Genomic DNA, 564,714 nt, shown 5'->3' with positions numbered 1-564,714 from the left:
AAACCCTGGTGTTGCATTTGAAGCTCCTCTCCCTTGATTTGGGGATAGGAGGTAGCATCTCCTACTTTGCCTTCTTGGGTTAGAGTGCCCAATAGCTCTCCAAAGCTCCACAAATACGCCTTTAATCTCCAGCTCCCAGCCCTTTTATGCACCCAGTATAATTAAGGGCTTAAGAGTTGTGTTTCTTAGCCAGATATTCCAAAATGTGTGCATAGTGGCCTCACTTTGGAATGTAGTATACATTGTGTCTGTGTGCTGTTTTTAACATCTTGTATATTAGTATAACAACTCCTGTGACTTGCCCATGGTAGCTTTCCAAATGTGTTTATTGAACCAATTTACTAGTTGAAAACATGAGGTGACAGTAAGCCAGGCTTGAGGGTTTCCCTTAGCTAAATAATTAGGTTAAGACCTCTGAGGAAGATGTAGGAAAAAGAAAAGGAAAAATAAGAGATGGAATCTGAAGGCTATAACAAAAGAATAAAGATAATTACCTACATTTGCTTAGCATTTTATAGTGTATAAAACACCTAGAATATACTAGCTAGTTTATTTCATTCTCACAATAATCTGCCAGGGAGATATTATTACCTCCATTAAAATTAACTTCTTTAGGCTGAGAGAAGTAATGTCCATCAATTCTTTAATCAAATTAGCCTTTCAGGGCTAATGTTGGATTTTGCCAAGGTACTTAATGAGATGTGAATTAAATTCCTGAATAGAACTAGATTTGTTACTCTGGTAAGCTACAAAACAGATCAAAACCTTTCAACCTAATGGGGCATGTCTTCAGGTTTTGTTCCTCCTGTCTACACAGCTCTTGTATACAACCCAGTTCATAAAGAAATGGGTAGTTGTCAAAATAAAAAAGGATCATGGCACCCACCAGGCAAATTGTCCCTGTGAAAAATTTGCAATTACTGGGTTTGCTCTAATAAAAGGCCCTGTGTAGGCAACCACACAAGTAAGGATGTTCAACTGACACCGGCAGGAGGGGCTGATGGGCATTGCTTTATCTTTATAGCTGAACACCTTCTGAAATTTGGTTTTCTTGGCGTTAATCTTAACCCATGTTCAAAGTCAGACTCAGTAGAACCCCAAAGATAAGATTGATATTAGGAGCCTAAAAATATATGTTATCGGTGACACAGAGAGAGCATCGCCTGGTGAGTTCTAGTGCCATTCCATTCACTGGGTCCTGGAAAGAGGAAAACTAGTCACAGCACTGGAGCCTGTGGAGCTATTGAGGGTAGTTGTAGGGGAGGGAAGGCATTAGGGCCATCAAGATACGTACCATATGAGAATGTTTAACTGTTATTATTGTGTTTCTTTGAATATGGCACCATCTTTTTTATTATAGTAAGAATATTTAACATGAGATCTACCTTAAATATGGTATTGTCAAGTACAGGTGCAAGGGATTAGGCAGATCTCTAGAACTATTCATCTTGTATAATTGAAACTTTATACCTGTTGAACAGTAACTCCTCATTTCCTACCCCCACTCCCCAAGCTTCTGGCAACCACCATTCTATTCTCTGCTTCTATGAGTTTTGGAATCATGCAGTATTATTTCACTTGGTATAATGTCCTCTAGGTTCATCCATATCATCCCATAATGGCAGGATTTCCTTCTTTTTATATGGCCAAATAGTATTCTATGGTATGTGTACACCATATTTTTTTAATCCATTTATCTATCCATAGACTTTTAGGTTGTTTCTATATCTTGGCTATTGTGAAGAATGCTGCAGTGAACATGGGAGTGCTGATATCTCTTCGAGTTCCTGATTTCAATTATTTCAACTATTTATATACCCAAGAGGAGATTGCTGATCATATGCTCACACTATTTTTAATTTTTTGAAGAATCTCCATACTACTTTCCATAGCAGCTGAATCATTTTACATTCCCACCAACAGAGTGCAAGAGCTCCAATTTATTCATATACTGTCAACACTTGCTATCTTTTTTTTGATAATAGCTATTCTAATAGGTGTGAGGTGATACTTCATTGTGGTTTTGATTTGCATTTCTTTGATGATTAGTGATGAGGAGTATCTTTTCATATATCTATTGGCCATTTGTATGTTTTCTTTGGAGAAATGACTGAGTCCTTTGCACATTTTTTTTTTTGAAATACAGTTGATTTACAATATTGTGTTAGTTCAGGTGTACAACAAAGTGATTTGGTTATACGTATGTATTTTATATGTCTATATTCTTTTTTTCTATTCTTTTCCATCATAGTTTATTACAAGATATTGAATATAGTTCCCTGTGCTATGCAGTAGGTCCTTGTTGTTTATTTTATATATGGTAGTTGCATCTGTTAATCCCATATTCCAAATTTATCCCCCCCAAAATTTGTTTTCTATGTCTGTGAGTCTGTTTCTCTTTTGTAAAGAAGTTCATTTGTACAATTGTTTAGAGTCCACAGATAAGTAATATCATACAATATTTGTTTTTGTCTGTCTGACTTATTTCACTTAGTATGATAATCTCAAGGTCCATCCATGTTGCTGCAAATGGCATTATTTCGTTCTTTTTCATGGCTGAGTAATATTCCATTGTGCATATATATGTGTGTGTGTGTGTGTGTATACCACATCTTTATCCATTCATTGTTGATAGACTCTTAGGTTTCTTCCATGTCTAGGCTATTGTAAATAGTGCTTCTATGAACATTGGGGTGCATGTATCTTTTTGAATTAGAGCTTTCATTTTCTCTGAATATATGCCCAGGAGTAAGCTTGCTGGATCATATGGTAACTCTATTTTTAGTTTTTTAAGGAACCTCCATATGGTTCTCCATAGTGGCTGCACCAATTTACATTCCCACCAACTGTGTACCTTTGCCCATTTTTAAATTGGGTTATAAAAATTTTTGCTACTGAGTTGTAGGAGTTTCTTATATATATGCAGCCCCGCTTGTCTATTTTTGCTTTTGTTGCCTGTGCTCTTGATGTCATATCTAAAAAGTCATTGCCAAGACTAATATGTGGAAGATTTTGCCCTATGTTTTCTTCTAGGAGTTTTATAGATTTAGGTCTTACGTTTAAATCTTTAATCTGTTTTGAGTTGATTTCTGTGTATGGTGTAAGGTAAGGGTCTAATTCCACTCTTTTGCATGTGGATGTCAGTTTTCCCAACACCATTTGTTGAGGAGACTATCATATCACTATTGTGTGTTCTTGGCATCCTTGTTGAAAATCAGTTGATCATACATGTGTGTTTATTTCTGGGCTGTCTGTTCTTTTCCATTGGTCTATATGTGTGAAGACACCATCAATTTAAAAATTCATTGTGAGTTTTTTTGCTTTTTTTAATGACTTTTGCTTTTTTATCACTTATTTTATTGTATGCACATTAAGATATTTTTTAGACTTTCCCTCAGTCTCAGGTGAGTGTGCCTAGTATTCCCTTTTTGGATTGGAGGATGCAAACTATTATATATAGAATGGATAAAAAACTAGGTCCTACTGTATAGCACAGGGAACTATATATGAAAATGAATATATATATATATAAAACGGAATCACTTTGCTGTACAGCAGAAACTAACACGACGTTGTAAATCAGCTATACTTTAGTAAAATAAATTTAAAAAATAAAAGAAGGGTCATTAATGGATGCTTTCTTCAGCTGATAGACATCATAAGCAGTTAATAGCCCAAGGAAATCCACCCTTCTTGAAGTCTGCATTTACTTTGAAGGGCTTCTCACTGACAAGAGAGTTCAAGTTGTCCAAGGAACAGATTGGGAGTGGACATCAGGTCAGGATTAGAGTGAGAGGGAGCTGAGGTGCCTGCCTCAGCTTCTCCGGGCGGAGTAGGGCTGCCAGAATCTGAAGGAGCCAAGCCAATAGTAGGATACCATCACTTGTGAAATACATCCCAATTCTAAAGACTTAAAATGTGGAAAATTATTCATATTGGGATCAATGAATTGAAAGGGTCCCCTGGGCTTCCCTGGTGGTGCAGTGGTTGAGAGTCCGCCTGCCGATGCAGGGGACACGGGTTCATGCCCCGGTCCAGGAAGATCCACATGCCGCGGAGCAGCTGGGCCCGTGAGCCATGGCCGCTGGGCCTGCGCGTCCGGAGCCTGTGCTCCACAACGGGAGAGGCCACAACAGTGAGAGGCCCGAGTACTGAAAACAAAAAACAAACAAACAAACAAAAAAACATTGAAAGGGTCCCCTAAGGCCTTTCTGAATTAGCATAGTGTCTGATTTAAGAATAATTTAAAGAAACCTGTCTTTATAACTTTCAAGTACACACAGAACTGCTTGCATAGGAAAAGACTCTTTGGGAGTTGCTTTGTGGATAGAAAAGAGTCAATAATTTTATTAGTGTGTTTGTAAATAGTCTTTAAAACAGTTCTTCCAAGTAGTCCAAGTGCTTATTATGTAATGTTTCCATCACAGTTTGCCTTCCAGGTATGTCTCTAGGTCCTCCTGTCCTTCTCCACTAACTCCTATCTTTTCCATATACACAATTTCTATCTTAGGTATACACAGGTTTACTCTACCTGTGAAAAGTTTTTAATATTGTAACTAAAGGTGTTTAACATATCACTGATATCCAAATACACAAACAAGCATATAGAGCCCAAAGCATTTGAGGAGGCACTTGCATTAAGTCAGGAGTATCAAACTTGACAGGAGATTGCCGAAGAAAGTACAGTGCCATTTAGGATGAATGTTGCTGTGGAATAAATGTTTCTGCCTCTCCACCCACGTCCATGTATCGAAACCCTAATCCTCACTGTGATAGTATTTGCAGGTAGGGTCTTTGGGAGGTTTAGATTAGGTTTAGATAAGGTCATGAGCATGGAGCTTCCATGGTGGGAATAGTGCCCTTATCTGAAGAGGAAGAGACCAGAGTCCCCCATCCTCTCTCTCTGCCATGTGAGGATACAGCAAGAAGGCAGCCATCTGCAAACCAGGGAGAGGGCTCTTGTTAGATGCTGAATTTGCCAGCACCTTGATTTTGGGTTTCTCAGCCTCCAGAACTGTGAGAAATAATATTTAATGTTTAAACTACCCAGTCTATGGTATTTGCAGCCTGAACTGACTGAGACAAGTGTGAAAAACTTGGAGAAACATCAGGAAGACAGAATTAAGAAGAACAAAACTATGGTGAGAGAATAAAGTTGGAATATTTAACTTGCAGAAGGGAAGCTAAAGGAGTGATTTAATAAGAATTTAAAGAATGGCTATGTATAACTAATGAAGGATGTCCTTGGTCTAAAAAAAAAAAAGAATAGAAAAGGTGGGTAAAGAATTTAATTTAGACATTAAGCAGCATTTCCTGACAGTGAGACTTTAAAGAACAGGAATTAAATTACCTACCTATTTATTTATTTATTCATTCATTATTTCCTTTATTGTTAAGAGTTGAGAGTGGGAGAGGGACAGGAGAAATATTACGTAGTTGATTTAAAGTCAGTCTTGAAATCTAGGGTTCCTGAAATCTGATATTCAGAGAAATTTCTACTGGCTTTATAGTCTGGATTCTCTTTGACAGTTTAACAATTCTTTCATTAACCTAAGAAATCTCTTATCATAAGCTTGGCAAAATAGTTTCTCTAAAAGTTTTACTGAAGGAATGAGTAAAGAGTGGATAAATTAATTACAAGTAATTCAGTGGCACAAGATTATATTCACAAAATTCAGTATGTCTTTTTAGGGGAATTTCCTGGCGGTCCAGTGGTTAAGACTCCGTGCTTCCAGTGCAGGGGGAGTGGATTCAATCTCTGATCGGGGAGCTAATCCCAGATGCTGCACAGCAAGGCCAAAAATTTTTTTTAAATTGTTGGTCTTTCTGAATAGCCAAAGCAATCTTGAGAACGAAAAATGGAGCTGGAGGAATCAGGCTCCCTGACTTCAGACTATACTACAAGGCTACAGTAATCAAGGCAGTATCGTACTGGCACAAAAACAGAAATATAGATCAATGGAACAGGATAAAAAGCCCAGAGATAAACCCCCACACATATGGTCACCTTATCTTTGATAAAGGAGGGAATGATATACAGTGGAGAAAAGACAGCCTCTTCAATAAGTGGTGCTGGGAAAACTGGACAGCTACCTGTAAAAGTATGAAATTAGAACACTCCCTAACACCACACACAAAAATAAACTCAAAATGGGTTAAAGACTTAAATGTAAGACCAGACACTATCAAACTCTTAGACGAAAACATAGGCAGAACACTTTATGACGTAAATCACAGCAAGATCCTTTTTGACCCATCTCCTAGAGAAATAGAAATAAAAACAAAAATAAACAAATGGGATCTAATGAAACTTAAAAGTTTTTGCACAGCAAAGGACACCGTAAACAAGACCAAAAGACAACCTTCAGAATGGGAGAAAATATTTGCACATGAAGCTACTGACAAAGGATTAATATCCAAAATTTATAAGCAACTCAGGCAGCTCAATAACAAAAAAACAAACAACCCAATCCAAAAATGGGCAGAAGAACAAAATAGACATTTCTCCAAAGAAGTTATACAGATTGCCAACAAACACATGAAAGAATACTCAACATCATTAATCATTAGAGAAATGCAAATCAAAACTACAATGAGATATCATCTCACACCAGTCAGATTGGCCATCATCAAAAACTCTAGAAACAATAAATGCTGGAGAGGGTGTGGAGAAAAGGGAACACTCTTGCACTGTTGGTGGGAATGTAAAATGATACAGCCACTATGGAGAACAGTATGGAGGTTCCTTAAAAAAACTACAAATAGAACTACCATATGACCCCGCAATCCCACTACTAGGCATATACCCTGAGAAAACCATAATTCAAAAAGAGTCATGTACCAAAATGTTTATTGCAGCTCTATTTATGATAGCCAGGACATGGAAGCAACCTAAGTGTCCATCAACAGATGAACGGATAAAGAAGATGTGGTACATATATACAATGGAATATTACTCAGCCATAAAAAGAAATGAAACTGAGTTATTTGTAATGAGGTGGATAGACCTGGAGTCTGTCATACAGAGTGAAGTAAGTCAGAAGGAGAAAAACAAATACCGTATGCTAACACATATATATATGGAATCTAAGAAAAAAAAATGTCATGAAGAGATTAGTGGTAGGACGAGAATAAAACACAGACCTACTAGAGCATGGACTTGAGGATATAGGGAGGGGGAAGGGTGGGCTGTGACGAAGTGAGAGAGTGGCAGGGACATATACACACTACCAAATGTAAATTAGATAGCTAGTGGGAAGCTGCCGCATAGCACAGGGAGTTCACCTCTGTGCTTTGTGACCACCTAGAGGGATGGGATAGGGAGGGTGGGAGGGAGGGAGGGAGACGCAGGAGGGAAGAGATATGGAAACATATGTATATGTATAACTAATTCACTTTGTTGTAAAGGAGAAACTAACACACTATTGTAAAACAGTTATACTCAAATAAAGATGTTAAAAAAAATTGTTGGTCTTTTAAAATTTCTAACTCCAAATAATAATAGTAAATAATCACATAGCTGGTTTGGGGATATGATAGTAACAATTTAGAGCTCTCTCTTTCTCTCTCTCTCTCCTTGTCTCTCTGTTTTCTACTTACCTCCCTCCCTTTTCTTTTTCCTTCTTTTCTTATTTTCTTTCAACAGATATTTATTCAGCACATTATCAGTGAAGGTCTAATCAAGAGACAGAAACTACATGGTAAGTTGAACAGGGAAAGTTTAATATGAAGAATTAGTAACTATAACAGGGATTGGAGTAATGAGGAACTGGCTAGTACGATGGAAAGAAAACTCAAAACAACATAGGAATAGTGGACATTAAGGAGAAGCCACTACCCCTAGGATTGAGATAGAGCATCCAAGGAGAGGCCTCCAGGACTGTGACCCAGACCTTGTTGGAAAGTGTGCAGCTGTGGCTCGTTGGATGGCAGAGAAGTCACTATGGTGTCAAGCCAGCAGAACTTGCTGGAAATCTGCCTCTGAGGTGCCCGAGAAAGCTGTCATGGGGAGTGCAGCACTTCAGAAGTTGCCAGAAACCCACCTGAAGAGATGCCAGGGAAACAGTTCACAGGAAGGTATCTCACTCCACTGCTAAGCTCCCTGAGGAAGTGCTGGGGGAAGCTTCTGGCACTGGGTCCCACTGGTCATTACACACCACGGGAGCCAGGAAGTGGAGAAGTCAATTGTGCTGCAGTTTCTGGGTGTGGAGAAGCTGTGTGTGCCGCAGGGGCTGGACAGTGGAAAAACTGGGCTGTAGGACCCTGACGAGAAGCACACCACAGCAGGAGAAGAAGCCTCTTCATCCTCCAGTGTCTACACAGCACTTTCTAGGGTTCACATTGTGCCATTTGGCTAAGGAGTCCTGTTTGCTAGGTCCATCTCCATTATCATGGAGCAGACAGTAAAGCGTATATTTGGAGCTGAGACGCAATAAGTTGGTAGCTGGCATAGCAACAGCTATGAGCCAGTGGTTTGCTAAGTTCTAGGGATACAGCAGTACAGCAATATAGGGAGAGATATAGCTCAATCAAATAATCACAATTAAGAGTGAACTTAAAATTCCTTTCCTATGAAGGAAAAATATGTGTACCATGAGAGATTATTTTAGAGGGGTCTTGAACATACTTGCTTGTGTTCAGCACATCCTTAAGTATACCACAAGTTGTTCAATAAAATGTGTAATCATGTTTAGAAAAAAGGAGCTAAAGTGACTCAATGATCAAAATCAAACAAACAAAAACAAAACACAAAACAATAGGGAAATCAAGTAATTTATGAATTATTACGATCTATGCAAAATCAAAAGGAATTCTGTCACAACCAATGCAGCACTCCTGGCAAGGAGTGGGTGGAAGATAAACGTCAACCATCACTTATGTTTGGTTTGAGAAAATCTGAACTTTAAAGTTTCAGTGAGCTATGGTTATTGAAAGGATATGGAATAGGACAATTCTGGTCCAGAGTAAGGGACATACCACTGAATGGCTATTGTAGTCATTTGATTATGGAAGTTTTATTGTGGAAGGATATTACATAGATACAATCTGTTCTGAAGAGGTCAATTGAAATACTGTGTTGACTTGGGAAATGCAGCAATGAGAATGTTGCTGACCAAACTGAGCCAGCTGTGTTTTTCAGAAAAGAAGCAATTGTGAAATGACCTCAGTGTCATCTACAGTACCATGGAGAAGCAGAAATCTTCCAAAGACAGCAGAATTTGTAGTGGAACTGGACATGTTTGCAAAAGTTAACTGAGGCTTAAACTTAAAAGTCATTTCTTATGGTAGAAAGGAAAAAAACAAAGGCTTAAAGTCAGAGAAACAACTGTCCTATACATGGAGTAGATGCTTCTGTTTATCACATATAACCTTCCATTTAATAAGGAAATATCTTTTTTTATTTTATTAAGACCATAGCACAAAATGATCAGTCTACTTATATGTATAAAACAGTGGTGTTCAGTACAGAAAAAGAGCAATTATGTTAAAAGCAATTCAGTAAAACATTCCAAAAAGTACACCTGCTTAATCGATCATGTTCTGCATGGATTTTTTTTCAACAATACAAAAAGAGAGCATTTTGAACCTTCGCTCCACAATCAACTTATGTCCTCCAGCTTAGACAATCGCATGACCACCTTGTCAGGAAAGGTGTTAATTCATGGGTGAAGTTATAGGACATAGGGATTTGCTTTAAAATACTCTGAATAAATAATAAAAATTGCAAAGATAGGTGAAATAATATTGGCAAAATTTTGGTAATTAATGAAGCTTGGGGCAATCATTACATGAAAATGGTTACAATGAAATAATGGTTAGTATTCATTTTACTGTATGTTTGAAATTTTTTCATATTAAAAAGGTTTCCAAAGGAAGTGTATAAATGAGTATCCATTTCAGCATCTTTATAATAACTACAGTTCTGAATAAGAGTATTTAGTGACGGTCTACTTGATTTTGGAAAAGAAATTTAGTCAAGAGGAAATATAGTCTCAATGGAGGAGAGAATATGAGGATGGATTTTTAAAAATCAAGTTTTCTTTTATTCTTCCAGTCACTAATAACGCAAATCTTGGTGCTAAATAGGAGAATTAAAACAAGTGCAAAAAGCATGAAAAGACAATCAACATTATTAGTCCTCAGGGAAATGCAACTTAAAACCTCAGTGAGATATCAACACACCGATCAGAATAACTACAATAAAAAAGTGACAACACCAAATGCTGGTGAGGTTGTGAATGCCCTAAATGAGCCCTACATTGCTGTTGCTGGGGATGTAAAGTGGTACAGCCACTGTGGAAAACAGTTGGGAGTTTCTTTAAAGACTAAATATGCATTACCATACGGCCTAGCAAATGCACTATCGGGCACTTATTCCCCCAAATTAAAACTTACGTTCATACCAAAACCTATAAGTGAACACCGATAGTAGTTTTATTCATAAAAGCCAAAAACTGGAGCAGCCCAGATGTCCTTCAGTGGGTGACTGGTAAACCAAGCTGTGGCAAACCCAAACTATGGAATACTACTCAGCATTAAAAAAGCAATGAACTACCGAGACACATGACACCTTGGCTGAATCTCCAGGAAATTATGCTGAGTGGAAACAAAAGCCAATACCAAAAGATCATATCCTATATGATTTCATTTATGTAACATTTTTGAAACGACAAAATTTTAAGAATGGAGAACAGAGTAGTGGTTATCAGGGAATAGGGACCTGGGAGGGAGAGTGGGAGGGAGGTGGGTGTGATCATAACAGAATCACAGAAGAGATCCTTGTGGGTATGTAACTGTTCTGTATCTTAACCAAGGTGGTGTATATATGAACCTACACATGTGATAAAATTGTATAGAACTAAATATATATATATATATATATATATACACACACACACACACACACACACACACATACATATACACAAAGGAGAAATACAAATAAGATTGGTGGATTGTATCAATGTTATTAACCTGCTTGTGATATTGTAATACAGCTTAGCAAGATAATATTACTGGAGGAAAAGAGATAATGGGGAATTAGACAGCTCAGTATTATTTCTTCCAACTGAACGAGAATCTAAAATTATCTCGATAAAACTTTCAATGAAAAAATAAGTGCAAAATAACTAAAAGTTCAAAGACTGCCTTTTTATTCTACTCAAAACCTTGGTGGATGTACTTTCTGACTTTCTTTTATCACTTAGAATTAAAACAAGGTTGAAATCTCCCTATTCATAATAGAAAGTCTAGGAATGCCATTCACTAAAGGGTCTGTTTCTTTCTTTTCTTTTTTTTTTTTAACATCTTTGTTGGAGTATAATTGCTTTACAATGGTGTGTTAGTTTCTGCTGTTCACAAAGTGAATCAGTTATATGTATACATATATCCCCATATCCCCTCCCTCTTGCGTCTCCCTCACACCCTCCCTATCCCACCTCTCTAGGTGGTCACAAAGCACCAAGCTGATCTCCCTGTGCTATGCGGCTGCTTCCTACTAGCTATCTGTTTTACATTTGGTAGTGTATATATGTCCATGCTACTCTCTCACTTCATTAAATGGGTCTGTTTTCTAATGTGTAAATAGATGTAATATCTCCTTACAGGTCTGTTGTTAGTATTAAAAATATATCTTAAGTTCCCAATACATAGTAGCCATTTAAAAAATCTCCCTTCACATTGGAGATAATTTTTTTCATTTGTAGATTTTTTAGGACCCCTACTCTTCTACTTTGGCTTTCCCTTTTGTCTTTGGGGATTTTCTTATGTGCCTAATTTTCTCATGTGTTTCTGTGTCCCCTGAAACATGAAAAACATTTATGTATAGTAAAATCTCTGGTTAAGAAAAAAAGCATGGAGAGAAAGCTTAAAACTAATGGTCAAAAGAGATATTGGATTATCTGTGTTTTTCAATTATCTATCCTCTTCCCGACCAAGTGTAGCATATGAAAGCAAAAATTACTGGCATTGAAATTAATGGCAATTTTAAATGCTGAACGATTAGGCCATTAAAGATGAATATAAATTCTCACGGAGGTCTCTCATCAGTTTTCATTTATTGCCAAGGACATTTGTTGATTTAAAAATGTAAAAGTGCTAAGTGAGAGCTTGTTCTGGCCTTGTAATGAGAAGTTATAAAAAAACAGAATTACACCATCAGTAATTATGTGTGTTTCCAGGTTCATCTACATCTATGAAGCAGACAATAAGCATTTTTTTGAAGGTAAAATGAGAGAAATTACTCTTTTAAAAAGGAAGGAGGGAATTTTCTACTTCAGTAATGGTGCTGTAGATTGCTATAGGTAAAACTGGCCACAGAAAGCAACTGGGAGAGCTGCATAAAATACCCATCCCACCCCACGTCCACCACCACCGCATGAAAAATGTTTGAGGGTATCAAAGAGCACGCAACACAGCTGACACGTTCAGTAAAAAAAAGAGGCACAGTGAGGTTAGCCTTACGTTCTTAAGCTGGACATTCCATGGTATTTTTTCTCCTTGAGGTACTTGCTAATTTATAAGATCTGTGGAGCCAAAACATGGAGAAAATAAGTATAAAGTGACAGCTAAGAGTCTGAAAAGAATAGAAGAGCTTAAACCACCTTATGAAGTTGGGGAGACAAAAATTAGAAATCAAGGCGGCAGAAGAGAACACGTCCTAATAAACAACTTCGAATTCTAATTAGTTTCCCAGAAGGGCTATACCTCAGAAGGGTAGACCAGAAATAGACATGCCTCTGTAAAGATGAAAACTCATCTCTAAAACATCTCAGTCCATGAGTGAAATAAGGTGATCTGTTCATAATCTGACTACACGCCCCCCCCCCGAAAAGAAGAAAACTCCCCTCAAGAGGACCTCAGAAAGAGCCTCAAATTATTATTATTATTTTTTTTTATGAAAAGTATTGCTCTTTATTGTAACTGTATATGGAAACATTAGGTACAGACCAATTATTGCCAAATTTCATTCAGCCAGCTGCCATTCATATGATGCAGATGTTTGTGATCAAGTCTCCCTAGAGAGCTCAAGGTGTTGCATCAGAAAAGAGTCAGTCCATAAGCCTTAGTTGTGTTTCTAAGAGCTGTCATTTCTCCTAATCACATCAACTAGAAGTGTGCTAAATTCATTCATAGACATATGTTGAGCATTACATCAGAATCAATCTTCATTCATTACAACTACTCTTTGCTTTTTTTTTTTTTTTTAACATCTTTATTGGAGTATAATTGTTTTACAATAGTGTGTTAGTTTTCCCTCTACAACAAACTAAATCAGTTATATATACAAACATGCTCCCACATCTCCTCCCTCTTGCATCACCCTCTCTCCCACCCTCCCTATCCCACCCCCCCAGGCAGTCACAAAGCACAGAGGTGATCTCCCTGTGCTATGCAGCAGCTTCCCACCAGCTATCTAATTTACATTTGATAGTGTATATATGTCCCTGCCACTCCCCCACTTCGTCACAGCCCACCCCTCCCACTCCCCATATCCTCAAGTCCATGCTCGAGTAAGTCTGTGTTTTATTCCCGTCCTACCACTAACCTCTTCATGACATTTTTTTCCCTTAGAGTCCATATATATGTGTTAGCATACGGTATTTGTTTTTCTCCTTCTGACTTACTTCACTCTGTATGACAGACTCCAGGTCCATCCACCTCATTATAAATAACTCAGTTTCATTTCTTTTTATGGCTGAGTAATATTCCATTGTATATATGTGCCACATCTTCTTTATCCATTCATCTGTTGATGGACACTTAGGTTGCTTCCATGTCCTGGCTATTGTAAATAGAGCTGCAATGAACATTTTGGTACATGAGTCTTTCTGAATTATGGTTTTCTCAGGGTATATTCCCAGTAGTGGGATTGCTGGGTCGTATGGTAGTTCTATTTGTAGTTTTTTAAGGAACCTCCATACTGTTCTCCATAGCGGCTGTATCAATTTACATTCCCACCAGCAGTGCAAGAGGGTTCCCTTTTCTCCACACCCTCTCCAGCATTTATTGTTTCTAGAGTTTTTGTTGATGGCCAATCTGACCGGTGTGAGATGATATCTCATTGTAGTTTTGATTTGCATTTCTCTAATGATTAATGAGGTTGAGCATTCTTTCATGTGTTTGTTAGCAATCTGTATATCTTCTTGGGAGAAATGTCTATTTAGTTCTTCTGCCCATTTTTGGATTGGGTTGTTTGTTTTTTTGTTATTGAGCTGCATGAGTTGCTTATAAATTTTGGAAATTAATCCTTTGTCAGTTGCTTCATTTGCAAATATTTTCTCCCATTCTGAGGGTTGTCTTTTGGTCTTGTTTATGGTATCCTTTGCTGTGCAAAAGCTTTTAAGTTTCATTAGGTCCCATTTGTTTATTTGTGTTTTTATTTCCATTTCTCTAGGAGATGGGTCAAAAAGGATCTTGCTGTGATTTATGTCGTATAGTGTTCTGCCTATGTTTTCCTCTAAGAGTTTGATAGTGTCTGGCCTTACATTTAGGTCTTTAATCCATTTTGAGTTTATTTTTGTGTGTGGTGTTAGGGATTGTTCTAATTTCATACTTTTACGTGTAGCTGTCCAGTTTTCCCAGCACCACTTATTGAAGAGGCTGTCTTTTCTCCACTGTATATCATTCCCTCCTTTATCAAAGATAAGGTGACCATATGTGTGTGGGTTTATCTCTGGGCTCTCTATCCTGTTCCATTGATCTATATTTCTGTTTTTGTGCCAGTACCATATTGTCTTGATTACTGTAGCCTTGTAGTAGAGTCTGAAGTCAGGGAGCCTAATTCCTCCAGCTCCATTTCTCGTTCTCAAGATTGCTTTGGCTATTCGGGGTCTTTTGTGTTTCCATACAAATTGTGAAATTTTTTGTTCTAGTTCTGTAAAAAATGCCAGTGGTAATTTGATAGGGATTGCATTGAATCGGTAGATTGCTTTGGGTAGTATAGTCATTTTCACAATGTTGATTCTTCCAATCCAAGAACATGGTATATTTCTCCACCTATTTGTATCATCTTTAATTTCTTTCATCAGTGTCTTATAGTTTTCTGCATACAAGTCTTTTGTCTCCTTAGGTAGGTTTATTCCTAGATATTTTATTCTTTTTGTTGCAATGGTAAATGGGAGTGTTTTCTTAATTTCACTCTCAGATTTTTCATCATTAGTGTATAAGAATGCAAGAGATTTTTGTGCATTAATTTTGTATCCTGCAACTTTACCAAATTCATTGATTAGCTCTAGCAGTTTTCTGGTAGCATCCTTAGGATTCTCTATGTATAGTATCATGTCATCTGCAAACAGTGACAGCTTTACTTCTTCTTTTCCTATTTGGATTCCTTTTATTTCTTTTTCTTCTCTGATTGCTGTGGCTAAACCTTCCAAAACTATGTTGAATAAGAGTGCTGAGAGTGGGCAAACTTGTCTTGTTCCTGATCTTAGTGGAAATGGTTTCAGTTTTTCACCATTGAGAACGATGCTAGCTGTGGGTTTGTCATATATGGCCTTTATTATGTTGAGGAAAGTTCCCTCTATGCCCACTTTCTGCAAGGTTTTTATCATAAATGAGTGTTGAATTTTGTCAAAAGCTTTCTCTGCATCTATTGAGATGATCATATGGTTTTTCTCCTTCAGTTTGTTGATATGGTGTATCACATTGATTGATTTGCGTATATTGAAGAATCCTTGCATTCCTGGGATAAACCCCACTTGATCATGGTGTATGATCCTTTTAATGTGCTGTTGGATTCTGTTTGCTAATATTTTGTTGAGGATTTTTGCATCTATGTTCATCAGTGATATTGGCCTGTAGTTTTCTTTCTTTGTGACGTCTTTGTCTGGTTTTGGTATCAGGGTGATGTTGGCCTCATAGAATGAGTTTGGGAGTGTTCCTCCCTCTGCTATCTGTTGGAAGAGTTTGAGAAGGATAGGTGTTAGCTCTTCTCTAAATGTTTGATAGAATTCGCCTGTGAAGCCATCTGGTCCTGGGCTTTTGTTTGCTGGAAGATTTTTAATCACAGTTTCAATTTCAGTGCTTGTGATTGGTCTGTTCATATTTTCTATTTCTTCCTGGTTCAGTCTCGGCAGGTTGTGCATTTCTAAGAATTTGTCCATTTCTTCCAGGTTGTCCATTTTATTGGCATAGAGTTGCTTGTAGTAATCTCTAATAATCTTTTGTATTTCTGCAGTGTCAGTTGTTATATCTCCTTTTTCATTTCTAATTCTATTGATTTGAGTCTTCTCCCTTTTATTCTTGATGAGTCTGGCTAATGGTTTATCAATTTTATTTATCTTCTCAAAGAACCAGCTTTTAGTTTTATTGATCTTTGCTATTGTTTCCTTCACTTCTTTTTCATTTATTTCTGATCTGATCTTTATGATTTCTTCCCTTCTGCTAAATTTGGGGGTTTTTTGTTCTTCTTTCTCTAATTGCTTTAAGTGCAAAGTTAGGTTGTTTATTCGAGATGTTTCCTGTTTCTTAAGGTATGATTGTATTGCTATAAACTTGCCTCTTAGAACTGCTTTTGTTGTATCCCATAGGTTTTGGGTCGTTGTGTCTCCATTGTCATTTGTTTCTAAGTATTTTTTGATTTCCTCTTTGATTTCTTCAGTGATCACTTCGTTATTAAGTAGTGTATTGTTTAGCCTCCATGTGTTTGTATTTTTTACAGATCTTTTCCTATAATTGATATCTAGTCTCATAGCGTTGTGGTCGGAAAAGATACTTGATACGATTTCAATTTTCTTAAATTTGCCAAGGCTAGATTTGTGACCCAATATATGATCAATCCTGGAGAATGTTCCATGAGCACTTGAGAAAAATGTGTATTCTGTTGTTTTTGGATGGAATGTCCTATAAATATCAATTAAGTCCATCTTGTGTAATGTATCATTTAAAGCTTGTGTTTCCTTATTTATTTTCATTTTGGATGATCTGTCCATTGGTGAAAGTGGGGTGTTAAAGTCCCCCATTATAATTGTGTTACTGTCGATTTCCCCTTTTAAGGCTGTTAGTATTTGCCTTATGTATTGAGGTGCTCCTATGTTGGGTGCATAAATATTTACAATTGTTATATCTTCTTCATGGATCGATCCCTTGATCATTATATACTGTCCTTCTTTGTCTCTTGTAATGGTCTTTATTTTAAAGTCTATTTTGTCTGATATGAGAATTGCTACTCCAGCTTTCTTCTGATTTCCATTGGCATGGAATATCTTTTTCCATCCCCTTACTTTCAGTCTGTATGTGTCCCTAGGTCTGAAGTGGGTCTCTTGTAGACAGCATATATATGGGTCTTGTTTTTGTATCCATTCAGCCAGTCTGTGTCTTTTGGTGGGAGCATTTAATCCATTTACATTTAAGGTAATTATCGATATGTATGTTCCTATTACCATTTACTTAATTGTTTCGGGTTGTTCTTGTAGGTCTTTTCCTTCTCTTGTGTTTCTTGCCTAGAGAAGTTCCTTTAGGATTTGTTGTAGAGCTGGTTTGGTGGTGCTGAACTCTGTCAGCTTTTGCTTGTCTGTAAAGGTTTTAATTTCTCCATCAAATCTGAATGAGATCCTTGCTGGGTAGAGTAATCTTGGTTGTAGGTTTTTTTCCTTCATCACTTTAAATATGTCCTGCCACTCCCTTCTGGCTTGTAGAGTTTCTGCTGAAAGATCAGATGTTAACCTTATGGGGATTCCCTTGTGTGTTATTTGTTGTTTTTCCCTTGCTGCTTTTAATATGTTTTCTTTGTATTTAATTTTTGACAGTTTGATTATTATGTGTCGAGGCGTGTTTCTCTTTGGGTTTATCCTGTATGGAACTCTCTGTGCTTCCTGGACTTGATTGATTATTTCCTTTCCTATATTAGGGAAGTTTTCAACTATAATCTCTTCAAATATTTTCTCAGTCCCTTTCTTTTTCTCTTCTTCTTCTGGGACCCCTATAATTCGAATGTTGGTGTGTTTAATGTTGTCCCAGAGGTCTCTGAGACTGTCCTCAGTTCTTTTCATTCTTTTTTCTTTCTTCTGCTCTGCAGTAGTTATTTCCACTATTTTATCTTCCAGGTCACTTATCCGTCCTTCTGCCTCAGTTATTCTGCTATTGATCCCATCTAGAGTATTTTTTTTTTTTTTTTTTTTTTTTTTTTTTTTTTTTTTTTTTTTTTTTTTTTTTTGCGGTACGCGGGCCTCTCACCGCTGTGGCCTCTCCCGCTGCCGAGCACAGGCTCCGGGCACACAGGCCCAGCGGCCACGGCTCACGGGCCCAGCCGCTCCGCGGCATGTGGGATCCTCCCGGACCAGGGCACGAACCCGTGTCCCCTGCATTGGCAGGCGGATTCCCAACCACTGCGCCACCAGGGAAGCCCTAGAGTATTTTTAATTTCATTTATTGTGTTGCTCATCGTTGCTTGCTTCCTCTTTATTTCTTCTAGGTCCCTGTTAACTGTTTCTTGCAAATTGTCTATTCTATTTCCAAGATTTTGCATCATCTTCACCATCATTATTCTAAATTCTCTTTCAGGTAGATTGGCTATTACCTCTTCATCTGTTAGGTCTCGTGTGTTTTTATCTTGCTCCTTCATCTGTTGTGTGTTTTTCTGTCTTCTCATTTCACTTATCTTACTGTGTTTGGGGTCTCCTTTTTGCACGCTGCAGGTTCGTAGTTCCTGTTGTTTTTGGTGGCTGTCCCCAGTGGCTAAGGTTGGTTCAGTGGGTTGAGTAGATTCCCTGGTTGGGGGGACTAGTGCCTCTGTTCTGGTGGATGAGGCTGGATTTTGTCTTTCTGGTGGGCAGGTCCTCGTCTGGTGGTGTGTTTGGGGATGTTGGTAACCTTATTATGATTTTAGGCAGCCTCTCTGCTAATGGATGGGGCTGTAGACCTGTCTTGCTCTTTGTTGGGGATAGGGTGTCCAGTACTGTTCTTTGCTGGTCCTTGATTGAAGCTGGGTCTTGGTGTTGAGATGGAGATCTCTGGGAGATTTTCGCCGTCTGATATTACGTGGAGCTGGGAGGTCTCTTGTGGACTAGTGTCTTGAGGTTGGTTCTCCCACCTCAGGGACACCGCCCTGGTGCCTGGCTGGGGCGCCAAGAACCTTTAATCCACACGGCTCAAAATAAAAGGTAGAATAAATAGAAAGGAAAGAAAAGGAAGGAAGGAGGGAGGGAGGGAAGGAAGGAAGAAAGGAAGGAAGAAATGAAGGAAGGAAGCAAGAAAGGAAGGAAGGAAGGTGCAGAGGAAGAAAGGCAGGAAGGAAGAGAGGAAGGGAGGAAAGAAGGGGGGAAGGAAGGGAGAAAGGAGGGAAGGAGGGAAGAAAGGAAGGAAGAAAGGAAGAAAGAAAGGGAGAAGACAGAGTAGTATAAAGTATAGTTATTAAAATAAAAAATAATTATTAAGAAGAAAAATTTCCTTTAAAAAAAAAAAAAACAGAAAAATGGGTCGGTCTAACCCTAGGACAAATGGTGAAAGCAAAGCTATACAGACAAAATCTCACACAGCAGCACACACATACACACTCACAAAAAGAAAAAAAAAAGGGAAAATAATAGTATATCTTGCTCCCAAAGTCCACCTCCTCAACTTGGGATGATTCGTTGTCTATTCAGGTTTTCAACAGCTGCAGGGCACTTAAAGTTGATTGTGGAGCTTTAATCCGCCGCTTCTGAGGCTGCTGGGAGAGACCTCCCCCTCTCCTCTCTGTTCGCACAGCTCCCGGGGTTCAGCTTTGGACTTGGTCCCGCCTCTGCTTGTAGGTTGTCCGAGTGCGACTGCCCTTCGCTCAGACAGGACGATGTTAAAGGAGCAGTTGATTCGGGGGCTCCAGCTCACTCAGGCTGGGGGGAGGGAGTGGCATGGGGGCGGGGCGAGTCCGCGGCAGCAGAGGCCGGCGTGACGCTGCACAGGCCCAAGGCGCGCCGTGCGTTCTCCCAGGGAAGCTGTCCCTGGATCCCGGGACCCCGGCAGTGGCGGGCCGCACGGGCTCCCGGGAGGGCCGGTGTGGAGAGTGACCTGCGCTCGCACACAGGCCTCTTGGTGGTGGCAGGAGCAACCTTAGCGTCCGACACTCGTCTCTACTGTCCGTGCCGACAGACGCGGCTCGCGCCCGTTTCTGGAGTTCCTCTACGCGGTGCTCTTAATCCCCTCACCTCACACCCGAGGAAGCAAAGAGGCAAGAAAAAGTCTCTTGTTTCTTCGGCAGCTCCGCGCCCGCCCCTGGGGCTCCTTCAAGCGGCGCACTTAATCCCCTCTCCTCGCGCCCAGGCAGCAAAGAGGGAGGAAAAGGTCTCTTGCCTCTTTGGCAGCTCCAGACTTCTCCCGAACTCCCTCCCGGCCAGCCGTGGCACACTAGCCCCCTTCAAGCTGTCTTCACTCTGCCAACTCCAGACCTTTCCCTGGGATCCGACTGAAGCCCGAGCCTCAGCTTCCGGCCCCGCCCGCCCCGGCAGGCGAGCAGACAAGCCTCTCGGGCTGGTGAGTGCTGGTCGGCACCGATCCTCTGCGGGAATCTCTCCGCTTTGCCCTCCGCACCCCTGTGGCTGCGCTCTCCTCCGCGGCTCCGGAGCTTCCCCCTCCGGCGCCCGCAGTCTCCGCCCGCGAAGGGGCCTCTAGTGTGTGGGAGTCTTTCCTCCTTCACGGCTCCCTCCCACTGGCGTAGGTCCCGTCCCTATTCTTTTGTCCCTGTTTATTCTTTTTTCTTTTGCCCTACCCAGATATGTGGGGAGTTTCTTGCCTTTTTGGAGGTCTGAGGTCTTCTGCCAGCGTTCGGTGGGTGTTCTATAGGAGAAGTTCCACGTGTAGATGTATTTCTGATGTCTCTGTGAGGAGGAACCAGTTTTGTTATTTTTAGATTTAGATACTCAGCCACTTTCTTGAGAGTCATTCAGTCCTAGATACTGTGTCTGGTCCCACTCTACCTACTACCATTTTCTCCACTACTCCCCACATATTCCTTCTAAAATAATTAAGGGGATACTTGTTTGCAATCCATAGACACTCTATGCTTGCCCGTGTTTTATAAATTTACATGTATTTTTGCTACCTTTCTTACTTTTTATTTACCTGTAATTTACTTCTGCTTTAAGATCCAGATGGAGTCCCATCTCCTCCAAGCACATGTTCAGTTTAATCCAGATTGCTCTATCAGTCTGTTCACTGAATTCCTACTGTAGTTTCAACTGATCTCACACAGATTGGAAAGTAATTGTTCCCTAGGACTTGTTTTTGTTTCAGAGACCCTATAATACCCTTACCCCACTACACAGTGAATGGTCTATAATTGGGCAATTAATCTTAATTTAACTAATAGATTTATTAGCTTCTTAGTTTGAGAATGATTTGAGAATGCTCTAAATATGAAGTAAAATTTAGTCATGGCCAACATTAGAGCAGTGGAATTTTCCAATGAAATTCCATTTTTAACCAGTATTTTTTCCAGGAGTGACAGTTCTATTTTTAGACAGGAAGGATTCTAGAGAAATAAGCAAAAAACCATGCCAACTGTGACATGCCAACTGTGAAATTCCACAACTTTGTTGACATCTCTGTGCTTGGCAGAACAGGCCCTGGTTAAATGTATTACCACCATTGTTCTGGAAAGTAGCAATTCTCCCTGCAGCATGGAAAAGGAAAGAGTGGAGTTGAGAGCAGCATGGTAAGCATGGTGGGATGGAAAAACAGTTTAAATAGAGGTTAAGGGATACAGGTCATTTTTCTAGTTCTGCCACTTAGCTGCTCTGTGACCACAAGCAAGTGCCCATACCTTGAGAGCCTCTTTTCCCCTTCTGTCAATGAAAACATAGAGACCCACTGTTCTCCAAAAGCAGCCTTTCTGTAGACAATGGCTTTGACAACAGACTAGAAAGACTCTTAGACCTTTAACAGTGGTTATTACAAACAATGCAAGAAATAATATTCTATAGGGTCAGGGAGAGAGAAATTGTCTAATTTAATGGCATGGCTAAGTATAGCTAATACTCATGGAAAAATTAATCTTTTCAAAATCATGGATTCAGAACTATAAAATATAGATGCTGCTACAGTTTCTACAAAAACTACTTTACCACTGTATGGAGTTTTACATTTTTTATTTTCCAGATGAGTCTTGAGAAAGCTTTTACATGAGAGACAGCTAAGTCTTGGCAGAGAAAAAAAATTCAAAGCTAGGAGAAATATATAAAGGCTTGGATACTAGGAGTTTTGGTAGATTTGACTTCCATTTTCATGTTTTAATGGGAAAATGAATATAATCACACATGATTTTTTGGTGTCTATATTCCCATATATTAAATGGAAAGGGTGTTAGGTTTTAGGAAAGACTTAGGGGATCACAAAGTCAAATGTCTACAGGGACCAGAGAGTTAAAGGAGATGGATGAAATGAGCTGCGGTGAGTACTAGGGAATGATGTGGAGTGAAGCGCACTGCAGAGAGCAGATCTCATTTAAACCAACCGAGTCACATCAGGCGAGCAAGCTGCTTGGCACAATGTTGTCATGGTTTTTGATTTTTCCAGTGTAATTTACATGTGAATTTCTAGATTCTCATCATTTAATTAAAAAATTTTAGGTCACTGCGCGGATCAACCAAAACTTGTCTGTGGGTCACCATGGGACTCTACCTTGGTGTGTACCATCAGAAGAGCATTAAGAGAAGATCATAACTGATTCTGTCTCTGGGTCCTCACATTACAAGGACAGAGACTAAAACCACAAGAGACCACCTGGCTGGTAAGCATTTTATGATTTCAGCAAATGTTCTAGACATTATGCTGGAAACTGAAAATACATTTCGTGAACAGGACAGACACAGTCTCTAATACTGAAATGGATTCTAGTCTTCCTCTTAGACTCTCTTAATCCCATTCTCATATTCTTCAGCTCTGAATCGGCCAAATAAATGTACTCTGGTGTAGTTATTGTTTCCATTTAGTGAATATCTAATATACATCAGATACTGGTGAGAGATATCTTACCTTATCTTATTTCAAATCTTTATATCTACCCTACAAAGTTGAAGAAACAGAGGTTCAGAGATAGTAATAGAATTACTCCAGGCTATACAGTTAGTAAATAGCAAAGGTAGGATTTGACCATAGGCAGGTTTAGCTCCAAAGCTTGTTCATAAGCTTGGGGAAGGAGTAGGAGTTAAATACAATGTAAATAATTAAAACTATCACTTTAGTTGGCTAATCCTCAGCTGTACCAATATCATGCCACAAACAGTGGGCAGGCAGCTAGCTTCTAACAACTGCATGGAACTTTCAAGTGAAATACAGTTGTTATGCAGATTGTTTGGCTTAGGAACAAAAAGAAAACAAAATCCAAAGCTTTAGCAGGAACTCTGAAGATAAAAAGCTTTTAAAAAGGAAAAAATATGATTGTTAAAAAATGTTATTGAATGAATTTCTAAGAATGGCTATTGTTATTTTTTAAAAGAGAAACTCCGTGTTCTTTTAAGAAGCATAGGACTGCTAGCAATTTCAAGAGGGATGGCATCTGGCTCAACTAACTTTCCCCAAATGTGAGCAGCAATGTTATATGAAGCCCAAGGTAAGAGCTCTCTGGAAAAGACAATTACCAGTCAACAGCCATGGTTCACTTTTTGTTAGTTCATTCATTCATTAAGTGTTTTTTTTTTTCATTTTAAAAGTGTTGAAATACACAGAGAAGTATATAAACTGTATGTAATGATTTTAAAGAATGATTATAAGTCAAACAGCGAAGTAATAAAAGGAATAAAACATTGCTTGTTGATTAGAAGTTGCCCTCCAGAGTATCTTTTCTCAGTCAGGTCTCTTTGGAAAGGTACCTTCTGAGTAATGACTTGAAGGAGATAAGGGAGAGAGTCAAGAGTTTTTTGAAGGATAGCATTCTAAGTAGAGGGGGCATAACTTTTAAAGGATCTGAGGCAGCAGCAATGCTGGTGTACTCAAGGACAGTGGGAATCCTGTTTGACTGGAATAAAGATAATGAGGAAAAGTATTCTGAAATAAGGCTAGAGACAAAATGGCGGCCTCGGTTAGGTGGACCCTGATCCCGTGGGCCTTGTAGATCTGTAGGTTTTTTACTCTGATATAGGAGCAATTGGAGAGTTTTGAACATAGGAGTGTCATGAACTGATTTACATTTAAAAAGGATCAGGGCTTCCCTGGTGGCGCAATGTTTGAGAGTCCGCCTGCCGATGCAGGGGACATGGGTTCGTGCCCCGGTCCGGGAAGATTCCACATGCCTCGGAGCGGCTGGGCCCGTGAGCCATGGCTGCTGAGCCTGCGCGTCCGGAGCCTGTGCTCCGCAACGGGAGAGGCCACAGCAGTGAGAGGCCCGCATACCGCAAAAAAAAAAAAAAAAAAAAGGATCAATATGACTGAGGGCAGGGGGAGAAAGACAGGTCAGAAAGACCACTGCAATAATCCGAGCAAAAGATGATGTTGGTTTTGCACAGGGCAGTGGCAATGGAAGTAGTGAGAAGAGGTCAAGTTATCTATGTAATTTAAACATGATTTGCTTACATTTTTACTATCACTCATATATGCTTAAATATTATATTCACTTATATATGCTTATAGTAGTTATAACTTTCTATGTTATCTTATTCCTTGGTTGTATCATAGATCTACCTGTGATTATTTTCCTTTAAAATTTCTTTTTGCAAGGGTCTGCTGGTGACAAACTCTTTTTTCTAAAAATAAATATATTTCTCCTTTATCTTGGTCTGCAATTATTTTCTCTCAGCAAACTGAAGACATCATTCCACTCTCCTATGACTACCATTGTGGCCGTTAGTCTAAATGTTGTTCCTTTGACAGTAATCATCTTTTTCTCTCTGACTGTCTTAAATCTCCCAATGGTCTTTCTTGGGCAATTTCTCTATGATATGACTAGATATGAGGTTTTGTAAAAAATATTTTTCCCGTTTGGGATTTTTTACAATTCCTAAATCTATAAATCAATGTCTTCTATTGGTTGTGGAAATTTTTCTCTGCACTATTGCCTCAGTTCCTTCGTTCTCTTTCTGGAACTTCAGTTATACATATGTTACACCTTCTTATTCTATATTCTCTGTCTCTTAGCTGCCTTTCATCTCTCTCTCTCTCTCTCTCTTTTTTCCCATGCTGTATTTTGAAGTGTTTCCTTTGGTCTACTTTTCCTTTACAATGTCTTTGTTCAGATGTATCTAATCTGCTGATAAATCCTTATAGTGAGTTTTCTATTGCAATTATTATATTTATCATTTCTAAAAGAAATATTTCATTGCCATTCAAATCTCTTATATCATATTTCAAGTTTCTTGAAACTATTTTTAAGCAAATATTTGAATTATTTTAAATTGTGAGTGCCATTATTTTAATATTTGACATTTTAAAGGCTCTATTTCTGCTGGATTTTACTTGTGAAGTTTTGTCTCCTTGGGTATTCTGATTTTTGACCATGTGTATAATCCTTACAAAAGTGTTTGTGGGAGTTTTTGAGGTGTAAAATGAAAGTGCATTCCTTCACTGAGGACTTTCATTTGCTTGGAGAGCATGGAGCATTAGTAGTCTGGAAAACTTTTTTTTTTTTTTTTTACTTACATTCATAACACTTTTTAAAAACAATTCAATAGTTTTTTTAATATATATTTTTTATACAGCAGGTTCTTATTAGTTCTCTATTTTATACATGTCAGTGTATATGTGTCAATCCTAGTCTCCCAATTCATCCCATTGCCACCCCCCCATTTCCCCCACTTAGTGGCCATATGTTTCTTCTCTACATCTTTGTCTCTATTTCTGCCTGGCAAACCAGTTTATCTATACCATTTTTCTAGATTCCACATATATGTATTAATATACTATATTTGTTTTTCTCTTTCTGACTTACTTCCCTCTGTATGACAATCTCTAGGCCCATCCACATCTCTAAAAATGACCAGTTTTGTTCCTTTTTATGGCTGAGTAATATTTCACTGTATATATGTATCACATCTTCTTTATCCATTCATCTATTGATGGGCATTTAGGTTGCTTCCATGACCTGGTATTGTAAATAGTGTTGCAATGAACATTGGGGTGCATGTATCTTTTTTTTTTTTAATGATTAATCCTACTTTTTAAACATCTTTATTGGAGTATAATTGCTTTACAATGGTGTGTTAATTTCTGCTTTATAACAAAGTGAATCAGGTATACATATACATATATCCCCATATCTGCTCTCTCTTGTGTCTCCCTCCCATCCTCCCTATCCCACCCCTCTAAGGGGTCACAAAGCACTGAGCTGATCTCCCTGTGCTATGCAACGGTTTCCCACTAGCTACCTATTTTACATTTGGTAGTGTATATATGTGCTTGTCACTCTCTCACTTTGTCCCAGCTTACCCTTTCCCCTCCCCATGTCCTCAGGTCCATTCTCTACATCTGCATCCCACTACTGAGCATATACCCTGAGAAAACCATAATTCAAAAAGAGTCATGTACCACAATGTCCATCGCAGCTCTACTTACAATAACCAGAACATGGAAGCAACCTAAGTGTCCATCGACAGATGAAAGGATAAAGAATATGTTGCACATATATACAGTGGAATATTACTCAGCCATAAAAAGAAATGAAATTGAGTTATATGTAGTGAGATGGATGGACCTAGAGTCTGTCATACAGAGTGAAGTAAGTCAGAAAGAGAAAAACAAATACTGTATGCAAACACATATATACAGAATCTAAAAAAAAAAAAAAGTTCTGAAGAATGTAGGGGCAGGACAGGAATAAAGACGCATGTGTCTTTTCGAATTATTGCTTTCTCTGGGTATATGCCCAGTAGTGGGATTGCTGGGTCATATGGTAATTCTATTTTCAGTTTTTTAAGGAACCTCCATTTTGTTTTCCACAGTGGCTGTATCAATTTTCATTCCCACCAACAGTGCAAGAGGGTTTCCTTTTCTTCACACCCTCTCCAGCATTTGTTTTTTGTAGATATTCTGATGATGTCCATTCTAATCAGTGTGAAGTGATACCTCAACTGTAGTTTTGATTTTCATATCTCTAGTAATTAGTGATGTCTCATGTGCCTCTTGGCCATCTATATGTCTTCTTTGGCGAAATGTCTAGTTAGGTCTTCTGCCCATTTATTGATTGGATTGTTTGTTTCTTTAATATTGAGCTGCATGTGCTATTTATATAGCTTTGAGATTAATCCTTTGTCCATTGATTCATTTGCAAGTATTTTCTCCCATTCTGAGGATTTTCTTTTCATCTTGTTTGTGGTTTCCTTTGGTGTGCAAAAGCTTGTAAGTTTCATTAGGTCCCATTTGTTTATTTTTGTTTTTATTTCCATTACACTAATAGGTGGGTCAAAAAAGATCTTGCTGTGATTTATGTCAAAGAGTGTTCTTCCCGTGTTTTCCTCTAGCAGTTTTATAGTGTCCAGACTTACATTTAGGTCTTTAATCCATTTTGAGTTAATTTTTGTGTATGGTGTTAGGGAGTGTTCTAATTTCATTCTTTTACATTTAGCTGTCCAGTTTTCCTAGCACCACTTATTAACGCAACTATTTTTTCTCCATTGTATACTCTTGCCTCCTTCATCATAGATTAGTTGACCATGGTTGCATGGGTTTACCTCTGGGCTTTCTGTCGTGTTCCATTGATCTATATTTCTGTTTTTGTGCAAGTACCATATTGTCTTGATTATTGTAGCTTTGTAGTATAGTCTGAAGTCAGAGAGTCTGATTCCTCCAGCTCCGTTTTTTTCCCTCAACATTGTTTTTGTTATTCGGGGTCATTTGTTTCTCCATACAAATTTTAAGATTTTTTGTTCTAGCTCTGTAAAAAAATGCCATTGGTAATTTAATAGGGATTGCCCTGAATCTGTAGATTGATTTTGGTAGTATAGTCATTTTCACAATATTGATTCTTCCAATCCAAGAACATGGTATATCTCTCCATCTGTTTGTGTTGTCTTTAATTTCTTTCATCAGTGGCTTATCGTTTTCTGAGTACAGGTTTTTACCTCCTTTAATAGGTTTATTGCTAGGTATTTTTTTCTTTTTGTTGCAATGGTGAATGGAATTGTTTCCTTAATTTCTCTTTCTGATATTTCATTGTTAATGTATTGGAATGCAAGAGATATCTGTGCATTAATTTGTATCATGCAAATTTACCAAATTCATTGATTAGCTCTAGTAGTTTTCTGGTGGCATCTTTAGAATTATCAATGTATAATATCATGTGATCTGCAAACAGTGACAGTTTTATTTCTTCTTTTCCAATTTGTATTCCTTTCATTTCTTTTTCTTCTCTGATTGCTGTGGCTATGACTTCCAAAACTATGTTGAATAACAGTGACAAGAGTGGACATCTTTGTCTTGTTCCTGATCTTAGAGGAAATGCTTTCAGTTTTTCACCATTGAGAATGATGTTTGCTGTGGGTTTGTCATATATGGCCTTTATTATGTTGAGGTAGGTTCCCTGTATGCCCACTTTCTGGAGAGTTTTTATCATAAATGGATGTTGAATTTACAAAAGCCTTTTCTGTATCTATTGAGATGATCATATGGTTCTTATTCTTCAGTTTGTTAATATGGTGTATCACATTGATTGATTTGTGTATATTGAAGAATCCTTGCATTTCTGGGATAAATCCCACTTTTCCATTGTGTATGATCCTTTTAATGTGTTGTTGGATTCTGTTTTGCCAGTACTTTGTTGAAGATTTTTGCATCTATATTCATCAGTGATATTGGTCTGTAATTTTCTTTTCTTGTAGTATCTTTTTCTGGTTTTTGTATCAGGTTGATTGTGTCCTTGTAGAATGAGTTTGGGAGTGTTCCTTCCTTTGCAACTTTTTGGAAGAGTTTGAGGAGGATGGATGTTAACTCTTCTCTAAATATTTGATAGAATTCACTTGTGAAGGCATCTGGTGCTGGGCTTTTGTTTGTTGGAAGATTTTACATCACAGTTTCTATTTCATTACTTGTGACTGGTCTGTTCATATTTTCTATTTCTTCCTGGTTCAGTCTTGGAAGGTTATACCTTTCTGAGAATTTGTCCATTTCTTCCAGGTTGTCCATTTTATTGGCATAGAGTTGCTTATAATAGTGTCTTATGATGCCTTTTCTGCATTTTCTGTATTTCTGCAGTGTCCATTGTAACTTCTTCCTCATTTCTAATTTTACTGATTTGAGTCCTCTCCCTCTTTTTCTTGATGAGTCTGGCTAAAGGTTTATCAATTTTGTTTATCTCCTCAAAGAACCAGCTTTTAGTTTTATTGATCTTTGCTATTGTTTGCTCTGTATCTATATCATTTATTTCTGCTCTGATCTTTATGATTTCTTTCCTTCTACTAACTTTGAGTTTTGTTTGTTCTTCTTTCTCTAGTTCCTTTTGGTGTAACGTTAGATTATGTATTTGAGATTTTTCTTGTTTCTTGAGGTAGGCTTGTATTGCTATAAACTTCCCTCTTAGAACTGCTTTTGCTGCATCTCATAGGTTTTGCATCGTGTGTTTGTTGTCATTTGCCTCTAGGTATTTTTTTATTTCCTGTTTGATTTCTTCAGTGATCTCTTAGTTATTTAGTAACCTATTGTTTAGCCTCCATGTGTTTGTGTTTTTTACGATTTTTCCCCCTGTAATTTATTTCCAATCTCATAGCATTGTGGTCGGAAAAGATGCTTGATATGATTTCAATTTTCTTAAATTTATTGAGGCTTGATTTGTGACCAAAAATGTGATCTATCCTGGAGAATGTTCCATGTGCACTTGAGAAGAAAGTGTAGTCTGCTGTTTTTGGATGGAATGTCCTCTAAATATCAGTTAAATCTATCTGGTCTACTGTGCCATTTAAAGCTTGTGTGTCCTCATTAATTTTCTCTCTGGATGATCTGTCCATTGGTGTAAGTGAGGTGTTAAAGTCCCCCACTATTATTGTGTTACTGTGGATTTCCTCTTATAGCTGTTAGCAGTTGCCTTATGTATTGAGGTGCCCCTGTGTTGGGTGCATATATATTTATAATTGTTATATCTTTTTCTTGGATTGATCCCTTGATCATTATGTAGTGTCCTTCCTTGTCTCTTATAACATTTTTATTTTAAAGTCTATTTTATCTGATATAAGTATTGCTACTCCAGCTTTCTTTTGATTTCCATTTGCATGGAATATCTTTTTCCATCCCCTCACTTTCAGTCCATATATGTCCCTAGGTCTGAAGTGGGTCTCTTGTACACAGCATATATATGGCTCTTTTTTTTTTTTTCAGCAAGTCTGTGTCTTTTGTTGGAGCATTTAATGCATTCACATTTAAGGTAATTATCAATATGTATGTTCCTGTTACCATTTTCTTAATTTATTTGGGTTTGTTTTTGTAGGTCCTTTTCTTCTCTTGTGTTTCCCAGTTAAAGAAATTCCTTTAGCATTTGCTGTAGAGCTGGTTTGGTGGTGCTGAATTCTGTTAGTTTTTGCTTGTCTGTAAAGCTTTTGATTTCTCTGTCAAATCTGAATGAGATCTTTGTTGGGTAGAGTAATCTTTGTTGTAGGTTCTTCCCTTTCATCATTTTAAATATATCGTGCCACTCCCTTCTGGCTTGTAGAGTTTCTCCTGAGAAATTAGCTGGTAACCTTATATGAGTTCACTTATGTGTTATTTGTTGTGTTTCCCTTGTTGCTTTTAATAGTTTTTCTTTGTCTTTAATTTTTGTCAGTTTGATTACTATGTGTCTCAGTGTGTTTCTCTTTGGATTTATCCTGCCTGGGATTCTCTGTGCTTCCTGGACTTGGGTGGCTATTTCCTTTCCCATGTTAGGGTAGTTTTCAACTATTATCTCTTCAAATATTTTCTCGGGTGCTTTTTCTCTGTCTTTTTCTTCTGGGACTACTATAATGAGAATGTTGGTGTGTTAAATGTTGTCCCAGAGGTCTCTTAGGCAGTCTTCATTTCTCTTCTTTATTTTATTCTTTATTCTGTTCTGCGGCAGTGAATTTCACCATTCTGTTTTTCAGGTCACTATCCATTCTTCTGTCTCAGTTATTCTGCTATCCATTCCTTCTAGTGTATTTTTCATTTCAGTTATTATACTGTTCATCTCTGTTTGTTTGTTCTTTAATTCTTCTAGGTCTTTTTTAAAGAGGTGTTGCATCTTCTTGATCTTTGCCTCCAGTCTTTTTCTGAGATCCTGGATCATCTTCACTATCATTATTCTGAATTCTTTTTCTGAAAGGTTGCCTATCTCCACTTCATTTAGTTGTTTTTCTGTGGTTTTATATTGTCCTTTCATCTGGTACAAAGTCCTCTGCCTTTTCATTTTGTCTGTCTTTCTGTGAATGAGGTTTTCTTTCCACAGGCTACAGGATTATCATTCTTCTTTCTTCTGCTGTCTGTCCTCTGGTGGATGAGGCTATCTAAGAGGCTTGTTCAAGCTTCCTGATGGGTGGGACTGGTGGTGGGTAGAGCTGGGTGTTGCTCTGGTGGGCAGAACTCAATAAAACTTTAATCTGCTTGTCTGCTGATGGGTGGGGCTGAGTTCCCTCCCTGTTGTTTGTTTGGTCTGAGGCAACCCAACATTGTAGCCTATAGGCTCTTTGGTGGGGCTAATGGTGGACTCTGGGAGGGCTCATGCCAAGGAGTACTTCCCAGAACTTTTGCTGCTAGTGTCCTTGTTCCTGTGGTGAGACACACCTACCCCCACCTCTGCAAGGGACCCTCCAGTAATAGCAGGTAGGTCTGGTTCAGTCTCCTATGGGGTCCCTGCTCCTTCCCCCTGGATCCTGATGTGCACACTACTTTGTGTGTGCCCTCCAGGAGTGGAGTCTCTGTTTCCCACAGTCCTGTTGAAGTTCTGCAATTAAATCCTGCTCACCTTCAAAGTCTGATTCTCTGGAATTTCCTCCTCCCATTGCCGGCCCCCCAGGTTGGGAAGCCTGACGTGGGGCTCAGAACCTTCACTCCAGTAAGTGGACTTCTGTGATATAATTGTTCTCCAGTTTGTGAGAGACCCACCCAGCAGTTATGGGATTTAATTTTATTGTGAATGAGCCCCTGCTACCATATTGTTGTGGCTTCCCCTTTGTCTTTGGATGTGGGGTATCTTTTTTGGTGAGTTTCAGTGTCTTCCTGTAGATAATTGTTCAGCAGTTAGTTGTGATTCCACTGCCCTCACAAGAGGGAGTGAGTGCACATCCTTCTACTCCGCCATCTTGAGTCAATGTCTCATCAACCCTTTTAAAATGAAGCATCAGTTTCAGGTTTATGAGGACTCACCCTAATTTTTAAAAAATGATAGGCTTTATATTTTAGAGAATTTTTAGGTTCACAGCAAAACTGATTGTGAAGTACGGAGTTCCCAACACACTTCAATCTCCCCCTACACATAGCCTTCCCCACCATCAACATCTTGTACTAATGGGGTACATTTGTTATAGTTTCCTAGTGAATTTAAATTTAGTTTGTAAAGCTGCATAATGACAAGCTTTTTTTTTCTTTTTTAACTTCTCAGGAACAATTCTCTATTTTTTGTTCAGCACCAAAGCAACTTTCTTATAGTGCCCTCATGTTGGAAGAGGAGATGGTTTACATCTGTTTCAGATTTAAACTGAGATCTACCTTTATGAGATGAAGGTCTCCTACTAAACTACCCACTTGGCAGTTCTGAACGTGGTTTTCTGTTCCTGTAACCAATAGGCTGTGAAAACTGAAGCTTGAGTTTGATAGGTTAGTAAACACTCTCATGAAAAAGTAGTTTTCTCCTATAAGAAGGAAGTTCTATGTTTTTTTTCTCTTAGAGGGCAGAATTTGGCCTGAAAAATTCCTACAATCTTTCAAGGTCTTCAGTGCAACTAAGAAGGCTTAAACATTACTTTCCTCAGTCTTTTTTGTTGGTTTCAGTTGGATACCTGGCCAAATATTTTATCATAAATAGAAGTCCATTCATTTATTCTCTCAATCAACAAACAATTATTTTACATTTGCTACTGTGCTGGGTATTTAAGGGAGGCAATTATACGTTGGATATTATTCCTGTCTTGAGGAGCTTGCAATCAATTTCAGGAGGAAGTGCATGAAGACTATTCAATATAAAAGTTTTCTGAACTGTAGAGAAGTTCAACATTATTTATAATGCAGTGTACCTATCTTTTTCCCAAATGCAATTGAAGTAATTAAGAACTTAGCTTTGTGGGAAGAAACCTGTGAATCATTACTCTCTGTATCAACATCCCAATTTCTTCTGGTTCTTATGAAGGCACAGGGATTTAATAGAAGGAGACTTAGGAACAAAACTTGGGTGGAGATGGGGGTTCCAAAGATTTTACCACCAGCTTAAACTCTGTTCTCTTTAAAAAATATAATTTAAAAAATGTTTTATACAATTTTTAAAGGTTACTTTCCATTTAGAGTTATTATAAAATATTGGCTAAAACTATGGAGAACAGTATCAGTTTCCTTAAAAAACTAAAAAAAGAACTACCATATGACCCAGCAATCCCGCTACTGGGCATATACCCTGAGAAAACCATAATTCAAAGAGATACATATACCACAATATTCATTGCAGCTCTATTTACAATAGCCAGGACATGGAAGCAACCTAAGTGTCCATCAACAGATGAATGGATAAAGATGTGACACATATATACAATGGAATATTACTCAGCCATAAAAAGAAATGAAATTGAGTTATTTGTAGTGAGGTGGATGGACCTAGAGACTGAAGTGAAGAGACAGAGTGAAGTCAGAAAGAGAAAAACAAATACAGTATGCTAATGAATATATATGGAATCTAAAAAAATGGTACTGATGAATCTAGTGGCAGGGCAGGAATAAAGACACAGACTTAGAGAACGGACTTGAGGACACAGGGGCAGGAAGGGGAAGCTGGGACAAAATGAGAGAGTAGCATTAACATGTATACACTGCTAAATGTAAAATAGATAGCTAGTGGGAAGCTGCTGCATAGCAGGAGGTCAGCTCAGTGCTTTGTGACCACCTAGAGGGGTGGGATAGGGAGGGTGGGAGGGAGGCTCAAGAGGGAGGGGATATGGGGATATGTGTATACATATAACTGATTCCCTTTTTTTGTACAGCAGAAACTAATACAACATTGTAAAGCAATTATACTTCAATAAGGATAAAAAAATATTGGCTATATATGTCCTGAGCTTATCTTACTCCCTATAGTTTGTACCTCCCACTCCCTCACCCTATATTGAGCCCCCCAACAGTAACCACTAGTTTGTTCTCAATATCTGTGTAAACTCTGTTCTCTTGGATCCATTAAAAAGCTGATATGGTCCTCTCTCTCCTGTTATCTGAACCTGTTTCACTTATGTGAACCATGAGTATTACCTTCCTGGGGAACCTGCTATCACTAACATTGTCAAGGAGATCTTGTAGGTGTCACTTCCAGTACTAATATAACAATGGATGTCACTTATTGGTCAATTATTTTACAACTTCATATCATCATAGAGTAGTTCTATGGATATTGAAAAACCTGAGTAGGACCTGCACCTACCATAAGATTTGACACTTTGTTCATTTGACACTTTCAGGTATACATTCTCAATCCCAGGAAAATACTTAAATGGTTAGGACATTAGATTTTTATTTATATAGCTTAGAAAAAAGTCCAACAAATCAACTTTAAACAGTGAGATATTTGATATCCTATCTTTATTTACGCATTCTGGGAACATCAGATCTGAAAGGCAAACCAAGGTTAATGTTCTGGCAATCAGCTGAAGTTAATTGATGGAGACCTTTCAGAGTAAAATAAAATTATCTTGACAGCTTTTCATTAGGATAACAACCTGACAGTCAAGTGACTAATTTTTTCCCTAATCATGACAAATTATTATTAATACCAGCTCACATGTGTATTGCACACCTTGAGAGATGGATCCCAGCAGATTTCAGGGCACAGATTGGTGAAATAGCCTCCTCTCCATTAGCTGGATCCTGGCATCCTTAAAATAGCGATACAAGAGTAGTTTATTCTAAATAAAGTTCAAAGGGCTGTTTAACTTCTTAAATTTACACCATAAAGTAAAGATCTAAAAATATGAGTGTTAAAAAGTAATGTTCCAGAAACTTTCACCAGATAATTGTAGCCCACATGAGTAATTTTTCCTTTTTTTCTTTTTTTGAGAGAATGACTCACTCCTCAGAAAAATTTACTTTGTTCACAGAATATGCATTATGTACTTGATGAAAACAAATCTTTTATAGCTTTAGAATGAATCATAAAGTCATAACATGAAGGACAAGAAGGAAACTCTTTTCATTTGGCCACATAGCCTAGGATAGATTTGGGAGTGGTTTCCCCAACATTCTGGTGAGAATTTCATAGCTTTCATTTCCCTAAGCCTTGAGCTCATGTCTTTGTGTATTTATGAATGCTGGAAGAAAGAGAAGAACATGGAAGATAAAATCCTGGGTGAAGGCTGGAGAAGCTTCATCACTTTAGTCCTTCTTTATGCCCTTCCAAGAATTCTGAAGAAAACTCCAGAATAGTACTGTAGAGAGAGGAGCCTGGTGATAGGTCATCCAGGTAAGGTAGAGCTGAACACAAAATTGAGAACTCTTGATTAAAGGCAAAGAACAGGTTTGCCCCTAACATTTGTGTGGCCTGGGGTTTTATAGGTCAATTGACAAACTGTTAAGTAAAATATGTTCTATCTTCCTACCTTGAAATTTCACTTTCATAAATGACATATTGAAAATTTTGAATCAAGCTATTGTTTTTATGTAGCTTTATAAAACAATTTCACAATTATCAATTAAATTTAAAGGCAAAACTATAAACAGTAATTAGTGAATATCACATTTTAAATAAATATAATTTAAATGAAGTTGAAATTTAAATATATTTTAAAATATTATTCAATTTCACTAAATGCTTTATATAAGTATTGGCAATTATATCATTCATCTTCAAACTAGTTGTCAATGTAAAGAAATGATATCATGCTTCTTGGTGTTATGCCTAGATGTACACTTTTAAGGGAAAAATGAATTTTTTAATATTGCAAAAATATTCCTCAGCCAAGTGCAATTGTTGTGAATATTGCACTAATCCATTAATATCTCCAATCATGAATTGGAACACAAAGAAGATCAATAAAAAGGATGTTTGGCACTGGGAAACGGTGCTTTATTCTGTAAGAATCGTTGCATCCATGCTGAGTGGAAGGACTTAACAAATTAATTAATTTGTCTTAAAAAAATTTTTTAACCTAAATCCTTCTCTGACTCCATAGTTGTGTCCATCTTCAGTGTCAATAGGGATACAGTCCAAAATCTCTGTGGTGTTTGGATATAGTAGCTTTTTGTTTCTAGGCTATTGGGAAAGAGATGAGAAAAAGCATTTCCCTGGGGATTGAACTGTGTTAGTTACAGACATGAATGTTTAAGGTTATGATTTGAGTGATACCATAGTTGAGCACCAGATTCTAAGTGACAGAGGCGCCATGTGTTTTTAAAAATTCTGATTTATGTGTGCGTTTGTGATCTGTGGGGCTCTCTAAAGCATGGAGTTTGGGGAGGAAGCACAGCTCTAGGAGAGATATAGACAAAAGAGGTTTACAAATTCCAGAGTCGCTGACTGTTTTTTAGAAGCCCTGGGAAACCCATCCATGTTGCATAGGGAGCTCTTGCAGATGACGTGTGAAGGCAGGCACAAGTGTAACACCAGGGTACCCAGGAAGAAAGCTTCAGGAGGGCTTATTCCCTGATGGTTTGATGGATGTAGGCATGGGTGGAAGCAGGGATGGGGGGAAAGAGCTATTTTTGGAGGTACAACTCTCTTGTGAGAAGGATTCTACATGAACAAACTTCGAAATAGAATTGTAATTGTCCATATGGATGTGTCTAGATTCAGTGCATGATGTATTTCATGGAGTGTTTTTCTTTTAGCAGTATTTGTCAAATAACCTGGGGACTGTCTTAAAATCTATTAAGAAGCAGTTTCAGGAATGTAAAACTCTCTAGAGCCCCATTTCAGTTGCTACAATAAGGTAAGATAAAAGAATTGGAAACTCACAACTTTGATGATAGGCTCAGCTTTTAAAGTATTTGTTACCTCTGGCTCTTTCTTTTTTCTTTTTTTTTGGCAAGTGTACGGAGGTTAAAGCTATGAGAAAACATAGCACAGAGCTACATGGTAACGAAAAACTGGGCTTTTATTGAACATTCGTTCATTTCTAAAGACATCAGACCACAGTGTTATGCACACTTTTAATGAATTCCATGTTTGGGGCCTCTGATTGATGCAACCAAACAACCAGATAATTTACATTTAAAAATGACAATACTAAAAAGTTAAAGACAAAGAAGGTTGCTATGGAAATTATTCCTGTACGTATGATAGGTGAGTATCTCAATTTGAAATGTGAGATGGTCTCAGAAGAAATACAAGTTTACACTGCAATAATAATGTAAAAAGATCTACTAACCTAAATGAGAAGAACATTACTTATGTTGAAGAAACTTCCTTATTTCCTTTTATTTATACAATGGGAATATAAGCCTGTATATTAACAATATGGTCAGAAACTGAATTGAAAAGCTAAAAATTCTCATCCTGTTATTTTGTATTTTATCAGTTGGTATACAAACATCAAATCTGAGAGCAAATGAACACATGTCCCCTTTCAGGACAGGAACAGTGCTGGTTCAATGATAGTCAAACACTACAGTGATGGTGTATATGCCAAAATGTCAGGGTCTAAAACAAAATCATTCTAATGAGCAAAAACATCTAGACAAATTGAAAAGCCATCTGCTATGTTTAGAGAATTGGACATAATGAAAAATATTTTGAAACAAAGGTTTCATGATACAAGCTGGGTTTATGTAGATGTTGGAATCCCCAGGAATACTGAGAAAGAAGCTGGACTGGTTAGGAAAGGCAAGTGATCCTGTTGGAAGGACAGGTGTGTTGTTTCAACTCTTTGTTTAATAATTTTTACTGAGGAGAAGCTGGTTCCTAGATCCATAATATCACATCTTCTATAGTTTCCAAATAGTCTGTAAATCTTAGAGACCTTACTTCTCTTGGCAGGCTTCGTGAAGGTCTTGGAGTTCTTTAAAATGTGTTTGCTGGAGCTGTCAGATTCAAGAGACTCTGACTTATGAGGCGCAAGGCTTTAAGGTTTAGTAAGAGCCATGGAATTATGTACAAAAAAAAAATCAAAGTTTCAGCTTTGCTATGACTGTGCTGCAAAAACTCTTCAGGAGAAATTAAAATCTTCTTAGCTGCACCCAAGAAGAGGTCCATAAATACCAGGACTATTTTTTCATTGCAACTCAATACACAGATTAGGATTACCGTTCATATCACCATTTTATGTGATATGGTTATTATGTTGTCACCTGAAATGAACTCACAGTTTTGTGCCAAGCACTAAAAGAGGTAGATTATTTTTTCCAAATAGGTGTCATATAGCATGCCGTATCCTTAATGACATCCTAAAGACTTGAAAGAGTTAATGTTCCCTCCCTCTCGGTATCAGAAAGTAATTTAAGGCTCCACAAAAATTTAGATTCTCATTATTATAATCAGAGATAATGAGGATAAATGTGCAGAGATAATTGGTGCACAGTGACTGCGAAAGGGTGACAAGCGTGGACAACGCTGTTTGGCAGGACCACAAGTTGTTACATGGGGAGCAGCTGATCAGCTCTGAATGCTTTAATTCCTAAATCTATTTGGTTTCAGGTTTCTACAGTGCCCATCACCTGGGCCCTATTCTTTATGACTGTCTGCTGAACATTGGCTGAGTCAAAATGGTTTTGTTATGAGCTATTCACATCACCATAGGGAGGCTGGCTTATATTATGAGCCTCAATTTTCCTAGAAGCCACTGAACATGAAAACGTATTTCAGAGTAGATTAGTTCCTAAGAGGGGGGTGAGACCATGAAACTCTGGTTGCTCGTTCTTCTAAGTGCTGAATTAGGAAGCAATCTTTAATTTTCTTCTCCCAATGCCAATACCATCCCGACGTAAGAGCATTTGCCATAGATCCAGCAGTTGGGGATGGGGAACTGGGGTGATAATCGTGGGGCTTGGTCTGGGCTTGCTGCTAAAAAGGCAATGACTTGAAAAGGCACTTGGCTTGGGAGAAAAAAGGTGGTAACTCTGCGAGCTAGTGCGAAAAAAAATACCTAAAAATGACAGAGTATAAACTGCCCACAAGCCCTCCTATTATCACCAAGATACAATAATGAAAATTGATTCCTTCCCTAGCCATGTAACATGTCTTGTCTTTTTATGATTTTCCTTTAACTGAAGGGCTACCCTTGGTGCTCATGTTACTCTGATTTAACTTGAGTAACTTAGTGAAAGAAGGATGAAGATGAACACACATGTGTGATATGTCTAGAGCCTGTAATCTCTTTACAATAGTATTGCAATACTTGACCACTGGTACTGCTGTACTGAAAGAATATGATCTCCTAAGCACTTTGCCTTCTCAAAGAACCAGTCTAGAACGTCATAGTACAGTTTGTTACCATTTCTTTTTAAACATTTCATCTTCCATCATTTGGAGGCAGACATCTAAACTTACAGCATTGAAAAGTTTCAGCAACCAGTAGGTCTCTTTTAAATTCCAATAAATGCAATAGTTAAGGCTGTTTTTTTTTGTTGTAAGCCAGAGGAGCAGTGTTTAATCTTCCTCACTCCCTCCCTCCCGAGATGATCTTGTAAAACACCTTAAGTTTCAGTTTTCTTAGTTGTCAAATGAAGATGGTTGTATTTTTAAAAATTAATTGAGATGTTATGTGGGAAAGTGCTATAAGGAGCAGTGTTATAAAAATGCAAGACCCTGCTGTTATTAGCTGGAGATATTACACTCTGGTGTTAGGTGAATTAAGATCTAAGAAGCATCCAATAGATGTGTAAGAAGGGGACCTCTTTCCATTGGAGAAATATGTTTTGCACTTCATAAAGAGTGAAGTAGAATTTTAGAAAAGGTTTTTTTTTGAGACTTTAAAGTGTTTTTAATCAGTTTTATGAGTAATGGTAAAAGGATAACTTCTAGATCATGAACACCAGTTATTTAGGACCCAAGGCCCTATTCTCTATTGAGCAGAGTAGAATCCAAACCTTAGGTTAAAACATGCCATGAGCAATTCTGTGTTTTATGTGTGGGTGGGTGAGAGAGAGAGAGAGAGAGAGAGAGAGAGAGAGAGAGAGAGAGAGAGAGAGAGAAAGAGAGAGAGAGATTGTCAAAGATCAATGCCAATTTCTTTAACTAACGTTTTATTTCTTGATTTAAAGATTTTTTTCACATTACAGTATCGTTTGGCTGTGTGAACTTCTTACTATCCCGAGTGTCATAATGCTTACCACCCTCATCATTCATGGGCTTGAGGAAGCCCTACTCACTGCTTTCCAACACACTCCTACAGGAGACAGACCCAGAGTCTGAACTATTACCACTTGACATCTGGATGAATAATGCTTTGCTTTTGTTGTGGTAGACCAAACCACATTAAGGTTATGAGTTCTTGATCTGTCTTGCCTTGGTTTCGCCGGGAAGACCGCAAGATACTTCATGACCTTGGACAGTTTAATCCAGGTCATGAAAATGGCATATTTATCTCTATCATGACTGCGAAGGAACAGGAGTGTAATAATGTTATATCCATGAATCACTGAAGTCCAAGAATTCGGTCTCACTCTAGTTCCATTATCAGCATGAAGAAACAATGGGTACTCCTTAGTAATGGAGATAGCTACCATCTTGATCATGCCAACAGGCTGCAATTGGTTGAAAATTGTCATGTGACTTGCCACAGTTAACCCTGTCATTTCTTCTCCCCCAAACCATTAATAGAGTAGTTCTCAAATGGGGACAATTTACCCCTTCCACCTCAGGGTACATTTAGAAATGTCTGGAGACATTTTTGATTGTTGTGACTGGGGAGGAATTACAGGCATCTCATAGGTAGACTCCAGGGATGGTGCTAAATATCCTACAATGCACAGGACAACACCCCACAACAAAGAATTATCAGATATAAACAGTCAGTAGTGCTGAGATTGAGAAACCGTGTTTTAGAGGCAAGGAGTTTCAGACAGCTGGTGGGGGACTGGGAGAATGAACCATAAGCCTGGGTCAGATCCACTCCACATTGGCTATGAAAAAAGAGTCAATTTGGTGGTGATAAAGTCTAATTCAGAGCATTCCTGTTATGAGAAAGACATAAGGCTCCCATTCTCCTTTTGGGACTACATTAATATTGCTCATACCTCACTGCTGATTCTAAAACATTCAGTGTTTACTTTCCCACTTCCTGATAATCTTGCAGGGAGGGAAGAAATCCAGAGCAATTTATGACATGCCCTATTCCCATCATATTTCTAATCACTCTACCCAAATATATGAGGGATTGTAGATTGTCAGTATGTGGCAATTTGCATGTTACCCTTTAATGAGGAGGTTTTTAGAAGCTGCACATCGTCTGCACACAAAATATGCTGGTGGTGTGGCAAAGCGGCCACAGAATAATTGATCAAGTTTCCAAGTTCCATGGATTATGCCAAGATTCATTCATATTAAGTCAACCTGGGATCTGCAATCTATGGTAAATTAAACTTATTTAATAAGGGCATCTGTTGTGATGCCTTTCATGTTGGCTTCAGCAGCATTCCTTTTTCATTATGAGTGAGGTTTTTGTTTTTGAGTCTCATGACAGCAACTCTTCCCTCCATAAAGCACTGAGCTTTTGCCAACTTTCCAACCACCTCCTGAATAAATTAACTATGTTCCATCAGGTGGCAGAGAGGACATTTTGAATTTTCTGTGGCAGATGGTTTGGCGCATCTAATTGAAGTAATATATCTTTCAGAGTCTTGATATGCTATAAGGAAATGTAAAGCATGTCACATTGTGACAGATCTCTCTTGGCTGAAGTAGGAAATTTGGAGTAAATGTGTTGCACTCAGCATAGACATGGCATTTTTCAAGGAAAAAAACCCTGCCTCTAGACGTTCAGCTTTATTAAGGCAGACATTTGTGCCAGTTACATCTAAGAAGGGCATCAAGGATTCTATTAGCCAGTTTGGGACTAGTGTTATAATGAACTGAATAAAGAAGGCCACCTGTTCAAAATTAGGTCATAATCTAGGCAAGGAATGGCTTTCAACAAGTCCAAATAGAGGTACATAATGTAGAAAATCAAACCCCCTTACTGGCTTTCAAGGTCCGCAAAATGGAAATTCATTTTTGCATAATAGAACCTCACTGATGCGTGAGGGGAAGGAAACAATCTATTTAAGAGTTCTAACTTCTGAGAGAGCTTTCAGGTATGCTCAAAACTAACAGTGAAAAAGACATTTCCATGAAGATAACTCAGCTCCCACTAAATGGGGGCTTTTATATATTTAGGTTTGGGTCTTCAGATGGAGGAATTTTTGCAGTGAAGCAAATAGATGTAAAAAGATTTCCTGCTTAACCGAAGCTGGATCACGTCTTTCTTCAGCGTCCTGAGGTTCATTTTGGGGGTTGGCAGTACAGTGAGGGAGCTGTGGCTTAGAGAATTGCTATCACAGTACTGTAGCAGGGCTGGGGCTCTGAGAACCCCCTGGGAGAAAATGGGATAATAATGAGTTATAGGAGAAGGAGAGAGACGTTTATAAGAATAGGAGTGACCTGGAGCCTGCAGCCTCCCCGCACCCCACAGTTCAGCACCATCAGGACTGAGCTGATTGATGGCTCAGCCCCTTCATCCTGCCTGAGTTTCACTCACTGGCCCTCACCTTGCCCCAGACATGCATAGAAAAACAGAGCTTCAAGCCACTCCCCCAGGGGGCTTGCTACAATTTCTTGGAGGCCTGATCCTTATTATTTATGATAGATAATTATCAATTTGGAAGATGCCTCCTCACCTGAGGGTTTGCTGAATGAACAGAGCTCACATTTCCAGAACAATCTGTATAGGGTCCTATCTAGGTAGGTGCTATGACTATCTAACTCATTTTTCTTTGATCTCACCTCACTAAGTACCCATCTGACTATAAATTCAGGCTTCTCTCCCCCTTCCCCACCTCCTCAGGTATCTTGAGTCCTACCAGGAGGAGGTTGCCCCATCTGGTTCAATTGGGTTTTAGCAACAGGACTAGAGTCTGCCCTTGTAAATACTTTGATATACTGATTTATACATCAATCTCTTGTGAACATGGTTACTGGGAGTCATTTCCCCACATTCTCAGCAGCACTGGCCACCATAACTAAACTGAGCTTCTGAATCTGCAAACATGAAGCCCACAACCTGGACGGGCTGACTCCACTAGGTCCTGCCCTTGTGAATGTCTGGCATCTAGAAGGCCTCCTTCTCAGGCTTTTCACCTCTATCTTTAACAACTCTTGTCAGTAACACTCACTGGCCTTTAGTAAAAGTGACCTTTCCATGTAACTGTCCAGGGTCCCCAAAGAGACTGAAATGTCTTATAAGATAGGGCTATATGTCTTAATCCCAGTGACTACTGGACAGGAACTCAACTGAACACAGTCAATGTGATATTTAATAACTATTAAATAGTTATTTAATATTATAATATAATATTATGTAATATTATATAGTTTTTGCTTACCTTCCTCCGTTTGCCTGTTCTGGCCACTGCTGTATCTCCAATACTTAATAAAGACTGCCTGGCACATAGTTGGTGCTCAAAAGTATTTGACGAATGAATCCTCTGAGAAGCCATGATATTTTATTCCTCTTAGGATTTAGCTATTTTACAGCTTGCAAGAAAGTCAATTACTTTAGCCCCCTCATGCTCTCACTTCCTGACACCTCCCTCCCTGCCTTGTCAAGATTTCAAAAACAATTCTTCTGGTTTCTGGTCAAATAATAGTTATTGTTAATATTCCTGTAGTTCACATGTGTGTCATATACAAAACAAAGTTTTAAGCATTTTTTTATGTATTAACTCCTTTCATCCTTAACAACCACTCCGTCAAGGAGATACCACAATTATCCTCATGTTGAAGATGAGGAAACTGAGGGACAGGTAATAAGGTGATAGCATCAGATATGAACTCAGGTAATCTGGCTTCAGAGTTCATGTTCCTAATCACTAGACCACCTGCCTCTTTATTTAGAAACTACCCAGTTCATGAAATTATAGTGCATGGAGAAAGGAAGGCTTGGTTAAGACATGTGGGTAGGAAGCCTGCTCTGCATGTTATTAATAAATCATACTTATAATAAACATGGTTTATTTATTGCCAATGTCATGATATATAAGCAGATTGACAGGAGGTGGAGTTAGGTCAGACAAAGAGTTCCAGCCCTGCCCTGGAAGATCTGATAACCTAAAGGCATAAAACCTACTCTGTAGGCTCCAAAGGTGAGACCAACCAGACCTACAGAAAGAAGAACTGTGAACTGTCACCCTTCTGCACCAGCAAGTTGTCTCAATTACTCAGCATGATGGAAGGAAAACTGGCTCATGACAACCAGGGATTTCAATGTCGTCAAAATGCTCTCCCCGTGGCCTTCTCCTTCCAGACCAGGGGTGCCCTTGACAGTTGCTCTTGATGGAGTTCATGTTCCTATAGTATCCTTGGAAGTTGAGAAGCCCACTCAAAGGTTGAAGCTCCTGCTGGCTTTGGGTGACCTGTGCCCAGGGAGCGCCTGAATATGTGTAAAGAGGATACGTTTTGGACCCAGACACTTCAGACACTACTTAGTAGTCCTAACTAACCTGGTTAATTAACCTCCTAGAGCATATATATTTGCATATGCTTCTTCTTCTGAAACTAGGCATCAGGTTCTGGGAAGGACAAAGAACTTGCACCTCTGGCAGGTCATTATGCTCCAGCCCCCGGGGATTCAGCCTTTGCATTTGTTTTCTCACCCATACAATAATACCCATCTCGCAATGACTGAACAGTAACCCTGGGTCAGATGATGTCTGCTCTATATCATGCAGAACCAGCAGGAAACAGACCACAGGCTCAGTTAGGATAAATCACAGAGGGTCTAATAAAAGAACATGCACAAAGGTGTGGGCAGGGTATAGGGAACCCAGGAGGAATAGGACTGGACCCCTGGGCAAGTTAAGAGTGGGGCCATCACCACCCTAGTGAAGGGGAGAGGGGAGCTGTTATCCAAGCCTGAAGGAGTCAGTTCTGAGGAGAGGCTGCCTTGATGGAGCCTGACCTTAGCTGGAGGACATGCAGCCAGCCTGCCTGGTGACCTCAGACAGACTCAGGAAATACATGCTACGCCCTCATTCTCCTCTCCTTAGGACCCTGTGCTGGGGTTCTGCAGTGACCAAATTCAACCTGAAGCCAGAGGTCAAGAGAGCCCCTTGCTGTCCATACTGGTCAAGGTAGAGATGCGTGGGAGAATATGTAGAAGGGTAAATAGAGCCTTTTGCATGGATTGCATATTCAATCCTTACACTATCCTTCTAAGATAATTATTGTTCCAGTTTTTCATAAGAGGAAACTGACTTGTAAGCAGTGAAGCAATTATATATATGTATATGTGTGTGTATCTATCTACATATACACGTTGCATATTTATATAATATATTCTTATTCTTGACTTTGTCTCAAAAATATGATATGTTTATTGTAGAAAATTTAGAAATACAGACCCCTTCCTTCCCAAAGAAAGCGTTATCAAATAACTTTATCATCAGAGATCACCTCTATCAATATATTTCCATATCTATTTATAGCCTTTTATATGACACATTTAATTTTATTCTGTTGCATCCCAATTTATTTTATTTCACTTTATGTATGGAAGTAGGTGTGGAGATTCCATTGTGCCATGCACTGTTCTACATGCTTTATAAATATTAGTTCAGTAATTCTCATAACAATCTTATGAAGTAGGTACTATTATTATACCCATCATAGAAATGAGAGAGGTTAAGTAATTTGTCTAGAGTTCCATATCTGATGAACGGTGGAGCTCACGTTCAAATTTACACAACCTGATTTGAGTCTCATTCTTAACCATTCTGCTCTACATATATACATATATGAGATACGTATATATACATATCATATATACATAGACTGCAAAATTGGAATCATGTTACACATTCTTGTTATCTAATTTTGTATCTAACTGTATGTCTTTAGCATGCATTCATATAGGAGTTCTTTTTCTTGATTATTCTAATCCTAATTACATATGGAAATAAATATTTCAACAAGAAATAGAACATGCCAGTAACAAGCAGCTAAAAAATCAGGTAGAAAAATGTACTCCCCAACACACACACACACACACACACACACACACACACACACACACACACACACACGAGAGAGAGAGAGAGAGAGAGAGAGAGAGAGAGAGAGAGAGAGAAAGAGAGAGAGAGAGAGAGAGAGAGAGAGAGGAAGAAACTAAGGGAAAAGGTACATATTTCTAGTCAAATATTGAATCGTTTGACATATAGAGTTACACTTGTATGGGTCACTTAAATAAGACTTGATATATTTAATTGGCTCTGTGTGTTTGATTAATTACATAGGGGAAGAAATAATTCATGGTGATCTGTTAAGTGCTATCAGCATTTGATGTGTATAAGAAGCTTTGGGGATTTAGGGATATGTAAGACAAGTCCACAAAACTCTCTTGCTGACAGTCTAGTTGTAGAGGCAAGGTATATATGCACAGAGGAATGTTACAGACTGATTGTTTATGTCTCCCCCAAATTCACATGTTGAAGTCCTTACCCCCCCCAATGTGATGACATTTTGATATGGGGCCTTTGAGAGGTAATTAGGGTTGGATGAGGTTACACAGGTAGGGTCCTCATGGTGGGATTACTGCCCTTCTAAGAAGAGACACCAGAGAGTTTCCTTGCTCCCTCTCTCTCCACTGTGTCCTCAAAGAAGAGGTCAAATGAGAACATAGAGAGATAGCAGCCACCTACAAGCCAAGAGGAGACCTCAGAATAAAAATTACCTTACCAGCACCTTAATCTTGGACTTCCCAGCCTCCAAAACTATGAGAAATAAATTTTTGTTATTTAAGCCACCTAGCCCATGGTGTTTTGTTTTTGCAGTTTGAGCTGAATAATACAAGGAAGATAATTTTAAGAAGTAGCTCAAGGTAGTAAGTGCTTAGCACTAAATGAAAAATATAATAAGTATTTTAGAGGAGGGAGGGGTCTGAGCATCTGTGGTGGTCAGATAAGGCTACCAGGACTTAGTGGGATGGCGGGGGAGGAAGAGGCTGAAGACTCACAAGCAGGAGTACAAAACGATCATGCAGATTCCAAACGTGCCGACTCACGATTCACATGAGGGGTCTGTTCCAACAGAGCTTCTTCCAGGGCTCTGTGTTTGCCCTTCTCTTTGACCATCTCCTCCCCATCTTCACCAGGTTCCCATAATGCCTCAGGATTCAGCTTAAATGTCTCATGCTTAGGACACCTTTGTTGACTCCCAGGCTTGGTTATGGCCCTGGTTATAGAATTCCCTGATCTCTTTCAGGGCACCCTCCGCAATGATATTTAAATTATTAATTAGTGTAAGTTTTTGTTGATGCTTGTCTGCCCACTGGACTTCAAGCTCTGTGAGCACCCAGTCTGGGTTGTTTTGGTCCTCATTGTGGCCTCAAACCCTGGCACAGTCTGAGTAGGCATTAGGTGCTCACTAAATGTTTGTTGATTGACTAGATAGATGCATGGCTATCACACCCCACAAAAGAGTTCTTCCTCACTGTACATTAACATATTTTAAAGGCTGAGTCTCTGTTTAGGTCTGAGGTAAGGATCACATATATAGTCAAAAGAAATATGTTATGGTTTCTGAGGCCATGTTTTAAAAAGAAGCTGCGTGGCTCTGATCTGTCCCAGCCCTCTTTAGAGCTCCAGTTTGTTTCTGATTTATAGAAATATGAGAGGATCGAAGCTCAGGGTCAGACAACAAAATAGACTGAGTGGAATTGATAGCCATATAGGAACTAAAAGAGAGCTGGGTGTGGTTCAGATATTCAAACTTTTGAAGTCTGTGAACTTACCATAAGCTGAGAAGAGGGTTTTTTAAAAAAATTATTTAACAAAAAATGTTAAGCTCTATTTAAAAATACAAACAAAACAGACTAAACTATAAACATTCTCACTAGAAGCCTTTCCAGGTACTAGAGGTACAGTAGATTTAACTTATTTCCTTTTTGGGGCCTGAGCTCCTTAACTATTTAAGAAGAGAAGCAGGAGAGCTAGGTCAAGGACGTTTCTTCCTTTTCTGTTGGGTTCTCTGTGAGACTCCTTTTACTATACTTGGCTGCCCCAATTTCCAGCTTCCTGCAGTATCAGATGTTTGGGAGAAAAGGCAAGATCTGTTTTTAGAGACATCTGTTTGAGAGTCAGAAGCCCTCACTCTAATGGCTTTGAAATTAACTGCTTCTGACTTATTTCAGGGCAAGTTTCCATCTTTCTGGGTAACCCTGGTGACAGCAACCCGACTCAGACACTCAAATCTCCCATTCCTCTCCCCCTGCTGCCCCAGCAGAGCATATGGCCATCCATGGCCATTCCATCCAGATCCTGAAAAACGACAAGGCTTGGCAAGATCAAAGCCACTTTCGCCTTTCAACATTTTGGGAACTGCAAGGCATGACATTAGCAAGCCTTCCTAATCAAGGCCCTTTGTGTTGGAGCTAAACTGGCTCCTAGTAAATAAAATGGTCAAACATTCTCAATGGTCAAATTATCAGAGACTCTGTATATTGACTAGTTAATAAGGTTTAAGAGACCTTTCCTAATACAGAATTCTTTTTCAACATCTGCTTCACACTCAAAATGACAATCTGGCTGGTGAACTATCGATACATTTTTACAAGAAATATGCCATGAACAAATATGACTCAAAGCCATCTCACATGTCTAAAAGCTGGAATGCTTCCCTTTTCTATTGGTCACTTATTCTATCTGAAATTTAACTGCCAGAAAGTAATAGTTTAAAAAGCCTCCAAGCAACCAAATGGATTTCTCTGGATTCATGTATTAAGTTCAAGTATTTTTTTATATAGTCCCCCCAACCTTCATTTTTGTGCCTGTATATCCTTGCAGGATACACAGTTTTAACAAGCCTAGGAGGGTAGTTTCCCAGTTCATAATATATTAGAAACAATATATCAGAAAGGGCACACCCATTAGAATGAGCAAGAGTCACAAAAATAATCGTATTGTGATGGGGGATGCAGAGAAATGAGAAAAGACAGATCCAAGAACTACAAATAAACAAACACTGCAGTAGCCTAAGACCATTTTGTATGGGCAAGCAGCTCTCTCCACTCCTATTGGAAAGCATTTTTGTATTACAGCCCTGCAGGTTAATCAGATGTTCATGGTGTTGACCCTGAATTGTCAGACAAAAGCAAGAGACAAAATCATGATAGGTAACCTCTGTTCCAGAGGCAAAGAAACATTCAATGTATTTTGGAAATATCTTCAAATAAAATAGTTCAAATAAAACATATTCAAAATGTTCACTGGCTCTATCAGATAAGTTGTGGTTACCTAGAAAATTCATTTATGTGAAATGCCATATTTTGTGATAATGTCAAATAAGTTAAGTGAGTTGTGTGGTGAGAATTGAAGAGTACAGACAATACAGTCTTGATTTCATAGACATACTGAAATATTCATGAGATAATAATTCCTCCAATAAAATTTAATATTGTCTCTGTTCCTAACATGGCTGGAGTTGGACTCAGAGTGAAGGAGACAAGATAAATAGGTCTCTGTCCTATATACAAAATGTTCACACCTGACTAGTTACCTCCAATTGTCAAGAGGTGGGGAAGATAAATTCCCCAACTTGCGTAAAATTCAGACAGTCTGATGAACAACACACTGAAATAATTCAGTTGAGCAAATGTTTTCAGTAGGGTGGAGGAATTGCATTTAAACAATCAAAGCTAGGGAAAGAAAACCTTAGTAGCCTGAAAAGCTTGCCTCACCACGTCTCAGTATTGTATTTGGCAGACAGAGGGGTACTCAACCCATGGGCTTGTTCAGATTCACCTGGCTTCTCTGCAGAGAACCAAGGATATTTCTCCTCCCTTATTATTATATTTATCTTCTTTGGCCTTCTTGGGTAGTATGGAGATAAGTGCTCTGAAATCACCCAGAGAGAAGCAGATTAATGGAGTTTTTTCCCCAAACATCTTAATAAAAGATTTGAAATTTATTATTTGTAAAGTTGTAAGTAGATACGTAATGAAGTATGGCAGGGTGAGTCCTCAGGACACACTGAATTAGCGCCACGGACCAAAGACCCACAAAATAAAACCATTCTAAGCTAAAGCCAGAAGTCCTCAGGGTTCTTCACTTACCTCTGCTTCCCAAATTTCCCTCCTGAACATGAGCCATGCTGTCTGTTGAACACACCGTTTTAGCTTGCTCTCTATCCCACAGACTGGAGGCTCAGGCAGTGTCTCATCTATCATCGATTTGGGGAGCTTAGCATAGGCTATTCAGAGCTCCAGGGTCCCAGGCATCACACTTCTTTGTCGTAAAACCTCTATGAATCCAGAGGGATAAGTATCTATAGTGATACAAGAACTGAGTTAGTGATAACAACTTGGGTCCCTCTAAAAATTCAAAGAAACTTGGGGCAAAAACGTGCTGATGGAGAAAAGACCTTTCCACTCAGAAATGGCTCACCCTGGTCCTATCCGTCCCAAGTCAGTATTTCCTTTACATCTCTGTTCCGCAAATTCAGTGGGTGCCCCTTGATTTTAGCTTCAAGCCTCTACTGGTAATAATGGCTTCCCATAACATCAATTCTTCTCCTACTCTGACTTCACTGATGAGTGCCCTTTTCTTTTTCTGTATCTGGCTCACCTGCTCTGGGACGGAGTGGGCTCTTTGAATCCAGTCTGAGTATGTAATATGAGAGACCGACCACGTTCTCCCGACTCCAAGTCAATGAGTGCTTTGTCCTAGTAGTAAACTTGAGTTATTGTGTACTGTCTCAGACTGTGCCTGGCTAACTTCTACCCATGATTCATGGGGGATTACAGCTCAAAATGGTGACTGAAAATAACTACTGAGTAATTTTTAAAGACCTTATAGTATTTAAGCACTTTTGTATGTTTGATCTATTGTAGAACTTCAAAACAGTCTTGTGTAGAAGGTAGTACAGGGATTACTTTTATCATCCTAGTTTAGGGATGAAAAAACCAAAGGAGAGTGACTTATCCAAAGTCACACGCCTAGGAGTTGGCAGGAAGAACAGTCTGGATCTTTCATGCTTTCCACTTCTGGCTGATGCTTTCCTTGGCCATTTTAGAGCATAATGTGATGCTGTGATATGATGACAACAAATCAGTGTTGTCCCTTGGATGTGAAGGTGATGGTGTAGATCCCATGAAAGGAAAAGCAAAACCATTCATCTTCTTGTCTCTCATGGTACGATGGCAGGTATGTCCAAGGTGTCTTGGATTCACGAGCAATGAAGCCTTGAAATGAGATGAAACTAACTGGTCCTTCTGGCAATGAAGTCTTTGACCTGATTAGTATCAGGCTCTATCTAATCAAGAGGACAATTGTGTAATGAATAGATGGATAAGCTGCTTTCCTTAAACGGTAGAGGAAACAAGAAAATGCCTACAAATGTGTGATATATCAAATTAAAAATATGTTCTGTGTCCTTCCTTGTTTTAAATCTGATTAAATGAATGAGTTTATTTATACATCTTTTCTCTGGAGCAGAAATTCTGGAATGAAACTGGCAAAGGCAAGGCCCAGATGACTGTGCACCGCCTCCCCTGCTCGCCTACAGGTTACAAGCACATTTCAAAGGAGTCTTAACTTCCACACTCTTATGGTCTTGCTAGCTCAATTAGAGGGGCCAGCCGGGCCTTTTTCATTGTGCCCTGTGGGAATACACTTTGATATCGGTGGGGATTCTTGGGCTGAATGAGAGAATAGAATGAGAAGCTGGCTCCAGGGGAATATTTGATCTCAGAGTTGGGTCAGGGTGAGAGCAGACACCACCTGTGAGGACAGTTTCCTGCCAACCGAGGCGATCAGTCTCCTCCAGGCTGACTGCAGTCGAACGCAGGTGTTTACCTTAGCTAAACCCTGAATGACTGTCTGTGTATCAGCCATGAACACACTCGTGAGCCTGGAGTTCCGGACAGTCAGAGGTCAGGTCTGCTTTCTGAAGCAGGAGGCTTGCTCAGGTTCTGTATTCAGGCTTCCTGCTGAAAACGTTACAGAGAACAGGCATCCTGTGGGACAGACCCAGAACCTGATTCAGCCACTAAAACCATAGGATTGCTTCTACCCCACTCCATCCTTATCCCCCCCAACCACTTCTCACTCAGATCCTGAGAGGACTGGCCTTCTTTTTCCTACTGTCTATTTTAACTGGGAGAAGAAAGCGAAGAAAGAAAGATGGAGAGATGAAGAAATGAAGAGGAAAACAGGGCACAGGGGAAGAAGGAGGGACGGAACATGAGGCAGGTTTCTGAGTGGCTTGTATACCTGGGGCAAAACCAAATATTTAAAAAAGGTCCCGGGCTTCCCTGGTGGCACAGTGGTTGGGAGTCCGCCTGCCGATGCAGGGGACACGGGTTCGTGCCCTGGTCCGGGAAGATCCCACATGCCGCAGAGCGGCTGGGCCCGTGAGCCATGGCCGCTGAGCCTGCGCGTCCGGAGCCTGTGCTCCGCAGCGGGAGAGGCCACAACAGTGAGAGGCCCGCGTACCGCTAAAAAAAAATAAATAAAAAATAAAAATAAAATTAAAAAAATAAATAAATAAAAAAGGTCCCTTGCAACACAAAAGACTATTTTCTTTCCTTCGTACCCTTGACCTCAGCCAATCAAATTTCCTTCAGTTCAGTCTTTACCCTCACCACAAACACCCAATACTCAAGATTGATCTCACGGGGGTGGGGGAAGGATGGAGTGGGAGTTTGGGGTTAGCAGATGCAAACGATTACATATAGGATGGATAAACAATGAGGTCCTACTGTATAGCACAGGGAGCTCTATTTAATACCCTGTGATAAACCATAATGGAAAATAATATGAAAAAGAATACATAAATGTGTAACTGAATCACTTTACTGTACAGCAGAAATTAACACAACATTGTAAATCAACTATACTTCAATAGGAAAAAAAGATTGATCTCATTACCTCTAGTCCTTAGAACACTATTACTGAGAACAATCAGGTTCCCAGAGCGCTTGGTGGGTAAGCAAAGTGCACATCCCTCAGTGAGCTTCAAGGCCTGCTTTCCCTTCCTCCTGTGCTCTGTACAACCATTACAGGACATACAGAGCCACTCTCCCTCCGAGGTACCACAGTATGTATGGAGCTGATCTCCCTCTGAGATAGTGTCATATATGCAGAGCTGACCTCCATCAGATGTCTACGGCACACACAAAGCCAGCCTCTCTTTGAGGTGCTCTAGTAGAAAACAATAAAAGTACAGAATAAGGAAAGTAAGAAGGAATGAACTAAATTAGATGAACCTCTCCATCTCTATTTGGTCCAGTTTTTCAGAAGCAAATAGGAGATTGAAATATGAGAGAAGTAAATAGATATTGATTGTATTTATCATAAAAAAATAAAAGAAACTATAACATTGGAACCATTTCTGTTATGAAACAAGGGCTCAGTGTCCCTGTAAATATGACATATGGTCCAGTGACTCACCCTAAGAAGCCCCATATAAAAAGATGTTGGAGGAAAACTACAGATTAAGGTCCATTTCAACTTGAATTTATAAAAAATCATGGTGTCTCACCTACAAAAAAAAAAAAAGAAGGAATATTTTTGGCTCTCCTGGGCTGGGAGGATTAGAGTTTTGCCTGAATCAAATGGCATTAGTGACAGTCAAATTGTATCACTCAGAAAGACTACCGGGAGATGATGAAGACCATCTCCAATATGGTCTGCAAGATTTTTCGGAAACGTGTGCTTCTGTAGCAATGCGTGCTGCTCTGTATGACCCACATGAATTGTTTTCATTTTCAAAATGTAGAGCTCTGCTGGGACAGAATTGAAGGAATAAATTATTTTCTCTAGTTAATGCCTCAGGTCAGACACCTTCCTGAATCAAGTATTGTTGCTAGCAGGATTACCTAAAAGCATAATTCATGACTCATGAGCACATATGGCAATGATATTTAAAACAAGGCTTGGGTATGGCGTTCCATTTATGCCTATTGTGCTATTTACACTAATGAGGGCTTCACAGTGAAGACCAATTCAGCCAGGGTAGTTCTAGCTACACCTATTAACAGGAAGTCATATTACTGGGTTACTTTTATGAAAATAGAAAAGAAAAACAGTGTTAAGTTTTTTCAAATACAGAAAAATAGAAAAAATATTAACTTACTCTTGCTTACTGACTTGATTTTTTAAAAAACCCATACTTTGTTAGAACCAGGAGGACTTGAGCATAAGGTGTGATGGGACGTGAGCAAAGCCTGGGTTCAGAGAGGACCTCTGAATGTCATCCAGGCCTGGAATCTATGGGGATCAATAGATGGAGATCAATTGATCAATCTATGGGAATCAATTGATCATCAGTTTCAGTGGAGCTGGGGCAAGGGTGTCCCATCCAAGGGAGAGCACAGTAGTGTGGAAAGCTCCCAGGCTATGCTTGAACCCTCAGAGGCCAAGTAGACCTCAACATGGCCCTGGAGATGGGACCATGGAAGGGGATGCTGTTTCTCGGGGGAAGCCAATTAACACGATCCATGTGGGGGCCTCAGAGCCTCCATGAGCAGTCAGTGTCCTTCCCAAGGTTTTTCCCCAACGGCTCTTGTTTTTTCTCTGTGTGCTTTTATTCTGCAACTGTCCCATCCCATAAAATCAGGGCAGGATCAAATCTGAGCCAAAGAAGATTCTCCAATCTAATATGACATAAGGGCTGGGATTAAGGCGAGGTGAATCCTACAAGTGCAAGGTAAAATTTTGTCTTTATTTAAAACTTTATATTTTGTTCAGCATGGATTTGGGGGGGGGGTCATTTTCCTTAAAATATTGCATAAAATATTATTTATCTTGATTACTGAGTTTAGTTGAATGCCCTTAAGTTTTGTGCCTGAGGTGAGTGCCTTACTTGCATCACTTAAGTTCCATGTTTTGATCCTTGCTTCATCTTAAGATATGATTTAAACAGCAATAGCCCAAACTGATGTTTCTATAGTGGGTGCCCATGGAATTTAGAGAATGGCATCTTCAGGTGGTGTAGGACAGACATTTTTTGTCCCAGAGCCTAGAAGAGACGGTAAGAAATCACCAAATTCCTGTGGGTTTGATTCTATTAAGCGCTGGACATCTCCTTAAGGGCATCTTTATACATGAAGTTTGGTTAAAATCAGTTGAATTTCTTTAGAAGTAGACACAAAGCCCAGTCATGTTTCAATTTAGCACTAAAAAAAAAAAGCCATTGCTCTTGGATTGAAATGAATCGAGGCACTTTTATCACCCTCCATTTGCTTGGCAATGAAGAAGACTTTCTGAAACATAAACATGACAAATGGTTCAAAAATAACTTAAGAATTATTAAATGAGTTTGCACTGAATAAAATAGAAACATGACAGCCAGTAACACTTTTCTGCAAAGAAATAGGAAATGTAGTCTATAGGAAGGCAGGCAGTTCAGAGCTGCTTCTTGCTGTGCAGCCCGTGTTCAATCACTACTGTGGTCAATAGCCATCAGGCCTTCCCAGGATGGGTCTGGGACAAGTGTGAACACAGTCAAGATGTTTATTTTTTTGTAATAAACTCCACCTTTTCCCTTTTACATTAGTCACTTTAGCATTCTGCTTTGATTACCCTTTATATTCCAGCCAGCAACTTGTGCTTCAGATACACCTCTTTGCTTCCTCTCCCTCCATCAGTCAGGATTGCATTTGGCTTGAGATAATAGACCCCCAACTGTATTGGCTTGATCAAATGTGGGTCTATTTTCTCATGTCCGAGGGTAGGTTGTTCACGGCTAGTAAGGATTATTTTAATCTGGCCCATTGTTACCCTGAGCTAAATCTGTTTACTAAGAAAAAGAAAAATGACTATTGGTTAGAGAAATAGTAGTATCTGACACACTATTACATCGAACTCCTCAATGCTCTGTTCTTAAAACAATTAATTTATTCTCTAAGAGGCATCAGAAAATCTGTTCTGTATGATTTAAAATATATCATCTCATTTAATTCCTCTAACATTCTTAGAGAAGTTGTTTTTACTTTACAGCTGAAGAATCAGAAGCCCAATTAAATGGTTTGTTTCAAGTTCCATAGTTAGTGTATACGGTAGAGCAAGAATTGAAAGACCAATCTTTGGTTTTAGGTCTAGTACTCATTCTAATAGTATGATAAACAGATCTGTGCCATTACATTAATGGTCCTTATTGTAATAGTTGGAATTTTATTTCTTTCTTTTAGTGGTCAATAGGTTACATCAGAGGAATGATTCTAATCATGGGAATTTAGGAATCAGATGGCTTTTGAACAGGTAGGACATAGGCCTCAGCTGATGCCATAGGCCTTGAAAATAATACTAAAATGGATTTTATGAGAAATGCTGACAAAATCTATTTTTTTGGTCGTCCAATATGAATCAGGACAAAGTGGAGTGTTTAAAAGCATTTCTGGGGGAACTTCCCAGGCAGTCCAGTTGTTAAGACTCCACACTTCCACTGCAAGGGGCATGGATTCAATCTCTGGTCGGGGAGCTAAGATACCACAGCCCACACAGTGTGGCAAAAAAAAGCAGATTCATGGGCCCTCAGTGATTCCCACTGAGTCCAAGTAGGGTCCCAGGAAACAGAAAATAAAAACCCATAAAAATAAAAGCATTACTTATTTAATCCTTGGCTCAACAAGTAACTTCTAAAAGGTTATGAGATCCAACCACTAACAGAAAGAAAGTACTTTTTGTGATTATTTGATCACAAACTCACAACTTGGAGGGCATTATACTAAGTGAAATAAGCCAGACAGAGAAATAGAAATACTGCATGGTAAAAACAAAAACAAATACTGCATGGTATCATTTATATGTGGAATCTTAAAAAAAAAAACTCAACTCATAGAAACAGAGAGTAGAAAAGTAATTGCCAGGGGTGTGGGAAATGGGGAGAGATTGGTAAAAAGGTACAAGCTTGGATGGATACTTTTCATTTAAATAAGTTAAAAGAGAAAGTGGGGGCAAAGTAATTTAAAACATCTCTCTACCTAAGCAATGAATCTTGGTCTTGTTCTAAAAATATCTAGGACTTGAATCAAAAGGGTTGAACTGTTCTTTCTGGATGCTGATGATTCTCAGAGCAGAATCTTATCGACTGATTGTTTGGAAGACAAGCTCTTCATATGCTGCAAACATAATTTAAGTGTTTGTGGGGGGGAAGTCTGGGTGTGTGTTATTACATTAGACAGTGGATGGCATGGTTTTACTGATGAACGAAGAGAGTACAACCTGTCCCTCTGAAGGGAATTTATTGCCATTCTTCAGGTTAATGTTTTTAATATCAGAATATTTGTTATTGCCAGTGAGGTAATGTTTAAATAAATCAATTGTACCACTTTATTATGCAATTATAATAAGCCCAGTCCTTTACAAGTCCCTCGAGCTTAAGTTTAGCTCTCAGAGTTGGCTTTAAGCAACTTTGCTGCCTACCTTCTTTTCTGGATTGATTGGGATAAATGGCATGGTCTTTGGTAGGTAGGGTTGCCTTGGGAGCTGCTTGCTTGTGTGGTGATGCCTCTTTTGACACCACTGGGGGGCATTCCTCTTTTTCCTCCATGTACTGGCATCTTTGATATACACTCAGGCAAAATCGTCCAGGTGATCCAGACGTTCCCAGGGCCAGGAGGAGGCCAGAAAAGCACTCAAGTGGCTCCCTCTACTCACCCTTTTAGGAAGTTGAGATCCATGTACACTTTTCAGTCATTGAAAGTAGATTCCATTTTTTAGAAAGATTGCAGAGAGGCTAGATTTTCTCCAAGATCAACTTAGGAAAGGTAATGGTCAAAGTGATTAAGTGCATTTGTCCTGTTTAAATAGTGAAGGTTGATTGGCTTGGGATCAAAATAAAAACCATAGGGGGGCAAACAGCAGAAGCAAGAAGAATTAAAATTCTGTAGCCTGTGGAAGGAAAACCACATTCACATAACGACTGACCAAATGAAAAGGCAGAGGCCTTTGTACCAGATGAAGGAACAAGATAAAACCCCAGAAAAACAACTAAGTGAAGTGGAGATAGGCAACCTTCCAGAAAAAGAATTCAGAATAATGATAGTGAAGATGATCCAGGACCTCGGAAAAAGAATGGAGACAAAGATCGAGATGCAAGAAATGTTTAACAAAGATGTGGAAGAATTAAAAAAAAAAAACCTAGAAGAATTAAAGAACAAACAAACAGAGATGAACAATACAATAACTGAAATGAAAAAAAATCACTCAAAGGAATCAATAGCAGAATAACTGAGGCAGAAGAACGGGTAAGTGACCTGGAAGACAGAATGGTGGACTACACTGCCATGGAAGAGAATAAGAAAAAAGAATGAAAAGAAATGAATACAGACTAAGAGACCTCTGGGACAACATTAAAAACAACAACATTAACATTATAGGGGTGCCAGAAGGAAAAGAGAGAGAGAAAGGACTTGAGAAAACATCTGAAGAGATTAGAGTCAAAAACTTCCCTAACATGGGAAAGGAAATAGCCACCCAATTCCAGGAAGTGCAGAGAGTCACCGGCAGGGTAAACCCAAGGAGAAACATGGTGAGACACACAGTATCAAACTGACAAAACTCAAACACAAAGAAAAATTATTGAAAGCAACAAGGGAAAAATGACAAATAACACACAAGGGAACTCCCATAAGATTAACAGCTGATTTCTCATCAGAAACTCTACAAGCCAGAAGGGAGTGGTAAGATATATTTAAAGTAATGAGCGGGAAGAATGTACAACCAAGATTACTCTATCCATCAAGGATCTCATTCAGATTTGACAGAGAAATCAAAAGCTTTACAGACAAGCAAAAACTAACAGAATTCAGCACCACCAAACCAGCTGTACAACAAATGTTAAAGGAATTTCTCTAACTGGGAAAAACAAGAGAAAAAAATGACCTACAAAAACAAACCCATAAAAATTAAGAAAGTGGTAATAGGAATATACATATCGATAATTACCTTAAACATGAATGGATTAAATGTTCTAACCAAAAGACACAGGCTCGCTGAATGGTTACAAAAACAAGACCCATATATATGCTGTCTACAAGACCTAGACCACTTCAGACCTAGGGACATATACAGACTGAAAGTGAGGGGATGGAAAAAGATATTCCATGCAAATGGAAATCAAAAGAAAGCTGGAGTAGCAATACTCTTATCAGATAAAATAGACTTTAAAATAAAAAATGTTACAAGAGACAAAGAAGAACAGTACATAATGATCAAGGGATCAATCCAAGAAAAAGATATAACAATTATAAATATATATGCACCCAACACAGGAGCACTTCAATACATAAGGCAACTGCTAACAGCTATAAGAGGAAATCCACAGTAACATGAAAATAGTGGGGGACTTTAACACCTCACTTACACCAATGGACAGATCATCCAGACAGAAAATTAATAAGGAAACACAAGCTTTAAATGCCACAATAGACCAGATAGATTTAGTTGATATTTATAGGGCCTTCCATCCAAAAACAGCAGATTACACTTTCTTCTCAAGTGCACATGGAACATTCTCCAGGATAGATCACATCTTGGGTCACAAATTAAGCCTCAGTAAATTTAAGAAAATTTAAATCATATCAAACATCTCTTCTGAACAACGCTATGAGATTAGAAAGAAATTACAGGGGGAACAAAACGTAAAAAGCACAAACACATGGAGGCTAAACAATACGTTACTAAATAACCAAGAGATCACTGTAGAAATCAAAGAGGATCTCAAAAAAATACCTAGAGACAAATGACAATGAAAACATGATGATCACAAAACCTATGGGATGCAGCAAAAGCAGTTCTAAGAGGGAAGTTTATAGCAATACAATCCTACCTCAAGAAACAAGAAAAATCTCAAATACATAATCTAACGTTACACCTAAACGAACTAGAGAAAGAAGAATAAACACCCAAAGCTAGTAGAAGGAAAGAAATCATAAAGATCAGAGAAGAAATAAATGAAATAGATACAAAGAAAACAATAGCAAAGATCAAAAAAATTAAAAGCTGGTTCTTTGAGAAGATAAACAAAATTGGTAAACTTTTAGCCAGACTCATCAAGAAAGAAGAATAAACACCCAAAGCTAGTAGAAGGAAAGAAATCATAAAGATCAGAGAAGAAATAAATGAAATAGATACAAAGAAAACAATAGCAAAGATCAAAAAAATTAAAAGCTGGTTCTTTGAGAAGATAAACAAAATTGGTAAACTTTTAGCCAGACTCATCAAGAAAAAGAGGGAGAGGACTCAAATCAATAAAATTAGAAATGAAAAAGGAGAAGTTATAATGGACACTGCAGAAATACAAAACATCAGAAGAGACTACTAGAAGCAACTCTATGCCAATAAAATGGACAACTTGGAAGAAATGGACAAATTCTTAGAAGGTATTACCTTCCAAGACTGAACCAGGAAGAAATAGAAAATATGAACAGAACAATCACAAGTAATGAAATTGAAACTCTGATTAAAAATCTTCCCCAAAACAAAAGTCCAGGACCAGATGGCTTCACAGGTGAATTGTATGAAACATTTAGAGAAGAGCTAACACCCATCCTTCTCAAACTCTTCCAAAAAAATTGCAGAGGAAGGAACACTCCCAAACTCATTCTATGAGGTCACCAACACCCTGATACCAAAACCAGACAAAGTTAGTACAAAAAAAGAAAATTACAGAACAATATCAGTGATGAATATAGACACAAAAATCCTCAACAAAATAGTAGCAAACAGAATCCAACAACACATTAAGAGGATCATACACCATGATCAAGTGGGATTTATCCCAGGATGCAAGGATTTTCAAAATATGCAAATAAATCAATGTGATACACTATATTAACAAAATGAAGAATAAGAACCATATGATCATCTCAATAGATGCAGAAAAAGCTTTTGATAAAATTGAACACCACTTTATGGTAAAAACTCGCCAGAAAGTGGGCATAGAGGTAACCTACCTCAACCTAAAAAAGGCCATATATGACAAACCCACAGTAAACATCATTGTCAAAGTTCCTAAGATCAGGAGCAAGACACGGATGTCCACTCTTGTCCTTATTATTCAACATAGTTTTGGAAGTCCAAGCCACAGCAATCAGAGAATAAAAAGAAATAAAAGGAATACAAATTGGAAAAGAAAAAATAAAACTGTCACTACTTGCAGATGACATGATACTATTCATAGGCAATCCTAAAAATGTCACAGAAAACTGCTAGAGCTAATCAATGAATTTGGTAAAGTTGCAGGATACAAAATTAATGCACCGAAATCTCTTGCATTCCAATACACTAACAATGAAATATCAGAAAGAGAAATTAAGGAAACAATCCCATTCACCATTGCAACGAAAATAATAAAATACCCAGGAATAAAAGTACCTAAGGAGGTAAAAGACCTGTACTCAGAAAACGATTAGCCACTAATGAAAGAAATCAAAGACAACACAAACAGTTGGAGAGATATACCATTTCTTGGATTGGAAGAATCAATATTGTGAAAATGCCTCTACTACCAAAAGCAATCTACAGATTCAATGCAATCCCATTCAAATTACCAGTTGCATTTTTATCAGAACTAGAACAAAAAATCTTAAAATTTGTATGGAGACACAAAAGACCCTGAATAGCCAAAGCAGTCTTTTTTTTTTTTTTGCGGTACACAGGCCTCTCACTGTTGTGGCCTCTCCCGTTGCGGAGCACAGGCTCCAGACGCGCAGGCTCAGTGGCCATGGCTCACGGGCCCACCCGCTCCGTGGCACGTGGGATCTTCCCGGACCGGGGCACGAACCCGCGTCCCCTGCATCGGCAGGTGGACTCTCAACCACTGTGCCACCAGGGAAGCCCCCAAAGCAGTCTTGAGGGGAAGAAATGGAGCTGGAGGGATCAGACTCCCTGACTTCAGACTATATTACAAAGCTACAGTAATCAAGGCAGTATAGTTCTCACAGAACCAGATATATAGATCAATGGAACAGGATAGAAAGCCCAGAGATAAACGCCTGCACCTACGGTCAATTAATCTATGAGAAAGGAGGCAAGGATATACAATGGCGTGAAGACAGTCTCTTCAATAGTGGTGCTGGGAAAACTGTACAGCTACATGTAAAAGAATGAAATTAGAACACTCCCTAACACCACACACACAAATAAACTCAAAATTGATTAGAGACCTAAATGTAAGACCAGACACTATAAAAGTCTTAGAGGAAATCATAGGAAGAACACTCTTTGACATAAACCACAGCAAGATCTTTTTTGATCCACCTCCTAGAGTAAAGGAAATAAAAACAAAAATAAACAAATGGGACCTAATGAAACTTAAAAGCTTTTGCATAGCAAAGGAAGCTACAAACAGATTAAAATACAACCCTGTGAATGGAAGAAAATATTTGCAAATGAATCAATGGACAACGGATTAATCTCCAAAACATATAAACAGCTCATGCAGCTCAATATTTAAAAAACAAACAACCTAGTCAAAAAATGGGCAGAAGACCTAAATAGACATTTCTCCAAAGAAGACATACAGATGGCCAAGAAGCACATGAAAAGCTGCTCAACATCACTAATTATTAGAGAAATGCAAATCAAAACTACAATGAGGTATCACCTCACACCAGTTAGAATGGGAATTATCAGAAAATCTACAAACAACAAATGCTGGAGAAGGTGTGGAGAAAAGGGAACCCTCTTGCACTGTTGGTGAGAATGTTAATTGATACATCCACTATGGTGAACAGTATGGAGGTTCCTTAAAAAACTAAAAATAGAATTACTATATGACCCAGAAATCCCACTACTGGGCATATACCCAGAGTAAACCATAATTCAAAAAGACACAAGCATCCCAATGTTCATTGCAACACTGTTTACAATAGTCAGGTCATGGAAGCAACCTAAATGCCCATTGACAGATGAGTGGATAAAGATGTGGTACATATAGACAATGGAATATTACTCAATCATAAAAAGGAACAAATTTGGGTCATTTGTAGAGACGTGAATGGGCCTAGAGACTGTCATACAGAGTGAAGTAAGTCAGAAAGAGAAAAACAACTATCGTATATTAACACATATATGTGGAACCTAGAAAAATGGTTTGCAGGGCAGAAATGGAGACACAGATGTAGAGAAGAAACTTATGGACGCCAAGGGGGGAAAGTGGCGGGGTGGTGGTGTTGGTGGTGGGATGAACTGGGAGATTGGGATTGACATGTATACACTAGTATGTATAAAATGGATAACCTATAAGAACCTGCTGTATAAAAAGAAATAAAATAAAATTCAAGAAAAAAAATAAATAAGAATTAAAATAAATAAAAGCCATAAATCTCGTAGTTGTCAGGATGCAAGCAGTGTCACATGAAGATCAGTATTCCCCATAAGGGACCATTAATAGAGTCCTGTGGACTTTTACTACAGAACAGTCTGTGAAACTAATCATAATTCTGAGCTGAGGTATAGTCCGAGTTTAATATAACCGATTAGGAGCCATGGAATAAAAGAATTAAATGGAAAGATGGGTCTATTATTCCATTCCTTGCCTTTGGAGGCTTCTGGGATCTCTGGAAGTTAGAAAGATATTCTAATAGCAAAACTGCTCAATTCCAAATATTTCCAAGAAGGAACTAAGCCCATCATTCCCAGTTATGTTATGGTTGGGAGCCTTTTTACCATTTAACCAATATTCCTCTCACTAAAGTGATACCACTGTGAATATGACCTCTGATCAGTGGTGTGTCACACAACTATTTCTCTTCAAACTCCAGTGAACAGCTCCTGAGATAGCACTTCATAATGATAAAGAATAAGGTTGCTGTAACCTTTCCTAATGGTGCACTTATTATTATATTTCATAAGAGTTAGATTTATGAGCACTCAGCTGTCAGAAACTGTGATGGTTAATTTAATGTGTAAACTTAACTGGGCTATGGGTTGCCCAGTTATTTGACCAACTATTATTCTGGCTATGCCTCTGAGGGTGTTTCTGTAGGAGATTAACATTTAAATTGATAGATTGAGTAAAGTAGGTTGCCTGCCTTCATGTGGGTAGTCTTCATCCAATCAGTTGAAGGCCTGGACAGAACAAAAAGACTAACCTACCGCCAAGTAAGAGAGAATTCCTCCTGCCAGACTGCCTTTGAACTGGGACATTGACTCTTCCCTTCATTCAGACTTGAAGTGAAACTTCAGCTCTTCCCGGGTCTCCAATCTGCTAGCCTTCTGGCTGCCAACTGTACCATTGACTCTCCTGGGTCTCCAGCTTGCCAAGCCACCCTGCAGATCTTGGGACTGGTCAGCCTCCATAACTGCATCAACCAATTTCTTATAATCAATCACTGCCTCTGTCTCTTTCTTCCCCCCAATCCTATTAGTTCTGTTTCTCTGAGGAACCCTAACTAATATAGGAACCAACCTGTAGATTTCCACTGAACTTTGTTAACTTCTTTTATTCAAACTTACCTGTTTGCTACCAGCCTGGAGATAGCAGTGAATATTCAAATTCTGCAATGATTGTGCCTTCAGGCCCTCTCTAGGATGGAGATGTTAAGTCAGGGGGAGATGAAGGACCTCTGTGAGAGAGAGGGAAAAGTCTCTTTGGAGTCTGACCTTTCCACTTTCAACGTGTGTCCTAATTCCCAGGGAAGGACTGTAATTTATGGAGTTCATCCACCATTCTTACCATGCATCATCATCTCCTAACATAATCAGGTGTTGTTTGGATTGCTGCTTCCGCCTCCGCCATCACAAGGGCAGCACTCCCAGAACAAGTTAACAGTTATCAGCCCTGCCCACACAGTGCAAGCACGGAGCATGAAAGCAGGCTTCTTCTTCTTCTTTTTTTTTTTTTTTTTAATGTGCCTGCTTTATATCTTCACTCTCTCAAGCAGAAAGAAGAGAAATGAGTTACAATGGAATTTATGTTTATTAGTCTCTGGAAACCACTATCTGCGAGGGCAGGAAGATGGCGTCCGGGGAGAGGTGTCTGCCTGAAGTAGCCTGAGGCAGGGTAGCTAGTGTGGGGACCACAAGGAGATGGGCAGGAAAGATCACTTGAATTCTGGAGATTTGAGCCAATGTGTGTTAGTTGGCAATAAACAGTGGGGTCTCCAGTGGGGAAGACCTTCTTCTCTGTCTGTCTGTCCTTTTCCCATGCACAGTCACTTACAGTGGCATTTGTAGATACGAACAAAATGTCAACTGAGAAGGAGTAAAAAGTGGTCCAGATCCCCCTGAAATGGGCCAGCCTAGGGCACAGGAATCTTGCTATCCTGTAGGAGAAGGTCTTTTCTATCATTTCTCTCTCCAGACTAATCCTTGCATGACCTCCTGTTAGCCCAGTGGCAGTATTACAGCCCCTACCTCTGTTCATCCACTCAGGGTGCTCTGAACACAAAGGTACCCTGGGGTCACCCTGTGAAGCTTCTTATCCTCCCCAGTATGGAGACTGCTCTTTCAGACATCTGGCTTCTATAGAAGGACACTAAACACCATGCACCCACAGAGCAGAGACAGTAATCCAGCAGCGTAGTGTTTGAGAACTGTGTTTTCAGCAGGCTCTGGGGAATTTTTAAAAACCAGCTTGATAGCCCTTTTAAAATAGGCTCAGTATAGCATGTCCCTGGGTTGTGGAGAAGGGTTCTTCACCTACCTTCATCTGATTTTTCTTTTGCCTAGTTATAGGACATTTTCTCTCAGTTCTTTTCTTTCTCTTTGCTACCTACATCCTGGCCTCCATTCCAATATTAAGTCCGGAAGTTCTCAAAATATCCAGCATGAAACATTACGTGGACTATTGGGTTAAAACCCTAGGACTTATCTCCGGACTTACTCTCAGGAGATCTGGAGTAAGTCCAGGAATCATTTTTAATAAGAACCTAGACAACTGTGATGCAGGAGTTCTCAGCCCATATTCTGAGAGCAGTATTTTAGCCTTAGCTGCTCAAATTTGATGAGTTATCAGTGACTGTGTAATATATGAATTCATTTTCAGCTTCACTGCTTTTCCCTATTTTTTCCATTTCAGGATTTTAAAAAACAAAACAAAAACAAACTAAATGCATAATGTCAGAAAATCTTGCCACTATATCATCACAGTATTTGACTGAATTCTTCACATAAAAATATGTATCCAAATATGACTTTAAAATGTCAACTTCAAACCAAAACTTTCATTCTGATGAAGATTGGATTTAAGCAAAACTTTAGAGAAAAAGTTTTTATCATGTTAACCCTTCTGATATTAAAATTCTACAGAATAAAATATATTTGATAATAGTTAACATGTACTTATGAACTAAGTCTTTTTTCTCCACCTTTGAGGTTTGTCTCTGTCTCTCTGTGCCTCTGTTTCTCTGTATCTTTCTCTCCTACTTGATTTCAGTGAGAGAGGAAACTATTTGTTCCCATTGGATCAGATTTTGCACAGTCAAGGTATAAACTAGTCTCATGGTAGAGTTTATTCTCATGGACACTTTGAACATCAAATTATTAGTTTCACCAACACATCAGAGGACAAATTTTGATTTTTGGAAATATTATTCTGGTTGAAAAATTGAGAAATTTCCTGGTAAATTAGATATTCATTAGACTTAAAAATTTCACATGTAAATGAAAGTTTGCCAGTTAAGTGGCATTTTAAGTACTCTGAGGATTTTGGATATCTTGAGGAAACTTGTAACCAATTTATTGGTGAAGTGAGTACCAGTTTGGTAACATGAATAGCCATTCCCTAATTTAGTCTACGTATAAATGGGGTCATCTGTATACTGTATTCTATTAAAGTCAGGGGCGTGTGCCCTGCATAAATTACTGTGGTCATGAGCAAATGAGATAGAGATGAGCATGGCTTATCTGGAGAACAGAAGGGAGATGGAGCTTACTGGAGTGGTTGGGAAAGGAGGAAGAGAAATGACATGTTGAGTGTCAAGCCTGAGCTAAGTCTTTATGTCTACTGCCTTATTTAATCATCAAAATCCTACCAGGTGAGTATTATTATTATCCTCACTTTAAGATATAAAAAATTGAGTTTAATTAACTTACCTAAAGTCATAGAGCTGGTAGGTAGCAGAACTGGGATTTCAGTCCAGATCTGATTCAGAACCTCATGGTCCTCTTCTAATACCCAATGGCTGTCTCTTGCATGATGGAGGATAAGCTATGGGCTCCAGGTTGAGTATGCTGAAGGTTCTCATCCTGTCATATATTCATAGACTCAGCTGTTCTCTAATTTAACTTATATATAAGTCTGTTTCAACAACATTCATCAGCAAATTTTGTCAACTCCAGAAATCACGTACTCTAACCGCTGAAATACATGGGGAACCAGATCATCTAGGCAAGAAATTGAAAGTCATCTGGAATGATCATATAGTCCATCCATTGCTCTGCCTTAAAGTAGCTGTCTGACACACTATCCATGGCACAGCTGAATACTGTATATGGCCTCTGTGTTTATTTTGTAACAGCTTTTTGAGGTATAATTGGCATACAAGCTTCGCATATTTAAATTGTGCAAAAATTTTGATACGTTTTCAACCACACTCTCACATATACACAGGCTTGTGAAGTCATAATCCAAATCAAATAGTAAACTTATTCATCAACTCTTTGTAATCACTCCCTCCCACCCTTAGCTACCTTGACATCCCTAGACAACCATGGATCTACTCTCTGTTAGTATGTTAGTTTTGTACTTTCTAGAATTTTATATAAAGGAATCACATAGTATGTACTCATTGCTCTCTGGCTTCTTTAACACAGGATAATATTTTTGAGATTCATCTATATTGTAACAATCACTCGCTTGTATCAATATTTCATTTCCCTTTTGTTTCTGAACTGTATTCCATTGTAAGCATATACCACAATTTATTTCCCAGTCATCTGGTGATGGACTTTTGTTTCCAGTTTTTGACAATTCCAAATAACAGGGCTATGAATATTTGTGGATAAAACTCGGCATGAACATATTATTTCATTTTGCTACCACTACATACCTAGAAGTAAAATAGCTGGGTCATAACATAGGTATATTTCACTTTTTAAGAAACTTCCAAAGGTTTTCCAAAATGGTATCTATAAAGATCATGTGCTTCTTTGATTTTTTTTTAGTCTATTAACAATATGTTCAGCAACACTGATATATTTTCCATTTGTTGAAACAAACTTGCATCCCTAGGATAAATTTCACTTGGTCATGATACATTGTCTTTTTAATATCTTATTGGATTTGATTTGATAACATCTTGTTAAGAATTTTCGCATCTGTGTTCATAAAAGATATTGGTTTGTAGTTTCATTTACATTTAATGTAATTATTGATATGGTTGAGTTCAAATACACTGTTTTGTTATTTGTTTTCCATTTGACCCATCTTCATTGTTTCCCCTATTTTTGCCTTCTTTTGGATTAATTGAGAATTTTAAAACGATTCTACATTACCTTTTCTGTTGGCTTATTAGCTATAACTCTTTGCTTTGCTATCTTAGTGTTTGTATTAGATTGTAGTATATATCTTCAACTTATCATATTTTACATACAGCATAAGAACTTTGCTACAGAATGCTTCCAATAGTTCTCTTATGATTGTCGTACATTTGTTTATATACATGTTATAAAATCCCCAACACATCATTATTACTTGTGCTTTAAATGGGCAATTATTTTTTAAAGAGATCTAATAAGAAAAATATATTTTAAAATATAGAATTACCATTTTCAGTGCTCTCTATTCCTTTTACAGATCAGATTTACATCTGGAATCACCTTTCTTCTTGAATGGCTTCCTTTAACATTTCTTGTAACACAGGTCTTTTGGTCATAAATTCTTTCAGCTTTTTGGTGATAAATTTTTTCAGATAGCTGAAAAAAGTCTTTTCAGCTTCACTTTTGAGTTCAGTATTGATAGTTTTATTTGTTTTTGTTTTTGTTTTAATTTCTTCCAGTACTTAAAGATGTTGTTCTCCTGTCTTCTGGCTTCCATTGTTTTTAATGGCAAATCTGGAGTGATTCTCATTATGTTTGTTCCCATGTATATAATGTGTATATTTTCTTTGGCTGCTTTTAGGATTTCCACTCTATCACTTTTTTTAAGCAATTGGATTATGATGTGCCTTGATATAATTTTCTTTATGTTTCTTGTACTTGAGGTTCATAGAACTTATTGAACTTGTGGGGTTTATAGCTTACATTAAATATGAACATTTTATTCCATTGTTTCTTTTTTGTCACTTCTCATTTTTTAACTACCCTAGAGACTCCAATTACATAAGAAATTTGGGATGCTTGAAGGGCATCCTAAATCATACCCTGTTGGGCTTATTAAGCAGGAAAAATGTGGGTAATATGACTGAGGACCTGGATGTTAAATCTTATTTAATTTTAATTAATACCTATGTAAATTTATATAGCTGTGTGGCTAGTAGCTCAAATATTGGACATTGCCAATATACAGGATGCAAACAGACAATAAGCAAATAGACAAAAAATGTTTAGTGATGGTAAATGCAATGAAGGAAAACATAGCCTGTCAAGAGGTTAGAAAGAAGGTTGAGATGAAGGTGCGATGCCTTTTTATGTAAGTGTGAAGGAAGGCCTCTCTGAAAAGTGCACTTGAGCAGAATTCCATCAAAAATGAGGGAGCAAGATCAGCATTTGATTGGGAGGAAGTAAATTCTGGCAGAAGAAATTTGAATTGCAAAATTCCAGTTGAAGGAGCAGGTTTGATGTCTTCAAGAAACAGCAAGGAGGCAAGTATGAATGGAATACACTGGAGTGAAGGGACAATGATAAAGACAAGATATAGAGGTGTTGGGGACCAGATCATGCAGGCCTTTATAGGCCAGGGCTAAGGGCTTGGACTTTGTTCTGATTAAATAGAGAGCTATTTTTTGTGTTGAGCGGAGGAGTGACATGTTTTTCAAAGCATTGTTCTTGCTGCTGTGTGAAGAGTAAATTGTGGAGAGCAAGGAAGGATGGAGAAAGATCAAATTAGGAAACACTTGTAATAATATGGAGAGACATATGGCTATGCGGGGTGTTAGGGACAAAAGTGTTATGAAGTGGTCACATTCTAGACATATTTTGAAATAGAGTTGATAGGATTTGCTGATGAAGGGTCAAAGATGACCTCCAGTGTTTTGGCTTAAACACTAGAAGAATGGAATTTCTATTTACTGAGAAAAGAAAAGTTGAATGAGGGAGATTTGAAGGAGGGAAATTCAGTGTTGGACCTAATAAGCTTGAATTGCTTTTTATACAGATGGAGAGAAACTTTGAGTAGGAAATTCTATACAGGAGACTGTAGCTTAAGGGAGAGTTTGGTCCAGGACATAAAAATATGGAAGTTGCCTATTATGGATGGTATTTAAAAACATCCAGGATCCCCTAGGCAGATGGGTATCTATAAAGAGGAGAAAAACCTCAAGACTAAGCCCAACTTATCAACTGAGTGCTTGGCTTGCTTGGACCTCTGAATGCCACATACACTTACGGAATTACTTGGCTTCTTTACTACCTAGAATTGCCTGATAACAATGATTTTTTTCTTTTACACATTACTTGTGTTTTTGATGAAATTTTAATGCAATGACCAACTAGATAAGATTGAGCGAGAAGAGAAGCTACAGATCATTCTCAGAAAGAAAAAGACATTTACCTCTTAAGCAAAGTTAAGACTAGGTTAGGGTCACTAGTAGGACTAGGAGCTCCTGAATGAGATGGACCTAAAGAGGATCATGGGTCAGCTTAAGGAAGAAGCACTTTCCTGAGCACAGTGCCACTGTATGTGACTGTGCACACTATGCATTGCACAACTCTAGGGCTCCCATCATGCACATAGATTTTATATTTATTTCGACAATTTTCCAGAAGATGCAGGAAAGAGTCTTGAGGAAGGGGTACCTTTTCTTACTTTGCCCAAAGGCACTGTATTCTCTAAATGTGATGTGGATCTTGAGCCCCCCAGCACTGGAGGATGGCAGCCCTTGTAGAGGTCAAAATTCAAATGAGAAAGGGAGGGGCCTTCTGATGATATCATTTTCCTGCTCCTGCCCCAGGCTTACCATGCAGAATACAGAGTGATTAGGGATAATTCCTCCCCAGTAGAGAGGAATACAGTCCAACCTAGATATTTTTGGTGCTGATGCTTTGGTAATTTGTAACATACGGTTGTATAAGTTTCCTTCTATACCTCTCCTCTCTCACAATCTACCAGAATACAAGTTGAGAGAGGTACTGTGGGGAAGTAGATTGAAGGAAGGATTGAAAACTCAGAGATTTGGTTCTAGACCTGCTCTTTCCTTAACTGGCAACCTTCTTGGGCAAATCATTTGATATCATTTAACCTCATTTTCCACATCTGTAAAATGAAGGAATTGGACATGCTGATTATTAAAATCACTTCTAGCTCTAAGACTTCAGGATTTCATGAGAACTTTTATAAGACTTTGTGTAGAATTATCTGGTTAGCAAGATAATATTGTTTTTAGAATTTTTTCTAATTAGTATCAAAGTTGAGAATTGAAATGATCCCATAAATAAGCTGGATTTAGAATCGCCCAATCTAGAACCTAGCAGTATTGTTCTAGGTAAATGTAGGTTTATGAAATTTCAGGAAATTCTCTCTCTCTCTCTTTTTCTTTCTCTCTCTCTCTTTCCTTCCCTCCCTATTATCTATTACACTATGTCGCGGTAGGAAGAACAGTTGACTTTGAAGATCAGTCAAAAGTTCTGGGTGGAAGTTTCAGCTTTGCCACTCATTAACCATTACCTCGAGCTATTCACTAAACTTTTCTGTCACTTACTTTTCTTACGTATGAAATGGAAATGCTAACATTCACTTTAAAGCATTACAGTTTAGACAAATCAGAAATATGTTTGTAAGAGCTCTTCATAAACAGTAATATACTCTCTGCATTCAAGGGGCCATTAGTATCATGCTGAAGACAGTTTTCTATCAGAGCGAAATGTTACAAATGAGACATAAAACCAGAGGTATTGTTTGATAAACAGCCTCCTCCAAAGCAGTCCTCTCTATATCATGCCATGTTATCTTCCCAACACCTCTGAGAAGTGAGTTTCATTTTGCCAGGTTTAAAGGTAGAGAAGCTGAAACATAGTTAAATATAGTTCAATTTTATGCTATTGTCTTTGAAAATGGTCATAAGCACATAGCAGGGCACTTTACTTTTCTCTCCTACTACATTATGCTAGAAAAGGTTCCATTCTGATAATTTAATAGTATATTTTTATCTCTCTTCACCTGTTTATCTCCTTCACACAGGTTCTCAGTGTGACATTTCCTTTCACATTTTAAAGCAAAGAGTTCTATGAGCCACACACACAAATTTTGAATCAGACACAGAATGTAGATCATTTTTGATTCCTGTTTAAGGGAAAGATAGCGCCTCTGCTCCTGTCTGACCTTGGCAAAGTTGGCGAGGTTTATTTTAAACACTGCCAAATGTTTGATCTTTTAAATTAATATGTCCTATGCCTACATAGCAGCCATACCCCAGAACCTCAAAAGCAATTCATAGTCATTATTAGTTAATACGCTCAGTGTCCCTGTGAGACAGGCGCAGGGCAGGTGCTGTTATCTGCCTGTTCATGTGAGAGAACTGGACGTCAATGTGATGCTTCCAGGCTGTTCTGAGGGGGACTGGATGACTCAAGAGGAGATCTCAGTTGTTTACTTAGAATCAGTACTCTCAGCAGTATACTTTTCACCCAGGAAAAAAATTATTTGGGACCAAGAACAGGAATAGTGGACTTGTATTACTAAATCCAAATCCACTGTTTCTTGCTGCCTGGTACTAACCTTTTCTTTTACTCAAACAAGGTTTTATAGATTTTGAAGCACTTAGTCATCCATAAATGCATGTTTGCATCAATCTGACCATCCATCCATCCATTCATGTATTCATTAACAAGTTCCTCAAAATAAAGGGATTCTTAACAGCTGCATGTGCAGGGAATAGGGTGGTAAATAAAATAGTGGAAGTAGTCAATTCTATCTGGGGTCAGCTTTCGAGAAGATAAGTTGTATCTTGGAAACAGCAAACCATGAGGTACAAAACCCAAGCAGGTATCAAATTATGCTACCATCAATCTTTAGAGCCATGCTTCTCAGACTTCAGTGTTCATGACTATCACCTGGAGGGCTTGTTGAAACACACCTTCCTTAGCCTTCATCTCCAGCAACTCTGATTCATAAGTCTGGGGTGAGTGTATTTCTAACAAGCTCCCAGGTCATGTTACTGCTGCTAGCCCATGGACCACACTTACAGGACCGCTGCTTCAGAGGTAAACAGAACTTTGAAATCACTATTTTAACCAGGTGATTCCCATGGATCATTTTTCTAGGACCTCACATATAATCTAAGAATGGCAGAGATCAGTGAGTAAAAACTCTGTTTTAAAAAAGAGGCAAGTGTGATCCATTTTCAGTAATTTGCAGATTTCCTAGTTAGTCAGTAGCAAAGTTCACTCCACACTGCTTTTGTGTGTGTGTGTGTGTGTTACGCGGGCCTCTCACTGTTGTGGCCTCTCCCGTTGCGGAGCACAGGCTCCGGATGCGCAGGCCCAGCGGCCATGGCTCACGGGCCCAGCCGCTCCGCGGCATGTGGGATCTTCCCGGACCGGGGCACGAACCCGTGTGCCCTGCATCGGCAGGCGGACTCTCAACCACTGCGCCACCAGGTAAGCCCCACACTGCTTTTCATACCATGGTTTCTGTTAAATTTGCCTCATAGAGCTGATCCTCTTCATCTACCAGTTGTAATACAGGTTTTGGTTATTTTAATGAGTATTGAAGTGTTGATGGAAAAGTGACTTGTGAGGGTGGGTATAGAATATCATTGATATTCTTCCTAAGATATGCGTCTTAACTATCTAGGGACCAGTTTGTACAAAGCACGGAAAGATTCATCTCGTTATTCATCTTGAATTTCCTCAGGGCACACGCACTGTTGGTGGGTGTGGACAATTGCAGTGGGTTGCAATTTAACCCTTGTAGAGCTGAATGATGAGTGACAGTCTTTGTTCTTTTTATTCACAATGGAGATAAAAGCTCCAGCTCCATGGCAACAACTTTCAGAAGGTTCAGTTGCTTTAGAGGTTTTACAGAAATCTGTTTAGTGAGTAACTGTACACAATTCTAGAGCCACATTCCATGGAACTCTATTCCAATGGGAAAGTACTGTTTATGAACTTTTATGCTTACTGAGTTTATAGATGTCGGAACTCTAGTTCATTTTGACTTGGCATTGGAGGAGTGAGCAATGTATCAGGGGAGGACTGAATTAACAGACTTTTGGCTTTCCATCACCTTAGTATTAGAGTGCTGCCCTTATTTTGTCCATCAATCACACAGGAGACCAGTCTCATGTCTCAACTCGGAATGTAGTTCAGCCTCTGACCTGAGAGTGCTTTCAAATCTGGGCCTTGTCTTCTTTTTGCATCCCCAGGGCCTAGGCAGTGGCTGGCATGTAGTTGAGCCTCAGGAATTATTTGTTGAATGGATGAATAAACTGTGAAACTATGAAAGTCCCCACTCAGAATATTGACTTCTCCCGAGAGCAGCAAAACCAGGCTTAAGGCTGGCCTGAGGTAAAACCATGAAATCGATAAGATTTCTTGCACGGGTCACAGACAACAAATCATTTGGGGGCATTTCCAGCCCTCCTTTCAGGCTTATAGTACTACTATGGGGCTCTCTGGTGCTCATGGCCTGTCCAGCAAGCATCCCACTTATCCTTTTTTGTTCTTTCAATGCCTATGTATCTTTGTTTGCTTGCTTACTGATAGTAAAAAAAAAAACCACATAACATAAAATTTACCATCTTAACCATTTTTAATGGTACAGTTCAGTAATGTTAAGTATATTCACATTGTTGTGAAGCAGATCTCCAGCACATATTCATCTCACAGATCTGAAATTCTATATCAGTTAAACAACTCCCCTTTTCTCCTTTCCCCAAATCCTTGGCAACTACCATTCTACTTTCTGTTTCTATGAATTTGAGTACTTTAGGTACCTCATACCTAAGTAGAATAATAGAATATTTGGCTTCTTGTGACTGACTTATTTTACTTAGTATAATGTCTTCAAGGTTCATCCATGTTGTGCCATGTGACAGAATTTCCTTCCTTTGAGTAATATTCCACTGTATTTATATACCACATTTTGTTTATTTATTCACTTATAGATAGACATTTGGGTTGCTTCCATCTCTTGGCTATTGCAAATAGTGCTTCTATGAGCATAGGTGTGCAGATATTGCTTCAAGACCCTGCTTTCAATTCTTTTGCATATATATCCAGAAGTGGGATTACTGGATCATATACTAGTTCTATTTTTAATTTTTTGAGAAACCTTCATACTGTTCCACATCCTTTCACAATCCCACCAACAGTTCACAGGGTTGCAATTTCTCCACATCTCTGCCAACACTTATTTTCTCTTTTCTGCTTCATCTCCTTCCTCCTCCCCCTCCTCCTCCTCCTTCTTCTTTTCAGTAGCCATCTCACTGGGTATGAAATGATATCTCATGGTGTTTTTGATTTGCATTTCTCTGATGATTAATGATGCTAAAGACCTTTTCAAATGCTTGTTGGCTATTTGTGTATCATCTTTGTAGAAATGTACTGTACTTCTAAAGAAGAATTATTTCTCCTCCCCTAATGCTTCCTGAATCATATCAGAGTATTTGTGACACCCTAGTCCCTAGCTTACCTCTAAAGTTTACAATTGATTGAGGCACAAACTCATCTTGTGTGAGACAACGCTGACCGACAGGTCAATGGAGTGGAAGAGAGTGGTATCAGTAGATGGGATAATATGTGTGAATCAAATTATGAGCACACTCTTCCATGAGTCTCTCACCCAGTTTCTTCAGTTATTATTTGTAGCTTCCCTCCACGTACGCTGGATTATAACACATAGAACAGACAGGAAGGACATTAGTCACTTTCCCCAGCACCCGACTGATGACTAGAAAACAGCATGCCAGACAATAAGTTGCAGACTGTTTATTGATACTTCGAATTCCCCCAAGCTTCACCCTTTGAGAGTTATTAGTCTGATTCCTGATTGTTCAAGTCAGGGCAGAGCATCTCTCTTCCACCTTGGAAACTCTGGCTGCAAATATTTCTTTTTGTTTGATTGTACATGACCCAGCTAGCCTGGGACTGTGTCAAGTGACCCACCTTAGCTCATTTATAAGGTATACCATGCTCCCAGTTGTCAGGCAGCTGTCAGACACATCACAGCAGCGTTGTGGAATTGCCTTTCCGAGAGAGATGCGCTCCTTTATGTTCTCTTCCTGTCTTGACTAGAGAACAAAAAGAATCCTACTTCTGCAGAAGCTTCAGTTAAAATTCCAGAACAAGGCCACACATGTCTCATGGGACTGGGATGAGTTGGAGTGCAGACTGGGATGGATTGGTCTATAGTGAGGAATAGCATACCCCTTCTCTACCCCGCACTCCAAAGGTCTATCTGCATGCACTGATTTCCAAGGGGGTCTAAGAAGCTCCTCGGCAGGGGATTTTGAGTATGGGTTCAGAGAAGAACAGAGATGACTGATCAGTCATGGTGGGAGTTTAGAGGGCTAATGAAAGCCTGCCTACAGGGTGAAAGTGGAATCACCCTAAAGGGGAAGAAGTCTGCCATGGAGAAGAGAGTCTTGGCGATGGGAACTCAGGTCCGGAGGGGCGTATTAGCTCTGGGTAGAATGTGTGGTTGTAACTTGACCTTATTCCAGCCAGCTGCCCTGGGACGTACATGTGCCCAGGGAGGAAATGGATTGTACGCACATTGGAACTCTAATACTTTGGAGTCCAAGAAACCCTGTAGCCAGATTCCTCTCATGGGAGGCAACATAGAAGAAGGAAACTGTTCTCAGTTTCAAAGAACTTCTGTGTCTGGAGTTAAGGGACAGAGATTTGAGTCTTGGTGGGGACAGTGGTGATGACGGTCATACCAAATCTTTCATGAAATGCTGAGTTTTGGTTGTGGTGATTTGAGGAGACAGGGCCCAAAGGTCAGTGGGGTGACAAGGCTTTACTTAGAGAAGCACTTCTGAGGAGCTGTTGAGGATGATGGTTGTGGAGTCCTGAAGAGGCTGGCTGGGAAAAGGAAGACATCAGCAACACTAGATGCTTTATCAAGTGGCGGTGGGACCCAAGGGCCACACCTCTGCAGAAGCGGGGACATTTATGTCAAAAGCATCAGCAGTGCTTGGGCTAGAAGAACAGAAGAAGAAGGGGCTTGGTGGCCTAGATGGTTTTACAGACACGTGTGTGACATCCCTGCAAAAGCCTGAAATTAATGCGTGAATGGGAAGATTAGGAACTAGCAAGATTAAAGTAATGATGCTCCTGTGAACCAAGTATAGGCAGTAATTTCACAAATGTGTATTGAGCCCTACTATCTGCCCGACTCTGTTAAGCACAAGATATATAAATATTTAAAAAAAAAAGCCATAGTCCCTGCCTTCAAGGGGCTTCAAGGAACTAATAGGGAAGAGAGACTCTTAAATAAGTGAGCTGTCTCAACACATATGTACCTGTGCACACACACCCAGAAGATTCATTGATTCAATAAATATCGAATAATATTAAATGTTATTTATTCAATAAATAATACATAATGAGACTGCATTTTGTGCCAGGTACATCATACTTCATATTATGCTTGTACATTCTTGTATGTACTTGAAAACTAGTGAGACCTGGACATTCCGGTTACATGTGCACTTCAAAGTTTAGAGATTTTTCAGTTTCTTCTGGTGGCTAGTTTGATACTGTAGCCCACAGGCTGCTCTTGCCGTTACCATCCACCAGCTTGTCTCTGGAAGCTGGGAAGGCATGGGACACGTATCAGGGAGCAGAACCTCCTCAAATCATGACGACAGGAGTAGGCAAAATCCAGACGGAAAGCTCCTGTAAAGTCTTTTACAGGCAGAACTAGACTAAGGCGTCAGATGCACGCAGAAACCAACAAAAAATCCTGGGCATCCCTCTGAAGCTGAGTAGTGTCAGCTCTGCTTCTGATTGCAGAAGCTCTGTTAGACGCCTTCTGGACAAGACTGCAGGGGCACCTGGGATCAGTGGTGGAAGGCAGGTAGAGGAACAAGTTTCAACTTCACGTTTCTTGTTCAGGTGCCCTGTTGGAGTTCTTAAGAGGGTAAGCCTGGACAAAGTGAGAGAGTGGCATGGACATATATCCACTACCAAACGTAAAATAGATAGCTAGTAGGAAGCAGCCGCATAGCACAGGGAGATCAGCTCGGTGCTTTGTGACCACCTAGAGGGGTGGGATAGGGAGGGTGGGAGGGAGGGAGATGCAAGAGGGAAGAGATATGGGAACATATGTGTATGTATAGCTGATTCACTTTGTTATAAAGCAGAAACTAACACACCATTGTAAAGGAATTATACTCCAATAAAGATGTTGAAAACAAACAAAAAAGGGAGCCTGACAGAGAGGATGATTGGAGACAAAGTCTTAAAGCCTTAAAGGATCCAGTGGGTTCTGTTTCTTTCGTGTATCTTTAGCGGGGGCTTGGCGTTCTGGAAAAAATAAATAGCAATGAGTACCAAGAAGGATTAGGAATGATCTGTCTACAATTGGGGGAAGGGGAGCATAGGACAGTGGTATGTTTACACCTTTTGGTTCCTGAATGCTGTTGGGATTATCAGGCCAATGGGCCCCCAGAATAGGGAAATCTTCCTTCTCTAAACATCTTAAGGAATTAAAGGTTCATCTTTGCTCTGTTAAGGGCCACTGAATTTTTTTTTATGTGCAATTGATAAACCAATACGAATTTTTAAAAGGAGTTCTGTACCGTGGAGAAACTGGGATCTGGAATTCAAAGACACAGTGTCTGTTGTGTATTCTGGTTCATGTGGTCTTGGTCAGGTCCATAACCTATTTGGATTTCAGTTTCTTTCATTATAAAGCAAAGTTAAAACCCGATTACAATAATAGTCACCCTACTTTCCCCCATAGGGTTGCTGTGAGAATCAAATGAAGTAACTTGTATGAAAATAACTTGCAAATACAAATGCTAGTTTATTATTTTGGGGTGTCTGGTGTTGCAGGACATAGAAGATAAATGTAAAATATAGTCACTTCCCATACAGAGCTTACAATTTAGTTGGGGTGATAAGACTTACCACCTGGAAAAAGTAAGGCATTTGCAGAACTCAATGTGGGGAGTGTTAGTTAGGGGAGGCTTTATAAAAGAAATAGGATGTGAGCAATGCTCTAAAATGGAAGTGCTATCAAGCCTCCATGAATTTGCTCAAGCAACTGAGTGTTCATTTTAGTATACATTTTTTTTTTTTTTTTTGTGGTACGAGGGCCTCTCCCTGTCGTGGCCTCTCCCGTTGCGGAGCACAGGCTCCGGACGCGCAGGCTCAGCGGCCATGGCTCACGGGCCCAGCCGCTCCGCGGCACGTGGGATCTTCCCGGACCGGGGCACGAACCCGTGTCCCCTGCATCGGCAGGCGGACCCTCAACCACTGCGCCACCAGGGAAGCACTAGTATACATTTTTCGTGTTATTTCTTCTGTTCCTGGACTCTGAGCTCCTCTATGGCAAAAGCATCTAATACTGTTTATAATTTTTAACCCCAACGCTTAGCATAGTGCCTATCATATATTAGATGTTCAATAAACAAACAGAGACTTACTAATGGACTGAATAAGAGGACGAATAAATGAACTGCACGGAAAAGTCCTGCTTTGAGCAGCGTACCAAGATCCTGGATTGTGAAGCCTTGGCATTTTTTTAAAAACAAAGTATAAATTCAGAAAATGAACAGTGATGAGCATAACAGTTCAATGACTTTCCACAAGCACACCCAGCACCTGGGTCCAGACATGGAACATTGTCAGCGCCCAGAAATACCTCTTGTGCTCCCTTTCGGTCCAAGGATGTCTGTCATCTTGATTGCTAACACCGTATTTTTCTTTTGACTGTGTTTGAATTTTATATACATAGAATCATATCGTAGTTACTTTTCTGTATTCTGGCTTCTTTCAAATTGTGTTTGTGAACCTCATCCATATTGCTGCAGGTATGGAAGGGGTGGGTGCGAAAATGTTCCAAAACATAGATGAGGGAGAAAGGGAGGAAAGGAGGGGGGGAGGGAGGGGGGTGGTAAAGGAAGGGGAAAAGGAGGAGAGGAGAAGGTAAAACATAGGAGGGAAAAGGGGGAAAGGAGAGGTGAGGAGAGAGGAGAGCAATATGAAGAAGATATGAAAATAAGGAGTTAAATTTTTGAGATGTTGCCTGAAGACAATGGACTTATGAGATGGGGAAAGATGGAGCAGAGGCCTGCTGTTTTTATTAATGTCTATCTTTTAATAATAATAATAATACCCTTATAGAGTACTTACTATATACCAGATGTTTTCTTTATTGATTTGTTATAATAAATACCAGAGATTGGGTAATTTAAACAACAGAAATGTATTTTCTCACAGTTCTGAAGGCTAGAAATCCAAGGTCAAGGTGTTGGCAGGATTGGATTCTTCTGAGGGTCTCTCCCCTTGGCTGGTACATGGCCATCTCCTTCTCGTGTCTTCACATGACTTTCCCTCTGTGTGTGTGTGTGTGTGTGTGTGTGTGTTCTAATCTCCTCTTCTTATAAAGACACCAGTCATATTGGGTTAGGGTCCACTCATTTGACCTCATTTTACCTTCATCACCTCTTAAAAACCATTATCTCTAAATATAGTCACATTCCAAGGTACTGGGGATTAGGACTTAATCAAGAGTATTTTGGGGGAATACAGTTCAGCCCATATGTGAAGTCTGTCAAAACTCTGTGAAATATGTGCTATTATTATTCCTATTTTATAGATGAGAAATGGAGGCACAAAGCAGTTAAGTAACTTGTCCATGATCACAGAGTTAGAAACACACAACCACAACATGAACCAGGCAGTCTGTTTCTGGGTCTGTGCTCTTACCCACAGAATGATACTGCCCCTCCTATTTGATTTGTAAATTCTACGCATGCTACTTTAAAAAAATAGAAATTAATAGAAATATAAGTGGTGTTTGTTTTAAAATTTTACCCAGGACCAATCTTGGGATTAGAAAAATGCTTGCTGATTTTGCGTTCTAAGGACAGCAGACCTCTAGCATCATGTGTCATGTCAACTTTGGCTGTGGTTTTTTCCTTAGGAGATGGTCTCGATGGGCGTTATTTTTCCTTTGATACCTAGGAGTGCTGGGGTCCTCGGATGGTGCTTCTTCAGTATGTACACGCTAAGTAGAGGATGGGCATCTAGTCTTCATTTTACCTCCTGTTTATGGACAATCCTGAAGAGCGGTAACCATAGTTACCTTACATCCAAGTGGCTTTGAAATGACTTGCTCCGAAGGAAATTCTGAGCTGAAGCTAGAAGATTGCATTTGGGAGACAATGAAAAAGGAAATTAAAAACGAGGGAGGGGTTCAAGAAGGTGCAGGAGGTGGGGAGGATGAGACGTGAACTGGGGCAAACTGGAAACGAGGAGCAGAGATGGAAACCAAGTGAGCTTCCTTCAAGTTGAGGAAAAGCCACCAAGACTCTTTTCACTGAATTCCACTTCCACTTAGCATTTCTGTACTGTGTAATTTCCACTAAGTTTCAATTTAGGATTTCTTATTCTAACGTTTCTAGTAATATGGGCTGGTTATTGTCGCCACCCCTGATAACTTTGGCATAGGTAAGATCATGATTATTGTTACATGTTAACTCACTCAGCGTGTTATTGGTGCCTTATTTTTCATGTCTTGTGCAGGGGACAGGAAAGCAGATAAAAAGAAGCTGAAGTGACTCTGGGAATATTCTAACCAAGTCCTTTAAATCTATGACATAAACATTTATAGAAACAGAAGAGGAACAAAACACTGATAGGGATTCAGAGGAACAAGCACTGAAGTACGGAACTTCCTAAAATGCCTTAAGACCCTTCATCCCTTAGCTAACACCATCTGTTAACATGCCAGGAAACTCAGAGGTCTCTGGATTAAAGCTACAGGTATAGATGGCTCTAGATGGAGCCATCTTAGCAGCTGTGGAAATTAGCGAATAATTATTATCCCCTGTATTTTGTGGCCTGAAGAGTTCTCAGTAGATGTAGCTCAAATAATCAAAGCCAGATGGTTCTAGGGAGATGTTGCACATGGCCCTGGACCCCTTTGCCTGCTTTCTGCCCTCTTTCCCACACGTGTGGCCAGCAAGCCCCAGATTCACTTGATGAATCAGGATAAATATAGACTTCAGGCATAACCAACGTTACTACAACATCCCTGGTGCTCTAACTGGAGTGGGCTCATCTGCTGCCATAACACTTTATTTCAGAAACTGCCATGCATTTACCACTTACCATCCACGGACTGGTCTTTACTGCTGATGTTCTCAGATAGCAGCAGTTTCTGAACTGCTCACAATATCAGTTATGCCAAAGCTGCTCTGGGCTGTTCCTCTGCCCCATGTGCTTTCTCTTGTGTTACATAATAATTCTGTAGAGTGCTTGTGTACTCTATTTCTAATACTCTTTCTTTAGATCTTGATGGTTGTTGTATACCTTCAGGGACTCTGAATAGTCTTGTACCACCTAGGTTTTCACAGATTAAAGCTGGCTTGTCAATGGAGTGTAGCTAGCATTGCTCAACTAATATCTCCTTGTTGGTCTTTGTCTTGAAACAGGTAAACACAAATTCCCTTGGGTATGAGAAGATTTTTCATTTGAATCCTCACCCAATTCCGCAGCAAACAAAATTATCCTGTGGAATTTATCTACTTGATCAGCAAGGTGATGCTACCTATATGTTTCTATGTTCCAAACTTTATTGTGTACTATTTTTTCTGACTCAAAAACTGCCTGATGATTAAGTGCTAAAGGATAGGGAGCATAATACAGAGAAGACACAGTCCCAGCAGCAATGTGGAGGTGGGATGGAACTGGCTCAAGAGAGCTGATTTTAAATATTCAGGAATTTTGCAAGCCAGTTGCTAAAGCTGGTTGATAGCTCGAAATCAGCTGCTGCGGGAATATTTACACCGTGGAGATTGGCAAACACTACGAATCAGGGCTTCATCCCCCAATGACCCCCCTGGAGAGATGATTTACCAGCACAATCACTGAGTCTCATATATAATGTGTGTGTGTTTATGAGAGATTGGGTGAAGGAGGGGAGAAGTATGGAGGGATATATGCTCTACCATTCCCAGAGGAAAAAGCTTGTAAATAGGGCTGTCAAAAGTGCAAAAAATCTGGGCTTCCCCGGTGGCGCAGTGGTTGAGAGTCCGCCTGCCGATGCAGGGGACACGGGTTCGTGCCCCGGTCCGGGAAGATCACACGTGCCGCGGAGCGGCTGGGCCCGTGAGCCATGGCCGCCGAGCCTGCGCGTCCGGAGCCTGTGCTCCGCAACGGGAGAGGCCACAGCAGTGAGAGGCCCGCGTACTGCAAAAATAATAAAAAATAAATAAAAAAGTGCAAAAAATCAGTAACGCAAGCTTTGAAACATAAGTCAGTTCAGTTGGTTCTCATAAAGTATAAAAATTAAAAATTTTTAATCAAATAAAAAAATTTAATATAGAGCACTGCTGTAATCCAGTGATCTGTGCTTTCTCAAACATGGTAGAGGAAAATGCCTAGGGTCCCTGAATTTGGTTTGCTTGCAGGTGAGTCTGGATAGGACAGCTATTGCTCAGCTGATAATGTTCTGAAAGCTAAATGGCTATAGTACAAATCTGCACAGCAGGACTGGAAAGACAACCCTAGTTTTTCTTGCCTAGTTATGGACCCTTTTATGGTGCGGTTTATCACGCTTTGTTTTTCAAGGGGAAGGAGAAGACTTCCTGACTTTAAAGAAACATGTACTATATCTAATAACTCTCAACTCAAAAATGTGTTCTGCCAAGTTTCTCTCCAAGCCCCAGTCCCAGTGGTTTAACGTAAGTGTTGATATTTTAAGCCTGTTGCAATTTGAACTTCAGCCTTTCCATTGCTTTGCCATCATGGTAAAGATACCTTTCAGTTTTATTTCTCCCTGTCTTTTTTTTTTTTTTTTTTTTTTTTTTTTAATTGGTACGCGGGCTTCTCACTGCCGCGGCCTCTCCCGCTGCGGAGCACGGGCTCCGGACGCGCAGGCTCAGCGGCCATGGCTCACGGGCCCAGCCGCTCCGCGGCACGTGGGATCCTCCCGCACAGGGGCACGACCCCGTGTCCCCTGCATTGGCAGGCGGACTCTCAACCACTGCGCCATCAGGGAAGCCCTCCCTGTCTCTTTCAGTACATCAGCCTCTCTAGAGGCTATGTTTATGCTTATAGAGAAATTTTTCTCAGTAACAGACACCAAAAAACTAATTTATTAATCTAACTCTAACCTGATGCAAAAATTTTGCTGATAACAATTCACTGGATGCTTTGGCAACTAGTTTCCAAAGTGCCAAACAAATCTGTGATATCCTAGGAACTCACAAGCTCCAGGAGCCACTGTTGCATGTCCCCAACCATTCATGGACTATTAAAAACAAGAGTAAAAAAAAAAAAAAAAAAAAAAAAAAAAAAAAATAAAAACAAGAGTAAAAAGGTAAAGGTAACACTTACAAAATAAAAATCTCATGCTACCAGTTCAAATTACGTCAAGGATATCAAATTCAAAATAAACCAAAAAAGGTAAAAAATGTAAAGTTAGTCTCCCTCCAAGCCCTAAGTTTGCTTTCTCCCCTTGACCTTTTCTTTTTTTTAAGTTAATTTTTATTGGAGTATAGTTGATTTACAATGTTGTATTAGTTTCTGCTGTATAGCAAAGTGAATCTTTTATACATATACATATATTTACTCTTTTTTAGATTCTATTCCCATATAGGTCATTACAGAGTATTGAGTAGAGTTGCCTGTGCTATAAAGTAGGTTCTTATTAGTTATCTATTTTATATATAGTAGTGTGTATATGTCAATCCTAATCTCCCAATTTATACCATCTCCTCTTCCCCCTTGGTAACCATAAGTTTGTTTTCTACATCTGTGACTCTATATCTGTTTTGTAAAGAGGTCCATTTGTACCATTGTTTAGATTCGACATATAAGCGATACCATATGATATTTGTCTTTCTCTGTCTGACTTACTTCACTCAGTATGACAATCTCGAGGTCCATCCATTTTGCTGTAAATGGCATTATTTCATTCTTTTTTATACGAGTAATATTCCATAGTATTATATATATATATATATATATATATATATATATATATATCTCACATCTTCTTTATCCATTCCTCCATTGATGGACATTTAGGTTGCTTCCATGTCCTGGTTATTATAAATAGTGCTGCAATGAACATTGGGGTACATGTGTCTTTTCGAATTATGGTTTTCTCGGATATATGCCCAGGAGTGGGATTGCTGGATCATATGGTTGTTCTGTTTTTAGTTTTTTAAGAAATCTCCATAAGTTTGCTTTCTCCCACTGACCTTTTTAAAAATTAGATTACCTAAGGTTTTACCTATTTTGTCTTTTCTAAGAACTAGATCTTGAATTTATTCATTTAGTTCTATAATTTTCCATTATCTAATTTGTTAATTTTTGCTACTATCTCTAGTAACTCTTTTTTTTTGCTTTCTTTAAGTTTATTTTGTTGTTAAATATTTATTTCACCAATTGGAATCCTTTCTCATTATGGGAATAAAGATATAAGAATATGACTATAGCTTTACTGTTATTCTTTAGTTCTGTTTATAATACTTTTACTTTCTATGTATTCTGCAATTTGTTTTGATTGCCTTTGATCTACAAATAGGCTTTAAAATAACAAAATGGACAATTTCTAATCCTTGGGTAGGAATTTCCAGCTTTAACTTGAGAAAGTACTAATAACTGATGTGTATTCTGTGTTAACTATGGGCCAGCACTCTGCTCAATGCTTTACATGCATTATTTTAATACTTAACCTTCAAACCAAGAGTTTGAGATAGCTACTATTAAATACATTTATTGTGCATTTATCCTTTCCCCAGTATTAAAAATAGAGACTGAGGATTAGAAAAGTTGAAGGGCTTGACCAAGATCACATCCTAGCAAGTGTTAGAGCCAAGACTGAAACCCAGCCATCCTGAGCCCAGAGCCAGGTTCTTGGAACTGCTGTAGTAGGAAAGTATCTATTGTCCTGACTTATCTGCTATGGAGCTGCTGGCTCCTTAACTGGAGGGACCCAACACTGTTGCTTGGGATGAACATTTGTACAACTTCTCTTTCAGATGTAAGTCACATTCCAAATCAGGAGGAACAAGGAATGCTCCTTGAATCATTTCACTCAAATGATTCCCCACTTAGTCTTATTAATCACCATGAACCTATGATTACATGGTGCACTGTCCAGTGCTACACAAGGCTATTAATTGACATGGTCTCTGCTGTATTTATACTCAATGGTACATTCATTGCCAAAGTACTCAATTTATGGAAATGGGACTAATAAGTATTTCATAAGCATCTTTCTCTGCGGTGGTTTTCAAATTTGATTGCATATGAGAATCACCTGGGGAGTTTTTTTAAAAAAATCAATGCCTAAATCTCATTCCAGACCAATTACATCAGAAAATTCTAGAGGTGGGACCTAGGCATTAGCTGGTATTTTAAAATGTGATGTCTTAGATAATGACAGTGTCTATAATTTTGTTTCTGGAAAACAAATACTATCATTCAACTGCTTAATTAGTGAGTGTTTATTTTAAAAGTAATTTTCCCTCCCCCCAATGTAAAAGTCATGTATCTGCATTGTATAAAATCTAGAAAATAATAGCAAAAAAAAAATGTGAACCTCCAAGATATCAATTAGCAAAGTAATGATTAAGTGAAGTATATTTATTCTCTGAAGGTCTTTCTTATTAAGCCAGTGTTGATCATATAATTGCATAAGTTTGTAATAATTTACTGTGACAAGTGCCAGAAAGGAAAATATAAGGAGTTATTAGAACACATAGTAGGAGAACCTTTCAGCCTAGCACTCAGAATGATTTTCTCTAAAAAATTTAAGTTGAGAACTGAGATATGCAGAATAAGGAAAGAATAGGAATGAATTAGGCAAAGGTAGGTGAGAAAAGCCCTCGGATAAAAAGGTAACAGCATGGCAAAAGGCCACGGGGTAATGAGGGGCATAGCTCTTTCTATCACTAAAGACCAAGGTGTCTGAAGTGTAGGGAGTTTGTAGAGGAATGCGGAGACCCACTCCTTCAGACATTGCAATGCATGTTGATGATTTTCGTCTTATTTTAAGTGCATTGGGAAACCACTAAAGGATTTTAGGCAGAGATGTGGAATAATCTGAGTTGTGTTTTGAGAAGATCTCTTTATTTGCCTTGTGGAGAATAGATCAGAGTAGGTATGAGGAAAATGGGGAGACCAAGTAGAATAAAAGTTGATGGATAACACCTTAGACTGAGATGGTAGCAAGGGAATTAGAGAGAAAAGGCAGAGGAGAAGAGAACGTATTAGACATTCAAGAGGTAGACTTGGCAAAGTTTGGTGAAGGATTATATGAAAGAATTAAGGAGGAAAGTGGTGGCCATGCTAACTCCTCATTTTTTGGCTTTCATTATTGGATACAGGACGCTCTGTTTCCTAAGACTGGAAAAAGGATGAATGACTAGATTGGAAGGAAAGAAGAAGAATTCAGTTTTGAACAGTTGATTTTGAGGTGTCCTTAAGTGATCAAATGGAGAAAATACAATACAAATTTGGAGAGTCAAGCTGGGAGCTCAGAAGGGAGGTTAGGGCTAGAGGTCTAACTCTGAACATTACTGGTTTGTGAGTGGTAATTAAAGCCTTGGGTGGCAGTGAGATTTTCAGAGGAGAAAGAGTAGAGTTAGAAGAGAAGAAGCCAGGGCTGAGCCTTGAGGATTGCTAATGCTTAAAGCCAGACAGAGGTGACTGAGTTCACAAAGGAAACTGAGGAGGACTGGCTGACAGGTAAGAGGAAAGGAGGGTGTGATGTCAAGGAAGTTTCAAGAACATAGTATGGACTTTTAAAAGAAGGACTTAATAGTGCAAAATTCTGGTGATTCACCTAAGGATGAGAACAGAAAAATGACTGTGTCTTTTAGTAGTGTGGAAGTAGGTCAATGGTAACCTTCGTAAAAGCCATTCTGGTGAGCGGTGGGTGTGTAATCAGATTCAAGTGGCCTGAGGAGTGGGTGAGAAGTGAGAAGAAAGCCAACAAGAATAGAAAATTACTTTTAAAAGTTTGACAGTGAAGGGGAGGAGAGTTTGAGTGATTATAGAGGGTTACGTGGCTGAAGGTTGTATTTTGATTTTGTGTTTTATTTTAAAAAATTGTATTTATTTAATTAATTAATTTATTTTTGGCTGTGCTGGGTCTTCATTGCTGTGTGCAGGCTTTCTCTAGTTGCAGCAAATGGGGGCTATTCTTCGTTGCGGTGCGCGGGCTTCTCATTGTGGTGGCTTCTCTTGTTGCAGAGCACAGGCTCTAGGTCAGCGGGCTTCCGTAGCTGCAGCACGCAGGCTCAGTAGCTGTGGCTCACAGGCCCTAGAGCATGTGGGCTTCAGGAGTTGCAGCATGTGGGCTCAGTAGTTGAGGCTAGTGGCCTCTAGAGTGCAGGCTCTGTAGTTGTGGCACACTGGCTTACTTGCCCATGGCATGTGGGATCTTCCTGGACCAGGGATTGAACCCGTGTCACCTGCATTGGCAGGTGGATTCTTAACCACTGAACCACTAGGGAAGACCTGATTTTGTGTTTTAAGATGGGATTGACTTGAAGCTATTGGAAGCCTCAGATAGGGAGAGTTCCTGAGAAGGTAGGGGGAAATAGGGTCTAACAAAAAGAGCAACTGACTTAGGTAGGGGGAAGTGCACCCTTTTTTTATAACAAGAGGAATTAGAAAAGTATATGTATATATAAGAGAGAGTAAGGTTTTCTAACAGGGCATATAGGAGCTTCTTGTCTGTGATAATTTATTTCTCAGTAAAGTTGCAAGTAAGATTGCTATGAAGAGAGTTTAGATGAAGTAAGTGACCATGAATTTATAACAGTACAAATATACTTGCTTAGTTTACTTATTCATTCAACAAATATTTTTTGAATGTTACCATTGCTCTAGGTATTGAGGATATAGCCTCAAACAAAACAAAATCAGTTTCATTATAGAACCTACATTCCTAGAGAGAAAGACAGTCAAAAGTTAAGTAAATAAGTGTACCATAGATATGTTAGGTGGTGATAGATGCTGTGCAGAAAAATCAGTTATGGAAGGACATCTGTTATAGTCCTTCTATATAGGGAAGTCAGGGAAAGAGACATTTAAGCAGAGACATGAATGAAATGAAGGAGTGATACTTATTGATCTGGAAGAAGACTATTTCATGTCAGGAAATACATGGTAAAAGTAAATGCAAATGCCCTGAGGCAGGAAGAAGAATCAGCAATGAGGTCAGAGGGGCTGGAGTGATGTGAAGAGAAGACAGACCAGAATGGAAAATGTGGGCCAAATCACAGAGTGTTTTAGAGCAAGGAAAGGAATTTGGATATTTTTTTATTGAAGTATAATTGATTTACAATATTGTGTTAATTTCAGGTGTATAGCAAAATGATTCAGTTATGTATATATATATTTTCAGATTATTTTCAATTATAGGTTATTACAAGATATTGAACATAGTTCCATGTGTTATACAATAAATCCTTGTTGCTTATTTATTTTACATATAGTAGTTTGTATCTGTTAACCCCATATTCTTAATTTATCCCCACCTTTTCCCCTTTGGTAATGATAAGTTTATTTTCTATGTCTGTGAATCTGGTTCTGTTTTGTATATAGATTCTTTTGCATTATTTATTAGATTCCATATAAAAGTGATAGAATTTGGATTTTAATCAGAGTGAGCTGAGAAGCCATCAGCGGGTTCTGAGAAGAGGAGTGACATGATAGATCTTTCATGTTGGGATTTTTTTCCTAAAAAATCTCAGCTGCCTGAGTGCAAACTTGGAGGAAGTCCTGGACTTGGGTTGGCAAGTACAAAGAAAAGACAGAGAGGTATTGAGCATAGAGTTACTGAACTTGTTGACTCTAGAATCTAAGTTGGGTCCAGAATCTAAGGAAGGACATAAAGACAGGTAGAAGCCAATGGATAGGGCAAGAACAGAATTATCAATGAACTTGAGGCTCCATGAGGGTAAAGAATGGTCAAACAAATTAGTGAGAAGGAAAGGAGACTGGTCAGAGAGGGGTGCATGATTTTATAAGTTTAAGGGTAGCAGAGCTTCATGCAATGCCAAGATCCTTGGTGTAACTGTGGGAGAGAGTGGCTAAGTGAGAAGGTCAAGGAAGGGAGAGGCTAAGTATTTGTTGAATTTAATATATTAATATATTTTAATATTTAGCTTAAGCTGAATTTTTCCGTTAGCCATACACTTAAAAAATGTTCTAAGGAATCCTGGAAACTTTGACTAGCACATTACTGTTAAGTAGGGCAGAGCTCAGAGTTCTGTTTAGAATGCTTTAAAAAAAAGATTTTCTTGAGTGGTATCCTATTGAAACAAACTCGACGAGGGAGGTGTGTTTGGTGCTAGTCAAGTATGAGTTGGTGAGTAGGAAGGTGGGCTCTGGTGTTTTTAGCACTGTTTAAGTGGCTCAGAGCTGGAAAGTCTGAGAACTGCTAAATTATTTTACCACACTTACTTAAAAAATGAATTAGCTGAGACCACCATAGTAGTGATTTACCTGGCTGATTACAGAATCACCTACAGAGGTTTTCTGAAATACATGTGACCAGTCCCCACCCTGGAACTAATGAAGCCTATGTATATTTACATATTTATATAAAGCTCTGTGGATTAAATATAACCAGGATAAAATCATCAGAATAGTACTTAGTGGATAGTTATTGCTTTTGTCTCTCTATATTCATGGGCTCTTTTCCTGGTCACGGTGATGTGTCTTTACCCTGGGACACCACTCCTAACTCAATCGTGGTCTATGTGCTGTGGGCAGAACTGAGGCTACTCTGGCTCCAGGAACAGCAGGTTATCCAAAACTGGATGATTGGAGAATCACCTTTCTTCTTCTTTTTTTTTTTTTTTTTGGCTGCGCCGCATGGCTTCTGGGATCTTATTTTCCCGACCAAGGATTGAACCCGCAGCCCCTGCAATGAGTCTTAACCACTGGACCACCAGGAAAGTCCCATCACATTTCTTTTTCTATAGAGATTTGCCTTAGGACCAAAGCCAAGACAATTTTTTTTCCAATCAGAGCTAATTCCAGGCCTTTTGTGTCACTTGTTGAGTCATTCTCTCAACCGTGGGTCCAGACCTGAGAGGCTGTAGGCATGGAGATGCTGACAGGTATCTTGCCAACATGAAGAAAGCCTCTCTGAAAAGGGAGTAACACAGAGGAAAGTGGAGGCAACATACAGATGCTTGTCCTGCTGACAATGCTTATAGGATTGAGCCATTCTGACTTTGTATTACACGAGCCTATATTCCTCATTTGCTCAGGTAATCTGAGTTGGGTTTTCTGTCACTTGCAACTGAAGAGATGACCCCTAGAGGATGGAGTCTAGTCTACAGTGATGCTGAGGGTCTCCCACTTTCTAGATACTCTCCTCACTCTGGTCATGTGCCTTCACCCTTTCAGGTAGCCTTTTTGCCAAACTGGCTCAGGAAATTTACATTCTCAGAATGTGGCTCCCATGCATGGCAAGGAGACAAAAAAATAGAATGAGATCAAAATAGGAAGAAAATTGATTCTCTATGAGATTATGGTCTCTGGTGACCCCTAGACATGCTTAGATTGCTCAGCTTCTATTTAGACCATGTTAACATGCCCAGGGGTTAAGGAGCAAATGGCCCTAGTTGAAAAGAGCTATTTGGGATTGAGAATCCTTGAAGTAGTTGACTAGAACATTATGTTCTGAGCTCAGGTTTAAAATATGACATAGGCTAGACATATTCATCTAAACATATGTCTGTGTTGGCACGTTTCTTAGATTGCTCCTCTTCATGACTCTTCCTAACCATTAATAACATAACCAGTTTCATAAGGTTATGTTATTAATGGTTTTGGAACTAAAGTGTTAGACTTCATGTTGTCACAAGATGAGGAATCACTTTATTTCCCAAAGTAATTTTGAAGAAATCAGGTTTTTGTTGCAAGGAATAATGAGAATGTTATAATATTACCTACCTATTGAGCGCCCTGCCTCTAGTTCTTTCTTTCTTTCTTTTTTAACATCTTTATTGGAGTATAACTGTTTTACAACGGTGTGTTAGTTTCTGCTTTACGACAAAGTGAATCAGTTATACATATACATATGTTTCCATATCTCTTCCTTCTTGCATCTCCCTCCCTCCCACCCCTCTAGGTGGTCACAAAGCACCGAGCCGATCTCCCTGTGCTATGCAGCTGCTTCCCACTTGAATGTTTAGCTCCTGAAATGCTGGAGGGACCTGATTAGGAGACACATTCAGTTTTAACTTAGTCTCATACTATAGATCCCAAGAGTCACTTAGCAGAAAAGTAGAATTGCACAACCTAGTTCACCTATTGTCTTGCTATTCATCAGCTAAATAGCTTTTCATTTCCTTGGACTGCCAGATGCCATCATATTAGTGTCTGTAGAAGAAATCACTGTAACAATTTCTGTAGCTGGACTGAACACGTACCAACATTTCAGGATACAATGTCCAACTATCTCATAAATTGAAATGCTAGTCAGTACATAAAATTTGAAAGTACAGTCCAAAAGAAAACTTGATATAATTAATGTCCTCTTACTTCTCTTGAAAATGGTGTAATCTTTTGACTCCCAGTGAAGGTCATGTTTAACTGCTTTTCTCAAATGTCACAATCATTTCAGAATACCACATAAATACCATTTTGGTATCAGTTTTCTTGCATGAAACAATTTTCCCTAATAACCTGAAACTCCCTCTGAGCCACCATGTCTAACTTTCTTTAATACTAACATGAAACTCAATTTTAGGAGAAAGAAATAGCAAAGAACAATTGGCACTAAAATCTAAAGAACTTGTGCTCAGTTATGTGCTTCTTTTTCTTTGTTATCATTTTAGCTTAAGAGTTAAAAAAAAAAAAAAACACAAACCCAAAAAATCCACAAATAAAAAACTTGCTAATATAGAATGATCAGGACACTCTACTTCCTTACCTACTTAGTACTAAATGTGTCCCAGTTAGGGTGGTACACAGTCCACTGGTGTGTGAAGACCACTTTCATTTGTCACTGTCAATGGAGTCACACAGAATTGCAGAGAATTCAAACAGTACATCTCAGCATGATTATAACTGTCCTGATTTATCCTTTGTCTGTGGGCAATGAGACATTCTCAGTTGAAAGCTCAAGGTTATTTCTTATATTTAATAATCCAGTTCAGGGCAAGAATAAAGCTGTAATGCAACATTTGAAATAAAAAATCCAGTCAACTAAGTAATATCTTAAAAACTAGTCCCTCAACATTTAGTAAGTATTTAAATGACTCTAATTACACACACACACACACACACACACACACACACACACATTGCTACATGTATAGCTTTAGGGTGGTAAATACCTCATATTGTTTAAATAAATAAATTAGGATATAATTTCTTGAATACCAGGGACCCCACCTTGAGCTTCAGCAGTGTTTTCTCTAGATCTTAGGCATGTCTGACCTCATATAGACTTCTGTAGGAAAGGGCTTGTTGGGTAGCCATTTCTGTGAATGATACTGTGATCTCCTGGGAAAGCATACATCGAAAGGAAACTGCTAGAGACTCAAAGTTATAGAAAGAACAATACCACATGATTGAAGAGGAAGGGTAATTTGAATACAACACAGGGTGTCGCATGAAAATTGTCCTCCCACTCAGCAATGTCCCCCTTGCAAGGGTTTGGACCACAGTCTTAAAATGAGGAGGACTTTGAATTTTTTTTTTTTTTTTTCGGTATGCGGGCCTCTCACTGTTGTGGCCTCTCCCGTTGCAGAGCACAGGCTCCGGACGCACAGGCTCAGCGGCCATGGCTCACGGGCTTAGTCGCTCCGCGGCATGTGGGATCCTCCCGGACCAGGGCACGAACCCGCGTCTCCTGCATCGGCAGGCGGACTCTCAATCACTGCGCCACCAGGGAAGCCCTGAATTTTTTTAAAGCTATTTTATAATGATTTCAGTGAATTATCAAGAGCTCATGAACCCAAGGCAGTGTTGCTTTGTAGCTTATGTTAAGAATTTAGCCCAAATGGGAGAAGGAGACTTTGACAGGGATTACTGCTATTGAACATTCAAATATAGAATAGACATAGTAAGTTGAATTATTGAGTGAACCAGCTTCCATCTGGTGCAAAGGAGATAGACAAGGGCTCCCCTTTCAGAAGCTATCAGTGGTGTCTCATTTGCATTGGAGGCCTCCGTGGGTTGAGGCAGCAGGTATTCACTTTTGAACCTTCAGCAAGCAAAGGTGGCATTTTGCCAGTTAGTTGAAAGATCTCACCACAAACAACTGGAGTCTGGATGGGAGATGAGAGGAGGAAAATGGTTAGGTTCAAAATGTGTATGTTAGAATCTGATCATCGAAAGCACAGAAAACACGCAGAGTGTTCATAAATAGGTGGGGTTTTACATTGAGACAACTGTAAGAAGAAGAATGACCATCCTGTGAGTGCACTTAGGCACCTGCTTTCCTTCCAAGGTTGAAGTGGACTGGGAAATATTTCTACTCTTTCATTCTAAAAGAACTCTTCACTTTAATAAAAGATTCATCTCAGTGTTCGTTGGACAATGAGAATATGATTGTCTTTACCAAAATATTTCAATTTTGGTAAAGACATTTTTCACAGAATATCTCACTTAGGAAGAGTGAAGAGTGAAGATTTTCCAAGCTTTTGATTGCCATTGTAAACATCCATGGGAAAATGGATTGGAAATAAGGGGGCTTTTACTTGAAGATTACTAAGTTGAGTCAAAAGTAAGGTTTTCTAGAAACAAAGATGCACACACACATGCTCCTTCTCTTCATACATCTAAGAGTATATGCGTAGTACCTCCTGGACACCAGAGCATTAATGGAACATTATTATGTAATTTATATCAGAAGAAATAAAATGCTAACAGAAGAGCTTTTTGAGGATTATTCATTAAAAATAGTGTATGAAAATAACTTGTCAATCTTTATAATTGTGCTGAGATGTCAGATATCAGACATTTCTTAAAGTATTTCTTTCCAGTTTCTATTTGATATAATTTGATGACTTTCTTACTATAAATGGAAAAGGTTCTAGTTGTTCTTGTTAAACTAGAGACTATTAAATTCATCTGATCAGAGTTGTTTTAAATTATTAGTATGATATCTCCCTTTTTTAAAATGATTTTTGTAATCCTGTTTAGTACTGCCCATTTCATGAAAAAAAAAGATTTCAAATAGCTTAAAAGAGTGAGAAAATGCTTCAATAACATGGGGGTAGAGATATCTTTTCAAGACCATGATTTCAATTCTTTCAGGTATATACCTTCTACTTGTAATGGCGTGGATGAACCTAGAACACATTATACTAAGTTAAATAAACCAGACAAGAGAAAGACAAATACTGTATGGTGTTACTTACATGTGAAACAAACAAACAAAAAATTCCAATTTTATAGAAACAGAAAGTAGAAACATGGTTGCCAGATACTGGGGAGAACAATAAAGGGGGAGATGTAGGTCAAAGGATACAGACTTTCAGGTATAAGAAGAATAAGCACTGAGGAGCTAATGTGTAGCATGGTGACTATGGTTAAATATAGTATTTGTGAAAGTTGCTGAGAGTAGATAGTAAACATCATCACTACGTTTTTCTTCTAAGAGATTATGTTTTCCACAGGAATAAAAGTACGTGATCTCACTTATATGTGGAATCTAAAAAACTGAACTCATAAAAGCAGAGAGTAGAAAAGTGGTTTCCAGGGGCTGGGGGGGGGTGGGATAAATGGGGAGATACTGGTCAGAGTACAAAGTTCAGTTATGTTGGATGAATAAGTCCTAAAGATCTAGGACTTCCCTGGTGGTGCTATTGTTAAAAATCCACCTGCCAATGCAGGGGACATGGGTTTGAGCCCCAGTCCAGGAAGATACCACATGCTGCAGAGCAATTAAGCCCGTGAGCCACAGCTACTGAGCCAGCATGCCACAACTACTGAAGCCTGTGCACCTATAGCCCATGCTCTGCAATGAGAAGCCACCACAATGAGAAGCCCGCATACCACAACGAAGGGTAGCCCTCACTTGCTGCAACTAGAGAAAGCTGGTGTGCAGCCATGAAGACACAATACAACCAAAAATAAATACATTAATTAATTAATTTTTAAAAAATCTAATGTACAGCATGGTAACTATAGTTAACAATAATATATTATATACTTGAAATTTGCTAAGAGAGTAGATCTACCTGTTTATACCAAACACAAAAAACGTTGGATATGTTAATTTGCTTCAGTGTGGTAATCATTTCACAATGTACATGTATACCAAATCATCATGTTGTACACCTTAAGCATACATACAATTTTATTTGCCAACTGTACCTCAATAAAGATACAAAAAAGTTTCAATTACATTTAAAAATTATATTGTTGGTGCTCTGAGTTCTCTCCCACACCAGTTGTGGGCTCTATGATGAAGTGGGGGAGACCTTCAAGATGGCTGAGGAGTAAGACGTGGAGATCAGCTTCCTCCCCACAAATATATCAGAAATACGTCTACATGTGGAACAACTCCTACAGAACACCTACTGAATGCTAGCAGAAGACCTCAGACTTACCAAAAGGCAAGAAACTCCCTACGTACCTGGCCATGTGGCTGACAGGGTCTTGGTGCTCCAGCCAGGTGTCAGGCCTGTGCTGCTGTGGTGGGAGAGCCAAGTTCAGGACATTGGTCTACCAGAGACCCCCCAGCTCCATGTAATATCATATGGTGAAAGCTCTCCCAGAGATCTTCATCTGGGAGATGAAGGCTAAGACCCAGCTCCACTCAATTACCAGCAAGCTACAGGTAATTGTAGTGCTGGACACCCTATGCCAAACAACTAGCAAGACAGGAACACAACTTCGCCCATTAGCAGAGAGGCTGCCTAAAATCATAAGGTCACAGACACCCCAAAACACACCACTGGACATGGTCCTGCCCACCAGAAAGACAAGAACCAGCCTCATCCACCAGAACACAGGCACCAGTCCAATCCACCAGGAAGCCTACACAACCCACAGAACCAACCAAAGCCACTGGGAGCAGATACCAAAAACAATGGGAACTACGAACCTGCAGTCTGCAAAAAGGAGACCCCAAACACAGTCAGTTAAGCAAAATGAGAAGACAGAGAAACATACAGCAGATGAAGGGGCAACACAAAAACCCAACAGAGCAAACAAATAAAGAGGAAATAGGCAGTGTAGCTGAAAAAAGAATTCAGAGTAATGATAGTAAAGATGATCCAAAATCTTGGAAGCAGAATGGAGAAAATACCAGAAACGTTCAACAAGGAACTAGAAAAACGAAAGGGCAAACAAACAATGATGAACAACACAATAAATGAAATTTAAAATTCTCTAGAAGGAATCAATAGTAGAATAACTGAGGCAGAAGAAAGGATAAGTAACCTGGAAGATAAAATAGTGGAAATAACTACTACAGAGCAGAATAAAGAAAAAGAATGAAAAGAATTGATGACAGTCTTAGAAACCTCTGGGACAACATTAAACACACCAACATTCGAATTATAGGGGTCCCAGAAGAAGAAGAGAAAAAGAAAGGGACTGAGAAAATATTTGAAGAGATTATAGTTGAAAACTTCCCTAATATGGGAAAGGAAATAGTCAGTCAAGTCCAGGAAGCACGGAGAGTAGCATACAGGATAAATCCAAGGAGAAACACGCCAGGACACATATTAATCAAATTATCAAAAATTTAATACAAAGAAAAAACATTAAAAGCAGCAAGGGAAAAACAACAAATAACATACAAGGAAATCCCCATAAGGTTAACAGCTGATCTTTCAGCAGAAACTCTGCAAGCCAGAAGGGAGTGGCAGGACATATTTATAGTGCTGAAAGAGAAAAACCTACAACCAAGATTACTCTACCCAGCAAAGATCTCATTCAGATTTGATGGAGAAATTAAAATCTTTACAGACAAGCAAAAGCTAAGAGAATTCAGCAACATCAAACCAGTTTTACAACAAATGCTAAAGGAACTTAGCTAGGCAGGAAACACAAGAGAAGGAAAAGACCTACTATAACAAACCCCAAACAATAAAGAAAATGGTAATAGGAACATACATACTGATAATTACCATAAATGTAAATGGATTAAATGCTCCAAGAAAAAGACATAGACTGGATGAATGAATACTAAAACAAGACCTGTATATGTGCTATCTACAAGAGACCCACTTCAGACCTAGGGACACATACAGACTGAAAGTGAGGGGATGGAAAAAGATATACCATGCAAATGGAAATCAAAAGAAAGCTGGAGTAGCAATTCCCATATCAGACAAAATAGACTTTAAAACAAAGACTATTACAAGAGCCAAAGAAGGACACTACATAATGATCAAAGGATCAATACAAGAAGAAGATAGAACAATTGTAAATATTTATGCACCTAACATAGGAGCACCTCAATTCATAAGGCAAGTACTAACAGCCATAAAAGGGGAAATTGATAGTAACACAATAATAGTAGGGGAATTTAACACCCCACTTTCACCAATGAACAGATCGTCTAAAATGAAAATAAATAACGAAACACAAGCTTTAAATGATACATTAAACAAGATGGAGTTAATTGACATTTATAGGTTATTCCATCCAAAATCAACAGAATACACTTTCTTCTCAAGTGCTCATGGAACATTCTCCAGGATAGACATATCTTGGGTCACAAATCAAGCCTTGGAAAATTTAAGAATATTGAAATCATATAAAGTATCTTTTCTGACCACAATGCTATGAGACTAGATATCAATTACAGGAAAAAACCTGTAAAAAATACAAGCACATGGAGGCTAAACAATACACTACTAAATAAACAAGAGATCACTGAAGAAATCAAAGAGGAAATAAAAAAATACCTAGAGACAAATGACAATGAAAACACGATGATCCAAAACCTATGGGATGCAGCAAAAGCAGTTCTAAGAGGGAAGTTTATAGTAATACAATCCTACCTCAAGAAACAAGAAACATCTCACATAAACAACCTAACCTTATACTTAAAGCAATTAGAGAAAGGAGAACAAAAAAAACCAAAGTTAGCAGAAGGAAAGAAATCATAAAGATCAGGTCAGAAATAAATGAAAAAGAAATGAAGGAAATGATAGCAAAGATCAATAAAACTAAAAGCTGTTTCTTTGAGAAGATAAACAAAATTGACAAACCATTAGCCAGACATATCTAGAAAAAAGGGAGAAAACTCAAATCAATAGAATTAGAAATGAAAAAGGAGAAATAACAACTGACACTGCAGAAATACAAAAGATCATGAGAGATTACTACAAGCAACTATATGCCAATAAAATGGACAACCTGGAAGAAATGGACAAATGCTGAGAAAAGCACAATCTTCTGAGACTGAACCAGAAGAAATAGAAAATATGAACAGACCAATCACAAGCACTGAAATTGAGACTGTGATTAAAAATCTTCCAACAAAGAAAAGACCAGGACCAGATGGATTCAAGGTGAATTCTATAAAACATTTAGAGAAGAGCTAACACCTATCCTTCTCAAACTCTTCCAAAATATAGCAGAGAGAAGAACACTCCCAAACTCATTCTACGAGGCCGACATCACCCTGATACCAAAACCAGACAAAGACGTCACAAAGAAAGAAGACTACAGGACAATATCACTGATGAATATAGATGCAAAAATCCTCAACAAAATACCAGCAAACAGAGTCCAACAGCACATTAAAAGGATCATACACTGTGATTAAGTGGGGTTTATCCCAGGAATGCAAGGATCCTTGAATATAGGCAAATCAATCAATGTGATACAGTATATTAACAAATTGAAGGATAAAAACCATATGATCATCTCAATAGATTCAGAGAAAGCTTTCAACAAAATTCAACACCCATTTATGATAAAAACCCTCCAGAAAGTAGGCATAGAGGGAACTTACCTCAACATAATAAAGTCCATATATGACAAACCCACAGCCAACATCATTCTTATTGGTGTAAAACTGAAACCATTTCCTCTAAGATCAAGAACAAGTCAAGGTTGCTCACTCTCACCACTATTATTCAACATAGTTTTCAAAGTTTTAGCCATAACAATCACAGAAGAAAAAGAAATAAAAGGAATCCATATTGGAAAAGAAGAAGCAAAGCTGTCACTGTTTGCAGATGACATGATACTATACATAGAGAATCCTAAAGATGCTACCAGAAAACTACTAGAGCTAATCAATGAATTTGGTAAAGTAGAAGGACACAAAATTAATGCACAGAAATCTCTTGTATTGCTATACACTAATGATGATAACTCTGAAAGAGAAATTAAGGAAATACTCCCATTTACCATTGCAACAACAACAACAAAAATACCTAGGATTAAACCTACCTAAGGAGACAAAAGACCTGTATACAGTAAACTATAAGACACTGATGAAAGAAATTAAAGATGATACCAACAGATGGAGAGACACACCATGTTCTTGGATTAGAAGAATCAACATTGTGAAAATGACTATACTACCCAAAGCAATCTACAGATTCAATGTAATCCCTATCAAACTACCAATTACATTTTTTATAGAACTGGAGCAAAATATTTCACAATTTGTATGGAAACACAAAACATCCCAAATAGCCAAAGCAATCTTGAGAAAGAAAAACGGAGCTGGAGGAATCAGGCTCCTGGACTTCAGACTGTACTACAAAGGTACAGTTATCAAGATAGTATGGTACTGGCACAAAACCTGAAATATAGATCAATGGAACAGGATAGAAAACCCAGAGATAAACTCACGCACATATGATCACCTTATTTTTGATAAAGGAAGCAAGGATATACAATGGAGAAAAGACAGTCTCTTCAATAAGTGGTGCTGGGAAAACTGGATAGCTACATGTAAAGGAATGAAATTAGAACACTCCCTAGCACCATACAGAAAAATAAACTCAAAATGGATTAAAGACCTAAACGTAAGGCCAGACACTATAAAACTCTTAGAGGAAAACATAGGCAGAACACCCTATGACATAAATCAGAGCCAGATCCTTTTTGACCCACCTCCTAGAGAAATGGAAATAAAAACAAAAATAAACAAATGGGTCCTAATGAAATTTAAAAGCTTTTGCACAGCAAAGGAAACCTTAAACAAGACAACTCTCAGAATGGGAGAAAATATTTGCAAATGAAACAACAGACAAAGGATTAATCTCCAAAATATACAAGCAACACATGCAGCTCAATATCAAAAAAACAAACAAACCAATACAAAAATGGGCAGAGGACCTAAATAGACATTTCTCCAAAGAAGATATACAGATTGCCAACAAACACATGAAAGGATGCTCAACATCATTAATCATTAGAGAAATGCAAATCAAAACTACAATGAGGTATCACCTCACACCAGTCAGAATGGCCATCATCAAAAAGTCCACAAACAATAAATGCTGGAGAGGGTGTGGAGAAAAGGGAACCCTCTTGCACTGTTGGTGGGAATGTAAATTGATACAGCCACTATGTAGAACAGTATGGAGGTCCCTTTAAAAACTAAAAATAGAACTACTATACGACCCAGTAATATACTCTGAGAAAACTATAATTCAAAAAGAGTCATGTACCACAATGTTCATTGCAGCTGTATTTACAATAGGCAGGACATGGAAGCAACCTAAGTGCCCATCAACAGATGAATGGATAAAGAAGATGTGGCGCATGTATACAATGGAATATTACTCATTGTAATATTGTTTCCATTAAAGGAAACAAAATTGAGTTATTTGTAGGGAGGTGGATGGACCTAGAGTCTGTCATACAGAGTGAAGTAAGTCAGAAAGAGAAAAACAAACACTGTATGTTAACACATATATATGTAATCTAAAAAAAAAGAAAAGAAAATGGTTCCCAAGTACCTAGGGGCAGGACAGCAATAAAGACCCAGTCATCAAGAATGGACTTGAGGACACGGGGAGGGGGAAGGATAAGCTGGGACGAAGTGAGAGAGTGGTATGGACATATATACACTACCAAATGTAAAATAGATAGCTAGTGAGAAGCAGCCACATAGCACAAGGAGATCAGCTTGGTGCTTTGTGACCAGGTAGAAGGGTGGGATAGGGAGGGTGGGATGGAGATGCAAGAGGGAGATCATATGGGGATATATGGATATGTATAGCTGATTCACTTTGTTATAAAGCAGAAACGAACATAATATTTTAAAGCAATTATACTCCAATAAAGATGTTAAAAATTACTTTGTTCACTTGTAAGTTTAATAAGAGAAAAATTAATAAAGAAGAAGATAATAAACTTACCACTGAGTAACTAAAATTTCTGATATTTTAATCAAAGTTGTTCATCGGGCATTTCCGACTGCTACAAACATTTCATTGGCAAGGAAGTCTACTCAATCTCAATAATTCTCATTTTTCTGCTGAGAACAGAACAAAAGGTAATGTCTTTAAATGAGAAAGTTTTGGTTGAGAGTAATCGTCTTGATTCATATTGTAAAATTTTTTGAGATCCTGAAAATTTCTAATGACAAATTTAATGTTGTCTGGAGAAGGGAAGATAGGTAGATATAGAAAGGATGGTTTTCAAGTAACCAAAGCTAAGCAAATGTGATGCAGTCAGTATTTTGTCCTGCGTTCAAAAATATCTGGTTTGACTAATGAGGAGCAAATACAACAATATGAAATTTGTAGGCAAAACGTGTAAATTACTGCATCTGGTTTCAAGAATTCAGTCTGGTATATATTGTTTTTAGGAGAACTAAACCTACAATGATTCAGGTATGAAGAAAACATGAAGCATGGTCTGCAATAATAAAATTCTGGGATCAAATTATAAGATATACTGGTCCCTCTTTCCTCTGTACAGTTCATGCCATGACTTGCTCTATTCCATTTGGTATACTAAGTTCATTTACTTCTCACCAGGAAAGTGAAACATGGTACTAGCATTGGGCAAACATGTCCCACAAAAGTGATTTAGACAACCTGAGAATATTTTACCTGGAGAAGCAAATGAACTTAATAAAAACTTACTAATTACTTATCCGTCCTCATCTCTCCTACATCCTATTCTTGTCGAATTGCCACAAAAATTTAGTTCTTTGTCCTTCTTTCTTTTTCATCTATCCTAACTAACTCCCCTGGTCATTGCATCTGGTCTTATGGCTTAAATACCATCTACATGCTAACCACATGTATATTTCTAGTCCTGACCACTCCCTGGAACTCTAGTCTTACATTGAACTATTTACTTGACATCTCTACGTGGATGAATGATAGACGTTTCAAACGTAAGATGGTCAAAACTGAATTCCTACCCTGATTGCCCTCATTTCCTTTTCTCCTGAAGGCTGCCTCTTAGGCATTCTTCCCCATCTAAGTTAGTGACAATTGCCTCCTTCATTTGCTTAGGGCCAAACAATTGGAGTCATGTTTCTCTCTGATCATTGCAAAGGGGACATAATGCCTGACAGATGTGTAGGAGGAAGATGGAGCGCACACGTAGGTCAAGTAGAAGCCAGTCTCATCCTGGCAAGCCTGAAGAAGCCTTCAAAAGCATGTTCGGAGGAGATGTTTGACAGTGAAGATTCAGCACTGGGTGTGCCTTTCCAGAAGAGTACTGTAGTTCTGGACACCTGCTGCTATCATCAGGTCTGTGGATGAGGGAGAGAAAAGCATAAGGAAAGTTATATTCTAAAATGGATAGACTCCTCCAGGAGAGGACGAAGTTTGGGAGAGTATGACTCTCTGAACGCACTCAAGCATTGGCAACTGTGAGATACATGGTGATGCCTGTTTTTGGTGACACTGGGAACAAAGCTTTTAATGATGCTCTCACCCACAAGGTGCAATGCAAAACCCAACACCTGTGACTGTTCAGTCTTCTGTTATTGTGGAAGTAATTATACTATTCACTGAACACAATAATCTGCAATATTTCTCAGAGGAAAAGGAATAAATTCTGCCTCTCTTTGTTCAATTTCCAGATCAAATTTCAACAGCCTTACTGTTCTACAGGAAAAAAAATAAAATAAAAGCAAACCCCGCTGACAACTCAGATGAACAGAAAATGGTGATATATATTTATTTAAAATTTCCCTCTCATTTGTCTTTTGTACAGATACAATGTATTTTAAAAGCTGGTATTCAACCTACTATAACTATTCATTGTTCCATGCATTTGATGAGCGTTCGTTTGCCATGTACTGACAGTGCCTTTGCACTGATATGCTATAATCAATAGAACAAAATTGGAGTATTCATTTGACTTGAGATTTAGTAGCTAAGCCCCACTGGAATGTAGAATGTATCACAGTTTAATTGGGTCTAATCTAAATGTGATTATGGCTAAATAGCAAGCAGAGGAAGACAAGTGCCAATTTATTTGGTTACTTATTATATTAAGAGAGCTAAACACTTTATATATATAATTTCACTAATTCTCAAAAATAACCCTAAGTAAATACTACTGTTCCTGTTTTATAGATGAGGACAATAGGTTTCATAAAAGTTTAAATAATACACTTGAGGACACACAACTAATAAGTGGCAAAGCCAGAATGTGAACCCAAGTCTTTTCATTTTACTTCAAAACCTATGTGCTTAGTTACTATACTGTGGTGCTTCTCCAGCACAAGAAGGGAAAGAATAAAACAAAGGAGTGACATGAAGAAGCATAAAGAAAGATAAGCTGCCTTCCTCTCCAGCAGGCATGGAGAACACATAGGGTGAGGGCAGGGGAGGGCTGAGGTGACAAAGAGTTGAAACACTTTTAACTTCTATTTGAATGTTTTGGCAAATTTTAGCCATGGCCTTAATGAAAGTGATAAAGAGACTATGGGAAGAAAAATAGCTATTTAAAAGACAACCATTCCTAGGATGTTTCCCAGGACAAAGAGGGTTTGCCATGATCTTCATGTACGGTGTGGTTAGTCTGCCTTTCTGGCAGACTTGTCCACAGATCTAGTGGAAGAAAAAAGGCAGTGATGCTTCAGCAATTCAGCTCATAACGAGGGCTGGAAACCAGAGTCCATAGAATTACAACTGGGAAAGACTGGTCTGGGGCGGGACGTGTGTGACCTCCTAATGGACTCAGAATTCTGAGTGGAATACATTTTTGCCTTGGTGTAATTGAGGATCTGACTGCAGTCATTGGCTTTTAGCTATTTGAAGTTCAACTGAAATGGAAGAAAATTCCCAAAGTTTTGCCTTTAATTAGCAATGGCAAATTTCTTTGGGAAGATGTTTCTCTCTGGCATTTAAGGTCAAAATTCTTCTTGTCTTATTACTGCCAAAAGGGTCCATTATATAAGGAAGAGTAACAACTTAACAGGAGGTCATTGGCATATTAATTATGATTTTTAATAAGTCATTAAAAAAGAAATATAAGTAATCAGCAAGGTCTAAAAATAGCTTATTTGTGTCTATTTGCCTGTGTAAGTAAAATATTGTATTGTCCTTTTGGGCTGTAAATAGAGAAATACTAGTGAAGTGCATTTTCAATATTTATGCTTAAGGAATTGCCTATGAGCCTGATGTCAGGATACAAAAATCTTGGGCCAAAAAGGCCTATATTTAAGTGTTATAATGGTTAGGAATCATTCATTCAGAACCAGGAGACAGGCGGGGGTTAATATTAGTTTCACTGTCATTTGTTTAAGTGAAAATTTTTTTTCCTAAATTAAAGAAAGGGCTTATTTGCATAGATATTTTGAAACCACACACATAAATAAGAAATAAATGATTTAATGCTTAAAAAATTGTATTAGTTTCCTAGAGCTGATGTAACAAATTACCACAAACCTGGTAGTTTAAAATAACACAAATGTATACTTTCACAGCTCTGAAGGCTAGAATTCTGAAATCAAATGCCGTCAAGGCCGTGCTGTCTCTGAAGCCTCTGAGGGAAAATTCTTCTGGTAGTTACTAGCAATCCTTTGCATTCCTTGGCTTGTAGAGCAATCATTCCAGTCTCTGCTTTGGTTATCACATGGTCATTTCTACGTGTGTCTGTCTCTGTGTCCCTGTTTCCCTCTTGTTGTAAGGATACATCATTATACTAGGGCCCACCCTAATCTAGTATGACGTCAATATTAACTTGATTACATTGGCAAAGACCCTACTTCCAAGCGATGTCACATTCCCAGGTACTGGCAGGAGGCGGGGGTGGAACTTGCACATCATTCTGTGATCTGGATCTCAAAGTATGATTCTATTCCTTTGGTGTGTATTTCCCTTCTCAGCAGCTTTCTCTCTGAGGTACTCTTAAGGCAGGTTTCCCATCTTTCCCCAGTTTTAATAAAGCAAAAATAAAAAATCAGAGAAGTGATAGGCCAAGGGCACCATGTTAACATTTGGAACCCAGAATCTGGTCAGGAAAACAGAAATCACTCCAGCTTTTTGAATAGAGAGGATTTAATATAAGGAATTGGAGAACTGAAAGGGCAAGAAAGAAGCACTGAGATGACATAGATTTAGTAACTACAGGGACACAGGGAAGTGGTTGGAACTTGTCCCTGGCAAAGGAGTGTCACAGAGCTGGGACCCACACTGCTGTGGAGATGGTGCTGGGCAGTCTTCTGGTATCTCTGAAGGGCACCATGAGGCCAGTTATGTGAGTGTGAAAAAATACAGGAAACCAGAATCACCTGCCACTGCCCAGGTGACGGGCTGTTGCTAAGGGGAGAGTGACAGGACAGCAAGTACTCAGGAAGGAGCATGTCCCTTTTTCCTCTGCCTGTCATCAGCATCCCTTTAGTTAGGGGAGCCCCTTTTGCCAGAACCAAACTGGGAGCCATCTAGCAAAGGTGAGATGTGTTCAGAGTCCCAGTGGCATCAACTCAAAGTGGGGTGCAGAAAGGTGGCTTTGGAGCTGGGAGAAGGAGCTTAATAATCGGGAAATGCAAGTTTGCAGAACCAGTTTTCAGGTTTGAAAGACTAGTTAACACTGTACATTTGTTTATATACTGTGGTCTTTTTGAGAGACATAAACCATTGTAATGTCTAAGATTTCCCCTTCCCACACCCTCTAAGAACTAATATCACCCCCTTGAGGGAACATTGCCCCATTGAGAATTCATGGTATAGTGGAGACTGTTGGTGGTACCCCACCAGATCTCCTTCACTGGTGGTGTACCTACCCACAAGCTGCTGCGAGGATTTCCTAGGAGAATTCTCTGGAGGATGGCTCTATGTCAATAGAAACTACCCCAGTGGAGGTTGTACTCTCCCTAACCACCTCTCCTCCACCAGAGCCAGTGGCCAATGACTGACAATGAGGTACCAAAGGCAGACCCTCTGTTCCTGAGAGCACCTCTGTAGGCCTGCAGTTGTGTGTCAAACCAGAAGTCTACCCCTTGGGCTGAAGCTCCAAGGCAAGCAAATAGGCCTCTTTCACGGACAGACCAGATCTGTGTTTGTCTGCTATCTGTGCAGTGCTGTGAGGTGGTAGCCTGCCAAGAACTGACTCTCCAATTTTTACAGTTCCATGGGACCCAGGATCACAAGCTCCCCTGGCTTCCAGAGCCAGGAGATCAAGAGGTGACCCCTGGGCACAAGACATGCATAAAAGCTCCCCTCTAGGAGACAATGGTACTTCAGAATGGGCAGAGAGAGGGTGCAAACTTGGCATCCACCAGCTGGAATGATACAGCAGGAGAGCATGTAGATGCCACCTGCAGGAAAAATGAAAAAAAAAAAAAGCCAGTGTTAAAAAAATATATGGCACCTGCTAGCTAGAACAAGGCAGAGGAAGCATCTACCTGCCAGTCAGCAGGACCCCAGATGTGTGCTGAGTTAGATGCCTACCTCTCAGACTGATGTTTTAAGATTGCAAATGAGCCCCTTTCACTCAAAGTCTGGGTGCCTCTGCACTGGTTCCTGGGGGGTGTGAATCCAAATGTGTAGGCCTCTAAGAGCTGTTTCTCAGATCACTACAGTCTTGGGTCTCATGAACATGAGCCTCATTGATTCTCAAAGCTAGACGTTTGGGGGGCTCATCTCTTAGGTGCAGGTCTTAAAAGTTGAAATGCCTGATGTGGGGTTCAAACCCTTTGCTCCTCAGGGAGAAACTCTGGATTTTGAGTTCCCTCCTGATTGTGGGTCGCAGTACTGGGATGGGGTTTATGGCGATATTGTGTCCCAGCTTCTCCTACCCACTTTGATATGGACTTTCTGTCATTTTCCTGATATGTAGATCAGACAGTTTTTTAGGTTTTTTCAGTGGAAGTTGTTGCATATTTAGCCATAGATTCCGTGAGTCCATGGGAAGAGGTGAGCCCAGGATCCTCCTACATTGCCATCTTGAATGGAAACCCCAAGAAGCTCCATCTTAAAGAAACAGTACAAGGTGGGTGAATAAGGAGGAGTGAATGAACTATGTTTGTGGGTATCAAAATGAGCAAAATGTGAAGGACTTTTGCAGATGGTGAAGAGGCTGGATATTCAAGTTAAAGAGTAAGTGTAAGTGGGCTCATAGGGTAGCTATTTCAGAGAATAGCTATCCTATCTATTGCAGGGAGGTTAGGTAATTCAGAAGTGTTCTGAAGAAAACAAAGTAAGTCAATGTGTTAACATCAGGGACTGACCTACTGAGCCTGCTTGCTTATGTAAGTACTTGGAGTGAGGGCAGGGAGAACAGCAGAGGCAGGTACTTCTAGCACTTGATCAGACGGTAAGTTCAGACAGAAGCACACAGGGAGTAGTGCAAGGGTAATAAAGGGTAGTTTAACAAAATGTGAGATTGTATGGTTCATCTATGGTGACCATCGAATTGTAGAGAGAGGAGTGATTGATGTGCTTGGTTGATTATGCAGATCCTGAGTGATAAAGCAGGGTAAAATAAAGAGAAAGCATATAATAGAAAAAACATTATAAAAACATACAACTATAAATGACATTACCTCATTTCAGGCTGCTGCATTGTAGTAGAATTAGGAGTAGGTGAAAAGGAGATAAGTATTTGGAACAACCTTTTAAAGCATTCTCTATCTTCAGAGAACTGACATTTCCAGAAAAAGCAAGGCCAGAGTTTGTCAGATGCTCTACTTTTGGACAAATGAGCTTCCTGTTGAGTTTCATTCTTCTTCTTGGCAGAAAAATCAAACTGTAGCTATAGATTAAGAAAGAGCCAGTGAGGAAATTTCACCGAAGATCCCTATGGTGAATGGCCCTGAGCATCTGAGGAAATGCATCCATTGAAAAAAAAAAAAATAGGAGAGGCCAAAAACAGACGGTTAGGAATAGGAGTAATCAAAGCATAAGGGATCAAAGAGAAGGGACTATAGGCATCTAGAAGGGATGGAGTGAAGGAAGTACAGGATTCAAAAGATAGACGAATACAGCTAGTGCAAATTCTGCAGTTTTTGCTGATTCTATCATTTTACTATTTCTTAAATGTGTCCCCATCTCTCCATACTCTCTTGCACTGCCCCTGTTCAGATCAAAATCATTCACCGGGGCTATTACAACACTCTCCCAGCTTGGCTCTGTGTTTCATGTCTTGCCACCCCCAACCCTACCCCAATACATTTTCTACTTTGCTGTCAATGATCTTTCTAAAATATTCATCCATTCACTCCACAAATATTTGTGAAATACCTACTATGTGCGAGGTACTCTACTGGGTGCTGGTCAGACAATGATCAGCTAAGCATACATGGCCTCTGTCTTCAGCGAGCTTGGAGTCCTTAATAGACAGCAGCAAACAATGATTAGAATTTTGAAGGCCAAGTATATTCCACTCTCACCCACTTTGGTGAGAGCTTTTACCGTGAATGGATGTTGAATTTTATCAAATGCCTTTTCTGCAACTATTGAGATGATCACGTGGTTTTTGTCTTTTCTTTTGCTGATGTGGTGTATCACATTAATTGATTCGCACATGTTGGACCATCCTTGTGACCTTGGGATGAATCCAACTTGATCATGGTGTATGATCCTTTTTATGTGCTGTTGGATTTGGTTTGCTAATATGTTGTTGAGGATTTTTGCAACTGTATTCTGTACACATGAAACTAACACAACATTGTAAATCAACTATACTTCAATTAAAAAAAAAAAAGAGTCCAGTGTAGTGTTTCTCAAGGAATGCTCTTTGGAAATTTGAAACAGAATTACCTGAATTGTTTGTTAATAGATGTGGATTCTCAGACTCCTCCCCAGACCTTTTGAATCAGAACATCTGAATGGATTGCTGTTTTTATCAAGATCCTAAAGTGATTCTTATGCAAATTTAGTTTGAGAACTACTGGCTTAGCTGACATCAGCAATTTAAAATACTTTATGTTTCTTCACAACAACCTTTGAAATAGATATTATTAATTCCATTTTACAGATAGAGATACTGGAGCTTAGAGAGGCAGAGACTTGCCCAAAGTCACATAGATCATAAATGAAAGTATGACGTTTCACACCCCCACTTGTCTGCGTTAAAGCCCACATTTCCGCACTATGTTATTCTGCCTCAAGCATCAACAGCAAAACAAAAATATGGATTAAATGCTTCTAGTGCATTATCTAATTGGCACCACTTGTGAAAAGATCTAAAATACTACTGAAGTTCAATTGGAAATTGAAATATCTTAGAATTGAATATTTTTTCACGGAAACTTAAGAACTATGTGTTAAGGAGAAGCAGTTATATGATACTGCTGTAGTCACGGGGATCTATGGTGAATTTGAAATAAGAAGGAGCTTTTCTGAAATGTAGCATATTTTTCTTTTCAACGACCTAGCACAAAAGAGATATACTAGAGATAGTTTCTGTGGTTCTTGCTAGGATCAATTTGAAGCAAGCTCCTTTTGCTTTGTAAGTTGATAAACTAAAATGCACTCAAGCTGTGAATGAGATCCAGATTGGCTCCTTCTATGGTCATGTTGCATCTTATTGGAATGCAACATATTTAGTGCAATTATGTACGCCATTCCATTATTTCACAAAATTATGTGTATTATGTAGACCATGTTTCAGTTCAAATGAGGTTCACTTAACTGCCAATTGTTTCCAACTATGTACTACTAGCACTTTGAACTAGGACTTCTGTGCTAACTCCTTGATACAGGCCATTCCTTGACCAGCAAGTCAGATGGAAGCAGCGTAGACATAACTATGATTATTCCTCCATCCAGTGAGAAACTCTAAGCCAGGACTTGGTGACATCTTTGAGCTGTATTCTCAGGGTAGAAGAAACTCCTGTGTATGTGTCCTGGAAAGGAGGCATATTTGGGGTCCTCACGCTCTCCCACTGATTGCTAACTTATGTGTATCTGAAGTTGTACAATTTGTTGCTTGGCTAGTTTTGTTCTAAGATTTATTCTAAGATTTAAATCTTAAGAAAAGTTTCTGGTTTTGTTCAACACCTGGAAATTCAAGCCAACTCTGAGAATTCGAATGTTGGAATGTAGTTTAGATTACCAGAAGAATAGTAATCTGTATTAACTCAGCAAAAAAACAGTGCCTGTTCTGAACTTTCTAAAAGTACATTCAAATCAAAAGTGTGCAACATTGCCAAGATTTAAGAAATTTTAAGAATAATTCTGACTCTATGCAAATTTGGGTTTATAGGATACTCTTTTGACGGTAACCTTCCTGTATGATGTGACTCTTCTTTTCTGAAACATTTGATGTACGCTGAATCACACTTTAACTCCCTTGTGTATTGTTGGGTTAAATGCACAATCAGCACTTTATAAACTGTATGTGAATTTTTCACCACAAATTTGAAAAATCGTAGCCTGGCTTTTACTCAACGTCCTTTCCTCTCCCCATAAAACTGCTGGCAGTGGCTGTGTGCTCATTTAATACCAGTCTAGGCAAAGCATAGATGGAAAAAATTACATCTATTACAAAAAAATCATCCATTATAATATTCTTGCCAATTATTATCCAAGTAGTATATTGTGCATTATCTATGCCAAGGCTCAGCTCCTTTTAGCATGGAAAATTGAGAAAGGACTAGACAGCCAAAATGATAGTGTTTACAAAGGACACCTTTATGAGCCAGAAAGAAGCTGCCCTAAATTTCTGCCAATGGCAGGAAAGAATGCCTTCCTCCAAAGCTCAGCCATAAAGTTCCATCTGCCAGGTGATATTGCAGTACCAAGGAACAGATGATTCCATGGTGTGCCCTGATTTCCCCACCCCACAGGGAGTCTAACATATAGGATATAACAGGAGGAAAGGATGAGGACTCCTGTACTGAATGAAACCTGAATGTCCACAAAGTTACTGCAGGGTCAATATCCTGCTGATAAATGTCCTCTGAAAGAAGTAAAAAATTTCACAGTACCTCTCTTAAGGGAACACACAAAAGAACTGCCAGCGTTATAGGGAAGTGAAAACTCTCTTCTGAAAACAAGTCTTGAAACACCTCTTGGACTCTTATCTTTAAGAATACAGATCATCTCTGTCTTATGAACATCCAGTTTAGTGTCATTCCATATATGTATTAGAACAGGTAGCTCATGTTGGGTAGGGACAATGGGAAGGAGAATTGGTCTTGGCACTCAGTTAGAAACAAAATGAACCAGATCATAACAGGGACATGGACACAACAGACCCCAATCAAGTAGAGAAAGGAATATAGACAATTTTTAGCAGTGGGAAGTCAAGTACCACATCAGTGATATTTTGTAAGAAGTAATAAGTTAGCATGACTAGGTACCATGAGATATAAACTGGCATTTGGGCCAGAACTCCAGATTCCAGGAGAATTGTGGAGAGATAGATAAAAATCTCAGTACCAAGAGAGTCGAGTTAGGGATTAGACACAGTGAAATAACACAGTAATGTTTCCAAGGGCAGGAAGAATGTCTTTTGGGTTCCTTTTTCTAGCTCAGTGCCCAGTGCATGGGGATTGCATTTGAAACTACTGGTTACTCCTCTCACTCTTTCTTGAACATTGACTCTTGTTGGTTTCTGCGTCATTACCCTTTTCTTTAACTCTGACCGTGCCTTTTTAGTCTCCTCTGAAGTGTTTCTTCTCACCACATACGGGACATCTCTATGCGGATGTCTCATTGGTACCTCAAATACAATGCATCCAAAATATACTCACTCCCGTCTCTAAACCTGAGCCTTCTCCTGTGTTCTCTGCCTTGGTGAATTGGCACCGTCAGTGTGCCCCAAAACTTTAATCACTAGTTGGATGGCAGCCTTTCCTCTTCCATCTCCTTCACAGTCTACAACCAATCACAAAGTCTAGTTGATATGACTTTCTGAATAGCTTTTAAAATTATTGTCCACTTTTTGCTATATGACTGCTAATTCCCTATTCAGGTCACATGACCTTTTACCAATATTATTGCACAATCTTCTAAATAGTCTCCTTGCCTCCAGCTCTGCTATCATCCAATGCCTTCCTCTTACTGCAGCCAGGCAATCTACTGGAAACAGAAAACTAATTATGCCTTTTCTCTGTTTAAATCCTTCAGTTCTCCATCAGTCTTGGATTCCCACATTAAGAATAAAGTCCTGATTTCTTGAAGGGATTATAAGGCTCTCCTTGATTTGGCTCCTGATCAGTCCTCAGCCTTCTCTTTCTGCTACTTCTTTCTTTATATACTCTCTATCCCTTTACCCCTTTTCAACTTTATTGTAGAAGCAGATTGACACCAGGCTGTCTATAAAAACTTCAGTCCTTTGCAAATTTTTCTCTCTGCCTTGAATACTCTTCCCTTCTTGGTCTGGCTAGCTCCTACTCATCTTTTAGGTCACCCTTTAATATCAACTTTTCTAGAACAGGTTCCATGCTCAAATATCCTATCATAGAACTTGTCAAAGGATATGGTGATTGCCTTTTACTTTCTTATATTATCTATCGGAATGTAATATGCATAAGGGCAGAAATGATCTGTCTGCCTTGCTTATCATTATATTCCCAGGGCATGGCACTGTTCTTGGCACATTATTCTCTCCCAGTGAGTAATGCATAAATAAAGGCTTATTGAACTCACCTGAAGAAATCTGTAGCAGTGGATTTTAAAAGTGGTTTGAAGATGAAAACAACAAAAGACCCCAAAAGTTGAGGGTGTAGTCCTTTTAAGAGTCCTAGAAGAACACTGTGGTGGATTACGAATGGCTGAAAATTCTTTGACATTCTTCCCATGAAAAGATGAAGGTCTGTTTCCTCTCCCTTTGAATCTGGGCTGGCCTGCATCAATTTGGCAAATAGAATATGATAGAAGAGATGCTTTGCCAGTTTGGACTTAGCATTTGAAATGATAGCAGCTCCTACCTGAGATACTATGTAAGAAGTCCAACTACCCTATTGGAAGGACTATAACGAGGGGCTCAGAGACTCCATGGAGAGGGAGAGGGGCCCAGGTGAGTCCAGCCTAGCAGCTATTCTTGCTGAGGTTTCAGGCATGTGAGGGAAGCCCTTGGAGATCTTCCAAAATGTAAGGAACCAAGCCACCAGCCACAAGTCATCCCAGTAGATTTCAAGTGAACAGAAGAATTGCACAGTAGAACCTTACCCTAATTTTGACCTCTAGCATCATGAGGTACAGTAGAGTGGTCTTTATTCCTATTCAACTTATGGTCACTAATTTTGGGAGTGGCTTGTTATAAAGCAGTAGATAGCCAGAACATTCAATGCTTTTCATTATTTTCATACTACTAGATGCCAAGTGGGGAAGGGATTATTCTGGATCTTTCCATGTTCTCTCTGCAGTAGTTGTGGCTTTAGTCTTGAAGCTGGGGTGGGGAGCTGTATGTTTGGAGTCTAGAGTCTCAGCTCAAAGTCCTTTTACCCATAACATCAATTTCCTTTTTGGTTGGGTTTCAGCCCTCAGAAAACTACTAAAGCTCATGTAATTCTGAAGAATTACTTTTCCAGATCACAGAAACAAATATTTGGAATCTGAGCTATTTGGAATCTGGAAAGTGACTGGAGAGAAAGAGTCTCATATCTGTGAAGAAGTGGCAAAAATTACACTCAGGGGGTATGACTTTAAATTAAGCCTGCAAAAAGATATTGACAATTGAAGTGGTTCTGTGGAGGAGAGTGGTGGAGGCTATAATTACCTGTCCTTGCAACTTGTTTTGTTCCAGCCCAGATTCTGGGGGCAATCAAACCCCTAGGTAGGGTGGATATAATGGCTAAAGGAATCTGTATCAGTTGCTCTTTTGCTTGAGCCTACTAGGATTCTTGTGTACCAACTCCTAATTACTCATGGCTCATTTCCTGTGCCAAATCATAACCTGATAGCCCAGTTCCCAGTGATCAAATCTGAGACACCTGCTGCCACATGTCTCTTACCTGCCCAGGGCCTCTGCAGTTCCTCTGATTTGGAGATTGCTTGACCTACTTTTACTTACAACAAATTCCCGAGCTTTGGACTGGCCCCCTCTCATCCTTGCATCCTCTTTCCCTCTCCAGTTATTACCACTGCCTCCCCAACCCTCCAAAAGGGTAAATCTCTGGTTGGTTCCACTTGACGGGGTGCCTAAGGCTTATGCTCAACTTTGTTCCCAGAATCTCACCCTTTTTATATTAGTCAAGATTATTTCAGTTGTAAGAGATACACATACAACTAAATCCCATTTAGTATAAAAGGGGGAATTTTATTATTACTGTTTTACTCAACAGAAGGAAGGGGACCATCCTCTAGGGGAACTGGATCATGGGAGTGATCCACAAGATTATCTTCTGATACTGACATCTGCTTTTCTCATTTCCTTTTTCTATAAATGTGTGTCAGGAAACAAAGCTACAGAGTTCAGGCTTATATCCTTTAGCAGGAAACCAGAGAAGGAAAAAGAGTTTCCTTGTTAGTATCATTGCATGTGCCCAGATGAAGCAATCATTGCAGGGTAAAGGGTTATGGCTGCCTCAGCTTGGGCTCACTGCCCAGCCCTGTGATGCGAGAGGGGTCTGTTACCAAGCATAATAACAAGCATAGTCTAGACATGTGCAACGTCTCTGAGGCAATGAGCTTGAAATAAAGAGACACCCCAAGTTGCATCTGCAACTCTTGCCTGATTCTCTAAGTCAACTGAGATTGTCCGTTTACAAGTGACCTTGAGGAGGTACAGGTGAGAGACTGTGAAGTGCTGAGGAATGCACATGGGAGATCGGGAATAGAGCAAGGCAGGAGTTTGCCCATCTGGACACATGCCCAAGTTCAGAGAAAATGGGGCAAATGGGAAGAGCAATATGGACTCTTCTCAGACAGGCCCATATCTTGACAATATGGCCATTTGTAGAGATCTGTTAAGAACAAAATATAAAAAATAAACATTTGAAGACTGCACAGAATTGAAATTGAGTTGTTTATTGCTGGTATTAGAACAGTTATTTCCTTCAGGTAATTCTGTTTTACTTGTATTGTGTTTGTTTACTTATATTGTACACCAAGGATAATAGTGGGACTTGATTCAAGTTGTTAGTAGACTCAGGAAGGAGACCTCTGACTGGAAATAGAGTAGACATAAAGGTGAATATGTTTTCTGTTTTTTACACCAAAAGTAGTTAAAGAGATGAGAAGTGGTTTTAAAATAACTGTGAAGAAAACTATAAGACACCGATGAAAGAAATTAAAGATGATACAAATAGATGGAGAGGTATACCATGTTCTTGGCTTGAAAGAATCAACATTGTGAAAATGACTATACTACCCAAAGCAATCTACAAATTCAATGTAATCCCTATCAAATGACCACTGGCATTTTTCACAGAACTAGAACAAGAAATTTCACAATTTATATGGAAACACAAAAGACCCCGAATAGCCAAAGCAATCTTGAGAAAGAAAAACAGAGTTGGAGGAATCAGGCTCCCGGATTTCAGACTATACTACAAAGCTACAGTAATCAAGAGAGTATGGTACTGGCACAAAAATTGAAATATAGATCAATGGAACAGGATAGAAAGCCCAGAGATAAACCCACACATATATGGCCACCTTATCTTTAATAAAGGAGGCAAGAATTTGCAGTGGAGAAAAGACAGTCTCTTCAATAAGTGGTGCTGGGAAAACTGTACAGCTACATGTAAAAAAATTATATTAGAACACTCCCTAACACCACACACAAAAATAAACTCAAAATGGATTAAAGACCTAAACGTAAGGCCAGACACTATAAAACTCTTAGAGGAAAACAGGCAGAACACTCTATGACATAAATCACAGCAAGGTCCTTTTTGATCCACCTCCTAGAAAAATGGAAATAAAAATAAAAACAAATGGGACCTAATGAAACTTAAAAGCTTTTGCACAGCAAAGGAAACCATAAACAAGATGAAAAGACAACCCTCAGAATGGGAGAAAATATTTGCAAATGAAACAACAGACAAAGGATTAATCTCCAAAATATACAAGCAACACATGCAGCTCAATATCAAAAAAAACAAACAAACCAATACAAAAATGGGCAGAGGACCTAAATAGACATTTCTCCAAAGAAGATATACAGATTGCCAACAAACACATGAAAGGATGCTCAACATCATTAATCATTAAAGAAATGCAAATCAAAACTACAATGAGGTATCACCTCACACCAGTCAGAATGGCCATCATCAAAAAGTCCACAAACAATAAATGCTGGAGAGGGTGTGGAGAAAAGGGAACCCTCTTGCACTGTTGGTGGGAATGTAAATTGATACAGCCACTATGTAGAACAGTATGGAGGTTCCTTTAAAAGCTAAAAATAAAACTACCATACGACCCAGTAATCCCACTACTGGGCATATACCTTGAGAAAACCATAATTCAAAAAGAATCATGTACCACAATGTTCATTACAGCTCTATTTACAATAAGCAGGACATGGAAGCAACCTAAGTATCCATCGACAGGTTGATGGATAAAGAAGATGTGGCACATATATATAATGGAATATTACTCAGCCATAAAAGGAAACGAAACTGAGTTATTTGTAGTGAGGTGGATGGACCCAGAGTCTGTCATACAGAGTGAAGTAAGTCAGAAAGAGAAAAACAAATACCGTATGCTAACACATATATATGGAATCTAAAAAAAAAGGTCTGAAGAACCTAGGGGCAGGACAGGAATAAAGATGCAGACGTAGAGAATGGACTTGAGGATAGGGGGAGGGGGAAGGGTAAGCTGGGATCAAGTGAGAAAGTGACATGGACTTATATATATCACCAAATGTAAAATAGATAGCTAGTGGGGAAGCAGCCGCATAGCACAGGGAGATCAGCTTGATGCTTTGTGACCACCTAGAGGGGTGGGATAGGGAGAGTGGGAGGGAGACCCAAGAGGGAGGGGATATGGGGATATATGTATATGTATAGCTGATTCACTTTGTTATAAAGCAGAAACTAACACACCATTGTAAAGCAATTATACTCCAATAAAGATTTTTAAAATGTGTATATATTTATAACTGAATCACCTTGCTATACAGCAGAAATTAAAACATTGTAAATCAACTATACTTCAATTAAAAAAAATGATTAAAAAAAAGAATAAAATAACTGTGAAATAATGAAAGGAAGGCAAACATTTAAAAATTTCTTTTCACAAGAAAAATTAAATATTTTGAATTGATAGCCTAATTACCTTATTCAAGAATATCATTTTTACTAAGAAAATAAAATGAAATGTTTCAATGAATTAGGAGTTGAGAAGTGGTAAAATGGTTTAAAAAAACAAAAAAAACACAAAAATATTTAATTTTGCAATGAATTAGAATACTTCTATCTGCTTTGTTGGATAATTTGCATATTACATTACTAAACTGATTGTCTAGACTATCCTTACCACTAAAGCTTAAGAATCATATAGGCTTTCATTGGTAAGATGATTGAGTTTGGAACTCATCTATAGAATCTTGGTATAGTGCTATGTTTGCACATATTAAGACAAATACTTAGTTTGCACATATTCAGACAAATCTTGCTTTGCTGACAGATTATTCTAAAACTTAAGTGCCTTTTCTATTTCTTATCTTAATTTTGATTCTAAATAATGTAAACAAATTTGAGATTTGACATGAGAAAATATTCTTTTGTGGAAGTATTTTTGTCTTCACAGAAGGCAAGGGCATTATTGTTGTATGTTTTTCACAAAACCTGGCTTAGTATTCATTGAGGTCTTCTATATTTGTGACAAGTTGACTTTCCAGAGAAGTTTGGATTTCAAATCTGTAGTTCCAGTGAGTGCATTCATCCAGGATAGACCACGTATCTGGGCTTAGTGTTCAGAAAACATGGACATTACATGCAGACAGAAAGAGTGGTGTAGATTTTACCAATTTTCCAATTTTCACTTGGAAAGCTTAGTTCAAATTGTCTGGAATGGGAAAACTGTCACACAGCAAAAAGTGACTTAACACCAGGAACATGTTTAGAATGGATACAACAGTTAGTACTGGAGCCACATCTAGAATTCAATTGATTAAAATGCAGATTGGACTAGGGAGAAATAATTGTAAACAGCAATTCTCAATGGGTGAGAAACTCACACATCAGTCATCCTGAAAGGGGCATAAGTTGAAAGGTAATTTAAATTATCCATGAGTATACTGGCCATCTCAAAAATAGATTCACAGAAACAGGTGATGAAAGGCAATAAGATGGCAAAATGTTTGGGCTGCATGTAAGGAGGCAGCCTTTTCTCAAGCTGTCAAGGGATAACAACAAGGTGAGAGGAAACTGCTGTGATGCAAAGCCACCTCTTGAGATAAGTAGATGAAAAAATAAGAAGCATTTCCCTGGAGGGTCAGGGAAGAAGTTGCTTTCCTTTGCACTTCCTTCTCCCTTGCTTTGACCATGTAAAAGAATGTAGTGGGTTGAATAATGTCCCCATTTCACTCCCAATTCATGTCCAACCAGAACCTCAGAATGTGAACTTATTTGCTGATGTAATTAGTTAAGGGTGTCGAGATAAAATCATCCTGGATTTGGGGATTCAATGACTAGTGTCCTTATAAGAAGAAGAGAGGATACACATAGACACAGGGGAGAAAGCCATGGGAAGGCAAGGACAGAGATTGGAGTCATGCTGCCACACACCAAGGGATGTGTGGGAGCACCAAAGTCAGAAGTGGCAAGGAAAGATCTTCCCCAAGAGCTTTCAGCAAGTGTGACCGTCCTGACACCTTGATATCAGACTTCTGTCTTCCAGAACTGGGAGAAAAATAAATTTTTGTTGTTTTAAGCCACCAACTTTGTACTAATTTGTATGGCAGCTCTAGGAAACAAATACAAAGAGCAAACAACTCTGTACAACTGTCTGAGACAGAGGCAAACCCCCATGAGGCCACTGCATCTGACTACATACAGGCGGACTTTCTCAGTCATTGAAAACACCGTAGCTGTTAGTAGAGAGGGATCAAAAGCAGATAACTACTGCATGGGCGGGGCAAACCTAGCCAAGTGAAAATCTCATTATATGCAGCCACATTCAGGAAAATTACATGTGTGTGAGGAGTGGTATATGGGAAAACATTAATACATGAACTGCGTATCAATTCTCTGGCTGGGATCTGGCACACAGGCAAATTTTGATGGAGATTAAAAGAATATGCAATATGTCTGATGGCCTGAGTGTTGAGTGGAAGGTAAAGCTGGCATTGGAAGTCTCCCCATACAAACCTGATACAGCACGTACAGCTAATTGCAGCTGGAGACTCCCAAGAGTGGGCAGTTTTGAAAGAAAGGTGAAGAAACCCAATATGAGTATTAAGAAACACATGTAAAATAGCCAATAGAATGCCTGAAACAAGATAAATGTGATAAGTATTTAATAAACATAAATTCCCATCCCGGTCCCCTTGTCATATTGCTAAGCATAGATCAACCCTGCAGAATTATATATGTTATAAATGAAATACTTTTGGAGCTATGCCCCATCTGACTCAAGGTCAAAGGTGGGTCATATGTAAACAAGTCAAGCCCAAACAGCTACTTTAAACTCTCCTATCTGCTTCTATGCCCCTCTACCTTAAAACTAGGAATCTCTTATTCTTTGACCTAAAAGAACATTGCCATCCATGCTATCCAGTCCCTATCATCTTAGTTCTAAGACCAGCTCTTTTGTGGATGCCATTTGTGACCCCAGGACATGTTCCTGATACTTCAGTTCCCCCAGATGTAGTCAGATTTCTGGGACTATAGAAATCTCCCAGTATAGAATGTATACTGGGAGTATTGAAATCTTCCTTCTGCACTGTGTTCTCAAGAAACGATCCATGGGCAAAATTTCATCCTTTCCCTCCTTGAAGAAGAGGAAAAGAGGAAGTAAATAATCAGGCAAAAGAAGTCAGGAAAAGACTGAAAACCTCATAAGAATAAATTATTTTGTTCAGTTATATGCCATCTGGTAAAACTATCTGTATTTTACTTTCTTAAGTAACACCCTTCTGTCTCCGTTTCATGTCATTTAAAGGAGTATGAAAACTTCATTCTCAATCTAGTGGCCAAAATTACCTGATGGTGTGTGGGAGGTGACATATGCTGTGGTTAGGGAAACAAGATTGAAATGAAAAATTTTCCCAGAGAAGTATCACCAAGAGAAAATTGGGTGTCTAGTTACATTCTCCTCTGCCCTGAAATACCATTGTGCTTGCTATACCTAATCACCTCATAGTGATTCTTTAAGGTCACTTTTGATATTGTACTTCTGCTGTGGACTATTTTCTGGCTCCCAGAGAGATAGCTGCCTTATCATTGTGACCCTGTATCATTATTACACAGTTATTTCTGTGTTAATACTTGGTAAATTGTTGATGGATCTGAGTCCCCACAAGACTGTTGGTCCTTTATGAAGGAGGATTGTTATCCTCAGAGTCAAGCACACACCTAGTAGGTATTCTCTAAATAACGAATATAGTTAGAATATTTCTATACCCAGTTCATCTATACTTCTCCATATACTTTCAACCTTTTATAACAAAGGCAACTGGGCCTACCTGATTCCCATAAGGGTAATATCTTAACTCACTGATTATAGATTTTGTCTTCAGTGGGTTTTGACATGTGGCTTTTGATTAAATAGTATGATGAAGGAAGTGTCCTTTGTGTGACTGTTTAATATCATGGTCCAAATGACCAGAGCTTTATTATTTTAGTAGGGATATCCTAGTACCTGCCAGCTATAAATGAGTGACTTCTCCTAGGAGACAAGAGGAGCTCAGAGGACATGAGGAGATTGCAGGGAACATGAGTTCAATAAGAGACCATGACAATAAACCTGAAATGTGGCCACTAGAGAAAGCCAACAATCTCTGGCCCCTTTACCCTCAGGCCTCCACCTTTTTCTTCTCAAGGATCATGCTCATCTAGACTGAGACGAGTTGTTTTGGACCAAGAGCTTATTTTGGTTGGCCTTCCAAAGTTCTTTTTTACCCCCACAGCCTGGCTTTGTATAAAGTACACAATTAAAATTGGCTGAGATTTTTGCCCTAGAAGACCATGAGGCAGAAAAAGACAATACTGAAGTAGGAGTGACAGGAACTGAGAAAGTCTTCTTTGTGAACCTGATGAAGTAGGAGGATAAGCAAACTTTGAAACTGGAACACCATCCTCAAGACTCACAGGAACCTAGGAAAAGTGAGAACTCTGTAGGAGAACGTCCTGCTTATTGCTGACCAAAATTGTCATTTGTTGTTAATGTACACAGTATAGACGTGGTCTCCTATGAGAAAAGTTGTAAGTTTGCTTCAGACTGTACTCTCTTCTTTAACAAACACTTCCTAGGTTGCATGCCACTCTGTTATTAACATGGATAATGGCTACCCATTGGCATGCAGGATTGACTGGTCCAAAGTACTGACCTCCGAGGGACACACCCTGACTATTGGCCAGAACAGTTAGCCTGCAGATGTGTTCTTTCACCTAAAAAGATGATAATGGGTTATTCAAGTTTTGATGTTCTCCAGATGGCAGAATAAAAGTACAGATGCTATATTACCATCATCATAATAATAGCAATTATTGTTTCTGTTAACAGCAATAACCTCAGAAACCTAAAGAACTTGGAAAGTGAAATTTAGTGGAAGTTGAAACTGCTGGAAGAAAAATTAAGCACTTTATCATTTGCCTCCCCTTTAATCCTTCTCTGGAGGAAACAGAGGGGCAGACATTTCAGGCCGAACATTTCTGTCAACAGTAGTTACACAGAAAGTGCATCAGATGACTTTTCCTTTCCCTTAAGTGAAAATCAGGGTGAAACTGTTTGAGATTTTGTCCCTTCCAAGAAGCAGACCCTCTACTGCCTGCTAAGAGCCTTTGGAATCCATAGCTTTGCAAAAGAGATTAGCTTAAAAGAAAACAGTATTATCTGGCTTCACAGAGACTTTCAGCTTTGCTTCAAGTCATATGTTTTTTTCCCCCGAAAAAAGTAAGCACAAAAAGCAGAAAAGCAGATTTTTAGAAGGTCAAATGCACCGCTAAAGGCAGCATATGTGAACTTTCAAATCTCCAACAGGAAACCAATTTGGATAGAACATGTAGACTGAGGATGAGAGAAACTAGATAACAGTTTGGAGGGGTAAACAGACCTTGAAGGGACTTGGAAGGCATTCTAAGTGTTTTGGACTTTATTCTGTAGTAATAGAAAATAACTGACAAGAAATGATGATCAGATTTATAGTTGGAAAGGATTACCCCAACTTAGTAATTGATGCAGCCAATGATCAACAATGGATGCTAAAACATTGAGTGAAACCTTGTTGGGGAACAAGATATTAGCATGGTGCCAGGGGGTCACCTGACGAATCACTTTCTAATTGAAAATGGGAGAATATATGGTTGTGATGAAGAGAGCAGAGAGCTGTTAGCACCTTCACCAAATGTTAAGATGTAACATCTCTATATAAGGAGGAAATAGACCAGCATACTCGGAATATGGGACACCCTACAATGCAACTATCTTGAACTTAACAAAAAGTTCATGTCATTAAAAAAAAATGATTGGGGGAAATTTTAAACTAAAATGTAAAAGAGATATATAACAATGGAATGAATCCTGATTGAGGGTGGAGGGAGGAAAAAGAGAAGAGATTCTGGGGGTTTCCCTGGTGGTGCAGTGGTTGAGAATCCGCCTGCCGATGCAGGGGACGCGGGTTCGTGTCCCGTTCCGGGAAGATCCCACATGCCGCGGAGCGGCTGGGCCCATGAGCCATGGCCGCTGAGCCTGAGCGTCCGGAGCCTGTGCTCCGCAACAGGAGAGGCCACAGCTGTGAGAGGCCCGCGTACCACAAAAAAAAAAAAAAAAAAAAAAAAGAAGAGATTCTTGGGGAAATTGGGAATATGGACTGGATATTATGGGATATCATTGTTAATTCTCTTAGATATGGTATTGTGGTTATATAGGACATTCTCCATATTCTTAAGATACGTACATTGAAGTCATGGGGTGAAGTGTCATGTTATTTACAACTTACTTTCAAATAATACAGATAAAAATATGAATATTTTTATGTTCACAAAAGCATGATACAGAAAGTAAAATAAGGCAAATATAGTACAGTGTTAACAATTGTGGAGTATAAGTGGAGAGCACATATATGCATGCTTGTTGTTCATTGTAAAACTTCTTTGAAGGTTTTGATGATTAAAAGTGGTAATAGAGAGGATTAAATATTATAACATAAGGATAAATGAAGAAAGAAAGAGTGAATGTGGGGCAGTTAAGAGGTTATCGCAGTAGTTCAGGTAAGACATGGAGCATTAACTAAGGGTGTGGTGGAGAAGATAATTTGGCAAACTAGATCACTATTTAGATAACAGAATGAATTAAACAGAATGGATTAGAGATGACTGAAATCAAGCCTGGTACCTAGTAGGAACTCAACTGTTTCAATGAATGAAAGAACGAATGTATAAAATGGGATTAAAGAAGAGAGAGGAATAAGGGTGCCTTTTAGATTTTTTTCCTTAGCCACTGGGTGCATAATAAGGCCATTAATTAAAATAAAAAAAATAAGAGAAAGAGCACATTTTGGAAGGAAAATGATATGAGCAGGTTGAATTTGAGGTTTCTTAAAGATCATAAAAATGAAGCCATCGGGTTCATACTCATATAGAGCTCAGAAGCAAATGATTTCAGAACTATTGGCCACTAAAGTTACCGAAGCAGAAAAAATTGCCCAGGAAGAGTTTATAGAGAAAAAACTTAAGAAAAAGTTCAAGGAGAAAGCCCTGAGGCACTCTAACATTGAATGTATGGGCAGAGATGGACAGCTAGCCAAAAATACTGAGATGGAGTGACCAGAGAATTTGCAACAAAACCAAGACAGAGTGACAGCAAGGAAGAGTATTTTAAGATGGAATTATTTGAACAGTGTCAAATATTATTGAAAGATCAGGCAAGATGTTTGAAAGGTGAATATAAAGACCTAGAAGACTTCAGTTGTTGGCCTGAGAGAACAGTTTTGGAAGCATGGTAAGGATAGACACCAGACCACCAGAAGTCGAGTGAGAGGTGAAGAAGTGAGAAGAGTGAGTGCAGCTTGTGCATTTGAGACCCTGGACTGTGAGAGAAGAGACATAGACTAGGAATTGGGGGAGGTAGAGATGGAGAAAGGGATTTTTTTTTAAAGGTGGGAAACATCTGTGCATATATAAATGCCAATTGGGAAGAACAAATTGTGAGGCAAAATGGCAGTTACAGAAGAGAGGGAATCCTTGATAGTGCAAGGTCTGTAAGAGGACTGAAGACGGTGGGATCCAGAGCAGATATGTAAGGTAGTTCTCATTATCTGACCATGTTGGGCTTCAAGTTCTTATTGGTAAGATGAAGGGAATTGACTGAAGATTCCCAAGGTTCTTTCTAGCTCTAACCATTTATGTTTTGGGGTGTCTGGAGGAAGGGACAGGATTTGGAGGATAGATCCTATTAGGCATCATGGGTGTGTAAAGGCTGCAGGACACCATCAAACTGTAGGGTCAAGAATGATAGTTTTGGGGTAACTGTGTTCCTGGGATGTCACCTGTAGGGGATGAAATGAATGAATGGAAACCTGTGAGAATTACTCTAAATCCTGAAGTGTTGGTCATTGGTTCTATGCCCATCTAAGAAAGAGTAGGAGGAAATGGAAATCAACATTTATTGTGTAATTTTACCCAGGGTTAGTCTTGCAACTGTCAACGCTCTAGAGTCACTTTGAAGATCTTTTTATCAACTGGAAGCTGAATTTAAAATAGTTTCCTTTTAAAATTCTTTTTATATGCAACTTTAGTAAAAGAGCTTGACCCTCCCAAACATTTTTTGGGTCTTTGTGATGACTAGCTCTGATGATATAAGGAGGTTGGAGAGAATGCAGACCTGGAAAAGGGAAATAGTGAAGAGAGGGACTGGAGACCAAAGGGTGAAGGTGGGCCAGTGCAGTGGGGAGGAGAAAGGTGATGAGACAGGGAATGATAAGCACAGATACTGGTTGTCACTCCAGCAGGAGTTCGAGTAAATTTTTATTTATGTTACTGTGAGTCACAACACTAATAAGGAACATTTATTGAGCACCTACTATGTGCCAGGCACCATGTAGACTGTTTATTATCTCATGGAATTCTCAAAACAATCCTATGGGGTGCACATTATTCCCGTTATTGTTTTTTATTGTGGTAAAATATACATCACATAAAATTTACTTATTACAATTTTAAGCATTAAAAAATTTTTTTAACATCTTTATTGGAGTATAATAGCTTTACAATGGTATGTCAGTTTCTGCTTTATAACAAAGTGAATCAGTTATACATATACATATGTCCCCATATCTCTTCGCTCTTGCGTCTCCCTCCCTCCCACCCCTCTAGGTAGTCACAAAGCACTGAGCTGATCTCCCTGTGCTATGCGGTTGCTTCCCACTAGCTATCTATTTTACGTTTGGTAGTGTATATATGTCCATGCCACTCTCTCACTTTATCCCAGCTTACCTTTCCCCTCCCTGTATCCTCAAGTCCATTCTCTAGTAGGTTTGCATCTATATTCCCATCTTGCCCCTAGGTTCTTCTGACCATTTTTTTTCTTTCTTTCTTTTTTTTTAAGATTCCATATATATGTGCTAGCATACGGTATTTGTTTTTCTCTTTCTGACTTAATTCATTCTGTAGGACAGTCTCTAGGTCCATCCACCTCACTGCAAATAACTCAGTTTCATTTCTTTTTATGACTGAGTAATATTCCATTGTATATATGTGCCACATCTTCTTTATCCATTCATCTGTCGATAGACACTTAGGTTGCTTCCATGTCCTGGCTATTGTAAATAGAGCTGCAATGAACATTTTGGTACATGACCCTTTTAGAATTATGGTTTTCTCAGGGTATATACCCAGTAGTGGGATTGTTGGGTCATACGGTAGTTCTATTTGTAGTTTTCTTAAAGAACCTTCATACTGTTCTCCATAGTGGCTGTATCAATTTACATTCCCACCAACAGTGCGGAGGGTTCGCTTTTCTCCACACCCTCTCCAGCATTTATGGTTTGTAGATTTTTTAAGATGACCATTCTGACTGGTGCGAGATGATATCTCATTGTTGTTTTGATTTGCATTTCTCTAATGATTAATGATGTTGAACGTTATTTCATGTGTTTGTGGGCAATCTGTATATCTTCTTTAGAGAAATGTCTATTTAGGTCTTCTGCACATTTTTGGATTGGGTTACTTTTTTTTTTGATATTGAGCTGCTGTGTTGCTTGTATGTTTTGGAGATTAATCCTTTGTCAGTTGCTTCATTTGCAAATATTTTCTCCCATTCTGAGGGTTGTCTTTTCATCTTGTTTATGGTTTCTTTTGTTGTGCAAAAGCTTTTAAGTTTCATTAGGTCCCATTTGTTTATTTTTGTTTTTATTTCCATTTCTCTAGGAGGTGGGTCAAAAAAACATTTTGCTGTGATTTAGGTCATACAGTGTTCTGCCTAGGTTTTCCTCTAAGAATTTGATGGTGTCTGGCCTTACATTTAGGTATTTAATCCCTTTTGAGTTTATTTTTCTGTATGGTGTTAGGGAGTGTTCTAATCTCACTCTTTTACATGTAGCTGTACAGTTTTTCCAGCACCACTTATTGAAGAGATTGTCTTCTCTCCATTGTATATCCTTGCCTCTTTTCTCATAGATTAGTTGACCATAAGTGTGTGGGTTTATCTTTGGTCTTTCTATCCTGTTGCATTGATCTATATTTCTGTTTCTGTGATTACGGTACTGTCTTGATTACTGTAGCTTTATAGTATAGTCTGAATTCAGAGAGTCTGATCCCTCCAGCTCCATTTTTTCTCCTCAAGACTGCTTTGGCTATTCAGGGTCTTTTATATGTCCAAACAAATTTTAAGATTTTTTGTTCTAGTTCTGTGAAAAATGCCTTTGGTAGTTTGATAGGGATTGCATTGAATCTGTAGATTGCTTTGGGTAGTAGAGTCATTTTCACAATATTGATTCTTCCAATCCAAGAACATGGTGTATCTCTCCATCTATTTGTATTATCTTTAATTTCTTTCATCAGTGTCTTATAATTTTCTGCATACAGGTCTTTTGTTTTCTTAGGTAGGTATATTCCTAGATATTTTATTCTTTTTGTTGCAATGGTAAATGGGAGTGTTTTCTTAATTTCACTTTCAGATTTTCCATCCTTAGTGTATAGGAATGCAAGAGATTTCTGTGCATTAATTTTGTACCCTGCTACTTTACCAGATTCATTGATTAGCTCTAGTAGTTTTCTGGTAGCATTTTTAGGATTCTCTATGTATAGTATCATGTCACCTCCAACAGTGACATCTTTACTTTTTCTTTTCCAATTTGTATTCATTTTATTTCTTTTTCTTCTCTGATTTTTGTGGCTAAAACTTCCAAAACTATTTGAATAATAGTGGTGAGAGTGGGCAACCTTGTCTTGTTCCTGATCTTAGAGTAAATGGTTTCAGTTTTTCACCATTCATGATGATGCTGGCTCTGGGTTTGTCATATATGGCCTTTACTATGTTGAGGAAAGTTCCTTCTATGCCTACTTTCTGGAGGGATTTTATCATAAATGGGTGTTGAATTTTGTCAAAAGCTTTCTCTGCATCTATTGAGATGATCATATGGTTTTTATTCTTCAGTTTATTAATATGGTGTATCATATTGATTGATTTGAGTGTACTGAAGAATCCTTGCATTCCTGGGATAAACCCCACTTGATCATAGTGGATGATCCTTTTAATGTGCTGTTGGATTCTGTTTGCTAGTATTTTATTGAGGATTTTTGCATCTATGTCCATCAGTGATATTGGCCTGTAGTTTTCTTTCTTTGTGACATCTTTGTCTGATTTTGGTATCAGAGTGATGGTGGCCTCATAGAATGAGTTGGAGAGTGTTCCTCCCTTTGCTATATATTGGAAGAGTTTGAGAAGGATAGGTGTTTTCTCTAAGTGTTTGATAGAATTTGCCTGTGAAGCCATCTGGTCCTGGGCTTTGGTTTGTTGGAATATTTTTAATCACAGTCTCAATTTCAGTGCTTGTGATTGGTCTGTTCATATTTTCTATTTCTTCCTGGTTCAGTCTCAGAATGTGCATTTCTAAGAATTTGTCCTTTCTTCCAGGTTGTCCATTTTATTGACATATAGTTGCTTGTAGTAATCTCTCATGATCCTTTGTATTTCTGCAGTGTCAGTTGTTACTTCTCCTTTTTCACTTCTAATTCTATTGATTTGAGTCTTCTTTTTTTTCTTGATAAGTCTGGCTAATAGTTTATCAGTTTTGTTTATCTTCTCAAAGTACCAGCTTTTAGTTTTATTGATCTTGCTGTCATTTCCTTCATTTGTTTTTCATTTATTTCTGATCTGATCTTTATGATTTCTTTCATTCTGCTGACTCTGGGGTTTTTTGTTCTTCTTTCTCTAATTCCTTTAGGTGTAAGGTAAGGTTGTTTATTTGAGATATTTCCTGTTTCTTAAGGTAGGCTTGTGTAGCTATAAACTTCCCTCTTAGAACTGCTTTTGTTTCATCTCATAGGTGTAGGGTCATTGTGTGTTCATTGTCATTTGTTTCTAGGTTTTAAAAAATTTCCTCTTTGATTTCTTCAGTGATCTCTTGGTTATTAAGTAGTGTGTTGTTTAACCTCCATGTGTTAGTATTTCTTACAGATTTTTTCCTGTAATTGACATCTAGTCCCATAGTATTGTGGTTGGAAAAGATACTTGAGAAGATTTCAATTTTCTTAAATTTACCAAGGCTTGATTTGTGAACCAAGATATGATCTATCCTGGAGAATGTTCCATGAGCACTTGAGAGGAATGTGTATTCTGTTGTTTTGGGATGGAATGTCCTACAAATATCAATTATTCCATCTTGTTTAATGTATCATTTAAAGCTTGTGTTTCCTTATTTATTTTCATTTTGGTTGATCTGTCCATTGGTGAAAGTGGGGTGTTAATGTCACCTACTATTATTGTGTTCCTATCGATTTTCCCTTTTATGCCTGTTAGTATTTGCCTTATGTATTGAGGTGCTCCTATGTTGGGTACATAAATAATTACAATTGTTATATCTTCTTCTTGGATCAATCCCTTGATCATTATGTAGTGTCCTTCTTTGTCTCTTGTAATAGTCTATGTTTTAAAGTCTATTTTGTCTGATATGAGAATTGCTACTCCAGCTTTCTTCTGATTTCCATTTGCATGGAATATCTTTTTCTATCCCCTCACTTTCAGTCTGTATGTGTCCCTAGGTCTGAAGTGGGTCTCTTGTAGACAGCATATATATGGGTCTTGTTTTTGAATCCATTCAGCCAGTCTATGTCTTTTGGTTGGAGCATTTAATCTATTTACATTTAAGGTAATTATCGATATGTATGCTCCTATTACCATTTTCTTAATTGTTTTGGGTTTATTATTTATTGTAGGTCTGTTCCTTCTGTTGTGTTTCCTCCCTAGAGAAGTTCCTTTAGTATTTCTTGTAAAGCTGGATTGGTGGTGCTGAATTCTCTCATCTTTTGCTTGTCTGTTAAGCTTTTAATTCTCCACCAAATCTGAATGAGATCCTTGCTGGGTAGAGTAATCTTGGTTGTAGGTTTTTCCCCTTCATCACTTTAAATATATCGTGCCACTGCTTTCTGGCTTGCAGAGTTTCTCCTGAAAGATCAGCTGTTAACCTTATGGGGATTCCCTTATGTGTTATTTGTTATTTTTCCTGTGCTGCTTTTAATATTTGTTCTTTGTATTAAATTTTTGATAGTTTGATTAATATGTGTCTTGGCGTGTTTGTCCTTGGATTTATCCTTTATGGGACTCTCTGCAATTCCTGTAGTTGATTAACTATTTCCTTTCCCATATTAGGGAAGTTTTCAACTATAATCTCTTCAAATATTTTCTCAGTCCCTTTCTTTTTCTCTTCTGCTTCTGGGACCCCTATAATTCGAATGTTGGTGCATTCAATATTGTCCCAGAGGTCTCTGAGACTGTCTTCAATTCTTTTCATTCATGTTTCTTTATTCTGCTCTGCAATAGTTATTTCCACACTTTTATCATCCTGGTCCGTTTTAAGCATTTTTAAGTTGCATTAGTTACATTAACATTGTTGTACAACCATCACCATCAACCATCTCTAGATATTTTTCATTTTCCCAAACTGAAACTCAGTAAGCAATAACTCCCTCTTCTCCCTCCCCTTATTATTCATGCTTTGAAGATGAGTCAACATAGGCTTAAAGAAGGTGAAAAATATTTCCCAAGGGCATAGAGCTGGTACGTGTCTTTAATTTTACAGTCTGGCATTTATGTGTTTAGAAGAGTTTAATCTGGAGTGAATATGGATTTCCAGGCAGAAATGCCAGTCTATGCCTTAAGTTGCTGGATTCATTGAGGTAAGAAGGTTTGTGCTAGGAATATAAGTAAGTCTGAGTTCTGGAATACAAGAGACCAGTAAAATGTTAACATATTACTCTTAGAGTCCTGGCTGATGAATTTCCTACTCCACAGTCTCTTTTAGTCATGATCAATGCTTTGGGCCTTTATGAGTCTCTTCTACTTGCCATGTAAGAAGACCTTTTGATGACCACCAGGAAACTTTCTTGAATTATTTTTCAGGCTAGAATGGCTAGCTATAGAAGAATCCAGTAAGGTACATCATTTAATCCAAAACTATGAATTCCCCCAGAAATTAGTAATTTATTAAACAATAATAGCCTCTTTTTTTTCAGATTTAACAGAGAAAATTTTTAAAAAAAGAAAAACAGTATTACTTTTCCTTGTGATTTTATTTTGCTTTTGTTTTTTATTCCTTTCTTTTTGCTCTCAACATTTTTCTGTAAAGTCAAGCTTACCTACTGACTATACATACATCATCTGGCAGCACACCTTCATATGTTGCTTAGATACAGGTGTTTGGAAATATAGGAGAGCAATTTATACCTGATTCTATTACTAGGGTAACCAGGGCAACTTTGGAAATTTCCTTTGGGAATCATGACCACAAACTGGAAAGAAAGCTATTAAGAGTTTTAGAAGAAAGAAAATACATAAGACATGGTTTAATTGTATTTCTACACTGACAAGTAATATGTAAATTTTCCATAGCCTTTTTCTGCCTGTGGTATAAATATTGCTACATAAGTCTTTTTCAGTAAGTTTGATCACATTATATGGAATGTGGGGGTGGCCAGGGTATTTAAATATAAACACAAACCACACTTGTAAAACATTCCATAGAACAGGCTAAAAATAAAATCTTTGGCGCTTTAAAGGACAACACTTACAGGATTTTAGTTCTATAAACACTCTTTCACAATCAGAGCACGGGATTTGCAGGAGAAAGTCTTTGCTTATGTCAACCCTCCTGGAAAATCATCTCCAAGAAAAACAAACAAGAAGTTAATATGAGGAATCTATTTTGATCCTCTAGCTACAAGAAAACTTTATGCCTCTCTGAGATTTCCTTCCATTCTAACCCTGACAGGCATCCTTAATATTATTGAGCCTGACAGTGTGAAAGGTAAGTTTAAAATAGCAGGAAAAATCCTGCCTGCCCAGGCTAGCTGATAGAGCCTTTAATACGTATATGTAATTGTGTGCTGAAACACAGCTACTCACGAAAGGGAGAATGTTCTCTTCCAGATGAGTCTTCAACAAAGCACAGTGTTCTTGTTATAGCTCAAATCATCTTCTAAAAACTGTTGTAACCCTACTATAGGAAGTACCTTGTCTTTGAACACAGAGCTCAAAGAGTGCTCAAAAGGGAAATGGAACTTGTAGTAATAAACTCTCGGAAGCTTTGATGCCAGGTTGTAATCAGCAGCCAGGGCGAGGGAGGCACTGGCAACCGTGAACCCTCCCCCAAGGACCTCATTAGCAAGGCCAACTGTGCCACTACGGAGGAAAACTTGAGGGAGATGGAAACCTTTCAGAAAGAACCCTAGATTTTCTTTGGCTGGAAGGAGCATTAGTTGGAAGGAAAGAAAGCTTCAACAAGAGTCTAGAAGAAAACCATTGCCCGAGTGGCCCCTTTACCGTAAGTGTCTTCATGTATTTGGAAATAATATTGATGAGCTTTCTGACTACAAAGGATCAAAAGGTTTGTTACTTGGCTGCTCCTAGCACTGACCATAATGGTGGTGGGAAGTCATACTTTGCTTCAGTTTCTCCATAGGTGGAATGGGGCTGGGTGCGTGGGACATGCGGAGGGGTTGTGTCTGGCCTGAGTGTTCTCCAGGCTCTTCTTACCATCCCCCAAAATCCTCCTCTATGCAAAAGCACTGATGTTCAGATATTTTTTTCTGCATGGATGAGAAGACCAATGGGTGATTTTACAGACGCCAACAAGGTAGTGCGTCTGTATTTCCTTTTCAATTACAAAAGGCTCCCATATGTATTGTACAAGTAGTTCTGAGGGGCACATATGTCTCTATATACTGTATATCTTCCATCACCTCCTATCCCTCCTTTCTCTTCCTTCTCCTCAGCTTCTCCTTCTAACTTATTCTTGTTAATGATAGATTTTCAAAATTCTTGGTACTATGCGCTAAAGATACTCATGGAAATAAGATATGAAAATGTTCGAGGCTGTGTAATATCACTGCTTCTGCCAACTGTTTTAATCACAGAAGCCTCTAGTTATTTATTCACTATCATATTTACTTACCGATTTGTGTATATTATCTGTTCGTTTGTTTTTTGTTTTTACCTAGCAGTTCATAACTGCATCCTACCTGTTTGTCAAATTGAGTGCACTTTACTTTGCAGCTTTCCACTAATAACAATAATTATTATTATTCAGCAGTTATTACTATTCTGTGACTGTTACAACCTTTAAATACAGCATCACAATTAATCATTAAGACAAGTCTTTGGCATAAATGTTATTGTCTTTATTGTATAGTGAAGAAACTGAAACTCCTAGAAGCTCTAAGTCACAGAGTTAGTGAATGACAGCCTGGGTTCATGGGCAGCTGCCTGATTTCAAAATTTGTGGCCATTCCATTATATCAGGCAACCTTTTCCCTCAGAGTGTCTGGAAAGATTTTTAAGATCTTAAGAAGATTTGACTGTAACTTGCCTGGAGAGAGAGGACCATTGAAGATCCTTGCAGAGATGTAAGTTGATGCTGTATGTCTGCCAAATATTAGAGATCCTGGAAGCTATACTATTTACAGTTAAATACTGAGTAGTGTATGAAAAAGTGTTCAAGAAGTCAAGAGAGACTTGTGTTCTACCCTTATTTCCATGGGTAACAAAGTGTAAGGCTTTGAGCAAGCCACGAGCCAGTTTGCCCTCCTATTCCTCCTCTGTAAAATTAGTAAATTTTTATAGACTGATTACATGACTTCTTCTAAAGAATTAAAGCCTTCCATTAATCTGTGGCATCAATTAAGAAGTTAACTATAGGGCTTCCCTGGTGGCGCAGTGGTTGAGAATCCGCCTGCCGATGCAGGAGACACGGGTTCGTGCCCTGGTCCGGGAGGATCCCACGTGCCGCGGAGCGGCTGGGCCCGTGAGCCATGGCCGCTGGGCCTGCGCGTCCGGAGCCTGTGCTCCACAACGGGAGGGGCCACAACAGTGAGAGGCCCACATACCGCAAAAAAAAAAAAAAAAAAAAAAAAAAAAAAAAAAAAAAAAGAAGTTAACTATAAACTGTGGCATTAATTAAGAAGTTAACTAAGATTTGTGTAACAATTTACATTTTCCTGCACCATTTAGAGCTTCACAGCATCTCTTAACAACCCAGAATGTGTTCTGGAGGAGCTGTGTGTCCACACCAAATGACTTCGCTGTGTCTGTGGTGTAGAACCAGAGGTTGAATAGAGAGAAAAGGAACACAGCAATGGTTGAAAATACCTCTGGATCCCAGCTTTGGACCTCAAGGTCATGATGCATTTCTATAGTGGCATCTTAGCCTGCAAGAGAAAAAATGAAAATATGGGAAGAAATCTGAAAATTGAAGCTTTTTCCTGGGGTAAGTACTTGAATTTCAGCTCCACCTTACAAACCTACAAAAACACACTTTTTGCCTCATTTCCTGGCAGAATGAGCCATGTGATCATCAGTGCTGCCTAGAGAACTTCCTGGAGTTCCTGGAATGCACTTCCTGGAGAGCATGAATTGGTAGGTGCATCTCCTCTTGTCAAAAGAGCTGCTCCCCAGGCAAAGTTGGAGAGAACACTTTCACTCTGTCCCAAACTGAGGATGGGTCCCACATGGGGCCTGGATTGGGTGCTTTGTGGATCTTTCCCTCTCAGAGCCCATGGTAGCCCTCTTCTTTGGAAGGGTTAAAGGTGAGCCTCCTGATACCACATCATGAAGAACCATACATCCTCCCTCCTCCATGAATGTTTGGGCTTGTCTGCTTCTGTCTTCTGGCTAGATCATTTCTCTTATCTTTGGGGACTTTTATTAATAAGAGAGTAACCTATTTATGTTAGACCTGCAAATTTGGTCTCTCACCTTTTGGAAGTCCTTGTAATATAGAGTTCTAAAAACTGCCAAGCTATATAATGAATATCCGTTTATTACATAAATGAATAAACTCTGAAGTTGTATCATGAGAAAACACTATAATTCCTCCACTTTTCTTTGGGATATTTTCCCAAACAAACCACGGAGCTTTCTGTTCAAGCTCCTGCTCACACTACAGCATCGGCTAGTTTTGCCGTAGCACATGTCAAGGTGAGATGTGGAACAGGGAGGTTTTTTCTCACACATTCACACTCATAGTCAACTCTCCACTGGACATTTCCATTTGGGTACCAACTCCCCTCCAAAATTTGAAACTTGGTATGTTCAATGATTTTTTGATTTTCCCTCTAGTACAGCTTTTTAAAATTTTTGAACATCTAAGTTATTTGCAACTGTCTTCTTTCAGTTACTCTAGCCAAAAACCTTGTCTTATCCTTGACTCTTCTCTTTCTTTCACACCTCACAACCATCCTGTCAGCAAATTTTGTTAGCTCCACCTTCAAAAAATATCAGAACTGACCATCTCCACTGTCAAACCACCATCATCTCTCAATAGCATTTTAAACTGGATCCCTGCTTCCACCTGCTTCCTTAGAGTCTACTTTATTTTTTTGCAAATGAAGCAACTGACAAAGGATTAATCTCCAAAATTTACAAGCAGCTCACACAGCTCAATAACAAAAAACAAAAAACCCAATCCAAAAATAGGCAGAAGACCTAAATAGACATTTCTCCAAAGAAGATATACAGATTGTCAACAAACACATGAAAGAATGCTCAACGTCATTAATCATTAGAGAAATGCAAATCAAAAGTACAATGAGATATCATCTCACACCGGTCAGAATGGCCATCATCAAAAAATCTAGAAACAATAAATGTTGGAGAGGGTGTGGAGAAAAGGGAACACTCCGCACTGTTGGTGGGAATGTAAAATGATACAGCCACTATGGAGAACAGTATGGAGGTTCCTTAAAAAGCTACAAATAAAACTACCATACAACCCAGCAATCCTACTACTGGGCATATACCCTGAGAAAACCATAATTCAAAAAGAGTCATGTACCAAAATATTCATTGCAGCTCTGTTTACAATAGCCAGGACATGGAAGCAACCTAAGTGTCCATCAACAGATGAATGGATAAAGAAGATGTGGCACATATATACAATGGAATATTACTCAGCCATAGAAAGAAATAAATTGAGTTATTTGTAGTGAGGTGGATGGACCTGGAGTCTCTCATACAGAGTGAAGTAAGTCAGAAGAAGAAAAACAAATACCATATGCTAACACATATATATGGAAGCTAAGAAAAGAAAATGACATGAAGAGCCTAGGGGTAGGACGGGAATAAAGACACAGACCTACTAGAGAATGGACTTGAGGATACGGGGAGGGGGAAGGGTAAGCTGGGACGAAGTGAGAGAGTGGCATGGACATATATACACTACCAAATGTAGGGTGGATAGCTAGTGGGAAGCAGCCTCATGGCACAGGGAGATCAACTCGGTGCTTTGTGACCACCTAGAGGGGTGGGATAGGGAAGGTGGGAGGGAGGGAGATGCAAGAGGGAAGAGATATGGGAACATATGTATATGTATAACTGATTCACTTTGTTGTAAAGCAGAAGCTAACACACCACTGTAAAGCAATTATATTCCAATAAAGATGTTAAAAAAAAAAAAAGAAATAGAGTCTACTTTTAACCATGGTCAGAAAAGTCCTGTTAAGATACAAGTGAAATTATGTTATCTTTTGATCAAAATTTTTCAAGAGCTTCCATCTCACTTGGAATAAAAGCCAAAGTCTTTACAATCTGGCTCCCCTGTTACTTTTCAAAACTCCTCTCACTACTTTACCACTTGTTCACTCTGCTTCAACCACTCTGGCCTCCTTGCTGCTCTTTGAACATGTCTGCTACATTCCACAGAGCCTTTGCATGTGTTCTTGTTCAATCATCCATTAGCTGCTTCCCTCATCTTCAGATCTTTATGCAAAAATCTCCTTTTCAGTGAGACTTTTTTGGCTACTCTACTTAATAATGCATCTATTCCCTATTCCCCAACTACACATATGTCACAATGAGTTTCTCTGCTTAATTTTTCTCCTAGCATCTGTTATGCATTGAATTGTGTCCCTAAAAGGATATATTGAAAGTCCACAGTATCTATGAATGTGATTTTATTTGGAAATAGTGTCTTTGTAGATTTCATCAAATTAAGATGAGGTCATTAGAATGGGCCCTAACCCAATATGACTTGTGTCTTTGTGAGAAGTGCAAGACACCATAGGAAGACAGAGACACACAGGAAGAAAGTTTTGTGATGACAGAAGCAGAGATTGGAGTGATGCAGCTGCAAGCCAAGGAACACCTTGATTTTAGACTTGCAACCTCTAGACTATAAGAGAACAAATTTCTGGTGGTTCTTAAAAGCCACACAGTTTGTGGTATGTTATTATGGCAGCCCTAGAAAATGAATACAGAATATTTCATGCCATCTGATAGACTACATATTCTACATAGTTTTTGTGTTTATTGTTTGTCTCCCCAATGCTGTAATGCAAGCTCCAGGGAGGATATAGCAATTCTGACTCTGTTCCACACTGCTCTGATCTCTGCTGGGTTCTACCCAATCTGACTTCTGTCTTAAGATTGATTGGTCCTAATGCTTCATGTGTGAACCTGCCAAGGAATCTCATGAAAATAAGAACTAAACTCAAAACAAATGTGACACTCTAGTTCCCAGCTAAAAGAGTAATTTGGCACCAGATAGAACTTGGAGACTCTATGAACTGTGGTGTTACCACATAGGAAATCATCCATTTGGACTTGCATCTAATACTGATCACGTGCCCAGACTGAGTGGTGAAAGGGGTTACATAAGTGCCTGCATACTAGGTGGAGAAAATGCTGATCAGTTTGTTGAACATAGAAGGGCATATATCACAGAGAATTCTTGACAGTTATGAAAATATCTTGCCAAAAATTTATTTGCCTCTATTTTCTCCTCATTTTGTTAGTTTTAATAGCTTTTAATTTTTTTCACAACAAAGTCTCAATAACACTACGCCCCAAAGGAAAATGTATTATCTTTGTAACACAATATTATATGCATTATTGAATTCTGAAACTAGCATGTTAGAAAAGCAATGCACAATGTACAAAGCATTCTCTAGAATGTTGTAGAGCATTTAGAATGACACCAAAGAGAAATGTTGTCCATCACCCAGGATATGCCCTATATCTTGTCCCTGGTCTGTAAATATAAATAGAAAATGTTATGGGGACAAAAAGTAAGGAATTGAAAAAGAAAAGGAGGACTCTTAGGGCAATATAGTACAATGTTTGGGGGAATAGACTGTGGAGTTAGAGCTGGGTTTAAATTCTGTTTCCAAGACTCAATAGCTGTGGATGATCATTACTAGCCCTAAATTTCCCAGGTTAATACCTGCCTTAGAATGTTGTCGTGGGTTATAAATGAAATACACATGGAAAATACTTAGTTCGGTCCTCAGAAAATGGTACCCATTGTTGTTATGTCTCCCAATGCAATTACTACCTGTAGGTGAGATTTATTTAGACACATTATGAAAGAACATCTATTGAGAAAGAGACTCAGCTCACTGCTGTACAGCTGCTCAGAATCTCCTTTAAGGAAATGATCTGAATGTCCTTGTTGACAGTAACTGTTACTCTGGAAAAGGAATCATTCACAGTCTTCCTGATTAATTACTGTATCACTTCCCGTCATTATCCTCTTCATCTTACTTGACTGCAAATATATAATCTAATGATCCTTTCACTTAAATCACTCCTTTGATGATGGGATTTTCAAAGTACTTTTTAGCCTCTCATTAATTAGACAAATCCACCCATTTTTGAAGAGCCTATCACTGAGACACTTGAAGAACTTTGGGGAATAGGAAATTCCCCCTGATTTTTCCAGAGAAGACAGAGAGACAGCCTCACAAATTTCAAAGCATCACATAGAGGAGGAGAAAAATTCTTCCACGACGAGTTAACTTTATTACTGTTGCCTTACTAATGTTGTTTTGCAAGTTTCCATGAAAAGCTTTTCTGAGATGCATGAATTGATCACAGTACATAGCATGACAATTCGACCCTCTTGGAAACTTTGCCTCCCTATTTCAATTATCTTCCTCGTTAAGGCCTGGTATCATGGGGATTCTGGTTCCCCAACATTACCTTCACTTTTCTTATTTCATACCATGGAAATAATGATCTAGCTGAGTGTTTTATCTTAACTAGGTGGAACTGGTTATTGGATAACTGTGAATTTAAAACTACCAGGCTAAAGGAAAACGTCAATTTGAAAATGAACCAGGAACCTGACTGGAGCTGAGCTTTGGCTGGCAATCTGAGCAGGGAGCTTGGCTGTCAACAAATGAGGCATGTTTTAATTAAGAGTTTCTGTTACATCATCACAGAGAGTAAAGACATTGTGGTTCTGTAGATTGTATTTTCGACGCTTAAGGAGGCTCTCCTGCTATGAGACTTTCATCAGAATTTGACTTTTGCCACTCTGCAAGATGATGAGAAAGAAAATGCGCTATCTTCCTTGGCTTGTACAGAGGTTAAGAAAATAATTAGATTCTTTGAAATTACAGAAAAATTACCCCTCTTCAGAAATATTTTAGAAAAGGAGTGTGAGATCATTGCTGTGCCCTCCGCAGGGAATTCACATGTCAACATGTGGTATTATCCTCACTTTGCTTAGGTCTCTCTTCAAATGCCCCCTCCTTTATCTTTCTTTATAGCACATATTCCAAACTTCTCATTGCATTTTATATTTGGGTAGGGTTATTTATAGTCTGTTTCCTCAACTGGAACATGAATTCTACAAGAGCAAGTACTTGAGATGATCACTGCTTCACCTCTAGTCAATAATGGCTGATTGAAAGTAGAATGAGTTGAAAGACATGGTGGGAAAATGGAGTTAAAGACTCATGGTGGAAAATGATGAAATGAACACAACTCCCAGCTGGGAGCTATTGGTCCTAATTGCAAAGAATTTTTATGAAAACCTAATTCTACTTGTAAGAGCTTAGTGCATCCTTTTCCCTGACCCCAGGCAGGAGAGAGAAGAGTTGAGCTAGGTGAACATCAGAGAGTGAGGGAAGGCTGTGCTGGGGCTGGCAAAGGCTAGGTGTGAGTGGCAGCGTCTATCTAGGCTTTCTCTCAGGTGGCTGGTGACAACAGCCTGATGCATTGGCAACTGACCTGCTCCCCTGTTCTCCATGACTCCTACTTTCCTTTCTCACTCCTAAACGTCATTCGAGCCTTCCTTTGTTGCTTTCCTTCCTTATTAGTATCTTTCTTTCCTCTGCCTTTCTTCGTGGGATAGCAGATGACTCCCTCTGGTAGAAGTGAAATATAAGATTTGGAGCTAAGGGACAGGAACATGAAAATATAGTTTGTTCTTTTAGTTACTGGTTGAGCTGCCCATAATCTGTGGTTGAAGGGTTGGTTACAAATTTTTTTTTCCAGTTTGATTTTTTTCCAGGCAGTATTAAGGATGGAAGAAATTTCAAATGCTGTAATGAACATGAAGAAAGCAAATTTATCAAACACAGGTCTAGGAAAAGTTCCCTGATGCCAAAGTTCTGAGCAGACCTTGTCTTATTCCCTAACTGTACAAATTCAGGGGTTGGAGCCATATTTTGGAATGTCATATAATTTAAAACAAGCAAAGGTCTCAATAAAGCATGTCATCATTATCATGCAATCAGATTCTTGGAAGGGAACGTAGATATTTTTTTTTTTTTTTTTTTTTTTTTTTTTTTTTTTTTTGCGGTATGCGGGCCTCTCACTGTTGTGGCGTCTCCCGTTGCGGAGCACAGGCTCCGGACGCACAGGCTCAGCGGCCATGGCTCACGGGCTTAGTTGCTCCGCGGCATGTGGGATCTTCCCGGACCAGGGCACGAACCCGTGTCTCCTGCATCCGCAGGCGGATTCTCAACCACTGCGCCACCAGGGAAGCCCAGGGAACGTAGATATTTTTAGATTAGCAACACTTTGTTAACTGTACGACTTTGGACTATTCATTAACGTCACTGAAATTGGTTTGCTTGTCTGTTAAGTGGGTGTCAAAGAGGAGACTGGAGATTGAGGTCCCACCAGACTAGGTCGCAGTCATGGGTATAGTCCCTCCAGGACAGGAAGTTGTACCATCTTGTATTTTCATGGGGTAAGAAGATTGAAAATCTTTATTTATACCCACTCTAGACAGTGCTAAGACTCAGGAAAATAACTGAGTACTAAATACTAGGTGAAATAGAACTTCAAGATGGCGGAAGAATGAGTTGCGGAGATCAGCTTCCTCCGCACAAGTACATCAGAAATACATCTACATGTGGAACAGCTCCTACGGAACACCTACTGAACGCTGGCAGAAGACCTCAGACCTCCCCAAAGGTAAGAAACTCCCCACGTACCTGGGTAGGGCAAAAGAAAAAAGAATAAACAGAGACAAAGAATAGGGACGGGACCTACACCAGTGGGAGGGAGCCGTGAAGGAGGAAAGGTTCCCACCCACTAGAAGCCCCTTCGCGGGCAGAGGCTGCGGGTGGTGGAGGGGGGAAGCTTCAGAGCCGCGGAGGAGAGCGCAGCAACAGGGGTGCGGAGGGCAAAGCGGAGAGATTCCCGCACAGAGGATCGGTGCCGACCGGCACTCACCAGCCCGAGAGGCTTGTCTGCTCACCCGCCGGGACGGGTGGGGGCTGGGAGCTGAGGCTCGGGCTTCGGAGGTCGGATCGCAGGGAGAGGACCGTGGTTGGCGGCGTGAACACAGCCTGAAGGGGTTAGTGCACCACGGCTAGCCCGGAGGGAGTTCGGGAAAAAGTCTGGAGCTGCCGAAGAGGCAAGAGACCTTTTCTTCCCTCTTTGTTTCCTGGGGCGCGAGGAGAGGGGATTAAGAGCACCGCTTAAACGAGCTCCAGACACAGGTGCGCGCCGCGGCCATCAGCGCGGACCCCAGAGACGGGCATGAGACGCTAAGGCTGCTGCTGCCGCCACCAAGAAGCCTGTGTGCGAGCCCAGGTCACTACCCACACATCCCCTCCCGGTAGCCTGTGCAGCCCGCCACCGCCAGGGTCCCGGGATCCAGGGACAACTTCCCCTGGAGAACGCACTGCTCGCCTCAGGCTGGTGCAACGTCACGTGGCCTCTGCCGCTGCAGGCTCGCCCCGCATCCGTGCCCCTCCCTCCCCGCGACTGAGTCAGCCAGAGCCCCCGAAGCAGCTGCTCCTTTAACCCCATCCTGTCTGAGTGAAGAACATGCCCTCAGGCAACCTACATGCAGAGGCAGAGCTAAACCCAAAGCTGAACCCTAGGAGCTGTGCGAACAAAGAAGAGGAAGGGAAATCTCTTCCAGCAGCCTCAGGAGCAGCGTATTAAATCTCCACAATCAACGTGATGTACCCTGCATCTGTGGAATATCGGGAGAGACAACGTTTCATCCCAAATTGAGGAGGTGGACTTTGGGAACAACGATATATATACATTTTTCCCTTTTTCTCTTTTTGTGAGTGTGTATGTGTATGCTTCTCTGTGTGATTTTGCCTGTATAACTTTGCTTTTAGCATTTGTCCTAGGGTTCTGTCTGTCCTTTTTATTTTCTCACTTAAAAATTTTTTTTCTTAATATGTATTTTTATTTTAATAACTTTATTTTATTTTATTTCATTTTATCTTCTTCTTTCTTTATTTCTATTTTTCCTCCCTTTTATTCTGAGCCGTGTGGAGGACAGGCTCTTGGTGCTCCAGCCAGGCATCATGGCTATGCCACTGAGGTGGGAGACCAAGTTCAGCACCCTGATCCACAAGAGACCTCCCAGCTCCACGTAATATCAAACGATGAAAATCTCCCAGAGATCTCCATCTCAATGCCAAGACCCAGCTCCACTCAACAACCAGCAAGCTACAGTGCAGGACACCCTATGCCAAACAACTAGCAAGACAGGAACACAACTTCACCCATTAGTAGAGAGGCTGCCTAAAATCATAATAAGGCCACAGACACCCCCAAACACACCACCAGACATGGACCTGCCCACCAGAAAGACAAGATCCAGCCTCACCCACCAGAACACAGACACTAGTCCCCTCCATCAGGAAGCCTACACAACCCACTGTACCAACCTTAGCCACTAGGAGCAGACACCAAAAACAACAGGAACTACGAACCTGCAGCCTACGAAAAGGAGATCCCAAACACAGTAAGTTAAGCAAAAGGAGAAGACAGAGAAACACACAGCAGATGAAGGAGCAAGGCAAAAACCCACCAGACATAACAAATGAAGAAGAAATAGGCAGTCTACCTGAAAAAGTAATCAGAAAAATGGTAGTAAAGATGATCCAAAATCCTGGAAAAAGAATGGAGAAAATACAAGAAACGTTTAACAAGGAACCAGAAGAACTAAAGAGCAAACAAACAGTGATGAACAGCACAATAAATGAAATTAAAAATTCTCTAGAAGGGATCAATGGCAGAATAACTGAGGCGGAAGAACAGATAAGTGACCTGAAAGATAAAATAGTGGAAATAACTACTGCAGAGCAGAATAAAGAAAAAAGAATGGAAAGAACTGAGGACAGTTTCAGAGACCTCTGGGACCACATTAAATGCACCAACATTCGAATTATAGGGGTCCCAGAAGCAGAAGAGAAAAAGAAAGGGACTGAGAAAATATTTGAAGAGATTAGAGTTGTAAACTTCCTTAATATGGTAAAGGAAATATTTATTCAAGTCCAGGAAGCATAGAGAGTCCCATACAGGGTAAATCCAAGGAGAAACATGCCAAGACACATATTAATCAAACTATCAAAAATTAAATACAAAGAAAACATATTAAAATCAGCAAGGGAAAAACAACAAATAACATATAAGGGAATCCCCATAAGGTTATCAGCTAAACTTTCAGCAGAACCTCTGCAAGCCAGAAGGGAGTGAAACAATATATTTAAAGTGATGAAGGAGAAAAATCTACAACCAAGATTACTCTACCCAGCAAGGATCTCATTCAGATTTGACAGAGAAATTAAAACCTTTACAGACAAGTAAGAGCTAAGAGAATTCAGCACCACCAAACCAGCTTTACAACAAATGCTAAAGGAACTTCTCTAGGGAGAAAACACAACAGAAGGAAAAGACCTACAATAACAAACCCAAAACAATTAAGAAAATGGTAATAGGAACGTACATATTGATAATTACCTTAAATGTAAATGGATTAAATGCTCCAAGAAAAAGACATAGACTGGATGAATGGATACAAAAACAAGACCCATATATATGCTGTCTACAAGAGACCCACTTCAGACCTAGGGACACATACAGACTGAAAGTGAGGATGGAAAAAGATATTCCATGCAAATGGAAATCAAAAGAAAGCTGGAGTAGCAACTCTCATATCACACAAAATAGACACTAAAACAAAGACTATTACAAGAGACAAAGAAGGACACTACATAATGATCAAGGGATCGATCCAAGAAGATTTAACAATGGTAAATATTTATGCACCCAACATAAGAGCACCTCAATACATAAGGCAAATACTAACAGGCATAAAAGGGGAAATTGACAGGAACACAATCATAGTAGGTGACTTTAACACCCCACTTTCACCAATGGACAGATCATCCAAAATGAAAATAAATAAGGAAACACAAGCTTTAAATGATACATTAAACAAGATGGAATAATTGATATTTATAGGACATTCCATCCCAAAACAACAGAATACACTTTCTTCTCCAGTGCTCATGGAACATTCTCCAGGATAGATCATATCTTGGGTCACAAAACAAGCCTTGATATATTTAAGAAAATTGAAATCATATCAAGAATCTTTTCCGACCACAATGCTATGAGACTAGATATCAATTACAGGAAAAAATCTGTACGAAAGACCAACACATGGAGGCTAAACAACACACTACTTAATAACCAAGACATCACAGAATAGGAAATCAAAAAATACCTAGAAACAAATGATAATGAAAGCAAGACAACCCAAAACCTATGGGATGCAGCAAAAGCAGTTCTAAGAGGGAAGTTTATAGCAATACAATCCTACCTTAAGAAACAAGAAATATCTCAAAGGAACAACCTAACCTTACACCTAAAGCAATTGGACAAAGAAGAACAAAAAAACCCTAAAGTTAGCAGAATGAGAGAAATCATAAAGATCAGATTAGAAATAAATGGAAAAAAATGAAGGAAACGATAGCAAAGATCAATAAAACTAAAAGCTGCTTCTTTGAGAAGATAAACAAAATTGATAAACCATTAGCCAGACATATCAAGAAAAAAGGGAGAAGACTCAAATCAATAGAATTAGAAATGAAAAAGGAGAAATAACAACTGACACTGCAGAAATACAAAGGATCATGAGAGATTACTACAAGCAACTCTATGCCAATAAAATGGACAACCTGGAAAATTGGACAAATTCTTAGAAATGCACAACATTCTAATACTGAACCAGGAAGAAATAGAAAATATGAACAGACCAATCACAAGCACTGAAATTGTGATTTAAAATCTTCCAACAAATCAAAGCCCAGGACCAGATGGCTTCACAGGAGAATTCTATCAAACACTTAGAGAAGAGCTAACACCTATCCTTCTCAAACTATTCCAAAATGTAGCAGAGGGAGGAACACTCCCCAACATATTCTATGAGGCCACCATAACCCTGATACCAAAACCAGACAAAGATGTCACAAAGAAAGAAAACTACAGGCCAATGACACTGATGAACATAGATGCAAAAATCCTCAACAAAATGGTAGCAAACAGAATCCAACAGCACATTAAAAGGATCATACACCATGATCAAGTGGGGTTTATAGCAGGAATGCAAGGATTCTTCAATATATGCAAGTTAATCAATGTGATACACCATATTAACAAATTGAAGGATGAAACCATATGATCATCTCAATAGATGCAGAGAAAGCTTTCGACAAAATTCAACACCCATTTATGAAAAAATCCCTCCAGAAAGTAGGCATAGAAGGAAATTTCCTCAACATAATAAAGGCTATATATGACAAACCCACAGCCAACATCATCCTCAATGGTGAAAAACTGAAACCATTTCTACTAAGATCAGGATGAAGACAAGGTTGCCCACTCTCACCACTGCTATTCAACATAGTTTTGGAAGTTTTAGCCATAGCAATGAGAGAAAAAAAGAAATAAAACGAATACAAATTGGAAAAGAAAAAGTAAAGTTGTCACTGTTTTCAGATGACATGATACTATACCTAGAGAATCCTAAAGATGCTACCAGAAAACTACTAGAGCTAATCAATGAATCTGGTAAAGTAGCAGGATACAAAATTAATGCACAGAAATCTCTTGCATTCCTATACATTAATGATGAAAAATCTGAAAGTGAAATTAAGGAAACACTCCCATTTACCATTGCAACAAAAAGAATAAAATATCTAGGAATAAACCTGCCTAAGGAGACAAAAGACCTGTATGCAGAAAATTATAAGACACTGATGAAAGAAATTAAAGATGATACAAATAGATGGAGAGATACACCATGTTCTTGGATTGGAAGAATCAATATTGTGTAAATGACTCTACTACCCAAAGCAATCTACAGGTTCAATGCAATCCCTATCAAACTACCACTGGCATTTTTCCCAGAACCAGAACAAAAAATTTCACACTTTGTATGGAAACACAAAAGACCCTGAATAGCCAAAGCAATCTTGAGAAAGAAAAACGGAGCTGGAGGAATCAGACTCCCGGACTTCAGATTATACTACAAAGCTACAGTAATCAAGACAGTATGGTACTGGCACAAAAACAACAATATAGATCAATGGAACAGGATAGAAAGCCCAAAGATAAACCCATGCACATATGGTCACCTTATCTTTGATAAAGGAGGCAAGAATATGCAGTGGAGAAAAGACAGCCTCTTCAATAAGTGGTGCTGGGAAAACTGGACAGCTATATGTAAAAGAATGAAATTAGAACACTCCCTAACACCATACAGAAAAATAAACTCAAAATGGATTAAAGACCTAAATGTAAGGCAAGACACCATCAAACTCTTAGAGGAAAACATAGGCAGAATACCCTATGACATAAATCACAGCAAGATCCTTTATTTTAAAAAATTTATTGTATTTATTTATCTTTGGCTGTGTTGGGTCTTTGTTGCTGCACACTGGTCTTCTCTAGTTGTGACGAGCGGGGGCTACTCTTAATTGCTGTGCATGGGCTTCTCATCGTGGTGGCTTCTCTTGCTGCAGACCATGGGCTCTTGGCACGCAGGCTTCAGTAGTTGTGGTGCATGGGCTTAATTGCTCCATGGCATGTGGGACCTTCCTTGATCAGGGTTCGAACCCATGTTCCCTGCATTGGCAGGCGGATTCTTACTCACTGCGCCACCAGGGAAGTCCCCAGCAAGATCCTTTTTGACCCACCTCCTAGAGAAATGGAACTAAAAACAAAAATAAACAAAGGGGAGCTAATGAAACTTAAAAGCTTTTGTGCAGCAAAGGAAATCATAAACGAGATGAAAAGACAACCCTCAGAATGGGAGAAAATATTTGCAAATGAAACAACAGACAAAGGATTAATCTCCAAAATTTACAAGCAGCTCATGCAGCTGAATATTAAAAAACAAACAACCCGATCCAAAAATGGGAAGAAGACCTAAATAGACATTTCTTCAAAGAAGATATACAGATTGCCAACAAACACATGAAGAAATGCTCAACATCATTAATCATTAGAGAAATGCAAATTTAAACTACAGTAAGATATCATCTCACAGCAGTCAGAATGTCCATCATCGAAAAATCTACAAACAATAAATGCTGGAGAGGGTGTGGAGAAAAGGGAACCCTCCGCACTATTGGTGGGAATGTAAATTGATACATCCACTATGGAGAACAGTACAGAGGTTCCTTAGAAAACTAAAAATAGAACTACCATACGACCCAACAATCCAACTACTGGGAATATACCCTGAGAAAACCATAATTCCAAAAGAGTCATGTACCAAAATGTTCATTGCAGCTCTATTTACAATAGGCAGGACATGGAAGCAACCTACATGTCCATCAACAGATGAATGGATAAAGAAGATGTGGCACATATATACAATGGAATATTACTCAGCCATATAAAGAAATGAAATTGAGTTATTTGTACGGAGGTGGATGGACCTAGAGTCTGTCATACAGAATGAAGTAAGTCAGAATGAGAAAAACAAATACAGTATGCTAACACATATACATGGAATGTAAAAAAAAAAGAAAAGAAAAGAAAAAAAAATGATCAGAAGAACCTAGGGGCAAGATGGGAATAAAGATGCAGACCTACTAGAAAATGGACTTGAGGATATGTGGAGGGGGAAGGATAAGCTGTGACACAGTGAGAGAGTGGCATGGACATATATACACTACCAAATGTAAAATAGATAGCTAGTGAGAAGCAGCTGCATAGCACAGGGAGATCAGCTTGTGCTCTGTGACCACCTCGAGGGGTGGGATAGGGAGGGTGGGAGGAGACGCAAGAGGGAAGAGATATGGGAACATAGGTATATGTTTAACTGACTCAGTTTGTTATAAAGCAGAAACTAACACACCATTATACTCCAATGAAGATGTTTTAAAAAATGAACTATATATATATATATATATATCAGTATAATGTGAACAAGTTTATAAAGCTGGCAATAAAATAAAATATATGTATATATATATTAGGTAAGTTGTGCCTGTAGTTTTCTCTCCCTTTATCTTTTCCTCTCTTCTTTCCTCCTTCTCTTTCTCCCCATTCTTCCAGTCTAAGATGTTGCACTTGCTGTACATGGTTGCTCTGGTCCTAGGGGACTCAACTCTGATATTTACTCCCAAGGTGAGGAAATCCACATCCCTAAGTAGCCCTAAAGATTTTCCCTACAGACAACAAAATGATAATAAGAATATTGTAAATAAATTCATGTGAAGAAGCTAACAATTTAGATGAAAAAGAAAAATTCTTTAAAAGCACAACTTATCAAAGCTGACACAAAATAGAAGATCTGAATAGGTCTATATCTGCCAAAGAAATTGAATCCATGATGAAAATCCTATGAAGAAAACTTCAGGCCTAAATGGCTTCACTGGCTAATCTCTCCATAATTTAAGGAGGAAATAATGCTGTGTTTACACACATTCTTTCAGAGAATAAAGAAAGGGAACACTTCCAATTCACATTGTGAGGTCAGTTTAACCCTGACATTGAAACATGATAAGGACATTATAGGTAAAAATTATATTCCTTTATCTTCCATGAACATAGGCTCACAATTCCTAAACATAATATTAATAAATAGAATACAACAATATAGAAATAGCATAATACCTCATGACCAAGTAAGGTTTATTTAATGAATACAATGATGTTTTAATCTTTAAAAATCAATTAGTCAATATAATTTCAAAAAGAACTGTAAAACAGAGGAAATCATATCTCAATGGATACAAAAAAGGTATTGAATAAAATTCAGCACCATTCATGATTTTTAAAAATATGAATAAATTGGGAAAATAGAGAACTTAATGTGATAAAAGACATCTACAAAAATCTAGAGCTGACATATTTACTGGTGTAATATTGAACTCTTTCCCCCTAAGTCTGGAATGTCCATTGCTACCATGTCTACTCAATGCAGTTTTGACGGTTCAGTCAATAGGGAAGAAAGGAATGAAAATTATAAACATATTGAAGAATAAAAGAAATAAAATTGCCTGTGTATACAAATGACATAATTAGCCACTTGAGAATTCCAAAAGAAGTTATGAACTATAGAATTAGTGAGTAATTTAGGAATTTTACTGGTTGGGAAAGCAGTAGAGAAAAAGTTCTTTATTTCTGTACATCAGCTGGAAAAGAAAAGAAAAAAATTAGAAAAACAATGCCATTTAAAATAGCACCTTGGGCTTCCCTGGTGGCGCAGTGGTTGAGAGTCCACCTGCCATGCAGGGGACGCGGGTTCGTGCCCCGGTCCGGGAAGATCCCACATGCCGCGGAGCGGCTGGGCCCGTGAGCCATGGCCACTGAGCCTGCGCGTCCAGAGCCTGTGCTCCGCAACGGGAGAGGCCACAACAGTGAGAGGCCCGCGTACCGCAAAAAAAATAAAAATAAAATAGCAGCTTAAAACTGTATTTATGGATTAAATTTAACAAACGATGTATAAGACATCTATAATTAAGACTACAAAGTGTTGCTAAAAGAAATTAAAGAAGACAAGGAACTAAAGAGACATATCAATTTTGTGGACTGGAAGAGTTAATATTTTTAAGGTATCATTTGTCCTAAATTGATCTATAAATTCAATGTGACCCCAATCAAAATTCTAGCACGTTTTCGTGTAGAAATTGACAAGCTGATTCTAAAATTTATATGGAAATGAAAGGACCTTTAAAAACTTAGATAATATTGAAGAAGAACAAAGCTGGAGGGCTGACACTCTCAGATTTCAAGACTTACTATAAAGCTCCAGTAATTAAGACAGTAAGGGATTATGCAAGGAAAGACAAATAGACCAATTGGACAGAATTAAGAGTCCAGAAATAGACTTACATGTATACAGTCTCTCGATTTATCACAAAGGTGCCACTGCAGTTCAGTGGGAGAAGGGTGGTCTTTGCATTAAATGGTGCTATAATTTTAAATATCCATATGGAAAATGAACCTTGCCTCCTATATTACAGCATACAATAAAAGTAACTTAAGATGGAGTTTAGGTCTATATGTGAAAGATAGAAAAATGAAGCTTCATGAAGAAAACAGAAGATATGTTTTTGACCTTAGGATAGACATAGATTTCTTAAACAAGATACATAAAATACTCGCCCAAAACCCAAAACCAAAATCAAACCAAATTACACCCCAAAACGAACAACCTGATTTCAAAATGGGCAGAGGAACTGAATAGACATTTTCCTAAGAAGAAGGGCAGATGGCCAACAGGCACATGAAAAGAGGCTCAATATCACTAATCATCAGGGAAATGCAAATCAAAACCATAATCAGATTTCATCTCACACCTGTTAGAGTGGCTATCATCTAAAAGAACACAACAAATGTTGGCAAGGATGTGGAGAAAAGCGAACCTTTGTACACTGCTGGCGGGAATGTAAATTGGTGCAGCCACTGTGAAAAACAGTATGCTGTTTTTTCAAAAAAACAAAAATAGAACTGCCACATGATCCAGCAGTTCCACTCTTGAGTATATATCTGAAAAAAGCAAAAACACTAATTCGAAAAGATACCTGCACCCCAATGTTCATAGCAGCATTATTTACAATTGCCAACATATAGAAGCAACCTAAGTGTCCATCAACAGATGAATGGATAAAGATGTGGTACTAGCCACATGTGGCTATTGATCTCTTGAACTGTGGCCAGAATTAACTGAGGGATGCTGAAAGTGTAAGATACACACCAGATTTTGAAGACTTCAAATGAGAAAAAGAATATAAAATATACTGTTAATAATTTTTTATGTTGATACATGTTGAAATACCATGTTTTATATGTACATTAAATAAAATGTATTATTAAAATTAAAAAAGGAAGATGTGGTGTGTGTGTGTATATATACATATATATGTATATATACATATGCACACACACAATGGAATACTACTTAGTCATAAGAAAGAATGAAATTTTGCCATTTGCTGCAACATGGATGGACTTGGAGGGCATTATGCTAAGTGAAATAGGTCAGACAGAGAAAGACAAATAGGATATCACTTATATGTGGAATCTAAAAAATACAACAAACTAACGAATATAACAAAAAAGAAGCAGACTCACAGACATAGAGAACAAGCTAGTGGTTACCAGTGGGGAGAGGGAAGCAGGGAGGGACAATATGGGGGTAGGAGAGTAAAGGGTACAAACTATTAGGTATAAAATAAGCTACAAGGATATATTGTACAACATGGGGAATATAGCCAATATTTTATAATAACTATAAATGGAATACAACCTTTCAAAATTGTGAATCATTATATTGTACACCTGTAACTTATATAGTATTGTACAGCAACTATACTTCAATAAAAACCCCTCAAACCCTGATACTCTGGACTTTAATAAAATCACAACTGCAGATTCATCAAAAGATATCAGTCATTATAAGAATAAAATGACAAGTCATGTACTGGAAGAAGATATTTGTAATTTATGTATCTGACAAAGGACTGGTATCCTGAATATATTGAGAGTTCATGTAAATTAATATGATGTAAACAAGCCATACAAATTTTTTAAAATTTCAGGCATTTCATGAAATAGTATATCCAAATAACCAATAAGCATATCAAAATCTAATCAATATTATTATTCACCAGAAAAATGTGAATTCAAACCACAATAAAATACCACTTTACATCCACTAAAATGGCAAAAAGTTAAAGGATTTACAGTATGAAGTCTTATTGTCAAATACTGCTGGTGGGAGGGTGAACAAACATTTTGGAAAACTTATAGTTTCTATGAAATCTGCATTCCAATAATTCAGGAATTTTTCTCTTAGTTCCTAAGAAATAGAAATGTATATATATGTTCACCAAATCATCTACAAGAATGTTAACAGAATTACTATTCATAATAGCTAAAAACAAGAAATCACAAAATGTCAGGAGAATGGATAAAAAACCATTGTGCATTCATACAATGGAATTAATACAGGCAATAAAAAGCAATCAACTACTGGTGAATAACAGGGGTGAAAATCAAAATAATTATGCTCTAGGAAACCAGACAAAAAAAGTACATAGTTTTGATTTTATTACCTTTGGTTCAAAACAGGTAAAACCAATGTATTTGTGACAGAAGTCAGAATAGTGCTTATTTTGGGGGAGTGCAATTATTGGGAGACAATGAGAGAAATTCCTCCAATGCTGGTACTATTCTATGCCTTGATTCAGTAGTGGTTACCCAGGTGGATACATATGTAAAAACACATCCGGCTGTATTGTTAAGATGAATGCACTCTATGTATGTTATAGTACCAATTCGAAAGTATGCAAAATTAAAAATTAGATGTTAGTGAAAGTGAAAGGCATCAGTTAAAAGAACATAATCAAATAGGATAAAATAATAAGAGATAAGGTAACAGCTAGAAGAACACAGGTCCCAAATTCTCACATCTCTGGAGCAGACCACCAGGTTACAGCTCCCTGCAGTGAAACAGCAGGCAGTGTATACTGAGGTCTGTGCAGAATTTAGGTTCACTAGAGGTCAGCTAATTCCCTGAGCATCAGGTTTCAGAGATATCAGCCCTTTGGCTCCTGTGGATGGGTCAACTGGTACCAAACGGGCATTAACACCTCAAAGAAAGCAGGGCTGTAAGCAGCCTCAGGCACCCAGCTGAACTGTCCAGTAGCCTGTAGCAACCAGAAGAGAATTTTTGGCATTTAGACCTTCTTTTTCTCACCAGAAGACCCCTGGAGTATGCCTCTGCATGGACTGACACAGCCACCATCCTTTGCCTTTTGTACATTATCCACAAAAAAGTAGTTCCATCCTTGTTCCTCATGATGGGTTTTTAGGCATTGCCAGTAGACTACCACTAGGTAATCTATTTTAGGACATTGGAAAATTACTTGTAGTCCATTCTGATGGAAAAATTTGTTCAATAACTGAAAGACTATTTCAATCCTGATGTTTGGAATTCTTATCACATTCTCAAACTTTTCTGTGTAAAATAGTTGAGATTAACAAAGAGCTCTGTCTAAATCATTGCTTTCTGTTGCCCTAAGCTTGCTCTGTGTCAGTGTTGGCCTAGATGCTGAGCTGGACCAAGAACTTCTAGTCTTTGGTGTCATAAAGTATAATGACTAAAGCAAGAGCTCTGTTTGATAGTGGCCATCTCAGCCTTTTATTCATCTCAAGCTGTAAAGGGAGGCACATTAGTATTTGTGGTCATATGTTGACCAACTGAAATCTCATAGATTGTTTTCAAAAGTAAGCAAAAAATGATTTTTAGAGATGAGGTACTGGAAAGAGTGATATAGCATTGTAATGGGTAGCTCTTTTGCCCAGCACACATTCATACTTACTAATATTATCTTTATATTTGTATAAGACATTAAAATTGCAACATGCTTCTATACACATTGTCTCATTTGATCCTCATAAATTTCTATAAAATAGGTGCCATATCCATTGGGGATCCACTAAAGGTCACCAAGTAAGTGGAGGAGATGAAATTAGAATGCATATATTTTAGTTGCTCTACTGCAATTTCTGTGATTGGTAAGCTGGACTTTCACAAGTGAAGTCTTTTGTTTTTGAGCTCTCAAATTTGAGAGGTTGATCTAGCAAGTGTTCTTTTCCCTTTTTCCCCCCTCATATTAGCACAAAACTTTTCAATTCTTGACATGTATGCAGGAGATGTTCAACACACCATTCTCTGAAATAGGACACGCAAGGAGCATGGACTACCCGGAGATCTTGTTATATTTTCCCAAACAAATAGACACCTGGGATGAAAGTAGGGAGCTTGTAAAAAAAGATAAACAAAGCTTCACATTTTGCTTTAGGTTTAGAGAGTGTCAGACAAACTTTTATTAAATCATTAGAATAGGAAGACAAATGCAGAGCTGCCATATCAAACACCTAAGTGTCCCTAATTTCTTTTACAAAGTGTAACATATAGGACTTAACTCTAAGAAGAAGGCTAATTAGAAAAAATTAAGTTCTCTGTAAGTTCATTCAGCATGTGAAATGACTAAAAATACAATTCATGAACTGTCACTATTTCCTACACTATCCATGTTATTTTTCTCCATTGTTTTAGTAAGGTATAATTTCATATTTAACAAAATTCCTCCTTTTTTTTAGTGTTCAGTTCTGCAAATTTTGGCTAACACACGCAATTTATAACATCCACCCAATCAAGATATAGAATAACCCTATCACCCCCTAAAGTCCTATATCATGTATGTTTTATGAGTTTCTACAATTACCTAAAATGTGTTGACAAACCATGAAATCCAGTACCAGAAGTTAAGCTATGTATGCATATGCTAAATATGTAAATAATTTCCCTAAGTGGTGGAGTTATGTCTGTCAGACTCTGTAACTCTTACCATTATTCCAGGATATACATGGTTGGGGTCTGGAATTATAAAGCTAAGGAATACCCTAACCTATATAGAGAGAACTAAGAAATACCCTTTGTCAGGAAAGTGGAACCTGCTGGAGGTGGACTCCAGCTCTCTGGCTATAAAGAAATATGTTGCTCTTCTTTTCTTTGACAACAAACCCTTCATCAATAATTTTTGACTTAGCCCAGTGTGAGATTTTTCTCCCCTGTATGAATACTGTTCTGATTTTACAGGAGAAATCTATTAGAGAACAGAATTTACAGAACTGTGCTGTACTTGTAGAAATGCTTAATTCCACAATTCTATGATTCTAGCTGTAACTTCGCCATAAAGTAAGGGATGCAACCTTTATCAATGAGCAAGCTATCCTGGACTGAAACCCCACAGAGGAAGAAGGGATGATTAATCGGACAAGTAAAAATTTGCTGCTTATGGCATCCTCCAACTGTGTGTAGAGCAAGCATCATTATATTTTAACATGCTGGGAACACTCGTCTTGATTGAACGTTAGTCAATAAAAATTCCCTTTTAAAGGGATGATGCTGTGGGGTCCGTTCTTGTTTCCTGAATCTGCAGAGACACGCTGAGAATTCAAAGTAAAGCATACTGCACAATACTTGATAAAGTGCTAATAAAGTACCCAAGAGGCACTGTCCCTTGTCCATTAAAAATACAGTAAATTTTTCTGAAAGTTAGTTTTAATGTCATTGTTTTCCTTCTTGGAACCATAGATTACATAAATATTTCCAGTAGATCCAAGATAGAGTTACATGATAACAATGATGAAATGAAAATTATAGTTATCCATTGGATATCAGAACAAAAAGGAGATAGAAATTTATACTGAAAGTAAAACTCAAAGGAATTCAATTCCATTTGCAATTAAAGCACACACTTAAGTATGAGGTTATGCAGCCTTAGCAGAGGAGTTGAGCTAATTTATAGGTATTTAATTAGCTCTACAGGGTAGAGTCCCCTGTTGTTGCTTTGTGAATGTAATATTTATATTGATAATTATAAAACTAATTTAAAATATTAAAGGAGACCACCTACGTGAATGCAGTAAAGCCCAATCTCTCTCAGACTCCAGATGGTCCATATCAGATTGTGAAAATTGACCCAATATTCATCAGGAGCTTTATTTGGGACTTCCGTGGTAGGGGAACAGGACGAAAAGAGAGAGAAGGAAAATAGAGCAAGATTCCTTCCTTTTGTTTTCTTTTGGTGAAGGAATCTAGAGTATCCTGTTTTCTTTTTACCATCTTGGCTGAAAGTAACATAGGGCCAACAACGTGAAATAACATCTCCTGTAAAAGACATAGACTGCTGACAAACCAGTCAACTCCTCAATTAGAATTAATTCAGTGCAACTTTATTTTTTTACTTCTCTTGCATTTCTCCCACTTCCTATACAGGCACATTTTTTGAAAGTTAAAAGCCATCACTTGACTGTTTACTCCTTTCTCTTTAAGAACTGACTCTAGAGTTGGTTCAAGGATCAGCCCACACAAGCGACAGAACTGAAGGATTATTATGGACATGTTTCTGTTCTCCCAATAGCAGGGAACAACGTTGCTGAGTTTCGTGAGCAGAGCTCTCCTGAAAAAAAAATCTATTAAACTGAAACTTCTTACAGGAAGTAATGGCAATGTAAAAAGTGGTATTATTTAGTTGACAACATTTACTGAGCACTTGATGGACAGTGTCTGTATAATTTTCTCTAAGCTTCATCCTGCCTGTCTTTGAAGAGGAGAATGGAAAGTATTATTTTCTAAATTGTCTTGGGTTAAAACTCTGATTGATTACAAAATATTAGAGAAGTTGTTAGTAGAGCAAATATGCTTTTAAAAGAATGAAAACTTTATTCACTACTCATAAGTGTATACTTAAAAATCCAACACTAGGGACTTCCTTGGTGGTCCAGTGGTTAAGACTTCGCCTTCCAATGCAGGGGGTGTGGGTTCGATCCCTGGTTGGGGAGCTAGGATCCCACGTGCCTTGCGGCCAAAAAAACAAAACATAAAACAGAAGTAATATTGTGACAAATGCAATAAAGACTTTAAAAATGGTCCACATCAGAAAAAAAAAACTTTAAAAAAAATCCAACACTGTATCTCTTACCGTACATCATATTTAAGTAGCTCTCTCTGTCCTCTGCTTCTTCCTATCTCCTCTGACTCTGATGCTCCTGTACTCCTGCCTCTCTCTTGTAAGGACCCTCATAATTCCATTGAGCCCACTCAGATAAATCAGTGTAATCTCCCATCTCAAGGTCCTTAACATATTTACATCTGCAAAGTCCCTTTTGCCATATAAGGTAGTATACACACAGGTTTCAGGGATTAGGATGTGGATAACCTCGGGGGAGCCATTAGTCTGTCTACCCGATATGCCAGTTGCTAAGCTTTTTCCTTGGTGACAAACCCACTTTTCTATTTCACCGATTTGAGATAATGGACTTTACACACTATATTTCTGCTTTAGTAGCTGGTTCTCTGTTAGATTATGCCAATAGGGGGCATTAAAAGATATCGGAAGGCAAGAAGAAGAAGGGACTGAATTCTTTCTGTATAACTTGATGCTCTTACTGGCATTGCTCCAGCAATGGTCCTTACAGGCAGCAGCAGATGGTGTGGATCACAGCCTTTTTCCACATTCCCAGAATGGCCACACTTTCAGAATCAGTCTCATTACCCTCAGACTACCCACAGAAGCTGGGCAATGGACCTCTTCAGAGATTCAAATCTCAACTCATCAGAGCCACTGCTCCAAGCATCTGGGTTCTCTGATAACCTCAAATTATTTTCTTTGTTTCTCCAACCCTAGAGATGACAGCCCTTCTTGCAATAATTACTACAGTGTTCATTTTTAGACTTTTCAGTTCTCCAACATCTGTTTAACCATTTCCCTACATTAAAATCTCTTGGTTGGAATACCCAGTACACTTCTGGTTCCCTGACATATTTGCACTGTGATCAGTTTTTCAAATCTCTTAACAAATGGGTGTGAAATTAAAGAGTGATAATAGCCTTTGAAGAAATGAATAGGAATAGCTGTGAGGGAAGACAAATGATCTCAAGCCTGTCTGATTCTGGCTGTTTTGTAGGAAACATTATGGTATGGAAAGAAAAATCTATCTTCCCAACAAAATCATTTCACAGGATTATAAGGTTAAAATTTTCTTCTTAATGTGAAGCAACCAAAACCCAAAATACATTCACACTGGTTTTGTTTTTTTTTGAAACAGAAAAATCACTTAAAGGAATAAGATACTGGATTACTAGAAAATCTTAATCCATCTTAAAGTTAAAAATATGCAAAAAGCGGTTTAGTTTGGCCAGATTTAATTAAATATTTATGTAATTTTTAATACCAGTAGTTTAATAGTCCATCTCAGTGAAGATCTTAATAAAATTTCATAGGCACATGTGTGTGTGTGCACATGTGTATGAGAGAGAGAGGGGGAGATTTATGTTATAAAACCTTACAGTCTTCAAATAAGCTGCCAAGAGAAGCAATCCATTTGAATTTCTAGATGTGTGTGCTGTAGTAAAACCACAATTTATGACCTCATTTGTTACGTTTGAATATCCTTTCGATTACACTCTTGCCAGAGAGTAAATGCACTCGACATAAAATAGTAATGTTTCAATCATGGAAATGTGATCTTAATCCTGTTTAAATCTGCTTTTTATACTCTGACATTAATTAGCAACCCAGAGCCCCTTCTAAACCTCCATACCCAGTCTTTGAAGAGGTTATTCATCAGATAGGAATGATGTTTGTTTAGGAGTGCGCTTCTCTTAATGGACTTAATATAATTATTTTACAAATGTCCAGATCCTGACCACAACTTCCCCACCCCCTGCTCACCCACAATGGCCTGTAGAGCTCTTTAAGGTCATCGAGACACTGGGAGGAGGTGATGTGATATCAATCTACCAGAAGTCAAAACAATCAAGTGTCCATGCAATAAAAAGACAACACCTTGGGGGTTGGGTAGAAGGAGTTTGGAACCTAGAGCAAGACACACTGAAGGTTACCATATATCTAAAGATGGGTTACATGAACAATGGAGTTTAAAGGGAAAAATATTTTCCAGAAGGAAAAACTGAAGTGATTTATGTGTGTGTGTGGTATAGAAAGTGGATAATATTCTTGCATTCCAATCTGATGTCTAGTGCTAGTAGTAAGAGATCCAGGGACTGTATAATAGAGGTTCAGATGTATAGATTCTTTCCCACTGGCTGATGAGTGAGTCATTGCCCAGCCTTCTACTGCACCCTCCTTACCCTGAGAAAGGCTTGTTTACTGAGAACTTAATGGGCTCTTATGATAAAATTAGTTATGCCATTGTCCAATACGTTGACCCACCATAGCAATGATTTTAACAGTCTGAATTATCATGCAATATAAGAGATTCAAATATGTGCTAGTTAGAAAAGAGAAATTCTATGAAAAGATATTGATTTTAACTTGAAAATATAGAAGTAAGAACAAGAATTGTCCTTGGTGTTTAAATTCTGGAGGAATAATATCAAACTTAAAGATATTTGGATTAAAAGGAAGAATCAAATGACAGAAGAGCAAAACCCATTAGAAATTAGTTTTAAGTTTATAAACCAGATTCACGATTCAAATTTATGGACAAAGGTCTAACTGGCAACCTTGGTGCTGGGCCCCGACTCCAATAAGTCCTTCACCTTAACGTCACAGGATGGTGAGCATGGGAAAAGTGGAACTATTGGAATAACATCTATTAAGGGATATTAAAAGTCTATGGTTGGGCTTCCCTGATGGCGCAGTGGTTGAGAGTCTGCCTGCCGATGCAGGGAACACGGGTTCGTGCCCCGGTCCGGGAAGATCCCACATGCCGCGGAGCGGCTGGGCCCGTGAGCCATGGCCGCTGAGCCTGCGCGTCCGGAGCCTGTGCTCCGCGACGGGAGAGGCCACAACAGTGAGAGGGCCACGTACTGCACACACACACACAAAGACTATGGTTGTGGAGAGAAGATCTGAGGATACTTAGTACATCAGCAAAAGAAAGACGTAGAATATGGCTACAGTGAGCCAAATGACAAATCAATTTGAATGGATATCTATTTATTCATTGGAACCTTTGCATTTCTCTGATGACTCAACTGAAAGTTCAAACCTAAAGAGGGGTCCTTGGGTATTAATGGGTTAATGCATCTTAATCCTCATGTGAGGCTCTAATAGAATCATATACATAATATGTTGCTTATCCCAGTGCCTACAGTATGTACTAATGACTCAGCAACTGTACCTAATATTATTACTGTGCCTGCCCTCTTCTCTGGGAGTGATTTTCAGGGAATAGATGGTAGGGAGTCTGAGTCACTGAGAGAAATGTGGCTTATGAATATCTCTTTTAATTATTGTCAGATGAAGGTGTATTTTCCAACATTATTTTTTAAAATTTTTAAATATTTTTTAAATGTTATTTTTCCTTATCTTTTGGCCTGGCCTATGTCCCTGGGGGTTAAACAAAAATTTACCACTTGGGTGTAATTTCTATTGAAATGATATACACCGCAAAAATAACTAAATGAAAAAAGAAAAAAACCTTACTAATATAGACAAAACATCTGAATAATTGAATAAATCACCCAGTTTTCATCTGGTGTTGTATTAGAGGGTAGCTTTAGGCACAACTACACAATAGAAAGTGAAGTGAAGAGGAACAAGCTAATTAGTGTTGTCAAATAAACAAGAGTCTAGAGGTGCCAAATTTGGTATCTTCATCTAAATTCATCACTCAAATTTTCTACAGTAATTGTATTAACTGGATAATTTCCAAATTTCATCTAACTTTTGTTTTTGTTTCTCTTCTTAGCTTTCCCTACTTTCAGCCCATGATGGTTTCTGCTTTTCTTCTCCTTCTTCATTCATTGCTTGCAGAATAGATTATACAGACTTGTCTATAGCCTAATCTTCAAATGGTTAATACTTATCAGTGATGGATACTTAAAATTATCCTTTGTTAGTCTGAAACCATTTTTCCATGTTACCAATTAGCTGACCTGCCAATATTTGCTTCACATGGAATCTGTCTGCATAATTTTTAAATTGTTTATATTTCAATTATTCCTATAACTATTAACTTCAGCAAATGTCCTACTATCAAATCAAACCACTAAATACATTACAGATGGAAATGTGTTTATTTCACATTGCCTTACTATAGTTTCCAAGAGCTATTTTGTATAGTTTATTTTAAAATCATTTTTAACTAGGTGAAGTCCTCCCCATCTCCTTTAGAGCCATTGTAATAAACTTCAGTCAGTTCAAACCCATTCTTTTCAAATGCTGAATTTTCCAAATCCTGTGTCTCTTAGGCATAAGCCAGGAGCCACATCTCTGCTTTTTAAAATATTGGTGAAACAAAATAAGAACGGCATGAATAATCATAATGGATGTATTCTTTTTAATCTCACTAATCAAATTTAATAATGAGGAATAATGAGTAATATCTTATGAAAAATTATACCAACAATTGTCATGTATGAAGAATTTAAGTTTTATAACTACACAGAGTATAAGATTATGCTGGGTAATAATTTCCTTGCTATAAATAATTTTAAATAGAAAATAACTTACTTCCCTGTTATTAGCCAGTGCATACTGGGGCATTCTTCCTTAACAGCCTGCAGGTGGCCACATTACTTAGCCATCACTTTATTTATTTTTATTGAAGTATAGTTGGTTTACAATGTTGTGTTAGTTTCTGGTATACAGCAAAGTGATTCAGTTTTATATATATATATATATATATATATATATATATATATATATACACACATACTCTTTTTCATACATTTTTCCATTATAGTTTATTACAAGATACTGAATATACTTCCCGGTGCTATACAGTAAAGCCTTGTTGTTTATTTTATATATAGTAGTTTATATCTGACAATCCCAAACTCCTAATTTATCCTTCCCCCATCTTTCTTTCCTCTTTGGTAACCATACATTTGTTTTCTATGTCTATGAGTCTGTTTTTATTTTGTAAATAAGTTCATTTGTATCATTTTTTAGATTCCACATATAAGTGATATCATATGATATTTGTGTTTCTCTGTCTGACTTATTTCACTTGTATGATAATCTCTAGGTCCACCCACGTTGCTGCACATGGCATTCTTTCTTTTTTATGAACGAGTGATATTCCATTGTATATGAGTACAACATCTTCTTTATCCATTCATCTGTCGATGGACATTTAGGTTGCTTCCATGTCTTGGCTATTGTAAATAGTGCTGCTATGAACACTGTGGTGCATGTATCTTTTTGAATTAGAGATTTTTCCAGATATATACCCAGGAGTGTGGTAACTCTATTTTTAGTTTTTTAAGGAACATCAATACTATTTTCCACAGTAGCTGTGCCAATTTACATTCCCACCAACAATACAGGAGGGTTCCCTTTTCTCCACACCCTCTTCAGCATTTATTATTTGTAGACTTTTTGATGATGGCCATTCTGACTGGTGTGAGGTGATACCTCATTGTAGTCTTTATTTATATTTCTCTAATAATTAATGATGTTGAGCATATTTTCATGTGCCTTTTGGCCGTCTGTATGTCTTCTTTGTAGAAATGTCTATTTAGGTCTTCTGCCCATTTTTTATTGGGTTATTTATTTAGTTAGTTATTTTGTTATTGAGTTGTATAGCTGTTTTTATACTTTGAAAATTAATTCCTTGTCGGTCACATTGTTTGCAAATATTTTCTTCCAGTCCCTAGGTTGTCTGTTCATTTCATTTATGATTTCCTTTGCTGTGCAAAAGCTTTTAAGTTTGATTAGGTTCCATTTGTTTATTTTTGTTTTTATTTCAATTGTCTTTGGAGACTGACCTAAGAAAACATTGCTATGATTTCAGAGAATGTTTCACCTATGTTCTCTTCTAGGAGTTTTATGGTGCCATGTCTTATATTTAAGTCTTTAAGCCATTTTGAGTTTATTTTTTGTATATGGTGTGAGGGAGTGTTCTAAATTCATTGATTTACATATGGCTGTCCTGCTTTCCCAATACAACTTGCTGAAGAGACAGTCTTTTCTCTACAGTATATTCATTATATATTCAATCAAATGTGTGTTCCTTTTGGTAGCTCAGCTGGTAGAGTGGAGGACTGTAGATGCCTGTCTGTGGCCATCCTTGGGTCGCTGGTTTGATTCTGGCTCAAAGGAGAGAGGTTTTATATTTATCAGTGGAACAGAATAGAGAACCCGCACAGCGCCAGTCAATTAATCCATGACAAAGGAGGCAAGAATATACAATGGAGCCATAAATTTTAATATTGCATTTTTGAATTTCCACACAAAATCAAAATTATTCTTGTGACTCTTTGTGTCTACAAACCAGCATTATTTACTTTGAGAACTGGGCCATTTTTCAGTGTCCTGACCACATAGGTTTTCTGCCAAATCCATTAATTTGGAGGTTGCATGCTTACTAATTTTTCTATTTTCAGAAGGTAGCACCATAATTTCTTATTCCCCAGTGATATTTACATGTGGGTGTCCTCTTGGATTATATTTCCTTAGCTCCTATTCTCTTCCATGTGCTTTACAAATTACAATCACTCAGCCTGGGAAATAAGGCATTTAGGCATTTGCAGTCTCCTTCCAGAAATTTTTATCAGTTGTTACGTGACTTATTATAGATTTTGGCTTTCATCTCTTCCAGGTCCACAATTGTCTTTGCTGGGCCAGGAAAGCTGCTCCTTAGCCATTTTGTATTAATGATAATTTGTCCTTATTTTAAGTAGTGTAAATCTTGTAACACTTTCTCCAGTGCTTGTAAAGACAAGTTTATTTACAAACTCTCCGTACAAGCTATCAAAGATACTCTGACTCCATACATAGCCATTTAGCACTCAGTACAAATATTAGATAATTATTAAATAGAATGAGTTCTTATATCTTAGAATTATGTTATTTCTCAATAGTAGCTGTGAAAAAGTCTTTATATGTATTTGCAGAGACATCTGAAAGTGTTCTTAGTATTTTTGTCAAATGGTATTTTCAAACTATATGTAATAATTAAATGAAATTATATTATTGTATTGCCTCTATGGGAAGGTAAAAAAATATGTCTTATATAAATGTGGTACATAATAAAATAATTTAGTAGTCATTTGGGTTACTTTGTGTGTAGTGGACAAAATGAGGCCTAGGTCTTAGGCTTGACTTTTTTATTAGAGATGTATGCATTTTCTTTAGCTTTTTCAAAATAAAAGACTAAAATTTTGATTAAAAAAGACACAAACTTTAATCATTTTAAAAGATAAAGTCTTTAGACTATAAAGAATAAATGCAGTGATTACAGCGCATATAGTTTCAAGGAAATTAATTCTCTCTTCAACAGTGTATTCACAATTTATATTGTATCTAGGCTACTAATCAGTGAGTTGAGAAAAATTTCAGTTAATTCATTCATTAATCGGTGACTTTTAAAATCTGAATTGCTTGGTTGATTGACTATATTTGATAATACATATCACAATATTATGGATTAAATATTATCACATGGAATTCACTTAAAATCATTCAGTTTGAAGGAGCAGTGTGTAAGAAATAAAAGTTGCCCATTAGCAGATAATTAGAGTCTGAGGGATGAGTATGTGAAGGTTTATTAATTGTTCTCTCCAATTTTGCAAGTGTGTGAAATTTTTTATGATGAAATGTTTTCAAGGAAACCAAGTGAGAAGATAGCTGTGGCTGTAAACTACCAAAAGATGTGTTACTTACCACCAGAGCAGTATAGTCACAGGTTTACAACAGCTATAGCCATCATAAACATACACTCAGAGCAAATTATGAACCTGTTCATGTTCAGCACTGAAGTTATGGACAGCTACTCTGAATGAACGTAGTTTATGGCTTAGATGCAGGATTCCCTAAGTTTATGCATTTACTAAGACAAACGCAGGGTTTGGACAAAGGTGTAGTCTTAAATAATGCTAGAATGGTAGTCAGAAAGCTGAATAAGCATAAATAGTCATTGTATCTAATTCTTCGTTTTTCTGTGCTGAGCATTGCTCAGAGCTCCCCGAACAGTCAGATACTTGTCCTGTCTCACACACTGTGTCCAGATTTCTGACACTATCTTCCACAGCTGATCTGCAGTTCTAGGGCTAGGGCTAGACTGAGAGCTCATTATTTGACTTTTCTTCTCAGAATCTCTTTTTCTAAGGTGTTAGTGGTGTACCACAGCATTATCTTTGCCTGTCAGACAGCCCTAGATACAGATGATTGCCTTTGGGGTTTGCAAGAAGAGACTGAAAAGAAATGCAAATTGAGTGAGTTATTCTTTTTTTTTTTTTTAAGATCTTTATTGGAGTATAACTGTTTTACAATAGTGTGTTAGTTTCTCCTTTACAACAAAGTGAATCAGTTATACATATACATATGTTCCCATATCTCTTCCCTCTTGCGTCACTCTCCCTCCCACCCTCCCTATCCCACCCGTCTAGGTGGTCACAAAGCAGTGAGCTGATCTCCCTGTGCTATGCGGCAGCTTCCCACTAGCTATCTAATTTACATTTGATAGTGTGTATATGTCCCTGCCACTCTCTCACTTCGTCACAGCCCACCCTTCCCCCTCCCCATATCCTCAAGTCCATGCTCTAGTAGGTCTGTGTTTTATTCCCGTCCTACCACTAATCTCTTCATGACATTTTTTTTTCTTAGCTTCCATATATATGTGTTAGCATGCGGTATTTGTTTTTCTCCTTCTGACTTACTTCACTCTGTATGACAGACTCCAGGTCTACCCACCTCTTACAAATAACTCAGTTTCATTTCTTTTTATGGCTGAGTAATATTCCATTGTATATATGTGCCACATCAGCAAGGATTATCATTGCTTCCGTGTACCTTGGGAACTATTCGAGAATGGCAGGAGGATACAAATGGTTTTTCAGGGCATAACTGTGCATGAACACTCATGAGCTTGCACATGCAGGTGTATCATTTGCTTTATTGCATCATTCTGTTCATGCCATAAAATGTAAGTGAAAATCTTATTGATGGGGAGTACATATCAAAGTTGCCAATGACATTTATCGTTTGCAAAGGTCTACAAGGCTAGGACTCTTGGAGCTCCAGAAAAATTAGGTTGGGCTGTGTCCTTCTACTTATTGGTGGGAAAGAGAAAATTAGCCCCTGACATCTAGGATTTCTGGTATTATCAGCCAGGCCTTGGTTTTCACCTGTTGAACATAAACACATTCATGGAACAACAACATTATACAAGGCCACCCCAAGACCTTGAGCAACAACAACAAAAAGAACATGAGCCCTCTGTAATCATGGCTGAAAATGGACAAAACATTAGTATTGTCCATGCCACAAAAATGATCTTATATACCCCACTCTAATGAGTGACTCCTGCTTCTTTACTTCTTATAGCTCTAGAGTTAGTATAGTCTCTCCTCCTTCTAGATAAAATTTATGAAGATACTCATGAATTACCCCCTACACCACTTCCTAACAGCATCCAAATCAGAGCAAAGCCCCACTTCCTTAAATCCTCCCCAAATCACCAAACATAAGGGCAAATCCTATAATAATTTCTTGCTAACATCTTCTTACTGATAGGGCCCAGGGTTCCCATGATTTGCATTCTCTCTTGCTACAAAAAGTGATAAATCCAATTTGTATAATTTCAGGTGTGTTCCTGGAAATCATTGGCTGGAGGATAAACTAGTACTAAAGGGTTACAATGGGAGCCTTATAATTGATAAAACAAGTATGATTCTTCTGTCCAATAGAGTCATTCGTTTTTCAAATTGGGACAAAATACACATTACATAAAATTTACCATCTTATTTTTAAGTGTACAGTTCAGTGACAGTGAATAATGTTTACATTATTGTACAACTACTACCACTATCTATCCATCTCCAGAACTTTTTATGATCCTAAACTGAAACTCTGCTTCAATTAAAATGTCATTCTTCACTCTCCCAACCCTTCATAACACTGTTCTATTTTCTGCCCCTATGAATTTGATTATTTTAGGTACTTTACATAAGTGGAATCATAGAATATTTGTCCTTTTATGTCTGGCTCATTTCATTTAACACGATGTCTTCAGAGTTTATCCATGTTGTAGCAGGTATCAGAATTTCCTTCCATTTTAAGGCTGAATAATATTCCATTGTATGATTATACCACATTATATTTATCCATTTTTCTGTCATTGGATATTTGGGTTGTTTCCACCTTTTTGCCATTGTGAATAATGCTCCTATGAGCACTGGTGTAATTATGGTCATAACTTTTTAGCAATGAGAAGTAGAATAGTTCCAGGATTTTTCTGATTCTACAGGTAAATCTAAAACATTCTTCTTCTTCGTTCCCTGGCTAACCGCCACCCCCAGGAATCCCCATGCTCTGAGAAATCAAACAGTTTGCTAGTGATGACCCCTGGAAGTCTAGAAGAGTACACCATGTTATTTCCAAGTGTGATCGCTGATTTTACCAAGATAGCAACAGGATGGAAAGAATTATAAGAGCCAGTATAGACAGGCAATTCTTAAACAATTTTTCTTTCAAAATATATTTTCAAAATTAAGTTATAAGTTGTTTGCTATATAGTGAAGTACTAAAAAACAAGCATGCTAAAGGAGGGCTTTTGACATTGAGGTGAGAGATACAGACAAGTCATTTATTTATTCAGACATTAAACTATCATTTGCCACTTTCTGCCTGAAACATAAACACAGTGAGTTCAGGGACTTGTGCTCTATCTTCCCTCTCTAGGACAGAGCACATAATAGACACTCAATAAATATTTATGAAATAAGTAAATGAATGATTATAATGAGTCCTTACTATGTCTTAGGCACTGTGAGAGGCATGATTGGGTATCAAATATCACCATCGCTGTCCACATAATGCTTTAAGGCTAACTAGGGAATTAGAAACACACTACAAGACAGCTATAAACAAACTATAATAGGTGTTCAGAAAAAGGAAAAATTACTTCTGCTTATGAATCGTGACAGAAGTTGCAAAGATGAATTAGAATGGAAAGGATTTTTACAGGTGAAAGCATGAAAGTGTATTCCATGTGGAGTTAATAGCATGAGCAAAGGTGTGGTGGTTGCAAGAAGCATAAGGATGAATTATAGTTTATAGTTTATAGAGCTTCCATTCTGTTCAATAAACTTTAAAGTCTTCACTTGACTTAAGCTTCATAGCACCTTCCATTTTCCTACCCCTCAGGAGGGAATAATCATTCTTCATGCTTCAGTTAAGGAAATCCAAAAACACATAGCAGTTAACTGGGGAAATCTGAATTTGAATCCAGGCCTTCAGATTCCATAGCTTATGATTCTGACCACTAGGTTGTATTTAGTAAGTATTAATTAGCTTATTTTGGACTTGTATATAAGATGTAGATGTAGGGGAAGAGAGAGGGATACAACCAAAAACTCTGCAGGGTTAAAATGATAGAGGGAAGTGGAAGTTGTCACTTTTTTCTACTTTGAATTTAAGTGTAAAAAGCATTTTTATATGCTTAAAATACAATAATTCCATCTTATGATGGAATTTCTGGGTAGAGGTTGCAGAGAATGATCAGAAAGCACTGATTATTACTAGTAAGTTTTTACAAAGATTCTTTATTCCCCTTTTGTATGTGTTTTCTTTAAGTTTGACTCTATAAATACATATTTATGAACACCATGGTTTTTAATGATTTGGCTGAGTTGTTTTAAACAGCTCCTCTTTAAAAATATTACTCAGCTGAAATGTGTTCTAAAGTTTTCTGAGCTATAAGAATCCTTGTTTCTTGGAACATAATTCAACATCAATTTAATTGAAAAAATATAAAAGAATAAAAATATATAAAAAATAAAAGTATATATCTCCAACAATTGAGAAGTATTATGAACTAATGAAAGAAAACATGTAGTAAAGATCCATGTATTTTTGAGTGGAGGAGGATATGAAGTAAGGAAACGTTCCAAATGAGTAGCATGTTTATAAACTGTGTAGTGTGGTTTTGATCGACAGCTGAGGATTACATGAATAAGTTTTAATAGGAGCAGGAAACCACTGCAATAAGTCACTCTCTTCTTTCCATTTATGCTTAAAAATTTTTTAAGGATAAGTTTTTTTAAGTTTTTCTCAACACCACAATTAAAAATCATTAGTATTTTTTCATCTCTGTTGTAATGATAAAAATGTTGATCCATACCTTGAATTCTCTGAATAGAGTAAAAAAACTAAATATTTTCATTCCTCCTCCTGCTACTGCCAGCAGCTACATGTTAAGAAATAATCATAAAGGAAACAGAAAGATAGAATAATAGAGTCAAAGGGGGAGATTAGTAACAACTTCTAGTTTAGTTTGCCACTGAGTGTGATGTTAATTTTATGTGTCAACTTGGCTAGGCTATGATACCCAATAGTTTTGTCAAACACTAGTCTAGATGTTGCTGTGAAGGTATTTGTGGATGTGATTAGCATATGTAATTATGTGACTTTGAATAAAGCAGATATTACTTTCTATAATGTGGGTGGGTCTCATCCAATCAGTTGAAGGACTTAAGAGCAGAGACTGAGGTTTCCCAAAGAAGAATTTTGTTTCAAGGCTGCAACACAGAAATTCTACCTGGGTTCCCAGCCTGCTGGCCTGCCTTTCAGATTTGCCTGCTCTCACGATTATATGAGCCAATTCCTTAAAATAAATCTCTCTATATGTCTATATTTATATCCATATTTCTGTGTCTCTGGGAAACTCTGACTAATACAGTGGGCAAACTAAAGCCTGGAGAAATTATATGATTTTTCCAATATCATTTAGTAAATGGTGACCAAGCTATAATAGAAAGATGGGGAAACCAGGTCATAAATTGCCTAAAATATTGATTATAATTCTGGGAAAGAAATTCGTAAACTATCCACTTTCAGCACTGTCCTTTTTAGTGGCTCGCATGCAGAGAAATGTAAAGTTTCATGAAAAACCAATACAGTAAAACATCTGAAGTTCAAAACAGGGGAGGGACTGTTTGTCTGCTTTACCAAAAGATAAAGTGTACTATTCTTTAGAGAGGCAAATTTCCTCAACATTTAAGGTGGTTTCATTTTTTTTTAAATGCTTTGTAAACTTTCAGGGACACATAGGTTCAACACAATTGAACAGGGCATGTTTTTAAAGTGCATCTTACTAAAAAAAAAAAATCCCAAGGTTCAATAATGATTTCATTCTCTTGAAAATGAATATTTTATAAAGATAGAAGTGACAAAGAGAGGGAAATACACATTGTTATCTTAATAAACATAGGTCTCACATTTTGTGTGATGCTTTGCTGAGAACAGAGCTCTTTCATTACACTGTTTTCTGGAAGCTTCACCACAAATCTCTGAGTTACTCTCACCATTTTATGATGGAGACAACCAGGGCTGACAGAGACTAGAGGACTTGCCTAAATGACTCAGAGACAGAGCAGCGAATTCCCAGATCTGAGCTCTCCTCATTGCCCTGCAATAATGCCCACAGAGTACCAGCATCAGCCAGAGGGTGGTGTTTGTAGGTCTCTTGACCAACAATCCTATAGTGAGCTGAATTCTCACCCGAATCAAAAGGATATGTGAGTTCTACTGTGCTAACAGGAATATTAAGGTTCACCTTGGGAAAAAAAATCCCCGTACATCTCTTTCTCATTCTTAAAGATAACCCTACCATGTCCTTTTGCAATTATGAATTGATTCTATGGGAGAACAGAAAATTTGATCACATGGGTAAGGTATTCTCTCTCCTCTCTCCACCTTTCCCACTCTGCTCCCTATTTGGAGTGAATATTCTTTGAGTTCTGCATCCTTGTACAATAAACAGGCTTTAGTTGTGGTTGTTTTTAAAAAATGATATACGGTTTACTGAATTGAAAAAACGATTCCCATATTTTACAGCTCTCTCTCCTACCTTGGTTTTCATTTTCCCAACTTAACAGCATTTACTCTAGGAAAAGGATTTTACATCACTGGATCAAAGAACAGAGGCACCTTTATCGTATCTACATTCACTGGGCTGCAAAGACCCCGCACATTTTCAGTCCGTTGCTTATCATTCCTATTCAGGCCATCCCTGGACGCCTCACATTTGTGAGATTTGATTTTTCTCCTCTTTCTCATCTGAGAGCAGGCGGACCAAGACAGTTCTTTGGAGGCTCGACAAGTGATTTCTCTTGAGAGAGGCACACCTCTCTAGTCTGCCAAGGAATGAAAATTCAGACAATCACATAGATCATTTTGAATGCTGCCAAATAAATCCCACCAAATGCTACTGGCAATAATTACAACATGTCACTGGGAAATGTGGTGATTTTCTTCTAGCATCAGGCTTCAGCCTTGTCCTGAGTGCCACGAAACTGACACAGAGAGGACATAAACAGCTTTCTCTATAGATATAGCATACCTTTCTCATAATCAGGGAAACGAAGGGGTTGACGTGCTTCTTTACCTTGAAATGTCTAGAACAGGGCGCCAGGGATTAAATAGGAATCACCTGGAACTTACTGCTCTTTGCTGACAGCACGTTTTTCAACTACTCCAAAAATTAGGCAAAGTGGTGAAGAAAGACCACCATTTTGTTATAAGCAGGGCTCTGGGCCCCGACTGAGGAAAGAAAATAACCTGTTGTAGCTTACAAAGAGAAAAGCTCTTCTGTGAGAATGGAGAGTCCTGAAAGCCACTATGAGAGTCGGCTCCCCAAGAGGTGATAGCATCCCGAAGTCGACTAGGATTTTAGGGTCAACCCCAAGATTGTCTTTTATACAAGCAGGACTAGGAAGTCTCATCAAAGGACCGAGCAAGATCATGGGCAAAGCAGCTGTGTGAACCAAGTTACAAAAAAAAAGAAAGAAAGAAAAAGAAAAAAAAAAGGAAAAGATAGTAAGAAGCCAAGGAACGCTGCAGAAATGGCGAGAAAAGACAGAGACGCATAGGAGGGACAAAACAGGAGGAGGGAGTCGGGGAGGGCGGGGAGAGAGGAGAAAGCTGAGCGCGGACGTCAGGAACAAAAGCTCCAGCGGAGTCTGGCGGAGGCACTAAGGGAGCACGGGGTGTTTTGAATAATTATTAAAATTAGCATGTGTCTGCGCCATCCTGTGGGTGTGGCGCACAGCGGAGTGTAAACTCTAGCGGGGCTGGAGCAAACATTCGATTAGCGGCAGCAGCCTGCCAGCCTGCCCGAGGAGCGTGAGGACCAGCGCGCGGCACAGCGACCGCACGATGGCCTCGTCTCAAGGGAAGAACGAGCTGAAATTCGCCGACTGGATGGCCACTCTGCCCGAGAGCATCCACAGCATCCCCCTCACCAATTTAGCCATCCCAGGTAGGCGCGCTGAGTCTGCCGACGGGGCGCTCGGCGTCCGCGGCACCTGCCCCGCCCTGCTTTATCTGCCACCAAGTGGTAACTTGCCACGATGCCCGCGGGAGGGAAACTCGTCTCCAGGGGTGGGTCTCGGCCAGGCGAGCGCGTGCCTGGGAGCCTCCGGGCTCCTGGCGTTTTGCAAACGTCTGGGGACCGTGGCGCGGGGAGTCAAGGTGACTGATTTTCCATGGGTTTTTGAAGCAGGTTGTGTGAGAGGGCTGGGGCAGGGGAAAGGTTTGGCTCCAGGACGGCCCCTCGTGCCCCCCTGACACGTTTTCCCCGAAGACTTGGGGCTGGGGGCGATTTCTGGGGCTGGGGGGTGATAGTGACCGGTGAGAGCGAGCTGCTGTCCTAAGGGCTCGGCTCCGGCCCGTGGACCTCCCACTCCACCCCTGTCACGGAATCAAGCGGCTCTGGTGGATTTCTCCGTTAGAACCTACCCGAGTCATTAATATTCGTCCCTAGTCTCCTTTAAAGAGACAAAGCGCTTCCCGAAGAGTGATGAAAGTTCAGGAACCGGCGGCGGCGGCGTGATCGCTGCCCTTGACTGGGAGCTGAAGGGGGAGAGGAGCGGAGGGGGCAGTTTCTTGATCTGCGTGGACCTAGAGGGCCTGGCCGGGTGGCCACCGTCTGGATTTGGGTCCAGGGGCTGTTAGCAGCCTACAGCGCGCGGGTCAGGAAAGCAAACCCTCGTGGACCGTGCATTTGTTGTTCGGGACGGAAGCTGGGCCGGGGAACCTGCGTGAGCTGCGGCGGAGGGGGGGTATTAATAGGCAAATCTTAGGAAAAAGATGATTGCGGCGGTGTCCGGACAGGCTAGCAGGACGGAAGCCTGGGCAAGGCGAGGAAGAGACTGGAGGCATCCAGAGGCTGCAGCATAGCGCGCACGACTGGGACCAGAGGACGAGGGAGGTTTTGGGGACGGGAGCGCAGCAGACCCTAGTTCGGATGTGCAGGAGGGAGGGTCGTTTCAGGACGGTGTACCACGGTGACGGCTGAGGACACGGCCATACTTCGTTGACTTTTCACTTGGGCTGAGGGTGCAGATGCCTGACCCTTCCAGGACTCGGCTAGAGGGCAAAATACCGACAGGCTGTCCACCCCCTGCCCCAGGCTGTGCCGTGTTATCGAGTTCAACCTTCTGGTCTGCCTTCTCTAGATCTGCCCTATCCGGCGTCCCCTCTCAGCCACTGGGGGAAATAAAAAAGAGGAAAAGATGGGTTTTCTCGAAAATCCCAAGAGTCTCTAACCAGTAGCCCTGGAATTGATCAGTAATTCAAATCAATGGTCCTTCAATAAGTGGATGTTTGGCGGTTATGATAGGCACAGGCTACACTCTGAGAGCCAACCCCAGAAGGGAAGGGTTCGTCTACTTTTGTCCTTCTTCAAGAGGTAGCTTCCCAAGAGCCCAGGTGTCTCCAAGGAAAAGAACAAGACAGCTTCTCCACTCTGAACTTACCCTGCTCCCTGGGTGAGCCGGGGAAGGAGACAGTAGAAAGCACAGAACTTTGTTGGCAAAATTCCACTCTCACTTCCACAGGCATTCCTATCCTCTTTTCTTCCTTCCTTTTTATTTTTTGGTTTTTAGAAGGTTACTTTTACATGGTCTCACCTGAGAATTTGTGCTCACATAAAAGGTAAGAAGGGCAAGGACTCTGTTGCCAGCCTCCTGAAAGGTGACTCTCCAGAGACACAGGGAGGTTAAAAGCCCAAGTTCACACTGCAAGTTCTGAGGGATGGTATGATACCATGTCTGAATCTAACTTACTTTTTTATAATACTTCAATTTTCAAAGCCCCAGTATGTAACCCAGATCACATAATCCTTCCCCAGACCTTGTGAAGCAGCTGATTGTGGTAAGTATTAACTCCATTTCACAGGTGTGAAAATTGCACCTCAGTGAAGGGAAATGACCTACAATCAGTTCAGTGATATAACCCTTAAAATGGTCCTTAGGAAAAATCTCCTAGGAATTTTGGAGGGAAATGCTTTGGGGTTTGTATCTGGATGATTCAGCCACAACAGGTACTAATCAGGGTGAGAGGACAAGGAAATAGGCATTAGCAGGAACAGGATGAATTTTCCTTTCTTTCCACAGGACAAAGTGAAAACCTGAGGTCAGAGGCTTTGATATTCTGATAGTCCTACAGCAGAGACATAATGATGATGGCACTGGATGCAGGGGGAATTTCCACTGCTTTCCCAACTCCTCTTAGTTTTATACTCAAAGTGGGTCCCCTGCAAAGCCTTCCATTCTCACCCTCAATACTTCTGAGAAAAAAAAAACAACAACCCTATTTCACCAATCTACACGCCTGAATTCCTCCATGATTCTGTAATGTACGTTTGGCAGATCCGCACATACAAATCCAGGTTTAAAAAGGGGCTTGGTAGGGCTTCCCTGGTGGCGCAGTGGTTGAGAGTCCCCCTGCCGATGCAGGGGATACGGGTTCGTGTCCCGGTCCGGGAAGATCCCACATGCCGCGGAGCGGCTGGGCCCGTGAGCCATGGCTGCTGAGCCTGCGCGTCTGGAGCCTGTGCTCCGCAGCGGGAGAGGCCACAACAGCGAGAGGCCCGCGTACCGCAAAACAAACAAAAAAACTGGGCTTGGTACCTTTCTGCATTACTCAACTTGTGAGAATTTTTGGAGGAAAAAAGACGTTCAAACTTCGATAGTCAGGGAAGACTAATTGGAGACTATTAAACACTAATGGAAAAATTGCCTTAAAATCATGCTAATAGCTTCCTGGCTGCTGCTTGTTTACTTGGCCAGTTGCTACAGCTTGAATTAAGTAATTATCTCCACCATTTAAAACCACTCCTGATGTACCACACAAGTGTTTTTCTGTAGAAGGGAATGGCTGCTCGGTCATCCTCAAAGCTTCGGGTTTTCTTAGGTGGAGCAACTGGAGAGTGAAGAGCTGTCTAATTATGAACCCATCCACTTGGGGCAGCTGATCTGGATTACCCAGAGCTAGTGCAAAGAACAATCTGCAGGTGTGTGATATTCCCCACCAGGTGTGCAGTTCTGGCATCTTTAAATGTTTCTCAAGTGTCTGCATCTTGAATGCTTTCATAACCAAATTTCTCAGTGGCTATTTTGCATTTAAATGGCCTCATGATTTGGCCTAAGGAATTAAATTAGTAATCGGTATTAGTAGTTTTACTTTCACTTTATTTTTCAAAGGAATGGTAGTGTCTAACACACTGACAGTTACTCGGATTTAGGTCTCATTTGTCTTTTCTTCCTATCTCTGATGACACCAAGCTAAGTTTTCATTCATACATGTTTGCTTAACACTATCCCGGCATTTTGGTTTATGAATAATGTGTCCTCTCACCACAAACAGTTGAGAGAGGATAAACAGGGATGGAAGCAGGGAGACAAAGTATCAAATTCAGGTGAAGTCTGATGAATTTCTGGCATCTTTGAAGCCAAGTTCTAACTCTATAATCATAGTGCTGCCAGAACCATTGTAAAAAAATCTGTCATGGGAGCAAGTAAGCCGTTGCTTGACCTGGGTAATTTTTTGGTGATCTGGATCTATGGCAGGGAGTCATTCTGTCCAAAATCTAAAAGATCAGGAAGGGCTTTTACTCCGTGGGAGGGGTCCGTTATGCATTTTCTGATATGTGATGAAAGTCTTCATCACATAATACAGTAAATTGACCATGTAATAATGAAAGATTGGCTAAAATGTTGTAGGACTAGAATCTCAGAAAGAGCGTATGTTTCCTTGGTGTCAGAGTTGATTACTGAGTTGACCACCAGTTGGCCTTCGAGCTGGACCCAGGCAGAGTTTGCTTACCCCATCCCCTGTCCTTGGAATCTACTTTCTGCCCACTGTTCACCCAGTGGGAACCATCTTCAAGGATGCAGCCTTGAGAGAGCAATGTGTTACTGAGACCACCTGGACAGTGTATGTGGCTGAACCTCTAAGTCCTCTATATAAACTTTTAAGATTCTGGCGGGTAGGTGCGGAGATCCAGTCATCTTGCAGCTGCCTTAAAACAAGCTTCTTAGGTAAGTTCCCTGCTTATTAAACTTGCCACCTACCAATCTAGAAGTGATATGCCTTTTTTTGGTCTCTTCCTTGCCAGTTTTCAAATCAAAACTTGAACAGGAATTGTTAACTGTACTTTAGATAAGGAACACAGAAATGCTTTAGGAATCGATCATTGTTCTTGTAGATTTTGTACACTCTTCCAGAAAATGCTAACACCAATGAAAAAGAACAGTCTTACTTAGGGAAACTAGATGTTTATATAGCTCCAGTTTCTGTGTTCTTGTGTTGGCTTTTATTAGTTTTAAATTTCTTCCCTCACAGTGATCTCTTCTTGTTGTTCCTGGAGCCAACTATCTTCCTTTTCCTTGTAATTTACTATTTCTATTTTGATTGGGATGAGACAATCTACAGAGCAAATCTGGGACTGGGTCTAATTGTACAAGTTTCTTTTAAAAAACAGGGCATTTTTTTTCATCATTTTAGTTCTGATAGTGTTATGGAAGTTGATTTTTCAAAGCAATCAAAAAACAACAAAATTGTTTAGATTGACTATCTTTCTTGTGTTGCCTTTCCAATTCCCAGTTTTGTTTTTGATTTTGCTAAAAAGAAAAGAATTGAACATCTGGAACATAATTTATCGTACTCTTTCTTTGGGGCTCTTTCTTGATGAATTGAACTAAATCACCAACTATTACTAATCAATATAAAATGATACTTCTGCCATTTTACAGTTTACAAAGTATTTTCTCATGAACACATATGCTTTTCACATGTTCTGTCAATAGTCTCCTCAGGCCTTGCTACTCAGTGTTGATCCAGGGACCAACAGCATCAGCCTACATGGGTGCTTGGTAGAAATGCAGCATCTTGGACCCCAGCCCTCAGACCGATTTAATCATAATTTGCATTTTAACAAGATCCCCAGGTAATTTATATACCCATTTAGTTTGAGAAACACTGCTTAGGGTATCTCTAAGAGTAACCTTTATGTAAGTGGCAGAACCAAATTTAAATATACCTCTTTGACCAAATTCTTTCTAATGGACCATGCAGTCTATCTGTGAGGGTTAAAATTTACAATCAGGCTTAGAGCCAGAGCCCTATATCTGACTCAAGGCTAATGGCCCAGGTTGGGAACATTTCTGATAACTGACATTACAGTTCAATAAAATCACAATAAAAGTGATTTAATTGCTACCTAAGTGTTCAAATTAGGTCACTGTGATAAATGTAAAATCTTCCCCCTCATTTCCTTAAATTCCTGATGCTCATTGATACCAGCTGTCAACAGCACTTAAAATCAGACCATCTGGTGATGCTAGTGGTCACTAATGACAATTTAGGAGACACCCCATATTTGTTCTTGTCCATTTAATCCCACTTTTGTGTGTGTGTTACAGGACCAGCTATGCTTGTTATATTTAGAGGTCACAGATTTGTTCATCTTATCTATAAACTAAAACATTTCAGTATTGCTCTGAAGTAATAGTGACATCATAAATGCAAACTTTAGTAATAATCAGCATCAGAAAGATCTCAGACACAAAGGTAAACAGTAACTTGAGTTTTGATGGAAAGAACATCAGTCTTCGTATTTGCAAACCATACCTCATTTATTTAAATCATGGTTTATATGGAATAGAAACATGCATAAATGTGGTTATAACTCACTTGCTTGAATTTTAGTTATTTTAGCATAATCAGTGCACTAAAAGAGTTAAGATTTTAAAAAGAACCTTCAACTTGTTAAAATAGATACGTTTATATGTTAAGGCTCACACACTTTACTCATATGAAGATTTCTCATATCATTATTTAGAGTTTATTGTATCCTATTTAATTCCATCCCTACCTAATCAAAATAGAAAGAATAAGTTACAAAGAGGAGGAGTAAAACTGTTGTGTGACATACATCAGCAATAAAAATAGGAAATATTTATGAGGGAAGACTGATAAATGAGGATACAGGGACACAAAATGTAACGTTCCCTAAACTCTATCAGCCCCAAAACAAAATCGGAGTCATGTTCATTGTCAGTTTTGACCACTCTCAAGTACCTGCTTCATGGACTTCCAGATAGTTCTAGAGGGCTTCCCTGATGACGCAGTGGTTAAGAATCTGCCTGCCAATGCAGGGGATACGGGTTTTAACCCTGGTCCGGGAAGATCCCACATGTCGCAGAGCAACTAAGCCCATGCACCACAACTACTGAGCCTGCGCTCTAGAACCCATGAGCCACAGCTACTGAGCCCGCATGCCACAACTACTTAAGCCCTTGTGCCTAGAGCCTGTGCTCCACAGCAAGAAAAGCCACTGCAATGAGAAACCCACACACCACAACAAGGAGTAGACCTGCTCACCGCAACTAGAGAAAGCCAGTGCACAACAACGAAGACCCAACGCAGCCAAAAATAAATAAATAAAATAATTTTAAAACCCCAAATAGTTGTAGAAATCTCTGGAAAAATTCTTAAATATGTTTTATAAACCGATTTTGTGGGCTACCACACACGTAGTATCAGCAATTTTCTTTCTTTCCTGTTTTGGGGAACCTATGGGGAGTTGTCATGTTTGCTGCTTTGACATGTCGAGGAACTGTACTTCCATAGTTTTATACCCAAAACACCACTGCTGCTGGCAGACCCACCAGGGCTTGTGCTAACAAAACACCACTGCTGCTGGCAGACCCACCAGGGCTTGTGCTAAGTCTGCAGAGGCCCAACACTGAGGATGTTAATGAGTAACAAGGGCCTTGGATTCCACTGTGGTCAAAGGCTCTCAGAGTTGGGTCCCCCATTGTGGAAGGTGCTGATGCCAATTCTACTGCTGACGCTGTCACTGCTGAAGCCATGAGTGCCAACACTGCCAGATCCTTTCAATCCTTTTGCTTTTTGTATGGATGCCAACAAAAGAGCTCTTTGAATTTGTGTTGATTCTTTTGGTGTTGCCACCTCACCCTAGGACTCAGGTATGAGTTTGTGAGGGCCGGGCAGAGGACAATAGGTTTTATTCTGTGCTCTGCGTCATTCTCAATGTTAATTCACTCTCTGCATGCACATGTACACGTGCATGTGTGTGTGTGCATGCCCATAGGTGTATCAACTTTCTCTTAAGATAACTTCTTTTTCAAGAAGCTTCTTGATATTTCCTATAAGTAGACCTCTGGTGCTACCTAATTAATCATTCCTCCAGACAGATCCAGAGTAGGAACAGAAGCTGGGGTCCATACTGTTCCCAGTGAACAGCCGGGGACAATGTATATAGAGCCAAATAATCTGATAGACCTAAGGTAATTATTAACCCCTTCATTGCTTTAAAGCACATTAATAGAGTAATGATGTGCTCTGAGCCTTCAAGAGAAGGTTATATCTCATACACACATATGCACACATTTTAACGATTGTTGGTTAAAGGGGTCAGCTCTGTCAATCTGGAAATTTTACCTATTACCACCAATGAGGTTTATCCATAACCATTACCCATGGGCACTCAAGGAACTTCTAGGTACAATCATGGAATTTGTTATCCTCAAGAAGCTTATAGATTCTCTGAGTTCTCTTTCTCTGTGTAGGGTAAGGATCAGTCTCAGAAGATTGGGGACCAGAAAATTATAAAAATCATATATTCTAGAAGGCAGGGGAAAGTGAGAGAGAAAATTACCATGGTTCAAATGAAATTCGGCAACCAGAAGCTTTCTACAGCACCATATGCTTTTATTATGCTCTATTAAGAGAGTAAGATGGGTCAAAAAGAGGGTCAGGAGGAGATGGTTAAACATGCTTGAGAAGCTGCCAGGATTAGTCACCTCCGGAGATCAGATACTGAACAGATGGTCCATTGATTTGTTAGATGTGCTCTTGTTATGTTCCTATATTTCATTATGGATCCTGGGAGTGGACAACTCTTACACCACTCTATCTTAAATGTCAGCTAATATTACATTTCACATAGAAGAATTCTTCTTGTGAATTAATTTTTATGAAGCAGCCATGTTTATCCTTGGTCAACATTATAAATGATGGTTGTATTCCTTGATTCACTTGGAGAATTGTTCTTCATGAAGGTAAGTGGACTCTGATGAATGAATGACAATCTTAGCTGCCTTGTTGGCTTCCCTGGAGGTCCCCTCTGTCTTGTTGGCTGGTGAAGAGGAAGAGGTACTTGAAGGGGTCTTCATGGGCAAATGGGAACCTATTTCAATACACAACTCTGACTATACTTCTCTGTTGCCATGTGGAGGAGGAGGAGGAAGATGAGGAGAAGGAGGAACAGGGCTGTCTCAGCACAGAATTAGCCCTAAACACACTCCTGACATGACCTGCTCTGGGCTTTTCTCAGGAAAAAAAAAATTGGTCAAGGGGATATAAAGATATCACCTTGAAAGTTGCTAGAAAGGAAGGCTGCAGAACTGTCACCCCTCATGTCCTCGTTTCTCTTTGCATCAGTTCAAATTCCTTGGGTCTAGCATTAGAGTTTCACTCTTGAAAATGTCCTTAATTCTCATCTTACTCTTTCTTGTTCTGCTTACTTGGAAGAAACTCCAACTCAGTTAAACTCATTTTTCTACCTATTCCAATTCCAGAAAACTTCAGTGGCTAAATATTTTTGAAGAAAGAGTACACAGCCTGGATGGCTTCACTAACTAGACATTTTTGACCATGAATCTTGCTGCACATCCTTAGTAATCTTACTGCATATCCCTAGTAATCTGACTGCACATCCCTAGTAAATTCACTTTCCTATTCTCTGAGATAATAACTTCATACTCTTCTTGCTTCTCAAATCAATATCTCCTTCCCACCTCACTCTAAACTTATGACCTCACCTCTTATTTTACAGGAAAAAAATAGATGCAAACATAATAACTTTCTCAGTTTCCCACAATTAACCCGTCAACCCTCTACATCTATTTCTGCCTATTCTGTATTTTCTTTAGGTAAGAAGAAGTCATGACCTGATCCTACCTAAGTCCAGCTTCTCTACTCATGGTCTGGATTCCATTCACTCGAATCTCCTATGTTTGATCTCAAATTTATCCCCTCTCTTTCCTGCCACTACCAGATCATTTCAGTCGCTACACAAATATATATTACTATCAATATTACCTCTCTTAAAGAAATAAAAATCCCCCCTTGACTCCACACCTGTGTCTCTATCCATGCACTATTTCTCTGATATTTGTAAAAATATCCCCTCTGTCTTCAGGTTATTTCCTTTCCTCTGCCTACCGCATACTAATCTCATTATTTCCCCACCACTGAACTAAAATTGTTTTTATCTATGTTGCCAATGATTTTTTTTTTTTTTTGGCTAAAGCTAATGGATAATTCTCTATCATTTATCTGACTTTTCAGCATCATTTGATGTGACTGACCACCCTCCTCTTCTTGAAACATGTTCTTTCTTTGGTTTCTTAAGACACATTTTGTGTGTGTGTGGTTAAAAAACACATGACATAAGATTTACCCTGTTAATGGTTTTTTAAGTGTTCAGTATTCTTAATTATAAGCACAAAGGTGTATAGAAGATCCCTATAACTTTTTCATCTTGCATGACTGAAACTCTATACCCATTAAATAGCAACTCATCATTTTCCCTTCCCACTAGGCCCTGCAGCCACCATTCTACTTTCTACTTTGATGAAGTAGATACCTACTTCATGTAAGTAGAATAATGTAGTATTTGTTCTTTTGTGACTGGATTATTTCACTTAGCATAACGTACTCAAGGTTCATTCATGTTGTAGCATATGTCAGGATTTCCTTCCTTCTTCACAGCTGAGTAATATTCCATTGCATGTATATACCAGTTTCGTTTATATATTCATCTGTCAGTGGACATTTAGTTTGTTTCTGTATCTTGACTATTGGGAATAATGGTGCAATGAACATGGGAGTGCTAATATCTCTTTAATAGCCTTTTTCAATTATTTAGATTAAATACCTAGAAGTGGGATTGCTGGGTCATATAGTAGTTATATTTTTAACTTTTTGAGGAAATGCCATATTGTTTTCTGTAGCAGCTGCATCATTTTTGCATTCCTACCAACAGTGAACAAGGGTTCCAATTTCTCCATATCTTCACCAACATTTGTTATTTCTGGGTTTTTTTGATAATTACTATCCTAACAGGTGTGGGTTGATATCTCATTGTGGTTTTGATTTTAATTTCCCTGATGACTAGTGATGCTGAACTTCCATTCATGTACCTGTTGGCCATTTGTATGTCTTTTTAGGAGAAATGCCTATTTAAATCTTTTGACATTTTTTAGTCAGGTTATTTGGTATTTGGTTGTAGGAGTTGATATATTTTGGAAATTAATTCCTTACACATATATGATTTGTAAATGTTTTCTCCCATTTCATAGGTTGCATTTTCACTCTGTTGATTACTTCCTTTGCTATCCAGAAGTTCTTTAGTTTCATATAGTTCCACTTGTCTATTTTTTCTTTTGTTGTCTGTGCTTTTCATGTCATAACCAAGAAATCATTGCCAAGTTCAATGTCCAGAAGCTTTCCCCTCATGTTTTCTTCTAGAAGTTTTACAATTTTAGGTCTTACATTTAGATATTTAGTTCATTTTGAGCTTATTTGTGTATGATGTATGGTCCAGTTTCATTCTTCTGCATGTAGATATCCATTTTTCCCAACACATTTGTTGAAGAGACTAAACATTCATCATTGTGTATTCTTGACACGCTTGTTGAAGATCAGGTGACTGTATATGTGTGGGTTTATTTCTGGGTTCTACATTTTGTTCCATTGGTCTATGTTTGTCCTTGTGCTAGTACCATACTGCTTTGATTGCTTTAGCTTTGTAATATGTTTTGAAACACAAAGGTTTATGCCTCCAGCTTTGTTCTTCTGTCTTAAGATTGTTTTATTTGCAGTCCTTTGTGGTTCCATATGAATTTTAGCATTGTTTTTTCTATTTCTGTAAAAAAATGCCATTGAGATTTTGACAGGGATTGCTTTGAATCTGATTACTTTAAGTAGTTTGGGCATTTTAACAACACTAAGTCTTCCATCCACAAACAGAGGATGTGTTCCCTTTTATTTGAGTCTTCTTTAATTTTTCACAAATGTTTTTCAGTTTTCTGAGTACAAGTCTTTTACATCCTTGGTTAAGTTTTGTTTGTTTGTTTGTTTGTTTTTGACCATGCCATGCGGCATGTGGGATCTTAGTTCCCCAACCAGTGATCAAACCCGTGTCCCCTGCTGTGGAAGTGTGGAGTCTTAACCATTGGACCACCAGGGAAATCCCCCTTGGTCAAGTTTATTCTTAAATATTTTATTCTTTTTGATGCTGTTATATATAAAATTGTTTTCTTAAATTCCCCTTTGGATTGTTGATTTTTAGTATATAAGAATAAAACTGATTTTTGTATGTTGATTTTGATCCTGCAACTTTACTAAAAGCATTTATTCTAACAGGTTTTTGTTGATTTTGTTGTTGTTGTTGTTGTGTGTATGTGTGTAATGTTTAGGGTTTTCTACATATAGAATCATGTCATCTATAAACAGAGATAATATTAGTTTTTTCTTTCCTATTTGGATGTCCTTCATATCTTTTTCTTGCTTAATTGCTCTGGTTAGATTTCCAGTACTATGCTGAATAATAGTGGTAACAGTGAGTATACTTGCTTTGTCCTGATCTTAGCAGAATCATTTTCAGCTTTAACTATGATGTTAGCTGTGGGTATTTCATTTTTTATGTTAAGGTAAATATCCTTCTAGTCCCAGTTTGTTGAGTATTTTTATCATAAAAGTGTGTTGAATTTTGTCAAATGCTTTTTCTGCAGCTATAAAGATAATCATGTGATTTTTACCCTTCATTCTGTTAATGGTGTATCACATTGATTGTTTTCATATGTTGAACCATCCTTGCATTCTTGGATTAAATCCCACTTCATCATAGTGTATGATTCTTTTAATGTGCTATTGAATTTGGTTTGCTAGTATTTTGTTGAGGAATTTTGCCTTTATATTCATCAGGGATATTGGACTGTAGTTTTCTTGTAGTGTCTTTGGCTAGCTTTGGTATCAGCATAATGCTGCCCTCAAAAATGTGTTTGGGAGTGTTCCCTCCTCTTTAATATTTTAGAAGAGTTTAAGAAAGATTGGCATTAACCCTTTAAATATTTGTTAGAATTTAGCACTAAAGCTGTCTGGTCCTGGACTTTGCTTTGCTTAGAGATTTTAAATTACTGATTCAATCACCTTATTAGTTATGGGTCTGTTCAGATTTTCTATGTCTTCTTTTCTATATCAGTCTTGGTAGAGTGTATGTTTCAAGATATTTGTCCATTTATTCCAGGCTATACAGTTCATTGGCATAAAATTGTTCATAGTAGTCACTATTAATCCTTTCTGTTTATGTGACCTCAGTTGTAATGTCTCCTTTTTCATTTCTTTTTTTTTTTTTTTTTGCGTTATGCGGGCCTCTCACTGTTGTGGCCCCTCCCGTTGCGGAGCACAGGATCCGGACGCGCAGGCCTAGCGGCCATGGCTCACGGGCTTAGTTGCTCCGTGGCATGTGGGATCTTCCCGGACCAGGGCACGAACCCGTGTTTCCTGCATCAGCAGGCGGATTCTCAACCACTGCGCCACCAGGGAAGCCCTCCTTTTTCATTTCTGATTTCATTTATTTGAGTCTTCTCTTTTTTTCTTAGTCTTATTATAGGTTTGTCAATTGTGTCTCTCTTTTCAAAATACCAACTCTTAGTTTTGATGATTTGTTAAAGCTATTTTTCTATTCTCAGTTTTATGTATTTCCTCTCTAATCTTTATTATTTCCTTTCTTCTATTAACATTGTGCTTAATTTGTTCTTTTTTTTCTAACTTCTTGAGATGTAGAATTAGGTTGTTCATTTGAGATTTTTTTTTAATGTTTTAAATCAGTAAAGACATGCTGTACTTCTTGCTTGAAATTTTTTGCCTTAAAAAAGAGATCTTTCTTCTTTTTTAATGAAGGTGTTTATTGCTCTACACTTTGTTCTTACTAATGCATTTGATGCATCCCATAAATTTTGGTATGGTATGTTTTCATTTCCTTTGTCTCAAGATATTATTTAATTTCCATTTTGATTTCTTACTTGACCTATTTGTTATTAAAGAGTATATTGTTTAATATCCATATATTAAAGAAATTTTCAGCTTTATTCTTCTATTGATTTCTAGTTCAATTTTCTTGTGGTCAGAAAAGACACTTGGTATGATTTCAATCTTTTAAATTTATTTAATTCTTTTGTTTTGTGACCTAAAATGTGATCTATCCAGGAGAATGTTCTGTGTGTGCTGGATAAGAATATGTATTCTGCTGCTATTGGATGGAATGTTCTGTGTAATTTGGTCTATAATGTTGTTCAAGTTCTCTGTTTCCTTGATCTTCTGTTTGAACATTCTATCCATTATGAAAAGTGGAGTATTGAAGTCTCCTATGATTATAGTGTTACTGTCTATTTATCCCTTCAGTTTTGTCAATGTATGCTTTATATATTTAGATACTCTGATGTTGGGTGTATATATTTATTTATAATTTATATATCTTCATTGTTATGTGACCCTTTTGTGACAGTTTTTGACTCTTGGACAGTTTTTTGACTTAAAGTCTATTGTGTCTTATATAAATATAATTGCTCCTACTCACTTTTAGTTTCCATTTGCATGGAATATATTTTTCTATCCTTTCATTTTCAGTCTATGTGTGTACTTAAATCTAAAGTGAATATCTTATTTCAACAGCACATTAAAAAGATCATGAACCATGATCAAGTGGGTTTTACCCTTAGGATGCAAAGATTGTTCAACATACACAAATTAATAAATGTTATGCCAGCATTAATACAGTAAAAATAAAAATCACATGATTTCTCAATAGATGCAGAGAAAACATTTGACAAAATTCAATGCCATTTCATAATTAAATCTTTCAACAAATTAGGTATAGAGGGAATATATCCCAATGTAATAAAGGCCATATAAGACACACTCACAGCTAACATCATAATCATATGTAAAAAGCTGAAAGATTTTCCTCTAAAAACAGGAACAAGACAAGGGTGCCCACTCTCACCACTCCTATTCAATCTAGTACTGGAAGACCTAGCCATAACAATTTGATAAGGAAAGAAATAAAAGTCATCCAAATCAGAAAGGAAGAAGTAAATTTTCTCAGTTTACAGATGACATGATCTTTTATATATAGAAAACCCTAAAGGCTCCACCAAAAAACTGCTAGAACTAATAAACAAATCCAGTAAAGTTGCTAGGGACAAAATCAATATACAAAAATTAGTTGCCTTTCTATACACTAACAACAAAATACCTGAAAGAGAAAAAAGGAAAACAATCCGATTTACAATAGTAAATTGAAACAATAAAATACTTAGGACTATAGGTACCCTTCACTTTTTGAAGGTTCACTTTATGCCATTTTGCTTTTATGAAAGACCTACATTAGTACTTATTTTTATAACCAAAAGAAATCTGAAGAAGATTTTCACTTCTACGAAAAAAAGCAAAAGGCAAAAAGTGTTCAAATTTGTTTTGCAGTGAGCCATTACAAAGGCAGCACTCACCCTGAGCTGCCAGAGTGGCACTGCTAAGCTCCATCCCTGAGAGCTATGCTCAGTGTCTCAGAATCAAGCCACCATACATTGAACTGTGTCTGTGAGCATCTTTGCATTATCTTGATTTGTTTTATATATCCGTTAACAACATGTGTCCTAATTGCTTCTTTGATTTATGCCATTTCTGCTTACAAAAGGTTTCATAGGAACACTCTACTTTCAGAGAGTGAGGGAAACCTGTAAACTTAACCAAGGAGGTGAAAGATCTGTACACTGAAAATTACGAGATGTTGATGAAAGAAATTGAAGAAGACAGAAGTTAATGAAAGATATTCCATGTTGTGGGATCAGAATAATTAATATTGTTAAAATGCCCATACTACCCAAAGCCATCTATAAATTCAATGCAATCCCTATAAAAATTCCAACGGCATTTTTCACAGAAACAGAAAAAAAAATCCTAAAAGTCATATGGAACTAGAAAAGACTTGAATATCTGGAGCAATCTTGAGAAAGAAGAACAAAGCTGAAGCATCACACTTCCTGATTTCAAACTATACTACAAAGCTATAGTAATCAAAACAGTTTGCTACTGGCATAAAAACAGACATGTTGACCAATGGAATAGAATCAAGAGCCCAGAAATAAACCCATGCATATGTGGTCAACTATTATTTGACAAGGTAGTCAATAATACTCAATGGGAAAAAGATAATCTTTCAAATAAACGGTATTAGGAAAACTGGCAAGAGAATGAAATTGGGCCCCTTTCTTATACCATACACAAAAATTATCTCAAAATGGATTAAAAACTTAAACATAAGACCTGAAACTATAAAACTTCTCGAAGAAAACATAGGGAAAATCACCTTGACATTGGTCTTGGCAATGATTTTTTGGATATGACACAAAAAACACAAGTAACAAAAATGAGAATGAATAGGTAGGACTACAACAAACTACAAAGCTTCTGCACAGCAGAAGAAATAATCAACAAAATGAAGAGGCATCCTAAAGAATGGTAGGAAATATTTGGAAACCATATATTTAATAATGGGTTAATTTTCAAAATATGTAAGGAATTCCTACAACTCAAAAGCAAAAAACAAATAATCTGATAAAAAACTGGCAGAGGACCTGAACAGACATTTTCCAAAGAAGACATACAAATGACCAACAGGTACATTAAAAGATGTACAAAAATCACTAATCATTATTAGTTACTAGTCATCTAGTTACTGTCATCTCCCAAATGAATTACTCCAAAGGCCTCCTAACCAGGTTCCCTGACCTCTTTTTGCCTTTCTACACAGAGTATCTTTTAAAAGTATAAATCAGGCACATCATTAACTTGTTTAAAACCCTCTGCATTTACTTACTAAAATTACTGGTCCCTATCTCTCTGACCTCAACTCTTTCTACCCTTTCCTTACTCACTAATCCAAGCTATTCTTTCTGGCCCTCATACCCTCCAGATTCCTCCCTGTCTTAGAGCTTTGCTTGGAATCTTCCTCCAGATTATCAACAGCCAGCCTTCTTCTCCTTATGGCCTCAAGTATGATGCCTTCTCCTCAGGAGATATTCCCTGACTGTGTTAGCCAATGCAGTTCACCTCCACCCTCATCATTTTTTCTAACAATTGATTGGCTTATCTTCTTCATAGTGCTTGGGTAACAATAATTAATTACTTTATTTATATCTTATTGTCTGTCAACTGGGTAGAATATAAGCACCTTGAGGGCAGAACTTTATTTGAATCTTTTCTAGTGCCCCAAATATGTCTGGCCTATAGTTGTGTGGTATATATATATATGTTGACAAATGACAAAGCCAGTATAGAGGGACTCTGATCTTGCACAAAAGATTCTGTTCTGTTGATCTGTGAACAAGCCAACCCAAAGAAATTATTCAAGTCAGCTCCATTATTCAAAATTTTTAACAAGTCTGGATCAAAAATGGGTTAATTGAGCTTCCCTGGTGGCACAGTGGTTGAGAGTCTGCCTGCCGGTGCAGGGGACATGAGTTCGTGCCGCAGAGCGGCTGGTCCCATGAGCCATGGCCGCGGAGCCTGCGTGTCCGGTGCCTGTGCTCTGCAACGGGAGGGGCCACAGCAGTGAGAGACCCGCATACCGCCAAAAAAAAAAAAAAAAGTGTTTATTTCAGTAAAGGGATGATCTCAGTGAACTTTAATAAAGACTATGCTGGGCTCAATGTTTTTTGAATGAGACACATGATAATTGAACAAAATGAAATAGAAATTTGTTTTATACAGCAGTTTTTAGCCATTATGGCACTGAATGTTCAACCAATTTCTTATAATTTATATGTTTATATACTTAATAATTGTTATAATAAAGACTTTGAAGAAATATTAGATTGGCCTGTGCCTTCAAGGAAAAAAAAAACTTTGCTATCTTTAATACTGCCTTGATTTTAAAGTTTTGCATTCCAGTTATCTGTAAGTTGGTAATTCAAGTGTGATCTGTATAGTGACTTATTGAACCAAAATATAGTAATAATATTCAACTCCACAATTATTTTGAATAATGCTTTTATTAGCCTCTGTAAAGAAATATGAAGAATTCTATTAAAATACAACAAAAGTCTACATGATAGCCCCAAGGCAAAAAAGAGACTCCATCTACAAAAACCAATGTAATACATTTAAAATGTCGTGTACAAAAGATGTAAGAGCTGGCACTTAATTGCAGAAATGTGTTAACATGGGTGAGGTCAAGAAAGGGTTGAGATTAAAACAATGAAGACACTAACATCTCTCTTTGCTATACTTGGAGCTAAAAGTAGTATAAGGAAAGGTTAGAACATTGTTTAGGGCAGATGGTGTGACATGAACAAATGATAAAAAGAAATAAGGACTCTGTAACTCAGGCAGAGGAGATATAGTTTAAAAATGCAGGCTCTGGTTTCAAACACCTGGGGTTTGTAGCGTGGCTTTGCCATTTATTAGCTCTGTGCTTCAGTTTTCTCAACTAAAAAGTGGGGATAATAGTAGTATTTCATGGATTGTTATGAGTACTTCATAAGTATAATGCTTCTTAGGTTGTTGTAAGGATTAAGTGAGGACGCATGTAGAGTGGCTAAGAAGGCCTGGTGTACATGATATTACCTACTCATGTTTCACTTATGATTTTCAATCAGGATGAATAATCTTCAGAAGAAAAGTGAGAGGATCGTAAGGAAAAAATGTGTTCAAATGTGTTCAAGCTTTTGTGCCAAGGCAATATATATCTCTGAGTACTAAGGGGGAAAAATGATAAAATACTATAGAATCAAGGAATCATTTCTAGAGATTGTGAAAACTGAGGTATAAAGGTATGCAAATGTCACAATGTCCAAAGGAAGAAAGATAAATCCCAGCGACTTCATATGGTAATACCCGAATGATTTGTAAGTGATTAGAAAAGGAAGTGATGATAAGGGATCACCTTGTACTGTGAAAAGTGAATCAGTTGGTTGACATGGGGCCCTGATGGCAGTCCTGGATCTGCAACCAAGTGTCGGGCAAGTCACTTAACTCTACTAGGTCTGTGGTGTTACATCTGTAAAACTGCTTGGCAGTTAATGTTGTGGACAAACTTGATTCAAACCATGACTCTGCTATTTACCAGCTGACTCAGGGGAGCCACTAAAAACCCTCTGAGTTACAATTTCCTCAGCTCCCAAATGGAGATAATGACAGTACCAAACTCACATCCTTTATGGTGAGGATTCAATACAATAAAATATCTAGCATACCTGTCACAGAATAAATGGTCAATAAATGTAACTCTTTTTCTCATTCCATTATGTCTAATTAAGCTCATTTACTTTGCTAACAGGGTCCCTGGTGGGACCTACCTGGCTCTTTGCTTTTGTAGCTCCTTTTCCCTTGTCTCCCCTCAGTCAAAGCCTGTTGACTTTTCACTTTTCCCTTTGCAGGCTCAGCCCTGCCGTAGGCTCCAGAACCCGTCCCACCATAAACAAGGGAATGTAAAGAGGGCCATTTCGCCAGTTTCCTTACTGCATCTAGTACTCGGCTTCTAATGCAGCTGCGTAGAAGAACAATGAACTGTTGTAGGAGGGGCACACATGGATAGCCCAGAGAGGGGAACAGAGCTTCCCATTGGTGAAAAAGATATTGGCAAGGGGTCCAGCAATAGTTCTGGTCCAGCACAGAGAACAGGGTCCAATATATGGACAGAGATAATAAGAAACCTACAAGCAGATTTCTCAGAAACAGGGAAACTTCAGCCAGGTTGAAATTGCTCACATGAACTTTACTTGTCCAAGTCTGAGCTTTGGACACCACCTTAGATGATTAGACTTTTCTCTTTAAGTTCTTCAGCCCCAGGCTGTACCCATATCTTAGGATGAGAAAAGTTCTGTATGATTTTTCCCAGTCCCACCCAGTCCCAGAATACCTTGTGCCTGCCGGAGGTCGCTTTCACTGTGATTTATGAGAAAACTCCTGAGTGTTACAAGTTGGTACATTAGGTAACAGAAGCTAAATTTTAAAATGATTTATAAACTTGAAGATTAATTGGAGCTATTTTGACAAGCTTTAACAAGAGTAAAACAAAAAAAAAATCAAAATATAAAATATGTAAAAGGTCGACAGAAACTTGATTTCACTGTGGTTTGTGAGAAAAGGATCTAGGGCACGTAGCCAACAGGGAGCTGGCTGTAAGTCAGTAGGGTGACATGGCAGCAATAATGTGTATGCACATGTGGAGTGCAGCGCCAGATATAGTTAGCAGAGCAACGGGTATAATAGACTGTCTGACCCCGTGCTGGGCAGAGCCATCTGCAGCATCGTGCTCTGTTCTAGGCTTCAAACTTTCACGGAGACTTTTGAAAGCTGCAGGGTGTAGGGGGAACAAGGGACTGTGGATTGTGGGGAGGGCTTTACCGAGTCATTGACTCTGAAGTTTCTGGAAGCCAACTTGCATGGGAATATAGCCACCTCTCTTCAGACACATGAAGGAGAGGTCTATGAAGTTCTAAATTAAAGCAATAAAAAAAAGAATTTAAAGGGATGAAGATTTTGGGAAGCTGAAAGCAAGGAAGAACCTTTCATCAGTGTGATTTTTACCATCTCTAGTAGAAGTGTGTAAAGAGAGCTGAATGGTCATCTTCAAAACATCTGCATCTACACAGAATTTGATCCAGATGACCTCTAAGGCCTTTTCTGCTTCTCAAACACTGTGATTTTGGATAGGTTACTTACTGTCTTATAACATCAGTTTCTTATATGAAAATGGGGGTAGAAATAGTACCCATCTTCATATGATTGTTGTATAAATCAACTCACTGATCACTCTTTCTGCCTTAACCTGTCCTCCATCTGTAGCATGGTTTTATTCTTTTCCCTTCATTTTTATAAAGTTTTACTTATTGTTTAATTGCCTGGAAGAATTTAGCAATCTCTTCTAGCAGGGAGGATATGGACAGAAAATTGAGTGTCCCAGGAACAAAGCCCATTTTAATTTAAGACCTGAATATTATTTCCAGGGCTATTAGATTAGGAATAATATTTTGGTGTATCAGTAGGTAGAATTTATTTTTCTCTGTGTCAATGTAATTATTGAAACAGACCTCCTGTGATGGAAGATATGCAGCTTCCCAGCTGCAATTATTCCATTACCCATACACAAATTGGGATCCCCTGGGCCTTTCCTGAAGTCAAGATGCCAGAATGACCCTAAGGACCTGACTTCAAGCAAAGTTCTTGAAGGAGAAAACAACAACTTTGAGTTCAAAAAGTTTTGAAGAATGTTTTTCTCCTTAAAGCCGGCTTACTCTCCAGACATCTCATTCTGTTAATGTGCAGTTCATCCAAGGACCATTTCAACAATTTAATGGGGGTACACTATAGAATTTGACAACAATCAATATCAAAGAGTAGAATGACAGTTGCCAGGAGGTGGTGGAGAGGAGGGGGAACTGAAGAGTTGTGTAGTGTGATTGGAGTTTCAGTTTTGCTGAAGATCTCCTCGGTTTTACTGGAGATCTCTTGTACAGCAATGTGAATATGCTTAACACTATTGAAATGTGCACTTAAAAGTGGTTAAGATGGTAAGTTTTATGTTATGGTTTTTTTTTAAACCACAAGTGGGAAGAAAAAATTTGCCCAGTCAGATCAAGTTTTATGGGTTTTGAAATAAGCTCCTGGAGGCTTGCTATACAGTTTTCTGCAGTGTTTGTAATTCTTTGAGGCTCTAACACTGAGAAAAGGCATCTTCTTCAGCATTGCTTCTGGCTATGAGGCTAATCATCTTGTTTTTCCCTCTTCTTATTTCATTCATGATTTCGCTGATTGAAGATGGCCAAATTACATTACCTTCTTAGGTCTCTGTTTCTTTAGTGTGATATCAGACTAATGTACTTTGTCCTCTTAAGTACCCTGCTGGCAAGGTTAATGAAATAATATATGGATGCTTTCAAATTCCTTGTATTGGAAACATAGTCCTGGGTTTGTGAACATTTAGGATTCACATCACCCAGAGTTACCTCCTAAGGATAATTTCTCTTCTTGGATGAAGTTGGTTGCACCATATTATAACTTGGGCAATCAGTATTCATTCATTCAGAAATTACATACGAAACACTGAATATGTTCCAGGCTGTGCTAGGGGCTGGAAATGGAGGTAGACAAGCTAGATTAGGTAATTCCATTCTAGTAGTAGTAAGGACACAATTAACAAGTACAGAGAAAACGACTCTTTGGAAGAATTCACCTAAACCAGAGGAATCACGTTGATTTTTGTTAAAATATCTGAGCTCCAGGTCCTAACAATTTCTTTTGGAGTACTTCACTTTTTGTTTTCACTTTATTTATTTTTTAATTTTTCGGTATACGGGCCTCTCCCTGTTGTGGCCTCTCCCGTTGCGGAACGCAGGCTCAGCGGCCATGGCTCATGGGCCCAGCTGCTCCGTGGCATGTGGGATCTTCCCAGACCGGGGCACGAACCCATGTCCCCTGCATCGGCAGGCGGATTCTCAACCAGTGTGCCACCAGGGAAACCCCTGTTTTCACTTTAAAAGAAGAAAATGAGCGCAATGGTTGGAACCCATCATATGCTCCCATGAGCACTCTTAGATTATTGTTCACATGGCTTGGCCCTCCATAGCCAATTAAATTGTGAAAATTTCAGGCTTTGTTTTAAATAGTTCCAATATCTAGATGAAGGCCTGACCTTTCCATCTTTCACAGGGATGTTTTTGTGGGCTCATTCCTTTCTCTTCATGCCAGAACTCAGGAGAAGGGCAGGCTGTGACTGAGGTGCTCATCCTAGAAGCTGTTCTCTCTTTCTTTAACCTTGTCCCACATGCACAATCTCAGTTTCTTTTATAGCCTCCTTCCAGCCACATTTGCTTGTGATCATCATATTACACTATTTGCCTGCATCCTCAATTTCAGGCACTGACCAGGGTAGTAATAAAGTACTATCTCTCCTTTTGCCTGGCCCTTTTGGAAGCTGTTGTTCTAGTTGGAGAGCATTTGCTGAGTTTTAGGGGCACCCTGCATCCCAAGAGTCTGAAGGAAGTTGTTTTAGAGGTTAAAGACAGTTGTTGGTTTTTCTTCTTATATGTGATTCCAAAAGTATAAACTGATTCATTTTCAGTAGGCTGGAAAGCTCTCCCACAGGCAGAAGTACAGTTTCAGGAGATCCAGCTAAAAGTACTATTGCAACTATATCGTAGGAAAAGATCATAGTAATAACTGCCATTTATCAAGGGCCTGCCTTTTGACAATCACACATATTAACTCTAACCCTTGTAATAACGCAGTGCAGTCAATACTATTCCCATTTTACAGATGTGCAAACAGAGAGATTGAATACTTGTACTCAAAGAGGTATCAGGTGATGAAGACAGAGAGCTGTCAAGTTTCAAAGTCTAAGTTTTTTTTTTTTTTAATTAGGTCTTATATCCAGAATAAAGCTCCTAGGTCTTGAGTAGCAGTCTTCACCATTTTTCCAGGATTCTCTTCATTGACAATTATAAATGATCTTTTTCTGTATTGTTTTAAGTGCATATTTATTTAAGCCCTTTCAAAAACAATCAGTATTTATGTACTTTAATGTTTTAACCTACTTTTCCATTATGCTATAACTTTAAAAATGTACTCAGTTATTTTCTTAAATACTTAAACAAGTAAAACACCAAAACTAATGGAATTAAATTCAGCAAGAGTGAGATTAAAAGTTTGCTTTATGCCTTAAACCCCAAGTTGTGTTTTCCCTTCACACCCTACCCCCTGCAAAATGTCATCATACCATCTTCTACAATGAGAAAAAAGCAAATGTTATAAATGAAAAAAATGTTGAGTGAAACTACATTAGCCTCACAAGGGCCTAATGAAACTTTAAATCCCAATGTTATATTCAGAAGGACACTATTGAGAGACTCCCAATGGTTGACACATTGGTCTTTGACCCTGGCATTTTGATTTTGATTGCTTTTCTATCGAGAATTTAGAGCCATTCCCAGAATATTGTTTTCAATGGATTTTTCTTGGCTAATGTATGGGCAAAAACCATTTTTATTCCTGCTGAAAACCTCTTTTCTACCAAAATTCAGAATAGAATATGACAAAGCTTTGGCTCCAGTCTCTCTAAAATGATTTGATTTCACTGTGACATTTGCTGACAGTCATAACACATGCACTTTCCTAAACTTTGACAATATTTTAATAGGAAATTAAATGAAAGAAATACATTTTACTAAATTTTTTTCTTCATTATAAAAAAGTAGCATGTGGAAACAACTTTAACAATTGCTTTCTATAATTCTAGGGAGTGTGTTAGATATTTTGGCAAATATTAGCTAACATTTATATGTAATGCACTTATAGGGCCACTTTTTTAAGTTATAGAATTTGCCCCTTTAAAGATAATACCATGCTTGGCTCTGCACGCCACTGAGAGAAGTTCTGTCTCAGGCACCGCCAGAGCTTGGGTGGAGATGCCAGGGTCAGCGTCTCTGCTGACGGGAACGGAGTCTTCTTTGGACTCACCCAGGTTTGGGCTTTAGGACAACACGGGGCTGTGTCCATGCTGACAGGAGCTGGGGTCCTGATGACCCAGGAGATGCCAGGAGGAAAAGCCGTGTGGCTGACAGGATCTTGGTGCTCCGGCCAGGTGTCAGGCCTGTTCCTCTGAGGTGGGAGGGCCAAGTTCAGGACGTTGGTCCACAAGAGACCTCCCAGCTCCACTTAATATCAAATGGTGAAAGTTCTCCGAGATATCTCCATCTCAACTCTAAGACCCAGCTCCACTCAAAGACCAGCAAGCTACAGTACTGGACACCCTATGCTAAAAAGCTAGCAAGACGGGAACGCATCCCCATGCATTAGCAAAGAGGCTGCCTAAAATCATAATAAGGTCACAGACACCCCAAAACACACCACTGGACATGGTCCTTCCCACCAGAAAGACAAGATCCAGCCTCATCCCTCAGAACACAGGCACGAGTCCGCTCCACCAGAAAGCCTACACAAACCACTGAACCAACCTTCACCACTGTGGGCACACACCAAAAACAATGGGAACTATGAACCTGCAGGCTGTGAAAAGGAGACCCCAAACACAGTCAGTTAAACAAAATGAGAAGACAGAGAAAGACACAACAGATGAAGGAGCAAGGTAAAAACCCACAAGCTCAAACAAATGAAGAGGAAATAGGCAGTCTAACTGAAAAAGAATTCAGAGTAAAGATGATCCAAAATCTCAGAAATAGAATGGAGAAAATACAAGAATCATGTAACAAGGACCTAAAAGAACTAGAGAGCAAACAAACAATGATGAATAACACAATAAATGAAACTAAAAATTTTCTAGAAGGAATCAATGGCAGAATAACTGAGGCAGAAGAATGGATAAGTGATCTGGAAGATAAAATAGTGGAAATAACTACCACAGACCAGAATAAAGAAAAAAGAATGAAAAGAATTGAGGACAGTTTCAGAGACCTCTGGGACGACACTAAATGTACCAATATTCTAATTATAGGGGTCCCAGAACAAGAAGAGAAAAAAAAGGGACTGTATGGCGAGCTGCGTCTGACCAGCAGAATAACAGTCGCCACACGCTAGATTCTTCTCGTATCACACTTTATTGGAGTACAGCTTGGTTAGAGAAAGATGGAAGGAAGACCCCGCAGCCTTAGCGGCAGCTGCCTATATAAGATTCGGGGTACTGTGCAAGTCTCTGACTGGTTCATATCGAAGGCATAATTACACGTCGCCTTCGGACTGGTTACTGCTCTAAAACCTTGTTAGCATATCTCAACGCATGCGCACTGGCTACAGGATGGATGACTCAGCTTTTTCTATCCTGCTTTGCGGCAACGCTTTGCCGCGCCCCACAGGACTGAGAAAATATTTGAAGAGATTAGAGTTGAAAACTTCCCTAATATGGGAAAGGAAATAGTTAATCAAGTCCAGGAAGCACAGAGAGTCCCATACAGGATAAATCCAAGGAGAAACATGCCAAGATACATATTAATCAAACTATCAAAAATTTAATACAAAGATAAAATATTTTAAAAAGCAAGGGAAGAACATAAATAACATACAAGGGAATCCCCATAAAGTTAACAGCTGATTTCTCAGCAGAAACTCTGCAAGCCAGAAGGGAGTGGCAGGACATATTTAAACCTATGAAAAGGAAAAACCTACAAGCAAGGTTACTCTACCCAGCAAGGATCTCATTCATATTCAATGGAGAAATTAAAAACTTTACAGACAAGCAAAATCTAAGAGATTTTAGCATCACCAAACCAGCTTTACAACAAATGCAAAAGGAACTTCTCTAGGCAGGAAACACAAGAGAAGGAAAAGGCCTACAATAACAAAACCAAAACAATTAAGAAAATGGAAATAGGAACATACATATCAATAATTACCTCAAATGTAAATGGATTAAATGCTCCAACCAAAAGACATAGACTGGCTGAATGGATACAAAAACAAGACCCATATATATGCTGCCCACAAGAGACATACTTCAGACCTAGGGACACATACAGACTGAAAGTGAAGGGGTGGAAAAAGATATTCCATGCAAATGGAAATCAAAAGAAAGCTGGAGTAGCAATTCTCATATCACACAAAATAGACTTTAAAATAAAGGCTATTACAAGAGACAATGAAGGACACTACATAATGATCAAGAGATAAATCCCAGAAGAAGGTAAAACAATTGTAAATATTTGTGCAGCCAACCTAGAAGCAAGCACCTCAGTACATAAGGCAAATGCTAACAGCCATAAAATTGGAAATCAACAGTAACACAATCAGAGTAGGGGACTTTAACACCCCACTTTCACCAATGGACAGATCATCCAAAATGAAAATAAATAAGGAAACACAAGCTTTAAATGACACATTAAAAAAGATGGATTTAATTGATATTTATAGGACATTCCATCCAAAAACAACAGAATACACTTTCTTCTCAAGTGCTCATGGAACATTCTCCAGGATAGATCTTATCTTTGGTCACAAATCAAGCCTTGGTAAGTTTAAGAAAATTGATATCATATCAAGTATCATCAAGACTCATCAAGAAAAAAAGGGAGAAGACTCATATCAATATAATTAGAAATAAAAAAGGAGAAGTAACAGCTGACACTACAGAAATACAAAGGATCATAAGAGATTACTACAAGCAACTCTATTCCAATACAATGGACAACCTGAAAGAAATGGTCAAATTCTTAGAAAAGCACAACCTTCCAAGATGGAACCAGGAAGAAATAGAAAATATAAACAGACCACACACAAGCACTGAAATTGAGACTGTGATTAAAAATCTTCCAATAAACAAAAGCCCAGGACAAGATGTATTCACAGGCAAATTCAGCAAACATTAAGAGCAGAGCTAACATGTATCCTTCTTAAACTCTTACAAAATATAGCAGAGGGAGGAACACTCTCCAACTCATTCTACAAGGCCACCATCACCCTGATACCAAAACCAGACAAAGATGTCACAAAGAAAGAAAACTACAGGCCAATGACATTGATGAACATAGATGCAAAAATCCTCAACAAAATGCTAGCAAACAGAATCCAACAGCACATCAAAAGGATCATACACCATGATCACGTGGGGTTTATCCCAGGAATGCAAGGATTCTTCAATATATGCAAGTTAATCAATGTGATACACCATATTAACAAATTGAAGGATAAAAACCATATGATCATCTCAATAGATGCAGAAAAAGCTTTCGACAAAACTCAACACCCAGGCTTCCCTGGTGGCGCAGTGGTTGAGAATCCACCTGCCAATGCAGGGGACATGGGTTCATGCCCTGGTCCAGGAAGATCCCACATACCACGGAGTGGCTGGGCCTGTGAGCCTTGGCCACCAACCCTGTGCATTCGGAGCCTGTGCTCCGCAACAGGAGAGGCCACAACAGTGAGAGGCCCGCATACCACAAAACAAACAAACAAACAAAACCACCCATTTATGATAATAACCCTCCAGAAAGTAGGCATAGAGGTAACTTACCTCAACATAATAAAGGCCATATATGACAAACCCACAGCCAACATCATCCTCAATGGTGAAAAACTGAAACCATTTCCACTAAGATCAGGAACAAGACAAGGTTGCCCACTCTCACCACTATTATTCAACATAGTTTTGGAAGTTTTACCCACAGGAATCAGAGAAGAAAAAAGAAATAAAAGGAATCCAAATCGGAAAAGAAGAAGTAAAGCTGTCACTGTTTGCAGATGACATGATACTATACATAGAGAATCCTAAAGATGCTACTAGAATACTACTAGAGCTAATCAATGAATTTGGTAAAGTAGCATGATAAAAAATTAATGTGCAGAAATCTCTTGCATTCCTATACACTAATGATGAAAAATCTGAAAGAGAAATTAAGGAAACACTCCCAATTACCATTGTAACAAAAAGAATAAAATACCTAGGAATCAACCTACCTAAGGAGACAAAAGGCCTGTATGCAGAAAACTTTAAGAAACCAATGAAAGAAATTAAAGATGATACAAACAGATGGAGAGATATCCCATGTTCTTGGAAGGGAAGAATCAACATTGTGAAAATGACTATACTACCCAAAGCAATCTACAGGTTCAATGCAATTCCTCTCAAACTACCACTGGAATTTTTTACACAACTAGAACAAAAAATTTCACAATTTATATGGAAACACAAAAGACTCCAAATAGCCAAAGCAATCTCGAGAAAGTAAAACAGAGCTGCAGGAATCAAGCTCCCTGACATCGGACTATACTACAAAGCTACAGTAATCAAGACAGTATGGTACTGGCACAGAAACAGAAATATAGATCAATGGAACAGGATCGAAAGCCCAGAGGTAAACCCATGCACATACGGTCACCTTATTTTTGATAAAGGAGGCAAGAATATGCAATGGAGAAAAAGACTGCCTCTTCAATAAGTGGTGCTGGAAAAACTGGACAGCTACATGTAAAAGAATGAAATTAGAACACTCCCTAACGCCATACACAAAAATAAACTCTAAGTGGATTAAAGGCCTAAATGTAAGGCCAGACACTATAAAAGTCTTAGAGGAAAATATAGGGAGAACACTTTATGACATAAATCACAGCAAGATCCTTTTTGACCCACCTCCTAGAGAAATGGAAACAAAACCAAAAATAAACAAATGGGCCCTAATGAAACTTAAAAGCTTTTGTACAGCAAAGGAAACCATAAACAAGATGAAAAGCCAACCCTCAGAATGGGAGAAAATATTTGCAAATGAAGCTACTGACAAAGGATTAATCTCCAAAATATGCAAGCAGCTCATGTAGCTCAGTATCAAAAAAAAAACAACCTAATCCAAAAATGAGCAGAAAACCTAAATAGACATTTCTCCAAAGAAGATATACTGGGGCTTCCCTGGTGGCGCAGTGGTTGAGAGTCTGCCTGCCGATGCAGGGGACACGGGTTCGTGCCCCAGTCCGGGAAGATCCCACATGCCGTGGAGCGGCTGGGCCCGTGAGCCATGGCCGCTGAGCCTGCGCGTCCGGAGCCTGTGCTCCGCAACGGGAGAGGCCACAGCGGTGAGAGGCCCGCGTACTGCAAAAAAAAAAAAAAAAAAGATATACTGATTGCCAACAAACACATGAAAGAATGCTCAACGTCATTAATCGTTAGTGAAATGCAAATCAAAACTACAATGAGGTATCACCTCACACCAGTCTGAATGGCCATCATCAAAATATCTACAAACAGTAAATGCTGGAGAAGGTGTGGAGAAAAGGGAGCCCTCTTACACTGTTGGTGGGAATGTAAATTGATACAGCCACTATGGAGAACAGTATGGTTCCTTAAAAAACTAAAAATAGAACTACCATACGACCCAGCAATCCCACTACTGGGCATATACCCTAAGAAACCATAATTCAAAAAGAGTCATGTACCACAATGTTCATTGCAGCTCTATTTACAATAGCCAGATCATGGAAGCAACCTAAGTGTCCATCGACAGATGAATGGATAAAGAAAATGTGACACATATATACAAAGGAGTTTTATTCAGCCATAAAAAGAAACGAAATTGAGTTATTTGTAGTGAGGTGGATGGACCTAGAGTTTGTCATACAGAGTGAAGTAAGTCAGAAAGAGAAAAACAAATACTGTATGCTAACACATACATATGAAATCTATAAAAAACAAAAAATGGTTATGAAGAACCTAGGGGCAGAACAGGAATAAAGACACAGACGTAGAGTATGGACTTGAGGACAGGGGAAGGGAGAAGAGTAAGCTGGGACGAAGTGAGAGAGTGGCATAGACATATATACCACCAAATGTAAAATAGAGAGCTAGTGGGAAGCAGCCATATAGCACAGGGAGATCATGTCTGTGCTTTGTGACCACCTAGAGGGGTGGGATACAGAAGGTGGGAGGGAGACGCAAGAGGGAGGAGATATATGTATATGTATAGCTGATTCACTTTGTTATAAAGCGGAAACTAACACACAATTGTAAAGCAATTATACTCCAATAAAGATGTTTAAAAGATAAAAAATAAAGATAATACCATGATTAATTTCTAGTATTTTGCATAATTTTTTAAGGACCATATTTTCTCTCTCGCTCCGTCCCTCTCTCTCTCTCTCTCTCTCTCTCTCTCTCTCTCTCTCTCTCTCTCTCTCTCTCTTTCTCTCCCTCTCCTTTTTCAGAGTACTAAGGACCAATATAATTTAACCATTTTATGATACAGGATTATAATTATTAGTAGCATGAATTATTAAACTATATATCATGAAAAGATATTTGGAAAAGCATTGGTATGTTCACAGCTGTTTGTACATATACTTGCTGCATCAGATATCTATGTTTCTAAGTTCTTGTGTTTTGTTGTTAGTTTTTTTAATGTGGTAAAATACATACAACATAAAATTTACCATTTTAACCATTTTTAAGTATATAGTCTGTTGCATAAAGTATATTCACATTGTTCTGCAAACTATCACCACCATTCATCTCCAGAACTTTTCTATCTTCCTCTAGTGAAACCCATTAAACACTAACTCTCCCTTCCTCCCTCCTCCCATTCCCTGGCAACCACCATTCATCCTACTGTCTCTATGAATTTGACCACTCTAGGTATTTCTTATAGGTGGACTCATATAATATTTTTCCTCTTTTGAATGGCTTATTTCACTTAGCATGATGTTTTTAAGGTTCATCTGTATTGTAGTACATGTCAATTTCTTTCCTTTTTAAGGCTGAATCGTATTGCTTTGGGTGTATATATCACGTTTCGTTTATCCATTCATTTGTTGATGGATAACTGTGTTGCTTCCACCTTTGGCTATTGTAAATAATGTTGCTATGAATATTGTTGTGCAAATATCTGTTCATGTCCCTGCTTTTACTTCTTTTGAGTCTATTCACAGAAGTGGAATTTGCTAATTTATATTTTAATTTTTTGAGGAATCTTATTCTTGTAGTTTGATCTCTCTTGCTGCCTTTTCATTATGCCTATTTTCAAGAAACTTTCCCTACCTAGTTATACCTCTTTCTACTTTGCTGTTTATTTTCTCTTAGCTGAAGAGGGGTGTAGCTAATTTGATTACAGTTGTATTTAGAATAGAAGTAAATAGACTCTGAGGGACATTTAATTAAATAAAGTTCATCAGCTTTAGTATATAAATTTTACATATATTTTATCACTGAAATGTTCTTTTATTTTATGTATTTTCAGGGTATATAATTGAAAGTGTTATTGATGGTGTTTTAGATAATTAAGTTCATAGGAGTAGTGACTTCTAGATAAGTAAAATATTATAGTTATTTGAATTCAGATTTCTTAATCTAGGTATCAACTGTGTGTGATTATGTTCTGGTAATGGACCAAACATTGGATGATATTCATAGCAGAACTATTTTTTGGAAATTCATGAATTATTATTAGTTATGGATGCTTATTATCTATCTGTGTCAGTCCCTAAGTACAAGTCTGGATTAGTGTGAGGAAACTTAGTCTAAATGTTGAGTATAAAATGCAAATATAAGCCTTTGTGCACCTGCCAAAAACCAGAACAAAACATCATTGACTGGTGGTACAAATGGCCTTAATAATAGCCAGTGATCTCACTCAAAATAAATAAATACCAATAAATGATATGGCCACATGGAAATGGGATATAATAATAATCTGTTTGTCACGAGTATTAAATATTGTCTTTAGCCATGATATATGCAAGTCATCCTAAGATAATTTCTCAATGGTGTGGTCTTTTTTTTTTTTTTAGTAATAACAACTAAGATTTATTGAGCCCCTATTATGTACTAGACACTGTGCTAAGTGGTTGATAGATTTTACTGATAGGGCCCAGGGCAGGTGCCCCGAAAATGTGCCTCAGTGGCATATATTTCTCTCATGTGAAAGCTGCACTCCCTGTACTAGGAGGTAGAAAGACATCCTTGTTACAAACAAACCTTGTTGATTCTTCATTAATTTATTACCCAAGCCCGAACTTTGCTTAAATTCTTTACTAATTAAGCACCTAATTAAGCACCCAAGCCTCAATTTCTTTGTCCTGTCAGTTTCTCTCAAATTTATTGTTTCTTTGTCTAAAAAGTATAAAAGCTGCCTGCTTTGGCCACTTCTTTTTTTTAAAATTTTTTTATTGTGGTAAAAGTCAAATAATATCAAACATACTATTTAACCATATTTAACTGTACAGTTCAGTGGCATTAGGTACATTCTCATTGTTGTGCAACTCTCACCATCATCCATCACCTGAATTTTTCACCTTCCCAAACTGAAACTCTGTCCCCTTTAAACACTAACTCCCCATTCCTCTTCCCCATCCCATCCCCTCCCTGCCCCTTGGCATCTACCGCTGTACCTTTTGACTCTACAAATTTGACTATTCTAGGTACCTCGTATACGTGGAATCAACCAGTATTTGTCTGTACCTGATGCATATTGGAATGTATTTTTTAACTTTTAAAAAAAAATTCAAACAGAAAGTCACAAAAATTATAATCATCCTCATCAGTTCACTCAGTCCCGTGTAATTAATTATTTTTTCATCTTGATCTTTTGTTAGCACTTTTATGAATTCATCAGTTTTCCATTAGAGTTCTGAAAATGCTTATTCATTCAGTTCAGCAGTACAGTCAGTTACCAGAAACCTGTACTTGTCAGTCTTTTCCATGAATTCCTTGAAGATGAAACCCTCTTATAGGAACATTTTTACAAAACATCGGAGTACACCCAGAACTGTCTGTAAATGACAAAAGACTTAAAAATGACCACGGTTAAAGATTTGATGAAAGTTCATAATAATGCAATTGACAAGGAAATTTAGTTATTTCTGAGATATACATTTTAAAGTAATAACTAGAATTATGACATAACATTATCCTCAGACTTTTGAGGGATTACCATTTCTAACTACTGCAGCATTTCAGCAAATTATCTTCCCTGAATCCTTGCCTTTTCCAGGCTAGCCAAACCACCCAGCCACCACTAGGCCTCATATTCCAGTTCAAGTAAGGACATTTATCTTGGCTCCTGGTTATTTTCCTTCACTCCCACTTGTGCTCTGGGTCCATGTTTCTATCCAAAGTCTACTTGGATTTTGACCCGTTTGGCTTCATCTACCATTTCCACTTGCCTTTCATACTTGATGACAGAGAGAAAAATAGACCTCTGCAAACTAAAATAGGAAGAATTATCTTCATTAGAAACTTCACAGAAAGCAAAACCAAAATGGAAAAGACTTCCTTCTCCAGAAATGGAGAAGCTACTGTTTTTGAGGATTAGTCATAAGAAATCAGTATGTCCTCCCTCCTTATACTCATTCAATGACCATTTACCTTATAGAATTAACTAGACACTGCTAGGTTCTGTGCCCACAAAAAATAAGATAGTCTCTATCCTTAAGTAGTTCATAGTTTCCTGGAGAAAGCACAAATATTTAAATAATAAATGTTGAAATACCTTCATGTATCCATTTGGCGTAGCCTCATTATGAGCAGAGGATATCTTCCTACCTCTTGATTTCAGAATTGGCCATATGACTTGCTGAGAATAGGGACAGAAGTTACAGCATGCCAGTTCTGAGTCTTAAAGAGGTCTCCCTCTTTCATTTCTGCCATTGTTGTGATAGTAGCTTTCTCTGGGTAGCCTGCCAGCCCCAAGAGGAAGCCCAGAGATACATGGAGTAGAACCACACAAGCCATTGCTGTCTGAAGTCAAGCCTTCTCAGCCACTTGAAATTTGTGAAGAAGAAGTAAATGCTCATTGTTGTGTGCCACTGAGATTTTGAAGTCATTTGTTACGCAGTGTTATTATGGGAATACCTAACTGATTCAGCCTCCATGGTTGCAATGTTTTGCACATAGCAGACTTGATAAATATTGATTGAATGATGCTGTTATTGAGAATTGTTTTATTGTACCTGTTTTGCATGAAGCACAAGGATCAAAATAAAATGTCTTCTGAATCACATGTATTATCAATCCAAAGTGCAGTAGCCAGGGATTCTTAAAATTTTTTCTGTAAGGGAAAGTGGAGTAGTAGTGACCCAGTGCTATATTTTGCCAGACATTTCTTAAAGTACTGTTAATCCTGCAACTACACCCAACCCCACTCCTAGCCAGTGCATGTCTGTCACCAATCCTTAGAGACCCCACTCCTTGCAAGCTCCCTTCAGAAGATTCTCAAGTGACTTTGTAATTTTCCCAGCTGGTTGTATTGGGCCATTTTGTCCTAGATCATTTGGGGGAGAAAAGAGAGGCTGCTAAAGAGATGAAAGCTTTTAATGAGACTCTTTTCACTGGAGTCTTTATGAATTAGGTCAGTTACAATCTGATAAAAGCAAGGGATAGTCTGTAGTGGATAATTAGGAAACTGCACTGAGATATAGGACAGCCTCTTCAAAATGACTTCTAATACCTACATGAGTGTTTTTTTTTTGAGCAAGTGGCAATGCTGAGAAATCCAGAATTTGGAAGTTGCTGTAGTACAAGGAGGCTGGATCTTAGGATCATGGAAGAGACATCTTGATCCTGAGTACTATTTTAGGCCAAGGATCTGAGAAAAGATGTACCTGATTCTTTGAATTGTGCTTCAGAAAGAATCGGGTAATGTCACAGGTGTATTTAGCAACAAGGATGCCGAAACTCAGAGTAGATAACTGGCCCAAATTCTCTCTACTACCCAGTGCATCCTTGTTACTTTCTATAATGCCATACTAATGAAGTATGTTGTTGTTTTTTTTATTAAGCAGCTATAACAAGCACTGTACTGTACTAAGAGATAAAAGGATTATTGCCTATTATAGAAACTCCAACTAATACCAGTAACAAGTACCATTTCTTGAGTTCTCACTTTGAACTAAATGATTTTTTAATCTGTACTATTTCATAATTTTACTGTAAGGATAATAATATTATTCCCATTTTTCAGATGAGGAAATTGAATCCCAGAGAAAAAAAGTGATTTTTCTCCAAGTTCACAGGACCAGAAATATAAAACATGGGCTCTGGCTTTTAGAAAAGGGAGTTTTCTCAGGATGACAGGGATAGAAAAGTGATATGTGGGAGATGAGAACAGTACAAGTGGCATAAGTTTGGCTAGGAGAGGGAGGCCTTGAACATGGTGCATCTAGAGGAGGGATCTCAAACTTTTTCTGTAAAGGGCTTTGAGGTGGGCTTCCCTGGTGGCACAGTGGTTGGGAGTCTGCCTGCCGATGCAGGGGACACGGGTTCGTGCCCTGGTCCGGGAAGATCCCACATGCCGCGGAGCGGCTGGGCCCGTGAGCCATGGCCGCTGAGCCTGCGCGTCCGGAGCCTGTGCTCCGCAACGGGAGAGGCCACAGCAGTGAGAGACCCGCGTACCGCAAAAAAAAAAAAAAAAAAAAAAAAAAGGGGCTTTGAGGGCCATATGATCTCCGATGCAGCTACTCAACTCTTCCACGTAGCACAAAAGCAGTCACAAAAATATGTAATCAAATGGGCGTGGATGTGTTGTATTAAAACATCATATATGGACACCCGAATTTGAATTTCTCAAAATTTTAATATCACAAAATATTATTATTTTGTCTCTTTAAACTATTTAAAAATACAAAGCCATTCTTAGGATGCAGGATGCACAAAAACAGGTGGCAGGATAAATTTGTCTTGTGGTTTGTAGTTTGCTAATTCCTGGTCTAGTGTCTAGTAGTACATTTGTATGCATATGCATATGTTTAATGAATTAATTAAATTTTTGTGGCAGGAAATGAAAAGAACATTGTCACTGAATACTGGTTAAATAGGAAAATCTATAGAAACTACATTTTGTATCCATGTCAGAATCAGTGGAAGATTGCACTGTTACGTCCTACAGAATAATTTTTGACCTTTACTAAAAGCCTTGATGAGAACTTTGAGATTTCCTTAATCTTTCTGTACTTTAGTTTTCTCCTCTGTATAATGTGGATGATAATAATACTTATTCTCTGTGTCAGGTTCCCTGAGACTAACCCCAGGTTCTATGCCTCACTAGGAAGGATCACAGGACTCAGGATATGGTGATACTCACAGCTATGATTTACTACAGTGAAACGATACAAACTAAAAATCATAACGGGAAAAGGCACATAGAGCAAAGTCTAGGAAAACCAGGCACAAGCTTCCAACAGTCCTCTCTTACTGGAGTCACACAGGACATGCTTCATTCTCTCAGCGAGTCATGACAACACGTGTGAGATGCTGCCAATCGGGGAAGTATATAAGAGACTCAGTACCTAGGGTTTTAATTAGAGGCTGATCATGTAAGTGTCCTCTGCCTGGCATGTATCAAGCTCTAGACACCCAGAAGGAAAGCAGGTGTTCAACATAACCGTATCGTTTATACAAACAATTTAGGTACAGGGAGCTACTCTTGTCAATTCTGGAAATGGTGGGAACCCTCCTGAAATCCAAGTTCCTAGATGCCAGTCAAGTGTGAAACTTGTAGGTAGGTCTTTCAAAGAGTAAAACTCAAGATGCCTAGTTAATTCTTTTCTGCATACTCTCCCAAAGTGGGGAGGATGAAAATGAGATAATGTATTAGGCTTACATAATTCTCGGCAGAGAATGAGCCCACAAAACAGTATATTTTACTCTCAGCAGATTAACCAGGAGGCAAGGAGGGATAAAGAGAAAGTTTCAGAGGGTTGCAGAAATGGCATGATCTTTTGTGGATATATTTGTGTGTTATGAATCATTACACACCCATATAACCACATGGGAAAATGTCATTAATTCCATCTGTCAAGCTGTAGCAATTAAGAATATGATCTTCCCAGGAATCTCTGGAGTGTTATGCCTTATTGGCCAAAGAGATACTTAGAGAGGTCCAGACAATGTCATCCTGATGTACAGAATTCCCGTGATAGTGGAGGATACTCATACTCATGTACTTCTAAAACTTTGCAGATTTGTTTGAAATTAACAAAGAAGAAGGGACCTTTTGCTCCAAGTTTCCACCGAAGGTGACAGCCAAATTATTGTACAGTAGTAGTTGACAAGTTTACTTCTGTGGACTCTTTCATTATGTGCTTTTCTCCCTACTAAGGAAAGCTGAATATGGAATGGCTGTACTACCAGTTCCGTCATTGCATTGCTCACAACTGGCGCCAAGAAAGGATGATACATTTACTATCACACATTTATCGTGCTTTGTATGAGGGAGTAAGTCATTACTTTCTTTTGTGCTGTAGAAATCCCGGTGACTCTAAATTGATTCATTAAAGACCCAAGATGTCAAAGTTCCTCTTTTGTTCTGCTGCAATATTGTTTATCTTCAATTACCCACCAATGCATTTTCCACTTTATTAATTTTTAATACCAGGCAGATTTTCTCTGGCCATCTAGAATATTTTCCTTCATATGCAGATTTTTTTAGACAATAGAAAATGCTTTAGAAAGTAAACCATTTAAAAATAAATGTTTGGCATAAAATATCATACAAATTGTTAAGGAGATAGAAGAGGCTTATAGTTTCATTTATTTTTTTGGATTATCCACAATCTTGATGCTGATATTTGGGTCAATCATGAGTTTTTTCTAAACACATGTGTTCTTAAAGGAAAACAAAAAAATTATTCTGTTCTTAACACTTAATAAACCAATTATCTCTTAATAATAGAGATGTAATTATGAGTACATTAGTATCTGCAATAAACAGTTTTTCCTTCTTTGGTCAGCTAATGAATCTCTTGAGTATTGAGAAATTGGTTCCAAGCTAAAGATCATCAACTCTCTAATAATGCGGTGCTTTTCTGACAAAACTATAACCTCCAAACTTTCACTGCTTCTTAGAAGGCAGAGCTTTAGGCCATTGCATTGTCATCTCTCAGAAAGAGAGTGACACGGACTGCCTATCCTGGAATGAGATTCATGTTATTTTACTATATAGCAATTATGGTCTAGATTGTTTAATTATTTTCTTTTTAAGAATCTGATTTAATTATTTGAGGACTTTAAAGAAATCCACTTGGGTGAAAACGCAATAATATAGCTATTTCCAATTCTATCATGTACAATTTAACATAGTTTATATCTTCTTCATCATCTTAAATCTCTTACTCAGTTTTTTAGGCAAAGAAATCTTAGGTCATAAGAAAAATGGTATTTAATTAGACAATGAAGGGAATAAATGCTTTATTCAATTCTTAGACCACAGTCTACTTACCAAATAAATGGTTCAGAAACCAGTCAGGGCAGCTTGGATGCAGTCAGTGGTGCTTACAGAAATAACTGCCTGTTCCTAAACCGTACAGAATGGCAGAAGCATTCAGTTTGAACAATTAAGAAACAAACTGCTTCAACAATAAATCTTTTGTAACCAGATAAGGCATCCTTTATGCAGAGGCCCGCTTAAGTATATCATTTGATTTGAAACTTTCAGTTGTGAACTCATTATATTTAGCAACTTACATTTTAAGTGGGAAGTAGATCCAGGTTTTAATTTTGTGACATTGTTCTGAGATTAGCCCGGGGGCTTGGAGTCTTGGTTGTCAAGTGAATAGTGAAAGAGATGGGATAAGCATTCAAACACAGCTATATAGAAAGGGCAACAAGAAGTAAAGCAATGTGAAAGGGAAGTGCCCTACTACATTTAGGTTTTGCTGACAAATATTTCTATATGTAGTAATAGGAAAGACCATGTTTAGGTCTGACAAATAATCATATTGGTATTTAACCTGGGTTGTAACTGAGAGATTAAATCCCACAGGCAAGTTGAAGGTCAATCTCAATATCAAAACCTTGGTTAGTGAAATAGAGACGGGTTTCATTTATCTTCAAAGTTGTGCTTTACGAAATGTTCCTACCTTATTGATTCAACTAGATTCAAGATCAAACTCATTTTATTGAAGTCCATGTAGGTTTGTTGCAGGTGTTCACTTAAGTTATCCAATTAAAATCTGACATTAGGTTAACTGTCACTCTCAGTATGAACTCACTTTGAGACTTGCTTTTACCTAAGAAGTCCACTTCTAGGAATGTATCCTACTGATATGCTTGTACGTTTGCAAAGTGATATATGTATTGATACTAAGATGTTTCAGCATTGTTTGCAGTAGTAAAACATTGGAAATGACTTAAATATCTATCAGGAGGGGTCTGTTTAAATAGTTTATGTTACAATGAAATACTCTGCAAACATTAAAAAAATACTAAGACAGCTCTATATGTCCAGTGTGGAATGATCGTCACAGTATTTTAAATGAAAATTATCAAGAAGAAATCTGTATTATGTGCAGCCATTTGTGTTCAAGCATATTTTTAATGCTTATGTATGAATATATATTTATATCTATGCTCAGAATGCATAGTTATCTTTGGAAAAATACACAGTAATTGGTAACAATCATTAGCCCTTGGGAGGTGAAAGTTTGTTGGAGACCAGGGATGAGAGGGAGATTTAAATTTTACCATTTATGTCATTTTAGATATTTTGACTTTTGTAAGGTGTGTTTATTATCTATTCAAAACATTGTTTTAAAAAATTCATCTGCCTGGGAAGAGCAAATGGACCTGTCACCTATTCTCTGGAATGCTTTATTCATTTCCTATCATCACATTTATCAAACTGTCTTCTGTTAAGGATTTTCTGTTGAATCTCCTTGCTAGTGTGTGAGCTTCTTAAGCCTAGGATCATTTTATGCATTTTAACACACTCGGGATTTAAAATGTCTGGCATGTGGTAGGGGTTCAATAATGTTTGAATGAATGTATGCATTTTTATATGCCATAATTCTCTTCAGTTATTGTTTTCAATTTTTACTTTATTGTTTTATGATAATTTTGTAAACAAAGTAATAGCTAAAAATTATATAGTACAAAAGCTTATACTGAAAAGTGGAAGTCTCCTGTCCCCATCCTGTCCCTTTTTGTAGAGAAAAAACCACTCTTAACTTCTTTTAAGCTACACTTTATGATATTTACCTCCTTATCTCTAAATAATAACCTTATATTGATACTTACTTATTTGTCAGTTTTAGTCACCATCTTTTGACTTTTCTGGTATAGTATACTTGAGGACTACTTACTCACTGACTCCTACTGACTCCCGTCTCCACGCCTTATTCTCTCATTACCATTATCTTACCATTTTTGGTTAAATCGATTAGCTGCTATTTACATTCCTATGACTAGGTAACTATTTTTTACTACTAAGCCAAGTAATGATAGGATTATATTTCATAAAGGTTTTTTGTTTTACTGAAGTTAAAGGTTGCATTTTTTTTTAAGTTTTTCTTTTCTTTATGCTTATGGCTATTGTGTTTCAAATACAAAGATTTGTCACTTGCTTATAATATTTTTTCTAAATGCTCACAGTTCCAAACAGAGCATCAGGTCCAGTTTTCCCTGGACACCTCACTCCTGAGCCCTCCAATCTCCTGCCCTAGTATGGATTACTCTGTAGATTTGATGTGCAGCTGTTATCTGGACTTACCATTTCTGACCCTGTGTAGAAAAAAAAAAAAAAAAAATATATATATATATATATATATATGATAGATAGATAAACTTCCTATATCCTGTGTACTAAGTCCATATCTTCCATGATATTATAAAGATAATAATGTTACTATGTAGCATTTATTTTGTGCCAGGCACTGTTTACATGCAAGGACTCACTGAATGCTCATAAGTTAGATATTATTATTATCTCCATTTTACAGACGAGGAAATTGAGGTACGTAACAGTTAGTTTTCTTAATGGCACACAGCTAGAAAGTGGAAGAGTCAATATTCAAACCCAGGATTCTGATTCCAGGATCTGTGCCTTAATCATTTTAATATACTGCCTCTTGTTCTCAAGATATGTCTTCATTACATATTAAAGAGTTATTTAGAGGGTAAAGCTTTGAATCCTTGCATGTCAGAAAATGTCACTATATTATGCTCGTGATTGATTGATATATCAGCTAGGTATGGAATTTTGTTTTAACTCTTTTAGCATTATCTTTTATCTTCCTTTTATTCATTCATTTTGCTGGCTAATTGGTGGCCCTTTCAATCTATAAACTTTATGTTTTTAGGTCTCCAAAATTTTCCTTTTTGCTGTTTTACTAGTTTCCTTCCCGTTTTTTTGTTTGTTTGTTTATCTGTTTCTTTACAATATAAAGTCTTATTAGTCTGTGTCCTTAGAGATTCCTTTTCTCTTTTGTTTTGAGTCCTGCTCTTTCATGCTGGAGGCTTCATTCAAATATCTGGTGATCTTGGATGTCCACTCATATTTACGAGTGAAAGAGCAAAGAGATTTATTGTAAGTTCGATGATGATAATGATGATGATGATATGTGTTGGAGGCTTAGGGATGAAGTTCATTTATCAACTCTTAGGATTCACTCCAAGGTGATCAGATGGTAGCACGTCTGTTCACCGAGGTAGACATCTTCCCTGCTTGTTTTGTGGAAGAATTTATTGGTTTTTTTCTCAGAAGCTCTACAGGTTATCCAGAAAAGAATATTCTAGTCTTTTGTCTGTTTAGCCTTCTAACATTAGGGGAACTAGACCAGTAAGGGAGCTGGGATTCCCACTGTTGAGTGACATTTTCCCACCTTCTGTTTCCACCATACACATGCCCCTCCTACATCTGTTCCTCCAGAGCAGTCTTTGTTCTTCCTCCACTGGGGGGTGGAATCCTTGCCCAGCTGTATGGGAGGAAGGAAGAGACCTAACTACTCTGATTCATAGAGTTTTGACTAATGTTACCTTCATTTCCAGCTTGTCTCCTCATTGCATCTTCCATGATACTTGTGCTTCTAAATCCTATGCTTTTTCAGGGTTCTGTGGAATGATTGTCTTTCTTTTTATCAGTATCCTCGCTTCAGGCCCTTGGATTTCAGTTCCCTCTGCTCTTCTAAATTATTTATAATTAATTAATTCATCTACTTTTAATCTTCCAGATATTTGTTGATATCTCTGTTTCCTTTCATATTCTCATTATTCTTATAATTTTTACATCTCTCTCTTTTTTTACTTTAGTTTGGGATGGGAATAGAGATAAACACACATATTTAACCTAAATTCATTCCTCATCATGTATTTTTAAATGCCTTGGCTAGCGATATCGTTGGACAGAGCTGCTGGTCTTGATCACACCAAAGAGGCCATTGTTGAGATCTTTCCAAACTAGCTCTTATCAGCCCATTATCACTTTTTGTCCTACCATTCTCATTCTTCATCTCACCCAAGAGAAGCAAGGTGTTTAAAAAAATAGAAACTGTGGATAAACTCTGGTGGCACCTAAGACCTTTCAATTGAGTAAAAGAATATGGTAGGTGAATTTATGATTCACATCACCAAGAAAAGTAATGAAAACAACATATGTTGTGATACAGAAAGAACATTTTGTTACCAAAATGCTATATTAGTATGGCACAGATGAAAATATACCCTAATTTCTTCTCACTTGTTATTTAATTGATAGTGTTTTTTTTAATTATTATTGCAGTTTTATAAAAATGAAACTATAATAATTTTTTTCTAGTACCTGTAATTTTTTTCCCACATTGCTAGATTTAATTATGAACTTTATAAGCAGTTTTCAGATGTGCTTTTTCTGTCCAGTGCTCAAATTTCTTATAGATTTGAAAATACGTTTCTGTGAAATTTTTAAAAACAATTTTCTGACACTTAAATTCTATACATAGTATTTTAAGATCATATTCTTTTAAAAATTTTCATTCTATTTGGAGACTACAACACTTTAGAAGATTAGAAAAAGAGGGCATGATAGAGAGCAATACTTGTTTTAAGTGTCAGTTAATGAGATCGAAGGAGAAACATGAAAGAAATGGGTTTCCTTTTGTGTCTGTAGATGGATAAGGGGAGAAAAGGAAGGAAAAACTTTATTGGGTAGTTTTTTTTTTTTTTTTTACTTCAAGATCTTGTTTTTGTAGGATAGGAAAATTTGGGGCTTAAAAACTCTTAGGCAATTTCATAGCAGAGATATATTTTCAAATTGAATTGAGGGGAACGTTCTTTCAAGGTTAGTAAGAAATATCAATAAGGGAGCTGAGACAGCAGCTTTTACCCCAAGCTATTCCAAAAGTTAAGAGCAGAGCTAAGAATAGAGGTTTGTAATGGCCAGTCCAGTTTTCAGACCACAGACAAATGCTCCCTGGTCCCCATGCCTGCTTAGAGCATCATTTTAGAATATGCAGTGGTTGAATATCTCTAAAGAGACTGTGAGTCACTTTCCTACTCAACCTCAATTTTTTTTTTATTTCCCCGGTTGATTATTGGGTTGAAAGAAAAGCTGAGGCAAAGACCAAGGACAAGGTTTCTGATTCAAAGGGTGAAATGAGAATTGAGCACATGTCAAATCCTCCCCTATCTGGTCCAAACTCATAAAAAAAATACTGGATAAATACTTATAAAAATTTAGAAAATATTTCAAACTCTGGGAAAGGGAAGTCTCTGGGGACCACAAGTAGAAATCATTTTTTGAAAAAAAGAGAGAAACCCACGGCCATAAGTAGGAACTGAAGTTTAGGAATATTACATCATCTGAGTTTCCCTAACAGGGCCTGAATGCTGAGCACTACACCACCAATGCTGGGGTCTCCATGAAACTACTTTGGATTTACACAAAGGATGACCTCCCCGGGTTCCTGAGAATGTCAATACGATGAAAAACATGCAGTAAGTTTAGCAGGCTTAGGAATCTATTTACATCCCCCAACACAGGGAACATTGGAGAATTTTTAAAAAGAATAAAATAAATACTTTTAATATCTTTTAAAACATAAAGAATTGAATGGGAACACCAGAAAAGTACAGGGGATAATAAAACAAGAATAAGAGATAATTAAACAAAAAAGCAGATGTATTGAAAATTACCATTAGAATTCTTAGAACTTAGTAGTTGTTGAAATAAAGAGAAACACAATTACATGCATTGAGTAGAAGACTGGAAATAGTTGAGGAGAACTAGAAGAACTAATGAACTAGAAGAACATAGCCCAAAGATATAGAAAAGAAAAATGTGAAAAAAGAATTAGGAGACATAGAAGATTCAGAAAGTCCAACATACATGTGCTACAAATTCAGAAAGGAGGAAATACAGAGAATGGAAGAGGAACAGAGTTTTAAAAGATTATGGTTGAGAATTCCCCCAAACATAAGACATAAATCTAAGACTGGGAACACCTTCTGGGTACGGAGCTAGAAAAATGATGACCAGTGGAAGCTAAAGGATAAATTTTTGAAAGTGGAGACTGGAAGTAAATATAATTTTTACCCAAACATTTTATTTCATCATCTCACTGCTATTTTTAGCACGTGTGTAGAGCAAGGCCTGTAGCAAAATTGCTAATAAAAAATTTACATTAAAAAGTGTTGTCCGTGAGCCATGGCCGCTGAGCTTGCGCATCCGGAGCCTGTGCTCCGCAACGGGAGAGGCCACAGCAGTGAGAGGCCCTCATACAGAAAAAAAAAAAAAGTGTTGTCACTGATTTTGTTGCATTCCCAAGGATTCAGAAAGCTTAATTCTCTTTGACAGGACAAGTATCCAAAGAGGAAGGTAGCTCTGAAAGTGAATGCTATGATAGGTGGAAAAGAAGGAAGCCCAAGGAAAACCAAGCCTAATAGTGGTTAATGCTAATGCACAATTCAGAGAAGCTTAGAGCGAATAGTGCTACAGCACTACAGGGACACCTGCCATGGTCAGGAATATAAGCCTTGTGTTATGGTTATTTAAATTCTGGGGAAAACATGGAGCCTTGGCATCCAGAAAGCAAGCCCTGGAAAGATCCCTAAGAAGTTGCAAAACACGTATTAGAGATAGATAACACTAGGACAAGTACCAGAAATGTGAATCTCATAGCAGCAGAAGCAAGTACAATATGACAAGTTCTTTTTTAGGTGGGACTGGTGTTTAGATGAGACCACAACTGTTTTATACAATTGGTTATAAGATAGGCAATATATAAATCTTCCTCAAAGCCAAGTTTGCTCAGAGTTCTATGCATGTTGTTTCCAGTTTCTCACTTTCCATTCTTTTTCCTACTCAAATCAGTTGGCTGCTGCCCTCACCGTTCTGCTAAAAATGCTCATTCTAATTCACCATAACTTTTAAAATCAGCATCTCAGCATTATTTCACAAAGTTGAGCACATCATCTTCCTTTAAGAAGACAGTTTATTCTGCAGGCTTCTGCTACATGATACTATCGTGGATTTTCCTCCTACCTCTTGAGCCATTCTTCCTCAGCCTTCCTCTACTCTGATTTCTAAATATTAGATTTAGGCTTTGTCTTGTACCCTCTTCTCCTTTCACTCTATATGCTCACTCTAGACGAGATACTACCTATATGCAAATAACTCCCAAATTTATATTTCCAGTCAAGATCTTTCATCTGAGTTCCAGGACTATCCAACTGCCAATATGCCATTAGATTGTCTCACAGGTATTGCAAATATGTTCAAAACCACACTTCTACTCATACCCCATTTCCTTTGCCATGTCAGGATCTGCCCTTTCGTTAACTTGACCACTTTGTTCCCTCGCAAACCTGATCAGGGTAAAATTTCAACCATGTTTTTAAGAAGAATTGCTTATGATAAAATGACCCTGGATTTCTAAACTGGATCTTGCTAGGGGAAACTCTACATACCTGATGTGGACATCAAATCTTTGGGCTTTCCTGAATATGGTGATTCTTGTAACTGGATGTGTCTCCCGCAAGGGTGTGACACCTACTGCCTGGAGTCACCATATGTGACCCTGAGGCTCTCTTAGCCCCCTGGGAGTTTCTCAGGGCTTTGGATAGAACAAAGTTATCGAATATGAGGTACCTACTTTTTCAGTGGATTTGATACCTAACTTAAAATTGATTCTGTTAATGGAAAACAGAAATATGGGAGACTAAATTATCACGACTCAACTTCTAAAGAGTTGTCCCTGTGATGGGACTGGGACGCTGATGTGTTGGTGTGAACCTAATTGGGTGTTGGTGTGAAGCCAGTTGGGTTCTGACCATGACACTGAATTGGTCAGCTGCTATGATTTGGGAGCAGAAGCTGCTTCGTTCTCCCACATTCAAGCAACTGCTGTGACTGGTGTCAACGTCCCTTTCTCTCTCTCTCGATTGTCTTATCACTTAATCATTTGAAAGATGATCAGACACCCCTGAAATACTGTAAAAATAAGCATAAAAGTAGAAATATCAATTTGGGTTAACAAGTGAGGCAGTGATGAAAAATGCTCCTGTAACCCAGTGTCTTAGAAAGAAACTACCATGGTTTTGCTGCACATTTTATGGAGGAGAGAAAATTAATCCTCAAATGTATGTGAAACAGATTGCAGTGATTTAACGGAGAGTTATTACTTTTAAAAAATCACATTATTCCTCCTCCTCTTTTACAGGTTTTTGAGGTAGGAGTGATAATTTCTTGATCTTTTGTAGGATACAGAAAAAAAAAAAGGAAATTATTTCAGTCGTGTGTTACACAGTTCCTCTAGGCTTCTCTAACAGAATCCTAATCTCTTCATTCTCAATGCATAACACACTAATGTATCCTTTCTGGTTTTGTCTGTTGAGCCAATTTATGGATTATATAGCAAAGTCTGTTCCAATATCTGGAAGGAATATTTTGCTTAGTTTATTTACCAATAAACCAATATAATACTAAACTGTATTATATAATTTGACTTTCCATTTCAAATGGATAATGTAGGTGTAGTCCAGACAACTTTTGGTCCTTTCAGAAAATAACAAACCAATTGTTAGGGGACAAAGATTTCATACTACTGAGAATATTTTGAGTGCATTTGATGATAAAATATTAAAAAATTAATCATATACTGAAAATGGAACCCAGAACTTGTTATAATCCCTTTGATCAAAGACAAAATATTTAGGCAATGACAACAGCAACAAGGAAAAAACTTGACAATTCCTAAACAATCAAAGAATAGTTTCAGTAATTTTACACAGGGCTTTCCTGGTGATGCAGTGCTTGAGAATCTGCCTGCCAATGCAAGGGACATGGGTTTGAGCCCTAGTCTGGGAAGATCCCACATGCTGTGGAGCAGCTAGGCCCGTGCGCCACAACTACTGAGCCTGTGCTCTAGAGCCCGCGAGCAATGACTACTGAAGCCCGTGCACCTAGAGCCTGTGCTCCGCAACAAGAGAAGCCACGCAATGAGAAGCCCACTGGCCGCAACTAGAGAAAAGCCCACATGCAGCAGCAAAGACCCAACACAACCATAAATAAATAAATAAATTTATTTTAAAAAAATAATTTTACACATTCATAAGCAAGAATTCTAAATTACTTCCAGAATGCAGAAAGCTTTATAGGATTTAAGGATTTAAGTTTGAGCAGGTCACTGCTCTGCTCGACACCCTACAATGGCTCCCCATCTCACTTAGAGTAAAAGCCCAAGTCCTTCTAATGCCTACAAGGCCTTGCACGGTTGCCTCCTCCCATTCCATGCCCCTTTGACCTCATCTATTCTTCCATTCTGTATCGTTCTCCCCCTTGCTCACTCCACTAGACTACCCTGGCCTGTTTGCCACTTGTTGAATATGACAAGCATGCTCCTGCTGTAACTGAAAGTGGGGTCTTGCTGCTCGCCACTCAAAAGCCAATAAAGAGCATGTTGGTGGAAAGGAAAATTTGCTTTATTTTGGATGCCAGCACTGTAAGCCACTTGTTAATGATAATACATAAAATCTAATTATCAAAGATTTCAAATGAAACTTTATAAATACATAAAATACATATTTTATAAATACATTATAAAATTTTATCTTATAAATCTGTCAGAAATATAGCAATGAATCTTTCAATTGTTGCAGAGTAATGAGGACTCACTAGGTAGAATTATTTGTGTGGAAACACATTTAATTTCTTGGTTACCCAGAGTATAATGGCGTTAAAATAAAAGCATACATAAACTGCTTGGTTTTTTTTCAATGTGCCAGGAGACACTTTGTTCTAAATGTTGATGCGTTGGAATAAACCCTGGAATTTCCATGCTGGGATTTCATAGCCGTCTCTCCAAAGTTTCTTTAAGTTAAAAAATAAAAGTAAATCTAATGATCTTTGTGTCTTAGTCCATTAGGGACACTATAACAAAATATTGTAGGCTGGGTGGCTTAGAACAATAGAAATTTATTTCTCACAATTCTGGAGGCTGAGAAGTCCAAGATCAAGGTGTTGATCTGATGTCTGGTGAGAAGTCGCTTTCTGGTTCTTACATAATGGTTGTTTTTTCACTGTGTCCTCACCGTGGAACTCTCTGGGGCCTCCTTAAAGGTCACTAATTCCGCTCATGAGGGCTCTGTCTTCATTGTCTAATCACCCCCTAAAACTCCACCTCCAATCACATAGGGGATTAGCTTTCAACATACAAATTTTGTGAGGACACAAACATTCAGTCTATAGCATATATACTAACAGAAGATGAAAGACACATGTGTACTCCCTGTGCACCTGACACATTTGCCCACATTTTCAATGTTTTAAGTACAGTTCAGCAGGAGCAAATGTGTAGTATATTCAAATTCAGCCAACAGTACTGAGAACTAACAACGTGGTCATCACTGTGGTAGGCATTGGAGTGCTAAAAATGAAAATTTTATCTATGAAAAATTTACAACACAAATGGGAAGATAAAGCACCCATAAAAGCACCATTGAGAGGAGACTGGGGACCATTATGACATATTTTATATAAACATATCTTGTTGGAAAATATAAGCTAATTAAGCCTTCAAAATTGTAGTTCCTTTTCTCTTTGCATTGCACAATTAAGCTCTTTCTTACATATGACCTTGACATGGGATTGTTTCTTAAAGCTATGTCTTGACCTTCAGCATTAGCACCTTACAAAGATTCATGTTTATGTATCTAATCCTTCCTCCTTCCTTTCTCCTCCATGACACTTTAGCCCAATGATAGGCACAGAATAGATGCTCAGTCAATACTTGCCACTTGCTTGATTGTATACTTGGAGGTAAGCCTTAAGTTGGGAACCAAAGAAGTTGCTAGAAAGAGGTCAGGATCTGTCGGGTAGATTGAGAGTGCTGACTGAAGATGCTGGCAGAGAAAAAACATAATGGTAGACTGAGAAATTGTAGTGGGGAGTATCTGATTGAATGCAGTGGAATGTGTTAGGAAGCAGTAAGAGACAAGGCCATCTAACCAGTTGGCAGTCTTGAAGGCAGGGCTATGAGATTTTGTTATTGACCTTACAAATGTGGTATTTTAGGAATATTAACTTGACATTGGTGTGCTAAAAGGGCTTGAGTTGTGATGCTAATTGGACATGCTCCATTCATTTAAATGAATTCACCATTCTTTCAAAATTATCGAGATCAAGCTAGACTTATAGTATTTATTAATTGTGACATTATTTCTGGTCCCAGGTTGTGGTGATTGATTTCTCACCTCCATTTATAGCAATGGAATCTAATTGAAGGGCTTTTAAGCAAGCTACTCTGACACATTGATGTGGGTGATTTTTTTTATAGCATTTCTGAAATCCTGGAGACTATTTTTTTTTTTCCTTTTGTCTAGTCTGAATGCCATTTATATTTGGAAGAATCAAGACACAAAATTCTCCTAACCTGTTCAGACATGAAAGTGGTTGCAAATGTATTTTTGTCATTTGTCTTCTTAAGCCATATTTTCTTTATAGTCTTCAACCTAAGTGAAGAGACTCAGAAAGAGAAGAGAACATTTAATCAATAACTTTACTGTTCTTCTATTTAACCATTTGAAAAAGTACTTGGCATTTAAGGGAAATATTTTTCTTAGGAAAAAATAATATAAAAGAAAGAAAAAAAAATCAAGCAATACTCTATGGAAACGTCTTAACAAAAGATGCTTTTCATAAGGAAATAAGTTGTAGGACAGACACTGAAAAAATATAAATATACCTTTTTTTGTGAACAGCTAAAATGTGGTGTATGTTGCATATGTTTGCATAATACCACCCAATGTTTCTGTGTAAATTATCTTACAGGGTCTGATAGGGTACTTTCCCTGTGAAATGTGTGTATAGCTCCTGAAATAAATGCAATTTATGTAGATGCCTTTGGATGTTCTTCCTCGGAACCCTGGTTTTTCACTTGAGCCCATTTTTCCCGCTTAGCTTTTTCTGGCCTCACAGTACGAAGAAAAGCACTGCGATTTTGCGGGGAGCTCAGCATTACTCTGAAATGACCTGACGCTCAGCCCTGACAATTTGCTTTAAATCCACTGTTTTGTCCACCACTTATTCCCAGAAATAAGCTCAGTGCCTGGCACAGGATTGGCATTCAATTAATATTTACTAAGTGAAAATTATTAGACCTCATAATATTTGCTCCAACTTTCCTTGTCACTGAAAAACTTTTACTCTTTGAGGTAAATGACTGTATATATATATATATATATATATATATATATATATATATATATTTTTTTTTTTTTTTTTTTTTTTTTTTTTTTTTTTTTTCTGTACGCAGGCCTCTCACTGTTGTGGCCTCTCCCATTGCGGAGCGCAGGCTCCGGACGCGCAGGCTCAGCGGCCATGGCTCACGGGCCCAGCCGCTCCGCGGCATGTGGGATCTTCCCGGACCGGGACACGAACCCGCGTCCCCTGCATCGGCATGCGGATTCGCAACCACCGCGCCACCAGGGAAGCCCAATGACTGTTTATATTTCTTATTCATCCTGGTCACATTCCTTCTTCTCTCTTACTACCCAGAATTACAGTTTCATTACTTCCGGTTTTATTTTCAACTTTATAATTTCAGTTTCTAACCTATAATTTCCACTGGAGAGTCTCAGGCTGTTCACTGTGTTTTTTATCCTTCTGTATGCAGTTCTTTAAAGAGTAAATCCCTAAAGCTTCATCTACTTGGGTCGTAACTGAATCTGTTTTCTAAAATGTGACACTGACCACCTTCTACCCTGTCACCTCTGACAAAGCTTATCTTTACCACCATGGACGTTATGTAGAATGGGGAGAAGAGGAGGAAAAACAATTTATGCACGCTGGTTAAACATCATTTCAGTGACAATGCACATTTGTTCTCTCCCTTTTAAAATCATTGTTGTGTCTCAAACACATTGTATATAATGATGGTTGATTCTTTCCTAAGTTAAATTTGCTGCTTCTGTTGGTTCTTTCCACTCACATAGCTACACAGTTTTTCTTCGCATCCATATACAAGGAGCCTTATATTTCTGTGGTTTATGAGCTGTGTTCTTTCTTAGAACTACAGAACATCATGGCAGGTGGGGAGAGGGAGCTGAAACACAATGGTCCACAGAGGATGGGGGAGACCCAGTCTTCTTGCATTGCTTTCCCTCCATTGTCCTGTCCCAAGGTGTAACCTGTTATATTATGAGCTTTCATGTGCCTCCTAAGAGACCTAGTCCCATGAGAGTGTTCTGAAACAAAAATAAGCAAAAGGAATTTATGTGACTTACTTTAAAGGGCACCATTTTGAATATAGTCATACTTTTCTGGGATCAAAGGTTACTTGAACACAGTCAGCTTGGGTATCAGTGTCCTGCCTGTACTATACCCAGGAACAAATACAAGTTCCCCAGGAATAGGCTGTACCTGAGAAGGCGCCCTCCTGGTTTCCAGTCATCTGAGAGGAGACTGGGCACTCCCTTGACCAAGACTAAACCCTTGTGTCTGTTTCTCTGAGTGACTTGCCAACTCCCAGGTGCATGAACTTCACGTAGATAGCTGACTACATCCACCATAGTCATTTAAATGTATAAATATCTCCATCTATTATTAGTAGGCTATTGTCATAGTTGCATTTAATTTTCTTATCATTAAAAAAAAGCCTAGTGTTCTCAGACAGAGTTTCATGCCATTCACTTTCTAATGGCTGTCTGATGGGCAGACAAGGGTGGTTACCAGGCTATACAAGTGTCAGTAGGCCCTCAAGTTGGTAATCCAATGAAATTGAATTATATATTTCAAGTATTTATATTGGCTTGACTTACTTTAATGCTTCTGAAATGGCAAAAGCATTCCCCAAATGTATTTTTGCAGAAAGTTCTTGTGTCCTATTGATTTGTATGTGCTGGGTATGTGCATTTTCTCATTAGTGCTAATGTGCTTTCATAATACACCATCCACTCAAAAAAGTGTAAGGAGACAACAACAAAGTGATCTTCCTTAACAAAATGGATAACTGCAGAGTTTGAGAACTTCTGTTTTCAACATGAATGGCCATTTTATTTTTCATTTTTCCTTATTAAGGTCTTTCCATCCTGAACTTATCTCTTTTAGAAAAAAATCAGCAATTGCATACTATATTTCGTACTTAGACACACATAGAATGTTTTGGAACAGTAGGTTTTAATGAATAGCTATGTTTTTGTTTGCTATGTAGCTATGTACAAAGATCATACACAGGATTCAGACAGCTTCCACAAACTAGACAGAACCTAGGATGCCAGGAGAATTCTAGAATTTTTGAGAATAATAAACAACTGCCTATTATCTAGCTACAGGGATAAATCCCATAGTTCCTTCAGATCTCTGCTCAAATATTACTTTCCCTATGAGGCTTTCCCCGACCATCCCATGTAAAATCGAACCACTATCCCTCAGCACTTACCAATTCCATTTATGCCACTCTACATAGCTTAATAAGTGTAGGGTAGGATTTGAATCTCTATTTCCCTGACTCTAGATTCCATGTACCATGTACCATGCTGCCTAGTTACCTAGGAATAAAGGACTGGGCAGTAGCAGTAGTAATATCTTATATTTTAAATGCTTTTATAGTTTGCAACAAATTTGCACATGTATTATTTTTAAAATGATATATGGAACAGTAACCTTATGTGTTTCTCCTTCTCTCAGGACCTGCGTTGCCATACTTGAAAATGTGGTAGAGGCAATATAGTTCCTGAAATTCTCCTTGTGAGCTTATTACAGGATTGATAATGATTCAAAAGGTTTTTGAGAATCTGCTAAAAACAAATATTCTAAAAACATGAGCAGATATTTTAAGATAGGCATTGTATCTTTTTAGAATGCATGAACTCTCATATGGCAGGATTATGTCCTTTTGTACTTTGTTTTATTTTCTGGAGTCTGTGTTCCTGTACCGCAATCCACATGGCTCTACATATAACTTTTCTCCTTCCCATTTCCTCTTTCCATCAGAGTTCTATTTCCTTTCTTTTCGTTTTCAACTTCTCCAGTGCTGTTCAGCCTTTGCCTTTGTCGTTAAGGCTTGTCCCTTTACTCCTGCCTGACATCTTATCTCATTGTCCTTCTGGAAGAGCTTGACTGGGCATCCTTATTTGATGTCCCTTGCAGTTTTCAGTCATATTCAAACTGAGAAACTGATGGTTTAGGCTGTGGATATTGGGAAAGAGAGAGTCAAGTCAATGGAAAAATGAAGAAAGATGAAAGACTTCATGTATTAGATTCCTAGGGCTGCTGTAAAAAATTACCACAAACTGAGTGGCTTAAAACAACAGACAGTTATTCTTTCCCAGTTCTGGAGGCTAGAAACCTGAAACCAAGGTGTGGGTAGGTTTGGTTCCTTCTGGAGGTTCTGAGGGAGAATCTTTTCCATATCTTTCTCCTATATTCTGGTGGTTGTTGAAGATCCTGGGTGTTCCTTGACTTGTAGACACATGACTCGACTGTCTGAGTCCATCATCGCATAAACTTCTTCCCTTTGTGTGTGTCTCTGTGTCTTCACATGATCTTCTTATAAGGACACCAGTCATGGATTTAAGTTCACTCCAATCCAGTGTGATGTCACCTTAATTTAATAATTTACATCTGCAAACACCCTATTTTCAAATAAGATCACATTCTGAGGTTCAGAGTAAACATGAATTTGAGAGAGTACATTATCTAACCCAGTATAACTTGTGATCTGTTTCTAGTTTTCAAAGGAGTGCTGGTATTATGAGGTGTTCTTGTATGTGATTGAGCAGATGCCTAGAAAATCTAAACCCATTCCAATAAAGATATTTTTCTCTTGTCAATGGAAATAACTTGTGCAATTTTAGTTATTTGGAATATGGAATATAGAAGCCTAAAAGACATGATCATTGTTTTGGATAAAATCTAAAAGGACACATAATCAAACCAAACCCTGCGTGTTATAACTGAATTTTCCCATTGCCAACATCAGCACATAGAGTGAGTCAAGAAATGTGATGCTGGTCTCTAGAAACCAGAGTCCAGCTGAATGACTCTGGGCAATTCAGTGGATGTGCCTCTCGGAGGAAAAGTGACTGAGACAAAAATTTCCTACACGTGAACATATTTTCCTCTCCTTAGAACCTGGGATTATACAATTCTGTGCAGAAAAGCATCTGTGTTCCATTGAAGAAATATATTTAGCACCTACCACATGCTGGGTGCTATGATGGATTCTCTGTTAAACATAAGTAACTCATTTATTTCTCAAAACTGCAGTGTAAGATACTTATTAGCCCCATTTTACAGATGAGGCAAAGATATTAAGAAAGTTTAAAACTCTGCCCAAGATACATAGTTCTAATGAGTCACTGAGCCAGAATTTGAATTGTCTATGCTTATGTCATACAACAGAAGCAAAACCAAATGGACACACCCCAGGTGAGTGGCTGGATGAGGGGACAAGCTTATGAAAGAATAAGGATATCTAGTAGACTAGTTCCCATGTGGCAGAGAAAAGAAAATAGAAAATAGTGAGCATAGTAGAAAAATATCCAGCCAAGAGTCTGTGACACTTGTATCGGTTCTTTGGCATAAGAATATTGACAGACTCTCTGGCAAAAAAGAATGGAATGGCCCAGGGTTTTTGAGACTGGAGTTAGCTCTGGGAGCCTGAGAAGTGCAAAAGCTTTTAAATTTCTGTTACTAGCTGGGCTGGCCAGCATTGTGCAAGAAAATCATTAACCATTGTTTAAATAAATATGTCTCTGCCCACACTGACCTTGGAGTAGACTACACAGAGTAGTCTGTGTGGGGAGCAGCTTGAGTGTGTATCACTGCCTTGTATGTCTGCTCTTGAGAGTTTTCATTTGGAGGTCACATTTGACACTATTTTCGTTGTTGTTTGTTCTGTTTGCTCTGTAATCTATGACATGTCTCCTTATCAGCAGTTACACAGGACTCTTGGACTCGGTTTCACCTGATCTGGGACATCATTGCCTACTTATTTTAGGTGCTTCCCTGGATGATAACCTTATAGTCTCTATTTATAAAGTTTAGACCATTGCAAGCATGCCTTCTAAATATGGTGAAAATCTAATCAGCTACATTTTATGTATATAGATTTTTTCTTAAATCATTTCTCATTTGCTCTTCCTTAGTGTTTAGTAAAATTCTGCACTTTTGAAATCTTGATGGTACAGTGCTAAAGAGAACCAAAGGAAGGTGGTAGTGTCCAAACTCGGACAAACGATCTAGCAGGAGACAACAGCTGCAAAATTAGAAAGAAGAGAACACCAAGGGAAGGACAAACTTGGGAGATAAAATCAGGGCAGCTCAGTTTGATCTTCCCATCAAACTTCTCCTTCAGGCGCCAGTACCTGGGGTATTGGTTATATTTCAATAAGGAACATAATCCCCATAAGAGGTAAGCAAGATTTGGCTGACAGTGGGGCAATCAAGATATCACTGTTGCTCAGCATAGCCACAAAATTGTCTTCATTGGAAAACTGAGTAAATATTATACTCCAAGTGTCCAAGTGTCAGGCGGGTGTTGGGAAGCCTCCAAACCAACAAGATGATATTTTATCTCACTGTTCAGTGAATCAGTTGATTATATTGTTCAAGGAAAGTCGCTATCTGAAGGCTCTAGAATAAAGTGACAAATGTGAATAAAGGAGGAACCCCCATGGAGAGCCAATTCCTGGGGCACAGACTCCCTCCAATGTCTTTCGTTAGGTGAGTTCATCTGGTCCTTTGTTGATAACAAGGATTTGGGGTTGCCACCCAGTGGAAAATAAGCAGAGCCCAAGTCTACCTGACAAAATAATCACTCTATTCCTCTTCTGAGGTGTTTCTCTCAAATGTCTTTGGCAAAGCAGTGGTTTTTCCTCCCTGCATAAGTATTTGGGGCATGCCACCTTTATTATCTCAGTGGTCCATACTCATCTTTACTGCTAGACTCTGATTGTGCTGGCATCAGTGATGGTTTTGTGCTCACTTTTGCAATAATAGGTACATGGAAGCCTATCAAGTTGAGTTGTAAATACAATCCCACCATTTTCCCCCTCAACCAGAGATCTTTATAACATTCTCCCAAGATCATCATAGGGCAAATAGTCTATACATACCTTTCTTCTATCAAGCAATTCACTAGCTTTCAAAATATTCTACATGGGTATCTCAGGAGCCAAAAAATAATAAAACAAATTTAGATTTACATTTCTGCTTTTAACTGAGATGGCTCAGGATACCTTAAGGTGTTTGGAATCCTTGAGCCTTCAGTATCTTATGAAGTCTCCCCTAGAGGAAGACTCTTTGTTCAAAATGTACCAAAAGAATGGAGTTTTTCCAGATTCCATTTATTTCATCAGAAGTGTGCACACAGAGAATCTTCTCCTGATGTGGAGGCCTCCTCTAGACCAGAGATGAGGACACATAGTTGACTCCAGGGTCTCATTAATTTGGCACAGAGGCAGCAGGAGACTTAATTTGGCATAGAGGCAGCAGGAGACTCCAGCTCCAGCTTTGCTAATTGACCTCCTGTTCCTCTTCCTCCATTTTTCTGCTTGCATCCTCCCCACAGGCTGTGCTGCAACCCATCTCCTTTCCCCTCTTCCTGCTGCCTCTCTTCTCTCTGTTCTTCTCCATCTGGTGAATCCCATGAACAAAGAGGAGGGAATCAATTGTGCCTACCCCTCTCTACTTTGCTCATGGAGGAGGATCTGTGTGTAAGCATTAGAGGCAGCCCAAAGTTTCAAGAGACCTGCATAGAGAAAACGTGTCACTGATGAGGAACTTCTATAGAAAATCTTAGCAAGTAAACCATTCTTAGGAAGACGAGAGTTAAATGTGAATTATAAATGTAAATTATAATTAATGTAAATTAGCCTCTCTCTTTACTGCTGGAGAGACCCAAAGTTTCTTTCTTTGCAAGAAACTTGCATCCTGCTTCGACAGTGGTGTCTGTGAGGTATGTGTAAACTACCAGCCCCTCTCCTGACAGCCCCTTTCCTAAGCACTGCCCAAAGGAACTTCATCTTTAAATTATTGATGAATAGGTTAAATTTTAATTCTCTGTCAATTGAAACTTGCTAATTAAAGTTCCATGTTCTTTTATCTGAGAGACCTTTGAAAAATGGAGTGTAAAAGCTTGTCTAGAGATAACATAACTACCACCTGGCTCGAAGCTTTTGTGCCTAAGATGCTATAAATGTTCATTTCCTATCAATTGCAACTTGCAAGGAAAATCAGCAGGTTTTCTGCTCTCCTTGCCTCAGTTTTTTTATATGGAGTCTTTCCAGGCTGTACTTTGTCCCTGCTTTCACCAGGCTCCTCAATATCTTGATCCTGGAGCAATCCAGCTAAGACCAAGGGCAGATTTGAAGTTGGAAGAAAGGATGGGGTGCCATAGGGCAGAATCATGTTCTTTTCTTTCAGTTTGTTTTCAGGGCACCATTTCTGTACGTAGACATACTTACTACATTGTTGCTCTCTTGTGTAGTTCTCCAAAGAATGCCAATGACATCTCTTTTAGGATTAAAATTATAAAAGTATTAGGTGTCAATACCATTTCTCTGGTAAGGCTTATAATTATGCTTTGAGATACATGGTATAGCAGACACTGTTGGTGTCCTTGGCACTCCCCATTCCTGTGCCTACCAATGGCTTCTAAATGCAAGGCTTTTGGGGCTTCCCTGGTGGCGCAGTAGTTGGGAGTCCGCCTGCCGATGCAGAGGACACGGGTTCGTGCCCCGGTCCGGGAGGATCCCACGTGCCGCGGAGCGGCTAGGCCCGTGAGCCATGGCCGTTGAGCCTGCACGTCCGGAGCCTGTGCTCCGCAGAGGGAGAGGCCACAAAAAAAAAAAAAAAAAAAAAAAAAAAAAACCAAAACAGAAAAAAAATAAAGTTAAATAATAAATTCAAGGCTTTTTAATAAAAGGTTGATTGAGGGGTGAAGTGCAAGCAGAGGCCTAACCAGTAACAAAAAGAAGTTGGTAAATAAATATCCCAGCCTCCTAAACCCCTGGTGAAACAGCTCTGAGACATATTCAGTATTATATCCCAGATGTTCTCAGTGGGATACAGCCCCAAGTCTCACAATGATATCCTGCTCATTAAGCCTTGCATAGGCTTCTTTCCCTTCCCTGTGTCACTTGCCCAATATCCTACTGGTACTTCAGGGATCACCTCTTAAATAAACTACTTGCATTAAAATCTTAGGCTCAGCATCTGCTTTTGGGAAAGCCAAACTAAGCCACAAACAGAAATAATATATTTTATTCTTTGAACATGAAAATCTATGGTGTCACTGATAATAATAGAAAAATCTACATATAATTTAGAAAATTAGAAAGTTATCTTGAAATTAGACCAGGGCCTATGCTCTAAGATTTCTGCTTTATAATCTCAGCACAATCTTGTTTAGTCACTCATTAAAAAATTTTTTTCTGAGCTCTCATATGTAAGGCATTAATGTAAATTGCTATGAGGATATCAGTAAATGTAATATCTTTTTCTATTTATAAGAATATTAGCACATTTTAGGAGAATAGGGGAAAATATAAAAAGTTAAAAGATAATAGATAAAATAATATACAGGATGCCAAGGAGTCAATGTCAAAATATAACATGAAAATGGAGACAATACATATTGGAGGAGTTCAGAGAGGAAGACATGTGTACGGAAAGTATCCTGGAAAAGCTCATGAAATAGGATCCCTGATGTGCTAGAGGAGTTTTACAGGAACGGAGAGGATAAAGTGTGTATGTGTGGCATTCTGGATCTGGCTGAAATGGAAGATTCTTTTAGGGAAGCATTAAAGTTAAAAATATGAGGTTCAGGGCTTCCCTGGTGGCGCAGTAGTTGAGAGTTCACCTGCCGATGCAGGGAACACGGGTTCGTGCCCCGGTCCGGGAAGATCCCACATGCCACGGAGCGGCTGGGCCTATGAGCCATGGCCGCTGAGCCTGCACTTCCGGAGCCTGTGCCCCACAACGGGAGAGGCCACAACAGTGAGAGGCCCACGTACTGCAAAAAAATTTTTTTAAGTTAAAAAAATTTTAAAAAATAAAAATATGAGGTTAAGAAGAATCTGAATGTCAGGCTAAGGAGTTTGGAAGGTAAATATAATTTTTCTGTTTCTGTTTTTGAATGAAGTACTAGCATTCATTCATTCATCTGTTTCATTAAACACATACTGAGATTCTGCTCTATTTAAAGGTATACATTGGGTTTTGTTACCTGGTGAAAAGAAGACAAAGAAAAGAAGAGGATGACTCAGACCTTGGATGATTGAAAAGTTAGGAAAATTAAGGGAGAATGAGTTTGGTTTTAGACAAATTATGTATTTATTTAGCTATTCACTAACTTCTCCAGAAAGATTTAAGGCAGGCCACACACAGAACCCATATACCAGCCCTGAATGGTTTTACAGTGTGAGACATGTTACAGATTTTATCTTGCTCTCTGATTCTAACCATTTTCTCAGTTACTTTTGGAAAACCTAATTGGTACCAATTCTCAAGGCATGTTTCAAAGGATTACTGTACTGACTAGTGGCCAGTTTGGGATGTGGGAAGTAAGAAGACTCCAGCCTAGTTGGTAAATGTGCCCCAAGCTGGACCCCAGACCTCCTCTATTCAAGGGCAGGTGGTTTTTTCATCCTTGTTGGCTCATAGAAGTCAAAAGGGTTCCCGGCTTCGACCAGCTCTGCAGGCTCCAGGAGTGATGGGAGAAATGGGCTCCAGGTGCCAGCCAAGAGCACCTTGTCAGATGCATTGATTTCATGAAGCCTTTGATGTCTATTTTGGTCCTGGAGATCCAGAGAAATATGATCTACAGAGTTGATGTTCCAACTCTTTATGGCATTTTAAGAACTGTTTATGAGGCTTTCAGTTACAGCTGCACCAGTGTCTGAGTGTCTGAAGGAAGTTTTTCTCTTTCCTCCTCCTTTCTGCCCCATCATTTCTTTTTTTTTTTTTTAACATCTTTATTTGAGTATAACTGTTTTACAATAGTGTGTTAGTTTCTCCTTTACAACAAAGTGAATCAGTTATACATATACATATGTTCCCATAACTCTTCCCTCTTGTGTCACCCTCCCTCCCACCCTCCCTATCCCACCCCTCTAGGTGGTCACAAAGCACAGAGGTGAACTCCCTGTGCTATGCGGCAGCTTCCCACTAGCTATCTAATTTACATGTGGTAGTGTGTATATGTCCCTGCCACTCTCTCACTTCGTCCCAGCTTACCCTGGCCCCTCCCCATATCCTCAAGTCCATGCTCTAGTAGGTCTGTGTTTTATTCCCATCCTACCACTAATCTCTTCATGACATTTTTTTTTTTAGATTCCATATATATGTGTTAGCATACGGTATTTGTTTTTATCTTTCTGACTTACTTCACTCTGTATGACAGACTCCAGGTCTATCCACCTCATTACAAATAACTCAGTTTCATTTCTTTTTATGGCTGACCATCATTTCTGTATGTGAATGATTGGTTGTGTTCATACTGTTATGTTGCATGTCAACCAGCAACAGCCAGACTGTTTCTGAATCCATGTTTAATTTATTCACAGCACAGTGTTCAGCCAGACGATGATAGCAAGTTAATGGGCTTTGCCTTAATTAGATAACTGTTTGCCACCCAGTTTTGAAGGTTTATGCTAGTATTATTTGTCAGTCTTACCTAAGTGGGCAGAAGAAAAAATTGTAGCTTTATGCTGACGTATTGTCAGGTCCATTTGCAGAGAAAGACAGATGTTATGACCTCCTCCTGCTGCTATGTTCTTCGGGCCATTTCGACTTTTCTCCTTCTCTATTCTTGGCAATTAAATATAACATTCCCTGGTGTTCACCCATGTGTTAGATGAAGAGGCTACTCAAGTCACATAACCCATGGAGTTGCATCTTCATTCTGATATGCTGTTATCAAACAGCGTCTGCAAGTATACTGGCTCTGTCTCTCTCTTTCCTCCTTGTCCTCTTTCTTTCCTCCTTTCCTCCCTCTTTTAATCCAGCAGGATTTAGGATCCTGGAAATAATGTGACATGAAAACCTAAACCTCCCAAAGAAAGAGAAATTAACACGATGCTTTAGCTTTTCAAATACTTTGGCCTTGTCCTTTTTCTCTCAAATTCTTTTTCTCCATTCACTTCGATTACCACTGAATCTTTAACCCTGGGTAACAACCACCTCTTTCCCAGTCTGTCTTTCTGGTAACTTATTAATTCTTAGCAATGAGAAGAAAAGGGCAACAGGTCTATTAACACAACCAAATTGATTCATAATCAGTCATGAACCAGGAACTGGGTAAGAGTTTTACAAGCACTAAAGGTTAACAGAATCATTCTCCAGCCCATTTTCCAAGCCAAACTTCATGAGGTTTTCTGACCTCCACTCCACACATACAACCATTGTATAAGAGCTTTTGGCATGGGTGGCATGTAGGTGGAAGTTATTTATGAACACTAATAGCTTTTTCAACTATTGAGCAATTAGAGCACCCCTACATGTAGCTCCAGCTAGGTTCAGAATAAAGTAATTTTATAGTTAATTTAGCATTTATTTGGAAGACTGGCTTTCGAATTAAAAAGCTTGTTCAGTTGAAACTAGCATTTATTCATTCCATGGGGATTTTTACACAGGCTCTATTTGCCAGTATGAAACACCCATGTGAAGTTCTTTTTCAGAATTGACTAGTTGAGTCAGATCACAGTCCAATCAATTTTAGAATGAACAGCCAGCTGGATAGAAGCCATACTTTCCATTACTGGTTAACTACTTTGGTATAAATGTGATTGGCTAATCCAGCCTCTAAAGCCAAGGAGACCTTAAAATAGCTTGTAGGTGCTAATTCACTGGTAGGAAAGAACCAAACAATAGTACTGTCCTCCCTGCCATACACTATTCTCTGACTGTTCTGAAAAATAGTTTCACCTTCCTCCCTCTCCCCCAAAATATACTTTGTCTTGCATTTAACTTTTTGGAGAAATTATTTCATTGATCTTTTCCCCAGAGAAGACTCTGCTAATCAGTTTCAGAGAGGGATTCAAGGAAGTCTTACCTCATTGAATTGAAGCCTCATTTCCTAGTGAGAATTCATGGCATCATTGCCATATTCCCATAGAAGGAGACTTGAAGACTTTAATAATTCTTCCCATCTGAATGACTTGCTTGTTGAAATTCTGTCATACATTTGAGGTGTGATATTAGTTTTCCTTTGACTCACTGGGTAAAAGGTGGCATAATAAAGATGTCCCAATCAGCATAATTTCTAGGTTGGAGGTTGGGAGACACAATATGCCCTTCCTTAATGAGAGACCCTGAACGCTGGATATAAATGAACTGGTACTTGAAAATAATCTGTCACCAGGAATTACTCCCCATGATGCAATAAACCAAGCTTGTTATGAATTCAGTTGGCAGGAGCCTCAAAGTCACAAATCAAAATTGACCTTCCCCTTTATCGACTATGCTCAGCACATTAAAGAAACAGGTTTCTCTTCAGGGCCATGGGAGTCTCATCAGTGGAGAATTGTTTCTGGAGCTACATCCAGGGAGAGCATATTACATATTTACACGTTGTTACAAGCTGTCTATGTGACAAAAGCTTATTGAACAAGCTTTTTCTCTTCTGTGCACTTCAAGAGTATGAACCAATTTTTACTTCCCTCTCTCCCTTTTTAAAAAAATATATCCCAAAGTACTCTACTAATTTTATTCATTAATTAATGCCAAAATTAATATCCATATTAATAGCAAACCCTTATATATGCTACCATAATCAAAAAGCCTACCAGGTGCTAATAAAATAACTTTGGCACACCTTTGCTATGAGTAATTTGCTTGTGTCTGTTTGCTTTGATGCATAGTTAGTGGGCTTCAGCCTATGATACCTATTTAAAATGGAACTGGACATTTGATTATTCATTTTTATTAATATCATTATCTGCAGCTATGAAATCACTGCTTAAAATGTGTCCTCTTTTATTAATTCATGTATTGTTAACCTACCAGCATGTATTGCAGCTTAACTGATATTATAGGACCTGAGTTATTTGTTTAAGTAATTAGGACAGAACAAGAATTGGGCTTACACTTCAGCAGCAGGAATTTAGTTCAATTATAGACAAACAGGCTATTCTTGGCAAAGTTGACACTACTGCTCAGGTGGAAGATATTGGCTGATGCTCTCTGAGAAGCATTGAATGAGCTCCTCTAACCCAACCAAAATTGTGATTCTATCTGTTACTCCTGGCACCTGAAGTGCTATCCTTAGGATTTCTTCCCTTTGACTCTAACTTTGCCATCCTCAGAGAGAATGGGTACAATATTGATATTCCTAAAAAACCTTGAGGAATCTTGGGGACTTGTAGGAAGAAACCCTAACCTGAGGATGATACCCATGGGTAGACTTGAGGATATAACATTAAAATACCAAATCACCAAATAACTGTTATGTGAGAAATTCAGTCATCATCACTGTTCACTTCAAATTAAGGCCACTGATTATAGGGCAAAACTTAATTAAAGATACTGGCTTAGAGATGAGTAACAAAACCTGAGAAAAAAATATATCTACAGACTGATTTGTACTTCACTAATCTTCTCATTTAAAAGAATGCCCAAAGGCACAAGCCTCTTACTTAGATAGCCTCCTCCACCAGAGGGCAGACAGCAGAAGCAAAAAGAACAACAATCCTGCAGCCTGTGGAACAAAAATCACATTCACAGAAAGATAGACAAGATGAAAAGGCAGAGGGCTATGTACCAGATGAAGGAACAAGATAAAACCCCAGAAAAACAACTAAATGAAGTGGAGGTAGGAAACCTTCCAGAGAAAGAATTCAGAATAATGATAGTGAAGATGATGAAGGACCTTGGAAAAAAATGGAGGCAAAGATCAAGAAGATGCAAGAAATGTTTACCAAGACCTAGAAGAATTAAAGAACAAACAAACAGATGAACAATACAATAACAGAAATGAAAAACACACTAGAAGGAAGCAATAGCAGAATAACTGAGGCAGAAGAACGGATAAGTGAGCTGGAAGACAAAATGGTGGACTTCACTGCTGCAAAACAGAATAAAGAAAAAAGAATGAAAAGAAATGAAGACAGCCTAGGGGACCTCTGGGACAACATTAAATGCACCAACATTCGCATTATAGAGGTCCCAGAAGGAGAAGAGAGAGAGATAGGACCTGAGAAAATATTTGAAGAGATTATAATCTAAAACTTCCCTAACATGGGAAAGGAAATAGCCACCCAAGTCCAGGAAGTGCAGAAAGTCCCAGGCAGGGTAAACCCAAGGAGAAACATGCCGAGACACATAGTAATCAAACTGACAAAAATTAAAGACAAAGAAAAATTATTGAAAGCAAAAAGGGAAAAATGACAAATAACATACAAGGGAACTCCCATAAGGTTAACAGCTGATTTCTCAGCAGAAACTCTACAAGCCAGAAGGGAGTGACATGAGATATTTAAAGTGATGAAAGGGAAGAGGCTACAATCAAGATCACTCTAGCCAGCAAGGATCTCATTCAGATTCGACAGAGAAATCAAAAGCTTTACTGACAAGCAAAAGCTAACAGAATTCAACACCACAAAACCAGCTATAGAACAAATGCTAAAGGAACTTCTCTAAGTGGGAAAAACAAGAGAAGAAAAGGACCTACAAAAATAAACCCACAACAATTAAGAAAATGGTAAAAGGAACATACATATTGATAATTACCTTAAACATGAGTGGATTAAATGCTCCAACCAAATGACACAGGATGGCTAAATGGATTAAAAAAATAAGAACCATATATATGCTGTCTACAAGAGACCCACTTCAGACCTACGGACACATACAGACTGAAAGTGAGAGGATGGAAAAAGATATTCCATGCAAATAGAAATCAAAAGAAACCTGGAGTAACAATACTCATATCAGATAAAATAGAGTTTAAAATAAAGAATGTTACAAGAGACAAAGAAGGACACTACATAATGATCAGGGGACCAATCCAAAAAGAAGATATAACAATTATGAATATATATGCACCCAACATAGGAGCACCTCAATACATAAGGAAACTGCTAACAGCTATAAAAGAGGAAATCAACAGTAACACAGTAGTAGTGAGGAATTTTAACAGCTCACTGACACCAATGGACAGATCATCCACAGAAAATTAATAAGGAAAGACAGGCTTTAAATGACACAATAGACCAGCTAGATTTAACTGATATTTATAGTACATTCCATCCAAAAACAGCAGATTACACTTTCTTCTCAAGTGCACATGGAACATTCTCCAGGATAGATCACATCTTGGGTCACAAATCAAGCCTCAGTAAATTTAAGAAAATTGAAATCATACCAAGCATCTTTTCTGAACACAATGCTATGAGATTAGAAATGAATTACAAGGAAAATAAGTAAAAAACACAAATACATGGAGGTTAAACAATACGTTACTAAATAACTGAGAGATCACTGAAGAAATCAAAGAGGAAATCAGAAAATACCTAGAGACAAATTACAACGAAAACACGATGATCCAAAACCTATGGGATGAAGCAAAAGCAGTTCTAAGAGGGAAGTTTATAGCAATACAAGCCGACCTCAAGAAACAAGAAACATATCAAATAAACAATCTAACCTTACACCTAAAGGAACTAGAGAAAGAAGAACAAACAAAACCCAAAGTTAGTAGAAGGAAAGAAATCATAAAGATCAGAGCAGAAATAAATGAAATAGAAACAAAGAAAACAATAGCAAAGATCAATAAAACTAAAAGCTGGTTCTTTGAGAAGATAAACAAAATTGAGAAACAATTAGCCAGGCTCATCAAGAAAAAGAGGGAGAGGACTCAAGTCAATAAAATTAGAAATGAAAGAAGAGAAGTCACAACAGACACCGCAGAAATACAAAGCATCCTAAGAGACTACTACAAGCAACTCTATGCTAATAAAGTGAACAACCTGGAAGAAATGGACAAATTCTTAGAAAGGTATAACCTTCTAAGACTGAACCAGAAGAAATAGAAAATATGAACAGACCAATCACAAACACTGAAAATGAGACCGTGATTAAAAATCTTCCAACAAACCAAAGGCCAGGAGCAGATGGCTTCACAGGGGAATTCTATCAAACATTTAGAGAAGAGCTAACACCCATCCTTCTCAAACTCTTCCAAAAAGTTGCAAAGGAAGGAACACTCCCAAATTCACTCTACAAGGACACAATCACGCTGATACCAAAACCAGAAAAAGATACTACAAGAAAAGAAAATTACAGACCAATATCACTGATGAATATAGATGCAAAAACCCTCAACAAAATACTAGCAAACAGAATCCAAAAGCACATTAAAAGGATCATACACCATGATCAAGTGAGATTTATCCCAGGGATGGAAGGATTTTTCAATATATGCAAATCAATCAATGTGATACACCATATTAACAAATTGTAGAAGAAAAACCATATGATCATCTCAATAGATGCAGAAAATCTTTTGACAAAATTCAACACCAATTTATGATAAAAACTCTCCAGAAAGTGGGCATAGAGGGAACCTACCTCAACATAATAAAGGACATTTATGACAAACCCACAGCAAACATCATTCTCAATGGTGAAAAACTGAAAGCATTTCCTCTAAGATCAGGAAGAAGACAAGGATGTCTACTCTCGCCACTATTATTCAACATAGTTTTGTAAGTCCTAGCCACGGCAATCAGAAAAGAAAAGGAAATAAAAGGAATACAAATTGGAAAAGAAGAAGTAAAGCTGTCACTGTTTGCAGATGACATGATACTATACATACAGAATCCTAAAGATGCCACCAGATAACTACTAGAGCTAATCAATGAATTTGGTAAAGTTGCAGGATACAAAATTAATGCACAGAAATCTTTTGCATTCCTATGCACTAATGAAAAATCAGAAAGATAAATTAAAGAAACACTCCCATTTACCATTGCAAGCAAAAGAATAAAATACCTCAGAATAAATCTACCTAGGGAGACAAAAAACCTGTATGCAGATAACTATAAGACACTGATGAAAGAAATTAAAGATGATACAGACAGATGGAGAGATATACCATGTTCTTGGATTGGAAGAATCAATATTGTGAAAATGACTATACTACTCAAAATAATCTACAGATTCAATGCAATCCCTGTCAAATTACCAATGGCATTTTTTATAGAATTAGAAAAAAAAAATCTTAAAATTTGTATGGAGACATAAAAGAGCCTGAATAGCCAAAGTAATCTTGAGGTAAGAAAACGGAGCTGGAGGAATCAGAATCCCTGACTTCAGACTATACTACAAAGCTACAGTAATCAAGACATTAGGGTACTGGCATAAAAACAGAAACACAGATCAATGGAACAGGATAGAAAACCCAGAGATAAACCCACACACCTCTGGTCAACTAATCTATGACAAAGGAGGCAAGGATATACAGTGGAGAAAAGACAGCCTCTTCAATAAGTGGTGCTGGGAAAACTGGACAGCTACCTGTAGAAGTATGAAATTAGAACACTCCCTAACACCATACACAAAAATAAACTCAAAATGGGTTAAAGACCTAAATGTAAGGCCAGACACTATCAAACTCTTAGAGGAAAACATAGGCAGAACACTCTGTGACATAAATCACAGCAAGATCCTTTTTGACCCACCTCCTAGAGTAATGGAAATAAAAACAAAAGAGACCTAATGAAACTTAAAAGCTTTTTCACAGCAAAGGAAACCATAAACAAGATAAAAAGACAACCTTCAGAATGGTAGAAAATATTTGCAAATGAATCAATGGACAATGGATTAATCTCCAAAATATATAAACAGCTCATGCAGCTCAATATTAAAAAAACAAACAACCCAATCAAAAAATGGGAAGAAGATCTAAATAGACATTTCTCCAAAGAAGACATACAGATGTCCAAAAAGCACATGAAAAGCTGCTCAACATCACTAATTATTAGAGAAATGCAAATTAAAACTACAATGAGGTATCACCTCACACCAGTTAGAATGGGCATCATTAGAAAATCTACAAACAATAAATGCTGGAGAGGGTGTGGAGCAAAGGGAACCCTCTTGCACTGTTGGTGAGAATACAAATTGATAAAGCCACTATGGAGAACAACATGGAGGTTCCTTAAAAAACTAAAAACAGAATTACCATATGACCCAGCAATCCCAGTACTGGGCATATACCCAGAGAAAACCATAATTCAAAAAGACACATGAACCCCAATGTTCATTGCAGCACTATTTACAATAGCCAGGTCATGGAAGCAACCTAAATGCCCATCGACAGATGAATGGATAGAGAAGATGTGGTACATATATACAATGGAATATTACTCATCCAAAAAAAATGACTGAAATTGGGTCATTTGTAGAGACATGGATGGATCTAGAGACTGTCATACAGAGTGAAGTAAGTCAGAAAGAGGAAAACAAACATCGTATATTAACGCACATATGTGGGGCCTAGAAAAATGGTACAGATGAACCGGTTTGCAGGGCAGAAATAGAGATACAGATAGAGAACAAACATATGGACACCAAGGGAGGTAAGTGGCAGGGGGGGTAATGGTGAGATGAATTGGGAGATTGGGATTGACATGTATACACTGATGTGTACAAAATATATGACTAATAAGAACCTGTAGTATACAAAAAAAAAAGAGTGACCACAATAATTTAACTAGAAAAAAAGCAGACTCCAACTTCTTACCCCCAAAATAGCTCTGTATCAAGACAGAACAGGGTTAAAAAAAAACCCAAACAAACCAATAGCTGAGGAATAGTATACATGGATTCTCAGATGAATTTCTTATTTTTTAGCAACTCATAGGTTGTCCTTATACTTATACCTAAATCTGGTCTGTCTGTACTTCGCCCAGCCTGCCCTGAAATGCTTGTCAAAAATGGTAATCATTTTGTTTTAACAACGCATCCCAAGTTTCCTAAAGGGGAGACTCAGTTCAGATTTCTTCCCTTAGACTGCTACCCTTCTCGGCATTCTTGCCAACGATCGGCTCATTTCTTCCATGCTCTAGGCTGTGCCTCTCATCATCATCATCATCATCATCGTAATGACAATATATTGAATGTTTACTAAACCCTAGGTCCTGTAATGACTGATTTTATCTATCTACTTATCTATGTATCAACTCTGTACTGGACAAATATTAACGTGTGGGGATCCCTGGATCTACTCCTTCTCTTCTTCCTCACAATAAGGAGAATTTTGAATCTGCTGTCTTCATTTTTGTGACTTGTGTGGGTTGGAGTGAAGGGTGATGGGAAGGATTAAAACAAACCATGACAAGTTGACTGAGTCACGTTAGAAGATACAGATAGAGAAGGTGAGAGGAAGGACAAGGAAGACAAGAGTCATCCAATCAGGTTTGGTTTGAGGTGTTTGTGTAAGGGAAGGTGATTTAGGAGCAGCTCATGAGGTGGGGAAAGCAGACTGTGAAATTTCTCCTGTGTAGCGAGTGGAACTCTCCTTTGGCATTGTTTTGCCACTGCAACACAATTTATTTGAGCTTGCTTAATTTAATTATTTGGGGATGTTGGAAACGTGTCACTGCTCAGTGTGACTCTGCTCAGGCAAACCATAAAATACCTCCATGATATATAATGTGTGGTTTAACACATTCGTGATCTCATTTAATCCTCACAGTGGTGACTTTTATTTTTCTTCCACTCATAAATAAGAAAACTGTGGTTTAGAAACAAGGTAATTTGGGCAAGATGGCAGTAGCCTAGTCCTCATATATATTTACCATTATTTTAAGTGTGCCATGACATGTAAAGTGTTGGGATGCACCAACATACCAGAACATATTAAAGAAGGTCTTTGGCACTGGAAACTTTTCAGTGAACTTGGAAGAGTGTAGAATATTGTCAGCTAAGTCATACAGCATGCCTACTTTGTGCACTCACTTACCTGTCAGTAAACACCTGTCTTGAGTTTTTTATTCATTATTACATATGGGTTTAGAAAAGAAATTCATTATTATCCTGGATTATGAAAAGTTTGCTCTTTTTAATAGTAATTATTTTCTTTCCATAGGATGCAATGATTTCTTTCCATGGGATGATTAAAATTTCAATATGATCATATAATAAGACTCTGGAATCCTTAGCTGATCTACATACTGTTCTTTAATGGACAGCAACACTTGAGTCGACTTAGGGGAGAATCTAAAGTGGTCTGTTGCTCAAAATCTAAATTTTGCTTTCCAAACATAGTAATACTTTTTAAAAGAATGATTTAAATCCAGACACGGAGCCAACCATATAGTGGCACCTACCATTTTTATAAAAATGATGAAAAAGTCGTACACTCGTTGAATTGGAGAAATGCCCAGGGAATGTCAAAAAGTGATAAAGGCAGCTTACAAAGTAATATTCTCAGTAAGGCATCATTTAAAACCATATGTGCCCTGTGCGTGTGGATGCATGTCTGTATGTAAAGAAAAATACCTAAAATCCTATATGCCAAAATACTAATAGACAATTCTTTGAATAGAGGCATTATATATAAATTCTGTTGTCTTCATATACAGTACTTTTTTATACTGCTGAAAATGTTTTGCAAGGGTGTGTGTACTACCATTAAAATAAAGAGGAAAAAGCTATGAAGCTGTTTTCATTTAGAAAAACAAAACATCAGACCCCTTTTTCCCCTGTTTACCAATTCTACTCCTACCTACTTTCTCCAAGTCCTCCAAAATATCTGTAACACCAGCTATAGGCACAACGCTAAGGGCTCTCTAGGGACAGCTTCTCTCGCCTACACACTTACCAGCCTCACTTTCACCCAGGTCTTTGATCATCACTTTCCTACTTTTCAACACGATGCCACCTCTTCTCTTTTCACCATATTACCTCCATCCACCAAAACTCTATCCATCTTTCAACGCCCATTCCAAGATTCCTCCTGGATAACTCAGACTCTTGATGCCTTTGAAATCATCCTATCGGTTGTGTCTGCTTTTACAAGACTTACTATCATGGGACTGGACACAGGACCTCTGTGCTCATTGTACCCTGCATAAAGACATGTGACTGTGGCACTGAAAGACGAATAAAATTCAGGCTGCAGTCTGGTCACCAAGCTGGGCTCCCTGACCTCCTTAACTAGGTCACGTCCTTCTGTTATTAGTCATTGTCCCAGTTGCATATGGATAATGTACCACTGGATAATCATACATTATCCATACCCATCTCTTCATAACCCAATGAGGAGAGGGTCCGGATCTGCTTTTGCTTACCATTGTATCCCCAGCCCCTATACAGTGTCTGGCACACAGAAGTTACTCAATAAATATTCATTGGATGAATTAATAAGTGAATGAAAGGTCAAGTGACTTGGCCAAAATCACACACAGAAATCAAACCGGGTGTGCTTTGTACTATAGCAATGTGGGTAGCAGCCACCAGGGCAAATGGAGGTAAGCAAAGTCATGTGGAAGAACCATAGAGTTCACCGTTTGGGGCAAGCAGCCCTGGGATTTTTCTGCAGTGGCTGTGAGAGCATCTCCTGCTTTTTTCCTGTGCAGTAGGAGAGGAGTGAATGGCTCAGGCGCTGCTGCTGAATGTGTTTGCCATGCGAGCGTACATCACCCGTGCTGAAACGCTGCATCCCATTGGCTCCAATCAGATCATATCACGTCGCAGCTACTCAAGTGATCCATTCATTTTCTCTTTCCACCTCCAGGCTTTTGATGGAAGGAGATTAGAGGAGGGGGAGAAATCATATCACCTCAATGGAGAGGAGTCATTTTATATTTTTGTTTCTGTGCATTAAGAATTGATTCACGAAGTTTTAACTTAATATTGCAACAATTTTCTCTCCCTACTGTGACGGTGCTGATTAGAATGCAGGGCTGTGTTCACACCACTTTAATCATTCCTAGGATGAGCATTTTATTTGCTAATTTTTACTGTCATCTTTTCATGTCAGTAATAGAAAAACCACTTTGGCACCAAGAGCTCAGGTCTTATTTCTTCTGTGCCTGAGCAAACATGGAAAAATCTATAAAACTGCTCTCAGAGGTCACTGAGCAATTAATCTAGCCACCTCCATCTTGAGACTGAGGAAAGGTGTTTTGGCAATGATTGAGTGGGATTTTTTACAATAGGGAGGTTTGGGGGAGCCAACCTCAGGCCATGTTTTGACTTTCTCTTTAGCATCACTTAGGTACATAATAGGTGGGAAAGGGGGCAAAAAGGAAAGAGATAAGTATCACTTAACAAACACTGGGCATATTCCAGGTTGTGAGCATTAGGGATTTACTATCATATAATCTTCAAACAGGGCAATGAGATTGGTTTGATTATTTTCACTTAGGGTGTGGATTCTGAGCTCAGAGAAGCAAAGATTTACCCAAGGTTACCTGGTTGGTAAGTAGCAGAGTCCAAATTCTCATCCCAGTCTGACTCCAGCAGAGGAGAGCAGCCACAGAGGCGGAGAGCAGGCTGGTGTTGTGCAGGTTACCTCCGAGTTCCTCTTTCATAAAATGGTGAGAGCACTGCTCTCAGGCTGATTGAATAGAGCAGGCTGCGCTCTGCAAGGATGACTGCACAGAGCTTCAGGAGTGCAATATTCTGACCTCAACGTCAGCACTAGCTTGCTGCTCCAACTTGACCTTGAAAATAAGGTCAAGTTCCTTCTGACATAAGAAAATGGTTCTGGCCCAAAAGAAAACTACAGAGTGAGATGTGGACAGAGTAGACAACCCTTTTTGTCCTTTTATGGGAAAAGATACAGCAGTCAATTCAACCTATAAGCAGGTCACTTCAACAAAAATGTCAAGAGAGCCACTGGAGCATGGTTATTTATTTAAGACAGAATAACTGGTTGATCACATTTTTTTCTTGTCATCGGTGTGTTGAGTTATTATATGAAAATAAGCAGCATCTTCTTGCTGCCATTTATTTGCTCAACAAATACTCTCCATGCGCTGACTGGCAGGTTGCGCTGGGTGCCCAGACACCACTGGCGGCATCTCTTTCCTCTTGGAACTTGGTTCTCTCACTTGCTTTTCTCTGGCAAGTTGTGCTTTGGAAAGGACAGTTTTAAAGTAATTACTGGAGGAGTAGACATTGAAAAAATGGCATGCAGTTTACCCCTGAAAATTTTAAGACCTTGTAAGATAAATAAGGAATTAATTATTATAATAAGGAATTGATGACCTCATTTCAGTACAACTTCTCCCTCTCCTTTCTTTCATCCCTTCCCCTTTCCTTCTCTTCCCTTCTTACTTTCCCGTACCTTTTGAATTAACTGATACTGGCCACGAGAAAAGCAGTGGTAGCCAAAGAAATGAGAGTTTTTCAGCTTTGATGAACTTACCCAAATTTCACAATTGGAGCATTTAGAAAGAAACTCCTCTACTTTTATTACCAGTATGAGAATTGCACTTTCTGCATTCAATTGTTAAAATTGTTTTTATTTTAAATTGCAAAGTAAGGGAAGGGGGCCTTGTGATATTCAGTCTGGATTATATTCAGCAGGTATTCATATCCTCTCTGGATTCTAAAGTCAATTTAAACAATTTCACAGCATCCGAGGGCAGGAAACCAGGGAAAGCTGCGTCTTTTTGGGGTGGACACTGGGTAGTTGGAAGTCCCTCTCATGTTGCAGACAGAAGGATCTCTCACCTCTGCTTCATCTTACTTGCTCCATCTTTCTGGCTTCTCTCTTGCTCATCTTGTTTGAGGTCCCATGCGGCTGCCCTGGGGTCTTGGCATAAAACAAGCCTCATGGGTCTGGCACCCATTATGGCCCATTTGCAAGAGAGTGACTTGAAATTGGAGGTAATCACATTACTATTCCCCTCCTAAATTTCTAAAAGCAAAGTGTCATCTGAAATCTGAAATTATCTGCTTCTTACCTTCAAAAATCTTGTTTCTATTAGAGATCTGTTAATAATGGGTCAGCAAGACAGCCAGGTCAATGAGACCTCCCTCTGTGGGCTTTAATGTAAAATACTCCCATTTAGTCAGAAAACAAACAAAAAGGATGATTGGATTTTGTTCTGCTAGTTTTCTTTTTAAGTGAAGAACAGAAAAGTGAAATACACAGACAGGCAACCAGCCCTTTAATGTTAAATCTAGTGTGTATTTCCCTCCCAATTCATGTTGTATAATTTCTAGAACATCTCTACGAAATTATCTACCTTGGCAAGAAAATTCGGATACATTTATTACTAAAGTGATTATATTACATGAATAAATCTATAACCTAATACAAATGTCACCACCAAGTAATGTGCAAAAATTTATGTCTAAATATCAAGAATTTTATGGATACATTTATGCCATAGATTGTGGTGATGGTTTCACAGATGTATACTAATCTCTAAACTCATCAACATGTAGACATTAAATATGTATAGCTTTTGTATGTCAATCATACCTCAGTAGAGTGGCTTAAAAAAGAAAGATCATATAAAAGAAGTATATTTTATATACTTGGTGTGCTTTTTACCTTTACAAACTCTTAGCACAGTCTTTCATATACTGAGAAGAATAAACTTAAATAAGTATTTTTCTCATTCCTCTTCAAACCAGAGAATAGGCCAGGAGTTCTATCTATGACCATTCTTTAAATAAAATTTTAGGTAATAACCCCAAACCTCGTGCTTGGAATTCAGGACATTATCAATGAGAGATTAAATCCCTACATGGAAATAGATGATTTCCAGTCCAGGGTATTGGCATGAATCTCCTCTAATTCTGATGTTTCGTGCATCTGTTCTGTGACTCTTACCCAGGGTACAATGAGCTCCTCAGTAGAGAATTCCTTTCTGGCATATTTCCAAGTGAAGGCAATTTGGTCAGATATCCATTAGAGGACAACCAATTGGTTAGCCAAAGCTGGGGGGAAATAGTTGTCCTTAGAGCCAGCTTGGATAAGCAGAAGATGGAAGCATTGTGATAGGCTGTGGGGACAGATATCTGATGTGCCAAAATTTTCCCCTCTCTTTCATGGAAACACTTCTATTTTCTTTACACTTGATAGTATGTTTTTAAGGATGATTTTATCATTTAAGTATTTCATTCTCCCTCACAAAGACTTTGGGTAATTAATGTCTTCAAATTATGTTAGCCTCAGGAACTACTCTGGCCCCCTTAAAGGTGTCCTGGAGAGAAACCAGCGAAGGTCACTGCACAGATAAGTGAGTACTGTCCCTCAGCATACAGCACACACCAACCAGGTCAGAGAATTCTCTTGCAGGCTTGCTGAGTTAATTTTGGACAGGTAAAGGCTGAGCAGAGAAGGCAAGTGAAAACCCAACCATGCTTGTGAAGCATTTTATGTCTTTCCTATATTTTCTTGCCTCATGAAACCCCATTACTGAAGGAAGATGTAGACATTTTTGCTGCTTCAAGATACAGCATTTTCAACAAACTGAATTCATGCTGTTTCCATATTTAACTTTGGACAACTATAGACAGGCCAATTCTTTATGAGTTCACTATTTTGGTTCTGTAATCTAAAACTATCAGAGTTCTAAGCAACTATTCATTTCAATTCAGCAAACCTTTTTTGGGTTCATTGCTCTCTCATGGAAAGCAAATTAATTAAATGTGTGTATTTACTTTATTGACAAACATTTCTATAGCATTCACTATAGAAATATTCCAGGAACTGTTAAAGGTGCTTTACAAAGATTAACTGATTTAATTTATAACAACCTTATGAGGTAAACACTATTATTAGTCATATGATATAAGTGAGGCAACTAAGGCACAGAGAGGTTAAGTAACTTGCTCAAGGCTGCACAGTGGCAAACTAGGATTCAAATTCTGACAGTCTTGCTCTAGAGTCTTCTCTCTTGATTTAGATCACTGGGAGATGCCTTACCAACTTGGCATTGGGTCCCATCTTTGACATTTGCTTTCCTCTGATATTGGCATCAAGGTTGAGGAGACACTGCATATTTTTCTACCTTTATGATACTTGTAATTAATTGGTGCTAAATAAGAACATTAAACATAAGTTAAAACTTTAACTTATCTGACTCCTCAAATGAATTCTGGATCAATTTGGATGTGAATAGATGTTAACTCTTACAGAAAAGTCCCAGATCTGACTTCCTTCCTCATTCCTTTTTCTCTTTTTTTCTCATCTTCCTTCCTTATTATATTTCCTTGTTTCTCTTTTTCATGGGCATTTATTTCCCAAAGCACCCACATATTCACAGCATCCATTCCCTATAAACTTGACTGTGACTTTTTTATTATTTGAAATTATATGAACATATTCATGCTCAAGATGATTGGGAGCCCAAATTCAGTGATATTAGAAATCCCAGTCCTATAAGACACAAATCCACAAAATTTTCCTTAAATCATTTGGTATATACTCCTGTTTAATCAATCTTTGCAATTCAGTTTGACCAGGTAGTTGCTAAGGTAACAAGAGATAACATCATTAGTGTTCTCTCTCTCCCCCTTCCTCCTTTCCTCCCTCCATCCCTCCATGCTTCCCCGCAAACCCCTGCAGTGGATTATCCCCAGATATTCAATGTGTCCACCCCCCCCACCCACAGTAGTGGTGTCTACTTTGTCCTATTTCATTTATTTGGTTTTCAGTCTTATCCATTCCTAACTTCACTCAAGGATCACTTGGTCTTTCCTAAGCAAGCCCTAGTAGAAAACTGATCGTGAGTCCAATGACTTCTTTGAGTGGTGAAAGTTTTCATTAGGTAATATTGCCTATGTGTTTTGGTGTTTGACAGTATGCCTAGCATGATAGATAGAATGAGTCATATTCCTTTTGAATGAAATCCCAAAGTTTGGACTGCTTGGGTAGCCTGAGTAATATGGATATAGAGAGACTTTCTAGGAAGCTGGAATAATTCTGTACTTCCCCAAGGGAGAAACACTGTCTTCCAGCTCTCCCAAGTCTGTCCATAGTCTGTCTATTCCAGTTTCTGGAAATAGCATGAATTCAGGGAGTCTTTGAAATATTGTATCAATAAAACCAGCATTTGTTTTACCCCATCCTATTTATCTTACTGTGACACCAATTTTTAAAAACTACCTTTCCTCATCAACCGTTTGTTTTTAAATAATATAAGAAACCTCAAAAAAGCATTTTCCTTGTGTAGAAAAGTGCACTAACTTTTATGAGGTGGAAGTAGGGAAGGTGGTGGTAATGATTTTAAAAATTAAATAATTTCTGAAAAAAATATCTGAGTAGACAAGGATGAAGACTCTTGTGCTAAGACACTATATTAGTTTGTTAGCTGTCATAACAAACTACCTCAGACTGAGGGCTTAAAGAACAGAAATTTATTTTCTCACAGTTCTGAAGGCTGAGAGTGTAAGATGGAGGTTTCATCAGATTTGGTTCCTTCAGAGGCCTCTCTCCTTGGCTTACAGATGACCACCTTCTCGCTGTGTCCTCACTTGACCTTTTCTCTGTGTGTTCACACCCCTGGTGTCTCTTTTTGTTAATCCAGATTTCCTCTTCTTATAAGGACAACAATCAGATTGAATTAATGGTCCTAATAGCCTCATTTTAACTTAATCACCTCTTTAAAGGCTCTTTATCCAAACAGTCACATTCTAAGGTTAGAGTTTAGGGGGTTCGAGCCTCAACACATGTATTTTGTGGGGGACAAAATTCAGTCCATAACAAACATCTAGGAATGCTGGTTAAAATATAATTTTTAAAATATATGTCTAAGCTTAGAAGAAAGATATAGAAATTCCTGTGAGCCAGAGATGGAGAGGGAGATAAAGGCTAGAGGAACTATCTTCCATTTCATCCATGACAGATTGGGGTACAAGGTGTGGGGGGGGGGCGGGATAAATCTTAGGTTTGAACATCTTCCCAGAGATAGAAGACTAAATATATGATCCAAAGAGATCCCATAGAAGGGGAAAATAGATACTGAGGCTTCTGATGAGAGATAAAAATATCGAAGGACTGCTACCCCAAGGAAATGGGACTAAGTGGATTCACTACTTGGTTTGGGAAAAGTGCAAGATGTTTGTTTCTTTTCTGGTTCTGAGTGGATCAAAAAATGTTTCCCATATTCCCTTAATGGGATTGGAGCCCAAATTTATCCTACCTAAGTGCTACTTCCAACCCTAGGCTGAGGAAATGGGCATAAAAGTTGTTTCCATGTGAATTATACTCCTGGGGTGAATGGAGGAAGAAAACGCCAAACTGTTTGGGAGCAACACTTCAACAAGCCAGACTCCCCGAGGAAAGGGAGTCAAGATCCCCTTAGGAAAAACAATACTTGCTTAAAATGACCTCCCAAAAAAGTTCCTAAACACACCTGCAAATTATCTACCATAAACATGAGACAGCAAATAATTAATTTGTAAGGCTGGCCGGAGGATTGACATCCACAAAACTTGAGATAATAGACAAATCATCTGAAAGAGAAATTCATGTAAGTATAGCTAAAATTATTAAAGATAAGATTCGGAATAATTATTTGGATTATTAAAATAAGATTTGGAAGCCAAAAGGAAAGTGGAAAGTGTCATTTATAAGAATAAGAGAAATATGAAAAATATAACAAAACTTCTGTGTATATAAGATTCTTCACTTAATTTAAAGCACAAGATATTGGGTAGTAGATTGTGAACAGCTGAAGAAATTTGATGAACTAGAAAACAGAGCTGAGAAAATTAACAAGATTGCAACACCACGGGAAGGAAATGGAAATATGAATGATAGGGTAAGAGTCATGGAGGATAGAACAAGAAAATCCAAAGATGGAAAACAACAAGGGTTGGTAAGGAGAAAGGTGCAGCTGTCTTGGAAATTAGTTCAGTAGTTCCTCAAAAAGCTAAACATAAAGTTCCATATAAACCAAAAATTTCACTCTTAGGTATATTCAATAGAAATGAAACATATGTCCACACAAGAATTTGTATGTGATTGTTCACAACAGCATTATTCATAATAGCCAAAAGGTGGAAATAGCCCAAATGTTCATCAACTGGCGAGTGAGTAAACAAAATTGGTATATCTATCCATGTAATAAAATATTATCTGACAGTAATGAAGTACTGATACAAGCTACAACAAGCATGAACCTTGAAAACATTATGCTAACTGAAATAAGCCAGTTACAAAAGACCACATATTGCAAGAATGCATTTATATGAAATATCCAGAAGAGGCAAATCTGTAGAGACAGAAAAGAGGTCAGTAGCTGCTTAGAGCTGAAGATAGGGGAAGAAGGATTGTGGGAGAAAATGGCGGATGACAGCTAACGGCTATGGTGTTTCTTTTATGAGGTATGCAATTACTTTAATATTGTGATGGCTGCACAATTTTGTGGATATACTAAACATCATTGAATCATACACTTTAAACTGGGTGAATTGTATGGTATTAAGTGTATCTCACTAAAGCTGCTTAAAGAAAGAAAAAACAAAGTAAAACTGATAGAATTTCTGAAAGAAGTAAAGAGAGTAGAGAATGGGCAATATTCAAAGAAATCAGGGCTAAGAATTTTCCAGATTTGATTAGCAACATGAATCCTCATATTTTAAAAAGCCCATATATCCTGAATAGGAAAACAGACAAAAAAAAAAAAGAAATCTACATGCAAGCATATGTAGTATAATTGCAAAACAACAAAGTTCTTAATAGCAACAAGACAGGAAAGATTAATATGTTACAAAGAATAAAATCTATTAGGAGAATTCTCAGTAATATCATTAGTGATCAGAAAAGAGTGAAGTAATACCTTCAAATTACTGGTACCAAAATAGTCATTCTAGAATTCTCTTTTAAGATAAATTATTTAAATGGAACAAAATTAAAGACATTCTCAGAAAAACAAAAACTGAGAGTTCTCTCAGTTCTCTCACAAAACATGTCCCACCAAAAGCTACAGGTAGCCTGCTGTCAAAACAAGAACCAGTTCGGGGACTTCTGACTGTGAGGGGCCCTAGAGCACCGGGACATCTGGCTCTGGCATCCTGCCTTCTCCTCACAGGTGGAGTCATAGAGGTGCCCACCTCAAAGTGGCTGCAGCACCAAGCTGCCCAGCTCATTGTACCCCTGTGGCTCACTCGCTCCCTTCCACCAACACCTGATTATTCAAAGACCCTCATCAGTGAACTACCTTAAAAAGAAAGAAACTTTAAGGACAAGGATGCCAGAAGTAAATCTAAATGAACATTAAATGCAAAACAATAATAACAATGATTATTAATTTGGGCAGAGGATTAAAATCAAGGTAGAAATAAGATTTTTTACAATAATGACATATAACGTGGGAAGGAATACTCAGTTTTCTAATATTATTATGTTTTTCAAGAGAAGGATAGAAACATCAATGCTAGACTGTAGAGTAAGTATGTTTGTTAAAATTTTAAGGATTGGGGCTTCCCTGTGTGGCGCAGTGGTTGCGAGTCTGCCTGCCGATGCAAGGGACACGGGTTCATGCCCCGGTCTGGGAAGATCCCACATGCTGCGGAGTGGCTGGGCCCGTGAGGCATGGCCGCTGAGCCTGTGCTTCTGGAGCCTGTGTACCGCAATGAGAGAGGCCACAACAGTGAGAGGCCTGCGTGCCACACACACACACACACACAAATTTAAGGATGAAGAATAAAATAGAAATTGAATGCATAACTTCCAAACCAGTAGAGGAAAAAGAGGAAAATAAAGCAAATATGATTAATACAAAAGAAGACAGAAAACAATAAAATGAGACAGAAAGAAAAAGTTTAGCAAATAGAAGGCACAAATAAGATGGCAAAAACAAACCCAGATCCATTGGAACAACAGATAGAAACAAAAGATAATTAAGAAACAACTCTATTAGAAAGTACATCAAAGACCTTAACAGACACCTTACCAAAGAAGATATACACATAACAAGTAAGCATATGAAAAGATGCTCCACATCATATGTCACTAGGGAAATGCAATTAAAACAATAATGAGATATCTATTAGGATGGCCAAAATCCTGAATATTGGTAAGGATGTGGAGCAACAGGAACTCTCATTCATTGGTGGTGGGAATGCAAAATGGCACATCCACTTTGGAAAACAGTTTGGCAGTTTCTTATAAAACTAAATATACTCTTACCATGTGACCCAGTAATTGTGCTCCTTGGTATTTCAATTCCAAAGGAATTTAAAACTTATGTTCATACAAAAAAACCTGCACATGGATATTTATAGCAGCTTCATTAATAATTTCCCAAACTTGGAGGCAACCAAAATGTTACTTTCAGGTGAATAGATAAATATACTGTGATATATCCAGACAGTGGAATATTATTCAATACTAGAAAGAAATGAGCTATCAAGCCATAAAGAGACATGAAAGAAGTTTAGATTCATATTACTGAAAGAAGTCAATCTGAAAAGGTTTTAATCCATTTTGAGTTTATTTTTGTGTATGGTGTTAGAGAATGTTCTAATTTCCATCTTTTACATGTAGCTGTCCAGTTGTCCAGCACCACTTATTGAAGAGACTGTCTTTTCTCCATTGTATATTCTTGCCTCCTTTGTCATAGATTAATTGACTATAGGTGTGTGGGTTTATTTCTGGGCTTTCTATCCTGTTCTATTGATCTATATTTCTGTCTTTGTGCCAATACCATACTATTTTGGTTACTGTAGCTGTGTAGTATAGTCTGAAGTCAGGGAGCCTGATTCCTCTGGCTCCACTTTTGTTTCTCAAGATGGCTTTGGCTATTCAGGGTCTTTTGTGCTTCCATACACATTTAAACATTTTTTGTTCTTGTTCTGTGAAAAATGCCATTGGTAATTTGATAGGGATTGCATTGAATCTGCAGATTGCCTTGGGTAGTATAGTCATTCTGACAATATTGATTCTTCCAATCCAAGAACATGGTATATCTTTCCATTTGTTTGTGTCATCTTCAATTTCTTTCATCAGCACCTTATAGTTTCCAGGGTATAAGTCTTTTGCCTCCTTAGACAGAATTACTCCTAAGTATTTTATTCTTTTTGATGTGATGGTAAATGGGATTCTTTCCTTCATTTATCTTTCTAGTATTTCATTGTTAGTGCAAAGAAATTCCACAGATTTCTGTGTATTAAGTTTGTATTCTGCAACTTTACTGAATCCATTGCTGAGCTCTAGTAGTTTTCTGGTAGCATCTTTAGGATTTTCTACATATAGTATCATGTCATCTGCAAACAGTGACAGTTTTACTTCTTCTTTTCCAATTTGGATTCCTTTTATTTTTTTTTTTCTTCTCTCATTGCTGTGGCTAGGACTTCCAAAACTATGTTGAATAAAACTGGTGAGAGTGGATATCCGTGTCTTGTTCCTGAAGAAATGCTTTCAGCTTTTCACCATTGAGTATGTTAGCTGGGGGTTTGTCATATATGGCCTTTATTATGTTGAGGTGGGCTCCCTCTATGCCCACTTTCTGGAGAGTTGTTTTTTTTGTTTGTTTTACCATAAATGGATGTTGAATTTTATCAAAAGCTTTTTCTGCATCTATTGAGATGACCATATGATTTTTATTCTTCAGTTTTGTAATGTGGTGTATCACATTGATTTGTAGATATTGAAAAATCCTTACATCCCTAGCATAAATCCCACTTGACCATGGTGGGTGATCCTTTTAAAGTGGTGACGCTTTTAAAGTGTTGCTGGATTTGGTTTGCTAGTAATTTGTTGAGGATTTTTGCATCTATGTTCATCAGTGATATTGGCCTGTAATTTTCTTTTCTGTGGTATCTTTGTCTGGCATGGTCTTCATTTTTTATTTATAATTTATACCCCACATACTTTTTGAAAATATTCGAGTGTATTATAGCAATAACACATCTGACACAGAGGAATTAAAATAAAAATAAAGGGAGTTAACAATTTAGATAAAGAGAAAAAAGGATGTACCATGTACCTCTAACATGGAATTATCTAGCTACTAAAGGAGCTTGTGAAGGAAGCTCAGAGAAATAATTTTCTGACAGTAATCACAATTATAACAGTTAATTCTTTGTCATTTAAGTACTGTGCTAAGTGCTTTACATGCATTACCTCATTTAATTCTCATAACAGCCCATTGAGTGAGGTTAGTCTGTGGTATTTTCCCCATTTCACAGCTAAGGAAACTGAAGCACAATGAGATTTCCTCATCTAACCTGTAGCCAGGTAGCTAAGAAGTGGAACTGGGCAATCTAATTATAGAATCCATGTCATTCTCTCTAGTATGTCCATTGATGTAGAATGATCTACTGGACAACAAGATTATACTATTCAAAGAAATAATAAAATTTTGTCCTAGACCTTTAGGGGTTCCATCTGATTTTTTAAAATTACTTCACGGTGAACATAGAGCAAAATGTTACCTATTATTTTCCCAAAACTCCAACTTTATCTTGGCATCATGGAGATTTGTCTGACTTGCCATATATGTTGTTGTCTATTGGAAAGAAAATATCATATCCTAGGAAATATCTTAAATCTTCTCCTAGCTCTGATTCTAATATTCTGGGAAATTATTCTAGATAATGAATGGATTGTATAGGACATAGGCCCTCTTTTTTTAGTGAGATCATCTTTATTATCTTGAAACCTGAGGGTAGGGAGTATTATCTGATTTGGGGGAGACTTGTGGCTTTAAAATCTTGAGCCACAAGATTGAACTGTGAAGGGAGGGACTCTTGCTACTAGTTGCATTTTCCAATTTCCTTCTCACTGGAAACCCCATTAGAGGGCATTTTCTTTCAAAATGCTTACCCCCCAACGCCTATCCGTCCAAACTTCCAACTTTCATGTTTCTAATTACACAGAAGGAGAAGAGGGAACTAATATTGACGTAAATCAAGACGCACTTCCATCAGTCAAGGGCTGTGGCCTCAGTCACTCTTCCGAGATGGCAGAACCCAGAACTCTGTTGCCTGCAGTTCAGTCTTGGCCCCTCTCTGACTCTACTGCTTTCCACTCACAAGGTGACTTTTATGATGAACAATGTAACCTTTTGGGGTGTAATGCTTCATGATTTCATTGTGAATCATAGGAAATGACAAAATATTTGAGGGTCATAGTCTTCAAAAAAATGATGAATGATTCAGTGTCACTGTCGGAATAACAAATGGTTCAGATAGTTTATGAGTGAATGTGTTTTCAGCTGGAAACTGGGGTGGAAGATGTGGGGAGGGGGTGTGTCAGGAAGAAGAGAGGGAACAAAAAGATATTACGTCCACTTTAGGAGCCCCTGATCTAGTTTAAGTCATAACCTGGAGGACTTCGGTATATTGCCTAGGATATCACCAGGCACATGTTAAATATTGTGTACCAAAAATTTAATATAACTCATTTTTTGTCTTCAACTTCTAGGCTTATAAAAGACTTTAAGGGCATTTTCTACTGCCTGTCCCTCTGCTACCATGTAGGGCTTTACGTCAGTAGAATTCCTTGGAATTTTCCATCCAAATACTTCTAATGGCTGTATATGAATAGCAGCCCCCGGACAGGGGTGTGTGGAGCTGTGTGTTGTTCAGAGTAGCTTGCCACGAAGAAGAAAGTCCTCTTCTCCCTCATGTGTATGTATGTGTGTATGTGTTTGATGAAAATAATCTATTCCTTCTTCAAATATCAGGTAAAAATTATATTTTAGAAATAGATACCATGCTTATGCATTGGCTTCTAGAACACTATGCTGCTATATGCCTATATTACAGTTTGAAGAGACTATCCCAGCCATCCTGGACAAAATTTTCCCCCTAATAATGAAAAGGCAATTACATTTGTTTGATTGTTTGATAGAGCTTACGTTTGGACACCCTAATGTGCCATTTGAATTCTGAAAAACAATACATAGATAATTCCAAACTGTTAGTAAGTAGTGAGATGAAACAACATATAAGGCGATTTTCTTTTCTCTATCCCATATATCCTAATCTCCAAAAACCTGTCCAGTCTGTCTAGCCAGTCTGATGTGCACCAGATCAGCCTCCACTGTAGGCAAATTTCCTTGGCCACCCTCCCCTAGTAACCAGAGGCACCTTGCCCGAATATCTGTGGCTTCCTCACAGAAGTCCAGTCATCAAAGGTTTGTACAATACAGATCTGTGACAGCTTTGTGGTGGTCACACTTTCCTAATAGTCAGGGAAAAGATTGGTAAACTCATTTGCAACAATTAACTACTAATCAGGGAGTAGTTAACATGAATGTGTTTTTCCGTTCCAGGATTTTTTTTTTTCTTCCCTTGGGATTTCACCAAGGATTTCTCAGAGACCTGATTGCCCCTCCTCTGTTGAGTCTTCAGTCACCAGCTGTCTTTTTGCCTTACTAGTTAGAACAAGAAGCAAGGGAATACTTTTTCATGGTCTCATCAAACAGCACCCTGAGCCCCTCTCTTGGTATTGATCTAAGAGTTATCATCTGCTTCTAGCTACTAGTTCCTGGGGTGGGAAGGAGGAAGCTGACCCAGGAATTCAGCTGGGGCCCCTGAGAAGGCAGATTTCATCACCTTATCCACCCAACTACAATGGGAAAACTCTCTTTGTAATGCAGGTATCAGCAATGGAACCATCTTTCAGGATAATAGCCATCGTAAGGAGTAGAAATAGGTATTCCTTCCTGGGATGCTTAGACGGCCCACAATGGGTAATAATAACAATTGTTATATGTATAAAGCTGTATAATTTACAAAGTGCTATTTCAGTCTTTCCCTTGATTATCATAATACCCCAATGAGATATGTGTACAAAGGAATAACGGGCATCATTATTATTAAATACAGATTCAAGAAGGAAAGAGAGAGGTCTAGTAAGATATCTAGTATATCATCCTAATATGGCCCCACCATTGTTCTTGTCATGCCCACACATGTCAGTGTTCGCAGTCTGATGACTGGTCCTAGGAAGTGTCTTTTATTCATATAAGATTAATTGTTATTTCTGCGATTCTGCTGTAGTGGAGGTTTAGGACAGCTGCCTTTATTATTTTATTAATTTTTTTATTGAAGTATAGTTGAATTACAATGTTGTGTTAATTACTGCTGTACAGCAAAGTGAGTCAGTCACTTTGATATATTCTTTTTCATTATGGTTTATCACAGGATGTTGAATATAGTTCCCTGTGCTGTACAGTAAGACCTTGTCCTTTATCTTTTCTATATATACCAGTTTGCATCTGCTAATTCCAAACTCCCAATCCAACCCTCTTCCACATTCTTTCGCCTTGGCAACCAGCAGTCTATTCTCTATGTCCCTGACTCTGTTTCTGTTTCATAGATAGGTTCATTTGTGTCATAGTTTAGGTTCCACATATAAGTGATATCATATGGCATTTGTTTTTCTCTGACTTACTTAACTTAGTATGATAATCTCTAATTGCATCCATGTTGCTGCAAATGGCATTATTTCATTCTTTTTTATGGTTGAGTAGTATTCCATTGTGTATATGTACCACATCTTCTTTATCCATTTAGCTGTCAGTGGACATTTAGGTTGTTTCCATGTCTTGGCTATTGCGAATAAGTGCTGCTATGAACATAGAAGTGCAAGCATCTTTTTGAATTATAGTTTTGTCTGGATATATTCTTAGGAGTGGAATTGCTGGGTCATATGATAATGCTATTTTTAGTTTTTCTGAAGAACCTCCGTACTGTTTTCCAGAGTGGCTGCACCAATTTACATTCCCACCAACAGTGTAGGAAGGTTCTTTTTTCTAAGAGAGCTGCCTTTAAACCCACAAAGAGATGTGCATCTACTCCTATCTTCCGGAGTTCAGTTCCACCTCTGACTAGAGCGGGAGTCTTAGGTGTGTGCAAAGCACCAATGGTTCTTAAACTTTTTCACCCTGCCAGATCTCTTCTCACGTGAAAAGACACTTCACAGAGTTAACTCTCAAATTCTGAAAACTACCATGTCTCTTTTAAGCCAAACCAGATCTGTCTTTGGCTATGGTCCTGCACTTCACACAGTGTCTGGCCTGTCATATGCTGGGTTGTGTCACTGTTTAGCAAAAGAAGATGCTGAATGGATCTGGTCATTTGGAACATTCTACTCACTTGGCCCTGGACACTACATTGGCTTCCCATCTGCTTCTGAGTACAGCTCTTTGATCTGATTCCAACTCTGAAAGTAGGATGTGGTCTGAGACCCACTCGTATTGGGCCCTGACTCAACATTACATGCCCAGTGCTTCCTTCTTGTTGGGAAGTTATCGTTCAATTCAGTAACTCAACTCAATTCATTAAACATCTTGAGTAATATGAGAAGAATTATGTTCTAGTTGACAGTGGACTAAGAGTTGGGAGAACTCTACTACAACCAGAGTTATATGCCCAGATAGTGTTTCTGTTTCCCTCCAGATCTCTCCACTGTTCTTCACCTTGCCCTTGGTTTCAGAAGGCTCACTACTATGGAATTAATTAATGGGTTTCTGTGTTCTCAGGTTTACAATTCTGTTTAACCAGTGGAGGTACCTCAAGTGGCTATAGGAAAGTGATGTTAGGGCATTTATTGCTCTGCATCCCTCTCTGAGCTTGCTTTGAGACAGGTGTGTCCCTTCACTGAAGTTCCTTGTCCCTCTCAAGGCAGCCTTCATTACAGCCCTCTTCTACCAGTTTCTGGTAACACTCCTTATCCTTATTCTTTGCAGCCTAGAAGTGGCAACAGTTCTTCAGCTGTTACTAGCCTGGAGACTATACATTACTCCGTCCACATGATCCCTTTATAAATAAACTCTCCTTGAATTATACTAATTGAATTTTTCCATATATTTACTGTTGACACTCTGACAGATACACTGTGTGATTTGGGGCAAGTCACTTCATAGGACTAGTAACCTCAAATGTATTGAGAAAAATTTGTATGACCAAGAAGCTAATTCAGCAAGTTCAAATATGCTGCAATTCACGTACATTGGCAGTGAGAAATGAATAGTGGAAAGTAAAATAATAGGCTTCTTGGCAGTATTCTATAGAATTTTTAATTTAAAATTCCTTAAAGGTAAGGACCATTCTTTTAAAGACATTCATTTGAGTTTATTGGAGCTAGAACTTGTCTTATTTGTCTTCGTATCCCTCATGGTGTTTAGCATGTTTCCTTTTACATTGCAGGTGTTCAAAAATATATTTGCTGATTTGAATTGACTCTTCCAAGTCCAATGCAAAAACAAAGTGGCTGTAATAGTTCCTCTTGTTCTGCCTGTTCCAACACAGAAATAGAGCCAGCTCACAGCAATCCCTTCCTTATGTTTGCACAGAGTTTGTGACTTTCATGATCTAATCTTGGGCTATTTACTTACAAAGTATTTGCTTGGCTTGTATAAAATAAATAACTTCTAATTAGGGAGTTGTTTTTTAAATTATTTGCAATTTTGTGTGATCGAGTGTTAACTCCCTAAGTAAATTTAAACTCTAACAAGTGTAATACAGTAAATAACAGGGTTTATTATTGTTACTTTTTGTTTTGTTTTGTTTTTATATCAACCTGGGATCATTAGAAAATGACTGGTTACCATGGGAGATCATTCCAACTTTCATTCACCAAAAGTGAATAAGAACATGGAGTACATACTTGACCACAATTTAAATCCAATCCGAACAGTTCCTATCAGAAGACAATACAAATAGTCTGGCACAGTAAGAAACATTTTTCAAATAAAAGAATTTCCTTAAGAAGTAAAACAGCTGTTTGGGATGTGTTTGTTTCTGTGTGTGCTCTAAATAGTGTGTCTCCAGGTCCAGATAATATCTAGGCTTTTGGGCATGGGGAAGTCTTTGAGGTACGGTCTTGAGTGGTTAGACACTTTAAGGACTGGCAAAAAAGAATATACATGAGGAAATAGAGGTGTGAGGCATCAAAACTGAAACAAGAAATGCCTGTGTCCTGGGGGGAGCTGACTGAGAAAGGTATGGGATTAGAAGAGGGTCATTATCAGAAGCGAGTGGAAAAGGAGTTCATTGCCACTGTAATTTTCCCCATTCATAACTGCCATGACTTCCACAGCTAGCTTTTAGTGTCCTTTACTTCTCTTAAGGTAGTTACACAACTCTGAGAGGATGCAGGAAGAAGTGATAAAGTAGAGGAAGAAAGATTGTTAAATCATCCCCAAAATGTGTCTACTGAATTTCTGACAATTTATTGTAAAAAAAAAAAAAGGAAGAACTTTTCTTTATATAATTTATATGAGAGGAAACTCAAAAATGCATACTAATAGAGGAATTGTTAAAGTATGTATTAGCATGTGCAAGATGATGCAATCATCTAAACAATATTTGAAGACTATGTAATAGTATCGAAAAACATTGATGATATAATCCAATGTGCTTGGTACACGCCAATCAAACTATGTAAAATATGAATGCATATGAACCCAGACTAAAAGGATACATGGGTAAATGGACAGTTTTCTCTAGGGAAGCTCTCTTAAGGTAGGAAAATTGCATATCTTCTTTATTTTTTAATTTATCCCTTAATGTTACCACATTTGCTTTGCAGCCAATAAAATCAACATATGTATGTTGGGATGTAGAAGAGGCAGGAGGGTGGAGCTGGGGGAGAACAGGATCACCAGGCCCTAGATGAGACTGTTGGTGTCATTTTCCCCAAGTTTCCATTATTGTCTTCTTTTTTACCATGAGAGATTAAGAAAGATCTTGATGGCAGAGAATGGCTGTCTATTTTGCTATTGACTGCTAGCCTGGTACAGGACACATACTAGGTGCTTGTGAAATACTAAGTTAGTTTTCAGTTAATGCATTTTGAGTGTCATTGCAATATTTTCATTTCACAAGTAGCAACATCCATTACCCATTTTAGATACAACATAGAGTCATGGGTTTTTCATTTGAAAGTTAAGACAATACTGTATATCCCTGATCAATACTCTATATAACCAATACTATTGCAGAAAATAATGCTTTATAACAAATATGTACTTTGGGGTAAGTGGTTTGGGAATGTTTATATAGCATGTAATTCATATGTGTGTTCTTGGACTTATGGAACAAAATATCATGTAACATTAAGGTGATGCTATTCAAAATCTTCCTAGGTCTAATAATGGTACCTATGTTCTAGTTTTTATGAACCAGTGTGGATGTGTGCACCAGATGTACAGACATTGGTTATTATTTTAGTTTTGCCATGAGTTTAGAAAGTAAGATGAGGTATGCTTTTCTCTACACATACAGATCTCAGATCTCAAGTCAGGAGGAAGAGGAAGGGAGATTGGAAGGAAGACAGGAGGAATAAATAATCCCCATGCCTCAAACACTTCTTTGATAAAAGAAAAAAAGATCCAGCTGTTGGCAAGTGGTGTTTTGTGAGGGCGTCGTAGAATCAAAGGCTTGTATTTCAAGGAGACTTTATTTCTGTGGTACAAACATGATTAAGAGTAATGTGTTATTTCAGATTTTTGTTATTTATAAAAGGAAAACCAATAGTGTCAGACGTGCAAGAACAAAGCTAAATAGGCTTCAGAGGCTTTCTGGCTCTCAAATCTAAGAGAATATAATAATTGGACTGTTTATTTGCCATGTTTCATATTTGCTTTCTTAGGGGGAAAAACACAGTAGAGATTCTTCAATCAGAATAGTTGCTTTTAGTGATGGGGATTTGGTTTTATCTACTCTGGCCCCTCCCTTTCCCCAGTACATTTCTTCTGTCTGTCCAGGAAACCAGAGCTGCTCCTGTGCTTACAGATATTCAAAGCTGCCCCAAATTCTGGAGTCTGACACTACAGGGAGGTTTTAGTGGAGAATCCAGGGACGGAGGTAGAATCCAGGGAAGGAAGTGGCATTAAAAAGACATCAGCGTCTTAAACAGTCTTAAACAATCAGCTCCTAAAAAGGAGTGGGAAGTCAGGGCTGACTGTGTGACAACAACATCTGCCTTCCCAACTTTTTTCCTTTCCCTTATGATGCATATTCCCTGAATATGACTGAATTTTCTTTGCGTCTCTTTCAATGTCTGCCGTGCACAGTTAGATTTAGGTACCTGTCCCAAGGATAAAACTACGGAGAGAAGAGATGGTCATGGAGTAAGTTACCGTACAGTTGAACCCCCTACAGGTGGGTTCTGGCTCTGGATTTCAGGAGAACCTATACTTGTAAGAATCTGGAATTGCATGTCGGTAAGGAACAGAGCCTTCCAGAGATGGTGGCTCTTGGCATTGCTGCATCTGGTACAGGAAAGGGAACTCATGGTCCAGGGAATCAATAAGGGAGAGGACTTTAAAACACATTTATCTATCTTAGGCACTCCTGGATGCTGTGACAATATTTCCATTGAGTAGTACTAAGAATTTTTGGCAACCATAGTATTTATAACTTTTTGGTGCAGTTCTCCTTCATTTGTTTGCTCAGCCAGTACTTGGTGAGAACCTCCTATGTGCCAGGCACTGAGTGCTCAGAGTTAATAATGCAGAAATAATAATTAATAGTGATGATAAAAGCTAATATTTGTGGAGTATTTTATGTGATCCATGTCTAGTGCTTATCATTTATTTTACTTTATACTTTTATATGTAGATGGCATCATCTTTCCATTTATAGATTAAGATATTGAGGCTTACCGAGATGGAAAGATATTATTTCATACAACAAATATTTGAGTATCTTTTATGTGCCAATTGCTGTGCCTTTTTCTAGAGATACAATAGTGAGCAAGACAGATTAGATACTTACTATCATGGAATTTAGATTCTAGTGGGGAGGAGGTAGACAATAAGCAAATAAGCAATTAAATAGTATGAAACTTGAAGTTGGTGATAAATATAATACTATGAAGAAAATAAAACTTGATCATGTGCTGAAGACTAACAGGGAGGGTGGGTTGAGTTAGATACTTTAGATACAGGAAGGTCAACTTAAGAAGATGACATTTAAGCTAAGACTTGAATGATAAGGTGTCAGCCATGCAAAGAACTAGGGGCAGAGAAGAAGGAAGAGTGCACACAAGGGCTAAATTGGAATGAGCTTAGGCATTTGGTTAGCAGAAAGAAGGCTGGTGTAGCTGGGGTGCAGCAAGCAAAGGGAGTCCCATCTTGAGGGGCCTTAAGACCCTGAGCTACATGTTACTAAAGGCTGCTGGGAGTCTGATTTCTTTCGACTTCATGGAGCATCTTTGGGGGCAGTGAATGGAGGAAGAACCAGACAGTGCTGTGCAAAACAGATTTTCTTGTTTCCTCTTAGGTGAAGTACATCTCTGTCTTAGGTACAGACTGTCTTGTCTTTCTTGGGCTGTCCAGGACCTTTGGGAGTTGAAGCAGAGCAGAATACCAGAGAAAGTGTGGTTTTCCTCTGGTTCTTTCCCACATTATTTACCAACAAAGATCCCTTTGGAGTTCTTCTCTAGGCTCTGCTAAAATAGCCAAGGCCAACTTTGTCAACAAAATATGCCATTTGCTCCCTGATCTTTGCCACATTTCTTTCATAACCCACAACATAGTGTTTATGACATCTCTCCAAATTTGGAAATCACACAAGCAGAAGTGTGTGAATCAATGTGTATGTATGTATTCATGTGTGTGTCTATGCGTGTGTGTGTGTGTGTGTGTGTGTGTGAAAAGGGGAACTGGGAGTGGAGAAGCATAGGAAACTGAGGAGAGAAGATGGTGTAATGGGTATGTAGTTGATGACCAAGAGATGCCAATATTACCTTAATTCCTCGCTATTTAAAGTGTGGTCCTTCAAACAACAGCATTGATAATACCTGGGAGCTTATTGGAAATGCAGAATCTCATGCCCCATCCCAGATTTTAACAAGATCCTCAAGTGATCCATATGCACATTAACATTGAAAAAGTATAGCCTTAATGATTGCGTATGCTTGGGTATTATTCTCACCCTTTATCTTTGGTTATCAAGGATCTCTAGATCATGTCCAGCTCAGGACTGAACAACTATTTTATCAAAAAGTATCACATATAGTTTATCACAGCATTTATCATACTTTATAATAATGGTGATTTTTTTCTTGCCTAATTCACCCCACTATGATATGAATTCCACAAGGATGAACGACATGGGTTTGAACTACTTGGGTCCACTTATATGTAAATTTTTTCAATAGTAAATACTACAGCATAGCGTGATTCATGGTTGATTGAGTAGGCAGATGCAGAACAGCGAATGTAGAGGAACCAAGTATAGAGGGAGCCAGCTCTAAATTACACGCAGATTTTTGGCTGCACAGAGGGTGGGCACCCCTAGCCCATGTGCATTGTTCAAGGATCAACTGTGTACTCTTTGATTTACATATCCCTGACCCAACACATGGCATGTAATAGATACTCAATAAATGTCTACCAAATGCTCGATATACAGAACAGGACATGAGGCATAAGGAATACTTAATAGAAGGAACCACCTTCTCTTCCTTTACTTGATAAGTGCTGTTATTTTAATCTCCCAACTGCCCACCTCTTCTCAGCCACACACAGAACTCCTATCACAGTGTCTTGCACACAACAGGCAATTTATTTATTAAATAAGTTAAATGAGAAGTAGACAAATCTAGTCCCTGCAAAACTCGTGCCACACAGAAGTTCCTGGAGTGGAGATGGAGATCAATGAATAAAAGGTACTTATCTGCATGGTTTAATTTTAGCCTGAAAAATGTACTGATTATCTTGAGAATTGTCAGAACAATTGAAGGAAATTTTGAGGCTCAAAATTGATTCTACCAATCAAGAGATTGGTAGAAATAAGTGCCTAAGCCACATATTCTGTTGGGTTTCAAACAAACTCAAAAACAATACTTTGGCTGGACCTTCAAGATGGCGGAGGAGTAAGACACAGAGATCACCTTCCTCCCCACAGATAAATAAAAAATACATCTACAAGTGGAACAACTCCCACAGAACACCTACTGAATGCTGGCAGAAGACCTCAGACCTCCCCAAAGGCAAGAAACTCCCCACGTACCTGGGTAGCGCAAAAGAAAAAAGAAAAAACAGAGACAAAAGAATAGGGACGGGACCTGCACCAGCGGGAGGGAGCTGTGAAGGAGGAAATGTTCCCACACACTAGAAGCCCCTTTGCGGGCGGAGACTGCGGGTTGTGGAGGGAGGAAGCTTCGGAGCCACGGAGGAGAGCACAGCCACAGGGGTGTGGAGGGCAAAGAGGGGAGATTCCCGCACAGAGGGTCGGTGCCGACCAGCACTCACCAGCCCGAGAGGCTTGTCTGCTCAGGTGCCGGGGCGGGTGGGGGCTGGGAGCTGAGGCTCGGGCTTCGGAGGTCAGATCCCAGGGAGAGGACTGGGGTTGGCAGTGTGAACACAGCCTGAAGGGATTAGTGTGCCACAGCTAGCCGGGAGAGAGTCTGGGAGAAGTCTGGAGCTGCCAAAGAGGCAAGAGACCATTATTTCGGGGTGTACAGGGAGAGGGAGTTCCTTCCCCATCTGCCCACAGAAGGCAGAGCACCACCTAAACAAGCTTCAGAGACGGGCACAAGCCACGGCTATCAGCGTGGACACCAGAGACGGGCATGAAATGCTAAGGCTGCTGCTACAGCCACCAGGAATCCTGTGTGCAAGCACAGGTCACTGTCCACACCTCGCCTCCCAGGACCCTGTGCAGCCCGCCACAGCCAGGGTCCCGTAATCCAGGGACAACTTCCCCAGGAGAACACACGGCGCGCCACAGGCTGTCGCAAGGTCATGTCAGCCTCTACTTCCACAGGCTCACCCTGCATCCGTACCCCTCCCTCCCCCTGGCCTGAGTGAGCCAGAGCCCCCTAATCAGCTGTTCCTTTAATCCCGTCCTGTCTGGGTGAAGAATAAATGCCAGAGGGTGTCCTACATGCAGAGATGGGGCCAAATCCAAAGCTGAACCCCAGGAGCTGTGCTGTTTACAAAGAAGAAAAAGGGAAATTTCTTTGTGCAGCTTCAGGAGCAGTGGATTAAATCTCCACAGTCAACTTGATGTACTGCATTTGTGGAATACCTGAATAGACAATGAATCATCCCGAAATTGAGTCAGTGGACTTTGGGAGCAACTGTAGACTTGGGGTTTGCTGTATGCGACAGACTAGTTACTGATTTTTATCTGTATATTAGTATAGCTTTTTTTTTTTTTTTTTCGGTATGCGGGCCTCTCACTGTTGTGGCCTCTCCCGTTGCGGAGCACAGGCTCCGGACGCGCAGGCTCAGCGGCCATGGCTCACGGGCTTAGTTGCTCCGCGGCATGTGGGATCTTCCCGGACCAGGGCACGAACCCGTGTCTCCTGCATCGGCAGGTGGATTCTCAACCACTGCGCCACCAGGGAAGCCCTAGTATAGCTTTTAGTGCTTGTTATCATTGGTGGATTTATTTACTGGTTTGTCTGCTTCTTCCTTATTTTTTATTACTTAAAATTTTTTTTATTTTAATAATTTTTAAACGTTTTATTTTAATAACATTTTAGTTTATTTTATTATTTTCTTTATTTATTTTCTCCCTTCTCTTCTGAGCTGTGTGGCTGACAGGGTCTTGGTACTCCAGCCAGGTGTCAGACCTGAGCCTCTGAGGTGGGAGAGCCAGTTCAGGACACTGGAAAACCACAGACCTCCTGGCCCCATGTAATATCACTCAGCAAGAGCTCTCCCAGAGATCTCCATCTGAATCTTAAGACCCAACTCCACTCAATGATGAGCAAGGTCCAGTGCTGGACACCCACACCAAACAACTAGCAAGACAGGAACACCTATTAGCAGAGAGGCTGCCTAAAATCTTAATAAGTTCATAGACACCCCAAAACACACCACCACATGTGGTCCTGCCCACCAGAAAGACAAGATCCAGCCTCATACACTGGAACACAGGCACCAGTCCTCTCTACCAGGAAGCCTACACAAGCCACTGAACCAACTTTACCCACTGAGGGCAGACACCAAAAACAACAGGAACTACGAACCTGTACCCTGCAAAAAGGAGACCACAAACACAGTCAATCAAGCCAGTCACAAGTCAATCAATAGTCAATCAAGTCCAGGAAGCACAGAGAGTCCCATAGAGGATAAATCCAAGAAGAAACCAGCCAAGACACATATTAATCAAACTATCAAAAATTAAATACAATGAAAAAGTAATAAAGCAGCAAGGGAAAAGCAACATACAAGGGAATCCCCATAAGGTTAACAGCTGACCTTTCAGCAGAAACACTGCAAGCCAGAAGGAAGTGGCAGGATGTATTTAAAGTGATGAAATGGAAAAACCTACAACCAACATTACTCTACCCAGCAAGGATCCCAGTCAGATTTGACAGAGTAATTAAAAACTTTACAGGCAAGCAAAATCTAAGAAAATGCAGCACCACCACAGCAGCTTTACAACAAATGCTAAAGGAATTTCTCTAGGCAGGAAACACAAGAGAAGGAAAAGACCTACAATTACAAACCCAAAACAATTAAGAAAATGGGAATAGGAACATACATATTGATAATTACCTTAAATGTAAATGGATTAAATGTTCCAACCAAAAGACATAGACTGGCTGAATGGATACAAAACAAGACCCATATATATGCTGTCTACAAGAGACCCACTTCAGACCTAGGGACACATACAGACTGAAAGTGAGGGGGTGGAAAAAGATATTCCATGCAAATGGAAATCAAAAGAAAGCTGGAGTAGCAATTCTCATATCAGAAAAAATAGACATTAAAATAAAGATTATTGCAAGAGACAAAGAAGGACACTACATAATGATCAAAGGATCAATCCAAGAAAAATGTATAACAATTGTAATATTTATGCACCTCAATACATAAGGCAAATGCTAACAGCCATAAAGGGAGAAACCGAGAGTAACACAATAAGAATAGGGGACTTTAACACCCCAATTTCACCAACGGACAGATCATCCAAAATGAAAGTAAATAAGGAAACACAAGCTTTAAATGACATATTAAACAAGATGGACTTAATTGATATTTATAGGACATTCTATCCAACAACAACAGAATACACTTTCTTCTCAAGTGCTCATGGAACATTCTCCAGGATAGATCTTATCTTGGGTCACAAATCAAGCCTTGGTAAATTTAAGAAAATTAAAATCATATCAAGTACCTTTTATGACCACAACACTATGAGACTAGATATCAATTATTATATATCAATTACAGGAAAAAAATGTAAAATATACATACACATGGAGGCTAAACAATACACTACTAAACAATCAAGAGGTCACTGAAGAAATCAAAAAAGAAATTAAAAAATACCTGGAAACAAATGACAATGAAAACACAATGACCCACACCCTATGGGATGCAGCAAAAGTAGTTCTAAGAGAGAAGTTTATAGCAATACAGTCCTACCTCAAGAAACAATAAACATCTCAAATAAACAACCTAAGCTTACCGCTAAAGCAATTACAGAAAGAAGAACATAAAAAACCCAAAGTTACCAGAAGGAAGGAAATCATAAAAATCAGATTGGAAATAAATGAAAAAGAAATGAAGGAAACAATAGCAAAGATCAATAAAACCAAAAGCAGTTTCTTCAAGAAGATAAAAAAATTGATAAACCATTAGCTGGACTCATCAAGAAAAATAGGGAAAAGACTCAAATCCACAGAATTAGAAATGAAAAAGGAGAAGTAGCAACAGATACTGCAGAAATACAAAGGGTCATGAGAGATTGCTACAAGCAACACTCTGCCAATAAAATGGAAAACCTGGAAGAAATGGACAAATTCTTAGTAAAGCACAACCTTCCAGGACTGAACCAGGAAGAAAATAGAAAATATAAAAAGACCACACACAAGCACTGAAATTGAGACTGTGATTAAAAATCTTCCAACAAACAAAAGCCCAGGACAAGATGTATTCACAGGCGAATTCAGCAAACATTAAGAGCAGAGCTAACATGTATCCTTCTCAAACTCTTACAAAATATAGCAGAGGGAGGAACACTCTCCAACTCATTCTACAAGGCCACCATCACCCTGATACCAAAACCAGACAAAGATGTCACAAAGAAAGAAAACTGCAGACCAATATGACTGATGAACATAGATGCAAAAATCCTTAACAAAATACTAGCAAACAGAACCCAACAGCACATTAAAAGAATCATACACCATGATCACGTGGGGTTTACCCCAGGAATGCAAGAATTCTTCAATATATGCAAATCAATCAATGTGATACACCATATTAATAAATTGAAGGAGAAAAACCATATGATCATTTCAGTTGATGCAGAAAAATCTTTTGACAAAATTCAACACCCATTTATGATAAAAACCCTCCAGAAAGTAGGCACTGAGGGACCCTACATCAACAAAATAAAGGCCATATATAACAAATCCACAGCCAACATCATTCTCAATGGTGAAATACTGAAACCATTTCCACTAAGATCAGGAACAAGACAAGGTTGCCCACTCTCACCACTCTTATTCAACATAGTTTTGGAAGTTTTAGCCACAGCAAACAGAGAAAAAAAGAAATAAAAAGAATCCAAATTGGAAAGGAAGAAGTAAAACTGTCACTGTTTGCAGATGACATACTATACATAGAGAATCCTAAAGATGCTACCAGAAATCTACTAGAGCTAATCAATGAATTTGGTAAAGTAGCAGGATACAAAATTAATGCACAGCAATATCTTGAATTCCTATACACTAATGCTGAAAAATCTGAGAGAGAAATTAAGGAAACACTCCCAATTACCGTGCAAGAAAAAAAAAAAAAAAAAAACCTAGGAATAAACCTACATAAGGAGATAAAAGACCTGTATGCAGAAAACTATAAGCCACTGATGAAAGAAATTAAAGATGCTACAAATAGATGGAGAGATATACCATGTTCTTGGATTGGAAGAATCAACATTGTGAAAATGACTCTACTACCCAAAGCATTCTACAGGTTTAATGCAATCCCTATCAAACTACCAGTGGCATTTTTTCACAGAACTAGAACAAAAAACTTCACAATTTGTATGGAAACACAAAAGACCCCGAATAGCCAAAGCAATCTTGAGAAGAAAAACAGAGGTGGAGGAATCAGGCTCCCTGACGTCAGACTATACTACAAAGCTACAGTAATCAAGATAGTATGGTACCTGTACAAAAACAGAAATATAGATCAATGGAACAGGATAGAAAGCCCGGAGATAAACCCACGCACAAATGGTCACTTTATCTTTGATAAAGGAGGCAAGAATATACAGTGGATAAAAGACAGCCTCTTCAATAAGTGGTGCTGGGAAAACTGGATAGCTACATGTAAAAGAATGAAATTAGAACCCTCCCTAACACCATACACAAAAATAATCTTAAAATGGATTAGAGAGGCTTCCCTGGTGGCTCAGTGGTTGAGAGTCTGCCTGCTGATGCAGGGGACATGGGTTTGGGCCCCAGTCTGGGAGGATCCCACATGCCGTGGAGCAGCTGGGCCCATGGGCCATGGCCACTGAGCCTGCGTGTCCAGAGCCTATGCTCCACAATGGGAGAGGCCACAACAGTGAGAGACCCACGTACCAAAAAAAAAAAAAAAAAAAAAAATGGATTAGAGATCTAAATGTGAAGCCGGACACTATAAAACTCTTAGAGGAAGACATGGACAGAACACTCTATGACTAAAATCACATCAAGATTCTTTTTGACCCACCTCCTAGAGAAATGGAAATTAAAAACAAAAATAAACAAATGGGACTTAATGAAACTTCAAAGCTTTTGCACAGCAAAGAAAACCATAAACAAGATGAAAAGACAACCATCAGGATGGGAGAAAATATTTGCCAATGAAGCAACTGACAAAGGATTAATGTCCAAAATATACAAGCAGCTCATGCAGCTCAATATCAAAAAAACAAACAAACAATCCAATCCAAAAATGGGTAGAAGACCTAAGGAGACATTTCTCCAAAGAAGATATACCGATTGCCAACAAACACATGAAAGGATGCTCAACATCACTAATCATTAGAGAAATGCAAATCAAAACTACAATGAGGTATCACCTCACACCAGTCAGAATGGCCATCATCACAGAATCCACAAACAATAAATTCTGGAGAGGGTGGAACCCTCTTGCACTGTTGGTGGGAATGTAAATTGATATAGCCACTATGGACAACAGTATAGAAGTTCCTTAAAAAACTAAAAATAGCACTACCATACAATGCTGCAATCCCACTACTGGGCATATACCCTGAGAAAACCAAAATTCAAAAAGAGTCATGTACCACAATGTTCACTGCAGCTCTATTTACAATAGCCAGGACATGGAAGCAACTTAAGTGTCCACTGACAGATGAATGGATAAAGAAGATTTGGCACATATATACAATGGAATATTACTTAGCCATAAACGAAATGAAATTGAGTTATTTGTAGTGAGGTGGATGGACCTAGAGTCTGTCATACAGAGTAAAGTAAGTCAGAAAGAGAAAAACAAATACTGTATGCTAACACATATATATGGAATCTAAAAACAAAAAGAAAAGGTTCTGAAGAACCTTGTGACAGCACTGGAATAAAGACACAAATGTAGAGAATGAACTTGAGGACACAGGGAGGGGGAAGGGCAAGCTGGGAAGAAGTGAGAAAGTGACATGTACATATATACACTACCAAATGTAAAATAGTTAGCTAGTGGGAAGCAGCTGCACAGCACAGGGAGATCAGCTCAGTGCTTTGTGACCACCTAGAGGGGTGGATAGGGAGACACAGGAGGGGGGGCATATAGGGATATATGTATGCATATAGCTGATTCACTTTATCATACAGCAGAAACTAACACAAGATTGTACTCATTGTCCAATAAAGATGTTTAAAAAATAAAAAGGAGTGCTTCATGTGTGATAGTTTTAGTTGCTGTAAGTATTCAGAATATCTTCAAAGTAAAATGGCACAATGAGAAGCATGTGAGAGATGCGTTTTACTGTGGGAAAACGTGTGTGTGAGTGGAGGGAGACAATTCCATGTTTGGGTTCTACTTCTGGAAATTACTTTATCTGCCTGTACAGTTTCAACTAGAGCAAGCTTTCTCAACCTTGTTAGTACAGTAGTCCCCCCCTTATTCAATGTTATGCTTTTTGAGGTTTCAGTTATCTGAGTCATCTCTGGCCAAAAAATATTACATGGAAAATTCCAGAAATGAACAATTCATAAGTTTTAAGTTGCTCACTGTCTAAGTAGTGTGATGAAACCTCATGCTGACCACTCTGTCCCACCTTGGCAGTGAATCCTCCCTTTGAGTGGGGTATCCCGCCCATTGGTCACTTAGCCATCTCGGTTATCAGATAGACTGCCATGGTATCTCAGTGCTTGTGTTCCAAGTAACACTTATTTTACTTAATAATGGCCCCAAAGTACAAGAGTAGTGATGCTGGCAATTCAGATAGTCTCTTACTGTGCCTAATTTATAAGTTAAACTTTATCATATGTATGTCCGTATAGGAAAAAACATAGTATATATAGTATTTGGTACTATTCATGGTTTCAGGCATCCACTGGGTGTCTTGGAACATATCCCCTGCAGATGAGGGGGCCTACTGTGCAGACATTTTGGGCTGGTTCATTCTTTGTTGTGGAAGCTATCCAGTGCATTGCAGGATGGTCAGCTGCATCTCTGGCCCTCTACCCACTCAACGCCAGTAGCACTGCCCCCTTCACTTATAACAACACAAAACATCTCCAGGTATTCTCAGATATTTCCTGGATCAAAATCAACCCTGGTTAAGTGCCACTTCTCTAGGGAAAAAGATGGGTCTATTGGTCTTTCTGATTACCTAACAGTATTGCTGCTCTATTGACTTTCCTCTTAAAAAATCAATATTTTGATTTTTTGAAATATATTTCATATCAATAGATTCTTCCTGGTCTCAGGACCTTCCCATTTAGGAAACTGCCCTCACCAATGCTGTGTTGGCAGATTTAGAAGTTTGGGATACTGTTATCCCTGGCTTAGCAGCTCCTATACACAACAAAACCTCAGGGAATGATTCCATTTGACTCTCGGCTGAGAATGGTCCAGGCAGATGCTGTAGTGGAGAAGGAGAATGTATAGCTGAGCTGGTTTATGGGAAGTTAGCAGTAATTTAGGGATTCTTTATTTCTTGGGGTGTCTTTTAATTATTTTTCGGACAGCCCTATTGATAGTCCTTATAAGGAAATCTATATGAAAAAGAGGTTTAATAAGTTTCACCAAGGGTGACAGTTGGAGCAGGCTTTCTTTTCTGCCCCTTGACTGAAACACTGCTGCTCTGAACTATTCACTGTTAGCTCATCTATTGGTTTAAAGAAACAACCCAGCAAGTTTAAAGAAATTGTGATGAATATTGAGCTTCTCTACTGGGAGGCCTTAATGTAATAAGGCTTCTCAAATTTAGCATCTGGGATCCTGGATCAAAGACTTAAAAGTAAAGAAACCAACCTCCTTTACTTCAGCTTGCTGTCTCTGAGATGTGCTGAGTGAGGCTTTACAGAATATGAAAGATACAGATTTACCCAAGGAGAAAACACAGCGTGACCATTTTGATTTTTCCTTTACAAAAGGATTAATCTCAGTGTTCTACAAGATGTGTCGGGTTTAATTTAATATTAAAAATTGTATTTCCTATACATTTATGTCAAGTGAAGTACAAATATTAAATTACAAGTGTGTAGTTTTTAATTATTTGTTCAGTTTTAGAAGTGTTTTGGTTTGTGTTACATATTGTACATTATCTCTGATGACACACAATCACTTGTGTTGTCCACAAAGCCCTGATTGTGTGCTGGAGGACTGAAGCAAGATTACATGACAGGAATAAGGAGTGATCCTTATTCCTCAAGGTTTGGCTTTTGTCTCTGAAAAAATCCAAATAACCGATCACTTTAATCAATGGGGAAAAAAAATTAATGATATTAATTGTAGTTTGTCAAATAATAACCAAATAATTTTGACATTTTTTTCTGTCAGATTGAACATTGTGTAGTTACAATTGGAGAGAATTGACTGACTTCCAAAGCAAGTAAAAGTGATTTGAGAATTAATATTTTTTCATAATCTGTGTATTTTCCCTACCCTATTACAGTCAGAAACCAATAGCAGGTTTTGTTTATTAAGTACTACCGGGAATGGGGCAGTACAGATCTACCTGCATAGATGATCGCGTGCTGAGGTCAGAGTCCTGTATGCCATCAATCAGGTTTGTACCCTCTCAAGGCCAGAGTCCACACAGAGTTGTGTTTAGGGATTTTAGTTAGGGAATGGAGCTGACTAATTAGTACTCTGGAGTCAATGATATTGAAGGAACACCAACAGACAGAGAGACTCAACACATAACTAAGTTCTACTTATTGGCCTAACATTTAGTGGTGAAATTTCAGTATCCTAATGGTGGGAAGGGGTCATAAGAGAAAATAAGTCCCTTAGAAGACTTGAATACTGGATAAGTTACCAAGGCAAGATTCCTGTTAATGAAAGTGAGACAGAGAGCAAGAGGAATTTGACGAGACATGCCATTCTCTTGTCTGGAATCAAGTCTATAGCTTTTTTTCTAAGATTAAATCCATTCTAGAGGCTGAAGCAGGATAATGCCTGAAGAGGATGGTTAAATGGTAGTAGCTAGGATAAAGGGGACATTACCTAAAAGCTATGTCAGTGGTCCCGACCGGAAACCAGGCCATTGGCAATGGAATGGAAAAGAAGAGGCCATATCTGAGAGAGGATTTGGAGGTCAGTACCATGGGACTTTAACGCTGACTGAATGTGAGGTTTGAGGGGCAGGTAAGAATTCAAGATGAATCCAAGGATGAGATGGAAGGAATATGAGATAAGTATGATAGGGACACATATAAAGGAACAGGTTTGAAGGGTAAGATACTATGTTTCATTTAAACATTTTAAGTTTAAGTTTCTCATGGAGCAATGAAATTTAGTTACCTGATAGGCAGACAGGGAATCTGTAATATAGGTCAGATTAGATGGCATCAATTTATTATGAATCTATTATAAGGCATGAGGCCAAAGAAATAAATGAATGAGATCACCCTAGGAAGAAGCATGGAGCAAGTTGAAGTCTTGAATAGAACTTTGGAGAACACTCTCATTTAGGAATTGGAAGAGCAGCAAGAGGCAGCAAAGGAGACTGAGAAAGGACAGTTACAATAAAGTAGAAAAACTAGGAAAGAGTCATGGCTAAAAAGCCAAAGAAGGAAAATATTTCAAGAAGGAAGTATAGCAGTATCAAATGTTCCAGCAAGGCTGTGCAGGATTCACTCATTCCTTTCCTCAGCAATGTTAACTTAAATGTCTGCTAAACTCTGTGCTAGGATTTAGGAATGAGATCACAGAAGGCTAGTGAGTTTCTTTAGTAGTCACTGAGGATCTTTCACAGAGGTTTTATATGAGTTACAATCATGATAGTCTGATTACAGCAGTTAAAGATGGAACCAAAGTTAGGGAGAGAGAGCCAGGCTGTGTAGACTAGTTTTCTGAGAAATCTAAAAGGAAATAGTAAAGAAAAAGGGGGTCAATAATGGCCTAATCTGTAAAAATGGTTATTAGTAGAAGTAGTGATTTTACTTTTTTTTTTTTTAATGAAAGCTTCTTTCTTTCTTTATTTTTTGGCTGTGTTGGGTCTTCGTTTCTGTGCGAGGCCTTTCTCTAGTTGCGGCGAGCAGGGGCCACTCTTCATCGCGGTACGCAGGCCTCTCACTGTCGTGGCCTCTCTTGTTGCCGAGCACAGGCTCCAAATGCGCAGGCTCAGTAGTTGTGGCTCACGGGCCCAGTTGCTCCACGACATGTGAGATCTTCCCAGACCAGGGCTGGAACCCGTGTCCCCTGCATTAGCAGGCAGATTCTCAACCACTGAGCCACCAGGGAAGCCTGTGATTTTACCTTTATAACATATCCCATGTGAATAATTTTGACCCATTGACTTGAACCAAATGTTTTTATATTTATAAAGCTGGATACAGTAGTGGGCACAGGAGATTATAAGGCATAGGTTTTTTTGGGGGGGGAAGTTACAATCTAGATGAAAATCAATATATATGTTGGGGGGTTGAAGGTGGAGAGCAAGATATAAAGACTGAATAAAAATTCAATGAACATAATGAGCATTAGTTACAACATCTGATAACTGTTACTGGTTGATGAGAAGGAGCTGCAGACTAGACAAACTGTGAATTCAGGGGAAAGGAAGACCATCATGAGTGAACAAAGGCTTTGCCACAGAAAAGGGAATATATGTAAGTTGCAAAAGAAGACTAGGACTGAGACTTTCATGAAGGGAAGACCAGTCGGTAAACTTCACTCCAGAACTCTATCTCTTCCCATGGAAAGTGGAGATACTACCACCTGCTTATCTTCTACCCTAGAAAAGGGTGTCAAAAGCTAAATATACCCTTTCACCCCTTCATCCAGGAGTCTTCTTTCGGTTCACAGATTGCAAGTATGTATGCTTCCTTGCTCCTGTGGTGTTGGCCTTATAATCACTAAAGGTATCAAGCTATCAAATACACAGGAAAACTGTTCCCAGAAAGCAGGAATCTTAAAAACCTTGGCACTGTGCTATATAAAACAGGAATAAAAGAGGCAAGGAAAGGGAAATACAGAGTGCCATGCATAAATTTTGCAAGCAAGCTTAGGGCTCTGCAGAGAACAGAAGAGGAGCAGTTCTTATATTGATGGAGTCAGAGCCTGAATTCTAAGATCAGGATATAGATATCAGAATTGCACACTCATGAGCATGTCAAACCTTAGCCTCCTGGGCCTTCTTGTTCTGAAGGTTCACAGATGAAATGAACTTGATGCATTTTCTTTGATGTTTATTAAACCCATAATTTTGCAGAATTTGAAATGGAACTGTGGCCAAACTGAGAGACCAACAAGAACTCCATCTCAAAGAGCTTTTATAAATAATACTGGAAAGATATTGAATGGAAGAGAGATAGTACTTAATATACATAATAGATCAATTTCCTTAACATGGCTGAATGTAAATATTTAGCTGCTGTTCAAAGCAACAAGAAATGTGGTAACGTTGATTGTCCCATTTGCTAAATCTTAGACAAATGATGGATAAGAATCTTATTTTCAAAAAAATATTTACATAAATCTAAATCCTGCAACTTAAATCATTTCCATTCCTGCTTGCACAGATGTCCCAACATGTGTTTGTCTAGATAATGTTTTTCTTAGCCACAAGTGAATAGATGTTTTGTGACTAGGTATATCACCATATGAAAATAATTGTAATTTAAGTTTTATAGTTCTTTTATGGAAACTTCATGAACATGGGTTCGTTTCTTCCTTGTAAGAATCATATGAAGTAGGTGTGGAGAGTATCTTAATTGAACAAATTGGAAAATCCAAAACCAGAAGAGTTAATAATCTGATGACCCTTCAGTGTTAAACTCTGAGTTAGTAACTGAGCTTGAATTTGAACCTAGTCTTCCAACACATTCAATGCTGTTTTCAAAGTACTGCATTGCCTAATTTAATATGAAAACCAGGCTGCATCAGTCTGAAATCAATGTATTGGCCAAGGCTGTAATTTCATTTGAGGCTAAGGACCTTCTTGCAAGCTTGCTGATTGTTGGCAGAATCTAGTTCTTTGAGTTGTAGGACTGTGGCCCTCAGCTCCTAGAAGCTGCCAACTCTTCACTTTACAAGAAGGAAATCTTTTCCTCTTCCAACTTGGGTCCAGTGATTGGTGGTCTGCAGATTAATCAACAATAGATAGATTAACAGGAGAAAAGACAATGTTTATTTATGCATGCACAGTGTACATGCAGAAGCACTCAGAGACTAGTAACTCACTAGAATAACCAGAAAGAAAAGGCTTATATACTAAACTTAACAAAAGAGGGGTAGACAGGGCTTCAATGTGAGAGTATGGAAGGTTCTATTTTTTTTTTTTTTTTTTTTTTTTTTTTAATTCTAACAAGTAGCTGAATTCACACTTCTGGTGCTAAGTGTCGTTTTTTGCTTTTTTTTTTTTTTTTTTTTTTCCCCAATCAAGTAACTCCTTGGGAGGGAAGTCAATGGTAACTATATTTTCAGAGGCTCTATTTAAATTTAGATAACGATTCTTTCTGTGGCTGCTGATTGTTCAGATATATTCAGCTCAAAGTAATTTTTACATCACTTTGGTGGGCTATTAATTGCTTCAACTGCCACACGGTCCTCTCTACCACATTGCATTTTGTTACTTAAGGACAACAGAATATCTGCTGCTGCTTGTTGTCTCTGTTTGATGGGCTTACCTGCTTAGGTTAGGTCCACTCAGGATAATCTCTCTTTGGTTAACTCAAAGCCAACTGATTAAGGACCTTAATTACATCTGAAAAAAAAAAAACCTCTTCCATGTACTGGAACATAATCATGAGAATGATACCCCACACATTTACCATGTTCAAGTGGAGGGGATTATATAGGACATCTATAACAGGGGATGGAATTTTGGGGGGCCATCCTAGAAGTCTTCCTACCACAGCAAATGATAGGATGAGATGTTAAGTTCAGTACTACAAGAGACTATAAAAATGAGATGATCACACAGTTCCCTTACACTGTTGAGTTAATAAAATGGATGCTGCATTCTAGCTGATTAGACTAGATGACATCTAAGATCATCCATACCAGAATGCAGAATGGAGTAACTCCTCCATTCAAGAAAACTTTTTAAACCAACTTGATTTCTTTCACTCTTTCTCTTAGCTGATACATAGTTTACAAGCATAGAGAGATGCGTATGAACATTTTAAATTTAATTTCTCTTCATTAACATTTCAAGTTCTTATATTAGGCAGTTGGATTTTTAGACCTCAAATGCCCTCATTAACCCCAAAGCATTGTTATAGCTTTCATTAGTTAACTATTGCTATGTAACAAATTATCCCCAAACTTAGTCACTTAAAACAACACACAGTTTCTGTGGGTCAGGAGTCTAGGCAAATATTAACTGAATCCTCTGCTTCAAGATCTCTCACAAGGCTACAGTCAAGATCCCACTGGGGCAGGATGTACTTCCAAGGTTACTCAGTGGCTATTGAAAGATTCAGATCTTTGAGGGCTGTTGGACTGAGGGGCTCTGTTCCTAACTTGCTGCTGGCTGGAGGCCATTCCCAGGTCTTTGTCACATGGACCTCTGCAACACAGCAGTTTGCTTCATCAAAACCAGCAAGAGAGAGAGTAGCATGACAGAAGTCACAGTCTTTTGCAGCATAATCTCAGAAGTGGTATACCATCATGTTTGTGTTATTTCATTTATTAGAAAAAAGTCACTAGATTGGGCTGACACTCAACAGAGAGCCCACACTCAACAGAGAGATATAAATGTCAGGATGGCAGGGAATGTTAGGGTCTGTCTTAGAAGTATGCCTACTGTCTGAATGAGGGAATGATGTAGCCGACTGAGGAGAAACTAATAAAAGTGCCTGTTTCTAAGAAACGAAAGAAAATAACCTCTTCCATTCCATTCACTTATTCAGAGCCAGAGCAAAGGAACTTGACTGGCCTGGGTTCATAATGGGAGTGGCCAGCTCTTGTCTGAGTAGAGAGGACAAATCAAACCCAAAATTGAAAGGCTAAGTTCAGAATCAAAGGAGCAACTTTAAGTATCATGTCCAAGGTACAAGTTTGGGTGGTAGATAAAAAAAGAATAAGAGGACAAGAGGACAGGAATACTGAACCAGTCTAGAAGCAAAATATTAGACCAGCTAAGGCACACACATTGTGGATTTAGAACAAAGAAATAGTATTTAGCACTGTTTTGCTCATGGGCAGGCTCCCTGATTTTAAAGACACGGGGCTGGGCCACAGGCTTTCTCTGTTATTGAAAGTCATAAAGTAGTACTGCTGTATTTTTAAGTTCAAACAAATAGAAAGCTTCATGGTTTAGAGGAAATTTTGAAATTGGGGAGGAACTACTATTCCAAATGAAATTAAAAGTCTTGAAAATATTCTTTCTTGGCCAATGTTAGATTCTGTATTTTCTCCCAAAATTCATAGATAGTGTTTTATGTTGATTGATAATTTAATTCTCCTCTTCAAATAATATTTGCATCTGGTGAATAATTCTGCACATCAGAGTCATCTAGCTTAGAACAAATACTGGTGGGGGTATCAGTGGCTTCCCCTTCTGCCTGTTATCTGTTTTTAATTTTAATTTTTAATGTTACCTTATTTTGGCCTTAATAATAAATTAATATTTCTAGTAGTGTGTCAGAAACAAGGAGCAACTCATTTCTGAAAGAAGAAATCTATTCATACTTAATTCCCTTTCTGCGTGCTTCCAATTATGTCTTCTATTAGATTACAGAAGTAACTAATTACTTTAATCCACCTTTTCTTCACATGACTGTAAATTAATTTAAAATTGTATAAATTAACCTTTATTTTGAGGGTTTATTTATTTATTTATACTTATTTTAATCCAATCCTAGATCATTTCATTATAACTCTTCTTAAGCTCACTTTTTTATTTCTTTTTTTAAACATAATCTTGCTGTATATTAAACCATAGTACAGTTTAGTTTCTTCATTTATATTAGCCATTCACTGAACAGCAACTAATAAATCAACATGCAGCAATTTAAGTCCCTATTAAAATTTGCCAATGCCAGATCCAAACTGACAGTTTTCCTTATCCAGAAAGTGCTGACATTTTCTTCCTATACCATCTACTTAAGATCAATAGATCAGATAGTTCTGGATGAAATTCAATGGGGCATTTCTATATTTGGGAGTTACCTTTCATTGTTTGAAAAATTCCAATAATTCTGAGGAATTATCTGTTCCAAGTCTTAAAAGGTTATGATTTACAAGGTATCAAAGTATTTTTCAAACTATTTTTTCTAACAACCCACCATGGTGTCTAAAATCCATACTCTTGTGATTACTGTAGGCTGTTTACTGCCAGACATAGTTAAATAGATATACATACAGGCACAGAGATATAGATTGACATAGCTATGGAATAGAGACAAAGATAAATATTGCCTCACTAAAAAATTTGCTTCAAATAGCTTAACAGTTAAAGGCCCTGAGGTGATGATAATAAACTTACAGGTGTGTGTGTGTGTGTGTGTGTGTGTGTGTGTGTGTGCGCGCGCGCATGCATGCGCACGTGCACAAGTACACATCTTGGGTTGGAAGAGTGAAAAATCTAGAAAAAACTGTACCTCAACGGATGTAAATCAGGAGTGAGCAACAAGGTGTAAGGAAGCCTGAGTAACAGATGGGGAATAATGACATCTGCCTTTTCTAATGTGTGAAAAATCCAGAATATATTAATTTAATTTTACCAAGAAGTAAAGGAGGCTTTTTATTTTTTTTTCAAAGTCAAAAGAACTTTATTTTGATCTGGTAATCTTACATTTACCTTTAAAAATTATTTAAAAGAACTTTTAGGTGAAGATCCTCTGTAATGTTTCTGAATATATTTTTAAATTTTTAAATTTAATTTTATTTATTTTTATACAGCAGGTTCTTATTAGTTATCCATTTTATACATATTAGTGTATCTATGTCAATCCCAATCTCCCAATTCATCTCCCCACCACCACCACCCGCCACTTTCCCCCCTTGGTGTCCATACGTTTGTTCTCTACATCTGTGTCTCTAAAATTAAAATGAAATAATTTTCCTTTATTGGGTCCAATGATATTTTAAATGGCACTCTGCACTTACAGGCAAATCATACACGTGTTCATTGCTACATTTCTGGAGGTTTGATATTTGTAACTGCCAAAAATAAATAATTAAATATGTTCTCCCTAGGAAGAAATTCTTCTAAATTTGGAAGCAACTCCAAAGAGCATTCACTGTAGAGAGGAAATATCTGTGAAGAAAATAGTCTACTAGTTAATTTTTAAATACTGTCAGTTGTGTTAACTTGCAAGAAAAAAATAATTGTTTATTCAATATGTAAAAAGTACCTGATTTCATCTACATTCACAATTGCCCAAATGCAGGGTCAAGAAGGATGTTAAAATATCAGCAATTGTACCATCCTCTTGCCTTATTTCTCCCCTCCTTTATTTCCATGACTTCTTGTGCTTTCCAAAGTGCAGGAAGTAACACTGATCATCTACCTGTGAAAAGGTCTTCTTTATTCATTGAAACAAGCCCTCTAGGCTTACAATCAACCCAAAATAGAGGGAAAGGGCAAGATTGTAGACAAAGTATTTGAGAATTGGTGAGTTACAATAAATTCTACTTTATGAATGGTCACTTACAACACCTATATGGAAAACCAATCCTAATGAATATATTAAATTCTTGGTTTACAGAAGTAGAAGATGATCTTTTGAATTTTAAAAAATTGATTAGTTGGGATTTTTTTCTTATCATTTACAAACCATTTGGTCAGTTGAAGTCCTCTGTGTACTATACTAGGTTATAAAAAAAAGACCCTTCTAAGACATTCGAATGTACTAGGTAAATATTCCTTAGTATTTCCTTTGGTTCATTTGAGGGAGAGATATGGACATGGCAAGAGGAAAAGAATTTGGGAAGGACAAAGGACTGAAATGTAACCACATTGTGCCTTGTTATTCTTCTAGGATCTCATGATTCCTTCAGCTTCTACATTGACGAAGCCTCTCCAGTGGGCCCTGAACAGCCAGAAACTGTCCAGAATTTTGTCTCTGTGTTTGGAACTGTGGCCAAAAAGCTGATGCGGAAATGGCTAGCCACTCAAACCATGAACTTTACTGGTCAGTTAGGAGCTGGGATCCGTTATTTTGATCTTCGAATTTCCACCAAGCCTAGAGACCCCGACAATGAACTCTACTTTGCTCATGGTTTGTTCAGTGCCAAAGTCAATGAAGGCCTTGAGGAGATCAATGCGTTCCTCACAGATCACCATAAGGAGGTAGTATTCTTGGACTTCAACCACTTTTATGGGATGCAGAAGTATCACCATGAAAAACTCGTCCAAATGCTGAAAGACATCTATGGAAATAAAATGTGCCCAGCGATTTTTGCCCAGGAAGTGAGTCTAAAGTACCTGTGGGAGAAGGACTACCAAGTGCTGGTCTTCTACCACAGTCCAGTGGCTCTGGAAGTACCCTTTCTCTGGCCTGGGCAGATGATGCCAGCACCCTGGGCCAACACCACAGACCCGGAAAAACTGATCCAGTTTCTTCAGGCATCCATCACTGAGAGAAGGAAGAAGGGATCATTTTTTATATCTCAGGTGGTGCTGACCCCCAAAGCTAGCACCGTGGTCAAAGGGGTGGCCAGTGGTCTCAGAGAAACGATCACAGAAAGGTAAGTGTCCTTAAGTTATCAGGGGAAATTTTTAAGTAATTAAACCCAAATTCAAATAGTTAATAAGTAATGGAACTAATTTACACTCATGTGAGTTAGTTTCCTAGGGCTGCCACAGCAAAGTGTCACATGCTGGGTAGCTTAAAACAAAAGAAATTTACCATCCTTCAGTTCCAGAGGCTAGAAGTCTGAAATCAAGGTGTCAGCAGGACTGGCTCCTCCTGAGGGCTTTGAGGGAGAATCTTTTCCATGCCTCCGCATTAACTTCTGGTGATGGTGGACATCCACTGTGGTTCTTAGCTTACAGATGCATCACTCCAGTCTCTGCACCCACCTTTACATGGCATTCTTCCCTGTTTCTCTGTCTTCTCTTCTTATAAGGACACTAGCCATATCGGATTAGGGCCCACCCTAGTGATCTCATCTTAATTTAATTACATCTGCAAATGTCCTATTTCCAAATAAGGTCACACTTACAGGTACTGGGGATTAGGACTTCAATATGTCATTTTGTAGGACACAGGTCAACCCACAGCACCATGGTTTTTGTTTGTTTGTTTTTGCCACACCATGCAGCTTGCGGGATCTTAGTTCCCCAACCAGGGCTCAAACCTGGGCCCCCTGCAGTGGAGGCACAGACGGAGTCCTAACCACTGGACTGCCAGGGAATTCCTGCACCATTCATTTTGACCCCATGTCCAGTTATCTTTTCATAGCACTCCTTTTCATATTTGCATAGCATTTTATAGATTACAAAGCCCTTTCTCTACTGTTTTCAGAGTATTTTCACATACTTGATTCCATTTGATCTGCATAACAATCTTGGGAAGTAGATACTGTATAACAGATAAAAATTAAAGTTCAGAGAAGTGAAATGTTTTGCCTAAAGCCACTTGGACAATGAATGATGAAACAAAGACTCAAGCACCATTTTTCTCAAGCTGTATTCTATGCCTTTACACTACATTATTAGCAAGAATCAATCTCCAGAGAGTAGGCATTCCATTGGTCAAGCCCAGACACACATGTAGGGTAGTGGTCACCTGTGAGGTGTAATTAGCAATCACCAAAGATCTTTGTAACTCATTCCCCTGATACAACATGTAGCATTGTACATATCATTTATGCTTTTGAGTTAAAGTATTAAACAAGGCAAACATTGAAGAACAAACACAATTCCTATCACACCTTTTATTTTTAACTTTAATTGATATTTTGAATTATGGTAAAGAGGCAGAGAATGAATGTTTTGCACAAGGTCTTGTAGGGAAAGACAAGAAAATGAGGAGAAAAGGTTCAGAGGTGAAAATGCTATATGGTGGAGAATGGCAGATGAAATTTGTAGTGGGGCAGGAGCGCATTTGCAAGAAGGCTGAAAGCCTTCTTGCACAGTCTAGAGGATATAGTTACTGAATTGTACAACTTAGAGTGATGAGAGATTAAATTATAATGATCTAAATTTTACCATATTAAATATAATAAATCATAACATATAAAAGAGAAAAAAAATGTCACCATCACAGGTGAGGTAGAGGAGGGCTCTGGGGTTGTAGCCGGCACTGGCTGGAGCTTAGGAACTGGCACTGAGCGTGGCTAAAAGCCAGGCTACAGGGAACATCATCCTACGAGCAATGGGGAGCTAGAAAATGATATTTAGTGGTGGAGTGACTTGACCAGATCTGCATTTTGGGTAGATAATTGGTGAAGCATGGAGGGTAGATGGAGTGGAGAAAGTAAGCAGTTAAGAGATGTTTGGAGCTGTTTTAGCAAGGATATGCAAGCTAAACTGAGGAAGCAAGAAAGTGTAGAAGGGGACAGTATGCGACAGCAAAAGTTGGATGACTATTTAGCTATGTGATGTGAATGAAAGAAAAGAGGGGGGAATAAAGTTTCTCCTTGAGAAGTAGAATGAGTGATGGATGCATTCACAGAAGCAAGAAACAAAGATACAGGGACTTGGGGAGGACAGGGGGAAGATACAATCAGGATTATGCGAAAGTTAAAGTGTTAGAAAGGCATCCAAGTAGATTCAGTTGATCATTAGGAATATAGGTTAACTCGTTTGGGAGATACTGCATTTGTTTGGCAATGAAAGCCACAGGTCCTTGGAGAGGAAGTATTCCTCCATGCAAAATTATAACTTCCTTCTGTTATTCAGGTATTTGCTGGGATCTCCCTGTTCTTTCAATTCAAGTAAGATCCCCAACCCTTACTGGGGATCCTCACTGTACACTCTGTGCAAGTGTAAAGCCTTCCCTAAGATTTCTGCTGATGTCTAGATTTCTTACATTCTTAGGGAACGAGCCCTTGTTGCTTCTGGATTACATAATTTTATGGATTGATTGTTCCATGTGGCCTATCCATGTCCCACCCTCTATAACCTGAGACATGAAACTTGCTTCTTGCTCAATTTCTATATAGTGGTTTATTTAGACTTTACTGAAGACCTGAGCATAAAAGGGAGGTTTTATAATCATAATAATGTAGATGACTTAAAGTTGAATTTTAGACTCATCTGGAATCACAAATCTCCTGACCTGGAATATCTTCTGATGACATCTGTACAACTTTTCACCCTAGACTCTAGTCCTCTGACTGAATCCTCTCCTCCACCCACTTTCTGTCCTTTTCTCATCTGCTTTCTTCCCCCAACCCCATATTGCGGTGGAGACGCTACACTCTCCTCTAGATTATTGCACCAAACTATTCACCTCTCTCCCTGGCCCTAAGCCTACATTCAGTTAGTCCCATCAACGTATTCATCAAAACAAGAAGACTCTTTTTCTTTAATAGAACCACTTCCTATAAAAATTAATTGTTCTCATAGATAACAACTTACCTTACATACTTAAAAATGAGGGAGTTATATACACTTAAGAATGTGTTGTTTTCAAACCTACCCCATAGAGCCTCCAGATTTTGAGGAAACCCCAGTAGAGGTGGGGAGGGGACAGGAGAGGCCTGGGGGAATGGCTGACTCTAATTCTGTTCCTTCTTGCTACACCTTTAATTTAAAAAGCTTTACTTCTAACATTTACATATTGGGCATGAAAGGAGTCTTCCCTTCCAGCTTTACCTTCTGTTGTACAGTTCTATGCTTAGGAAAACACTTTTCTGTACAATTTGCCTACTTTTCATTTGGCCAAGAACCATATCCTGACTCCATACCTGTGTAGGGAATAGCCTTTGGGAAGTCAAGAAGGAAAATCTACTCAAGGAATAAATGACTTTCATTTTTCTCTCTTATGCAATTTCATGCAATAGGACTTTGCAAGTTCTATGTTGAACTGCCTTTTGGTTACTTATGCTCTCGTACAGCATTACCAAAGTAGGATTTGTAGTATAAAGATCAGATAAGCTAGGAGAGTGTTGAAAATGATAATATATATCTACACAACTCTCCCAAAAGATTCACAATGCACATTAGAATATAAAAGGCACTAACAAGTATTTAAGTGAAGAATCCTGTTTAATTTTAACTAATACAATGTTTTCCAAGCACTTGATTTTTTTTTTCAAATAACACTTATTAACAACCCATGGAATTAATTTTGACAAAATGTCCTCAGCCATCTGCTCTAATTCAGAACCTTTCACTTGCCTCTGGCTTATATATCTGGGATAGTAGAGTTTTACCAGTGAAAAGAGAGAGTGGGAAAATAATTTAAAAAGTAGAAAAGAAGACCCTATAGGTAGAGTCAACTATTTTCTCTCTAGGATTATGCAAATGACTTGCAAATATATCTGAACCTGGCCATGATATTTGTGCAATAAGCATTCTCAGTGGAGTTTGTCTCCGCACTAGAAAGCCTCTTTTTAAACCAATTACAAAACGTGTATTCTGTGTATGGTGTTAATGTGAAATCCAGAGGTTTGGTTTGGTTTGGACATATTTCAGCTTTCTGGGTGAGGCCTATAGGGAAAGGTCATTGTCAATCCTTGGATAATGCCTTGCAAAGGTAACTTATTACTCCTGATACAGGTAGTGAAAAAACACTTGACTCCCCCCAAATATATTTCTTTTCTCTTCTCACCAAGTGATAAAGTCCACAAAAAAGACTTTTACTGTCACTTTCCTCTTGCTGTTGTGCCAAAGCTGCTCACTGAGAAAGTCCTTTGCCCCCAAAGGAGAAGTCACTAGGCAATGTTAAGACTTTAGTATATTTTCATTTGCAAAATTTGGAGTTTGAATTCAATTATCTCCAAGATCCTTTCCAGTTCTAAAGTCCTACAATCCTGAATTTGACTAGTTTCTCTATAATTTTTCATTATGTCTATATTTGGGTTAATAAAACTCTGAGCACATGAATTTAGAAAATAGTGTTTGAAGATGTGGGTGGCTTTCAGGGAACTAAATCCAGCCTGGATTTAGGTACCGTAACTTTCAATCTGGCCACTGGTTCCAAATACTGCAGATGCGTTCTCTACATTCTAGCAATGCCAAAAGACAGATTTTAATTTCTTAAAGACCTATTTTTAATTTATTTTTCAAACACCAGCTTTTGCACCTCACTCCCACGGAATTCACACGTTCTTAAAAAGAAGGTGTGTAACTTGAGTCAAGTCCTTCCCTAATTTGTGGAAGTTTATTAAATTATAGGTTTTCTTAGTTAAAAAAAATTCAGCTGGACCACCTGTCAGAATATTTAAGGAGCAGTGCATCTTTGTAAATAAATTGATGCCGAATTAATTTAGAAAATGTTTATACAAGTCAACAATTTATATCATGATGATGATGATAATGGTAATAGTAATGATGATTTATTAAGTGTTCTCTGTTTAATACTATGCTAACTGCCCTGCCCATTTATTCTCATGATCACAGTCATTGCCTTGAGAGTAAGGAAGAAGGATGTGGTTGGTTTTTAATAAGCACCAATTTTATCCAACTGGGGAAAGGGAGGCAACTACATTTGTTGAGCCCACTTTCTATGCCAGGCACTGTGCTAAGTGCTTTGCACGAATTGTACCCATTCATCCTCCCTGCAGCCTTGCAAAGTAGGCATTACATCCATTAGAGATGGAAAATGGAGCCTGAGAAATGTCTAGTACCTTGCTCAAAAGTCCCAGATTAGTTTAGCAAAGGCAGGATTGTTATTTGGTTCTGAGTCCAAGTCCCATGCTTACTCCTGCAAATTAGGTGAAATTCACCTTTCTTAGCAGTGTGTGCATGTAATGCATTATTTGTCATCTTGGAGGGCAAAGTCAGGTCTAGGCATTGGGAAGGTAAAGGATACTGGAGGTGGGGTGGGAAAGGCTGTGAAAGAGCAGATCTGAAGTGTATGGCTTTGCATCAAGATAGCACGCTGGCAGGGTTCCCCTAGGGAAGCACTGCTGTTGAACAATAAAAAGGAAGGGAACTTAGAAGTGACCTGACTCAATCCTCCTTGCCTTGTGCCTATTGCCCACATCACTGTTTTCCATTTAGTAAGGAAACTGAGTCCAGAGGACTGCTAAAATGTCGCCCAAGGTCACAGAGCTAACTGGCAGCAAAGGTGGAATCATATAATCAGGTCTCCCGGCTTGCAGGCAGATTCTGCCCTCCATACTTCAGGGAGGGATGAGGACAGAAAATGGACAGGAAGATCAGGGGGGCCAGGGAACATCAGGCTGCAGGGAACAACGTGGAAGGGTGAACCAGCTGTCAGACTGCACTGTGCACCACATAGCATGGTGCCCTGTAACCTTGACAAGAGTGGTCAGAAGTTGGGCCTGGGATGGACCACAGATTTTGTTCAGGGCAGACTTCCCTGGGTCCTATCTCTTTCTGCTTCACCAGCACAATAGACTATTTTTTCCTTTCAGTGGGGACACATCCCAGCTCACGGCAACTCCCCAAACAACACTTGTGCTGCCGATTTACCCTGTCAGTGCACTGACTCAGCTGGTGGGGGGCTGGGCTCTGGGAAGTTGTTCTCCTGAAGCACCAGTCATCCTAGAAGCTTTGGGGAGCCAAGAAACACCACACTGAGGGAGTGTGACTCAGAATGGTTCAAAGACAGCTACAGGTGGCATCAATCTTCATGACGGACAGCTTTCTGGCTCCACCCCCTAGACTACGCCCCCAAATAGGTCAGCGCATTAGTAGAGCTGGTCTGCTATCATTCTATTCAGTAAAAGGGAAAGCTGCTTCTTTGGGCTACATATGCCTAAGGAGAAAGAATATCAAGGGCATTATGGAAAACCAGCATTAGAATAATCGTTTACAAGATGCTTTCATTGGAAGATTCATTTTTTCAACATATATTTATTAGAGGCTTCATTTGTTCAACAGATGTTATTCCCAATTTGCAATTTAGAAAATCAAAGGTCAAAAAGGCTAAAAAGGGCTTCCCTGGTGGCGCAGTGGTTGAGAGTCCGCCTGCTGATGCAGGGGACGCGGGTTCGTGCCCCGGTCCGGGAAGATCCCACATGCCGTGGAGCGGCTGGGCCCATGAGCCATGGCTGCTGAGCCTGCACGTTGGAGCCTGTGTTCTGCAATGGGAGAGGCCGCAATAGTGAGAGGCCCGCGTACCGCAAAAAAAAAAAAAAAAAAAAAAAAGGCTAAATAATTTGTTCAGGTGGTGGTGTGAGCCAGTGCTGGTATCAAATCAGAATCTAGATCTTTCGTGAAAACTCTAATTGGAAAAGACACATACATGTTCATAGTAGCACTATTTACAATAGCCAAGACATGGAAACACCCAAGTGCTCATCAACAGACGATTGGTTTAAGAAGATATCACACACACACACACACACACACACACACACACACACACACTGGAATATTACTCAACCATAAAAAAAGAATGAAATATTGATATTGCCATTTGCAGCAACATGGATGGACCTAGAGATTATCATATTAACTGAAGAAAGTCTGGCAGAGAAAGACAACTATTGTATGACATTACTTATATGTGGAATCTAAAAAGTAATACAAATGAATCTATATACAAAACGGACTCACGGACATGGAAAACAAACTTATGGTTACCAAAGGAGAAATGGAGGGAAGGAGGGATAAATTGGGAGTATGGGATTAATAGATATAAACTACTATATATAAAACAGATAAGCAACAAGGATTTACTGTATAGCACAGGGAACTATATTCAATATCTTATAATAACCTATAATGGAAAATATCTGAAAAAAATGTATATATATAACTGAATCCCTTTCCTGTACACCTGAAGCTAACACAATATTGTAAATCAACTATACTTCAATTAAAAAAAAAGAATCTAGGTCTTTTGAACCACTAGAACAAGGAGTCTCGCTTGTAAATCAGAAGGAAGCTCCAGAAAGCATTCTTTTCCCTAGCCCAGGGCTTGGCGAACTGGGGGCAGTGCTTATGCCACCTTCAGAGGTTATTATTCATGAATCGATGCTCAACGAGTTTCATTTCTAATGTACCCCAGGTGAGCCTCACTTTGAGTAGCCCTGCTCTTGTCTGCCAACAAGCTGTACTTGAATCGCCCCCACCAACAGATGTTGTTTTTAAAAAAATCTGGAACGAGTCAACCCCAAGATTTATCAGTCCCCTCCCCACCCCAGGTTCAGATAGTTCTTCCTTAAATCTAAACCATGACTCCTCTACCCACAGGCCCTGCCAGATTTAAGTTCAAATTTGCTTGTCCTATCACTAAGGTAGAGCTCCCCATCATCGATTTCCAAATAATGGTCCTCTGCTATTCTCTCCCATGTATCTTCTCTCCCGTGTCACATAGCTTGATCCTTGGATTACTGTGCTTCAGAAGCACAGGGAAATGCTCCTGGGAGGGGTCTTTGTTCCCCTGGGCTCTAAAGCACACCCTATGGAAGAAGGCTTAGTAACTTCCAGACTCAGTGGCTTCCACCAAAACCAATAAACATTTCACACCAATTAACATCACAGCTCTTTGCAACCCAACGGCCTCCCCAGCCCTGATTTTAAGCAGTAAAGAAAAAAAGATTCTGTAATAGCTTCCAACCCTGAAGCTGTGTGACAGAAGAGTGATTTTAGCCTGGGTCATGCTGGGGTATGGAAAGAGAGAGGGTTGTCTTGTAACTCTCTCTTAACAACTTTGGACCTAAGAATTTTTGAAGCAGGCATGTGCATAAAAGCTCTTGCTCTCCTTCATTCTGCTGATGTTGTAAGATTAAAGTACAGGCAAATGCAGATAGGAACCTTTCGTTATCTGTAGCAAGAGAGTCAAAGACTAGAGAGAATTGCCAAGCTATTGAGAGGTCAGATACCCATTCAGTGCCTGGTGAGTGTGTGTGTGTGTGTGTGTGTGTGTGTGTGTGTGTGTGTGTGTGTGTGTGAGAGAGAGAGAGAGAGAGAGAGAGAGAGAGAGAGAGAGAGAATACATATACTTTTCTAAAAAGCATGGAAGCATGGTTTAGGATAGAGGTTTACTCACTTTAGTAAATCTCTCTGGATCTCAGTTTTCTTATATGGAATTGCTGGAGTTTAATATCTGAAGAGGAACTAACCTAGTATGTAGCTGGCGATGGGGCTAGAGGGAATAAAGGCAGCAGGGATATTTAGTCAACCAGGTCATGGCACAATAGTGTGGGGACTTCAGCCAGCAACTTAGGGAATGGGGAGTTTGTTTGGGTTGAAAAGAACTGTGACATGAACTGCCAAGTAGATGAACAAGTAAGAGTTTTCTGATTCAAGAAGTAAAATGGACTAGATCTGGACAGCCCAGACCACATTCTGAGGCTGTGAGAGGAGGCCTTTGGGAGGACACACACAATGGGAACCACGAGATATCCCAGTGAGAGAGGGTAGAAAGGACTTCTTATAGAATCAAGGTTTAGGTTGGTGACTTGGGGGAAGATTTAAAGGAAGCAGAGGTCCTCTTTAGACTGGATGCTGTCAGGGCAAGTCTATAATTGGGTATGGGTATCTCAATATGTCTTATCTACAGGACTAGAGCGATGATAAACTAACTGGCAAAGAAATCAAAGTTGTTCATTTTAGTCTAGAGAGGTCAGTGTTTTGTATTTTGTAGGTGATATGGTTTCTGTGCTCAGACAAAATTACAAAATATCCTTTTTTATCTCACTTTCTCATGATCTCAAGTAATCTTGTCTGAGGTTGGTATTCTGGGAGATTATGTCCAGCTGGAGAACTTGGACTAGTTGTGAGAGTCCAGCCAGCTTCCAGACGTCAGGACTTGCTTTTAAATTTCTTTTCATTCACCCCTTTTCAGTGCACTTATTTCCATCTGGTTTGAAAATTTCTGATGTGAATTAGGCTTTACATGTTCTTTTTCTTTGTTATTCTTTTTCTCATTAAAACAATTGAGGCTGTATCTATGCAGAAGCCTAGACCATGTTGACAATGAGGCAAATCAAAGAGTTGGTGAAAACCTAGCCCAGGGCTTATCTACTAAAATGCAAACTCTTCAGAGTCATATAGACAATCAACTTTCTCTGTGGTCTTAAGTTTCTGCCCATCTCATTGGGAAAGGTTGGAATTGATTGACAAGTATCAGGAATCCTGTGTGGTGGAGACCAAAGGAGTTGAGACCAGGAAAAAAATGTGAAAACAAAGCATTTTGTAAAGGGAATTGCTGATTCTTTAATATTGGTGAACTTTCCAACTTCCTTCCCAAGGTTTTACAACTCATTCCAGGCAGAAAGTAGCAGAAGATGAGATGGCCAGCTATCATATTTTCAACCAATTTTTTTCTCTTGCCCATTTTGGCAGCAGGAGACGTATTTTTCCTGGCCTTATTTGAATGAGTGTCCCTGAAAACTTGTTTGTGCTGGGTGTACTTGCAAGACACAGCTTTGGGTGACTGATCTATTAATTACCAAGGGTGATTCCAATAAGTGCTTATTTAAGTGAGGTGATATAAGCCAACATTCCTCTGTCAAAAGTGTGCCCCACCTAACAGAATTGTTGCATAAATCTCAAATAACTTTCTAACACCACTCTCTGCAATGCCATTTCAGCTTCTAACATATCACGTTCAGTTGATAAAATGTTTTCTTTCATAATCTTTTCAATGTAATAACAACAATTTTTAAAAAGCTGGGTATATGAAATTTTCTCAGAATATCTGGCCTTGGAGGACTTCAGAAGAAAATACTGCATGTATCAACTGAAGACACTAATATTTGGCTTTATTATATGAAGCACAAATCTTCTGGCTCTTGCTCCGTATGTCTGGGATTGTAGCCTATTGCTAATTAACTTATTTCAAAGTACTAAAAGTAATTCGACAAGAATAGCTAGAGACTTGCTTGTCATAATTGACTTTTTTTTTCAGAAATCACAAGTATAGTTTGAATTTTGGCTTTAAAATATGCCTTCCTCCTACCCCCTGATCACTTATTTGCCTGTGACCTCAGCTATTAAAAGAGAAGAAGCTTACAAGTTGTTTCTTGAGCTGTGACATCCTGTCTTGAAGGACTGGTATGTGGCAGTGAGATTGTAACGTGTGATTGCATTAGTGAATGCTAAAAACACAGGCTGCCCTTTGGAAATGTATGTGAGATTTGGCCATTGTAAAACTTAGCAAATTTACCATGTAGCTGCTGCTTATCTAGAATACTAAACAGAAAACCTGTTGCCTATATGATTTAGCTCAGGTTCAAAAATGAACCAGTCATGAAAATAAATAACACCATAATGTTGTAAAAAGTTATTCATGAAAATACATCTTTCAGATTTTTTTAGATTCATTTTGAAAGGGTTAATTTATATTGCCTGTTTCTCCAAAAAAAATACTTGTAATAAGTAGCTTGTCATGAATAGATTGTAGGGAAACTTGGTTGAGTGCAAGGTTCAGTCTAAGTTCAGTCTGTTAACAGAGACCATATGTGGATTCAGGGAAGTCATGATGGATCTGTTGCTAGAAAATAGCCAGGAAAATTAGTTTTATTCCCACTTCAGTTTTCAATGTATTGGTTAGCATTTAAGGGGGTTATGCAATGAACTTGACTCTTACTGCCATTCACAAGCAGAGCAGGCTGCCATGTGCATACCTACATGCTTCTATGAGACATAGGAGAATTTCACACCTTTCAGGCACACACAACTTATTGCCACTGTGTGTTTGCACTTCTCCCATGTGTCCAGGCAGCCTCCACACCAGATATGGCCAAGGACTCTTGTATCATAAAGAAAGGCTCCTTAATGCCATGAACAATGGGCAGGGATATTTTGATGTTTCCATGCCATGGGCTGTGCATACAAAGGCTGTTTCAGTGAGCCACCATTTTCTGCTCCAACTAGCATGAGGTAGGCAGCTTTAGGCTTTAAATGTGTGTGTGTGTGTGTGTGTGTGTGTGTGTGTGTGTGTGTTGAAAAGGGTGAGAGAAGTAATTAAAATAAGTAGAAATCTAGTCTTGTCTCAACACCTGTGAGAGTACATTGCTTTACTCCTGCTCATGCAGGAAGGAAGGGTTTTTTTTAATTGACGTATAGTTGATTTACAATGTTGTGTTAATTTCTGCTGTACAGCAAAGTGATTCAGTTATACATATACGTACATTCTTTTTTAAATATTCTTTTCCATTATGGTTTATCAGAGGATATTGAATATAGTTCCCCTGTGCAATACAGTAGGACCTTGTTGTTTATCCATCCTATATATAATAGTTTGCACCTGCTAACCCCAAACTCCCTATCCACACGTCCTCCAGCCCCTTCCCCCTTGGCAACCACAAGTCTGTTCTCAATGTCTGTGAGTCTGTTTCTGTTTTATAGACATGTTCATTTGTGTCATATTTTGGATTCCACATATAAGTGATATCTTATGGTACTTGTCTTTTTGTTTCTGATTTACTTCACTTAGTATGATAATCTCTAGTTCTAGACATGTTGCTGTGAATGGCATTATTTCATTCTTTTTATGACTGAGTAGTATTCCATGGTATATATGTATGACAGCTCAGGAAGGAAGAGTTTTACATCCAGTGTTTCCATATCTTCCAATTGAGGGTAGAGGAAAAAATGCTTGAATACCCAACGTGGAACTCTCTCACCTAGTTTCATGATTGCCCTGGAATGAGCATTTACATTCTTTAAGCTTGTTCTAGACTTCATTTCTTCTTTAGTGTTTTTCTTGAGGGGTTTCTTTGGTGGTTGTACTTGGGAAAACTTTTTTTCTTCCCCAACAGTGCATGACTTATCTCTGTGATATTTTGGGAGCTTTTTCTTCTCTAATCCTTGCTAAAAATTCAGACAGAACTTAGATATGGTGAGGTGGAGAGGGGAAAGAAAGTAATATCACCAGTTGGTGACTAGGATGTTATTTATTCTATGTCATTAAAGAATTTTAATTTCTCTTTTTCAAAATGAACCAAAGCACTTTTTTCCCAGGGTCCCAGCATAAGAATCCATCCATTTATTGAGTCAGCCAGTTCCTCTACAACAACATAATAAGACCCTGCAGTGCGCTGGGCATGAGGACAAGAGAGGCATGGTGTAGAGTCATAAAATTTTGCCTCATGATCTTTGCCCTTGGTTTGCAGGGCAATCTCCTTGGCATGTGAGATTTACATGAGACACAATTCCAGAATGGTATAAGACAGAGTGCAGCTGCGTACTAACATTTCGACCTGTAGCTTTCATATGCCAGAGGGGCTCAAACAAAGGAAAGATGACAAAAGTGACTTCTCTAATATCTCAGGACAATAATACACTGACCTTTCCTGCCCTTTACCTTCCTCAAACAATTGTAATATTTTGCTCAAATTTCAAGAGCACGTCTATTTTCTCTACTTAAATGTGATCTACTTTTGTGGTTGTCCAATCATTGACCATTGAAGGTAGTAAAAAGCATCCTTTCTAAGGTAGAAAATTATGCTTGGTTTGGGGGCTATTTCCAGACAATAAGGTTCAGGTTAGGCCAACGAGTGAGAGTTTCACTGAGTTTGAAAGACCCAGCCACAGACATTCAACACTTTGTGTCCTTACTGGTGTTAGTGACAACTGTTTATGAGAGAGAGGGGGAAAGCAAAAGCATGATGTGAAAGTGTTCTCTTTTGACCACAAAATTCAGCAAATTCTCTGAAAAAATTTGGTACCTACATGTTACCTGTTTTAATTTACAAACCTGAGGTGGAAAAGAATGCTTTTAGGCTTGACATTCTGTCCTATACAACGTATATGCCAAGATATATGCTTTATTTTCAAAGTTGCATACCAAACCAAGTACATTCCTTCACTTATTGAATTGACAACAGGGGAGCCACCTTTGGGACACCTGAAAGACAGTTGAGAAGCAACCTTTTGACACGTGTGGTTGGCCTTTGCCCTGTTTTTTTCCTCTCTTCTCAGTTTTTCAGTGAGGGGGACAATTTTATAGCAACTTGACAAAACAGCAGAGCAGGAAGTCCCAGATGTTCTGGCTCCAGCTGTCTCTGAGAGCTAATAATATAGGGTGGGAATAGCACATCTCTCTAAAGAGCACACACATTTTAAGTTGCTTTAATTTTCCTGCCAATTAGAGTTTTAAGATGCCAAATACATCTCCAGGCAACCTCTGTGACAATTTAGTACTCTTTGATAAAGGAGACTAAGGCAGAGGGAAATGTTCAAGTGGCAAAATAGCATGGAACACATTTACTCTTTCATCACCAAAGAAGAATTCATGTGCATCCTTTCACTTATGGAAACAGGGGGACATGGGGATATTAACACTGATACTAGTGAAGGCTACCAAAGAGCCTGGGAGTCAGAATTCTCAGCCTAGAGCAGGGTTTTTCTCAGCCTCAGAACTGACATTTTGGAGAGGATAATTCTTTGTGGTGGGGGGCTGTTCTGTGCATTGTATAGGATGCTCAGCACCGTCACGGGCCTCATCTGCTGGATGCCAGTAGCACTTCCTCCCCTCCTCCCCAGTCATGACAGGCAAAAATGTCTCCAGATATTGCCAAATATTCACCCTTCAGGGGTGTATGTGAGAAAAAAACAATCTCCCCCATCCCCCGCCCGGTTGAAAACCACTGGCCTAGGGCAGCCACCCACACGGAAGGTCTTGTGATAATCACTTCTCCTGAAGCTCAGTTTCTTTACTTGTTAGGTAGATGGTACCAACTGCCCAGGGATAAAGGAAACGTAAAATATTTAGTTATATCGCTTGTTTTTTGTGTAAATGAATATGCCAAAATGGATCCGTTTTCAGTGTCTGCTGCCTTCAGATTAGTCACCCTGGGAATTTATTCATCCATCCAAGTGATACTGAAGAAATTTAAGAATAATTTTAGCGAGGGGTAAATCTTGATCCTTTCAAGGTGAATTGGTTTTTGAAACTGTCTAAACTCATTCAGAGCCAAGTAAATAAGGTGGGTGAGCAAAGCTGATGAATGCTGTTTGGAGACAAATCCAAGTGGAACAATAATGAGGTTGATTTTTCTTATGTGCCTTGTGAACATATTCTGAAGGCAAGTTCAATAGAGGAGTCATAAAAAGATTTTGAGTCTCCTACCATTGACAGGTTGAGTGAACAATCATCTCCACAGGTAACAATTCTGAATGATAGCTCACTTTCAGCTTGTAAGTTTGGGGGTGTTTTTTTAAAAAGAAAATCTCACTACATTGGAGTCATACTTTATAGAATAAGATTAAGAGAAAATGTTCTTGGTTTTTGAAAAAAAAAACGTTTCCTTAAATATATTTATTATTATCTGTATTACTTAGATAAAACAATAGATATTTACAAAACTTTTACTGGGTCTGTGCTAAGTTCCTGCACTTCAGATTGACTATGACGCAGACCCTGGTTCTCAAGATTACTTTCTAGTAGGGAGACATATTCATGAACAGTTTATTCCAACAGTGTAGTAAGTGCCAAGATAAATCAGAAGCAGGTGTTTACCTGGTTTCTCAACCCAGCACTGCCTCTTACTAACTAACTGAGTAAACTGGAGGAAGCCAGTTAATTTTATTTGCCTTCAGTTTCCTGATCTTGTACAGAGAAGGCATTGCTAACCTTTGTCCTCTCTTCTAGCATCAATATTCTGAGCCTATGGCAACAGTGACAATTCCCAAGTGCACATGTATTACAGTGTTTTGTAAGGGAAATCTAATCGTATAGTATCTAAATATTAACCATTAGTTCCATTTGAATCATTACCAAAACAGGACGAAATGCCCCATTAGATGTTCGTGAGCAGCTGTTGAGAGACGTGACCTGTTACTGATAGTTCATTATTAAAGAATGATCATAAACCAAATGAATTATCCTGACTTTCTTCTTCCTGGACTAGGCAGGGTTATAATGAGCTACATGTAGCTTTGGTGGACCAGAAGTTGCTATATCCAAGGAAAATAGCAAGCAGTGGGAAGTGAAGTATATAAACAAATAAAATGTCTATATTTAAAAGAATTCACAAATTCTTTGTTAAATTAATGTATCATGGAAAAAAATGTAAGTTACATCCATCAACCTAGGTTCAAGTTTGTATGACTTTCAGGCCATCGGTTTCTGACCTCAACAGAATTATCCATTCTCAACTGTAAAATGAACAGCTTGGAGTGAGAAATAATATATTCTAAGTGACTACGATAGACCCATAATATATGTTCTCATTTTAGACCTCCTAACAAATGAATGATGCAGATATTTTCACTTCTATTTTATATGTGGGGGGAAAAGTGAGGCTCAGCAAAGTAAACCAACTCACCTAGCCTTATACAGTGTCTGTGGCAGAGCTGGGATTCTAACCTATGTCTGTCTGATTTCAGGGTCTGTGTTTCTTTTTTTTTTTAAACATTTTTATTTGAGTATAACTGTTTTACAATAGTGTGTTAGTTTCTCCTTTACAACAAAGTGAATCAGTTATACATATACATATGTTCCCATAACTCTTCCCTCTTGTGTCACCCTCCCTCCCACCCTCCCTATCCCACCCCTCTAGGTGGTCACAAAGCACAGAGGTGAACTCCCTGTGCTATGCTGCAGCTTCCCACTAGCTATCTAATTTACATTTGGTAGTGTGTATAGGTCCCTGCCACTCTCTCACATTGTCACAGCTTACCCTTCCCCCTCCCCATATCCTCAAGTCCATGCTCTAGTAGGTCTGTGTTTTATTCCCATCCTACCACTAACCTCTTCGTGACATTTTTTTTTTTTTTTTTTTTAGATTTACCCCCATACATACCTCCACCTTTGGAGTTGTCTGTGATTAAGTTCTGAAATTATATCATTCTTTTCACAAGTAACCCATAGTGATAGTGTGAAAGTATCCCATATTTGCTAACAACTGCAAAATAAAAGAGAAGAAAATGTTTATATCTACTTCCAAATTCAGGGATTTTAAATGACCAACAACTTAAAAGTCCTGTCAGGAGAGCAGCTTTCCCCAACACGTGAAAATGATTTCCAAGGAGTGTCATTAGTTCTTATCCAGAATATTTTAAAATCCCAATGCTTCAGGGAGATGGGAAAAGGCAATCCAATCTGCAGGTTACCCCTTCGGTCAGTGTACTACCAGACATGCTAACATGAAAATAAGTTTGTTGTTCTCTTTGGTGGCTTGCCCAAAGAGCAGCCACCTCTATCTCTAGCTTTTAACTTCCATCTGTGGAGACTTATATATGTTAAAATCAGGATAATTAGTTCAAGATTAAAATAGTCAATTAAGTGAAATATCCATTTTAACCATATTATGTTTGGGTCATATTGTAGTATGTAAAATTGTAGAGAATTATAAGGCAAGAAATTAACTGACAGCCTTGAGATGTGGCTGCCAACAAAGAGCAAACATCTGTCCATTCATTTCTTCATTCTTTTATTTGTTCTCCCTCCTGGGAATGAGTGAGGCAGAGTCTCATGTTCATTCTATTAGGGAATCTCATTCATGTTTCCAATAGAGATGAAATAGCTCAGAGCATTCACTCTGGACCCAGTGCTGGGCTTGTCCTGACTCTGCCACTTGGCCATTGTGTGACCTTTGGCAAGTTCCTTAAACTCTCTGAGCCCAGTTCCTTCTCCATAAAATGGAAAAAACATACACCCGTCTCATAGGGCTATTGTGAAGCATACAGGAGACAATCACCCAAGGTGTTTACCTCAGTGCCTGGCACACCGTGAGTGATCAATAAATGTTGACTTTCGTTATTATTATTAACAATAAGCGTTTTGTAAGGACACTCAATGATGCTCTGCTAAATTAAAAGAGTAAATACTCCTCTTTGAGAACTTGATTTCCTAGGAAGAGATTTCATTTTTGAGACTAATTAAGTTTACTTTAAATAGGACTGCATTGTAGTAGAGTTTATCATGATGATTTGGATTTTTCAATACATGTGGGCACACATAACAACTCCATACACTAATTGTCAGATGTTTTGTGGCCGTCTTGTGACAGATATCTTGGGGTTTTGTTTCTAATACTAATATTATAGATTTCTATTATATTTTTCATTATTTTTATTTTGCTATAATCACTTTGAGAACTAAGCTGAAGTGTGTTAAGTGATTTTGTGCATCAGAATTACCAGTGGGGCTTTACAATCTACACGTGTCCTTGAAGAAATGGACCACCACCTCTTCAGTTTTGTACCCCTAAAATGGCTTAAAATATATATTATGTATTTTGTGAGTAGTTTTGGAAGTCAGATACCATAGAAGATAATAAAAGAGAACTTGAGTTATGTATTCCGAACAAAAACAAAGTATTCATGTTTTAAGAAATGAATTTATATCTGACAAATTCATAATTGGCCAATGCTACCTTAAATTATGACGATAACAATTTTTTAATTGACAACATTGTTTTCTAAAATCTCAGCCTCTAGTGTTTTTCTGACATCTATTGATATATCAATTTATACCAAGGAGCAAAGACTAGCCACAATGAATGAATAGTTTAAATACCTGTTCTTCAGGGATCTGTTGACAGGTTGGGCTGGCTGGATAATGTTGACAAAGCACTGTTCTGAGAAAGACATGTTGTTGTCATTAATCACATTGCCATTATTTAAATACATAAAACAACCCAGCAGATTCTGTTGCAAGTAAGCATATGTCCATCTCGGGGTGAGGTCAAGCGTGTCTGCATACACAGTGTTGTGATAGTAAAACCAAAAATGGTTCATTAAGTTGATTCTAGGATCTCTGTCACCCTTGGTGACAACTTGGTGTGACTGGAGTAATTGTGCAGCTAATTCTGGGAGTTCATGTGGAGCCCTGGGATGTATGAATTTTCCACACTCCCATGTAGCTCTCCCTGTTTGCCATGTAGCTTACAGTAACACCATATGACCCTCCAGATGGCATGGCCTACTGAGCCTTTCCCATTTTGGCCCCATCAGCAGAAAGATGAGAAGGGAGGATGATTCCTCCTATCACTGGAGGCATGTCCCCAAGAGGTTTTGATAAAGTTTCATAGCATGTGTTTCAAAATACATTAATAGCAGAAAGCTTTGTCCAGATATGATACTCTGTAAACTAGGTTAAAGTGAGATGCCATTTTCATTCTTCAAAACAGCGATCCACATAATTTGGCAATTATTGATATGCCCAATAATAAGAAACTTAACACATGTTAATGAAGGCACAGTTAAAAGGAGTGATCCCGAAGTCAGTCAACAGTAATAGTATCTCAATAATTGCTGATGCCTATGCTTTTAGATCCACACACATGAAAAGACTTACCCAAAGTCATTTACTAATTTTTACCTAGATCAACATCTTCTATAATCATTCCTAGTTTTCTCCCCACTACCACAAGAGCATCTTTTGGCAATAATGCCCATTATTGTAGTAAATCTGTCAAGGACATCAAGATGCTCAGTTTTTTGGAAGAGAAGTGATTGGGTAGTAAAGATAAACGACCCAGTTTTGCAAACAATCATTTCATATAAGTTAAAAATTGAAGCCAAAGGAAACCATTTCATGTCCAAAAAAAAAAAAGATACAGTAGTTGGAAAATAAATAATCCCTGAGGTAGGGTGAGCAGAAGTTATTTTCTTCTCCTGATATCATCACCTGTCCCAATCCAAGCTCAAGCCTGACCAACACTCTCCCACGCTGACTCTCCATGTCTTATATGCAGCCCGCTCTTGTCAGTAGGGCAGGGCGGATGGGGAGGAAGACATCATTTAGTGAGTAAAAACAATGCAAAGATACACATTTCCTTTCAATGTGTCAAAGGGATTCAAGAACAATCCCTAGGCAGTCTTCCAGCTCCCCTAGCTGACATTGACATCCTCCCCAGGCATCGCAGGGAGAGTTTGGATAGAGTATCAATGAACATTGACAGTCCATGGCATGACTCTGTTAAGAGTTCAAAAAAAATCGGAGCTTCAGGCTGAAGCAGGAGCATGGAGGTTGCAGTAGATGTGGATTGTGATGGTATTATTTCAGATAAGTGCATTATTGCCTAGAGAGATACTTATGCAGGCTGAAAAGTGTTCTAGATTACATCATCTCTGTTCTGGCTGGATAGGTGTTTCCCCAGGTGCTGTGGGGCTCTTTGTAGCTCTGTGTATTTTAAAATACAATCTCCAAAGTCAGAAGAATCATTTACATCACACAATCAAATGTTGGGTTAGGAGTTGTGATATCTAGAACTCTAAGGGAATTTTCTGTCTGTCATAGGTCTAAGAGACTGCTTACTTCTGTACTCTTAGTAGACTGATACCTGGAATCAGGCCAGTGTTAGGGGAAGGAAGAGATGGGGGTACAGTCAGGTCTGTCTTGGAGTAAGCATGGACACAGTTGGGGTATCAGAAGCTTGGTGTGTATCTGTCTGTACTCTGCTAGGAGTATTTTTTCTTTAAATATATAGACCTGCAAGGTATCTGGAGGTAAGAGAAAGCACAGAGTGTGTTAGGGAAATAGCGAGGGGTTCTGTGTACTGTAATATAGCATTTGAGATTAAAGAAAGAGATAAGTCTAGAGGAAAAAACAGTGCACATTGTGAAGGGCTTTCCTTTTATATCATGCTAAGAAATTTGAGGATTTTCTTGAGGACTAATTGAAGTGTTTTATTCAGGGAAGTAATAGTATCAGATTTGGATTTAGTGGAGGGAATGAATTTGAGTGGGAAAATACTACAGCCCTGGAGACCAGAGAGAAATTACCAGACCAAAATCCCCAATGAAGCAGGGACTTTGTCTATTTTTGCTCCTCAGGATCTAGGTACATAACAGACAGTCAAGAAATGTCTGTTGCTGAATGAGGCTGTGATAGTAATTTAGATATCATATGATGATAGACTAAGCTAATGCGAAGGCAGTAGGGATTGAAAGAGGAGAGGTGGACAGAGATTCTAAAGATGTTATGAGGTAGAATCTATAGGAGTTGAACAACTGACTTGTTATAGGGAGGGGGAGGATTTGGTGGAATCAAAATAAAAACAGAGTTTTCTGGCTTGGATCACTCATGATGCCATTCGCTGAGGTCGGAAACGTTGGATGTTGAGCAGGTTGAGGGAGGGAAGATGCTATTTTGTTTCAGCTATGTGGATTTTGAGTGGTATGTAGGACATCCATATCCTGAGGAGCATAAGGCAACCTGGATAGAAAGGTCTAGAATTCTGGAGAGAGGTCTGGGCTGCAAAAGTATTTGGAGGGGTTACATCACACAGATGGGAATTAAACTATGGGAATCATGAGATTGTTGAGAGGGGCAATGAAAATCCAAAAGAAGTAGACAGAACCCTGACAGTCACCAACATTTTAGTTTGGGGCAGAAGAAAAGTGGTTGCAGAAAAACTGAGAAGGGGCCAAAGGTTGGAAGAAAGTACCTCAAGGAGTATGGCTTCCTAGAAGCCAAAGGAGAAGATTTCAAGAAGGGGCCCATATTTTATACACTGAAGATATAAAGATAAAAGAAACATTGTTCATCCATGGAGAAGTTCAAAGTCTGATGAGATGGGAGACAAGTGCATAATACAGAGCCACCAGCACTCAGAGTAGAGAAATGAAGTATTGCTGGAGCCCACAGGAAAAGTGCTTCAACCAGTCCCTCTATGCCTAAGTTTCCAGCTAAAACTCAGAAGTAGAAGAATCCTGAGCAATTGCTTACTTAAGGAGTGGTTTCATAGCACAGCATAACTCTGCATTTTACCTGATAGTTTGTTTACTATCTGTCCCCTTTGATAAAATTGAAACTCCACAAAGGCATAGATTTTGGTCTCTTTTGATCACATTTGTGTCCCCAGTGCCTAGCATGGTGCCTGGCATATAGCAGATGCTCAAAAAATATTTGTTGTATGAATAAAATGTCAATCATACATCTGGACCAGTTGTGTACTAACCTCAAACCATATCTAGGAAAGCCTGCTTGTATAAAACTACTAATATGAATTCATTTTCTTGTGTTTGGCTTCTTCTATAGAAAGCTGAATGCTCAAAATACTGGTTTTGACTCAAGTTTCCGGTGTGCTGACTTTAGTTAAGCAAGAGTTCACTGTGTCATGAGGATTATTCACTGCCTCTAGTAAAACTTCTTAGCATGATGGGCACCGTCTTTAAATCATATGAGAAAATTTTCATATTATCTTTCTCTTTAAAATGTTCACTAAGAGGATTCTCCTTCAGATAGGTTCAACTCTGGGAAGTATTCCGTAGCCAGTGATGACACTATGGGTCTTTTATCAAGTTAATTCCACTCCTGTAGAACTCTCCTAGAAACTTACCTGAAACTTACAAAGAAAATTCCACAACTCCAAAAGAATGATTTGTTAAAAAACATTTGTCTCATTTTAAGCTCTCTGAACAAAGCATTTTTCAGCTGTCAAGAATTGTTCAGGGGTATGTTTGTTATTTTCTTAAATAAATCAAAGACAGCTGGGTCTTAAACATTTCAGACTTACTAGCACAGAATTCTGAATAGAAAAGGTGGCTTGTATAATGGATTACACCTTTATCCTAATCAAGTACATTAAGAAAATTAAGAAAAATAGGGAGATATTTAATACTGGGCTAATTATCATTCATTCATATCTCGAGCACCTGCTTTTCCAGAATTTGCTAGATGTTGTCCATTTAAAGTTAAATAAGACACTGTCTCTGCCTTCATGAACCCAGAGGTTTTCAGGAAAACTTCACAGAGAAAGTGATTTTTGATCTGAGAGTTTCCCAGATGAATCTGAGGAAAAAGAATTTTTGAGATGGAAGGACTACTATATATAAATTGTAGGAGGTGTGAAATAGGCAAGAATGTTCATATTCAAGACACACAGGTGTTTAATGGGTCTTGAACCTAAGTTCAATTGGGAGGGACCAGATGAAGTAACAAGAAGTTTAAAAGAGGTCAGACAATGGGGTGTTTTCCTTGTGTGCAGAGCCTTTTAAATGACAAGAAGACACTGTTCTGTATTTTATAATTTTAAATACATATATGCATAGGGAGAATGTATCTGTGGCTACAGTCCATACTGTGACCAGTTTTTTGTTTTGTGTGTGTGTGTGTGCTAGGCGGGCCTCTCACTGTTGTGGCCTCTCCCGTTGCGGAGCACAGGCTCCATGGCCATGGCTCACGGGCCCAGCCGCTCCACGGCATGTGGGATCTTCCCGGACCGGGGCACGAACCCGTGTCCCCTGCATCGGCAGGTGGATTCTCAACCACTGCGCCACCAGGGAAGCCCCATGTGACCAGTTTTATCATCAGTCAAGTTCATTGATTAAAATTCTCAGAATCTGGACATTTGGGGAAGAGGCCATTTCTGGCCTCATTAAGCCCACATAACTTAATGTTGCAGTAGATAAATTAGGTAAAAATGCCTTAGTTCTGAAATCTAATACTCACCAAGAAATTTAATATTCACCATGCCAGAACACTGCAATTATTTTACTTTTTTTCCCAAATGTCTCCTCAAAAGAAAAATAAATGGCATATTTCTGACATGTTTCAAAGCAGCAAAGTGATGCATGGAAATTGAGTGATATGATTTAATTGAAAAATAATATAGACTCAACATCTTGAGATCAAGATCTGCTTGGTCCTTAGAGTGTAATGGGCAGTAGTAGGATCATTAACATTGCTTATTCACTGAATGAAAGAAGAAACAATTTACTACACTGGCAGCAGAAAGAACCCTGGAATTTGAAAACTGGAAGCCATCTTAACCATTCTCCTATTGCAACTTCATTTTAAATATATGAAAACTGATGACCACAAATCAAAGAGAAATTTAGCAGAGTTGGTCCTAAAATTCAGGCCTTTGGACTCCTCTTCCAGTGGCTTCTTTCCACTATTGTCTCCTCTCATCACTGAGATAATTGTTGAACTGCCTCTGTTCTGCAAGGAGCCCAAATAGGAAGTTGGAGGGAGATCCTCATTTCCCTTGTATTCATTGAAGCCTGCTGTGTGCTCAGACCTCCTGCCAGGTTCTGGGGATACAATGATGGAAAAAAGAAACAGCATCCCTACTAGCCTTCAACAGGAATAGATATTAGCGTGGTACTAATGAAGTCACATTGATGTGAAATGGCAAGCTGCAAGGCGTGCTACGTGGAAAGATGTATGGCCCAATGGAAACACTTGTCAGAGGGACCCAGTGAGTCAGATTATTTATCCTGATTTTGTTGTTGTTTTCTTAGAAGTCCAAGCCATCTGAAGATTAGAGCAAGTTTGCTTCAAAAAAAGTATCTGCTCTGATTTCTTGGGATTTCTTTGATAATTTATGAAACATATCATCACCTAATTTAAAGTTTTTCCAATCCTTGCCACAAACAATATTATAACGTATGGTTTGGTGAATTTTGCCCACTGTATGAGTAGGAATCAGTTCTTTGTAGAGCTTTTCATTTCAAGATGGTGGTAAAGACATAAATAAAGTTGCCAAAACTGGATACTAGTCCCACATTCCACAATTTAAAAAAAGACAAGATCTAAAAAGGAATTAAACTAATGAGACTTTTATTAGTTTATGCAAAATTTTTTTGTCTTTCATCATACGTTAAGAGGTAATTTTCTGGGAAAAATTCTATTGTTTATAATTGCCCTACTTCATGGATTTCTGGGACTTTTCCATATTGAGTCTTTTAGAATGGCAACCCAGAAAAATTTTATTGACCTCCTCTTTGTACAGGATTGCACCTAATTTCTCTGATACAATGTTATATACTCAGGTAGCGCTTATTGTATTCCTTTAAGTGTGATCCAGGAAAGATGAAATTTCTATTTAGTTACCCAGTTCTCCATTGCCTTAATAGTTTTTCTAATGGAATGTATCTAAACACTAAGAAGAAAGATAGAATCCCATGAAAATTCATAGTATCCTCTGCATAATGGAGATAGGACCTAATATCCTAAGATTAATTCCCATACTTAAGCTTCAGGTGGAGAGAAAGGAAAAAATGGAGGAAAAGAGCAAGTGGAGAGAGTTTTAAAAAGAGCTGGGGTGTGCAGCAGATGTGGGGTCAGGTGGTGAGAACTGTAGCAAAAAGACCTCTCCCAGGACCTCCCTATGGGGTCTGCTGTAGAATTGCCTAAAATCAAATATGCCTCATGCATCTTCAATGAGTAAACAGAGAAGAGAAAGTAAAAGAATAAGAGAATTGGGCTCTTAAAGAGAGGGAAGTGGAGAAGAGGCAAAGCCAGGAGTAAAGTGTTTCAAGCTCAGTCATTTCTAGGATTCTCACTGTGGAAATGACCTTGAGTATTTTAAAGCAAGGGTACTCAAGCAGCATGTTGCAAACCTGCATGCTGAGCTGTCAAATTTTGCTCAATGTGTAGAATTTATTTAGACTTTGTTGTGAAAATAAAGCAGGCTGCAAACTGCTCCTGATGTTTAGTACATGAAGAAGAGACTTAGCAGATACTCAGCACAGAGGAGAATGATTTGGCTTTCCAAGCTCCTTGGTACCTTAAAGTTACATATGTTCTATGCAGAACTACTTAAAAACTTGAGCAAACAGGAGATGGTGAGGCTTATGGTATCTTGTGACACAAGGGACAGTGGAAACTTCTGGCATGGGAAGTGAGTGGGGTCTTCATCAACCTCCAGCCATCGTGGAGTCATCTGAAAACAGATATTAGCTCAACTGCACAGCTTAGGCAGCACAGGGTAGAGCTGGATACAGTTCTCTGCAACAAGATGGTGCAGAGCAGTAAGAAAAAAACAAAACCTGTGTTTTACAAGGACGTTCCAACTTTGCTTTGGGAGTTCACAGGTACAGTCAGGGCCGTATAAAGAATAAGCATAAAACTAAAGGACCACCAAGGGACTAGTGCTGCGTAACCCTAGGTAATTTATAGGCACTGTGTTACACGTGATTGTGTTGTAATAATTACTCACCGGCTTATTGCTTTCTTGTCTTTCAATCTCCTCAAGTGTGCAGCAAAATAATTCTAGCATTTTAAAGTGTCATGTAAATCTCCAAAGGACAAGAACCACTGCTTTAAGCCCTTGGACCATTTCATGTGGGAAAAGTATGAGATGTTTTTGACAGCCCCTCACCTCCAACTCCACACATACCATGGAGTGGGATATGCCCTGGTTGCTGCTGCTTAAAGGAATATTGATTTCTCCAGGTTAATGTCCTTTTATCACACCGTGTGACAGAATTTAGTACAACAAAATGTTAAAGAATTCCATACACTTTTCCTAACAGGAGGACTTGACATTTCTGAATGTGGGAAAAGTTATTTCCCTGAGAATGACAGACCTCCTCAGGAGCTGTTTGATTCTCAAAATGACATTTTTTCATCCAGACATAACACTTGGAACTTCTGATTGCTCCTTTTTTCCTAAAGTCATGTTTAGTGTTCTAACAGCCTCGAATGAGCCCCGCTATCCTTTTAAAAAATAAAGCTTGCTTTGGAAACATTGGCCAATTAAACAACTATTGGATAAAATTAGGAGTCTTCTTGCAGATGCAGAACTGGTAAAATATAAGTATCTAGACTCTTTCTAATACTTTTGCATTGATAGTCACTATCTGTTGATGCATATTGTCAATAAATCATAGGAAAGATTAGCAAATCACATTACAGTCATCTAAGGATTTTGAATTATATGTTTTACATCCAGTTACTGGATAATTGGAGCAAGTACTTGGTTCTGTGATTACTATCTGACCTTGTTAAACCCTACCACTTTTCACTACCCTTGGCAGACTTTTCAAAGTTCAGTGTTTCTACATTTTCTCTGAAAGGGAAGGCTCGTTCTCATTCTCAGGCAGTTTAAAGTCTCTCTTCCATACCATTTTTGTAACCCTAAAAAATGGTACAAATGAACTTATTTACAAAACAGAAACAGAGTTACAGACGTAAGAAACAATTTTATGGCTACCGGGGGAAAGAGAGGGAGGGATAAAGTGGGAGATTGGGATTGACATAGACACACTACTATATATAAAATAAAAAACTAGTAAGGACCTACCGTACAGCACAGGGAACTCTACTCAATACTCTGTAATGGCCTATATGGGAAAAGAATCTGAAAAAAGAGTGAATATATGTATATGTATACCTGATTCACTTTGCTGTACACCTGCAACTAACACAACATTGTAAATCAATTATATGCTCCAATAAAAGTTTAAAAAAAAAAAAGAACCAATTACATCCTTGGAAAAAAAAGAGTCCAAAAGTGCTTGGGAATCACATGGTCAAAGCAAATTAATAATTTGTTACATAATTTATAATCACAAAAGAATTATACAAAATTACAAAAGAATCTTGTAATTTGTCATTTTACAAGTGTAATTTTGAGTAAAGATTTCCACAAGAACCCTAAAAAAAAAGTCTCTCTTTTTCCTTACCTATTACTCATGGAGAAACTGCAGGTCTCCATCCCAATGCCTTTCTAGTTAGTGAGCCTGCGTTGTAGAGACTGCCAATCACCTACTGTATTCAACATCAGCTCTGGCCCAATGGCTTTGGGATCTAACCAAATCAAAGCAAAACCCCCTGGTAATTTGCTCTATTTGCAAGTCATCGTTTTATATGATGGTTATGACATTTCTGGAAAAAAAATCTGTTTCAGAGTTGGAAGACATTTTGTTATTATATTTGCAAAAGACACTTTGTCTGTGCTTCCCTGGTGGTGCAGTGGTTGAGAGTCCGCCTGCCGATGCAGGGGACGCGGGTTCGCGCCCCGGTCCGGGAAGTTCCCACATGCCGTGGAGCAGCTGGGCCCGTGAGCCATGGCTGCTGAGCCTGTGCGTCTGGAGCCTGTGCTCCGCAACGGGAGAGGCCACAACGGTGAGAGGCCCGCGTACCACAAAAAAAAAAAAAAAAAAAAAAAAAATCCATCTGGATAAAGTCAAATAAGTATACAGGAAAAATGAAATATAAGATTGAGCATGAATTAATTTCAGTTTAATCTATAAAAGTTAGTGGCTCTAAACCTGAAAATATACATGCACACACACACACAATTTAGGGAAAAGGATTAAACATGACAAGTGATTGGAAATTTACAAGATATCTGGTTGTATACATAGCTATATTTTTCTTTCAGCAGTGGCTTGAGCTGAGTGATAAGTTGTGTTCAGAAAACAATTGTGCCTTCATGAATATTCTCATTTTCTTGGCTTTCTTACCACATTGCTATTCCAGTTATTGTCTTAGTGCATTAGATAACATTAGATAAACCAGAGGTAGAGTGGTACAGATGAGAGGGTTTCACTCTGGACAGGATTTTAGCATAATGGGGTTCTAATTTCATCTCTACCACTGAGTGGAAACAATGCAAAGCAAGCTACTCACTCTTCCTCACGCATAATTTCCACATCTATCCAATAAGAGGGGCTGGACTACATGCTCTCTGAACTACATTTTCGCTCTCAAGTTCTTTTGTCTTATCTGGTTAAATTTAGCCAAGACATAATTTGGAGAATCTCAAAGAAAAGCCATGTCTGCAGAGATAATTGCATTTTGAGGCAAATCAAATGTTGACTTACTGCATCAATTACTATTTGGACCTTGAAAAAAAAAAAAATCCAAGTCAGTCTCCTGACTACCGTGACTGGGTCAAAGTCATCCTGTTATTGCATTTATAGAGCCATTTAACCTCCTTACATATCTATTACCACAGTTTGTAATTACATCCTTATTTTTATGATTACCTTGTTAATGCCTGCACACACACACACACACACACACACACACACACACACACACACACCACTAAATTGTGAGTTATGTGAGGGTAGAGAATGAATTTATTTTTTTCACCATTAATTCCCCAGTCCCTGGAGCCCAGAGTAGGTAGGCAATACATATGTAAGTAAATGAACGAATGGATAAATATATTAGTTTAATGCAATACAAATATAATTTTCAATTATGGGAGGTAAAATAAAATTATGATTTTTAATACTTGCATTACTCTGAATGAATTAGGAAGCTTTTCCTAAATGGTATCTAACATAGGTTGCAATCTTAAGCTGAAAATTTTCCAACAGGAACTTAGGAATTTTAATTTTTAGGAATCAATAGTAATTTCTTTTACATTAATGATTTACTGTTAATTGATGTGTCATGGGCATCAGTTACATTTATATATTTTTCATCTAAAATAATTTCTAGGCAAACTGATGAGTTAAAATTAAGTCATAAGAGAAAATTAATGAGAGGTATGCTGAGTATAAAACTTAAAACAAAAATATTTTAAGTGACAAAATGGAAATAGATTTTTCATTTTAGATTCAAATATTTCTTCAATTGATTTGGTCGTTTGGAGTTTATATTTTCATTTTGCTGTGGAAAAAGAAACTGACAAATACAAAAAGTCCTACTTTTTCTTGAATAAGAGCTGAAGAAATCTGAAATCTTAATTTCAGATTTAATTCTACCCTTTCTAAAAAGAAGTTGCACTTCTGGATGGTTGACTTGGCACTTATTCTTTCAGTCAAATATGTCAATAAGCTATTGGACAGACTACCTTTTGCCTTCTTCTATCCTGTGTTCATGGAGATGATTCTAAATGCCAGCTTAATTCTTGCCCTTTATGACCAATTTATTATTCATGTTTTAGAAGTCCATCTGAAATCATTCATTTTCAACATGCCCATTAATTCAAAATATCAATTTAGAAAGATTATTTCTTCACTCCAAGATAATGTTCTATGGCAAATGGAGAACCATAGATGCCACTTAAAACTTAGAACAAATACAAGATAGTAAAAAAGCAATACAGTTTTTTTTTTGTTACTCATCTGAAATTGAAATAGATGCCTGAGGTGTAAAAAAGAATTTTTCAAACAAAAGAATCATCCAGTTCAGCTCAAGCAAGTAAATAACACAATTAAAATGTTTGCCTTGTGTATAACATATATAAGCTTGGGCTTTAGGAAAAAATGCTTTAATATGACTGTGACTTGACCTTGAAAAACATTTTCATTAAGATCAGGAAAATGTCAGAATACCCTATTAGCTGAAGTCATTATTTTCTCCAGGTTTAAGCATATTGGATTTTCATTGTGAATAAAAATATACTTAGTCTAGACATGTGTTATGGTTTTAAATTATGTCAATCCAATGATCAGGCTGTAGCTACACACTGAGTTTAGTGCTTTTTGTGGTCGTCCAACATAGAACCACCTACTGGGTTTAGATATTTTGACTTTGGAACTGAATTGACCATTTATTTTAGCCAAAAGGAAGGCACTTTGTATATAAACAAAGTTAATTTTCCTTTGCCTAATGGTAATTCATTTTCAAAATATTCATTTGGATACTTGGAGATATTTTGTTTTGGCTTTGGATTTTTTTTCTGTTTATATAAAAGATTTTTGAAGCAAAGCAATAGATTTCAAATAAACATAAAGTCTTCAGATTGCATAATAAAAGATAGTCCCTCTGTTCGAAGGAAAGAACATGTTTTTAATACCTTTAGTCCAATTTCCCTGTATCATTGTGGTGTATTGAGTAGTCTCCATGTACCATACCCTTAGAAGCTCAGTATGTGAAGGACCCAGGGCAGAAAAAGATAGAGCTACCTGGTTTAACTCTAAGGATCCTACAGCTTGTGTGAAGTTGAAGCAGCTTTGATAGCACAGGCATGTTGATGGTAATGAGTTACCATTAAACTTTTACGTGCTTCTAATGAAAAGAATATCCATTTTCACTCTATACTCACATTCAAGTAAGTATAGGTCTCTGAAGCTGTCAAATGTTCAGTTCTAAGGACATGATGACTTCTAGGACCCACCCAGTCATCCACCACTATTCTTAGCTTTGTCCAGACGTTATCCTTCTTAGGTAAAATGCAAAAAACGCCAAAAGGAGGGAACACCATTGCTCATATTTTTCTGTATTTGAAGCAAGGATATCGGCTTATTGAAACAACTAAGTAGATTACAAAATCTTATATATGTGAATTTTGGACTGAATCAGCTCCTTCTTTCCTTTTGTTTTACATTTTTGCTGCACTAGTGTGTTTTGCTTCTGTTTTGAAATTTTTCCTATCACAGTTGCTGGTGACTATGATATATTAAACAGAGACAAGAATGAGATGCTGAAGTTGATAATAGAATATTGACATTAAATTTGCAAAGCATTCTGGACATCTTATTTTGTATGTTCAATAAAATATAGTTTGTGAACCTTCATCTTAAATCATCAAGCTGCCTTTTGGCTCAAACTCTTTGAGTTTTACCAAATCTTTTACCAAACTTTTTGTACCACCATTAAGGAGTTTGGTGGACAGAGTAAATAACATCTAACTACTGCACAGATGGTGAAACTAGGGCCATTTCCTGAGTTTATGTTCCAGTGTTTTGTTTAAACTAGAAACTTTACGGTCTCATCTTCACATACTCTTCTGAGCTCACTCTTCAACACCTGGAGCAGTGCCTCCATTGCCTAGCACAGTGCCTGAAGGGCAGTAGTATTTGGTTTAACAGGAGCAAATAGAAAACTATGGCCTCATTAGCCAGAATGATCCCAAAGTGAAATACTCTGTGCAAGCTGATGTTACCATGGCTTGATCAACTGGAGGATATATGGATTACCCTATAAGGGATGGTGCCCTCAAAATCACATCTGCTTGCTGCTGTGCTCATTTACAAAATGGACAGATCCCTTCCAGGCTACCTAGATTTATTCTTGAGTAGATAGATGAGAAGACAGGAGACCTCAGTCCCATAATCAAGTCTCATTTATTACAAAAGCCTTCTCGTGGATGGTAGAAACTCCAATTGAGAGGAGCTGTGGACTATCTTGAGCAAGAAAACATGACTAAAAATGTGCTCCTTTGCCACCCAGTTGAGTTGTTTGGTCCCAAAGCAGCAAGCTGGAATTTCAGTTTGTAACCTATAGGTACATAGTAATAGATGACTACAACTTTGTTTTAGATTCAAGTCATTTGAGATTAGCAACATGGGGAAGACTCCAAGAAATGTAAAAATACAGAGTGATAGAAACTCACTTTCTGCCATGAACTTGACTATTTTCCACCACTCTTTATGACCTCTAATAAGGTAAAAAGAATGACGCATAGCCAAGGCAGGTTGGATGAATAAACATGGAAAACCCAATGGCAAGCCAACCCTTTTACAAGTGAAAAGTTCAGCTGAGGACAGGAGGATTTCCAGTTTACATAATTCCGCATAATTCGTTTACTTGGAACAACTTAAATTTGTAAGGCACGTTGCAATTTTCAAGGGTGTTCACAGTCATAATTATATCCGAGCTTCCCAATAACCCTGAGTTGGAGTGATATATTTCCATTCTATATATTGCACAGAGAGGGTCAGTGACTTGCACACATGGTTTAAGTAGGGTTGCAGTCTTGGTTTCAAGAATGACTTTTTCATAGTCAAGAAGAATTATGTCCATGTGGACACTGATGTAGCAGTCTAGAGATGTGAAACTGATGCTGTTGTCTTCCATGGGTAGCCCTTAGTAGTAGACCCAGGTTTAGTATCAAAGATTCACAATTCTCAAGTCAATCTTACTGATTTTCTTTTCCACTCAGTTCTACTAGATATAATAATAACATAACGTAGCTGAGAAAAGTAAGTCATCATTATGGACCATTATGGAAATAGTAATGAGTGTCATTCAAAAATTGAAAGTATTTTAGGAGCAGCATCTTTTACATTTATGTGAAATGCCGTACTTCGGTAGGATATTAGCAAAGGTTTCTATTTTTTAAAAAAACACCAGACCCTTTTCATCCCCTAAAATAGAACTGAATACCAGGAATAAAACCTGTTATAAAATATATTCTATTATTAGTAGCTACAAAAGCCACACATTTGAAGATATTTTCAACTGATTTCTACTTAATGACTTCCAGTGGGACATAAGTTCCTAATAAAATTAGAAGCAACGTTCTTTAGGTTCTTTCCTGCTGATTTCAGCTTTTAGTTGAGAAGTATTCATGAATTTTTTTCTCTTGAAAATAGCGCTGACCCTCTGAAATAGTTCCCTATCAGAGAGAATTTTACACCTTTGGAGAAGATTCTACTGTGTCCTTGCCTCTCCCTCGTAAAGCTGTTGAGAAGCTGACCCATACAGCCGTCAGAGACAGTGTCCATCACAGGTGCTACCATCTAGTTCTCCACCGACTTCCCTTTGTCGGTTCCTTTTCAATTTTGGACTTGAGTTGTTTGAAAGAAAAGTTTCCAGTCTAGAGTGAAAAAGAATACATGGCATTTATTTTATCATCGTACTTCTAGTCTAGAACCGAGAAACTGAGAACACTTGGCATTCACATTATTTTATGACTTTCAGGTAATTGATATATAATATCAATTATATATTATATGTTTTGTTGCCTCTAGGGTAATTCTGATATTTTAGTATATTAGTTATTTAATTAAATTGTTTTATAAGATCATGTTATCTGTTTTCAGGACACTGTGTGCAGTCAATTTCCAAATTCAGCTGTAGGCAAATACCCTGACGTAAGGCTGACTGTGGTGCCTGCTGGCCATCGCATTCCCTGAATGAGACTGATTCTTAGTATCTCACAGAGGTACTGCTAACAGATGTCAAGAGAGCAGCATCTATATAAAAACATGCAGTTAATGCAATTGTAGGTGTGACTCTATAGAATTTTGGAAGTTAATTGAGATCCCAGAAAACACACACACACACACACACACACACACACACACACACACACACACACACACACACACACACACACACACACACACACACACACACACACTCCCCAGAGCCTCTTTTCTGAATTTTCCAACAGGTCTTCATGTGCCCACCTGAAGGCTCCTCTGACCTTCTTTATGGTGATTTTTCTTCTATTCCAGCCAGAGTCAATCCTATAACAACTTTTAAAGACCTATCCCTGCAAACCTCCCCTGAGATAATCCAGGCCTGGATAGGGTCTGCCATGAGGGAGCATTTTATTTCACCTTTCTAGATGAATGTGAGGGAGATTTTAATTATGAAAAAAAAGGGTAGCAAGTGTCTTTTCAGGACCACATTTTCAAACACTGCCCTAAAACATAACCAGACACAGTTGCAAATAATGCTCCCCCTTCACAGGGCACATTCTATGCTCAATGACTCTTAGAATCAATAGGTAGTTAATTAATGACTTAATTAAAACTACAGTGAGCACCAGCCCTGAGGAAGGGCTGCATTATTGTCATCATGTCCCTTTGCCAAACCCTGCTTCCATAGTCACTAAATGCAGACTCAATCAGGCAAGCAGATAATTTACATGGCCAACTATTCACATGCATATATGATTCCAAGTTTTGAAAAAAAATTAGATTTCTCTGTATTCATTGCTACCTTTACTCTAAAACAAGCCAGTGGAGACTTACCTGGATGTTTAACATCCCCTGACCATACCTTTGCTGCTGCCAGCTGGGCCTGCTTCCTAGAGGGTCCAAACTTCCATATTTCTCATCTGTTGCTGCTTCTTAGTCTCCAGCAACTACCCAGCCTTAGATCACTCTTGAAGGCTCTTCTTAAATTTCTGGTGGGACCTCGCCTCCTGCATGCTTGGTACCTTTTTTGGTGACAGAGAGGAGATTCCCTGAACTCAAGAGGAAGAAGAATGTGTAAGGTAACAAGCTAGTGTTGACTCTTCTAGAAGGAGAGCTGCTTCCCCTCCATTGGTGCCACCTAATACCATCCTCCTTCCTTCAGAAGAAGCTGTTAAAGAATGCCAGGGAAAAAATGGCGATGGTATGGCTGGGAAACGTGAATAGAGAAATAGTCAAAAGAATCTTTGGCCATAATAAGAGAAGCATAGTACCCAGAATGAGGGTGGAGATACTCTATTATACTCTATACCTAAGTTAGAAAATTGCATGATTTTCCAAAACTAACTCTTTTGTAGGGAATATACACAAAGTGGTGTGTTCAGAAGGGAGTGGCCAGGACAATAAAAATGTTCCAAATAGAATCACCTAAGGAAAGAAAATGGGAGGTTTAAGATGGAGAAGGGCAGGTACAGATGGTGGGGTAGGAGAATCCCAATCATTTTCAAATATTTAAAGGAATATCATGTCGAAGAGGAGCAAACTTGTTCTGGGGGAACCTAAGAACCTTCTAATAATAGAAGCAGTCTTAAGATGGGAGGGTCTGACTCAGGAGGCTGTGAGAATTTTCAGTCCTTGAAACATATGGCAGAGTTGAGTCTTTGAAAAGGATGCTTTCCAACAATAATTCCAGAACAGTGTTCTGTAGAACATTAGGTCTACTAGATGTCTGTTGGTTGTTTTTAGGAAGAAATTTAAAAGGTGTATTTGTGTGTGCATGCCCATATGTTAATAGTTTTGGGACTATTCTTGGGTCAAATAAGTTTGGAAAACACCAGTTTGAGGACAGGGGAATAAGTTCTTGACTTATCTCAACGTCCTTAATATGACAATATGCTTAATATGCTATTATGTGTATTATGAACATCAAAGAGGCTTCACTATTACCTAAATTTATTCAACCAATATTCAAAGCAATATTTGTTTCAGGAATATCTTTCAATAGCTCGTGAAACATTGTAACATGGAACTCTGTTTAGGTAACATTTTTTAGAGAATGTGGTCACAGATTATAAACATCTTAGAGACATTTTCAAACCTGATATCCTCTGGTACTCTTCTAAATGTGGCAAGGAGGAAATATACAAGGAAGAGGGAGGATGCATTAGCAAATAAGACACGTATATGGAACCAATATGGTTTGGCAATATTTATTGTATGTTTTTAAGTTCCTAGGAATTTTCCATGTTGTCAAAGAATGCTAAAGTGGAATATTTTTAAAGTGTCAGGTAACACGATTTCCCAAAAATACAACCAACAGACAACACAATGGAAAGCACTCTTCTCATACTAACTGACTTAAATTTTTGCACTCTCGGTACTATTAAAACATTCTGACTTTGTAAGACCACTGTCAGAAGGAAATTATAGAATTAACAGCATAATGAATCTTATTCTCTTGCAGAACAAATGACATGCTCCTCTGCCCTTTGCACCTGCATTTGTCACTGATTAAAGCGGAAAAGGCCAAAGAAATCACCCCCTGATAATTATGCATGATTGCAGGGGCCCAAAGACACACAGACACCTGGGAAATTATGATCCAATTAAATTCTGTTTGTATTCATTCTGCATGTTAACATTTTATCTAAGGAATGGGGACTCTCTGAATTTGACTTTTTAAAAACATTGAACATCTGAAATGGATGCTATGACAACATTTAGCTTTGAAAGAGCAGGTCAGGGACATGGAGTTGCACAAAGTACTATACAGGAAAGGCTGTGATGATGGAATAAATACCACCTAGCCACCACCACCCCACCCCCAGCTTCTGCTGGGCAATTTGGACTGGAAAAGTCTCCCATTAGAGTGACCCTGACAATTGTTTCCTTTAGAAGTAGGTTTAGATGTTCTGAGCTTCTGATACATTATTCATAGCATAATGGTATCCAGAGGGAAATCCTAACAGATGAACAATGTAAGACTATGTGGTCACTATTTCTAAGTAGTCTAGACTTGGCGGCCTTTCTACTTTGCCAGAGTAAGTGGAGGTACCCACATGATTCTGCATAGTACACGGCACTAAGCATAAAGGAAGTTTTTCTCAGGTGATCTTCTCCCACTCTCCCTCTTGAAAAAAAACCCTCAAACCACCATAGGACCTACTCTGATTTGCATTTAAGAAATGGAAATGTAGTTTTAATTTCTCTATCTCATTAAGGTTACCAAAGGCTACCCTTGATTCCTACTTGGGTGAAAGTCCACTGATCACAGAATTTCTTGCCATCTAAATTGAAGACTAGACTCCAAGGCTCTGAGATTTGTATGCAGTTCTATTCTAGAGTTCCCTTGGGATCCACGCCTATGGGAGAGAGACAAGAACAGGATTGAGTAGAGGGAGGAGTCGGCTGTGATGCAGTCACAATAAAAGTCTTAGCCAAGCCTACAGGAAGCTCTGGAGCTGGACAAGTTGTCCCACCTTGAGGCAAGTGCCTGTATACACTCCTTCCCAAAGATCAGTCACTGGATGCAGGCTGTCCCCAGAGAGGGTGTGTGACCTTGAGTGGTGTGACTAACTCTTCAGCTGAGGGCAATTCTCAGACAGAAACTCAGCTGAGAGCTGACAGCCAACAACACTCCTAGTACTCATTGAGATGAGTGCTCTCAATCTGGAAGGGAAAATCTGTGCAGCTCTTCACAGCAGGCACTACACATCAATATAGAGAGTAACTTTTTCATAGAGTTACTTGGGAAAATGAAGGTACCTAACATTTATTTACTGTCTGCTATGTACTAGGCACTTCAAGCATGAACACAAATAATGGAGTAACAGCTATCATTTATTGAGTTATCACCACTCAAGTATTATGTTAAAATTTTATGCATGCTATTTCATTTAATCTCCACATTAATTCACTCTTTTTATTCTCTTTCACAAGTGAGGAAACTGAAGCTAGAAAAATTTAAGTGACTTGCCTAAAGTTACACGAGTATTAGTGAGAGTGTCAGGATTCGAACTCAGTCTGCTGCGAAGTCCTCTTAATTAACCTCTATGTTACGCCGCCTATCCATCTTGTATTGTTTTATTTTAGTCTTGCAAAAGCCCTAGGATCTACATATCATTATTATCCCCATTTTACAGTGAAAAACAACCTTCCCCAAAGTCACACATTATTAGTAACTCAAATAGGGCTCTGTCTAATTCTGAAGCTCTTATTCTTTCTACTGCCCCTGTATCAATTGTAGGCAGTCCATTAAAACTCAATAAATACTCACTTAACTTATGAGTACTTAGAGAGTAATCTTTACTTGGCCTCATAAATATATAAGATTCCATGGAATATTTCCATTTGGAATTGGAATGTGTGCCAAGAAAGAGGCCAGCAACTAGTTCATGAGGCCCAAAGAAGCTTAATGGACATCCTTGTCAAATGTTTTCATGCAACTCTATTCAGAGCAATTAAACAATTTCTATTTGTAACAATTCAGGTATTTCCAGAATTAGTCCTATAATTAAGGCAAGGGCCATCCATGTCTGACTCACCCCTGTACCCACCCCAACAATTGCTACATGATTAGTACTCAATAAAATCTATTGAAAGTGGGAGAGAATATATGAACATGATGGGGACAAATAGTTCCCAGGATTTCACCATCAAGAATCTCTACAGATGGATGGATAAGAAAGATGTGGTATATATACAATGGAATACTACTAAGCCATAAAAAAGAATGAAATTTTTGCCATTTGCAGCAACATGGATGGACTTGGAGGGTATTGTGTTAAGTAAGATAAGTCAGACAGAAAAAAAAATACTGTATGATTTCACTTACATGTGGAACCTAAAAAATTCGACAAACTAGTGAATAAAACAAAAAAGAAGCAGATTCACAGATATAGAGAACAAACTAGTGGTTACCAGTGGGGAGAGGTAAGGGGAGAGGGGAAATATAGGGGTAGGGGAGTAAGAGGTACAAACTACTGTATATAAAATAAGTACAAGGATATATAGTACAACACAGGGAATGTAACCAATAATTCATAATAACTATAAGTTTAGTATAAGCTTTAAAAACTGTGAATCACTTTATTGTACACTTGTAACTTATATACTATTGTACAGAAACTATAATTCAGTTTAAACAAAGAATCTCTTATACCATATTTCCTCACAGAGACCATCTTCTCTTAATACATGTATATTTTATAGGTAATAATTTATCTCTCCATTGTTAAAATTAAAAGCATGCAGATTTCCACTAGAACTTCCAATAAGCAACAGATGGTCAATACTAAACCTGAACTGATAAAATGATTCTGCCCATGGTAAAGAAGAGCAGCATTTCAGTTAAATTGTGTGCCCACAGTTCATGGGTGACGGATTTCTTTTGTGACTTTCAACATTATTACCTCTGTTATCCCGAGATCCAGGATCCCCAAGTCAGGAACAATTGAGAGTGAAGGGATAAACCTAGATAGTCCTTGACATGTTTGTTCCAGGCAAAACCAGAAATGCTAAAATTTCCCTTCTGCACAGGTGAGCAGCAGCTCTTTCTCTGAAAATGGAAATCTTTCCAAAGAGGAGAAAGGACAGGCAGGTGCCAGCAGATAGGAACTGTACGCTTTGAGTAAAGTAAATTGCTTCTGAGCTTTGAGTGCCCAGATTCCCGGAGCATTTGTTCTGAGTGAGGGGCTGTTTGGTACCGAGGGAGAGACTGTGAGGTGGGAACACTTGATCCTACACAGAAGTGTTCATTATATTGAGACTCTACCCTTGAAAGAAAACCCACTGTCTGCCTTATTGGCAGTCTAAATCTTATTAATATACTGAAGGGTCTCTCTGTTTAGAATGTATGAAGCTTTCTTTCTTCCTTCTCTCCCTTAGAAAATCAGCAGGCAGAATAGTCCCCGCACAGCCGGAGGCCCCATCGAGGGCTGACTGCTCATATTCTGTCTCCTGGCAGGGTTTATGGCTTATTCTGAAACAGGGGCTGAAGGGAATGATGGGCCTGAGGACACAGCAGTTTGATGAACTCTAAACACCATTCTTCTTGCGGTTTATATGATCTTATTTTAATTGAAAATGGATTTTCAGTTTTCTTCCTTGCCACAGTAAAAAGGGCTACTTTTGCCATCATCAAAGGAAACAGATGGCGTCTTTTGCTTTGATTTGCCTGCATTACTTTTTGTTAAACAAACACAAAACTAAACTAAACTGACAAACTTCCAGGCATGAGAGGGAGGTGGGATTGTTCCCATATCATCTTGAGAACTTGGAATCTGTCCCTTTGAAAAGTGAAGGTGGCTAGGAGAGTTAGGGTGAAGGCGAGGGTCAGTCAGTCCCCCAATATTCCTGGTGTGACAGTGGCTCTTGTGTCCTTATCTTGCAGCCCCCAGAGCATGTCAGCCCTCATGGCTGTGGCCAAGTTGTTATGAACAACCCCGACCTTACATCTGAATAGTACCCACATAGAGATCTTCACCTTGTGCGGGGGTGTCTACCCCAAGTGTTGTCACACCTAATTTTCCAAATAGGAAAAATTGAGACTCACAGGGTTAATATAATTTATGCAAGATTATAAAACACAATAAAAGACATTACTATAGTCAGGACCTGAACTGAAATTTCTCTCAACACCAATCCAGTTGACTTGGTAGTTTTCGTTTGTTTGTTGTTTGTTTTTTTGTTTTTGTTTTTACATAGTCTGTATTTTTTTAACATCTTTATTTGAGTATAACTGCTTTACAATATTGTGTTAGTTTCTGCTGTATAACAAAGTGAATCAGCTATATGTATACATATATCCCCATATCTTCTCCCTCTTGAGTCTCCCCCAGACCCTCCCTATCCCACCCCGCTAGGTGGTCACAAAGCACTGAGCTGATCTCCCTGTGCTATGTGGCTGCTTCCCACTAGCTATTTATTTTATATTTGGTAGTGTATATATGTCAATGCCACTCTCTCACTTTGTCCCAGCTTACCCTTACCCCTCCCGTGTCCTCAAGTCCATTCTCTATGTCTGCATCTTTATTCCTGTCCTGCCCCTAGGTTCTTCAGAACCTTTTTTTTTTTTTATCATATATATGTGTTAGCATACGATATTTGTTTTTCTCTTTCTGAGTTAATTCACTCTGTATGACAGACTCTAAGTCCATCCACCTCACTACAAATAACTCAATTTTGTTTCTTTTTATGGCTGAGTGATATTCCATTGTATATTGTGCCACGTCTTCTTTAACCATCTGTCAATGGACACTTAGGGTGCTTCCATGTTCTGGGTATTGTAAATAGTACTGCAATGAACATTGTGGTACATGACTCTTTTTCAATTATGGTTTTCTCAGGGTATTTTTATGGAAACACAAAAGACCCCGAATAGCCAAAGCAATCTTGAGAAAGAAAAACGGAGCTGGAGGAATCAGACTCCATGACTTCAGACTACAAAGCTACAGTAATCAAGACAGTATGGTACTGGTACAAAAACAGAAATATAGATCAATGGAACAGGATAGAAAGCCCAGAAATAAACTCATGCACCTATAGTCATCTTATCTTTGATAAAGGAAGCAAGAATATACAATGGAGAAAAGACAGCCTCTTCAATAAATGGTGCTTGTTGTTTGTTTTTAATAAATCTCTCTCTCCCCAACTAGAGGGTATGGACCAAGAGGGCAAGGGCTGGGTCTCTTTCTGAGCACCCTGGCATCCTCAGCACACAGAATAATATACAGCACATAAGAGGTGCTTTATAAATATGCATTGAACAGATGTCTTTATCAAGCTGCAGATGGAGTTTGAACTTGATTTGAGCAGAGAATATGGGAAGGTTAAGGAGAGAGAGATTTCTTCCTTTCATGGCCACAGAGGGAAAAATTAAAATCAGCTATATGTTTAGTTGTAACTTTCATTTTTTTCTGTTTTACACCTAAATAGTTGTGGTGATTTAGTTCTGAAAGTACATAGTGCTTGTCATAGGAAGACTTGGGAGGACTTTAGTCTCTTATTCAAGAAAGCCCAAGTCCCCTAAAATCTCTAGAGTTGATTTTAGGGCATTTGTTTTGCAGATCATTCACATGACTTCATTCTTTCTCTGAGTGCAATCTTAGGGGAAAAAAATTTTTTTTCCAAAAATGAGTTATTTTTATCTGGCATAAATCCGATATGCTCCTTTCTAAACAGAAACAGGTTTAGCAAAAAATGCTAAGCCTTGTCTTCATGCAAGTTACAATCTCTGAGATACATCCATCTGTCTGCCTGAAGTTATTTTGAAGCCCTTTTTGGGGTTTAAAACTACAGATGCAAAGGCCCTGCCTTTTATCAATCACTGTATGATTCAGTGAATGAAATGCCAACCTTTGGGGAAAGAGTTTCTTTTTGTTTCATCTTTCTCTCCTTTACATTTTCAAGTGAAATTTCTAAGCCTTCAGAAATGGCCAGATTGACAGGAAATCATATTTTAAATATGTCAGACTTGGGTTGAATTAGTTGGTCCTGAGTGACTCAGTTGCCCAAGGGAAGAAAGACCTGTGATGATTATTTTAAATTTTGCAGACCAGTGAAGCCTCCATTTCTCAGGAGAGGCGAGGTTTGAGAAAGGCACTAACATTGAGAAAGGCTCTGACATTTCACTGTAATCTTTATTTCCAAGGGCATCAGAGAGTTCTGTAAAAATTAATTTAATTTAAAGATTCTACTTTGTTCAACAAAGGAAACATTTCATTGAAAATTAAATATATTCAAATAAAATTCACTGAAAGATTCAAGTGTTTTATTATCCACATTGTTCATTCATAACCACAAAATACAACAGTTTAGAGAATTTAGAGAAGTAGCATATATAAAGTGCATTTGTTGTAGAAGTATTATATATACACACACACACTTGAATATGAATTTGACATGGGTTTCTAATAAATTTAATTCTAATTAAATCATAGGTAATTATAATTAATAACAAATTGATAGTAAATAAAGAAATCTGTTTAATTAAGTTTAATGTTAATAAACTTTATTCTTAGAAAGATGATGACTACTATTGTCATTGTTAACACAGACTCTCAGGACACTTTACGTATAATGCAGGAAAAGTCATTTTGCAAATTGACTGTTCAATATGGAAATTTGCGAGTAAGACCTGCCAAGTAGAGAAAAGTTAAAATTTTTAAAAGACTTTTTTTTAATTTTTAAAGTTAATTTTTTAAAAGACTTTTTTTAAAGTTAATTTTTAAAAGACTTTTGTTCAGCAAAATAGCAGTGAATTCACAAACTAAAATCTGTGGCAATAGCCACAGAGAGGAAAACTGAGCAGTCTTTCCATGAATTATGTTACTGCATGCACTTTTATTCTAAAAATCAACCTTTTGTTTCTAAAAATAAAAGCTATTTATTCAATACAAATTTATTGAGTACTCAGTCTATGCCAAGTGCTATGCTGAGCCTTTGGGCTCCAACAATGAGAAAACAGACAGTCTTTGTCCTCAAAGCCACTGCTGTCTAGATAGGGGGCAGGTGTTGATCAAACATGTAAATATAATTACAATTCTGACTAGTGTTTTGAAGAAATGCCATTTAAACTATCACCTGAAAGAAAAGTGAGTGAGTTGGTCAAGTGAAGGAGCAGGGAAGATGAGGTATTCTTGGTGAAAAAAAAAAAAAAACAGTGAACAAACAACAGCTCTTACAATGTTCCCTGAGGAAAATTAGGCTGGTCAAGATGAGCAAGACTGTGGATGTGGCTAGAATTCAGTGAGGGAGAGAGTGACCAGAGATGAAACTGGAGGAGCAGCTAGTAGCTGCTATTCAGAGCCTATAGACCAGTTAAGAATTTTTCTCTTTATGCTAAAAGCAGTGAGGGGTGATTGAAGCATCCTAAGTAGGAGACTGACATGAATTAATAAGTCAGGGTCAGCACACTGAGGGTTCCTGAACTCAGCATTTCCAATTCCCAAATCTTTTCCTTTAAATCTTTTCAAAATTGTTTCTCAAAACTAGAACATGAGAAGACCTCTGGCTCCCACATCGCTGCCCTCCTGTTGCTTCCTTGGAGGAAGGTTTTCTGATTCCTGTACACTTGCCTGTTTCTCCTCTAAGAAGCCTGCAAACTGTTTGAAGATGTCTTTCCTCAGGAGAGCTCCATACTCCGGAGAAGGGCTTGAGGTTTCATGTACCAAATTTTGGTTCTGGACCTGCTCTTTTGCTAACTTAAGTTAGAATCTATGATGGGAAAAGCATATTTGGACGTTTGCCCCAATTATGTGCCCCCAAAAACACCCTTCCAAGGATACGTCCCTAAAGTTTCATTGCCAAGTCTTACCCTTATACACAAGGACATCTCCCCCACCCACTTTCTATCATTGATTGGAAATTGTGAAGGTTGGAAAGAAATCCCGCAGGCTCATTTTTACATCACAACTGTATTATGGCTGGGTGTTGCCCTCAGAATTCCCTGCTGCCTTCCTTCTTTGAGACTCTGGAGCAGGGCATTGCCTGGGCTGTCACTCAGTGGATATCAATACATTACCACTCACAGAGAGCCAGGCACTCATCTAAGCACTTTAATCCTCATTAATATGCTAATGTGATAGATAGTAAAACTGAGGCTTAGAGTGTTAACTAACTTGCTCATAATTAATGCTGGTGCTGAGACTTGAGCAGAAACAGTCTGGCTCCAGATTTGACACTAGTGCTAGGATTTTATTTAAATTTTTCTTTATCTTGAAATGATTCTCCTGGTAGTCAGTTAGGTCTTGCAAATAAACAGTCTAAATCCACACTGTAAATCCAGCATCTAATGAAAATGAGAGATTAAGAAAAAGAGGGGCATTTAAAAGACAACATTGCAGTATCTATTTAGTCACATCTTTCTATGTGACTATAGGAGACCAAAGGAGACTATTCCATAAATAGATACTAAAATATTAATATACAAATTCAAAGAGAATTTAGTAATCTCTTCAGACTACATAATTTCACTAAGAAATATTTTCCTTCATAATATTAGTGAATGCTCTTCAAATTTCTGCTAGCTACTTTTTGGTTATAAAGGTAGAACTAATATGAAAAAATGAATAAATGAATGAATGAACAAATAAGGGCTTTTTAGGATCTCGTAGCAATCTGAGAACTTCCAAAAGGAATTTCCTAAGCTCTTTATTTATAAGTGAAGAGAATACAAGTTTCAGTGCCATTAGTTGATAGACTTTGTATGGAATTAATATTAGATTCTTCATTGCATGGGAAAATCAATGGACTCTTCTTTGGACGAAATCAACAGCAAACCTACGTGCATATAAAGGGAAGCTCTGACTTCACAGGTCGTCAAAGGAGGCTTTAACCATCTGGCCCAAACACCTTCCTGTTCCTCCCCTACTCCAGTCAGTCCCCCTAGTGTCCCCACACCTCCATGGCGCCTACTCTCTGGTCACCTTGTCTTTCCTAATCATGTCTTCTCTTTCATGCCCATATGCTTTTTTTTAAAAAAAAACACTTTATTGAGGTCTGACATATAAAATGCTGTACATTTTTAATGTACACAACTCGATGAGTTTGGAGATAGGTATATACCCATGAAACCATCACCATCAGGCTATAAATATATCCATCACCTCCCAAAGTTTCCTCCTGCCCCCTTTATTATTTTTTTATGTGTGTATGTGGTAAGAGCACTTAACATAGGATCTACCCTCTTAGCAAATCTTAGTATACAGTACAGTTTTGTTAGGAGGGCATTATGCTAAGTGAAATAAGCCAGACAGAGAAAGACAAATACTATGTGATCTCAGTTATATGTGGAATCAAAAACAGTCAAACTCGTAGAAGCAGAGAATAGAATGGTGTTCACAGGGGCTGGAGAGAGGGAGAAATGGGAGGTGATGATTAACGTGTACAAAGTTTCTGTTATGAGAGACAAATAAGTTCTGGAGATCTACTATACAGCCCATATTCTATTGGATGTGCTGTTCCCTTTTCTTGAAATGTATTCTTCTTCTTTATCTAAAAAGTATTGACCAAGCTCATATGTCACCTATTTTGTGACATGCTCCTTAAATTTCTCCATAATTTCTCCCAAGTGAAATAAATTATTTTACCTACATGCTCCCATAGAATCCTATGCCCATGCCTGTTGTGCCATATTGTATTGTCATGGTTGGTTCACATCCATTTTACTTGTTAGACTTTGAGACAGTTGAGACCAGGATTTCTAGGTAACATTTGAGTTCAATAAATGTGTTATTTTCCTTTTGGGTCCCAGGGATTGTGGTTAAGTACAGGGGATATTTTGATGACTATGATATGATTTTTGTTTTTTGAAAAGTGTGCAGGTGCTGATAGAAATAGACATGGAAGTGGAAAATCTGAATGCCATGTGCAGTGTGTAGTTACAGAACTGTGCTTAAGGAGATAAAGCATCAAGAAAAGAGTTCTTCACCCAGATTTGAACTTGAGGGATGGAGATGCTGCCTGGGCCAAGTCTTCAAGGGCAAGCAGAAATTAGACCAAGAAGGGTACTGAAAGAAAGAATGGTATTTCATATAGAGAGAAGTCCTGAAAAAAAAAAAAAAAAGAGGCATGAAACCACAGGGTATATTTGGGAGAAAACATAAGCATTTCAGTATTACTAGAGAAAAAATTAGCATGTAGGAAGTAGCAACAAATGCAGCTGAAGAGAGGTTGTGTGTGGTTGATGCGTGAGGAAGGATGGAGGGACTCATATATACTGAGCAAGAGCCTACGGATCTTGTAGGTGAGAGAAGACTTTGCAGTGATCATGTAGAAGAATAATGCATTCGGTTGAGAGAAAGAGTGTTGTGACTGTAGTGTAGGAAAGGCATGAAAAAACAGTTTGGTGGCAGGGTTGTGGCAACGTTTCTTGGAGAGAGGTGAGGAAGGTCTGAACGCCAAAATGGCTCTAGGGAGCTACACCTAGAACGCTGTCTTCCACAGATACAGTATATCTTTGTTGAATGAGTGAATGGGTGATTTTTAACACATATATATGGGCTCTAAGAAAAAATAATGTCATGAAGAGGTTAGTGGTAGGACGGGAATAAAACACAGACCTACTAGAGCATGGACTTAAGGATATGGGGAGGGGGAAGGGTAAGATGTGACAAAGTGAGAGAGTGGCAGGGACATATATACACTACCAAATGTAAAATAGATAGTAGTGGGAAGCTGCCGCATAGCACAGGGAGATCAGCTCACTGCTTTGTGACCACCTAGACGGGTGGGATAGGGAGGGTGGGATTGAGGGTGACGCAAGAGGGAAGAGATATGGGAACATATGTATATGTATAACTGATACACTTTGTTGTAAAGGAAAAACTAACACACTATTGTAAAACAGTTATACTCCAATAAAGATGTTAAAAAAAATTTTTTTAAATAAAATAAAATAAATTAAAGTTAAACCAGTTTTTCTTTTTAATTTTTTAAAAATTAAAAAAAAATTTTGTATTGGAGTATGGTTGATTAACAATGTTGTGCTAGTTTCAGGTGTACAGAAAAGTGATTCAGTTATACGTGTACATATATCCACTCATTTTTAGATTCTTTTCCCATATAGGTCATTAAAGAATATTGAGTAGAGTTCCCTGTGTTATACAGTAGGTCTTTGTTAATCAGTTTGTCTTATACCATGAAAATTATTACAGAGACAATACTTTATTACCACCAGAGTAGGCTTTTCAATTTACTCTAATTACCTAATATAAAAATTGATTCTCCGGAGGGCAAATAAAAAATTTACTCTTTTTATGTAAAAAGCACAGGTATATACAAACAACTTATAAACATATTTAGAGTCTATCTGTGGTATTAAAATTTTATTGAGAAGGAAGATGAGGAGGGAAAAAATATTTTAAAAGGCTCCATAAGGGGGAAATAATTTTAAAAGTTTAAGAAATGCCACTCTAAATAATCATCGTAACTTCAGTAGCATTTGCTAGTTTTAATCCAGTATACTGAGTCTTTTTGTTTAACATAATTCTACTTAAGTCTGTCTGAGTATCTCATATTCAACTCGGTGTTATTGCTTGTTTTGTCTTTGGTACCATACTGACGTTACAAAACTATATCTGAAGAGAAAAAGAGAAATATTCCCATGACTCAGAGAAATAGCATTCAAATGTGAAACTCCTATTTCACCTGCGGCCTAAAAGCTATTCCAAAATTATATTTAATCAATCCTCAAAGCAATCTATTTTATAGAGAAACAGAGAAGAGCACTCATATTCTCCTAACATCTCTCCATGGGGATAACAATTAGTTGTTCTAAATACAGGCCCAGGAATTTCAGTCTTAGAGCAGTAGTGGGCATCTGAGTATCTCTTTCTGTGATGGTCATGGTTCTAAAATGGGGGTTCTGTTGCTCGGGAGCCTCCCCAAACCTAGTACCCTAGGGATCTGGTAAGCCAGCTACTTGGTTAAACTTAATACAGAGTCAGCACTGGCCTCAGCATCATGCTTTTCTACCCCACCTCTCACCTCTCAAGGTGAGTATATCTGCTAGAGAACTATCCTTCCCAGGAAATGCACTCATTCTGATACTTTTTCCAAAGAGTGTCTGCTTTTTCTGATACAGAATACAGTGATACAGTGTCTGATACTATATTCACAACAGAGATATAACCATCTGCCCTAGAAAGTCCAGAAGAGAAAGTAATGGAATTCAAACCCAAGTGGCTGCACACACATTGCCACGGCATCTGTCTTTCTAACGAACTTGAATACACTTGTGCCTGTGCTCTAGGGATCCAGATTTTTCATTTCAAGATAGAATTCTCTTCTGAAGCTGTTGTTGTGAAGGTCAAATTTCTCCACCTGCGAGTCTATTTTCTGAAGGCAATGGACCTTTTAAATCGATGTTATGCTCTTTTAGAAGCACTTGTGTCCTCCTCTATCTGTATGCTGAAAAATGTGGATCAGAATTTTTAAGGTATTAACCACAGGATGAATGTAGTCCAAGGCAGTTGATTCAGTTTTGCCTGGATGGGTCAAGTTTGACTGGATACACTTTCTGAGGTCTGGAGAAAGACACACATATCACATTCTATGCTTCAACCTCACAAACCAAAAGAAGCATGGCTTTCTTTTCTCCTTTTTTCATGACACTACATGCTCTTAATTTCATCTTACTTCTATGCCTACTTCTCTCTTTTTTAATTGAATCAAATTTTCTGCCCATGTTGTTGATTTTCAAATTTTCTCTTCTCATCCTTCTTTATACTATCTTCCCAGGTAATTTTATCCACTCTCATAGCTCTAACTATTCTTTCTATGTGATGACTGGACCAGCTCTATGCCCTAAATAGCACAACTGCACTTAACTGTGAATTAAGATCTCAACTCATGTGTCCCAAAGTCACCTCAAAGTCAACATGTCTCAGACTTGAACTTAGCACATCCACTGGAAAGCCTTCAGTGATATCTCTCCAAGATTAGCAAAAGATGCTCACCTGCCAGAATACCACTAGAAATCTAGGCATCGTTCATGGCTTCTTTCTCCCTCTCCAACTACATCCAATCCCACACCAGTCAAATGTTGTCATTTTGTCTCCTCAGTTCCTTTCAAATATATCTATTGTGGCCTCTGAGATGTAAGCTACCATTATCTCTGGTCTGGCTTCCTTCCACAGCGCCCTAATTGTTAGCCCGGATCCCAGTCTTGCTTTCTTCCATTCATTTGTTCACAATGAAAGCAGACCACTCTCTCTGAATCACAAGTCTAAGCATATTATTTCCCTGGTTAACAGCTTTCAGCTGGTCTACACTTCTGAAAGCCTTCTATCATCCGGTTCCTCCTTATTTCTCCAACATTTTTAAGACTTCCTTAAATTTTGTAACTTCTCTGAGTTTCTTAATTTCATCATTGTCTCTCTACCCACTCACTTCTCTCTCTCCCCCCATCTCATCCAGGAAATTAATGTCCACATGTATTTCCTCACTCTTTCATTGTTATTGCACTATCATCTCTCAGACCTCAGTTCATTTATCCCTTTTTCACGTCAATCTCCCTTCCTGCTCCCTTAAGTCATAGTGGTTTCTCTTCAATATGCTGTCATAGGATATTGCATCTCTACTAACATCTCCTGGATCTGTCTGCATGCCCTACTCCTAAGCACGCCCTAGTCCTGTCAATGAATGAAGGACTGCTATTTCTTCTGTCTGAAAATGCACTGCATCACCCTGTTCCCACCTTTACCCAGCTAAATCTTCCTAATCCCTCAACATTCAGGGAGCGCTCTTCTGAAAAGTTTTTCCTGACTTTGCAAGCTAGGCTAGGTGACTCTCCACCATGCTGTCATGGTAATGAATCATCTTTTATAATTAAGTCAGATCATAACACTCTTCTGCTCAAGATCCTCCAAAGACTCCCCATTTCGCTCAGAGTAAACCTCAAAACCCTTATAATAGCCTACAGTGCTCTACAGCATCTGCCTCCCTTTCCTTATTATTTCTCTAACTTCATCTTTCAATACTTTCTTCTTTCTTTTGCCACATTTAGGTATGCTACCCCCTCAGGGCCATGGCAGGAACTGAAATGCTTTCCCTAGCTTTCTACATGACAACTCCCTTGTCTCCTTCAAACCCTCGCACAAGTGTCCGCTTGTCCATGGACCTGCGTCAGCACCTATTTTAACTTGCAATCTGCTCCACACCTCTCTATCTATGCACTCCAAATCCTCCTGTTCTTGCTGCGTTTCAATAGCACTTATTCCTTCCTATCAAATGATATAATTAATTTAGGATTATTAGTCATCCTTTGTCTTTCCTTATTAGACTGTAAGCTCCACACAGGTGGATATTTGTATCTTCTTTGTTCACTCAGGTTTTCCAAGTGCCTTCAAGGGTGTCTGGAATAGAAGAGGTGATCAGTAAATATGTTTAAAGGATGAGCATTGATTGTGCTATACAGTATTAAAATTTTCTTCCTTGTCCACCTGCCTGCCACCAAACCATGCACTTGTCAAATGCAGGGAGTTTTGCCCTTACATCTATTTACAATATCTGGCATATTTGCTGAAAATAGTGGGTTCACAATAAATGTTTGCTAAGTGCATGGATGCATCTCTGACCTCACTACCCCATAGCTTTGCAGGGTTTGCAATCACACCATACCAAACTAGGATATGCGTGCAAGAATGTTGTTTTCTTAGTGGAGAAGCTTCTCTATAAATTCTCATGGCATCTGAGATCTCCAAAGATGGAGTCCAATGTGGACCAAGGTAGTGACTACAGCCATCCTTCCATATCCTAGGGTTCCGTATCCATGAAACTGATCCCGGGTTGTTTGAATTCACGGATGCAGAAACTGCAGATGAGAAGGGATGACTTTACTACTTCATTTTATAAAAGACACTTGAGCATCTGCAGACTTTGGTATCTGTGGGGATTCCTGGAACCAATCCCTTGTGGATTCCAGGGATGGCTGTATTTCTCCTGCAGAGTCACTTCAGAGGTTAAGAATTTACCATTGTCCATTTGGCTTTTTTCTCCATTCTGTATCTGTAATTGGGGCATTTATTTTAATAAGTTAGAAAACTAAAGGAAGTCCTGGGAATTGTGAGCTCGAAAGATAATATCTTTCCTTCTGTGATTTCTCTTTTTTCTTTCCTTTCTCAGAGCTCTTCCTGCCATGATGCAGTGGGTCCGCACGCAGAAGCCAGGAGAGAGTGGCATCAATATTGTCACTGCCGATTTCGTAGAACTTGGTGATTTCATCAGCACTGTCATAAAGCTCAACTATGTCTTTGATGAAGGGGAAGCTAACACTTGATAGTACCATTTGGAGCGTCAGTGAATAAGATAGAGAAAACTCACTGTATTAGGCATATTATCTATAAACACTCTGATTTTCCTATTCCACTGAGTCTCTGAGGGAATAAGGGCTGAAAGTGGGTGGGAAAAGGGGGAAACCATTTCTGCAGTGATTATTATCATACTCTTCATTACTATAAATATTTCATTTCCCATTTGATGAGCAAAACCTACTTCTAGTGTTAGGAATAAAAAAAAGACTAGTAAATTTCATTTCTCAGAATTAGTTTTTGTAACTTATGAGTGTTTACTTGATTGTGTTTCTGATTTCAACCTAGGGCTCCTACACTGTGTATCCTCTAAATGAACCTTTCTTTCTCGCTCGCTCTTTTTAATCAGATGCTGTATGGGACTAAAAAATAATTAAATGCCCAACATAACGTGTATTATCAATACATTGTTGTACTGAAACGTACTTGTTTTGTGGGACCTGGTATAATATTCTGTAGTCTGCAATCTCACTAACTTTGGGTCATAAACAAGATGCATCAAATCAGTTTCCCTGCATAAGTAATATTGGTGGCCATAATCAGTAATTTTCGTGTTACATAAAAACAATAGTGTTTCACAGTATTTCTATTTAAGGCAGCTATAACTATAGAGTAAAAACTTTTGTGGAAGAATTCTTAGTGCCAAGTCCATAGTGAAAAATAGGAGTGGGGGAAGAGATGGATGTCATTTTAATTCAGAAATCTCCTAAATAATATTGTCCTACAAATGCTCGGTAAATGAAAAATTATGATAAGTGTTGTTAAAATCAGAAAACTCTGAAAAGAACTCTTACAAAAGTTCTTCTAACAATTATCTTGACTGAAAAAATAAAAAGAAGAAAAGAAAGAAATGAAAGATTAAGCAAACTTTCCTAACAAATTGAGATTTCCAACTATGTCATTCTAAATCCCAGATTTTGAGGAATATATTCTGAGAAGCTTCAATCTGAGTTTTTTTACTTGAAGTTGAGGAAAATGGAAGGGTGGCAGAGTGAATTAGAGCAATGTTTTTGAAACTATGACCGTGAACTCTCAAGGATCCATGAAACATTTTTAGGAGATTCTTAAATACATGTGATTTGGGCAGACTTATTGAAAGTCACTTCTGTGTCCCACCCCAGGGTCAAGTTTGAGGCAGAGGCCAAAGTTTCACAGAAAGTTTCTGCTATCCACCATTTGATAGTCCAGGTGTATGAGGAAGAAAAATGGTAACGCAACTTTGAGCATTGCTTCTGCCTTGGTGTCTTTGTGATATTTGACAGCTCTAAACAATCTTAAAAGAGCATGATAACCCTTACCAATATGCCTCACAGGAATATTGTGAGGCATTTATAAAAATCTATAAAATTTGCTGAATTTGTACAATTCTGAATTATTTTATCTTCATGTTTAGAAATAATCTCACCTCAATAGTTTCCTGGGAAAACACAGTCCATGTAAAGTGGGGCCATAGAGAAATAAAAGCATGCTCTCAGCTTTCAATTAATTTAGATGTATGACATGTGGTTTAATCTCTGAGTCCTAGGTAAGGGATTTGATTCCAAGGTTATGTACATCAAAATTATAAATAATCAAGAGTTGATTAAAAGATTATACTCACTATCAGAAAATAATGCTTATTAGCAACTGTGGGGAAGGAAGAGAAATTGTTTATACTGAAGAGAATGTTTATGAGAAGTGTGCAGGTATGTGTGGTTGACCAAGTAGCATGCATATACATGCAACAGATATGATCTCCATTCCAATTGTGTGTATATGTCCCAACAGACAAAATATATCAATATATACCCACTCTTGTGCAGGCAGACAGATACAAATACACACAAACACACACAGTCATGGAGAGACACAGTGAAATTCTTCTTTTCAAGTGAAAACTTAGGTAATATTAAATAATTTAATTTTAGGACCAACACCCTTAACAATGTATGAAAAAGAGTTGATGAGATTTTTGAAAGTAGAGTAGCTGATCATATTCAAATATTTTTGTAAAAATAGATATTAATTATCTACAAATATAATTTTCTTTCTGCTTTCCCTCCCCTTGTAGTTTTATTGTCTTTCTATCTCTCTCACCTGCTCTTTATATGCAATTGAATAGGAATCCTTTCTACAGGACTATAGCATATTGAAATTTATGTCCTGTGAAGTTGTTTCTTGGGGAGGTTTTCTCTGACTATTCATTATTCAGCCCTCAGGAGGATCTTTAGCCAAGCACACTTGCAATGACACAAGGATTTAACGTATAAAAGTATGAGAAAACAGATCTTTCAACATATTCAATACTAATGAAAAATGAAGAAAATATAGAGGTAACTATGTTGTATTTTCTTGAACTTAAATGTTTTCTTATGTTTGCTTAGAATTAGCTTTGTCATATCTGTCATTTGGGTGCTGGAAAAAAACAAACATGCTGAAGCATTAGATGAATTGTGCAGTTTCTCAGTTGGAGAAAGCTTTTATTTGCTATTAATGATATGCACATAGAGACCTGTTTGACAAAAGATACTTCCAAGCCAACGTTTGGTGTCCATGTGGATATACAGTATCTGTGTAACAGGCCCTGGGAATAAATGGACTTGCCTTAATTTCTAAAGGAGGGAACAGGCAGAGGTGATCCATGCATCCTCCACTAGAGGAAGAGTTCACTAGGAGGGATTCCTTTGCAAGGGGAGTGGAGAGAACATGGCTTTGGCTGTCTTCTGCCCATTGGCCCTGCTCTGGGACACACTTACGGAGCAGGCTGTAGGCCTTAAATAAAGAGGTAGGGGGTGAGGACTAGTGGTAGGCAATCAGAGCTTACCATCAGCCTAAGCTCCTTTGTCTTAGCTGGGCATTGAGTTTCCAGAGAGTTAGAGCACAAAGGCTACAAATAGACCCCCAAATGGTAGGAGATACATCTTGGTGCATTTTTTGTTTTGCTTATTTCTTAAGACTTTTCCATCACAGTCCTTCAAGGCAAAGAAAACAGAAACAAAATCCAACTTTTACACAATCTACAGCAGGAAATCAAAGGAGTGAGTGGCTGAGATGGGAGAAAATATACAAAGAGTATCATTTTTTGGTTTGCTTTCCTGTCTGTAATTTCAAAGGACCAATATTTAGATCCTCCTGCCATTATTCTTTATGTCTCCCTTATTACTACACAATCACATGAATGCAGAGAATGAGGAGGCATCTTTTAAAAGCCTTAGGATATTCTATATGATGACCTCAATATTCACTTTCAGCCATACTGGGAAAACTCACTTTTCATGGAGTGCCACCTAACAATGAATGTATTAGAGCATAAAGTGTTTGGTATGTATGCACCTGTGTGTGTACACACATACTCACACACACACACACACACACACACACACACACACACACAGCATGCACATCTCACACATTATTCAAGCTGAAACTGCACTCTAATCACTCAACCTGATTCTATTGCCATTTTAACTCTTAAAATTAATATCCCCTACGTAAGTAGGAACAAACATAATTCAAATATTTAAATATTTAAGAGGAGAAAAATCACTAGAAAACCAATGAAAAATGACACCGTCATAAATAAGAAATGCCTAGCAGTAATAGTCTAACTGCACTGTCAATTACACTTCAAGCTGGAGAATCAAAGATGGACTTAAATATAAATCACAAACAGACAGACATGCATGTTCGTTTAATGTTGTTTTAAGTTCTTTGAGTTCTAACATGAGATCTCCCCTGTTAGGATTCCAAACTGGAAGTTTGGAAGTCTCAGGAAATGTATGTTTTCATGACTTTTTCAGTTCTACAATTTTAATGATCCAATGACACAATCTTCTGACCTTTGGTTGCTAGTCCAAATGAGAGCTCCACAGGTAGAGTGCTCGCTTTTTGAATTGCTAATAGAAAATAATGCATAGTGTCCCTCAGGATATGCTAAACAAGGTTTTTAAAAGTATTTTATTTTATAGCACTTTAGTCTTTTCAACTAGATTTCACTGACACAATGGTGTAAATACTGTATTTGCCATAACTTATTGGTGGCTCCTGTGTTACATACAGTTTTAAATAATGCTCTAAATTATTTGTTTTCCCAATGACAGCGATAAAGTGTTCTGTAGAAATTGTAAAACGTGTTGATTAAGTCAGTTGAAAATTGTGCAATTTTTATTTCATTTATGATACTCTTTTGTAGGTACTAGTCCTAAATGTGTACTTGTATGAGCCAGAAGTGTGTGCTTGTATGTGGTATGTGTGTGTTAAGTATACTGTATCTTATACAAAATCAAACTTATCCTAAAGAAAAAGGGCACATTATGACCAGCCTTAATTCGTTGACATTTTTGTTATTGTTGCAATTTGGGATTAAAATTTTCAAAGAAATTATATTTTTGTTAAAAATGGCCTTTTGTTTTTTAATCACATGAGAAATGTGCTTTAGCACTTATTTGAGTTCCCACAAGCAAATAGTCCAGCTTGTGGAACACCCAATGCTCTTTAAGTTTCAAACATCAATTAATTTATTAACTTCAGTAACATGCAAAGAAACTAAATTCAGATTCATTTCCATCAACAACAGAACCAGTGCATTCCTAAAGCTGTTCTTCCAAATATGGAACTCATTTTGTTTATAAGGATAAGGTTTCCATAAAAAATTGTTTCTCCAAACCATTACTTTCTAAAAAATTGGATCTTCTCAAGTGAGATGAACTGCCTTGGCCCTGTGAGAATCACTAAAGACCCATCAACATTAGGTGGTACCCTTTGCAAAAAAACAGGATGCAACACTCTTAAATTTTTGCTATCTGCCTATGTGCAGTCTAGCAATAAAAAACTAAGTACTAATTTGAGGCTCTGCACAGGTGGTCATGTTCAAAGCAAAACTCTGTAATCTTTGGGCCTGGGATCTTGGTATGGAATATTAATCAATCTTCTTTCCTCTCTTTCTCCATCTTTAATTATTTTTGTCCCATATTTAAGGTTGCTAGATAGAATACAGGACACCCAGTGAAATTCAAATTTCAGATACATATGAATTTTTTTTTTTTTTTTTTTTTGCGGTATGCGGGCCTCTCACTGCTGTGGCCTCTCCCGTTGCGGAGCACAGGCTCCGGACGCGCAGGCCTAGCGGCCGTGGCTCACGGGCTTAGTTGCTCCGCGGTATGTGGGATCTTCCCGGACCGGGGCACGAACCCGTGACCCCTGCATCGGCAGGCGGATTCTCAACCACTGCGCCACCAGGGAAGCCCGAATATTTTTAATATAAGTATTTTCCCAATATTTCATGAGATGTATTTATACAAAAAAATTATTCATTGTTTATCTGAAATTCACATTTAACTGGTTGTGTCTGTATTTTTTTCTAATCTGGCATCCCTATCCATCCTGACTTTCTACTTTTTTCTTCAGGGCTACCTATAGGGGGTAAAATCCTACCTCTTTCTACACTCCTGTGTTAAGATACTTCATGAAAATCAATAGTCCTAATACCCTTCATGAAGGAAAATATTGGCCCATGCCAAGTCCTACAAATGCATTATGAAGGACTAACTCAAATATAGGAGGAATAATGAGATAAGAACTTTTATAAGATTGATGCCACATTCACTGGCCTGTTGTGAGATCCAAGTCTCGCTTCGCCTGCCCCCCTTAATCCCTTAAGTAACATTCCCCAATAATTGGGACAACCAGTAACACACCCAGACATTTAAAATGACCCTGGAGTATAGTAGCACCTTCCAACCCATACCAGGACCTCTTTTATAATTTATTATCTTTTTCTTTCAGAGAGGTAACAAACTAATCCATTACTTTTCTCATTAACATCTTACCACAAATTATTTTTATCAGATTAGAACTGGTCTTCTATGGAACTTTAGAAAATTTGACATAGAAAGGAACTCTCTTGACTGCCTGAGGAAGAGAGAAGAGTCTGAGATATGGACACAGCTGTCGGTGCCTACTCGGGCAACAGGTGGGAGATAGAATGTAGTGCCTGACAATGAAGCCAGCACCTGACAGAGACGCTCGCCAAAGCAGATTATAACAACCAGCACTTTTTCTGAGGAAACCCAACACATCCCAGAGTAAGAACAGTGGGATCTAAGGTCAGTTTCTAGAACACTTTTCAGAGAGTAGAACCAGATCGGCATTCCTAAAATAGAGTTTTCGAATACTGTTGTATCCAATAGTGAATCCTTGGCAGAGTCCGAATGTGGATGGAGTTTCAGAACATTTGGATAGCTACCTCCTCTCTTGAAATTTGTGTAAGTGATAAGAAAATCCAAATCCCTTAATGTAACATTTCCATCTCATGGCCCCTGCTGTCACACATTTGTGTTGATTTGCTTCATGTCTATAGGATGGGAATTTGCAGAGCTGGTGACATTTCCTTCATTAGACACTAGAAATTCACCAGAGGGAGACAGATCTGTGCCTTCTCTTTTTAGGATCTGGTCATTGATACTTTAATAAACGTGGTGTAAAGAAAATACATGCCTACAGTTCTGTTTAGCAAATGTGAAATTTTTTTGATAAGATCGTGTTCTTAATGTTTAAAAAAGTTTCTTTGTATCCAGTGAAAAGCTTAATAAAGTCCTGATACCAGTTGTCTTAATTTTTTTATTTCATATTCATCAGTGCTTCATGATAGCCCCAAAGTGGATCTCTTAAATAGGATACGACTCAGAGCAACAGGAAGTATCATTCTTTTTTAAAAATATAAATCACCATATTAGGACTTCCTCTGTGAAAGAATATAGTATTCTCCACCAATAAAGACAATGCCATGAGTGCTTCCATTACATCAAAGTTAGGTATCTCCGAAGTCTCATGCTTTTAGCTTCTGATACTGCCACAAAGGCCAATATCAGTACAGCAATACTATGTTAATATAGTATATTAATATTATAAAACACCATCTTGAGGTTAAAAGCTTAATGTGAAATCTACTTTTGCTGAACCTCCACTATGTCCAATGTGTGAAACATTATGTCAGAAGTGAAATTGTATTTCACAAATAAACCCTACTTGTTGGGTTCAAATCAGTCTTAAAACAAAACTTAAGCATTGTAATAGTATTATAAAAACCCAGCAAAAAAATGTGTTCCAAGATTGTTTTTGAGGTTGAATTTGGACATAAGTGCCCCAAAAGGCTCTGCTTGTTATATACACTAGTAGGTTCATGACATTAGAGGATTTCTATTTATAAAGCTGTAATGATTTCTACATTTATGAAATAATATATATCTGCAAATAATATTCCAAGTAAGTATATCTTTGACCTTAACATAACACTGCTATAGTTTTATCACAGCCATTATTTATTTATTCAGTAATACAGCAATTATTTGCCAAATGCCTACTATACAGCAGGTCCCCTGCTAAGCACTACAGAGCATTTCTAAGATGTTCTTTAGGACAATGGATAAGTACATCTCAGGTAGTTTACCATTAAAAATAGAAGGTGGCATCGTTTTGTGCTCTAAGCAAACAAATATAAATTCATTCTCAATGATCTTTTCAAAGAAATATCCCCAGATAGTAAAACTGTTTGAACACAGTTGTTCCTGAAAGCCTGAGAAGAAAGGGACAATTTCTACAGTAAGTATAATGGGAAATAGGTTGGTCATATCATGAAGAGTGGATCCCCCCTCTCCCCCACCACGATCCCTGTCACCATGCATAGGACGCTGTGTATGAGCTTGGGTGCCATATTCTATCCATAGCTCCAAAACAGCAAAAACAGAGGCTCCATCCCTTCTCTTTGCTCCCCTCACTTCCAGAGCTTCAGATGAAACTGCTTTTTCTCACCAGCAGAGGCTGACCTCCTAAAGTAAAGCAGACCCCATAAAGAAGTGTCTCCCTCCCACAGGGTAAAGATGGTGATACCTCCTAGATCAAAGGAGTCCACATATCAGCTGGCTTTGGAGGAAATATTTCCTACTTAGCGGAAAGTAATATTGTGGTACAATGGAGCATTTCAACATTGGATGTCAACAGGTGGTTTAATATTTGTCCATCATAATAACCGCCCTGTATTAAGTGGCAAGACATGAACCTAAATGTAACTGGGCGTCTTCTACCATGTTCATCTTTCAGCCCCGTGGATAGAAATATTCCTGGAAGCATCTAGAGCTTTGGGCAACGGTGAACCACATTAAATTCTAGACAGTGGGATTTAGTGCCCTGAGTAAGAAGCAGAGGAGGGTGGCGGAGAACTCCAGTGCTGGCAGCTCCAAGCTTTCCTTGGCAGAACATTTATCCTCTGCTCACACTTTTTCCCTCAGAGGAACATGTAAGCTCGACCCCTTGGGGTTTTACTGAGAAATAATGAAGGAAAAAATCTCTTGCCTCAACACAACTGCTCAGCTATTATTAAATTGTACTATTTCATTATGGAAAAAGAAAAATGTGCCTGCAGACTGGTTTCTATTTTGGCATGGGGGAAAAGGCAGAAAATGTTAATTTTGAACCAATAATTCTTTTCTCATTGGACTAAAAGGTTATGAATCTTTGATTTAAGCTTTAAAGTTAGAGGCACATCTTCACTGCTTTTGTATTCCCAGGGCATAGCAGTTATTAAAACAGTTTGGAAACAATGAAATGAAATTGTGACAGGTTATGACCCAATCGAGTGGTAGACAAGTACTTGATCAGGGCTGTGCGTGTGCGGACACAGTCGGGTGCTGATGAGTGTTCCGAAAAGCACCAGAAGTATCCTCCACCTCTTGCATTCCTTGGAGAAATATTGACAATATTGGGAGAATTTAGGGGAAAATACACTGTGTGGTTTTCTCTTCAAACACTAAGGCCTCTTCTCTTAGCTGTAAAGTCAACTCTAAATCTTTGTGAAGAATATGCACCCAGGGGCACTTGCATTAAGATGCGTCGATTTTAAAGGAGCTGAGAAAGGGTACGAGAGGGGATTCCATTTTGAGCTTCAACAAATCTCTTGTTAAGTTTTCCCATCCCACATCCTCTTGCAGATACAAGTGGGGTTGCATGAATACATTAACTAAAATTCCACAGGCTCCTGTTTCCACACAAGAGCTCTGCTCACACACCCTTCGGGAAGACTGTCCCCTTCACCACAATTCCCTGCATCCCCAGAAGATGTTTTCTGTGCCGAGTAAAACTCCATGGCCTCTGGCTACTGGCTGCTACTGCACTCTCATCTCAATGCCCCCTGTGGTCTCCAGTCATTGCCCTTTCTCCACCAGAACCGGCAACCTGCCCGGTTGGCACTGCTTACCCCCAGCTGAGCATCACTCCAGAGGTAAAGTCCTCAGGTGCCAAAGGGATGAGTGGTCTACTGCCAAGTGAATAGAGGTGAGGAAATACTTCTCTCTTTATGTTATATTCTTGTGTCCCCAAATAATTAATTAACCAAGATCAGAGGCAAAGAGCTTATTCAACTCCCTCCCTCTCTCTTTCTCTCTCTGTTATGGGCTTGGGACAGAAATCAATTCCAGAGACAGCCACCATGCCATTCTGAAAATCACTGCTCCCCTCTGAAGACCAAAGCTTTTTTGCTGGTCAAATTTATCTTCCTGGTTTTTCCTTCTCTCAAGAAATTATCCTAGGGATTTCCTTAGTTCTTATACAATAGGCCTCTGATAGACCCACCCTCCCAATTCTGTTATTTAGTTTCATTCTAGGATGCCAGATGCATGTGGCGTAAGAGGACCAGCAGCTCCTGCCCGTAGCCATCTCCACAAGATGGGCAAATGAGCAAACTGGGTGAGGGACTTTGTGTACCGGTACCTAGCTTCTTCTTACTGGGATTCCTCCTTCCCCTGTCCACCGCAAAGAAAACTTATTCCCTCACAAACAATCTGATGAACTTATTCACAATGAAGTATTGATATTAACAGGGCTTAACATAGTGGTTTTCAAACATTTTTTACTTTAAAGACACATTTACAGAAAGGTTAAACTCACAAATCAGCATATTACAGATGGCTTTCATAAGGGAAAGGCCAAAGGCTCTGTGTCCCCCTTCTATGAGTTCTCCTGGGTATTCCTACAGAAATTCCTAGGTCTCCCCTGAGCTGCACTTCTCAAACTTTATTATGCCTACAATTACCAGAATCTTAATAAAATGCATATTCTGATTCGGGAAAAGGAGGATGGAGCCCCAGATTCTGACTTTCAAACAAGCTCCCAAATGATGCTGATCCTGCTATGGCAGGTACCCCACTATGGCAGGCATCCCACTTTGAGTAGCCAGGCTAGGCTATGGAGCCCAACTTTAGAACAACTGCTAAGTCTTGACTTTTCCATGAGATTTACTTGGGGGGGGGGAAGGGTAAATGACCAAATCTTTAACTACAGAACAAACAGTCTGAGTGGAGGAATTATTATAAGAAAGAAGAAAACCAAGCCTCTTCAACCTAAAGCCACCAGTTACTACTTGTGGTCTGATGAAGTCAGGTTTAATTACCCATCGCAGTAAGAGAGACCACGCGGAAGATGAAACATGGATTATTTCACCAAACTAAGGAAAACAGAATTGTTACAGAGTTCTGTGCAGGAGTGGACTTTAAATGAAATTTAAGTCTATTATGATAGGCTTAAAGCATAGTAAGGCTGTGTAAAGGGTCTGGGCTGAAAAACAAGCCTAATGTCTTGGCCCTTCAAAGTTAAGATAGCTGAGGAAGGCTGTGTGCAGAAACCCTGGATCTGAATTTCTGCTCCCAGGTTGTGAATTGAAGCTGATTTCCTGTATCAAAGTGACCTAGATCCTGCATGCATGAATGGAATGTTTCATTCTTACTGATAGAATTTCCAATAGCCTTCGTCACTCAAGAAGGGGATTATTATGACACTTTAGAGCTGCAGTGTGTCCTTGAGAGAAATATTTCCTGTTAACTTTGAAGAGCTGACTTTATCTATGCCTGTTATTCCAGCCTAATGAATGGCCAGGCAGATTTTACTTCTTAGTCCAAGCCATTTTTTTACTTTCTCAGTTAGTAAGTGATAGAAATACAACCAAAATTAATTTAAGCCAAAAGAAAAAAAAAGAGGGTACTTTTCAGGCTAATTGAAACTGAAAAAGAAGTAGCTTTAGGGATAACTGTATCTGTGCTCTCACATAATATCATTAGGGCTTGATTTTTCTCCATCTCTCAGTTTTACTTGCCTCTGCATTGACTACATTTAAGTAGGGTTTTTTTCACACTAAAGTAAGATGATCAAAGAGAATTTCTTTTTCTCAATAATTTGAACTGAAATAAAATTTTGAGTCTCATTGGTCTGAGTTGGGCTTCACGTCAAGTTCCCAATTGTGAGAATGGATGGAGAATGGGGAAATGGTGGCTTACAAGGAAAATTGAAGTTCTGAACTAGAAGATGTGAGAACTTGCTCTAGCCAAGTACAAATGCAGATGTCCTTTACAGACTTTCCCAATAACCTGAAATCATGTCCTGTAGGGGACACTGCTTTCCGTTATTCAAAATGTTGGCCTTTATTGCTTTGACTTCAGTCTGAATTACAGAGATGAGAGAGTAAAAATTAATGCTAAGTAGATTTTTAACTTTTATGTTTTGGGGTCTTCTTTTAAATCTTTTTTATCATAAATAATTTCAAACTTAGAGAAAAGTTGCCAAATAATGGAGAAAACTTCCACGTATACTTTCCTCGGAGTCATTTGTCAATTAATATTTTTTCAATGTTCTAAAAATAGTGTGTTTTAAAGTATTATTCACTCCTTCACAGCAGCTGTTCCTTTTCTAAACAAACAGCCAAGCTCGGGCTTAGAGGCATCCTTAAAGATCAGCTGATCCTCCCTCAGAAGCTTGGATTTCTCCCCGCTCACCACCAGTTCTGCCTTTTTTCCTGCAAAACCACTGTCACCACGCTTGAGCCAGACTCAGTGTCCACTGCCCACAGGGTAGGAAGTGTGGTTCTACACTCGCCCAAGGTCTGGACCCACGACTAGTTCTTGCTGTAGTGTTTCCAAGCTCAGAAAATGTACCGCCCTGAGATCAGGGAAGGAGACTCTAGCTACAAAGCCTGAGGAGAAAGCCCCAAGAACCAACCGGATATACACTTCTACATGAAAAGACCTGAAGAGCTGTGTGGATTAAAGGCTCTTGGCACTCCAGCCAGGTGTCAAGGCTGTGTCTCTGAGGTGGGAGAACTAACCTCAGGACACTGGTCCACAAGAGACCTCTCAGCTCCATGTAATATCAAATGGTGAAAACCTCCCAGAGATCTCCATCTCAACACCAAGACCCAGCTTCACTCAAGGACCATCAACGAACAGTGCTGGACACCCTATACCCAACAAAGAGCGAGACAGGTCTACAGCCCCATCCATTAGAAGAGAGGCTGCCTAGAATCATAGTAAGGCTACCAACATCCCCATACACACCACCAGACGTGGACCTGCCCGCCAGGGAGACGGGATCCAGCCTCACCCACTAGAACAGGGGCACTGGTCCCCCTAACCAGGAAACCTGCTCAACCCACTGAACCAACCTCAGCCACTGGGGACAGCCACCAAAAATAGATAGAACTACGAACCTGCAGCCTGCAAAAGGGAGACCCCAAACACAGTAAGATAAGCAAAATGAGAAGACAGAAAAACACACAGCAGATGAAGGAGCAAGATAAAAACACACCAGACCTAACAAATGAAGGGGAAATAGGCACTCTTCCTGAAAAAGAATTCAGGATAATGATGGTGAAGATGATTCAAAATCTTGGAAATAGAATAGACAAATGGCAAGAAACAGTTAACAAGGACCTAGAAGAAATAAAGAGGAAGCAAGTAACGATGAGCAACACAATAAATGAAATGAAAAATACTCTAGATGGGATCAGTAGCAGAATAACTGAGGCAGAAGGACGGAAAAGTGACCTGGAAGATAAAATAGTGGAAATAACTACTGCAGAGCAGAAGAAAGAAAAAAGAATGAAAAGAACTGAGGACAGTCTCAGAGATCTCTGGGACAACATTAAACGCACCAACATTCGAATCATAGGGGTCCCAGAAGAAGAAGAGAAAAAGAAAGGGACTGAGAAAATATTTGAAGAGAATATAGTTGAAAATTCCCTAATATAGGAAAGGAAATAGTCAATCAAGTCCAGGAAGCACAGAGAGTCCCATACAGGATAAACCCAAGAATAAACACGCCGAGACACATAATAATCAAACTGTCAAAAATTAAATACAAAGAAAACATATTAAAAGCAGCAAGGGAAAAACAACAAATAACACACAAGGGAATCCCCAAAAGGCTAACATTTGATCTTTCAGCAGAAACTCTACAAGCAAGAAGGGAGTGGCAGGACATATTTAAAGTGATGAAGGAAAAAAACCTACAACCAAGATTACTCTACCCAGCAAGGATCTCATTCAGATTTGATGGAGAAATTAAAACCTTTACAGACAAGCAAAAGCTGAGAGAGTTCAGCACCAGCAAACCAGCTTTACAGCAAATGCTAAAGGAACTTCTCTAAGCAAGAAACATAAGAGAAGGAAAAGACCTACAAGAACAACCCGAAACAATTAAGTAAATGGTAAGAGGAACGCACATATCAATAATTACCTTAAATGTAAATGGATTAAATGCTCCCACCAAAAGACACAGACTGGCTGAATGGATACAAAAACAGGACCCATATATATGCTGTCTACAAGAGACCCACTTCAGACCTAGGGACACTTACAGGCTGAAAGTGAGGGGATGGAAAAAGATATTCCATGCAAATGGAAATCAGAAGAAAGCTGGAGTAGCAATTCTCATATCAGACAAAATAGACTTTAAAATAAAAAGTATTACAAGAGACAAAGAAGGACACTACATAATGATCAAGGGATCGATCCATGAAGAAGATATAACAATTGTAAATATTTATGCACCCAACATAGGCGCACCTCAATACATAAGGCAAATACTAACAGCCATAAAAGGGGAAATCAACAGTAACACAATCATAGTAGGGGACTTTAACACCCCACTGCCACCAATGGACAGATCATCCAAAATGAAAATAAATAAGGAAACACAAGCTTTAAATGATACATTATAAAGATGGATTTACTTGATATTTATAGGACATTCCATCCAAAAACAACAGAATACACATTTTTCTCAAGTGCCCATGGAACATTCTCCAGGATAGATCATATCTTGGGTCACAAATCTAGCCTTGGCAAATTTAAGAAAATTGAAATCGTATCAAGTATCTTTTCTGACCACAACGCTATGAGACTAGATATCAATTACAGGAAAAGATCTGTAAAAAATACAAACACATGGAGGCTAAACAATACACTACTTAATAACGAAGTGATCACTGAAGAAATCAAAGAGGAAATCAAAAAGTACTTAGAAACAAATGACAATGGAGACACGACGACCCAAAACCTATGGGATACAGCAAAAGCAGTTCTAAGAGGGAAGTTTATAGCAATACAATCATACCTTAAGAAACAGGAAGCATCTCGAATAAACAACTTAACTTTGCACCTAAAGCAATTAGAGAAGGAAGAACAAAAAAACCCCAAATTTAGCAGAAGGAAAGAAATCATAAAGATCAGATCAGAAATTAATGAAAAAGAAATGAAGGAAACAATAGCAAAGATCAATAAAGCTAAAAGCTGGTTCTTTGAGAAGATAAATAAAATTGATAAACCATTAGCCAGACTCATCAAGAAAAAAAGGGAGAAGACTCAAATCAATAGAATTAGAAATGAAAAAGGAGATGTAACAACTGACTCTGCAGAAATACAAAAGATTATTAGAGATTACTACAAGCAACTCTATGGCAATAAAAGGGACAACCTGGAAGAAATGGACAAATTCTTAGAAATGCACAACCTGCCAAGACTGAACCAGGAAGAAATAGAAAACATGAACAGACCAATCACAAGCACTGAAATTGAAACTGTGATTAAAAATCTTCCAACAAACAAAAGCCCAGGACCAGATGGCTTCACAGGCGAATTCTATCAAACATTTAGAGAAGAGCTAACACCTATCCTTCTCAAACTCTTCCAACAGATAGCAGAGGGAGGAACACTCCCAAACTCATTCTACGAGGCCACCATCACCCTGATACCAAAACCAGACAAAGACGTCACAAAGAAAGAAAACTATAGGCCAATATCACTGATGAACATAGATGCAAAAATCCTCAACAAAATACTAGCAAACAGAATCCAACAGCACATTAAAAGGATCATACATCATGATCAAGTGGGGTTTATTCCAGGAATGCAAGGATTCTTCAATATATGCAAATCAATCAACGTGATACACCATATCAACAAACTGAAGGAGAAAAACCATATGATCATCTCAATAGATGCAGAGAAAGCTTTTGACAAAATTCAACACCCATTTATGATAAAAACCCTGCAGAAAGTAGGCATAGAGGGAACTTTCCTCAATATAATAAAGGCCATATATGACAAACCCACAGCCAGCATTGTTCTCAATGGTGAAAAACTGAAACCATTCCCACTAAGATCAGGAACAAGACAAGGTTGCCCACTCTCACCACTCTTATTCAACATAGTTTTGGAAGTTCTAGCCACAGCAATTAGAGAAAATAAAGAAATAAAAGGAATCCAAATAGGAAAAGAAGAAGTAAAGCTGTCACTGTTTGCAGATGACATGATACTATACATAGAGAATACTAAGGATGCTACCAGAAAACTACTAGAACTAATCAATGAATTTGGTAAAGTAGCAGGATACAAAGTTAATGCACAGAAATCTCTGGCATTCTTATACACTAATGATGAAAAATCTGAGAATGAAATTAAGAAAACACTCCCATTTACCATTGCAACAAAAAGAATAAAATATCTAGGAATAAACCTACCTAAGGAGACAAAAGACTTGTTTGCAGAAAACTATAAGACACTGATGAAAGAAATTAAAGATGATACAAATAGGTGGAGAAATATACCATGTTCTTGGATTGGAAGAATCAACATTGTGAAAATGACTATACTACCCAAAGCAATCTACAGATTCAATGCAATCCCTATCAAATTACCACTGGCATTTTTTACAGAACTAGAAAAAAGAATTTCACAATTTGTATGGAAACACAAAAGACCCCGAATAGCCAAAGCAATCTTGAGAACGAAAAATGGAACTGGAGGAATCAGGCTCCCTGACTTCAGACTATACTACAAGGCCACAGTAATCAAGACAGTATGGTACTGGCACAAAAACAGAAATATAGATCAATGGAACAGGATAGAAAGCCCAGAGATAAACCCACACACATATGGTCACCTTATCTTTGATAAAGGAGGGAAGGAAATACAGTGGAGAAAAGACAGCCTCTTCAATAAGTGGTGCTGGGAAAACTGGACAGCTACCTGTAGAAGTATGAAATTAGAACACTCCCTAACACCATACACAAAAATAAACTCAAAATGGGTTAAAGACCTACATGTAAGGCCAGACACTATCAAACTCTTACAGGAAAACATAGGCAGAACACTTTATGACATAAATCACAGCAAGATCCTTTTTGACCCATCTCCTAGAGAAATGGAAATAAAAACACAAATAAACAAATGGGATCTAATGAAACTTAAAAGCTTTTGCACAGCAAAGGAGACCATAAACAAGACCAAAAGACAACCCTCAGAATGGGAGAAAATATTTGCAAATGAAGCAACTGACAAAGGATTAATATCCAAAATTTATAAGCAACTCAGGCAGCTCAATAACAAAAAAACAAACAACCCAATCCAAAAATGGGTAGAAGAACTAAATAGACATTTCTCCAAAGAAGATATGCAGATTGCCAACAAACACATGAAAGAATGCTCAATATCATTAATCATTAGAGAAATGCAAATCAAAACTACAATGAGATATCATCTCACACTGGTCAGATTGGCCATCATCAAAAACTCTAGAAACAATAAATGCTGGAGAGGGTGTGGAGAAAAGGGAACACTCTTACACTGTTGGTGGGAATGTAAAATGATACAGCCACTATGGAGAACAGTATGGAGGTTCCTTAAAAAACTACAAATAGAACTACCATATGACCCAGCAATCCCACTACTGGGCATATACCCTGAGAAAACCATAATTCAAAAAGAGTCATGTACCAAAATGTTTATCACAGCTCTATTTACGATAGCCAGGACATGGAAGCAACCTAAGTGTCCATCAACAGATGAATGGATAAGGAAGATGTGGCACATATATACAATGGAATATTACTCAGCCATAAAAAGAAATGAAACTGAGTTATTTGTAATGAGGTGGATAGACCTGGAGTCTGTCATACAGAGTGAAGTAAGTCAGAAGGATAAAAACAAATACCGTATGCTAACACATATATATGGAATCTAAAAAAATAAAAATAAAAAATGTCATGAAGAGATTAGTGGTAGGATGGGAATAAAACACAGACCTACTAGAGCATGGACTTGAGGATATGGGGAGGGGGAAGGGTAAGCTGTGACAATGTGAGAGAGTGGCAGGGACCTATACACACTACCAAATGTAAATTAGATAGCTAGTGGGAAGCTGCCGCATAGCACAGGGAGTTCACCTCTGTGCTTTGTGACCACCTAGAGGGGTGGGATAGGGAGGGTGGGAGGGAGGGTGACACAAGAGGGAAGAGTTATGGGAACATATGTATATGTATAACTGATTCACTTTGTTGTAAAGGAGAAACTAACACACTAATGTAAAACAGTTATACTCAAATAAAGATGTTAAAAATAAATAAATAAATAAAGTATTATTCACATTCCAGAAGCAATTAAGATGTCAAAACTGAAAACTTTAAAAATCTATATCCTTGGGTGACCTCATAGAATGAGTTTTGGAGTGTTCCTTCCACTGCAATTTTTTGGAAGAGTTTGAGAAGGATGGGTGTTAGCTCTTCTCTAAATGTTTGAGAGAATTCAACTGTGAAGCCATCTGGTCCTGGACTTTTGTTTGTTGGAAGATTTTTAATCACAGTTTGAATTTCATTACTTGTGATTGGTCTGTTCATATTTTCTATTTCTTCCTGGTTCAGTCTTGGAAGGTTATACCTTTCTAAGAATTTGTCCATTTCTTCCAGGTGGTCCATTTTATTGGCATAGGGTGGCTTGTAGTAGTCTCTTAGGATGCTTCCTATTTCTGCGGTGTCTGTGGTAACTTCTCCTTTTTCATATCTAATTTCATTGATTTGAGTCCCCTCCCTCTTTTTCTTGATGAGCCTGGCTAATTGTTTCTCAATTTTGTTTATCTTCTCAAAGAACCAGCTTTTAGTTTTATTGATCTTTGCTATTGTTTTCTTTGTTTCTATTTCATTTATTTCTGTTCTGATCTTTATGATTTCTTTCCCTCTACTAACTTTGGGTTTTGTTTGTTCTTCTTTCTCTAGTTCCTTTAGGTGTAAGGTTAGATTGTTTATTGACATGTTTCTGGTTTCTTGAGGTATGCTTGTATTGCTATAAACTTCCCTCTTAGAACTGCTTTTGCTGCATCCCACAGGTTTTGGATGGCCGTGTTTTCATTGTAATTTGTCTCTAGGTATTTTTTGATTTCCTCTTTGATTTCTTCAGTGATCTCTTGGTTATTTAGTAACATATTGTTTAGCCTCCATGTGTTTGTGGTTTTTACGGGTTTTTTTCCCTGTAATTGATCTAATCTCATAGCATTGTGGTCAGAAAAGGTGCTTGATATGATTTCAATATTCTTACGTTTACTGAAGTTTGATTTGTGACCTAAGATGTGATCTATCCTGGAGAATGTTCTGTGTGCACTTGAGAAGAAAGTGTAGTCTGCTGGTTTTGGTGGAATGTCCTATAAATATCAATTAAATTCATCTGGTCTATTGTGTCATTTAAAGCTTGTTTCCTTATTAATTTTGACTGGATGATCCATCCATTGGTGTAAGTGAGATGTTAAAATTCCCCACTATTATTGTGTTACTGTCGATTTCCTCCTTTATAGCTGTTAGCTGTATGCTTTATAGCTGAAGTGCTCCTATGTTGGGTGTATATATATTTATAATTGTTATTTTTTTTTCTTTGATTGATCCCTTGATCATTATGTAGTGTCCTTCCTTGTCTCTTGTAACATTTTTTTATTTTAAAGTCTGTTTTATCTGATATGAGTATTGCTACTCAGCTTTCTTTTGATTTCCATTTGCATGGAATATCTTTTTCCATCACTTTCAGTCTGTATGTCTCTAGGTCTGAAGTGGGTCTCTTGTAGACAGCGTATATATGGGTCTTGTTTTTGTATCCATTCAGCAAGCCTGTGTCTTTTGGTTGGAGTGTTTAATCTATTCACATTTAAGGTAATTATCAACATGTATGTTCCTATTACCATTTTCTTAATTGTTATGGGTTTGTTTTTGTAGGTCCTTTTCTTCTCTTATGTTTCTCACTTAGAGAAGTTCCTTTACCATTTGTTGTATAGCTAGTTTGGTGGTGCTCAATTCTCTTAGCTTTTGCTTGTCTGTAAAGCTTTAGATTTCTCTGTTGAATCTGAATGAAATCCTTGCCGGGTAGGGTAATCTTGGTTGTAGTTTCTTCCTTTTCATCACTTCAAATATATCATGTCACTCCCTTCTGCCTTGTAGAGTTTCTGCTGAGAAATCAGCTGTTAACCTTATGGGAATTCCCTTGTATGTTATTTGTCATTTATCCCTTGTTACTTTCAATAATTTTTCTTTGTCTTTTTGTCAGTTTGATTACTATGTGTCTCGGTGTGTTTCTCCTTGTGTTTATTCTGCCTCGGACTCTCTGCACTTCCTGGACTTGGGTGGCTATTTCCTTACCTGTATTAGGGAAGTTTTAGACCATAATCACTTCAAACATTTTCTCTGGTCCTTTCTCTCTCTCTTCTCCTTCTGGGACCCCTATAATGCGAATGTTGGTGCATTTAATGTTGTCCCAGAGGTTTCTTAGGCAGTCTTCGTTTCTTTTCATTCTTTTTTGTTTATTCTGTTCCACGGCAGTGAATTCCACCATTCTGTCTTCCAGGTCACTTATCCGTTCTTCTGCCTCAGTTATTCTGCTATTGATTCCTTCTAGTGTATTTTTCATTTCAGTTATTGTATTTTTCATCTCTGTTTGTTTGTTCTTTAATTCTTCTAGGTGTTTTTTGCCTGCATTCTTTTTCCAAGGTCCTGGATCATCTTCACTATCATTATCCTGAATTCTTTTTCTGGAAGGTTTCCTATCTCCACTTCATTTAGTCGTTTTTCTGGAGTTTTATCTTGTTCCTTCATCTGGTACATAACCCCTGCCTTTTCATCTTGTCTATCTTCCCGTGAATGCTTTTTGTTCCACAGGCTGCAGGATTGTAGTTCTTCTTGTTTCTTCTATCTGCCCCCTGGGAGTTGGGGCTATCTAAGCAGCTTTGCAAGTTTCCTGATGGGAGGGACTGGCGGTGGGTAGAGCTGGGTGTTGCTCTGGTAGGCAGAGCTCAGTAAAACTTTAATCTGCTTGTCGGCTGATGGGTGGGGCTGGGTTCCCTCCCTGTTGGTTGTTTGGCCTGAGGCCACCCAACACTGGAGCCTACCTGGCTCTTTGGCAGGGATAATGGTGGACTCTGGCAGGGCTCACGCCATACAGTACTTCCCAGAACTTCTGCTGCCAGTGTCCTTGTCCTCACTGTGAGACAGAGCCACCCCCCCACACACAGGAGACCCTCCAACACTAGGAGGTAGGTCTGGTTCAGTTTCCTATGGGGTCACTGCTCCTTCTCTGGGGTCCCGATGTGCACACTACTTTGTGTGTGCCCTCCAAGAGTGGAGTCTCTGTTTCCCCCAGTCCTGTCAAAGTCCCCCAATCAAATCCCACTAGTCTTCAAAGTCTGATTCTCTAGGAACTCCTCCTCCCATTGCCAGACCCCCAGGTTGGGAAGTCTGACTTTGGGCTCAGAGCCTTCACTCCAGTGGGTGGACTTTTGTGGTATAAGTGTTCTCCAGTTTGTGAGTCACCCACCCAGCAGTTATGGGATTTGATTTTATTGTGATTGCACCCTTCTTAACATCTCATTGTGGCTTTTCCTTTGTCTTTGGATGTGGGGTATCTTTTTTGTTGAGTTCCATTGTCTTCCTATTGATAATTGTTCAGCAGTTAGTTGAGATTCTGGTGTTTCACAAGGGGGAGTGAGCGCATGTCCTTCTACTCTGCCATCTTGAACCCAAGGAGCTATTTCCATAGAGATTTAATGGAACAGATCAATAAGGGAAAGTATTAAAAGGAAACTGGAAGAATAAAGAAGCTGTGCAAATAAATATCTTGTTGATCAGTTGACATTAATGAGTCTTCTCAGTAATTCAGTGATTTGCTTTAGGACCCACCTAGGAAACACCCCATCCTATCTTTTAATGTTTAGAATATTTGATTATTTGACAAAATAAACACGTGACCTATACTTTGATTAGAATGTTGTATATATTTTATTCAAGCGTATTGTGAAAGCTCACAATTCCAGTTTCAAGAATTTTTATAAATAATTCATTCACCAAATATTTATTGAATATATACTATGTTTTAGGCGGGAGATACAATAGTGAAAAAAACAGACAAAAAACACAGCTGTCCTATAGCTTAAAGTCTAGTAAGGAGACTGACAATAAACAAAATTAATAAGTAATTTTATAGTATATTAGTGAAAATTAAAAAATACAAAAATAAATCTGGGAAGGGGGATTTGGAACATGTAGGTGACTATAATTTTAAAGGGGAAATTGAGAAAAGTGTCACTGAGAAGGTAGTGTTTGAGCAAAACACACTTTTGCTTAAAGGTAAAGCAAGTCATACCAACATCTGGAGAAGAGAACACTCCAGGCAGAGTTTATCAGACATCTCTTATGCATCCCTGAGATGCTCTTGGCCTCATTTGTGTCTTGTTCCACTACTGTGGGGACTCTAACTCATTTCATTTCTTTCCTTCTGCCCCAGGGCTTCCTGTTTTTACTACTGCAGAACCTGGGGCCCTAAACCCACACATTTGCCAGTTGGAAGTGCTGGGGAATTGTTACCCAAGGGGATAAACTTAAACTAGTGCAAAAGAGAATTCTGTGGATAAATTCTTCGCTCTTTAGGTTCCCCAGGAACACGGCTGCTCAAAGTGCAGTCCGGAGAACTGAATAACTAATAGCACTAAATGGAAGCCATGCCTTGGTTCTCGTTCCTTTCCCACATGTCTCTTCTTGTCCCTGGGACTGGATTCCCTGATTATCACATAAGCTCTACGCCTCTGTTTCTGGGTGGCTGAAGCTAAGACACAAATGGGAAAAGAAGGACAAAATCCTGAGATAGAAATCCAATTGGCAAGCTAAAGAACAGCAAGAAGGCCATTGAGGTAAGACTAGATGGAGCAATGGGAAGAATAAAAGGAAATTAAGTCAGAGAGGTAATGAAGGTTCCACCATATAAGGCTTTATAGATGTTGATGAACTTAGGCTTTGGTTCCGATTGAGGTAGAAAGTTATTGACATGCTGACTTATGATTTAACAGGATTCCTGTGGGCACACTGTTAACAAGAGACTGAAGGGGAGTGAGGGTGAAAGTGAAAACCCAGTTAGGAGTTTTCTGACACAATTCTGTTAAGAGATGATGGTGGTTTTGGCCAGTAGCAGCAGATTTGAAGGAGTTGTGTGGGTTTCTGGTTCTATTTGGATGATATATATAGATCAGGACTTTATGGAGTAAGAAGGAAAGAAGCAAGGACAACTCCAAGGTATATTTGATTTGATATGAGTCGAAAGGAGGAAAATGAGGAAAGAGTAGGTATGGGGGGAAGCTCAAGGATTCAGTTTTGGACATACTTAGTCAATAAACCATAAACTCCCAGTGGAGATATCAAGGAAGCAGTGGCATATCTGTGCCTGGATTTCTAGGGAAAGTTCCAGGATGGCACTCATCGAAGTGTTGTTAAGATTTAAAACCACGAGACTGAATGAAATTACCAAAGAAGTAAGTGTAACTAGAGAAAAGAAGAGGTACAGTACTGAGCCTCAGGACACTTTGCCATCAAAGTGAGGGAGATAGAGAGGAATCAGCAATAGTAGTAGGTGAGGATGATGACAACCAGGAGAGAGTGGTGTCCCAGAAATCCAGTGAAGACATCACATCAAAAAAAAAAAGAGGATAAAATGAAAGAAATAAACATGATTTACTGTGCCATATAACGCTGAAAGGACAAATAGGATGAGTACTGAGAATTGACCTTTGGATTTAGGAACTGGAGCTTACTTCTGAAAATAATACTTTTATTGGAATAATAGAGACAAAAGCATGGCTCGAGTGGGTTTAAGAGAGAATGGGAGAAGAGAAACTAGAGGTAGTGAGTAAAGACCACAGTTCTGGGGGGTTTTTCTGTAGAGGAGAGCAAAAAAAAATGGACTGACTACTAGAGAGAAAAGTGAGGTAAAGAAAGTTTATTTAAGAATGCAAAATAATAGCGTATAAGTAGATAATGGGAATAATCTGGTGGGAAGGGAAATGGATGATGTAGGAGAGGAATATTCCTGGGGCAGTATCCCTGAGGATGTGAGGGAATGGAATCTGATGGATAATTGAAGATGTTGTTCTTACTAGGAGCACAGACGCTATGTCTATAATAGCAAGAGAGAAGACAGAATATAATAAGGGTGCAGGTGCTGGTCAGTGGGTAGATGTAGTGTTGGAACTTGTGGACCTTCTATGGTTGCCATTGTATACTCACTGAATCTGAAAGCAAATTCATCAGCTGAGAGTAAGGATAGGTGGGGAGGTGTTGAAGGTAAAGAGAGAAAGGAGAGGGCATGAAATAGTCATCAATCATCCTTCCTGTTTAAAATTCTAGATTTCTTTTATTCTAAGACATCGTTTCCCATCTCACCTACCCCAATCACCAATGTTGAATGGTAACCAGAATAAACCAGAGTAGAAGTATTCAGGGAGGGGTATCATAGAGAGCAGAACCTGGTGAGCTAAACAACTCTGCCCAATCAATTCCTCTATTTTCTATAGGCCACTGGGATGGGGCTAAAAGTGGGTTCTGTTTCTATCACTTAAAATGTTTTTAGCAACAAATCATCCATCTTTATGTCCAATTCCAGTGGACCAATAGATATCAGATCAATTCTGTGGGTTAGGGGTCGGGCAGACCTTTTTTTCCTTGCTTGGAATGCCTGCCTGAGAAAAAGATGAAGCAATTTTTCTCTGGTAGACATTCAGGGGATACTGGGTATTTTGATGATGCAGGATTAATCCTAAGTTTTCTTCCTTCCCTCCAGGGCATCTACCAGAGAAGTATGAGTTAAAATGGCTATGCCCCAGGAAATTTTAAACTGATTAACTGCAGACATATAGCATACAGAAGAAAGATCCTCAACTCTTCAGTCAATGGAAACAGACCCTTCATCAGTTAAAAACAGAGAAGAAGAATTTTTTACTAGTTACTAATGTGCTTAAGGAAGGTTTAACTTTTCCTAAGGTATAGAATTCTGGAGAATCTGCAAGTCAATATACTAGCCAGCCAACATCCTAGGAATTAAAGACAGTCACCCAGAGCCTCACAGACCAGGAAGACCAAGACAAAGGAATTGAAGTAAAGAAAAAGAGAGAAATAAGGGATGGAGTGTGGGAAGAGAAAATTAACATTTATCCAACTTCTATTATCTGCCAGCCTTTTTATACATGTTATTTTTAACCTTGGCAGCTGTGAAGTTGAAGAATCAGGACCTCTCAAAGGATAATAATGTTGAAAGCGTTGCAAAATTTGTAAATAGGATTTCAACCCAGGGCTGCCTGACACCAAAGTTCATGTTCTTTGCAGTAAAATAGAAGGCATAAGAGAGAAAGTAGAAAGTGTATTCTATTCCCAAGAGTCCTGAAATACTTACTAATAACCACATGGTTACAATAAATATATGTTAGTTCAAAGCACATTCCACGTGCCCTGAAACAGGCCAGACAATATGAAGTCTAACTATGGCACCTCTTCATGCAATTTCTCTTAGCCATCCTTATTGAATTGATTTGATTATCCCGCATTTGCCATTGGCAGCTGCCTAGTGGTGTCTCTGTGATTAGCTACAACCTGTGTCTGCCCAACAAGTTATAAACACATATTTATTGAAGCACTCAAACAAAAGGACAAGGTCTGACTTGCCAGTGATGTGCCAACCTAGACAATTAACGAACACAAGTTTAGAATCACAAGATGTCTTATCTTGAGAAAAGCCCAATAGAGACTGCTGTCTTCCTGTATGTGCTGTTTTCAAGTGTGAAGAACTTCTTACCAAGGCAGTTAAAAGGAAGGCAATTTTGCCAAAAAGAATAATGAGTAGTCCAATGCAAAGAAAAATGTGTAGTTCAATGTTTCACCTGTTTTCATCAGTTTAGCCATAGAGAGGTCAATCATACACCCAAGCCTAAATTAAAAATTCAGAATCTCAAGAAATAGCTGAACTCTCAAAGAGAAGAGACAGTCATACATTCATGGAATTAATCTTTTAATTGAACACCCCTCTTTTCCAGCTACTCCCCTATATCCTATAGATATAGAGGTGAACCAGACAAAAACATGCTTGTCCTCCCAGAAAATAACTTACATTATAGCAAGGAAAACTAAAACTAACTATTACACAAATAGTTACATAATCACAAATGTGATGTGATATGATATATGAAGTGAAAGTCATGATTTTAAGTGAATGTACATACAAAAGAATTACCTGACTTAATCTGGGCATCATAGCAGGCTCCTAGAGGAAGTGATGTTTTAATTGAGTTCTAAAGGATAAGCAGGTGCTGGCTAGGTAAAGAGGGAAGAAGGTTCACGGAGAGCTTGAGGAGCAGCATTAAGTGGAAGCATGGAATGCTTGGGTATCAGAAAGAATTCCAGTGAGGCTCATGAAGACTGAGGAGGAAGGCGGTTGAGATGGAGCTGAAGAGGTTATACAAGGTCTTGTGGACTGTAAGAAGCATTCCAGACTGTATTTTAAAGGCAGTCTAATGCCATTAAAGGATTTTAAGCATGAGAGGCAAGTAATCATAATTTTTTGTTAAAAGATTTCCCTGGATGCCATATGGACAATATATTGTAAGATCCAAATAAAAATATTTTGCAAGAATTCAGGAAAGAGATGATGATGGTTTGGACTAGAATAAAGGCAGTGGAGGTGGAGATAAGTAGGTGGGTTTAAAACACAGAATTTAGTCTTTGACTCAATAGGAAGGTCAGGAAGAAAGGGATCTAAGATTATTCACATGTTTATAACTTGAGAAAATCAAGAAATTGTTGTGCTAACTATGAAAATGGTAGAGATTCCAAGATACACACATTTGGAAAGATGGATCATTGGTTCAAACTTTGGGCATAATGAATTTTATTTTTTTTACATCTTTATTGGAGTAAAATTGCTTTACAGTGTTGTGTTATTTTCTGCTTTATAACAAAGTGAATCAGCTATACATATACAGCTATCCCCATTTTTCCTCCCTCTTGCACCTCCCTCCCACCCTCCCTATCTCACCCCTCTAGGTGGTCACAAAGCACAGAGCTGATCTCCCTGTGCTATGCAGCTGCTTCCCACTAGATATCTATTTTACATTTGGTAGTGTATATATGTCAATGCTACTCTCTCACTTCGTCCCAGCTTCCTCTTTCCCTCCCCCATGTTCTCAAGTCCATACTCTACATTGGCATCTTCATTCCTGTCGTGTCCCTAGGTTAATCAGAACCTTTTTTTTTTTAAGATTCCATATATATGTGTTAGCATATGGTATTTTTTTTTCTCTTTCTGACTTACTTCACTCTGTATGGCAGACTCTAGGTCCATTCACCTCACTACAAATAACTCAATTTCGTTTCTTTTTATGGCTGAATAATATTCCATTGTATATATGTGTTACATCTTCTTTATCCATTCATCTGTCGATGGACACTTTGGTTTCTTCCATGTTCTGGCTACTGTACCCTGAGAAAACCATAATTCAAAAAGAGACATGTACCACAATGTTCATTGCAGCACTATTTACATAATGAATTTTAGATACTCTGTGATGGGGTAGGTAGCTCTTGAGTAGGCAGCTGGGTGAACTGGCTGAAGACAAAAATTGAAGAACAGAGTGACCTTCTCTAGATGTATTTAGGAAGAGAACCTGGATTGAAACAAGGCCCCCTCTCAATTATTAAGGCTATATAGGATGATGATGGCAGGACACAGACATGAGCAAGTGAGATACCATTAATGGATATCCTTTGTGACAAGTATTGTCCTCCTATGTGGGACCTCAAGTTAACTTTCCTAGCCAACTTTAATCCACCCTCATGTAAGTGGCTTCCTTGTGTTTCAGTTCTATTGGGATAGGATTTGAGCCATCAACAAATGGGAGTGAAGAAGTGAAAGGAACATTGTCAAGAACTTTATTCCCCTAAGAAATGGTAAAGGCTAAAATTTCAAGTATAAAAGAATATATTCATAGATGAAAATTTCACAATATAGATTAAACAGAAACCAGAGGCTAAAATCAAGAAAGAGAACATAGTTCCTCAAGTATAAATTCTCAACACTGACCTAGCAGTATATAGGGTATTTTTAAAATGCTTGCTATATATCATGTTTATTATTAGTCAAAGGTAATTATACACAGATGAAAGATATTTAAATATTAAATGGTATAGATTTAAAAATCAGGCTATGCTCAAACATATGGTGTATTTTATTTGTTAACACTTGCTGAGGAACCATTTGACAGACTATGTATTGTATCTATATCTGAGGATAAAAAGATGAATAAAATATTAGTTTCATTATGGAAAGTCAAGTTTGGGGGGGGGAACAGATGAATATCAAATAATTACAAGCATAATAAATACACATTTCCATGGGAACATGTAGATAGAATCAAATTAGTGGGGGAAGGGATATCAATTGAGGTTAATATGAAAAGGTAAATATGCCAAATGGAAAATGGTGGAGAGGTTTTACAAATGTAAGACATAGCATGACAAAAGAATGGAAGAATAGAAGAATGAAAGACTGTGGTGGGTTCAGTGACTGATATATAGGTGTATGGTGGAAACTGGTAGAAGAAGAGTCTGGAATGACGGACTGGAGTTTTGTGTACTGTGCCATGGGGTTTATCTTGCAGGTAATGAGGGAGGATATGACCTATTCCCAAGAGGGAGATGAGCCATATTCCATCAGGGGACCTAGGTCTGGATACTGGTTGAACAGAATGTTACCTGAGTAGTCATAGGAGTATAACAAATTATGTTCAAAAGAGAACACAACTGCTCAACATTAACAAAGGCAAATCTGTCAAGTGTGAGGGGTAAGTACTCTAAATGAAGTCAAGAGTATCATAAGTTAAGTTGTTGCAGGAACAGGTGAATAACAAAAGCAGGGGTATAGTAAAATCAAGGGTCCCAAGGCCTGGAGAACCAATGATTTGTTTAATTGGTTTCTGGCTAGGACATGGATGAGTTGCCTTGGTTAAAAGGAATCCCGATGGGGGACCTCTCACACACGGAGACACTGATGGTTGTTGAGCAAGGGCCTAGCATAATCAGAAGGTATTTCAGAAGGATTGCACTGGGGCATGGTGAAAGACAGAGTGGAGATATAGTAAGCAGGGGTGAGCAAAGCATTCTTTTGTGGCAGTGAAAGAGAATTTGATGAAGGTCTGAGCGAGGGCAATGTCCATGAGCAGGAGCAGTTTGATCAGTAAGGGGAAAGATAATGTGATGCCAGGGTGGTTGTTCAAACTTCAGGGTCATTTGCAGGGTGGGTAGACTTTAGCTTGACAGTGAAGAATGGAGAAGGGACTCCATACAGGAGGGAAGGGCAGCAGAACTTTTTCCAGAAGAGCAGATTTGGCAGACTCAAGCCTGACCCCATCTGGCATTTTGATATTCATATCTGGTTCCTGGTATGAGCTCCATCTCTTGGAAAGAACTTGTAAGTGGGCCTCAGCACCATACTGGCTATTGTCCAGTGGCACTCCTGCATCAGTCACCTTTAAGTTTTAGTACAACAGCCTACAGTTGGAAACCAATACAAAAAGAGCTTAGCTGTGGGCTCAAGTTTATTTAGGAGTCTAAAAAGATATTTCCTGATGTTCTCACTATCCATTCTCTCCATCTCCACAGGATATGAACTCTTCTCAAATGTAGCTGAACTTTAACACAGGATTATGCACCATGGTGTAGTGGAGAGAACTTGAGCTTTGACCACATATTTAGCTAAGTGATTGATGAAAATTACCTTACAACAGAGGATGACTGTCTGTCAAAAGAAAAAATGATATGGCTTAAGTATCTGCACATCGAGCTGCAGTGGCTTCCGTGGAGACGTTCTTCAGACTGGTCACTGCTTTTAAATGATTCCACTGACGTCAGAGGGTGTCTAGTCAACCAGCTATTTTCATGTATCAGCTGAAAATGCAGCATCTATCTCCCCTCTGAATTAGATCACAGAGCAGCAATGAAACACATGCCTCCACCATAAGGTAGATGAACAGGCACTTCTGGGTTATGTTAGAGAGAATATGACTTTTTCTCAATCTGCCCTGAAGCAGTGGTTGCAGTTGTCAATTGTACAAATCACCGGGTGCTTTTTCTTGAAGTGTTTGTAAGGAAAGAAGAAAGGGAATATTTTGCTCTGTTGATCTAAGCGTAACTGCGGGAAAGCCGAGCACAGTACACAGAGCAAACCAATCTTAAGGAGAGAGAGCAGCAAGTCTGTCAATGCCAGACAAGGAAAGGAATGAGCATAGAATGGTTCATGTCCTTCTCTCGACCCTAATGCTGTTTCCCTTGATGAAAAGAAAACTAGATGATCAGGTTCAGGGCCAAGAAGATTATCTGGGTCCAAGCACTCTGAGGGGCACCTTCTGTGACTTGAGACTATGGTTTCCAAAGCTGATCTGAATATATCCAACTGGATGTATTCTGATGCAGACATCACTGAAAATACCTCCTGATGTTACTGTATCGTCATCTCTGGACTAGGAAATCTTACTCATAATCAAACAGCAGTAGCACAACTACCATTGGTATTCTAAGCAGAATTCCCAGAGTAGCTTTGAACATATTTTCATGTGCTTCATATTTTGAGCAGAAATAAAGCAAACAATGATCAACAAACATCACATGATGCATATTCAAGAAAAGTTTCTTAACCATGTAGTAGATGTTTAAATTTCCCTATATAATATTAGTTTATTGTACATAGAAGTTTGTTGGTTGCAGAAGGTAGAAGTTCTTTATTTTCTAAAATTGGGGAGTGAGGTGGGGAGGAATAAATATTCAAATTCAAAACCATCAACTTTTTGTGATTATGTTGCTTTCCCAGATAAGTACAGACATTTCAGCAAGAACTGTTGTTTGCTGGGCTGTATTATACGACGGCACTTTATAAATTCTGAATTTTAAATTGCAAACAATAATATCAGCTCTCAAATGTCAGACATCATGATGAATTGGCTTTTCAAATTTTCAGGCCATTCACTTTCTTTGCTTCTAAAATGTCAAGTGTAAAGGCTCCTGATAACAAAGCTGTGCAAAGCATGTTTTTTTTTTTTTTTTTTTTTTTGCAGCAATCATAGTACTTAATGGACAATCTTTCCAAAGCTTGTTTCATATATGCAAAAGTCTATGTTCTTTGCCTGATATTCTAATTGTTCATATTGAGTCAGCTTTTAAGTAAATTAATCAATAAAATCCAACCCCCCTCAATTTAGCACATTTGAAATGATTGATTTCCCCCACTTCTATAGTACTAAAATTTGTGTTAAAAAATGTCTAGCCAATCCTTAATTAAGCTCTTATTTTTAATTTGTCTTTTGATCCAGGCACACAGATGTTCATTTGCCCTTTTGGAAAGTGAAGGTAGTGCAGCTAAAAAAGGAATTTCAAGGCTCATGAATTTTTCTTCATTAACATCTTAATTTGGCAAAACTGACATAAGAATTGCATCTTATACTTTATGGAATGTTCCTCTAAAGAAGTATTAAAAACTGGACAGTTAGACCTTTTTTTCTATTTTCATCAAAGCTCAAACATAAATATATTGTTGAAAAATGCAGAAATTAAACATACATTTTTTGATGGGTGGTTGATTGATTTATAAATGTACTCATCTATTCATTCATTCAACACATATTTATAGAGTAGCTACCAAGATCTAAGCATTAGGCTAGGTAAGAAATACAAGGATAAATAAAGCACAGTTTCTGGCTTTGAGGAGTAGAATTTAAGGTGGGAACAGACTATACCACAGCCATAGCCATATTGAGCAAGAGCTCAGTAGGTCCAAGGCTACTCATTTCTTCTTTCCAGACATGACTTTGAAATTAAGTTCCTGCATTTCTGAAAATGAATATTACACAATAATTCTTGAAAAATGTACATAAATTATAATCTAACATAGCTCTGAAGGTCCCTCTTTGCTTAGGTCACATTACCTTTCTGCTTTTACCCTTGTATTCAGTGATGTCTCCCCTATAACATGAGGCAAGGCACAGTGCCCTTATACTTTCCATAATATAGACAAATACAGATTCCTAACAGTGATCCTCATGAAAAAATAATTGCACATATTGCTCCATTTTCAGGAAATTACTTCTCCATTTTCTGTTTTATCTCTCAGGAAAACGAGTTGGCATTCTAGTCAATTCTTACAACGGTCCTGAGCTTGCCTTTTATTACAGAGGGTGCACATAACTTTCAGATGGCTTAACTGATAAGCAAAATCATCAACACAGTAGACTCAAAAGCCCTTCCTCCATATTGGCAACAGAAGAAAATAAATATAGTCATATTATATATGCATCAAATATCTCTAGAAATATACACAAGAAACTGGTAACATCAATTGCCTCCAAGATTGGGACCTGGATGGCTTAGAGGCAGTGACTGTAGGGACATTTTCACTGTATATCTTTGTAAGCCTTTCAAACATTTGAAATATGCATGTATTGCATATTTAAACACACATACACAACACACACAGAGAAATGCTAGAGATTAGAAACTTCTCAGGCCCACTAAATAGAATATTCTCACTTAGTTTCTGGACCCATCATTGATGTGACTCTCTAAACCAGAGGTCCTGAAATTCTATGATTTCCTCTCCCCGGTCAAGCCAGCATTCTCTTCTCTTCCATTTTCCTTTTCTGCACCATCTTGTTCAGCATCTTAAATGCCTACAATTTCTAACTTTCTATTTGCCACTACCCTCTACCCCTACCCCCTCTCTCCTCATGCCCAAGGTAGTTCAAAGTCTCTGAGAAACTGCCTTTGTTAACTAAGTCAGGGGAACAATATTTTTGAGGACTGCAGGTGATATACAAACACTGATTTCTCCTACCCTGTATTCCTGTACCTGCTCTCCATATAGAAATATATTTTTCTTATAAAATAAGTTAAAATTCAAGTGGCTATATGAAAAATATATGTAAGTTTGTCAATTCTTGTCTGACTATCTCCACGATGACCTGTGATCTCAGAGGAGGTCACAGATCTGTGAGCCTCCCAGGTGCAAAGGTGACATAAAAACACACATTGTCTTGAGAAGTGAGGTCAGCCTCGCTCCCCTGTCCCTAAGATGTCAGAAAGGAAAGATGCTGTCTTCTTCCTAGTTAAGGACTTTCTGAGGCCATGTAATTTATTCCCCATCTCCAACAACCAGAGAATAACCTAAGAAAGTATTTTTTTCCTTCCTACATTAAAAAAAGTACCTACGTTTCTCTTAAGTTCCTTTTATAGAGAATACTGCTATCTTTGCCTGAGTTCAGGTACTTAACTGTTACATCTAAAATGACATTTTACGTGAAATATTAGTCATATATTTCAAGAAAGAATTACTTTTCTTTTAAGTGATACTCTATTTTGAGTGAGTGCCAGAGATAGCAAATCTAGAATACAGAGTAAATCTGTTATAATAATCCATGACTGCGTCACCTTTTCAGATCTCGTTCTAAAAGATAACAAATATGCTTGTTGCTTTCCTTTGAAAGAGCATTGGTTGGGGTCTTTTGTTAGAATTTAGTCTGTTGCTAGGAAATTAAGGACAATATAATTTATCACTAAACTGGGTCTGTTGTATTTAAGTGTTAAACCTCTTAACAGGACATACCATAGGACAGTTTTATAGAATGTCTTGAACTCTTATTTAAAATATGTATTTTGTGTTTTTATATCTTGTCTCTCAAAATATGCTACACGCTCCTTCAGAAAGGGAGCCAAATCTTATTTAATCCACAGCATCCGCCTCAGTGTCTTCAAGAAATGGTTGAATAATAAATAACTTGAAAAACTAGAGTCAAGAAACCACAGGGAGGGAGAAAGGTACAGCCTGGAGGAGAAACATTTGGGCCAGTATGAATAAACCATTTTCTTAAGGATTAGTATCCTCAAAGGAAAATCACTTGACTGTAAACAATAAGAAGTTTTGCTTTATTTACAGAGGAAAATAGTTTAGCTACTTTGACAAGTGAAACTGATTATTTATTAAATATGCACAATTAGTTCAAAGGAAAAGTAAACTACTGTAGTTCTCAACTCATAATCAATTAAAGCAGTGGATCTAAGGAGGCAGAAGAATTTTTAAAAAGAAAAAATAAGGGGGAAAAAAGCAGGACAGGTTAAGGGAGAAAATTAATGAAAGGAGTATGAGGCAAGAGTGTGAAGGACAGAAGTGAAGATTCAAAGGGGTGTGATTTCCAAGATGTTGGTTGGTTGTACATTTTTATTGTTTATTTGGGTTGTGAAGCTCAGGGTAAATTATTATTAATCAGCTTAGGCAGCTCTTTGATACTTTAAATGATAGTTATTACATTTCCTTAGTGATGAATTAGTTCTTTGATATTCAGTGCTCATGTGCTTGACTATTACATGGTTAGCTGTGGCATTCCACCACTGAAATATGGTAACAGAGAAACACAGCTGGCATTCCTATGAAATCACCCCAAGAATCAACCTATCCTGAGAACTAGCAGTCCATGACCCCTGACAGGCTCCTTCCCCAAATCCAGATTCTAGAGGCTTCTATGTTCGAATTAAGACTATTCTGCACTAGAAGAATAGAAAAACTCAACATTTTTCTCAATGAGAGCAGTATCAATTGAAGATTGTTACTCTAATAATAATAATATCTAACACTTATTAAATGACTACCATGTATTCACTTATAGATGCTGTGATTTGCCTTTTACATTCATTATCTTGTTTTCACTGCTATGATCCTAAAAACAGACCATGGGCCAAAGGTAGCCCAATGCAGGTATGATGCTTACAAAACCTGCTACATGCAATCACAATTGTCATCCAGCTGTGCTGTTCAGTGGAACTTGAATGTGCTAGTTCACCTTGAATATGCAAGAATAACTTTGGGAATAAGGACCAAAGAGAGCTTTACCTCTCTGTATTTGAGAGCCAGGAAGCCAGCAATATTGTATGGGGCTGAGAAGGGATTAGATGAAGTAGAAATGAGAATGAGGCTGCCAAGAAACTGTTCCAGTGGCATGGTGACTTAAGGACTTTTACCCCAAAGATGTCTACAGTTTAATTTGAACTTGTTTATTGTATGTGATGTATACTCTGATATAATTCATGAAAGTCTTCTACACAAAACTACCTTGTATGGGAGTCTGCTTATTTTTGTTGGTTCATTTTGTGAAGTGGGGGGGGGTTGCATTTCTTTGTGTATGTGGAAAATAAGGAAAATATCCATGTCCTACCTCAGAGTCGACACAGTGGGAGATGAACAACATTAGCAAGACAGCAATCCGATTCATAAAATCAGGGCCAACAGTGGAAGCACATGTCCAAAGCCAGAAGTGACCATGAGAGCACAAGTCCCTCTGGGGCTCATGACAATCTTGGAAAGGGCTCAGGTCATCCACAGTCCAGGGAATGGGGCCCAAATCAATCCTTTTTAGATCTAAAAGAATAGGAAGAACTCCAGATACACAGACTACGTAAATATTTACTTTGAACAAAGCACTTTCCCTACAATTAAGTTATTACATAGACTGCAGGCAAAAGTTTTGTGTGTCTATTGCCTGTTAGAAGGCTATGTATTGATTACAGCTCCTGAATAAAAACTAGATTTCTGTTTTCCCTATAAGAACTTCATTTTTTTTAAGTAGGTTGGTCCCTAGAGAACTGATCACTTGAACTAGAGTAACACATTATATATGTAATTATTTCTCTGGAGCTTCAGCATTCATTTCTCCTAAACTCCCAGAGACCTGGGCTAAGGGGGTGTACATGCACCAATATTTTGTGGTCAAAGGATTATGTTCCCTTGTCTCTGGTGACATATTTCTATAGAAACCCTATTTGAATTTTCTGTAAAATGGTCGTTGAAGACATTGTGCATTTTGTTATTCCCTGTCTGTGGCAGAGACGACCAGATGCTTATCAGATATTTTTAGTGGTATTCATTACTACCCAGAAGAAGACTGCATTTCACAGCCAACCCTACCTTCCTATGTGATGTGGCATGTGACTAAACTCTAGCCAATAAAATAGATGAGGAAGTGTTTGGTGAGACTTCCAGAAAGCTCTCATAAATGGGAAGAGACAAATGAGTTTTGTGCCTTACTCCTTCTTGCTGCCAGCCTGAAACTCATATGTGATGGTTGGTGCTCCAGCAGCTATCTTGGACCAAAAGATGAAAACCATACATCTTGAGGATGATGGATCAGAAAATAGGAACCTGAGTCCTTGTTATGGAAATCATTCCTCAGCTTTGCCAGAGTTTGTTGAGGAGGTTGATCATAATGGAAATGAACAAGAGCAGGAGAACAAAGAGCAGCTCTGCTCTTTTCATCAGAGAAAGTGATTGGAGGTGCTAAAGTCAAGATGCAGGCAGAAGTTGGATTTTGGGAGAATTGTTTCATAGAGGATTTAATTATGGTACCTAAGCTGCCATTTGCATTCTAGACTATGCAGAAATGTGATATTAGCTGGTTGAGCTTCTCACTTAATTACTTTATTCATTCACCAACAAATTTCTGAGGGCCCACTAAGAACCTTGGAGATACAGTAGTGAGTACAAAAGATACAGCTGGAGGAGCTTCAGGATGGTGGAAGAGTAAGACGTGGAGATCACCTTCCTCCCCACAAATACATCAGAAATACATCTACATGTGGAAAAGCTCCTACAGAACACCTCCTGAACACTGGCAGAAGAACTCAGACCTCCCAAAAGGCAAGAAACTCACCACATACCTGAGTAGGGCAAAAGAAAAAAGAATAAACAGAGACAAAGAATAGGGACGGGACCTGCACCGGGGGTGGGGAGCTGTGAAGGAGGAAAGGTCTCCACACACTAGGAAGCCCTTTCACGGGCAGAGACAGCGGGTGGCGGAGCGGAGACCTACAGAGCCACGGAGGAGAGAGCAGCAACAGGGGTGCGGAGGGCAAAGTGGAGAGGTTCCCACACAGAGGATCGGTGCCGACCAGCACTCACCAGCCCGAGAGGCTTGTCTGCTCACCCGCCAGGGCGGGCAGGGGGCTGGGATCTTAGGCTCGGGCTTTGGAGGTAGGATCGCAGGGAGAGGACTGGAGTTGGTGGCGTGAACACAGCCTGAAGGGGCTAGTGCCCCACAGCTAGCCGGGAGGGAGTCCAGGAAAAAATATGGAGCTTAGCCACTGGGGACAGACACAAAAAACAACTGGAAGTATGAACCAAGAGCCTGCGAAAAAGAGACCCCAAACACAGTAAGTTAAGCAAAATGAGAAGACAGAGAAAAACACAGCAGATGATGGAGCAAGGTAAAAACCAACCAAACCTAACAAATGAAGGGGAAATAGGCACTCTTCCTGAAAAAGAATTCAGGATAATGATAGTTAAGATGATCCAAAATACTGGAAATAGAATGGAGGAAATACAAGAAACGTTTAACAAGGACCTAGAAGAACTAAAAAGCAAACAAACAGTGATGATCAACAAAATAAATGAAATTAAAAATTCTCTAGAAGGGATCCATAGCAGAGTAACTGAGCCAGAAGAATGGATAAATGACCTGGAAGATAAAATAGTGGAAATAACTACTGCAGAGCACAATAAAGAAAAAAGAATGAAAAGAATTGAGGACAGTCTCAGAGACCTCTACAACAACATTAAATGCACCAACATTAGAATTATAGGGGCCCCAGAAGAAGAAGATAAAAAGAAAGTGACTCAGAAAATATTTGAAGAGACTATAGTTGAAAACTTCCCTAATATGTGAAAGAAAATATTTAATCAAGTCCAGGAAGCACAGAGAGTCGCATACAGATAAATCCAAGGAGAAACACACCAAGACACATATTAATCAAACTATCAAAAATTAAACCAAAGAAAAATATTAAAAGCAGTAAGGGAAAAACAACAGGTAACACATAAGGGGATCCCCATAAGGTTAACAGTTGATCGTTCAGCAGAAACTCTGCAAGCCAGAAGGGAGTGGCAGGACATATTTAAAGTGATGAAGAGGGAAACCCTACAACCAAGATTACTCTACCCAGCAAGGATCTCATTCAGATTTGATGGAGACATTAAAACCTTTACAGACATGCAAAAGCTAAGAGGATTCAGCACCACCAAACCAGCTTTATAACAAATGCTAAGGAAATTCTCTAGGCAGGAAACACAAGACAAGGAAAAGACCTACAATAACAAACCCAAAACAATTAAGAAAATGGTAATAGGAACATACATAACGATAATTACCTTTAATGTAAATGGATTAATTACTCTAACCAAAAGACATAGACTGGCTGAATGGATATAAAAACAGGACCCATATATATGCTGTCTACAAGAGACCCACTTCAGATCTAGGGACACATACAGACTGAAAGTGAGGGGATGGAAAAAGATGTTCCATGCAAATGGAAATCAAAAGAAAGCTGGAGTAGCAATTCTCATATCAGACAAAATAGATTTTAAAACAAAGACTGTTACAAGAGGCAAAGAAGGACACTACATAGTGATCAAGGGATCGATCCAAGAAGAAGATATAACAATTGTAAATATTTATGCACCCAACATAGGAGCACATCAATACATAAGGCAAATGCTAACAGCCATAAAAGGGGAAATTGACAGTAATGTAATCATAGTAGGGGACTTTAACACCCCACTTTCACCAATGGACAGATCATCCAAATTAAAATAAATAAGGAAACACAAGCTTTAAATGATACATTAAACAAGATGGACTTAATTGATATTTATAGGACATTCCATCCAAAAACAACAGAATACACTTTCTTCTCAAGTGCTCAGGGAACATCTTCCAGGCTAGATCATATCTTGGGTCACAAATCAAGCCTTGGTAATATAAGAAAATTGAAATCATATCAAGTATCTTTTCTGACCACAATGCTATGAGACTAGATATCAATTACAGAAAAAAATCTATAAGAAATACAAACACATGGAGGCTAAACAACACACTACTTAATAACCAAGAGATAACTGAAGAAATCAAAGAGGAAATCAAAAAATATCTAGAAACAAATGACAATGAAAACACGAGGACCCAAAACCTATGAGGTGCAGCAAAAACAATTCTAAGAGGGAAGATTATAGCAATTAATCCTAACTTAAGATACAAGAAACACCTCAAATAAACAACCTAACCTTACACCTAAAGCAATTATAGAAAGAAGAACAAAAAAAGCCCAAAGTTAGCCGAAGGAAAGAAATCATAAGATCAGATTAGAAACAAATGAAAAAGAAATGACGGAAATGATAGCAAAGACCAATAAACTAAAAGCTGGTTCTTTGAGAAGATAAAATTGATAAACCATTAGCTAGACTCATGAAGCAAAAAAAGGAGAAGACTCAAATCAATAGAATTAGAAATGAAAAAGGAGAAGTAACAACTGACACTACAGAAATACAAAGGATCATGAGAGATTACTGCAAGCAACTATATGCCAATAAAATGGACAACCTGGAAGAAATGGACAAATTCTTAGAAATATACAACCTTCCGAGGCTAAACCAGGAATAAATAGAAAATAAGAACAGACCAATCACAAGCACTGAAATTGAAACTGTAATTTAAAATCTTCCAACAAACAAAAGCCCAGGACCAGATGGCTTCACAGGCAAATTCTATCCAACATTTAGAGAAGAGCTAACACCTATCCTTCTCAAATGCTTCCAAAATATAGCAGAGGGAGGTACACTCCCAAACTCATTATATGAAGCCACCATCACCCTGATACCAAAACCAGACAAAGATGTCACAGAAAGAAAACTACAGGCCAATATCACTGATGAATATAAATTCAAAAATCCTCAACAAAATACCAGCAAACAGAATCCAACAGCACATTAAAAGGATCATACACCATGATCAAGTGGGGTTTATCCCAGGAATGAAAGGATTCTTCAATATACGTAAATCAATCAACATGATACACCATATTAACAAATTGAAGGAGAAAAACCATATGATCAACTCAATAGATGCAGAGAAAGCTTTTGACACAATTCAGCACCCATTTATGATAAAAAACCCTGCAGAAAGTAGGCATAGAGGGAACTTACCTCAACATAATAAAGGCCATACATGACAAACCCACAGCCAACATCGTCCTCAATGGTGAAAAACTGAAACCATTTCCACTAAGATCAGGAACAAGACAAGGTTGCCCACTCTCACCACTATTACTCAACATAGTTTGGGAAGTTTTGGTCACAGCAAACAGAGAAGAAAAACAAATAAAAGGAATCCAAATTGGAAAAAAAGAAGTAAGGCTGTCACTGTTTGCAGATGACATGATACTATACATAGAGAATCCTAAGGATGCCAGCAGAAAACTACTAGAACTAATCAATGAATTTGGTAAAGTACCAGGACACAAAATTAATGCACAGAAATCTCTTGAATTCCTACACACTAATGATGAAAAATCTGAAAGTGAAATTAGGAAAACACTCCCATTTACCATTGCAACAAAAAGAATAAAATATCTAGGAATAAACCTAAGCAGACAAAAAGCCTGTAGGCAGAAAATTATAAGACACTGATGAAAGAAATTAAAGATGATACAAATAGATGGGGAGATATACCATATTCTTGGATTGGAAGTATCAACATTGTGAAAATGACTATACTACCTAAAGCAATCTACAGATTCAATGCAATCCCTATCAAACTACCAATGGCATTTTTCACAGAACTAGAACAAAAATTTCACAATTTGTATGGAAACACAAAGACCCTAAATAGCCAAAGCAATCATGAGAAAGAAAAACGGAGCTGGAGGAATCAGGCTCCCTGACTTCAGACTATACTACATAACTACAGTAATCAAGACAGTATGGTACTGGCACAAAAACAGAAATACAGATCAATGGAACAGGATAGAAAGCCCAGATATATACCCACACACATATGGTCACCTTATCTTTGATAAAGGAGGCAAGAATATATAGTGGAGAAAAGACAGCCTCTTCAATAAGTGGTGCTGGGAAAACTGGACAGCTACATGCAAAAGAATGAAATTAGAACACTCCCTAACACCATACACAAAAATAAACTCAAAATGGATTAAAGATCTAAATGTAAGGCCAGACACTATCAAACTCTTAGAGGAAAACATAGGTAGAACACTCTGACATAAATTGCAGCAGGATCCTTTTTGACCCACCTCCTAGAGAAATGGAAATAAAAACAAAAATAAACAAATAGGGTCTTAATGAAACATAAAAGCTTTTGCACAGCAAAGGAAACCATAAATAAGACTAAAAGAAAACCCTTAGAATGAGAGGAAATATTTGCAAAAAAGCAGCTGACAAAGGATTAATCTCCAAAATTTACAAGCACCTGATGCAGCTCAATATCAAAAAAACAAACAACCCAATCAAAAAATGGGCAGAAGGCCTAAATAGACATTTCTCTAAAGGTATACAGATTGTCAACAAACACAGGAAAAAATGCTCAACATCATTAATCATTAGAGAAATGCAAATCAAAACTACAATGAGATATTATCATCTCACACCAGTCAGAATGGCCATCATCAGAAAATCTACAAACAATAAATGCTAGAGAGGGTGTGGAGAAAAGGGAACCCTCTTGCACTGTTGGTGGGAATGTAAGTTGATACAGCCACTATGGAGACCAGTATGGAGGTTCCCTAAAAAACTACAAATAGAACTACCGTACGACCCAGCAATCCCACTACTGGGCATATACCCTGAGAAAACCATAATTCTAAAAGAGTCATGTACCACAGTGTTCATTGCAGCTCTATCTACAGTAGCCAGGACATGGAAGCCACCTAAGTGTCCATCAACAGATGAATGGATAAAGAAGATGTGGCACATATATACAATGGAATATTACTCAGCCATAAAAAGAAATGAAATTGAGTTATTTGTAGTAAGGTAGATGGACCTAGAGTCTGTCATACAGAGTGAAGTAAGTCAGAAAGAGAAAAGCAAATACCATATGTTAACATATATAAATGGATTCTAAAAAAAAAAAAAAATGTTCACGAAGAACCTAGGTGCAAGACGGGAATAAGGATGCAGACCTACTAGAGAATGGACTTGAGGATACAGGGAGAGGTAAGTGTAAGATGGGACAAAGTGAGAGAGTTGCATGGAAATATATACACTACCAAATATAAAATAGATAGCTAGTGGGAAGCAGCTTTGAGATACTGAGGGGTAGAGTTTCAGCAGCAATTTGACTTTACTTTGGGGGCTCCCTGGGCTAGACATGTACATTAAAGCCAGGGATACTGACCAGGGATATTTTGGAGACCAAAAAGGGTAGCAGACTTAGAACAGAGCCAGGAGCAAAATCAATGTTCGAGGACTGGGCAAAGAACAAAGTCACAAATGCATCTGAAAAAAGAGCATGCAAAGGCTTAGGAAGAAAACAAGAAGAGTTTGTTTGGCAGAGATTTTTATCTGAGCATCAATCTGCTTCCTCTTCTTTCTAGACTATTTTTCCCAGCCTACCAGGAAGTTCGGTCTTACCATATGATTAAGCTCTGATTAATGGAATGGGAGCAAAAGTGTTGAAGGCCACTTTCAAAGCTGATGCATAAAAATCTCCCATAATGATCTCTCTTCACCATCCAGTGGCTCAATGTCAACACCCAGAGGAAGCCAGAAATGCTCCTCATCCCCTGAGGGAAAACACTATTGGATTTTACAGAGTGAGAAATAAACTTCTTTTGTGTTAAGCCACCCAGATTTAGGGGTATATCTACTGCAGCAGAAGCATTGCCTTCACTCCTACAGTGTGGAATCATAGAAGCCAAGGAAAGAGGCCATTTCAAAAAGGACGGGGTATTCAACAGTGTCAACTGACAGCTGAGAAATCAAGTAAGTTAAATACTGGAAAGAGACTCTCAGATTTAGCAACAACAGGTCCTGAGTGACCTGCATGTACCAATATTTGCAACTGAAGATTTTAGAATAAACCTAAATATATCTAGGATCTTGTTTTGAGGTTGTTTCTGCACTCATAAACCAATTCAACTATTTTGACAAACTTTGTGTATCAGGCGTTTTCAATGTCATTTTTCAGTCAAATAAGATTTCTGAGATTGGTTACATGATTGGATTTTGATTTATTGACTTGGTCCTCAGTTTAGACTGACTGAGCAGATTATTTAACTTTGACTCAGTTTGAATGAAAAAACAAAGCCTGTTCAAAGTGTCAGAGAAAAATGTGAGATTTATACATCACTCACTCAATCAATCAATCAACGAACCAATGGCTGTTTTGCCTGTTTGAAACAATTACACCTACTGTGAACTCTTTGAATTTTCTAAATCAGTGATTTAAACCTAAATTTTATACCCACTAAACCTTAGTGTGTATAATAGTCATGAAGACTTAGTTAAAAATGCAGAGGCCCAGAACCCCACATCCGAATATTCTAATTCAGCAAATATTGGGTCTTGGGTCCGAGAATTCACTTTTTTTTTTTCACATTTTTTTTTGACAAGCACTTCGGGTGATTCTGATAGGAGTGGTCCTCAGCCCACACGTTGCTGAACACTGAGCTGCATCTACTGGAATGTTTTAAAATTCAAATTTGTTCTCAAAAGAGGAGCTACACTTAAGCCGGAGGAGTTGGCATCAGAAACAAAATTTGAAAAAAAAAAAAAAAATCAGAAAAGCGTTTTTGTTATAAAGCAATGGCAGGGAGAGTTACAAAAAGCAATGTCACATTTTTCTTTCCTTATAAATTTACAGGCATTGTTTACTCCATTTTAATACATTCTCTCCTCATTGTGAAATTCAAATAAAATGTTAATTCAGTGATGACATTTTCTCCTTTCAGAGTCCCAGAATACAATTAGCAAGTGATGCAACAAGCTCCTATAGTATTTTGCTGCATTATGAACACATTAGAAAAACAAGAATGGTTTTTACCAATCTTCAGATGCACAGAAAGGCGGCTGAAGATAATATCACCTATTACATTCTGCTACTGCCTGAAGCCTGTGCCTTAGGCATCTCGCACATGCCTGTTTACCATTAAAATTTCATTTACTCCCATTAATTCGATTTCTGAAAGAATTTGTCTATTGGCAGCAATTTCATATGTGGAGAAATAAGCAACTGAGCCTTTCAGAAGCTTGTATACAAGAGGTTTGTGGGGGACTCCATATTCCATGCCCAGCCTGAGTTTGTGCTGAGCTAACTTCGGTAGGTAACCCAACTAATTTGGAAAAAAAGAAGGAAGGGAGGGAGGGAGGGAGGGAGGGAGGGTGGTAGAAATGAGAGATTGCAGTTTATCAACTCCAGTGGACCAGAATAACCAATTTTAGTGATATGAACCTGTACAATGACTATAGTCATCATACATAGCATAGCTTCATATGAACTATCTATTGACAAGTTGAAGGAAAGCTTGAAAAACTGAATTAAAAGGGGAATTGGTTATGCATATAAACTTTTGGCAAAACTTGAAAGCCAGTTTTCATCAAGTAAGGTTATATGCCACTTTTACATGATAGCATCATTCTGACAGAACCTTAATCCCCAGCAAATTCACCTTTTAAGACAGCCCTCCCACTCCTTTTCTTTATAATTTAAAGAAAAGGACCTCACCCTCCCACCCCATCCAGATGCATATCCATTTAAAACACTCTTTCTTCTGCTTGCTCTTTATTCTCTCTGGATCTCAGTTTCCTCATTTGTAAAGATGGCATAGTAATAGAACCAACCTCACTCAGTTGTGAGAATTAAATGAGATAAGGAATGTAAAATGTTTAGGAAAATGTCTGGCATTTTGTAAGTCTTATACAAATGTTGTTCAAGAAAAATACTAGGCACAGGTGTTTCTGCCACACCACCATATGTATCCATTCTACACTTTTTTGCAAAATCACACACTAATCATAAGAGCACTCATGGGAAAAATAGGGTCAGGAGCAGACACTGCAAAACCTAGGGCACTTTCTAACCACGACACTAACAAAAACAATAAGATTCTGGAAGATACTAGAAGAGTTAAATCTCCACTGGTCTTTGCCCCACAATCTGAGCCAGTCTACCCTTTGAGGTCTCAGACCCTGGAACTCAAGCTTCCCTTTGGAGATACAGATCTCTAACAAGAGCCATTTTACAAAAGGACAGTTACATCCAAAATAAAAAATATGATTCAGAAGTTTGGGGGTTCTTTTGTTGTTATTTTCTTGTTTTAACACAGGAAACTGTCCAGGTTCTTAATCTGCATTTACAGTCTTCTCAGGTAGTTTAGCATAATGGACAATAGAGCAGGTCTCCACACTATTGAACCAGCCACCGTTTGCACTGAAGGCAAACATTTGGAGACTTCTCAGCTTTTTTCTTTTTTTAATCTCTTCAAATATCATTAAAGCTTGTATTTTATTGAACTGTGAAAAAGCTGAACCTTGATCACCTCCAAGAATGATCACACTACGAAAAATCATGTTTGGTCCAATTCGTTTTCTGTGTTATGCTGATATCATTCCCATAATTACCAATTGAATGTGAGTTGATTTGCATTTTAAAATATGTGCTGTAGCAGAACAGACTGTAGATATAATAAAAAAAAAATTCAAAGCAGTTGAGCATTGTGCTACGATAAACAGTGCCTCAAAAGTCCAACCCCCTCCCCACACTGTATTCTTTTCAGAAGTGACAACCTCCGATCTTTTTTAAAAATTTTATTTATTTATTTATTTAGCAGGCTCTTATCAGTTATCTATTTTATACACATTAGTGTATACATGTCAATCTCAATCTCCCAATTCATCCTACCCCCACCACCACCCCTGCTTTCCCCCCTTGGTGTCCATACATTTGTTCTCTACATCTGTGTCTCTATTTCTGCCTTGTAAACTGGTTCATCTGTACCATTTTTCTAGATTCCACATATATGTGTTAATATACTATATTTGTTTTTCTCTTTCTGATTTGCTTCACTCTGTATGAAATCTCTAGGTCCATCCACATCTCTACAAATGCCCCAATTTCACTCCTTTTTATGGCTGAGTAATACTCCATTGTATATATGTACCACATCTTCTCTATCCATTCATCTGTCGATGGACATTTAGGTTGCTTCCATGACCTGGCTATTGTAAATAGTGCTGCAATGAAACTTGGAGTGCATGAGCCTTTTTCAATTACGGTTTTCTCTGGGTATATGCCCAGTAGTGGGATTGCTGGGTCATATGGTAATTCTATTTTTAGTTTTTTAAGGCACCTCCATACTGTTCTCCATAGTGGCTGTATCAATTTACATTCCCATCAGCAGTGCAAGAGGGTTCCCTTTTCTCCACACCCTCTCCAGCATTTGTTGTTTGTAGATTTTCTGATGATGCCCATTCTAACCTGTGTGAGGTGATACCTCACTGTAGTTTTGATTTGCATTTCTCTAGTAATTAGTAATGCTGAGCATCTTTTCATGTGCCTCTTGGCCATCTGTATGTCTTCTTTGGAGAAAAGCCTATTTAGTTCTTCTGCCCATTTTTTGATTGGGGACAACTGCTGATCTTGTTAGACGTTTGGAATAGTGTGTGCTTTGGTGCACCCTGGTGGTTAGCAAAGGACAGTCAGACTTGCTATATTTGGCTAATATATTAACAAGAGAAGGCAGCTCTATTCTTTTAACTTCCTTTATATCTCAGCCAGTAATAAACAAACAAAACTCAACTCCAAGCTTTCTCAGAGGACATTCTTTTGTTGTTGGGTTTTTTGTTTTTTGTTTTCATTTCTTTGATCATCACTCCTTGCTTGTTGTTGGTGGTGTTTTTTTTTTTTCTTTTCTCATTTCTCCCTCACAACTGAGATGGAAAATAAGTAGATTTCTACTTCTTGTTCTAAAAGCAAGAGCTGTTTCTCTGAAAGATTTTAGCTCCTAAATCCTTTGAGGGTAACTAATGGAACGTGATATTACAACAAGCAGCAGTTCTCAAATCGCTTGTGGACCCTCTTCAAGGTAACTGGTGTTCATATAGATTACTTGTCACACTCACTCTTCCTGCTCCTGTTGGGGAACAATATCACCACAGGAAAGAGGAACCAAGAGCTGCTATGAATAAGGCATCAACTGCTGTACCAGCAACAAGGAAATAAGTCTTGTTATGTTGTCAGCATTTGTTCTACTGGATATGTGGCCACAGCCTAGAGGGAACATAGCCACACTCTAAGGATCCCAGTGGTAGAAAAATCACAATGCAGAACACAGCTCATTGCACTCCGTCTCTCCACAGTCCCAGGCTACAAAAGTTTCTTTGAAAGGTAAAGTTTTCTGAGGTCCTGCACCTAATCTATCAATAGATGAACGGTAGTCAGAATACAGTGGGGACTTGCTTAGTTTTACGTAGATGAAGTTGTTCCATCAGGTTTACCCACATTAGTTGCAACCATGAACAAAAGAGAAGGCAGCAGATCTCAGAAGAATGCAAAGCAGAATGCAGAGCTCAATTCCTCCTCAATTAGGAGATATAGAGTGCAGGAAAGGGAAGATCATCGTACCCCTTAGAGAGGGGTGGCCTTTTTGACCAGGTTTTGAATCCCCTCATCCTTGCAGCCATTTCCCACGGCCTCACCAGTTGATAGAATGTCGTCAGCATCCATCATACTGCATCTGCCTCATTTCACAGACCCTCCATGTAAACTCAGAACTCCTAATGGTAAAGTCTAGAATTCTGGCCACATGTCCCCTGAAACTACATTCTTTCTGCGGTCAGTAGCAATTCTCAAATCCAATGGATAAAACCGAGTCCTCATTTGGCTGATGTTTGTACTATATTTGACCTAACTGTACAGTCCCATACCCTCCTCTCAGAAATGATCTTCTCCCCGTGGTCCTCTTTGGGGGTCAATGTCTCTCTCACTCTCACTTTCACTCTGACTGCCTGCTCCTTCATTTCTGCCTCTCTCAGCTTCACAGCTCCATTTTCTTATCCACAGACTTTGTAAGGCCTGCAGCATTTCTGCTGCCCTGCATCATTAACTTACTTGTGGCTTTAGCTTGTCATGAGATCAGAGCTGACCGCATGTCTCCATGATCATTTGATCCAGTGTATAATACTGTATGGTCAGGCAGAGTCACCGACCATATATCTTAAGACAAATGTCTGAGATAGAGAATCTGCTTGGTCACAACCAAGCCAAAGGATGGACTGACTTTGAGCAGGTGTACGCTCTGGTCTAATCAGCTGTAGATGGTGATAAGTACACTACCCAGTCAGAAAGCCCCAGAGGGAGCACTGGGCAAAGGCCAACTGACTGTAAGTTTATGGCATAGGAGTTCTTCACTCTGTGCCCCCAGCTCATCCCTACCATAATCCATTATTTATCTCTTATTATTCTCCTACCTTCCCTACTTTTGCTACATCCACAATGGAAGTTTTGCCATTTTTTCCATACTTTTTCAAGCTTTTGCAAATGTCCTCCTGAACTGTCCTCTACCATTTCTTTGTCTGCAAAATTTAGTTAAGATCCAAATTCACTTTCTCTGGAATAATTTTCTGACCCTTGTAGGCACTGTTGTCATCTCTAGGTTCCCATTCTCCTTTGTATTTATTCCATTCTAGTACATTTTCATAGTTACTATACCCCATGGGCCCTGTTTATTAACTTGTCTTCCCTAATAGAATGTGAGCCCGTGGAGGGACACGTCTAGCTCTTAGTCATCATGGCTTTTTCACAGTGCTTGGGACTGTGTCAGGAATGCAGTGGGGAGGCAATAAAGGTTTTCTGAAAGAATCCTTTCAGAAAACATGTCATCGACTGCTGTCACTTTGCGATATTTAGCTAGAAGCTGAGCTGTGGTGGAGGGTTCAAGATGGTTTTCTCACATGCCTGGTAGCCTGGGTGCAGGGGCATGGGGGTGGTGGCTGGGGGATTGGACTCAGTTGGGATCCTCTGAGCTGTGGTGGAGGGTTCAAGATGGTTTTCTCACATGCCTGGTAGCCTGGGTGCAGGGGCATGGGGGTGGTGGCTGGGGGATTGGACTCAGTTGGGATCCTCCTGGTCTCCCTGTAGTCTCAGGACCTCTTCAGCAGTGACACTGAACTTTGTAAATGACAGCTTCAGCCTCCAAGAGACCACGGCAAAAGTTGCTATCTTCCTAAAGATCAGGACCAGAACTGATGCAGTGCCGCCCTTACTGAACTCTATTGGTCAAAGCAGTGACAGGCTGGGCTAGATTCAAGGGTGTGGAGGAATAGACTTCATCTCTTGATGGGGGAGTAGCTTGTGATACAAGCAGAGAAGAAATAAAGGTGGCCATCCTAAGGACAGCTACCATGGAAATAAAATTTTATTTCTTTTAAGAAGGTGGGTAACTTGATTCAGGTTTAAATCTGTCAATGAATAATTATAGAATATGTATTGTGGGCCTTACTCTCTGCTCAGTTTTATTTGGCCTGCCTTAAAGCCCTTAGAAGGTCTCTTTTCATGATAGTTGTTACTGCTGATGATGCTTCTTGGAAAAACCACCTCAATTTGGCCTTAAAAAAAAACAGCCTTCCCTGGGTTGAGTCTCAGAAGAGGCAAAGTCTCATTCTAGCTACCTGTGTGATTTGAGGCAACTTAGCAGAACTTTTCAGAGTTTCTGTTTCTTTATCTGCATTATTTTATTTAACTAGTCTTAGTATCTACTCTATATCTGTTCTGGTCTAAGTACTAATGATACAAAGAAACACAGGACTATTTATGCCTCAAAGAACTCACAAGGAAAGAGGTACATTCATATGTAAGTATAATGCACAGTTTTACAACAGTTAGTATTGATTGCTAAGGTCTCTTTCATGTCTAAAGTTGTGTGACTCTATGAGTTTTGATTAACTTATACATAATTTATATGTAAATGAGTATCTCTGAAGAAATTATTCTCTTAAGGATTTAAAATATGCATCTGTACAATTTGTTTACATTATTAATTTTTAATTGACTACATTTTAATCTCTTCTTACAGAGTCATAAGACTCTAGAACTGAATGTGGTTAGGAGTGCATTCACTCCAATCCCTTCTTCTATAGACAAAAAAACTGAGACACAGAGAGGTTAAGGAACTTGGCTTACATCACACAGCTTGTTACTGGAAAAGGGGGCCACCCCAATGCGTTCTGCATTTCACAGACCTGCTGGCTTTTAAACACACTTTAGTCCATTATCTCTTTGCTCACTGAGATGCTAAATTCTAGAGCTCTGCCAGTTTTATTGCATCTTGTTCACCTTTTCCAGAATTCCTGTACTGTTTTGATGAAGAGAGTCTCTCTACTTCACAAATTTTGGAATTTATATGGTGATATGTTAACACTTCTTTGGCCATGGGGGAAGGTCCCTAACTATGTACACACTAAGACATATGGTTACCAATTCTACTTTCACTTACACTGTAATTCCTAACTGGGGTGAACCTAGAAAATATAGTTGTTCACAAAAGTAAAAATTTTCATTATTCAAACCATAGTATTAGACTACTTTTTTATTACTCATAATCAACAAGACATGTACTAGAGACATGGCTTTTCTGAACCTCTTTTCTTTCTCTGAGCTGTCAGGGAGAAGCATAGATGTCCAGACTACTGGTGCTGGAATTGCTCTTAGAATACCTTGAAGTCAGTCTCCACATTTTCCAGATATGAAAACTGAGACCAGGGCTTAGCAGGCTTTTCTAGGTCCCATGGACAGTCGTCAGAACTTAGAGTCCAGCTTTCTCATTCCCAAGCAGTGCCTGTGTCTAAATGAAGGAGCTTTGCTGGAGCATCCTCAGAAAATTACATTGTAATTTTGGAGGAATGCAAAAAATGAAAGTAAAGCTATTCTCCTCCAAAAATAAATGCTAATAGTTGCTATACATCAGAGAAAAGCTTTCAAAATCTATCCCTCTCTCTCATTCACAAAGATATTTTCTTCTCAGGTGGTTCAATCGGTCTATACAGATAGACCCTGGATGATAGGTAAACAGCAAGTTGTCTTAAGGCAAGACGACAAAAGGGATGAGACTTTCACATTTGCCTCAATAATGTTTTGTTTATATCAAAATGGTTTGCCATGGAAATTCCTTGAGCCATTGTTTTCTGCCTACAGATGGTTTCCTCAAATTTTTTCAAATTAAGACATTGTTGACATTATATTTTAAAGATAAATATTTATGCAAATTAGGTCTTCCTTCAACTTCAGCCAAGACGAGTGTGGACACACTATAAACCAGAGCAGAAACTATTGGGAGACAGCCAGGCCTTGCAGCAGTGGTGAGCACATTTGTGCCCAGTGGTGGCATTTCGGTCTCTTTGCTATTTCTCTTCATTTAGCCCCCACAGACCACCAAATCTTCCTGTGTAAATCTTTTTAACTCTTGTTCACTCTTCCCTCTAAACTTATACTCCTTATCTTACTGTGATCTTTCTCATGTTTTCCTTTTTGCAGGTATCAGCATAAATCTAAGACAGGACAATGTTCAGGCACCACAAGAGTTTATATCACATAAACCAATCATCTGAGACAAAAAAATCAATAGTTCACTTTTAATCTCTATGTATTGATGTTATATAGACCTCTCTTGACTCTACCTGTATTTTGAGTTGAATAGGAAGCATTTGGTTTATTTTCAGAATAGGCTCCAGTGAATAGGTTCATCTCTCTTGAGATGAACCTAATTATGAAGAAAACACTTATATCTTTCAAAAATATCCTGATTCTGACTCCCAGACAGAAATGCTACTGGGGTCTTCCCTGGTGGCACACTGGTTAGTAATCAGCCTGCCAATGCAGGGACACGGGTTTGAGCCCTGGTCCGGGAAGACCCCACATGCCATGGAGCAACTAAGCCCGTGAACCACAACTACTGAGCCTGCGCTCTAGAACCCGAGAGCCACAACTACTGAGCCCGCACGCCACAACTACTGAAGCCCGCACGCCTAGAGCCCATGCTCCACAACAAGAGAAGCCACCGCAGTGAAGAGTAGCCCCCATTCGTCACAACTAGAGAAAGCTCACATGCAGCAATGAAGACCCAACGCAATCAAAAACAAATAAACAAACAAACAAATAAATAAATAAATAAAAGAAATGCTCTTGGATTCAAATCTGACCTTTGGGGTACAAATGCTGGAGGCTATTCACTTACTCTTCTCAGTGGGATTTGCTGATATTTTCCTCTGGTTCTAATGTAGCCAGAAGTCATGTCTTTAAGACAGCTTTTAAAAAATTAAACAGAGAAAGCAAAAAGCTAGCCTCAAGGATACAGGCAAACAGAGGCCAGACTCATCTTTCTGGCAGACTGAGACGTCTCCATCTGGTTGTGGCAGCAAGCCTAATGAGAAGGAAAGGCATTAATTGAATAAACAAAACATCACAGTTTGATCAGAGGAGGCAATACAGGCAGTTAGCCAACCCCCAGCTTTTTCTAGGAAGGAATTACACATATTACAAGGACTTGGTTTGGTTTCACCCTCCACAATCACTTCCAGAGGAAGAACTTCAGCGTATATGCTTCTGAATCATTGAACTTATCCTGCATTTGGGCTTTACCTTAGAGGCTAAGGTTAACTGTAACATCTTGGTTGCATCCCTTCTGCATGAGAAGAGACTGAAAGACAGAACTATCCCAGGCTCCAGGTTTGAGGAGATACACAGCCTAAAACAGTCTCTTGGCTCTCTTCACTTGCTGGCTCCCATACCCCTGGTGTCCTATAGTCTACTCTCGGGGAAGTTGGGAACACTCCACTTTGGGTCCTGTCTTCTCTCCACTACACTATTTATGGTGGAGAAAGATGATATGAAAAGCTCTGAGTGATGTTTTTTCTCTATTATCTGGTCCCTAGCACAGCTGTGGTATCTCATTGGAACCTGGCCTAATGGTTTTATGCAGTCAGGTAATTATTCACAGGACTTATCTTCACTGAGCACATTCTGGGGAGAAAAATAATAGCAGGATACAGAAAACATTATCTGCCTCAAATTCAAAACTGGCTTGCAAAGACTTGATTCTGGTTGATGTTATGAAAGGAAAATGAATGCTCAGCTTTTCTTGGGTATGAATACATTTGCTGAGCCCCTCCCCATAACTTCACAACCATACATCAAAAAATACAGGTGTTCCATACTGTTTTCCAGTGATGGAGATGGAAAATAGAACCATGTATATTACCTCTGTTGGTCCTTGTTGACCAACACAATACCACAATGGTATGCATATGTGCCATGATATTGAGGGAGGGAAGTCCCATCTCTATTTAAATTTATATGTTATGGCTCCAGGTGACCTCTATTGAAACATACAAATGTTACCTGGAAGGGAGACATGCTGACCCTTTGATCCCCGAAGAGCAATTTAGCAGGTTTGGTTACAGTGAGGTAGCTTGCATCCAAAGCCATAAAGAGACTCAAGATTTTTTGATAGAGAAGGAAATTAAGAAAGATTTCTTAGAAGTTTGGGTCTTTGTAAGTTGTAAAATAAGGACACTATACACTCAGGGGCTATCACTCAAGATCTGAGTGCCTAGGTGATATTTAGAGAGAAACAACTAGAAGTCCAGGAGGAGGGAAACCATAGAGAAAGTTGGGAGAGATGACAGTGATGACAGATAAGGTAAAATAGTGCCACAGGCAAAGCTTGAGTGAAACTCACCTTTGATTTGAATGTAAACTTTGAGGAATTCAAATGACCTTACGAAGAGTAAATCTTGTTCAGATATATTACTTGAAATTTGTATGTGGACTTTTAAAAAAGTCGAAAAAACTACAAACAACAAACATCTTGCAGCCAACTGACTTGAAGTTTGGATTCATCCTTTTCAAATGGAAGAGTGAGTGGGACTATTGGCCTATAAATTACCAGCACATGGTCACTTGTTCTATTGGTCACTGCAAGAACTATCATTGTTTCCCATGGTCAGTGTTAGGGAGCCACCTCCATGAAATAGCCTTTTGCCACTGCTACTTTTCCATCTTGGTCACTTCACACTGCTGTTAATGACTTACGCTTCAATCCAATCCCAATTACAAAAACAAAAGCAACGCTGACCTTTATACTCCAGTATTTCTTATTGCAATAACTTTCTTCCCTAGGTTGTGGTCAAGATGACCATACCTTAGCCAAAATCATCTGACAAATAAAACTGGCTATTTTACCTCCTGATCCATGGATAAAGAATCAAGTATATTAGAAAAATGCCCCTGTTTGAAGGAATGCTTTACAGAGAGTGGGTGAAACTAATTTGTTTTGTGTTTATACCTTCTTTTGGATGTTCAAACATATTGATATTTCTACTCAATTAAGTCTTTTCATAATGTCTTAATGCCTGGTTTCAGAGTGACTCCAAATGCAGTCACATGAAGTTCAGTCATGAAATGGGTGGCAGTGTACATAGAAGAGTAAAATTTCTGAGAATCTCAATCTTCCTAAATCAAAGAACGCCTTCCAAGTTTTTGGAGATTACTAAGAAAGGAAACATAAAAAAATGATTAAATTTCATCCCCGAATTGGAAAATGAGTTATATAGGCACAGAAACTTCAGAAACTTTCTCTTCCTAAAATCATAGCTAACACCCAATGTAAGCAACTGTAATTTAAATTCTCCAGGGTTGTGCCCTGCTGGTTTTATGTAAGGTGGCAGTGTGCTAGAAACTGCTCACCTCACTACAGGCAACTTGTGAACATATCCCAGAAAACAAAAGAGTTTCTATGATTCCAAGTGCTCAGCATTGGGACAACTGTGAAGGGTTAATAGTGTTGAACCTGAAAAATAGGATTGAAAATTAACGTTAGCCCCGTTAAGAGCCCAGGCATCATTGTTTACACTGATGATGGAATAAATATCAGACAGAAAATACATACATATATCAAGGAACAGAGGATAAAATAAACCGTCTATTTAGTTTGGTCTTGACCAAGTAAATGTTTTTATCGTTTGTTTCCTCCATGAAGAACTAAGGTTGGACTCATATCTTTTAAGTTTCATCAAATGTTTGATTTAATGATTTTTCAAGTCGACTAAGTAACTAACCTCTTCAAGTCCCCTAGAGCGCTATCCCCTAAAGGCAACATCATTTTATTACATTCTTTTTTTTAAAGCTTTTAAGATGTAATTTCTCATCCATGATAGTGACCCAGAATTCAGTTCTTTACGATTGAACTAAAAAACTCATGAACATCTTGGTTAATCTCACTGTTTATGTTGAGATATTGCTACTTCCATCCAACAAGTCTCTAGCTTTAAAACTGTTTCATATAAATAGATCCATGTGAGCTTTCAAAAATATTTTTGTAAATCCTTTATGGTGAAATTGAGTTTCATTGTATATTTCTCTGTTCTCAATTTTTTGAGTTATGCTGGAAAGTAAAATTGATAAAATAATTATTTGGCTTTGAACTGCGTTTCGGCTATTACATTACAGTTAGTTGAAATATACTTTAGTTTTGTGTTAGAAAACTCTTTGCCTTTATCTTAATCCTCACAACAATCATCTGTATTTCCAAACTACAGCACCAGAGCACTTGAACGACTGGGTCCCAAGGTCTAACATTTGGAAAGGGACAGATATGCCTTCCAGTCTGAAGCTTTTCCTATAATAGTATTTAACCTTCCCACTTGCATTTAAATGTGAGTGCTTCATATTTTCGCTAATAAAAACATTTAATAACATCACGAAACTGCTACAGTGCAGAGACCTGAACCTAAAAAAATTTGAATAAAGAACAAAATCCTTCTCCATTGCACACATGGAATAAAGAATTTATAAAAATTGACTTTACAGATCTCCTTTGGATATTTAGGCTTTGTAAAGCAATACAAAAGTAATGGTTTTCAAATTTGTTTTATGTTTGTTTTTATCATAATGCATTAGTAAGAACTTTACTCAAGATTTGGATGATACCACAAATATGTATAGAGTGATCAGGGGAATTAAAGCAATTTAAATGTTTGATTCTGAGGACCATCTCTCTGGTGTTTTTCTTCATTTTTTTTCAAAATCATATCAAGTTTTATAATTTGGTGGAAACATGGTGTTTTATAGAAAAATGCTAGTGTTTATGTAAAAATGTTTCTCTATATGAAGTTTTGAATCTGATTTAAAAGTTTTTATGCTGACAGTATTTTCTTTTTTTATTTTTAATCATTGTATCTGTCAAAGAAAAAGAGGAGATTAAATGATGAAAAGAGAAAAACTGGCATAAAAATAGGTGACTTTGAGTTTTGATGAAAACATAAGCAGAGAAATTGGACAGTAGCTAGAGGTTAAAATGAGAGTGATTGTTGTATTTTGTTTTGGTTTTAAGATGGGAAAAATGAGAGCCTGCATATGTGTTCATAGGAACCACCCAACAGGGAGAGAGAACTTGATGATTAACAAAAAAGAAGGGAGATAAATCAGAGGAACCTTCCTGATTAAGCAAAAGCAGATGAGATCTGGTACATATGTTAGGAGAATAGATTGGGAGAATAGACTGTTAAAACCATCAACGGCAGGGAGGGCTGAGTATGTGCACACAGATACATATAGATGGGTAGAGGAGGTGGTAGCTGTTTGTGGACATTCAGTGCTAGTGACTTCTACTTTCTTAGTGGTATCTCTGCTTTACACTTAAAGAAGCCTGCTCTCAGACACTTTACTTATATGAAAGTATAAATAACACTAAAAGTTTGAAGTATTACCTGCTGTAGTATTTGTTGGGTAACAAAGGTGAAATCTTTCACTTAAACTGCAGAAAGCCTAGCTCATTCAGACAACCAAAAAACAAAACAAAACAAAAAAGTAAAGATGAACTGGGAGGGAAGTAGTATAGGAACCTCCCACTTATACTACATCATGAGACAACTGGCCCTTTACCCACTTGTCAAACATGTTCCATTTTATCAAGGAAAAGATTGGCCTTCAGCTTCCCTAATAACAGCTCATAGGTGCACAAGTTCAAGGAAAAAAAGAAGACTGGTACGGAGCATGCTACAGTTGGTAAGATTATCAATGTCACTAGAGGCATGAGATCTTAGCATAAAACCAGACAAGCTTAATGCCAGACAATTTGAATTCAAGATTGAGAGCCCCCAGTGTATGATATACAGATTAGCTGCTGCCAAACCACAACATTTCATCAGCAGAGAGGCTCTCTGATTTCGGTCAGTGAAGGGGTGAGAGTTGAGACTTAGCAGTCTTAGCAGTCTGGATAATACAGTCCAGTCTGAGGACTTTAAAGAATTCTCAGATTCTTAACCCCAAATCACATTTAACAGATTTTTTTTTTTTTTTTACTGCACAGCATCCTCATGGTATTAACTTTTCAAATTGATAATATGTCCCCTTCTCCTCCCTTTCCATGAGCACATCTCATTTCATAGATGCTTAGACATTTTTTTCACAATGATTTTTCCTTCTCTGGGCCCTGCTCCCTGTGCAGATAATAATCGGTAAGAATGGGCTCTTTACAGTAATGCAATCCCCCACTTGACCATAAGTGAACTCCTGACCAAGCTGGCTACTCATATTCTCTCCTCTGGGAATTAAGAATTGGGACTGCCAATCCGTCCTTACCGTTGAGTGACTTGTAGCATATGCAGTCAGTTGTGGAATGCTGTCTTCTCCTTTATAGACTACACACAGGGGAAGCCAGTCAGTGGAGGTATGAGAATGCATATGGTAGGCAAAGAGAAGTGGAAATTGCACTGGGTTTGTGGCTGCTATTGATTGTCTCATCCCATATATGCAATGTCCTTTAAGTAGCCATTGTTTCTGTTACTTGTAGCCCAAAGAGTCAAACTTCCCTTCTTCCAAGAGTGTGAAATAATGAAAGTGTATCTTTTCCGTTGCGGAGCACAGACTCCGGACGCGCAGGCTCAGCAGCCATGGCTCACGGGCCCAGCCACTCCGCGGCATGTGGGATCTTCCCGGACCGGGGCACGAACCCATGTCCCCTGCATCGGCAGGCGGATTCTCAACCACTGCGCCACCAGGGAAACCCGAAAGTGTATCCTTTGGTACCATCTCAAGACACTGATTCCTTGTTAAGGGTAACTGGCCCCTCAAAGCATCCCTTCTCTTGGAAAATGATATATATAAAACCAGGAGAAAAATATCTGTGTATTGAAACTCCAGGTGTTCCCCAATTTCCGGTAAAATTTGAGGTGACCCAATCTTTCTATACCTGTCTACTCTGTTGTAAAATTATTCTAGGAGACTAAGATGCTGTCACTGAGACCCAGAGTAGCAGAAATTACATAAGCCCACGCCAGGACTCCTCACTGTTTGCTCCCTACGTAACTTTCTTTCTACATTGCACTGTTATTCAGTCAAAAATTCTTAAACATTAAATGTTATTAAATTGAATAAAGTCTATTCCAATACTATGTTATGATTGTCTCACTAAAGGGAAGTTCTTAACCTTCATACTGAGCTAAAATATGCAGTGATAATCTCTGATCCATCACACAATGATCACAATAATTCTAAAGGTGTGGTGAATGGAGTAATCAAGGTTATCTGCCCTTGGTAGATATACAATGAGGCTGGAGATATAATCTATACGTAATATCTTAATTAAACTTAAGAAGTTGAGGCTAATAAGAAAAAATGAAATAATGCCATTTACAGCAACATGGATGGACCGACCTAGAGATTCTCATACTAAGTGAAGTAAGCCAGACATGTGAAATCACATGATATCGTTTATATGTAGAATCTAAAAAAATGATACAAATGAACTTATAAAAACTGAATTAGATTCACAGTCATAGAAAACAAACTTATGGTTACCAAAGGGGAAGGGAGGGGAGGGATAAATTAGGAGTTTGGGATGAAAATATACACACTACTATATATAAAATAGATAACCAACAAGGACCTACTGTATGGCACAGAGAATTCTACTCAATATCTTGTAACAACCTATAATGGAAAAGAATCTGAAAAAGAATATATATATATAAATATTATATATATATATTTACACACACACATATATATATCTGAATCACTTTGCTGGAGTTCACCTGAAACTAACACAACATTGTTAATCAACTATATTTCAATAAAAATTTTTTTTAAAGAAATTGAGGCTATTAATTTAAGTACTTTTTCCGAAACTATTTTACTGGCTGAGAGAAAGACAAAAGCCATAAGGCTATTCTTTCTATTTTATGTAATATAGACAAAGATTACTCACATACACCAAGCATCCCTAGAAACATTTGCCAAATAAAGCCAACTGTGTGAAATTTGCCCATATTGCAACTTTTGAGGGTGATGGTGGGGGTGTCTATACTTAGATAACTAAAAATGTTATAAAATCCTTAATCACACATTGCCTTTGGGCATAATCATCAATTATATTTTTTTGCTGCTGCATACAATGAATTTTCACAAGTCTAAAATGCCATCAAGAAGCACATCGATTTAATTACAGCTTTGCAGAAACAACAATGTATTTTTTAAACGCACACTTTTTGTTGTTGTTGTTAAAGATAATAAGACAGATTATTTGTACAATTACAATTACATTCTGTCTGGGGCCAAGAAGGAGTAACAGGGACTCTGTGAGACAACAAAAAAAACCAGACAAACTAAATGAAACAATAGCCCTTCAGACATTGGATCCCAGGCAGGGTAGGACAGTGATTACTGAGAGAGGGAAAATAAATGAGGTGGGCCCAGTTTACAGCCAGGATAAACATTTCTGGCCTGGGAAAGAGAGGAAAACTCAAGTGAAGACTGGCTGTCTCCCAGGGCTGAGGAAACAGAGTCGGGAATCCAGAGATATCAAGCCAGCTGGAGTTCACTGGGTCCTGTACTGATGAGGAGAGGCCTGCACAGAGGGAGAGGAGTCTGAGAGGGCAACCAGCAGAGGACCCTCCTCTAGTCTGTGGCTATTGATCAGCTCATGTATGTGAGGGAACCATCCGAGGCCAAACAAAGAACCACTAAGAGGATTGGAGGGGACAACCCACAGACCTCACACAGGCTGGATGTGTGTGTATTCCTACCAACCAGAGAGGAAAAATCCAAGCACAAGATAATGAAAAAAAAAACCAACACTACACCAAGGCTCTTTTTTTGTTTGTTTTGTTTTGTTTTATGTTTTCTGAATTTTATTTATTTATTATACAGCAGATTCTTATTACTTATCTATTTTATACATATTAGTGTATACATGTCAATCCTAATCTCCTAATTCATCCCATCCATCCCCCACCCCACTTTCCCCCCTTGGTGTCCATACGTTTGTGTCTCTATTTCTGCCTTTCAAACCAGTTCATCTGTACCATTTTTCTAGATTCCACATACATGTGTTAATATATGATATTTGTTTTTCTCTTTCTGACTTACTTCACTCTGTATGACAGTCTCTAGGTCCATCCACGTCTCTACAATGTCCCAATTTTGTTCCTTTTTATGGCTGAGTAATATTCCATTGTATGGACCACTTCTCCTTTATCCATTTGTCTGTCATTGGGCATTTAGGTTGCTTCCATGACATGGCTATTGTAAATAGTGCTGCAATGAACATTGGGTTGCATGTGTCTTTTTGAATTATGGTTTTCTCTGGGTATATGCCCAGCAGTGGGATTGCTGGGTCATATGGTAATTCTATTTTTAGTTTTTTAGGGAACCTCCATACTGTTCTCCATAGTAGCTGTATCAATTTACATTCCCACCAACAGTGCAAGAGGATTCCCTTTTCTCCACACCCTCTCCAGCATTTGTTGTTTGTAGATTTTCTGATGATGCCCATTCTAACTGGTGTGAGGTGATACCTCACTGTAGTTCTGATTTGCATTTCTCTAATAATTAGTGATGTTGAGCAACTTATCATGTATCTCTTGGCCATCTGTATGTCTTCTTTGGAGAAATGTCTATTTAGGTCTTCTGCCCATTTTTGGATTGGGTTGTTTGTTTCTTTAATATTGAGCTGCATGAGCTGTTTATATATTTTGGAGATTAATCCTGGTCCGTTGATTCATTTGCAAGTATTTTCTCCCATTCTGAGGGTTGTCTTCTCATCTTGTTTATAATTTCTTTTGCTGTGCAAAAGCTTCTAAGTTTCATTAGCTCCCATGTGACTATTTTTGTTTTTATTTCCATTACTCTGGGAGGTGTGTCAAAAAGATCCTGCTGTGATTTATGTCAAAGAGTGTTCTTGTTATGTTTTCCTCTTAAGAGTTTTATACTGTCCGGTTATACATTTAGGTCTCTAATCCATTTTGAGTTTATTTTTGTGTATGGTGTTAGGGAGTGTTCTAATTTTGTTCTTTTACATGTAGCTGTCCAGTTTTCCCAGCACCACTTATTGAAGAGACTGTCTTTTCTCTATTGTATATCCTTATCTCCTTTGTCATAGATTAGTTGACCATAGGTGCGTGGGTTACCAAGGCTCTTTGTTATCATCTACTTAATACAATTACATATTAGTCTCTGCATATAATTATGTTTCCATCCATGGTCATGCCTTTTTCCCATTACAGAATCTCAGCCAAAGCAAGTTAACACACTCCTTTTCTTAAATCTATTTACTCATTTATTTATTTCATTCATTTATTTGACAAATATTTATTGAGCATTCTTTTAGATACTGGGAATAACAATAAACCACAGACATTGTTTCTATCCTCATGGATCTTAACAAAAGCACTTGGTTTTTCTTGTGGTTTTTTTTTTGATTTTTATTGGAATATAATTGATTAACAATGTCGTGTTAGTTTCAGGTGTAGAGCAAAGTAAATCAATTATGCATATATATATATATATATATATATATATATATATATAGCCACTCTTTTTTTAGATTCTTTTCCCATAGAGGCCATTACAGAGTATTGAGTAGGGTTCCCTGTGCTATACAGTAGGTCCTTATCAGTTATCTATTTTATATATAGTAGAACACACTCCTTTAAATATCTTATGCTTGTGCTTTCCAATAATTTAGGATGTCCATTTATAACATATGAAAGAAGACCAAGTTTGAAAGTCAACACAGAATATTTTAAAACCACCTTTAAATGATCTTAGGTATCTGTATTTATATATTACCTTAACGAATGTCTTTGCAAACACACAGGTGGCCCAGGCATCTAGAAAAGGCTGGCACAGTATAAAATACTTTGCTTTAAGGTATGGATTAAACATCCAGCCTCTCTGCTTCAATTTGATGCTTTTAGACAGTCCATTTGTCTCCCAAGCTCTCCTCCCTTAGAACAGACTTACGCTTTACTCCATGTTTCTAAGCACAGGTGAAACTTACATCTCCCATATCCAGCCTCGCTCTAGCGACTCAAGCTCAGGTAAGAGCCCTAAGCCTCCTAATATCCCAGAAGGAAAGGAAGGCACACACAGGGTAGTCTGTCCTACCTTGCAGCTTCAAGAAGAACATTTGCAAAAACAGTTCTATTTTTTATTCATCTAAGCATTTATTTGTCAATATTTTAGATCCCTATAATCAGAAATATTTACTTATTTGGGAGAAATTCCCTCTTGTATGAATAAAGCTGAAAATCCTGGGACCCAGGTCCTTAAGTTAAAAATCATCACTGTCCCATACTTTGCTTCTGGAGCAAAGAACACAAAGAAGAGGATGTCATGGAGAATTCTCTTTGGTCGTGGCTGCAGGATTGTTTGCAACAAGATCAAATTTTCAAGGGCAGTATGCCTGCGGAGCTAGTAACAGCAACAGCATTCAGTGTCTGATGCTGTGGTGTCCTGGCCCAACTTATTGCACCTAGTGCTTGATAGAAAAAATGTAGTTCTGGGGATGATTTAGAGTACTGATCGAGGCTGCTCTGGGCTTGGTTGTTTAGCTTGTTCATTGGTTATTTGAGATCTTCCAGCTTTTAAAAAATAAATATGTTTTGACCTAAATCAGCCATTGTTAATTTCTCTAAGAGCCTGCATGTAAAAACCTGACTACATAACAACTAAAACACTTATGCCAGAGGTAAGAGAATGATATATAACATGAATTCAGAGTTTGAATTAAAAATTCAGAGGTCCTAGATTTGAATCAAAGCTCTAACCACTCTAACTGGGTAAATTTGAGGCAAATAATGCATCTTCTTTGAGTCTCAAATTCTTCAGATATAAAGAAGTAAAGCATAATAGCATGATTGTAGGAATTAAATAATGAAGTAGTAAACCAGTCCAGATTAAGATCTTTAAAGGCTTTACATATGAAAAATCTTTTCACATTACATTAAATTATTTATGGGAAGATGATACTTCTCCCTACTAGATTATAAACTGTTGTATTAGCCAGCTTACGCTGCAGCTAGAAACAAACAAAATCTCATGGCTTACAAGAGCAAATATTTATTTCTCTCGCTTAGGTCTGAGCATTGACTGTGCCTTGGCTGGGTTCACCAGGGTCATCTGGCTCAGGGTCTGTAATACTCCATGTGCTCTAGTTCTGGTGTCCAGCTAGAGGGCAGTGGTTCTCTTTGAATAATGGCTGATATTTAAAGCTGTGTACTTCAGGTCAGTTCACATTCCACTGATATGGGTACACAAACTGGCCCCTGTACCTGGAGAACAGGATAAACCAATAAAAGAGGCAGGCTACCCAGATTAATAGGGAGCAGGTTTAATAAGCAAGGGAACTTACATAGGAAGCTTGTTATAGGTGGCTGCAAGATGAGTCAATCTCCACATCTGTCCACAAAAATCTTAAGAGTTTATATAAAGTCTTTCACTCAATTCAGTCACATATCCCATCCAGGTGGTCTCAACAACACATTGCTCTCTCAAGGCTGCATCCTTGAAAATGGCTCCCACTGTGGGACTGGTGGGAAGAATGCACATTCCAGGGACAAAAGAGGGGGTTGAGGACTTCTGATTGCCTGGATCCTGCTCATAGGTTAAGTAGTGATCACATCCTCTCAGTGACCTCCTCCAACAACTGTCCATGCCCAACATGAATGGGACAGGGAAGTATCCTCCTTAGACAAAGCGGTTGAAGGGGAAAGTGGATATTTGCTGAATAATAATACAATCTACCACAGTTACCAACAAGTAGAGACAATATATTTAATTTTTTAATCTCAGAGTCTAGGCTATGACTTGACACAAATTAAATGATTCAAGAGTATTTGCTGAGTGGAGTCATGAATTTCAGGGCCATTAATGGATAGACAACAGCTCTAAAATAGTTCTTAGAAGTCATCGAATCCTTCCAGCTAATTTTAAAGAATGGGAAGCTGAGATCCATAAATTTATGGCATATATTCAAGTTTTCAGCTAGTCTTATGCCTATGTTGGTGGTTTTCCTATCAGGGAGCATAATTTCAGGTCACCCCTCTACCCCAAGCCTGGGGTGTGAGCAGGAGTGGAAATCTTCCATTCTGGAATGTATTGTTAAATAGGGAAGAATGCTAAAAAAGCCAGATCCATATATTAAATATCCCTTTACCATTAACTAAGAATAATTAGTCCCTGATTAAAAGCTGCTGACCACAAGATGAAAATGAGACCAGCTCTGTACATGTAGCTGAATAAGTGCAAATCAAGAAAATAAAAACACTATCTGAAAAAATATGCACCCTGTATTCATAGCAGTATTATTTACAATAGCTAAGACATGGAAGCAACCTAAGTGTCCATCAATAGGTGAATGGATAAAGAAGATGTGTTATATACAATGAAATATTAGTCACCCATTAAAAAAAAAGAAATTTTGCAATTTGCAACACCATGGATAGACCTAGAGGGTATTATGCTAAGTGAAATAAGTCAGACAGGGAAAGACAAATACTGTATGATATCACTTATATGTTGAATCTAAAAAACAACACAAACAAATGAAGCAAAATGAAAAGAGACTCACAGATAAAAAGAACAAACAGGTGGTTGCCAGAGGAGAGAGGGGTGGGAGGTGAGTTAAATAGATTAAGGAGATTAAGAGGTACCAACCTCCAGTTATAAATACACAAGCCACGGGGATGTAATATACAGCATAAGGAATATGGTCAATAATATTGTAATAACTTTGCATGGGGACAGATGGTTACTAGACTTATTGTGGGGATAACTTCATAAGGTATGCAAATGTCAAATCACTGTGTAGTACACCTGAAACTAACATATCATTGTACATCAACTATATTGCATTTGAAAAAAAGAATCAGTCGATGTGATTCACCATTTTAACAGAATAAAGAAGAGAACCATATGATCACTGCATTAGATGCAGAAAAAGCATCTAAAAACAAGTCAACATTAATTCATAATAAAAACTCTCAGAAAAATAAGAATAGAAGGTAATATCCTCAACCTTTTTGTGTTTGCACTGATTGAATGTTGGCAATACTAAACAAAATTTAGTTTATAGAAGAGGATCAGATTTGGAGCGAAAAATCATTTGTTTGATGTTGAATACATCTGGTTTGAAGTGCTCTGATTTGGGGGATATCTAAGAAGAGATTCCAAGGGGACAGTTGGTCGATAGTTCTGGAGGTTATAGACAGGTATGAATAGAATGATGATACAGGAGTCATGGTTGGCAGGAGGTTATTGAAGTGATAGTTACAGATACAGTTGCACAGAGGCTTCACAGCGTAGTGTTTATGAGCATGTGCTTTGAGATTTCATTGTTTGAGTTATACCTACCCTTTAGCATTATGATTCTGGGCAAGAAATTCAACTTCTCACTTTACTTCTTTAAAATTGGGATGCTGGTATACCAACCATTATGATACATCTACTTGATGGTACACTACAAGGATGTTATGAGAATTAAGGTAATTTTATGTGTAAAATATTTAGAAAATGGCCTGGCATATATTGTACTAACTTCATAATTTTATAATTTAAAAATTTCTACAAATTTTAGTTTTTGCTGTTACTGCTGTTATTTTGAGAGAAAGAAAATAGAAGAAAAATATGGAGAGGATCTGAAACCAAGTTCTTTGATTTAGAACTTTCACATTTACAACATTGTTTGTGCATCTTTATGATAAAACTTTGTTTGGGGCTTCCCTGGTGGCGCAGTGGTTGAGAATCCGCCTGCCGATGCAGGAGACACGGGTTCGTGCCCTGGTCCGGGAAGATCCCACATGCCGCGGAGCGGCTAGGCCCGTGAGCCATGGCCGCCGAGCCTGCGCGTCCGGAGCCTGTGCTCCGCAACGGGAGAGGCCACAACAGTGAGAGGCCCGCATACCGCAAAAAAAAAAAAACAAAAAAAAACTTTGTTTGTTTTTTATATGTTGAGTTCAAAAGTATCTTTTCTACAGTTTTTACTTCCCCACCATTTTAGATTGTGTTCTCTCAGAAGCAGATCCAGAGACAAGTTAAGTGCATGTAATTTACTTGGGAGGTGATCCCAAGAAACATTGGTAGGGCAGTTGGGAATGAGACAGGGAAAGGAATTAAGCCTATATCATGTGGATTATCACCCTGGTTAGCAGGGTAGACAAATGTGACTTAATTCCACCTTGGACCTCTAGGAGACAATGTGGAACATATCTCGGAATTATTCCAACTGACAGCAGAAAAAGTGAGAAATACCTTTCCATCACCTCCCCAACTGTCCAAGGTAGAGGGCTACTCTAGCAGTATTAACTTTCTGGCATTTCTGACTTGCCTTTTGCATAAGCTAAGATTTTTCCCAGGGTCAGTAAAGAGCCCTCAGGCAGAAATTAGCAGAGAATTCATTAAGTAGGGTTTGGTGTGCAGAGTTGAGCTAAAGGGTTATGGCAAGTCCCCCATAGCTATTGCTACACCTACACTCCAGATAGGAAATATACTAAATAATAAATGGTCTAATTCTAAATAATAATGGTCTAATAATAATGGTCTAATGGAAACTAGTCCCGTTGTTCCCAAAAGAGCTTTATAAATCAAAAAGAAGTTTTAAAAAATATATAAAGAAACTAAATTCAAGAAAGTTTACTTTAAAAGCCTAAAGCATTGTTATGAAGCACTATACAAGCTTAAAAGGGCCAAGGAAAAGAATTTTTTTAACATAGCGGATCACCAAGTGAACAGTTATTTGTAATGCCTATAATGCTACAAAATAGGAGAAAAACAATACACACATAAGTCGTAAGATGTGTGAACATAAAAGCCATTCCATCCATATATATATTTTTAATGACATTTAGTCTAGTTGTTTGCCTGAAGCCTGAGTAGCTTCCTATTACATCACTTGCTGACACATTGTACCCAAAGATGAGTCCTTTGTATGTTGTAGGTAAAATATGTCCCACTTTAAACAAGCCCTCTTATGGCCTTAACACTTTCATTATCTGCTGTCCTTAATAAAACCAGGCTCACTCCCGAACTTTGCCTGGCTGTAGCTGCTACCCACCACGTTTCCCAGAAGGTCAGAAAATAGAAATTAGTGTTCTTCTTCCTCTCCTGAATTCCTGACCTGCTCCCTTCTTTTTCCAGATCATAACTCTTGCTCTTCTTGTAAAATTCTATCTTCTTCTGTGGATTAATTCGACCTCCAATCCGTTATTTCATTTTTAAGTCACTCCTTTTCTCACTTCCTAAGGGAAACCTCCCTGATTCTCTCTGCCCCTGCACTGTCGCCCTGTACTTCTTCATTACACTGTTAGTGATTGTTATTAAAATTCCAACTGTAGCTATACAAATTAACTGTCAGTGCTTCAGATGGCTCTCTAAGTTCTAGCAATTTATATTTTTAAAATTTGATTTTTATGATGACTAAATTTATTCCAAGTTTTCAAATGATGAAAGTGAGGCTTGATAAGGTTAAAAAATGTGCCAGTATCACACAAGTAGAAAGCCTTGAACTAGTCCAATATCAAACCCAAGTAGCATAACTCCAGAACTTGCTCTTCCACCTTACTCCTCCACTGCCTCCACAGTATTTTGGCTTTTTTCATTATTGTTTACTATTTATCTTCTTGAAAGAGTCTAAGCTTTGTGAAAGAAGGTATCATATCTACATTGCCACATTGGTAGGTTCTAGACCCATGCTTGACACGAACAGGTGTCTGATTTATATTTGCTGAATAAATGAATGAATAAAGCAGTCAATATCTAATCCTGTACGGTAAAATAACTTAAGGGATGGTCGATAGGTTGGTGATGGGTCAGTAGTTTTATTTTCCTATGATAAAAATCAAGCATACTGACCAAAATGGAACCACAAAAATAAACTAGTTAGTAGTAATTTATAGCACATAATATTTCTAGATTTTTCTTTGTAAAACTTTCCTTTGTGTGTAAATATCTCAATTTAGACTGGTTAGAAAAAGACCAGGTTCAATTAATGAAATGCTCTTAAAGAAATAAAAGTTTTTTACTTAAATGTATATTGCAATAAACCAAGTCAATAAGATTTGCTTAATGGATATTTATTTATTGGTTTATTAATGTGCTTTTCCAATAATTTTGAAAATATCAATACATATGCCCAAGATTATGCTAAGTGTTAAAAAAGAAAGAGAAGATCTAAACTTTGTTCTTAAGTACTTTACAATTTATTTTGACATATGTGACAAATAATGGGCAGAAAAGAAAATCTCTAATCAAGTGACATTTCGTATGATGCATATTATAATGTTTTAGATATTCCGAGTGGGACTTCTTCCTGAGGCTTGGGGAAGTCAGGAAAGTTTAGAGGAAGAGGTGACTTTAGCTGAGAGAATATAGGCTTTTCATGAGTAGAGATAAGGGAATTTTAGAAGGACCGGGAAGGCTAGAGAAATGAGTGACAGTAGGGAATGAATAGAACAGAAAGGTAAGTTGCTTGCCATAAAAAAAACAGCTTGTGACAGGAAAGAATTACAATGCTCTGTTAAAAAACAACAAACTGGCTGGTGGAAGACAGTGACTGCCACGCTGAGCATTTGGACTAATGCAAGAGCTGACAGACAGCATTGCGGACTAAGAGCAGGGTGGTCAATGAAGGTCACTAGGAAGATCACACAAGCATTATTTTTAGCAGGATGAAGGAACAGCAGAGGCTGAAAACAGAGAGAACAGCTAGGAGGCTACCATAGTTATTTAAACATGAGGTGAAAGGGGCCTGGATTACAGTTAAGAGAGGAGGAATCCGAAGGAATAAAGAGATATGAGTCACCCTGAGGGCAGAATTGAAAGAGCCTGTTGGCTGACTGGACATGTGGATCTAGGGAAAGGAAGAAATCAATGGTTACATCAAAGTTGTAAGCCAAGAGAAATGGAACAATTCTGGCTCCCTGTTAGATAGGGAAGAATTAGTTGTGAAATCAGATGGTGGGGAAAAAAGGAGAATAAGAAATTCAGATTTAGACACACTGATCTGGAGGTGACTGAAAGCATAAACCTGGGATTTTTCAAGGCTTTTACCAACACAAGACAGAAATGTAATGGGAAATCTTGGCCAGAAATTTATTTGGAAATGAAACAAAATTTACAAATTATTATTTCAAATACATAATTTGTACAGAGATTTTTGAGGAATGACTTAATGGAAACATTCTCCTTACAAACAGGTGCTGACTATAGAGGAATTGAAATTTACCTGCTAGAACTCAGATATACCTCAAAAATGTAACTTTATTTTCTATGAGTTCTTCTTGCTTTCCTGCCCCTAATTCAATGACTAAAGAAAAATATCTTGAACTTTCCTATTAATATTATTATTTCAGATACATATTCAGTAGCTCAAAATGTGAACTCCCTATCAATACTGTTTTTGCTCTGCCATAGGGCTTCTCTTTTACCTTCTCCATTTCAAGATCCATCCAAATACTCATAGAAGTGGTAGGGTGGTGCCACGGATCCAGAAACTACCATTTCACATCATGCTGGCTTGCCACTGTGATATGCTTTGTCCTAGGGAGTTACTAAGCATCCTCAGCAGGCATTCATCTTCAACCATTCTTTCCATCTGGTCTTTTGAGGCTTTATGCTAACAACCATTATGAAATACGTGTTCCCATCGTAGCATCTAGTCAAGGCGCCTTCTGTTCTATCAGTTTTCTCAACATTTCCTTGTCACACTATCTGGTCACACAGGAGCTTATGGATACCACAAATAGGCTTCACGCAATTGAGAAAATTATCCCTGGTCCATTCAATTCCTCTGAGAACATCGTGGCTTTTATGCTCCCAACCATATGGTTCATGACACCATTCTGAATTCAGGGCTTCCCTGAAAGATTTGTATAATCTCTTCAGAATCCAGGAAATCGGAGTTCAAGACCCGATATTTTTGGATTCCCCTAAATTTATTTGTATATGTTTTGCTGTCTCCCAGGGTCTCAATTTTGGGAGAGAGAATGTAGCCAAGATCCAGTGGTATACTGGAGCCAGCTTATACCAGCTCATGAAAGCTGACCATTATATTTTCAAGGATGTTGCCAGCCAGCTGTTAAACACAGACATCATTTTTAATTAAATTATTGAACTTACATTTAAATTAATTACATTAAGAGCAAAGGTAATAAATACTCCAACTCATCATGTCCTAATAATTTTAATACATTTTTTCTAGTTTTATTAGTATTTTTCTAATATAATAGACTTCACTAATATCTATGTCCTTGAGGTTATTTATGTGTAATGTATCTTTCCAACTCTCCACTCAGTGACTTCAGATCGGTAGCTTGAAATTGTCCATAATGTATTTACACAACAGAAATTGGCAAATACTATGGTAAACATTTACCAACATGTTTGCTCATTGCTCATGACTCACCTCTTGGCCATTATGTCCTTGAACTCTTCATCTCTTCTCTTCTTTCCAGTGGTCTTAGGGTTTTATTCCTTTTGCTTCATGTGTGAAAGGCCTGCCTTTGTATTCTCTTCTTTTTCTGGGTTAAAAAATGTGATGATGGGCTTCCCTGGTGGCGCAGTGGTTGAGAGTCCGCCTGCTGATGCAGGGGACGCGGGTTCGTGCCACGGTCCGGGAAGATCCCACATGCCGCGGAGCGGCTGGGCCCGTGAGCCATGGCCGCTGAGCCTGCGCGTCCGGAGCCTGTGCTCCGCAACGGGAGAGGCCACAACAGTGAGAGGCCCGTGTACCGCAAGAAAAAAAAAAAAAAAAAAAAAAATGTGATGTCATTTATTATTTATTTAAAAAGAAAGGCAGCAGAGGGCCTGGACTTTCAAAAACATTATCCTCATTGTGTGACTACTAACTTGCTTTGCAAGCCCTATCTTCATAATGAAAAAAAGGACAAATCTCAGCCAAGACTCTAAATCATTCCGAACTTCAAACTAATAGAGCTCCATTAGTAAAGATTTATTACAGCAACAAGCAGCAATAAATTGTATATTTACATTCTGAATAATTCACAATTGCAAATGTGCCTCCATATTTTACCACCTTGGCATTTTTGGTTCCTCATCACTTTCTTAGTTTCTTATGGTAGGCAAGACGATTTGATTTAACTAGTAATTCATGAACATGACTAATTGTGTTCCCTTGGTATCTTTACCAAATAGAATCACCTTAGAACAGCAATCTCAAAGAAGTGGATTTTCTGTGTTTCTGTTTCCAAAAATGGAACACAGAAGGTAAGAGATAGCTTCACTAGTCAATAATAATTATTTATAAAATTGGAGAAACCACAGACTAATGAATGTTTCAGATTCTTCCAGTTCCTACCCTCAATCTTGGTCCAATTAAGTTCTAGACTAAATCTCTATTTTCTCACTCTGTTGATTAAATGGCCATTTTGCCAGAGAGAATTTAAAAGAACAAGCTTTTGGTAAATATATTTATGCCAAATTCTCTGATGACATGATCCCAATTTTCTGAGTTATGCAATATTTTCTAAGCCAAAGAAACAGAATAACAAATTTCATTCATGGGAAAATGCTAGAATTTTTCCCTGAACACAATGGGAAAGTGGAATTTCTATTATTGAGACAGTACAAAGAATCTCGTTACTTTGGAGGATATCAATATCAATACCTTGCAATTATATAGTGCTTTCTACTTTATCCTTTAAAAACCTACCCCCCCCCAAATTTTTTTTAATTTAAAAAGGGAGCTTCAGGGTGGTGAAAGAGTAAGACCAGGAGATCACCTTCCTCCCCACAAATACATCGGAAATACATCTACACGTGGAACAACTCCTACGGAACACCTACTGAACACTGGCAGAAGACCTCAGACCTCCCCAAAGGTAAGAAACTCCCCCACGTACCTGGGTAGGGCAAAAGAAAAAAGAATAAACAGAGACAAAGAATAGGGACGGGACCTGCACCTGTGGGAGGGAGCCGTGAAGGAGGAAAGGTTCCCACACACTAGAAGCCCCCTTGCGGGCAGAGACTGCGGGGGGTGGAGGGGGAAGCTTCGGAGCCGCGGAGGAGAGCACAGCCACAGGGGTGCGGAGGGCAAAGCGGAGAGGTTCCCGCACAGAGGATCGATGCCGACCAGCACTCACCAGCCCGAGAGGCTTGTCTGCTCACCTGCCGGGACACGCAGGGGCTGGGAGCTGAGGCTCGGGCTTCGGTCGGATGCCAGAGTGAGGACTGGGGTTGGCGGCGTGAACACAGCCTGAAGGGGGCTAGTGAGCCACGGCTAGACGGGAGGGAGTTCAGGAAAAGGTCTGGAGCTGCTGAAGAGGCAAAAGAGACTTTTTCTTGTCTCTCTCTTTCTGGGTGCGCGAGGAGAAGGGGTTAAGAGAGCCGCTTAAAGGAGCTCCAGAGACGGGCGTGAGACGCTAAGGCTGCTGCTGACGCCACCAAGAAGCCTGTGTGCGAGCACAGGTCACTCTACACACCTCCCCTCCCGGGAGCCTGTGCAGCCCGCCACCACCAGGGTCCCATAATCCTGGGACAACTCCGCCGTGAGAACGCGGCGTGCCTCAGCCTGGTGCAACGTCACGCCGGCCTCTGCAGCCGCAGGCTCGCCCTGCATTCTGTATCCCTCCCTCCTCCCGGCCTGAATGAGCCAGAGCCCCCGAATCAGCTGCTCCTTTAAACCAGTCCTGTCTGAGCCAAGAACAGACGGCCTCAGGCGACCTACACGCAGAGGAGGGTCCAAATCCAAAGCTGAACCCCGGGAGCTGTGCGAACAAAGAAGAGAAAGAGAAATCTCTCCCAGCAGCATCAGCAGCAGCGCATTAAATCTCCACAATCAACTTGATGTACCCTGCATCTGTGGAATTCCTGAATAGACACCGAATCATCCCAAATTAAGGAGGTGGACTTTGGGAGCAACGATATATAATTTTTTTTCACTTTTTCTCTTTTTGTCAGTGTGTATGTGTATGCTTCTGTGTGTGATTTTGTCTGTATAGCTTTGATTTTACCATTTGTCCTAGGGCTCTGTCTGTCCTTTTTTTTTTACTTAAAAAATATTTTTTTCTTAATAATTATTGTTTATTTTAATAACTTTATTTTATTTTATTTTATCTTCTTTCTTTTTTCTTCCCTTTTATTCTGAGCCGTGTGGAGGATAGGCTGTTGGTGCTCCAGCCAGGCACCAGTGCTCTGCCACTGAGGTGGGAGAGCCAAGTTCAGGACACTGGTCCACAAGAGACCTCCCAGCTCCACATAATATCAAACGGTGAAAATCTCCCAGAGATCTCCATCTCAATGCCAAGACTCAGCTCCACTCAACGACCAGCAAGCTACAGTGCAGGACACCCTATGCCAAACAACTAGCAAGACAGGAACATAACCCCATCCATTAGCAGAGAGGCTGCCTAAAATCATAATAAGGCCACAGACACACCAAAACACACCACCAGATGTAGACCTGCCCACCAGAAAGACAAGATCCAGCCTCATCCACCAGAACACAGACACTAGTCCCCTCCATCAGGAAGCCTACACAACCCACTGAACCAACCTTAGCCACTGGGGACAGACACCAAAAACAACAGGAACTACAAACCTGCAGCCTGTGAAAAGCAGACCCCAAACACAGTAAGTTAAGCAAAATGAGAAGACAGAGAAACACACAGCAGATGAAGGAGCAAGGCAAAAACCCACCAGAACTAACAAATGAAGAGGAATTAGGCAGTCTACTTGAAAAAGAATTCAGAATAATGATAGTAAAGATGATCCAAAATCTTGCAAATAGAATGGAGAAAATACAAGAAAGGTTTAACAAGGACCTAGAAGAACTAAAAAGCAAGCAAACAGTGATGAACAACATAATAAATGAACTTTAAAAATCTCTAGAAAGGATCAATAATAGCAGAATAACTGAGGCAGAAGAATGGATAAATGACCTGGAAGATAAAATAGTAGAAATAACTACTGCAGAGCAGAATAAAGAAAAAAGAATGAAAATAATTCAGGACAGTCTCAGAGACCACTGCCACAACATTAAATGCACCAACATTCGAATTATAGGGGTCCCAGAAGAAGAAGATGAAAAGAAAGGGACTGAGAAAATATTTGAAGAGATTATAGTTGAAAACTTCCCTAATATGGGAAAGGAAATATTTAATCAAGTCCAGGAAGGACAGAGAGTCCCATATAGGATAAATCCAAGGAGAAACATACCAAGACACATATTAATCAAACTATCAAAAATTAAATACAAAGAACAAATACTAAAAGCAGCAAGGGAAAAAACAACAAGTAACACGTAACGGAATCCCCATAAGGTTAACAGCTGATCTTTCAGCAGAAACTCTGCAAGCCAGAAGGGACTGGCAGGACATATTTAAAGTGATGAAAGAGAAAAACCTACAACCAAGATTACTCTACCCAGCAGGATCTCATTCATATTTGAAAGAGACATTAAAAGCTTTACAGACAAGCAAAAACTAAGAGAATTCAGCAACACCAAACCAGCTCTACAACAAATGCTAAAGGAACTTCTCCAGGCAGGAAACACAAGAGAAGGAAAAGATCTACAATAATAAACCCAAAACAATTAGAAAATGGGAATAGGAACATACAAATCGATAGCTACCTTAAATATAAATGGATTAAATGCTGCAACCAAAAGACATAGACTGGCTGAATACAAAACCAAGACTTGTACATATGCTGTCTACAAGAGATGCACTTCAGACCTAGGGACACATACAGACTGAAAGTGAGGGGATGGAAAAAGATATTCCATGCAAATGGAAATCAAAAGAAAGCTGGAGTAGCAATTCTCATATCAGACAAAATAGATTTTAAAACAGACTATTACAAGAGACAAAGAAGGACACTACATAATGATCAAGGGATTGATCCAAGAAGAAGAAATAACAATTGTAAATATTTATGCACTCAACATAGGAGCACCTCAATACGTAAGGCAAACACTAACAGCCATAAAAGGGGAAATTGACAGTAATGTAATCATAGTAGGGGACATTAACACTCCACTTTCACCAATGGACAGATCATCCAAAATGAAAATAAATAAGGAAACACAAGCTTTAAGGGATACATTAAACAAGATGGACTGAATTGATATTTATGGGACATTCCATCCAAAAACAACAGAATACACATTCTTCTCAAGTGCTCATGGAACATTCTCCAGGATATATCATATCGTGGGTCACAAATCAAGCCTTGATAAATTTAAGAAAATTGAAATCGTGTCAAGGATCTTTTCCGACCACAATGCTATGAGACTAGATATCAATTACAGGAAAAAATCTGTAAGAAATACAAACACATGGAGGCTAAACAATACACTACTTAGTAACCAAGAGATCACTGAATAAATCAAAGGGGAAATCAAAAAATACCTAGAGACAAATGACAATGAAAACACAACTACCCAAAACCTATGGGATGCAGCAAAAGCAGTTCTAAAAAGGAAGTTTACAGCTATACAAGCCTACCTTAAGAAACAAGAAACATCTCAAATAAACAACGTAACTTTACACCTAAAGCAATTAGAGAAAGAAGAACAAAAAGAGCCCAAAGTTAGCAGAAGGAAAGAAATCATAAAGATCAGATCAAAATAAATGAAAAAGAAATGAAGGAAATGATAGCAAAGATCTATAAAAGTAAAAGCTGGTTCTTTGAGAAGATAAACAAAATTGATGAACCATTAGCCAGATTTATCAAGAAAAAAAGGGAGAAGACTCTATTCAGTAGAATCAGAAATGAAAAAGGAGAAGTAACAACTGACACTGCTGAAATAAAAAGGATCATGAGAGATTACTACAAGCAACTATATACCAATAAAATGGACAACCTAGAAGAAGTGGACAAATTCTTAGAAATGCACAACCTTCTGAGACTGAACCAGGAAGAAATAGAAAATATGAACAGACCAATCACAAGCACTGAAATTGAAACTGTGATTTAAAATCTTCCAACAAAAAAGGGCCCAGGAACAGATGGCTTAACAGGTGACTTCTATTAAACATTTAGAGAAAAGCTAACACCTATCCTTCTCAAAGTCTTCCAAAATATAGCAGAGGGAGGAACACTCCCAAACTCATTCTATGAGGCCACCATCACTCTGATACCAAAACCAGACAAAGATGTCACAAAGAAAGAGAACTACAGGCCGATATCACTGATGAACATAAATTCAAAAATCCTCAACAAAATACTAGCAAACAGAATCCAACAACATATTAAAAGGATCATGCACTATGATCAAGTCAGGTTTATCCCAGGAATGCAAGGATTCTTCAATATACGCAAATCAATCAACATGATACACCATATTAACAAATTGAAGGAGAAAAACCATATGATCATTTCAATTGATGCAGAAAAATCTTTTGACAAAATTCAACACCCATTTATGATAAAAACCCTCCAGAAAGTAGGCATAGAGGGAACTTTCCTCAACATAATAAAGGCCATATATGACAAACCCACAGCCAACATCGTCCTCAATGGTGAAAAACTGAAACCACTTCCACTAAGATCAGGAACAAGACAAGGTTGCCCACTCTCACCACTATTACTCAACATAGTTTGGGAAGTTTTAGCCACAGCAATCAGAGAAGAAAAAGAAATAAAAGGAATCCAAATGGAAAAGAAGAAGTAACGCTGTCACTGTTTGCAGATGACATGATACTATACATAGAGAATCTTAAAGATGCTACCAGAAAACTACTAGAGCTAATCAATAAATTTGGTAAAGTACCAGGACACAAAATTAATGCACAGAAATCTCTTGCATTCCTATACACTAATGATGAAAAATCTGAAAGTGAAATTAGGAAAACACTCCCATTTACCATTGCAACAAAAAGAATAAAATATCTAGGAATAAACCTACCTAAGGAGACAAAAGACTTGTATGCAGAAAAGTATAAGACACTGATGAAAGAAATTAAAGATGCTATAGATAGACGGAGAGACATACCATGTTCTTGGATGGGGAGAATGAACATTTTTAAAATGACTCTACTACCCAAAGCAATCTTGCATCTTCAATGCAATCTCTATCAAACTACCAATGTCATTTTTCACAGAACTAGAACAAAAAATTTCACAATTTGTATGGAATCACAAAAGACCCCGAATTGCCAAAGCAATTTTGAGAAAGAAAAACGCAGCTGTAAGAATCAGGCTCCCTGACTTCAGACTATACTACAAAGCTACAGTAATCAAGACAGTATGGTAATGGCACAAAAACAGAAATATAGGTCAATGGAACAGGATAGAAAGCCCAGAGATATACCCAGGCACATATAGTCACCTTATCTTTGATAAAAGAGGCAAGAATATACAGTGGAGAAAAGACAGCCTCTTCAATAAGTGGTACTGGGAAAGCTGGACAGCTACATGTAAAAGAATGAAATTAGAACACTCCCTAACACCATACACAAAAATAAACTCAAAATGGATTAAAGACCTAAATGTAAGGCCAGACACTATAAAACTCTTAGAGGAAAACATAGGTAGAACACTGTATGACATAAATCACATCAAGATCCTTTTTGACCCACCTCCTAGAGAAATGGAAATAAAAACAAAAATAAACAAATGGGATCTAATGAAACTTAAAAGCTTTTGCACAGCAAAGGAAACCATAAACAAGACGAAAAGACAACCCTCAGAACGGGAGAAAATGTTTACAAATGAAGCAACTGAAAAAGGACTAATCTCCAAAATATATAAGCATCTCATGCAGCTCAATATGAAAAAAACAAACAACCCAATCCAAAAATGGGGAGAAGGCCTAAATAGACATTTCTCCAAAGAAGATATACAGATTTCCAATAAGCACACTAAAGAATGCTCAACATCATTAATCATTAGAGAAATGCAAATCAAAACTACAATGAGATATCATCTCACACCAGTCAGAATGGCCATCATCAAAAAATCTACAAACAATAAACGCTGGAGAGGTTGTGGAAGAAAGGGAACCCTCTTGCACTGTTGGTGGGAATGTAAATTGATACAGCCTCTATGGAGAACAGTATGGAGGTTCCTTAAAAAACTACAAATAGAACTACCATACGACCCAGCAATCCCACCACTGGGCATATACCCTGAGAAAACCATAATTCAAAAAGAGTCATGTACCACAGTGTTCATTGCAGCTCTATTTACAATAGCCAGGACATGGAAGCAACCTAAGTGTCCTTCAACAGATGAATGGATAAAGAAGATGTGGCACATATATACAATGAAATATTACTCAGCCATAAAAAGAAATGAAATTGAGTTATTTGTAGTGAGGTGGATGGACCTGGAGTCTGTCATACAGAGTGAAGTAAGTCAGAAGGAGAAAAACAAATACTGTATGCTAATACATATATATGGACTCTAAGAAAAAAAAATGTCATGAAGAACCTAGGGGTAGGATGGGAATAAAACACAGACCTACTAGAGCATGGACTTGAGGATATGGGGAGGGGGAAGGGTAAGCTGTGACAAAGTGAGAGAGTGGCATGGACATATATACACTACCAAACGTAGGGTGGATAGCTAGTGGGAAGCAGCTGCATGGCACAGGGAGATCAGCTAGGTGGTTTGTGACCACCTAGAGGGGTGGGATAGGGAGGGTGGGAGGGAGGGAGACGCAAGAGGGAAGAGATATGGGAACATATGTATATGTATAACTGATTCACTTTGTTGTAAAGCAGAAACTAACACACCATTGTAAAGCAATTATACTCCAATAAAGATGTTAAAAGAAAAAAAAGAAAAATATAATCTGGCTTTCAAAACAATAAAAAAAAGAAGATGTGGCATATATATACAATGAAATATTCTTCAGCCATAAAAAGTAATGAAACTGAGTTATTTATAGTGAGGTGGATGGAACTAGAGACTGTCATACATAGTGAAGTAAGTCATAAAGATAAAAACAAATACTTTATGCTAACACATACGTATGGAATCTAAAAAAAAAAAAAAGAGAAAATGGTCAGAAGAACCTAGGGGCAAGACGGGAATAAATATGCAGACCTACTAGAGAATGCACTTGAGGATATGGGGAGGGCGAAGGGTAAGCTGAGACAAAGTGAGAGAGTGGCGTGGACATATATACACTACCAAACGTAAAATAGATAGCTAATGGAAAGCAGCCACATAGCACAGGGAGATCAGCTCGGTGCTTTGTGACCACTTAGTGGTGTGGGATAGGGAGGGTGGGAGGGAGGGAGATGCAAGAAGGAAGAGATATGGGGATATTTGTATATGTGTAACTGATTCACTTTGTTATAAAGCAGAAACTGACTCACCATTGTAAAGCAATTATACTTTAATAAAGATGTTAAAAAAATTTAAAAAGAGAAGTCAGAGTCAATAATACCTCAATGACAGTAAATATTGATGTTCAGTAAAAAACAGTTGGCATGTCTCCTATGTATAAACAATTTTACTCATACTCAGAACATTCTGGAATAAAATTCTGAGTCAAAAATTCTTTACTGTATTTTTTTCTTTTAAAAGAAATTGAAGTATATTTGATTAATTTCTGCTGTACAGCAAAGTGATTCTATTTACTGTATTCTTTATATGTAAATAGGTATTCCTATAAGGATACTTTTTTTTTTTTTTTTTTTTTTTTTTTTTGGTGATATGCGGGCCTCCCACTGTTGCGGCCTCTCCCGTTGCGGAGCACAGGCTCCGGGCGCGCAGGCTCAGCGGCCATGGCTCACGGGCCCAGCCGCTCGGCGGCATGTGGGATCCTCCCGGACCGGGGCACGAACCCGTGTTCCCTGCATCGGCAGGCGGACTCTCAACAACTGCGCCACCAGGGAAGCCCCTAAGGATACTTTTAAATATGTGTCTGATCTAATTTATTTGGTACCAACCAGGTGCTCCACAAAAAAAAGAAAAGAAATATTGCAAAGTTCACCTGGGAAGAATAATCCTTGTGCAAGAGCTTTCCATATTCACCTAGTTTTGTAAACTCTAGCTACCAAAACTTATAATGGTTAAGCAAAATCTACCCATCCAGGTATCATACTTAGCGATACTTGAAGGTTTAATTTAGTCTCAGGGATTTATCAAGAAAACAGAAATATTTGTGGCAATTACTGAAGCAATATTGGATAGTAATACTACTACTATATGCATACTCTAACCAAAAGAAAACAACAAGTTAATTTAGTGAAAAAATTAACTAAACTATAAATGTATACACAGGTAAGGTTCTCATATCACCTGATGATAATACAGCATAGCTAGAAGAAAATGATCTGGTCTCACCTGGATTTTGCTGTTTCTTTCACAGTGTTCTTTCAAATCTTCTAAGATGGGAGAGCTCTTTTTCCTTCTCATCCCTTATTAATAAATGCAATGATTTATTTTTGCTCATGCACTTACTTAGAAGCAACTGAGTATCACATTTCTGCTGATGTGTTTGCCTCCCTCTACAGTGCACTACAAAAAGTTAATTGCCTACTTTTCTGTAACAGGAATAGCTGCATCTTGTTTTAGCTCTATGCTCTTTTCTTACATTACTGCTGTATGACACCCATCCCTCTCCCATGATGTGAATATTCTATGTGTGCAGAGCTTCTCCATCTATGATGTCAGTAGAAAGAGTTACACCTTCTTTAGAGATCTGAGGTGATCATGGATCTCTCACATCCGATAGCTCAGTTAAACTTTTTGTAGGCCATCCACCAAGTAACAATGGTAGCAACCATTTAAGGCATCATTGTTTAACTACTTCATATCCAATATCTTTTATGCCACAATTTCCTTGCAGATCAGTGGTTTCATTTACTTTTGACAACTATCAGAATGAGTAGTTAGAGCAGTTATCATTTCCTTATTTAAAATGAGGAAACTAAACCCTAAAAATGTTAATTTACATTCCCAAGGTCAAATAATTGGTGACTGAGCTGGCATTAGAAGAAAATCTTTGTATAGATGAATATTTATGACATTGTTAAATAAATTTTTAAAGTACAGAAAATAGGGCTTCCCTGGTGGCGCAGTGGTTGAGAGTCCGCCTGCCAATGCAGGAGACATGGGTTCGTGCCCGGGTCTGGGAGGATCCCACATGCCGCGGAGCGGCTGGGCCCGTGAGCCATGGCCGCTGGGCCTGTGCGTCCGGAGCCTGTGCTCCGCAACGGGAGAGGCCACAGCAATGAGAGGCCTGCGTACCACAAAAAATTAAAAAAAAAAAAAAATAATAAAGTACAGAAAATAGAAAAATGCAGATAAAAATGATATTTATAATAGAATATTAATTTAAAATATATACATACAAAGAAATAATGCTGGTAGAGAAGCACATTTTATAAATATAAAATATCTGTTATGTTCTAGGCTGTGATAGATACTATGTTTATAGAGAGGAGCAGACATGGTCCTTACCACAATGGAACTAATAATTCAATGAAAGAGACAAATGCTAATCAAAGAAATAAAAAATAAATCTATAACACATTTTGAAAAGTGTTAACAAAAAAACAAAGTGCTATGAAGAGTATCTAATTGAATATAAATAAGGGCTGATGAGACTCAAGAAATTCATTGAGGTTGCAAGCAGAAAGATGACTAGGAATTAACAAGGTGAAAATGTTGAATGATTTTTTAAAAAACTTTTTTTTACTTTTCTGACTTTCCAAATTTTTACAAAACATGAAGGTTACTTTACCAGTTAGGAACTATGCATGTGTGACTTTTGATTCTCTCTCAGGCAGAGTACTTCCCATCAGACCAAACTTCTTTAAAAAACAACTCTAAAAGCTAAAATTAAAAAGATGGCAAATAACAAAGGCAAGAAATACTTTAGCAATCAAGAAGCCTGAGAAAAGAAAAATCCATTGTGGTAAGACAAATTCTCTGTCACTTTTCATTTTAAGGAATTGTCTGATATGATATGGGCCAGAGTCCTAACAAAAAGGAGATCAGAGCTTTCTGCTGTCTCATAGTTTTAGGGAGCCCAAAGCTAGTAGGACTTCTAAGATAGCCAGAACTCAAGGGATAGGCAATGATGTTGGAATATTTCAATGCACTGCTCAGTAGTAACTTATAGAACAAGCAACCAAAATTCAGTAAACATGTAGAAGATTTGAAAGATACTATTAATAAATTTGACCTAATTGAAATAGATAAAAGACTACAAAACTTTTTCATACACATTTTTCAAGTATATGTGAAACATCTACCATATGTTGATAAATGATCATTTATTAGGTCAAAACACAAGTCTCAACAATTCAAAGGGTTGGAAATATATAAATATATTCTGAAACAACAGTGGGACTTAGCTATATATGTGTATTCTAAAGTGTTTGTAAACTAAGTGATACACTTCTAAATTATCTATGGATTGGAGATGTAATAAAAATGGAAATTAAAAAATATTTTAACTTGAAAAACAAATGCAACATATCAAAGCTTATAGAATAAAGCTAAATCAATGTTTAAAGGTAAATTTAAAACCTTAAATATATGTGTTAAGGGGGAAAAGACTGAAAACAAATGATGTAAGTTTATTAAAACTTTAAAAAAAATTAAACCCAAATGAAATGAAATTATAAAGAGCAGAAGTTGATAAAACAGAAAACAAACATGCTAAAGAGAAAATTAATAAGACCAAAAATTGGAGCTTTGAAAAGACCAATACAATTGAGAAAACTTAATCAATACTGATATTGAGAGAGAATAAATATTAATAACAAAAATGTTAATATTAGGAATAATAAAAGATACGATTAGAGAGGCTACAGAATCTAAAATTATCATACAAGCATATTTTGAACAACTTTCTGCCAAAAAATAGAAGAAAAAAAGAGAAATGAACAAATTCCTAGAAAAACAAAAACATCAACACACAATAGGTAATCTGTACACTGTAGTCCTAATTTAATTAAATAGATTTTGTATTTTGTTAAATTCCTTACCTCTCAAAAACTTAGGTCCATATTGGATTTACTGGCAAATATTTTTAAATAACATCAGTCTTAAACTCTGTCACAATATATTAAAAAAAAAACTTGTTTAATAAGGCCAACATAATCTTAATACTAACATTTGACAAATACATTGTAAGAAAGGAAAATTACAGGCCAGTCTTTCTCGTGAACGTAGAAACAAAAATCCTAAATATATATTAGCAAATCAAATTCAGCTATTTCCAAAATGTGTTTAGTCTCAAAATGCAATGTTGGTTTGAGATTCAGAAATCAACTGATGTTATCTCCAGATGTGATACTCTTAGACAAACCCAAAGTGAGGAATATTCCAAAATTAGCTGGGCTTTATTCCTCACATTTGTTAATGCCACAAATGACAATGAAAATTTAGGATCCGTTCTTGTATTAAAAGAGAAAGTGATAACTAAATGAAACGTGATTTGGGGCTGAATTCTATACTGGAGAGGGAAAAAAGCAATAAAGGATAATATTGAAAGAACTAACAATATTGAAATATGCATAATGTAAACTGTTCATGCCATAAACAATATCAACAATATTAGATAGAAGTACTGTATCAGTGACTAGCTTTTCTAAATTTGATAAATGTACTTGGATCAATAGTAGACTAGATACAAACTCATAGAAGCAGAGAGTAAAATGGTGGTTGCCAGGGTCTAAGTGGAAGGGTTAATGGGGAGCTATTAGTCAAAGGGTACAAAGTGTCAGTTGTGCAAGATGAATAAATCCTAGAGATCTACTCTACAGCATAGTGCTTGTAGTTAACAATACTGTATAGTATACTTAAAATTTTGTTAAGAGGGTAGATCTTATGTTGTGTTCCTGTCTTTATTAATAACAATTAATAATAACAGTTAATAAAGAGGGTAGAAAGAAACTTTTGGAAAGGATGGATATGTTTATGTATGGCATAGATTGTGGTAATTGTGTATATTTATCTCCAAACTCATCAAGTCGTATACATTAACTACACAAAACTTTTTGTGTGTCAATCACACCTCAATAAAGTGGTTTAAAAAAAAAATAAAACTGAGTAGACTGGTTAAATAAACTGTGAAGTTCCTACAATGGAACTTATCTTTGTTGTCTTCTATACATCTAAGTCTAGGGCAATGCTGTTTTTATTCAAATAGACTACTTCAATTTACCTATTAGAAAAGATTGAGCCAAATGCAATCACACTAAAGTTCAATTAGGCATATTCCATGGTGTCAAGAAAAGGTGTTTTGAGATCTCTTTTCCTGAAGGGTAGGGCTACGAAAGTATCATGTCCATGCCATCTTGAAAACTTTGCTTAGTTACCTAGCACCTGGGATTGCTCATCCACCCAGCCTATTGTGTAATTTTGTCCCCCTCTGATTTCCTTTAGTATCACTGGGGAGAAGAGCAGGAAAAGAACTTTTATTCAAGTACAGTATCATTCAACCATCTAGTCATTGTAAAATAATAAAATCGTCACAGTTTTGAAACTAAGTCTCTGCTACTTTCTTTGTTTTCCTGCCTCATGTAACATATATCTTCCCTGTACTCAGTGGGGTGACAGTACCTGTTAATTCCTAAATGTCAGCTATAGGAGAAACCATAAAACCCCAAACATTTATTTATTACAATAGTACCCGAGGCAAGTTCAGCTTCAGGCTGAATGCAAATGTGTCCCTTACATTCTCACAAATTGTACTCTTTATATCTGTGTTCAAAACAGATCAAAAAGCTTAATTTGCAATAGAAATTCAAATAGATTTATACATGTTAAAGTTTCTTAAGATGGGGGAGAAGGATATGGAAAGTATCTGGTTAAATGAATATCGTTAAGAGATTAAATGTATTCCCATTTAAAAGGCTGCATGAATTTCTACTGAATATAGCAATTGGCCATATGGACTTACTTCAACAATTTCCCTTTATAAGAGGAAAGAAATAAAATTTTGTAAATCCAAAAGGACAGGGAGAATAGAGGAGAGCTCAGGAGACATAATATTTCAACACCTTTTGGAAAACAGAAAGCAGATGGAAGAATAATACCTGACATAGAGCAGAGGAAGCTCTATGCTAAAGGACACACAGAGAAGACTACAACAGAGAAGAGAGTCAGTTTTCTGCAGAACCCCGTGGAGGCACCAGGTTACCTCACTTAAGATAAGTAACCATCTTACTTATCTTCCCAGCAGGACACTTTAGGCTTGGAAAAACAGAAGAATGGAATGAAGAACATCAGAAATATATGAAAATAATGTTTTTTTCCTTTTAATTTCTTTAAAATACAAACAATAGTTTAAGTCAGTGTTCCAACCTTTTTTCCTTATTGCCCATTAGGAGCCTATTTTTTCCCTTAATTATTCCCCCTGACTCCTGCAATAAAATTTTAATAGCTAAGATATATTCTATACCTGTTTACATGTTGTATGTTTATCTGAGCTTTATGTATAAAAAGAAAAATCTAAAGTTTTTTTTGTTTAATACAGTGGTCAGAATGACTAAATTTTTTTTAGACATCTTTATTGGAGTATAATTGCTTTACAATGGTGTGTTAGTTTCTGCTTTATAACAAAGTGAATCAGTTATATATACATATATCTCCATATCTCTTCCCTCTTGTGTCTCCCTCCCTCCCACCCTCCCTATCCCACCCCTCTAGGTGGTCACAAAGCACCAAGATGATCTCCCTGTGCTATGCGGCTGCTTCCCACTAGCTATCGATTTTACATTTGGTAGTGTATATATGTCCATGCCACTCTCTCACTTGGCAGAATGACTAAATTTTTAAGTTAAAATTTACACTAAAAACTTTAAAAGCTACTAGCATGTAACCTAACCTTATAACTGCATGATTATTGCTAAGTAAAATTTAATGTTATTTATTTAGTTCTGTAAGTTGTATAAAATAATAGCAAATTAGCAACGTATCTAATACACAGGACTAAGAGCTTTTGAAACTATGAATTTTTGAAAAAGGTAATATAACTTAAACATTAAATTTCTTAAAAATTATTTTTAGTGAACTCAACTTTTAATTTTTACTTGATATGAGAAAATAGAGAGTTGCTAGATATTTATTTGAATACTGTTGATTTTTTTTTTCTTTTTAGCCCTTAACACGATGGGTTAAATAACTTTTATAGAACTGAATAAAATAAATTGCAAAAAACCCTGCCTGCCTGTGAATGGCTGCAAGAAAGAAGAAATTAACATACCCCCTCCCCGAGGCTGGCCTTTCCAGGAGATGTTTTGCAAGACTGATAGCCCTTTTTACTTTACTTCCTCACCACCTCTCCCTCTCTGATTCTATAAAAGAAACTGGCATCCAGACCCAGATAAGATGGTTTTTTTGGGGACACTAGCCCGCCATCTTCTCGGTCTGCAGGCTTTCTGAATAAAGTTGCATTACTTGCCTCAAAAAAAAAAAAAAAAAGTGCAAACAAGTTTTATTTAATTCTCAGAGCCCAAGTCAAACACAAAAACACTGAGGATCAAACAATGATTCAATGGCAGCCAACAGACACAAGAAGACCACTTCTTGCAATATGCCTTGAGATAAAGCAAACAATTGAAGAAAAGAAGCAATCTACTCACCACAGTTTCTTAGCACTGACCTTGTAAACATTTTGTGTATCTTCTTTGAACGCAATGTCAACACTGCTCATGAAACCCAACAAATCCAACAAGAGAAAATTCTAAGGAATAAGGTTCTGTTGCGTAAATTTTTTTTTTTTTTTTTTTTTTCCGCGGTACACGGGCCTCTCACCGCCGTGGTCTCTCCCGCTGCGGAGCACAGGCCCCGGACGCGCAGGCCCAGCGGCCATGGCTCACGGGCCCAGCCGCTCCGCGGCACGCGGGATCCCCCCAGAGCAGGGCACGAACCCGCGTCCCCTGCATCGGCAGGCGGACTCCCAACCACTGCGCCACCAGGGAAGCCCTGTTGCGTAAATTTTTACAATGCCATAGACTATTGTAATAGCCAAGAATTTTTCACCACCTTCACCAACAACCTATTTTCATCCTCTTGAGAACAATGTCACTCTTGTAGTGAATGCATAGTTTAAAGCAAAAATTCTAACAGTGTATTATGGAGTTTACATGAAGACTATAGTGTAAATGCCTGGGATTGGGACAAATGCAGTCATATGGGTACTAGTACTAAGAAATACGGAGATTAAGGCAAAATAGTTTGTTGGAGAGGAAAAAACTTTTCTTTACCCTTCTAGGTTATTCTGACTGTTCTGAGTTAAACTGACTTATAAAAGATTAACAAGGGGCTTCCCTGGTGGCGCAGTGGTTGAGAGTCTGCCTGCCAATGCAGGGGACATGGGTTCGTGCCCCAGTCCGGGAGGATCCCACATGCCGCAGAGCGGCTGGACCCATGAGCCACGGCCACTGAGCCTGCACGTCCGGAGTCTGTGCTCCGCAACGGGAGAGGCCACAACAGTGAGAGGCCCGCGTACCGAAAAAAAAAAAAAAAAAAGATTAACAGGAGAAAAATCAAACAAAAGCTTAATAACATGCATACATGAGAGAGATACAGGAAAACTGAGTAACTCACCAAAATGATCAAAAGCTTCACATTAAGAATTGAAAGTCATGGGCTTGCTCTTGAGGAGCCTGTGTTATGGTTACGGATTCACAGGTATGGATATGGGCCACATCCCTGGGAAGTAGTTGTACTGTAAGTTCAGGATGTCAATTCAAAGTTTTGCATGGGCCAGGCTTGTAACATGATGGAAATTAGTTAAGGGGGAGGGAAGGGTGCTCAGTAAGTAGTGATGGAGCTGTGAGGAATGAATATATATGCCTTGCCCAATTTTTGACCCAACAAAACATGTCTGGCTGAATTTATCAAGTCCATTAATGTCCAACCTTTAGGGAATAGAGTGTTCATTATAGGAAAGTGGTTCTCATGGGATCTGGATGTTTTTATGGTCAAATTCTGTTTTTGTAAATAAAGTTTTATTCGAACACACACGCACAAAACCTTCACCTTAAATAACATCTTCATCTAAAGACAAAAATGGATATTGAGGGTAGTGGTTTGGAACTTCAAAGGGGAGGAAAGCAATTCACATGAGGAAGGAAAAGCAAATGTCTGGCTAAAAAAATACGTTTGCTTGGCCATGAAGAGATAATGACACATTGAGTAGACTCTGCTCTCTAGGCCCTGCAGAGTCTGCCCACCACACCTAGCCCATATTCTTTACAGATTATATCTAGTGATAGTTCTATTCTGGGAACAGGCCCTTTATCTAAAATTTCTTAGGCAATGAAAGGGAAGGTAACAAGAAAAACTTCCCGAATCTTCTGTTTCTTAAAAATAACCAACCTAAATTAATCCTCTTGCCAAAGAGAAACATCTCTGGGTGGCAAATTATGCTCCTCTACAGTGCCGATTTCTTAGAGAAGTTTCACAGTCCAGGAGCTGAGTTAGTAGTTTGCTCCATCTCACTGAACCAGTTTCATAGTCCTGACAATAGGTTAGTCCAGTTAAGTTCATTTCACAAGGAGGTGATGCAGGTGGGCTCTCAAAGTTATGCCTACAAGGTACAGGAATCAGGTATTTAATAAGAGACATTTCTATGCAGACCAAAAAAAAAAAAAACACATGTGTTAATGTTTGGAGAAAATTATAAACCAGTTTCTTAGTCTAGTGGGCAGGAAGTCAAGAAGATTTCTAGATGTCAGTGTCAAAGTATCTTCTGCAGTTTGAAGTGTCTCTGATGATGTCATTGAATGTTGAGATAAATTTTCTAAGTGGCTTACACAACATGAAGATTGTCTAAACATGGGCTATTGCGGTTGTCCCTCTAAGTTTATATCAAGTTGTTCAGCTTCAGTCTGCAGGGCTTCAGGAAAAGGGCAGCTTTAGTTCTCAATGATTCAAAGCCAAAAACAGGGAAAAAATTGAAAATGTAAGTTTAGAGAGTTGTAGCCAAATATTTGAGGAAACTAGAAGAATTCAGGATCCAGTCCAGTTTATAGGTAGAAAAAAAAAAACCACTTAAAAATAAGTAACAGGACCAGAATCTAAGGTCCACAAGGGTGTGTCTTAGTTTATATTTAAACATATTTTTTCTCTCTAAAATCACCTCATATCTATCAAAGATAGCCAAAATAAGACTGATTTGTTTGAAAAACAAGTTTAGTTTCATTAAACTTGTCCTTATTTACATTAAGTCCAGCAATTATAGCAATTGACCATATAGGTTCTCTTAAGTCTCTTTTTCTGAAATTTTTCATAAGGAATCACCAGACTGAATTTTTAATAGCCTCTCAAGGCTAAGAAGCCAAGGTAAATATTTGCCATCATACTTAGCCTGTGATACCTATAAATTTGGGTGAATTCTTCCCTTCTTAAGATCCCCAAAATATCTTGAGGTTCTTATGCCTGACAGAAAGTGACCTTCAAACTCACCTGGTGAGGCTTCTGGGAGCCCTGTAAGTAAGGTACCAGGCTGTTTTTCCAAGGGGTTTTTTGGCTTCATAAAGTTAGTCTTAGTTCCTTAAAGGTGTTTGATTATATCTGATTCTAAGCACATTCTCAAATATGAAATTCCAGTCAAAGTTTTGGTAATATAACCAATGTTTCCAATTGTGTCCTATTACAAGGAGAACAGCTTTTTAGTGAACTTATGTAAATAACTATATTGCCATGAAAATCAGAATGCTTACTAAGAGTCTCCAAATTCTGGAGGGATCAGATAAGGAGAAAAAGATAAATGCTTCAATTCTGCTTACAAAAGTATAATTTACCAAATTGCTGAAATCTTAGTTAGCTTGAGAGGAAAAGTTTATCTATAAGTGGAACAAATATTAAAATACTGGTAATACTTCAGACAAAAAGTCATAAAAATCATAATCATATTCACCAGTTCATTCAGTCCTATGTAATTAATTCTTGTTAATTTTGACCTTTTGTTAGCAGTTTTATGAAGTCATCAGGTTTTCCATTAGAGTTTTATCATTTATTACTCAGATTAATGGTATGATCTGAAAGTTATCAGAAACCTTTCTATGAATCTTCTTGAAAATGAAGCATTTTTGCAAAAGCATCAGAGTAAAATAACTGTCTATAAATGACAAAAGACATAAAATGGTATGATTAAATATCTGATAAATTATAACGCAATTACAAAGAAATTTGGTTATTTCTGTGACATAATATTTAAGATAATAACTAAAATTACGACATAAAATTTTACCAGGACACATCAGATTTTTAGGAATTTCCTATAATTTTTAGAACACATATTAATAGCATTTACCAATAAAATATAACCTAAGAAGGCTTATTGTCACTTATTTGACAATGTTTCCCATGTAATTCTACATGCCAAATAAGTGTAGTTAATGTCTCTCTCAGATTTTTCAGGGGTCCTCTGAAGAATCCCAAAGTTAGCTAGAGGTCAAAAGGACTTCATTTAGAATTTGTAGGGAGAAGTTTGTCAAAGATATCAAAAGGTTTTAAAACAGTTAAATAAGATCATAGGTCTCTGTGAAACAATACTTAGTTACCCACTTAAAGTGACAATAAAAGATTTCAAAAGCAAATACAGAAAGTTACAACAAATTATTACTTAAAGTGTAAAGAAACTTTTACAAACTGTTCTCAAAAGCAGGTCAATTGTTCAAGAAAACCATCCTCTTACCAGAGAGAGAAAACCAAATTCTAGTTTTATGCCAGTTTACTTTTAATATTAAAATTCACTCACTTAATAAATAAATGAATAAAATTTATTTACTCAATTAAATTCAATCTAATCTTAGGCAGTACTGACCACACAACAAAACTCTTTACTCTGGGTTCCTTTTCTATAAAATTTCTTTTTTACATTCAGATTTCCTCCTATGTTCTCTCTCTCTTTCCCTTTCTCTCTCTCTAACATCTGTTTAGGAAAAATTACTTTCTTTTTCCTGAACAAAATGCAGTTCCATTCTTTCTACTTTTTAAAAAAGTTCCTTGCATAAAAGATGCTTTTCCTTACTAATTTTAGTAGTTTTAATTACATATGTTAATTATAATTCTTAACCTTTAGACACCTTAATTTCTAGTGAAAACTAAGAAGTAAGCAATTGTGACTGTTTGTTATACAAGTATTTTTTGACTGAAAAGCTTATAACTACACTTCATAATTTCTAGAAAACATGTCCTCACAGCATAATTTTTTTTCAATGTGGTACAACATATTTACTAAAAGACCCAAACATCTTTAGTTTTCCTGTAATAAGAAGACAAAAGTAGGTAAACATAGACTGGTTTAACAATAAATGTTTCAGAATTATTATTCAGCTATAATTATCTTATTTGGAAATAATCTAGACATTCAATGAATTCCTATCATTTAAGTTAACTTGGCAAAACTCTAAAGTTTTAAGTTACCAAAAAGTATTAGAAGATATTTTTAAGTCTTATCTCACTCACCTCTATCTAAATCCCTTATTCTCAACAGTTTTGTTTAAAGTACTCATGAAAACTTCATGAAACATTAGACAAAGTCAGCCATCATGCCAAACTATTTTTCTTGCTGACAAATTTTGTAACAGATAACATGAGTTTATTTGACTTTTTGTAAACCTAGGTAAAATAAAAGTTTTATATTTAGTGCTGATAACTCTAAAGACATGCCTGTTTTAATTAAACCGATAATCTTAAACTTGTGTTTATTTACTAAAGATTAATCCTAGATCGTGTGAACTTGAAAAATATTTGGATTAGTTTCTATTATATTTTTGAGAATTTTTAGATAAGCACTTGTTTGCTTTAGCCAATTATATAGAGCTCTTTTTATCAATTAATTTTGACGATATTATCCAAAAGTGAAAACAAAAATCTATAATGTCTTTGTGGAGAAGACCTCTAAGATCTGTATTTGCCCTTGACAAACAATCTTAATTAAAGAGTCCGTAAATTAGATTTTGGGTGAGGGAGACGTCCCAGCAGTTAGTACTTTGAAAAAGCCTCTTTTCTGGGACTTCCCCGGTGGCGCAGTGGTTAAGAATCTGCCTGCCAGTTCAGGGAACACTGGTTCGAGCCCTGGTCTGGGAAGATCCCACATGCGGAGCAACTAACCCCGTGCGCCACAACTACTGATCCTGCGCTCTAGAGCCCGCGAGCCACACTGCAGCCTGTGCACCTAGAGCCCATGCTCTGCAACAAGAGAAGCCACCGCAATGAGAAACACGTGCACCACAACTAAGAGTAGCCCCCCCCGCTCGCCGCAACTAGAGAAAGCCAGCACACAGCAACGAAGACCCAACGCAGCTAAAAATAAATAAATTTTTTTTAAAAGCCTCTTTTCTTTTTTTAAATTTTTTTCCTTTGCTTTCAGGTTCTAACAATTGAATTAACTAGGCTCAGTCTCAGGGGATTGTGGGTTATGCTTACATTTCTGATTTTGTAGAGGTTTGCAAGACAAAGACTGTTGCTTCTGTTAGCCCTTGAATACTGGCCTTCAGCTTCCATTTCACATTATGTGGGCTCAGGCTATTGGCCGCCGTTAGCTTGCTCAGTTAACATTGCCCAAAGAACAGGTTTACATGCCCTGTTTTACAACACTAGGCAGAGGAAAGTTTCCCCAGTGAGACACAATGTCTATTCCACAATACAATCTGGTGAAACAAATGTAACCACTTTACATAAAGCCCATTCAAATACACCAATTTTCCTACAAACTTTTACCTCAAACTTTTTCATCAACTCTTATACCTCTAACCATAGCCTCCACTAGGACCTCATCAATAACTCTTGGTCTTACAGTTCTGGGTAGGGGAAGCACTCCTGGCCAGATAGATCATACATTCCCAAAAAACACTCAGGCAATTTTGACATAACCTCTTTGCATAACATTGCTCAAACTTTCCAAACTTTACAATCCTGTCAAGCTTTGCACTTTTACATTTTCTCAATCTAATTATAGCCCAAGTCAGGGTCCTACCAGTGGGTTTTGGTACCACAGCTTGTGGGGCTCTCACTTCAAGGAGTCTCAGAAACTTCTCTCCATCTCCCAGTCATTTTTTTCCATTTCTACGTAATATGCTTTGGGTACCCAGTGAGGCGTGGAGCCAAGGGACCCTGGTCTTTTTGTCAATTTTTAATGTGATTAATTGGCTTAACTGTTGCCCCAAGTGATTACCGATCAGATTTCTCATTGTAATTTTTTGTCTTCTGGCTTTTTTAATTTCTGCAAACTTAAGTAAATAGAGTGTAATTGTTGGGGGCCACTTAATAATGGGGGAACTGCAGGGGGTCCTTTGGCCCACTCAGCTGTAGGTAGTACTGAATTAAAAACTTTGTTTTAACTCCATCAATGTCTGTTTTATTTGTCCCATTTCTTAATAAGCATCTAAAGATTTCCCCCCTGCTGGGACAAGTCCCGTGACTCTTCCCTTTCCGATTCCTCTTTGTTCCTCTTTCAATATCTGCTTTATTTACCTCATTTCATAATAACCGTTTAAAGTTTTCTACCTTGTTGGGAAGAGCCCCTTGACTTTCCTCTTGGCTTCTTCCCATTCCATTGTTAATAAACCTAATGTTTTTACTAGTGTCTGTAAGACCCGTGAGGGGAAGCTGAAACACCAAATTTGATAGGGTTTCCCAAACCATTTTTTAAGGAAGTTCTTAAGGTTAGCCATTATATTTCCTTATATCCACATTTTCACTTGGTCTTTCCATAGGTAGCAATAAAACAGCTATTTAAAATAAGAGCTCTCTAAAAATTTACAAATTTAGAAGTTTTTCCAGTTCAAAAGACCCATCATCTGGCCATTGATGGGTAGGATCTCAATGTTGACTCAAATCAGTAAGTCTTTTATGACTTAACCATGGATGCAGGAGGCATCCCCACAAGAGAGTTCAAAGTATGCAGATCTCACAAAATCAAGAAAGCTCACTCTCAAAGACAGTCTAGGATAGCAAAGTCCTCTGTTGTATAAGCAATAAGACGTGCCAGCACTAAGAAAGCAATGAAGGTTGAGACTACAAATGTCCCTTATGAACTGGGACCCCCTATGACAAACTCCCCTGAGAGTTGGCAGAGCCAGACAAAGAATGCCAGTTGCAAGTCCAGGTTGTTACCTGTGCTTCTGACCAATTAGCCATAATTGCTTGGAATCCCAGTCTATTTGACTGACCACCAAATGCACACTGGTACATGCACCTTCCAGATGGTGGAGACCAAAAAGTATATTCTCACTGGTCATAAGGCCAAGCACTCAAGACATAGCACAAGATAAAAGGAAAAACTAATCAGAACAAAGGTTTTCCTCCTTAAGACAAATGACACAGAGAAAAGAGAGACAAAGCAAAATAGTGATATCTCTGGGAAGAAAAGGATCACCAGAGGTCGCTAAGTCCAAGGACCCAGCTCCACAAATATTTTCTCCTGCTAATCTAATTTTAGAAAGAGAAAAGGCTCATTTCCAAAAGACCCTGAAGGCAGAGATCCAGGAGATTGACTGACACGATAAGAATTCTTACCTTCTGCTGACTTTTGTCAGTTGTTCCAGGATCGATTAGCTGCCGCAGCCTCAGGGTGAATAGCGTCTAGCCACTAAAGCTGAATCCTGCCAGTTACGCTAACTGTCAGAGAGGAGGAAATTTTCCTTTACCTTTCTAGTTTCTCTATCTAAATTCTTTTAGGCTGCTAAAGGGAAGGTTAAAAAAAAAAAAAAAAAGTCCTGAATCTTCAGTTGCTTAAGAATAATCAGCCTAAATTAATTCTTGTGCCAAAGAGACACATTTTGGGGTGGCAAATTTTGCTGCCCTACAAGTTTTAGTTTGAAAGTGACTGGTACTGGAGAGAAGACTGAAAACATGGGAAATGGTGAAGTACTGGCTTTAGTTTGCTGTCTTAAAACTTTTCTATTTTTTTTAACTATATAAATAGATCACTTTAATAAAATAAAGAAGATATTTTAATAAAATATTAAAACCAAACTTTCAAGAATGCTTATTAGATCATTGGTCTTTTTTAAAAAAATCTAGTTTATAAAAGGAACTCTGTTCTAATTACACTCAAAACATTAGTAAGTCTGTTCAAGGAAAAGAAACGTAACAGGGACTTCACTGGTGGCGCGGTGGTTAAGAATCCTCCTGCCAATGCAGGGGACACGGGTTCGAGCCCTGGTCCGGGAAGATTCCACGCGCCGCCGAGCAACTAAGCCCATGTGCCACAACTACTGAGCCCACGTGCCACAGCTACTGAAGCCCGCACGCCTAGAGCCTGTGCTCCGCAACAAGAGAAGCCACCGCAACGAGAAGCCTACACACCACAACAAAGAGTAGCTCCTGCTCACCGCAACTAGAGAAAGCCCGTGCACAGCAACAAAGACCCAAGACAGCTGAAAATAAATAAATAAATAAGCATAACAGAATGATTTGGAGTGGCCATGGGAATACTGTAAGATAATAATGAACAAAGTAAAACAAGATCTACCAAAGAACAGACAACCCCTAATTCCTTCTTCACCATATATTTGTTGCATTAACTTGGCTAATTGCTAAAGTACACATGGCCTTAGATTCTTCTTTATTAATAATACTTTACCTGCATAAAGATGAGGGCTGTGCAAATGGCTCACATGCACATGAAATAGTGCTCAACATCACTCAGCATAAGGAAAGTGCCAATCAAAACCACAATGAGATATCACCTCACACTAATCAGAATGACTTATCAACAAAAAGATGAGATAAATGTTGACAAGTATGTCAAGAACGGGAAGCCTTGTGCACAGTTGGTGGGAATGTAAACTGGTGCAGCCATTACGGAAAACAGTACAGAGGTTCCTCAAAAAATTAAAAATAGAACTTACAGTCTGATCCAGCAATCTCATGTCTGGGTTTATAGCCAAAGGAAATTAAAACAAGATATATCAAAAAAATACCTATACTCCCATGTTCACTGCAGCTTTATTTACAATAGCCGAGCTATGGAAACAACCTGTGTCCATCAATGGATGAATGGACAAAGACAACATGGTGTGTATATATATATATATAAAATGGAATATTATTTAGCCGTGAGAAAGAAGGAAATCCCATCATTTGCACACATGGATGACCCTTGAAGGAAGGCATTATGCAAATGAAATAAGCCAGACAAAAAAAGACAGATACTGTATAGTATCTCTTATATGTGGACTGTTTAAAAAAAAAAGTCAAACTCTTAGAAACGGAGAGTAGAAAAGTGGTTGCTAGGAGCTGGAGGTGTGGCAAAATTAGGGAGAGGTCAGTAAAAGGGTACAAACTTTCAGCTGTAAGATGAATAAGGCCTGAGGATGTGGTCTAAAACATGGTGACTATAGTTGATAACACTGTATTATATGATTATAATTGAAATTTGCTAAGAGAGTAGAACTTAAATGTTCTTACCAAAAAAGAAAAAAGGAAATATATGAGGAGGTGGATGTGTTAATTAGCTAGATGGTGAGAATCCTTTTTTTTTAAGGTCAGTGCTGACCACTCACAGAAATAGCGAAGCCAATGCAATGGTCTTTGTACTCTTTTTTTTTTTAGTTGAAGTATAGTTGATTTACAATACTGTGTTACTTTCAGGTGTACAGCAAAGTGATTCAGCTATATATATTTTTTCAGATTCTTTTCCATTATAAGTTATTATAAGATAGTGAATATAGTTCCCTGTGTCATGTAAATAGTAAATCCTTGTTGCTTATCTATTTTATGTGTATTAGTTTGTATCTGTTAACCCCATATTTCTAATTTATCCTTCCCCCCTTTCCCCTTTGATAACTATGAGTTTATTTTCTATGTCTGTGAGTCTGTTTCTGTTTTGTATATAGCTTCATGTGTATTATTTTATAGATTCCATATATAAGTGATATATAATATTTGTCTTTCTCTGACTTACTTCACTTAGTCTGATATTCTCTAGGTCTATCCATGTTGCTTCAAATGTCAATATTTTATTCTTTTTTATGGTTAATATTCTATCATATATATGTATATATATGTGTGTATATATATATATATATATATATATATATATATATATCACATTTTCTTAAACCAATCATCTGTTGATGGACACTTGGGTTACTTCCATGCCTCGGCTATTGTAAATGGGGCTGCTATGAACATTGGGGCTCATGTATGGTGTGAATCCTTTTACAATGTGTGTTTATATCATCAAATCCCCACAAAATACACTTAAAATATCTTACAGTTTTGTCAATTATATCTCAATAAAGCTGGAGAAAAAAAAAAGAGGGCTGTCACACTGAAGCTTTCAACACCTTTTCTAGCTTGAAGAAACACCCACTTTTTATCTGTCTCCCTCCATTCTACTAACTAAACCCTTATTCATCTAATACATCTTAGCTCAAATGTTCATTGTCCATCCTTTCCTGGCCTCCAAATCTAAATTCCGGATCCTTTATACTTTCTCATAGCACACTATCATTTTTATGGCACTTTTCATATTTCATTGTATACTTTTAAAGTTATTACTTTAAAAAATTATACACTTTAAGTTGTTATATACTTTGTGTGTGTGTTTATTTTTTTTTAATATCAGTTTTGCCTAGTATAGTATCAGTAAGCACATGAGAGCAATATCTGTTTTAGTTACAATCATATTCAGAGTTGAACCCATTCCCTAACATATAGGTGGCACTCCAAGAATATTTCCAAAATGAACCTGGAAACAGGCTTTTTAAAATACTTCCAAATTGAGGATGGGTTAGGAAATAATTTGATTTCATTATCAACCCTCTTAAAATCAAATTTTGATAGACTGGTAAGAAAAAGTGGCTTTTTATTGAGTCACAGAAAGCATAAATACAGCTAAATGGCCGGTTTCACTTTCTCAAGTGTTTAAGAAACTTCTTTGTCTTTGTATCACATAGTATCCCATGTCAAAAGAAGTTGAGTTTTTTTGTCACTGTAAGACTGTCTTTTGTCATTATCTATTTTTAAAAATACAAGTATTCATCAGAGTTTAGTTATTTTAAAAAGTGACCTCCTGTAGTACAAACCCTGACAGCTGTGGCGTGTTTTTTGTCCATTTTTTCTTTCTTTTTTGTAATGCAGGTGCCTGACTGAAGCTCTGATTGCCAAGGCATCCACTGCATAAGTCGTCCACTTCAAAGACAGCTATCTTGAATAAACACATTGCCAGTCACATGACTAGATAAAGAGGCAGGTCACCTTCCCCACTGAGCTGCCTTTGTTTTGGGCCACTGTTTTTCCCTCCCCAAACTTTAAATTCCCGCTCTTACGTTTTAAATTCACCAATAAAGAGTGAGCGAGGGAAATCTTAGGTCCCTACCCTTGACCCCAATAAAAGAAGAACCCCAGGTGCTTGGTCACTCACTCTTGCACTCTCTCTCTACCCAAGACCTCACTGTGTGGCTCCAGGTGTGGTGCTGTGAGATTTCCAGTTTCTGTAAGTAATAAACCTTTATTTTTTCAAAGTTTCCTGATGGTTATTGCTGAAGGGCATCTTGCAGTCATAATAAGATCCACAAGGCTGGTCCAGCCACAACATTGATAATTGGACTCAGACACACAACATCTCCCTAAACACTTCAATTCATTCCATTTCTTTCATTTTCCTCTCTACTTGGGCCACAGACTTAGTGATATGTAGAAGGGCAATAAGGAACTGCCGTCTTCCACTGCTGGGGTAAAACACTGTGTATGTCCTGTTAATGGCCTTGTTAGACTTCCAACCACTTGATTAAAACAACTTCTCCCTTAAAGATCTTGAGGAAAATTGGTATTTATTTGTGTGATCCAAATCGCAAAGAGAGGATGTGTCTTTTATCTTCTGTTGTTAAAAATTGGAAATGTTTATACATGCCCCAGCACAATATTTATTTCTTCCTTTGCCTCACAGCCTCAAACTTAGACCAGTGATCCCAATGATCTCTTACCTGGACTTATTTCTTTCTTTGTTCCATGCTTCAGCTATTGCCCTATGCCCAGAGGATCACATCGATGCTACCATTAGCTTTTCAGTAATTTTCCACTGCATCAGTGTTCAGAATAAAAATATTCCCTCAAAGCGCTTTGTCAGAAGTATCTCAAGGACCTCACATCTTTCTTTGTTATTATTGCCTTAATCATTAGCTACTCACAACCCTGAAGATAAACAGTGTTCAATACAGCCCACTCAGCTCTCTCAACAGCCATACCCAAATTCTGGATGGCCTTTCTTTCTTAGCCTCTTCCCTTCCATCTTGTAGGCTGCGCCTAGATGGCTCTACCTGAAGGAAGCTATCCAATTTCTAGCTTCCTCTTTCCATGCTACCCTAGGAAATAGAGTAAATCATTTTTAGTAAATATTTAATGGATTTATTAATTTCTACAATGCTGGTGGTTGTAGAAAGTAGGCAATATGCACCATTGACTTAATTGTGGACAGGGCTCAGGGCTGACATCAACTGGGATACATGGCTTGGATGAACTGGACAGGCTTCATTCTGATTGTGCAGTGTAGATCATATAGTTGTTCAAATATCTTTTTTGAAATTGCTGGAAATTGCAATTGTTTGAAAATCACAAAATTTATCTTAGTTAAGGATCACTTGTTTGTGAGTAACAAAAATATGTTCAAAGTTTCATAAGCAAACAAATATATAGTTTATTGAAAGGAAGAGGAGTACTTTATGGAATTCAAGGGAAGGAAGTGCTGAGCCTCATGACAGACAACATTTACACTCCCTGGGCACACTTTTTCAAGTTCCCACTTCATTCTTCTTACTCTCTGCATCTCTGCAGAAAGACATTCTTGCTTCTGTTTGCATATGATTTAAGTAAGCTTCCCATTATATCTAACTAGAGTTTCTGAGTCTCAATCCCCAGCCTTGGTACATGAAATCCAATTGACTCATGCCCAATCCTAGCCCATCAGCCGTGTCTAAGAGGCAGAATTATGAGACCTGCAGCCAACTCAGTAGGCCCCAGAGAATCTGATATTCTGAGATAAGAATGGACAGATTTTCTCCAAGTAAGCATAGGAGCAGGAGAAAATAGTGGCAGAGAGAATGACCTGCATGTTTTGAAGTTACAATATTTTAATAAATATTAAATAAATGCTTCTAAAAAGCTATATAATTTGCATATATATTTTGGGTTTTTTCTCTATCCTCTGCATAATAGATTGCAAATTTCATGAAGGCAGGATATTTTTTTCTGATTTGTTCACTGTTCAAGTGCCTAGAATAATGCCTTGCAGTAAATTTTTGCTGAATGAGTGAATAAAAGGCTTTAGATAGGGCTTCCCTGGTGGCGCAGTGGTTGAGAATCTGCCTGCCAATGCAGGGCACACGGGTTCGTGCCCCAGTCTGGGAAGATCCCACATGCCACGGAGCAGCTGGGCCCGTGAGCCGTGGCCACTGAGCCTGTGCTTCCGGAGCCTGTGCTCCGCAACGGGAGAGGCCACAACAGTGTGAGGCCCACATACCGAAAAAAAAAAAAAAAAAAAAAAAAAAGGCTTTAGATAATAATAATGGTGGTAATTATAGTGTATATGACTTAAAGACAAGAAAAAAAGTGAATGCATGTGCAAGGGAGATTATGGTTTCTGTGACAGGGTTCTTCTAACCGTCCGTACTCCTCAGATTCCTTTTTTTCTAACCAACTATCATTTTCTTTCAACTAAAGTTCTTGAAAGAAATTCATTTTTTAAGTCTCAACATAATGTCTGGTGTATAACAGGTGCCCAGTGAATATTTATGGATTGACTGGAACAAGTGAATAGATAATATTACTCTTACGGCACTTTGAAAAGTATCTTGCAAGCCATAAAATGCTACTCAAATATTAGATTGTTATTTTCGTCAGAGTGGAGCTTTAGGAAAATGCTGTACATTGAATGTTTGTGTCCCCACAACATTCATGTTGAAACCTAATCCCCAATGTCATGGTATTTGTAGGTGGAGCCTTTGGGAGGGGATTAGGTCATAAAAATAGAGCCATCACGAATGGGATTAGTGCCTTTATGAGAGATCTCAGAGAGCTCTCTTGCCCTTTCCACTATGTGAGGTTATAGAGAGAAGACAGCGACCTATGAACCAGGAAGTGGGCTCTCATCAGACACTCCGTCTGCCGCCACCTTGATTTTGGACTTCCCTCCAGGATTGTGAGGAATAAATTTCGGTTGCTGATAAGTCACCCAGCCCATGGTTTTTTTGTTGTTGTTGTTTCAGCAGCCCAAACTGAATAAAACAGAAAATTAACTTGGTGACAGTGGTGAAGATGCATGGGGCAACTAGAGGTCAAGAAGAAAACTAGGAAGCTGACCCAAAAGCTTAGGCAAGACCTGCTTGACCTCAATCAGCATTTTTTGTTGCCCTTTTCCAGAAGGCCCTGCATTGAAATCTAATCCACGTTTCTCTATAATCCTAGAAGGGGCAAAAGCTTACAGAGGTTTGAGTTGTTTTATCTTAAAATACATATCTATTACATAGATATCTATATGTTAAACCAGTTTTTTAAAATTCTTTTTCATATTCTTTTCCATTATGGTTTATTACAGGATATAGACTATAGCTCCCTGGGCTATGCAAGAGGACCTTGTTTTTTTATCTATTCTATACATAAAAGTTTATATCTGCTAATCCCAAACTCCCAATCCAACCCTCCCCCAACCCTTGGCAACAACAAGTCTGTTAAACCAGTTTTAGATTAGGAGCCTAACTAGTATTTCTTTTCTTTTTTTTTTTTTTTTTTTTACATTCCAAAGAATCACCAAAGGTTTTATTCAATTTAATATCATCATTATGCATCACTCAATAATTCAGCATATAAATAAAAACAATTCTTGGAGCACTTTGCTACAGGAAAGATTGTTGCTTCTTATGCCAAAAGAGTGAGAACATACATGGTGAATTTTAGCTAAGGGCATGTATCTAAAGGCATAATGTAAAATTCAACAATTTTCTTGCAAACTCATTGTGTATAGACAGCTCAATTAACAATTAACTTCGAGGGAGACGGCTTAAAGATGGCGGAAGAGTAAGACGCGGAGATCTCCTTCCTCCTCACAGAGACATCAGAAATACATCTACACGTGGAACTTCTCCTATAGAACACCCACTGAACGCTGGCAGAAAACCTCAGACCTCCAAAAAGGCAAGAAACTCCCCACATATCTGGGTAGGGCAAAAGAAAAAAGAATAAACAGGGACAAAAGAATAGGGACGGGACCTACGCCAGTGGGAGGGAGCCGTGAAGGAGGAAAGACTCCCACACACTAGAGGCCCCTTCGCGGGCGGAGACTGCGGGCGCCGGTGGGGGAAGCTCCGGAGCCGCGGAGGACAGCTCAGCCACAGGGGTGCGGAGGGCAAAGCGGAGAGATTCCCGCAGAGGATCGGTGCCGACCGGCACTCACCAGCCCGAGAGGCTTGTCTGCTCGCCTGCCGGGGCGGGCGGGGCCGGGAGCTGAGGCTTGGGCTTCAGTCGGATCCCAGGGAAAGGTCTGGAGTTGGCAGAGTGAAGATAGCTTGAAGGGGGCTAGTGCGCCACGGCTGGCCGGGAGGGAGTTCGGGAGAAGTCTGGAGCTGCCGAAGAGGCAAGAGACCTTTTCCTCTCACTTTGTTGCCTGGGCGCCAGGAGAGGGGATTAAGTGCGCCGCTTAAAGGAGCCCCAGAAGCGGGCGCGGAGCTGCCGAAGAGACAAGAGACTTTTTCTTGCCTCTTTGCTTCCTCGGGTGTGAGGTGAGGGGATTAAGAGCACCGCGTAGAGGAACTCCAGAAACGGGCGCGAGCCGCGGCTGTCGGCACGGACAGTAGAGACGGGTGTCGGACGCTAAGGTTGCTGCTGCCACCACCAAGAGGCCTGTGTGCGAGCGCAGGTCACTCTCCACACCGGCCCTCCCGGGAGCCCGTGCGGCCCGCCACTGCCGGGGTCCCGGGATCCAGGGACAGCTTCCCTGGGAGAACGCACGGCGCGCCTTGGGCCTGTGCAGCGTCACGCCGGCCTCTGCCGCCGCGGACTCGCCCCGCCCCCCTGCCACTCCCTCCCCCCAGCCTGAGTGAGCTGGAGCCCCCGAATCAACTGCTCCTTTAACATCGTCCTGTCTGAGCGAAGGGCAGTCGCTGGACAACCTACACGCAGAGGCGGGACCAAGTCCAAAGCTGAACCCCAGGAGCTGTGTGAACAGAGAGGAGAGGGGGAGGTCTCTCCCAGCAGCCTCAGAAGCGGCGGATTAAAGCTCCACAATCAACTTTAAGTGCCCTGCAGCTGTTGAAAACCTGAATAGACAACGAATCATCCCAAGTTGAGGAGGTGGACTTTGGGAGCAAGATATACTATTATTTTCCCTTTTTTTTTCTTTTTGTGAGTGTGTATGTGTGTGCTGCTGTGTGAGATTTTGTCTGTATAGCTTTGCTTTCACCATTTGTCCTAGGGTTAGACCGACCCATTTTTCTGTTTTTTTTTTTTTTTTTAAAGGAAATTTTTCTTCTTAATAATTATTTTTTATTTTAATAACTATACTTTATACTACTCTGTCTTCTCTCTTTCTTTCTTCCTTTCTTCCTTCCTTTCTTCCCTCCTTCCCTCCTTTCTCCCTTCCTTCCCCCCTTCTTTCCTCCCTTCCTCTCTTCCTTCCTCCCTTTCTTCCTCTGCACCTTCCTTCCTTCCTTTCTGGCTTCCTTCCTTCATTTCTTCCTTCCTTTCTTCCTTCCTTCCCTCCCTCCCTCCTTCCTTCCTTTTCTTTCCTTTCTATTTATTCTACCTTTTATTTTGAGCCGTGTGGATTAAAGGTTCTTGGCTCCCCAGCCAGGCACCAGGGCGGTGTCCCTGAGGTGGGAGAACCAACTCAAGACACTAGTCCACAAGAGACCTCCCAGCTCCACGTAATATCAGACGGCGAAAATCCCCCAGAGATCTCCATCTCAACACCAATACCCAGCTTCACTCAAGGACCAGCAAAGAACAGTGCTGGACACCCTATCCCCAACAAAGAGCAAGACAGGTCTACAGCCCCATCCATTAGCAGAGAGGCTGCCTAAAATCATAATAAGGTAACCAACATCCCCAAACACACCACCAGACGAGGACCTGCCCATCAGAAAGACAAGAGCCAGCCTCATCCACCAGAACAGAGGCACTAGTCCCCCCAACCAGGGAATCTACTCAACCCACTGAACCAACCTTAGCCACTGGGGACAGCCACCAAAAACAACAGGAACTACGAACCTGCAGCGTGCAAAAAGGAGACCCCAAACACAGTAAGATAAGCGAAATGAGAAGACAGAAAAACACACAACAGATGAAGGAGCAAGATAAAAACACACCAGACCTAACAGATGAAGAGGTAATAGCCAATCTACCTGAAAGAGAATTTAGAATAATGATGGTGAAGATGATGCAAAATCTTGGAAATAGAATAGACAATTTGCAAGAAACAGTTAACAGGGACCTAGAAGAAATAAAGAAGAAGCAAGAAACGATGAGCAACACAATAAATGAAATTAAAAATACTCTAGATGGGATCAATAGCAGAATAACTGAGGCAGAAGGACGGATAAGTGACCTGGAAGATAAAATAGTGGAAATAACTACTGCAGAGCAGAAGAAAGAAAAAAGAATGAAAAGAACTGAGGACAGTCTCAGAGACCTCTGGGACAACATTAAACGCACCAACATTCGAATTATAGGGGTCCCAGAAGAAGAAGAGAAAAAGAAAGGGACTGAGAAAATATTTGAAGAGATTATAGTTGAAAACTTCCCTAATATAGGAAAGGAAATAATCAATCAAGTCCAGGAAGCACAGAGAGTTCCATACAGCATAAACCCAAAGAGAAACACGCCAAGACACATAATAATCAAACTGTCAAAAATTAAATACAAAGAAAACATATTAAAAGCAGCAAGGGAAAAACAACAAATAACACACAAGGGAATCCCCATAAGACTAACATCTGATCTTTCAGCAGAAACTCTACAAGCCAGAAGGGAGTGGCAGGACATATTTAAAGTGATGAAGGAAAAAAACCTACAACCAAGATTACTCTACCCAGCAAGGATCTCATTCAGATTTGATGGAGAAATTAAAACCTATACAGACAAGCAAAAGCTGAGAGAGTTCAGCACCACCAAACCAGCTCTACAACAAATCCTAAAGGAACTTCTCTAGGCAAGAAACACAAGAGAACGAAAAGACCTACAAGAACAACCCGAAACAATTAAGTAAATGGTAATAGGAACATACATATCGATAATTACCTTAAATGTAAATGGATTAAATGCTCCCACCAAAAGACACAGACTGGCTGAATGGATACAAAAACAAGACCCATATATATGCTGTCTACAAGAGACCCACTTCAGACCTAGGGACACATACAGACTGAAAGTAAGGGGATGGAAAAAGATATTCCATGCAAATGGAAATCAGAAGAAAGCTGGAGTAGCAATTCTCATATCAGACAAAATAGACTTTAAAATAAAGACTATTACAAGAGACAAAGAAGGACACTACATAATGATCAAGGGATCGATCCATGAAGAAGATATAACAATTGTAAATATTTATGCACCCAACATAGGAGCACCTCAATACATAAGGCAAATACTAACAGCCTTAAAAGGGGAAATCGACAGTAACACAATTATAATGGGGGACTTTAACACCCCACTTTCACCAATGGACAGATCATCCAAAATGAAAATAAATAAGGAAACACAAGCTTTAAATGATACATTACACAAGATGGACTTAATTGATATTTATAGGACATTCCATCCAAAAACAACAGAATACACATTTTTCTCAAGTGCTCATGGAACATTCTCCAGGATTGATCATATATTGGGTCACAAATCTAGCCTTGGCAAATTTAAGAAAATTGAAATCGTATCAAGTATCTTTTCCGACCACAACGCTATGAGACTAGATATCAATTATAGGAAAAGATCTGTAAAAAATACAAACACATGGAGGCTAAACAATACACTACTTAATAACGAAGTGATCACTGAAGAAGTCAAAGAGGAAATCAAAAAATACTTAGAAACAAATGACAATGGAGACACAACGACCCAAAACCTATGGGATACAGCAAAAGCAGTTCTAAGAGGCAAGTTTATAGCAATACAATCATACCTTAAGAAACAGGAAACATCTCGAACAAACAACCTAACTTTGCACTTAAAGCAATTAGAGAAAGAAGAACAAAAAAACCCCAAATTTAGCAGAAGGAAAGAAATAAAGAGCAGATCAGAAATAAATGAAAAAGAAGTGAAGGAAACAATAGCAAAGATCAATAAAACTAAAAGCTGGTTCTTTGAGAAGATAAATAAAATTGATAAACCATTAGCCAGACTCATCAAGAAAAAAAGGGAGAAGACTCAAATCAATAGAATTAGAAATGAAAAAGGAGATGTAACAACTGACTCTGCAGAAATACAAAAGATTATTAGAGATTACTACAAGCAACTCTATGGCAATAAAATGGACAACCTGGAAGAAATGGACAAATTCTTAGAAATGCACAACCTGCCGAGACTGAACCAGGAAGAAATAGAAAATTTGAACAGACCAATCACAAGCACTGAAATTGAAACTGTGATTAAAAATCTTCCAGCAAACAAAAGCCCAGGACCAGATGGCTTCACAGGCGAATTCTATCAAACATTTAGAGAAGAGCTAACACCTATCCTTCTCAAACTCTTCCAACAGATAGCAGAGGGAGGAACACTCCCAAACTCATTCTATGAGGCCAACATCACCCTGATACCAAAACCAGACAAAGACGTCACAAAGAAAGAAAACTACAGGCCAATATCACTGATGAACATACATGCAAAAATCCTCAACAAAATATTAGCAAACAGAATCCAACACCACATTAAAAGGATCATACACCATGATCAAGTGGGGTTTATCCCAGGAATGCAAGGATTCTTCAATATACGCAAATCAATCAACGTGATACACCATATCAACAAACTGAAGGAGAAAAACCATATGATCATCTCAATAGATGCAGAGAAAGCTTTTGACAAAATTCAACACTCATTTATGATAAAAACCTTGCAGAAAGTAGGCATACAGGGAACTTTCCTCAACATAATAAAGGCCATATATGACAAACCCACAGCTAGCATCGTTCTCAATGGTGAAAAACTGCAACCATTTCCACTAAGATCAGGAACAAGACAAGGTTGCCCACTCTCACCACTCTTATTCAACATAGTTTTGGAAGTTCTAGCCACAGCAATCAGAGAAGAAAAAGAAATAAAAGGAATCCAAATAGGAAAAGAAGAAGTAAAGCTGTCACTGTTTGCTGATGACATGATACTATACATAGAGAATCCTAAGGATGCTACCAGAAAACTACTAGAGCTAATCAATGTATTTGGTAAATAGCAGGATACAAAATTAATGCACAGAAATCTCTGGCATTCTTATACACTAATGATGAAAAATCTGAGAGTGAAATTAAGAAAACACTCCCATTTACCATTGCAACAAAAAGAATAAAATATCTAGGAATAAACCTACCTAAGGAGACAAAAGACTTGTATGCAGAAAACTATAAGACACTTATGAAAGAAAGTAAAGATGATACAAATAGGTGGAGAAATATACCATGTTCTTGGATTGGAAGAATCAACATTGTGAAAATGACTATACTACCCAAAGCAATCTACCGATTCAATGCAATCCCTATCAAATTACCACTGGCATTTTTTACAGAACTAGAACAAAAAATTTCACAATTTGTATGGAAACACAAAAGACCCCGAATAGCCAAAGCAATCTTGAGAACGAGAAATGGAGCTGGAGGAATTAGGCTCCCTGACTTCAGACTCTACTACAAGGCTACAGTAATCAAGACAATATGGTACTGGCACAAAAACAGAAATATAGATCAATGGAACAGGATAGAGAGCCCAGAGATAAACCCACACACATATGGTCACCTTATCTTTGATAAAGGAGGGAAGGATATACAGTGGAGAAAAGACAGCCTCTTCAATAAGTGGTGCTGGGAAAACTGGACAGCTACATGTAAAAGTATGAAATTAGAACAATCCCTAACACCACACACAAAAATAAACTCAAAATGGGTTAAAGACCTAAATGTAAGGCCAGACACTATCAAACTCTTAGAGGAAAACATAGGCAGAACACTATACGACATAAATCACAGCAAGATCCTTTTTGACCCATCTCCTAGAGAAATGGAAATAAAAACACAAATAAACAAATGGGACCTAATGAAACTTAAAAGCTTTTGCACAGCAAAGGATACCACAAACAAGACCAAAAGACAACCCTCAGAATGGGAGAAAATATTTGCAAATGAAGCAACTGACAAAGGATTAATATCCAAAATTTATAAGCAACTCATGCAGCTCAATAACAAAAAAACAAACAACCCAATCCAAAAATGGGCAGAAGAACTAAATAGACATTTCTCCAAAGAAGATATACAGATTGCTAACAAACACATGAAAGAATGCTCAACCTCATTAATCATTAGAGAAATGCAAATCAAAACTACAATGAGATATCATCTCACACCGGTCAGATTGGCCATCATCAAAAACTCTAGAAACAATAAATGCTGGAGAGGGTGTGGAGAAAAGGGAACCCTCTTGCACTGCTGGTGGGAATGTAAATTGATACAGCCGCTATGGAGAACAGTATGGAGGTTCCTTAAAAAACTACAAATAGAACTACCATACGACCCAGCAATCCCACTACTGGGCATATACCCTGAGAAAACCATAATTCAGAAAGACTCATGTACCAAAATGTTCATTGCAGCTCTATTTACAATAGCCAGGACATGGAAGCAACCTAAGTGTCCATCAACAGATGAATGGATAAAGAAGATGTGGCACATATATACAATGGAATATTACTCAGCCATAAAAAGAAATGAAACTGAGTTATTTATAATGAGGTGGATGGACCTGGAGTCTGTCATACAGAGTGAAGTAAGTCAGAAGGAGAAAAACAAATACCGTATGCTAACACATATATATGGACTCTAAGGGAAAAAAATGTCATGAAGAGATTAGTGGTAGGACGGGAATAAAACACAGACTTACTCGAGCATGGACTTGAGGATATGGGGAGGGGGAATGGTGGGCTGAGACGAAGTGAGAGAGTGGCAGGGACATATACACACTATCAAATGTAAATTAGATAGCTAGTGGGAAGCTGCTGCATAGCACAGGGAGATCACCTCTGTGCTTTGTGACCACCTAGAGGGGTGGGATAGGGAGGGTGGGAGAGAGGGTGATGCAAGAGGGAAGAGATATGGGAGCATATGTATAAGTATAACTGATTCAGTTTGTTGTAAAGGAAAAACTAACACACTATTGTAAAACAATTATACTACAATAAAGATGTTAAAAAAAAAAAACAATTAACTTCTATGTTAATCAATTACAAAGATGAATATTATTCAGGTCCCATCATTAAGGAGCTTTGAATATATTGTATGGAGTAAGAGAGAGACTAGGAGATAACATACAAATAATCATAATACCTGGCAATAACTGATGAGTTTCATATAAGAGGTTACAAAAAAGGATGAAGGAATCATATAGCATGTGATCTTAAGGGCAAAAATGTCTATAAAATGTAGAAACGTTTAAGAAGGAAACATATTTGGAATGGCCTTAGAAGAACAGATGCACAATACACTAATATTTCAGAATTTGGAATTGAGGAAAAAAAGTTTCAAAAAAGAAATACAATGGTAGGAGAAACTGTACCCCATTTTGAAGGAACAGCGAGTTATCCAATATAGCTGGATGATGGAGAATACAAATGAAAGGAGAGAAAATAAGTCTACAGAGGTACTGTAGGATCAAATTGCTCAGGGCTTTAAAAATTAGGCATTAGAACAGTCTTTTGAAAAGAGCAACATTGAGATTTTGAGCCGTGTTGTGCCACTGGGAGGTGAGCTATAGAATGACTAACCTGTCAGAGAGTAGTTCAGAAGGAATTAGAGGAAGAGTCCTAAGGCTCAGAGACTAATTAAGCCACTGATGCGATCTTCAAGGTATGAGTTCATTGTTGCTCAAGGTGGAGCTGTAGCTATAGACATGGTGAGGAGGTGGAAAAGATGGGAAATGCATAGACAAGAGACACTTCAGAGGTAACAGTTACAGAATTTAGCATCTAGTAGAATAGAGGAAGCAGGGGAGAGAGAATGTCAATGTCACCATTGTGATAGGATGTTCTATTTGGATACTATTAGTGAACGAATATTAGAATACAGAGATTGGTGGACAAGAAGCAACCAACACAAAGGTGATAGGTGATGACATGGAAGCAGATAAAATGCCTTATGAAAGAAAAGAGGCTGAGGATATAATTCCAGGTGGGAGTAGAAAGAGAATCATAAAGAGAGGAAAGAGAGAAATTTCCTGAGAAAAAGATGTATTGTACCATGTCCAGGAGCCAATAGAGGATTCAGAAGTAGTCATTCAGTTTGGCAGTTAGGGGGTTACTGATGGTCATTGAGAGAATAGTTCTTTAGGCTGGTTGTATTTATAACCCAGATTGCAAGTACTGAAGTTAATAAGGAGTAGATGGTAAGAAATTAGATGTAGTTAATTTAGACTACTCTAATAATTTTAGTAGCAAAGGAAAAGAGAAAAAGATCGTGGCAGCCTGAGGTCCAAAGCAAACTTCTATTTTCTCCATTTGAGACTTTTGATCTATGATTCTCCGAGTGAAATAATTTAATTTGCAATTTCACTTTATCAATGCACACATTGACTGACAAAGTACACTCTAAAGGACTGGTGAAATAGACGGGGTCATTGGTCTTGGCTCTAATGAGAAATTGTAGTATTTTTGCTATAATGATAAGTTGGCATGTGACTATTTAGCATATGAAAAAGCCTTCAGAGAATCAGCAGCTTCCACTGATCGGTATCTTATGTTTGGGGTTATTTTCCGTGGCTGAAAACACCATTTGGATGTGAATCTGTCATCATTAGGACAGGCATAAAGATTTTTAACAGAATACATATTCTCCTTCTGGAAAAATGATAATCGCTCCATTTTAACTTTCCATGTCCTGGCTCCTCCTCCTGTGGGTCCTTCCCACACCCTTCTCTTCTTCCTTTACAATTAAAGCCTTTTCTACCGATCAGTCTACCTTTAAGCTCACTAGCAAATTTCTACATTATGAAAATATGGAGCATCTTGTACGAAAAGGTATTCCATGTCACCAGCCAACATTTTAGAAAGTCTGCCATTGCTTAAACAGCTCTGGAAAACTTCACAGTATGCTTTGTTTCTCAGCAGCATGCATCCAAATATTGTTTAGAGAGCACTCATATTCTCACCCAGAGTCAGACCTGAACACAATTGTACACAAGCATTCAGTTCCTAGCTCTGGAACAATCATCCATTTATCAGACCCCAGTAAGACTACTTCTGCTTCCCAAAGCCAACTGGATATTGTGGTTGTATTGATCAGACCAGAAATCTCTCCCTTTTGGGCTGTAGGGTTCACTTTTTCTGTAAAGGGCCAGATAGTAAATATATTTGGCTTTGCATGCTATATAGTCTCTGTTGGAACTACTCAACCCTTCTGTTGAAGTGCAAAAGCAGCCATAGGCAATGACTAATTCTGTGACTTTATTCTAAAAAAACTTTATTTACAAAACAGGAATCAGGCTAGATTAGCCTCACTGACTGTAGTTTGCCAATCCCTACTCTAGAAAAGGATCTTGAGTGGGATGTGTCATTTAACCATTCATGAGGACCCAAAATGGAGAATCCAAATACATCATTTGGATGTATTTGGATGCTAGATTCTCCTTTGATACCAGGTCAGTTCTGGGTCACAGACATTTGCACTCCCTCTCAAGAATTCCTCTATACTGCCTTCAGCTGTTTCCACCTGTGTTTTTCCTGTGCCATGACACACACCCTTTCACTTCTCTTCTTTCTCATAGTCCACGTTAATTAACAACCCTATTTAGCCTCATCCTATTGGCTCCTGACTCTTGCTTCTCCAGGGTCTGACTTTTAGCATTTTCCCTTAACTCCAAACACCATGACCTGAGGGAAAATGTATTTAAATTTTAGAGAACCAACTAGAAGAAGTACACACACTTAAAGGATATATTTTCTTGCTCAGTCCTAAAATATTTTCTCTCATCTTTTTTTTTTTTTTTTTTTGCAGTATGTGGGCCTCTCGCTGCTGTGGCCTCTCCCATTGCAGAGCACAGGCTCCGGACGCGCAGGCTCAGCGGCCATGGCTCACGGGCCCAGCCACTCAGCGGCATGTGAGATCCTCCTGGACCGGGTCACGAACCCGTGTCGCCTGCATGGGCAGGCGGACTCTCAACCACTGCGCCACCAGGGAAGCCCCTCTCATCCTTATTGTCTCAGATACTCATGGGTGAAATTGCTACACCAGCCCCAAGAGTCTTCAACACAGGTCTGCAGCGTACCACTCTTCCTTCCTAGCTTAAATTTTCAATCTTTAAAGTCTCAGTACAGTATAGGAGAAAGAAAACAGACCTGTATTCTCGGTCTGACTTGCTTTGGTCTTGGGTAAGTTACTACCATGCATGTTAAAGCATGGTATCTTGGAGTACTGGCTCCTTGGTGTGCTTCTACAAATCTTTATACCCACGGAAATAATCACTCCCCGCCACTTGGTGAAAGTTTAATTTTTCTGAAGAATATTTGTTTTAGCCATTTTCCAAATTAAGGATATAATTAGTATTTTTAAAGGAGTTTTCTACTGTTTTGAAAAAAAGTTTGAAAAACATTTATTTTACAAATAAGGAAACAGTTTCAATGAAGTAAAGTGACTTGATGAAAGTCACCTAGCTGGTTATTGCAGAATCAAGAGTAAAATATGTCTCCACATTCTCAATCCTTAGTTTTCTTTTTTCCTTTTTTTCTATTGTACTATTTTGTTTCACTTCACCTTAGCATAATTACCCATATTAGCAAATCTCAAGCTATACTGTGAACCTTTCATAGAATCATAATTGTCATTAGATGTAAAGAGCACATTTCACCATTGTTATTTTAAGTCTTTCCAGATTAAATATTTCATTTGGTTTTGCTGGGATACAGAAATAATTTTTTCTGTAATAAAGTTGTATCTAGTAATCTTACTAAATTCATTTGTTAATTCTAATATGTATCTGTAACTCTATTTGGATTTTCTATGTACACAATCATTCTGTTTGTAAGTGATACCATTTTCTTTACTTTCTTTTCAGTATAATACCTTTTTTTTACCTTCCTTGTTGCACCAGATAAGATCTCCAGTACAGTATTGAATAAAAGTGGTGATAACGGGCATCTCTGTTCTGGCCTTAGGAAGAAAAGTTTCAATATTTGTCCACTAACTATGATATTAACTACAAGTATTTTGGGTTTTGTTTCATTTACTTTATTCTACCTCATACCATTTATAAAAATACAGTGTAACTGGGCTTCCCTGGTGGTGCAGTGGTTGAGAATCCGCCTGCCGATGCAGGGGATACGGGTTCGTGCCCCGGTCCGGGAAGATCCCACATGCCGCGGAGCGGCTGGGCCCGTGAGCCATGGCCGCTGAGCCTGCGCGTCCGGAGCCTGTGCTCCGCAACGGGAGAGGCCACAACAGTGAGAGGCCCGCGTACCACCAAAAAAAAAAAAAAAAAAATACAGTGTAACTATAGAGAACTAAAGAGGATTTCTGAAATGTAAAATTATAGGATTAACTGAAGAAAATTTAGGACTATATCTGTGACTTTAGATTTCTTAAGCAAAAGAAAAACTATCCAAAGCAAAAATTATTAGGGAAAAATAGACAAATTAAATTAAATTAAAATTAAGATTCTCTCATCAATCAAATATACCATAGATAAAACTAGCACATAGGTGACAGACTGAGAGACGAGAGATCTGTAAAATCCAAATCTTACAAGACACTAATATCTAGAATGTATGGGGCACACCTGAAAATCAGGCAACAAAAGTATAAAGGAGCACAATAGGAAAATAATCAGAGAATATGAATTGTTAATTCACAGATAGAAAGCCAGAATGTCTGGTGAGAATGGGATACTGAAGTTCACTACTGATCAGAGACATGCTACTTAAACAATCCTGAGATACCACTTTACATGCATCAGAGGTAATCTCAGTAGGTTGGCTAACAAAACATGCTAGTAAGAAGTCCACATAGGCTGCTGGTAAGTGTGTAAACGTGTATAGTTTTTCTGAAGAGCAACCTGGAAGTCTTTAGGAATTTTCTCACAGGTTCACAAGGAAAGAGCAAATTGTGTTTATAACTGCAGAGAGTTGAAGCCAACAAAAATACCTGCTAAAAGAGTGGATAAATAAAATGTAGTTGATACAATGAATGTCTGTGTTCCAGTAGATTTACACTGAATAAGGCTCAGAGCATAATGTTGAATGAAGAACGTAAGAAATCAAATAAAACTTTTAGCAAAATACCATTTGTGTAAATTACAAACATATACATGGAAAATGATACTTTGTATTTTAAGGATATAAACACACATATCTAAATAATCACATGTAAGGACAAACATGAAATACACTAACACATAACTAATCTGGGACAAGAAATGAAACAAGATCAGGGGGAAAATAGAGAAATAAAGTAAAAGATCTTGCACAGACCAATGACGATATGGTTCTATAAACTGTGGAATGTGATAAATTCTGTGCATTTAAATCTTTTAAAAAATATATGCTGTCACAAAATTATATATCATGTTTTATATTTTATATATATATATACACATTCCTTTGAATGTGTATACTTACACAGAGAGACACATACACATACATATTATATGACTGGAAGTATTTACTCCAAATATTAATAGTGGTTTTGTCTGTTTATAAAAAATGATTTTACTTTTCCTCTTCATACTTTTCCACATTTTCTAAATCTTTCTCAATAAATATTATATAATCAGAAAAAAATCTATATTTTTTAAATTAAATGGACAAATTCCTAAAGGGGAAGGCAATTTTAAACAATTTATTCTGAAAGGTTTTCGAAATGAAGTCAGAAACTTTTCAGTAGCAATACCCCTTACAATATTCCTTGAATGGGAAAATCATTGAAAAATCAGGACCCTGTGCAATATCTCACTCTGAAGAGTTGCAGGGTTACTGCTGATTAAAGTGATCATTTGCAAAGTCCAGAGCTTCTAGGGAATGTTTATTTTAATAGCACTCTAGGTGTTGTTAGATCTCTGGGACATGACCTTGTGTTAGTTAGCAATGGGGAAAAAAGACTTGTTTGGATTCTTATAAACCCTTTTCACTGTGAGTACCTATTGCTTCCTTAGCCATTGCAGATTAGTTCCCTGGATACCACAAACTCTGTTTAAGGTGAGTGACATAATGATCTCCTTTGTATTCTTAATATTTCAAAATCATATATCATGTTTCTAACAAACTTACCCTTTCATGCATGCAAAAACGTAAGAGCTTACAGCCATTTGTCTTTCTTTTAATATAAGATATAACTATTTTGCTTAATCCTCAAAAGAACCAAAATATTTATATTTGTTAAAGAAGTGTCCTTCCAGAGAGCTGCCTTGGTAAAATCAAGTTTTTCTATGAGCTAAGCTACAGTTAAAAGTAAAACAAACATACCCTTTAGCCAAAGACTAGTCATATGCCAGAGCTCCCCAGCCTGCCCTAGCAGTGGTAAATATAATTTCTTGAGCTTCCAGGGCATGTGTGGAAGGAAAAAATAAGAAATAAGAGATTCAAGACATTTACAAGAAGATGAAAAGGAAGAACCTGCAGTTGGGGGCAAACTAGAGCATCCTCTGAACCTGTCCGGGTAAGATGTGCTGAACTGCCTTAAGGACAAATCATTCATGTTAAGTCAAGGACGTGGGAAGGTGACAGGTCAGAATAAAATGGATCTCATCCTGTGCTAGAATTCTCCAAATGCTCACAAAAGCCATCTTCAATGGTTCAATGGAATCACTAATTTTTAGGGTTCAAGAGGGGATGACAATTATGAGAAAACTGCAGAACTGCTGCTCTTCTACTATGTTACTGCAGTGGAAGATTTTTCATAACTATCTTCCCTATTCACTGAACATTCTTTTTGTTCCATATTTATAAGAAAATTGTATGGTAATGGGTATAATGCCTGCATGAAATTTTAGATAGCTCCAAAATGCCTAGAGATGTTGAAAATTAATAAATAAGGAAACATTTGATATTAGATGCTGGGCTAGGCTAATTAAAAAATAAGAGAAATAATTCTCTTTATTTGAATGAAAATTATCATTTTAACATAAAATGATTTTTCCTTATAACAATAAAATGTTATAAAATGAGAAGCTACCAATTAGCTCTTTTATTAGCATCTACTCAAATAAGAAGCTTTGGCATTACCATCTTCATTTTAGCATTTTCCAAATTGTCTCAGAATACTATAGCCAAAGAAGAGATCAGGATATTTTACGTGAGTTCTGTTCTTGCAGTTTTTGATTATAATTGGAATAAAATCCACCTATATTTGTCAAGCTTTTGGAAGTTAAAACGGATAGCGTCTGCTGAGAATTGAGAAGTGGTCATCTCTTGTAATTCAGCTTCTACCTACCTATTGTTTACATGCTGATTCCAAAAAATACTTTAAGAATTTGTTTTCACTACAATTGAATTATTCTAGAAAATATCTGTTCAAAATTTAATAAGAAAAACAAGCAACAACAAAAACCCCTCTTTTAAGTTTCCTTGCTCAAGCAGTTCCTATATGAGAAGATCCCACTTGTGGGAGTGGGGGGATGGGGTGGGGGTTTGTCGAGTGATTAACAGGGAAACTTCACATTGTTTAGGAGCCTCGGCTCCCAAGGGTCCTGAAGACAGTTGAAAACCATTCAATCTCAACTTGGGTCTGATGTATAGGGTATAGGACTCGTACTATGTATTTGGTCTGATCACAGCCTAATTTCTGGACACTCTTGTCCCAAAGTCTACGGTTCTGTGCTGCTGAAGAAAACCAGAAAAGGTGAGTTACACACCAGTGAAATAAAATTGGCAGGCAAGTGCAGTGGTCTTTAAAGGAGCCTCTCTTTTTTAATGATTGAAATAGCTTAGGGCCATAGCAGCTTATCTATGAGTTGGATAAAAAAGCTTGGATATAAATCATGTGGAGCATCTTCAGTTTCTCTCTATCCTCCCCAGACAATGATAATGAATTCTATTTCTTTTTATCTCACTCAATGGATACTCAAATGTGTGTCAATTCCATTTTAAATTGAAGGGTATATTCAGCCATATGTCAGGGGATTTAGTTGCTTTTATTCTAGCATTTTTCTCTGAGTTTGTAGGACAGTTTAAAAATGCTTACTGACTTACATACTAAGTGAAGTAAGTCAGAAAGAGAAAGACAAATACCCTATGATATCACTTATACGTGGAATCTAAAATATGATACAAATGAACTTATTTACAAAACAAAAACAGACTTACAGACATAGAAAACAAACTTATGGTTACCCAAGGGGAAAAAGGGTAGGTGAGGGATAAATTAGGAAATTGGGATTAGCAGGTACAAACTACTATATATAAAGTAGATAAACAACAAGGTCATCCTGTATAGCCCAGGGAACTATACTCAATATCCTGTAATAAACCATAATGGAAAAGAATCTGAAAAAGAGTAGAGATATATATATATATTCAGTTATGTATGTATAACTGAATCACTTTGCTGTATGCCAGAAACTAATACAACATTGTAGTTCAACTATACTTCAATTAAAAATTTTAAAAAAATTTTAATGCTTACTGATTTATTGTGAAGAACTGCTCTAACTTCTGAGCATATTGGAGAAAAATTTTTTTTTTTGCGGAAACAATTCTTATATCTGATCTCAAACTCTTGGCTTGAATGAAGATGTATAAAATGAGGAGACTCATTTTTTTAACTGAAGTATCCTTTCATCCAAATAAAAAACCATAAAGTAACCACATTAAAATATAATTTTAACTCATCCTCTGAGACTTTTGAGGGAGCCATACTTCAGTAGGGCAATTTGGCAAAATCTATCAACATTTTAAAATTCATATCATTTGACTGAGCTATTCTACTGCTAGGAATATTTGTTGGTCCCATGGATATACTACAAAAGTATGCTAAGATATAATATAAAGATGTTTATCACATTAAGTATGTATACTAAATGTCTACAGTTAGAATAATGGTTATATTCAGTATAATACCTCTATACAGTATAAAACTATGCAGTCGTTAAAAATAATGAAGTAGATAGGACTTCCCTGGTGGCACAGTAGTTAAGAATATGCCTACCAATGCAGGGTACATGGGTTCAATCCCTGGTCCAGGAAGATTCCCACATGCCATGGAGCAACTAAGTCCCTGCGCCACAACTACTGAGCCTATGCTCTAGAGCCTGTGAGCCACCGCTACTGAGCCCATGTGCCACAACTATTGAGCCCACACACTGCAACTACTAAAGCCCGTGCACTCTAGGGCCCACATGCTGCAACTACTGAAGCCCACGTGCCTAGAGCCCGTGCTCTGCAACAAGAGAAGGCACCACAATGAGAAGACCATGCACTGCAACAAAGAGTAGCCCCTGTTCGCCACAACTAGAGAAAGCCCAAGTGCAGCAACAAAGATCCAATGCAGCCAAATAAATAAATAAAATTTTTTAAAAAAGAATGCTAGGGGGAGAAAAATGAAGTAGATATACATCTATTAATATGGAAATATCTTTAAAGTATCTTGTGAAGTGAAAAAGTACAGAGTAATATACATCATACTTCTTTTTTGTGTATATCTTTAAAGAACATGCATACATGTATATGTGTAAGGGGATGTGTGGAAGAATTTTCCCTCCATTTGCTACCTATAAAAAGAGAAAACTGATTATGTGTAGGAAGAGGTTCTGGCTATAGGTAGAAGAGACCTCAGGTGTTACATTTTTCTTTCTGTTCTTTTTAAAATTTTCAAATGCAGGCATATATTATATGTATTTTTTAAATGTCAGCAGAATTTTTCTGGTTGGTTATATAATAAATCATCTTAATTTTCTTCTTCATGCATTTCTATAGATTTTAGAACACAATAAATATTATCAAATAAATAAGAGAGGCAGATTAACTTAATATATTATGGTGTTCTAAAAATAAATTTGAATCTCAAGAGATCTACTTTTTTATTACAATCAACTCTTACAACAAACTAGAAATAAACCAGTTATGCTACAAACTATCACTCTTGCTGAAACAATGGGTGACAACTGAACAGACACGTTCATTTCTAGTCTATGAAATATCCTTAATCTGGCAGAAATTTTGAGAATAATATTACAGAAGTGGCTGTAATTATGGACTTAAATTACATTATTCAGATTTCATCAAAACCCATTTCTAAACTGTTTCCTAGACTCAATTCTACAACATTTATTCATTACGTGGTATGCTTGCTTTCATTCTCCTAAATGCTGAAATGAACATAACAGACAAAAAAGATCAACTGTCATGGTGTTCATATTCTAGTGAAGAAGGAGAAAGGAAAGAGGAGATACTTATTTAAATTACATAGTAATTTATATATTAGGAAGGTATGAATAAGAGAGAAAAGTAAAGCAGTGATGGAGGATAGGAAACACTGGTGGGAAATTGTAATTTCAAAAAAGATGGTCAGGGATCTGATTTTATTTGTAAGAGGAAAAGTAACTAAAGCTATATTTCTAAATCATGTTAAACATGAATAGTCTTATTTAACATCAAAATATATTTTCATTTTTCACATGATTCTTGCTGTAATTTGAGGAGCCCATAATTTTGAAAAATTCATGACCGATAGCTACAATTAAATTTGAAACACTCCAGTGTTACTACTCTTGAAAAACTAATATTTGTTGAGTGATGATTCTATACCAAGGATTGTTCTAAGCACTTTACATGAATTTTCTTCTTACTGAATCCTAACAAAAGTCTTATGAAGAAGGTAAAAGTATTATTCCTATTTTATGGGTAATAAAACTGAGACACAGAGACATTAGGTGAATGGCATTCTATTAATATTTCTTTAAATGGAAGTTACTATACTAATTACAGCAGCATTTTCTGTACATATTTAACCATGTTGTGTGTTTTGTTAGAGATACAAAAATCAAAATGAAAATATTGGGAGGGCAGATAACGGTTTTGCAATTTCCATCCAATAACACACACATCCTCAAGGCTCCACAGCACATGAGGAACCACTGGTTCAAGTTTTCTCTGGCATTCAGCCACATCTGAATAAACCCTCTTGTGTTCTGGGTAGTGGAGTTCCAAGCATCTAGATGCTCCAGGAACACTAGTTAGCGTTATTAGAAATTCAGTGAAGGAATGCATCTCATCCAAGAATGAGGAGTCTTGGGCTGTTACTTGTCATGTAGTCTCAACCTTATTGTTCCTGCTTAAACCTCTGTCTCATCATCTATAAAATGAGGGAGTTTAATCTGAAGGTTTCAAAGATCCGTTACAGCTCTAACTTCTACGACTCTAAAAGCAGAGATAGTTGGACAGTGAACTCTCTAAGAAGCTTCCAAGATGCCAGAAAAGTAAATAGAGCTTCAAAAAGAAGGGTTCCAAAGTCCTTCCCCAGGCCCAGAAAAGTATGAAAAACTGAAAGGTAGTACTAGGTAGTACTTGAGGGCACTGTCCGCACACAATAAGCAGTTATTTTGAAAAGTATAAGATTATATAAAAATTTCCATTTAGGAATGAAATGAGATACAAATATATACTACATAGTTTGTCTTGTAGCCTATCACTAACAGTTTAGAGAAACTTACTAGTACTGGGGTTTGTAACTATGGGAATGTCCACCCTAAAAATCTTTAGAAATAACCTTTATACTCATAAGCATGTGAATTTACAGGTGTTACTTTGCCTTAAGGAAGGCAAGATGTTTTCTAAAATCATATTTGGGGTTGTAACTGAGAATGACTCGTAAGGTTTTACCTCACAGATGTTTGGTATATTTTATATCATTTCTTTTCAGGGTCTGGAGTCTCTCCAGGCATGGCCAGACACTCCGTCTTATATTTCATCCTGCTGAGTGCTCTGGTTGAGAAGGGCCAAGCCTGTTTCTGTGATCATTACCCATGGACTCAGTGGGCCAGCTGCTCAAAAACCTGCAATTCTGGAACCCAGACCAGACAGAGGTGGGTGTGGACTTTCTAACTTTTCTTTGTGCCCTGTGAAACCTCAGGGACAGAGATAGCAAAATCAAAAGTGCCACACTAAGCGATGGGAAAAATATATATATCTAAAAGTATAATTTTTGCAGAATATAATCCGTAAATTTTTTTTTTAATTTTGAAAAGAATTCATGAATTTGGATGGAATTTGAGGTCTTTTCCCCATAAGGTTGAAACAGAGTCTACTTTTGTTCTCCATAAAAATTGAGGTGTTTCAAAGAAATTTAGTTAAGAATCTGTGCAATATTTTCAGTTGACTAACAACTTACTTAGAATCACTACTCAGGCTTTTTTTCAATCAGCACATAACTCTGCTTGCCTACAGTTAGAGAGTGAATTATAGAGAATTTTCTACTCATTCAACTGAGTCTAACAGGACCTCAATTGAGCGGCACTGCTAAAGCTATTAGCTCGATTGTTGTCATGGACCAGAAGGCAAGAAACTGTGTTTACTTGATAGCGTTGAATAATTCAGCCTTTTCATCAATTCAGACTACTCATCCCCCACAGTTTCTTTAAATCTGTTAGATATTTCTATTCCATGAAGATGCACACATGACTTGGAGGAGAAAAGACATATATTTGGTGTGTTTTAACTGTTATAGCACTTTTTTGAGATCTATTTTAGAAAACTATTTTTACATATGCAGTGTGAGTGTCATTAAATCACCAGCTGACTGCCCCAAGAAACCATCCACGAAGGATGTAAGAACAGATTTGTTTATAATACTTCTCTGCTCAGGAGTCCCTCAGTAGCTCTCTACTGCCTACCAAATAAAGTACCACAATATATTCCATCCCTCTCAATTATGCACTTCTCAGGTCCGTTCCACAAGTTCCTTCATGGACGTGTCATACTCCTCCACCTCTAATCTTTGCACGTGATCTTCCTTCTGAATGCCCTTCCCTTTCTTGCCGGGGAAATTCACATGAATTTTTCAAAATGTATCTCTCATGTCACTTTCTCCTTTAATCTTTGGGCCCACGGCACTCTGGCTCTATCTCAATCATTGTATTTATCACCCTGTGTTGTCATCTTTTAAGCAGTTTGCAGAAACTTTCTTCCTCCTTTTCTTTCCCTTTCAGTCCCTTCCAGGCATTCAGTCAGGGCCAGCTTCGTGGACGTGTGACCTGTGCAGTCACACAGGACCGCACACTGAGAAGGGCTCTGTGCTTGGCTTAATAATGCTCTGCAGTCATTTTCTTGAAATTCTTAATAAGCTCTGACTGTGAGGCACCCCCCATTTCCATTTTGCACAGGGCCCAACAAATTATGGACCCAGTGCTGAGTTCCAGTAAGTGGTAAGAATTGCACATATGCCACACTGCCTGATTTTCCATGAAAACCTTCTTTCCTTGTATTCACTGTAATTGAGTCAATGATCTTTTTCTTATGGAGCTGGAGCCACAATGAATACACTCATTCTAAGCAGCTTTTTCCTCACGGTTACAGACAAATCGTTGTGAATCAGTACTATCTGGAAAACTTTTGCGACCAGCTTTGCACCAAGCAGGAGACCAGAGAATGTAACTGGCAAACCTGTCCTATCAATTGCCTCCTGGGAGATTATGGACCGTGGTCAGACTGTGACCCTTGTGTTGAAAAACAGGTAGGTGATATGTGGGTATAGTCAGGAAATCGGAATCACAGTAAAATTCTCGAATTCCCTGACAGACTCAACAGTCATAGAAATGCTGCATTTCTTCAATATTTGAAAATAAACTGTCCCAGCTTCCACTGAAGGAAAATTCCATTTAGCAACATGTTGGGGGGAGGGAGGATTCATTTTGCATTGTTTATTGTCATGTGAACACCAAAAAAAATGTTCTTCCCCCCCAGAATTGGTATTGCACTCTCCCAGCTCTGAATTCCACTGCCTGTGCCCTCTGAGAGCTCACAAAGCAAAAACAAGTGCTGAAAAATGGGGATTTCAGTCCAAGGTTTAAAATCAGACAGAAATGAGGGGAATTAATTAAAATGACTCCTTGCCTTTCCTCTAATTTCCCTCTCCCCATGGGAAAGTCCCTCTATTTGTTTATTGTTCCCAGCTGCAATATTTACCCATCTCAAGCTCATTCCTGTAAGGACACTGGCCCATGTGAACCCCAGTCAGGTCAGGGGCTAAGCATTCAGACATTAGGGAAGTAGAAAGAACTCATTACTGGAGCACCCACTCTCTGCAAGAAATTGTTCTAGGCTCTTTACGTACATCATCTTATTCAAACTTCACATCACATTGTTTTTCTACCCATTTTATAGATGAGGAAGTTACAGCTTATTAGGGGTGAAGTAATTTGCCCAAGAATACACCACTAATGAATAGAAGACTACATTTCAAACTTGGATTTTTCTGACTTCAAAGTCAGTACTTTTTAATCCTGTCCTATTTCTTTCCTTCTCTGACTCTTTGTTTTACTACTGTCTGTTTAAAATCTTTTAAAGTGTGGAGAATGTGTCAGCCCTGGTTTCCATGGTGACTTCCTCATGCAAAAGAGTCCCCAAATCCTTTCACATTTATCACATCACACTATCTTTGAGGAATGAAAGAGCTACTGTTATTACCTGGAAGATTTATTGCACCCAGGACATGCTCAGTAAATATGTGTGCATTTGATTTCTATTCAATTTAGAATCATATGATTTCAGAGTTAGAAATCTTTTGTCCCAGTTCCTCATTTTACAGGTTGGAAAAGTGAGACCCAAAAAGTATTGACTTCCCTAAGGACACACAATAATAGAACTGGAAAGAGTCATTATATTATTTAATTCAGCAAACGCCACTATAGGAAAAATCACTACTGTGATTGAGAAGCCCAGTTTTCTTAGATAGTTTTTGGCTTTGACCCAGCCTCAGTTACTCACCTTTCTCTCCTTTTCTTTCAGTTTAAAGTTAGGTCCATCTTGCGACCCAGTCAGTTTGGAGGACAACCATGCACTGAGCCCCTCATGACCTTTCAACCATGCATCCCATCTAAGCTCTGCAAAATTGAAGAGGTTGACTGCAAGAATAAGTTCCGCTGTGACAGTGGTAATGTACTTTTGGAAAATGTTCAGTCTTCATTAAAAATGACTAAACAAATTTATTCCAATTGACTCCCAGTGAAAGTCATGATAGAGAAGTCCCACCATATTTTAAGCCTGTGGGGACAGGGGTGTTATGCTACCAATTACATGCTGTTCATGTGTATACACCTTTCAAGCTATAATCATCTTGACCACTTACTTGATTCATTTGCTCATCAAGTACCACTCCCAGGTTCCTACACTGTGATACAGCAGTAGGAAAAGAATGAGGAGGAGGAAACGGAGGAAGAGGCAGATACTTTTAAAAGTCGGCTATTAATAAGCACAAATCTAGAATCAGAATAAGCAATTGAAAAGGAGTGACAGATTTTTAAAATTTTAATATAGTTTATTAAGATAAGAATATTAAAGCTAAGTTAGTATGTCAAGAGGATGACTAGAGATGATGTGACACATTTTCTGGTGTGGTCCATTGAATGACTCCAAAGGTAACTGGCAGACGAGGAGGTTGAAAATGATTTAAATGGTGGCAACGTTCCCTTCAAGTCCAATTCTCATTCAGATTTGTAAATTTTGATATTTAAGTATCATTAGATTATAATCAAATTTTGAATATACCACTTAATCTATGTATTCTCTTGCTAATTAATGGCTCTCCAAAGCTCAACACTTTGAACAGTCTAGATGAGATTTCTACACACTTTTTCAGGAAAGGTCCAGATGGTAAATATTTTAGGCTTTGCTGGCCATACGGTCTATGCAACAGCTATTCAATTCTGGCATCTTAGCATCAAAGCTGCCATAGACAGTAAACAATTGAGCATGGCTGTGTTCCAATAGAATTTTATTTACAAGAGCAAGTGGCAGGTCAGTTTTCATCCATGGGCCATAGTTCACTGATTTCTTATATAAACAGTCAATTTAAAGTTAAAATTAGAGTTCAGATGAATAAAATCCCATCATTTCTGTGTACTCTGAGATACACTGAAAAGTATTTAGAACTAAACAGCAGATTTCAAATGCCTATAGAAAATTGACCCCAGGGCTTCCCTGGTGGCGCAGTGGTTGAAAGTCCGCCTGCCGATGCAGGGGACATGGGTTCGTGCCCCAGTCCGGGAAGATCCCACATGCCGCGGAGCGGCTGGGCCCGTGAGCCATGGCCGCTGAGCCTGCGCGTCCGGAGCCTGTGCTCCGCTACGGGAGAGGCCACAGCAGTGAGAGGCCCGCACACCGCAAAAAAAAAAAAAAAAAAAAAAAAAAACCAAAAAACGAAAACTGACCCCAGACTTGGGTCTAATGTTTCTCTCTTCTTACTCTTTGCTTCCTGCCTTCAGCTTTGCCAATCTTTTCTGAATGTCAGGCAGGAATGCTGGTGCCAGGGCTTTCCCTCTGTGCCTCATCCCCCAAACCTGAGATGTGAGGGTGGGACGTGGCTAGGGAGACAGCCATTATGCCTACAAAAATAAGGTCATGTCACATATTGACAAAAGAGGGAATATAAGAAAAATCTTGATGGCAATGGCTCAGGGGAATGCAGACCTTAGCATTATAACCAGAATATTAAGATAAAAATTTAGAACTGAAGCACAACTATTTGAACCTTGAAGGTTAGTTTTTAGAACAGATTACCAGGAAGAACTCTTTTATTCAAGAGATGATAAATCTATGAGATTTATTACAAAAGAGCTTTGTTTAGGACAAAAATATCCACAAGTTTGAGAAGGATTTAGATACATCCATGAGCTAACAATTCATAATGAGGGATTTCAGGAAAGTTAGTGGTGTAGGCACAACTCATCTCCAGTTCATCAGCAATATGTCCATAACTAGTGATAGAAACTGAACTGTTGAAATACATCTGTAATGGTTGGTAAGCAGCTGCTACCCTGAGGTCTCTTAGTGACCTCTGCCCTACTGTCCAGATCCCTTCACCAAGAATCCCTAGATCTTCCTAGGATCCAACTACTAACTAGCTAATCCCTGGCACAAATATGGTTGGAATCCATTCTGAGTGGTGCCATGGCCTATTGGTTGTTAAATATTCCACTGAAGATGATATACCACTGTGCTCTCCTAGGAACATCCACGAATGCCACTTTGAAAGGGAATAAAATGTTGAATGGACCATTATTTGTCTGACTCAGGATACTCAGAATGATGTTTGGCTCAATTAACAACAACATCAAAAAATGTCTTGGGCTTCCCTGGTGGCACAGTGGTTGAGAATACGCCTGCCAATGCAGGGGACACAGGTTCGTGCCCCGGTCTGGGAAGATCCCACATGCCGCGGAGCGGCTGGGCCTGTGAGCTATGGCCGCTGAGCCTGCGCGTCTGGAGCCTGTGCTCCGCAACGGGAGGGGTCACAGCAGTGAGAGGCCCGCGTACCGTAAAAAAAAAAAAAAAAAAAAAAAAAAAAAATGTCTATCTTTCCTTTCCTCTCTCATGATTGCATCTTCAGAGTCCCCCAAGACTAAATATATTACTTTAATGTATACACGGATCTTTGAGAAGTACCCGTGAGGATAATCCCCATGCACTATGCCAACTCCTCTCTCAAAGTTGTAACTTTAAGCATAAAGATGAGAATTTGCAACTAGTTATAAAAATAATATACCATTGTAGTAACACAAATCATTTCAAGTAAATAGGAAAATCATGTACAATTCAAATGATTACATAGTTCCAGGTGTAAATATATATATGCATGTGCTGGCTAAAGCATGCTGAATTCTACAAATCCTGTACTATCCGAACTTCCCTTCCTTTTTCCCATTCCTTCTTTGGTATAGGATACATTTATGGCTTACAATCTCTCTCCCCTTGTGCTTCCTATTCCATTGTGTTTCCAAGGCCTCGAATCATTCTCAGCTGTGTCCCCTCACAGACCTATATCACTCCTGCCACCCATTCCTAAACATCACTGAAGAGAATTCCTCTTGCTTTCATCCCTACCCTTGCTAATATAAATCCTCTCAAATATCCCTGGAAGTACCAAATGGATAGAATTCCTAACATACCTGGTACCTTGCTCACAAACCTAGGTTAATGAGAACCGTACCTTACATGTGTACCCCTACCTCCACCTGATAAAATGGGATATTTTTTAATGTAACTGTATCAAAAATTAGCTTTTGTTCAAATTTGTGAGTGCTAGGTTCAAAACTTTTAAAAACTGTCATATTTGTCCTTTCTTTTTCTTTAGGAAAAGCATCTCTATTGCATACTAAATTACCCGTTCTGCTCTGCCCTAAGAAAAGCAAACAGAAAAACTAGAGACGTGCGGTTTTAAAAACAGAGCGTCTTTCAGGTTATATCTTGGGAATGACAGGAATTTAATTCCCTCTGTATTTTCAGTCTTGTATGTTTATGATGCTCAGGACTATAATAATGGTTTCGATACAAGATTTTGAATAATCAAAGGAGGACTTAATTACTTTCATTACATTCTACCTTCTTACTGAATGTTATTAACCAAAAAAACTAAGTACTTTCTGGGGAACTCCCTATCAGTACAGAAATTTAATTCAACAGAATACCCGATTTCCCCAAGTATTTCAGCTAGTCCAAACAGTCATGCATAGCTGTAGTGAGATGTTGATCACAATTTAAAATAGGTAACCAGATAATCCTGACTAAAACATTTAATCATTGTCAGTGAGGACTGTATGTAATGGTACAGATGCCAGCATCCCTGACCACAGGCAAGAGGCTTAGGGGCAGGAGACGGGCTATCTGTCATTGTACATAAAGCATTTCAGCTTGAGTAATATATAGGCACATACTGATTCCTAGGATCCTTATGAAATTCATCAAGTTTAAAAAGGAAGGGAATTGTCTGGGTACATGGAGTTGGTACTATTTCCTAAATTCACTCAAACCGCTACCTAATACTGTAGTACCTAGGCATTTAATTTGTCCAAAAAAATAATTAGATATAATAAATTATATGCAGTGAAACAATTATTAACAGTAATCATAAACAGTGAATACCTACATTAAAATATGTAATAATTATGTACAGTAAAATACACTGATAGTAAGTGTGCAATTTGATTTTGACAAATATATAAACCCATGTAAACAGCCCCCAATCAAGGTACAGAAAATCTCCGTAAACCCAAAAAGTTCCTTCTTTCCTCTTTCCAGTTAATCCCTCTCCTTGATGAACATCAGATAAAGGATTCAAATGGCATGATTCTTCTGTGTCAGGCTTATTTCACCCAACATAAAATTTCAGACATTCAGCCACGTTGTCATGTGTGCCAGTAGACGTGTGCATGTGAAATTATAGTTTTTTTAAAAAAAAACAGCGACCTTGAGTCTGTTATCCTGAATCAAAAAAAAAAAAAAAAAATTCTGAGCCTGTTGTTAATTTTCTCCTACAGATGATGATTTCTGCAGCAAGCTCACTGTAATGGTAATGGGATTCTAGAATTATTTCTCTTATTTAAGACAATGAGCTCAATAGTGACTAAATAATTATATCCTGACTCTTGTAATCCTAAAAAATAAGGGAAAACATCAGTCTGTCATTCCATTTCCATATTTCCTAAATTTTTATCAAAAATAATGAAAACTTGCCCTCAACCTTCCCTTGAAATTTAAAGTACTCATGTTTCAAATCAGCAAACACTTTCTTTTTTTTTTTTGTTTTCCGGTACGCGGGCCTCTCACTGTTGTGGCCTCTCCCATTGCGGAGCACAGGCTCCGGATGCACAGGCTCAGCGGCCATGGCTCACGGGCCCAGCTGCTCTGCGGCATGTGGGATCTTCCCGGACCAGGGCACGAACCCGTGTCCCCTGCATTGGCAGGCGGATTCTCAACCACTGTGCCACCAGGGAAGCCCAGCAAACACTTTCTTAAATGACCATTTGTTGTCAATGTTGCTCTTTCTTGACTAGGTCGCTGCATTGCCAGCAAGTTGGAATGCAATGGAGAAAATGATTGTGGAGACAATTCAGATGAAAGGAATTGTGGGAGAAAAAAATCAGTATGCTCACAGCGGTATAATCCCATCCCTAGTGTACAGCTGATGGGCGTTGGGTATGTATCATCTTTTTATCTTTTGGGAAGTAGGACCATCTCAGAACTAATGAGTTGGAAGCAACAATGAAGCAGTGAGACCCACCATTGTCTACATTTCTCATTAACGTCTTACTCCTCTCACCAGCCCTGTCCCTGACACTAGGCTACCGTGCTCAAGCAGCACGTGGCCATAATCCTCATTCCTAAGGAATACAAGAATTTAGCATTTTCATATTTAGTTCGTAGCAGACAATGCTATGAGTACTTCATAAACATAGTTCGTTTTAATTCCTATATAGCCTTCTGACAGCTCTGGAGGGGATCAGGGCAAACTGGTGGGAGGCCAGCCAAGCTGGGAGGTACCAGGGTGGATTCCCGAGACTATATCTTGAAAGGGTGAGGACCCATTCAGAAATGTGCAGTCTCCACATCTGTATGTTGGAAGACTACAAACTGATTTGAGGTTAGGTCCTAAAATTTCCTAATTAGAGTTGATTTCAATGAGAGTGCTTCAACAGCATCTTCTTATCAATGTGCAAAAATTGTTTCCTTCTTCTCCATTCCCTGGAAGAAAAACCTCAGCCAAAAACTCCTACTGACAATGGAGATAAAGGGTATCGAAAAGTATGCTTGTGAGAGTATTGAAAGTGAAAACACTAAAGAAGCAAAACCATTCTTCAAGCATGAGAGGCAAGCCCTGAGCCAATACTGGAGACAGAGCCAGAAGGAAAGGAGTCAGGCAAACACAGAAAAGATAGGGTGATAAAAAAACAATGATGTGAAAAAGTAGGGGAGTAAGAGGAGATGTGAACATGGTGAGGGCGTCCAAAACTTCCTCTTACCTGGACTATGTGATGTATGGATAGGTCAGTACAGTTTAAAGGCAGAAGGTAAGACCTGCATTACCATCTAGTTCTACTTGCCCAACTTAAAAACCAGGAAAATGAGCCTCAGAGAGATGAAATAACCTGTCCAAGTTTAACAACTAGTAAATGGAGGAAAAGGATTCAAATCCAGACTCCAAGACCTGGGTTATTTCTACCATTTCATTCTGATTTGGGACAATATCCACCTTAGAGATGGGAACGTAATGGAAGAAACCTCGGTGGGCCACGCAACCCTCCTCCTGATCTATAAATAGTGCTCAGAAATTCTAATGTTCTTCTTTTAAGTCATGAGGACATTGGAGGTTTGGCAAGGGATTCTAAATTCATTAGACTGAGACAGTGTCTGAGAAAACTTGAGGAAATACAGGAAAAATTGAAAACAAGAACTAAGCCTTAGTTGGAAGCATAAGAAAAACCAGTAATCTCTTGTACTCTCTTTTTCTCATGGTAAAGAATTCTTCTTTCAATTTTTGCCCAGAAAGAAAATAGTTTTCTATAAACTTTTATTGCTTTGTAGTGGGTTTTTTTTGGTCTTTACTTGTAAGGCCAGACTTGCATAAAATGAAACCTTGAGGCACCAAAGACAAACAACAGAAATTGCAAATACAACCTCATTTGATTAGAATGAAAACTAGAAGCTATTAAACCAAACTCAAGGATAGCAGTACAATGGAACAGCCATTAGTCTGGAAATAAGGGGGGCCGTGTTCTAGACCTACTTTCTGCATTAATTCATTAGATCATGACCAAGTAATTGAACATCTCTGGGGTGTAGTTTCCTCACCTGTATGTTGGATGACTACAAACTGATTTGAGGTTCTGTCCTAAGAACTCCTAATTAAAGTTGATTTCATCGAGAATGTTTCCACAGCATCTTATCAGGGTACAGAAATGGTTCCTTTTTTTTCCTTTCTTTGGAAGAAAAACTCAGCCAGAAACTCCCACTGATAATCACATTTTCTAATGTTCTGATTGATTAGGGGTGACATTACAAACTCACCTCTTGTTCAGTTGCTCTAGACTCTTGAGTTACAGCTGGGGAGGACCACATGCTCTGTGTACTTTGGCAGAAGGACCATGTCGGCCCCTGCCAATCAGAGCTGTTGTCCTAAGAATTCTCAGAAATGAGCAAAGCCTACTGGCTCAGGGACAGCCAGTCCTCTCCTCGCCTCCCCAGGGATTGAGAGTTTTGAGAGCTGCTTACTGGAATCTCTCTAACCTGCTGGTCTTAGAATCTCTGCCTCCCTCCAATACATTTCTACCCCAAACAAGAAGTTTCGGGGGGGGGGTTGTCCCTCTTTTTAAATGGCATCTCTCCAAGAAAGAATTTAATAAGACATACCAACGTTGCTACTTTGTCAACATCAGTCACAAGGTCTGAAATCTGAAGCAAGAATCAGGCGATAGCAGTATGCTGTTTGTTTTTTCTCAGGCTCAGCCAAAGTACAAACGCGTACACATGCACATACACACGCTCACGTATAACACATGAACACACATGCATATTTATGTATCTGTATATATGAAATTTTTAATTAAATTCAAAAAGTTACAAAATATAACATTAAGGCCAAATTAGATAAAACACTTTAGAAACCTAAAATATTAAAAGCCACGATGTATTTGAAACACCAAAATATTTAAAGTCAACTTAAATGCCACAGAGGGGAGGAGAAAGAATAGAGCTCAAAACTGCTGCATAGCTGGCTTCACTCCTAAAAGTTTCCTCAGACGTGCCCTGACAGAGTCACCTCCACAAAAATCCTATCTTCAGGCTCTCTGCCAGCAGCTGCTACCTTCATAGATTCCTCAGGACCTGGAAACCATTTTTTCTCAAGCCCTTTCTTGTTTGTGACAGATTTATAGTACATGGTATAAGGCAGTTAAAGGTAAACAATTCTTTTTTCCTCATTGATCCCTCTTAACTCAGAAAATGAAAGAGTCTTAAATACGTGCGTTTGTCATGCAAATTTAAGTACTTTGGAAAGTTCCTTCTAGACCAACTCCTCTCTTATTTCCTCTCTCAAATACCCATTGACACAAATTCAATAAGGGTGAGAATTTGACTAAGAGATACAAGTTACAGAACCCACAGGAATCACTCTTTTTTTAAAAAACAGTTTTATTGAGATCTGATTCACATATGGGTCCTCCTGCTGTGTATCTCATTTATTCTCATACTACTGCCACACTCACAACACTTCTGATGCCAGATGTGGGGTAGGTTTCCCCCCAACAAGCAATTCTTTGTGTCACCAGCCAGAAGCCCTACAGTTTAACTGAATTTTGACCCAATCTACTCGGAGATAGTGTCAGATCCCATAGGTTAAGGGCTCAGTTCTGCAAAACTGCCCCTGCCCCCTGGAATGTCAGATGCCAATTGCAAGTTCAGGTTCTCACCTGTGCCTCTGACACATCGAAGATTTCCAAGAACTCATCCTTGGGTTTGATTAATTTGCAAGAGCTGCTCACAGAAATCGGTAAAATAACTTATTTATATTTACCAGTTTACTACAAAAGGATATGATAAAGGATACAGATGAACATCCTATTGGGAGAGATGGGTAGGGCAAGGATGTGGGAAGGGGAATGAGCTTCCATGCCCTGGTTAGGTACCACTCCCCCACACCTCCATATGCTCACCAACCCAGAAGCTCTCTGAACCCCATACTTTTGGGATTTTTATGGCGGCTTCATTACATACGTGTGATAGATCATTACTCCTATTTCTAGCCTCTTTCCCCTCTCTAGAGAATGGAGGGTAGGGCAAAAAATTCCAAGTCTTGAATCATGGCATGATCTTTCTGGTGACCAGACCCCATCCAGGAGCCCACCAAGAGTCACCTCATTGGAACAAAAGACACTGCTGTCACACAAGAAATTCCAAGGGATTTAGGAGCTCTGTGTCAAAAACTGAGGTCAAAGAACAAATACTAGAACAAAAGATGCTGTTAGTGTTCTCATCATTCAGGAAATTACAAGGGTTTTGAGAGCTCTGGTCTGGGAAATGGGGGGCAGAGACCAGTATATATATTTTCTATTATCTCATCTTATGTAATCCAACATTATCAAATTTTTGACACAAAACTTTTTTTTTCACAGAATACATATTAATATCTATAAGAACTTGGAAAACAATTAGCATTCTGGAAAAGTTTTCATCTACCGCAAAACAATTTCTTAAATACTTGATTTGTACTAAGCTAATTAATCTCTCTATGCTTCAATTTCCTCATTTGTAAAATGGGTATAATAATTATATCTATATCACATGGTTATCATAAATATTAAGTATATATAATATTAATATGAAATACAGATCAAACAGTACTAGACTTATAGTAAATATTATATAAGCATTTGTTAAACAAATTTTAAATATCATTATAGTTATTAATAAAAACAATAATAATATGATTACAATTCTATTAAAATATTGCTATTACTATTTCATTATGAGCTCTCTATAAGAATTCTTTTACTGTATCGTACTGAAGGAAGTGAACCCAGATTTGCATTAATTATGTAATAATTTATTTCATAATCTACTTCCAAAGTTTGTACTGGTTCTGTAACTCATGAAATAATTATAAACTCAAATTTTATGTCATGATGAAAGCCTAGAACAATTAAATAAGTGGAATAGGGAGAACCTAACCGAGCCAGAGGGGCTGAGTTTGGCTCCAGTCCCTTTTGGATACCTCACCATAAACTACAAAAAAATGGGCTTTCCTTCAATCCATTTGTCAGGAGTCAAAAATGTCTAAGAGAGGAATTTCTTTCATATACAGTAAATTTTAAAGATTGCTCTACATCTATTGAATTCTTAAAAATTACTTTGTTTATAGGTTTCATTTTCTGGCAGGAGAGCCCAGAGGAGAAATCCTCGATAACTCTTTCACTGGAGGAATATGTAAAACTGTCAAAAGCAGTAGAGCAAGTAATCCATACCGTTTCCCAGCCAATCTGGAAAATGTCAACTTCGAGGTACTACAGCTTATCGTGGGGCACTCCAAATGCTCATGGTGATTATAAGCTAAATTTCCAATGAAAAATGAGTCATGAAGGAAGGGACGGAATAAAAAGGTAATGAACATTTTTCATCACCTTTTATGTGTTGGTGTTTAATCCTTCCACAACCCAGTGAGGTCAGTGTTATTATCATCAATTTACAGATGGAAAATAAGGAAACTAATTTGTCCAAAGTTAAACAGCTAGTAAGTAGTAGATTAGAGATTTAAGCACAACTTTTCCAAATTCCAGAGTCCATGCTTTCTCCTGTGAACAAATAGCTGTAACATGTCCCCAGTCAGATAAATGACTTGGTTTATTCAGAATTTTCTTCTACCATAGTTAGTTCTCTCGGATAACCACAAAATTTAGACATAAAAGAGTGCCTGGCTTCTAAAAAAAAAAATTAAGATGAATTGAAGTATAATGGGGGTAGTTCTGCTTACTTTCCACCCCATTTTATTAGTTGGTTTGGTTTTCTGTCTGTTTTCCTGAGAGGTAACAAGCAGCATACTATATATTCTCAGAATCTAGCCCAGTGCCTTACACATGATAAGTACTCCATACTTGCTGAACTAAACAATTTGTTTCTTTTAATTTATGATAAGAGAAACAGGAACATGACTTTAATGGCTACATCCATGCATACAAATTTGACATACTAGAGAGAATTTCAGAAAATCTAATGATTTCTGAGACCACTTTACAGATAGTATGCGTTCAGCAAAATTCATTCAATCCCTTCTTAAAAAAAACTTTTATATTCATATAAATAAAGGCATTTTCCAATTTGACAAACTCAATATAAAAACTATCTAATATATGTTAATGGGTGTGGGGAAATGTCCTTGGGGTCCAACTGCCAAATTCAAACACCTTTGGGAAGACTTACCCTGAGAAGTCCCATCCCTGCCTGGAGGTAGATGCAACAAGAGTAACATGTGACTCTGACCAGGTAAAGAGAATACTCACTATCTCCCCACAGATCCAGAAGATGATAACCCCAGAGGGTCCACCACTACCAAGGGAGGTAGAAGAGGTCTTGCTGGTATGCTGAATAGGAACTCAAAAGAGACCTTTTTCCAAAGAAAAAATAACATCAAAAAGTCTGTCAATGATGGAAGATGTATTCTATTCTTAAGATGTATTGAGTAGGCTTTGTAGACAGAGCTAAAACTCAAACATTTACATATAATATCATTGTGTTGGAGAATGCTTTCTAACTCCTAAACAACAATCCATAAGCTTACTTTCAAAATACAATAATTTCCAAAGAAACATACTGCCTATATTCTTTGCAAGCATCCCTTTTATACAGTTTTACAAGTAACAAATGTTAGTTAAGCTCAGCACAAGAGAGCAAATACGGGCTTAGATAACACTTTACACTTATATGATACCTAGGGTTTTCAAAGTACTTGCGTATGTTGTTTTACTCAAGTGCCATAACAACCTTCCCAGAAAGAGAAATTTATTTTATGTTCATCTTACTTATAGGAGATTTAGGATCACTGAAGTTAGAAACTTTCTCAGAGTAATGCAGCAAGTAAATGGCACAATGGAATTAGAACTGCTGGCTCCTGGCTCCTAGTCCGGGGCTGCCTGTGCCCGATGAGACGTTGATAGTAATATCAAGAGAGATATTAACGACTCTGCAATGAGGGCCAGGTCCGAGTACCTTTCCTCAACTATCATTTAAAAGGTATCACCTGTGAAGTTCACCAATGGTGTGCCAGAGCCAGCTCTTCCAGCTTAAAAAAGCCAACTGTTAAATGTTCAGGATTTTTGCAAGCAGATTACTAAACACGGCCATTATTAAATATTAAATATATAACCTGACAATTAAAGATATTAAAAACACAGGTGATAATTACTCAAAATGTATCACTTCTCAATTACTTTGCCACATCTGACCATTCTCTATGCCCTTGAGGTTACTTACATCTATTGTATCTTAAAAATACTACATAATAATTTGCAGGACACAACACTTAACCATCAAAGCCAACTGTCAGTCCTTGCTAAACGTTATAAACCATTAGTTTTCCCACCAAAAAAATACTAATAATTTTCTACTGTGCATCTCTTCCCAAGTTTGAATTCAGGGGCATCATATAGGTAGCCTGAAATCAGCTATAGTAGGAATATTTATGCCACAAGAAAAGGCAAACGCTGTAGTAAATCACAGATTTTTTTTCCCTCTCAGAGAACTGGTTGTTAAACATTTACCAGCAGAATGTTGGATCCACCCATATAGTTTAGTAACCCAAGCGTGCATGGCAAGTTACATCAGGAAATACAGCCTGAAAAAATCCTCATTCAGAAGAAAGCAGACTCATTTCGTTATCCGTGTAGTTCTGAAACTTGTCCAACCTTAAGAAGCTGCCTGAGCTGATCTCTAACTATACGTCATTAAATTTTAGATAATATTCAATTGCTGAGGAAGGTCATGGTGATATTTCTTCAAACAAAGATTTGGAAAAGACCAGACCCAAGGTCACAGCTATTGGTTTACTTTCCACTGATCTCTATTTCTTTGTTCATACCATTAATAGGCAGCTGTGCAAATCTAAGCTATTCCTTACTGAAAACAGTAGAGGAAGAGAAATTCAGCAGGCATCTGACTTCCTTTCTTCTACAGTATCAGAGCTTATTGAGACAGATGAAATCATGGGCTGGCTGGCATACAGAGATTAGAGGGGGCTCCTGAAAGGAAGGCAATTGGACAGGAAGTCAGAATGGAAGACCATAGGAAGAATTCTGCCCCTCGGGGATCTTCCAAATGCTAAATACAGAGCTAAATGCCATAAGATACAGAGCTAAATGCCATAAGATCCCTGCACCAGTCCCGGAGTTGCATCACTGTCTCAGGAATCCTCCTCTCGTTTCTTTGGAGCTGCTGCTTGCTACCGGGTGTACGCTAAAGCACTTGCTGTCATCAGCAAACTACAGAGTGCAGTTACCACTAGACTCTTGCTATATCCCAAAGCCTCAAGCCTTCATAGATCTGCAATGCCCCCAAAGCCTCCCTAAATCCCTTGTGAAATCACAAGTTCAGGTTCTGTCTCTAACACTCACACCACAGAAAGTAGATGTCACCCTGTCCCCTCCATTCCCCAAGTCTCTCTTAACTCTCTTCTGCCCCTCCCTACAAACCCAGCTCCTTTCTTCAAACACAAAAGTGAAAGTGTCAACACATATCAAGCCCCAGGAGGTCATCAGCCCACAAGATCCACAGGTAGTCAGGAGGGCTAGGAATAAGATGTAAAATGAGGATTAAACCTTTTCCCCAGAGTTTGCTTAACATCTCTTCCTGGGAAAAGCTAGGAAGATGGAGCTAATCAGAGTCCACCAGCTGTTCCTTACACCTCACAAAAAGAACTCATCTTCCTCTTTTCAAATGTTGTCTTGGCTTTCCATATTCCCATTCATGAAACAGCATTCCCATTCATTCATTCATTCTCTCTCTCTCTCTCTCTCTCTCTCTCTCTCTCTCTCTCTCTCTCTCCCACACACACACATACACATTTACTTGGTCAAAAACTTCTGTTGACTTACCTCCTAAATATCTTTCAAATCCACCACTTTCTCTCTACCCAACCACCATTCCCCTATACCTGGCCATTCTCCTGAATCACTTGGCCGATTGTAACAGTTTTTTAAACTGCTCTCCTTGACTCGACTTTAGTTATCTGTAGTTAACGTGATCTTTGCAAAACATGACAGCATTCTCAATTTTTCAATCACTGAAATAATATTTTTAAAGAACTTATCAGATGCAAAATCTTGCATTTAGAAGTCAATTCAAATGCTTTAGCAGGGCATACAAGGCCAGGCCCCAGTTACCCAGTTCAATCTAATTTTTCAGCACTGCTCATCTATAAAACTGCCTTCCCACCAAGCCAATACAAGTGGTCAGATTTTCTCTGAGCTTCTGCCCTGGATACCCAACGCCCCTACCTTACGTGCAAATGTTGTATTCTTTAGGTTGACACATCTTTTCTTGTGTGAGAGTTAATTTATAAAATAAAATATTTGTAGTCTGAGTTTTTTTAGGCAAATGGTAAAGAAATGTCAGCAACTACATTTAAATATGGTTGTACTGCTTTGTTGTTAACAGATGAGCTTCATTTGTGGACATTTTAAATGCTAACTAGCAGGCATTGCAATGTCTCAAAGGAACACTGAACTTTTGACTGTGTCCTACTGTTGAGCAAGATTCTCTTGCAGCTGGGTTATTTCTTCTCTTGACTAATTGTGCAAGCTATTTAACTGTGACATGTGGTTTGCCTCACAGTGCATTTTAATATTGAATATTTTAAAACAAGGGATTTTTCCATTGCAAACCAGGCAAGCATTTTTTAATTGGAATATAGTTGATTTATAATGTTGTGTTAGTTTCAGATGTACAGACAAGCATTTTTAACATAAAGAAGTACTCTTCAATCAATTTACTTTGCAACTTTAAAAAATGTGTCCATTGTTCTCTTCTTACCAGCATAACCATAACAAGGATTTACCTTGGACTTGGCAAATACCTGCTCCACTCATAATTCATGTCCTACTGGCTGTTTTTTTTTCTTCTTCCCAGACCCAGTCAGGTGAAAACTGATAACCACCCACCAGGCAGAACCAATGGATTATTTGATTATTTGCCCTCTGTCTTGCTGACTTGGCCAGTGGAGTGCTAATGCCCAACATATGAATAAGACTAAAGGGTTGGTGATGGAGCCAGAGCAGGGTAGGACAGGATCTGCCCTCCCCTTTTCTAGGCCTCACTTTTCTGAAAGATACCTTCCATTAGCTTGCAAATGGCATCAAATTCACAGGCAGATTAAAAATAACTCTCTATTCTTATCACCTCACTAAATCTCAGTTATGGAGTCATTTCCTTGATAGAGGTTTCCCTGGTAGTGCCTCTCTGAGTTTTATAGTTATTTGTGGCTCTCCCCTTGGCAACACAACACTACCCACATTGAATTAAGTGTTTGTGATTATCTTTCTTCTTCACTAAACTTTGACTCCCTGAAGACAGGGACTAACACTATACCTCGTTCTCTAGCAAGATGGGTCTTCAACAAACCATTTACTGAATGCATAAATGAATGAATGATCATTGCATTAAGTGTTCAGAAGTAACTCCAATATTTCCTAAATTACGTCTTACTTCATATGGATTTTTCTCCAGGTACAAGCTGAAGAAGATGATTTGGAAACAGATTTCTACGAGGATTTAATTTCTCTTGAAGATAATAAAGATCAACAAGGTTTAGCTTTCAGCCAAGAGAAGAGCTCTTTTCGTGTACCAATTTTCTATTCCTCAAAGAAAAGGCAAAGCAGCACCCATAATTCTGCGTTCAAACAAGCCATTCAAGCCTCCTACAAAAAGGTAAAGAAATGTTTCCTGATCTTTTTATTCTTTCCTGAAAATTAACACCAATTCCAGCAATCATGCGAGGAGAAGGAGAGAGCTTTTAATATCAGATGAATAGGATTTCTAACACAGATTTAAATAGACTTACTTTTCTGTGGTTATATCCCACTTCAAAAGTTATAGATGGGCTTCCCTGGTGACGCAGTGGTTGAGAGTCCGCCTGCCGACGCAGGGCTCACGGGTTCGTGCCCCGGTCCGGGAAGATCCCACATGCAGCGGAGCGGCTGGGCCCGTGAGCCATGGCCGCTGAGCCTGTGCGTCCGGAGCCTGTGCTCCGCAACGGGAGAGGCCACAACAGTGAGAGGCCCGCGTACTGCTAAAAAAAAAAAAAAAAAGAGTTAATAGAGATAATATGTATAATAATGCTTTTGGGGGGGCATTTGGCTGTGTTTATGGTTGTGTTCTCTTTAGCTTTTTTTCTCATTATTTTAGGTGTATTTCTTATAAATCACATGCCACAAAGTGTTCCTTTTTAAATCTGATCTGACAGTCTAGGGTCTTTGCTAGAGAAATTCAGCCAACTTATATTTAGTATATTCCCTGAAATATGTGATCATATTTCTTCCATCTTTAATTTTTTGTACTCAACTTTGTTGCTGGTTTCCTATTTCTTTACTTTTGTTTTTTCTGGTCACATTTCTGTTTACTCCTTTTTGCCCTTTTGGTTATTTTGGAAGTTCTACTAAACTTTTAAATTCTGCTAGTAGTTACCTTTCTCTAGTTAACAGCATAATTAAACATGTTTCTTTTATCACTTGAAGTAATATCTGTAGCCTCCCAAAGGATGTTTCATTTACCTATTCCCCACACCCCATTCCAAAGATCTCCTTGAAAACATATTTGCTTGTCTTTTTCCCAACACTATCATCCCAGGGCTCCAAAACCTCAGTTTTATTGGGATAGTTCAAAATCTTTGTATTTCACGTTATTCCTAGGATTCCTAGGGATTGTTTTGTATTCATTTATATATTATATATGTTCATTTGTAACATTCTGGTTCTTGTCTTCCCAATTAACAATTCCTCACATAACCCTTATAAATTCCAAGTTCATAATCTGTATTTTATATTTGCATTATATTTTATATATGTATTTCTATATATGTGTGTATATATATATATGTATATATATGTATATATCCATCCCATATACTCATTACTGTTTCCTCTTCTTTCATCTTCCCTTTCTTGAGATCCTGTTCTCATTCAATAGCCATATTTTTAGTATTTTCTTCAGGTAGGATACATGCAAAGTATATACCCTAAATCCTTATGTATCTACAAATGCCTACCTTTTCACTGAGCCATAAAGATAAAGAACATCATGGCTGTATAAAGGAATCTTGGAACATTGTCTTCTTTTCTTGATAGTTGGTGGATGTTATTCCACTATTCTAATTTCTATTGTTACACAGGGAAAAATTACATGTAAGTTGATCTTTCTTTTGTTTTCTCTCTGGAAATTTACAATCTTTTTATACTCTAAGTATTGGACTTTTTCCACTAACCTTGCCAGAAACTAATGGAACTCTTTCAATATATAAAAATGCATCTTCATCCATTAATTTTTCCTCATCTGTTCCTGTTTCTTTTATTATTTGCTTGTAAAATCTCCTAGATATGTATTCCAACTCTTAAATGATTTAGGGGATAGACCTTTTCTATTCGACATTTTTAGACATTTATAAGTGTTTTTTAAAATGGTATCTGTTCCTCATTAAAACCACCACTCTAAGTAGGATTTGTTCTTTTGAAAGAGACGAATGGGGAGACTGAGCCCTGAATCACAGAACCTGAGGGGAGAGGTGAAAAGAATAGACAGAGGTACCAACACCAGAAGCAATGGCACCAACACTGGAGGGAACCATTTTATGGCTCCTCCTGTTTTTACCATACTGCCCCTCATATTTTTTATTTATTAATCCATTCATACATTTATGTAAATATAAGAACTTATAGCACTATACAGATAATCTTTCCAAGCATTTCATTGATCTTCAAAAGAACCCTAAAAGGTAATAGTGGATTTGTTTTTTTGCTTTATTTTATTTATTTTTTATTTATTTTTTTTGTGTGTGTGGTATGCGGGCCTCACTGTTGTGGCCTCTCCCGTTGCGGAGCACAGGCTCCGGACGCTCAGGCTCAGCGGCCATGGCTCACGGGCCCAGCCGCTCCGCGGCATGTGGGATCTTCCCGGACCGGGGCACGAACCCGTGTCCCCTGCATCGGCAGGCGGATTCTCAACCACTGCGCCACCAGGGAAGCCCTTTTTGCTTTATTTTTATTTTTAAATTGAAGTATAGTTGATTTACAATATTGTGTTAGTTTCAGATGTACAGCAAAGTAATTCAGATATATATATATATATATATACACACACATATACACATGTATATATTCTTTTTCGGATTCTTTTCCATTATAGGTTACTACAACATATTGAATATAGTTCCTTGTGCCGTATGGTAGGACCTTGTTGGTTATCTATTTTATATATAGTAGTGTATATCTCTTAATCACAAACTCCTAATTTATCCCTCCCCCTACCTTTCCCCTTTGGCAACCATAAGTTTGTTTTTGAAGTCTGTGAATCTGTTTCTGTTTTGTAAATAAGTTCATTTGTACTGTTGGTTTTTTTAGATTCCACATATAAGCAACATTATATGATATTTGGCTTTTTCTGACTTACTTCTGTCTGACATACTTCACTTAGTGTGATAATTTCTAGGTCCATCCATGTTGCTGGATAATAATTTTTTGATATACTGTTGAGTCCAGTTGTGTCACTGGTGAAGTCAACTTGATGCCAGTGTTCTTTGAATGGGAGACTGATCACTGTTTTGCTGAAATCCAAATGTACCACATCCACAGCAGAGGTTCAACTTCCGAGTGGAGGAATGCAGGACTTAGTTCCTGGCCTCTTCACTCTAGCTGTCTCAGGCCCTTGGAGATGCCATCCAGACTCACGGCTTCAAATACTATCTACATGTTGATGAAGCCAAAATTTATGTTTCCAGCACTGTCGGTTGAACTCTATTCCAACTGCTTGTTCAACATTTCAACTTGGATTTTAATATAAGCAACTCAAAGACAGCATGTCCAAAACTGGGCTCTTGATATCTCTCCCTGCTGTAACTTGTCCCTTTCCCAGTCTTCTCCATCTTGGGAAAGCAATTCTAACTGTGAAAGTGGCTGTGAGTAAAGACCTTGAGGACATGATTGATTCCTTTCTTTTCTTCACATCCCTATATACAATCGATCAGTAAATCCTACTGGCTCTGCCTTAAAAATACATCCAAATTCAGACCATGCTCTATCAACTCCACAACTACCATCCGTGGCTCAAGGCACTATGGCCTGGATAATGCCAATAGATATCCAAGGGGTCTTCTTCCTTCCTCTTTAACTGTCTTTCAGTCTATTTTCAACAGAGCAGCCAGAGTGATATTGACTGGATACTGGCTATAAATCATAACATTCTGCTGCTCAAACCCTTGAAGCTTAAGAGCTTAAGTCTGTCCATTGACCTACCAGACCCCTCATTATTTTTCTGCCTTCATCCTCCATTATTCTCCCCTGTCCTCATTCAGTTCAGCTCATAATGCCTCCTCACTGTTCCTCAAACACAGGCTGGCCACACTCTTACCACAGGACCTTTGCACAAGCTGTTCCATCTATAAGCTTTCCCCCAAGATTTCTGCTTGCCTTCTTTTCCTTTTTTTTAAATGGAGTATAGTTGGTTTACACGGCTGTCAGTTTCTGCTGTACAGCAAAGTGAATCAGCCATATGTATACATATATCCCCTCTTTTTTGGATTTCCTTCCCATTTAGGTCACACAGAGCACCAAATAGAGTTTCCTATACTATACAGTAGGTTCCCATTAGTTATCTATTTTATTATAGTAGTGTATATATGTCAATTCCAATCTCCCAATTCATCTCACCCCCTGTTTCCCCCTTGGTATCCATACCTTTGTTCTCTACGTCTCTGTCTCTATTACTGCGTTGCAAGTAAGATCATTACCATTTTTCTAGATTCCACAAATATTCATTAGTATACCATATTTGTTTTCTCTTTCTGACTTACTTCACTCTGTATGACAGTCTCTGGGTCCATCCACATCTCTACAAATGACCCAGTTTCATTCCCTTTTATGGCTGAGTAATATTCCATTGTATATACATACCACATCTTCTTTATCCATTGCTCTGTTGATGGACATTTAGGTTGCTTCCATGACCTGGCTATTGTAAATAGCACTGCAATGAACATTGGGGTGCATGTGTCTTTTTGAATTATGGTTTTCTCTTGGTATATGCCCAGTAGTGGGATTGCTGTGTCATATGGTAGTTCTATTTTTAGTTGTTTAAGGAACCATACTGTTCTCCACAGTGGCTATATCAATTTACATTCCCACCAACAGTGTAAGAGGGCTCCCTTTTCTCCGTACCATCTACAACATCTGCTGTTTGTAGGTATTTTTGATGATGGCCATTCTGACTGGCATGAGGTGATACCTCATTGTAGTTTTGATTTTCATTTCTCTAATGATTAGTGATGTTGAGCAACTTATCATGTATCTCTTGGCCATCTGTATGTCTTCTTTGGAGAAATGTCTATTTAGGTCTTCTGCCCATTTGTTGATTGGATTGTTTGGGTTTTTTTGATATTGAGCTGCAAGAGCTTTTTCTATACATTGGAGATTAATCCCTTGTCAGTTGCTTCATTTGCAAATATTGTCTCCCATTCTGAGGGGTGTCTTTTCATCTAGCTTATGGTTTCCTTTGCTGTGCAAAAGATTTTAATTTTCATTAGTTTATGTTTGTTTTTTATTTTCATTACTCTAGGAGGTGGGTCAAAAAAGATCTTGCTGTAATTTATGTCAAAAAGTGCTCTGCCTATTTTTCCTCTAAGAGTTTTACAGTATCTGGACTTACATTTAGGTCTTTAATCCATTTTGAGTTTATTTTTGTGTACACTGTTGCATTCTTTTACATGTAGCTGTCCAGTTTTCCCAGCACCATTTATTGAAGAGACTGTCTTTTCTCCATTGTATATTCTTGCCTCCTTTGTCATAGATTGGGTGACCATAGGTGGTGGTTTCCACTAACCTATATTTCTGTTTTTGTGCCAGTACCATATTGTCTTGATTACAGTAGCTTTTTAGTATAGTCTGAAGTCAGGGAGTCTGATTCCTCAAGCTCTGTTTTTCTTTCTCAAGATTGCTTTGGTTATTCAGGGTTTTTTGTGTTTCCATACAAATAGTAAAATTTTTTGTTCTACTTCTGTGAAAAATGCCATTCGTAATTGATAGGGATTGCACTGAATGTATAGATGCTTTGGGTAGTATAGTCATTTTCACAGTATTGATTCTTCCAGTCCAAGAACATGGTATATCTCTCCATCTGTTTGTGTCATCTTTAATTTCTTTCATCAGTGTCTTATAGTTTTCTGCATACAGGTGTTTTGTCTCCTTAGGTAGGTTTATTCCTAGGTATTTTATTCTTTTTGTTGCAATGGTAAATGGGAGTGTTTCCTTAATTTCTTTTTCTGATCTTTCATTTAGTGTATAGGAATGCAAGGGATTACTGTGTATTAATTTTGTATCCTGCAACTTTACTAAATTCATTGATTAGCTCTAGTAGTTTTCTGGTGGCATCTTTAGCATTCTCTATGTATAGTATCATGTCATCTGCAAACAGTGACAGTTTTACTTCTTCTTTTCCAATTTGTATTCCTTTTATTTCTTTTCTTCTCTGATTGCTGTGACTAGGACTTCCAAAACTATGTTGAATAATAGTGGCAAGAGTGGACACCCTTGTTTGTTCCTGATCTTAGTGGAAATGGTATCAGTTTTTCACCATTGAGAATGATGTTTTCTGTGGGTTTGTTGTATATGGCCTTTATTATGTTGAGGTAGTTTCCCTCTATGCTCACTTTCTGGAGAATTTTTATCATAAATGGGTGTTGAATTTTGTCAAAAGCTTTTTCTGCATTTATTGGGATGATCATATGGTTTTTATCCTTCAATTTGTTAATATGGTGTATCACATGGATTGATTTGCATATATTGAAGAATCCTTGTATCCCTGGGATAAACCCCACTTGATCATGGTATATGATCCTTTTAATGTGTTGTTGGATTCTGTTTGCTAGTATTTTGTTGAGGATTTTTGTGTCTATGTTCATCAGTGATATTGGCCTGTAGTTCTCTTTCTTTGTGATATCTTTGTCTGGTTTTGGTATCAGGGTGATGGCAGCCTTATAGAATGAGCTTGGGAGTGTTCCTCCCTCTGTGATTTTTTTGGAAGAGTTTGAGAAGGATGGGTGTTAGCTCTTCTCTAAATGTTTCATACAATTCACCTGTGAAGCCATCTGGTCCTGGACTTTTATTTGCTGGAAGATTTAACCACAGTTTCAATTTCATTACTTGTGACTGGTCTATTCATCTTTTCTATTTCTTCCTAGTTCAGTCTTGGAAGGCTGAACTTTTCTAAGAATTTGTCCAATTTTTCCAGGTTGTTCATTTTATTGGCATATAGTTGCTTGTAGTAGTTTCTTATGATCCTTTGTATTTCTGCAGTGTCAGTTGTAACTTCTCCTTTTTCATTTCTAATTTTATTGATTTGAGTCCTCTCCCTTTTTTTCTCAATGAGTCTGGCTAAAGACTCAATTTTTTTTGTCTTCTCAAAGAAGCAGCTTTTAGTTTTATTGATCTCTGCTATTGTTTTCTTCATTTCTATTTCATTTATTTCTGCTCTGATCTTTATGATTTCTTTCCTTATACTAACTTTAGGGGTTTTCGTTGTTGTTGTTGTTCTCCTTCTTCTTCTTTCCTTAGTTGCTTTAGGTGTAAGGTTAGCTTGTTTATTTGAGATATTTCTTGTTTCTTGAGGTAGGATTGTATTGCTATAAATTTCCCTCTTAGAACTGCTCTTGCTGCATTCCATAGGTTTTGGATCATCGTGTTTTCATTGTCATTTGTCTCTAGGCATGTTTTGATTTGCTCTTTGATTTCTTCAGTGATCTTTTGGTTATTTAGTAACGTATTGTTTAGCCTCCATGTGTTTGTGGTTTTTTCTGTAATTTATTTTAATTTCAGAGTGTTGTGGTTGGAAAAGATGCTTGTTATGATTTCAATTTTCTTAAATTTATTGAGGCTTCATTTCTGACCCAAGATATGATGTATCCTGGAGAATGTTCCATGTTCACTTGAGAAGAAAGTGTATACTTTTGTTTTTTGATGGAATGTCCTGTAAATATAAATTAAGTCCATTTGGGCTAATGTGTCATTTAAAGCTTGTGTTTCCTTATTAATTTTCTGTCTGGATGATCTGTCCATTGTTGAAAGTGGGGTGTTAAAGTCCCCTACTATGATTGTGTTACTGTCAATTTTCCCTTTTATGGCTGTTAGCATTTACCTTATGTATTGAGGTGCTCCTAAGTTAGGTACATAAATATTTACAATTGTTATACCTTCTTCTCGTATTGATCCCTTGATCATTATGTAGTGTCCTTTCTTGTCTCTTTTAACATTCTTTATTTTAATGTCCATTTTATCTAATATGAGTATGGCTACTCCAGCTTTCTTTTGATTTCCATTTGCATGGAATATCTTTTTCTATCCCCTCACTTTCAGTCTGTATGTGTCCCTAGATCTGAAGTGGGTCTCTTGTAGACAGAATATATATGGGTCTTGTTTTCATATCCATTCAGCCAGTCTGTCTTTTGGTTGGAGCACTTAATCCATTTACATTTAAGGTAATTATCAATATGTTTGTTCCTATTACCATTTTCTTAATTTGGGGACATTTGTTTTTGTGGGTCTTTTTCTTCTCTTCTGTTTTCCACCTAGAGAAGTGTCTTTAGCATTTATTGTAAAGCTGGTTCGGTGATGCTGAATTCTCATAGCTTTTGCTTGTCTGTAAAGCTTTTGATTTCTCTGTCAAATCTGAATGAGATCCTTGCTAGGTAGAGTAATCTTGATTGTAAATTTTTTCTTTTCATCACTTTAAATATATCCTGCCGTTCACTTCTGGCCTGCAGAGATTCTGCTGAAAAATCTGCTGATAACCTTCTGGAGATTCTCTTGTATGTTATTTGTTGCTTTTCCCTTGCTGCTCTTAATATTTTTTCTTTGTACTTAATTTTTGTTAATTTGATTAATATGTGTCTAGGCATTTTTCTTCTTGGGTTTATCCTGTATGAGACTTTCTTCACTTCCTGGACTTGGGTAACTATTTCCTCTCCCATGTTAGGGAAGTTTTCAACTATAATCTCTTCAAATATTTTCTCAGACGCTTATCTTTCTCTTCTTTTGAAAACGCTATAATTCAAATGTTGGTGCATTTAATGTTGTTCCAGAGACCTCTGAGACTCTCCTCATTTCTTTTCATTCTTTTTTCTTTATTCTGCCCTGCAGCAGTGAATTTCACCATACTGTCTTCCAGCTCACTTACCCATTTCTGCCTTAGTTATTCTGCTACTGATTACTCTAATGTATTTTTCATTTCTGTTATTGTGTTCTTCATCACTGATTGTTCTTTAGTTCTTCTAGGTCCTTGTTAAACATTTCTTGTATCTTCTTAATCCATGCCTCCATTCTATCTCCGAGGTCTTGGATCATATTTACTATTATTACTCTGAATTCTTTTTTAGGTAGATTGCCTATTTCCTCTTCATTTATTTGGTCTTGTGAGTTTTTACCTTGCTCTTTCGTCTGCAACATATTTCAATGTCGTTTCATTTTGTCTAACATACTGTGTTTGTGGTCTCCTTTCGGCAGGAAACAGTGTTGTAGTTCCTCTTGCTTCTGTTGTCTGCTCCCTGGTGGATGAAGTTGGTCCAGGTGCTTGTGTAGGCTTCCTGGTGGGAGGGACTGGTGCCTGTGCTCTGGTGGTTGGAGCTTAGTCTTTTCCTTCTGATGGGCTGGACCACATCAGTTGGTGGTTTTGATGTTTCTGTGAGCTTAGTACAACTTTTGGCAGCCTGTCCACTGATGGGTGGGGTTGTGTTCCTGTCTTGCTGGTTGTTTGGTGTGAGGTGTCCAGCACTGGAGCCTGCATGCAGTTGGGCGGAGCTGGGTCTTGATGTCAGGATGGATATTTCCAGGAGAGCACACACCGATTAATATTTCCTGGTACTAGGAATTCTCTGGTGGTCCAGAATCCTGGACTTGGCACTCCCACCCTGGATGCCTAGGCCTGACCCCTGGTGGGGAACCAAGAGCCCACAAGCTGCACAGTGTATCCAGAGAAAAAAGGGGGAAAAAAAGGAAAAGAAAACAAACAGATAAACAGAACCCAGTACAAATGACAAAAACAAACAGCAAAACAACACAAAAAAAGTAAAAAAGAAAACAAACAAAACCCAAGACAAATGATAAAAACAAAAACAAAGAAACAGACAAAAAAGACAAAAAAAAAACAGGAGAACAAACAAAAGAGCTCAAAAATGAAAACCATCAAAGACTAATTTAACAAAAACAAAAAATAAAAAACTAAACAAAAAAAGAAAGCAAACTAAATAAAAGGCAAAGAAACTATAAAACAAACACACAAAATGACCAAAAAAAATCCAAAAGAACAAAAACAGGAAAAAAAACACAAAATGACAAAAAAAGTAAAGTAAAAATAGAAACATTTTTTAAAATATTTTAAAATAAAATATAAAACATAATAAAAATAACAAAAACTGAACAAAATGAAACAAACAAAAAAGAATAATAGTGATAAGAATATTTTCCTGGGGCCTCCGCTGTCAGTGTCCTTGCTCCCACAGTGAGCCACAGCCCAAATCCACCTCCCCAGGAGGCCCTCCAATACCTCTAGGTAGGTCTTGACCCTCTGTGGGCTCTATACGGGCAGCTCAGACTCCGACCTGGCCCAGCTTCCATGTGTACTTGCCCCCAAAGTCCACTGCTGTTAAAGTTAGACAGGTCTCTGTTGTGGGAACACTCATTGTCTATTCAGGTATTCCACAGATGCAGGATTTACCAAGCTGATCATGGGGGTTTAATCCATGGCTTGTACAGCTTCATGGAGTGATTTCCTCCTCCTTAGTCACACCACCACTGAGGCTCAGCTTTGGTTTTGGCCCCACCTCTGCATGTGTGCCCCCATCCAGCATCTGTTCCCTGCCAAGGCAAGAGGGAGCAAAAGCCACACTTGATTGGAGCACACTTACTCACTCAGGCCAGGGAGGGGTATGGCAGCCACAACTGGGGTGTGTGTGAAGTGTCTGCATCAGCAGAGACCAACAGTTGCAACAGACTGGGATGCACTCCCACTCTGGTGGGAGTCCCTCCCAGTGCCGCAGAGGCAGGGGCTGGCATGTGGGGGCAGTGGCAGCCCTGCCCCCTGAGCACCATTCAACAATGGCACCTCATTTCCTAGGCAGACCACACTTCCTCTAGGGGCATTCCTGGCCTCAGAGCCCCTCACTCCTGTCCCCTGTTGTATCCATGCAGCCCACAGTGGTCCTTTCCCCAGATATGCTCTCTTAAACCCACACTTTAGCACTCAGCCCCTGCCAGCATGGGCAGATTCCCATCTCAGGCAGGGGCACCCAGGGCTGATTCCCGAGGAGGCTTTGGCATGGGCAGCGCTCAGGAACCTGGAGCCTATGCAGGGAGAGGAGGCCTTGGATTGAGGGGCAGGTGAGCCTGCTCAGATGGGTGCTCCTCCCAGTGCCCGTAGAGGCCAAAAAAGTTGGGTGGGGAAGGAGGTTGCAATGGCGGCCCCACCCCTTGTGTGCCACTCAACAATGACTTCTTGCTTCCATGGTGTCCCAGGCTTCTATAAATTTTTCCAGTTGTGGAGCTCCTTACTCCTGTCCCTTTCACAGCCAACAGCTGTCCACTCCCTGGGTCCATGCTCCAAACCCCACTTTCCAGCACCCAGCCCCCCTCTGCACCAGGAGACACACGACTCGGGCTGGGATGTGCAGAGTTGTGTTGTAGACCATGCGCACAGCTCTTACTTTGTCCTGCCTTCCACAGATGGTCTGCTGCATTCCCCTTTGATCCTCTGAAGGTCTCTTTCTGTCCCAGCGGATTTCCCCACCATGAGGAGGTTTTACTGAGTGCAGGAACCTCTCCTCACCTTTGGCTTCCCACCAGGGGTACTGGTCCCTTTTTTGATTCCTCTTTTCTTTTGTCTTACTCAGTCGTGAGGGGATCTTTTCTTGTCCTTTTAGGTGTCTGAAGTCTTCCGCTAACATTCAGCAGGTGCTCTGTGAGAATTCTTCTATTTGTAGATGTATTCTTTTTTTTTTTTAATTGGGATATAGTTGCTTTACAATGTTGTGTTAGTTTCTGCTGTACAATGAAGTGAATCAACTATATGTATACATATATCCCCTCCCTCTTGATGTACTTGTGAGGACAGATGAATTCAGCATCCTCTTATTCTGCCATCTTGACTCCTCCCCCTCGGTAGTAGATGTTTTTAACACCACTTTGCAGATGAGTAAATTGAAGTCCATATATTTACTTTTAATTCAACAGAATTCATCAAATACCTACTATGTGTCAGGCACTACACTAAAGTCCAAGAAGTCAAGTCACTCCCATGATCTTACTATGAGTAAATGCCAGAGTTGGGAATTAAAATCAATTGTCTAATTTTTGCCCACTATCACATCTACCATATTATATCTCAAGCTACTTGCTTATTCATTCATTCCTTTATTCATCATTTCACCAAACTCTGGAAAGAGGACAGCTCTGGTGATATGAGCATGTTGAAAAAGAATAAAATAAATTCCTTTTATAACACAGATTGTTAGTCCACTTTTTTTTTTTTTTTTTAGTCCACTATTGAATGGACTCTGGGTCATATTGTTCCCCTCACACTTACCAAATTATATTCTTAAGACAAGTCAGTGTCAGAATTACCAGAAGGTAAAAAGATACCTCCCCAGACCCTTCTTTTAATTTATTGATTCAGCATGTCTTGGATTGGGCATGTGAGTCTGGCTTTTTTTCAGTAAGAGTCCCCCAGCTTGCTCTGAAGCAAATCTATTATATATATATATATATATATATATATATATATATATATAAAATCAGTCTCAAAATTAAGGTTTGCTTCACAGAATTGGTTTATAAATGTTTCAAACATGCTAGAGAACATCTGTAAAACCCTTAACTGTAGGTAAACAGCTATTATTTTATCTCTAATAGTCTGCCCCAAAGTGGAAACATTTCAGGCTATTCACAGTATCAGGTTCGAACATATGAAACTACTGATATTCAACCATTTTTGACTTACAAGATTGTCAACTTTGTGTGGTTCAGCCCAACATCTTTGATTAGATCTGAGCAGAATAAGGATATCTCAGGTTAAATAGAAAATGCTACTGCAACCTCTCTCAATCTTCAAATAGAGAAAATAATGTCCCACAAACTTGAAAATCAATCCAAGCCCTTAAGTGGAGTTTAATGCTTTACTTATCTTGTCACTAAAAGATCTGACTAAACATTTGTTGGGCAGATAGTCTGTTTCAAGTCAAAATACCAGTTATCTCAGCAAGATTCAGTGCTTTTTTGAATTTCTTTACAAAATTGAACAAACAAAAAGATGGTTAAAATAAAGCAAGCTCTCACAGAATGTTGAAATAGACCACACATGGTTAATAACATACTGTCACATAATTTTTTAGTCCAGAATAGCCAGTTCTAGCCATCAGGCACTGACAAGTGGGGTACCAAGAAGGTGCTTGTGCTAAGTCAAGTTACCAAAATTTCACTTGTATTTTCCACAATTTCATTTTTTAAAGCAACCTGGAAATTTTTAACAACCCATTTCAATGCACATATCCAAACAGGCACATTTCAGTTATTCAGGAATTAAGTGTGCTTCTTTCTAAAAGCACAATGTCCCTCTACCTTTCCAAAGCCACACCTCCATGACAAAATTCAAGTATTAAACTTAGAATTAATGGACTCTTAAAATGTAAGCCCCATAAAGACCTGAATATTTTCTTCCTTGTTCACATCTATGTCCACTGCATATGAGATAGCTGAGAGATAAATGTATTGAAGGTAAGGAGAGAGGAAAGAGTAAGGAAAGGGAGAGAAGGAGGGAGGAAGAGAGAGGTGGATGAATATTGACTCTTCCTCAAGCCTTGTGAGGTTTTTCTTCTTTTGTGTTAACAGTCATTTTGTGCCACAATTGTAGCACACAGAAAGATAGCTGTTTAATAATTTACAGCGATAATAATTTAAGTAATAAATTTAACTAATAAAGACCTTTGGCTAAAATATGCCCCTCTCTCTTTTTATTACTTAAACATTACAATTTGCTAAAATTGAGAAATCAGTTACAGTATATAAGTTTTTTTTAAAAGAACAATATATATGGATACACACATAAAACAGTGGCTATGGAGAAGGACAATATAATGGAATGAAATTTGGGGCATAATACCAATCACCTAATCCTAAATTAATTTGACATAACAAAAGACAATTAAAGAAAAAAGAACCTCCAAACAAATATTTCTGTTTATGGATAGAGGAGAGAGAATACAAATAATTTTGTTTAATTTTACTCCTTATGTAATTTTAAGTCATAACATTTTGGAGTTGAAAGGGGTATGAAACGTCATAGATGAAGGCTGTGCAGCAGGTGACATTTCCCAGACAACTGAGGCCCAGAGAATTGACATGGTTTTCCTGAGTCTTTGACAAAGCTATGACTTGAATCTCATTGTGTAACTTCCAGTTGAAAATTTACACAATCTTTGTTCAATTATTTGCATTAGCTAAGCTTTCTAAATAATAACATGGTAGGGGTGCACCCACGATTGACCATCAAGAAAGAAAGATTTACTTTTTGATACTTGATCTCTTTTTGGTAGAGAGCACATGCCTCAGTCACACAGTTTACATGATTGAGGTCATCTTAATCTGCTTACCATTTTGAACATCTGAGGAAATACTGGAAAAAAAATAAAATGAAAATTATCATTTTGTCTGTGGGAACATGCAATGGAGAGTTAACAATTGTTGTAATGCTGTGGTTAGAATGAAGCTGATGGTAAACATTTAATGCTTGATCCCTCAGGCTTTCATTACCTTTAATAATCTTTTTCTTTTTTTTAATCCTTTCTCCTATTCCATTTAGGATTCCAGTTTTATCAGGATCCATAAAGTGATAAAAGTCTTAAATTTCACAATGAAAACTAAAGATCTGCAGCTTTCTGATGTCTTTTTGAAAGCACTTAACCATTTGCCTCTAGAATACAACTCCGCTTTATACAGCCGGATATTTGATGACTTCGGGACTCACTATTTCACCTCTGGCTCCCTGGGAGGCGTGTATGATCTCCTCTATCAGTTTAGCAAGGAAGAACTAAAGAACTCAGGTTCGCTTTCTTCAACCTTCATTTTTAACTGATAAGATAGTGTGCAATACATTTTTCTCTTTCTCTATCCTCTTAGTTCTTTTTTATTGACTTTATTTCGACCCTGCTTTATTTCCAAAATGATATGAAGACAAACCAAAAAGTACACACTCAAGGAAATAAAATAGAAATAGAAAATTCAGACAAAAAGAAGAAGGAAAAGTAAATAGGCTTCACCTCTTTGGGCATCAGATTTGACCCAGAATTTCCTGACGTTAAGAACATCATAAGCTGCTTAGTAGTGGTAAACTAAAGAGAGATGCATGCCATCACCTCAAGGAAAACAAAATTTGTCTTGGAACTAAACTCTAAAAGATAATTTACTTATAGCAATTTTATAGAAGATAACAATTTTATAAAACTGTAGTTACAGCAAATCCACCGGCAGTCTTTTTTCTTTCTTTTCTTTTTTTTTTTTTCTTGGCTGAGCGCTTGTGGGATCTTAGTTCCCCGACTAGGGATTGAACCCAGGCCCTCAATAGTGAAAGTGTAAACTCCTAGCCACTGGACTAATTCTTTTTCTTTTAATGATTTTAACTGAAAGTCAAGGGCAAAGGGTGAGAAGCAATTAAGGACTTGACAAGGGACTAAGTTAATATGGGCCATATATGCACCTACTGGTGACAAAACTTGAAACCAGATGGGAAGCACTTTCATTTGAGGAAAGATTGCAATTTTATATCTTGCGATATAATCAGTGATATTTTTCTGCTTACATATTAAATAACAATATAAACCTTGGTTTAAAAAATAAATCTTGGTTTCTTATTATCCTAGATTGCCAATATTAATTACTATTACTTAAGTACCTTTGTATAAATTTTTCAGGCTCCTGTGTGAAATTTTTCAGGCTGCTGTGTGAAATGACACAGTGTCCTTGTGATGCTTCTATCTTGAGAACATGGCTAGGAAATTGTATAATAACCAGAACCCAACTGACAGATTCCCCTAAATAAATCAGAATTCTTGATCATTTAACTTTTATACAAAAGAAAGTAAGAATTTATTTTAAAAGACACCAAGCCAACTCTGAGGTCAACAGAGTTTCAATCCTTCTGTTCTTATATCTCATTATGGCAAATGGTAATGTTTAATGGGGCTTCCCTGAGTCCTTCTAAACCTTAATTGATCAGATGTCCATCACGATCTGCATTTTTAGAGAGGAGATGGGATAAATGTCTTTGAGAAAGATTTTCAGTAAGAAGGTCTTCAAAATTTTTTGCCTGACAGAGTTACTGAAATCCAAAAGACTTATGCTGTGATGGGCTTTCCACACTGCCTGCCTCTTATGTTTCCTTACAGTTATCCTTTCCACCGGAGCAATGTTTGCTTGATGAATTCCATCAACATTTATGCTGAGCAAAAATCGTTCAGGGAAGTCTCTGGCCCTTGACTTCGTTTCATCTCACCCTTGGGATAAAATTATTCTGGTCACTGCTGCTGTAGCCAAGAATAATTTCTCACTTGATAAGCTATACTCATCATGCATTCACAGCAAAGCCTCTAGAGGCTTAGAGTTCAGGTCAGTTAAAGAACTATGTGAATCTTTAATCAACCATCCAGCATTTTAATAGTTGAAACCCCATAACAAAAATGAAGAGTGATGAGCTATACTTTCTTCCTGAAATTTTCTCACCTTCCATCTTTTTCTCTTTAAATAAAAATACAGACTTCAGACACAGAGCCACACGTAATAAGAGAAAGAAAGGGAGTTTGAGATATGATATAAAACTGGAAATATATAACCATACACACCTATGTACACATACACACACTATATATATACATAGTATTTATAGTATGTGTATATATATTTATATTTAATATATTAAATAAGATATATATCCATATATTCAATATTTTTATATGTAATATATATTCTTATAGTCATTAAATATGTGCATTTCCATGTATATATATACTTCTCTGAGTCACAATAATAATATTGGAGCTCAATTTTAATTGTGGTTAAGATGAAGTTCACTCAGACAGAAACAAATCTCAGTAAAATGGAATTCTCCGGTGGGTGTGCTTACCTGTTTTTGCCCACTCTTCAGATGAATACATATTCTGGCCACCTCCCTTTTCCCTCTTTTAGTCCTTCTCCCCTTACTTCTCGATAATGTAGAATTAGAGTTTAGGCTTAGTTTTTATTTGTTTTATTCAATAAGAATTATTTGCTTTATTCAATAAGAATTATATCCCTTGTCATTAATTTTTTTAAATGACTTGAATACTTCATAGTACTTTCTCTAGTGCAAGAAGAATAAAACAAAATTAAATTGCTTTTTATTTGCATCCCTTGATTTATTGCTCTACTGAACAGTGTCCCATAGTCAATTTAAAACCTTGAATTTAAAACCTTGAATAAAAGTTGGCATTGCTTCAGTGTGCAAGGTAAAAAGAATTTCAGGAATACACAGAGAACATTAAAGAATTAAAATATCATGTTATACAAGATGGTAATTTTAAAGTGCTTTGACTGGGAAGTCACTTTCTGCTCTGAATTAGAGCAGAAAAACTACACACCCCACTATTTATCTGTATGACATTTTTGATTGACACTGTTGACCTTTCCTCAGAGTAGCTGAGGACATTTCTGAAATACTCATCCCTGTGTCACATCAGAGGGACACTCAGGCTTGAGAGGGCAAGTGCTTCAGCATCAAGAAATTCCTGTGTCAGTGTGGATATGGGTCAGGCACAAGCTATAGGACATCTTGTGAAGAAGAAAAGGCCGGCACAGAAATTCACTGATAAAGCCTTGATATTTTGATCACTGCATGACCAACCCCATGACTCATAAGAGAGATTCATCATTCAAATCTTTAAGCACTCTCCTGTAACCCTCAGCAAATGTAATTAACTTTATAGTCAATTAATTATGTTATAATTAGTGAATTGGTCACATACAATTTAATTTTCACTTATAAATCGTAGAAACCTAATGAAAGGATAAGAGCTGTGCACCACAGACGTATTAAATTCCTCACATGGCCTAAACATTTGCCTGACCCCCTTATAAGAACAATACTACCAGAAGAAAAATGAGTTGTGTTTATTCAGTCTGACCAAAACAGCCATCAAACCAAGAATTCTTTACTCCAACCTGTAATACATCTCTTTGAATGGGTCAAACTATTGAAAAAACGGTGAAGTAGGAAGCCCCATCCCCATCTACTCAGCCTCATTCCTCAGTGATCTGTGCCCTCAGGTTTAAATTTCAGCATCATACTCACATGACGCATCCAGCTCTGAAAACATTCTTCCCTGCCTCTTGTAACCTGCAACCCTAAGAATCAGTATCTGCTAAACCACTTTGCTTTAAGGTGCTTAAGAGCTCACATAACAGCTCTATCTCTCATGAGCTTGTATTTTTCAAGGCAATTTTTAACTAAACATCAAAAAAACTGGATTCTAGTTTAGGTGTTTTGGGTACCAGGTCAGGTGACTTGGGAAGCTGTTAAAAAAAACAAACAAACAAAGAAAGGAAACATTTATTCCCCTCAAATTACTCCAGATAAGCAGTACCAAGTTAGCCTCCAAACAGCCAGACCTGTTTCTCTGTGCTCTGTCCCACTCAATTCCTGACATACCCATCGGTTTTGAAGTAATTAAGAATAATGGCTAGCATTGGGGTGGAAAAGACTGATTCAGATACTAAAATCTTTAACAAATGATGCTTCGAAGTTTGTTAAAAGATAAGAACAATGAAGACCAAAGGAATTAGAATTGGATGTCCTGAGCTTCAGAGCATCAAGACTTTTACAAGAGTTATAAAATTGTGGAGTGTCATCCTATGAAAGCAGCACTGGGAAAGCAGGAAGATATCAAGCCCAGCTCCAACTCCTAAAGAGGCTGGGAATGAGGCAGCATCAACGTCCCTTGGAGACAACGGTAGAAATATATCAAGTATAGGCTTGAATTAAGATGAGGAGAAAGAGCAAACAGTCATCGAGGGCATAAAAGCAGAGTTCATGAGTCAGGAAGTCAGAATTTCTGATAGTAAAATGAAAGGGTTCTGGAAGTAGAGGTGGAGTGAGCAGCTAAGTCAGGGAGAGGAAGCATAGCCAAGTATGAGAATGAGTGTTCCGGGAAGGAAAGGTGACCAATGAGATCTACATTTTAGGTGGTGAACAGGGAAAGAAGTGAAATGGACTCAGTTCTCACAGAATCAGCTGTGGCCCCAAAAGAAGTCCTGTCAGTGGGGCACCAAACAGAGCATGTGTTCATCTCTTGACTTGTAGGGCTATACAAGGGCAGTGGCCAGCAGGACTGGAAAGCTTAGAGATTTATTGTGTGTAGGCAACATGGAGACGCCAACATGATCCCCATGGGGGAGATGGAAGGGACTCATATATACCTCTTCTCTTCCACATGTCCCAGGGCCTGTGAAGGCCTGCCTCTGTAGTAAAAGCCATTAATCATTCGAGTTCATGGGAACTGGAGGAGTTGTGTGCTGATAGGGAGTACCTGTAGCTCCCCAAGTGCCCAGAGCCTCATGTACCTCTTCCCTGAATTCTCCATGGTACATTCTCAGGGTTTTTTGCTTGTATTCCATTTCCTAGGTTTAACGAAGGCAGAGGCCCAAAACTGCATCCGGGTTGAAACAAAGAAACGCTTCCTTTTTTTTAAGAAAACAAAAGTGGAATACCGGTGCACCACTAACAAGCTGTCAGAGAAATATGGAGGTAACAATGCTTTCTCTTAGCAGCTTACCCAGTGCGTCCTGACTGGCAGTAATTTAAGAACCATATTGCACATGACTGTGACTACACTACTTTTCACTTTTCATTAGTTTCATTTGTTTGCCTCAGAGCCCTATGTGTGATGGGGGAAGGGAGCAAATCAAATATTAGTACTACTTAAAAGGGGACATGGTTAAGATTTTCTTTATCTCCTATTTAGTTTGTTTAACTGAATGCACACTTATTGATTCTTACTATCGGCCAAACTCAGTATTAAGCATTGTAAAGTACAGATGGGCATGAACTAGGTCTTCCAGTCAAGGAACTTACAAAGTAAGGATACAGATAGACAACCATTGAAAATACAGAAGATGTAGTACATATATACAATGGAATACTACTCAGCCATAAAAAAGAATGAAATAATGCCATTTGCATCAATGTGGATGGACCTAGAGATTATTATACTAAGTGAAGTAAGCCAGACAAAGATAAATACCATATGATATCACTTCTGTGTGGAATCTAAAATATGATACAAGTGAACTTATTACAAAACAGAAACAGACTCATAGACATATTATAGAAAACAAACTTAAGGTTATCAAATGAAAAGGGGGGTAGAGATAAATTAGGAGTTTCAGATTAGAAGATACAAACTATTATATATAAAATAGATAAGCAATGTCTTACTGTATAGCACAGGGAACTATACTCAGTATCTTGCAATAAGCCATAAAGGAAAAAATATGAAAAAGAATTTTTTATATGTGTGTGTACATATATCCATATATATGAAAAACTGAATCACTCTGCTATACACCAGAAACTAACAGAACATTGTAAATCAACTATACTTCAATTTTTAAAAAAAGACAAATAAGTTGTAAGAGAAGTACATTAAAAAGGCTCAGGCAACAAAGCCAGAAACCTGAGTGCTGTCTTTGACTTCTCCCTCCCTCTTTCTAGCCTCTACATCCAATAAGTAGTCATTCTTTCTCCTAAATATTTCTCCCAGTTCTCCCCAGGTCTTCATTTCCATAGACATGCCTTCCATTCATCATTTCCAAACTGGATTACCACAGAGGCCTCCTAACTCGTTCCCTTGCCTCTGGTCTTGCCTTCTTCCAATCTATTCTACACATTTTCTGTTAAAGGAATATTCTCCAAGGCAAATCTTATCATGAAACACTCATGCCTTAAACTTGTCATGGTTTCACATAGCCTTGAAGATAGGTTCCTGCCTCTCTCTCTGCCTAGCTAAACTTTATGTAGTCTCCTAAATAAGTCATGCTCTCTTCTGTGCCTTGCCATTATGAATAACTCCTTCCTCTGTGTAAAATTTTCTTATTCCCTCACTCTTCCTGACTGATTGCTACTTCTGCTCAGAACAAAGGAAATCAGAACCACAAAAACTCCCAAAATATGAAGTTTATATGGTCATGGGAGGACAGCCAAGGAACAGATAATAATATAATATTTACTATAATAATAAATAGGTAGTTTTAAATATCAGAGCCTATCAATGGTCTACATGTGGATACCAATGTTGAACATAAGCAAAATGAGAGCTGATATGACAACTACACATTTGTATTATACCCCCCCAAAAGAGAAAAGTATGCAAAGCAATCAACCTAGTAATATAAACCAAAGAATGTACAGATTCTATACCAGTTTGTCTTGCAATAGAATAATTTAATAAGAATGTGAATTTAGTAAATCAAAAGTCCAGAGATGAAAACATTAAATATAAGAATTAATTGAAAAGGAAGATTTCAAAGCTAAGGTACAAAGACAGCAAATATTGAAAAGTATTGCCATTATAGTTATAAATAGATACTGCAACTTCAAAATATAATTGTCTGAAGATAAAATTAATAAAGAAAATATCTAAAGTAATTCATAATGAATACAGAGAAAAAAATCCAGATATTAACCATTATTAAAGAATATCTAATGGAAATGGAACGACAAGTGTAATTCAATAGATGGGAATTAGTGTTCCTGAAATAGCCCAAGAAATGAAACAGAAAAACTATTTTTTTAAATATATATAAATAAATATACATATATATATATATATATAAAGTCCCTGAAATAAAGGAAGAAACTTGTCTTGATTATTTGTATCAGAAATATTGTTCAAATATATAATTTCAAGACAAATTCTAGTTAATTAACTAAATACAAAGTTTTTTAAATGAATTCAAGTATCCTAGCTGAAAGAACAAGTTCCCTACAGAATAACAACAAAATCTGGCTGGCGTCAGACTTCTTCTTGACAAAATACAAAGCTACAAGATGATAGAGGAATGTCCACGAATTTCTAAAAGAGAAAAGAAAATGTGTTCATATGTAGAGGTAACATAAAGACATCTCAAAACATGAGAGAATTCTGGAAATATTCCTTCTTGAATACTTACTGAAAAAAAAACTACTCGACTATAAAATCCATCCAACATAGAGATGAGAAAATGTCAAATATGAATTCTAGTTTTCAGCTTATAGAGACACAGCAAAATCAGAGACTATTGCAATAGTCTCCAAACTGGTTAAGCAACTATCAATCCTGCTCAGCTGACACATTGTTAATATTCCTGAATTGTGTCAAGTCCCCAACCCAAGTTTTTAGTGCCTGGCTTATAGCAGATTCTCAACTAATGCTTATTAATCACAATGACAATTTGCCTAAAAACAAAGACACATTTGTGTTGTTTTCTGAAAGCAAAGCACACTTAAGAACATAGATTTGGATGGACTGGTTCAAGATGGCAAAGTAGAAGGACATGTGCTCACTCCCTCTTGCGAGAGCACAGGAATCAAAACTAACTGTGAAAAATGTTTGATAGGAAGACACTGGAACTCACCAAAAAAGATACCCCACATCCAAACACAAAGGAGAAGCCACAATGAAACAGTAAGATGGACGCAATCACAATACAATCAAATCCCATAATCGTTAGGTGGGTGACTCACAAACTGGAAAACAATTATACCACAGAAGTCCACCCACTAGAGTGAAGGTTCTGAGCCCCATGTCAGGCTTCCCAACCTGGGGGTCTGGCAACAGGAGGAGGAATTTCCAGAGAATCAGACTTTGAAGGCTAGCGGGATTTGATTGCAGCATTTCAACAGAACTGGGAGAAACAGAGACTCCACTCTTGGAAGACAAACACAAAGTAGTGTGCACATCAGGACACAGGGGGAAGGAGAAGTGACCCCATAGGAGACTAAACCAGACCTACTTGCTGGTCTTGGAGGATCTCCTGCAGAGGTGGGGGGCAGCTGTGGCTCACCATGGGGACAAGGACACAGGCAGTGGAAGTTCTGGGAAGCACTCCTTGGTGTGAGCCCTCCCAGAGTCCAAGATTAGCCCCACCAAAGAGCCTCTAGGCTCCAGTGCTTGGTTGCCTCAGGCCAAACAACCAACAGGGAGGGAACTCAGCCCCACCCATCACCAGACAAGCAGCTTGAAGTTTTACTGAGCTCTGCCCACCAGAGCAACACCCAGCTCTACCCACCACCAGTGCCTCCCATTAGGAAGCTTGCACAAGCCTCTTAGATAGCCTCATTCAACAGAGGACAGACAGCAGAAGCAAGAAAAACTACAATCCTGCAGCCTGTGGAACAAAAACCACATGGACAGAAAGATAGACAAAATGAAAGGGCAGGGGCTTCCCTGGTGGCACAGTGGTTAAGAATCCACCTGCCATGATATACTTAAAGTGATGAAAGGAAAGAACCTACAACCAAGGTTACTCTACCCAGCAAGGATCTCATTCAAATCCGATGGAGAAATCAATAGCTTTACAGACAAGCAAAAGCTAAGAGAATTCAGCACCACCAAACCAGCTGTACAACAAATGCTAAAGGAATTTCTCTAAGTGGGAAACACAAGAGAAGAAAAGGACCTACAAAAACAAACCTGAAACAATTAAGAAAATTGTAATAGGAACATATATGTCAATAATTACCTTAAACGTGAATGGATTAAATGCTCCAACCAAAAGACACAGGCTTGCTGAATGGATACAAAAACAAGACCCATATATATGCTGTCTACAAGAGACCCACTTCAGATCTAAGGACACATACAGACTGAAAGTGAGGGGATGGAAAAAGATATTCCATGCAAACGGAAATCAGAAGAAGGCTGGAATAGCAATACTCATATCAGATAAAATAGACTTTAAAATAAAGAATGTTACAAGAAGCAAGGAAGGACACTATGTAATGATCAAGGGATCAATCTAAGATGATATAACAATTATAAGTAAATATGCACCCAACATAAGAGCACCTCAATATATAAGGTAACTACTAAGAGCTATAAAAGAGGAAATCGACAGTAACACAATAATAGTGGAGGACTTTAACACCTCACATACACCAATGGACAGATCATCCAAACAGAAAATGAATAAGGAAACACAAGCTTTAAATGACACAATAGATCAGAGAGATTTAATTGATATTTATAGGACATTCCACCCAAAAACAGCAGATTACATTTTCTTCTCAAGTGCGAATGGAACATTCTCCAGGATAGATCACATCTTGGGTCACAATCAAGCCTAAGTAAATTTAAGAAAACTGAAATCAGATCAAGCATCTTTTCTGAACACAACGCTATGAGATTAGAAATCAATTACAGAGGGCTTCCCTGGTGGCGCAGTGGTTGAGAGTTCGCCTGCTGATGCAGGGGACACAGGTTTGTGTCCTGGTCTGGGAAGATCCCACATGCCTCGGAGCAGCTGGGCCCGTGAGCCATGGCCGCTGAGCCTGCGCATCCAGAGCCTGTGCTCCGCAACAGGAGAGGCCACAAGAGTGAGAGACCCACATACCGCAAAAAAAAAAAAAAAAGAAAAAAGAAAAAAAGAAAAAAGAAAAGAAAAGAAATTGATTACAGAGGAAATAATGTAAAAAATACAAACACACAGAGGCTAAACAGTATGCTACTAAAAAACTAAGAGATCACTGAAGAAATCAAAGAGGAAATCAAAAAATACCTAGAGACAAATGACAATGAAAACACAACGATCAAAACCTATGAGATGCAGCAAAAGCGGTTTTAAGAGGGAAGTTTATAGCTATACAAGCCTACCTCAAGAAACAAGAAAAATCTCAAACAAAAAATCTAACATTACACCTAAAAGAACCAGAGAAAGAAGAACAAAACCCAAAGTTAGCAGAATGAAAGAAATCATAAACATCAGAGCAAAAATAAATGAAATAGAAACAAAGAAAACAATACCAAAGATCAATAAAACTAAAAGCTGGTTCTTGGAAAGGATAAACTAAATTGATAAACATTTATCCAGACTCATCAAGAAAAAGAGGGAGAGTACTCCAATCAATAAAATTAGAAATGAAAAAGGAGAAGTTACAATGGACATGGCAGAAATACAAAGCATCCTAAGAGACTACTACAAGCAACTCTATGACAATAAAAAGGACAGCCTGGAAGAAATGGACAAATTCTTAGAAAGGTATAACTTTCCAAGACTGAACCAGGAAGAAATAGAAAATATGAACAGAGTAACCACAAAGAATGAAATTGAAACTGTGATGAGAAACCTTCCAACAAAAAAAGTCCAGGACCAGATGGCTTCACAGGTGAATTTTATCAAACATTTAGAGAAGAGCTAATACCCGTCCTTCTCAAACTCTTCCAAACAATTGCAGAGGAAGGAACACTCCCAAACTCACTCTACGAGGCCACCATCACCCTGATACCAAAACCAGACAAAGATACTACAAAAAAAGAAAATTACAGACCAATATCACTGATGAATATAGATGCAAAAATCCTCAGCAAAATACTAGCAAACAGAATGAAACAATACATTAAGAGGATCATAGACCATGATCAAATGGGATTTATCCCAGGGATGCATGGACTCTTCAATATATGCAAATCAATCAATGTGATATACCATATTAACAAATTGAAGAATAAAAACCATATATTCATCTCAGTAGATGCAGAAAAAAAACTTTTGACAAAATTCAACATCCATTTATGATAAAAACTCTCCAGAAGGTGGGCATAGAGGGAAACTACCTCAACATAATAAAGGCCATATATGACAAACACACAGCACACATCTTTCTCAAGGGTGAAAAACTGAAAGCATTTCCTCAAGATCAGGAACAAGACAAGGATGTCCACTCTTGCCACTATTATTCAACATAGGTTTGGAAGTCCTAACCAAGGCAATCAGGGAAAAAAAAGAAATAAAAGCAATACAAATTGTAAAAGAAGTAAAACTGTCACTGTTTGCAGATGACATCATACCATACATACATAATCCAAAAGATGCCACCAGAAAATTTCTAGAGTTAATCAATGAATTTGGTAAAGTTGCAGGATACAAAATTAATGCACAGAAATCTCTTGGATTCCTATACATTAACAACAGAATATCAGAAAGAGAAATTAAGGAAACAATCCCATTCACTATTGCAACAAAAAGAATAAAAAACCTAGGAATAAACCCATGTAAGGAGACAAAAGGCCTGTACTCAGACAACTATAAGACACTGATGAAAGAAATCAAAGACGAGACAAAGAGATAGAGAGACATACCATTCTTTGGATTGGAAGAATCAATATTGTGAAAATGTCTATACTACCCAAAGCAATCTACAGATTCAATGCAATCCCTATCAAATTACCAATGGCATTTTTTACAGAACTAGAACAAAAAAATCCTAAAATTTTTATGAAAACACAAAAGACCCCAAATAGCCAAAGCAATCTTGAGGGGAAAAAATGGAGCTGGAGGAATCAGACTCCCCAACTTCAGACTATATTACAAAGCTACAGTAATCAAGACAGTATGGTACTGGCACAAAAACAGAATTATAGATCAATGGAACAGGATAGAAAGCCCAGAGATAAACCCCCACACCTATGGTCAACTAACCTATGACAAAGGAGGCAAGGATATACAATGGAGAAAAGACCGGCTCTTCAATAAGTGGTGCTGGGAAAACTGGACAGCTACATGTAAAAGAATGAAATTAGAACACTCCCTAACACCATACACAAAAATAAACTCAAAGTGGATTAGAGACCTAAATGTAAGACCAGACAGTATAAAACTCTTAGAGGAAAACATAGGAAGAACACTCTTTGACATAAATCACAGGAAGATCTTTTGTGACCCACCTCCTAGAGTAATGGAAATAAAAACAAAAATAAAGAAATGGGACCTAATGAAACTTAAAAGCTTTGGCAAAGCAAAGGAAACTACAAACGAGATGAAAAGACAACCCTCAGAATAGGAGAAAATATTTGCAAATGAATCAATAGACAAAGGATTAATCTCCAAAATATATAAACAGCTCATGCAACTCAATATTAAAAAAACAAATAACCCAATCCAAAAGTGGGCAAAAGACCTAAATAGACATTTCTCCAAAGAAGACATACAGCTGGCCAAGAGGCACATGAAAAGATGCTCAACATCACAAATTAGTAGAGAAATGCAAATCAAAACTACAAAGAGGTATCCCCTCACATCAGTTAGAATGGGCATCGTCAGAAAATGTACAAACAAATGCTGGAGAGAGTGTGGAGAAAAGGGAACCCTTTTGCACTGTTGGTGTTGGTAGGAATATAAATTGATACAGCTACTATGGAGAACAGTATGGAGGTTCCTTAAAAAGCTGAAAATAGGATTACCATATGACCCAGCAATCCCACTACTGGGAATATACCCAGAGAAAACCATAATTCAAAAAGACACATGCACCCCAGTGTTCATTGCAGCACTATTTACAATAGCCAGGTCATGCAAGCAACCTAAATGCCCATCGACAGACAAATGGATAAAGAAAAAGTGGTACATATATACAATGGAATATTACTCAGCCATAAAAAGGAATGAAATTGGGGCTTTTGCAGAGGTGTGAATGGACCTAGAGACTGTCATACAGAGTGAAGTAAGTCAGAAAGAGAAAAACAAATATCGTATATTAATGCATATATGTGGAATCTAGAAAAATGGTACAGATGAACCAGTTTGCAAGGCAGAAATAGAGACACAGATGTAGAGAACATACGTATGGACACCAAGGGGGGAAAACGCCAGGGGGGATGAATTGGGAGATTAGGATTGATATATATACACTAATATGTATACAATGGGTAACTAATAAAAACCTGCTGCATAAAAGAAATAAAAATTTTAAAAAGAACTTAGATTTGTCTATTTCTAACCCTGAGCTACTTTGATTAAATCATTTGACTCCAAACTTTTATAATTTGTGATGGTACCATTAAATTTTTTTGAGAATATATCCCTAATATATGTATACTTACTAACAAATGTTTATAAATATATTATTCTAAAAATACATTATGGACAAAAATATATACAAGTGTGGAAAATAGAAAATATCAAAAGATAATCTATACAAAATAAACAGAATTTTTCCTTGTCTTGCTCATATCATAATGATAATACTTCATAAAATTCCTTAAAATTTTTGATATGCTTTGAGAGTGGTTTGCTGTCAAACTCATGTTGTGATTGATGAGAAGCTTGTGGAAGAAATAGAAGTGTCTCTTCTTCCTTCTATTTGTTGTTTTCCTTATGTTTGCACTGTTGGTATCATCTTCAGTCTGCCTTTTCTTTCTGGAATCCTTTTAAGCAATTTATTCACTTGTAAGCATTCTGTTCAAAGTATCTAGTAGAATAGTAAATAGACTTAATTCGTTCTTTCTTCAGGGTCCCATGCTTATCATATATAGCTCTTACCAGTGTCAATCCATTTATGACATATATCAATCTGCATGTCAGAGTCACCATCAATAGGTATATGATATATTGGCAAATAATAATTTCTCCCTTATTTTATATGAATATTAAATGCAAAAAAACTCTAAAATTTCTTCTTATACCCCTCATAGGCAGCTCACTTTGAAAAGGACCATACTTGCTTCATAGAGAGAGTATTTCACCCATTGTTCTAATCATCCTAGACTCTCTTACTGCAGAATTTCTAAACAGTTAGGGGCATGGCTGATCCTTACTGACACTCCAGAACAGATACCAGATTAATGCCATTAACTATTACCCATATCACTAGCTTCTTGTCCATTTGATTTTATTTCTCACTATAATTTCTTATTACTCAATTCCTACCCATATTAAAGACACCTTTAGTTAAGAGGAATTGTTTTGAAAATTTATATGAAAGATCTGTGCTGTATAGAGTAAACGCCAGTACCTCTAAAGCAACATTGTGCCAACTTTTAACTTGAGGTTTAATTTTTTTTTTTTTTTTGGTTAGTTGTACTTTTACTCCTGTCTTTAAGCTTAATGGTATTCTATCAACATTTTTCTGTAATTGTAGTCAGTTATGGCATGGCAGTCAACTGATTGGATACCAGAAACCATGTGGTTTATGTTATTCCAGGGGCCCAAGACATATGCCCATATAAGTCAAAAGTGGGAGGCTTGGCATCAAAGAGCAGGAGACAGAGTCCTCAGGCCTTGGGCTACATCTGCATTCTAGCCCCCCTTCTCCCCCTTAGTATCCACGTGTTCCAGGCCAAATTACTTCTGGCTTCAACGTCCATGTTTATAACACCTACTGCTCCAGGTTGTTATGAGAATTACATAAATAATGAGTGCAGAGTGCCTGGCATACATGTGTTGCTTAATAAATGGTAGCTGTTGGCACTATTATTATCATTTCTATTATTAAACTCCCTATAGGGACAAGAGACGTGTTCTCTTGCTTTTCACTTAGTTTACTTAATTGAGCTACATGACTCTACCTTCTGCTTCTTTCTCCTGTGCAAATAGGCTTTACTTTCAAGTTTGAATTTGCAATAAAATTAAATGAGTAATTTTCTTGAAATACCTTGCAGGTTCGTTTATACAGGGATCAGAGAAATCCATATCCCTGGTTCAAGGCGGGAGGAGTGAGTATGCAGCAGCTTTGGCATGGGAGAAAGGGAGCTCTGGTCCAGAAGAGAAGACATTTTCTGAGTGGTTAGAATCAGTGAAGGAAAATCCTACTGTGATTGACTTTAAGGTAAGATTGAAAAGCATTATGGGTAAGAGCTAAGGCAGTTCTCTGGCGGCCCAAACTGTACATCACACAATTTCTTTTCCATTTTCTTCTCAGATGATAAAAGAAAAGTCTTTCTTTAGTGTGCATGCACAACATACCTTTTTAAAAAACATTAAATTACACATCTCTTGTTTATGCTGTTCAAACAAGCATTCTGTAGTACAGTATTTAGAATTCCCAGCAGACATTAAACACCAGAAGAGGGAGTTTAGTACATGAATCTGCCTAAACTTACCTGGAGTAGTGTTCTACTCCCCATGTATGTAATAAATTTGATCTCTGTATTTTTCTTGCAATTCTTTATTTGATGAACCCTCCTAAATCTTCATTTATAGCTCTGTGGGGTAAATGGGATTTTAGACCCATTTGATTTTCTGTTTCTATCACCATTGATTAAATTTACCAGTCTTATATTTGTTGTAGTTACATTAAAGGGTGATTTTTATTAGGTAAAAATACCTTGTCCAAAAATCAGTCATATGCCACTTTGAGCCAGTTTTGCCTAAAACATAAGCAAATTTTAAAAAGCCCCTTAAGGAGCTATTCTGCTCAGTTCATGTAAATGAAAATAAAGAAGTTCAATCCTCATGAAGGCAGAATGATTTACAGGTAGCGTGAAGATACTTGGAGCTCTACAAGTTATGGTAGGAAAATGAGGTCCAGCTGCCTATCTGGGCACTTGTGAGTCATACACTGCTCTAGAGAGTCATTCCTCTGAGGTTTTAAAATGTTAATTAAAATGAGCCCTGGAAGACCTAAATAGACATTTCTCCAAAGAAGATACACAGATTGCCAACAAACACATGAAAGGATGCTCAACATCCCTAATCATTAGAGAAATGCAAATCAAAACTACAATGAGTTGTCACCTCACACCGGTCAGAAAGGCCATCATCAAAAAATCTACAAACAATAAATGCTGGAGAGGGTGTGGAGAAAAGGGAACCCTCTTTCACTGTTGGTGGGAATGTAAATTGATACAGCCACTATGGAGAACAGTACGGAGGTTCCTTAAAAAACTACAAATAGAACTACCATATGACACAGCAATCCCACCACTGGGCATATACCCTGCAAAAACCATAATTCAAAAAGATTCATGTACCACAATGTTCATTGCAGCTCTGTTTACAATAGCCAGGACGTGGAAGCAACCTAAGTGTCCATCGACAGATGAATGGATAAAGGAGATGTGACACACATATACAATGGAATATTACTCAGCCATAAAAAGAAACGAAATTGAGTTATTTGTAGTGAGGTGGATGGACCTAGAGTCTGTCGTACAGAGTGAAGTAAGTCAGAAAGAGAAAAACAAATACCATATGCTAACACACATATATGGAATTTTTTAAAAAATGGTTCTGAAGAACCTAGAGGCAGGACAGGAATAAAGACACAGACAAAGAGAATGGACTTGAGGACACGGGGAGGGGGCAGGGTAAGCTGGGATGAAGTGAGAGAGTGGCATGGACGTATATACACTACCAAACGTAAAATAGATAGCTAGTGGGAAGCAGCTGCATAGCACAGGGAGGTCAGCTCGGTGCTTTATGACCACCTAGAAGGGTGGGACAGGGGATATGGGGATATATGTATACATCTAGCTGATTCACTTTGTTATAAAGCAGAAACTAACACACCATTATAAAGTAATTATACTCCAATAAAGATGTTAAAAAAAAAATGAGCCCTGATTTTGTGTTAGCTCCATATTTGTTACTGTAATTCTTCTATTGATCCTACCAGCATGTTCTTTTCTCTATTTTGTCTCTTCACATTTTCTCATCTGGTTCCATCAAAAGCCAGTAGTAGTGTCCTTGGAAAAACAAAGAACACTGAAAGCCTCTCTTCACCCTTTCCAGATTTTTCTCCTTGAGTCAAACTTGATGAGCCTTCAGCAAACCATTCCTGAGCTGCCTAACTCTTGGTCAGTTTTCTCAGTACTTTGATGCGTGCATTTGATGCTTAATAAACAAGTCAATGTAAATCCAAGTAAGCGACACCTCATGTGAGGCTTCCTCCATAGTAGAATTCCGGGGAAAGTAAGCTCCAGATACTTTAACACCTGCCACGCTTTAGGGACAACAGAAGCCAGCTAACCTTGCAGATAGCTGCTCTACTCACTGTAGAAGGGAAAGAACCTCCCCCGCCCTCATGGGGAGGGCTTTTCTCCACTAGTCCAATCTACAGATATACCATATTCTACAACAATCCCCTTGAAGTGTGGGACTTTCCAGACCTTGCCTCTCATTCCACAGCAATTGGGCGATGATGGCAACATATGCCAAAAAGATGTGACTCTGACTGGACCTCCTCTCTCCCATCTGCTCTTAGCTTGCTCCCATTACAGACCTGGTAAGAAATATCCCCTGTGCGGTGACAAGACGGAACAACCTCAGGAGAGCTTATCGAGAATATACAGCCAAGTTTGACCCCTGCCAATGTGCTCGATGCCCTAATAACGGCCACCCCATGCTCTCAGGGACCGAATGTCTGTGCGTGTGCCAGAGCGGCACCTATGGTGAGAACTGTGAGAGGCGCTCTCCGGATTACAAATCTAGTAAGTGTCTAACTTGCTATGAGGTAGGAAGCTTTCCCCTCCCAAAGGTATTGTGGGTTGGTCAATGAAAACAACAAAACAAAACTTCTCTGCATAAGAGAACTGCATAAGCAATTTCCACCTTATGCAAACTCACAAGGAAAATAGGCCTGGAGAAAGTTAGACTCGAAGGTCAAACAGTCCTGGTGTGAATCTCAGCTGTAACCTACCAGCTATGTGACCTTGGGAAAGTGGCCTAACCTTTCTATGCCTCAATCTGTTCATCCATAAAATGGGGATAATGCCACTATATACCCAAAGATTATATATGTGTATATATATAAAAAATATACAGCACAATGGCTATAACATAAAATAAATAAATAAAACACACTATAAAGTAAAATATGTGATGCTCTTGTTATAAACCTCTTGTGCATTATAATGTAGAATGAGGGTGGCTTGTAATAAGGGATACATTAAGACACAACCAAAGTTTTCACACAGGACCAAGCAATGTTCATGGTTACCTCTAACCCTCCTTAGAAAGAGGACATGTCATGGGAGTAAGAATATAGTCTATTACCTTTAAAAATGTAATTTTATATATATTCTATTTGGAAGAAGTTCATATGTATACATATATTTATGTATATATGTATGTGTGCGATATGTTGCTGATAGTTGAAAATCATTCATAGTTGTTGCCATTTTATTCAGGCTGTGGGAACAGGAAAGGGAAATCAGGTGATATGTCAGGCCCTTTGTGCAGATAATTTCTTTTAATCCTCACAATAACCCTATGATATTCCGCAAAGGCTCCCACAGCTAAACTGTGAGGAAGCCAAATTGACCTGGCTTCAAAGCCCCAGTTCTCCCAGAGGCACCATGATGGGTGGGTGGGTCTTCCTGTGTTCCAGATGCTGTAGACGGGAACTGGGGCTGCTGGTCTTCCTGGAGCACGTGTGATGCTACTTACAAAAGATCGAGAACCCGAGAATGCAACAACCCTGCCCCCCAGCAAGGAGGGAAAAGCTGTGAGGGGGAGAGGCGGCAAGAGGAGCACTGCACATTTTCCATAATGCAGAACGAGTAAGGATGTGTTTGGGGAGAGAGCAGGGCATCTCCCCCAACACTGCTACTAAACTAGACAGTTAAGATATTTCTTTTCTTACTGCTAAGTAAAGAAATGATTAGAATTTTACCTATTCCAACACAACATATCAGTGAGATGTTAGATCGGCTGCTACCCCTTTTTCTCTCTGTTTTCTCTCTTTTTAAAATGTATTATATACATATATATATACACCTATATAATGTATATATACGCATGCATATATGTATATACACAAACATGAAAATGTGTGTATACATATATACATATATATATATACACATATTTATTGTATTATGCACACGTTTATTTTTCCCTTTTAGCGGACAACCATGCATCAGTGATGATGAGGAAGTGAAAGAAATAGACCTCCCTGAATTAGAATCAGATTCAGGGTGCCCTCAACCAGTCCCTCCAGAAAATGCATTTATCCGGGTAAGCATCCTGACCTTTACTTTAGGTTTGGAATCCAAAAAAATAGAACTTAGGAAGCATGCACTTTCTTTTATTTAGAGTTATTTTTTTCTTAGTTTAATAACTTGTTGACTTAAAAAGTAAAAAAGGAATATTTAGAAGGCTCCATCACTTTTCCCTGTGAATTCCCTGGAGGTGTCCTCATACCTGGTTGTTAGACCAAACTAACACACACACTTTTGTGTGCCTTGGCACTACTAACTCATGTGGTGGTACATTTATGTGAGTGGAGAATGGTTTGGATGACTTCTGTAGGAATCTGCAACTAAGATCTGACTATTTCTGAATCTGAGCAAAGTAACCCCCTATCTAAGGCACGTTATCAGAGAAACAAACTAGTCTTGACTGTAACATAGGAGGTGTTGAGTCTGTAATGGCTTCTTAGGTTAAGAACCTATAGAACTCTTAAGCAGTCAGTACAGTTTTAATACCTTTTACTTTTATCTTTTTTCATTAAACCACTATATGTTTCTATGATTAAAAACAACTAAATACTTTTTGTTAGACAGTTCTGTGGCTTTAGATATAAACTTTCAGGAGATAGATAATATTTAAAATTGATCACAGGAGGCATGTGCCCTAATCAATTTTACCTTTTTTTAAAAAAGTGTACCTTTCTTAAACACAGTAAGGCCTTTAATCTGTTTCCAACTGTATCATATTTATGATCAAAAATCATTACCCTCAATTCTCCAGGGCCAGCAAATAAATATCCATGGAGCATAGTCTGGGCTAATGTATCTTCCCTGTACATTCATCTTCTGTTCATGTATCAGGTACCAGGCCTAAAGGTAGGTATAAGGTACCTACCTTATACCATGTATAAGGTACCAGGCCTAAAGGTGTGAGGGGGAGGAAATATTTTAGAAGGGGAGTAATGTCGATTAGTCTTTACTCTAGAACCAGAGATTCTCACACTTCAGATGCACTAGAAGCTAGTCTTGAGCAGCGCCCAGAAACTTCCATACCTCACAAGATCCCTGGTAATACCGATGCTGCTAGTTCAGAAGTCACACTTTGGAAACAAATCCTTTAGAATAGGAGTTAGCAAACTATGGCCCACAGACCAAATCTGGCCTGCCCTCTGTATTCTTTTCTTTTCTTTTTTAAATGAAATTTATTGGAACACAACCACATTCCTTTGTTTACATAATGACCATAGCTGTTTTGTGCAACTGTGACACAAGGTGGCAGACACTGCTTGACCTGCAATTGACGATCAAGGCCCTTTATAGAAAATGTTTTCCAGTCCCTGTCCTACAACAGTAACCCCAGAATTGCATTTTGTCAGATACAGATACCTAAATAATTTTTAATCCATTTGTGCCAGCTGCTTAAATAAAGTATTAAAATGATTGGCATTCGAATTTTAAAAACACACAAAGGGTTTAAACAGTGATTCATTCTTCTAATGACTCTTTACAAAATTAGATTATATGTTTCCATTTCCATGAATAAGTTCACTCCTTGTTTTAATTTGTTCTTTATTAAAGGCCTAATTCCTACCTGATGATAGTTTTTGCTGAAAAGTAATACAATTTTAACTTTTCCTAATGAGTGCCTTCTAGATTCCTAGTAGCAAAATGCCCCTTATGTGGAGTCAAACAGCGTCAGGTATGCCTCATTCCAGGCTAGAGCAATCATGTCATTGCACGTGAAGATATCTTTTCAGTGACCAAGACACAAGTCCTATCCCCATTGGCAAGTGACAGTGACTAAGGGTCCTTGTTTAGTCGGTCTAGCAGATATGTCGGACAAAGCTTGATGGTTGCAGCATACACTTACACGTAATAGCTTCATAAGAGAAATGGAAGCAGAAGTTTATGACAATAATTTATTTCAGGATGAATGTGCAGCCTTTGAATAAAACATCTAGATCATTAATACTGCTCATCATGCTATTTCCCCTGGAAACACAGCCATACCCATAATAACCAAAGATGGAATGTTCTTTTTTGTATTCAGGAAATTAATCATCTTCTAGGAGAAAAGTTGAATCACATGGCCAAGTAATAACAAATGTTGACGATTGAGCTTTCACCTCCCTCAAAATTCCCAACTTCGATTCTCAGAGAATAATTTCCTAGTCAATTCTTTGTACTTGTCTCCCACTAGGTAAGGAAAGAGTTACATTACTGTCTTCCTAAGAAGGAGAGTGTTTTGCATTTTTGCAGCAAAGAGTTATTAAGCCCCATGTAAAGGCTTGTGAGGGGAGACCTGGTCATAGAAGTACCACTCAAGTGTAGGGGTGGGGATGATAAATGTGATCAACATAAATTAGAGCTTTATACAAGTTTCCCGCCAAAACTGAAAAGATGGTACACCTGATGAAGCTGGGGAAATGAAAGAGATTCTCCACAGAGGAAGTTCTATTTGAGTTGGGTCTTGAGAGAACAGAAGAGAGAAGATGTTGAGGATAGAGGGAACAGCCAGGTAAAGACAGGGAGGCATGAAAGAGAGTATTATGTGCAAAGAAGAGTAGATGGCTTTGTTTTGCTAGAGCATAGGTTCTATGGGAGGAAATGGCAAGAGGTGAGGATGGGGAAGTGGGTTAATTCCCATATTCCAAGCTAAGAATATAAAACCCATATGATCTTTAAAATCTTTTAGTGAACCCCAAATGCCAGGAGTTGTACTTTAATTACACATTAACTGGGAAAGTATATGATGACCAATAGGTTATTAGGAACACTTTCAAATGATTTGTAGTCAATGTGTTACCATAGCATCTGCATATATTTGCTGCATATGCAGGATACATTTTTTATTCCATTTATAGCCACTATAGCGTACATATATAGTTTTCTTTTTCTTGCAATAGTAAGCCATCTCATATACAGAGCAGAGCAAGTTATTAATTAAAATAAATATACATATATATTCTAATCAATTTAAGCAGCAATATGGAAGATGGATTAGAAGAGGGACCGATTAGACAGTTGCCCTGGTAAGAGATAATACATGCTGTGAGCAAAGACAATGATGATGGCAAAGGAAAGGAGAGAATTTTGAGAGATATTTGGAAGTAGAAATTGAGCAGACTCTGAGCAGATACAAGTGTGAAGGAACAGAAAGAATCCAGGAGGACACCGAGGTGTTTGAAGGTATTATTCATAACATTAGTAATGTGCTGATATCTGTTTTAATTCTAGAATGAAAGGAAACTGTACTCCGTTGGGGAAGAAGTTGAAATCGTATGCCTTACTGGTTTCAAACCTGTTGGATACCAGTACTTCAGCTGCTTACCAGACAGAACCTGGAGGCGAGGAGATGTGGAATGCCAAAGTGAGAACTGGGCAGGCCTTCCACATGACTCTGTTAGAGAATGGATGTGCCCCAAATAAATAGAGCAAAGTCATACCCTTAGATTAGTACACTTTACTATTTTTCAGTAACTCTGGTGAAAAGGTTTAGTAAGGCAGGAAGTAGGATTCATCTGCTCAAATTAGACTTCAAACTATCTTCATATTTTAGTTGTCCTGCCCCTGAGTATTAGAAGGACTGTGGGGGCATGTGTTTAAGAAGAAACCTGGGAAGTCTGCTAACTGCATCTAACCACAGGCATCTGCCTTGCCCGATGTACAAAGAGATGCGAAATAATGAGTCCCAGGAAGCTGATACTTACACTCTTTGTGTATCAGAGATGGGATTTTTTGTGAAATGCTATTTTCTCCTTGGAGCACATCCACATCCTTTGCTCAAAGAGAGAGGAGGAGTTTGCAGGCTCCCCACATAACCGTGCTTCAGGAAAGTCAAAATGCGATTCAAACAAGGCTCAGATGGGGACGCCAAAGAGTTATTCTGGAATATCATGCCACAGAGTTGAGACCAGTGTCAATTAGAACATCCTGTCTCTGTGTCACCCACAATGTGGTGATTTGCTTTTGGGAAAACTCACTGGGGAGAAGAGTGGAAAAGATTATTTCTTGAAAAGGTCCCAATGACGTAATGAGAAGAGTATCTGAAGCCAGTTCCTTAGCAAGTTGTTCAGTTAATAGAAATAAAGACAGTTTCCCAGTTTCTCAACTGGGATCCTCAACCCCCAGTTTTTCTCATCAAAAGGCAGCATTAAAGCTGAACCAATGTGGTAAATCATATTAAAATCACTTCTTGGATTACACAAAATCTGCCTGTATCCATTGAGTATTCTGCTTCACCAAATACATCTGAAATATTTCTCTCTCTGCAGGGACAGAGTGCCTCAAGCCAGTGGTGCAGGAAGTACTGACACTGTCACCATTTCAGACATTATATAAAATCGGTGAATCCATCGAGCTAACCTGTCCCAGAGGCTTTGTTGTTGCTGGGCCATCAAGGTACACATGCAGTGGGGATTCCTGGACGCCTCCCATTTCAAGCTCACTCACCTGTGAAAAAGGTGAGTAGCTGCTCAGGATACTGGGGTCTACTAAGGTGGTGTCCTTTGTGGTTGGTCGTGTAGCATCTACAGAGGAGCTATTTCTTAAGAAGATTCCACTGACGGGCTGGGTTGTATTTCACCCCATGTCGATGATGAGGTCAGGCAGCACATAAGTAGCTATTGGTCAAGTGGATATCTTCAAATATTAGACAGTGAGGTCAGTTTTCTTTTCCAATTTAATACTTCACGATTTTCAGTGAGTGCAAGTGCTCTCATATGAAAAAATCAGAATTGATGGTTAACTGAAAATTTAGTTCAAGTGGAGAGCCATAGAAAAGTAATCCACATTACTTTTTAAGTAAACATTTTATTTTAACTTAGAACATAGAAATACACAAATGTTCACCAAATTTTCTGACATAGGACCAACCTCTTAGTTTCTAAAGGGTCTCCTGATTTGAGTTTCAAGATTTTTCTCAAATAAAACAAATACAGAATTCATCCTCTATGTTATCCCATATCAGTTTCTCTAAAACAATGGGATTTTTAACTCCAAGTGGGGCACTTCTTTAAGAAACCCCTCTGCTGAAGTCCCATCCCCTGGTTCTGATGCCATTGAGCTGGGAGGGCCCAATATTTCGTGTTGGTATAAAATCTCTCCGAGTTACTCCAGATACAGACAAAGTTGAGAATGATCTCTCTTTTGAAGAGAGATGAAAGCTTAAAGGCAACTTTTGCAGCAAATTTGACTACAAAATGCTTTTATTTTTCCTTAATCTTTTATAGTAGTCCCATCCACATTAATTCAAAGCAAAATTTTTGCAAACCACTTTCAATTATTCAGCATTTTCAACTTAGTTTTTATAAAAATAACTTTTTTTCCTCCTGTATTAGTTGATATGTTTAATCAACTTACACAATTACAATAGTAACTGGCATAAATAGACTTGGAAACAAACAAAACTGACTCTTGGTTAGTCTAGAGCTGGACTGGTAGGGGTAGAAGTGTGAAGCTATGGAAGAGAGGAGCTTATAAAACCTGCTGTTCAGTGTTGGACAGGCAGCTGGCATGGAGCAGCTGAAAACCCTGGTTAGTCTGGCCTGCTGGTGACTTGGAGGACAGTTAAGGGAGCTTCTACTAATTCATATCTTCCAAATTTCTCAACATGCTTTTTCAACTCCTGTCTCATTTTTAATCAGAGAATCCTTGATGATCTCTCTGAGCTCAGATATGATTGAGCCTATTTTCTCAAGAAAAAACCAAAGGCACAGAGAGGCTAAACTAGTCCCAAAGTCAGACAGTTTGGGTCAAACAAGAACTGTGCAGCAGCTCTGATAATTCCTCAAGCTCTCTGCCATCTTGCCTTCTTTATCCTCTTCTGGCTTTTTTACCATGTGTGAAAGAAAAGAGGAAACTTCACCTATTTTATAACCTTAAAACTATTGATAAAGAGACCACATGGAAATTTGTGAGAACTTCAGGTTAGTACTGTGGCTTGGTTTCACTAGTCTCCTGATCATATATGTCAGAGGTATGAATGCATTTGGGGACCACAGGGTTTAGAGAGTTAAGATCCTCTGGGCATCTTAGGTAGTATCCTCCTCTTTATAAAAATAACAGCATATGTACACACACACACACACACACACACACACACGCAAATGCACACATGTCTCCGTGTTTGGAAAAGAAATTAAAATTATAATCCAAACTGAGAGATAACAAAATGTTCTACATCAAGATAAAGGAAAGAAATATCCTATCTCATATACTTTCTCTCAACAACGCTGGCAGGAAGATCAATGAAGGGAGTCAGAGAAAAAGAAAGAAAACCATCAACAAAACTGAACACTCTTTCCTGTCAATATGGGAGGAGCTGTGTGATAAAGAGACTTCAGGTCATTTGTTGGCCAGGAAGACTTTTTTTTTTTTTTTTTTTTTTTTTTTTTGCGGTATGCGGGCCTCTCACTGTTGTGGCCTCTCCCGTTGCGGAGCACAGGCTCCGGACACGCAGGCCTGCCGGCCATGGCTCACAGGCTTAGTTGCTCCGCGGCATGTGGGATCTTCCCGGACCAGGGCACGAACCCGTGTCTCCTGCATCGGCAGGCGGATTCTCAACCACTGCGCCACCAGGGAAGCCCCCAGGAAGACTTTTAATTCTTTCAACGTGAAAAAGAATTTTGCTTCCTGAAGAAATGAGATGCTGCACACCTCCACTGTTAGTTTTTTCCCTTCCTCTAAGAAATCAACACCTCCAGAAGATCCCCTAGCTCTCAGCACTTAAAAATCGCAGTGTTCTCATTTCCGTGTTACTCAAAAACTGTGCAGGGCAGGCAGCTGAGGGCCAGTTTGGGCTTCCACCTGACGCTTAGTGAGGGAGCAAAGAGTCCTTGCAGGTGATCATTGATAATGTCAAATCGGTAGGGAGGGAACAATGCTCTGTGTGCTTGAAAGTTGATGCTCTTTGGAAACAATGTATAGCTTAGGGTCCCTCCTTGACCTAAGCATGGATTTATTTACAAAAGCCAAAGGCCACACAGAAACCAAAGAAAAACGAGCCCATGTCAATGGAAATACTAGTATCTGAGACCTTAACAGCAGCTATAGGTCTCCATGTTCATGAAAGTTCTGAGCCAAATTTCACCAGATGGAATGAGGGTCCTAACAGAGGTTAATAATAGGGAATGGAAATGCATAGCAGCAAAGAAGAAAACCTACCAATTTTCTAAATCTTTATTTTTGCCTCTAACATAAACCTCCTTCCCTACCAAACCTCCTACCTGATATACCTGCCTACAACCCTCCTTTGACAATTACTTGCTTACAGAGGCCACTGTGGTTCTGTGGATGCCTGATTAGTCAGATCCAGTCCAGGGACTAGACTGTGTTTCATCCAGGAAGCTCAGAATGTCAGTTCCAGGTTTTACTCAACCATTCTAAAGCTTCTCTGGATGAGCCTGAACATAAGCAAAGATAACCAAGATTTCCCCTTCCATATAATATATCCAAGTGTTCTTCCTTTTACTTTAATCTCCCTCCCTCTCATACACACTATTCAATTGCTCATCTTAGGTCAAGCATCATTTCCTTATAGATCTTCCTTACATTTCTCAGTTGCATTTTTTTGGTGATATGATCTCCTGGAAATATATTTCTTCAAAATACCTATCTCTGCCTTTAATTATAAACCCATCACTATGATTCTTTGATTAATGTCTATTTTCCCACTATTAGGGGACTACTACTGTTTTCATTCTTTTTTTTTTTCCACATAACATCCTAATATCTAGAATATCATGCAGGGATAAATAGCCACACTTGGGAGTTGCATTTCTTCATTGATTATTCTTATTAAAAAAACTGACTTTCAAGCCATTATCCCCCCAAATCCATTCACACGATTGTCGTCACTGACATCCATATTGCTAAACAGAATAGACAATATTTTGGTCCTCATCTGCCTTGCCCTCTCAGCAGCATTCAACAGTGTTGACCTTCTTCTGTGCATTCGTTCTTTCCCTGGCTTCCAAGACACAGCACTGTCTGGTTTAGCTTCTACCTCTCTGGCTGCTGCCCTCTATTTCTGGCAGGCTCCTGCCTTTGCATGGACTTTAAATGTTGGAGTTCCTCAAGGCTCAGATCTTTCCCCTCACCTCATGCTACACTCTCCTGCTGGGGAATCTCACCCATACCCATAGCATCAGTGATTCCCCCATAGGCTAATAACAAATTTAAATCTTTATCACAGACTTCTCCACTGAGTTTTAGACTTGAATATTCAAATTCCTATGTGTCTATTTTGTTTGGCTGTCTTAAAGAGACTATAAATTCAACATATGCAGAGAGGAATTCTTGAGTCATCACCGTAGCTTCCCTGCAACTATCCTCTTCTAGTATTTTCTATTTCAGTTAAGGCACCAATATCTATTCTCTTATACAAACTATAAACCTAAGAATTATACTTGACAGTTCTCATAACTTACCCACAATATGCAATATCATCCATTCTATGTGCTTAAACTGTCTCAAGTTCATCCACTTCTCTCCATTTCTACCTCTAGCATTTTGGTCCAAATTACCATTCTCTTTCACCCAAACTACTATAATAACCTCATAAATTGTCTATTCTCTTGACCACCATGCCTCTCCAAATTCATTCTCTACAGAGAAACCAAAATTAATTTCTTTTCCAAATCCAGACCTGATTTTGTCACACCACCTACTGCTAAAACCTATCAAAGACTTGCCACTGCTTATAAAATAAGACAAAAATCCTTTGAAAGCCCTTTATGACCCTACACAGTCTGCCACACAGCCATCTCTCTGGCTGTACCTTTTCCATGCCCTTGTTTCCCTGGCTTTCTTACAGTTCCAAGAAAATCACACATTACCTCTCTTTTGACCATGTTTATGCATGCTACTGCCTTTGCTTCAAACACACTCTCTTTTCTCTTCCCATTTTACTGTTCATAACCTTCCTGGCTACATCAATTTTCTTGATTATATGCTTTCTCTTTAATAGCACAAATAACAGCAGCAATTCTATGTGTACAGTGTGGTTTTTTTTGATGAATGTCTGTCTGCTCCACAAGACTAGAAGCTCCAACAGCATGGGATCTGGGTCAAATTTTTCTCAACCCACTATCCCCAGAACCTATGGCAGTGCTGGGAAATCACAGTCGCTCAATAAATGTTTGAATAACAAATGAGCAAAAATTTCACCAATTCCATTTTCTTTAGTTTTCTGACTTAGTAGCAGTTCTAGGTTGGAAAACAATAGCTCCTAGAGCTAGAAAGGACCTTTCAGATGGACTCTTTCATGACAACATATTTGGAAAAGCTAAAATGAATGCTCTAACTCCAAAAGATAAATGAGAACCTTTCACCACTGCCTTTTCTCCTAAATTCAAACTTATCACTTGAAATCCATGCTGTGCATTGTTCTTATCTTCATTTTCTTTTGTTTCAGATACCCTGACACGCTTAAAAGGCCATTGTCAACCAGGACAAAAACAGTCAGGATCTGAATGCGTTTGCATGTCTCCAGAAGAAGACTGTGGGTAAGAGATACTCTATGAACTCTGTTTAGAAATGGAAAACCAGTCTAGTGTAACCAACTTAATGGAGGAGCTGGGCTTCTTGAACCATGAACACAAAGCATATTAATTCTTCACATAACCGATACCCCCTGTGCTCTGTTGAATTCCTCCTTTCCCACTTGGTAGCAAGCTTTCTTAATTGTTTCTCACTCTTGTCCACTAAGTTTGCATGGCTTTTGTTACTAAAACAGTCTCATTCTGCGGGCGCGAGCTGCAGCTATCAGCACAGACACCAGAGACGGGCATGAAGCGCTAAGGCTGCTGCTGCAGCCACCAAGAATCCCATGTGCAAGCACAGGTCACTCTCCACAGCTCCCATCCTGGGAGCCTGTGCAGCCTGCCACTGCCAGGGTCCCATGATCGAGGGACAACTTCCCCAGGAGAACACAAGTTGTGCCTCAGACTGGTGCAACATCATGCCAGCCTCTGCCACTGCAGGCTTGCCCCTCATTCTGTGCCTCTCCGTCGCCCCAGCCTGAGTGAGCCAGAGAACAATAATCAGCCACTCCTTTAAGCCCCTCCTGTCTGGGTGAAGAACAGATGCCAGAAGGCAATATACATGAAGAGGCGGGGCCAAATCCAAAGCTAAACCCCAGGAGCTGTGCAAACAAACGAGAGAAAGGGAAATTTCTCCCAGCAGCCTAAGGAGCAGCGGATTAAATCTCCACAATCAATTTGATATACCCTGCATCTATGGAATACCTGAATAGACAAGGAGTCATCCCAAAATTGAGGAGGTGGACTTTGGGACCAACTGTAGACTTGGGGATTGCTGTATGTGACTGACTAGTTTCTGATTTTTATGTATATCTTAGTATAATTTTTAGTGCTTGTTATCATTGGTGGATTTGTTTATTGGTTTCATTGCTCCCTTCTTTTTTTTATTACTTTTTAAATTTTATTAATATTTTTTTATTTTAAAAACTTTTTATGTTATTTTATTTTTTTCTTTGTTTCCTTTTTTTCTCCCTTTTCTTCTGAGCCATGTGTCTGACAGGGTCTTGCTGCTCCAGCCAGGAGTCAGGCCTGAGCCTCGGCACTGGGAGAGCTGAGTTCAGGACATTGGACAACCAGACACCTCCTGGCACCATGTAATACCAATAGGCGAGAGCTCTCTCAGAGATCTCCATCTCAATCCTAAGACCCAGCTCCACCCAACGGCCAGCAAGCTCCAGTGCTGGATACCTCATGCCAAACAACTAGCAAGACAAAAAGACAACCCCATCCATTAGCACAGAGGCTGCCTAAAATCATAATAAGGCCACAGACGCCCCAAAACACACCACCACATGTGGACCTGCCCACCAGAAAGACAAGATCCAGCCTCATCCTCCAGAACACAGGCACTAGTCCCCTCCAGCAGGAAGCCTACACAACCCACTGAACCAACCTTAGCCACTGGGGACAGACACCAAAAACAATGGGAACTATGAACCTGCAGCCTGGGAAAAGGAGACCCCAAACACAGTAAGTTAAACAAAATGAGAAGACAGAGAAATATGCAGCAGATGAAGTAGCAAGGTAAAAACCCACCAGACCAAACAAATGAAGAGGACAGAGACAGTATACCTTAAAAAGAATTGAGAGTAATAATAGTAAAGATGATCCAAAATCTTGGAAATATAATGGAGAAAATACAAAACATTTAACAAGGACCTATAAAAATTAAAGAGCAAACAAACAATGATGAATAACACAATAAATGAAATTTAAAATACTATAGAAGGAATCAATAGCAGAATAACTGAGATAGAAGAATGGATAACTGACCTGGAAGATAAAAGAGTGGAAATAACTACCACAGAGCAGAATAAAGAAAAAAGAATGAAAAGAATTGAGGACAGTCTCAGAGACCTCTGGGACAACATTAAATGCACCAACATTTGAATTATATGTGTCCCAGAAGAAGAAGAGAAAAAGAAAGGGTCTGAGAAAACATTTGAAGAGATTATAGCTGAAAACTTCCCTAACATGGCAAAGGAAATAAAGTCCAGGAAGCACAGAGAGTCCCATGCAGGATAAATCCAAGGAGAAACACGCCAAGACACATATTAACAAACTATCGAAAATTAAATACAAAGAAAAGATAATAAAGGCAGTAAGGGAAAAGCAACAAATAACATACAAGGGTATACCCCTAAGGTTAAGAGCTAAACTTTCAGCAGGAACTCTGCAAGCCAGAAGTGGCGGGACATACTTCAAGTGATGAAAGGGGAAAACCTACAACCAAGACTAATGAGCAAGGATTTCATTCAGATTCAATGGAGAAATTAAAACCTTTACAGACAAGCAAAAGCTAAGAGAATTCAGCACCTACAAACCAGCTTTACAACAAATGCTAAAGGAACTTCTCTGGGCAGGAGACACAAGAGAAGGAAAAGACCTACAATAACGAACTCCAAACAGTTAGGAAAATGGTAATAGGAACATACATATAGATAACTACCTTAAATGTAAATGGCTTAAATGCTCCAAACAAAAGACATAGACTGGTTGAATGGATACAAAAAAGAGACCCGTATATATGCTGTCTACAAGAGACCGATTTCACACCTCAGGACACATACAGACAAAGTGACAGGAAGGAAAAAGATATTACATGCAGATGGAAATCAAAAGAAAGCTGGAGTGGCAATTCTTATATCAGACAAAATAGACTTTAAAATAAAGACTATTACAAGAGACAAAGAAGGACACTACATAATGACCAAGGGATCACTCCAAGAAGAAGATATAACAATTGTAAATATTTATGCACTCAACAGAGGAACACCTCAATTCATAAGGCAAATGCTAACAGCCATAAAAGGGGAAATAGAGAGTAACACAATCATAGTAGGGGACTTTAACATCCCACTTTCACCAATGGACAGATGATCCAAAATGAAAATAAATAAGGAAACACAAGATTTAAATGACACATTAAACAAAATGGACTTAATTGATATTTATAGGCTTTTCCTTCCAAAAACAATAGAATACACTTTCTTCTCAAGTGCTCATGGAACATTCTCCAGGATAGACCATACCTTGGGTCACAAATCACGCCTTGGTAAATTTAAGAAAATTGAAATCATATCAAGTATCTTTTCCTACCACAATGTTATAAGACTAGATATCAATTACAGGAAAAAAATGTAAAAAATACAAACACATGGAGGCTAAACAATACACTACTAAATAATCAAGAGATCACTGAAGAAATCAAAGAGGAAATCAAAAAATACTTAGAAACAAATGACGATGAAAACATGACAACCCAAAACCTATGGGATGCAGCAAAAGCAGTTCTAAGAGGGAAGTTTATAGCAATACAAGCCTACCTCAAGAAACAAGAAACAACTCAAATAAACAATAACACCTTACACCTAAAGCAATTAGAGAAAGAAGAACAAAAAAAACCCAAAGTTAGCAGAAGGAAAGAAATCATAAAGATGACATCAGAAATAAATGAAATAGACATGAAGGAAACAATAGCAAACATCAATAAAACTAAAAGCTGGTTATTTGAGAAGATAAACAAAAGTGATAAACCATTAGCCAGACTCATCAAGAAAAAAAGGGAGAAGACTCAAGTCAAAAGAATTAGAAATGAAAAAGGAGAGGTAACAACTGACACTGCAGAAATACAAAGGATCATGAGAGATTAAAACAAGCAGCTATATTCCAATAAAATGGACAACCTGGAAGAAATGGACAATTCTTAGGAAAGCACAACATCCCAAAACTGAACAAGGAAGAAATATAAAATATAAACAGACCAATCACAAGCACTGAAATTGAAACTGTGATTTAAAATCTTCTAACAAACAAAAGCCCAGGACCAGATGGCTTCACAGGCAAATTCTATCAAACATTTACAGAAGAGCTAACACTTATCCTTCTCAAACTCGTCCAAAATATAGCATAGGGAGGAACGCTCCCAAATTCATTCTACGAGGCCACCATCACACTGATACCAAAACCAGACAAAGATGTCACAAAATAAGAAAACTACTGGCTAATATCACTGATGAACATAGATGCAAAAATCCTCAACGTAATACTAGCAAACAGAATACAACAGCACATTAAAATGATCATACCCCATGATCAAGTAGGGTTTATCCCAGGAATGCAAGGATTCTTCAATATGCGCAAATCAGTCAATGTAATGCACCATATTAATAAATTGACAGATAAAACCACACGATAACCTCAATAGATGCAGAGAAAGCTTTTGACAAAATTCAAAACCCATTTATGATAATAAAAAAAAAAAACCCAGAAAGTAGGCATAGAGGGAACTTACCTCAACATAGTAAAGGGCATATATGACAAATCCATAGCCAATATCATTCTCAATCATGAAAAACTGAAACCATTTCCTCTAAGATCAGGAACAAGTCAAGGTTGCTCACTCTCACCACTATTATTCAACATAGTTTTGGAAGTTTTAGCCACAGCAATCAGAGAAGAAAAAGAAATAAAAGGAATCCAGGGGCTTCCCTGGTGGCGCAGTGGTTGAGAATCTGCCTGCCGATGCAGGGGACACGGGTTCGTGCCCTGGTCTGGGAAGATCCCACATGCCGCGGAGTGGCTGGGCCCGTGAGCCATGACCACTGAGCCTGCGCATCCGGAGCCTGTGCTCCGCAACGGGAGAGACCACAACAGTGAGAGGCCCATGTACAGAAAAAAAAAAAAAAAAATGGAATCCAAATAGTTAGAGAAGAAGCAAAACTGTCACTGCAGATGAAATGATACTATACTTAGAGAATCCTAAAGATGCTACTAGAAAACTACTAGAGCTAATCAATGAATTTGGTAAAGTACCAGGACACAAAATTAATGCACAGAAATCTCTTGCATTCCTATACACTAATGATGAAAAATCTGAAAGAGAAATTAAGGAAACACTCCCATTTACCATTGCAACAAAAGGAATAAAATACCTAGGAATAAACCTACCTAAGGAGGCAAAAAACCTGTATGCAGAAAACTATAAGACACTGATGAAAGAAATTAAAGAGGTTACAAACAGATGGAGAGATATACCATGTTCTTGGATTGGAAGAATCAACATTGTGAAAATGACTATACTACCTAAAGCAATCTACACATTCAATGCAATCTCTATCAAACTACCACTGGCATTTTACACAGAACTAGAAGAAAAAATTCCACAATTTGTATGAAAACACAAAAGACCTCGAATAGACAAAGCAACCTTGAGAAAGAAAAATGCAGCTGGAGGAATCAGACTCCCTGACTTCAGACTATATTAGAAAGCTACAGTAATCAAGACAGTATGGTACTGGCACAAAAACAGAAATATAGATCAATGGAACAGGATAGAAAGCCCAGAGATAAACCCACACACATATGGTCACCTTATCTTTGGTAAAGGAGGCAAGAATATACAATGGAGAAAAGACAGCCTCTTCAATAACTGGTGCTGGGAAAATTGGACAGCTACATGTAAAAGAATGAAATTAGAACACTCCCTAACACCATACACAAAAATAAACTCAAAATGGATTAAAGACCTAAATGTAAGGCCAGACACTATAAAACTCTTAGAGGAAAACATAGGCAGAACACTCTATGACATAAATCACAGCAAGATCCTTTTTGACCCATCTCCTAGAGAAATGGAAATAAAAACAAAAATAAACAAATGGGTCCTAATGAAACTTCAAAGCTTTTGCACAGCAAAGGAAACTATAAACAAGATGAAAAGACAACCCACAGAATGGGAGAAAATATTTGCAAATGAAGCAACTGACAAAGGATTAATCTCCAGAATTTACAAGCAGCTCATGCAGCTCAATATCAAAAAACCAAACAACCGAATCCAAAAATGGGCAGAAGACCTAAACAGACATTTCTCCAAAGAAGATATACAGATTGCCAACAAGCACATGAAAGGATGCTCAACATCACTGATCATCAGAGAAATGCAAGTCAAAACTACAATGAGGCCTTACCTCACATGGGTCAGAATGGTCATCATCAAGAAATTTACAAACAATAAATGCTGTAGAGGTTGTGGAGAAAAGTGAGCCCTCTTGCACTGTTGGTGGGAATGTAAGTTGATACAGCCACTATGGAGACCGGTATGGAGGTTCCCTAAAAAACTACAAATAGAACTACCATATGACCCAGCAATCCCACTACTGACCATATACCCTGAGAAAATCATAATTCAAAAAGAGTCATGTACCAAAATGTTCATTGCAGCTCTATTTACAATAGCCAGGAAAAGGAAGCAACCTAAGTGTCCAACAACAGATGAATGGATAAAGAAGATGTGGCACATGTATACAATGGAATATTACTCAGCCACAGAAAGGAACGAAATTGGGTCATTTGTAGAGACGTGGATGGACCTAGAGTCTGTCGTACAGAGTGAAGTAAGTCAGAAAGAGAAAAACAAATACCATATGCTAACACATATATATGGAATCTAAAAAAAAAAAATGTCATGAAGAGCCTAGGGGCAAGACAGGAATAAAGACACAGACCAACTAGAGAATGGACTTGAGGACACGGGGAGGGGGAAGGGTAAGCTGGGACAAAGTGAGAGAGTGACATGGACATATATACACTACCAAATGTAAAATAGATAGCTAGTGGGAAGCAGCCACATAGCACAGGGAGATCAGCTAGGTGCTTTGTGACCATCTAGAAGGATGGGATAGGGAGAGCGGGAGGGAGAGGCCAGAGAGGGGATATGGGGGTATACGTATACGTAGAGCTGATTCACTTTGTTATACAGCAGAAACTAACACAACATTGTAACGCAATTATACTCCAATAAAGATGTTTTTAAAAAAATAGTCTCATTCTGACGATAAAGGCTCATTCCTGTCCAGTTTAAAATCAGACTCATGTATATCAAAGCCTCTCTTTTCCCCTTAAATATAGGGAAATTTGTGCCTCCAAAAGCTTGGAGTAGAGAAAGAGGTGCGAGCATGGACTTTACACACACATACACACACACACACACACACACACACACACACACACACACACACACACACATCCCTTTGTGAGATTAGTCTTTCATGTGGTGGCAGAGAGCTTGACGAAAAATGATATATCTTTATATGGCTGCCACAATTCTCTGCTGTTATAAATGCCTTTTTTTACATGAACTAACCCTGGCATGTTGAGGGTGATTATTAATTTAAGGGCTACTTTCAGGGCAATTTAATCTGAAATAACATTCGCTTAAGGTAAAGTTTTGTTTCTCTATCTCACAAAATAAATGCAGGGGAAGGCAGTCTAGGGATGGTCTGGTGATTCTCTCATTTCATATAGGACTGCTGCTCCTTCCTGCTTTCTGTTTTGCCATTCATTTTTTAAAAATCTAATATTCATAATTTATTTTTTATTGAAGTATAACCGATACTTTACTTATTTATTTATTTTTATCAAAGTTTTCTCTTCTGACATTTTTTTTTAACATCTTTGAGTTTAAGTGTTTTACAATAGTGTGTTAGTTTCTCCTTTACAACAAAGTGAATCAGTTATACATATACATATGTTCCCATATCTCTTCCCTCTTGCATCACCCTCCCTCCCACCCTCCCTATCCCACCTCTCTAGGTGGTCACAAAGCACAGAGGTGAACTCCCTGTGCTATGCGGCAGCTTCCCACTAGCTATTTAATTTACATTTGGTAGTGTGTATATGTCCCTGCCACTCTCTCACATCGTCACCGCTTTCTTCTGACATTCTTAAATTTATTTCATGATCCAAGACTTCCCTGCTGGAGTACAAAGGAAGGAAGAGCAGAAATGGACACAGTCTCTTTAAGGAGAGTTCCTGGGAAAATTATCATGGCGTCCATCTCATTACCTTCTCTTATTCACATGGCCCGGTGGACCTGCAAGGGAGGCTATGAAATGCAGTTCTTTGGCTAGAAGCAAAAGTGTTTTTGAATAAAGTTAGAGTTAAATTACTGAGGGAGAGAATGAATGATGGAGTAGGAAGCCAACAGACTGCCCAGCTGTGATATTTCACTTTTTTTTACTTTGAAATATATATTTTGAACAATGCAAACTGTTCTAAGGCAATTTTCATCTTTAAAACCGTGTGTCCATAATTGTTACTTTTAAATTTTTCTTCTATTTCTTTGCACCAACTTTTTTTTTTTCACTTTTAACACTGATTCGCTCCCACATCCCTCTGAGCTACAAGTGAACAAACACTTGTAGGGACACATTAATTTGTTTGTTTATTTATTTATGAGAACACTACAGGGTCTTTTTCTGTAACATTCCACTGATAGAATTCAACCCAAAGATTGCTCTATCTACCCTCCTCAGTATTAACCACAAGTGGTCCACTTTTTATGAGCTGCTTGCAGCTGGGGTGCCCTCACCCAGCAGATGGCCTTCTAGGGAGTACTTAAAATGTTCCCATTGTCCATTTAACCCAGAGGAAACTTCTATCTTTATCTTTGCAATACCCAACCATGAGAATACAGACTGTCCTCTGGAACTGTCTGAATTTCAGCTCAGTTCTACCTCTCTAGCCCCTTTCTATACTCCTCAGTCCTCTTTTATATGGCATTGAAGATGTTTGTGAGAGTGGCTGACCCCACAGCTTAAGTTCTCAGAAAGTGGCCTTTTGTTCTTAGCTATGGGCTTCAGTTCCTGGAAACAGTTTTACACACTGGTGCACTGATTGTTAACTCCAAAGTTGACATTAGAGAAGAAACTCATATTTGGAGTAATCAAGGAGTTCTTGTCCTCTCAGCAAGAGAAGGACTATGGCTAACCTTTTGTTAGCAGGACCCATCCATTTACTTAGATTTAGCAAGTTACCCAAGGATTAATTGACTTAAAAGCTCATGCTCTTAACCGCAATACAAATACACTTACAAAGCTATATAATTATATATAAGACTCTTGTATTACAATTAATAAGTGTTTAAAAGTGTTCAGATGAGGTACAGGCTACCATCGGCTAGGCTGATCAGGATTAGCTTCAAAATGTAGCCAGGAATTGATCTGGATTCAGATAGGCAGAGAGGAGAGACAATGCAACATTGATTGAGTAGGGCTTGGCATGGTAGCAAAGGAACAATAATCTTATTAGTTTAGAAAATTGTCAATTTTTCAGATGATAAAGAGGGATTGAGGAGGATGGAAAAATGATTCTAGAAAGAAAAGTTGATTGGATCAAAATATGGAAGATTTTGATCATCAAAATTTAGTAATTCAGACTTTAATTTGAAGGGCAATTGGGAGTAGTACAATGCTTAAAATGAAATTTTAGAAAGAAGAATCCCAGTGCATGCCAGATAAAATGAGAGCCTGAAAGGAGAGAAACTGGGGGAAAGAATAGCTGCGTGGTTAGCTAACATATGAGTTGGCTACACGCCGTCTCTTTTTTTCTAGTCTTCATATATAAATGCTTGCTTTCCTCTCTTGGACAGCTTTTATTCAGAAGATATCTGTGTGCTTGATACAAGCTCCAGTCATCACTTTACTTCAACTGCTTGTAAGTTTTTGGCCGAGAAATGTTTAAACAATCAGCAACTCCATTTTCTACATATTGGTTCATGCCAAGATGGTCCACAGCTAGAATGGGGTCTTGAAAGGACAAAACTTTCATCCAGTAGCACAAAGAAAGAATCCTGTGGCTATGACACCTGCTACGACTGGGAAAAATGTTCAGGTAAGCTCCAGCAGTGACCCATACTAGAAAAGTTCTCACTGAATCTTCATCTCAGCTAGTATATCTTACTTGCATTTATACATTCTTTCTTTAAAATAACTTTTCCTTAATCAAAAATAATTCTTTTCATTGTAAAAAAAATTTATGAATTGATTGAAATACAAGGGAAAAGTAGAACACAACCCACCCACAATTTTGGTGTAAATCTCTCGAATCTTTTTCTGTACATACATAATCAGTCCCACCCTTAGACCCCAGTAAGAAGAACACCCATCCTGATCTATGCTTTAGGTAGCCTTCTTCCCCATCCCCAGCTTTGGAGGGCCTTTATCAAAATTGTCTAAGTTTCCTCTGGCAGTTGGAACCAGCTGGGGCCAGCATAGGTACAGTGCCCTGAGCCTGGACATGGATACCAATTACCAGAAGCATCTGCCTCAAATTTTTTGAAGTCCTCTTGCAGTGCCTGGAATCACCCCAGGCTGGCAGGGTTATATAGGCAGGATGTCTTGAGCCCACACATAGTCCCTCATGGGCCCAGGCCCTGTTTCTTCCTGTGGGACATTCTCCTACCCTCTCCTGCTTCTCTCTGTCACCAGGCATGGGGTCAACCAGATGTTCCAAGGAGCTCTGGGACTCCACCTGTAGAGTCATCCCTCACTCACAGCTAGACCTCGTTCTCAGAGAGCAGCCTGGTGAGACACTGGCCAGCCAGGTAGTCCTCCAAATTGCTTGAGATCAGACAGCCAGGATGGTGCTGACACTAATTTGAAGTGACTTTAATCATGTATATAAGGAGGCACCACATTAAAAAAATGTCCCTGGGGCCTCACACACCTCAGGGGTGGCACTGATTATATTACAAGTTTTTTTAAAAAATAGGATCATCTACTACATCTTATTTTATATATTGCTGTTTTTCACTAAATATATCATGAAATTATTTCCATGTCATCATGTTATTCTGCCACACAATTTTCTTTTTTAAATTTAATTTTATTATTTTTTTATACAGCAGGTTCTTATTAGTGACCCATTTCATACATATTAGTGTATATAAGTCAATCTCAATCTCCCAATTCATCACACCACCACCACCACACCCCACAGCTTCCTCCCCCTTGGTGAGCATACGTTTGTTCTCTACATCTGTGTCTCAATTTCTGCCCTGCAAACTGGTTCATCTGTACCATTTTTCTAGGTTCCACATATATGCGTTAATATACAACATTTGTTTTTCACTTTCTGACTTACTGCACTCTGTATGACAGTCTCTAGATTCATCCACGGCTCTACAAATGACCCAATTTCGTTCCTTTTTATGGCTGAGTAATATTCCATTGTATATATGTACCACTTGTCTTTATCGATTCCTCTGTCGATGGGCATTTAGGTTGCTTCCATGACCTGGCTATTGTAAATAGTGCTGCAATGAAAATTGGGGTGCATGTGCCTTTTTGAATTATGGTTTTTTCTGGGTATATGCCAGGTAGTGGGATTGCTGGATCATATGGTAATTGTTTTTAGTTTTTTAAAGAACCTTCATACTGTCTCCATAGAGGCTGTATCAATTAACATTCTCACCAACAGTGCAAGAGGGTTCCCTTTTCTCCACACCCTCTCTAACATTTGTTAAAACACACTATTATTGTGTTACTGTCGATTTCCTCTTTTACAGCTGTTAGCAGTTGCCTTATGTATTGAGGTGCTCCTGTGTTGGGTGCATATATAATTGTTATATCTTCTTGAATTGATCCCTTGATCATTATGTAGTGTCCTTCCTTGTCTCTTGTAACATTCTTTATTTTAAAGTCTATTTTATCTGATAGGAGTAGCGCTACTCCAGCTTTCTTTTGATATCCATTTGCATGCAATATCTTTTCCCATCCCCTCACTTTCAGTCTGTATGTGTCCCCAGGTCTAAAGTGGGTCTCTTGTAGACAGCATATATATGGGTCTTGTGTTTATATCCATTCAGCAAGCCTGTGTATTTTAGTTGGAGCATTTAACGATTCACGTTTAAGGTAATTATCGATATGTATGTTCCTATGACCATTTTCTTAACTGTTTTGGGTTTGTTTTTGTAGGTCCTTTTCTTCTCTTGTGTTTCCCACTTAGAGAAGTTCCTTTAGGGTTTGTTGTAGAGCTGGTTTCGTGGTGCTGAATTGTCTTAACTTTTGCTTGTCTGTAAAGCTTTTGATTTCTCCATTGAATCTGAATGAGATCCTTGCCAGGTAGAGTAATCTTGGTTGTAGGTTCTTCCCTTTCATCGCTTTAAGTATATCATGCCACTCCCTTCTGGCTTGTAGAGTTTCTGCTGAGAAATCAGCTATTAACCTTATGGAAGTTACCTTGTATGTTAATTGTCATTTTTCCCTTGCTGCTTTCAATAATTTTTCTTTATCTTTAATTTTTGCCAATTTGACTAGTATGTGTCTCGGTGTGTTTCTCCTTGGGTTTATCCTGTATGGGACTTGCTGCGCTTCCTGGACTTGGGTGGCTATTTCCTTTCCCATGTTAGGGAAGTTTCGACTATAATCTCTTCAAATATTTTCTCGGGTCCTTTCTCTCTTCTCCTTCTGGGACCCTATAATGCAAATGTTGTTGTGTTTAATGTTGTTGCAGAGGTCTCTTAGGCTGTCTTAATTTCTTTTCATTCTTTTTTTTATTCTGTTCCACAGCTGTGAATTCCACCATTCTGTTTTACAGGTCACTTATCCGTTCTTCTGCCCCAGTTATTCTGCAATAGATTCCTTCTAGTGTAGTTTTCATTTCAGTTATTGTATTGTTCATCTCTGTTTGTTTGTTCTTTAATTCTTCTAGGTCTTTGTTAAACATTTCTTGCATCTTCCCGATCTTTGCCTCCATTCTTTTTCGGAGGTCCTGGATCATCTTCATATCATTATTCTGAATTCTTTTTCTGGAAAGTTGCCTATATCCACTTCATTTAGTTGTTTTTCTGAGGTTTTATCTTATTCCTTCATCTGGTACATAGCCCTCTGCCTTTTCACATTGTCTGTCTTTCTGTGGATGTGGTTTTTGTTCCACAAGCTGCAGGATTGTAGTTCTTCTTGCTTCTGCTGTCTGCACTCTGGTGGATGAGGCTATCTAAGAGGCTTGTGCAAGTTTCATGATGGGAGGGACTGGTGGTGGGTTGAGCTGGCTGTTGGTCTGGTGGGCAAAGCTCAGTACAACTTTAATCTGCTTGTCTGCTGATGGGTGGGGCTGAGTTCCCTGTGTGTTGGTTGTTTGGCCTGAGGCAACTCAACACTGGAGCCTACCCGGGCTCTTTGTTGGTGCCAATGGTGGACGCTGGGAGGGGTCACACCAAGGAGTACGTCCCTGAATTTCTGCTGCCAGTGTCCTGTCCTTACGTTGAGACACAGCCACCCCCCACCTCTGCAGGAGACCCTCCAACACTAGCAGTTAGGTCTGCTTCAGTTTCCTATGGAATCACTGCTCCTTCCCCTGGGTCCCGATGTGTGCACTACTTTGTGTTTGCCCTCCAAGAGTGTAGTCTCTGTTTCCCCCAGTCCTGTCAAAGTCCTGAAATCAAATCCTGCTAGCCTTCAAAGTCTGATTCTCTAGGAATTCCTCCTCCTTTCCTAGGTTGGGAAGACTGACGTGGGGCTCAGAACCTTCACTCCAGTGGGTGGATTTCTGTGGTATAAGTATTCTCCAGTTTGTGAGTCACCCACCTAGCAGTTATGGGATTTGATTTTATTGTGATTGCACCCCTCCTACCATCTCATTGTGGCTTCTCGTTTTGTCTTTGGATGTGGGGTAATTTTTTGGTGAGTTCCAGTGTCTTCCTGTCAAAGATTGTTCCGCAGTTAGTTGTGATTCCAGTGCTCTCACAAGAGGGAGTGAGAGCACGTCTTTCTACTTCACCATCTTGAACAAACCTGTGACTGGTGTCTTTCCACATAATGTTCAATGTCTGCAAAAGCCTATATGGACATTCTGTGATTTATTTAATCAACCTTCTGTTAGTCCTTCAGATTTTTCCCAAAATTTTGCTATTATAAGCAGTGCTGTAATAGACAAGTCTATCACAGATAGATCTATAAGACCATTTCCTTAGGCTATACATTAGAAAATGGAATTTCTAGATAAATATTATTTTAAAATATAAAGTCTTTCTTGGTACAATGTATCAACTTGCTTTCTAGAAATGTTTTTATCATATTATATTCATATTGACCATGTGTGATAAAGACTGCCTTCCACACCCTCACCAAAACTTGGAGCTGTTACCCCTTTATAGCTCTGCCTATTTAATACTTAAGAGGTAGCATTACCTTTCCATTTTCTGAGAGTGTATTGCCTATTGGCATTTCATTTGTGAATTGCTTAAAAGCAGAAACTTCACAGCAGTACATTTGCTCTAAGATGAAACTGGAAACCGAAATGGTTCAACTAAGCTTCATATAATACATAAATATGGGTTGAAGATTAGGATTTCACAGAACTCAAATAGGCAGATAGATTTCCCTTATGGCACATCTTCAAAAAAATCATCTGAAATCGAGGCATAAATTAAGCAATGGAAACTTATTGAATTGCTAATATCCAACTTTTGCCAAAACAATGTTACTTTTCAAAAACAAAGACAAAAACCTTATTATTACGCTTAGCTTCTCTTTCACTTTTCAACCCAATAGTCTTCAACTCAGTCCTTGAAAAGGGACTTATAACCCACATCTAGGTTCTTCCTGATCCACTTAAAACTGATTATCAAGACCCAGCTCCCTTGACGGGTGGTGGGATTGAATCCATGACAGAGGGTCACCATGGGTGATGCACAGTCTGCAGGCCATCTGATGGTGGCGACTCAGCAGGTCAGTGTCTGGGGCGTCTGACCTTCAACCATATCAAAACAAGGCAATTTCACATAAGAGACTGCAAACTAGGGCCGGAAACGTACAGTGCCCAACTATAATCATTATTAAATCATCATGCAGGTAAACATTACTATTCATTTTTTTGCTGCCTGACCAACAACATTACCCAACTGACATCTCTCTCAGAGAAAATAATTTGTGGTAGACAAGAGCTGAAAATACTATGGAACTACGTATTTAAATAGTGTATTTAAAACAGAACTTTTTCTCTAAAAATTATAATGTACAAACATTACTGTCAAAAATACTTACAGAAAATAAAAGGGATTTGGACAGCAGGGAGGATTAATGGTTCCTGTCTGTACCACAATAAGTAGCACAGGTATTTGGAGATGTGTTTAGTGTTAGCATCTGTTTTCCTTACTTATCATGGAGAAAGAACTTCATGGAACTCTTCTACTGCAAAGAGTTTCTTTTTTATTTCTTTCTTTTCCTTTTCCCACAAATTATTCTTTCCAAGCCTGTCTAACAATATGCAGCTTATGATTTAGTCAAAATCTACCTTTACTATTAGCCCTTTGCTGGACATATATCTAAATACCACAATTCCTAGGAGTCTAAGTTTGCCTTTAAAAAAGAACATAAAGAGAGCAACACCCAGCTCTACCCACCAACAGTCCCTCCCATCAGGAAACCTGCACAAGCCTCTTAGATAGCCTCATCCACCAGAGTGCAGACAGCAGAAGCAAGAAGAACTACAATCCTGCAGCCTGTGGAACAAAAACAACATTCGCAGAAAGATGGACAAGACGAAAAGTCAGAGGGTTATGTACCAGATGAAGGAAGAAAATAAAACCAGAAAAACAACTAAATGAAGTGGATATAGGCAACCTTCTAGAAAAAGAATTCAGGATAATGATAGTGAAGATGATCCAGGACCTCGGAAAAACAATGAAGGCAAAGATCTAGAAGATGCAAGAAATGATTAACAAAGACCTAGAAGAATTAAAGAACAAACAAACAGAGATGAACAATACAATAACTGAAATGAAAACTACACTAGAAGGAATCTATTGCAGAATAACTGGGGCAGAAGAACGGATAAGTGACCTGAAAGACAGAATGGTGGAATTAACTGCTGCAGAACAGAATAAAGAAAAAAGAATGAAAAGAAATTAAGACAGCCTAAGAGACCTCTGGGACAACATCAAATGCAACAACATTCGCATTATAGGGGTCCCAGAAGGAGAAGAGAGAGAGAAAGGACCTGAGAAAATATTTGAAGCATTATAGTCGAAAATTTTCCTAACATGGGAAAGGAAATAGCCACCCAAGTCCAGGAAGCGCAGCAAGTCCCATACAGGATAAACCCAAGGAGAAACACACCGAGACACATACTAATCAAATTGGTAAAAATTAAAAACAAAGAAAAATTATTGAAAGCTGCAAGGGAAAAATGACAAATAACATACAAGGTAACTTCCGTAAGGTTAACAGCTGATTTCTCAGCAGAAACTCTACAGGCCAGAAGGGAGTGGCATGACATATTTAAAGTGATGAAAGGGAAGAACCTACAACCAAGATTACTCTACCCAGCAAGGATTCCATTAGGATTCGATGGAGAAATCAAAAGCTTTACAGACAAGAAAAAGCTAAGAGAATTCAGCATCACGAAACCAGCTCTAGAACAAATGCTAAAGGAATTTCTCTAAGTGGGGGAAACACAAGAGAAGAAAAGGACCTACAAAAAAACTCCAAAACAATTAAGAAAATGGTAATAGCAACACATATATTGATAATTACCTTAAACGTGAATGGATTAAATGCTACAACCAAAAGACACAGGCTCGCTGAATGGATACAAACACAAGACCCATATATATGCTGCCTACAAGAGACTCACTTTAGACCTGGGGACACATATAGACTGAAAGTGAGGGGATGGAAAAAGATATTGCATGCAAATGGATATCAAAAGAAAGTTGGAGTAGCGTTACTCCTATCAGATAAAATAGACTTTAAAATAAAGAATGTTACAAGAGACAAGGAAGGACACTACATAATGATCAAGGGATCAATTCAAGAAGAAGATATAACAATTATAAATAAATATGCACCCAGCATAGGAGCACACCAACACATAAAGCAACTGCTAACAGCTATAAAAGAGGAAATAGACAATAACACAATAATAGTGGGGGATTTTAACACCTCACTTACACCAATGGACAGATCATTGAAACAGAAAATTAATAAGAAAACACAGGCTTTAAATGACACAATAGACCAGGTAGATTTAATTGATGTTTATAAGACATTCCATCCCAAAGAGCCAATTATACTTTCTTTTCAAGTGCGCAAGGAACATTCTCCAGGATAGATCACATCTTTGGTCACAAATCAAGCCTCAGTAAATTTAAGAAAAATGAAATCATATCAAGCATCTTTTCTGACCACAACTCTATGAGATTAGAAATCAATTACAGGGAAAAAACGTAAAAAACACAAACACACGCTGGCTAAACAATACGTTACTAAGTAACCAAAAGTTCACTGAGGAAATCATAGAGGACTTAAAAAAAATACCTATAGATAAATGACAATGAAAACACGACGATCCAAAACCTATGGGATGCAGCAAAAGTCATTCTAAGAGGAAAGTTATAGCTATACAAGCCTACCTCAAGAAACAAGAAAAATCTCAAAGAAAAAATCTAACCTTACACCTAAAGGACCTAGAGAAAGAAGAACAAACAAAACCCAAATTTAGCAGAAGGAAAGATATCATAAAGACCAGAGCAGAAATAAATGAAATAGAAATAAAGAAAACAATAGCAAAGTTCAATAAAACTAAAAGCTGGTTCTTTGAGAAGAGAAACAAAATTGATAAACCATTAGCCAGATTCATCAAGAAAAAGAGGGAGAGGACTCAAGTCAATGAAATTAGAAATGAAAAAGAAGTTACAAAAGACACTGAAGAAATACAAAGCATTCTAAGAGACTACTACAAGCAACTCTATGACAATAAAATGGACAACCTGGAAGAAATGGACAAATTCTTAGAAAGCTATAACCTTCCAAGACTTAACCAGGAAGAAATAGAAAATATGAATAGACCAATCACAAGTAATGAAATTGAAACTGTGATTAAAAATCTTCCAACAAACAAAAGTCCACGACCAGATGGCTTCACAGGTGAATTCTCTCAAACATTTAGAGAAGAGCTAACACCCATCCTTCTCAAACTCTTCCAGAAAATTGTAGAGAAAGGAACACTCCCAAACTCACTCTACGAGGCCACCATCACCCTGATACCAAAACCAGACAAAGATACTACAAAAAAAGAAAATTACAGACCAATATCACTGATGAATGTAGATGCAAAAATCCTCAACAAAATACTAGCAAATAGAATCCAACAACACATTAAAAGGATCATACACCATGATCAAGTGGGATTTATCCCAGGGATGCAAGGATTCTTCAATATACGCAAATCAATCAATGTGATACACCATATTAACAAACTGAAGAATAAAAACCATATGATCATCTCAATAGATGCAGAAGAACCTTTTGACAAAATTCAACACCTATTTATGACAAGACTCTCCAGAAAGTGGGCATAGAGGGAACCTACCTCAACATAATAAAGGCCATAGATGACAAACCCACAGCAAACATCATTCTCAATGGTGAAAAACTGAAAGCATTTCCTCTAAGATCAGGAACAAGACAAGGATGTCCACTGTTGCCACTATTATTCAACTTAGTTTTGGAAGTCCTAGCCATGGCAATCAGAGAAGAAAAAGAAATATAATGAATCCAAGTTGGAAAAAAAGAAGTAAAACTGTTACTGTTTGCAGATGACATGATACTATACATAGAGAATCCTAAAGATGCTACTAGAAAAGTACTAGAGGTAATCAATGAATTTGGTAAAGTAGCAGGATACAAAATTAATGCACAGAAATCTCTTGCATTCCTATACACTAATGATGATAAATCTGAAAGAGAAATTAAGGAAACACTCCCATTTACCATTGCAGCAAAAAGAATAAAATTCCTAGGAATAAACCTACCTAAGGAGACAAAACACCTGTATGCAGAAAACTATAAGACACTGATGAAGGAATTTAAAGATGATACCAATAGATGGAGAGATAAAGCAGAAAAAGCTTTTGACAAAATTCAACACCTGTTCATGATAAAAACTCTCCAGAAAGTGGGCATAGAGGGAACCTACCTCAACATAATAAAGGTCATAGATGACAAACCCACAGCAAACATCATTCTCAATGGTTAAAAACTGAAAGCATTGCCTCTAAGATCAGGAACAAGATAAGGATGTCCACCCTCACTGCTATTATTCAGCATAGGTTTGGAAGTCCTAGCCTTGTCTCTCAGAGAAGAAAAAGAAATAAAAGGAATAAAAATTGGAAAAGAAGAAGTAAAACTGTCACTGTTTGCAGATGACATGATACATCGAGAATGCTAAAGATGCCACCAGAAAACTACTAGAGCTAATTCAATAAATTTGGTAAAGTTGCAGGATACAAAATTAATGCACAGAAATCTCTTGCATTCCTATACACTAATGATGAAAAATCTGAGAGAGAAATTAAGGAAACACTCCCATTTACCATTGCAACAAAAAGAATAAAATACCTAGGAATAAACCTAGCTAAGGAGACAAAAACCTGTATGCAGAAAACTGTAAGACACTGATTAAAGAAATTAGTGATGATACCAATAGATGGAGAGATATACCATGTTCCTGGATTGGAAGAATAAATATTGTGAAAATGACTATACTACCCAAAGCAATCTACAGATTCAATGCAATCTCTATCAAATTACCAATGGCAGTTTTTACGGCACTAGAACAAAAAATCTTAAAATTTGTATGGATGCACAAAAGACTCTGAATAGCCAAAGCAGTCTTGAGGGAAATAAACGGAGCTGGAGGAATCAGACTCCCTGACTTCAGACTATACTACAAAGCTACAGTAATCAAGACAATATGGTACTGGCACAAAAACAGAAACATAGATCAATGGAACAAGATAGAAAGCCCAGAGGTAAACCCACACACCTATGGTCAACTAATCTATGACAAAGGACACAAGGATATACAATGGAGAAATGACAGTCTCTTCAATAAGTGGTGCTGAGAAAACTGGACGGCTATATGTAAAAGAATGAAATTAGAACACTCCCTAACACCATACACAAAAATAAACTCAAAATGGATTAGAGACCTAAACATAAGACCGAATACTATAAAACTGTTAGAGGAAAACATAGGAAGAACACTCTTTGACATAAATCACAGCAAGATCTTTTTTAATCCACCTCCTAGAGTGATGGTAATAGAAACAAAAATAAACAAATGGGACCTAATGAAATTTAAAAGCTTTTGCACAGCAAAGAAAACCATAAACAAGACAAAGGACAACCCTCAGAATGGGAGAAAATATTTGCAAACGAATCAACGGACAAAGGATTAATCTCCAAAATATATAAACAGCTCATGCAGCTCAATATATATATATATTTTTTTCTGGTGATACGCGGGCCTCTCACTGTTGTGGCCTCTCCCGTTGTGGAGCACAGGCTCCGGACGCGCAGGCTCAGCGGCCATGGCTCACGGACCCAGCCGCTCGGCGGCATGTGGGATCTTCCCGGACCGGGGCACGAACCCGTGTCCCCTGCATCGGCAGGCGGATTCTCAACCACTGCGCCACCAGGGAAGCCCGCAGCTCAATATTAAAAAAAGAAACAACCCAATCCAAAAATGGGCAGAAGACCTAAATAGACATTTCTCCAAAGAAGACATACAGATGTCCTGGAAGCACATGAAAAGCTGCTCAACATCACTAATTAATAGAGAAATGCAAATCAAAACTACAGTGAGGTATCACCTCACACCAGTTAGAATGGGCTTCATCAGAAAATCTACAAACAACAAATGCTAGAGGGGGTGTGGAGAAAAGGGAACCCTCTTGCACTGTTGGTGAGAATGTTAATTGATCAAGCCACTATGGAGAACAGTATGGAGGTTCCTTAAAAAACTAAAAATAGAATTACCATATGATCCAGCAATCCCACTACTGGGCATATACCCAGAGAAAACCATAATTCAAAAAGACACATGCACCCCAATGTTCATTGCAGCACTATTTACAATAGCCAGGTCATAGAAACAACCTAAATGCCCATCGACAGACAAATGGATAAAGAAGATGTGGTACATAGATACAATGGAATATTACTCAGCCATAAAAAGGAACGAAATTGGGTTGTTCGTTGAGACATGGGTGGATCTAGAGACTGTCATACAGAATGAAGTAAGTCAGAAAGCTAAAAAAATATATCGTATATTAACGCATACATGTGGAACCTAGAAAAATGGTACAGATGAACCGGTTTGCAGGGCAGAAATTGAGACACAGATGTAGAGAACAAACATATGGACACCAAGGGTGGAAAGCCGCAGGGGGGTGGAGGGGTGATGTGATGAGTTGGTTGATTGGGATTGACATGTATACACTGATATGTATAAAACTGATGACTAATAAGAACCTACTGTATTAAATAAAATAGAGAAAACCTATTTATTAGGTTTATAGACATGTGTGCAATTTTTAAAAAGAAAACTACTATTACCTTGAGAAAAGAAAAAAAGAACATAAAAGTTTGAATACTTACCAATACTGGTCAAGTTAGCAGAATGTCTTGGGTTAGTCATAGTAAAACATGAACATTTCTTAATAAGAGATTTAAGTCATTTAAAATATCCTTTGATCCTACACACAGTTAGAAAACTGAAAGTCTTTTTCCCCCTAAAGATATGGTCTGCCTGTGTCAGCCTTCTTAGTTGGTGAGCAAAAGTTGGTGTCAGAGATTTCTGTTCCTGTAGCACTCCAGAACAGAGTCAATGTAGAAACCACAGCATTTATAAAGAGAGGAAACTAAAAATGTATTTTATACCCAACCCACTCATGGCAAATTGGGATGTTACTAATTTTGATTTGAATTGAATGTCACCTTGATTAAATTGTGTTCTTGATTACATTGTGTACTTTGTTACTCTTTTCCTTCTCTATCAAAAATGAAATGAGAATAAGTTTAAAAGGGAGATCCAAAGTAACATGAAGTTCACTTTGCAAAACTTAGAACACAGAAGCCTTCCCAAGGAGCCTATTTTTATAGCTATGAAATGTTTTATCTAAATTTCAAAAATATCCAGCATCAACCAACAGGAGGGGAAAATGTATTCAATAAACATCCATTTAGTATCCAATATGCAAAGTCACTGTACATAGTAAGGTGAGAGATGTGATGATAAAGGAGCTTTGTACCCTCAAATTGTTCAGTTTGGGGAGTTAATTTTCACAGTTTTTCAAATAATTACATGAATAACTTTAAGACAGTATGTGACAAGAGCGGTAAGAGAGATAAATACCTTCTGGCCAGGAAGGGTTTCATAAGGATGGAAACATGAATTAGTGGAGGTGACAGGAAGGACCTTTTCATGCTAATAATCTGAAAATCATCTTGCTAAGAGTATTTAAGCTATAACCATACTACAAGAGTGGTGACCATGGCCTTTCCACAAGCCTGGGGAACTGACATCCTCTCTAGAGGTAGAACAGTCTCCTGTCCTTCACCAAACCCTATAGTTTCCAAAAACAAACAAGACTCTCCCCAACTAGAATTTCTCTAGCTGGTTGGCAAAGGTATAAAAGGGAAATTCACGCCTTTTCATGAACTATTTCCTACTGAGGACAGGACGCTCATACGCTTAATGATCATCTCCCCATTCCCTTTCCCTATTTTCTCCCATCAGTGGAGACACATGGGAAAGAACTGATACCTGCCCCAAAGAGACTACAGCCTGATTATCAGGCTGACTCAGATATTTTGGCAACATAAATTATCACAGATCCACCAAATACATTTCTTTTTGAATACTTATACCTGCACCCTCAAATTCAGAATTGAATCAATTGATGAAGCAGAATTAATTGAGCACCTTGTTAACAACTGAATGGGATAAACAGATGGAGGAACCATAGTTACTGCTCTCTAACAGAGCACTTATAACTGTCTTGGGAGAAAGACATATGAAAAGCTAACTAACAAGAAAGTATAAAAACATCAGAGGTAGTGCTGACAAATTTACACCACTGAAGTTTATTTAAAGGAAACATCAGTGGGGGTACGTGACTATAAAATGCTTCATGAAAGAGGTGAGGCTTGTACACATCGGACATGTGGGCAACTGGAAAGAGCACATCTGTCTGGGAAAAGAAGGGACTAGTGTGGGCAAAGGACAAAACCTGGAACACCTTCGGGGTCTTGCTTGGGAAAGAGAGAGGGAGTCACTCTACCTGGGATGGAGAAAGCAGAAAAGATAATGTTGCGAAGGGACGTTGAGACCATCTGTGGAGGACCTTGAACTTTGACTAAAACATGCGTGTATATAAATAAGCCTATATCCATTTACTTAAAACTGATTTAATATGCTTGATTTTGGTAACTTTACCCCTAAGTGATCATTTTAAAACTCTTTCATGAACACAAGATTTATATGAATTATGAAGTGTTGGGGTGGTTTTGAAACCAGGCCTTAAAAAAATATCACCCAATTTAACTGCTTATTAAAAATCCAGGGCTTCCCTGGTGGCGCAGTGGTTGAGAGCCCGCCTGTCGATGCAGGGGACACGGGTTCGTGCCCCGGTCTGGGAAGATCCCACATGCGCGGAGCGGCTGGGCCCGTGAGCCATGGCTGCTGAGCCTGCGCGTCCGGAGTCTGTGCTCCGCAACGGGAGAGGCCACAACAGTGAGAGGCCCACGTACTACCAAAAAAAAAAAAAAAATCCATATTCCTAGTCATAACCCAGGAATCTTCTAGAAAGAAATTTAAAATGTGACACAGAGTTATGTTAAAAGTGTTCAGGCTTGCGAGTCATTCATGATTTAAAAATATGCCTCTACCACTTACTAATTGTGGGACCATAGGCATATCACTTAACCTCTCTGAGCTGAGTTTCTTCATCTGTAGAATTAGTATAATGCTATATAGTTCATATGTTTATTGTGAGAATTAGATGAAATAAAGCACACAAAGCACTTGGCATAGTGTGTGGTTTCATGGTGCAGGCTCAGGAAATGATACCTTATGTAAGTGTTCCCAGGTGGTGCCAATGAGAAAAGAACATGAAGGACAGACCCGAAGACATTGTGCAAATGGATTGATTGGATGTGGGCAGTGAGTGAGAGGGAGGTGTCCGAGGTAGCCCAGCTCTTGCATCTCACTGCCTTACCAGTGCCCTCTCCTCTCTTATACCCAGATCACTCCATTTAGCCACAGTTGGGTCATTGCCTTTGTTCCAGCATTCTCACTCATTGCCACCAAAGCGCTCACTGCTCTGGGGACAAGTTAGGTGAAATCAAACCCTAGAGCACTGTGGTGAGTCACACTGTCTCTCTCATTGCAGCTGCCACCTCCAAGTGTGTCTGCCTATTGCCCTCCCAGTGCTTCAAGAGTGGAAATCAGCTCTTCTGCGTCAAAATGGGATCATCAGTGAGCGGGAGAACAGTGAACATCTGTGAAATAGGAGCTGTCAGGTGTGCCAACAGGAAAGTGACAATACTGCATCCTGGGAGATGCTAGACCTAACACAGTTACTGACAAACATGTTTACTGCCCCAGAATAATCCCTACAAAAGGCCACTCTTGAACCAACAGCAGACTATCATATCCAGGAGTTACCAACATAAATCCTTTCGTGTTCTTTTCACATTATTGTTCTCCCTGCCTCCCGTGTCTTCTCCCCTGTCCAGTTCCCATCCATGATGCTCTGTAGCATACATACCCCTAGGTAATAACTTCCACATCAATCTAATAAATTCTTCTGTTCATGTTGCACTAAAATGATGGGAGTTCTGAGGACCTTATGAAGCCTGTGGTATTAAGCATCCTGACAAGTAGAAATCAGAAGAAAAACTGTAATTTGCTTCAATGAATCAATAAGCATAGAAATCTACAACAACTTGTATGACACATTCTTGAAACCCAACCTTCATGCATTCACTCAACAAATAATTGTGAATGTCTACAATGTTCCCAGTACTGTTTAAGGTGCTGGGGAATCAGCAGTGACTAAAACATACAAAAGCCCTTGCCTTCATAAAGCTCACATTCGTGTGGAGGAAGACATACAGGACATAAAATAAACAAATGAAATATATAGTACGTTTGATGGTGATAATTGCTATAGAGAAGATAATGCAGGGAAAGGTGAGTCCCATCCTTAATCCTTGTCTTACACGAGGAAATATTCTATAGTTAATAAGCATCACAGTAAGGATGATTGGACTCAAGTGGAAGTTGCCTTGCTTAAAGTAGTTAATAAACTTCTGGAGTTTTCTCCTTAGGAGACTCTCTTTGCCTCAGCTAAAGTGCATCAGAAAGCTTTTAAGCTAAAGTGTGTGATGGATGGAAAATCATAAGAGAATTTCAAAGGACTAATTTTTAAGGTAAGGCATATCTTTCGTATTAGGCCATACCAAGTAGACACCCACTCCTTAGAGTATCATTTTGAATTGGGGAAGAAAAACATCTTTGGAACAGCAGTTCTCAAACATGAGTGCCCACTGGAGTCACCTGGAGCACTTGTTAATATAGATGCCTGCGACCTACCCCCAGTTTCTGGTTCAATAGTTCGGGGGTGGGGCCTGAGAATCTGTATTTCTAACAACTTTTCACGTGGGACTCATGATGATCAGGGGTGTCGCATTTTGAGAACACTTAGCCTAGAAACGGAGTCATCAAACAGCTAATACAACTACTAAAATAATGATCTCAAAACTTTAGCCAGCCAATCTTGAAGCAGGTGAGTGGAAGCAGATTCCCTTCCTCTAAAACTCACTGGGATACCCACCTAACGGAAGGGGTCTATGAGTCACAGCCGTCTGGCAGCGCCCTCTTTAGGCCTTATACATAAATCTCACTCCTCCATCTCATCAATCATAAGATCTTGGCAAAAATATAAAACATCTTGGAATATCAAAGGCCAAGTATGAGGAAGGGAAAAACCAAGAAAGAGAAAACACATTTTCCTGGTGTAACGGCAACTGAGTGGGAATTGACCTTTGCCCAGGAGTCAGTGACGCACCTTTTCCCCAGTCATGCCACCCTACACCCTTCTCACTACAAAAACGGTGCAGGCCACTCTTGTAAGCTTCGCGCCCTCAGCACTCCCAAAACGCCAAAGTGAGGGCAAAGTTTAGGCATGAAATAATTCCCACATTCAAAGGAGAACCACCACCAACTGAGTCAAGACAATTTGCTCAGGACTGACGACTCTCACACCAGCTCCACACCTTTCTGGGCTGTACGGCAGGACTGCGGTGGAAGCGGAGCCATAGGAATCTGCAGGCGCAGGAAGGCGGTGATCATAGTAAGAGCCCTGTTATCTCCCTCAAGTCCTTTTCTTCTCCTTGGTGAGGAGGAGGAGGATGCTGCTAAGTATCCACTGAAGCCAGGCAACCAAAGTCTTGAAAGAATCATTGGTTAGGGCACCTACATCCAGGATATACAGCGCTGCCCTCGATGGCTGGAGGCTGTGGAATCTTAGAGGTGCCACTGGTGAGCAGGTTGCTGGAGGAGTTTCTGGGAGGCATGGATTCACACCGGGAGAGTTCTCTCTTACAGGAGCACAAGACCACTTCCTGCCTAGAGCATGCTGAAGGCAGGATGCTGACAGAGTGGCCTGCACCGTTTCCACAGTGACAAGGGAGTGCTGTGGCATGACTAGGAAAAAGATGAGTGCAGCCCCTTCTCCATCTCAGTCCCAGGGTATAAGGAAAGAATGGAGAACTTTGGTGGGTTCCATGGCTCCCTAGGAAGCAGCAGAGAGAAGAGGAAAAGCAAGCGCTCTGAGGCCACCCTGCATCTTGGACACGAACCTATGGAAAGCACCAAATGGAGACTTAGCTGCCTCTCTCACAGGAAATTCTGGGGTACTGTTGGTAGGAGAAAAGCAAACACCACCCCAGGGAAACACAGGGGCCACCAATAACATAGAACCAGATTTATTGAGAACAAGACCAAAGGGGAGGGTTTCCCTGGTGGTACAGTGGGTGAGAATCTGCCTGCTAACGCAGGGGACACGGGGATCCCACATGCCACGGGGCAACTAGGCCCGTGAGCCACAACTGCTGAGCCTGCACATCTGAAGTCTGTGCTCCGCAACTAGAGAGGACGCGATAGTGAGATGCCCACGTACCGCGATGAAGAGTGGCCCCCGCTCGCCACAACTAGAGAAAGCCCTCGCACAGAAACGAAGACGCAACACAGCCAAAAGTCAATCAATAAATAAAAATTTAAAAAAAAAAAAAAAAGGCCAAAGGGGACACCCCATCACTGACTCCTGCCATCTCTCTGAGTCCACTTCCTTCCAACACCAGACCCAGCAGATGCAGGGGACCAGGTGTTCTAGAATGAGATATGCCTCTCCATCACTTCTATGAGGGGTAGGAAATTTGCAAGAACAATCCTCATCCCCTCCCTACCTCAAGTCCTCTGACCCAGAAGCCTGGCTGACACTGGAGGTGGGGAAAGAGATGAGATGTAAATTGGATATAATATTAGAGACTTAAACTGGACTGACTTTTAAAAATAGTGACTGACCAGCAAGCCACGTGATCTGTCTCAGACTTAACTGAGGCAAGAGAAGACAGGGATTCGGCAGAACCTAGAGAAAACCATAACTATTATTAGCTTGCTGGGGCTACCATAACAAAGTACCACAACCTGCGTGGCTTAAAATAACAGAAACATATTGTCTCACAGCTCTGGAGGCCAGAAATCTGAAATCAATCTGTCCACCAGGCCACGGTCCTTCTGAAGACTCTAGGAGAGGATTCTTCCCTGCCTCTTCTGGCTTTTGGTGTTTGCCAGAAATCCTTGCCATTCCTTGGTTTGTAGATGCATCACTCCAGTCTTTGCCTCCAGCACCTCATGGCCACCTTCATTGCCCTCCTTCTGTGCATGTCTGTCTGCCCAAATGTGCATTATCTTATGAGGAGAGCAGCCTTGTTGGATTAGGGTCCACTCTAATGACCTCATCGTAATTAGATTACATCTGCAAAGACCCGATTTCTAAATAGGTTTACATTCACAGGTACCAGGGGTTTGGACTTCAACTTATCTTTTACTACAGATACAATTCAACTCACAGCACTGTGATTGGGAAAAAAATGTTTCCTGTTTACACCCCATAATATAATCAAAGGTTTATACCAGCTATTGCATTCATATTGTTTGATTAAAATCAGTCAAGCTTGCTTGTTTGCTTTAAAGTACTTTATTCTTTAACTTGTAGCAATCTTCCCTTTTAATGGTCATTGGTTGGTCTTTTTTACCACTTTAGTTACCTTTGTTTCAAAGGATTTTTTGAGTGCAGGAATCCATTAAAGTTTGCATTAGGCTAATTTGCATACCATTTACCAGTTGAATTTTTCACACTTTGACATTAATTTTTTTAACATCTTTACTGCAGTATAATTGCTTTACAACCTTGTGTTAGTTTTTGCTGTATAACAAAGTGAATCAGCTATATGACATTAATATTAATATAGCAATTTAGTACAATAAGTGTTAAGAGCTAGTGATAAAATCGTCATCATGAAGCAGAGAGCAAAACTGAAACATATTAAATACCTGGAATTTGGACCTAGAATCTCCTGCACTGTCCTAGAAGATTAAACAAATTCTAGATCAAAGGTAAAACCTTCATCCTCTTAGGTTATTAGAGATGAATGCTGCTTTGGTGCCTGTAGCTTAAATAACTGGAAACCAACTCAGGTCCTTTTTTAAAATATGGATTTTAATTTTTGTTGATTCTGCAAGATATTGACAAAATAAATGAGACCCCAGTTTAAAGAACTTTATAAATAGACGTGCTATATATCTCAGATGTCCTAGAAACACAGAGTTCTAAGACTGTGCTTTTTTCCAGTCCTCTGGAGAGGTGATATTCAAGTTTCAATGATGATTTCCTCTTTTTGGCGGTTGTCAGTAAAGCTCACTAAATTTTAGACTAAATTGTTACTCTTTGGACAAAAGCCTGCAACTCCCACAACCAACATTCCTTAGAGTTAAAGACTGAGATCTTCTGTTGTTTCCAGAAGAGCACCCACAAGCTAAACAGAACCCACATCCCTTCCTAAATTCTGAGTAACAAGAATCTGACAGATCATGATGGCTCTGGTTGGTGTTGGGAACCAAATATCCTGAGGCTTGATTAATTGGATTCTGAAGGGCTGGCTGTCTCCAAGGTCACCTTCATTCTTTTGGGATATATTGTGTGTGGAATCAATGAGGCATCCAGTTTTTAACCAAATAAATGGCCTGCAAAATTATAGTTGTATCCATTTTATTTTATGAGCATGAGACAGGCCACTGCTACACTATTTGTCTTCTTAACAAGTTTTAGCTACACAGCTTCAGCCCCATGTGTCAAATATCAGTTAGCAGAGGTACGTGTCACCAATCAAGGGACTCCAAAGGACGGACGGTACATTGAAAATCATGCTCACAAAGATTTATATAGAAAGATGTTCATCACAACATTATTTATAATAGCAAAAAATGACAGAGCCTAAACGTCCAATAATAAATTATGCGCCCTTTATATGATGGAACAGTATGAGACCACTGACAAGCATCTTTTAAAAAAGATTTTAAAGGACATAATAAAGTGAAAAGCCAGGCTGCAACACTATATATACTGAGAGTTGTGTAAATTGTGTGTATACACATGCCTTTAAAAACAATGATTGAGAGAACAAATCTCTGGAATTTGGAGTTATTTTTATTTTCTTATTTATGTTTTTCTGCATTTGCTAGATTTTCTACAATCAGCATGCATTTTTTTAAAAATCTTTTTTGTTTTTATTCCAGTCATGAAGGTAACACTAGCTTATTGCAAAAACTTTAGAAAATACAGTACAAATTTTATACTTTAATAAGTTATTTTCATTTTGATTTGTTCTTGTACTCACACATTTGTTATTATTTGTTGTTGTTTGTTGTTAAATATTATTCAGCATGCATTTTTTAATATAATCTGGCATGAAAATCATTCTTAAATCTTCTCTTCTACTTAGGGAGAAAAAACATATAGCTAATTCTGCTTGTTTAGAAAACTGATAACAAATAGGCCTTGGAGTTCAAGCCAGCTCAACTGGTCTGGATTTGAGTGCGTAAAGCAGGTAGTAGCTTTCAGCCAGACATGTGAACCTCACACAGATGCATTCATTTATTCAAACCATTGTCTGAATACCTGCTAAGTCACAGGGTTAGTCTTATAATTGTGCAAAGATTTTGGACGTACTTACAGTACACTGGGAAGATTTTAAAGATCTAATTAAATCAGTATTATACAGAATAGAAAGTTATTTAAAAATTACAGGTACAAATAATATCTTTAGGGAATTAAAAGAAAACTGGACAGTTAATAAAATAAAATCAAGCCTAAATTCTCCAAGTTTTACTACAGTTGGAGACACTGAGTAGCTGTTTGAACTTGGACAAATATCTGAGACTGCTTCCTCATATGAAAACCAGACGATACCAGCCAACTCACTCTATTTGTGCTGAGGATTGGCTAGAGTGTACTATATATTTGTGTATATATATATGTATTTGTATATATATATGTGTATGTATGTATATATATACACAAATACTATTATTTGTATATATATATACAAATAATAGTATTATATTATTATATAATAATACTATTATTATATAATATAATACTATGTATTTGTATATATATATACGATGAATACTAATTACTATTCAAATAGTAATATTTGAATAGTAATTATTACTACTATTCAAATACTATTATTATTATTACTATTATTATTTAACACCAATGGGGAAGAGTGGCTGGACTTCTCCCTTTATCTCCTGTCACATGAGACACTTCCTCCCTGGCCATTCTTGCCATTGAAGCATGATTTATTAAAGAGTCCATGGACTGACTTAGATTGTTCAGGGGCGAGAAATGGCTGGAGTATTCAGACTAAATATTCAAAGTTTTCAAACTAAGTTGATTCAATGGACTTGTTCACTGTGCTTGCACAGCCATGACAGCAATGATCAAAATCAGCAATAAAGGTTTTAAGTTCTCATTAGAATGAATCACCCTTTATATCAAATGAATGGAGATGGCCCAACGTTTATAATCAAAAACCTAACAATCTATGATATCAAGCAATGTGGACAGAAGACCCATGATTAGAAAGTGAAGAGGAAATTAGACTGGGCAGCTGGAAATACACTCCAAGGATTACTTGCTTGATACCACCCTGCCAGTATGCAGTGACACAATAGATTTGAAAAAGGCTACATTTTTACCTAAAACATGTCCCTTAACATGAGGGAAAAGCCATACCACAGTCCAAGTCATGAGATGAGATTTTTTTTGTCCTTGCTGAAGCTGTATTTGTAGTCACACTAGGGTGTAGAGCACCACCCTAACTGAAGCATTTCCATTTTGGTTATAACAACTGAGGACTAATTGTTCCTTAGGGCATGTCTCCCCTTCCGTTGAAAGACAGTGATACACACTGGTACACTGTTGCAGTTGTCAAAAATACTGCTCACCAGTGTTGCTGGCTCTCCATCTCCCAGGGACTTGGCAGGAACCTACTTCTTGGCCCCCATGGGTTAGGGTGTCATGTAATTGGTTCTGACCAATAAAATGACTAGAAGTACATGTGTAGCTTCTGGACAAAATGTGTAATTGCTGGTGTGAAGGTTCCCCCAAGCCCCCTTTTCCCTGTGGCACATTTGAAATGCTGGATCCCCCATCAACCTGAGTCCCTGAGTCAGTAACATGAGCAGAGTCCTCTATACTCCGTTGGACTTCTATGGGTATATGGCATGAACAAAATATAAACGTCTCTGAGATTCGGGGGCGGGGTATATTTGTTACATTGTTACCTAGCCTACTTGTCTGATATTAACTGTTAACAGATGACATGATGACCTGGGAAGCTGATCTCTTTCACTTGTGCAAATTGCATCCCAGGACTCCCGGTTTCCTATGGGCATTACTGAGTAAATAGAGATTGTACCACTGTGAACATGGCCTATAATCATTAGTAAGCTTGGGACAAAAATACAGAGCAAATTAAAATTAGGAAAATGGAGTGATTATACTTAGTTCTTAAATATATTTTTAATTGCATCCATCATTTTATAGAGAAATTGATTAGTGGAAAATTAAAATTAAAAGAAAATAAATCCTTACATAGAGAATTTACCTGCTAGGACTATAAAGAAACATAAATGCAAAAATGGTGAACACACTTTTAACAAACTCCTTAGTATACTTGGGAAATTTTTTAGACTCTTAGAAACTCTTATTATTTTAAAAAGCATTTCAAAGTTAATTAAATCTACTTCATATTTCTTGATTACCAAATCATTACTATTATGTTTCATGCCAATTGCTTATCAAAACTACATTCTAAAGAACTTCAGGCATTTGCTAATGATGCAGATATACAGAAATGGATTTTTCATTCTCATTTCTAATGCTTGGATATAACAAAATCTAACTAGTATACTGTAGCACAGGGGTCCCCAACCGATCCGCAGCCTGTTAGGAACCGGGCCGCACAGCAGGAGGTGAGCGGCGGGCGAGGGAGCGAAGCATCATCTGCGGCTCCCCATGGCTCTCCATTGCTCGCATTACTGCCTGAACCGTCACCCACGTTACCACCTGAACCACTCCCCACCTGCCAACCCCGTGGAAAAATTGTCTTCCATGAAACCAGTCCCTGTTGTCAAAAAGGCTGGGGACCGCTGCTGTAGCAGGTAGTATTTATTGCCCCTCCTCCCACATTTTTTCAACTCCCGGCCAACGGCCAGTATTTCTGGAGAGTCTGGTACCAGTCCCAACACTAGACCCAAGAAGTTAACCACAATTGGTTTAAGTCAGTTAATGGGGTTCCATTCCCCTTCCACAGGTGGTTTGAACATGGGCAAGTGATGCAAATCTGACAAATAAGCGGTGAGGAGCACCTTCTGGAGGGCTTCTTAGAAGGAGTTTCTCACTCTCCAAGAGTTCACAGGAAGAGATGGTCTCTTCTGAATGTTGCCATGTCTGAATGTGATGCTTGAAACTACTGCAGCCATCTTGCCACCATGAGAAGGTTTCTATCTGTGGTCTAGGCCAACATATGAAAGAGGCTCCAATAGAGACCTTTGCGGTCTCTTAGACTGAAATCTTTGTGGACCCTTGTGAGATCACTGAGCCACTGAATTACCCAACTCTGGAGCATCCATGCTTCTGATTTTCCTGTTATAAAATAATACAATTTCTCTATAGCTTAAGCTATTTTTGAGTTGGGTGTTCTGCTACTTGTAGCCCAAAGTATCCTGATTCAGATATTAGGTTTGTACCTTCATGATGCTGGTAGATTGATAGTACGTTTTTCTTTTAAATGACTATAACTTGTTTTTAAAAAATGGAGAATTCTCTCTCTTGGTTGATGATACTTAACCTGCATCTAACGAAAAGAAGATGAACCTTCAGAAATGGGAACTAATAAGGCAACAATTTAAGTGTATAATAAATTTCTTCATTATTTCTTAGAAAACCAAAGTCTTCTCTAAAGCTTCCCAACCAACCAGTAATTAATTGTAGGCCTATTGAGCACTCAGTGACATGTTTAATTCTCTGAGGTGAAAGGGAGACCTAAAGCTTACTAAGCCACTACTGGGTGCCAGAATCATCACGTAAGTATTTTATTAGGCCTCACAGCCACCCTAAGACGTAGGTATTATTGGCCTCATTTAGAGATGAGGAGACTAAAGATCAGAGGCCAGAGCTACTTGCCAAAAGTCTATACCTCATAAAAAGCAGAGACAGACTCCAAACTTGGTCAGTCTAACTCAAGAACTCAGGGGCCAATGGTACTGTATCAGTGCTAAATGTATGGATTTTATAATTATACTGTGGTTATTGTAGTGATTATAGAGATTGCTGCAAATCTTTGACACTCTTCCATTAAGATATGGGTTCTACAATTGTCCATCAGTAGATGAGTGGATGAACAAACTGTAGTATATACTACATACAATGGAATGTTATTCAGCTTTTAAAAGGAAAGAAACTCTGACTTTATGCTACAACATGGGTTAACCTTGAAGACATTATGCTAAGTGAAATAAAACAAACATTGTATGATTCTGCTTATATGAGTTTCTTCAAACAGTCAAATTCATTGAGACAGAAAGTAAAATAGTGGTTGCCAAGGGCTGGGAAGAGGAAGGAATAAGGAGCTATTTGTTTTACAGGTACATAGTTAGAGACGGGAAGATGGAAAATTTCTGGAGATGGATGGTGGTGACGGTTGCACGAAAATGTGAATGTATTTAATGCCACTAAGCCATACACTAGAAAATATCTAAAATGGTAAATTGTACGTTTTGCATATCTTACCCCCAAAATTAATAAATAAATATAAATTTAAAAGATGTCAGTTCTAATCTCCCTACCCTTGAATTCTGGCAGACTTCTGACTACTTTCATTAAGGAAGTAGAGCAAAAGTGACGATATGTGACTCTGAGGCTGTCCAAAAAAGGCCTTGACGCTTTCACATTGTTCACAGAAACACTCATTCTTAGTGCCCTGAACTGCCATAGCAGACACCCAACAGCACTGAGGCAACTCAAGTAAGGAAACCGAGTGAGGAAACCAAGACACAAAGAGGCCACATGTAGGGGTCTTGGTCAGCAGTCACAACTTAACCCAGATGTTGAGATAACCAGTCCAGACACCAGACATGTGAATGAAGGAAGTTCTAGGTAGTTCCAGATTCCAGTGTTTATGACATCTCCAGAGGTTTGAGTCTTCCCACTTGAGGCTCCAGACAACATAAAGCAGAGGCAAGCCATCTCCACTGTTCTCACTCCAAATTCCTGACCCACAGAATCCATAAGCAATACAAAATAGCTGTTGTTTTACACCATTAAGTTGGAACTGGTTTGTTATACAGCAGTAGATAACCAGAATAATTATGTAAGAGAATGTCTCTGTCTCAGGAAATACACATTGAAGTACATAAGAATAAAGGATATGATGTCCACATCTTACTTTCAAATGGTTCAGGGGTGCGAAATATATATATGAATACAGAATATATATATTCTCTCATATATATATTAAAGAATTATAAAAGTGGCAAAATGTTAACAATTGGTGAATCTGGTTGGTGAAATGTGTATCGAGTTCTCAGTGTTATTCCTGAGATGTTTTGTAAGTTTGAAACTGTTTAAAAATAAATTTAAAAAGAGAGAAGCCATGGGCTTCCCACCATTACACATATGAGACATCATACCTTATAAAATCATAGTAAAAACCTAAAGCAGTATCTAATTTTTGTTGTCACATGATACAAACCACTTCATTCCATTTCTGCACATCAATCTCAGTCTGGAAGGGAGATATACAGAAGTAAAACAGAGCTTCTTTTTCACCTCAGAGTAAGAGACAACCACATAAGCAGAACACAGCATTGTGGTCTGATCTGGAACATAGGACATATTTTAACATGTACCCATTTTCTATCCAAAATATGGCTTTGTAAAACTGCAACATGCAATTATGGTGTGCTCTCCAAAATATTTGTTTGAGTAAGTGTTTAAAAGATAATAGGCACCTAAGAAACTGAGTAGGGTCTCCCACTCTCCAAAGGAGAGTTGGGTGCTCTCATCAAGCCAAAAACCTAGGTGAGAGCAGATTAAAAAAACAAACAACAAAAAAAGCTGGATTCTATTTAACTATAAACAAGAATCAGTTAGTACTCTTTGCCTGGCTGCACTTACGGGCTGATGGCAGCTAATCATTCCACACTGAGCATTAGCCATCCAGCCCTGATTGCTCACAAGCCTCTCATTATGCGGCCTGAGTAGACAGAGGGAAAGAGCAGAGCTCTGGGGTTGAATTGCTCTTTGTAGACGCTGTCTTCTTCACCCGATCAATACGCCCATTTTACTCAAGACCAGAGATCTCATTTTTCAGATTGTTGTGACTTTCTGCTCTTCCGTCTAAACAATGGCTTTAGTCTTTGGTGGTCTTCTCTGCTTGCCTCCCTTCCCAAAGAGAGTGTCTGGGCAGGAACAAAGAAGGAGGAATGGGTCCAAGCCCAGGATCTTCTGTCTGTTAATGCAAGGGCACCAGAATCAATGACAATAAGACATGTTTTCGTGGAGCTATGGGCAACTGAGCTGAGAGTAACTCAGGAATGTGGCTTCTGGGTCCTCAGTCACTGGAAACCATCCCCTTAGCACCACAGGATTGGCCAATAACACTAAGAAAGTCTCATTTGTGCCTTTGTTTTCACCAGGTGCTGCCTCTATAACAAATTAGCATAAACTTGGTGGCTTAAAATAACATACATTTATTATTTTATGGTCTGGGGGTCAGAAGACCAAAATGGATCTCAGCTAAGAGCAAGTCTGCATTCCTTCTTGTGGCTCTAGGGGCAAATCCCTTTCCTTGTCATTTACAGCTTCTAGAGATCATCTGTCTTCCTTGGCATGTGGTTCCCTTCCACCACCTTTAAACCCAGAAATCTCATCACTCCAACCTCTGCTTCTGTCATCACATTCTCCTCCTTATCTCTCTTTTCTCACTTTCTCTTATCAGAACCCCTGTAATTACATTAGTCCCACGCAGATAATCCAGGATCATCTCCCTATTTCAAGATACTTAACCTAATCACATCTGCAAAGTCCCTTTGTGCATGTAAGGTAACACAGTCAGAGGTGCTGGAGATTGGGGCACAGACAACTTTGGGGAGTCATGGTTCTGTCTGCCACATCTGGTATATTCCAGAGGTCATTAGCCATAATAGATCAGAGTTCTCCATGAACTTGGAAGTTGGGGGGTTTTTTAATTAAAAAAATCATTTTTGCAAAGCAGAAGACCAACATCATTCCTGCAAATAGTTAAGGATATCCTGCCCTCTTTGCTCCCGACCCCGTAACAAGGGATCAGAGTTGCTAGAACCTTCCAAAATATTTGGATTTGAATATTATCAGGACGGTCTCCTGATAAACTCATATTTAAGTTTCTATAAGCATTCTGCTTTATTCTCTATCTCCACAGATGAGCTCTATCCCATAGTAGAGAGCATGATAGCCAGATTTTAAGGAAATAATGAGTAGATAAACCTTGGCTCTCTGAGTCTCAAGTTAAAACCCCAAGAAAGACTCTCATTAATCCTGCTTCAGGGGACTTCCCTGGTGGCACAGTGGTTAAGACTCCACCCTCCCAGTGCAGGGGGCCCAGGTTCGATTACTGGTCAGGGAACTAAATCCCACATGCATGCCATAACTAAGGTGCCTGTGCCTGCCTGCCGCAACTAAGACCTGGCACAACCAAATAATAAATAAATAAATAAATCCTGCTTCAGTAAGATGGCTACCTCTAGACCAATCAACTGTGATCAAAGAGCAAGGTCATGTCGAGCAAAGCAGTTCTGGCACTAGCACTCTGGAAGAGAGAGAGAGAGAGAGAGAGGTGGGGGGTAGGGGTGCAATCTCCTTGAGATTGGATACCATAACTAATACAGAGGTGCAATGTCACAACAAGCTTCGAAAACGATACCTCTCTCAGAAAGTGGAGACACTGTTACCACAATAAGAAAGCTCCTAGCAGTGGTTCCCCAACCTGGTAATCATCAAAATCATTTGGAGAGCTTTTTAAAAATCTGACTCCCAGGACTTCCCTGGTGGCGCAATGGTTAAGAATCTGCCTGCCAATACAGGGGCCACCAGTTCGATCTCTGGTCCGGGAAGATCCCACATGCCACGGAGCAACTAAGCCCATGCACCACAACTACTGGAGCCTGTGCTCTAGAGCCTGCAAGCCACAACTACTGAGCCCACATGCCACAACTACTGAAGCCCACGTGCCTAGAGCCCATGCTCTGCAACAAGAGAAGCCACGGCAACGAGAAGCCCGTGCACTGCAACAAAGAGTATCCCCCTCTTGCCACTAGAGAAAGCCCACGCACAGCTATGAAGACCCATCCCAGCCAAAAATAAATAAATTAATTTTAAAAATATATATATTGACTCCCAAGTCCCACCCCCATCTACTAAAATAGAATCTCCAGAACTTAAATAAAAGCACACATTCAGGGCTTCCCGGGTGGCGCAGTGGTTGAGAGTCCGCCTGCCGATGCAGGGGACACGTGTTCATGCCCTAGTCCAGGAAGATCCCACATGCCGCGGAGTGGCTGGACCCGTGAGCCATGGCCGCTGAGCCTGCGCGTCCGGAGCCTGTGCTCCGCAACGGGAGAGACCACAACAGTGAGAGGCCCGTGTACAGAAAAAAAACAAAAACAAAAAAACACCACACATTCAATTAAAAGCCCAATCAGGAAAACTCTTTCAGATCTGGGCTGAGGCAGGCAATTTATAACAGGAATCATATTAACTACCTGTTCTGAGTCCTTGGACACTGGTGCTAATCCAAACTCTATCCTTCACCCACTTTCTTACACCCACTTTAAAGCCTCCACACCTTTCCCAGGTTTGTACCAGTGCAATAAGATCACTTGGCTACCTGAACCTTTCTCTGAAAGTTTGTTCCTTTAAAGATTGCGCGCAAGTCCTCCACCTTGGCTGGATGCACTGGCTGACTCTAGCTTTAAGCTCAGGAATCACAGAAATCCACACCCACTGGTTAAGGGAACTATTTCATTCCTACCCATTACCTCTAGAATGTTTACTGCTCTAAAATAGCAAGAAATGCAGGAAAAACGAGGAGAGAAAAATGGTGGCGAGTAAAATGAAAGTACTATGACAGACTGCGATGACAGAGAAAAGAATGTGTCATGTTAAAGGGTAGGCAATTTAGGCACGAAAACAGAGATATTAGATCAACAGAACAGGATAGAAAGCCCAGAGATAAACCCATGCATATGTGGTCACCTTATCTTTGATAAGGAGGCAAGAATATACAATGGAGAAAAGACAGCCTCTTCAATAAGTGGTGCTGGGAAAACTGGACAGCTACATGTAAAAGAATGAAGTTAGAGCACTCCCTAACACCATACACAAAAATAAACTCAAAATAGGGGATTCCCTGGTGGCACAGTGGTTGAGAATCCGCCTGCCTATGCAGGGGGCTGAAAGAGTGAGGAGGAGAGGAGTCCTGCAGTAGACATAGGTGAGAGTGTACAACCACCTAACATCCCTTCCAATTTTAAGGTCCTCTCATACATACATGCTATTCCACCATATGCCAAAGGAAGGTGAGATATTCCCAGACATTAGCAAAATACTCAGAGAAGCCTGATGATCCTCTGGCAGTGGAGAAAGCTATATCTAGCAACAATGCAGTCAGCACAAATTGAGGCAAAACGGCCCTTGTGAGAATTTCTAGTTCAGTCGCTTAAATAAAACTGTCTAAATTTAGATGTGCATATGATACTCATTTAATAAATCTTATAAGTGACATTTCTTGACAAGCAAGGGAAATATTTAAGTTCCAACTTCAGAGCTACAAATCTGTCTAAATACTATAACTTGTGAATGAGATACTTTGCCAATTTTTAATGCAAATAAGGTATATACATACAGACACAAACACGTAGACACACACACATGCTTTTAAAAGTATGCCTTCTTATGTTGTATAGTTTATCTTTATAAAGCAAATGTTTATAGTTTAAATTGTACAGTGTTGCTGTCTTTAAGCTTATTTTCTCTTCTTTTCCTTAGTATTGTCTTTTCTACTGCACTAATGTTTTGTAAATTGGGAAAAACAATTATCCTGATATAGCCCACATGTTGTTAAATTACAGTAGGCAGTAGCAGATTTTGATTCATGTTGGCCTTCAAATAATATGCAATATTGTTATATATAAAAATATATTTTTTTATCATTCAGATGACCAAAACATATTTGTCATATATATGTTTTCCACCCCCGGCTCAGGGCTCCTAAAACTCTTGGAATTTCCTAAGTATTAAGAGTGATACAGAAGTTTTTGTTACGTTAATGAGGTGACTTTTGGAAAGCATCAAAGGATGGGACTGGTTGCCAATGGAGCCAGCTTAAGATGATTGGAACTTTCAGTCCATGACCTCTGCAGATGGAAGAGAGGCTGGAGATTGAATGCAATCACCATTGGTCAACAATTTAATCAATGAAGCGCAAGCAATAAAACCTCCATAAAAACCCAAGAGGACAGGGTTCAGTAACTTTCCGGGTTGGTGAACACTAGGAGATGTGGGTAGAAAGATGCACTTGGGGAGGGCATGGAAGTTCCGTGCCCTTTCCCCATACCTTGCCCTGTGCATCTCTTTCATATGGCTGTTCCTGAGTTATAGCTTTTTGTAATAAACTGGTGATCCAGTAATAAAATGTTTCACTAAGTTTCCATGAGCTGCTCTAGTAAATTAGTGGAACCCGAGGAGGGGTTCATGGGAACCTCCAATCTATAGCTGGTAGTTCAGAAGCACAGGTGATAACCTGGGCTTGTGACTGGCATGTAAAGTGGGGAGTGGGGTGTGGGGCAGTCTTTTGGGACTGAACCCTTTACCTGTGGAATCTGATGCTATCTTTGGGTAGGTATTGTTAGAGGTGGATTGAACTCTTGAACAGAGAATCCAGCCAAAGTGGAAAACGTCATAATTCACGGGACTCAGTACTCAGAAAGGCATCACCTCAGTAATGGGGCCAAATTATACTTATATTAAGGTTGCCTGGTCCCCACACCTTATAAAACTTAAAAGCAAGCTCAGAAAGGGTCAAATTGTTTCCAAGTAACTTAGCTGTGTTACAGAACAAAGTTCAAAAATATTCAACACTTGACAAGAAAAAAATTAATAATGCCCATCATCTAACGGGAAAAAAAAGACATTCAAAGAAGCAGGAAAGGGCTTCCCTGGTGGCGCAGTGGTTGAGAGTCCGCCTGCCGATGCAGGGGACGCGGGTTCGTGCCCCGGTCCGGGAAGATCCCACGTGCCACGGAGCGGCTGGGCCCGTGAGCCGTGGCCGCTGCGCCTGCGCGTCCGGAGCCTGAGCTCCGCAACGGGAGAGGCCACAGCGGTGAGAGGCCCGCGTACCACAAAAAAAAAAAAAAAGAAGCAGGAAAGTATGCCCAATAAGAGAAATAAAAATAATCAATAAAGAGAAACAGACTTAGAAATCACATAGTTTACATTGTAAAATGATCTGTATATTTGCTTTTGTTGAATTAATATACTATCAGGAAGCAGTGAGGATTTAAGGAATATTATTTGACAAAATATAATATAAATGAGAAATGTTTAAGAAGTAACTACTATTGAGTAACAATTAGATTGATTATATCATGAGTATGATTATTTCATAAAAAGTCCTGGAAAAACACGTTTTCTTAAAATCAGAAACCATACTCTTAAAACTTCAATAAGCATAATGCTGCTGCAATAATGTGGCCTGATTAGTCCGTTTTCTGTTTACATTATATATTCAACAAAAACAAGAACACAAACAAAATAACAAATAATAATAACTTAATGAAAACTTGGTGCCATGTCTTTCCCTTGCATTACCCATTTACTCTTCTCACCTAACCATTTTATAGAAGATAAAAGTGAACCTTGGGTAGATCAAGTAACTTTATTGCTATTTTAGTCAGCACAAAATGCTGTCATGGGCTCCAGTTTCCTCTACTTGAACTTGTTCACCTCTGTGCACTACAGAAGCAGAGGAAGAATTAAATACATCAACACAAGGACCAGCCATGAAAGGTATGTTTGTTTCTCAATCCGGGATCCAGAGTATGGTCTTGTGATTTGCCTTCTTTCCAGCAAAAATTCCTACTCATATTTGAGTGTGACTTGTAACCAGAAATTTTATTATTTGAAATTTTACCTAACAGTTTACTGTCGCTTGATTAAAGTGTTTTGAACAGTTTTATTTAATAAGTTGTTTTTACAAAATTAATTGAACAACTGTAGAATTTTAAAAGTTTCTAAGTCTAATGTGAAGATACCCACATTTTTGAGAGAGTAGCATTGACATATATACGCTACGGAATGTAAAATAGATAGCTAGTGGGAAGCAGCCACATAGCACAGGGAGATCAGCTCAGTGCTTTGTGACCACCTAGAGGCGTGGGATAAGGAGGGTGGGAGGGAGATGCAAGAGGGAGGGGATATGGGGATATATGTATACGTATAGCTGATTCACTTTGTTGTACAGCAGAAGCTAATACAACATTGTAAAGCAATTATACTCCAATAAAGATATTAAAAATAGATATCCACATTTTTACAGCATACCTAGAAGCCACTGAAACCATCAAAATCATGAATTAGAAATGTTTTTAATCTTATAAAAATAATAAGATTACTTATTACAAAAAACAACAGAAACATGATTGTTTATTCAAAAACAAAAGATTTTTCTTTCTAAATATAAGATAATCACCCATAGGCAATAGAATTGTCTCTTTTTTATAGTATTTTTAATTTATTTTCTCTGAAGTAAAAAATAATCATTACAAAAATTAATACAGCAAAACTTAGAAATATTTGTTGGAGCTATAAGAGCACAATGAATGAAACAGCTGAAAAAAATATTGTATTTCTAGAACTGTTTTTCTATTCCTTAAAAATATACTGATGATTGCTTCTTCTAAGATTTGTATACTTATGCAGTTACAGGACCCAAGTAATTCATTCTGAAATGCTGTGGTAATGAACGAATCTTACTTTGAATTATCTAGAAACCATTAAAGATGAACTCCTCAGCCAAAAAGATGACGTTTCATTTCTCGCTAATGCAACCTGAGGGTCCAAGAGGTCACGGAGACAGTTAAGACCTAGTCCTTCTAAAATCTCTGACTGGGCTTCCCTGGTGGCGCAGTAGTTGGGAGTCCGCCTGCCGATGCAGGGGACGCGGGTTCGTGCCCCGGTCCGGGAAGATCCCACATGGCACGGAGCGGCTGGGCCCGTGAGCCATGGCCGCTGCGCCTGCGCGTCCGGAGCCTGTGCTCCGCAGCGGGAGAGGCCACAACAGTGAGAGGCCCGCGTACCGCAAAAAAAAAAAATAAATAAATAAATAAAATAAAATAAAATCTCTGACTAGGGTTGAATAAGCTTCAGAAAGCAGAAAACCAACTCTCATGACGCCAGGCCACCAGGCATGGTGTTCAGAGGTACAAAGGTCTCCTGTCACTTCTCTCGCTACTCCAAATTACAAAGTCGGGCTGTGTTCTTCTCCTGACACCTGTTAGTAATGAAGCTAGAAATGCCTAATATGAGAGGCTTTGGGGAAACAATTGGCTAGAAAATTACTTACTCATCTGCAGAGGCTTGAATTATTTATCACTTGAGAGTGAAACCACTTTATAAATCCATCAGCAAGTTCCCTTGTCAAGACTAAATTCTTAAGCTTCTTCTGAATTCCTGAGGGATGACTTTAAAACCATAGCCTCAATTTTTAAATGCAGCATGCTTAATAATATATAGGAGAGTAACTGCTGTTTATACATGTTCCAGATTAGCAATTCATAGCTCATGTCTCTTGAGGATTATTAATCAAGAATCATTAACTGAGGCTCAAGTCATTTTATGAGGCTTTGTGAAAGTACATTCATGTGTCTTCCTTTGCTGTCCACAGTGATGGTTGCCTTGTATTCAATCCCTAGATGCTCCTCCAACTTCCTCTCCCTACATCACTGGCTGCTGCTATCAGTGCAAGGAAGAAGGAAGTCTCCGTGCTGGGTTTATGTGGGGAAGAGTATCAGAAATTCCCTATCCACAAAAGGGCACAGTCCAAACAATTCAGTTATAAGTTTGTTGTTTAGGGATTAAAAACAACAGTATACCTGGTTTTGGTATCACTGAGAAAGTGAAAACAAAGTTGCTTCATGCAGGGAATGATTTTTATGTTAACTAACCTGATCTTTGCAACTGAAAACTCAAACTCTGTCCAGAGAGACTGATTTTTCCCAGAGTAATACAACTAGTTTGTAGCAGAATTTAGACACAATCCAAGTTTCTGAACTCCAAAACTCATACTGTTTCTTCATTTTATTTTTGTTTCCTATGTGAATTCTGCTCTGAAGAAAAAAAAGTATTTTGAATATATATTTTATCATAGTATCATGGCTGAACACTGTACATTTGCTTTGAATAGCAGTCTAAATTTTGGTAAATAAATAGAAAAAAATCAAGAGAATGCTATTACTTATGTTCACTATTCATATTGATGAAGAAATAGGTTAATTAGAGAGTCTGCTGTCTTCTACTTAGAGAAAGAAGATGAGTTTCTCTGTATGTTGTCCAGAGGGCTCATCTCTACTTTCAAAGACCATCTCAAGCACTACCCTTGTGCTCTGTGGACAGAATTCACGATTCGTTATGCTCTTTGTTTATGCCTTAGCATAATTATCACTACTCTGGATCATTTCTCAGTTAGTTGTGTCAGTGGACTGGCTTCTCCCCATAGATTGCAAATTCCTTGAGGTTAGGACGTGACCTCTCCTGATGGTACATCCATGCACCTCCATCACAGGGCTTCTTGCCCAACAAGTAGTCAGTAAATGTGTGTTGAATTGAACCACACCTAACTATACTGGACATCATTCTTTTGTTGTTATTGTTTACTACAAGAAGAAAAAGCAAAGAAAGAGGAAGAGAAACAGGAAGGGAGGAAGAGAGACCAGAGAGGAGGAGAGAAGCAAAGAGAAGACAGGAGAGAGAGGAGAGGGAGGAGAAAGGAAGGGAAAATAAAAAGAGGAAAATGGGAGCCCACTTACAACAGAGACATATTTAATCTACTTCTGTATGAAACTGCCATCTCATATTTTTGCCTGTTTATGTACTAGAGTACAAGGAATTAGGCTTGTGTCATGAAACAAACCCCCCAAAATCAGAGCCTAATTTCATTTTTAATATCTTTTATAAAATCCAACACTTCTTTTAAAGAATAAAAACATTCATGTTAAGGTTTAAATGAATTGTACTCTATGATGAATCCATTAAAATCACAAAGATTTAAAATTTTATTTTCACAAAATTTAAATTTCTATAATATTTTGATATTATTTTCATATATCTATTCTCCCATAGCTTTATATTTTTCCTTTACTGCCTTATTAATATTCTTGTCCGATAACACTGCATTTGGGAACATAGTACTCCTAGGGTTGGGTAGTATCGTTTGACAAGTCACACTGAAAGGAAGTGGTTACACTATACCCAGGGAGACACCTCAGTTCTTTAGCAAGTTGAATATCAACTCCCCTGCAATCATATATCTAAAAACAATACTTCATTAGTTAGCACCTGCCATCCTATTAGCTTTGAGAATTAGGGTTTAGCACGCTTCTAGGGCTTCAGAGAAATCAAACCCATATTGTCCTAGCTTAGCATAAAGAGTAGGAAATAATGGGAAAATGACTTTTAAAAAATCTATCTGCAATATTACCTTATGAAAAGAGAGGTTGATGGGTAAATTGCTTAATCTGAAAGAATATTTAGCAAAAAAAGATGTTTTGATTGCCCTGATGAATAAATTACAAAGTCAGTATAAGTCAATCATCTCCTAGCTTCCCAAATCTCTATGAAATCGAGAAAAATCTTTAAGTACAGACACTTGAAAAAAATCATTTGTCACAATTCACGAAAAGAGTAAGAAATTGATTATAACAATCACCTAAATGGCTGGCTTTCTTAGTACTGATTCTACTATACATTGTTCTTTAAGATTCTAAGGGTACATCATTTCCAACATTTTTATTTCCCTATAAGACATTAAGAGATCCGGGTTGCCTCTCATCACCTCGTTACCTCTCAGGCCCACTAATTCGTGGTCTATTCTCCAGTGGGTGAGTGAGTCACAGTTCTGGAGATGAGCAGCTGCTGTTCTTGCCCAAACACAATGAACAGCCTTCAAGTAAGTGCTAAATTTTCAATTATCCACTAGTGGGTGATGGCACAAGGATCTTGGCCAGTGCCTCTCAGACTTTAGTGAACCTAAGCATCACTAGGGGTACTCATTAAAAATACAAATTCCAAGCCCCGCTGTAATTTAACAAATGTGAGGTATCCCTGGGAATGGATATTTTAAATAAGGACACCAGATTAAATAAGGACAACTGTTACAAGACACTTGTGGACCACACTCTGAGAAACAGTGATGCTGACTTGGGAAGCTGAAAATGTTTTTAACCACCAGCCTACTGAAGACCTCTGTATTAGATCCAGAGCAAAGTATCTATGAAAAGGAAGATGAGTCCAAAGGTTTAGTTGGAAGCAGTTAACCTTTGAATGGGAAATATCCTTAATGAAGGGAAGATGATAGCTGGAGAAGAAGCAGCAGCTGAGAAGAGTCATGAGCCCCTCTCCTTGGCACCTTTCACACCCAGACCTATAGATTGCTGGTACCCAATTCCTACTCTCTCTGACATCTGCCACCTTAACATACAATCTGGACATACATTGGAAATTGTATATAGATTTAAGATTGGGGTTGGGGGGAGTTGAGAACAGATTGAAGTACTAGTAAAGTTGAAAGCATTATAACCAAGAGGTCTAGATAAAGAATGATTTGAAAACAAGAAGAGAGAATGGAGTCAGAGAAAAAAGCCTGAGCCTGGAGTGAGGGCAGCATCCAGATCAAGTCAGTGATAGGGGACATAGCAAGGGAGGCTGAGAAAGCGGGGGAGGCTGAGAAAGCGAGGGAGGCTGAGAAGGTCTTGCTTTGCTGCTGTCAGTTGGAGGTTCCATTCAACTGCCCCTGACGGGCATTCCGGTCCACTGAGCATGCCCAGTTTGTGGACTGACTTTCACCAAGTAGAACAATC

General features: G+C 38.4%; 2 protein-coding genes across 2 annotated transcripts; both read left to right on the top strand.

Moving 5' to 3' along the window:
• Positions 1-142,628: 142,628 nt before the first annotated feature.
• On the top strand, positions 142,629-542,791 carry C6 (complement C6). Its single transcript, XM_059060881.2, has 19 exons — positions 142,629-142,691; positions 451,215-451,257; positions 456,917-457,079; positions 458,569-458,725; positions 460,000-460,144; positions 465,042-465,183; positions 469,901-470,039; positions 475,252-475,452; positions 489,628-489,868; positions 494,476-494,598; positions 504,485-504,651; positions 507,028-507,253; positions 508,153-508,324; positions 508,670-508,781; positions 511,973-512,105; positions 513,010-513,198; positions 518,151-518,241; positions 527,708-527,949; positions 542,297-542,791. Exons 3-19 carry the CDS (start codon positions 456,937-456,939, stop codon positions 542,470-542,472), a joined length of 2,799 nt encoding a protein of 932 aa, XP_058916864.1. The 5' UTR covers positions 142,629-142,691; positions 451,215-451,257; positions 456,917-456,936; the 3' UTR covers positions 542,473-542,791.
• On the top strand, positions 173,431-338,723 carry PLCXD3 (phosphatidylinositol specific phospholipase C X domain containing 3). Its single transcript, XM_059060923.2, has 3 exons — positions 173,431-173,801; positions 285,053-285,761; positions 336,190-338,723. Exons 1-3 carry the CDS (start codon positions 173,699-173,701, stop codon positions 336,341-336,343), a joined length of 966 nt encoding a protein of 321 aa, XP_058916906.1. The 5' UTR covers positions 173,431-173,698; the 3' UTR covers positions 336,344-338,723.
• Positions 542,792-564,714: the final 21,923 nt, after the last annotated feature.

Source organism: Kogia breviceps, chromosome 4 (genome assembly GCF_026419965.1).
Source record: "Kogia breviceps isolate mKogBre1 chromosome 4, mKogBre1 haplotype 1, whole genome shotgun sequence".
NCBI lineage: Eukaryota > Metazoa > Chordata > Mammalia > Artiodactyla > Physeteridae > Kogia > Kogia breviceps.
The sequence above is the reverse complement of the archived record's forward strand: the minus strand, read 5'-3'. Positions and strand labels throughout refer to the sequence as shown.

Coding starts and splice junctions, on each gene's coding strand:
- C6 (XM_059060881.2), top strand. CDS start 456,937: ATGGCCAGACACTCCGTCTTATATTTCATCCTGCTGAGTGCTCTGGTT. Junction 504,652..507,027: donor CTACTGTGATTGACTTTAAG/GTAAGATTGAAA, acceptor ATCTGCTCTTAG/CTTGCTCCCATTACAGACCT. Junction 512,106..513,009: donor AGGAGATGTGGAATGCCAAA/GTGAGAACTGGG, acceptor CTCTCTCTGCAG/GGACAGAGTGCCTCAAGCCA.
- PLCXD3 (XM_059060923.2), top strand. CDS start 173,699: ATGGCCTCGTCTCAAGGGAAGAACGAGCTGAAATTCGCCGACTGGATG. Junction 173,802..285,052: donor CACCAATTTAGCCATCCCAG/GTAGGCGCGCTG, acceptor TTATTCTTCTAG/GATCTCATGATTCCTTCAGC. Junction 285,762..336,189: donor AGAGAAACGATCACAGAAAG/GTAAGTGTCCTT, acceptor TTCCTTTCTCAG/AGCTCTTCCTGCCATGATGC.